We start from the raw sequence: 576,716 nt of genomic DNA on the forward strand, positions 1-576,716 counted from the left end.
TAAGAAAGCCTTCCTCAGGGATCAATGCAAAGAAACAGAGGAAAAGAACAGAATGGAAAAGACTAGAGATCTCAAGAAAATTAGAGATACCCAGGGAACATTTCATGCAAAGTGGGCTCGATAAAGGACAGAAATGGTATGGACCTAACAGAAGCAGAAGATATTAAGAAGAGGTGGCAAGAAAACACAGAAGAACTGTACAAAAAAGATCTTCACGACCCAGATAATCACGATGGTGTGATCACTCACCTAGAGCCAGACATCCTGGAATGTGAAGTCAAGTGGGCCTTAGAAAGCATTACTACGAACAAAGCTAGTGGAGGTGATAGAATTCCAGTTGATCTATTTCAAATCCTGAAAGATGATGCGGTGAAAGTGCTACACTCAATATGCCAGCAAATTTGGAAAACTCAGCAGTGGCCACAGGCCTGGAAAAGGTCAGTTTTCATTCCAATCCCAAAGAAAGGCAATGCCAAAGAATGCTCAAACTACTGCACAATTGCACTCATCTCACACGCTAGTTAAGTAATGCTCAAAATTCTCCAAGCCTGGCTTCAGCAATACGTGAACCTTGACCTTCCAGATGTTCAAGCTGATTTTACAAAAGGCAGAGGAACCAGAGATCAAATTGCCAACATCCACTGGATCATGGAAAAAGCAAAAGAGTCCCAGAAAAACATCTATTTCTGCTTTATTGATTATGCCAAAGCCTTTGACTGTGTGGATCACAATAAACTGGAAAATTCTGAAAGAGATGGGAATACCAGACCACCTGACCTGCCTCTTGAGAAACCTATATGCAGGTCAGGAAGCACCAGTTAGAACTGGACATGGAACAACAGACTGGTTCCAAATAGGAAAAGGAGTACATCAAGGCTGTATATCGTCACCCTGCTTATTTAACTTCTATGCAGAGTACATCATGAGAAACTCTGGGCTGGAAGAAGCACAAGCTGGAATCAAGATTGCTGGGAGAAATACCAATAACCTCAGATATGCAGATGACACCACCCTTATGGCAGAAAGTGAAGAGGAACTAAAAAGCCTCTTGATGAAGGTGAAAGAGGAGATTGAAAAAGTTGGCTTAAAGCTCAACATTCAGAAAACAAAGATCATGGCATCTGGTCACATCACTTCATGGGAAATAGATGGAGAAACAGTGGAAATAGTTTCAGACTTTATTTTGAGGGGCTCTAAAATCACTGTAGATGGTGATTGCAGCCATGAAATTGAAAGACGCTTACTCCTTAGAAGGAAAGTTATGACCAACCTAGATAGCATATTCAAAAGCAGACACATTACTTTGCCAACAAAGGTCTGTCTAGTCAAGGCTATGGTTTTTCCTGTGGTCATGTATGGATGTGAGAGTTGGACTGTGAAGAAAGCTGAGCACTGAAGAATTGATGCTTTTGAACTGTGGTGTTGGAGAAGACTCTTGAGAGTCCCTTGAACTGCAAGGAGATCCAACCAGTCCATTCTAAGGGAGATCAGTCCTGGAATTTCTTTGGAAGGAATGATGCTAAAGCTGAAACTGCAATACTTTGGCCACCTCATGCAAGGAGTTGACTCATTGGAAAAGACTGATGCTGGGAGGGATTGGGGGCAGGAGGAGAAGGGGACGACAGAGGATGAGATGGCTGGATGGCATCACCGACTCAATGGACATGAGTTTGGGTGAACTCTGGGTGTTGGTGATGGACAGGGAGGCCTAGTGTGCTGCAGTTTATGGGGTCAGAAAGAGTCGGACACGACTGAGTGACTGAACTGAACTGAAGAATGTTATAGGAACAGCTAAGAATACACAGCTAATCTGTATAGGGTACAGATTACCATGTAACACTGGAAGCTTCCTTCTCCAGAAAGTGAGTGTCTTAGAAAGTCCATTCTGAAGCTCATCAGCTAATATCCACCAGTTTTTAAATTGAGTCAATTCAGCCTCACTAAGCTACCAAAACCAAAGAAGAAATGAGTTTATAGGTCCATCTGGACGTCTCTCCTTGGCTAGTGAGAAAGCAATATCAAAGAGTTGAGAGAGATCAGTTCCTTCAAGACTCTGCTGACAGGTCAAGTAAGAAGAAGACCAGGAACTGACCTTTGTCTTTAGCCATGGGGAGTTTACTGATCACCTAGGCAAAGCCATTATTAATGGAGCTGTGGAGGAAATATCTGAATGGGATGAAATTAAGAGCGATTGGAGAAAGGGATTGGAAATAGTGAATATAAGGAATTCTTTCAAAAAGTTTTGCTATCAAAGACAGAGAAAAAAATAGATGATAGCTGGGAGTGGAATTGGAATCAAGAATAGTTTTTCTTTTTAATATGGTAATTATGACTATCTGTCAGGAATGAGTCAAAAGAGAGCAAAAATTGAGAGTAAGGGAGAAGGGAGACAGAAATGTTCTGAGTGAAGCCATATGGAATCTTATGCGCAAGGAGGGGGTCTGGCTTTAGTAGGAGTGGGAATTTGATGAGTCATGACAGGTGTACATGGACAGATGCTGGAAGGTGTATAGATGTAGTGGCAGTGGTGGTAGAGGGCTGGTTTCTGGAAGCTCTCCTCCAATTACTTCAGTCTTCTCAGTGAACTAAGAAACAAGGTCACCAGCTAAAAGTGAGGATGGAGAAGAGGTGTTGGTGTTAGAGAGGAGATGAGAGATACTCAATAATCGTCTGAAATTGTAAACCCTGGTATACAATTGGTAAGTCATTCTGAATGGGCTCAGACAGTAGCATAATTAACAGCTACAAACTTAAACATTATTCACCCAGAAAAATATGGGCGTGCCTGAACTCATTGCTCACAAGACCCAAATCCTGACAGTTCTTTTCTATGACTTAACATCAGGAGGTTAAGTTACAACCTGTTCTCTGTGCTTCCCTTTCATTACAGCACTTCACTTAGGGGTTGAGAAGTGTTAAGCCAATTTCCTTTTAGCCACTTGCCGTTTTGCTATTGTTGTTGTATTGTGTATGCTAAGTCGTGTCCAACTCTTTTGTGACTATAGCCCGCCAGACTCTTCTGTCCATTGAATTTTCCAGGCAAGAGTACTGGAGTGGGTTGCCATTTCCTCCCAGGGGATCTTCCCAGACCAGGGATAGAACTCCTGACTTTGGCATTGGCAGATGGATTCTTTACTTCTGAGACAGCAGGGAAGCCCCCATTTTGCTGTTAGTTACTGTTGAACGTGAGCCATATCAGCCATGTAGCACCTCTGAGTGCATATGTGTACTTCTGGCAAGATAAGAGCTTGTTTATCCTGTTTCCTTTTGTTAATTCTTTGTTTCAACCAGGAAAAAACCTAGGTTTCTCGGCTTCGTTTTGGTTATGGTGTATCAAAAGGAGACCATCCACATAAACTGAGATCACTCAGTTTTGTTTCACAGGCACGTTTGCCAAATTAAAATCTGGGTTATTTCCCCTCATGGGGAAAAGAAAAGGAAATGATATTTTCAAGGCTAGCTTAGTGCATCCATAAAAAGAAGGAGCAATTTTTCCCCATTCTTGAAAGCATCTCTATTCCAGCTGTCACTGTGGGAAAAAATAGGAAAGAAAGACTGAGCTTTACAGAATTCCTGTTGATCATTCATATGCTTTCAAAATGATGCTAGATTTGATTTTAAAGAAATAATAAGCATGAAATGGAAGGTCCATTTAGCAGACATTTTGGCTTGAACTTGAAGTGGATGATAAGAATAACAGATGGGGAGAGAAGACACGATAAGAGTAATTTTATAAACTAAATCCTGGGCTCGGTATTTTTGGGGGCTCTAGTTAAATAGTAACTTAAACTTTTCAATGTCTATTTGTGTGTGTGTGATAATAACAAGTGGGGGATGAACAAGTCATTCAACAACATTCTATTATATCCAAAATGCCAGAAAATCTGTTTAAGGCTTCCTATAGGAATAAGTGAATAAAACTGAAGAGACCTCTGAGGAGGAAATTATACGGTTGTGTCATAGTGCCACCTGGCCTGTACAATACTTTGCTCACATGGCATCAATTTGCTAATGCAAACATGAAATGGGCTATATTTTACATGGAAATTGTATATTTTCAGGCACAGGATAAATTTGAAATGTCACTCCTTCAAAGAGAAAAAATATAGCATAGTGCATTTAGAAGGCTTTCTATTTGGATGATTTGCTGATTTTTGAACAGTCTTGAAGTGACCATTTCCAGATACAAATGCCTTTATCTCAGATACCATCATTATTATAGACTGCTAGCATTATTATCTGGAGAAAGAAATGGCAACCCACTCCAGTGTTCTTGCCTGGAGAATCCCAGGGACAGGGGAGCCTGGTGGGCTGCCGTCTATGGGGTCACACAGAATTGGACACGACTGAAGCGACTTTGCAGCAGCAGCAGCATTATTATCAGACTAGAAAATTTAGGGTGGATGCAGGAGAGGAAATCAGATACCTATAACCCAAATACTATTGCTTAAATTAGAATTTATAAATAAGGAACACTAATTGAAAATTTGCAGGATATAAAGACTTTTTAAACTTTCAGGTGAATTCAGTTGCATTTTTATATATAGTTTACAGCTATTCATTCATTCATTTTAAATTATGATGTCTTGGTTTTGAGATTTATTCATGGTTTTAAAGTTAGATATACTCCCTAACAGGAGCACAGGACACCTATTCATCAAAGCTATAAACAACGTTTTTCTTTTCTTGCCATATATGCTCTGTTTTAAGGTAGAGCAAGGAATAGACATTTAAGAACATTTCAGAAGACTTGGCACACCCGATCAGCATGTGCAGAGGCTTGCTCCCTACACTGCATATAATTTTTTTCAGACTGTGTTTTGGTAGGAGCTTATCCAGATTAGCTATAGAGCAAAGGAATGTTCAAGCAGGAAGGAACCCCAGAGAGGGTCTAGGGCTCAAGGCCAACTCACCCTGCCTGTTTTATAAATTCTCCTGAAGAAGTAAAGAGACTTGCCCAATGTTGCATTACTGTGTAGCATGGCCCCCATCTACCATTTAGGATATTTAGGAAGGATGTACCATGTGTATGTACAAGTACAGACCTGGGGTCAGACTAACCCTCATTAGAATCCTTGCTAAACTGAGAGCGGGTTATGTAACCTTGAGCAAGTTACTCACCCTTTCTAAAACCCAGCTTGCATGTTGTAAATTAGAGATAACATAGCACATAGGGTTATAATGTGAATTATGTGAGATAATCAGTTCAACAGATCATTGCACATAGAAAATAATAACACAGGAAATATAGAAATCCACTATGCTCATATTTATGATGGTATTGTAATACATAGTGAAAATAATATGCTCTAAATTGCTTAAAAATTGAATTTGAATGGAGTTTTATCAAGAAGTTCTTCAGATTGTTTAAATTATATTCATGAATCTCACTAGTTGCACAGGGCATTATGCTGAACCCATAGCACTAAAGCACCCAAAGTGCCTATGTAGAACCAAGCCACATTGAAAGAGATCTGTGTAAGTGAGAAAGCGGATGACTTATGTACCCATCTGGAGGGAAAATGAACATGCTGTAGATACATACATACATAGCTGGAAATTTTAAGTAAACTAGTCCTCTTGATTTATCCTTTTTCATTAATTGAATCTGAATATGATCATATTAAAACCAGATTTTGACATCCTCAAAGAATCAGATCAGATCAGTCGCTCAGTCGTGTCTGACTCTTTGCAACCCCAGGAATCGCAGCATGCCAGGCCTCCCTGTCCAACACCAACTCCTGGAGTTCACTCAGACTCACGTCCATCAAGTCAGTGATGCCATCCAGCCATCTCATCCGCTGACGTCCCCTTCTCCTCTTGCCCCCAATCCCTCCAAGCATCAGAGTCTTTTCCAATGAGTCAACTCTTCACATGAGGTGGCCAAAGTATTGGAGTTTCAGCTTTAGCATCATTCCTTCCAAAGAAATCCCAGGGCTGATCTCCTTCAGAATGGACTGGTTGGATCTGCTTGCAGTCTAAGGGACTCTCAAGAGTCTTCTCCAACACCACAGTTCAAAAGCATCAATTCTTCAGCGCTCAGCCTTCTTCACAGTCCAACTCTCACATCCATACATGACCACAGGAAAAACCATAGCCTTGACTAGACGGACCTTTGTTGGCAAAGTAATGTCTCTGCTTTTGAATATGCTACCTAGGTTGGTCATAACCTTCCTTCCAAGGAGTGTCTTTTAATTTCATGGCTGCAGTCACCATCTGCAGTGATTTTGGAGCCCAGAAAAATTAAGTCTGACACTGTTTCCACTGTTTCCCCATCTATTTCCCATGAAGTGATGGGACCGGATGCCATGATCTTTGTTTTCTGAATGTTGAGCTTTAAGCCAACTTTTTCACTCTCCACTTTCACTTTCATCAAGAGGCTTTTGAGTTCCTCTTCACTTTCTACCATAAGGGTGGTGTCATCTGCATATCTGAGGTTATTGATATTTCTCCCGGCAATCTTGATTCCAGCTTGTGTTTCTTCCAGTCCAGCGTTTCTCATGATGTATTCTGCAAAGAAGTTAAATAAACTGGGTGACAATATACAGCCTTGATGTACTCCTTTTCCTATTTGAACCAGTCTGTTGTTCCATGTCCAGTTCTAACTGTTGCTTCCTGACCTGCATACAAATTTCTCAAGAGGCAGATCAGGTGGTCTGGTATTCCCATCTCTTGAAGAATTTCCCACAGTTTATTGTGATCCACACAGTCAAAGGCTTTGGCATAGTCAATAAAGCAAAAATAGATGTTTTTCTGGAACTCTCTTGCTTTTTCCATGACCCAGCGGTTGTTGGCAATTTGATCTCTGGTTCTTCTGCCTTTTCTAAAACCAGCTTGAACATCAGGAAGTTCACGGTTCACATATTGCTGAAGCCTGGCGTGGAGAATTTTGAGCATTACTTTACTAGCGTGTGAGATGAGTGCAATTGTGCGATAGTCTGAGCATTCTTTGGCATTGCCTTTCTTTGGGATTGGAATGAAAACTGACCTTTTCCAGGCCTGTGGCCACTGCTGAGTTTTCCAGATTTGCTGGCATATTGAGTGTAGCACTTTCACAGAATCATCTTTCAGGATTTGGAATAGTTCAACTGGAATTCCATCACCTCCACTAGTTTTGTTCATAGTGATGCTTTCTAAGGCCCACTTGACTTCACATTCCAGGATGTCTGGCTCTAGGTGAGTGATCACACCATCGTGATTATCTGGGTCATGAAGATCTTTTTTGTACAGTTCTTCTGTATATTCTTGTCATCTCTTCTTAATATCTTCTGCTTCTGTTAGGTCCTTACCATTTCTGTCCTTTATCGAGCCCACTTTGCATGAAATATTCCTTTGGTATCTCTGATTTTCTTGAAGAGATCTCTAGTCTTTCCCATCCTGTTGTTTTCCTCTACTTCTTTGCATTGATCACTGAAGAAGGCTTTCTTATTTCTTCTTGCTATTCTTTGGAACTCTGTATTCAGATGTTTATATCTTTCCTTTTCTCCTTTGCTTTTCGGTTCTCTTCTTTTCACAGCTATTTGTAAGGCCTCCCCAGACAGCCATTTTGCTTTTTTGCATTTCTTTTCCATGGGGATGGTCTTGATCCCTGTCTCCTGTACAATGTACGAACCTCATTCCATAGCTCATCAGGCACTCTATCTATCAGATCTAGGCCCTTAAATCTGTTTCTCACTTCCACTGTATAATCATAAAGGATTTGATTTAGGTCATCAGTTACCATTTTAACGAATGTAGGAAAATTCTGTATAATACTCTTATTTTTTAGAATTGATGGATCCAGTTATTTGATCTTCATGTAAGAACTCTGAACCTGAACATCAAACATAGTTTTGCAAAGTATAGTCAATAAGCTGCTAATCAAGAGTGATTGCCAACTGGCACTTAAGTAACTTTTTGGCTGAGAGGCAAATTGCACGGGGGTCAGAGAGAAAGCCAAGTCCCTGAAGATTCTCTCATAACACTCTAAACAGCAATAGCTCCATTGTTCAGATAAGGGGCCCCTTGCTCAAGGCTTCCTTGTAAGTATATAATCTAAAACACATTCAGATAATAATGACTCTTGTTGGAACAAGCTTTTAAGTAGTGCCGAAAAGTTCTTCAAAAATATATGTAAAATTTAAAAGAACCTTTAGAAAATGAAAGTGTTATTTGCTTAGTCGTGCCTGACTCATTGCGACCCCATGGACTGTAGCCTGACACTGCATCAGTCAGGTCGTTGGGGAGCCACAGAACACAGCCTGCCCTTTGGAAGAGCCTGTGCTGGGCAGAAATGGCTCAGCTGTAGTTGCCAGTCACTGGTTGGGTACAGCCTAAAGAAAGTGAAGCCTTGGTGTGAAAATTATGGCAGATCCAAAGGTTGGGCCTCAGGAGGCTGTCTGCCAACCACAATTCTTGGACTAAGTTCTCTGGGAGGGAGATCTAAGCATTTTCTTTTTATCTTTCCCACAATGAAATTTATTTATTGAAACTGAAAAAAAAAATTTAATAGCAATAATTAATTTTTTTGAATTTTATTTTATTTTTAAACTTTACATAATTGTATTAGTTTTGCCAAATATCAAAATGATGCCTTCCTAAAATCATATCCATCTCTGACTGGGTTCCTTAAAAAGATAGGTGGAATAGTTAAGAATGATTGAAATAAGAATTGTATACATTTTACTATATATGACATTATACACAATGAAATAAAGTTAACAGCTGGTGTTCAGATAATAATTTCCAGTTTCTATACACAGGCATTGGTAAAATCTTTGGTCTAACATGGCTTAAGCAATTGCTTTTATGGTAAGTGCAAGTTTCCTTCTTAGCTATTTTATGGTTTGTGTTTCTTTTATCTGAGTTTCGTGCAATTGTAGGTTGAAATGGCTTTTCCATCAGATAATTGACACATTACTAATAATACTATGAAATTATCAGTCTCAACTACTCATTCATTAATCCTGACTTTGTGCACTTTCAGCAGCTTAGTGACTTCTTAATTTCACAAAAGTTAAAGAGTGTTCTTCCTTCTTTGACAGTCATTGTTACGTGGGAATGATGACTTCACTTGTAAGACCTGTCACAGCTCTGCTGTTTCTGAGCTGTCTCTGTTGTTCTACACAGGGAAGACCAGGTGGAGAGGCAATGGGCTGGGTTTCACGTCCCTGGCTTTGGGGCAGAAAAGTAATTGTAGGGTTTGAGTCCAAGAAGAAGCAAATTGTAGTCTGTTAGGATTGCCTCTGTATGACACTACTAAAACCTCTCACTATAATGACCCAGAAGTGTTTCCACCAGTTTCTAACTTCTAAATCTAAAATATACCAACACCATCCCCAGGCCTAATCAGACCAGCCTCTTGTCTGGCATCATCTAGAATTTCTATTTTTAAAAGAATCATTTTCAGCCTCTAACTAAAACTTTTCCTTTACGCAGGAATTTAAGAATCACAAAGCTCTGCATATGCAGAGCATTCAAGCAGAAAAGCTATCATGTCTTCTTTGAAATCTTCTAGGGAGCAAGAGATAGAGTTTTTCCAGCAAATCCTGTGCCCAGATAAATTGACAAAGTACAGATGACCTCCTGAGCTAAACCCTTTACCATGATAGAGTAATCCAACCTTAACCTAAGATGTGCCAAGAATTCTGACAACTCCTCCCCAGGAAAGAATGCATGTCTCCTCCCTACTTGCACCAAGATGATAATCTACTAGGCCCAGAGATGGGGCACCAGCTCACAGAAGAAATAAAACAAATTGATTATATGGGAGCTGCAATGAGTGACCAGCCTTATCCCACTTTAAACTCTTCTTTTTTTTCACAGTATACAGGTAAATTGGGCTTACATGATGCCGAGGGAGGCCTCATGGAGATTTGTAACACAACCGTCATTCTCTGTGACTCATTTTTGCTTGAATGGTTTTAAAACCTCTCCAGAAATTTGAGTTAATGGAAAAGCCAAATTTTAATGTAAACAATTCTTATTGAAAGTAAAACTCTCTAATCTATTGCTTTGTGTTGTTAATGGAAGAGAGATTTCAGACTTAGTTTGAGTCAAAAGTTTATCCCAGCACTTGGCTACACTGTTTCTTAAACCAAAGCAGATGTATTACTTTCATCTTTATAAAAATTATTGCTCTTTAAAAAAATTACAGAAGTTGCCTTTGCTTACTAGAGGGAAAAAAAATAACAAAACTACATGAAGACTGAATTTGTGAAAGTTTTAAATACTCATTGGAAAAAATTCAAATAGTACACAAAATATATGAAATATAGAGTGAATATTCACCTTTTCCCACTTGCCCTTCCCCATTTCCCCTCTCTAGGGGTAACCCAGATATTTTGCTATGCATTTTTACAAAAGTTGGTTCATCCTTTAGTTTTCTATATCAGTAACAGAAGTCATGCCAATGAAGACTGATACATCTCATTCTTTGTATATCTGCATCCCACTTCATTGTACAAAATTTTGATTTAATTGATTATAATAAGGAGCATTTTGTCATCAATTTTTCTCTATTGCCATTAAATATGGAGTAAATATTGTCCATATGCCTTTGTACATGGGTAAATGTTACTCTAGGATAGTCCCAGAAGTAGAATTGATGGTTCAAAGGGTTTGCAGAATTTAAAATTTTATATGTGTAGCCAAATGCCTTTTGAAAATGTTGCTAATCATACATAACCATAATTATATGGGAACGCCCCTTTTCTAATGCATTTGTCATCCTAGATGTTATCAATCTTTTATTAATTTAATCTTTAGTACTGGGGTATAATTGATTTTCAATGCTATGTTAGTTTTAGATATACAGAAAAGTGGTGTATATATATATATATATAAAATATATATTATATATACATATCTCTCCACTCTTTTTCAGATTCTTTTCCCATATAGGTTATTATAGAATATTGAGTTCCCTGTGTTATACAGTAGGTTCTAGTTGATTAGCTATTTTATCAATCTTTCTGATGTGTTAATTCAGCATTTGGAAATCACTGAAAACATGAATACCTTTACAGATAAATTTCCAAACATGGAAATATGTCTAACATTCTAAGGTTGAGAAATATTTGGGTGCATACTTTATATACCAAAAACTAAGAGGTGGAATAAGTGACCACACTAAGGAGATCTATGCATTAGCAGTTAATAATCCTTTCTCCCATCTGGCGACCCCCAAATTGATAAGGATTAAAAGAGTGGTGGTGATCCCTGAGTTACTTTCAAAGTTTCAACCTTTTCAACATTTCAAGATTGAGTATAATGAGGTGAAAATACCATAGATTTTGAAGTCAGTTAGAACTGAGATCAAAATCTCTACTTTCCTTTTGAGTAAGTGAGTGAATGCTCTTTTGGTTTGGTTTCTTGAAATGAAAAGTGGTGGTATTTGGTCTTATCTCAAGGCAGAGTTAACTAAGTGAGGAAATAGTCCTTGATGAACAAGTGGGTAAGTATGACTACGTAAAAATTACCTGTCTCTTTATAGAAACACTATATCATTTTTAAAAAGTCAAAAGATAAAGAATATGGAATCATTGTATTCATTACTTTCATTCATATAATTTAATGAAATTTTGTGAGTTTACAAGTATATACCTCTAAAAGGGATTTCTGGATAAAAGGATACAGGATACATGCATTTAAAATTTTATCAACATGTCAAATTGTCCTGAAGACAGATTTTACCTATTTACATTCTTAATTGACATTGAATAAGAATGCCTTTTTCTCCACACCCTGACTGATAAGGTATATTACTAATATGTTTTTTCCAATATGATAGGCTAATAAAATTTTTTATTGTTTTGAGTATCTTTTCATATGTTTATAATTATTTTTATTTTTCTGTGAGTTGTCTCTTCTTAATCATCTTTGAAAAGTTTGTTTTTCTACTGGGTAATTTGTCTATTTTTTTAAATCAGTTTTTAAGACTTCTTTATATTAATTAAATTTTTCTCTGTCTTAATCTATTGCATATAAATTTTCATTCTGTATTCTTTAGTGTTTGTTTTTTTCTATCATGGAAATACGTTATGTTTTAAAATTAAAATTCTAGAATATATATAAGCATAAATTATATTATGATTATCTATATCTATGTATAATGAATTTCTTATAATCCCAGTATATTATACTTGACCCATAATAAAGTCAGGTAGGAAATATGAAACACCAAATTTCTGCCCATTGAGTGAAACTATGCTACAAATTTTATTTCACAGTGATCTGCAGTACAATTTTGTATTTATATAAAGAGAATAATGAAAATGGAAATACAAATAAACTTATACTTGGCACACAAACTCCTTCAAAATATGAATTCTTGGGGAAAACAGATAAACAACTATTTTATTTTAAAACTGTATAACCATTTAATTCATCTCTGTGAATGTGTAAATAGTTTCTAATAGATTAATTTATCGCTCATCTTAAATAAATATTTCAATTTTGACAAGACCATTCTACAAATGAAGACTTAGCCAAAAGAAGAGATTTTGCAATTGGAATTGCATGCTCAGAAAGATGAATTTGGGGTATAGCAGTGTGAGAAAATAGTGGGGAATTTTATCAGGGAAACTTTGATGACCTTGATTTGTGCCACAAAAACTGGGCTGCTGATTCCGCCAGTCTTATTATGACCACTTTCAATAATTTAATGTTACTAATAGTGTTTATTTCTACAAACTTATTTCCAGAGAGAACTCGAACAGGGAGAAAACGGGCTCTAAGTTGTGTTTTGATAATTTTCATTTTAGAATCAACACCCATCATGCATCAGGCATACAAATGTGGTTCAAAATGTTTATTAACCCTTTTGTGAGTTATAAACATTTAAGTGAAACAACTGATGTATTTATGTTGTTGTTGAGTTGCTCAACTGTGTCTGACTCTTTGTGACCCTATGGACTGTAGCCCACCAGGCTCCTCTGTCCATAGGATTCTCCAGGCAAGAACACTGGAGTGGGTTGCCATTCCCTTCTCCAGGGGATCTTTCTGACTCAGAGATCAAACCTGGGTCTCCTGTGCTGCAGGTGGATTCTTTACCATCTGAGCCACTGGAGAGCCCATTATCCTCCAGAAGGCACCTCACTTCCTTTTCAGAAGAAGGGGGCTAGGAAAACATTAAATATAAAAAAGGAAATAAATAAAAAATAGATAATAAGGCATACAGAATAAAAACTGTCTATTGTTATACATAAAAATTATATAATAAATTGACGAGAGGATGTACCTCATCTTACATTATACAATGGATGTGTTTTCTAGAATGTTGCTTATGAATCAAATTATTTTAAAGAAAATTACACATTTAATCTACTAGAGGAGCTTGCCATTCCAGCATTTGTCAAGTGCAGAATTTTAGGATGATATGAACACTCAGCTTCTGATACAGATGAAGCTTGTGCTGTGCGGATTCAGCTTTTATGCTCCCTGATTTAAAAGAAAATTTTATAATAGCTGGAAATGGACTATAACCTTTAACCTTGTGAATCACTGTGTTGTACATATGAAACTTAATACTGTAAATCAACTCTACCTCAATAATAAGAAAACTAGAGTGTAAAAGTAAAAAAGTCCTTGTTCTTTCATTCCCCCACTCCATGCAACTTTCTAAAATTTTTCATGCCCTGGATAGTATCACCAACTCAATGGACAAGAATGAGCAAACCCTGGGAAGTTGCTGATGGATAGGGAAGCCTGGCAAGCTGTAGTCCATGGGGGTCACAAAGAGTGGGACATGACTTAGCAACTGAAAAGAACAACAGAGAAAACCACGGTTAATAATTTAATGTAATCCTTCCAAATAATTAAAAAATTAATATTCATATATGTGGGGAAAATTTTAAAGTTTTTTGTCTCAGATAGATGTTTGTGGTCTGCTGGTTTAAAAACACAAAATGGTTGACTGGCGTGGATAACTGGAGAGGGTGTGGAGAAGTCTCAAGAAGGGACCTGACCCAGAAAGCCTCTGGGTTCCCATTCTACCCTCACATCTACCTCATTGAATGATTTGGGCCAGTTGTTTTGCTTCTCTCATCAGCTTGCTCACGATAGGATAATCACACCTTTTTCATAGGACTGCTATGAAGAAACATTGACATAATTTCTGTGAATATGCTTGGAATACTCTATAATGTTAGGAAAACATAGCACAAAATTTGTCAGAAACAAATTTTATGAAACAAACTTAATTTTGACCGACATTGTGATTTACTATTTGTCTACAACAGTTGAGACCTGCTTGACTTAGCTCTCAAAATTTCTTTCATTCAAGACGTCATGAGTTCCTCCGGTTAATATGTCTCAGCCTTTACCTCATTCAGCATGTGCTGCAGAGGGCCACTGACCTTGAGGAAAGTGCTGTTACGCTGTAGGCCCTCTCTCTCCTCAATAGTCCTCGCCCTGCCTAAGCATGTTTCCCAGCCAGGAATTCTCCAGCAGTTCCTCCCCTCACCTTGACCTTTCCTGGCTTCACTGGGTGGACACCAGGTAGTAGGCAGGTCTATTCCTTTGGTACACAAAGGGATCAGTATTATTCCTCTTGGGTTTTCATGACACCCTTGGAGAAGTCTAATTAGCAAATTAGATAGCTTATTTAGTAACTGGAAATATTCTGTGTGCCTAATTTATATAAAGTTGCTATGAAAAACTTTTTCATATCTGCTCAGATTACTTTCTCATTCACATTCCTTTTTTATTTTTATGTTTCCTCTTCTTTTAAAAATAAAGAGGATAAATAGAAAGAACCAAGTACTATGTGAAGACAAAGAGTAGGAGATGATTGAATGTGAAAGCAAAGAAGGGATGGAAATGCCCTGATCATGGTAAGATTGCTAAATTCACTTCCGTGGAGCATAGGCTGAGTGACAGTGGAAGCTGGATCAGAGCTGGGGGTCCCATCACATCTCTCAGACTTCAAGACTTCTGCCATTTCCACTACTTCAGAAAACCTAGTTGGAGGTTCATAGCTCTCCTCTATCTTGTGGTGATCATAATGGGATTGAATTTGATACTGGCATCAGGAATTTATGAAGGATTTTGATGAACTGGAATATAATTAAGGCAGAGGCCTAGGATGGTATAAGGTCTGGAAAACTCATCACATGAGAAGTAGTGGAAAGACCTCCATGTGTTTGGCCTGGAAGAGAGGTAACTTATGGTGAGACATGCAGAAACTGTGTCTCATGGAAAAAAGCAAATTTAAATTTCTAGTTTTTCCCTATGTGCTTTAGATATCGAATCAGGTATCATAATAGAATATCAGATTCTGGCTAAAGTACTTTTAACAAATGGTGCGATCTCAGAATGGAACTTGGTTTCCAATGAGGAAGCTAACGGGTTCCACATCAATATAATTATCCAGACAGAAGCTGGAGGATTGTCTATCAGCTACTTTTTAAAAACAAGCTTTTGCATGTAGAGGCAGGATAGAGAAAATAATCTCAAAATATTTAAAGCATTTTTAAAAATCTTTACACTTAAATTATTTAAAGGGGAACATTCTTTCATGAGTCTCTGTTAAGCTCTGTCTTGTCTGGTTCCTTTCTACCTGCTAGCTGCACATGGATGGCATTGCCCAGGCCCTGAGCTTTCCTGAGGGTGACTCTGACTCCACCAGAGAGAGTCAAGGCAATCATATTCCTTTTAATTTTTAAGAGCTCTGAATTGAAATACCAATTCTTTTTTTAAAATAAATTTATTTATTTTAATTAGAGGTTAATTACTTTACAATATTGTACTGGTTTTGCCATACATCAACATGAATCTGCCACAGATATACAAGTATTCTCCATCCTGAACCCCCTTCTTTCCTCCCTCCCCATACCATCCCTCTGGGTCGTCTCAGTGCACCAGCCCCAAGCATCCAGTATCATGCATTGAACCTAGACTGGTGATTCATTTCACATATGATATTATACATGTTTCAAAACCATTCTCCCAAATCATCCCACCCTCTCCCTCTCCCACAGAGTCCAAAAGACTGTTCTATACATCTGTGTCTCTTTTGCTATCTCGCATACAGGGTTATCGTTACCATCTTTCTAAATTCCACATATATGCATTAGTATACTGTATTGGTGTTTTTCTTTCTGGCTTAATTCACTCTGTATAATAGGCTCCAGTTTCATCTACCTCATTAGAACTGATTCAAATGTATTCTTTTTAATGGCTGGGTAATACTCCATTGTGTATATGTACCACAGCTTTCTTATCCATTCATCTGCTGATGGGCATCTAGGTTGCTTCCATGTCCTGGCTATTACAAACAGTGCTGCAATGAACACTGGGGTACACGTGTCTCTTTCAGTTCTGGTTTCCTTGGTGTGTATGCCCAGCAGTGGGATTGCTGGGTCATAAGGCAGTTCTATTTCCAGTTTTTTAAGGAATCTCCACACTGTTCTCCATAGTGGCTGTACTAGTTTGCATTCCCACCAACAGTGTAAGAGGGTTCCCTTTTGTCCACACCCTCTTCAGCATTTATTGCTTGTAGACTTTTGGATTGCAGCCATTCTGACTGGCTTGAAATGGTACCTCACTGTGGTTTTGATTTGCATTTCTCTGATAATGAGGATGTTGAGCATCTTTTCATGTGTTTGTTAGCCATCTGTATGTTTTCTTTGGAGAAATATCTATTTAATTCTTTGGCCCATTTTTTGATTGGGTTTATTTTTCTGGAATTGAGCTGCAGCCTTCAGAATGGGAGAAAATAATAGCAAATGAAGCAACTGACAAACAACTAATCTCAGAAATACCAATTCTTTGAGATTCATAAAATAAATGGTGATTACAAGCTCTAATACTGGCTCTGGGATCTCCTCATAAATCTTGGCTAAGAATTTACAGATTAGGAAATAGTTTTTCCCCTGTTGGCTTTCAACAGAGGAAAGAAAGGGTAAATTCATTCCTCAATTGTTTTCTTCCTTTCATGATTCCCCTGCCACCTTCTGAACCAATGCAATTGGGAGTGAAGGCTAGGGACAGGGTGAGGAGAGTCAAGTGTGCTCTTGCAGAATGTTCACAACCATCACATGCTCAACTTCATAATATGCTGCTGAGTCCTGGGCAAGGAAGACATTCCCAGCATTTTTCCACCTGTTACCTGGCTTTCCTGAACCCCTTATCCTAGTATAGTTTTCTCTGAGTGGCTCTTCAGCGATTCACCTATTTATTATCTTTATTATTGTTCACTGTCTCCCCCAACTGGAATGCGAGTCCCGTGAAGGCAAGGTCTCTGTGAGCATGTCAGGTAGGTTTTGTTCCCTGATGCATCTTAAGTTCCTAGAACAAATCTGTCATGGTGCAGCCTCTCCAGTACTTGTTGAATGAAAGAACCTGGTGGATGGGAATTCAGTGTTAGTTTTCAAAAATCCTTTAAAGTAAGTGTGTTTTATCTTTAGAATATTACTAATTTTATCAGCAAATATTGTCATGGTTTAAATTCTCCAGCAAAACAAGAACAGTAGAATTTGGGAGACAATAGCAGTAACCCAGGCAGAAAAGATGATGGTGGTTCAGACCAGGTGCTAGGTATAGAGAGGGCTCAAGAAGAGACCCAATTCTGAACATGGAGTATGACAAAATGTGGAGGATGGCAGTCTGGAGCTCTGTATAAAGACCTAGGTTTGAGATACAAATTTGGAAGCTCTATATTTTCATTCAACTTGATTAAATATTTATTGGGCATCTTACTATTTGCTGGGAACCCACCTAGACATTTTAGATACAAATTGTAAGAATATATAGTACCTCCCTCAGAAGCCTCATAATTAATGTGAACAGTAGACATATTAATAAAAACTGAAATATTTAATAAAAGTAGGTATAAAGACTTATGAGGGATAGATGCAGGGATAGTTAATTAATTCCACCTTTGGGAAAAGTCAGGCATGAAACAACTGAGTTGGAATTTGAGGGTTAAGGAGAATCTCCCTGTCTGGTCAAAGTAGAATATTTCAGGCAGACAGGAAGGCTTGGTAAGTACAACTTCATGTTTCATAAGTTAAAGGTACTCTGTCATGCCTTAACTTGCAGCAAATGAGTTAATTCAGTACCTGATATATTTCCCCTCATAATCTAGAAAATATAAAGAGGCAAATACTACGATAGACCTAATATGATCATATATGAGATCGGAGGATCTTTATTCATGGAGCTTAAAGAGGGCTGCCTTTCATGTAAGCTGCAATTTTATGTCTGGTTTCATAACTTTTTATATTAACCAATGTTTTTAGTGCATGGTGACCTGTCTCTCAAAGATGGAGTAGTCAGTTCCCCTGCCTCACAGAATGAAGGCTCCAGATGAATCCAGAGGAAGAAAGAAGGTAATCTTTCTTTGCTAAGCATGGCCCTGAAATGGTCTCAGGGCACAAACACCAGAATTAGAATATATTTCGTGAGTCCATCTGGCACCTGCTAGACTAGATCAAGTTTGGACTTGAGGGGGAGAAGGGGGAACAGGGATAAGAAGGCACAGAGGTGATATAAAGGGAGAATTTGGCTATGCCAGAGTCTGAAGTGCCAACTTGGAAGGTCATCTCAGAAGGAGTGGAGTCAGCATTCTAGGACTGCCTGATTTCCACTCCTGTCAGAACTGCCCTTTCCGCCAACCTGGCGGCAGCAGTGACCACCCAGCAGGTGTTCCGCCTGCCTGTGCCCTAATCTCTATGTGGGCAACTCCCCCTTTAAAAACCCCAGACACTGATAAGCACTCCTTCTGCTCTAGGAGAATATAACCCCAGAAGTCAAAGGATTAGGGGTGGTTCTGAGGGAAAGGACATGAATTTGAGCAAACTCTGGGAGATAGTGAAGGACAGGGAAGCCAGGTGTGCTGCAGTCCATGGGTCGCAGAGTTGGACACAGCCTAGCCACTGAGGGAAAGGAAGCCTCATTAGACTTGAATCTAATGATAGAGGGGATAGAGCTGGGGAAGGACCAGTTCAAGATCAACACCCACCTGCCTCAAGATGGGACAGTGTGATCCACACCCCGTCTAGAATCTTCCCCCTCCTTTCCTGCTGGGTGTCTTTGCCTTGAACAGTTGGCTTGCTGAGCCACAGCTGAGCACCAGAAAGGACTCCAAGGAACAGAATTTTCCACTTCCTTGATTCCTTTAAAAACAGGGGTATCTGACGTGACATCTGCTGCCCCCAAGTCCTTGGTCCTGTGTTTCTTCCATTCTTGCCCCACCCACCCTCCGGACTGTCCCCTCATCCCGTACTCTTTTCCATGCCCTGGGGATTTTTGTTTTATTCTAGTGCTAAGAAGCTTGGTTTCTTTAAGTTGTTGCTTAAACATTTATCTCTGGGTATAAATTTGGCTTTGTGTCTCGGAATCCTGTAAAATACATACATACATACACACACACACATATATATATGTAATTTAGTAAACTCAAGCTGTTAAATAAATGACATTACAAGTGGCTGTGAGTAATAAAGTTAAATAGTAAAAAGATAGCATGACGCGCTGGTCTGTCAAATCTCAGACAACCTGGAACTGGACTTTTGAACTTTCTGCTTAGAAAAGCCTGTGGTGACGAGAGTTTGATGCTTTAACAACATGACGGGCTTATGCAGAACGACACTGACTTTCTAAAGCACGTTGACAGCTTTTCACTTTATTTTCCCTGCACTGGAATGGGGTGGAAAGGCCCGTATTTGACAGATGTCACGCGCAGGACATTTAAAAGCCACCTTCCCTAGGTTGCACACAAGGATAATCCGGGGGCTGAGGCCTGTGTCTGAATACCCGCCTCCCTGTGCTCCAGGGTCTGGACATACTCCTATTCTAACATGCCTTGTGTCCTTGGTAAATTACTTCATCTCTCCTGCCTCTGTTTTCTAACCTCTAAAATGAGGTTCTTCCTACTTTTAACTATCTTTTCACCATGCCCCAGCAAGTAGGTGTTTGGAAATTGATTGCAGGTGGAAAGAGGCAGTGTTGGGTTTGCTAATTACGCTTTTCAAGTGGTCTTGTCCGTTTTCTCCCCCTTTCCAGCAGAGAGCTAAGCGTTCCTCTGAATTTGTTGACTGCACTTAGGCTCTTTTAGGTCCTGCCTCCTTTTTGGGAACAGGGGTGGGCGGAGAGGAAGGAAGTGCCTTGCAACTACCAATATTTTCCTCTAGGAGGAGCCGCGCAGCCCAGATGAGAGTGACACGCACCAACTCCGAACTCCTCGCCGGGGAACGCTTCATCCCAGCTCCGCCGAAGGCTCGGCCGGGACGGCGCTCGGCGCCTCCGCAGCGGGTCTCGAACCAGCCGCCCTCAACTCCCGCTCCCCCTCGTTGCGGCCGCCAGGCTCCCGGGGGCGGCTGGCCGGGCCCGGCTTGACCCCTGGTGAACGGCCGCCGCCGGTTCCCACCCCTCCCCTCCCAGCCTCCCTTCCCGGCTCACCCCGCCCCCTCCCCCCTCCCCGAGCCTGACAGCTTGCGAGCCGCGGAGCAGGGCGCAGCCATGGGAAGAGGAGGCGGTCTGGGGAGCAGCGGCGGCGGCGGCGGCAGCGGAGACTGCTGCAGCGGCGGCGGCGGCGGCGGCGGCTGCTGAGCCGAGGCGGCGGCGGGGACCCAGGGGGCCGCAGGGCCCCGCGCCCTGGGCCCCAGCGCGGACGCGAACCGCGCTCTCTCTCCCGAGGCTCGGCTCGCAGGTACTGGAAGGGAGGTCCGGAATCGGGCTGTTACTTTTCCACTGTTGTGTCGGGGGGCCTGGGAGTGGAGCCTGGGACGCCAGTTGTTTATGAAAACTGGGGAATCTGTCTTACGTATTTACACTGATAATTTTTGTCCTGGTGACTTGGGGGTTGGCGGTGCGCCCCTCCTCCTCGCCAAGAAGTTGTTTTCAGCTGGTGGGTAGTTGTAACCCGATCCACGCTCTGGACGTGTGTATGTGTGTGTGTGTAAGTTAGTGGGGGGCATGATGGAGTTAGGGGTGACAGGCGAACCGCCCCACGCTGGCGCCTGCACCCACCCGTGTTTGCGGTGCCTGGAGGGGCTTCCTTCGAATCCAGTTTTGTTCAAGTCTTAGAAGTTTTGCGAGCGTTTCTGTTTGACACCATCAGTCAGCGAGGCTGGGGCAGGAACTGCAGAGACTCAGCTGCTGAGCGAGGAGAGGTCCCAGGCTGCGCAGGGAGAGGGCAAAAGAGAGGAGGTGGTCCGGCTGTGCGCCTCTACCCCTCGCGCTCTTCCCCAAAGCGCACCACCCTTTGTGCGTTTGTGCAGGCTGCAGCCGGGACATTGGCACCGACGGAGCTGGGGCTAGAGTCACGGCCAGCAGTCCGCATGAGCTGAGGTGGGTGGAGATCGTGGCGAGCCGAGCTCCTCCAGTCCTGGACACACTTGTGGTTATGAAATCGACCAGGCTCAAAGTTTTGACAGAACTGCTCGAGGCAAGAGAGCCGCGGGTGAGTGGGATAGTGTCGGATCTGGGGTGAAGAGTCTGGCGGTGCTCAGTGGGAGGGTGCTGAGCAGGGTCACCGACTTGCGGGTGCACAGGGAACTCTATTTGGGGGTGAGTGCTTTGTATATAACCCGGAGCAGGAGGGTACGCCTGTTGGGGCCGCGCTGCGGGAGTCGGTGGCCGGTTGCGGGGTCTGAGTGCTGAATGGGTGTACGTGCGCGCTGTGTGTGTGCGCCCATGTGTGCTCCTGGGGGTGGGGGGCGTGTCGGAGCCTGAGCCAGTAGGGTGTGCGGGGGAGTTGGGGGGAGGAGGCCGGAGAGGTGCTGCCCCTCTGTTTGTGCCGCCAGAAGACCTTGGAAGGGACAGGGAAAGGTAACGGGAAGCCAGAGGGTTGGGAAGTCGCAGGAGTTGCTGAACGGGATTTAAGTACCACAGACTTTAAAATACTAATCCCTTAGCCATCCAAGGGCTGGTGGTAGAGGTTTCTGGAGCTCTCAGGAGACCTGCACAGGAGGACTGAGGGTCTAGGAGATGTGTGATTGTGTGGGTCCAGAAGCCCGGAGACGCGGACGCAGTTTGGATCGGTGGATTTGAGATTCCCAGGGTGCTGTAGTCAGTCTCTGCGGAGTTTAGACTCCGTGGTGTGTGTGCCTGGGAAGGCACTCACCTTTCCTCACCGTGGCAGTTCTGTGCCCTGAGCAGTTGTTGTCATCTTGGAAGTCCTCTCCTCTGGGGATTCCAGGGTATATAGACTTTGCAGGTAACTAGTATTGAAACATTTCTAGAAATTAAAATGCTGGATAGAAACGAAATAAAATTTAGTGGACGAGAGTTGTTGGTTCCATCTTTTCTGTGACTGAGGATTGTTTGCTTCTGAGAAAAGCAAAGATCAGTGTTGCCAGATTAGATTTCAGGGAGTCTGGGTCATTGATGGTTTCCCTTCAGATGGACTTTAGATGGAGCTGGAAGGATGTGTTTTAAGCCAGAGACCATTGAAAAACTTTGTTTGTGGCTTAAGTATGTCCCATCTCTCATCTTCTTCCTCCCTCTTGTAATCTTCTTGCTTTACATGAGTCTAAGGAAAGTTGGTGAGTCAACATTCAGTTTTTCTTTTGGAGTAAATATATCACAGTGAAATTTTAGTTTAAATCTCCTGAATAGCATGGAAAACCAGCACTTCATGGGCAGAGGTGTGAAATGAAAATCTATAAATGCATTGACAAAGTGACGACACCAGTGCATTTCTTTTTTCAAACTGAGCATAACTTTGCCTGCCAAATATTTGTTCTAGGCAGAGTTTGGGGCTATGCTTTTGATTGTTAGTTTTTAAACAGCAGACTCCACATCATAAACTTTTTAAATGGATTCTATTATTAGATGCCTTCTCTGTGCTATCTCTGGTGCCTGTGTTAACAGATGTTTATAGTGCTTAGTAACCTATGGAATTGTCATATTGAGTATCTTGTTAGCTCAAGACATGTTTATAGCATAATGTAATAAATGAACCCTCATTGCAGTCTGCTTCTGCCAAGCACATGAAGCACCCCAACATGGAAACAAATCTTAAAGTTGGTCCAACTTGGCAAACCTTTTGGGCTATCTGCGAGTAAGCGTTGTTAATATAAAGATAGATCTGAGTGATACACTAAGAATAAGGCACAGCATAATGGTTCGCTTAGAAAAAAGGCATGGGTTGTATTTTTTAAATCTACTAACCTTATGCTTCTGGTCATTCCACTGGTAAACTGCACAATTCCAGAGTTTTGGTTTACTTTCAGAGAATATATTTTTAAAAAGTGTGTCAATAATGAAAATAATTTCTATTTTGTGTGTGTGTTCACATACGTCCATACAAATCACCTCTTTTTCTTTTTGAAAAAGAAAACCCTATAAACTGTGGTAGTGACTTAAATAATATGAGTATTCAAATCACCTAATCATTTTCTGAATCTTGAGTTGATAAGAATCAAAGTGTTCTAAGGATAGAGTCATACCTTTGCTAGCTGGGTAAACAAGGCAATACAGGATGTCTTTTTGGTAAAGTGATATTTTTTAAAACTTGGGACAGTATAAGTAAAGAATATACTCAATAACATGGTTGATTAGTGTGACCACTGACTTAGAGATAACTCCCTACCAGGGGCAAGAACCACCACTTCAGAGCCATCCCTATTAGTGGACCAGCTGAGCTCTTCTTGGAAATAATCAGATGAAAATCTTGCTTCCTCACTAGCCAGTCTTTTCTAGGAGAGATTCATGACTAGAAAGTTCTGCCTGTACTGAATCAACATTTTCTTCTGCTTACTGGCCTAAACTGGAACCACATGCTGCTGCTGCTAAGTCGCTTCAGTCGTGTCCGGCTCTGTGCGACCCCAGAGATGGCAGCCCACCAGGCTCTCCCATCCCTGGGATTCTCCAGGCAAGAACACTGGAATGGGTTGCCATTTCCTTCTCCAATGCATGAAAGTGATGAAAGTGGAGTCGCTCAGTTGTGTCCGACTCCTAGCGACCCCATGGACTGCAGCCTACCAAGCTCCTCCGCCCATGGGATTTTCCAGGCAAGAGTACTGGAGTGGGGTGCCATTGCCTTCTCCGCTGGAACCACATACAGTGAATCTAATCTCCCATCCCTTTAAGTGCTGTATGGAGAACAAATAGCCTGCTCCTTCTTCCTGAATTCTTTTTTGCCTGTTCTCGGAGTTGTTCCTCACCCACTGTGGAGTGCCACACATTTCTGCCCTGACCAATATGTCCTTGAGTCCACATTCTCACCATCTTTCCTAAGGTATATCATCCAAAACATAGATGTGAAATGCTGAGTCCTGGACGTTCTACATCTATTCATTTCAGTTCAGTTCAGTTGCTCAGTTGTATCCGACTCTTTGCGACGCCATGAATCGCAGCACGCCAGGCCTCCCTGTCCATCACCAACTCCCGGAGTTTACCCAAACTCATGTCCATCAAGTCGGTAATGCCATCCAGCCATCTCATCCTCTGTCGTCCCCTTCTCCTCCTGCCCCTAATCCCTCCCCGCATCAGAGTCTTTTCCAATGAGTCAACTCTTCGCATGAGGTGGCCAAAGTATTGGAGTTTCAGCCATAGCACCAGTCCTTCCAATTAAGTCAGCTTAATATTCATGAGCTCTTTTAGCCATTTCATTACACTGTTCACTAATTTCAAACCTGTAAACAACTCATTTCTTCTCAGATTATTAATCATCCACAGTCAAAACATTATGATATAATGGTTTCAAGACTTTATTTCATGCCTGAACTCCCAATGAGTCTGTGGAAAATATAATACTGTGTAGGTGAATAGAATTCTACATGCAGTGAAGACAGCTCTCTCATTTCTTACTATCAAGGAATACCAAGCCCTGAATAGCAGATGTAGAATATTCTGAAAATGAGCAAATTGCAGCTGCGCGTTACAGACAGGTAGAGATGACGTTGTGAGATATTCTTTTCACAAGTGTGAGTTGGTACTTGCAGTCAGCATTTATTGAAGTCTTGTTCTGTCCAAGTCCTAGACACTATACTATCTGGCCCTAAATGAAGTGAAAGTACATCAGACAGAGACACTTCCTCAGGCAAATGGGGTTGAAGATGTACATATAGGACATGAACTGAGTCAACAACCTTGTCTTCCTCTGGAGATAAATGCTTGCTGATGCCATAGGGAAGTCTTGAGCAGTTATATCTCAGTACTCAGGGAGCTCCCTGATACTCCTCACTTACCAAGTCCTCACCTTGGAGGGAGGAAGCAAAGCTGGTGCATACAGGGGAGAGGGCGTGGTGCAAAGGCAACAGCTTTGGGACCCATCTGAGCCCAGTTTGAGTCTGAACTTTACTACCAACATGCAAATTAACTCCACTGAGAATGAATTTTCTCCTCTGTGAATATTTTGTGCCTACTGCCAGTGAGTATTTTCTCCTCTGTGAGTATTTTGTGCCAGGACAGAGGTGTTTCCACATGTAGCATTTACGACCTGGACTTGGTATTAGACACCTATCTGTTATGATTGATTTCTCTTTTGTGTATCCGGCTGAGGCTTCCCGACTAAATTATGAGTTTCCTCTGCCACCGGCTGAGAATCTGCTCCAGCCGAGACTCTTCTGTCTTCCTGCAGAAAGTGTTTATGCTTGATGATGATGACCGTGTTGTTTATATCAGCAAGTCTGGATGTGAAAGAAATGACCGTTTCTTCTTGGTAAAGAGAGAAAACTAACCTATGATAAAGACTGACTTCTGGGCCTATCAGAAGATCCTGCTGCTGCTGCTGCTAAGTCGCTTCAGTTGTGTCCAACTCTATGCAACCCCATAGACGGCAGCCCACCAGGCTCCCATCCCTGGGATTCTCCAGGCAAGAACACTGGAGTCAGAGGATCCTACTTGTGCACAAACTTCAGTCAAGACAAGGGGCCAGTGCGAGTCTTGTGCTCTTAGATGCAATTGTCCATGCTGTCCCCTTCGTGTGTGTGTGTGTGTGTGTGTGTGTGTCTATTTGCAGTAATAGTCCTCACCCATCCCCCTTGCATTAAGGTCTCCATTCATATTACATTTTCTTCCTTGCTTTATTCTTTCCTCATTTAAAGGGAGGAAATAGTCAATGATAAAGTGCATTTTTTAAAGTTCAAAAATCTATTTCATTGTATTGACCTATGTGGGAAAAGAAGCTGAAAAAGATATATATATACATATATATATGTATATATATATCTGAACCACTTTGCTGTACGCTTGAAACACACACAATATTGTAAATCAGCTATACATCAATAAAAAAATTTTTTAATCTATTTCACTACTCCCTACCTCTTATTCACCCTCCTCCCTCAAATATATCAGATCTATTGAAATACTTGAATATATAATTTCTAAACCAAAGTTCTGCTTTGATATTAGAAACCTGTCAGTTAGGATGATATAATGTGACATAAAGTAGGTGTCAGGAAACCTGGGTCTCCTCACCTCTGCTTCCAATAGGCTTTGTAATTTTTGCAGACTAGTTAACTTTCTTGAGCTTCATATTTCTCACAAGTTAATAACAAATAAACAGCAAAAAGAGAGGAATTATCAAGATGATCTCCTAGGATTTTTTGCAGAGCTATATTTGTATCCATTAAATTATTGAATTTCTCTCTCAGATCTTTTTGGGCTTTGCTTGAACATCTGTAGGAACACCTATTTCACTCATTTTCAGTCTCGTGGTCTACTCTTTACATATCTGTCTTCCTTTCTAGGCTGTGGGATTCTCAAGAACACAAAATAAATGTGATTCATTTTTTTTATTGTTTCACTCCACTGAATGCTGTAGACACAGCCATGTGGAAAGAGTGTTATTTGACTTAATGTGGGCTACCTTGGACAGTTGAGCTATAATTTATATCATTTATTTAACAGTGTGCAACAATTTTGGATATAAGCATCAAGAAATACTGTTTAATGATTCTCTTTCCTTACCGTCAATTTTTAAAAATCAATTATGTAAAACAGATAAAAATGTAATCACAACCATGCTTCCAGCTCCCATTTCTAAACAATACCAGCTCCTCACAGTCTAATGCGGGAGGTCTTCCTGAAGTAGTTTCTTTTCTTTTGTTGTTGTTTTTATTTTGAGCGAAACAAATTTCCATGAAGAGTACCAGACTCTTAAAAGAAGGATGACAGAGAGGGTCATTGCTTAGTCTCAACTTCCTTTTGGGTGTTTCTTACTACCTTTTAATATAGGCGAATGAACCCTTGGGTCAGGTCCCCATTTCACTGAGTAATGATTCATAGGAAGGCGATGATTTCGTCAAATTGTTTGGCTGTGTGTTTTTAATTAGCCTCTCACCTTCAAATACTCTGTTCCCAAATCAGTAGATAATTTCTTCTACAGAGTCCTTAAAACTTCCAGATGTGTTTACTGCTCTGATTAGGGCTTGCATCTTTTGTTATTGACTAGACTTCAGTCAGTTTTCTTTAGAAGAATGTCATTATAATCCCAATGAAATAGACTTCTTAGATTGTGAATTTGTTTAAATATAAACAAGTCTATCCCCCATGTATCCTAAGGAAAATGCTCACTTCATGGAGATTCGGCACCAGTGGTAGAAAGTACCCCATAAATCCCTCAGTCAGCATTAGAACCAAAAGGGCTTGCAAATTGAACAGGTGCTTTGATGTATTGGTCTATGGTGGACAGCCTGCTATGCTAGACATTTGCTGTAATAACTCCTTGATTATATCTTCAGTTGTTTACAAAATAAAACATTTAAAGTAATATATAATTAAAAACCTTAAGAGAGGTATCCTTTAGTATAGGGCTTCCCTGGTGGCTCAGATGGTAAAGAATCCGCCTGCAATGCTGGAGACCCAGGTTCAATCCCTGGGTTAGGACGATCTCCTGGAGAAGGGAATGACAACCAACTCCAGTATTCTTATCTGGAGAATCCTATGGATAGAGGGATCTGGCAGGCTACAGTCCATGGGCTCACAAAGAGTCGAAAACAAATGAGTGACTAACACTTGTTAATGTATTAGACATATGATAAAGTCATTGGTGCATAGAAAAACTCATTTTTTTTCTTAAAAATATCCTTTATCAAAGCATCACATTATATCCACCTTTTTTTTTTTTTAATCTTTGAGTGGTCATGTCAAAAAAGTAGAGTGAGATCATTACAAAACAGAGTCTTACAAAGTTTTCTTCTCCTGCTCATTAAACTAGAAGGTGCTACTGTGATGCAGAAAATACATCATCTCAAGTTTGAGGATGGCTGATGAGTCCTCAGTTAGACTTCCAGTTATGATTGCTGTCATTCAGCTTTGTCCTTGGTCAGGATGATGGCATATGATCCCACTTCACCCTGTCAGTGGCTTCTTTGGACATCTTCAAGCTATGTTATTGTTACCCGGGAGAAACCTCAATTTGATAAAGCAAAGTAAAGAAGAGCCTGGAAAAGCATAAGTGAATGAGAAATTGTGAAAAGATTCCTGAAGACAAACTCTCTATAATGGTTTCTTCCCATAAAGGGAGAAGATACCAGGATCCCTGCCAAGATGGTGATGACAGAAAAGACACCAGTTTTATACCGAACAAGTCAAAGACTAAAGAAAGAGCAGCAGAATAAAGAGGAAGGATGTCTTTTTATCAGCAGTCAATGCAGCACAATATTTCCAATAGGGACATGTCCAGAACAATCTTTGTTTGTCATAGAATAAACATTCAATACTGATATGTTACTAATGATATTGTTGTTTTTGTTCAGTCACTAAGTCATGTCTGGCTTTTCGCGACCCCATGGACTGCAGTATGCGAGGCTTCACTGTCCTTTACTATTTCCCAGAGTTTGCTTAAACTCATGTCAGTTGGTCGGTGATGCATCCAGCCATCTCATCCTCTGTCATCCCCTTCTCCTCTTGCCTTCAATCTTTCCCGGCTATCAGGGTGAGTCAGCTCTTTGCATCAGGTGGCCAATGTATTGGAGCTTCAGCTTCGGCATCAGTCCTTCCAGTGAATATTCAGGTTTGATTTCCTTGCCATCCAAGGGACCCTTAAGAGTCTTCTCCAGCACCGCAATTTGAAAGGATCAATTCTTTGGTGCTCAGCCTTCTTTTTGGTCTAACTCTCATATCCATACATGCCTACTGGAATAACTATAGTTTTGACTATATGGATCTTTGTTGGCAAAGTGATGTCTCTGCTTTTGAATATGCTATCTAGGTTTGTCATAGCTTTCCTTCTGAGGAGTGTCTTTTCATTTCATGACTGCAATCACTGTCCCTCGTGATTTTGGAGCCGAAGAAAAGAAAATCTGTCACTCTTTTCACTTTCTACCACCTATTTGCCATGAAGTGATGAGACTGGATGCTGTGATCTTAGTTTTTTGAATTTGAGTTTTAAGCCAGTTTTTTTGTTCTTCTCTTTCATCCTCCTCAAGAGGCTCTTTAGTTCATCTTCACTTTCTGCTGTTAGACTGGTATTATCTGCATATCTGAAGTTGTTGATATTTCTCCCAGCAACCTTGATTCCAGCTTGTGATTAGTCTAGCCTGACATTTCATATGATGTACTCTGCATAGAAGTTAAATTAGAAAGGTGACAGTATACAGTCTTGACGTATTCCTTCCCCAGTTGGAACCAGTTTGCTCCATGTCCGTTTCTAACTCTTGCTTCTTGACCTGCATGCAGGTTTCTCAGGAAAGAGGTAAGGTACGCTAGTATTTCCATCTCTTTGAGAATTTTCCACAGTTTGTTGTGATCCATACAGTCAAAGGCTTTAGCGTAGTCAGTGATACAGAAGTAGATATTTTTCTGGAATCCTGTGCTTTTTCTATGATCGAATGAATGTTGGCAATTTGAGCTCTGGTTCCTCTGCCTTTTCTAAATCTAGCTTTTATATCTGGAAATTCTCAGTTCACATAGTGCTGAAGCCTAGCTTGAAGGATTTTGAGCATTACCTGGCTAGCGTGTGAAATGAGTACAATTGTGGTAGTTTGAACATTCCTTGGCATTGCTCTTCTTTGGGATTGGAATGAAAACTGACCTTTTCCAGTCCTGTGGCCACTGCTGAGTTTTCCAAATATGCTAAGATATTCAGTGCAGCACTTAGACGGCATCATCTTTCAGGATTTGAAATAGCTCAGCTGGAATTCCATCACCTCCTCTAACTTTGTTTGTACTAAGGCTCATTTAACTTCACACTCTAGGATGTCTGGCTCTAGGTGAGTGACCACACCATCATCATCTATGTCATTAACACCTTTTTTGAACATCTGTACAGACCTACAAGACCTTCTAGAACTAACACCAAATAAAGAATACCCTTTTCATCCTAGGGGATTGGAATGCAAAAGTAGTCAAGAGACAAGTCAAGAGACACCTGGAGTAACAGGCAAGTTTGGCCTTGGAGTACAAGATGAAGTAGAGCAAAGGCTGACAGAGTTTTGTCAAGAGAACGCACTGGTCATAGCAAACACCCTCTTCCAGCAACACAAGAGAAGACTCTACACATGGACATCACCAGATGGTCAATACCAAAATCAGACTGATTATGTTTTTTATATTTTTTGTAGCTGAAGTTGGAGAAGCTCTATACAGTCAGCAAAAATAAGACCCAGAGCTGACTGTAGCTCAGATCATGAGCTCCTTATTTCAAAGTTCAGGGTCAAATTAAAGAAAGTAGGGAAAAACCACTAGGCCAGTCAGATATGACCTAAGTCAAATCCCTTATGATTATACTCTGGAGGTAAAGAATATATTTAAGAAATTAGATCTGGTAGACAGAGTGCCTGAAAAACTATGTGGAGGTTCATAACATTATACAATAGGCAGTGACCAAAACCATCCCAAGGGAAAAAAATGCAAGAAGGCAAAGTGGTTGTCTTATGAGGCTTTACAAATAGCTGAAAAAAGAAGAGAAGTGAAAGGCAAGGGAGAGAGGGAAAGATACACCCAACTGAATGCAGAGAATAGCAAGGAGAGATAAGAAGCCCATTTAAGAATAAATGAACAATGCCATGAAATAGAGGAAAACAGTAGATTGGGAAAGACTAGAGATCTCATCAAGAAAATTGGAGATATCAAGGGAATATTTCATGCAAAGATGGACACAATAAAGGACAGAAACAGTAAGAACCTAACAGAAGCAAAAGAGATTAAGAAGAATTGACAAGAATATACAGAAGAACTAACGACGTTAGTATGTAGTAAAACAGAGAGAAATTGAGGTTGTTGACAAGACCTACGTGGAGAGTTGGGGGCAAAAGGATGTGGATAGAATTGGATGATCACTAGACTCTAAGCTCATAATGCAAATTTAGTGTTAATTCACCTTAGATTAATGATGGCACCTAAACATGATGACCAGGTTTCCAGAGTGGATCTTGTTCAGGGCCTTGGAAACCTTGAAGCAAGGTGGAAACATTTTTAATTTTTCCACAGGATGCAGTAGAACTGGGAATAATCATCCTGTCTGCCAGCTCTTGGTATACCCTCATCACAGAGTATGAAATTTTAATTCTCTTTGCCTTTGTCCTGTACACTTTAGTGTTTTTATTTATTCTTTCAGTACATATAAGGTATGCAAGAGTTAATTATGTCATCTGAAAAGTACTTTGAAAACTAATTAGGAAAAGATGCTGAATAAATAAGATATTTTATTAGCCTGCAGGATGAAAATTGGCCAACCTACTCATTCTAATCTCAAAGAAAGGCAATGCCAAAGAATGCTCAAACTACTGCACAATTGCACTCATCTCCCATGCTAGTAAAGTAATGCTCAAAATTCTCCAAGCCAGGCTTCAGCAATATGTGAACTGTGAACTTCCTGATGTTCAAGCTGGTTTTAGAAAAGGCAGAGGAACCAGAGATCAAATTGCCAGCATCCGCTGGATCATGGAAAAAGCAAGAGAGTTCCAGAAAAACATCTATTTCTGCTTTATTGACTATGCCAAAGCCTTTGACTGTGTGGATCACAATAAACTGTGGAAAATTCTTCAAGAGATGGGAATACCAGACCACCTGATCTGCCTCTTGAGAAACCTATATGCAGGTCAGGAAGCAACAGTTAGAACTGGACATGGAACAACAGACTGGTTCCAAATAGGAAAAGGAGAACTTCAAGGATGTATATTGTCACCCTGCTTATTTAACTTATATGCACAGTACATCATGAGAAACGCTGGACTGGAAGAAACACAAGCTGGAATCAAGATTGCCAGGAGAAATATCAATAACCTCAGATATGCAGATGACACCACCCTTATGGCAGAAAGTGAAGAGGAACTAAAAAGCCTCTTGATGAAAGTGAAAGTGGAGAGTGAAAAAGTTGGCTTAAAGCTCAACATTCAGAAAAAGAAGATCATGGCATCTGGTCCCATCACTTCATGGGAAATAGATGGGGAAACAGTGGAAACAGTGTCAGACTTAATTTTTCTGGGCTCCAAAATCACTGCAGATGGTGACTGCAGCCATGAAATTAAAAGACGCTTACTCCTTGGAAGGAAAGTTATGACCAACCTAGATAGCATATTCAAAAGCAGACACATTACTTTGCCAACAAAGGTCCTTGTAGTCAAGGCTATGGTTTTTCCAGTGGTCATGTATGGATGTCAGAGTTGGACTGTGAATACGGCTGAGTGCCGAAGAATTGATGCTTTTGAACTGTGGTGTTGGAGAAGACTCTTGAGAGTCCCTTGAACTGCAAGGAGATCCAACCAGTCCGTTCTGAAGGAGATCAGACCTGGGATTTCTTTGGAAGGAAGGATGCTAAAAAGCTGAAACTCCAGTACTGTGGCCACCTCATGCTGGGAAGGATTGGGGGCAGGAGGAGAAGGGGATGACAGAGGATGAGATGGCTGGATGGCATCACTGACTCGATGGACATGAGTCTGGGTGAACTCCTGGAGTTGGTAATGGACAGCAAAGCCTGGCGTACTGCGATTCATGGGGTTGCAAAGAGTCGTACACAACTGAGCGACTGGACTGAACTGAACTGAACTGAACTGGTATTTTGGGAATTACTGTGAAAAATTAAAGACAGAACATGTATTATTTATTTATTTATTTTTGTATTTAAACATGTGTTTTGATTTGTCTGCATTTTAATATATATTTGATGATAATACCACATAATATATAGTCATTTAAAATTTTTTTCATGATCAATCATGTATTTACGTTATACATTAAAATTACTTGAAGATATATAACACAGGTTGATTGGAAAGAATCATCTTTATACAGACTTCATCTTTATACTTCATAAGTATTATCCAAGTTCTATTTATGTCATTTCAAATTTATTTATTTTTATTATTTTAATTGGAGGCTAATTACTTTACAATATTTTGGTGGTTTTTGCCATACATTCACGTGAATCAGCCATGGGTGTACATGTGTTCCCTCCCCTGACCCTCCCTCCCACCTCCCTCCCCATCCCATCTCTCAGGGTCATCCCAGTGCACCAGCCCTGGGCACCCTGCCTCATGCATAAAACCTGGTCTGGCGATCTGTTTCACATATGATAACATACATGTTTCAATGCTATTCTCTCAAATCATCCCACCCTCGCCTTCTCCCACAGAGTCCAACAGTCTGTTCTTTACATCTGTGTCTCTTTTGCTGTCTCACATATAGGGTCATTGTTACCATCTTTATAAATTCCATATATATGCATTAATATATTGTATTGGTATTTTTCTTTCTGACGTACTTCACTCTGTATAATAGGCTGCGGTTTCATCCACCTCATTAGAACTGATTCAAATGCATTCTTTTTAATAGCTGAGTAACATTCCATTGTGTAAATGTACCACAGCTTTCTTTTCCCTTTGTCTGCTGATGGACATCTAGGTTGCTTCCATGTCTTGGCTATTGTAAACAGTGCTGCGATGAACATTGGGGTACACGTGTCTCTTTCAGTTCTGGTTTCCTTGGTGTGTATGCCCAGCAGTGGGATTGCTGGATCATAAGGCAGTTCTATTTCCAGCTTTTTAAGGAATCTCCACACTGTTCTCTATAGTGCTGTACTAGTTTGCATTCCCACAAACAGTGTAAGAGGGTTCCCTTTTCTCCGCACCCTTTCCAGCATTTATTGCTTATAGGCTTTTGGATTGCAGCCATTCTGACTGGCATGAGATGATACCTCATTGTGGTTTTGATTTGCATTTCTCTGATGATGAGTGATGTTGAGCATCTTTTCATGTGTCTGTTAGCCATGGGTATGTCTTCTTTGGAGGAATGTCTGTTTAGTTCTTTGGCCCATTTTTTGATTGGGTCACTTATTTTTCTGGAATTGAGCTGCAGGAGCTGCTTGTATATTTTTGAGATTAATTCTTTATAAGTTGCTTCATTTGCTATTATTTTCTCCCATTCTGAAGGTTGTCTTTTTACCTTGCTTATAGTTTCCTTTGTTGAGAACACATATTTATTGAGCCATTACCATGTTCCCAGAAATGTTTGGGACACTGGAGAATACAGAAGTAGTATAAGACATGACCTTTGATTTGCTGCTGCTGCTAAGTCACTTTATTCGTGTCCGACTCTGTGTGGCCCCATAGACGGCAGCCCACCAGGCTCTTCTGTCCATGGGATTCTCTAGGCAAGAATACTGGAGTGGGTTGCCATTTCCTTGTCCAACCTTTGATTTAAGGACCTAGCAATTAAGTTAGGAAGGCAACACTAATAATGTACGTGGAGTGCCTATGTACTGACAAGTACACAATTTAACAAAAAATTATATTACAGAATGTAAATGTGACATTTATTTAGAGTGAAGGGAGATCTGTTTTGAGTTAAAGCATTTGAGGTGAGGCATTATGGACAAAGTGGCTCCAAAGCCAGGATTTAAAATACAGTGAGTTGTTTGGATACGTAGACATTGTACGGGAGAAGGCTGGGAACTGAGCTCCAGGAGGTATGTCTGGAGCTCGCGGGGTCATTTGTAACAGGGAGCAGGAGGGGTGTAGCAGGCTGTGGATTGGTTTCCCGCTGGAAGCCCTTCTCATTGCTAATTATGGATTTACAGATGTGCCCTATAGGCCCCTCCCTTGGGTGGCTGTTCAGGTGGACATGGCCATCCTGAACCTAGTGCTTGCTAGACAGTGGTGATGCTTGCAGGTGTCTCTGTAGACTTCTCTTGCGTGAACATTATGTAAATTCAATTTAAAAACTTCTTTCTTTAGCAGTATTCCAAGAAGTCTATTAAAGATGCCCACATTGTGATTTCTCTTTAAGAATATGATCTTGAATGTACCCTATGATGGTAGAGTTGGCCTGGGATTTCCTCCTGTAGCCACACTTCCCTGCCACATCCTTGTTCTGACAGTGTTGGGCCTATAGAGCCATGGAGTTTCCTAGAATCTGAGATCCTTCACCAGTGATTCTCAACCATTCGGCTAAGCAGGGCATAGGGGCATTTGGAAATAGGGTTGTTCAAAGGACTGGAAGGATTTATGGACTTTTAGTGCCTAGAGTCAGGATGCTAAATCTCTGTAATGCCTGAGGCAACCCTATACAAAGGAGAATGCTGGTGGACCCTTGCTGAAAGCTGAATCTGACATCCTCCCTTTATTTATAGATGAGGAAATGGGAGTGACAAGACTTCCCCAGCATTAAACTCCCCAGGGACAGTGCCAGATTTATAGCCCCATTCTTCTAGCTTTCTTTCAAGGGTTCTTTCTGCTACATCACAGTCCCACTCATAAACATTGACATTCACTATTTTGTTTATAGCATGTGGTTTATGTCCATCATTCATGAGTGGTTGGGTTATGGATTAAGACAAGTGACACTTGACCAGCAGTTCTTTTCCCTGGGAACACACAGAGATTTGCCTGTGAGTCAGGGCTGGCGGATGTCTTCTGGGGTGGCAGCCGCTGCAGAAGCCTAAAGGTAGGTTGGCATTTTGGAAAGGGCATGCAGTAGGCTTTGGAATCACACAAATCTGGCTTATCTGAAGAGATTTGAATCCAGCTCAGTCATTTAATCCCCTAGAGAAGGGAATGGCAACCCACTCCAGTATTCTTGCCTGGAGAATTCCATGGACGGAGGAGCCTGGTGGGCTACAGTTCATGGGGTCGCAAATGGGGTTGCAAAGAGTCGGACATGACTAAGCGACTAACGTTTTCACTTTTTCACTGCCATTTACTACCTTTACAACTCTCAGCAAGTTAATGAATCATTCAGAGCTTTATCTGCAAAAGGGGGATAGTGATTCTTGGGAAAGTTGATGTAGTTTAAATGAATCCAAACAATGCCTGGCTCATATGGATGACCAGCAGCACCATCTTGCTCTAAGAGCGAGCCTTAAAAACTTTCCTCCTAAAAGGTTATTTGATACCAATTGCTGCTTTTCCCCCCTTCTGCTTTCGCTGATCAACCCAAGTTACAGTTTTAATGAGTCCCTGAAGTGTTTTTGTTTGTTTGAATTGTTGAAATTTCCTCCTTCAGAAGAGGCCAGAGATTAGTTTCTTGTGACTTCTCTGTTAATGTGCCTAGACTATTACTATACAACAGAAATGAAAGATATACCCAGATGATTATCAGTGGCTTGTGAAATTTGACTTTTAACCTCAGTAACATAAGCCATTTCTGGATATATATGTTTGTCAGAGAGATTGCTATCTGTCAGTGTAGGCAAAGTGTTGCTTGGTGAGTTAAGAGACAGTTGAAAGTTGGCCAGTTGGGGTGGTAGGGCTTGTAGTAAAAGGCTTTTCTGAGGACAGAACAGCCTACATTGATGTGCCTTGACTTGTGAGAACCTAGGGGGATGAGCACAAAAGCCCAAGAGTGTTTCAGTCCTTGACTTTGAAAAAACTTGCAGATTTTGACACCTAAGTGCACATCTTCTATTACTGGAACACTTTAAAGTTGCTTCTCTTTGTTAAAGGTTAATTTTCTTAAAAGGTAAAACCATGATAGAAAACAAACATGTAAAATAATACAGATATTGATAAATGAAGGAACTTGAAAAGATGTCATAGTAATTTCAAAGGAGAACCACACAAATGTAGATACAGTAGAGGAATGTTGAAATGAATTTGTAAACTCTGACTTATCCATAGGGAAATAATCAATTACATCCCATGGATACAACTGATTTGCATTTATTTGAACAAAAACTATTTTTGTGGCTCATTTCTACAAGTTAACTTCTGATTCTGCAAAGCTATAAAATAGCATAGTCAAAGACAAAGGCTCAGACTCCCATAGGATCAGGTAATCCCTGGAGGCTCAGCATTCCATTGAAAGGATATCCTGTAATTTCCTTTCTCAACGCATAGTCCAGAGTTTCTCCTTATGCCATCATGATTCCACAGGACTCCTGTTCATGGTAGAACTTCTAATTTGCTGATGAAAACTTGGTGAGGTGAGACTTCTATAACTTTGAGAATTCTCTATTTTTCTTTGATATACATTTTACTTTAAAAAAGCTTTTGATTGTGGGAAGTTTTACATAAACAAAGTAAAGCAAATAGTATTTTGATCCTCAGGTACCCATTACTGAGCTTGCAGGGTCATCAATATTTTGCTAATCTAATTTAATCTTTCCACATTGCCCCTAAGTATTTTAAAGCTCAGACATCTTATCTTTTCATTTGTAGATGCAAATACTTTAGTATTTTATCTAACAAGTAAACCTCCTATTTTTCATAACCAGATGGTCTATATTTTATGATGGATAGAGAGATAATACTTTATGAAAGGACATTATACTCCTCAAGCCTGACTCTGTAATATGATAGAGGTGTGAATGTGTGTGTGTGTGTATACACACACACACACACACATATATATATATACATATGCATCCATGTAAGACTAGTTCTCTTTTGTCATTCAGGCCCAAGCTCAAATGTCACCTTCTCAAAAGGACTTCTCTGACCCCTAGCTAGAGTAGTCTTTCCTCAACTAGGGGATGCTATCATATATCTCTTTTATTTTCATCACGGCACCTACAACTTACCTAATGTTATCTTATTTATTAATTTGTTTTTCTATTTTTTTGTCCATCTCCCTTTAATAGTACAGATCTTTTGTCTTGTTCACTTTATATTCCATAGAAAATCCTTCCTAAGTTTTGGTTGAATGAATGCATTTTAGTAGTTCATGGAAGTTTTGTTACCATTCTTCCAAAAATTTATTTCCCTTCCACATGTCCAAACACGCATGGCTTTCATGTGCCAGTTCCTAGTGTATTTATAATTTGGTGGGATTTCCTCATACCTGGAAAATCCCATGGACGGAGGAGCCTGGTAGGCTGCAGTCCATGGGGTCGCGAAGAGTCGGATACGACTGAGCGACTTCACTTTCCCATTTCACTTTCATGCATTGGAGAAGAAAATGGCAACCCACTCCAGTGTTCTTGCCTGGAGAATCCCAGGGACGGGGGAGCCTGGTGGGCTGCCGTCTCTGGGGTCGCACAGAGTCGGACACGACTGAAGCGACTTAGCAGCTTAGCAGCCTCATAGTATGGAATGAGGGACCAGAGGTAAAATTAGGTCAGTTGTTATCTCTCTCTGTACATGCGAAGTCGCTCCAGTTGTGTCCAACTCTTTGCAACCCTATGGACTGTAACCTGCCAGGCTTCTCTGTCCGTGGGATTTTCTAGGCAAGAATACTGGAATGGGTTGCCATGCCATCCTCCAGGGATCTTCCTGACCAAGGGATTCAAGCCGTGTCTTTACATCTCCTGCATTTGGCAGGTGGGTTCTTTACCACTAGTGCCACCTGGGAAACCCCATCTCTCTCCATAATGACCTTAAACTGATATATTCAGTAGGCTCTTCACTTGAGTTGTGTCTTGGTTTGGATTTCTCCCAGAAGAAAGCCATAACAGAAGGAATCCAGGTAAATGTTTATTTGGGAGAGTGAAAAAAGGAAGGGAAAGGAGCCAACAAAGGATACATTACGAAGCCAGGTACTGTCACTGGCAGTTTGTCGTCTTCTGGAGTTTGTCATCTTCTTGGAGGGATTTTGGGAGCCCCAGCAAAATACACATCTCAGAGTCCTCTCGCCCAAAGCTGAAAGAATGTGAATATTTACCCACCAATTTCCATCAGTCATTAATTCCTGGTCGCTAACATTCAGGAGGGCAAAGCAATCTCCAGATGCAAGAGAGAACCTTCAGGCAGAGAAATACAGGTGCAGTGAGAAATCAGGCAGTGTGCCATATTAGGGCTTGGGGAAGGGACAGGCATCTGGCGTCAGATAGCACAATATGAGTTTTTAAAATAAACTTTTTATTTGGGACTAATTTCAGATTTACAGAAAAGTTGCAAAAACTGTAGAGTTCCTGTCTGTCCCTTGCCCAGTTTCCCCTAATGTTAACACCAATAATCATGGTTTATTTGTCAAAATTTAAAAACAAACATTAGTACAAAACTATAAACTCCAGACTTTGTTCACATTTTCTTGGTGTTTTCACTGATGTCCTTTTTTCCATTTCAGAATTCACTCCAGAGTATCACACTTTATTTAATTATAAAATTTTAAAATACTGCACATACACTCTTTTATGAGGGTGCTGTTATATGTTCAACCAGCTAATCTTTGTAACTAAATAGTATGTTCTATGAGTGAAAATCCAATGATGTTGGTTTCCAACAATATGTTGAACACAGAGTATGGTCTCAAAACAAATACATCAAAAGCACAAGACTATTTGGTAGGGCTATGTGTGGCTGAGCCACCATCAGTTAGCTCAGAATTACTCATAGCAGTATGATGACTTGGAAGAAATTTTATTTTGAACATTGTGTCCTGAACATCAAAGGTGAAGCAGGATCCCCTCAATCAGACATGACCCAGTCAGTTCCATGTGCCTGGCTTTGAGTGTACTTGTCACATTTAATTCTGCTAACTGTGAGTCACATAGCCTATACCTTGAGCCCCTTAGATAGATGAGGGAATGAAACTCAGGGAAGTTGTTACTTGCCCAGAGATTTACAAGTGGTAAATAACTCAGTTAAAATGAAGACATATGTCTTCTGCTTTGGAGCTTATTCTCTTGATACTATCCTCCCACCTTCCCACTCTTCTCCACCTGCTTGCTCAGCCCCTCTCCTTGGTGCCTTTTGATAGTCATGCAGTCATTGACAGATCTGTATTATGAAACATGCATGGTATATTTCTTAGTAATCTGGATTAAACTGTCAGCCTTAGATCTGTGAAACATTTTCTGAGCCTGCCTAACAATTTGTAAAATCTGTTGTCTTGGTATCTGCATACATTGACCAAGAAGCTCATCAGAAAATTCAGACATGACCAGTCGCTCAGTCGTATCTGACTCTGCCACCCCATGGACTGCAGCATGCCAGGCTTCCCAGACCATCACCAACTCCGGAGCTTGCTCAAACTCATATCCATCGAGTTGGTGATGCCATCTAACTGTCTCATCCTCTGTTGCCCCTTCTCCTCCTGCCTTCAGTCTTTCCCAGAATCAGGGTCTTTTCCAGTGAGTTCCTGTGCTCTAACAATAAAGTTGATCCAGGGTCAATAATAGGCTTTAGAATTAAGCACTTCAATAGAGTGGGCATTGATGTTGTATCATAATTCAAATATTTTATTATTTTATAATGTGTTTGACTTTGCTTTGTTAACCTCTATTTCTCAGTCCTTCAATAGTTACTTTTTTTTTTTTAACATATTACATGAAGGATATGGAATATTCAGTGAAATCTTAGACTGATCTCTATACCTTCAGTAGCCCAACTGAAAATTACCCTTGGTTGCTTTGGAACTTGGGTCATGAAATTCAGAAGAAGAAATTTTTATAAATTATTCAAACTTTGACTCTGGGAAGATAAACAACATGGATATCTGGGCTAACCAATGCTGAAAACCCTCTAACCTCTAATTCTAAATTCAGAAAAGAATAGGCTTTAAGGTTTTTTGTTTGTTTTTGCTTTGATTACAAGTTGTTGGAAGCTTAGAGTTAGTATCTAATAACACAATCTATGTAAAACACAAATTATTGGCTCAGAATGAGATCTAACTTCTAAGATGATAGACAGAAACAATCATGTAAAAATGGTCTTTTGTCCTTAGAAAGAATAAATAGGGATTGACTGAAAGGTGATAATCCCTTCAGATTTTAATGTTTGAAGCATTACACATTTTTAAAGGAGAAAAAGCATTACTGTTCAGGTCATATTTATGAAACTGTTTTCTTTCCTTAAATAACTGCATTAGGTTAGCATGAGCTTAAACCGTGACCTTTGATCGGATGGTCAAAGGGCTATTTGACCTTTGATCTTAGTATTTGTGACCCAGGCACAATCTATTCATGCAGATTTGCAAATTGTGCTTCAGCAAGCCCCCGACTCAGGGCCCTCGGGGTGTCCAGAGGACAGGGCCATGCTGACTGCACTCCAGGCTTCCCTCTGCAGAGTGCTGTGCTCACCTCTGTTTTGTACATGATGCTTCTGAGAAAAAGTTGAAGGAAGAGCCTCTCTTCTCCAAAAAAAAAAAAAAAGCAAACAGGCAACCAAACATATTTAAACCATCATATATTTCCTTATTTTGTTTAGACTGCTTTTCTGAACACTTCTCTTTAGGAACTACATGTTCTCTTTAGGAAGCCCTTGGATTTCTAGAGGAAAAATTAGTTTCTCTATGTCACATTAACTTTTCTACGTCTAAATTCAGATTTACTTTCATAATGGTGAGATTATAAGCTCCCACAGGGCAAAGGAGGCTTCCCAGTGGCACTAGTGGTAAAGAACCCGCCTGCCAATGCAGGAGACTAAAGAGACGTGAGTTTGAGCCCTGGATTTGGAAGATTCCCTGGAGGAGGGCATGGCAACCCACTCCAGTGTTCTTGCCTAGATAAGCCCACAGACAGAGAAGCCTGGCAGGCTGCAGTCAGTCCATAGTGATGTAAAGAGTGGGCACGACTGAACCGATTTAGCACCCATGCACAGGGCAAGGGACTGTGTATATTCTACTTGGTGGGCACTCAGTAGTTTGCTTCGCCAGCTACTGTTGTATGGGCAACATTAAAGTGCTTACTATTACCAGAAGCTATTCCAAGGCCTTTTTTCCTGTTATGTTATTTAATCCCACACAAAACCCCCACGAGCCACCGGATTCTATATTTGGTGAAACTATGACACAGGGAGGTTGAATAATTTATTCAATGACCTGCAGCTATAAGTAGCACAGTCAATTTTCAAACACGCACCTTCCAAATTCCAACTCCCATGCTTCTAGCCACTACCTGTGGGGTGGTTTTTAAAAATATATCCACAAATTCTTTGCTACTGTTCCCATCAAGAGGTGGATTCCAGGTTTCTCTCCCTCAGAGTGGGACCTGGACTTGGTGACTCATTTCTAAGGAACAGAATAAAGTAGAAGTGATGATTTGAAACTTTGGAGTCCAGATCACTCAAAGGCACTGTGGCTTCTGTCTTGGTTGCTCTGTCTTTGGGATCATTCATTCTAAGGGAAACTGAGAGCCACATGTTGAGCTGTCCCATGGAGAGGCCCACATGGGAAGAGAGTGAGACTCCCACAGCCAGCGTGGAATGAAACTCAGGCCCCCAACCCAGTAGCCAAGGTGAAACCAAAGCCTCTGGACAATAACCACCATGACCTTGGAGATGAAGCCATCAGCCCCAGTCTAACCTCAGAATGACCCTTTCCTGCCAACATCTTGACTGTGACCTTGTGAAAGACCCTGAGTTAGAATCACCCAGCTAAACCTCTTCTAGGTCCCTACCCAAAGACTGTAAGATAATAAATGTTTGTTGTTTTAAACTGCTACATTTTGAGTTAACTTGTTATGCAGTGATAGATAACTAAGGCAGCCTAACACTGCCTTGATCACTTTAAAAAAATAAATTGTCTTAATTTCAGTATATCTTAAATTTTGAAATATTGATAGAGCAAAGAGAAATTTTCCAGAAAAAAACAGCTGCCAAATATAAGTAGTAAAATGTTAATGACCCGTTAACATAATAGTTATAATGACATCCCTGGGATTTGGGATTTTGTAATTCAAAGGACAACTGCCTTAAAAATCCATGATTTAAAAGGAAGGATATTAATAATAACCACATTGCTGAAGATAGCATTTTGAACTTTTAAAAAAATCCTCATGGGAAAACTCAGGAAATATTTTGTTTGGTAAGTTATCACTCATAATCTTAGATCGTCAGGAGCATGCTTGCACTGTAAAGTATTTAAAGAGGGATATAAAACAAAGTTGAATTTTAACCTCTTTCCTAGTGATTCCACTCAACTTTTCAAAGAGGGTCCTAAAAGCTCATAGGTCAAGCCATGTCTTGGTTTGCTTTGCCTGCCAAATTGCATTAACTTTGCTTTATGGCCACTTACAGTTTAATAAATTACTTGGACTTTGATTAATATCTTTTGAGCTTAAACCCAAGAATTTGAATAAGACTTTGGGACATAGTACTGTAAACTTATTTAAAGATGGACTGTCAGAGCTGGAAAGAGATGGGTTAATGTTGGATTTAGTACATGTATACATACTGAATTTAGAGCATTTTAAGATCCTCATGGAAGACTCTAAATGATTTGCCTTTTTAAAAAACATGTAAAGGTGATTTTTTTCTTATATACTTACAAAGTGATTTAAGTAAGTTAAGGAATTATTCATGAAGTGGATATGACTAGTTCTTGCTTGGTATTCAGAAGTGAATACAGAGATGCTGGTTTTCCTTCCCTATGTTGGAGAACATAGATTAGACCCTGCTAGTCCTTCCCTTTCGATCTTTTTTCCTCCATGCAGCTTACACCCTGAAAATTAAGTAAAAAATACTTTTTATATTGAACTGGTCTTGTTAATTTATGCTTGACTTTGATTCATGGGTTTGTGCTGCAGGGGAGAATAAAGATGAGTATTGATAGCCTAAGTATAAAGAGCCATCATTACCATAATTCATTCATTCACTCACTCTCAAATCACTCATTAATTCAATCTATACTTTGCCCAGCAGAGCAGGGACTGGGTGCTGGAATCCTATAATAAGCAACTCAGACATAGCCTTTGCCTCATGTGAGTTCATGGTCTACAATGGAGAAGGACATTAACCAAGTATAATTAAAAGCAGTTTTAAGTATACTATGGAATAAAAGAATAAGGAGACCTAATTCAGGTGGGGGCTTGGTGGGAAGGGAAGGCTTTCAAAAGAAGATTTTGAAATCTAAAGGAGTAAGAGTAGGAGGGAGAAGGAAGAGCAATGTGGGCAGGGGAAACAGGAGCCAGAAAGTTACCCAGTACCGTTGAGAAGTGAAAACAGTCAGTGGAGTGACGAGCATGGCCTAGGAGGCCAGAGGAGGAAGCAGGGGCTGTGTCTCACATGGTCTTGCAGTCTGCATTGTAGTCTTTATTAACAGAAAAGACAATAGAAAATCATTGAAGAGTTTGAAGCAAAAGGGTGACAGAATCAGGTTTGCATTTTAAGGAGGTCACCTGGCTCTATAATGAAGAATGGATGAAGGGGAAGTGGAAAGAGGTATTCAGGGAGATGAATTCTAAATCTGCTGGAGGCCAGAGATATTGGTAGCTTGGACCAGAGTTGGGGCTTCCCTGGTGGCTCAGATGGTAAAGAATCTGCTTGCAGGAGACTTGGGTTCGGTCCCTGGGTCAGGAAGATGATCCCTTGGAGAAGGAAATGGTTACCTACTCCAGTATTCTTGCCTGGGGAATTCCATGGACAGAGGAGCCTGGCAGGTTATAGTCCATAGAGTCGCTAAGAGTCGGACATGACTGAGAAACTAACACTTTCAACTTTCAACAATAGTTAATGGATTTACCACTTATTTATGAAGGAAAGTGGACTGGACTTCGTGCTGACTTGGATATGACTGGGTGAGGAATGCCATGTAAAACTTCCCGTATTTGGCTTCTTCGGGTGAATGGGGAACACTGGAGGGACACCAGGCATAGGCTGGGAGACAGTGTTTAATATGGGGACATTTTCAGTGGGGGGACTTTTGTAAGACATTCAGAAGGAGACCCATTGTAGTCTTAGTCCTAGACCAGAGGTATCTGGAGATAAAAATTTGGAAGTCAATGCTTTCCACACAGTACTGAAGCCACAAAGATATCACCCTGAGCTCCCAGAGTGAAAGTGGAGTGAGAAAAGAAAGAGTAAACCCGAGTCCTGAGGAATTCCAGCATTTAAAAGCTACATGGAAGAGAAGCTGATAAATAAGAGTGAAACCTGCGACAGGGAAGATGGTAGAGTGTCATCTCAGAGGCCAAGGAAAGAGAGTCATTTAAGATGCTGATGAGGGGTAAAGTAAAAAAAAAAAGAAAAAAAAAGCCCTGAAAATGTCCATTAGGTTAGTAAAATGGGTGTCTGGAAGGACTTTAAGGAGACCTGTGTTGCAGTAGTGATGGAGACAGAGGCCGGAGTGAAGTGTCATGGGGAGCAAGTGGGACATGAAGAAAGGAAGACAGTGGATAGAAGATAACTCAAGATATTTGGCTGTTGAGGGAAACAGAAGGATGGAGCTCTAACTGGAGGAGGAAATATAGCTAAGGGAGATGTTTCTAAGGATGAGAAACCTGAGCTTATCTACGGGTTGATGGAAAAGAGCAATGCGAAGGTGAGGGGGTGGCTTGAAGCTAGAGAGAGGGTGGGTAATCCATTGTGCAGGATTCCTGAGAAGATAGCATGGTTCCACTCGGAGAACAGCTAGAGGAATCAGAGAGGAGCGAGGATCCCTGCCCTTCTGTACTAGGAGGGAAGAAGAAGGGAAGGGTGCAGATGCCGAGCTGTGGTAGCTGCAAGTTAGAGGCATTTCTACTTGATGGCTTCTATCAATTTTGGAAAGTAGTTGAATGAGAGAGAGAAAGGGATGGCATCCTGGCAAAGAAAGGAAGCAGTTTCAAATTTTTGTGGAGGACAGAGAGAGCTTGAATAGGAAAGGGAATAAACTAGTAAAGCTTAATAGGATCCCTAGTTATTACTTGAAGGCCCTGTTGAGATTGATGATCACAAATTTATGGTGACAACACTGTTAAAAGGATAAAGTATTTGCTGCTTTCTGGAGGCATTCAACCATTACCACACACAGGGAAAGTGGAATCCTCTAGGCCTTGGGTTTTGTCAGAGAGCTGTGGTGAAAAGATGGCAGCAACAAGGGAGCCACTGAAAGGACTAACCAAGGACCTAAGCTGGTTAAAAAAAAAAAGTTGAGATGGGGAGAGAGTAGGAATCAGAGGAGTTAATTAAATGTGGTAGAAGAATAGAAGTCAGTGAGAAGAACAGAATGCTGCACCCAAGAACAAATAAATTAAAATTCTTAAGGGGGTGCTCATTGATTGTTTAAAGCTCACTGGTGATGCCAGTGCTTTTTTGAAAAAGGAATATAGGATGTAGTGTAAAAAAACAAACCAAAAACAGGAATATGATGAAATGATTGTTAATAAGTCCATAATGAAAAAAGATACTAGCAGTATGAAATCAAGATGACATAATTAGAGAACTCAGTCAAAAAAGTGTGCCTTTAAAACAAAAACTCTGAAATCAAGCCTTTCCTTCTTCACAAACTGAAATCATAGGCCCTTCTTGCTCATTCTCTTTGATTTTAGAAGTCCATAGCAAAGATTATTATAGGGAAGCTAGTACAAGGGGTTGCTAAGAGTCAGACACAACTGAGCGACTTCACTTTCACTTTCCACTTTCATGCACTGGAGAAGGAAATGGCAACCCACTCCAGTGTTCTTGCCTGGAGAATCCCATGGATGGAGAAGCCTGGTGGGCTGCAGTCCATGAGGTCGCACAGAGTCGGACACGACTGAAGCGACTTAGCAGCAGCAGTGCAATTCAGGAGGGCCTCCCTGGGGGCTCAGTGGTAAAGAATCAGTCTGCCAATGCAGGAGATGTGGGTTTGATCCCTGTGTTGGGAAGATCCTCTGGAGAAGGAAATGACAACCCACTCCATTATTCTTGCCTGGAGAATCCCATGGACAGAGGAGCCTAGTGGGTAACAGCCCATAGGGTTGCAAAGAGTCCAATACAATTTAGCAACTAAACAACGAAATGTACAATTCAGGACAAATTATCTGATGCTGTGGGATTGAGCTGATGCAAACATGGTAATATTTGTTCACTACAGTCTCTTTGGAGGGACAGCACTTTGGCTTTCTTGGCATGGGATGCTGTTAGTCTGGCTACAGAGGTCTGAATGTGGGGCTTGGGTTCCTGTAAGGAGCCTGGTTGGCCGTCTGTTAGCCCAGATCCTTGGGCTTGGTGGCTTTATTATGGTCCAGTCTCCTTGGTGTGGTGTCGAAATCTGATTTCATTGAAATCAGATGTGAGGCTACATTAATGTTTTATCTAGAAGTCAGTAACAAAGATCATCACTGCCACTTCTTTTCAGTTCAGAAAACTTACTTCTGTTCTCTACATGTTAAATAGAAGGCCATTATATAGTTAATATCTGGCTAAGCAGACTGCTTATTAAATACATGGGGCTCATAGGCACAACTATTGCCTAAGAAAGGCCAGCAAATCTAGCTAAATACTCCTACTCCCAGGCTTCCCTGATGACTCAGATATTAATGAATCTACCTGCAGTGTGGGAGACCTGGGTTCAATTCCTGAGTCAGGAACATCCCCTGGAGAAGTGAAGGACAATCCACTCCAGTATTCTTGCTTGGAGAATCCCATGGACAGAGGAGCCTGGCAGGCTATAGTCCATGGGATCATAAAGAGTCAGACACAAGGAGCAACTAACAGCATGCAGCTGATAACCCTTATCTCTCGTCCCATAAATTCCATGTCAAGAGAATTTTCTAGAGAAGATGATCATAAGAAGATTCAGGTAGACAGGACGCAGGTTGTGAAAACTCTGGCATGTTTTACCACTGTTTGAGTGTTCTCCAGAGAAACAGAACCAATAGAATGTGTATACATATGGAAGGAGATTGAAGGAATTAGTTCATACAATTATGGAAGCTAGTAAGCTCAAAATCTGTGGGGTGCGCTAAAGCTCTGGAGCAGAACTGATGTTGCACTTCAAATTCAGTTGTCTGTTGCAGCATTCTCCCTGACTCTGCGAGGTCGGTCTTTTGTTCCATTCAGGCCGTCAGCTGGTTTAGTGAGTCCACCCACGTTCCGAAAGGCAATCTAATGTAAAAAAGTCTACTGATGTAAATGTTAATCTCATCAAAAAAACACCCTGAGAATAGTGTTTGACCATGTATCTGGGCACTGTGACCCAGTCCAATGAACACATAAAAACAACCTAATGCCAAGTGGGAGCATTGTCTTCTCTGGAACCAACAACAACAGAAATACTTGGGGAGTGCTTTGGACTTCCCTGGTGGCTCAGACGGTAAAGTGTCTGCCTACAATGCGGGAGACCCTGAGTTGGGAAGATATCCTAGAGAAGGAAATGGCAACCCACTCCAGTATTCCTGCCTGGAGAATCCCATGGATGGAGGAGCCTGATAGGCTACAGTCCATGGGGTCACAAAGAGTCGGACACGACTGAGCGACTCCACTTTCACTTTCTTGTATCTATCAGATGCCACGTAGAACATAAACATCACACTACAAGTTTGGTTTGGTCTTTGCTGGGAATCATGAGCATTTTGCTGTACGTATTTTTTGGCATTTTGGTAATATAACAGTTCTGGGCCAATAGCAAGCACACAGACTGCTCAATGCCAGTGACAAGAGACTTCATAATGATGTGTTTGAAGCCAAAGGTCTGAGAAACAAGGCACCACAGCAGTTAATAGATTTCCATTTGACAGTATCTGGGAACATTAATCAGAAGGATCCCTACCGTGTTCAGCTCATACACTTGGTTGGAGCAGAAGCCACAACCACAGAAGTCCTTATTTACCCTCCTTTATCTCATCTCACTATTGCAAAAAGGAGAAAGGGGTGGCAGAGGATGAGATGGTTAGATAGCATCACCAACTCAACGGACATGAATCTGAGCAAACTCTGGAAGATAGTGAAAGACAGGGGAGCCTGCATGCTGCAGCCCTGGGGTCACAAAGACTTATAGACTGAACAACAACATCATTGCCAAATCATCTTAAATAATTGGTGTTCTGACCACTCACTCTCTCAAAAATCATCTTATTAGTCTAAGGATTGATTGTTAGATTCCTTAGCCACATGGTCAGAGCCCTGTGATATTACCCCAACCTACTTAGCCATCTGAATTTTCTGCCAAGCTTCAAACTGAACTGCTCCTGTGCCCTCAAAATATCTCATTTGTTTCTGCCCAACAATTTTTGTTCATGTTATTCTCTTCACAGTGAGCTCTCTCTCTGTTTCATCCTCTCGGTCTACTCATCCTTTGAGGCTCAGCTCAAAGGCCACGACGTCAGACTCCACAGTGCCTGCTCTGATCTGATCCTTCTCCTGCATCTGCTCCCTTTCCAGTTGCAAGCTCTCTTTTCCTTTCCCCTGGCATTTCCTTGGCGTATTTATGAAAAGTCTCATACTTTCTCTCAAGTTTCTCATGAGTATTATCTAATTGCATATGGCCTACATGTGGGAACGAAGTCCACAGTCTCCCCAATAGCCTCTCTGCAGTGCCTTGCAGGTGCTGAGCACTGTGCTGTGCGAGATCTTGTTGAGAGAAATCAAAATAAGGGGCCTGATGTGTAAACCCTCATTCTGATGTATTAGTTTCATCAAGAAAAGAATTTTTATTTATTTTTTATTTTTTTGCATATCATCCAGAGAAAATTTAGCAGTGTGCTGGCCTATAGTGGCCATTCAGTAATTTGTAATTGATGGATTTATTCAACTTTATTTATAAAGTTGTTTTGGATGCATTCAGACTAAAGTAGATTTGACGATACAAATTTCAAAAGGTAACCTTATTGATGATGCACATTATGAGGGCACTATGGTATCTTTGGGGTTTCCCAGGTGGCTTGGTGGTAAAGAATCTACCGGCCAATTCAGGAAACGCAGGAGACGTGGGTGCAGTTCCTAGGTTGAGAATATCCTCTGAAGGAGGAAATGTCAACCCACTCCAGTATTCTTGCTGGGAAAATCACATGGACGAATGAGTCTGGTGGGCTATAGTTCATGGAGTTGCAGTGTTGGACACGACTGAGTGAGCGCACAGACATGCATGATATCTTTAAAGGCCAGCAGATAGAAAAATGAGTCAGTCAGGAGTGAGAATCATTGATGGAATTGTGCCACCATCAAGCTCTACAGGATTGACACTGATGTCAATAGATAATAACTCACTCTGAGAGCAGGCATAGCTAGCTCTCTGTACTGAACCAGCAGTGTGAATGTGACTTTTTTCTGGGGTAAAGACTTGGTAGTTTGGTAATCCTTGTGGTTTTTAGAATCTATTTTCATTTGTAAACTTGACGTGACTCTGATTTTCTGTTTCCTCCATCTCTGGTGGTGACTTTTCTGAAGATATTCTTGATATCTCCTGATTCAAATCACAGCAAAAGACTATACCGTAGAAAAATAAGAGAACACTGTAAAGCAACTATACTCCAATAAAACATTTTTTAAAAAAGATTCGCTTGAGGGATCTTAGTGATGGAATTGTCTATATCTAAACAGTGGTGATGGTCACAAAGTTACACGTGTGATAAATAAATAAATCACCACAAAAGAGGTTCAGGTAAATATCAAGAGAGAGTGCCTATGATGTCTGATTTGAAAAGTGTACTTCAATCAACACTGACTTTTTTATTAATTTATTTTTAATTGGAGGATAATTGCTTTACAATGTTGCCTTGGTTTCTGCCATATATCAACGTGAGTCAGCCATAGGTATACAAATGTCCTCTGCCTCCTGAACCTCTCCCACCGCCTACCCCATCCCACCCTTTTAGGTTGTCACAGGGCACTGAAGTTGAGTTCCCTGTGTCATGCAGCAAGTTCCCGCTGGCTATCTGTTTTACATATGGTAATGTACATGTTTCAGTGCCACTCTCCTGGTTTGTCCCAGGCTCTCCTCCCCCACTGTGTACACGAGTCTGATCACTATGTCTGCATCTCCATTGCTGCCCTGAATACAGGTTCATCAGTACCAGGCTCAACGTCGCACCAGTCAGAATGGTCATCATCGAAAAATCTACAAACAGTAAATGCTGGAGAGGGTGTGGAGAAAAGGCAACCCTCTTGCACTGGAAGGGAATGTAAATTGAAACATTGACTTTTATGTCAGACATTATGTTTAATAAGGAGGGTCTGATTTAAGCTCAGTGTGTTTGAGAATAGAGCATATTTTTGTTTGCTGGTTTGTTTCAATGTATTTTAAAGTCCTTATTGAGGTAATTGACTAATAATATTGTGTAACTTTTTGTGAGGATCTGATATATGTATTGTAAAGTGGTTACCGTATGAATGTTAGTTAACACATCCATCACCTCACATTTGTGTGTGGGGAGGAGAACATGTAAGAGCTATTCTCTTAGCAAATTTCAAGTGTGCAATACAGTATTGTTAACTGTAGTCACCATGCTGTACATTAGGCCTCTAGGACTTGTTCATTTTATAAGTGAAGGTTCATACCCTTTGACAAATTTCTCCCTATTTCACCCAATTCCCAACCCTTCTAGCCACCATTGTACTTTATTTTTATGACTTCATGTCTTTTAGATTCTATATAACTGAGATTGTGCAGTATTTTTCTTTCACAAGAGAGGCTTACAACGGAGTAGTTGAAGCCAAAGCATGGTTAAGCAAAACAGTCACAAACAGCGAGTAAGCTTGCTGTGGATGGGGGCCAGAGTTGCCACAGGAGGCAGAACCGCCCAGGACACCCATTTGTCTGCTTATCTGCACAGGTGAGGCAGCAGCCGTTGGCTGAACTTGGCAAACCTGTGTTCCATACGGAGTGCCTTCATGAGCCAGGCACCAGGAGGCGATGAAGGGCAGGCACCGGCTTTGGGAGCACACAGCCTGGAGCCATTTAATCACGTTCATAACTAACCCCAGGGGGAGGCAGGAGAGATGGAGGCGGCAGAGACTCACTGTCCTGGAGAGTCATGGAAGGCTTGGAAGATATGCCTTTTAAGCTGATTCTTGAAAAGCCCACCAGGTAGAGAAAAGGGGGAAAGGGAGTTCTTAAAGGGCCCACTCATACTCATGGACCTATAAAAGAAGATGGTGTGTTTGATAAGCGATTTAAGGTGGCTGACCAGAGGATATTTTGAGGGTAGGTGAAGAGAAACGAGGCTGGAAAAGTTGATGAGTTCATGCACTGGCCCAGGGATCACAGACCTTTTCTGGGGCACTGTAGGTAGTTGCACCAGTATTTCTTATGTAGGTAAATGACACGATCAGATTTGTTATTTTAGAGATAAAACCACAGATAACCAGTTAGATCCATCCCACCTGCCTTCACTAATTAAATTTGTTGTAAGACTTGCCTGTCCTCTCAGCGGTACCTTGCCTAAACAATCAGATGTTTGCCCAAGTTATCTCTCAGGAACTTGGAGTCAGCAGCCTCTAGTTGGTGCTGAGCTGGTTGAGACTGGATAGGACTACAGACCCTTCACCTGGGCATGCTTGTGTCTGCTTGGTGACCTTTTGACATCGGAGGGCGAAAACTCCACCCTCAGAAGGTTCAGAGACCCGTAGACTAGTTACACCTGTGCAGAAGGGTGATTCCCGCATCTTTTTCCAATCACCATTCCCCACGCCTCCCATGCTGAGTCTCTATACCCCAGCCCCTCCTCTTCGGGAGGCGGACTGGAGATTTGTTCCCCCCTCTCCTCACTTGGCTGCTGCTGCTAAGTCGCTTCAGTTGTGTCCAACTCTGTGTGACCCCAGAGATGGCAGCCTACTAGGCTCTTCTGTCCTGGGATTCTCCAGGCAAGAACACTGGAGTGGGTTGCCATTTCCTTCTCCAATGCATGAGAGTGAAAAGTGAAAGTGAACTTGCTCAGTCGTGTCCGACTCTTTGCGATCCCATGGACTGCAGCCCACCAGGCTCCTCCCTCCATGGGATTCTCCAGGCAAGAGTGCTGGAGTGGGGTGCCATTGCCTTCTCTGCCTCACTTGGCTGCTTTGCTGCAGACCTTGGCATCTCAGCATTTTGGTTTGCTGTGCATCCTGGCAAGACAAACCTGGTTCAATAACAAAACGACAGCTCACTATGAAGAGAGAGGAATGGATTGCGTTGACTGACAGGTAGGGCAGAAGTGTGTGTTTTTGTTTTTGTTGTAAAATAATAAACCAAATGAGCAATAGCTTGTCTTACTCTTACACGATGAATAGGGATTTCCAGCATCTTTATAGGATGAAAGGAAGTCTGGTATTGATCACCAAATCTTTTGAGGTGTTAATATAATACAACTCCATATTCCATGTTTTGAGGTGAGTCGTCCCTGTAGTGTGTGAAAAGGAATAAAAGTGTAGACAGATAAGTGATTGCAGGGTTCTGTCATAGGGAGTCAAGAAACCAAACCGGATATTTAAGCTGTGGCTATTGATATTGGCAAGGGTTCAGCTCCAGGGAAAATAACTACTCTGAGTTAGTGGTGGTGATGAAAGTGACATAAATAGAGTGGTCTGTTCCTTTTTGTACTGTTGCAGAGAGAGGAAGCTTTAAACCTAATAAGATGGGCTCTTGTGAACAGCTTATTCCTTCAGTTACTGTTTACAGCTCTTTGCAGCAGTGACCTAGGGATCTCCCTCCTAGATAGATGAGACCTGATAATTTGTTCCTCTGAAATGTTTCTAGACATTGCTCTGTAGAAAATTGATTTTTGAGCTTTTAGGAAATTTTATTCCCAATTTATATAGTAATAGAACTTTGAAAATCACGAAGTCATTTGTCGACCAAGTGTTTATTGAAATGATGACTTATCTCACTGGTGAGGGAGGGACTCAACAATCCTTTGCTTTCAGGGAATTTACAATGCAATGCAAATGTTGCAGGAGAGTCACTCAACTTAGTTCTTGATGCTATGATCCTCTTTTTCCTAACACTTCTGTTGAGGAAGCATTTGGAACACTTTACAGTGTTGGAGCCCAAACTATGTTGCCAGTTCATTGGCAAGAAAAGTAGCGTTTATAGTAAAGCTTTGCTAGGTCAGCATGTTGGGTAAAACCCCCGTTCTTTCTCTCCTGGTAGCTTCAGGTTGCTTTAGTCTTTGAGCCACTATTTCCTCTCTATAGAATTCATAGATTAGACCAGATTGGTGTTTTTCAACTCTGGCTGCCTAATAGAATCACCTGAAAGCTTACCCTTGACGAATTGAGGCAGACCAGTATAGCTCCTCAGAGAGGGCAATGGCACCCCACTCCAGTGTTCTTGCCTGGAGAATCCCAGGGACGGGGGAGCCTGGTGGGCTGCTGTCTATGGGGTCTCACAGAGTCAGACACGACTGAAGCGACTTAGCAGCAGCAGTGTAGCTCCTGGGTGATTCTAGTTTTCTTTTTTTAAGCTAGGACTGAAACTCACCAGATTAGGTTGGCATTCCCAATTGAAAATCTTCAGGTGAGTTTAATATGCACGTGGATATGGAGCTTAATAATCTTTTAAATTAGTTGCCAACATTAAAAAATTTCCAGTTTCTCTTGGAAAAATGGAAAGATTGGGCAGCAATTGGGTTTATAATTCTGAGTGGTAAAAATTCAACAAAATAAACCCCAGTTTCTACCTGGCCTATTTCACTTATTTGTGTTACCTTCCTGGCCTTTGGAGGCATTTTCGTTTGAACTAGAAGGTCTCTAAAGTCTCAAATTATTTAAATTGCTTGTTTCCAAAGCCAGAAAACTGGTGCAAACAAATGGCACCTTTATCTATAAGCTGGTTGTTATATTAAATCAAAGGGAATTTAATCTTTGAAGATGGAAAAACCCCAGAGTCCAGTGGAAGGAGAGAGAATGTGTTAACAGCGGAACTCTACTTGCTACTATTTACAGGACACATGCTGGGGGGAGTGGAAAGGGGAGGAAGGGGATTAATTCATCTTCCTGCGATTTTTAATGATAATTTCCCTCTTCTTTTTCATTATTTCCTGTTTGAGTGCTGGATTATTAGTTGGGATGTGACTGGCCCTCCCAAGGGAGCAGAGAGGCAATTATCAGGTTTTGCTCACTTTCCTGTGAGATTTTTGCTGTGGAAGCAAGCCTCTCCAGTCTCTCTCAACTTCAACTTCTTATGTCTGCCTGAGAGCAAATACCTGGGTGGAAGGACTGATTTGTGTGGCTTATTGATAGCTGCCTATCCTGATATTTAAGTGGGTGTATTTGAATTAATAGGATTTTACTTTTTACAGATTGAAAATAAGTACTTGGTTGGTATAAGACCTCTTGCCCAAAGTGAGTAATGCTTTGTGCCTTGCTCTATTTTTCTTACTTTTTTTTTAAACTAAGAGTGATGGTACTTAAGGGTACAAACTCGTAAAGAGAAGTAAATAAGCAATTTACTTATTGCAGTGAATATAGACAATTAAACTATAATTGAGTAATGTGATACATATTACTATTAGCATTCATACTATATATAAATATATAAATGTGTCAAAGTGATCTACTGTACACCTATGATATGTTATATATGGTAATAATAATAATAAATAGCATTTAATGACTTCCAGGTACTTTTCATAGATATCCAATTTATTCCTCACAACTCTATGAACTAGATGCTGTTTATTATTTCTGTTTTTTAGATGAGGAACAATGAGGTGCAAAACCAGTTATTTGATTTCCCATATGTCATTGCTAGGTTAAGTGAGATCCATTAACCTGTATAACCAGATCTCTGTTTTTGGCAAATTCAAATGTGTATTGGTTGTGACCAAGACATGACACATTGTTGTATGTTAAATATATTTTCTCCCTAGTTCCACCAGTTACTTCACTCGATTTGTTGTTGTTGTCTATTGATGTTGTTTACACATGGTAGGCTACAAAATTTCATGCAACTACAAAAATCTTGAATGTATCTCTTATAAACTATATATCCTGCCTTTAGAAGAAAAAAAATTTGCAGCAATAACCCAAGCAAATTACTTCTTATCCACATGACCATGGGCTTCTCTACTAGTTTTCTTGTTGGAAAAATGGATATTATAATATACACCTGATTTCTATCCACAAGCGTATTTCCAGAATCAAGTATGATCATGAATGAAATGTGTTTCATCAACTCTAGAAATTACCTGTGTGTATCTTAAGTACGCTGTGTTCATTGTGATACAGAATGTGAGATGAACATTCTTTTGTTAAAGAATTGTTGATTGTTAAAAAACAATCCATGGAGATTTTTCCATTTGAGAGATTTAATCCCATTAAAGGCTTTTAGATTGGTTAGACAATGTGAATTTATCTCTGAAACCCAGGCTGAAAAGTTGATTTCGTTTTCCTACTGGTTTCCTGCAGAGTCCCCTTCCACACTGTCTCAAGACAACTGCTGCCAAGCTGTCTTCAGAGTGGATGGATAATGTGATGGATTAATTACTCTAGTTGAAGCCATATCTACTTTTTGGTGCTGAAAGGTTGCTTGTATATATTCAACCTCTGTATATATATCAACCTCTGTTGACAGATGATGTGACTCTGCCCTTAGATGATAGCTCTTACTAACTTGTCAGGCAAGATTTCTTGGGACTGGGAGGGAAATGAGGGCACAGTTTTGCTTGGCTGCTAAGTAATTTAAATTATAAGTTGAGCTTCTCATTTTTTTAATGTGTGATTGTGTGCTTGTCATAACTAATTATCTTGCTGCAAAAGTCATGTCTGACTCTTCACGGCCCCATGGACTGTAGACTGCCAGTCTCCTCCATCCGTGGGATTTTCCAAGCCAAGTATGCTGGAGTGGGTAGCTATTTCTTCCTCCAGGGAATCTTCCTGATCCAGGGGTCAAACCCACATCTTTGTCGTATTTTACATTGGGAGGCAGACTCTTTACCCTTGCGCCCCCTGGGATGGCCAGAAGTAGCAGCCTTTTAAAGTAAAAAAGCTGAAATCGGATTCATAATCTTAGGTCTCCATCCCTGTGGTGTTTTCCACATATGTATGTGTATGCATACCTTCATATCAATATGAATATGTATGTATGCTGTGTGCATACTTACTGTAACTGGTGCTATATATAATTACTGTAGTGAATTCAATAATAACGGGAAATGCAATCTTCCCCAGTAAATAGCCGCCCAAGAAATTTTTTGTTTTTCATATTGTGGGATAAAGTAAACATTTATTTTAAAACAGCTTTCTCATAAAGTTCTCTGTTTGGCACATACAAAACCAATATTTGACTCTTTAATCTTGTGAAAATGGTGAAGAATAAATGCTGAGTTCTATCATCTCTCCTACTCTATTTAAAGACTTATTAAAAAAAGAAATTTAGGAGTTTGCCAGCTGGACTAGAGTTTAAGTCCCATTGTCTTAACACACTAATGATCTAGGTCTTTGGAGTTTAAGCTACTGTATTTCCCACTTTGAGAGGACAGCTTGGTAAGTGGACCGATTATGGGTATTTGAGACCTCTATTCAAATCCTGCTCATATCACTTTCTGTTGTTGTTGTTCAGTCATTAAGTCATGTCCTATTCTTTGAAACCCCATGGACTGAAGCATGCAAGGCTTTCCTGTCCTTCATCGTCTCTCAGAGCTTGCTCAAACTCATGTCCATTTAGTCGGTGATGCTATCTAACCACCTCATCCTCTTTTCAAATCTTGCATGTATCATTTTCTACCCACATGTTATATATGGACTGAATGTGTCCCCCCAAAATCCTTATGTTGAAACCCTAATCCCCAGTGTGACTGTATTTGTAGATAAGGCCTCTGTGGAGGTGATAAATGTCAGATGAGGTTCTAAGTGTTAGTCACTAAGTCGTGTCTGACGCTTTGCGACCCCATGGATTGTAGCCTGACAAGTTCCTCTGTCCGTGGGATTTCCCAGGCAAGAATACTGAAGTGGGTTGCTGTTTCCTCCAATACATCTTGTGACCTTAGAAGAAGAGAAAGAGATACCAGAGTGCTCTCTCTGACAGTCAAGAACATGGAGAAAGGAGCTATCTGCAAGACAGAGGTCTCCCCAGGAACAGAATTGGCTAGAACTGTGAGAAATAGCTTTCTGTTGTTTAAGCCACCTAGTCTGTGGTCTTTTGTATGGCAGCTAAACAAACTGCAATATCACCATGTAAGCAGATTACTTACATTTAGTAGATACATTACTTAAAACTTCAGATCCAAATTCTACCGTTTACTAGCCATAGAAGCACATTACTTTTTTCTTCAGCCTTGCAAAATGGTTTTGTTGTGAAGTTTAAGTTTTGCTTGGCTGATGGGTGACTTTTGTCCCCTCATTCATTCTTTCTGTCCACCACATTTGGCCACAGTGACTTTTCTGGCCAGAGGGACTTTTTTTCCTTCTAAATTTAGACTTCATTATTTCATTATCTGCATAAAATTCTTTCATTGTTCCCCAGTGTTCTTTGAATAAATCTTTACCATTTTTCTCAAAGCCACATGGTCTGGCAGCTGTTTTTCTCTCCAGCTTCACATTCAGTTCAGTCACTCAGTCGTGTCCGACTCTCTGCGACGCCATGAATCGCAGCACGCCAGGCCTCCCTGTCCATCACCAACTCCCGGAGTTCACCCAAACTCATGTCCATCGAGTCAGTGATGCCATCCAGCCATCACATCCTCTGTCATCCCCTTCTCCTCCTGCCCCCCAATCCTCCCAGCATCAGAGTCTTTTCCAATGAGTCAACTCTTTGCATGAGGTGGCCAAAGTACTGGAGTTTCAGCTTTAGCATCAGTCCTTCCAAAGAACACCCAGGACTGATCTCCTTTAGAATGGACTGGTTGGATCTCCTTGCAGTACAAGGGACTCTCAGGAGTCTTCTCCAACACCACAGTTCAAAAGCATCAATTCTTCAGCACTGAGCTTTCTTTGCAGCTTCACATTACTACCCTCCTTTTTGGCAGTTGTCACATATGTCTTCTTTCAGGGCCTCAGATGCTGCTGCCTCTGTGCCCCTCTTATGTAATGACTGTCAGTTCAATTGTCATTTCCTTAGGGAGGCCTTTCCTCCCCACCATTGTCTGACTGTGTTTATCTCTACAATTATGTGATTCATGCTTGCCTTCCCCGACTAGTCCCTCAGCATCATGTGGGTGGACCTGTGTGTGTTTGGTTCCAACTGTGCCTTCAGTACCTAGCTCAGTGCTGGTGTCATGAGTATTTGTGAAAGGGAACATGTAGAAAGGAAAAGAGATCATTCTGCATTTCATCTAGGGAAAGTGAGGTGCAGGCATCTAGCCTTAGGGAAGCAGGGTGCTGGCAGGAGAGGTGGATGGGAACAAGTTGGAGAATGGAAAAGCACAGGGAATGAGTGTTAGCTTCTTGGAGACTTTGCTTCTGGTAGACCACCTCCAGGTCTGCCACCTTTAAGGGGTAATGGAAGTAATCCCTCTGGTGTGCAAGCTTCCTCTTCCAGACAGAGGCATGGGACCCAGGGACCAGGAGCTGCCACCTCCATTTTGGAAGCTGACTTTTAAAAATAAGTGGCCAATCTAATGTTCAGTTTCCAATCCAGATATACTGACTTGAACAAAGAAACTGGGAATTGCTCTGTGTAGGGCTTACTTGAATTGTTAGTTTTCTTGTATCAATCTGTTACAGGTCATAGCTCTGTTTCTGTCTTTAGAATGATTTGAGTGTTTCAACTTGGACTCTGAGTCATAAATTTCTTTAGCATGACCATAGGAATTTTAAGTTGCTTATTAAAATGAAGCTAAGTTAAATTCAGTAATACTTGTAGATTTTTTTTTCACTTTTGCACCCAAACAGGATATAAGGGGGGAGACTTTGAATTAATAAAGGCGTTAAAAATCTGATATATATTTAAGCTACTTTGTCATCATATGTAAACTGTTTGATCCACATAGTAGACCTGTTTTCAAATAGATAATGAGATTACCTAAATATTTGTTTTGTGTAAGATTACAGTTAATTCAGTTGGTTCCTTATTATTGGAAACAAATTTCTTCCTTTGTGTCTGGCTTATTGTGGTTATGAGACTGACTGTTTTAGGTATTTTGATAACAAAATGTGTGTGTTTAAGAACACGTGTATATACAGCTGCTGCTGCTGCCAAGTTGCTTCAGTCGTGTCCGACTCTGTGCGACCCCATAGACGGCAGCCCACCAGGCTCCCCTGTCCCTGGGATTCTCCAGGCAAGAACACTGGAGTGGGTTTCCATTTCCTTCTCCAATGCATGAAAGTGAAAAGTAAAATGAAGTCGCTCAGTCATGTCCGACTCTTAGCGACCCCATGGACTGCAGATCACCAGGCTCCTCCATCCATGGGATTTTCCAGGCAAGAGTACTGGAGTGGGGTGCCATTGCCTTCTCTGGTGTATATACAGGGAGGCCCTCAAATCCAGAAATGATAGAATGTTGAAATGCCAACACTTCCTATTGTGTAGTTTTTATTGTTGGAGAGATGTAGCTTTGCATTATAACATTTCTGAAATGGAAAACCAGAATGTGCTAAACATGTACTCTACCTTTAAGCTTTTGAAAAACCAAGAAATTTCCAGAAAATGAGTCATGATAACTTAGTTTCAATATTGCACTGGTAAATATTTAAAGACTAAGTTATAAAAATGTAAGGAGGAGATTCATGATTTTAAAGCTTATACTGCAATTCCTGAAAGATTTTAATATTTGTTTGACCTTTTATTTATTTGATTTATAATAAAATTACTGTCATCTCTGTAAGCATTTATGTAATAATGTTTCATATACTTTTCCATTAAAATTACTAAGATAAATAAGGAGTCTTGGTGAATGAGAGAGAATTTAATAAACATGTATTTCTTGGTAGAAAACTAATCAAGTCCTGCTGTAAATGTATATTTAGAAAGAAGCACAGTAGGCAAACTTAATGACTTTGTCAGTGATATGACTTCAGGGAAAATGTTCTTATGCCATGTTGGCCATATCTTTTAATACTTTCACTGAAAATAAAATTACACTCCAGGATAATGAGGATTGTGGAATTTGATAATTGTATATTTCAACCCTAAATTGATTAACAGTGGTATAAATGTAGATTTTTTAGGTTAAATCTGAGAGTGTTTTCTTAAACTAAAATCTTAGTTTAAAATATTTTCCTGGAAGTTTTCCAAATGGAATAATCATCTTTCTGGAAATACAAAATGAAGGGGAGAGGTGGGTGGCCGGACCACAAATCTCTTCAGAGACCTCTCAACCTATAGCTGTAATTTATATTTTTTTTATTATATTTACCATAAAATGTTTAAAGAATATTTTTAAAATAATTTAGTGCCTACCCCATTGATTTTTTTAAAACCAAGGAAAACATTTGCTCATAGCCACATAATTTAATCCTTTCAGAGCTGGTACTAGATTCCAGGTCTTCTGACTTCTGATGCAGTTTGCATTTGTCATTTTCTACCTGCCAGCAACCGCTCCTCAATGTCCCTCAGGAGTCTGCATTGGTGTGTACTGAGCTTTAATGAGTGCTGAGCACTGCTCTGGGTGTCAAGGATATAATGATGAAGGGAGTTCACATTCTGACTCAAGTTAATTTTCTCTTCTTGTTTCAATGGAAACTGCCCTTTTGCTTCATGTGCAGCATCAAGTTGTAAGTTTCTTTTGACTTTGGAAGTTTTAGACAGTGAGAGTGGGGCTCTCATCAGAAATACTTGTGTGAAAAGTTCAGCTGCCTCATGGAATGAGGTCTCTGGAAGGGAGTAGAAGATGTAGGCAAGAATTATTGCTAAGTCACTTCAGTGGTGTCCGACTCTGTGTGACCCCATAGACGGCAGCCCACCAGGCTCTCCCGTCCCTGGGATTCTCCAGGCAAGAACACTGGAGTGGGTTGCCATTTCCTTCTCCAATGCATGAAAGTGAAAAGTGAAAGGGAAGTCGTTCAATGTCTGACTCTTCGCGACCCCATGGACTGCAGCCTACCAGGCTCCTCCATCCATGGGATTTTCCAGGCAAGAGTACTGGAATGGGGTGCCATCGCAGGCAAGAATGCATCCCCTAAAATATGGAGCTAATCAAGAGAGAGGAACAAAGCAAGTGTGAAGCAGAGGAAAAGTAGGAGGTTCATGACCACGTTCTACGGTTGTGTGCTGACAGGCTGTAGGAGAGGCAGACCAGTGACTTCTCAGCCACGTTGCCTCCGTTTTTCCAAATGTACAGTGGGGCCAAAGAGGGTTAATCTAGGTGATTCCTAGAATCCTTGGCAAAGCTACTGTTCTCAGTTATGTGTGTACACACACACACACGCTGATGTGTCATTATAAGCATCTTCTATCTTCTCATCTACCAAAAAAAAAAATCTGATTTTTCTTTCGAAACTAGAAGTAACTAGGTCGCAGTGACCCAAGTGAGTAAATTGAGCAAACAGAAAAAGTACATTGGGATGTATTTATTTTGGGGAAACTAATTTTTGAAATGCAGTAGAAAAATACTCTCTTTCAAGGAATAATTGTTTCCTGTTGCCAATTGAGCAACTCTGCGATCTTCTTGAAAACAGAATTCTGTAAATGGTGCTGGGATGGTAGGAACTGTGTGAGCAGAGCCTGAGTTATAGATGGTTAAGAGGAATGGAACATGTTGGTTAATAATGAGCATCTGAATTAAGAAAAGCAGAGCAGCTGGGTCCAGAGGCAGCAGGCAGGTTGGCAAAGCCAGAACAGTAACTTCAGACAGTGTTTTTCTTATACTGAGTATAATGATTTAAAAAAAATTTTTTTTGGAGTATAGTTGCTTTACAATGTTGTTTGTTTCTGCTGTACAGTGAAGCGAATCAGCTCTGGGTTTACATGCATCCTCTCGTTTTTAGATTTCCTTCCCATTTAAGTCACCACAGAGCATTGAACAGAGTTCCCTGTGCTCTACAGTAGGTTCTCATTAGTTATCTATTTTATTCATAGTAGTGTCATTTCCAATCTCCCAATTCATCCCAGTTTTCTCTTACTCCCTTGGTATCCATAAGTTGCTTGTCTACATCTGTATCTCTGTCTCTGCTTTGTAAATAAGTTCATCTGTACCATTTTTCTATATGCCACATATAAAAGCCACATATAAACGATATTTATTTATTTTGTTGTTTTTCTCTTTTTGCATTAGGTTTCAGTATATGAATTGGAAACACAAATATTCAGTCTATAGCAGGTTAATTGCATGTGCTGGGATTCTCACAGCAAGCTTTGGAAGTGGGAGAGGTGGGAAAATTATCTCCACTTTGCAGATAAGGATTTTGAGGCTCAGAACTTCTCATGTATTGCACCATCTACTTTGACAGACCAATCCATTGTCTACCTTGGCAGATATTGAAGGAGTTGTCAGTGAGGTAAAAAAAGAGAATCTCACAGTGGCAGCAAAAGGGCCCTCTTTCTCCTTGTCAGTGCTTCTGCCCAGCCTTGCCTCTGTCAGTCAGGTCCAAGCACCTCGTCTTAGAGCCTCAAGACACCTTCCCCTCTGGCCAGTGAACAGTCATCTTCCTAGAACCCTGATTCCCCTGACAATAGTGAAAGCCAGACTTAAAGGCTCAGGGTAGCATGGAGAGGAGAGAAGCCTCCTGGGACCCAGAGACCCTAGACTGGCATCCCTAGACTGGATTCTTCTGATTTCTGCATCACCCACACAACTGGAAAATGGAGCTTCTGGTATCAGAACATAAGCATAAGCTGTGCTTGAATTCCAAGTTTGGACTTGATCTGGTCTGTTGCTTCATCTTCTAGCTTCTAGTTTACTGGTTTGGTGTTTTTTTTCTTTTATAGTGTAAGAGTTCCTTTCTGGAAGGTTCCCAGAGATACTCAGTGTGGGGTAAATACTCATTTCATCTTTCAGAAAAGCATGTTGAGAATTAGCCTGTCTCAAAACCTAATAGTCCCATCTCCTAAGTGGGGGTGGGGAGGAATGGGAGTGGGGAGGAATGTATGTGTGTGTGTATACATAAACATATATGCATGTATATTGCTTATTTGCTAAAAAAAGTCTTGCAATTGTTAACTGCTCATTCTCTTCAGTAGACCAGAAGAATATTTAAATTAGCACAATGAAAATCCAAATTCATATCTGTATTCCCAACAGATTTCCTCCAGAATCTGGTGGATCATTCCATCTCTAACAGGAGTTGGATACAGAGGTTCTGTTTGTATCCCACTGCTGCCTCCCTCAAATGAAATGTGACTTTTGGTCATTCCAACACCCATCAGTGCCTTTCTGATTATTAGAGCTAATCACATACCCTCCTTTCAGACCTAAACTTTCTAGAGAGAAATTCTGAATTTAGAGACTAGTTTGCCATAGACCCTAGTCCTAAATGAAAAGATCTTGCCTGCTGTGAGGTTCACTGTAAAATGGAAATGGTCCCCACCCCACCTCTGCCCCCAGGGCTCTGGCTCCCTGCAGTGCTTGAATATTTCTTACTCACATGAAGGAATACTGAATTCAGTCTGAATCTAAATTTGAAGTAAAAATATACCACTCAGTAAAGCTGCTTCTGTGACCACTTTTTCTTCCTAACTGGCATTTCCTTCTTTCCCTATCTTGAGGAGCTTGTTTAGAGCTTTCGTGGACTGGCTTTAATGGTTTTTCAAAAATTCATTGCACTGAACCCATTAGGATAAGCGCACCAAGAATATCTACTATATTCCAGCAGACTTGCTAACTGAGAATGTGTGGGGACACACCTGGAGCAAGATAGCGGATCCTGAGATTGCTTATTGGTGAGGATAAAAGTTGCTGTATATACTGTTTGTAAACTACCTGTAAATATTTGAGGACGTTTCTGTTCCTACCTTCAGGTAGGCCAGTGCTTAGCTCTGGAATGATCTTCATCTTGATGTTTTTCCTAGGAAATGCATTTTTCCTTTTCCCCCAGATTCCTGGTGCCTGGTGTAGCCCTTTTTTGATTTGTTCTTGTTCTGGCAATAAGTTGACCGGGGCTCATGGTCCCTAACATTTTGGGTAAATACTTCCAGCAGTTGTGACTGGGAAGGAATGCAAATCAATGCAAGGCATTTGTATCCACTTTATGTTCGAGGAACTATATTTTAGTGATTTTTTCCCCCGCTGGTTAGTGACAAAAATATGACTGAAAGGAGAAGCTGCTGTTTGGAGAACTAATGGAAAATCGAGCAAAATTCACTTTTTTAAGGTGCGTGGTCAGTGACCTTCCTTACTATCCAAATGTTCTGCCATCAGCTCACATGGAGGGAGTATGGCACGCATGCAGAAGGCAGACTGCCTGGGTTCAAACCCCAGCTCCACCACTTGCTGGCGCGACAGTCCCTGACTGCGTTAGTTAACCTTTCTGTCCTTCAGTTTGCTTTTCCAGGATTAAATTAATATTTGTAAAGTGCTTAGGACTGCCTGGTCCCATTATATATACCACATGTCTTTGTGTAAATACATGAAATGTTGAGATTGTTGTTCAGATGGGGGAAACAAGGGTCTTGAGAGGTTTACACATGTTTCTCAAGTAACAGAATCAGGCAGTGGCAGAGGCAAGAATATGATCACTGCCCAGTGCCCTAGTGGAGAGCTATAGCTCTTAAGAGCCATGTGGGGAACGAAAAGAACTGATGAAAACCAACCATTATTAAAGGGAGGATGGGAGCTTGGGAACTACTCATTCATTTATCCAGTGGTTTAGTCAATAAGTAACTATTTAATGCTTATTACGGGCTTTGGCACTGTTAACATTGCAGAGATGATGATAAAAATATAAAAGAAATTTATAGAACATTTACTTAACCTGGGTTAGACAAGATGTCTTTTTTTAGGGCTGGTGACCATTCCACAGAGGACTCTCTTGTCTTAAACTAAAGGACACCTTCTAGCATAGCATGGTATTGTGTAGACTTTCAGCAGAATTTGAAGATGAATTTGCTGACCTTTGGGTGACAAACTGCAAAAGGTCAATGGAGGGAGTATGATGGGATTCCCTCCTTTAAACATCTACTGGAAGATGATGATTGTAAGATACATTAACTGCCTTGGAAGACACATGATATTCTCTTCTTAGAGAATCTAGTTTAGAGAATGTTCTTGTTTTAAATTTAATTTGAGCCAAGAGTTTGGCATAGTGCCCCCCCCCCCCCGCCGCCTCCGCCTCCCACCAGATTAGCTCAACTGTGGATTGTACAAATGCTGTTGCATGAAAATAGAAGTATTGTGTACAGATATGCATAGTCAGACGACATCTAGGTTCATGGTTTCAGGTATGCTGCTGCTGCTAAGTAACTTCGGTCGTGTCCGACTCTGTGCGACCCCATAGACGGCATCCTACCAGGCTCCCCCATCCCTAGGATTCTCCAGGCAAGAACACTGGAGTGGGTTGCCATTTCCTTCTGAATGCATGAAAGTGAAAAGTGAAAGTGAAGTCGCTCAGTCGTGTCCGACTCTTAGCAACCCCATGGACTGCAGCTTACCAGGCTCCTCCGTCCATGGGATTTTCCAAGCAAGAGTACTGCAGTGGGGTGCCATTGCCTTCTCCAGGTTTCAGGTATAGATAAATGCTTTAAGAATGATATTGACAAATTAGAGGACATCTAGAAGCCAGTGCCAGAATTGTGAAAAGGCAAGAAACTGTGCCAAGTGTTTAACAGTAGAAAGAGAATTCAGTGTCTAACTGGAACTTGATAGGTTCATCAAAAGACTGTCATTGGTAGAGTGAAAAAAGAGTCCTTTTAAAAAAAATTTTATTGAAGTATAGTTGATCTGCAGTGTGCTAATTTCTGCATATAGCAAAGTGATTCAGTTATACATATATGTTCTTTTGCATTTTGGTTTATCACAGGGTATTGAATATAGTTACCTGTACTCTACAATAGCACTTTGTTGTAATAGTTTTCTTTGGCGAATCCCGAATGCCGATCCTTCCCTCCTACACTCCTCTTCCCCCTTGGCAACCACAAGTCTGTTCTCTGTGTCTTCGAGTTTCTTACTGTTTCATAATTACTTATTGGTGCCATATTTTAGATTCAACATATAAGTGATACCATGTGGTATTTGTCTTTATGTCTTATTTCACTTAATATGATAATTTCTGGGTCTATACACATTGCTGCAAATGGTATTATTTCATTCTTTGTATGGCTGAGTAATATTCCAGTGTGTTTGTGTGTGCACACTACACAAGAGGGTTATTCTTGGTTGCTTCCTGGGTAGGAGGGGTAGATGAGGGACTAAAGCCTAGAAGTGGGAAAATACAAGGAAGATTTTCTAAATAGTAAACTCACACTCCAAGGAAATGGCCTGCCAGGTAAGCAGGGATCTCTGAGACTGGATCTGTTTGTTTGCAGCCAGACGAACAAGCTTCTGGACCCTGGGGACTAGAGTCCTACTGCTGGATGCGAGGTTCAACCAGATCACCTTGGAGGTCCCTTCCATTCTAAGTATCTGCTACTATGATTTCATGACGTGGATATCACCTCCAGTGCTATCCTTACACTGGTTACTCTGAATAATGTTAAAAGTCAGTGTTTGCCTAAAGACTGAATGCACTGCATCAGCATGATTTTTGCCATGTAAGCAGTTGAGGCTAAGAGTGAAACAGTTCTTTCTAAGCAGGAGAGGTATGAATGATGCAAAGATCAGATTTCTCTGTGGCTGAAAAGAATTTGCTTTTGGGCCTTGTTGGATACATTGTAGGTCATAACCAGAACCTAATTGGCCACCTGATGTGAAGAACTGACCCATTTGAAAAGACTCTGTTGCTGGGAAAGATTGAAGGCTGGAAGAGAAGGGGAAAACAGAGGATGAGATTGTTGGATGGCATCACCAACTCAACGGACATGAGTTTGAGTAGTCTCTGGGAGTTGGTGATGGACAGGGAGGCCTGGTGTGCTGCAGTCCATGGGGTCACAAAGAGTCAAACATGACTGAGCGACTGAACTGACTGAATTAGATGATCTGTATAATATGCATTCAGAAGATGAGGCCTTATTCTTAGGTAAAGCTCAGGAAAGCTGGTAAATGAACTAGAATGGCCTTTTGAGGTGTATCTGCCCACCAGTGAGCTTCTGAGAGGAGCCCTCTTCTGACAGTGGAAGTGCTTGGTCTAAGAGGCCATGTGCTTCAGCTGCTGTCAGGGGAGCCAGTCACTTGCTGGTATGGTCAGGACTGAACCTTTGCAAGACACCTTCTAAGTGAGGTGTTGCAGGTAGCCCCAGAAGCAGGCAGAGGTCTTTGGCAAGTTTTGAATGAAGCATTATTTCTCTGACCTGAGCTAAGAACTACAATAAAAGACCCTCTTTAAACATAAGTTCCTTTTTTCTTAAGCGTGCAGTGAGTTTTGATTGCTAACAGTACGTTCTATGAAAGAGAACATCATGGTAATATGCACCCTATGAAAATTGGGTGCTCAGACAAGATGATCAAGGAGGTGTGAGTAGTATTTTGAGGGCTGAGATTCTGTATTTTTAGGAACAATATTTTAATTTTCTACAATATATTTTCCTTTTTTTTACCTTTTGATTTTGAATTATTATGTCTCTTTGAGTCATAATAAGTCTTTCTCAGGGTTAAGGGGATCAAGTAAAGGGATAAGGCTTATTCTTGGGCTGGAATTTCCCCTTGAGTTAGCTGTAATGCAGGCTGCAGAGACTTAGGGTAAGAACAGAGGCAGGTGTGGTATGAAGCTCCTAGGAGGGATCGTAGCAATGTGCTGTCATGGTCATTTATTTTTAAGGTAATTTTGTTTTATTTTTAAGTTATTTTTTAAATAGGAGTATAACTGCTTTACCATGTTGTGTTTCAGCTGTGTGTTGATCTACATATATCTCCTTCCTCCTGAGCCTCCCTCCCCTCCATCCCATACCCTTCTAGGTCCTCCCAGAGCACTGAGCTATTTTTTCTAAAACTGCAAAACATAATGTATTTCAACCAACGAGAAATGATTAAAATCACTGCCTCCTTCCAATTCAGCTTGCCCTCTTATGTGCTTGCCTTCAGGGGGGTGGCGTTGAAGTGAACATGGTGTTTTGTATATGTTATAAGGTATATTTTTCTTAAAGATTTTCCAAGTTGCATAAGTTTCAGGCCTTACAAACATGGATCTTCCCCTGGGGTTGGGAATGCAGTGGATAGCAAATCAGAAATTGCCTATGTAACAGAGTCAGCCAAAATGTCGAGTCACACATGAACATGTGGAGATGCGAGTGAAAGTGAATTGGCATCTGTATTCCTACCAGTTTCTGACCGTAGGCACACAGAGTTTTTCCCTCATCTTAAAGGTCTGTTTTGAACGGGAATGTCCTTTGCATGGTATACCTTTATGTATTGGTTAAGAGAAATACATCATATTAAATATTTAAAATCATGCATTCTTAAAAATAATGTAGATTGACAATGAGCTGTGTGAAAATAATGATGAGAAACTGCTGTTGGAAGAAATTAACGGTATTCTCCCTTTTCCCCTGCTACTTTCCATAATTATAAAACTTTTCCCTCAAGTTCCCTTCTGAGAGAGAAATGCAGCCAACAAAAATTCAGCAGAAACTGGAGGCAATTTACAGCGCTCCAGGGTGGAACTGTCTCCGATAGACTATCAGTGGAATCTTGTGAGGTGAGGGTCTCTTATGCCTTCTCCCCTTCTCTCTTCACACACTTGTGGTTCCTGTTACTGTCACACTACTCTCTTTTTATTTGTCTGAGTACATAGTTTGCAAATGAGAAGTCTGTCCAAGGAGTCTGAGCTTGGTGAATAAGGGTTCCTTTTAGCCCTGTCTGTGAATTTCTGATTCTGGGAGATCTTTGAAGATATATTTTATCTGGACATGTAAAAAGTTTCTTTATAACATTCAAAAAACTGTCTTATTGTTGGTGATAAGGATTACTGAGGAAAGGGATAATCATTCATTATATCAACTGTTTCCCAAATGATACCTAGTTAACATGTTATGGAAGGGAACCAAGCCTAAAAGAGATGCCCATTTAATGAGGCCAAGTGAAGTCGTGATAACTAAGGAAAAACTTACAAGGCAAGTCTTAAGCCGGTGTCCAAAACATTAACATAAAGACAAGTTGAGGAGCTATTTGATCAATTCACCCAGATCCGAACTCTCAAAACTCAAGCACTGTCACTCTCAGAGTGACACTGTCAGAGAAAAGATTAAAAACCAGTGATTGTGTATAATATCATATGTGAAACGAATCACCAGTCCAGGTTCAATGCATGATACAGGATGCTCGGGGCTGGTGCACTGGGATGACCCAGAGGGATGGCATGGGGAGGGAGATGGGAGGGGGGTTCAGGATGGGGAACACGTGTACATCCGTGGCGGATTCATGTTGATGTATGGCAAAACCAGTACAATATTGTAATTAGCCTCCAATTAAAATAAATAAATTTATATTAAAAAAAACCCCACTCTCTTGTAATCCTGGGCTATATGCCAAGGGTAGGATTTGACTCCGATTTTTATCTTGTGTTTAGAACTAGCCATGGCAGTCTCTGTGCTCAGCACAAAGAACTTATTAATGGTGGTAAGTGTGTTCTAAACACTCTGCTCTGGGGAGTTTGTGGCCCTTTGGACTCTTCATGCTGTGGACATTCTTAGAAAGCCCAGAAAGGGCATCTTTTATAGACAAACACGCGTCTTATTCCACGTGAACTTAGAACTCAGTGAAACACTGTTCTTTGGACTAAACTCTCAGGACTCATGTGCATGGCATACAATTCATTAACTGAAAATACGATCCATCCTTCACCGCAGGTAGGACCACAGGTGTCCACTGTCTGGATGCCGTTTTACTCTTGTCGTGTGGATGGTTTTCACAAGTTGTAAAAAGTGATCAGAAATAAACACTTTGCAAAAGAGGGAGGTTTGACATTGTGATTGTCCAGCCTGTAACCTTACTCCTGCAATTGTGAAATCTGAGCAAGATGAAAAGATGTTTTCTGTGCATTCTCTTCCAGAAATTCAGAGCTGCTGCTCTTCTGGCTTAAGTATAACCATGCTGCCCTGAGGAGAGCTCAGAACTGCTTTTAAATTCAAGAGGACAGCTGCTTTCTCCTCACTCAGACCCTCTGAGGCCTGACCCAAGACAGAAAAGGGGTTCTTGGCAGAGGCCCTCTACCAGAGATTCAATATATGAATTTTACCATGAGATTACAAAGTTGGCCCGCTTATAAAAGGTTAATCGAAAGTTCACTGTAGGGTGTTCTTCCTTTCCTCTGATGGAATCAATTTAAATTCTGGCCTCTGAGCAACAAGATTTATTTTTTGAAGAGGCAAGCAATCCTTCTGCCAGGTAGTCCCAGAAATGCCTCTAATCTCATGGCAGGAGGAAGGAAAATGAAAGAGTTAGATACTCCAAGGACAGTTAACACCCTGGCTCCTTTACTTTAAAGCCAGCCAAGAAGTCTGAGATAAGCTTTTACCCCAAATTCAGTATTTATGAACTGCTGAAAATGAAAAAAAAAATTGTCCTAGCACTGAACTGATTGATAAAATTACACCATCAAATTTTCCCATTATTTTCAGGCTGCTGAAAATTGAAAAATCAATCTCAGAGCTAGAAAAAGGCCTTGTCTTTCCGTCATCAGTCTAGCATCTGAAAATCCACGCTGGGCTGTTTCCACTCCCACACTTGCCCTGCCCTTTCTCACTCTCTATCTTTATGGTCTCCATCTGTTGATTTTTCTCGCTCCTTGGGATCTACCTCCACTGTCCGTTCAACATGAAGGCTCTCGTTTTTCTTATTTAGAATTAGCTGCTAATGCCTCATTGTTCTCTAGGCATTGGGTATGATCAATATCCCTATCATAGCCTTTACTGTAATCTGCTGTGTACTTATGTATTGGGTTGCCCAAATGTTCGTTTGGATTTTCTGTACAGTATTATTTTTCCCCCTCCCTTGCTGTTTGAATAAATGAATAGCTAGATACAAAGCTAGAGGAAAAAATGAGCCCTGAAGATGTTTAATAAACTTCCCAGGGCCACACAGAGTTATGGGCTTCACTGAGTCTTAAGTTTTCTTCCAGTATATTTTCTCACCTATTTTAATGCCAATAAGTCTTTTCTTTTTGCCTAATTTGATTCATTCTATACCCTGGTGGCTCAGATGTTAAAGTATTTGCCTGCAATACAGGAGACCTGAGTTCGATCCTTGGGTTAGGAAGATCCCCTGAAGAAGGAAACGGCAACCCACTCCAGTATTCTTGACTGAAGAAACCCATGGACAGAGGAGCCTGGGGCCTGGCAGGCTAAGTCTATGAGATCATAAAGAATCAGACATGACTGAGTGACTAAAACACACACAGACCATACACACATATATGTATATATAAACACATACACATATATAATATACAAACAGTCCTTTAATTATAATAAAGTTGTCTTTCCAGGGCCCTAGTTGGCTACATGAAGATCAGAATGCAGTTTTACATAGACTCCATATTACCGTGGAGGGAAGTTACACTCAAAAGCTAGTTCACAAGAAGACTGCTAATTCGGAAAGGTGTGCTGACCAGCTTCACAGGGGCCTAGCTCAACTCAGCTAGCCTTTCCCAAATTCCTCACCTCTATCCCACATTTCTCTCTGCAGCTGTTCTGAATCTCCAGCCCTGAAGTCCTGGCCCCACCTCCTTGTGAGACATCAGCACATGATGTGGTTTACTGATTTTACTAAGATGGTTTAGGTCTGTGGTTCTTAAACTTTAATATATTTAAAAATCACATGGCACAATTTGGGGCTTGCTATAATATAGCTTCCTGAGCCTTATCCCCAGGGATTCTAATTCAGGCGGTCAGGGCGGGGCTCCTGAGCTTGCTTTTCTAACAAACTCGCAGGTCCTACCAGAGGACCTCACTTTGAGAACCCTGACTTAGACCATCTTATACGATAGGGTATCTTCAACACGAAACTGTCCAGATTTTTATCCTCCCTTTTTTTTTTTTTTTGAATTCTGACCTACAGAAGCCTTATTTTCTTCTCAAGCTGAACCTTGTCACTACCAGTTTTTTATTTTGTCCATTTCAGGACACTGCTCCAGCATTTAACCCTTCTGTCTTTGTGCATCTTTTACATCATCCGCTCTAATGCCTTATTTCTTTACTACTTTATTAACAAAACTGCTTAAATTTCCTCTGTCAGGTGTACTATTTAAAATACACTTGACCCTTGAACAAAATGGGTTTAAGCTGCGCAGGTCTGCTCACACTACAGATTTTTTTCAATAGCAGATACTGCAATACTACATGATTCGTGATTGGTTGAATCCATGGATACAAAGGAACCACAAATACAGAAGGCCAATTATAAATTATACTCAGGTTTTCAACTGTTGCAGAGTCAGTCAGCACCCCTGACTCCTGCCTTCTTCAAGGGTCAGATACATGTAGCCGTGTCTAGTGATTATAAACGAATTCATATTTCTGTGAAGATACACGACTATTTTGGTTCTCTAGGAATTGTAATTTGGCTTCCAAGTTTGTCTTTTTGTTTGTTTGTTTTATGGAATGGGTGGAACTGACTAAGGACATGTCATAAAAGAAAGTGAACTTGAACCTGCCTGTATCCTAAGGAAGGTCTGTACCTCTGGGTACTCAAACAGCACAGTAGGTTGAGATCTGAATTTGCTCCCCTCTGAGGCACTGCAACATAGACACGCCAGGCAAAGGCACTCCACCTCCTCTAGGCAGTTAGAGGTAGGGGAAGTGAGGACCAAATGTACTTCGAAAATTTCACAGCGAACCACTTTGCATTCTGATTGTTTTCCTTACTGAAGAACCTTGCATAAGGATGCTATGTCTGTTCTTCGTCACTGATACGTTTCATTTGCGTTATCACATAATTAATCTTGACTATAAATCATAAGTATATTAAATCATTCTAAATTGACTCATTTCTGCCTGTGTTCTTAATATTAAGTCTTTTCCTAATTCAGTGTTGTTGTTCTTTGGATGCCTGAGGAATCAGATAAAGCATGTATATAAGACATGTAAAAGAAATGGAAACTTTTCTGCTTTGTTTTCTAAAGTTGGTTGTATTCCTATGACATGTGCAGCTTGATTGGTTCACATATAACTAACTCTACACTATTTAAATTATCTGACAGAAACCTAGCGAAACATTGTCTTCTACCTAAGATGTATATTCTTTAACAGACCATATTTTATTCCTTTTGGATCCTTAATAATATTTTGATACAGGGCTCTGAACTTATTAATCAGTGACAGTTGAATGAATGAATGGTAGTCATGATCGACGTAAGTAAAGTGTTCAGTTCAGTCTCTCAGTCGTGTCCGATGCTTTGCGACCCCATGGACTGCAGCACACCAGGCTTTCCTGTCCATCACCAACTCCCGGAGCTTGCTCAAACACGTCCATTGGTGTTGCCACCCAACCATCTCATCCTCTGTCGTCCCCTTTTCCTCCTGCCTTCAATCCTTCCCAGCATCAGGGTCTTTTCCAATGAGTCAGTTCTTCACATCAGGTGGCCAAAGTATTGGAGCTTCCAACTTCCCTTCAAATGTTTCATTTATTTTAATTCAAAGGGTGCTTTTAAAATATTTAATGGTATGATATTATTCAAATTATTCCTCTTTTCTCTGCATGATTTATAAAAATACTTGCCTTTCATTACTTAACAGTTTGTGTTTTTTAATTTTTAAAAGATGAGTTCCAGAGCATCACTTAACAAATTTGCAGAAAGAAATCTTCTGCTTAATAATAGCCTCTAACTGAACTGAATATGCTTAGTAATTCATAATCCATTTTTTCTCCTTGTTTTAAATATGCTATTGCTATTGTCACATCAGTTTTCTTCAGAAAATATCATAAATGAGACTGTCATTTTTCATGGTGAATCTCAGTAGTCAAAATCCAATGACTGAACTCTCTTCCCATTGCTCCTTAAAGGACCAAAGTAGTTCTGGAGTCTGGGAATGTCGAACGGTTCTCTTCCCAGGGGAGCAGTTTTATCAAATAGAATATTATTAAAAAAAAAAAAATAGGATGTTATAATCAGTGCTTTTCAGTGTATTGGTTTAGTGTATGGGAAACTTTTCTATGTCTAGTTCTTTGGCAATTGGCTGTTATTTTTAACTAACGTATTTATTTTTAAGCCTTGGCAAACAAATTTAGGCCAAGAAAAGCTCCATCTTCTGTGATTATTTTGAACATCTGGCTTACATTTTTTGTGACTCAGTTTCCAAATTGGCTCAAAAGGACATGCCTACCTATCAGAGTGCAGTTCATCAGTAGGATTAAAATGAATAGAGATCATGATATACAGCACCATTAATAAAAGGCCCCTAGAGACCAAATCACAAAATTATAAATCAACACAGATGACCTACCAAAGGTCGGATTCCTAGATATGGTTTCTTGAGACAGCGGGCCAGATTTGTTCTTCACTATTCCATGACACTCACCAAAAATCAGTTAAGAGGTAAATGCTATTTGTCCTCCGGTGTAGGAAGACTGAGTTATTATACCCATTAACCTGTAGGCAGAATAGTATTTAAAACACTAATAAAGATTACTGCCTGTGTAACATAAAGCCCCTGAAAATGAAGCTTAGACTGTTGATATTTGTCAATGGTTCTGAACATGCGCATATCATGAAACTTTTCTGTCAAAATTCAACTTGAAACTTTCAGCTTGTCTTGTCCACAGTAGAAATTGAGAAGAGATACTCATCTTTTGATACAATTTTTTTGATATAATTGATATAACATATGTTAGTTTCAGATATGTAACAGTGATTGATATTTGCATATTTTGTGAAATAATCACAATAATTCTAGTTAACATACATCACCATATATATTGTAGTTACAAAACTTTTTTTCTTGTGGTAAAAGCTTTTAAAATCTCAGCAACTTTCAAACGCACAATACAGTAATAACTATATTCATTATGCTGTACACTCTTATTTTAATACCAAGAAGTTTGCACTTTGTGATCCACTTCTCCATTTTGTGTCCCCTCCCCTGGTCCACTCTTGCCCGCTTTTGACAACTGCCAATTTATTCTCTGTGTCCATGAGCTCAGGGTTTTTTGTTACTTAGTTTTGTTTTATTTAGATTCCACATATAAATCATATGGTATTTGACTGACTTCACTTAGCATAATGCTCTCAAGGTCCATCTGCGTTGTTGCGAGTGGCAGGATTTCATTTCTTAAGGCTGAATAATATTCCCTTATGTATATATACCACGTCTTCTTTATCCATTCATCTACCAATGGATACTTAGGTGCCTTCATATCTTGGCTATTGTAATAATGCTGCAGTGAACATGGAGACGCATAGATCTTTTTTAGTTACTGTTTTCATTTTCTTCAGGTATAAATATCCAGAAGTGGAACTGCTGAATTATATAGTAGTTCAATTTTTAATTTTTTGAGGAACCTCCAGACTGTTTTCAAGAGTGGCTATACCAATTTACTTTCCCACCAACAGTGCATGAGGATTCCCTTCACATCCTTGCCAACACTTTTTATTTCGTATCATTTTGATAATAGGCATTCTAAAAGGTGTGAGGTGGTCTCATTGTGGTTTTGATTTGCATTTCCTGGATGAAAAGTGATGTTGAGTACCTTTTCATGTACCTGTTGGTCATCTGTATATCTTATATGGAAAAATGTTTGTTCAGATCCTCTACCCATTTCTTTGCTTCCATGGTGGCTCAGATGGTAAAGAATCCACCCACGATTCAGGAGACCTGGGTTCAGTCCCTGGGTTGGGACGATCGCCTGGAGGAGGGCATGTTCCGCCCCCTCAATGTTCTCTCGTGGAGAATCCCCATGGACAGAGGAGCCTGGTGGACTGTAGTCCGTGGGGTTGCAAAGAGTCAGATATGACTGAGCGACTAAGCACACAGCACATCTAACCCGTTTTTAAATCAGATTTATTTTTGCTGTTGAATTGTATGAGTTATTTGTATATTTTGGATATTAACCCCTTATCAGGTATATGTTTTGCAAATACTTTCTCGCACTGGGTAGATGTTCTTCCTTTTGCTGCTGGTTTCCTCTGCTGTGCAGAAGCTTCTTCATGTGGCCTTCTCCTGCTTGTGTTTTGTGTCCTCTGCTTTGGTGCTAAATCCAAAAAATCTTCCCTGAGACCAGTGTCAAGGAGTTTTCCACTTACGCGTCTTTGAAATTTTATGGTTTCCGCTCTGGTATTCAAGTCTTAGATCCATTTTGAGTTAATTTTTGTGTCTGGTGTAAGGCAGTGGTCTAGTTTCATTCTTTTGCAGGTAGCTGTCCAATTTTCCCAGCACCACTTTTTGAAGAGACTATCCTTTCTCTGTTGTACATTCTTGGCTCCTTTGTTCTAAGCTAATTAACCATATATACAAGGGTTTATATTTGGACTTTCTCTTCTGTTCCATTGATTTGTGTGTCTGTTTTATGCTCATACCATACTACTTAAGATAATTAGCTAGGTGAAAACAGAAGTAGAATATGGGATTGAAATAAAGAAAAATCTCCTTACCTTTTCTGTTAGAAATCTAAGTGCGTGATTACAGAGCCTAGCTCTCCATAATTTCTAAGTAGCTAAATATAGGCTACCACATACACACAAACACGCAGTGTTTTATGCATTGAATGCCACTTTACTGAGAAGCATATTTTTGTTAATTCAAAAAGAACTTTTGAGTTATCATACAGAGGCAAAGATAGGCTTGCCTCTATTGTGTAGAGAGCTGCTTTGGTAATCATCCCCTGCAGTGATACAAATTATCATTGGAGTTTCATTTGGATTCTGAGCTTAAGCATTTTGAGCTGTTCTCTCCAGTTTCAGAAGTTACAGCTATTCACCTTCGTAAATAAGACTTTTAAAATAGGACAAAGCCATAAAACAAACATTTGAGAGCAGTGTTGGATGTGCCCAGCTGAATAAACTGCCCATCTATTTAGCTTTTTGAACTCTAAACTTCATTGAAATACCCAGCTTTTTTTTGCCTTTCTAAAGAAAAGAAGGCAAAAGTCAACCATTACTGTGGATTCTAAAGAAAAATATAGCAGGAACATTTTGGTTAGAGATATTTCTTCATGGAAAAGTACAAAAATTGGGCAAGTACTTGCAGCTTACCAGTAGAACTTGAAAGAGGAAATACAAAATGAACTTCTTAGCCTGTGGAATGGTGTGGGTAAGTTTTGATTACTGAGATGTTCAGAGATCCAGCATTTACTCAAGTACTGGAATGGCTCATGTGGTCACCTGTGGCTTATACTTTATTTCTTCCAGAAGGATTAGGTTGTGTACTACCTAAGACCACATTTACTCTTAGTAATGGGATCACCACATGAATTATGAGCGCTATATACAAATGTTTAGAAGAGCCTCACTAATTTCTCAGAATTGAACAAACTATGATTATAACCCTGGTCCAGAAATCTGAGTTAGCTTGGCAAAACTATGTTTTGCCATTGAATCCACCTGACTGTATTTGCATTTGTGACAGCTGGCGTGGCCTTGATTGGCATATGCCACTTTGCCAACCTCTGAATGCAAAATTAAAGATCAGCAAGTCTTGGTTAGGTGAACTGTGCTTCACAGAAGTAGATACCGTAACAGTAGTAGATAACAGCCTTATCTCGGCCCCCAGTTGATTGCCTGGCTGTGCCATATCATAGGCGTAACAGATTTCTTTAAGAAAAGTAATCTTGCATGTTTTTACTTTTTAAAAAAGTGAGTGCCCTCCATCCACTACCAAAAACACTACACTCGTATCCATTTGTTTTGCATCTTGTAACTGCACAAATTCAAAAGTCACAATTACAAGCATGTTTCCTGAAATAAATCTGAACTATAAAATATTACAATACCACAATCTCTAAGGGGAGCTAGTTTGATGTTAGGGAGCCATTTTTCTGTGTTTTTTAATCATCAGAACACTCTAACTGTTGAAGAAAATGTGAAGATTTTCATTTTGAAATAAGTCTGGCATTTCAGAAGACACACATGAATCTTTCTTGGGGAGGAAAAATGGAAGTTCCATTTTGGACACTGTAAATGGCATTACCAGCTGTTGTCATAATATTTCTAACATCCCCAAAGGATTAATTCCAGGCCCAGACAGCTCATTGGATGAGCAGAAACAACCATAGAAGTAAACACTGGTGCTTATGCCCTGACATTGTGAAGTTAGGCAGGAGACCTCTGGAACTGGGTGTCTAGCCAACAGTGGATTATCATGCCTGTGGATCATTCACTTTGTGGATTATCTGCATAAATTTTAATCCTGAACTTTCCTCTGCTGCTCAGCCCTCTAAATTTCCTGAGTATACCACTATATAGAGAATCTCATTTAAATGTAACCTTTTCATGAATATTCATTAAATACTCAAGAATAGAAATCAGGAGCACTCAAGGTGGGGATACAGGCCTGGTTTTAAAGCATTGACTTTCACTGTAGAAACAGAGGCATGAGCAGGACGAAACAGACATGAGTTTCAGAGGTGGGTGGACCTGGATTCAAACTTAGTTCTGTTGAACTATGGCCTTAGACCCATTATTTCCATTTCCTAAGGCTGTTTCCTTTTCTAGAAAATATGGATACTAATACTGTGTGGCAGAGTTCTTTTGAGAATAGAAATGTTTTAGATTGCTGCATGGTGGCTGTTTTTCTGAGTCAGACATACTTGTACGTATATTTTCTGTGAGACAGAATGTGTAAAGTGCTAAGTGAGGAGAGTCCATTTTCCCCAGGCCCAGCAGGAGGTGTGAGTGAAAAATCTACCCTCCAAGCAATGGGATCAAGCTGGGGCCAGGCATGTGGGAAGGACTTCACTAACCAGGCCAAGGGAGAGGACATTCCTGGGGGCGGGTATAGGTCCCACTTAGGAATGAAGACAGGAATACTCAGTGTTTTCAAGGCAAAGGATTAGGTAGTTTAGGTAAGACTGGAGACCTTGAACAGCAAGCAGACTAGGGCTTCATGAAAGAGTGACCACTAGCTGGAGGAAAAGAAAACCCACAAGGCCTCCTTTCTCCCCTGCCTTCCCTCCTGGACTTCCCAGGCGGCACTAGTGGTAAAGAACTGGCCTGCCAATGCAGGAAAGGGATATGGTTTCGATCCCTGGATTGGGAAGATCCTCTGGAGGGGGGCATGGCAACCCATTCCAGTATTCTTGCCTGGAGAAGCCCATGGCCAGAGGAGCCTGGCAGGCCATAGTCCATGGGGTCACAAAGAGTCGGACACGACTGAGTGACTAAGCACACACCTTCCCTCTTGCCCTGCATTATGTTCAGGCAAAATTCTGGCTTTTCCTTGAACTCTGTTTCTGTTGTTGTTCAGTCTCCCAGTCGTGTCCGACTCTGTGACTCCATGGACTGCAGCATGCCAGGCCTCCCTGTCCCTCACTGTCTCCCAGAGTTTGCCCAAGTTCACTTTCATTGCATCCGTGATGCCATCCAGCCATCTCATCCTCTGATGCCCTGTCTCCTTCTGCCCTCTCTCTTCCCCAGCATCAGGAACTTTTCCGATGAGTCTCTGTTCACATCAGATGACCAAAATACTGGAGCTAGTGAATATTTAGGGTTAATTTTCCTCAAGATTGACTGGGTTGATCTTGCTGTCCAAGAGACTCTCAGAAGTCTTCTCCAGGACCACAGTTCAAAGGCATCAATTCATTGGCATTCTGCCTTCTTTACTGTCCAGCTCTCACAACTGTATATGACCACTGGGAAGACCATAATCTTGATTTATACGGACCTTTTTTGGCAGAGAAATGTCTCTGCTTTTCAACACACTGTCTAGGTTTGTCATTGCTTTCTTGCCAAGAAGCATTCATCTGATTTCATGGCTGCAGTCACCATCTGCAGTGATTTTGGAGCCCAGGAAGAGGAAATCTGTAACTGCTTCTACCTTTTCCCCCTCTATTTGCCATACAATAATGGGACCAGATGCCATGATCTTAGTTTTTTTAATATTTAGTCTTAAGCCATCTCTTTCACTCTCCTCCTTCACTCTCATCAAGAGGCTCTTTAGATCCTCTCGCTTTCTGCCATTAGAGTGGTATCATCCACATATCTAAGGTTGTTGACGTTACCCCCGCCTATCTTGATTCCAGCTTGTAACTCATCCAGCCCGGCATTTCTCATGATGTGCTCAGCATATAGGTTAAGCAAACAGGGTGACAGCAGACAGCCCTGTTGTACTGCTTTCTCTCAATCTTGAACCAGTTGTGTTTCTGTGAGTGATTTTTTAAAAAGGCAAAGCTGTCTGCTGTGTAATGATCAGGCAAAAGGCAGATTGAGTTTATGAAACTAGCAAATCCTATGAAGGATAGTGGTGGGAGAAAAAAGTGTCTAATTCTGAGGAATGCAGGGTTAGGATAGAGAAAAGTGAAATACAGTGAATGAAAAAGTAAACAGAAATATGAGGAAGGGACTGCTAGTGGTCTGAGTTTAAGCAGCATAGACAATCTGGTGTGTGTAGCTCAAAACTCCTTGGCGTCTCTTTCTGTTATCGGTCCTTCCTGAGACCAGGAGTGCATGTTCAGGGAGATGCAGATGGGGTTTTGTGCTGTAGGTACTAGTAGTGGAGGTGAACCCAAAGAAGAGATCATGGAGAGGACTGTGGTTCTCCTTGATACCAGTTAATGTTTATATGTAGAAGAAAGAGTGGTTTTCAACATAATTAATTAATGTCAATTATGAAGTAGAATTTGTAAAAGTTAAATATAATCCAGATTTTCTTTTTGCTGCTCATTTGGAAAAAAAAAATCCTTGGAGGAATATACTTGGAATGATTACTAGGGAGCATATCTTGGTGTCATAGCTTAAAAGTATTGCTAAGAGAAAGCTCTACACATGGGGCAAATTGAAAAGGTGTATTTTATGTGCACTGAAATTCAAGATAAGGGAACCAAAAATTCTGTTGCCTGGGTAAAAGTTGTGAGAATTAAATGGGGATTTGGCAAACCCCATTTAAAATGGGCAAAAATTGACTTAAAACACAGATAAGCCTATTCAAGTATTTAAAGGGTGGAGACTTCAAAGAATTTAGGAAATAGTTTAAATAACAAATACAGTGATGGAATGTGTAATGGGAGAGCAGATTCCTGCTGTCACAAAAGTCATGTTATTGTGTAAAAATGTACCATTATTTGGTACACTTAAGATAAAAAGGAAATGGTGATTTCACCATTGAATGGCTGGGACATTCTCTAGTTTGTGATTCTGTAGGCACAAAACAGGTTTTTGATAGAGTGGAGGTGGGGAATAGACTTACTGTATTAAACGAAAGCCATTGCTTAGAATAAAGCCAGCCTTACTTTATAACAGAGAAGGAAATTGGTGTACATAGAGAAAAGTATTCTCTTAATGGTAGACTTTTAAATTTTAGGCTTTCAAGTATTGTTTTGAAATAACTGCTTAATATTTAAACATTTTCAAACTCTGATTCAAAAAAAAATAAAATAACAAAGAATGGAAACTGTTTCTGTAGAGTGTTATATGCCTAAAAATCACTTTTTTTGTGTGGTTACGTGGATAGATGATACATCATTTCAGATTTTGTATATGACTTTCAAAGAAGATTGTGTTATCTGATAATAAATGATTTTGTGGTGGGATCTAACTCATAATTAGGAGGATCATGCATTATTTGTTACTAATAAAATCCACGTGCAGTGTTGGCAGAAAAGAAAGTAACATGTTAGGATCTGTTAATGCTCATCAGTTCAGTTCAGTTGTTCAGTCATGCCCGACTCTTTGTGACCCCATGGACTGCAGCATGCCAGGCCTCCCTGTCCATCACCAGCTCCTGGAGTCCACCCAAACCCATGTCCATCAAGTTGGTGATGCCATCCAACCATCTCATCCTCTTTTGTCCCCTCTCTTCCTGCCTTCAATCTTTCCCAGCATCGGGGTCTTTTCCAACGAGTCAGTTCTTTACATCAGGTGGCCAGAGTATTGGATTTTCAGCTTCGGCATCAGGCCTTCCAATGAATATTCAGGACTGGTTTCCTTTAGGATGGACTGGTTGGATCTCCTTGGAGTCCCGTGGACTCCCAAGAGTCTTCTCCAACACCACAGTCCAAAAGCATCAATTCTTCGGCACTCAGCTTTCTTTATAGTCCAACTCTCACATCCATACGTGACTACTGGAAAAAACATAGCTTTGACTAGACAAATCTTTGTTGGCAAAGTAATGTCTCTGCTTTTTAATATGCTGTCTAGGTTTGTCATAGCTTTTCTCCCAAGGAGCAAGCATCTTTTAATTTCACGGCTGCAGTTACCATCTGCCTATTCCACAATTGTGCTGGAAACTTCTATTGTAGTTGTTTTCGGGCTGAGATAGGCCTAGCTGTCTAGAGGTCAACAAGCATGGTTTTACACAATCAACATGGAGAAGTCATTTAAGAGACTGACACTGAGCTCTTGGAGAGCAGAAAGTGAACCTTCAAGTCTCTTGGGAATACTCCTCACTTCAGCTCCTAAAGTAGGAGCTCTAATGGTTGCTTGAGAGAATCTAAGTCCCATGTGCTGTGCTCAGTCACTCATTGGTGTCAGACTCTGTGACCCCATGGACTGTAGCCAGCCAGGCTCCTCTGTCCATGGAATTTCCCAGGCAAGAATACTGGAGCAGGTTGCCATTTCCTACTCCAGGGGATCTTCCCCACCCAGGGATCAAACTTGCGTCTCCTGCGTTTCCTGCCCTGGCAGGCAGATTCTTTACCGTTGGACCACCTGGGAAGCCACAGGCAGAGTATACTTTATCCTACTGCTTTTGGCCAAACCACCATAAACCCTGTAACTGAACTATCTTAGGGAGTCAAAAGGAATGACAAGGACTAAAGGGAACATCAAAACCAAGATGGAACCTTAAGGCTCTCTGGCTGACGTGACACCTCTCCCTATTGGAACAATTGGGAACCTTACTGATTGGAAGTGACAGGATGGTCATTTTCAAGGGGAAGCAAGAAATCATGCATAACCTCTTGCCTCCCTGTTCTCTCTTTAGTTGGGTACTAGAAATGCAGCTCAAGAAGGAATGGAGCCCTATTCATACTCCTAATATCTAGAAACGGCTCTCATTATTCAAGACTTAATAGGGAAAAAAATGTCTCCTTATGTCCTTTCTTTTCTAAAACCCCTCCAGTACCATCAAGCATGGATAGATATACATGAAAGTATATACATGAAAGCAGAATCCAGGAGACACACCGTCTGTGTAAATAACCCCAGAATCTGAAGCCTTCACTTGACAGTCTGGCTTCCTCAAATCTGCTGGGAGACAGTCGGATCTCTCTGTACCTTCAAGCATAGCTTAGCATGAATTGGGGGATAAGTCAGAAAGTTTCTTGCTTTAAGTACAACTACATAGAGCAAGCTGATTCTTGGATGGATGACCTCCTCACCTGGAATTGAAAAATCTAGTGAAGAATTTTCTTAACATTGGATATTTATTTCTGTTCACTCTCCTTTATAGATGAGTGAACTACACTGTAAAATTATGTTCCATCTGGGGCAATGCTTGGCTGTCAGAGCCCAACATGCAAGTGGTTGGAATTAAGTCCTTGATTTAGCATACCCGCTAGATAGGTGATGGAAACTCCCATTCCTTTGTTTTTCTGTTTCTGAATATGTGCCTTTTCACTGAGGCAATATGCTAGCATCTACATTTGACTGTCTCACGTGGATAGAACTAAGTGACACATCTAACTGAATGACATGCCTTCCAATTCCAAGCCCCCTTTTTTGGAAGGGGATAGATGATGTTTGAGAGCCAAGCATTGTCCCCGATAGCTCAGTGCATAAAGAATCTGCCTATAGTGCAGGAGACACAGGAGATACAGGTTCAATTGCTGGGTCAGGACAATCCTCTGGAGTAAGAAATGACAACCCACTCCAGTATTCTGGCTTAGGAAATCCCATGAACAGAGGAGCCTGGTGGGCCACAGTCCAAAAAGTCGCAAAGAGTTAAACACACTGAGCATGACTGAAATGATGTCATTTATACTGTACAGCTATTGCTTGAAGGTACTTGCTCCTTCTATGCTACTGCTACTGCTAAGTCACTTCAGTCATGTCTGACTCTGTGCGACCCATTGACGGCAGCCCACCAGGCTCCCCTGTCCCTGGGATTCTCCAGGCAAGAATGCTGGAGTGGGTTGCCATTTCCTTCTCCAATGCGTGAAAGTGAAGACAGTCGTGTCCAACTCTTCGCAACCCCATGGATTGCAGCCCACCAGGCTCCTCCACCCATGGGATTTTCCAGGCAAGAGTACTGGAGTGGGATGCCATTGCCTTCTCCATGCTCCTTCTATAGACAAGCAAAAAACAGAAGGGAAAAATAATAGCTAGAAGGAAGATGTGCCCGTGACACTTTTTTTCACTCCATCTATCTAATAAGTATTTGTAGAATGTTCCAGGCACTTTGCACATAATGAGAGATGTGCACACAGAAAAAGAATACAGCAACAGACTTCTTTGAGAGTGATATGGTAGGCTGAAGAGTAAAAGTTGTCTTCCCTACCCCCTGAGAGACTCATGAATTATGTATTAGCTAATTTTTCCACCAAATTTGCAATCATCTCATGTGTTGCTTGCCAGTCTTGCAAGTTATTAATATCTCGTGCTCTATTTATTAACATATTTACATTACTCATCCTGTATTAAACACAATCCCCCGAGTCTCCATCTCTTGTTTTTCCTTGGAACAGCCTTTTGTCACTGCCCTATTACTTCAAGATCAGAAAAGAAATACTGGCCTCAAAATTAGCCCAAGCATGCATATGAGGATGTTCATTTGGGTTGGAGTAGACAGGTGTTTGTGTAGATAACTCGAGCTTGTGTGCGTATCTTCACATTTCAAAAAGCACAATAGAGGAAGCATGAAAGCTTTGGCTTGTAGTGATCTAATGGAGGTGGAGGTCAGGAATCTCAGAGCTAGTTAGCTCTGTATTTTTTCCATTCTGCAAGAGATGATGGTTAATATTTTATCTCTTGCTACAGGTTCGTTTTAGATGAAGTCAGTCCTCTCTGCTGTCCATGTACCCAAATCCACTCTTGACAGCAGCTCTGCCTGCTAAGTCACCAGTAATTCCTCAAATTATGTCAAGTAGCACTCATCCTTTGGGAACACCCTTCTTTTTATTAAGGAAAAAAAGGAAGACAAAGCTGTCTGCATCTAGCCAGCCATGATTTAGCCCTTGATGAGGAGTTATTGCAGGTAGAGGGCATGCCAGGCTGTTTCGTGACTCACCTCATCTCTTGTCAAGACTAGCTGAGGCAGCAGAGTCGGAAGCCTCACTGTTTTGTGCAGCAATATTTTGTGTTGGAGGGGGACGCATAAGTACAAACATAATTAGGCTTTCTGAGCAGAGAGAATTTGTTCTTCAGGACTAGTGAACGGTTTCTGCCATTTAAGGTCTAAAATATTGTCAACTAATGGAGTATACCGGGTTTCTTCCTTTCCAATGACTTTTTCTCTTTGAAGGTCATTTAGCAAACTGGACCAGGCCATTTTTCCCCCCTTAGAGTTTTGATGCAGACCTGATGACATGCAGAAAGCTTAAGACTGGATATGTTGGATACATGTGTATGGAGATGTCCATTTGGAGCTGTGCCTGATTAGGGCACATCAAATAGAAATCCATGCCTTGCATTGTAGGTAGGAGCCTAGTTTCTGGAAGTTGAGGTAATATTTGGCCTGTGGGCTTGTAAGTATCAGGTCCGCCTTGTCCAACAGAACACGAATTATACCTGTTGAAGGTCAGATTGCCTTCAGGACAGTTGGCACCTGTGGATGGCTGAATACTTAGAGTTCACAGTGTCCAGGCAGAAAGTATATTTATTCTCATCCACCATTTTCATCCATCATTTATCCCCTTAGTTGAGTTAGTGATCCCAGTGCAGGGCATATTTCTTCTCACGTTTCATTATATTCAAGATAGTCTCTTCCTGACTTCACTAATTCACCTGGTTTCTTTCTCTTGCCAGAAACCCAGGGCTCTAAGGCTCAGTGGTAACTTTTCAAAGCAGCTTTTGTTAGACTAGAACTGGGTAATCTATTGGTCTTCCCTGGTGGCTGAGTGGTAAAGAATCTGCCTGCAATGTAGGAGACCTGGGTTTGATCCCTTGGTTGGGAAGATTCCTCTGGAGAAGGAAATGGCAACCCATTCCAGTATTCTTGCCTAGAGAATTCCACGGACAGAGGAGCCTGGCAGGCTGCAGCCCATGGGTTTGCAGAGAGTCAGACATGACTAATCTACATGGGTAATCTGTTGGAGTCTAGTGTTCAGACTGGCTTTTAAGAGCATAAATCTTTAGTTTTACCTCTTAGATGCTGCATTGTCCTAGGAATTCTAATCCAAATCCTTCAATTTACAGATAAAATTGTTGGGGTCCACAGTGGTTAAGTGACTCTCTGGGTTTGGTCAGCTGACTGGTTGTGGCCTGAGATTGAGACCTGGGTCTCCTGGGATAGTCGCTTACATGGCATCGTGTGGTCTCTCACTCTGGGTATAGGTAGATGCTGAATATCTCCTTTTCATCCTCCAGCCTGAAACCTTTGGGTGTGGTTTTTCTTCCTCCTCATACTTTCTACCTTGAGCTTGTCAGCATCATGATGAAGCATGGGAAGGGGTTACAGAGGGTTAAGGGCTTTTCTCATAGCTCAGTGCTAAAAAATCCGCCTCAATGCAGTAGAGGTGGGTTTGATCCCTGGGCCAGGAAGATCCCCTCAAGAAGGAAATGACAACCCACTCCAGTATTCTTGCCTGTGAAATCCCATGGATAGAGGAACCTGGAAGGTTATAGTCCATGGAGTCACAAAGAGTTAGACACAACTTAGTGACTGAACAACAGAGAGTTATACTTCATTGCTGAGAATATGTGAGTGACATTCAAGAAATTCATTCATTAAGAAACTAATTTGCAGATTATCCCAGCATCTCCAAGGCTTATCTTTCAGGAATAAGAACAGTTGACTTCCCTGCTTCAACTTCCTTAAATTCCTCCCTTAAGCTTTAAAATACCTGCTAAAGGAGGAAGAAACTATACATGTACATACAGGTGAAATGCTGATAAATTTAGAATTTCCTCCCGGCCTGACATTTTATTTTTAAGCCTTAGAATGCTGTCCTTCAAACTTTTATGAAGCTCTTGTTATATAAAATTTTCAACATTTATAAAGTGAGGTAGAATAGTGTAATGAATTTCAGATAGTTGTTAGCAGCTTCAATAGTTATTAGCTCATAGAAATCTTATTTTATCTCTGCCCCACCCAGTTTACCGCCCCCCCCCCCCTGTATTATTGGGAAGCAAATCCAGGCATCATTTCATTTCATGCGTTAGTATTTCGGTATACATCTCTAATGGAGAAGGCAATGGCAACCCACTCCAGTACTCTTGCCTGGGAAATCCCATGGATGGAGAAGCCTGGTGGGGTCGCGAAGAGTCAGACATGACTGAGCAACCTCACTTTCACTTTTCACTTTCATGCACTGGAGAAGGAAATGGCAACCCACTCCAGTATGCTTGCCTGGAGAATCCCAGGGAGGGGAGCCTGGTGGGCCGCCGTCTATGGGGTCGCACAGAGTCGGACACGAGTGACGTGACTTAGCAGTAGCAGTAGTAATACATCTCTAAAAGATAAACTTTTTTTTTCTTTTTTTAACCAAGATTTATTGAGAGTTTATTTATAGTTGATAAAATTATGAGATATTTAAAGTGTCCATTATGATAATTTGATATGTACATCTCATAAAAGGATTACCCCATCTAGTTAATATATCTATCATTTCATTTAATTAAAAGATAGTATTTTAAGGTATATTCATAATACCATTATTATATTTAAAAATAACAATCTTTAAATCATTGAATATTCATATACTGTTCAATTACAGTTGTCTCATACATGTCAAGAGTCTTGATAGTTTGAATCAGGCTCCAAATTTCCACGTATTGCAATTGGCTACGTCTTTTAAATACCTTTAAATCTATAGGTTCAAAATCTATCCTCCTACTCTGCCTTCTTCCTTCTCTCCCTCTCTCTTTCTCTCTCTCTTTGTCTCACCCCCTTTCTCTCTCTCTCTCTCTCCCTGCAGTTTATCAGTTGAAGAAACTGAATTGTTTGTTCCGGAGATGATGTTCCCCCTTTGTATCTTTTGACATGTTTTTCTCTTCTCTTTATATTCTGTAAATTGGTAACTGCATCTGAAAGTTGTATTAAATTTTCTCAAGAAAAAGGAAAAAATACATATGGACATGCCCTGGAGGGTGGAATGAAGCCGTTGGTGTGTGGAGCTGGCTTTGGGATGTGGAGGAGGAAGACGGTGTGACCTTGGGGAAATGTAACGGCCAGCAGCATAGACGCCAGAGCCAGACTGTTTGCGTTCCAGTTTCAATGTTGTCATTTCTTAGCTGCGTACCTCTGGAAAAATGACTTGACCTCTCTGTGATTCAGCTGCCTCATCTGTTCAATGAGAACAATAGTACAGGACACACCTCACAGTTGAAGATCAAGGTCAACATATATGTACATAACATACATAGAACATTGCCATGAAGTAAGTACTTCCTAAGTGTGGGCTGTTATTTATGAAAGAAGTTAGAATGGAGTTCAGGGCAAGGACAGTAGTGAAACAAAGATGCATTTCTAGGAGAGAGCAACAGCCATCAAAAAGCCAAAAGACCAGCCTTCCTTTTTTTTTTTTTTTTTAATATTTCTTTATTTATTTGGCTGCATGGGATCTTCAGTCTTGGTTGAGGCATGTAGGCTCTTTAGCTGCAGCGTGCCAAGTCTCAGTTGTGCCATGTGAGATCTAGTTCCCTGACCAGGGATCAAACCCAGGCCCCTGGCCGTGGGAGCACAGAGTCTTAGCTGCTGGACCACTAGGGAAGCCCCACGACCAGCCTTCCAGAAACTCGCACCAGGCCTGATGATCTTCCTCTGACTAATTTTTCTTCGTTGCATTTTCTATTTTCCTTACTTTCTCCACGTTTCATCCCACATAGTTTATTTTCACATTATGAATGCTTTGCATGTGAGTAAGGAAGAAAGCAGAGCAGTGACGCCCGTGCCAAGCAGTGCTGGGCCTAGGAGTGAGGGCCCTCAGGAGTTCGGAGGGCATCTGTTTGGTCCTTGTGCTCCTGCTCCAACCCCTTACCTTGTATCTGCCTCTTTGTGCCTCAAGAGTCAAAGACTGAAACACTTCCTGGTGTTTCGCATCTGCTCCCAATGGTCCCCTGACCTTCCTGTGGCACCCCCATGCTGTAGTCTGCAGATTATTTTATTCCCTTGAATGTCTTCATTGTCAGGCTTCTATGCATCAGATGGCATTCTCTTCCTTTGCTTATCACGGTTGGCATTGATCTTGGAGCACTTGTGTCTTTGGCTTCACATGGTAAGACAGCTTCTCATGTTGTAGGGATGCCTGCCTCTCCTGTCTCCTTCCCTCTTCTTTGTTGCTTTTACTTCAAGCCCTATGGTTTGTTTCATGGTGATGATTACTGGTGAGAGAGTCTTGCCTATTCCCAAATGTTTCTTGTCTAGTTTTGCATGGTTCCAGTGTCCTTTGAGGCAGGGACTGCCAACTATAGGCCACCTGTTTTTTGAATGTGATTTAATTGGAGCACAGCCACATGCATTCCTTTCCACATTATCAATGGTTGGGGTCTCATTACAGCAGCAGAGCTGAGTAGTTCAGTTCAGTTCAGTTGCTCAGTCGTGTCCGATTCTTTGTGACCCCATGGACTGCAGAACACCAGACTTCTGTGTCCATTACCAACTCCTGGAGTTTACTCAAACTCATATCCATTGAGTCAGTGAGGCCATCCAACCATCTCATCCTCTATCATCCCTTTTTGCTCCCGCCTTCAGTCTTTCCCAGCATCAGGATCTTTTCAAATGAGTCAGCTCTTCACATCAGGTGTCCAAAGTATTGGAGTTTCAGCTTCAGCATCAGTCCTTCCAATGAATATTCAGGACTGATCTCCTTTAGGATGGACTGGTTGGATCTCCTTGCTGTCCAAGGGACTCTCAAGAGCCTTCTCCAACACCACAGTTCAAAAGCATCAATTCTTCAGTGCTCAGCTTTCTTTATAGTCCAACTCTCACATCTGTGCATGACTACTGGAAAAACCATAGCTTTGACTATACAGACCTTTGTTGGCAAAGTAATGTCTCTGCTTTTTAATATGCTGTCTAGGTTTATCATAGCTTTTCTTCCAAAGAGCAAGGGTCCTTTAAATTCATGGCTGCAGTCACCATCTGCAGTGATTTTGGAGCCCCCAAAAATAAAGTCTACCACTGTTTTCACTTTCCCCATCTATTTGCCGTGAAGTGATGGGACCAGATGCCATGATCTTAGTTTTCTGAATGTTGAGTTTTAAGCCAACTTTTTCACTCTCCTCTTTCACTTTCATCAAGAGGCTCTTTAGTTCTTCTTTACTTTCTGCCATAAGGGTAGTGTCATCTGCATATCTGAGGTTATTGATATTTCTCCTGGCAGTCTTGATTCCAGCTTGTGCTTCATCCAGCCCAGCATTTCTCATGATGTACTCTGCATATAAGTTAAATAAACAGGGTGACAATATATAGCCTTGACATACTCCTTTCCTGTTTTGGAACCAGTCTGTTGTTCCATGTCCAGTTCTAACTGTTGCTTCTTGACCTGCATACAGATTTCTCAGGAGGCAGGTCAGGTGGTCTGGTATTCCCATCTCTTTAAGAATTTTCCACAGTTTATTGTGATCCACACAGTCAAAGGCTTTGGCATAGACCATAAAGCAGAAGTAGGTGTTTTTCTGGAACTCTCTTGCTTTTTTGATGATCCATTGGATGTTGGCAATTTGATCTCTGGTCCTCTGCCTTTTGTAAAACCAGCTTCAACATCTGAAAGTTCACATACGTTGAAGCCTGGCTTGGAGAATTTTGAGCATTTCTTTGCTAGTAAGTGAAATGAGTGTAGTTGTGCAGTAGTTTGAACATTCTTTGGCATTGCCTTTCTTTGGGATTGGAATGAAAACTGACCTTTTCCAGTCCTGTGGCCACTGCTGAGTTTTCCAAATTTGCTGCATATTGAGTGAAGCACTTTCACAGCATAATCTTTTAGGATTTGAAATAGCTCAACTGGAATTCCATCGTCTCCACTAGCTTTGTTCATAGTGATGCTTCCTAAGGCCCACTTGACTTTGAATTGCAGGATGTCTAGCTTTAGGTGAGTAATCATATTGTCATGATTATCTATATCATGAAAATCTTTTTTGTATAGTTCTGTGTATTCTTGCCACCTCATCTTAGCATCTTCTGCTTCTGTTAGGTCCATACCATTTCTGTCCTTTATTGTACCCATCTTTGCATGAAACGTTCCCTTGGTGTCTCTACTTTTCTTGAAGAGCTCGCTAGTCTTTCCCATTCTATTGTTTTCCTCTATTTCTTTGCGTTGATCACTGAGATTATTGCTTTATCTCTCCTTGCTATTCTTGGAACTCTGCATTCAAATGGGTATATCTTTCAGTCAGCATTAATCTTTATGTTCCAGTCACCATGCCTGTGGCTCTTTGTGAATTGTCCCCAAGCTCCAGGCCTTGGTGATGCCTCTTGAGATGTAAGGAAAAGGAACAATGATGCCTCCAAAATATAAACATTCCTGTGACCATTTGCACCATAAGGAAGCATTTATGATTTATACCTAAGTCCTTGTCCCCCACCTGGCTACCCACACACAAAGTTGGGTGGGTATTTTGTTCATTTGTTTTTGGCTGCCAAACATAGAGCCTCAAGAGAACAGTATGTCCTGAAAAACAAGAATTTCAGCCAGCAGAGGAAGAATCCACTGAGCTTGGTCACCTGACGGAGTCAGTCAGCCCAGAATCTGGATGTGTTTTTTGCCCCTTCCGCAAAGGGGTTAAACCTTAGCTGAAGAGCTGTGAGAAGACCCATTTGCAACAGGGGCTTTTTAAAACAAAACACTGTAAATGTAATGAATACAGAGGTCACAAAGTTGGAAAGCTTGTGGCATCTTCAGTTCAGTTCAGTCGCTCAGTCGTGTCGGACTCTCTGCGACTCCATGAATTGCAGCACGCCAGGCCTCCCTGTCCATCACCAACTCCCGGAGTTCACTCAGACTCACGTCCATCGAGTCAGTGATGCCATCCAGCCATCTCATCCTCTGGCGTCCCCTTCTCCTCCTACTCCCAATCCCTTCCAGCATCAGGGTCTTTTCAAATTAGTCAACTCTTCGCATGAGGTGGCCAAAGTATTGGAGTTTCAGCTTTAGCATCAGTCCTTCCAATGAACATCCAGGACTGATCTCCTTTAGAATGGACTGGTTGGACCTCCTTGCAGTCCAAGGGACTCTCAAGAGTATTCTCCAACACCACAGTTCAAAAGCATCAATTCTTCAGCACTCAGCTTTCTTCACAGTTCAACTCTCACATCCATACGTGACCGCTGGAAAAACCGTAGCCTTGACTAGATGGACCTTTGTTGGCAAAGTAATATCTCTGCTTTTGAATATGCTGTCTAGGTTGGTTATAACTTCCCTTCCAAGGATCTTGGGAAGTAACATAAATGTGTGAAGTGAGCCAGTTGCTTGCAGGCAAGCCTGTGTGCCTTCTAGAGACACTCCTGAACAGAGGAATACTGGTTCTGCCTCCCTTCCTCCTTCCCTGTGTCTTTCTTCTTTCCTTCCTTTTTTCCTTTCTCCTTATCTCTTTCCTCTGTTTTTCCCCCCTTTCCTTCCCTAAGAAGCAGTAAATTTGGAATTTCACGCAATTGTTAGTGTTGACAACCAGGGTTGCCACTGGCTCATCTAGCTCTTTTTCCTAAATTGGAAAATGGCATCCCTTTATCCACGCTGGCGCCCATGATGGTCTAAGTCTAGTGAGGCCTGGATTTTGCTTGCCCCAGGGCTGAGCCTTTTTGCCAGACTCAAGCTGCCCAACTTTAGATGGTGACCCCAAAGTAACATATGTAAGTCAAGCAAAACATATCTGTGGGCCACACTTAGCCCACAGGCTATCATTTTGCAGCATCTGGAGTTGTGGTTAAAACAGAGCTCTGGGGTCAGACTGTCTGACTTCAAATCTGGGTTCTGTCATTTAGCCAAATTATTCCATGTTTCTCTGCCTCAGCCTCCTGTGTCTGTGAAATGGCCTATCTCAGAGGGCTGTTATGAGGATGGGATTAGATAATGTATGAAAGGCATTTAGCCATTCAGAGTGTGTTTAATACTCAGCACTTGATTCAGTTCAGTTCAGTTGCTCAGTCGTGTCCGATTCTTTTGACCCTATGGACTGCAGCACACCAGGCTTCCCTGTCCATCACCAACTCCCGGAGCTTGCTTAAACTCATGTTCATCAAGTCAGTGATGCCATCCAACCATCTCATCCTCTGTCGTCCCCTTCTCCTCCTGCCTTCAATCTTTCCCAGCATCAGGGCCTTTTCAAATGAGTCAGTTCTTCATGTCAGATGGCAAAGTATTGGAGTTTCAGCTTCAGCATCAGTCCTTCAAATGAATATTCAGGACTGATTTCCTGTAGGATTGACTGGTTTGAGCTCCTTGCAGTCCAAGGGACTCTCAAGATTCTTCTCAGCACTTGATTAGTTGGTATGAAAAATCATGTAAAAACCTGAGTTTGCATACTTAACAGCTTATCTCTGCAAGTCCAGTTTTGTTGGTGAGTTCACAGCCTATGAAGTGGGTAACAAAGTGTGTGTCAAGCCTTCTTGATTTCCTTCCACTTTTTCAGGAAATGCTCACACTTTTGGTGACTTTGAAGGCAGGGAGCTCAAATAGCCAGCTTGACTTACCTACCAATGCTACAAGAACTTGAGTGAAGTAAACACTTTGCTTGAACCACTATTTCTGTCTCAGTGCATAAAGCAATTACAGGGATTAAGAACTGACATCTGTAACAGTGATACTGTAAAACCATTAACAGAAGATAAAATTAATCATGGTGGTGTTTGTTGCAAAAGGCAAAGGTGTATGGGATCATTTTAGAATGATTTACAGTGAAAATAGTCTAAAAGTAGTGGAACTTCAAGTGGCAAATGCGGAATTATTGAGTTCATCTTCTAAACTGGCTCATTCTCTAGGGAGCAGGCCACAGAACCAAGACTCCATCATTAAAAACTGCCCCAGTGGGTTTGCATCCAACAATCCAATAGGCATGCTCTGCATAAAAGATTGATTCTCACCCCTGAGACTGTTCCAGGGGAGAGTTAGCTCAGCGCTGGCCATAACAAATCTGAGGTCGGCTGCCAGGGTTTGGGTTGAAATGAGACTACAGCCATCAGGGTTGCTCTGGAAGGTCCAATCATATCGAAGAGTTAAATATAAAGAAGTGGTAACCTATCAACTTACTTTGAAATATACTCAAAAAAAGGAAGTCCAAGAAATAATTTAGTACAACCTACGTCTACATTAACTTTTCTCTCCTGTAGTATCTGAGCTTCCCCTAAACACTCATGTAAGCCCTAAATGAATATGAAAAATATCTGTGAAACTCAAGAAATAAGGATTGCCCCCAAGAACTCCAATTCTTACTTGCCTAGCTTGGTTACACTACCATCCATCTAAAGCTTTCTCTCTAAAGTGAAGTAAGTCCAAAAGAAAAAAAAACCAAATATCATATGTTAATGCATATTTATGGAATCTAGAAAAATGGTACTCATGAACCTATTTTCAGGGACGGAACAGAGATACAAACGTGGAGAAGGGACTTGTGAATGCAGGGAGGGAAGGAGAGAGTCGGATGAATTGAGAGAGCAGCGTCAACATGGATACACTACCATGAATGGAAAGCTAGCTATCCCTGCTGTGTAGCACAGGGAGCTCAGGTTGGTGCTCTGTGATGACCTAGAGGGATGGGGTGGGGGTTGGAGATAGGCTCAAGAGAGAGGGGATATATGTATACTTGGGCTGATTCATGTTGTTGTACAGGAGAAGCTAACACAACATTGTAAAGCAATTATCCTCCAATTAAAACTGAATTTTAAAAATATGTAAAGCTTCTCTTTCCATCTCAGCACTTGGTTTCTCCATCTTGGCGCTATTGACATTTTAGGTCAGCTAAATCCTTACTGTGGTGGCTGCGTTGCCTCTGCAATAAAGAGTAGGATGTTCAGCAGCATCCTTGGTCTTGACCCACCAGATGCCAGCAACACACCTGCCTCAACTTGAGACAATTAAAAATGTCCCTGACCTTGCCAAATGGCTATCCAAAGGAGAAAATCTTGATGATTGAGAACCACTGCTCTAGACTAAGAAAAGTGGCCAGAATTTGTAAACACAATCATTTTTCTGTGTGTGTGTGTTTTAAGTGACAAAGGCCCTAAAGACAAAATTTTCAAAATAAGCTCACGGGCAAGCTATATTTAAAGAATGTTTCAAGAAGGATCCTGTAAGCACCGTGTTTGGCAAATGGGTGATTTTGCTAAGCCTCAGAGCAGCTTTTATGTCATGTTAAATGCTAACAAACTGACCAGTCTAGAAGGATGTTTGGCAAATGGGTGATTTTGCTAAGCCTCAGAGCAGCTTTTATGTCATGTTAAATGCTAACAAACTGACCAGTCTAGAAGGATGTGTCATCATTGAGATCACCCTTAAGGTATTTGTCCAGACTTCTTCCAAACAGGAGTGTTTCTTATTCAGCAGTGCTTGTGTTTAAAAACTCAGTAGGTGGGAATAAGGTTCATAAAGCAAAGAGAGATTTCAGATCTTCTAGTTGGCTTCTCATGTTTTATAGGATAAGATACCGAGGTTCAGGGAATAGAGTTTGTAGCAAAATTTATGATAAACCTCAGTGATTCAGATACTAACTTGAAATTTTCAATGATGTAGGCACAAAACAATATAGGTACAAAATTATTACTGAGTAAAATGTCAAAATCATACTCTTATGGCAATTTTCAAGTGCTTAGGAATAATAAAGAGAAACCAGAAACAAAATTTTAAATGTTTTTCAAATCAAAGGCTCAAAAAATTAAGGTTGCCATCAGTGTACCTCTTGCTTCAGAATCCAGAAAGTTCTATATTTGTTTATAACACATGACTGCATAATGTTGATCTATTGGAAATGGTTTTTGTTGTTCAGTCGATAAATCATGTCCAATTCTTTGCAACCTCATAGACTGTAGCATGCCATGCTCCTCTATCCTTCACTGTCTCCTGGAGTTTGCTCAGATTCATGTCCACTGAGTCAGTGATGCTGTCTAACCATATTATCCTCTGCTGCCCCCTTCTCCTTTTGCCTTCAGTCTTTCCCAGCATCAGGGTCTTTTCCAGTGAGGGAATGGTAGATTTCCTTTAATGTACCTTATCATACTTATACACTTCAGTTCAGTCACTCAATCATGTCCGACTCTTTGCAACCCCATGAACCGCAGCACACCAGGCCTCCCTATCCATCACCAACTCCCAGAGTTCACTCAAACTCACATCCATCGAGTCGGTGATGCCATCCAACCATCTCATCTTCTTTCGTCCCCTTCTCCTCCTGCCCTCAGTCTTTCCCAGCATCAGGGTCTTTTCAAATGAGTCACTATGCCCACCAAATAAGTTATTTGGAACTTGAAGAATGGTTTATAATTGATTTGTCCTTAAGTTGATCAAATATTCTCTCTTCTCCTCCCTTCATGCAGCATTTTCTTTACCCAGATCATAATTCTAAAATGAAGCAACATGAATGAATTCATCCCATGGGTTCAGGATACCCATCTCTGCATCCAAATTTCTTTTACTAATTGGAGGAAATGGCTAATCATGTATTTAAAACTCAGTGTTCTTTCTACATGTCTAGGATTCATGTTTTCTACATGTGATCAGTTCCTGATCTAAGGAAGAAACAGGCAGGAAAGTGGTCAGATTCAGGTGGTGTTTAACTAGAAGATGAGATCATGACGAGAAGGGCACAGCATGTTCTGGTATGTGGGAGTTTTGATTACACGGTGCACCTTTGCTGCCTGGTGGAGTGCCTCAGGCTCTGCGTGCCTTTAGTTTGTGATTACTAGGTCAGATGTGGATCTAATACTACTCATGTCATGTTCGAGTATCTTCCTGTGCCCAAGCAATAAAAGAAAAGCTTCCTACTGTGACGTGGGTGTAAAGGTTATTGAAAGACTTCAGATAATGCCATCAACCTCGTTTGGCCCTAGAGGATGATCTCTCCAGAAGTGGGTACGGTGTCAAAATATGGAAAGTACCAGTAAAATAAGCATATGACTTGCTTAAAAAAAAAAAAAAAAAAAAAAACTTGTTTTCAGGGTGGAGATACGATCCACTCTAGATTTTAAGGAGAGATGTGGCTAAAACAGATGTGATATTTTTACCCAAAACAGGGTAGGCTACACTGTCACCTCTTGGCAATGATGTGAAAGGAAGACTGTTAATGCATCTAGCAAACATTTATAGTGGGCTTGTTATTAATAGTGAGTTAATCACTGTTATGGGTAGTAGAGATTCCACAAAGAACAAAGTGCTTTCCCATATTTAGTGAAGGGAGACTGTCAGTAAACAAATATATGTTAAGTTAGGTAGAGTTGAGTGTTATGGGGAAAACAAAACACTATAAGGGGATAGGTGGAGCTGGATGGGCCAAAGGGTTAGTATTTTATATGGGATAGTCAGGGAATCCCTCCCTAATAAGGTGACATTTGCTCAATTAGCTGAAGGAAATAAAGCCTGATGCTGTCTGGGGAAGGATACCACAAACTGTTATAAATGTTTCAACAGGAAATTTATTAGTCCTGAGAAAGGGCAGGTCTATATGTGCTTAGAATGAAAGGGGGTGGGATAAAAGAAAAGGGGGAGCTTTGGGAAAGAATTAGGGCTACATTAATATATATATACTTAATGAAAACAGCACTGATGGGAAAAACCATAAAACTGGATTGTGTGTTTGCAAATCTCTTACATAGTTTTTAAATGAGACCCATAGTTCTGTTAAACGTCATGGTCGTTTCAGCTGAGTTGTAGTGAACACGGGATTGTCTTTTGAAGTTACCCTGCAAACCTTAGACTCGCTCAGAAAGCAGTAGTTCGGTTTTGTTGCCCAAGCTGGATGATATTATTAATTTGAGCTGAGGTTGTGGCTGACTATGGGCCCTGGTCCAATTCACCAGATTTTGTGCTCTATCTTTAGGGGGGAATGGGCTTTTTATGCCAGGTAGAAGGGAAGAAGGGGCACAATTTCAAGCAAAGTGAAAGTAAAAATGTTAGTCGCTCTTTACCACCCCATGGACTATAGTCTGTGGCCTGCTAGGCTCATTTGTCCATGGGATTCTTCAGGCAAGAATACTGGAGTGGATAGCCATGCCCTTCTTCAGGGGATCTTCCCAGTTCAGGGATCAAACCTGGGTCTCCCACATTGCAGGCATATTCTTTACCATCTGAGCCACCAGGGAAGCCCAGTTTCAAGGAGGAAATGCAGAAAAGCTGAGTATAGGTAAAGATCCCATGTTACCTGAGCCTCCTATGCCCATCTTCAGTATGAGCAATATGGTCTTCTAAGGAGTGTGAAATCTCGAGGACAGGACAAGGATGCTGAGGATTTCAGTCTTTTGGAAATTCTTACCTTATATTCTAGATCTCTATCTTAAGAGGGCCTTCATCCTCTTTTAAGTGTGAAATGAAAAGAGGCATTAGTTAGCCCTGTCCCATTCAGCCAAGAACTGCTCAGGTTTTTTAATGTTAGCATTAAACGAGGTTACCTGTACCAATTGGAAGCTGTTTCCCTGTTCTCAATGACAGTCAGATTTGACCTACATGCCTCTCAGGCCTGGCCTGCCTTGAGGGTTGTTGAGCATGCGTGCTGGGAGTTGTTGGCTGTTTAAAGAAAGGAGAAGTGGCCCAGGAGTAGCAGGAGAAAATGCTAGAATTCTACTTCATAGAGCTGAGGAGCATTTCTGTTGAAGCCCAATTCTTGGACTGATAATCAAGAGTGATTTAAACAAATAAAAAGCAAGGAAGTACTTACTGAAAAGGGATGGCCTCCAAATGCAGCTCATTTCTTGAGCAATTTCTTATCCTCAGTTTGCTCATTCCAAGTACTTCAGTATTCACGGTTTTTTGCTTTTACCAAGTCATAATTCTTTTAAAGTGCTGTCGTATACTTAGCAAACATCCTTTGAGCATCTACCCAGGGCCCAGTCTTGTGCCATCCATTGTCAAAAGGAATAGGTAACATTGTCCTTGCTCCTGTGGAATTACTAGTTTTGTTAAAAACATGAGACTTCCAGCAGTGAAACAAGAAGGAGCAAGTGAAAAGTCAAGTAGGAGGCATAACTCAATGAGAAGAATCCAGACTTTGGAGTCAGGCAGCCGTGGCTTTGACTCAGAGCACTGACTCTGACTAAGAGTGTGCCTCTGTGAGGTTCTCTTATCCTGTGTGGGCCTCGGTGTTCTCTTCTGTAAAATGGGACAATAGTGTCTATTACGCTGTCCTTTGGATTGCTATGATAATGCACTAATACTATACATAATGCAGTTAGGGCCTGGAACATAGTAAGCACTTTGTTCTTGTTCAGTTGCTCAGTTGTGTCCAACTCTTTGTGACCCCATGGACTGCAGCACGTCAGGCTTCCCTATCCTTCACCATCTCCCAGAGCCTACTCAAACTCATGTCCATTGAGTTGGTGATGCCATCCAATCAGCTCATCTTCTGTCATCCCCTCTTCCTCCTGTCTTCTATCTTTCCCAGCATCAGGGTCTTTGCCAGTGAGTTGGCTCTTTGAATCAGGTGGCCAAAGTATTGGAGCTTCAGCTTCAGTCCTTCCAATGAATATCCAGGGTTGTTTTCCTTTAGGATTGACTGATTTGATCTCCTTGTAGTCCAAGGGACTCTGAAGAGTCTTCTCCAACACCACAGTTCGAAACCAGCAGTTCTTTGGTACTCAGCCTTCTTTATGGGCCAGCTCTCGCACCCATACATGACTACTGGAAAAAACCATAGCTTTGACTGTACAAACCTTTGTTGGCAAAGTAATGTCTCTGTTTTTTAATACACTGTCTAGGTTGGTCATAGCTTTTCTTCCAAGGAGCAAGTGTCTTTTAGTTTCATGGCTGCAGTCACCATCTGCAGTCATTTTGGAGTCCAAGAAAATAAAGTTTGTCACTGTTTCCATCATCTCCCCATCTATTTTCCATGAACTGTTGGGACCAGATGCCATGATCTTCGTTTTTAGAATGTTGAGTTTTAAGCCAGCTTTTTCACTCCTCTTTCACTTTCATCAAGAGGCTCTTTAGTTCCTCTTCACTCTGCCATAAGGGTGGTGTCATCTGCATATCTGATTCCAGCTTGTGCTTCATCCAGTCTGGCATTTCACATGATGTACTCTGCATGTAAGTTAAATAAGCAGGGTAACAATATACAGCCTTGACATACTCCTTTCCCAATCTGGAACCAGTCCATTGTTCCATGTCCAGTTCTACCTGTTACTTCTTGATCTACATACATTTCTCAGGAGGCAGATAAGGTGGTCTGGTATTCCCTTCTCTTTAAGAATTTTTCTCAGTCTGTTGTGATGCACACAGTCAAAAGTTTAGTGCAGTCAATGAAGCAGAAGTAGATGCTTTTCTGGAATTCTCTATTTTCCAGATTCCAAGATGGAAATTTTATCCAGTTTAATATTTCTAAAGTCCAGATGCCCTGTATAATTGATACATATATTTACTGTGGTAATGTTTTTCTCTTTTTTTCTCTCCCAGATGTCATTTCTAAGTGAGAGAGCAGGGCATCTGTTTTTTAAAATTTATTTTTAATTAAAGGATAATTGCTTTACAATATTGTGTTAGTTTCTGTTGTATAATGAAGTGAATCAGCTATAAACATACATATAGCCCCTCCCTCTTGAACCTCATCCCCTCACACCCCTCTAGGTTGTCATAGAGCACTGGACTGAGCTCCCAAGACAGGACATCTTATAAACGATGAAATCTTTGAAGCAAGAGAAATAAATATTTTCCCTGTATTTTGAATGATAAAATAAGGCTGAGAGAAGTTAACTTACATGCTCAAGATTAATGAAAGTAAGAAAGGCACAGCTGGAATTTGACTAAGCTTTGTCTAGTTTTGCATACTTTACCATGCTTCTTGGAAGCAAAAAGTTGCCAACATATAGTCCTTTGCTCACCGTACAGCAAAATATGTTTGATCACTCCTAAATTGAGTGGTAGATTGCCTGTTTATTAGTTCTTAACAGGAATACATTTTTTAATCCTTCAAGTCAGACTTCATAGGCTGTCTTGTGCAATCTATTGTTGACATCTGTTGGGTGTTTACATCACCAGTGACATTGGTCAATCTGAAAAGTTATTTTCTTTTAGATAAGAACCTATTGGACTCGGATCTTTTTTAGAAATCTCACCCTGACCTGAGTTCACCTGGGTGATACCAGCAGATTTTCCCCTAGACTTTCAGGATTCTGGGTCCTTACAAGGAAATGGGGATATGGTCATTAGCAGTTGATTATTAAGCGAATTCATTGAAAATTAACAGCAGTATTCTTTGACCTCAGTTTTTATAGCCAGACTGCTAATCTTCAGTAAATATAAGACTGTATTTCTAATCTATTGACTTAGCACAAATTAGCTATTGAATGGGCCAGTTGTTACTGCTAAACTTTTTTTGAAGTATATTAAAATTCTTCTTTCCTGTGTTTCATTCTCTGAAACACAATCTTAGGGCCTTTTATTATGCCAGGACAACCTCCCCAAAAATCCTATTAAGCTGATTGTTGTTGTTTAGTTGCTCAGTTGTGTCCAGCTCTTTTGCAACGCCATGGACTGTAGCCCACCAGACTCTTCTGTCCATGGTATTTCCCAGGCAAGAATACTGGAGTGAGTTGCCATTTCCTTCTCCAGGCAGTCTTCCCAACACAGGGATTAAACCCACATCTGCACATGTCCCCTGCATTGGCAGGCAAATTCTTTACCACAGAACCACCAGGGAAGCCGTAATTATATCACAGTCACAGTTAATGGAAAAAGACTTCAACAAAGGTGATCACTAGCCTTTGTAAGTATCCTTCAATTTGAGAAGTGAAACTTCTATTGAAAAAAGCCGTTTGTAAACCTGGTTCCCTGTTAAGTTATTCTGAGGTTCTTACAGTGGAGTTCTGTCTCTCCCTTTAACAAGGCATAGATGTTAGCATTTTCACCTACATTGAATGAATGAATATATTATTTGTTTGGAATTTGCTTTTCCTTCCTCTGGTCTAGCAGCTTCAGCACCAAAGTGTAGTTGTAAAGTTGTGTGTGTGTGTGTGTGTGTGGTAAGTCGCTTCAGTCGTTTCTGACTCTGTGCGACCCTGTGGACTGTAGCCCACCAAGCTCCTCTGTCTGTGGGATTCTGCAGGCAAGATTTCTGGAGTGAGTTGCCATGCCCTCCTCCAGGGGATCTTTCCAACCCAGAGATCGAACCCACATCTCTGGCATCTCCTGCACTGGCAGGCTGGTTCTTTACCACCAGCTCTATCTGGGAAGAACCCAAATTACACATAGTGGAATTTGAAATGGTTTATGTGTCAGTCAGCAAGAAACAGAATCTAACTCGAGAGGTTCCTGAGACTTTAATGAAGGGGAAATGCAGGAAGTATGGGTGGGGCTAAAGTCACCAACAAGGCATGTTGAGGTTCTCAGACCCCGGCCCCAGGGAGGCTCTTGTCACCCCTAGACCTGGAGCAGCAGTGGAAGGAAATTGTGTTACCGTTGTTCTGGGAGGAGGGACCATATGACAGAAGCTAAGGTCCGGTGGGGACAGGTTCTGACAGAGCGTGGGGACTCGGGGGGAGGTCATCCCCGACCTCTTTCTCAACCTCCTGGTCTCTTTTGTTCAAACGCAGTGGAGAGTCAGCCAGGAAGGGAGCCTGCAGACTCTGCCCCCAGCAGACCAGCCTTCTGAGGTGCAGTAAAGAGAGAAACCCAGAATGGATCCTCTAGGGAAGAAGAGTTAATCAGAGACGAACTGGCCCAGGTGGGAAATGCTGCCCCCACAAACTGCCCCCCAAAAGGAACGGTGTATTCAAGGAATTCCGAGCCCTGAACTCATTTAATCTTGGGTTAGCATCTCCTTTCTGAATCGCCTTCAAATACACTTGGAGTCACCTGATGGCAGATAGAATTGCTGCTCATTTCCATCTGTCCCAGTCGCAGCACTGAATGTGGTTGTAGGGCCAAAGGGGGCTGGCCCTGTAGCTCCCTGATAGCAAACAGGAAAAACAAGAAAAGTGAGAATGTCATTGAGAATTTCTGCAAGGAGTATAATAACTAGGGATAAACTAGGAGTGGTAAGAAAGCCTGGAGGAGGCACAAGCCTAAAAATACCCTGCGAATGATTTCCCAGCTCTTGGGTCGTGTTCTGCCCTATGCTCTTGCAGCCCTGGTATCTTCCAGAGTCCTCATGGCAGGCAGGGTTGGGGATTCTTTATTATAAATAGTGAGTCCCAAGAGATGACTGCTCTCAGTATGAACAGTGGTATTGCCCATCTTACACATCAGCCAACAGGGAGTCTGTATTTGAAGTTACTGTTGTTTCACCAGCAGGAAAGGGAAAAATAATGTCTTTAAAAGGGACAGAAGTATCACTATGTGATGAGATGTTTAGTTGTGGGCTGTCGCTTGGTTAAAGGCTATACTGATTAATGTTCCATTGGCAGCTTGACAAGAAATAAACATCCTTACCCAATGCCTTTATTCTATGTCTCATACCTAAGTCCTTTCTGAGTTGCTAGAACAAGATGCCACAGTCTAAGTGGCTTACAAATGCTAGAAACATACTGCTCACAATTCTCAGGGTGTAAGTCTAAGATCAGGGTGCCAGCTTGGTTGGGTGAGGGGCCTCTTCTGGGTCTCGAACTTCTCATTGTATGCCCACACGGTGGAAGGGTCTACAGAGCTCTCTGGGGTCTCTATAAGATCCCTTATCCCATTTACAAGGGCTCAAGACCAAATCACCTCCCAAAGGCCTCACCACTAATCCCATCACCTTTGGGTATTAAGATTTCAGCTGATGAATTTGGCTTCAGACTGCAGCAATTGATTATAATGTTTTGTACTTCTTTTGCTTCATCATACTTTTGTTTGGCAAAATTCCAGCCCAGAATAAATCCAGCTCTCTACCTACACCATGCCAGCACCTGAGAGCTGAATATGACAGGAGAAAACACACACCATGATGGTCGGTTGCTGGTTAAATGCACGGCCACTAACCTCCCCAAGTTTTTCATACAACTGTCAAAGCCGTCTTCCCTGATCCATTCACTTTGTCTAGACAACTATTTCACAGCTCTTCTCACTGCTCTCCTCAAGCCCCTAACACTTCCTTCCTGCATCCTACGTCTGTGCAGATAGCCGCCTTTCTCTCTCACTGAAGATAGACCCCACGCACAACAGAAGGGAATCTGCAAGCTCCCACCACACCTGCTTCTCTCCTGGAGTCAGTGCCCATCAGCTCTGCCTTCCTCCTGTTAACACAGCATTTTGTAGGCAAACCTCTTCACATGACACCTGCTTTCTCTCTTGCCTTCTTCTTAGGGACATTACCCCCACAACTCTGCCTCTCTCTCTCAGATTTATTTTTTCCTCTCCACTGGATCATTACATCACCATAAAAACATGCCATAGTGTCCCAACATTATTATAAAAGATAAGCATATAATTGTAGATCCTATGTCTTCTTTTAGCCCCGCCCCCCCCCCCATTTTTCTATCCTTTTCAACAAAACTCCATGTTTGGCTGAAATGTACCCCACTGACTATGGTGGGACAGCAGATGGAAGCTGAGCTTGGCCACTGGGACAGCTGCTGCCCTGTCCCACTTGCTAAATTCAGTAGCACGTCCTCAGTCCTCATCTCAGTTCACCTCTTGGATCACCCACACTTCTTACTTGATGTCCAGGACGCTACATTTTTCTAGTTTTTCTCACACTTCACAGGTCTTCCTTGTAAGCTCTTTGCTATTTTTGCTCATTACCCCCACCTCTGACTGTTAGAATGACCCAGAGCTGGCTTCAGACCTTTTCCGGCACCCTTCTCCCACCATAAGCACTCCCCTACTCCCATTCCAGGAATCCAGGCTCTCATACTAAGAATTAAAACCCAAGTCCACAGGTTTTGTAGCTTTTGGCTTCTACTCCAGCTGCTAGTAGGTTGCTGGAAAAATCAGTCTTTGAAAATTTGAATACATTTACTCTAAGGGTTTAATATAATATACACTGAAAACTTTCAAACTGTTCCCTCCTGAGTTTTGGACACGTCTATTTTGACTGCTGCTGCTGCCACTAAGTCACTTCAGTCGTGTCCAACTCTGTGCGACCCCATAGATGGCAGCCCACTAGGCTCCCCTGTCCCTGGGATTCTCCAGGGAAGAACACTGGAGTGGGTTGCCATTTCCTTCTCCAATGCATGAAAGTGAAAAGTGAAAGTGAAGTCACTCAGTCGTGCCTGACTCTTAGCCACCCCATGGACTGCAGCCTACCAGGCTCCTCCGTACATGGGATTTTCCAGGCAGGAGTACTGGAGTGGGGTTGCCATTCTACCTAGTTGAAATTCCCACTTGATTTATAGCCACTCGAAATTGAGTTCACCAAAATTGAAGTGACCACCCTTAACTGAATCACCCTTCAGTCATCTAGTGTCAGTTGCTTAGGCTGAAAAGCAGTGGAGTCCTCTTGGCTCTGTCTTACTCCATTGTCACTGCTCACTTCCTGGGCCAGCCCTCTCTCACCTGACTGTTGCAAAGGCCCCTCACTGGTCTGTTGCTTTCCACTTGCTCACCCTCTGTTCCTCCATTGTACCACTGCTTTTATTATCAGTGCATCAGGTCATCTCATGCCTCCTCTCAAAGCCCACCAGTACCCTCCCATTTCGTGTGTCCTGTGAGGCCCTGCACTCGGCAGATGTCTCTGGAATAACAGTATATGTGTATCCTGTAAAACAGGGGCTTCCCAGGTGGCACTAGTGGTAAAGAACCCACCTTCCCAATGCAAGAGACCTAAGAGGCATAAGTTCAATCACTGGGTTGGGAAGATCTGCTGGAGAAGGGCATACCTACCCACTCCAGTACTCTTGTATGGAGAATCTCATGGACAGAGGAGCCTGGCCAGCTAGAGTCCACAGGGTTGCAAAGAGTTGGACATGACTTAGCACGTACACACTTCCTGTAAAACTCTGTGTTCTGAAAAAAAAAAAAAAAGTCACTCAGTTGTGTCCGACTTTTTGTGACCCTTTGGACTCTACAGTCCACGGAATTCTTCAGGCCAGCATACAGGAGTGGGTAGCTGTTCCCTTTTCCAAGGGATCTTCCTGACCCAAGGATTGAACGCAGGTCTTCTGCATTGCAGGCAGATTCTTTACCAGCTGAGCCACCAGGGAAGCCCATGTTCTTCCTTACATCTGAAAAATGTACTCAAAAAAATAGGACTTGGGGGGGAAAGTAGGATTAGAGTGGGCCTCTCCTAATCTTCTATGACTTAAAACCCCAGCACTCACCAGAGATAGCTTGGGAGAGCTGCACGTTTTTGGGGAGACAGCAAGGGGCAGGTGCTCATTCTCTCAGTTGGAGGTGAAATCCCTTTGGCCTGTGCGGCAGCCAACCTAAGGTCTTTCTCCTTTCCTGCTAAAAGATGAGAATTCTATTCTGGCTCTTCTGGCTCCTTTTGCCTAATAAAAAAACAAAACAAATGTTTCCATGTTATACCAACATTTATGCTACTATCTGCCAATAGCCTATGAGCTAATTACTGTTACAGAAACACACGTTGCAACAGAACAGCCTGTCCTGGCTTACTCTCAGTTGTCTTGCCTCCTCCTCCTATGTGTCAGGAGAGCACTCACCGACAGGCTTCTGTCTTTGTTCTTCTTACCACCTGGTGAGACCTTCCTCCTAAATCCTCCTGATTTCTTCATCTTTTTCAGATCTTTATGCTAATGTGTCCTGCATATGGCACCTTCCCTGGACAGCTCCTTTAAGAGGACAACAGCCTCACTGTCCCCCCAACCCCGACGCTCTCCTGCACGTCGTTGTTTATTTTTCCCCATGGCGCTTATCATCTGATATATATGACTCACTTATTGCCTGACCCACATCCGTGAGTCTACAAGCTTCTGGGAAGGCAAGGATTGTGGACTTTTTCATTTTATTTGCTTCCTGTGTTTTTCTCCGCTAGATCTTCAGTGCCTGGAACTTAGGCCCACATGTGAGAGAGGCATTTCAAAAATGTCGACTGAATGAATGAACCTCGAACTCCTTTAGAATTCATCAGAATTTCCTTCCAGGCTAGAGAACAGTCTGTCTGCCTTTATTTTTCTTCTGATGTTATTTATATGTTTGTCTGCATATGTGACAGGAAGAGTGGATTTTATCAAGCCTGTTTTCGTGTTTTCTTTGGTATGCATCAGACTTGCATACTGTTTCATACTCACCACAGTGCCCCCGAGGATGTTCTAACCTTTTAAGCTTTGGTATTTTAGTCATTTATTATAAAGGGTGTGCTGGAAAAGATTGTGGTGCCAGGTTGCGTATATCTTTTTATACCCTTCTACCAACATAAGTACTGTTTGTTCCCCTTTAGAAATCCAAGCTTTTATGAGATCAATTAAAAGTTAGGTTAATTAGGTTTGTGGCTTTTCAAATGTTAGCCTGTGCTCTAACTGCTATGGGTTACTGTAAAATTGATTTTTGATGGAAATTTGAAATGTATTACCTCTATACCCACTACCAGTCTTAATGTATAGTTAGAGAACACAGATCCTCCCAATATTCCATAGTGATGGCCATGGCACTGGTTTATGCTAATATTACGAAGGGGCAGGGAGATGATGACTAACTCCTTTTGGTGCTGGACGTGGTTTCATGAGGGTGGTGTTGAGAGGTGGTGGTGGTGTTTGAGGTTGATAGGGCAGAGGGTAATAAGTGCAGAGGTTCTCAAGGTTGGGGTGCAGACCGGAGTCATTCCAGTGGATCCAGGAGTCGGCAGGTGCCATTTAAGGCACAGAAATGTACAGATTCCAGTGTATTCATCAATATATGGTGAATAATTAGGCACAGAGGTGAGGGGGAGTATAGGAAATCCTGACGAGAGCAGCAGACCCTTGTGAACTTGACCCCCCCTAGGGAACTCTCAAAGTTTTAGGTGATATGACTGGATTGGTCTTCCCATTCCTCACCTTTCCCAAACAGTACTTGGCTTCTTGGAACTGACAGCTTGTTTGGAGAAAAGATGTCTGTCCCCAGTGCTTAGATGAGTGCCTGGCATATAATAGAAGGACTTATTTGTTTCGTGAATATATAATACATACACACACACACACATAGACGTACACACACATATATGATTTATATACATTTGTTGTTGTTCAGTTGCTAAGTCATGTCTGACTCTTTGCCACACTGTGGACTGCAGCATGCCAGGCTTCCCTGTCCATCACCAATATCCAGAGCTTGCTCAAACTCATGTCCATCGAGTCAGTGATCCCATACAACCATCTCATCCTCTGTTTCCCCATTCTCCTCCTGCCCTCAGTCTTTCCCAGCATCAGGGTCTTTTCCAATGAGTCAGCTCCTTGCATCAGGTAGCCAAAGTATTGGAGCTTCAGCATCAGTCCTTCACATGAACATTCAGGACTGATTTCCCTTAGAATTGACTGGTTTGGTCTCCTTGCAGTTCAAGGGACCCTGAAGAGTCTTCTCCAGTGCCACAATTCAAAAGCATCAGTTCTTCAGTTCTCAGCTATCTTTATGATCCAGTGCTCACATCCATCGGAGAAGGCAATGGCAACCTACTCCATCACTCTTGCCTGGAAAATCCCATGGATGGAGGAGCCTGGTAGGCTGCAGTCCATGGGGTCACGAAGAATTGGACATGACTGAGGGACTTCACTTTCACTTTTCACTTTCATGCATTGGAGAAGGAAATGGCAATCCACTCCAGTGTTCTTGCCTGGAGAATCCCAGGGATGGCGGAGACTGGTGAGCTGCCGTCTATGGAGTGGCCCAGAGTCGGACACGACTGAAGTGACTTAGCAGCAGCAGCAGTTCACATCCATACATGACTACTGGAAAAACCATAGCTTTGACTAGACAGACCTTTGTCAGCAAAGTAATGTCTCTGCTTTTTAATATGCTGTCTATGTTTGTCATAACTTTTCTTCCAAGGAGCAAGCATCTTTTAATTTCATGGCTGCAGTCACTGTCCACAGTGATTTGGAGCCCAAGAAAATAAAGGCTGTCACTGTTTCCACTTTTTCCCCTCTATTTGCTATCAAGTGATGGGACTGGATACCATGATCTTCATTTTTCCAATGTTGAGTTTTAAGCCAGCCTTTTCACTCTCCTCTTTCACCTTCATCAAGAGGCTCTTTAGTTCCTCTTTGCTTTCTGCCATTAGAATGGTATCATCTGCATATCAGAGGTTATTGATATTTCTGCCAGCAATCTTGATTTCCTCTTGTGATTCACCCAGCCTGGCATTTTGCATGATGTATTCTGCATGTAAGTTAAATAAGCAAGGTGACGACAATATACAGCCTTGATGTACTCCTTTCCCAATTTTAAACCAGTCCATTGTTCCATGTCTGTTTCTGTTACTTCTTGATCCGTATACAGATTTCTCAGGAGACAGTTAAGGTGTCAGGAGACAGAAAAGGTAGAGAAAATGCAACAGTGAATATTAATATATATTTGAATGAATGATCTATCAATATTCATTTCTGCATTTTCTCTGTAGTAAAGCTTAACTATATATTCAAATCCTTTAGGGTCCTGCACTTGACTAGCAGGTTGCTCATTGAAAACTAGCTTTATAGACTGTGAATTAATAAAAGTAATGGCATAAGTAGACACCCCATAACAGTTTTTGACTTGGATATTTTAGCTGTGACACATCTTCTTTCTCAATTCTGTTTAAGGTTCCTTCTACCAGCTCTGATCTACTTCTCAACTTGTGGTGTTTTAACGCCAGCCCCCCTGCCAAAATAAAAATTTTTGAACACCTTAAGGTTCTTTCTTTGATGTCCTGAACTCGTGGCTCTGGGAGAAAAAAAAATTTAATGATCAAGGAAATAAAATTGAATTAGATCCTTCGTGAAGTTTATGATGAAAACAGTACCCTTCTGTAAGCATAGTCTTCTGGTCTGCCACTAACAGGTTGGGTATCACTGATTAGCTCCTCCACATTTCTGCATCTCAGTAGACTAATGTGGCCAAATTTCCATAATCAAATGGTTACTAGAGACCTAATGTTTTAACCACCACCACCACCCCAAACTTACCTCTTTGGTGAGATTTCAACTGTATAGGTTATATGAGAGGAAAATGCCCTACTCAGCCTCTTTAATCATCTCATCCCAAGGCTGGGATGAGTTGTACACAGTAAAAAGTCATTTGTGCAGTCTCCAAATGACTTTATGGATTATTCAGCCTCTAGTCCTCTCCCTTCCATGTGGAGGCCAGCTATCTTTGGCAACTTCATAGCTTATTAGCAGCCCAACTAGAGGCCAGGGAGAGGAAATGGATGAGATAAAGCTTAAGTATGTCACATTGGTTCTTTCTTAGCAACTCTGATAAAAGGCTTAGCAGGATGAGGCTAAAACTTGATTAAAGAGGTTTGGGGATTATCTGTGACTTTAACTTATGTATCTTACCTTCCTCCTTTCTCCTGTTCCCTTTTCTAGTAATTAAGCATGAGTTGGCTGTAGACATGAATGAGGTTGGTATAAAAGTTCTTTACTATCCTATAGGTTCTTGAAAAAATTATGTTTAATTACAGGAAAATCAAAATAAAACTTACTTTGTTATTTTTCCTAGTCAAATTTGGGCAAGTTCTTGACCAGAACTGTGACTAAATATAGTAAAATAATTGCTTAAGTCAAAAGATGCACCTTACAGCTATGTTCTGGATTCCACGTGCAGAAATCTGGCCGCTTACAAGTGGCCTATTGTAGGTCCTCAAACAAGATTTGTTCTGCAAATCTTCCATGAGCAAGGTCACATCTTTGGGTAGGCAGACCCAGAGATTTCACACTCAGAAGATAAATTCATGCTATATTTCTTGGAGAAATCTTTAGCCTTGCTTCTCTGATAACCCAGCCCTTTCTTCCCTCTTGTTAGAATTTGTGATCCCCAAAAATTATTATCTGGGTTTATGTAAACTCCCAGCTATTCATGATCGTGGACATAAATGGTTCTAGATGCAAGAAAAAAAAAATCCAGAGATAGATAATCTGAAATCAACTTTAGTGAAGAAGCCATAGAATGAGGTTCAGGATTTAAGAAACAGAGGTCAAAGTTGGGGCATGACCTCAGGAAGATGGAGGACAGGGCAGAGATGAACCTGGGACCTCTGGTGAGGCAATGCCCAGGCATGCCCCTGGAACTCTGTCATGGCAGGGACATTGGTAAAGATCGGTAGTTATTACAGAAAGAGAAGGGAAGATGGAAGGAAAAGATTGTGGGAGGGTCCATGGGGTCCCCGTAAATAGTATCATCCCAGTTCCATTTGATAAAGGAGCTTTGTAAACTTTCCTACGTTTCCAACGTCTAAAAGAAGACTGGGTCTTTAGGGACCAATAAGACACTCCATTTCACTGGGAATTTGTGACATCTTGGAGGAGAAAGAGTGGTGGGGGCGTGATGGGCCAGCTAAGTCACAAAGCCAGCTGTCTCATTAAAGGTGGCCAGAAGAGGGCCGTTACCTTTTATCAAGAGCACAACTGAAGTTGCAGAGAGTACTTCTGCCACAGAGTCATAAAGCACGGTGCAGGTTTACCCAAGATGCAGTATCTTACACATTAGTAGACCCTTAATATGTTTGCTAAATACATACTAGCTGCTGCTTTTTCCCAGATCTCATCAGACTTCCATAGAGACCTTGAACCTGGTCCCTTCCAGAAAACCAAAGAATGACTCTACAGGGAAATGATTGCAAATCCAGAAAGCAGTTTTGCCTTACTGGTAAAAACAGATTTCTTTTCCTCGTAGTTTACTTTGGCATAGGCTAGTGTCTCGTTCATGGCAGACAGCTACTGTTTGCAACTGTTGTTATCATGTGTTTCCTTCCTTATCTTCCAGTATACTCTCTTCCTATTGTTAATTCTTTCAGTTTACTAATGAAACCCACTTTTTAAGCTGTTGCATTTTTCTTCATCTGTGAGATCCATCTTACTGTGCTCTGGGTCATCTCCATAGCTTTGGCTTCTGTTTACCTGGGAGTTAGTTGTTCACAGGAAAGAAGAGAGATGGTGGACACAGGTTGAGGACTAACTTAATGATTTCCTTCATTTGGCAGTAAGGCTTAATTAAGATCCCCATTGCGTGTTATTGGATTTAGTCTGTGACCTTCTGGAACACAGTCTTGACTTAACACTGGGTGGATATAAAAACAGTAAGCCAAGAAATTTGTGTTTCTCTGGACTGTAGCTGTTTGTTTAGCTGTAGAAAATTTAGTGGGTGGTCCAGGCTTCACCACCGGTAAGACCAGAGCTGAGTTGGAAAATGGTTGTTGAAGGAGAGCGGTAGCAATCCTTGCATTTCTTCCATTTTATCACAGTCTAGAAATTAGTTCATTGGGCAGGTTGATCTTGCAGTAGTTCGTATTTTCGTTTTCTCTCCTTCAAGTCATTTAGTTTAAATCTTAGAGCTATGCTCATTGAAAGCTCTTCCTGACCCATGAAGTGAATAACAATAATGATTGTCACTGGAAACAAAGGCTTTATTTGGCTTACTTTTGGAGTGGATACAGAGAAAAACTGTAATGTTATAGATAGATTTTTATTTACTTTTTGATTATTCGTTTAAGTGATCATAACCTCTAACTGGTATTTGTTTCTGACTTTTGTCAATGTGTTCCCCATATGGGAGAGGCAAAAGACCTGAAGTTGGTGCAGCCAACATATAAAATGTAATAAACTGCCCCATTAATTACCACTTTGATTGCCACCTTTAAAGTGAGAGTTTGTTAACTGGATCACTAGTACTCTGCAATCTAAAGCCTAAAAACGGTTCACCTTTACCATAAACACATAAGCCAAAATCACTTGGATGCAGCGTGACACAGTGGTTGGCTCAGAAGGGCTAACTGGGATCTTGGTTTGGCTGCTCCCAAGCTATGTAACCTTGGGTTTCAGGAACCTGATCTTGGTTTGGCTGCTTCCAAGCTGTGTAACCTTCTGCTACATATGATGATTGCAGAGTTTCTTCATCGGGGTTTTGAAATTAGATAATATATACAAAGAGCTTAGAACAGTATCTCACCCTGTAGAGAAAGTAGGGGAGAAACAATGAAAGGAAAGGGGACAAGACAGTGAGGGGTGGGGAGGAGGAGAAGGGAGAGAATGTTAGAGAAACAGTGGAAGGATCTCAAATATAAAATGGCTGTTTTTTAGTTTTTCACGAGAAGAGATACACAGGCATGCTCATATGATTTGGACAGACTTTGGTGTACATCAGCAAAAGGTTGGAGCCTACACTGAGCCAGAGGTATGGACCTGTGTGATTTATGTCCTGCCCAGTTGCCTGGTGTCCCTGTGGTCGGATTGATCCCTATTGGTACAAAGAATTTTTTGGACAGGTAATTGGGGCAAACTTTGAAGCCTGATTGTTTGAACCTATTTGCCAAAATGTGTAATTATTTACTGGTGCTTGCTAAAGATGTTAGCTTAGCTTTTATGGCTGAGACAGAATTAAGTTTAATACTTGGAGGCATCTTCTTCAGTTGGCCTGGTTGTTGTGACAGCCCTTGGTTTGGCATGTAGCAACCAAACCTACTGGTTAATTCATTAGACATTTATTATTTAGAAATTTATCTTCTCAAAGCACAAAAAACAATGCTTTATTATGTTCCATCTCTTTCCTCTAAGAAGATAGTAACTGTTAACTTAATACCAATGGACTGATATTAAATGGGGGTTGAGAAAATAAATTTTGAAAAGACAGTAATAACAAGAATTTTCCTCTGATGAAGATTTTCTTTTAAATACTTGAAGTGAGATTTATCAAAACAATAATTGAACTTTGAAATAAGATCAAACTAGCGAATTAGAATTTCCAGGAGATCAGGAAGGTGTCTGTGTCCTCTATGACTACATCTTTGGGCCTGTATCAGTACCCAGGTCATGGAGGCACTCAATAACACTGAATGAATGAGTACAGTATCTAAATTAGCATAACTGTCCCTTGGAGTAATATTAAGTCAAAGGGGGATATGTCATCACTTCTTTATGGTCAGGACCTATGTTGTCTGTTCCAATTAAAAGAAAAAATGTGATATAAAGGAAACAAAGTGAAATGCTCTTTATTTCTATTGTGTTTGACATCTTAATAAGTTCTGAGTTGATTTTCCAAATCCTGTTGTATTGAGATTGTCAGACGTTTCTTAGTGGTGTCTTGTTTGTTCAACTTACGGTGAAGGTTAGGTTACTGCCATTCTGGGTAGATGTATGTTTTACGTTATTAAAAAGGCATGTCTTCTGGGCATGATCATGTAATCCAAACACTTGGCATAATTTCTCTTGATGCTGTGCTCTTGCCATTGCAGAGTCTAAGGACCAAATGAGGTCTTGTTCCTTTCCTGATATTCTTCTGAACAATTTAGAATATGCCAAGTCCATTAACACAATGAACTGGCTCAGTGTTCTGTTTTCTGGTCTTCTCAGATTACCCACCAGCTGGAAGTTTAGACATTAAAAACAATGACTGTGATCCTTTCCCTGCACTGCCCTTCCTTCTGCTTCTTTCCCTAAAATTGGTCTCTTGATTCCAGTATATTAATAATGAATAGTATTAATAGTTTTATATGAATATCTTGATAATTATTTTTATTACTAGCATTATAATAATAGCATATGTGTGTACAAACACATATACAAAGGGGAGAGTGATTGGTAGATAATTTGGCCATTGGATGAATGCTAAAATTTTTTATTAAACAAATTTTGTGAGTGTGTGTGGTGGTGTTTGTTCCCTTTGCAACTCAAATAACAGACTTCTTGGGATGTAGGGAAAACATATGCTCAGGAAACAACAGAGCCTCCTTTTCCACTGTCGGTATGGAAGACATATGCAAAAGAAATGAAGGGATGTGTTTGCTGGAGCCAGGGCTCTGTGAGCAATAACACGGGTAGGAAAAAAGGCTCACAGGGAAGTAAAAGCTTGGGGCGCTTTCTCCTGGCAGAGTAATCTCGTCCTCATCAGCTTTTCCCTGGCCTCAGAAGTACATGTGGAGTGACCACAGCAGAGTGCCCAGCTTCTCAGATCCCCATCATCCCCTTCCCAGTATGAGCGGGACACTGCAGGACCATTTCTGCCTCTTCCTGCTGTTAGCACACACAGCCTAAATGAACACATCCCAGTGGAAGGGGCACAGCCTGTTGGCATTTACAGGGATCCAGGGTGATATCTGATCTTCCCACTAGAGAAAAGTGAGAGAGTTGATAAAAAGTGCTAAACTCTGCATGGGTCATGTGACTTATTCTTGGCATTCAAGGAGCCAGAGGCTCTTGTGGTCTAATCTGGAGAGAGTCGCTAACTCACTGTGTCACCTTGGCAAATTGGTTGATCTCCTTGTGCTGTAGTGTTCAGTCCAGCTGCTAGAGGGAATAAAAGCAAGACCTCACTGAAACCAGATGCTGCCTCTCTGAAAGGCTTTCAGCAATAAATAATATCGTATATACTTTGTTCCTGGCAGCAAGTGCTGAACTGTTATAACCCCCTGTTTTCACTTGCTTCTAAAATTCTGGAAATTTCTCGTTTGGGCTTGAATTTTTCCATGCTTGTCCTCAGTCCAAAGCTCTTTGGAAATTTTGACCAAAATTTCACTTAGCTGTTTTTCCTGAATGATGGGAGAATGAGGGCAATGCATTGTTTCTTCAGCTCATAAAATAAATGTCAATTTTTGCCTGGTATACGTCAGAAAAACAGCAAAGCTGCTCTGTTTGAAGTGTCTAGTAAAAGAATCGTGGGCTGGTCAAGAATGCCCGCAGAAGACAAATTTAGGTTGTTCAGTGTATCCTCTTGTGTTTAAACAAGACCACACACAATTGGGACACACATGGAAAGCCCTAGTCTAATGTTAAAGATGGCCGAAGAGGAAGATTCCACTTAGTCCCTCAGGAATCCATCCCCAGCTAGTTACCAAGAGGCAGTCGCAGCTACCATCGGTTCTCATCTTTCTTGACCACTTGCTCCATGTCTACGTGGTTCCTAAAGACTTCATGATTATTTACTGTCACTGACCCCATTGTCTACATTTTGAATAAAGTAGACCTTATCTTTCAAGTGGACTTCAAAGAAGCCTTCTGTGACCATCAAACTAGCTCATGCATCTCTTCAAAGCACTTGCAGCCTAATTACATACATGTGTAATGACCTCAGCTATGCTTCCCCACTAGACCCACAGCTCCATTATGGCAGAGCCCATGTCTCTCTTACTCATTGTCTCTGTGACACTTAGCTTTAATGTTGAGCATATGGTGGAAACTCATTGCTGAATGAATTAAATCACTACGACTACAATTGTTCTTACTGGCATTTGTTCATAGATTTGTCCGTTCAGACATGCATGCGTGCGTTCAGCAAGCATCATTATCTGTTTATGCCAAGAGTTGCCGGGAATCTGTCCTTTGGTCGATGACACAGAAGTTCTTAAGGATTTATTACTTATACACCAAAACAAGTATATTATGTGGGCACCGTTATAATTGGAATGCTTTTCCTATAATTGGAATATTCAGATAATAAAAGCAGACCCAGGAAATTTATCATTTACTGAGCATCTGTTATGTGCCAGGCACTGTATTAGATACTGAAAAGAGAAAGATTGGTAAGAAACAGTCTCTGTCAAGAAATGTCCTGTAGGCTAATGGTAGCAAGAAGACAGATCCTGAAATAACTATTACTCAAGGCAGAATATAATAATCAGGTGAGAGTTAAAAGCTTGAGAGCGATTGCTGTGCCACAGGATACCTTGTGACCTTGTGCAAATCTCCTGAAGAATCAAGGAGAGATTTCTGGTGTTCCCTTTATGGTCAGAGGCCTCCTGAGGATAGGCAGTTAGTTGCGCTTCCTCTCACAGCCGCCTGGGGCTCTCCTTAACCCTACCAGCTTTGCACTCTCTGCCTTCAACCTTGAGAAACGGGTCCAGTCTCTCAGTACTAGAAAACATACTTGCCATCAAGATCATTATTATATGCATAAAACCCCCAAGATCTCTTTATGCTTTATACAAACATGGGTACATTTTTGCCTCTAGATTTCCCTGTTTCACCCTAAGTTTGAAGAATGTATGGCAGAAACCGAAGTGTGTACATTTATAGGCAATTGGCTGGGGGACAAACAGCTCTCTACACTCCAGCCACACTGACTTTTTCTCATGTTCCCTAACCCACCAAGCTAACTGTCCTCTTGCCTGGAATGTTTCATCCTCAGATTTTGGCATTGCTGGCTCCTCTTGTCATTCTGGTCTCAACTCAACTGAAAGGTCTTTTGTGACCCCAGTAACCAACCATCCCTACCCTTGTTTCCATTTACTTTCTATCATGTCATCCTATTATGCTTGCTTTATAGCATTTATCCATCTGATAGTTTTCCACTTATTGTTGTTCAGTCACTAAGTCATGTCCAACTCTTTGTACCCCATGGACTGCAGCACCCCAGGCTTCACTGTCCTTCACTGTCTCCCAGAATTTGCTGAAATTCATGTCCATGGAGTCAGTGGTGCTGTCTGACCATTTTTCTTTTTTTTTATTTTTATTTGTTTATTTTTTTTATTTTATTTTTAAACTTTACATAATTGTATTCGTTTTGCCAAATATCAAAATGAATCCGCCACAGGTATACATGTGTTCCCCATCCCGAACCCTCCTCCCTCCCCATACCATCCCTCTGGGCCGTCCTAGTGCACCAGCCCCAAGCATCCAGCATCGTGCATCGAACCTGGACTGGCAACTCGTTTCCTACATGATATTTTACATGTTTCATTGCCATTCTCCCAAATCTTCCCACCCTCTCCCTCTCCCACAGAGTCCATAAGACTGTTCTATACATCAGTGTCTCTTTTGCTGTCTCGTACACCGGGTTATTGTTACCCTCTTTCTAAATTCCATATATATGCGTTAGTATACTGTATTTATGTTTTTCCTTTTGGCTTACTTCACTCTGTATAATAGGCTCCAGTTTCATCCACCTCATTAGAACTGATTCAAATGTATTCTTTTTAATGGCTGAGTAATACTCCATTGTGTATATGTACCACAGCTTTCTTATCCATTCATCTGCTGATGGACATCTAGGTTGCTTCCATGTCTTGGCTATTATAAACAGTGCTGCGATGAACATTGGGGTACACGTGTCTCTTTCCCTTCTGGTTTCCTCAGTGTGTATGCCCAGCAGTGGGATTGCTGGATCATAAGGCAGTTCTATTTCCAGTTTTTTAAGGAATCTCCACACTGTTCTCCATAGTGGCTGTACTAGTTTGCATTCCCACCAACAGTGTAAGAGGGTTCCCTTTTCTCCACACCCTCTCCAGCATTTATTATTTGTAGACTTTTGGATCGCAGCCATTCTGACTGGTGTGAAATGGTACCTCATAGTGGTTTTGATTTGCATTTCTCTGATAATGAGTGATGTTGAGCATCTTTTCATGTGTTTGTTAGCCATCTGTATGTCTTCTTTGGAGAAATGTCTATTTAGTTCTTTGGCCCATTTTTTGATTGGGTCATTTATTTTTCTGGAGTTGAGCTGCAGGAGTTGCTTGTATATTTTTGAGATTAGTTGTTTGTCGGTTGCTTCATTTGCTATTATTTTCTCCCATTCTGAAGGCTATCTTTTCACCTTGCTAATAGTTTCCTTTGATGTGCAGAAGCTTTTAAGGTTAATTAGGTCCCATTTGTTTATTTTTGCTTTTATTTCCAATATTCTGGGAGGTGGGTCATAGAGGATCCTGCTGTGATGTATGTCAGAGAGTGTTTTGCCTATGTTCTCCTCTAGGAGTTTTATTTCACTTGCTTACTGGCTATTGTAAATTTTCTTCCAGTAGAATTCTCAGTTTCATGAAATAGGAAAGCTTTAGTGCTGATTTAGAGTGTCCCAGAAAGTGTATAATGCATGATAGGTGCTCAAACATGCACATTGAATGACTAATTGAATACAAGAATGGCCAGAGGCTGAGGGCAGTGGTTGAATCCTATTATGCTCTTTGCCTGAAGAAAACCTCTTGTCCGCTGATCTTCAGGTGCCTTTGCCTTGGCACCAACCCAAATCTACTCTACTGGTGAAGCAATAGCCGCTAGGATGGTATTTATCCATGCTCTTCAGATTAAAGGATGCGCTCTAATGCAGGCTCCTTTGATCTCTACTGTAAAGATGCCATTGCTGAGACCAGTATGTTTCAAGATTTCATCCATAGTTCTTATTCTAGACCTTCTGGTTATCACTGACTTCCAGGTATAATTTAGAATGTCATTTCAGGTTTATGAAGCTCTGTATGCTGTAGGTCTTCTCTGAAACTTTTTCAACACATCTTAAAAACTTTACAGTTTCTCTTGCTAATGATTTTCATCTGCCAAAGAGTCTAGTTAAAAATCAGATCACTGAAGATACCTCAGCTGTGTGTGTGCGCACTAAGTCACTTCAGTCTTGTCCGATCTGTGCAACCCTATGAACTATAGTCCACCAGGCTCCTCTGTCTATGGGATTCTCCAGGCAAGAATACTGAAGTGTGTTGCCATTTCCTTCTCTGGCAGTGGGGTGCGGCGGGGGGAGTCTTCCTGACCCAGGGATCAAACCCACGTCTCTTTCATCTCCTGCATTGACCGGCAGGTCCTTTCACTAGTGCCACCTGGGAAGCCCTACCTCAGGCATACATTTTTCATAATACTTAGGCTGATTGTGTTTTAAGTTGTTTTTTTCTCTGTTGAGAAAACCTAAAGGAGGAGGGGGGCAAAACCTGACTTCTTTTTTTTTAAAGAGAAGATTTTATTAGGGTTGAGAGTTCTAGTTACATAAAATATATTTCTCTAGTTCTTAACTGAATCAAAAATGAAGCAAACAGACAATTTGGGGAAATAGTTTGGGGTGACCAGGTTTCAACATATTCGTGGGTTCTCTCAGCTATTTGAAAATGATCTTGAAAGACTTATTTGCATTCCCCAAATTAAAGATTTTAGCCCAAAGGAAAGACAAGTTATGTTTTTTGCTAAGGTTGATTTTTGGGGTGTTACACATTTACAAGAGTGTTTGAAGGGGGGACATGGATAGGACCTTTGTACAGAGTCAGCTGGCCAAAAGAGACACTTCATTGTCCTGTAATTTTGTGTTGCACAGGGGAAAACATCCCAAGCATTATGCCATTAAGGGGACCCAAATTACCAGATATGGAAGGAAAGCCAGTAGTTGGTTGAGCCACTTTGTGCATAAATGGTGGTGCAGGTTGACTGCCAAATTTCTTTCAACACAAGAAAAGATCATTTATATATTAAAAAATAAAATTTTCTCATCCATTATGTAAGAAATTTATGTATGTTAGTACTTAACAGAAGAAATGGCACAGATATATTCTGTGTTTCAGCAGTCTGTTGAAATATCTTGATTATTTTTGTGTGTGTGTTTTAAATTAGAGGGAATATCTTTTTTTATTTTATTTTATTTTTAAACTTTACATAATTGTATTAGTTTTGCCAAATATCAAAATGAATCCACCACAGGTATACATGTGTTCCCCATCCTGAACCCTCCTCCCTCCCCCCTCCCCATACCATCCCTCTGGGTCGTCCCAGTGCACTAGCCCCAAGCATCCAGTATTGTGCATCAAACCTGGACTGGCATCTCGTTTCATACATGATATTTTACATGTTTCAATGCTATTCTCCCAAATCTTCCCACCCTCTCCCTCTCCCTCAGAGTCCATAAGACTGTTCTATACATCAGTGTCTCTTTTGCTGTCTTGTACACAGGGTTATTGTTACCCTCTTTCTAAATTCCATATATATGCGTTAGTATACTGTATTGGTGTTTTTCCTTCTGGCTTACTTCACTCTGTATAATAGGCTCCAGTTTCATCCACCTCATTAGAACTGATTCAAATGTATTCTTTTTAATGGCTGAGTAATACTCCATTGTGTATATGTACCACAGCTTTCTTATCCATTCATCTGCTGATGGACATCTAGGTTGCTTCCATGTCTTGGCTATTATAAACAGTGCTGCGATGAACATTGGGGTACACGTGTCTCTTTCCCTTCTGGTTTCCTCAGTGTGTATGCCCAGCAGTGGGATTGCTGGATCATAAGGCAGTTCTATTTCCAGTTTTTTAAGGAATCTCCACACTGTTCTCCATAGTGGCTGTACTAGTTTGCATTCCCACCAACAGTGTAAGAGGGTTCCCTTTTCTCCACACCCTCTCCAGCATTTATTATTTGTAGACTTTTGGATCGCAGCCATTCTGAATGGTGTGAGATGGTACCTCATAGTGGTTTTGATTTGCATTTCTCTGATAATGAGTGATGTTGAGCATCTTTTCGTGTGTTTGTTAGCCATCTGTATGTCTTCTTTGGAGAAATGTCTATTTAGTTCTTTGGCCCATTTTTTGATTGGGTCATTTATTTTTCTGGAGTTGAGCTGGAGGAGTTGCTTGTATATTTTTGAGATTAGTTGTTTGTCGGTTGCTTCATTTGCTATTATTTTCTCCCATTCTGAAGGCTGTCTTTTCACCTTGCTAATAGTTTCCTTTGATGTGCAGAAGCTTTTAAGGTTAATTAGGTCCCATTTGTTTATTTTTGCTTTTATTTCCAATATTCTGGGAGGTGGGTCATAGAGGATCCTGCTGTGATGTATGTCAGAGAGTGTTTTGCCTATGTTCTCCTCTAGGAGTTTTATAGTTTCTGGTCTTACGTTTAGATCTTTAATCCATTTTGAGTTTATTTTTGTGTATGGTGTTAGAAAGTGTTCTAGTTTCATTCTTTTACAAGTGGTTGACCAGTTTTCCCAGCACCACTTGTTAAAGAGATTGTCTTTAATCTATTGTATATTCTTGCCTCCTTTGTCAAAGATAAGGTGTCCATATGTGTGTGGATTTATCTCTGGGCTTTCTATTTTGTTCCATTGATCTATATTTCTGTCTTTGTGCCAGTACCATACTGTCTTGATAACTGTGGCTTTGTAGTAGAGCCTGAAGTCAGGTAGGTTGATTCCTCCAGTTCCATTCTTCTTTCTCAAGATCGCTTTGGCTATTCGAGGTTTTTTGTATTCCCATACAAATTGTGAAATTATTTGTTCTAGCTCTGTGAAGAATACTGTTGGTAGCTTGATAGGGATTGCATTGAATCTATAAATTGCTTTGGGCAGTATACTCATTTTCACTATATTGATTCTTCCAATCCATGAACATGGTATATTCCTCCATCTATGAGTGTCCCCTTTGATTTCTTTCACCAGTGTTTTATAGTTTTCTATATATAGGTCTTTAGTTTCTTTAGGTAGATATATTCCTAAGTATTTTATTCTTTCCGTTGCAATGGTGAATGGAATTGTTTCCTTAATTTCTCTTTCTGTTTTCTCATTATTAGTGTATAGGAATGCAAGGGATTTCTGTGTGTTGATTTTATATCCTGCAACTTTACTATAGTCATTGATTAGTTCTAGTAATTTTCTGGTGGAGTCTTTAGGGTTTTCTATGTAGAGGATCATGCCATCTGCAAACAGTGAGAGTTTTACTTCTTCTTTTCCAATTTGGATTCCTTTTATTTCTTTTTCTGCTCTGATTGCTGTGGCCAAAACTTCCAAAACTATGTTGAACAGTAATGGTGAAAGTGGGCACCCTTGTCTTGTTCCTGACTTTAGAGGAAATGCTTTCAATTTTTCACCATTGAGGATAATGTTTGCTGTGGGTTTGTCATATATAGCTTTTATTATGTTGAGGTATGTTTCTTCTATTCCTGCTTTCTGGAGAGTTTTTATCATAAATGGGTGTTGAATTTTGTCAAAGGCTTTCTCTGCATCTATTGAGATAATCATATGGTTTTTATTTTTCAATTTGTTAATGTGGTGTACTACATTGATTGATTTGCGGATATTGAAGAATCCTTGCATCCCTGGGATAAAGCCCACTTGATCATGGTGTATGATCTTTTTAATGTGTTGTTGGATTCTGATTGCTAGAATTTTGTTAAGGATTTTTGCATCTATGTTCATCAGTGATATTGGCCTGTAGTTTTCTTTTTTTGTGGGATCTTTGTCAGGTTTTGGTATTAGGGTGATGGTGTCCTCATAGAATGAGTTTGGAAGTTTACCTTCCTCTGCAATTTTCTGGAAGAGTTTGAGCAGGATAGGTGTTAGCTCTTCTCTAAATTTTTGGTAGAATTCAGCTGTGAAGCCGTCTGGACCTGGAATATCTTGATTAAAGGCATCTTCAACTCAAAGCTTGAGGGTGACAGCGTTAGTACAGATAAATTCAGTTCTAATAGATTGATCTTTTCATCATCTTAACACTTCTTTCCCCCTGCTCTGGCAATCAACAGAACACTGTAAAGGTAAAAACGTTTTTCTCTGATCTTGAAATGTTAAGTCAAAAATCATCTCTCTGCACTGCCTGTACCCCCGCCTCAATTACTCCTAGCTCATCCTGAAAAAGAGCACCGTGTCTACCCATCACTGTTGAGTGCTGCCTGCGTGGGTTGCCATTGTTACTGTTTGGGCAACTTTTCTCACTCCTAAGGTTCTTTCTCCCCTTAGAAGAAAGAGTATCAAACCCAAAGATCACGCACCTTGTGCTGAAGTGGTTGGCTATGCTTCTGTTCAGCCAAGCCTCATTTACTGGAGGAGAAAAAGAACATTTTATTAGGGCCTATAATTTTCCAGACATTATGCAAGATAATAGAGGAGGCACAGATGAGGTCTTGCTTTTGAAGTCTTAGATCTCTTTCCCTTTGGGCACTGGGGAATGAGAAGGCAGAGCTGAAAAGCCGTGGATGATTTTAAAATTTATTTAGTTTTGTAAAGCAGATGATCACATTTGTCAGGCACCCTTTCCAATATTAAACTGTGTCAGTTTAACACCAAATATAATAAGCCTCTGTCTCCCTAAGGGAACTTCTAGTTTGATAAAAATCACATCCAGCTCGTTGTCGGACAAGCTGTGATAAATCTCCAGGCAAGAACACTGTAGTGGGTTGCCATTTCCTTCTCCAAGGGATCCTCTCGACCCAGGGATCGAACCCAGGTCTCCTGCATTGCAGGCAGACGCTTTAACCTCTGAGCCACCAGGGAAGCCCTATAAACTAAGCAAGAGTTTGACAAAGAAAGCATGCAGCTTCAGAGCTCAGAAAGATCCTGCCTGATTCAATGACTGAGGAAAACTTTCTGAAGGAAGAGAGAGGAAAATTTGGTAGGTTGTATTACAAGATGAAAAAAGCCAAAACATGGAGAGAAAGGAAAATACAGGGCACTCCAGGTGATATAGAACGTAACAGTTAAAAGTTGGAGTATATCCACGTAACAAATTGAACGACATTGAGTGTAGCTTGAAAGACAGAATGGGACCAGTTCGGATTGAACATTGATTGCCAGCTAAGGAGTTAGGGCCTGAGCATGGGAAGTCATTAAAGAATACTAAACAAGGAAATGTTATGTTCAGAGATGGACTTCTGCTTCCTGGCTGCAAAGTGCAAGAAGGATCAGAGACAAAAGTCAGAAAACAGGGGACCAATGAGGAATATGTGGTGGTTAATAGTCTTTAAAGTGAGCAAAGAGGCAGACACACTGTTGGTGAGGATCACAACAAAACCCCTTCACAAATTAGTGTCTTCCAAAGGAGTAGGGTCTGTCTAGAACACAAATTAAGTGAAACATCCAATGGAGATTCATTGCAGTAGGTGAATGGGTGGTCTAAATATGGAATTAGGAGCAATACCTAATGATGTAATAGATCAGTCAGCGATGTATACTGCTACTGCTACTGCTAAGTCCCTTCAGTCGTGTCCGACTCTGTGCGACCCCATGGACGGCAGCCCACCAGGCTCCCCCGTCCCTGGGATTCTCCAGGCAAGAACACTGGAGTGGGTTGCCATTTCCTTCTCCAATGCATGAAAGTGAAAAGTGAAAGTGAAGTCGCTCAGTCGTGTCAGACTCTTAGCGACCCCATGGACTGCAGCCTACCAGGCTCCTCCGTCCAAGGGATTTTCCAGGCAAGAGTACTGGAGTGCGGTGCCATTGCCTTCTCTGCAGCGATGTATACTGTAAGGCATATATTCAAATATATACATCCATGCTAATCCCCTTGGTTAAAGTCCTGGCCATCTCATTATTCTCTGCAGCATCAAAGACTGCAGTGCTGTGTGCTTTGACCAACAGTAAAGGCAGCTTTGGCCCATGTCCGGTTTCTTGTTCTACTGCTGTGCAGAAGTCTGAGTCTGGAAGGTGAATCTGGCCAGTTTTGAGTTTGACAGTCTGCATGAACGTGGACGTTCTGACAGGTGCTGTGTCAGACACAGCTTAACCCTTGGGTGGGTTGATTAGTTCCTGCTTGGTTGAGGCTTCAGCAAATTTCACATTTATAAATAATCTACTTGTCATCCCTTCCTTCCCTAAAATACAAGATCTGGAACTTCTTTTGGATCTATGATTTTTAAATCTTCCAAATTCACTAAATATGGAGACAAAATCCATTCTCAGGACCAGAAATAAAAATGAACGAATTAAATGACCCTTCATCTTTTCTAAGTTTATTATGCCAGCCCCAACTTCTTCACCTGAAATAAATTAAATGTAGAATTAGCACTAAAGAGAGAATTTGAATTTTTTCTCTTTTGAACACTGGCTACAACCTACAACACACATTGAAATTCTAATGGAAGAAGAAAAATTGTCATGTAGCTTCCCAGCTTTAGAAATAACTGACAAGCTGTGAGCCTTTTGAGGAAGACTTAGTCAGACATTCAGGAATGAATGGGAGCACTTAACTCTGAAATGATTGTTATGAAAGAAAAAGTCCATGCTGTCTTACAAAAGCATTCATAGTGCCAGTCTAGTTAAAAGGGCAAAATGAGCCATGGATGGAAGTCAGTGGCAACTAGGGGATTCTTATCTATTACCTACTCTTCCTCTTAGCTTTAAAGTAGGAACTTCCAGAATACCTAAAACATGTAGACTTCAGAAAACAAACTGAATTTAGCAAAGGAGGCAAACTTGAAAATATGCGAGCATCTTAGATGCGGAATAAAATTTGACCTAAGTATCAATAGTTGTTTCAAAACTGGCATCAATCAGTTTAGAAGCACTGTTCAGTTCACTTCAGTTGCTCAGTCATGTCCGACTCTTTGCAACCCCATGGAGTGCAGAAAGCCAGGCTTCCCTGTCTATCACTAACTCCCAGAGTTCACCCAAACTCATGTCCATTGAGTCGATGATGCCATCCAACCATCTTATTCTTTGTCATCCCCTTCTCCTCCCACTTTCAATCTTTCCCAGCATCAGGATCTTTTCAAATGAGTCAGTTCTTCACATCAGATGGCCAAAGTATTGGAGCTTCAGCTTCAGCATCAGTCCTTCCAATGAATATTCAGGACTGATTTCCTTTAGAATTGACTGGTTGGATCTCCTTGCAGTCCAAGAGACTCTCAAGAGTCTTCTCCAACACCACAGTTCAAAAGCATCAATATCTTTGGCTCTCAGCTTTCTTTATAGTCCAACTCTCACATCCATATATGCCTGCTTAAAGAACTATTGTCTTAAAAGTGAAATACTGTTCATTAGAAGGATCGATGAGATAATTTACATTTGTTTGTTATAAAAAAGTTACATATGGGGGAAAAGTGGGAATCTTGTAAGAACTCAAAGCATAAAAATGCCTTTACCTTTTCAAGGGAAAAAGTAATCGGAAATAAAGTCACAGGACTTTAAAAATTTTCTAGATGTGGCTGCAACTCAGTAGGCGCTGTGGAAATGACTGCTAGAGCCAAATCTTTTAGCATGCAAGATTTTTCAGTTTTGCACAAGCTGTGTCATGTTCAGAAGTCGATTGTTGGCATAAACTAAGTTACCTATTCTCTTAGGTTTTCATCTCTTTCAATAAGAACAGCTAAATAGTTTCTAGAGCTGCAGTTGAAGCTGCTCTGGCCAACTCTGTGGAAACATACTTGTGAAGTGTGGTACTATCATAGGACATGCAGATAAAATATACAAGGGACACATTTCTACATACACTGAAATATACATAGAAGCCTATTTGGAATAATTATGGTGGTGGTTTAGTCGCTAATTTGTGTCCGACTCATACAACCCCATGGACTGTGGCTTGACAGGGTCCTCTGTCCCTGGGATTCTCCAGGCAAGAGTACTGGAGTAGGTAGTCATATCCTTCTCCAGGGGATCTTCCCAGCCTGGGGATCAAACCCAGGTTCTGCATTGCAGTGGATTCCTTACCGACTGAGCCACCGAGGAAGCTCATTGTTTCTTAAAAGTAAAATCAAGGAAACTAATTATCGACTTTCTCAGAATATTCTCTGCAGTCATTTGAGGCAGCGAGTGTGGTATGCTGGTGCCTCTGTACTTAGGAACTGAGATGACCACAGATGTATGCCACTCATCCTGGATGTTCTGAACGGGATGTTCTGCCTGTACTGCCGTTTTATGGTCGCTGTATTATTATTTCAATGTTTCTCAACCAACTGCATCACATAGTAGTATGTGAAATATTTTGATTCTTGTTTTAATGGGTGTTTGCTGGCAGGTTTTCCAATAGTCCACTTGATTAAAATGAACCAGGCCTTTCAGAGCCATTAGCTGCAATTCAGGGAGACTAAACAGAACCCCCCATCTAGCTTCCTGAGTCTTGTCCTGTTTGTGTGACTTCAGGGAGAGAGATTGAGAACTGTTTATTAATCATTGTACGCATGCATGCATGCTGCATGCTGAGTCGCTCCAGTCGTGTCCAACTCTTTGTGACCCTATGGACTGTAGCCCGCCAGGCTCCTCTGTCCATGGAATTCTCTAGGCAAGAGTACTGGAGTGCCCTCCTCCAGGGAATCTGCCTGATCTAGGAATCGAAGCTGTGTCTCTTATGTCTCCTGCATTGGCAGGCAAGTTCTTTATCCCTAGCACCACCTGGGAAGCCCCTTATTAATAATTATGCCCCCACGTCAGACAGTGGAGTACTGAAGCACTCAAATTAGCATGCTTCTTGAAGGCTAGTGAGGAATACAGCTTTTTTCACTTTCATCAGGCTCTGCTGGCACCAGACCTCTGGGAAGCCTTGTGACAGGACCTGGCCTGAGCAGCATCACATGTGATTTGCTTTTCTTCTTGTAAGATCCACTCTGTGGCTTTTCTCTGGAATCTGTGAAGACAGTGTTTCTCAACCTAAAAGCTGGGATTGAGTAAGCTCCCCTTCCTCCTCCTACCAGTTGACTGAGGGTCAACTATTAAGCCACAAGGGTAAGTGCAATGGATGTGGGGGTGACTGTCATGGGTTCAGTGACTGGAACCAACCTGAGTCACCATTTCAGCCTTTGCATCTCAGTGTCATCACAGGGATGCATGCTCCACACGTGGAAAGTCAATATAGTGTGTCTCTAGCTTTCCATCTGTACCATACTTAATGTGCTTGTCACCTTTGACTCTGGCCAAGGATATAGACTTGGGGCTCTCTAAACTACTTTTGATTTTTTTTTTTTTTGCTTGTTCGTTTGTTTTTGTTTCTGTTTGGGTTTTTTGATAGGTAAGAAGTGGACTTATTTAGAGAGAAACACACTCCACAGTGTGGGCCCTCTCCAAAGGTGAAAAGTAAAAGTGTTACTCAGTTGTGTCTGACACTTTGCTACCCCATGGACTGTAGCCTGCCCAGCTCCTCTGTCCATGGAATTTTCCAGGCAAGTATATTGGAGTGGGTAGCCATTCCCTTCTCCAGGGGAACTTTCCAACCCAGGGATCAAACCCAGGTCCCCTGCATTGCAGGCAGATTCTTTACCATCTGAGCCAAGGTGAGGGTGGCTCAAAAGATGGCTTGGATAGTGTTTATGGACTGGGTAGTTTCATAGGGTAATGAGTGGATGGATTATCCCAACTATCCTGGGAAAGAGGCAGAGATTCCAGGATTCAGGCCACTGCCTACTTTTTGGTCTTTGATGATCTGGACTCCTGAACTGTCTTGGAGTCAGTGGGTATGTCACTTAACTTGGTGATGTGTTAATGATGAGCATACACTGAGGCTCAGTGTCCAGTGGAGGTAGACTTGTCTGCCATCTTGGACCTGTTTGGGTCTCATCAGTTTATGTTGTGACTTTGGACAGTGTCATTCTTTCAAACCGTGTGCTCTACCCTCTTGCCTCCTGATTGATTCCCCGCTCAAAGACTTTACTTCCATATTCTTATGGGAAAGAGAGGAGTGGCAGTCCATCTTCTTGAACTGCTTCAAGGCTGAGTATGGGTGTCAACCCTGACCTACTTTGTTATTTATGTCATTTTCTTGATGTACTAAGGATGCTACAATACACGCCTGTGTACTTGCCACCCAGATGAATACATCAAACGTAAACCTATTTCCCATGCCTGCTTCATAGCCATTGTTTGTAAAGAAGCAAACTATATGGGTAAATGTGAAGTCTCTAACATTTTCCAGTCTCGCCATTCTCTCTGCCACTCCAGAGGATACAGCTGTCGTGTATTGGCATTTTCACAATCCTGTTTGTATACTTTTAAATTTTACTACTACAAATATGAAATATTATACATGAACCAAATTATTTGCATTTTTTTCAAGTGTGTATTTTTTACTTTGGGTGTGGAATGTGTTACTCTGGCAATTGCTACTTTAACTACCAAGTATTTTGTTTTCAGAACTCACCTTCATGGTTATATTACCCTGGTTCATTTTTTAAATTGCTGTGTATTACTCCATATTTTGAAAATATCACTATCTATTCCCACACTAGTTGGAATATGAATTGATTTCATTGTTTTACTGAAATAATTGATACTGAAATAAATATCCCCTTGGGCATATGTAATAGAGCTTGTCTGGAGTACGTATCAGTGGAAACTTGCTGATCATAGGATATGTGCATTTTTGTGTCTGTGCTATATCGCCAAATTGCTCCACCAATTGCAAACCAGTTTGTACTAGTATCAGCAATATGTGAGAATCCTCCCTTCCCCAGGTCCCTGCCAGCACTTGATTACTCTCAGATTTAATTATCTGAGAGTTGATGGATACTGCATATGAATCTCATTGTTTTAATTTTCATGACTCATTATTTATGAAATTGAACATCATTTGTGCAGGGCCATTTGGATTTCCTCCTCTGTGTCTTTTCTACTCTCTGTCCATTCTTTTCTTGTCTATTCTCCCTATTGATTTATAGAAACGTGTATACATGTGATCCTAATGTATATATATATCAATATATGTTTATTTTTCATGATATGCATTCATATATATGTGACAAACCCTTTGTCTATTATACACATAGAAAATTTTGCCTCCCATCTGTTGATTGCATTGTAATTTTTATGACATCTTTTAGCACAGATAATTTTAAATTTTTGATATAGTTAAATTTCCTTATTATTCTGATTTTTGTGCCTTGCTTAAGAAATCATTTTCTCCTCCATGGTTATATTTTATATTAACTCCTCCCATATTCTAAAGTGCTTTAATTTACTTATGAAACTTTTATTTTAAATAAGTAGACTTTTAATTTACGTGGTGTTAATGAATGTGTATGGTGTAAAGCATGAATCTTTTTTCCCATGTGAAAATCTAGTCCCAGCGCCATTAACTAAAAAGCCTCATTCTGTCTCCATTGTTTGTATTGTCTTCTCTGTTATACACTAAAATCCCATATATGCTTTGGACTTTCTAGGCTCTTTTTTCCCACTGATCTGAACTTTCCTATCCTTACAAGATACCATGCCGTGTAAATACTATTTCTTTATAATAAGCATTTTTATGTTATAGTCAAAGTCTTCAAAAATTTCACTTGTACTTCATTATAGTGTAAGTCTTCAAAGTTTCACTTGAAGAATGCTATTAGGTATAGGTTTGGAGGTGACCTATTTTTGTCAGATTAAGAAAATTGTCTGTATTTCTAGTTTCTTAAGAGAATTTGTAAATAAATATAAATTATAACATCAGTCTTCTGCATGTTAAAATAACCATTTGACTGCCTCTTCTAAGATATTAATGCTGAAAATTATATTGAGCCTTCTGAAAATGAACTATCCTTACATTTTGAGTCTAAATCTTACTTGAATGGGATGTATTACTATGTCATTTTTGTTTCATTTTTTAGTCTTAAAATGTATTTTTGGTAAACATGCTTTTATGGGTATTGATGTAAATAATTTTTAGAAATGTTTCTTAGAAAAGTTAAAAATGCAGATGTTTTCCTTTCATTTTATTTCAAATATAGGCATTACCTAGGAAAAGGGATTCTCCATTTTCTGCCTATTGAGAATGAAAACATTCCTGGAACAAAAGCCTAAAACATCTCCTTTTCCTATTTTCTAAACTCTGTGAAGACTGTCACTTTTCAAAAAATTGTGATCAGGCTCAGCTTCTCTCTCCCTTCCTAGTCTCTCTGGTGGGCTGTGACTCCCTCAGTCTTCCCCAGGGAGGGTCCCCAGCACCACCCTGCTAATTCTTAAGACAGCAGAACCTGCAAGGACCACATTGACAGCACTCACCACATGTCCGTGTATCTGTCCATGTACCCCTCAGTCGGGCTGCTCACTCCCACATCAGGCACTGTTAGCAGTCCCGTTCCACATGCACCGTCTATCTTTCTAACAGAGTAGAGAATCTAGTACATTTTAGTAATCCTTTGAGATAATGTCAACTATTTCCCATATTTTTATTGCCTAAAATGTATTTTCATCTTTTTTGATCAATAAGAAATGTGATTAATATTGTTTTGACAAGCAATATGGAGTTGAATTAGCCATCCGGTTTTGCCTTTCTCTTCCTCATCATTTATTTATTCATCTAGTATATCCTTACTGCATGTTTTCTCTTGGCCTGCCATGGTTATAGGTATTTGGAGGTACAGCAATGAACAGAGTGGATAAAGTCCCTAAACTCATGTAGTTGATATTCTAGTAAAAGAATAGAGAAAAAAAGTTAACGACTATACAATATAAATGCTCTGGGGGAAAAAAATGAGTTTAAGGGTTATTATTGATGTAGGTTATCAGGAAAGAGCTCACAGATAAAGTGATATTTGAATAGATACTTAAAGGAAGTCTGGGAGAAAAGTACCCTGTGCAGAGAAAATGGCATATGCTGCCTGAGGGCTAAGAAACATCAAACAGTCTAATGTTGTTGGAGCAGAATGAGCACAAAAAAGTAAGGTGGTCGATGGTGGCAGAGATGGGGATGAGAGTCGGGGGTGAGGGTTGAGGGGATCAAACAAGATGCTCATTACCACTGTGAGCATTTTGGCATTTACTCTGAGTGAAATGGGTACCATCAGAGAGTCTTAAACAAAGAATTGACATGTTCTTGTTTTATCAGGATTAAGATCTTCGTGGGTTTATGTCTTTGGACATAAGATATTCAAGACCAGAAAGTAGACCAATTTAGAAATTATTATAATAATCCAGATAAGAAACATTAGTGTCTTGGATAAGGAAAATAAAGATGGGGATGGTAAGCAGTGATCACATTCTGGATATAATTTGAAAGTATGTCTAACAGTATTAGCTCATAAATTAATCAGGGGTATGAGTGAAAGGCCTGAGAATCTGGAAGGATGATGGTGATTTAGGTTGAAATGACCAAGACTATAGAATGAGCAGGTTAGGATGGTAAAATCAGAAGTTTGGTTATAGATTTATAAGTTTGAGATTCCTATCAAACATCCAAGGGAATTATTAGTCATTGGATAGATGAGTTTGTCATTCAAGAAGAGATGTGAATTGAAATTATATGTTTAGAGAACATAATCATAGATGATATTGATGTCATAATACTGAATGAGGTCACCTAAGGAATAAGTGTAAATAGGGGAAAAAGGAGAGGAGAAGTCCTAGGGGTGTTCCAGTATTACATGGTTGAGAAAATGAAGAGGACGCAGCAAAATTGACCATAACTAAATGTCCAGCAGGGTGGGAGAATCAGTGGAGAGTGTAGATTATCACGAAAGAGCTCACAGATAAAGTGATCAGATTAAGGTAGTGTTTCAAAGAGAAGGCCACTGTGTCGTATATTGTTTTAACAGTTCAAATGAAGATAATTAAAAAGTAGCTACTAGATTTAGCAATGTATTAATAGAAGTCATTAGAGACCAGGACAAAAGCTATTTAATTGGAGTGGTGAAGATTAAAGTCTAATTTGAGTGCATTTTACAAAAGAGACAAAAATTAATTGGTAATAAAAACATAATGCAATTCCTTCAAAAAATTTTACTTTAAAGGGAAGAAGAGAAATAGTTCAATAACTACAGGATAATAATGAGTAATTAGAAGAGAATCTTGTTTTTGAGACAACAATTTCAGCATTTAAGATTTTTTGTCTTCTTGCAAAATAGCTCCTTTAGTAATTATTTAAATTAGAATCTTTAGGTTGTAAACTCAGTTTTCATATGACTCCGGCTCTGCTGTCCACCCATGCAAAAGACTTAGGGAGCATTTAGCTGGGTATCAATTTCTAAATAGATGGTTATTTCTCTACCACTTTGAAGGTTTTCATTTGTGTCCTGTTATCTGTTGTTGATGAGAGAAAGTCTTCTACTTGTCCATTTGAGTTTCTTGCTAGGTAATCTGCCTCTATGTAAAGTACTTTTTAAGGTTTTTTTTCTTTATCCTAATGCCCTAGAGTAGGTTTACTTTTTATTTATACTACTCAATGATTACTTTTGCTTTTAACCTGAAAACTCATTTTATTCTTTAATTTTTATAAAATTGTCAATAACAACCGTTTCCAAAACTTAATCTTTGCAGTTGGAATTTAATTCAAATTCCATCCTGTGTATGTTGGAGCTTCTCAATCTGCTTTCTTTGGTGTGTAATTGCTCTTTCACATTTTCCAGTACTATTGTCTTAATTTTTTTTTTTAAATAAGCCTAGCATTGAAGTATTTAGCACAGAAGAGGAAGTACAAAGTGTAAACTTGCATATTGGCTGCATTTCTGGCACTAGTTATTTTTATGGCTAACATACTGTATCATGCAGCTTTGTGCAGGATTAAAAGCCTAAGGTTAATTTGATATCAGTCTGGCAAAATCAAGCCAATTGAAATACTCTATTTTCTCTTCTTGCTACACCTTCATTCCTAGAGAATAACTAAGAAACTGTCCCTTTAAAAATGCATAAAAGAGCAGAAATAAAAAGGTAGGAACTCCAACAAAGAAAATAATGAAAAGGGGAGGACATATATAGATAATTCACATTAAATGTTTCAAAGAAGTAACCTCACTCATTTTCAAATAACTATATTAAAACAGTAGAAGGTCATTTTTACCCATCAAATTAGCAATGATAGGGGGAGAATAAATTTTTTTCTGACGGTTGTACACTGATATTAAAGTTCTCTGTTGCTCTGATCGAAGTCTAAATTAAGATAGTTTGAAAGCATTGAGTAATATTTATCAAAAAACTTTATAAATTTTTACCACTTTCACACAGTAACGTTGTTTCTGGGAATCAATCACTTGGCAATAAATGGAAATATAGGCCAAGTCCCCTCCCTGCCAGGAGATACTTATTGTACCATTACTTATGATATTTAAAAATTAGAAACAATCTATATCAATGACCTACAAACTTTTTGACTACTGTCCACAGTAAGAAATAATCAGGTCTTCACAGTGAGCCAATAGTCATACACACACTTTAAAAAAAATTTTTCATGTGAAGAAACCACCATTCCATTCCATTTGTCTTATTAGTCTGTTTGGGCTTCTATAACAGAAGTACCATAAACTGAATGGCTTATAAATAACAGAAGTTTATTTCTCACAGTTCTGGATGCTGGGAAGTCTATGATCAAGGCACCAGCAGATTCAGTGTCTGGGGAGCACTCACTTCCTGGTTCACAAAGAGCTCTATTTGCTATGTCCTCACGTAGCAGAAAGGTGGCACAGGCTCTCTGGATCCACTTTTATAAGGGCCCTGGTCCTGCTCATGAGGGCTCTACCCTCATGATCTAATCACCTCAGGACCCCCGCCACGTCCATTTCAAAATATGAATTTGGGTGTCAGGGAGCACAAATATTTGTTCCATAGCATCATTCCATCCCATCCATTTAAACAAATTGACAAAGCTGGTTGAGACACTAAATTGACTCCACAGCCTAATTATAGATTATGGCTCAGTTTAAAGAATACTCACACCTGAATAGGAATATGATGGAATATTAATTCATACAACCATTTATGTTCATCTTTTATTTTGGTTTAGGATGTGTGCTAAGTTGCTTCAGTGGTATCTGACTCTTTGCAACCCTATAGACTGTAGCCCCCCAGGCTCCTCTGCCCATGGGATTCTCCCGGCAAGGATATTGGAGTGGGTTGCCTTGTCCCCCTCCAGGGGATCTTCCTAATCCAGGGATTGAACCTGTGTCTCTAATGTCTCCTGCATTGGCAGGCAGGTTCTTTAACACTAACACCACCTGGGAAGCCCCTGGTTTGGGATAGGTGGGGATTATACTTTTTCAGGCAGCAAGGGAGAGGATGTTTCCATGTAACTCCATACAGTGGGGACTTACTATAAAGATACCAGATCTCTGTGCAGGTTCCCAGTCATCCTTCTGTATCTCCCTGTATCTCCCTTTCACTACCTCATGTACCTTTCATGGATTCTTCTTGATGTCCTCAAGCTCTCTCTCCTCTTGTTACTTCTCCAAGCTGATAGTCTGCCTGGGTCGTCCAACATTTAATTTCAATCATTTCTTACTGGTCTGTTCTTAATATTGGGACTTCATTCTCAGTCTAATCAGTCAATACAGGCTGAGCCAGGTTGATTTCGTTTGAATCAACAAAGAATTGCTAAAAGCTGCATTTCCTAGAAAAAGTGGCAATATAATTGGCAGATGCTTGAGACACTAATGTTAAATGGAAAAAGAAAAATAAACAAATTTTTGGTATGGGATCTTTTTGACCTTTGTTTTAGAAACTATTAGAGAGTGACAGAAAAGGAATCTAAAATTTGTTTTACATTATATTAATTCTTACCAAACTTCTACAAAAATAAGTATTGTATGTTTATAACCAGGGGAAAAAAACCCAAACTGGCTCTGGGGAAAATGATCACTTTGCAAATTCACATCATGTACCCCTACTCTTTTTTTACCCCTACTCTTGATTTAGCTCATGTTCTTGGTATAAATATCTAAATTTGAAGTATCTACAAATAAAATTCGCCTTGAAACAGAAAGCCTCATGTTTGGATGCAGCCTAGTCTAGGGGGACTGGGTGCAAAAACTTAGAAAGATCCTGTTCCTAAGGCCCCATACTTCCCTACTCTTTGTATGACCATTATTTACTGCCAGATTTTATTTATCCAATAAATCCCCTAGTAACTTGAGGTTTGCTAATTTTGTTTGGGATAAGGTTGGGCAGAGTGTCCCCTGTTTTCTTTAATAGACCAAAATATTTCTGTCTGTTGATGATGGTCATTACTGTGGGCCCTAATAATTCCCTAAATAAAGCTGCTGCTGCTGCTGCTGCTAATAAAGCTACTCATTTCTAAATACTTTTGGTTTCAGTGCACTAGAATTCATAATTCTTCTTAGAAATGGAAGGGGTGCCTCTTAAGGCCCCATGAAAAAAATTCATGTCAGACTGTCATGTGCTCCTGTCAAGTTTCCCTTTTTATACATATTGAGGATGAAATTTCAGCTTATGCTTTTACATCCATGTGTGCTAAGTCGCTTCAGTTGTGTCCGACTCTTTGCGACCCTGAGGACTGTAGCCCACCAGGCTCCTCTGTCCATGGGTTTCTCCAGGCGAGAATACTGGAGTGGGTTGCCATTTCCTTCTCCAGGGGATCTTCCCAACCCAGTGATTGAAGCCAGGTCTCCGCATTGCAGACAGATTCTTTACCTTCTGAGCCACCAGGGAAAGCTTATGCTTTTAGACCTCTTGATTTTTCTTTCCCGCTTCTTTTCAGTTGAACCTGAAAAATTCAGTGAAAAAAAATTTTTTCTTTCAAGAATAAGCTAGAAAGACCTCGACTGGCTGGTCAAAAAACCACTGACTAGTTAGTCCTTTAGGAGTACTTAAACCCTTATTATCTGAGATCCAACTTCAAGCATGTATGTATGCTCTATCGCTCAGTCCTGTCCGACTCTTTGCAACCCCATTGACTGTAGCCCACCAGTCTCCTCTTTCCATGGGATTTTCCCGGCAAGAATACTGGAGTGGGTTGCCAGTTCCTCCTCCAGGAGATCTTCCTGGCCCAAGGATCAAACTTTTGTCTCCTGCTTCTCCTGCATTGCAGGTGGGTTCTTTACCACCAGTGCCATCTGGGAAGAGCTTCCCACTTCATAATGAGTTCCAGAAATCTTCCACAGAGGTGGATGCCCTCATCCAAGTGTTTGGTGATCCAGCCCATCAAGCCAGGGGGAGTGGAGAAGGAAAAGTGAAAGGGACGTACATTTCCTGAAAGATGTTTCTGCCACTACTGACATCCTGTAACCAGAAGTGAGTCTTAGTATGACCAGAGGTGGCTGCAAGGTTGGCTGTGACAGGTGCTCTCTTACTGGGTTCTATTACTAATTGAAAGTGGGGAGAGTGAATGTTGGGGGATAACTGTAACTATTAACTCACATGATGGGTTATATTAATTGTATGAACAAGGAAAATCATTTGAATGTTTTATTCACAGGGGTACCATGATCATATTTGTTTCAAAACATAATTTTTCCATGAAAAAATGGATTGGAGGGAGTCTGAGGCTCCTCATGGGTGTTATGAGGCCATTCCTAAAGTCTCAATGAGAGATCATGGCTAGGACTTGGTGGTAGCAGTAGAGAGGATAAAGGGGATGGAATGAATTCAAAAGATACCGAAGAGCTAAAGTTGACAGATGAAATGGGGGCAGAAGAGGTAGAAAAGGTAACCCCTAGATTTCTGGCTTGTGTTGAAGACTCTGGAGGAAGACAGGGTTTAGAGATGAGGTATTCATGGACTCCTGAGTCTGACTTTGGAAACATCTGTCAGAAGGGCTGTTTCTACTTGTCCAATGTATCATTCAGAGTAAATGAACTCACAGTCCACCAACTCACAGTCAGGGAGTCTCAAATCTAGTCATTGTCAACTAATCTAATCGAATGAACATTTCCCTGTAAGGTTTTTGTTGTTCACTGGCTAAGTGGTGTCTGACTCTTTGCAACCCCGTGGACTGCAGCACGCCAGGCTTCCCTGTCCTTCACTGACTCCCAGAATTTGTTCAAATTCATGTCCATTGAGTCGGTGATGCCATCCAACCTTCTCATCCTCTGCCATCTCCTTCTCCTCCTGCCCACAGTCTTTCCCAGCATCAGGGTCTTTTCCAGTGAGTCAGCCCTTCACATCCGGTGGCCAAAGTATGGGAGCTTCGGCTTCAGCATCTGTCCTTCCAATGAATATTCAGAGTTGATTTCCTTTAGGACTGACTGGTTTGATCTCCTTGCTGTCCAAGGGACTCCCAAGAGTCTTATCTAGCACCACAGTTCAAAAGCATCAATTCTTCCATGCCCGGCCTTCTTTATGATCCAACTCTCACGTCTATAAATGACCACTGGAAAAACCATAGCTTTGACTTTACAGACCTTTGTCAGCAAAGTGATGTCTCTGCTTTTGAATACAGTCTAGGTTTGTCATAGCTTTCCTTCTAAGGAGCAAGCACCATGGCTGCAGTCACTATCCATGGTGATTTTGGAGCCCAGGAAAATAAAATCTGTCACTGCTTCTACTTTTTCCCCTTCTATTTGCCATGAAGTGATGGGACCAGATTCCATGACCTTAGTTTTAAGAATGCTGAGTTTTAAGCCAGCTTTTTCACTCTCTCCTTTCACCCTCATCAAGAGGCTCTTCACTTGCTGCCATTATGGTGATATCATCTGTATATTTGAGGTTGCTATTTCTCCCAGCAATCTTGATTCCAGCTTGAGGATTCCCTATGAGGGTTCCTTATATTAAATGGCTTTGTATGTGTCACATGTCACAGAATTATCTATTGCACACACACACAGGAAAGCCAGCCAAGCAGGAGTCTTTTAAACAGTAAAAGGCCTTGCTAATTTCAGCTATGCTCATCAATCATGAACAGTCTTTTTTTCAATATATTATTTTTTAAAACTTTTTATTTTGTATTGGATGGTATATAGCCAATTAACAGTGTTGTGTTTGTTTCAGGTAAACAGCAAAGGGACTCAGCCATACGTACATATGTATCTGTGCTTCCCCAAACTCCCCTCCCATCCAGGCTGCCACATAACATTGAGCAGAATCCCATGTGCTATATAGTAGATCCTTGTTTGTGTCCATTTTAAATATAGAAGTGTGTTCATGTCCATCCCCAAAACCCTAACTATCTCTTCCTCCAGCTTTCCTCCCAGCAACCATAAATTCATTCTCTAAATCTGTGAGTCTGTTTTGTAAGTAAGTTCATTTGTATCATTTCTTTTTAGTTTCCACATATAAGAGATGTCATACAATATTTCCTCTTCTCTGTCTGACTTACTTCACTCAGTATGACAATCTCTAGGTCATCCGTGTTGCTGCAGATGACATTATTTCATTCTTTTTAATGGCCGAGTAATATCCCAGTGTGTGTGTGTGTGTGCGTGTGTTTATATATACATACCACATCTTCTTTATCCTTTCCTCTGTCAATGGACATTCAGTTACTTTCAGGTCTTGGCTGTTGTAAACAATACTGTAATGAACATTGGGGTGCATGTATCCTTTCAGATCATGTTTTTCTCTAGATATATGCCCAAGAGTGAGATTGCAGGGTCATATGGTAACTTTTTTAAGGAACCTCCTTACTTTTTTCCATAGTGATTGTGCCAATTTACATTCCCACCAACACTGTAGGAGGATGAATGGTCTTCTTGTATTGGGAGCATGGACAGGACCATTGGTCATATAAGAATAATACTCACATAGCTTTGCATGCAGGCTTCCCTCATGGCTGACTGGTAAAGAATCTACCTGCCAAAGCAGGAGACACAGGTTCATTCCCTGAGTCGGGAAGATCTCCTGGAGAAGGAAATCGTAACCCCCTGCAGTGTTCTTGCCTGGGAAACCCCATGGACAAAGGAGCCTGGCAGGCTATAGCCCTTGGGTTCGCAAAATCAGACATGACTGAATAACTAGCAGCAAAGCTTTGCGTGCACAGCAGCTCAACCCACACTCAGTGGTGGGAATCATTGTGATTGTTCTAACTGGTGAGGAGGCTACAGGAAATCTGGTGAAGCTCCAGATAATAGCCACTGATAGGTACTATAATTAAACATGGAACTTTAAGTATGTTGGGATCTCCAATGGGCACTAATGTTTTAAAATTTAATTGCTCACCCTTCATTTAACAAATATTCCACTTTCTATACTCTGGGTTCTTGGGATCCTTCATGGAGATTCCAGCACCTCTGCCCTCCTGGAGCTTCCTTCCTTGAACTCCTTAGCTGTGGGATTAGATTCCGATAACTCTCCCTGTCTTCAGCCCCTCTGGCGTATGGTCTTTGTCAAATTCTCATACGTGGCCTTCTCAGTTGGTCTGGCTGGCTCCATCCTGATGAGCCTTGTGTGCCTCCAGCCCAGGCCTGGCCTTCACTTCAGTTGGCAGAACCCAGCCCTGGGCAAAGGTCGGGGGGTTCGTTATGTGAGGCAATGCGTTGTGTGCTCTAATCTTTTCTGGTACCAGGTTGTGTGTGTGTGTGTGTGTGTGTGTGTGTGTGTGTGTGTGTGTGACTGGGAGGGAGGAAGAGAGAGAAAATGTAATTGATTTGGGGAGGATTTGGGGAAGGTTTATATAGGAAAGCAGCAAGACCAAGAATCTACTGCCAAGCGGTGACCAAGAAACGTTCACCATATTCCTCCTCCAACCCCGCACTGTTTGCCAACTCTTAACCAAATTAGCATAGTGCGGTCTGCTTCCATACATGACTGAATGAATAAGGAAGTTTAGACGTCCTTGCCATAAAGCCTGGAGGAACCATACGAAAATCCAGCCTCAGTTTCAGGAGTGTCTGCTGGACTATTGGTTAGTATTTCCCTTCTTGTTCACTTTGCTTTAAAGGGTGAGAGTCAAGTCTCTTTAAAAAAAAAAAACAAAAGTGCTTTTGCACTTGACCTAGTCGCTTTCCTCCTCCCACCTCGCTCTTCCCTCTTCTGGCTTTATTCCTCCCTCCCTCCTTGCCATCCTCTTCTACTCTTCTTCTGCTCTGAATGAAACTTCTTTCTCCTGTCCAGCAGCCTTTAAAATATTCCAGTTAGGCAAAACCTCAGACTGCCTTCCTCCCTGTCCAATGACCATTATAATATAATTTAGGTCTCTGAAGTTTATTCTGTGAATGAAAGGCTAGCTTTCTGCATGTGTAAGAAGCTGATACATTTTGAGAAAGTTGACAGAAATAATAATTGGCACTCAGGAGACATTTCGGGGTTATAATTGTGGTTCATGTTTTACTTTTCAGCAGTCAGTTTGTATTTTAGAGGAGTGTCATGAAGAAGTGCCACCACGATTGTATATTTGTTTTGCATTTTCTTCCAGGTTTCCTAAAGTCTTAGGGATGGCCAGCATATTGACGAAAAGGAAAATAAGACTTAGTTTTTTTGTACTGCTAGCTGTACCCATTGGCTGGTTTGCTTTGATGTCTCAGGTTCCTACCTGCATGCCTGATTAGGGCTGTCCTGTCATGCCATGGACTTTGCTTGTGTCTCAGACAGTAAAGAATCTGCCTACAATGCAGGAGACCTGGGTTTGATCCCTGGGTCAGGAAGATCTGCTGGAGAAGGGAATGGCTACCAACTCCAGTATTCTTGCCTGGGGGAGCCTGGAGGGCTATAGTCCATGGGGTCGCAAAGAGTCAGACATGAATGAGTGACTAACACACACATGCATTGTGCCTGATATGATAGGAAATGCCACTTATTTTATCTCATTGAAAAGCATTCAGCTGAACTTTCAACAGAAGGATGTGCTCCTACCCCCTTAAAAACATCTATTTTAAAGTCCAGGGGAATCTATTCATTTCTGCAATGATTCATTTCAGGCTGAATGTGTTAGGTATTGCAAGACAGTGGGGGATACAGAGATGACCCTCAGGGGAGAGAAAAGAAAGTAGTGGGCATCTCAGGATGCTATGGTGGAGGTTTGGCAAGGCACCTAACTTCTCCTGGTAGGGAGTGGGGGGCTGTTGCTAGAAATGGATTTAAGTTGAACTGACCTTGAGCTGAGGTTTGGGGAATGAGTACCTGGGATGAATGAAGTGGGAATAGGGTGGAAGGACACAGGGGTGAAGGTATGAATAGCCTGGAGCCTTCTGAGAAGGTTCCTCCATAAGGAGGAGGTTTGGACAAGGGGTGGAAGATGGACATGGAAAGATAGGAGTCCAGGTGAGATCACACAGGACTGGAAGGACCTTGCTAAGGGTTTGTCATTGATACTAGATAGAGTGAAACAGACTGCCAAGCTGCACTTGGAAGGAGAGCTGTGTGGTGTCAGTGTGGAGAATAGATTTTTGCAAAGTGCTAATCAAGATTATTCTCGGAACTTCAGGCTCAGTTTGCTCCAGTCCTGAGGGCTGGCTGTGAGTAGATTTCATTTCTCGGTTGTTCCAGGGCTCTTGTCTTAACTCACAGAAGGTGGCTAGGGCAGCTCACTGTGGAGCTGGGAAAGGCCAGGAGAGCTTGGCTCATCTCACCTCCACACGGGTTAGGATTTGTTTGTGCTGAATGCCTAATGATTCGTGATATTATATGTGACAGCACGTGTGAGCCTAAGGGTGAACTGACTTTTTGCTCCTTGGTAATAGAGCAACATGTTAAAGACAAGGTGAAGTACTGAAAAGCCCGCTGGACTGAGGACGAGAGGCCTGGGTGCTACTCCCAGCTTGGCTGTGAACAGCAGTGGGGTCTTGTACTCATCACTTATTCCCTTTGGGCTTTGCTTACCTCATCTTTGAAGTGAGACCTTTACAGTAGCACGGTCCTTAGGGCCCCATTCAGCCCCTAAGCTCTCTGATTGTGATACCATCTCCCTAGTCATCCTCCCAACCCCCACCATCACTAATGTTAGGCTTCCAGACATTTTTTTTTCTAGAGAAACTAGTAAACCCATTTCCTTAAATGAAGTTGTAGTTTGAAGAATATAATCTAGTGAGCATGGGAAGTAATTTCCAAAGGAAAAAGGAATTGTGATTCGTGCTCTATCCTGTGCCAATGGTAAAAGGGGACCAGGAAGCCCCCTGCACCCGACTTTCTTCTTTTTCTCTTGACTTTTTCTGCTTGTCCCTCCTGTAAAAGTAGAGAGGAGATTGGCTGTGAATTCTGAGGGGACTAAGGTAAGACACTGATGGGAAAGACTGACCTGTGAGGTCTGCCTCCTTCCAGAGGAGCAGTGAAGCCTTTCCTCTGGCATAAGCAGCCAGCCACTCAGGTCGATGTTGGGCAGAATTTTGAGTAACTATGACCTTCTGTGCCTTTGTGAAATTCTCTTGCACTTATATCCAGCATCCTCAGGTGATATTCTGGCTGCCCACAGATCAGCCCTAGGCCCATCCCCTAACTTCCAAAGTACCCTCTGCTCTCTTTCACGCAAACTAACTCCTATAAGCAGAGTGATAAATAGATGAGGGGAAAGTCTGTGTCTTACCCTGCTGCTGCTAAGTGACTTCAGTCGCGTCCCACTCTTAGTGACCCCGTGGACTGCAGCCTACCAGGCTCCTCCGTCCATGGGATTTTCCACGCAAGAGTACTGGAGTGGGTTGCCATTGCCTTCTACAGCGTCTTGCCCTGTGGAAACTTACAACAACACAGGCACTGAGAACTCATTCATTCCACAAACAGGGGTTTGTTACCTTGTGACTTCTGTGTCAGGGCACATTTTTATAGTAGAGGGATGAAAGGTTAAGTCTCAGGAGAGTATGGAAGGCTTCATGGAGATAGTGATATTTGAGCATGATTTTGAAGAATCGATAAGTTTTGGGTTTGTCCAGCAGCAGCCTTGAAGGTAAAGGAAGAGAGACTGTGACAGCAGCTGTTTTAAGCCTAAAGAAGTGTGGCAGGCCTGGAGGGAGGAGGCACTACCTTCCAGAGAGAATTCTGAGATAGAATCACCCCCTTATGGTAACAAGTTACACATGGTGTATATGGAGTAACCAAATTATCACTTGATAGTTCAGCTAATGTGGGAGCCGTAACTTCATTAAGCAAGTTAGAAAATGTATGAGATGAAGCCGTTTGTTTGTTAGGTGGGAAGCTGGGGGCGGGTAGGAGATGCTGAGTTCATTCAGTTTGGACAGGACTGATTTCAGAGGCTTATGGGCATCCCAATGACTATTTCCCTTTGTCTAGGGCACCTGCCCTCTGGTTCGACATTTACATGATGCTCTGTGTAAACTCGGAGAAGGCAATGGCACCCCTCTCTAGCACTCTGAGGAGCCTGGTAGGCTGCAGTCCATGGGGTTGCTAAGAGTCGGACACGACTGAGTGACTTCACTTTCACTTTTCACTTTCATGCATTGGAGGAGGAAATGGCAACCCACTCCAGTGTTCTTGCCTGGAGAATCCCAGGGATGGGGGAGCCTGGTGGGCTGCCGTCTCTGGGGTCACACAGAGTCGGACACAACTGAAGCAATTTAGCAGCAGCAGCAGCAGCTGTGTAAACTGCCACGGTGGGATTCCCTGTAGCTTTTCTTCCCCATTTGGAAGTAAAGTTTTGACTGGTAAGATGGTCACAAGTGGTTGAAAGTGAAAAATTCATTTGAATCACTTTTCAGTTTGATGGGAAGATGAATGTTTTATTACTGCTCTCGAAGATGTGAAATAACTGATTTCTCTCAAACAGATTGCAATGGAAGGTGTGTTAGTGTCTGTTCCTTTGACTTCTTCATAGGAGGATGGTCTTCTTGAATTAACAGCCATTCAGACTTTAGCTCAGTCCGCTTGTTCCAGCTTCATTCACTAGCCAACTGATTTAGGAGAAACATGACCAGATCGCTGAGTTAAGTTTCCTGAGTCATGCTGTGGTGGTTCCATGGGGTGGTAAAAATAAGGCTCCTGGAAAATGAACATTCCATTCAGGGGTCCTGAAAACAAGCCCTCCTGAGCCAAGATGTTAGATTTACAAGGACATGTACAAAGATAGCCTGTCCTCCCTTCCACAAGACCTTTTCCTCCATAAATACATGCGCCTTGTCCTTATCTTCTCCCGACTCTATTCTTTCATAGATTTTGACCTTGATTTTGATTTGTCTTTTCATTGACAGTTTTTTAATTTCCTGTCTGACATGAGGTTAAAATGAGAAGCAAGGCCAGCAAACTAATTTAGATGGGATCTCTCAGGCTTTCTCTGGAATCAACTGATCAACTCGTCCAGATTGATGTGTTCAAACAATGAATTGCATCAATTGACCCAGAGATGATTAGATTCTAGGCACCCAATTTACACTGGCCAAACCTCATGAGATGAATGCCAATACATTTGTTTGTTTTCCATGTCAGCTGTGAAGCAATTTCATTTCAGCTTGTTATTGTATTAATTTTCCAGAGAGAACCCAGAAAACAAGACAAGAATCGGCAGGTCATTTGGCAATTGTAGAGTTAGAATGGAGAGAACTGAGTGGCCTCAAGGGAGAGCATCAGCAGGCTCTGAAAGGAAGATTCTTGTACCTGTCTCTGTATTGGGACATTCTTGTTGGTCCTAAATAGTTGGGCGAGACAAAGCCATAAATTATTTACTAATTTTTTTCAGGGTTCTTCATCAGTTACTATTTGATTAGACTGGATTATCTCTAAAGCTCCTTCTGCCTCCAAAATTCTGTGCTCTTGTAAAAATCTCCTCTCCTTTTGGCTGTGTTTCCGTCGGCTTGATAGTTGTCTTCCTGACAAATGTTTAGGATGTCAACCTCAGGCTTGTTTTGTATTGCTTCTAAAAAAATTACCATAAATTGAGTGACTTTATAAAAACCCATTTGTTAGCTCACAGTTCTGTAAGTGAGGAGTCTGGACACAGGCTGGTACAACTGGATTCTCTGCTCAGAGTTCACAAGGCTGAAATCAGCTGTCATTAGGGCTGCATTACCTTTGGGATGTCCTAGGCATGAATTTGCTTCCAAGTTCATTCACGTTATTGACCAAATTCAGTTCGTGGCCGTTGCACGACTGTCGTCCCCCTTTCCTTGCTGATTGTCAGCTAGGAGACCATTTTTGCTCCTCAAGGCTGCCTGCATTGCATCTCATGCTGTATGGCCCCTCTAGTAACAGCAGGGCAAGTCCCTCTCAAGTTTCTAACCTCTCTGACTTCCCTTTCTGCCACATCTCACTGGTTAACTTCCTCTCCTGGTCTTATAGACTAATGTGATTAAATGTAAATCACCCAGACAATCCAGAATAGTCTCCTTATTTTAAAGTCAATTGATTTGTAACCTTAATAACATCTGTGAAGTCTCGCCAGTGCAGTACCTCGATTAATGGTGGAATAACCAGAAATGATTGTCTTTGGGGGACTGGAGAACCTCTTTAGCATTCTGCCTATCCAGTCTGATCAGCAACACTTTGAAATCATGTTATATCATTATTGGAGTGATTAAAATATCTGTGGATGACTGGTCTCATCTGTTTACACATGTTCTTTCTTTTGCAGTTTCATTGGTTAATATTTTCTGATCCTACTTTTCATATTTCAGCATTTAAACCCCTTAGAGGGTTCTGTGTTATTGTTAAAAAATATGTTTATCGGTCAGCTGAATGGGGGAGAATGATGTTTTACTCTCCCCCTCCCCCTCACCCCTCAAGCAGCACCCATAGAAGCTGCTTGGAACAGCTAGACTCTATTTTCACAGACTTCAAAATCATAGCACGTTTGACTTGCAATAGGTCATTGATTTTCAGTTTGCTCATGCGTGCTCAGTTGTATCTGATTCTTTGCAACCCTATGGACTGTGTAGCCCACCAGACTCCCCTGTTCATGGAATTTTTCAGGCAAAATTACCGAAGTGGGTTGCCATTTCCTACTCCAGGGAATCTCTCCCACCGGGGATTGAACCCACATCTCCTGCATCTTCTGCACTGGCAGGTGGATTCTTTTACCACTGTGCCACCTGGAAGCCAAATCTCCCATTTAGCTTTGGTACTATGGTAAAGCCAGGGCATTTGATTGTAAGGTCTAATACACAGTCAAGGCTAAGAACCATTGATATGCTCCCAACATACTCTTTTGGAAAGAAAGAGGCTAAGGGTGTGAAATGATTTACTTAAAGTCCCATACCTAATGACAGATCTGTTTCTGGGCTTATGGTTTAATTATTTGTAGAGTTCAGTGCTCAGTAATTATATGCAAAATGAGTGTTACGGTCTAGAAAAGCCTGCTTCTCGCTTCAGTAGAAAAACTCTTTCTAGGACCTTAATAAATTATTGGACCTTGCCAAATATGTTTAAAAGTCCCTTCTCAGCAGTTTGGTCTACACAGATACATCCTGCAGTAGCCAGGGGTTGGGCACGTGGACCTCCCCAGTCTCAGAGTCTCAGAACTGCACCGTCCATTGCAGTGTCCGCTCACTGCCTGCGGCTCTTAAGCACTTTTAATGTGACGGGTGCCAGTTGCCGTGTGCTGTGAGTGTGAAGTACACACCCGATTCAAAGACTCAGTGTGGGAAAAGAAAAGCGCATAAAATATCTCAATAATTTTCCTATTTACTACATGATGAAGTGATGATATTTTGGATATATTGGGTTAATTAGGATATATAATTAAAATTTATCTATTTCTTACGCTTAATGTGGTTACTAGGAAATGTAAAATTATACAGACAGCAGGCATTTGTGGCTGGCATTATATTTCGGTAACAAGGTGATTTTCTTTGGAGAGCATTTTCTACTAAAGCTATTAACAATGATGGTCCACATCAAGCTATTACACCTTCCATGATCTGAAGAGTGAAATGGTGTATTGTAAACTTCCTGGCGATGAGACGTGACATTGATCTGCCCTGTGTTTGCCATCTATCTGGCAGCCAGTCAGTCTGGCCAAATAGACTTCTTTCTATTTATAATATAGGCTCCAAAGAGGCGGGCAATGCCCTCATGTCATGGAAAGGGCACACCGCATAGCTCTTAAGTAATGTACCTAAAAGTAGACCAGGTGCTCTCGGAATCTCTGAGACATAGAGATGAATATCCTTCTCCTAAAGAAACAACGTCAGCACTTATGAGTTATCACTGTCCTTGACAGGCCCTCAGTACTGGAAATACTATAGTGCCTGTCCCTGTCCATAATTTAAATGAGGACTTTCCTCTCTTTCTCTTGCTCTCTGAGGTATGGCCTGCCTCACTGGTACCCTGCTTGTGTGTTTAGTCAGCCTGGCTTAGCATTTCCAGAGAAGCATGAAGGGCAATGGCAGGCTTGGAGAAGGTTCCAATCCATACCTGGAAGTATTCCGTCTGAGCTTGTGGGATTCCCTTCACTTCTCAAAGCCTCTCTAAACTTTTGTTTCCCTATTTTAAAATGAGGATCTTTTGCAAGGAATGAATGAAATAATAAGGCACTTGGCACATTTATTCATTGGCAGATTTTGGAAGGGGCATCTACTCTGTGGGGTCTGGGGCTAGTTGTTGGGGATAAAAGCGTGAGTGACACACAGCTGTGGCCTCCAGGTTGCTCACAGCTGAAGAACGAGAAAGACAAGGAGCCTGGCAGCTTCAGGACAGGAGGAACCCTCTGTACTTGGCAGCTGTTTATTACATTGCGCAGCATGGGGTTTGGCGCATCACAGAAGCCTGGTATGGTGTGTAGGTGAAGAGACAGGCCCCGCAGTGATGAACTTACTGCCTGAGCCATCACATCGGGCAATGTAGGGCTGCGTCCAGGGCACAGGACTGCTGACTCCTTTTCTAGCCATGCATTTCCCAGGAGAGCATGTTGCCTCACTCTGGGTTTCCCAACTTGTTTACCCTGAAACCACAGCTTCACTATTTTGGACTTGATAAAAGAAAAAAAAGAGTTTCTTCCAACGTTTACTCTATATGTGATCCAGGTATGTGAGTGACTCCTTGAATACTCTGAGTTATGGTCGAAATCATTGTCAAATTATATCTCATCAAGATACTGAATCTTTTTTGTTATTTGAAGATTTCATCCTATGAGATCTTCAACAGCTTATCTATTTCCAATAAATTAGGTAAGACAAAGCCTGTATTTCCATCTGAGAGTCTTAGAAGAAACTTCAGCATCTTCAACTTTGTTTAAAGTACATTTTCCATGTTCTGTGTGATCTGTCACAGTAATAAAAATTACATTTTTCGGTGGGGGGACCACTCATGGAAAGAGAGAAACCAGAAATCCAGTAAGAGGTTTGCTTTCTCAAATTCTATTTAGGAAAAAAAAAAATGACTTTGTAGGTGCAATACTGTAAGATATACAAAGAAATGGAACATACTGTTCAAATAAGCACCCACCTATGTGACTGATCTTCTCTTCCATGTACGAGTTACACCTGCCTCTTGCCCAGTGAATGCACCAAGGGTATCAGGCTGAGTGAGTTTGAAGGTCATCCATTGGTCTAGCTATTGTGTTGAGGGGTTGCAAAGTGCCACTGGGTCCTGCTGAATTCAGACAGGATGTCCCATGCGCCAAGAAAGGTCCACTCCCAACAGAATGCCCATCCTTACCAGGAAAGGGGAAGCACAAGCATTTGGTCTTGAAATGGCCCTTATTCTTTCACTCCTCCAGAAAGAAAAGGGTGGAAGCCCAGGTTCCTGTAACCCCGTTGCCTTCTCTGTGTTCTCACAGGAAGATTCCTGGCTTTAAACCAAGCATCTTATTATTAGAATTAATCTACCCAGTTTTCAGCTGTAAAATCCGTAACTCATGAAACAGATGATCTGGATCCAGTAAACAGGAGCATATAATATTCTTACAGTAGGTGAGATTGTGATTAAGGGGGAAATCAACCTCTGGATTCCCATACTTTTTATTCTGATTACTTTTCCCACCTCCATGTAGGTGTGCAGTTTGCCTGCACACCTAAGCAGAAGTAAGCAGTGTAACATGTGCTATCCTAGGAGATGCACATGTTACATTATGATGATCCTTCCACTTCCCTGGACACTCGTGTGATTTAAGTGCTTGCTTGAAGAGGGGAGTCTCACCTATTGTGCTGATGGCATAACCACATCCCTAGGCTTCCATTCCAGGACCTACAATGAGGGCCTCTCTCCCAACCCCATGGAAACATAAATGGTCTGCTTAATCACTAGTATCAGAAAGTGTAATAAATAGCAAGTGTTGATACACACAGAGTAAACTGAGGTTTGGTAAAGCAAGGATTTGAACCTGATTCCAGAACTTGTGCACTGAGGCCCTAAGCTCACCCTCTGTAGTTGAAGGGCAAGGATAGCATCTATGATAGAGTTTGATAGTAATTTCTATAGCCCTGGAAAAGTATCAATGCTTATTAATGACATATGGCCATCTGACGTGGAACAGGTGGCATCAGATGAACCCAAGTGTCCAGGGCTCACTCAGTAGCACTGTCTCCTGCCTGTTGTGTCCATGTCAGCAGATTGTTTAATCTTTGTACCTGTTACCTCACCTAGAGTCCAGAGAGCATCACTTATTTTCCCAGCTGGTGGTGTGCTCGGTCCAGCTTATACCAACTTGTGAATCAACATTTCGTGATGTCAGTGATTCAATGAATCCAAGTTAAGTGACTTGGTAGCTTAAAATCAGCCTTAGTGGCGGTATTTATATCACAGAGATTGGCAAATGCTACAAACTGTGGCCCTTTTAAGTTATTACTCCAGAGAGACAATTGTTAGGTATTAGTACACCACTGACTATGACTCCGGAGAAGGCAATGGCACCCCACTCCAGTACTCTTGCCTGGAAAATCCTATGGATGGAGGATCCTGGTAGGCTGCAGTCCATGGGGTCACTAAGAGTCGGACACGACTGAGCAACTTCACTTTCACTTTTCACTTTTCATGCATTGGAGAAGGAAATGGCAACCCACTCCAGTGTTCTTGCCTGGAGAATCCCAGGGACGGGGGAGCCTGGTGGGCTGCCGTCTCTGGGGTCTCACGGAGTCGGACACGACTGAAGTGACTTAGCAGCAGCAGACTATGACTCAGAGATACACTGCAAACTATCATACTTCTAAAGGTAAACAAAGGCACAGTTGGTACCCTAAAAAGCTCCCATAAATATAATCATACCTAAGTCTTCAGTAAATCTTTTGTCCCCATCATTCTGCATTTGGGAAGACCTCTAAAGACTTAACCGTTATGATTTCATAGTCATTATAAATATACAATTTTATTTTGTGTATTGTTTTTGTTATGAAAGCAGATATGCTTCTGTAACAGACTAATGTTTCTGAATGCAGGTACAGACATACAAGCCATAAAGTGTGTATATCAGTATTGTCAATAGGAATATAAAATATAATTCAAGCCACATATGTAATTTAACTAATTCTCTATAGTTAAATTATTTTAAATGGGGGATAGTAATTTTAATATTTTATTCAACAGTCCAAAAATATGATTTTAACATGTAATCAACATAAACATTATTGAAATATTTTGTATCCTTTTGTACCAAACCTTCAAAGTCCATGTATATTTTACACTTACAGTACATCTCAATTTAGATGCTAACTTTTCATCTGAAATATACTTGATCTGTACTTAGATCTTATAAAATGTACAGTTGAAAAAGGCTTACATACTCAACCTGTTCTGAATATATACTTAATTAAATATTTAATTGAAATATTTAATCAAAATTAAGTATAATTGAGCTTATTTAATTCTTCAGTTGTGTTAGCCACGTTTGAAATATTCAGTGGTTGACTGGTAGTAACTGAATTAGCACAAGTGTTAATACCCACCATATATGCTCTATTTTTTTAATAAAAATGGAGACCTACTATATATACCACTTCCAAAGGATTTTTTCTCCCACACCTTATCCATTTAAATTACTTTCTCATCTTGTATTCCCTACCGGATCCAAGAAGGGAGAGAAATTTCAACAAGAGTAGTTATATCAGTAATGTCGGTGAATTTTTTCTCCCTCACTGATAGGAAAGAGATAAATTGACCTAAGGCATTTTGTGTCTGACAGATTTTCAAATGACCGTCACCAAAAAGTAGATAATAACATGAACTCTAGGTGCAATCTATTCAAATAAATGCCTGAAGCTAATTAGAATAGATTATTTCAAATACCCTTTTGGATGAACCTCTTCCTTTTTCAGTGCTGAGTTCTTAGAAAAGCTTCACCAAGAAATCAATGAGATTCCGTTTTGCAATATTTCATTAGTAATCAACACTAGCATCAGAAAATACACATTTATTAGGTTATCTACCTGGAGTCTTGGTTTTGCAATATAAACAATTCTGCTTCTGTTGGGTTTTTTTTTTAAATCAGCCCTCGCTTTTTCCAGGGCTTCCCTGGTGGCTCAGATGGTAAAGTCTGCCTGCAGTGTGGGAGACTCAGGTTCGATCCCTGAGTTGGGAAGATCCCCTAGAGAAGGAAATGGCAACCCACTCCAGTATTGCCTGGAAAATCCCATGGGCAGAGGATCCTGACAGGCTATAGTCCATGCAGTCGCAAAGAGTCGGACACGACTGAGCCACTTCACTTTCTTTCTTTCACTTCTTGCAGAGCAGAATTACTAGATCAGTAAAACAGAAATTTGGGGAAACTTATTTCTGCTCAATTCAAGCCACCCTTTTTGATATTCTTCCTAACTTGGCTGTGACAGGACTATAAGCTCCCAAATCTGTTATTTTACTCCTCCCATTTATTAAAATGTTAACATCATACTTCTAAGGATGCTTTTTGACTGTTTTCCTTTTAAATACATGATGCAAATCAGAGGTTGTAGGGGGTTTTGGGTAGTGGTTCATTATATCTCTGGTAAATTACTAACCAGATATGAGGACATTTTTTCCTGTATGGCTTTATATCTTTTTTAGTGTTACTTTTAATAAAGATGACATGGGGATTCTTTGCAAAGTAGTCTTATCTTCACTTTAAATTGACCTGCTGCTCATCATTTCTGTGTGAATATCTCTGAAATCCAATAGTGATTTCTCAATGATTTTGATTGCTTTTATATTTTCCATTGTGCCTTGAATAATGCTAGCAGGTACTGGTGATTCAACAAATACTTGCTAATTTTAAGTGAAAGAGAATTGAACCAATGGCTTCCTTTGCCTGGAGTTGGTTATAACATATTGGGAAAAAATATTTTATTTAATCTCCGTCTCTTCTTGTGTGTTTATGGACTGTTTTATAGCCAAGGAACAAAACTATATCATTGGCTGCACTGTGATTTTGAGGCCTCCTCTGCTAGGCAGTTTACAGAATTAAAACTCATGCCAGCTGGATCACAGGGCTTTTCAACTGGCTCTCCCTCGAGGAAGGGGGAACAGGCAAAATGCCTCAGGCATATTGAGCTCCAAATAAATGGTGTGAGTACCCTGATGCAGGAATAGCAGCTCCTTCTTCCCCCACCCCAATGAAAATCATGCCTTGTGGCTATAGCCAAAGAATGCGTAAATATCATTAGAAATGTAGAGAGGGGTTTTCCCTAGGAAAATATTGCAAACTTCAAAAACCCTATAGACGAAGGTACAATTTAATAGATGCCTCTGAACAATGCCTGCCTCTAGTTAGATTATTATATTAGAAAAGGGAAATAAAGGATTTTCACATCTAGCACATCACTGATAGATTAAAGTACCAAACTTTGTGTTTTGGCACTCTGTCCTCTTCCAGTGACATTTCATCTCCTCCAGAATCTAATGAGAGAGAATCCTGTCATCTAGAAGCTGCCATGCAGAGCTCTGCATAGTTGAAGGGGGAAGCTTACAGTTGAATCATCCCAGGCCAACTAACACTCTGTTCATGTTAAGGCATTAGAGAGAGTTCACTAGGGGAGTGTGAAGGAGCGGGGTACACAAGGGGACTGCTTTTGCAGTCATCCCCACTGAGCCAGCAACAGTGGAAGGGGAGCATTAATCTCTAAGGAAACACTTAGCCCTTCCTGGAATCCAGCCTCATTGCTTTATCTTCTTCTCTGCTCCCACTCCTTGGAAGGAAAGTTATGACCAACCTAGATAGCATATTCAAAAGCAGAGACATTACTTTGCCAACAAAGGTTCGTCTAGTCAAGGCTATGGTTTTTCCTGTGGTCATGTATGGATGTGAGAGTTGGACTGTGAAGAAGGCTGAGCGCCAAAGAATTGATGCTTTTGAACTGTGGTGTTGGAGAAGACTCTTGAGAGTCCCTTGGACTTCAAGGAGATCTAACCAGTCCATTCTGAAGGAGATCAGCCCTGGGATTTCTTTGGAAGGAATGATGCTAAAGCTGAAACTCTAGTACTTTGGCCACCTCATGAGAAGAGTTGACTCATTGGAAAAGACTCTGATGCTGGGAGGGATTGGAGGCAGGAGGAGAAGGGGATGACAGAGGATGAGATGGCTGGATGGCATCACTGACTCGATGGACGTGAGTCTGAGTGAACTCCGAGAGTTGGTGGTGGACAGGGAGGCCTGGTGTGCTGCGATTCATGGGGTCGCAAAGAGTCAGACACAACTGAGCGACTGATCTGATCTGATCTGATGTATTCCCATAAGCCTATTAGTATAGTCTCATAAGATCTTATGGGAAAACCCAAACGAACTTCTTGGCCAAATTAATATTTTTGCTGGAGACCTCAAATTATGAATATAATGGCCTGTTCATCTAAGAGTAAAGGATCTTGAGAGAGAAGCTCAGTAAAAGTAGATGTGGATGACGCAAAGCCATTAGCCCAGAGCCTTCCAGGTTAAGAATTTAAAACACGGGTGTCATAATAACCCCAACTCACATTAGTGTGAAGTCTCACTGTTGGTAAAGTGTATTCCTCTGTGATGTCACGCTCAATCCTATGAATGACCCTTAGGGCACTGTATAAGGGCTGTTCTCATGCATGCGGGAACACAAGAGAGATTCCGTTCACCTAGAGATGTTTTCTTAGAATGTTTTAAGAACATAAAAAAATGATACAGAATTTTTAAAATGTTGCATCATCCACTGTCTAGAAATGAAAATGTAGAACATCAGATGTTTAATACCTATTCAGAATTACACAGCTGTTACCTGGCTCAAAGCCTTCCATTACCCATGAAAACAACCATCCGTGTTCATCATTTCAGTTTGATTAGGGGAGATAGAAGGACTATTCTGTTGTTGTCAAGAATGTAATAAAAATAAGTCCAATAAAGTCACTGATGGAGCTCCCAGTATGATGATCAGATCTGCCTGAATAACTTGTAAAGAGCTATAATTTTATGGAAATATTGCAGCTAAGATTTAAAGTAGTTGGCATTAGTCATCAGATGTAGCAACAGCTTTCCAAAGGGCAGTCTGCTGATTTCATTTTAAGCCAGCCTAAACTTGTCTCTTTAGAGATCAAGGAGGTGGACATCTGGTTTATTTATTACAAAGAAGCTTCATTTCCTCCAGGTAAAGGTGTGTGCTGGCTGAGGCATGTTGACCTGTTCCCCCCATTCATCACACTGAAGGGTCCAAGGTGTGGCCAAGCTTGGGATTCCAAATGGCTAGCCCGCAAACTGACCCTTTTTAGAATCTGAGGTGCTCACATTCCTGGGCTTTTCAGAGACCTCATTCCTTCTGCAACTAACACCCACAAGGACACCAGGTGTCCCGGGGAGGCCACCTAGGAAGCACTGATGTTTTTTTCCTTTCCACCTCCCACCTTCTCTCTGCAGCCTTCTAGTTAAGCCTCCTTCCTATGGCTCATTAGCACAGTGTTTTGAGTGTTAATTGAGCTCTTTTGTTCACTGGGAAACACATTGGAGAAACTTTACTATGCCTGAAGTGGGTTGTTTTGTTTTTCCTTTTTTGGCCTGTCCAGCCCAAGGTCCCTTGCTTAGCGATACAGCTGAGGAGTTCCTATTTCCAGGTCAAATTAAAGTGAACCATGCTGGCCCTGTCATGAAAGCAATGTGTGGGGGTCATTTGTTGTGAGGTCATTTTATGGCCATGGGCAAGAATGTGGAAATCTAGTGTCCATGTTCTTTCTCAAGGCAAGCACCCACCGGAAGTAGAATGTATGTAAAATGAGAAGTATGACAACGTGAGACTCTAGGGCAGCGAAAAACTTATGAAGATTCCTTCTAGAGCTGATGTGCATGTCAACTCATTCCTGCTTCAGCCGTATTTAAACAATTTTTGATGAACATGGTCTGCTTTTAATTGCTTGGCTTAATTTTATTTTTCTTTGTATGATTGCAGGTCCTTCAGGTATGGATCTCTGGCAGCTGCTGTTGACCTTGGCAGTGGCAGGCTCCAGTGATGCTTTTTCTGGGAGTGAAGGTGAGTTCTGCTTTTCCATTCCCATTCGCAGTGTTTTGAAACCACACTGAACTTTATTTGTGAAATCTAAGTTCTTTGGGTGAGGTAATTAAAAGAGGTAAGTTTTAAGTAGCTGTAAATAGAAAACCTGTTGTAGGTTTAAAATTGCAAACTAGGAGGACATCTCTGGGGATGTTTTAGGAGGAATACAGTAGTCAGCTTTGACAGCTGATGTTTCTTCATCAAAAATAAATGCTGCAAATCATGCTGAGGACATTTCTGGTGAAGGCACACCAGGTCTCTTGGTCTCAGGCTCTGGGAGAAAGATTGAAATTGCACTGAAGGGTTATTTACCAACTGATCACTCAGCTCATCTGTGACTAAGGTTACCAAAGCCTGTTTCCAGAGCTCAGATTTAAGGCCTCTTAATCATATTCTCTGAGAGTGGAAATTTCAGATTTCAAATAAAGTTCACCTCTCACTCACTGGATGGTTACCATTTGGCTAAGTTAGAAGGAAGAAACAGCTGAAGTAGTTGAATGATGTGCTCAGATGTCACTAATTTCCTTGGCCATCTGTGTAATTCTCCCTTCTTTTTACTCTCTTCCTATTGGAAAAGTTGTCATATATTCAAACTTAGGACTCAAACAGTAATAACTGGAATAGGCGAGTAATGAAAGGGAATGAAAAGGATTTTTCTGCCCTGAAAGAAAACCGTGCTTATAATGAAGTAGGAGATTTTTTAAAATATCATCTTGAATACTTGATATTTTTTTCTTGCCTGAGCATCAACAAAGGAAAGGATCATCTGTTTCTCCTATTCTATGATTTGACAGTCACTTGTGGCTTTAACAGCGGCCAGCTCCCCTACTTAACCAGGCAACTCATGTTGGAAAACACAGTTTAGCAACAGAAGTAGTGCCTTAAAATGTCCTCCCTGACCTTCAAGCCAAAAATAAATCCCTAGTAGTGAGCTGCAGAGGGCAACCAGAGTAACTAAGAAAACAAGAAGGGTAAAATGTTATTTTATCTCTTAAAACAATTTTAAAATATTTATAGAAAAGAAGTCACAATTGTTTGAAATATTTTGGGGTCTCTCTGGTGTTACAATGTCAACATTATGCAAGTCGAACATGGAGGGAATCACAGCCTCCATGTCAGCAGCTTTTCCCATGGCTGGTTTTAGACCCTGGTTCTGAGCCAAAGATTTACAGCTGAGATCCTGTGCCATTCCAAAGTCATGGTGGTTTAATCTCTACTTTCTTCATGAAGATGACTTTCACTCTTCCGGGCTAGGCTTGAGGAATTTAAAAGACTTGTGAAATGAAAAGTATGGCAAAGGAACTCTAAAGAAAATTTAAAATGTGTGCCTGGCTAAAAGACTAGAACTCAGATTACATTTTTGACCTAGAGAGTCTGCAAAGAGCATATATTCAACTGCTTTGACATTTTAGTAAACCTTTAACTTCGTGGAGGAAACAAAACAATTAGTTGGTTTTATGTTTGCTTTTTTTTTTTTTTTTTGCTTTTTGATAGTTTTTTGTCTGTGGGGAGCACAGAATAAAAAAATGCAATAGTTTATAGTAAATACAAATTGTATATTCGACAGTACTTACAGTTTAACAGTACTTGCACATACTAAGTAATTTAGGAAAGGGAAAAAAAAAGTTGTTACTCTTTTTTTCTTAGTGGGCTAACCAAAATTCCTTTGGAATATGTGGCTACTCCAGAATTCTTAGCTTAAAATGGCCTGAGAATTGTTAAGGACAGGGTATGATGTTTATATAAGAAGATGAAGATGAGCATGTTTGAACATGAGTGAGTGAGTGAGTGTGTGTGTGTGTGTGTGTGTGTGTGTGTGTGTGTGGTGCTTGCCAGTTCTGGCCATTTATCTGATGGGTTCAGCCAGAGTGATCTCCTGACATGACATGAATTGAATCTCAGATTACCTTCATGGGCCACGTGTTTTTGTTTTTTTTTTTTCCTGCTAGATCCAGATTGTACCCAGATCAATTTATTTTATCTCCCATTGTATAAGGCAGACTAAAACTGTAAGAGAGAACTTTGGAAAAAAAAGATGTTTCTGTAATTTCACCAGCCATTCACTGAATCTAGTTTGGTCAGTGGAAGAGGTGGTGCTGCTGAGCAAGCAATCTGGGAAGCGTCACCTGGAAAAGAGCTGCCCAGAGGCTGGTAGAAGATGGCAGATCTGCATGCCCAGGGAAGGTTGGCACCTGAAGCCTTGAGCAGGGCTTTTCTTGCTTAGGCAGATGAGCAATTAAAAATATACTGGCCCTGAGAGAATTTTTTTATTAAGTCTAATTGGCCTGTCGGAAATTTAATGAGAGCTAAGCACTGAACAGTGCCACCATTGTCTTAGCTACAGTGTTGGAATAGCTGCTTTCTCTGTCTTTCATCCTTAATACATGATTGACTGGGGGATTTTGCAGGAACTAACGCCTCTGCTAGCGATGTGTTATGTAAGTGAATATTGACACACTCCAGTCAATAATGTTCAGGTAACAAAAGTTGTATTAATAGGTCTCTGATCCATAAGCTGTTAATATTAGTCTTTATATCTAATCCTCAAGGCAGTATACCTACTCTTAGGGAGAATTTATTTTTTTTTCCTGGATGTAGTTTGTTTAACTTTTTAAATTAAAATATAGTTCATTTCGGAGAAGGCAATGGCACCCCACTCCAGTATTCTTGCCTGGAGGGTCCCATGGATTGAGGAGCCTGGTGGGCTGCAGTCCATGGGGTCACTAAGAGTCGGACATGACCGAGCGACTTCACTTTCACTTTTCACTTTCATGCATTGGAGAAGGAAATGGCAACACACTCCAGTATTCTTGCCTGGAGAATCCCAGGGACGGGGGAGCCTGGTGGGCTGCCGTCTATGGGGTCGCACAGAGTCGGACACGACTGAAGCGACTTAGTAGCAGCAGCATAGTTCATTTACAATATTATATTACTTTCAGGGTACAGCATAGTGACTTGGTATTTTCATAGATTATATTCCATTTAAAGTTATTGTAAAATTCCAGCTGTAATTTCCCAGACTGTGCAATGTATTCTTGTGGCTTATCTATTTTATATATAGTAGTTATACCTCTTAATTCCATATTGCTATGTTGCCCCTCTTGTCTCCACTCTCCCTACTATTCACTACTAGTTCTCTCTGTGAGTCTGTTTCTATTTTGCTATATTTGTTTTATTCTTTAGATTTCATAAATAAGTGATATGATAGAATATTTGTCTTTCTCTAACTTTTTTCAGTAAGCATAATACCCTCCATGGCCATCCACATTATTGCAAATGGTAGAATTCCATTCTTTCTTATGGCTGAGTAATAGTCCATTGTATATTAACACATATATACATCTTGTTTTATCCACTTGTTGATAGATACTTGGGTTGCTTCCATGTCTTGGCTATTGTAAATAGTGCTGCTGTGAACATGAGGATGCCTGTGTCTTTTCAAATAAGTGTTTCATTTTTTCCAGATATATACCCAGGAATGGAGTCGATGGATCACATGGTACTTCTATTGTTAGTGTTTTGAAGACGTACCATACTGTTTCCATAGTGGCTGCCCCAATTTACATTCCCACCAACTATGTAAGAGGGTTCTCAGGGAGAATTTCTTATTCCAGAATCAGAGATGAGCAACAGTGCCCCATTTTCAGAGGGCTGCACAGGGTTGAACTGTCAACTGGTTGCCTTAAAACTGCGGCTCCTGTGATAATGGTTTTAATGAGAAATACGCATAAAGATGTTGTGGATACAAACGTACTTCTGAGGAGCCCCTGTTATATGTTGTTGTACCTCTGCCCTTTCTGTTGGCCCCCAACGGAGCATCCTCTTGACCTCAGCAACCTCAGGTGAGAGCAGGCAAGGCCTGCCCTGAAGAAGTTCAGTCTAGCTGGGATGTGAGGAACCTGTAGGTATTAATGAGAGACTACAGCTTTAAGGTCTAGAGTGTGTGATGAATACTAATGACCAAGATGTTCTGAAAAAGAATAAATCAAGATGGCTGGAATAGTTTAATTCAACAAATTCAGCATATGGATACTTCTTCAGAGCTTCTCATTTTTAAAGATTGAACTCAGGGCTATGAGGAAGATAGTGATTCTTCCTTCAAGGAATTTATCATGACTTAAGAGATCAAGAAAATCCACAGAGAATGACTGTATGAGGTGGTTATGTATGGAAACAGTGGCCTGAACTACTGTCTTTCAGAGGAGTGAAGAGAGGAGAGTCACATCAAGCTGTGGTGAAGTAGAGGGAACTTCACAGAGGATGTTGGTGTTATTTCAGCAGAAATGAGAATACTGGGTTAAGGCTTGAAAGGCTGAGAAGAGCAGGCATGGCTGTAGAAGTAGCATGGATGGTGATGGAACAACAGAAAAGAAGTGCTCAGGTGTAGATACGCAACAGACGTGGAGAGCAAGTCACCTGGTCACTGGGTTTACACTGCATGCAGGGCACTGTGCTAGGCAGTGAGTGGTCTATTTCACACACAGCATCCAACAGATGTTTTTTCAGCACTTCCTTTGTGGAAGGTGTATAATTAATTTGGTCAGAGTGTATGCTATGTGAACGCTGTGTTTGTAATTATTCCCTTTCTATGTAAACTTAGGTCGATGAATTCAAGATAAAGTATAGAAGGTCTAGAGATGGCCAAAGCTTCATGGAAAAGGCAAGGCTTGTTGGGCCGGGAAGATGGGTAGTATTTGGAGAGGCTTATACCGTATCTGGAGAAGGCAATGGCACCCCACTCCAGTACTCTTGCCTGGAAAATCCCATGGACGGAGGAGCCTGGTAGGCTGCAGTCCATGGGGTCACGAAGAGTCGGACACGACTGAGCGACTTCACTTCCACTTTTCACTTTCCTGCACTGGAGAAGGAAATGGCAACCCACTCCAGTGTTCTTGCCTGGAGAATCCCAGGGACTGGGGATCCTGGTGGGCTGCCATCTCTGAGGTTGCACAGAGTCAGACATGACTGAAGTGACTTAGCAGCAGCAGCATACCATATCCAGCAAGTCATAGTTCTTAAATTCTAGGCCAGGTGAAAGTGTTCATGGTGATGCATTTTGTGTGTGTGTGTGTATGTATGTATGTATGTAGAATGTATATATAGCATATATAGGGAATTCCCTGATGGTTTAGTGGTTAGGATTCGGCACTTTCACTTCTGGGGCCAGTCCCTAGTCGGGGAACTAAAATCCCATAAGTCATGCAACTTGGCCAAAACATATATATATACATACATATGTGTGTGGATGTGTGTGTATGTAGGGCATGGTTTGCAAACAAAGCACATCGTTAGTATCTTATCACTCTAAATATCATTCCATTAGATAACTTACACTAGGAGTGAGATGCCATGTCCCAAAGGAACCAAGATCCCTCAAATAATGTTTTCTATCTTTGAACATTTTTCACAAACTTATGCAAACATACACAGCACTTTTGTGAAAGAAAAGACACCTCTGGTCTAATTGCTGGCAATAGGAAATAATGACCCAATGGCAAGAACATTATTTAAAAAAATAAATAAATAAACCTTTCTATTTCATGCCTGCTTGCAGGCAAAGCCCCACAGAGTCCTGGGAGCTTCAGGTCATGCAGGATGTATTTCACCCATGTATTAGAGTCATGGCTGTAGTTGGTAAACAGTAAAAGGTGTACCTGTTAAAAATGTTTTCAAGAAGGTGTAGTTCAGGGCTTTCCTTGAATTCACCCTAGAAGTTAGTGAGAAAGCCATGGAGCATGAGATTCCTGCTGTCTTTACTTCAAGAGATGAGAAGTCTTAGTCTCTTCTGGTGCTGTGGACATCAACAGCCCTGTGTCACCTGGTCCTCTTGGTGTATCACAGATGGCTAAGCCGCTGGAGTTCAAGTCCTAGCAGGCCAGGTGATGGAGCTTCCAGTCTCGTCTACCTGGGTGATGCCAATGGAAGATATGCAGAGACCTTTGTGGGTGATGAGGTCTTTCAGCAAGTTTTTATTGAATGTAAATTTGAATGTACCTATCTGCCTTTAAGGAGCTCATGGGCTATAGAAGCCAGACAAGTAAACTTAATTTAACTGTGGTCCTCTGAGGTTATTAAAGAGATTTTTAAAATATATATGATTTTACTTGACTGTGCCAGGTATTATTTGTGGCATTAGGGATCTTCAGTCTTCATTGTGGCATTCGGTATCTTTAATTGCTGCATGAAAACTCTTACTTACAACATGCGGGATCTAGTTCCCTCACCAGGGATCGAACCCAGACCCCCTGTGTTGAGAACATGGAGTCTTAGCCACTCAACCACCAGGAAAGTCCCTAAAGAGTTTTAAGCAAGGTAATACTACTGTTAGATTGTCATTTTGGAAACAGTGACAATGTTTGTAGTAGTAGATTGAAAGTTGCAATGGCCGTAGTAGATTAGAAGTGAATTGGAGAGAGATGAGCATGGAGGAAGGTGGTTGTAATAGGTTAAGAGAGATGATGCAAAGGTGCCAGTGGTGGTCAAGAAGAACAAATAGATGGGTTACAGACAGATGTTGAGGAGCACCTGGAGTCCAGTTACATGTGGGTTTTTGACTTCAGGAACTGGCAGAGCTTTCTTACTCCATCCATTTCAAAGTTTCTGCGTCTTGAGTTCATGTTACCAGCATCATTGGTGACTCACTTGTCACAGAGTGAAGACCTGGAATACAGCTCAGCCTATAAGTAGTGAAGTGGTACTTGCACGGCACAGCTCTGTGTTGGGGGGAAACACTGAGACTGATGACAACAGAGTATCTAAGCAAGCTTTCTGCTGTTCCATTAACCAGAACCCCTCCTGCCTGTGCCCAGCCTGGGTCCCACAGCCATCTACTCCCCCTCTGTGGTGTGTCTGTGATATGGCTTGGCCACTGAGCCCTGAGGGTCCACAGCAGGAACAAAGGCCTGAACTCCTGACTCCATGTTGTCTCTGCACATTCATTACTCAATCCCAAGACCTTGACATATCCCCAGATATTTGATCACCCCTAGAGTCTGCACTTATCTCATGGAATGCAATAAAATACACTCAGGATGAGTCAAGGGCAGCACAGCTATGCACTGAGCAGAATCTGGGAGGTCGATGAGGCTTCCGCAGTAGATACGTGACTCACCCCTGTGAAGCAGCTGGCCATGTGAGTGATGAGGTTTGTACCCTAGCTGCTGCTGCTGCTAAGTCACTTCAGTCGTGTCCGACTCCATGCAACCCCAGAGACGGCAGCCCACCAGGCTCCCCCATCCCTGGGATTCTCCAGGCAAGAACACTGGAGTGGGTTGCCATTTCCTTCTCCAATGCATGAAAGTGAAGAGTGAAAGTGAAGTCAGCAACCCCATGAACTGCAGCCTTCCAGGTTCCTCTATCCATGGGATTTTCCAGGCAAGAGTACTGGAGTGGGTGCCATTGCCTTCTCCGTGTACCCTAGCTAGTTAGTGTTAAAAGGACTGGGACCACCCAAGAGTAGTCTAAACCTTAACGTTCAGGTCCCACACGCCAGTGTTGGACTATACGTCCTATCTTCCACTTTAGATGCCAACGTTACAGGACAAGAGCTTCTATGCACAATGTTGATAAACCGCTTTGGTTCAGTAGCCCACACTCAGGCTCCTGTTATGTGGGGTCAGGAATGCGGTGGACAAAATGTGTTTGCTGATGATGCTGGCCACCAGCTCCCGTCCATCCACACACCTGGTTTCCTGCCTCGAGCAGAGGTTCACATAAGTTTAAGTGTGCAGAAGTCCACACTGGCTTGGACTGGCCTGGCCAGCCTCTCTCTGGCTGATGTCATCTGTCATAGCTAGGGGCCCAGCTCTCTCTGTCACCCAGGTTTCCCTAGGAAACCCTCTTAGGAAGATCCTGTGGGGGCTGGTTTTCTTCTCACCCTGATTTTGAGTCATTGCGTTACTTTCTTGGAGTTAGTTTAGTTCAAAGCCTTAACCTTAAACTCAGTGATAAAGAATTCTAGGCATTTCAGAGCCATCCACAAAGACATCTTTGGGGCCCACCCCCTGCTCCTTGGAACTGCCTGCTTATCCATAGCCGTGTATGTCTATAACTTGGTCATTAGGCAGAGTCACCGGCAGCCACAGACCAAGGACCACCCTCAGCTTTCCCAGGCAGCAGGCACTGTAGTTCCGTTTTGGCTCTTCAAGAAATTCTCACATGCTGTCAACAGGGTCATCCCTCCATCCCAGAGCACAGCTCCTTCCTTGTCTGTAGTTAGCAGCAAAGGCGGAGATGATGTGTGGCATAAACACTGTCTGAAATCCGAGGCGGCCAGTCATACAGAGAGGATTCCATGGTGCCCCGTATGGCCAGCACCGTGCAGACCAGGAAGCCCCAGAGCCTGGAGTGCTTCTTCAAACCTCAGCTGGAAATCAGAGTTTTCTCTGGTCTGTATTCCCCAAATCTGTCCAAAAATGAATCTGCTATATTTTGTCAGATACATCTATCAGGAATCTCTGTTTCTATATATGAAAAAACTCACCAGCCTTAGGCTTTAACCTTAACTAATTACAGTGTCGGTGTTATATCGCCACAGGAAGGTTGCAGGTATTAGAGCATGGAGGAGTGTGTCCACACAGAGGGAATGTTTCAGCATCTTGTTCATTGTTTTTAGAAATTTTACCAAGACACAGGACAGAGGGATGGGCTTCTAGAAGGGCTGTCAGTGGCAGAGGATCAGGGGGTAGGAGAGATGACATTTGTTGCACGTCTCTCTTCTAAATGTATCTTCCCCTGGTGGCTCAGATGGTAAAGAATCTGCCTGCAATGTAGGAGACCTGGGTTCGATCACTGAGTCAGGAAGATCCCCTGGAAAAGGGAATAGCAACTCACTCCAGTGTTCTTACCTGGAGAATTCCATGAACAGAGGAGCCTGGTGGGCTACAGTCAATGGGGTTGCAAAGAGTCAGACATGACTGAGTGACTAACACTTTCACTTTTCACTTCTAAATGAAGTTATCATGACATCTGTGTTTTAAGTTGTGTGTCACATTCTGGACTGACCTTGAAATATATGCAATTTGTTTTCAAAAGATTGACAAAATGACTACTTGCAAACTCTGTACAATAAATAGTTACAGGTTAAAACTTAGTAGACCTAAAGATTCATGAAGAGTGTTTTGTTCACTCCTGTTTCCCCATCCTGTAGCATTCTGAGACATGGAGTAGATCTTCATTTTCTTTTCTTTTCTTTTTTTTTTTTTTTTTGATCTTCGTTTTCTTTAAGGAAATCAGCTTCTAAATCCCGACCTGGGACTTCCCTAGTCATTGTCCCCAGTTGTCACTAATGCTCTGTTATGCCCAGCCCTCACCAGGGCAGAGGCTGGATCTGGACCCCTTTTCGGTAGGAAGGGTCTGGAAATAGCTGTGCAGCTATAGAAACTGTTCTCCAGAAAGCCCCAAGCCTCCCTGTGTCTGACCCAAAGCCCTGATTTGTGGGCAGAAGAATCATTTTCTTGCTCTGTACTTCAGATGCCTCTAGAGTCAGAACTTTGCCCAACCCACCAATGCCTGGGCATCTGACGCCATGTCTAAGTCTTGCCAACATTTTCCCAGGTGACTGAACTCTGTACCCCATATACCAGCCACTGGCCAGCATCCTTCATGGAATAGACCAGTCACCCAGCACCTACCCCTGAACCACCTTTATCTGCGCCCCACCTCCCTGATTAAATCGCCTCAAATATTGACAGACAGAGAGATGTCATGAGGGTTTCAGATTCCAGATCCAAATTGTCTCTGCCCCTTTGGACACTGAACTTTTGATTACGAAAGACCCTGATGAGCGATCTTACGGAGAACCGGTCAGTTTTCCCTGCCTCATCCCTGAAATATCAGGTTTTTCCAGTTTTCCAGTGACAGCTCATCTGAAAGTATGAAACTCTCAAAATTGTCAGTCATTTTGATGAAAACCCTACAGTCTTCATCCTTGAATAGGAAAAAAAAATGTATTTTGTGTAATCTAATTTTTTAGTTGTTCTCCAGTCGCTCAGTCATGTCCAACTCTTTGTGACCCCTTGGACTACAGCACACCAGGCTTCCCTATCCTTCACCATCTCCTGGAGCTTGCTCAAACTCTTGTCCATTGAGTCAGTGATGCCATCCAACCATCTTATCCTCTGTTGTCCCCTTCTCCTGTTTTCTGTCTTTCCCAGCCTCGGGGTCTTTTCCAGTGAGTCGGCTCTTCACATCAGGTGGCCATAGTATTGGAGCTTCAGCATCAGTCCTTCTAATGAATATTCAGAGTTGATTTCCTTTAGGATTCACTGGTTTGATCTCCTTGCAGTCCAAGGGACTCTCAGTAGTCTTACCAACACCATAGTTCGAAAGTATCAATCCTTCAGTGCTCAGCCTTCTTTATGGTCCAGCTCTCACATCCATACATGACCGCTGGATAAAACATAGCTTTGACTAGATGGACCTTTGTCAGCAGAGTAATAAAATCTTGCAAATTTGTGGGAGAAATAATGTTCAGAATATTTGACTTGTGGACAGTCATGTGTTACCAAGTATTGGGTTGGCCAAAAAGTCGATTCAAGGTTTTCCATATGATCTTATGGAAAAACCCGAATGAACTTCTTGCCCAACCCAATGTTAATAGATTCACATTAGTGGGAATTGAATTGGTGATGTTTACCTTGCCTTTTGCTGTTGTTGTTGAGTTGTGTCTGACTCTTTTGTGACTGCATGAACTGTAGCCCGCCAGGTTCCTCTGTCCATGGGATTTCCCAGGCAAGAATACTGGTGGCTTCCCCCAAACTGAGAGCTCATTTTTTAGGAAAGGACCTTTTGGCTGCCTAACATTCAGGACCTTCCTTTCTCCTCCACTGCCCAACCAGTGGCCCAGCTATTTCCTTGATTGAAGCAAGAAGTACCTGCCTTATATGTATGGCTGAGTCCCTTTGCTGTTCACCTGAAACTACCTCAACACTGTTAATTTACTATACCCCAATCCAAAATGTTTTGGGTATTAAAATAAAAAATTAAAGAAGCTCCATGCTTTTTCTAACAATAACTAACAATGAATGAATGTGTTGTGAAGAGAGGGCAGTCAGGAATTGGGGGAACCAGTCAAAGAGCCTTGCCCTGTGTCAGGGCACAGTTGGCCCAGACAAGGTTCTGGGGTGCAGCATGCAGTGAAGTATTGAGGTGCTGTGCTTAGACAGCCCAGGCTGAGTTTCCAAACGGGTTTGTGACTGTGCCTGACTTCCATGTTAGCCATGCCAACACCATAGTCTTTGGATGTTTGCTCTGAATTTCATAGGCATGGTTGACTAGCTCTCTCTCCCTTTGTAGCTATCACTAAACCTGGCTTCCTGGAAAGCTCCTATCGAGGAATAGAAATCAACTAGATTAACTCCTGTGCATACCCTGGCCATATATACGTGTCAAACTTGTGTTTGTATAGCCATGATGGTTGTGAGAGGTGAAAATCTGGCTACTCCCTAGGGTGACCTGTCTTGTCTTGTTTCTGTGGATGAATACTGAAAGCCTGTATTTTTAAGTCTTGAAATCTTACTTTAAGGAAAAAATAGAAGACTATTAAAGAGAAAAGAATATGTAGCACTTTCATTAACGTGAAATGTATCCAAAGTGAAACTATTTCATAACCATCAAATTTGGGAGGGTGGTGATTTCTCCACCACCCTCCACCATGTTGGTTGAGAGTAGGCTGCTGTAAACCCAAAGTCAGAAGACTTTGACAGAGGGGAGAGTTGACAGATGCCTTAAAGCAGAAGGTAGAAGGGAAAGACTGAGATTCTAGGTTGATGTGAGGGGACTGCTTCGGTTGCTTAGCCGTCGGTTGGCATTCAGTAAATACCGTGTAGACTGATGACTGATTTCTGCATTAGTTGCTAGGAGCCCAGTTTGATCTGCATTTGCTTTGGTTATACACGATGTCCCTCCCGTTCTATGATATTGCCCTTGGCTATCACAGGAGACAGCAGCAATCACCAGAGGCCTAGACCCTCAGAGAGGAAAGGGGACTTGTGGAAGAACTCCCCGTGGGGAAAGGAGAGAGGCTGGTCAGATGGCCTTGGCCGGTACTTGGAGAACGTACAGAGATGCTTAGGGAGTAGGACCAGTAAGCAAGTCTCTGCACCAGCCACTTCTGATTCCTGCTTCTGTCTTCTCTGCCACTGTCAGGAGAAGCAGTCTAGATTAGGGATTTTAGAGCACTGATCTCCAACTTTGTCAGAACTAGGTTTGAATCCCAGTTCTGTCACTTATGAGTGGTGTGATATATTTTTTAGTTTGAGTTCCCCAGAAGCCAGATGCTGAAACAAGGGTTTAAATGAAAGTGGATTATTAGAAAAATATTCCAGGGGAAAACTGAAGAGTAGGGAAATGAGACAAGGGAAAGGCTCAAAAAAAAAAGAAAAAGAAGCAAGAATTGAATATCCAGTGCTGGATAACCATATGATATCTGGTATAGTCTCCTCTAAAGTAGTGTTTCAGGTTGTCCAGAACAGCCCTCAGTTGGTGGTTAAGGACTGACCATGGGATGACCGGGGGAGGTCATCAAATCCTAGAGGCTCCCAGCTCTTCCAGCGCAGGTCCAGATGACAGAGACACAGGTGCCTGGTGTTGAGAGTGAAGGCACAGAGGGAATTCATGTGTACAGATATGGATATGGGCTCTGCATCAGCAAAGCGCTGACAACATGTGCTGCAAAGGCTTTTATAGTTTCTTATACTCTCTAAGCCTCAGTTTTCTCATATGTTAAATGGGAGGAAAAGAGCTTGTTTAAAACCATCAAGGAAGTAACAATAGTAAAGCACCTGCTGAGATGACACGGGAAAAGCCCCCAAGTACTCAAGAACTGGTAACTCATATCAACCTCAGGTTGACTAACTACAAATCCTGAGGCCTTAAACATGCAAACTAAACAGACATGAAGAATTTGAATTATAACAATATATGCCTAAAAGGAGCAATTCAGTTACACAATGAAGTTTTGGAAGCTAAAGATAATTTTAACAATAAATCCAGAAAACTGTCTAAAAGAGAATTCTAATGTTAAAAGTGCTTTCAACAATAGAACTAAGACCGGATGGTATAAACTTTTAGGAGATTGGACACTGTTCTATAGTTATAGTTTTAACAATAAATGCTCAGAGGACGTTTGATCAAATCTTAGTTCTCTGGTTCTTATACTTTCAATAAAATGGAACCTGATCAATCCAGCAAGTGGGTCTGGAGTGAGTTGACGCTGATACGGGGAGTGGTGCTGGGCGAGTCCATTGACTTCAGTGAACATTCTCTGAGCGTTTGCGTATGGCAAATACAAGGCCAAGAGGAGTGAGGCCCACCCAGTTTCCCAAGTTGGTCACTGGGTGGACCGGGGATATGGAGAGAATGAATTAAAACCAGTTCACTGTGATAATAACTGAAGCATTTTCGTGGACCTAGTTTTAAGTACTTCATGCTTGTAACCTTGGTTAATCCCTCCAAGCAATAATAAGAGGTAAGTTCCATCATTACCTGCATTAGGTAAGGACACCAACAATAATTATGTAACTAACTTACATAACTGGCGAAGGCCAAAGTAGGAGTCCAGCCCAAGCAGTCTGAGCCCATAGTGCATGGCACATGGCCTCACAAGTGTCAGGATCCCCATGGTGCTTACCAAACTGTAGTACTCACCTCTGCAGAGATTTCAGCCGAAGTCTCGAAGTTGCATGTTTTACTTGCTCAGCCTAGGTCAAGAATCATAGTTATATTATGTCAAAGAGACAAGAGGCAATTACTTGAACTCCTTCTGTAAATTCTCTAGGTTTCAGATTCATTCGGTTTAATGTAGCACTTTGATATAAGTATCCTATATACTTATATATGAGACTTATGATGAGGTATGGGCAATTTTCCTCAAATCAAATGGGCATCTCTTCCTGAGGCTAACTCAGTAGCCAAGTTTGTGGAGACAGGAGCCTACCTCTTCTTTTGAAAAAAATCCGTAAAAGGTACCTACTGGGCCGCTGAACAATACTGTGTGATACTGTGCGGCCCTGATATCTACAAGGCTCTCCCAATGTTGTTCTAAGGAAGTGCAAGAACTGTCTTATGAAATCAACTCTGGGTTTTCTCTTCTTATCATTCCTGGATTCTCCATGAACGCAGAAACCATTAAAGTAAAGGAAAGCTGTCTCCCCTCTCTGCTAATATGCCTAGAGAATTATACCATACTCACTCTTATACCATGTACTTTTTGCCTGTTTCTAAGTCTATACCTCCTTACTAAAACTTTCCTCATTTTCACAGGGAACATTTCACGTTCCCTATTTTGTACCTTGGACTTGTGTTGGGTGTAACATTGTTCCTACACCATTTTTCTTTTTGGGGGGAGGTAGGAGTGGAGACAAAAAAATATTTGTTAATTTATTGAAAATCAGAGACAATGATAAAACAATGCTTATATTTCTCTTATCTTGTATTTCTCTCTATCCTCCCAAGAGTCCTACTTTCTCATAACATTTGTATCAGAAGTGTTTTAAAATGAGTCTATTAATATTTTTAAATATATTTTCTAATTGGAGAATAATTGCTTTACAATGCTATGTTGGTCCGAGAAGGCAATGGCACCCCACTCCAGTACTCTTGCCTGGAAAATCCTATGAACGGAGGAGCCTGGTAGGCTGCAGTCCATGGGGTTACTAAGAGTCGGACACGACTGAGCGACTTCACTTTCACTCTTCACTTTCACGCATTGGAGAAGGAAATGGCAACCCACTCCAGTGTTCTTGCCTGGAGAATCCCAGGGACAGGGGAGCCTGGTGGGCTGCCGTCTATGGGGTCGCACAGAGTCGGACATGACTGAAGCGACTTAGCAGCAGCAGCTATGCTGGCTTCTGCTGAGCACTGAGCTGGTCTGTGTGTGTCATCTAGAGCTTCCTACTGGCTGCCTGTTTCACACATGGTGGTGTATTATGCCAATGGTACTCTCTCAATTCATCCCACCCTCTCCTTCCCCAGGTATCCCCACAAGTCTGTCTTCTACATCTGCATCTCTATTCCTGCCCTGGAAATAGATTTACCAGCACCATTTTTCTAATAAGATTTGTCCATACAAATCAGTGGAAGAGAAACCACGTTTATGAGAACAAGAATCTTCCACTTAGTGACAAAATCACCACTACCACCAATCACAAAGTCTGGGTGGTTTTGTCACTAAGTCGTGTCCAACTCTTGAGATCCTCTCAACCCAGGGATGGAGGAGCCTGGTAGGCTACAGTCCATGGAGTTTTAAAGAGTTGGACGTGACTGAGCAACTTCTCTTTCTTTCTTTCTGAGCCACCAGAGAAGCACCTTAGAGTTGGTGATTGGTCAATGTTTATTTCCTGTTATACCATTAGGCAGGATCACTAATGGCAAGAAAGACATTACAGATTTGTTTTTAAACAATTTCTTGATACAGTTTTCTTTTCTGACAATATGACCCTTTATCCTAAAAGAGTAACACACACAAAAATTTCAATGCATGGAAGAGTCTTGTTCTCATAAATTTTTGTTCTCAAAGTTTTTACCATCTGAGCTACCAGGGACTGGAAAGTTAATTATACTTTTACCTTTGAGAAAATTATACATGGCTGGGGGGTGGGGTGAGCAGGAACTCATAGTACTGCAGTGATGAGAGAATGATAAAGAGGGGCCTAGAAGTCCCTTTTGTTTATTACAACTGAATAGCTTTCTACAACTTACAAAAATGATTCCCAGATTTCATGGGTATAGTGAAAGAACACATTTGGATCTTTTCTAACTCCATCTCCAGAAGGATCATGCATATTCTAGTGAATACCAATCCCAACAATACAGACATGCAGAGGACAGAGAGAACAAAGACATCTTAGGAATCTTCTTATCCACTGATTTTCTTCCTTTTAAAAATTTGAACTATTGATTCACACAAAATCAGACCTGGAAACTTACTGTGTAGAAATCAAAATTAAGATGTGAAGCTATATTTAGATTAAATATAGTAGTGTCAAGGCACCAGAGTGCCTTGACAGTTCAGCTCTGCTCTCCAAGACCTTAACCCCAGACCTGTATGACTCAGGAACCCATTCTACTTTGGGATAATTTCAATAGGCATAGAGTACTTTCTAGAAAAGCAATCTAATTGTCCTTGTTCTTCCCCACTTTAAGGAAACGAAGAAGAGATTCAGTTCAGTTCAGTTCAGTCACTCAGTCATGTCCGACTCTTTGCAACCCCATGAATCGCAGCACACCAGGCCTCCCTGTCCATCACCAACTCCCAGAGTTCACTCAGACTCACGTCCATCAAGTCAGTGATGCCATCCAGCCATCTCATCCTCTGTCGTCCCCTTCTCCTCCTGCCCCAAATCCCTCCCAGCATCAGAGTCTTTTCCAATGAGTCAACTCTTCGCATGAGGTGGCCGAAGTACTGGAGTTTCAGCTTTAGCATCATTCCTTCCAAAGAAATCCCAGGGCTGATCTCCTTCAGAATGGACTGGTTGGATCTCCTTGCAGTCCAAGGGACTCTCAAGAGTCTTCTCCAACACCACAGTTCCAAAGCATCAATTCTTCGGCGCTCAACCTTCTTCACAGTCCAACTCTCACATCCATACATGACCACAGGAAAAACCATAGCCTTGACTAGACGGACCTTTGTTGGCAAAGTAATGTCTCTGCTTTTGCATATGCTATCTAGGTTGGTCATAACCTTCCTTCCAAGGAGTAAGCGTCTTTTAATTTCATGGCTGCAGTCACCATCTGCAGTGATTTTGGAGCCCAAACAAATAAAGTCTGACATTGTTTCCACTGTTTCCCCATCTATTTCCCATGAAGTGATGGGACCAGATGCCATGATCTTAGTTTTCTGAATGTTGAGCTTTAAGCCAACTTTTTCATGCTCCACTTTCACTTTCATCAAGAGGCTTTTTATTTCCTCTTCACTTTCTGCCATAAGGGTGGTGTCATCTGCATATCTGAGGTTATTGAGATTTCTCCCGGCAATCTTGATTCCAGCTTGTGTTTCTTCCAGCCCAGCGTTTCTCATGATGTACTCTGCATATAAGTGAAATAAGCAGGGTGACAATATACAGCCTTGATGTACTCCTTTTCCTATTTGGAACCAGTCTGTTGTTCATGTCCAGTTCTAACTGTTGCTTCCTGACCTGCATACAGATTTCTTAAGAGGCAGGTCAGGTGGTCTGATATTCCCATCTCTTTTTTTTTTTTTTTTTTAAATTCCCATCTCTCTTCAATTTTCCACAGTTTATTGTGATCCACACAGTCAAAGGCTTTGGCATAGTCAATAAAGCAGAAATAGATGTTTTTCTGGAACTCTCTTGCTTTTTCCATGATCCAGCAGATGTTGGCAATTTGATCTCTGGTTCCTCTGCCTTTTCTAAAACCAGCTTGAACATCAGGAAGTTCACGGTTCAAATATTGCTGAAGCCTGGCTTGGAGAATTTTGAGCATTACTTTACTAGCATGTGCTGCTGCTGCTGCTAAGTCACTTCAGTCGTGTCCAACTCTGTGCGACCCCATAGACGGCAGCCCACCAGGCTCCCCTGTCCTCGGGATTCTCCAGGCAAGAACACTGAAGTGGGTTGCCGTTTCCTTCTCCATTACTAGCATGTGAGATGAGTGCAATTGTGTGGTAGTTTGAGCATTCTTTGGCATTGCCTTTCTTTGGGATTGGAATGAAAACTGACCTTTACTAAAAACCTAACTCTTACTAGTAACTATGCCAAGTACTTAACATGCCAGCTCATCTAGCTTTCATGGATGACTTTCTGAGCAAGGTATCATTATCGCCTTTTCAAGATGAGAAAGGAACAAGCTGAGAAATTGAATAACTCAGTCACAGAGTTGAAACTGATAGAATTAAAATTTTTACATGCATAGGTTTGGTTCCCAAAATCTACATTTTTGGTATGTTATTTTCCCATGCTTTCTAAACAGAATTGTGACCTCTAGCTACTAGATGGTACCCTCCGCCCTCAGCTGTAAGAACCAGAACATTTCCAGACATTGCTAAGTGTTCCCTGGGATGGGGGTGAGGGGCGGAGAGGGAGTAGTGGAGGTGGGAAATGACTCACAGTTGAGAACCACTGCCCTAGATCAGGAGCGTGCATGTTGACCTGACAGTGCTCAGGACTGTTGCAGGGTCCGATTAGACAAAGCATGTTTATAGACTTTTAAAGGGAAAGAAAAAAGTGTGTGTGTGTGTGTGTGTGTGTGTGTGTATAGTTACAATGCAGCCCTTATCTTTTCACTGGTTTATTTGTTCGTCCAAGATTTTTTGAGCCAGGTGAAGGACACTTTTAAATAATAAACTTTGAGAGCCTTAAAGATTTGCCAAATAAGCAAAGGACTTGGACGAAAGAGAACAATCCTAGAAAACATCCCGTAATGAATATACATAATATGCACAAAATGCTGTGGGAACCCCAAGGAAGGAAGGGCTGCCTTTGACCGAAACCATAGAGAACGAGTTGGGCTGCATAGTCCAAGCTCTGTGATAACACCATTCAACTAATTGTGACTAATGCTTCTTCATACAGTGACATATATTCATGCAGTTTTTCCAGGAGTATTTAAAGTGCATGCTGACAATGGTCAGCACTGATTAAGGTATTAATCATTTTTAGGGCACACTTAAAGGAGTATGAACTATGAATAAGCAACTTAATTGAAGTTAGACACCTCTTATTTTGGAGAAGGCAATGGCACCCCACTCCAGTATTCTTGCCTGGAAAATCCTATGGACAGAGGAGCCTGGTAGGCTGCAGTCCATGGGGTTGCTAGGAGTTGGACACGACTGAGCGACTTCACTTTCCCTTTTCACTCTCATGCATTGGAGAAGGAAATGGCATCCCACTCCAGTGTTCTTGCCTGGAGAATCCCAGGGATGGGGGAGCCTAGTGGGCTGCCGTCTATGGGATTGCACAGAGTCGGACATGACTGAAGTGACTTAACAACTTATCAACTTCTTATTTTTCCTTTTATCATACCTGCTCCAATGATAGCAAACAATCAAACAACAAGAACAAAAAAAATAAAGACAAACCCTCCAATCCAGATTTCATTATGTAGATTTCCTTCCTCTATTCCTTCCACAAATACAGGAAGCTCAATCTTGAGTATATTCTTCAGATAAACCTCAATTAATTCATATGAGGTCTGTTGATTCAAGAAGAACCATTCCTAGAATCATGAATACTTGTTTTAAGCTCTAAATCTGACATTGTATATTTAAGTAGAAATAAATTCTGAGTAATTACCTGTTAGTACCATAGAGACAAGTTTGACCATTATGAAAGTACCAGAATTTCCAAACTTTATTCCAAAGTGTTCTACATTAAATAGTCATTAACAAGGAAGCTCCATATAAAAAAACTGGTGTGTCTGATGAAGCCACATTTACCTTAAAGCATTTCCCCCCTTTCAGCTTGCCTGCAATTTTTGCTATTGCTTGTTGCAGAGGTCTATGCAGGTTGACTAGAGCCTGAGTTGCTAGCTTGAGCCTGAACTGCCCTAATGATGCTGAGTCACATTTGTTTTGGAAGATCAGTCTTAAAGCCTGCCGCTCATGCTTGTTTATGGGGAATGCAACAACTTCAGCATCAGCTAACAAATCCCTTTGCAAGAACAGCCACATCTGAGCGCTTCTGACAAATGCTTCCTGTCACTTCTCCCTCTACAGCTTTGAAAATTAGAGCCTGGTGGAGTGAACTGGGAGACAACCCTGAGCATTTAGGAAAAGAAGTATGGGAACTGTAAAGCTGGCTGTTGAAATCAGTGTAATTGGTCTAAGATTACCTTTCATCAGTCTTAAGACCTGCCTTTTACCACCAGAGAAATCAGTCTCCACATTTAAGGTCACATCAATATGGAACATTCTGCATACTGAGCTGTTGGTCACATGCGTTTAGAATAGCATACCATGCTGTTTTTTAAGCATTATGAGTGAAACAAACAATTGACAAGTGGATCTTGTGGTACATTGAGAATTCTTGTGTAAACTCCCCCAATACTGTTTTTTTTCAATCTCAATTTGATTATATTTATGAGAACCGTATATATTATATATAGCATAAACATGTATCAGCAGACCTAATATAATGACTCACAGTGAAAACCAAGCCTGTATTATGATTTTTAAATCAGGAATTTGTTGGATATATTCATATCTCTAAATCGTACTTATTGTCTTTAGATTCCTTCACTTGAGAAAACCGTACTTTTCATAAAATTACTAGGAATTGAGTCAACAGATATTTTTATTGCAAATTAACTCTACTCTAATTAAAGAGGGTTTTAAAAAAGTAAATACTTTCTGAGCATTTATTATGTGCCAGGCACTAGTCTTAATAGGTGCTTAGAATGCTTCAGTGAACAAGAAATATAAAGCATCCTGTACCACAAGCTTTCCTTAACAGGATGTGTTTGCATGTGTGTGTTTTAAAGAAGGTATGTGGATGCATGAGGCAGAAGATAGGCTATAAAAATAATACTTAAATTATCTAGTATGTTAGAAGGTAGAAAGGGCTATGGAAAACCATTCCATTTGTTCTTCATTGGAGTGTAGCCAAAAGTTGGTCTTGAAATATTTTTATCTGAATCTCTTGTTTTAAATGTAAGTGAAAGTATTAATCGTTCAGTCCTGTCCAACTCTTTGTGACCCCATGGACTGTAGCCGCCAGGCTCCTCTGTCCATGGAGTTCTGCAGGCAAGAATACTGGAGTAGGTAGCCATTCCCATCTCCAGGGGATCCTCCTGACCAGGTCCCCTGCATGGCATGAATTCTTTACTGTCTGAGCCACCAGGGAAGCCCTTAAATGTTAGGAATCTATTCAAAAATAATTTGACACTAAACATGTCCTCATGGTCTTGTCTAGAAGCTACAGCACACACCCTCTCTGTTTCTTAAGGAGGAAGCCCAGGCCAGAAAAGTGAAATGACTTTCCCAAAGTTCCAATAGTCATCAACAGGAGCAGGGCCGAGATGCAGGCTCCTTCTTCAGTACCTGTTCCTCCATAGGTTAGCCTTTGATGGCAAGCAACCTAGTTGGTGAAATCTATTTGAAAATCTGTTTTGAAACATTGCAAAATTTCAAACACCTAAAGGTGCAGGCTGAGTGGCACCCTCAGGACAGAGTGGTCAAGAGCAGAAAGGAGCTTCTGCGATGAGTGAATTGGGTTGAGACAAGACCCTTATGAAATCATTCTGCCCTCCCCTGTGGCAGGCCAGCCGCAGAAGTGTGACCCCTGATTCTTGCGCCCTCCTTCGTCTTTCTCACTCACAGACTACCACTGACCATTCTCCTGCTTCCTGGAGCACCAAAGACACAGCTGGAGATGGGTCTAAGGCCTTGCTGTCGTGTGTGTAGATGTTAGTCACCCAGTTGTGTCCAACTCTTTGTGACCCCGTGGACTGTATCCTGTAGGCTCCTCTGTCCGTGGGATATCCCAGGCAAGAATACTGGAGTGGGTTTCCATTTTCTCCTCCAGGGGATCTTCCCAACCCAGGAATTGAACCCAGGTCTCCTACATTGCAGACAGGTTCTTTATTGTCTGAGCCATAAGGGAAGCCCCCTTGCCATCATAGCTTTTTCTTAGTCCTGTCTCCGTTCCTGTTCCACATATACCTTGGGCTTGGCCATCAATCATTCTTAGAGTTTAATGAAATCATTTGATGAAAATATTGTTTATAAAGGTAAAGAACAGAATTGAAAAGACACTGGAAATAGTCATGCGCTGGAGTAAACTGAAGTCAACAGTCATGGTTCCCAGACTCGCCACCACAAGGCAGCCTCCCTGGGATTTGGTTTCCCTAGCTGTACATGGGGCTTTTTAATCTGCCCGCACACAGGCTTGTTGTAAGGAGTAAAAGGTTAAGGGAGATTGTGTCTGCATAGCTCTCAGAAAACCATAACTTGCAATCCATACTCTAGAAATTTCAGTTACTTCTGCCCCTTCTTTCTCTGAAGACAAATTACTAGAGGGATAGACAAGTTTACTGTTATTTTGAAGGCTGCTTCAGGCTTATTTTATGTCAGGGAAATTAGTCTTCTCAGAGTTGGAAGGGATCTTAGACACCCTAATGAGGCCAACCCTGGCTGTTACAGAATAAGCTGGGACTTTTTTTGAAAAATACAGATTCATAAGCTCTATATCCAGAGATTCTGATGCAGAAGCCCAAGAGTGATGTCCTGGAGTTTTATCTGTTTTCATATTATGTGTGTGTGTGTGTGTGTGTGTTTTAGGAAAACTCCAAACATGAATCTGAAGATCAGCTGGTTTGGAAAACCTTCTTCCAGCTTCCTCTAGTGCTGGGCTCTTTCTCCTTCCATCCCTGGCTTCACTTAGAAATGGAAAACCATTAATCACTCAAGCTCTCATCTTTTCCACTCAGTTGAATTGCCCCTTTGCACCCCCCACCCCCATTACTTGGCACCCCACCTTGACAGCTGCTCCTGCCAAGCCCTGACATTGATCCATTGGGACATCCTCTCCCTTCCACCTGCTGCCCTCTAGTGGAGGTGCTGAGAAGCAACAAAATGTTTAAGTGGGAGCCACCAGGGGTTGGCTGGTCTGAGCTGGCTAGTCCCCTAGGAGATATCCACAGACCACAGCTATGAGAGGAATCATTAGGATAGCCTCAAGCTTATGGGACACTGCGTGCACATGACTTATGTTCAGAGCAGAACTTTATAAAGACCCTGGCATCTATTTATGTGTTCCCCCTCCTCACCCCCAGGTTTCAGAAATCTACCTGGCAAAGATTGTCCTTGGGATATTTTTAATTCTTTGGCCCCTCCCTTCTATCACTTACTCAAATCCTACTTCTTGCAAAAGGAGTCGATTCCTCCCCACCTCCCCAAACCTTTGGATTTTTTTAAATTTTGAAAAAAAAAGGAAGAGTATTTTTAAAAAATCCTTACACTTTAGAAACTTCCAGTCACTAGATTAAAAGGACAGACATGAACTCAGCATTAAGTGTAAGCAACACCTAGGTAACTGTGCTCACCCTGCATCCCACAGACACCCTGGAAGGTGTATGTGGTAATCATCTTTACCCAGGAGGACCTGAAGTCAAGAGAGCTCAAGGAGGTTATGGTTTGTCACAGCAGAACCCAGGTCTGGCTGATGGTCAGCCCCTGTATGTTCCTTTAATGTGCTCGCCACCTGCAAGCAGTGCTTGTTTAGTTCTTGGATTAATGACACAGAAATCATAACTTTCATGGTTGTTGCTATTGTTCGGTTGCTAAGCCGTGCCTGACTATTTGCAACGCCATGGACTGCATCATGACAGGCTTCCCTGTCCTTCACCATCTCCCAGAGCTTGCTCAAACTCATGTCCATTGAGTTGATGATGCCATCCAACCATCTCATCCTCTGTCGTCCCCTTCTCCTCCTGCCCTCAATCTTTCCCAGCATCAGGGTCTTTTCCAATGAACTGGCTCTTTGCATTAGATGGCCCCAGTATTGGAGTTTCACCATTAGTCCTCCCAGTGAATATTCACAGTAACTTCCATAGTAAATTATATTAAATCTCATGTTCAGTTCAGTTCAGTCACTCAGTCGTGTCTGACTCTTTGCGACCCCATGAACCGCAGCACGCCAGGCCTCCCTGTCCATCACCAACTCCCAGAGTCCACCCAAACCCATGTCCATCGAGTCGGTGATGCCATCCAACCATCTCATCCTCTGTCATCCCCTTCTCCTCCTGCCCCCAATCCCTCCCAGCATCAGGGTCTTTTCACATGAGTCAGCTCTTCGCATGAGGTGGCCAAAGTATTGGAGTTTCAGCTTCAGCATCAGTCCTTCCAATGAACACCCAGGACTGATCTCCTTTAGAATGGACTGGTTGGATCTCCTTGCAGTCCAAGGGACTCTCAAGAGTCTTCTCCAACACCACAGTTCAAGAGCATCAATTCTTCGGTGCTCAGCTTTCTTCACAGCCCAACTCCCACATCCATACATGACCACTGGAAAAACCATAGCCTTGACTAGACAGACCTTTGTTGGCAAAGTAATGTCTGCTTTTTAATATGCAGTCTAGGTTGGTCATAACTTTCCTTCCAAGGAGTAAGCGTCTTTTAATTTCATGGCTGCAGTCATCATCTGCAGTGATTTTGGAGCCCAGAAAAATAATCTCATGTTACTGTATTCATAGTAAGTTCATTCTTTTCCTTTAATGAATGTTTAATAATCAGTGTATCCCTCAACCATCTTCAGCTCCTCATGTCAGTACTCTTGCATCTAGAATTATTTTGCAAAGGAACTTGGCAGGTGGGTGAATTTGGGAGGAAGTGAGGACAGCAAAAGCCACAAAAGTGTTGGAAATTTGAGATTGGCTATCACAGGGCAGATACAGTATACTCCTGCAGGCTTCAGTGAAACTAAATAGTTGTCTGTATTAACCAGCAGAGCGGAACTCAGAGGTCAAACACTGATAGAAACTCTGTGTGTGTGTGTGTGTGTGTGTGTGTGTGTGTGTGTGTCCATCCAGCTCCCATAGGATCCTGCATGAGTGCTATATCAGCATGAATGTACCCTTTTTGTAGTGGTGGTTTTCCACTCTTTAACCTTGATTGTGAATATCTTGGTAAGTGATCTTTTTATCAATATTTTTCTTAAGGGACAAAACAGTAGATTTCATTTGACTCACTTTTCTGTCCCTTGTATATCACTATTATCGGAATGCTGTCATACAATCTATTTAACATCTTAACTGGAAGGTATGTGTATGTACCCACCCACCCACCCACCCTGAACTGCCTTTTCCCCTGCAATGATAGAAAATACAGCTCTGGGTAGATAAGAGAATTACAGTGTGAAAAGAACAATACTTAGGACGTGGACTCCAGTTCCCTGCTGTCCTGCCACTTTAAAACTTTGTTACTTTGTCGGGGTGAGTAAACCAAAGTGAGCCTTGTAAAACCAGAATTCTGTTGCATACAGTCAGTTGAACAGGCTCATCTGAAGGATTCCTCAGAGTCTTTCTAGCTCTCTGAGCTGTATCTTCATTTGTGCTGTCACGAACTTGAAAAGAAAGGTGGAGAGTGGTCAGTAAGGTTGAAAGGGAGGGGATGCTGTGTCTAGATAAGCTCGCGGACCTAACCTGCCCTGTGTCACCGGGGTTGTGTAACATGGAGCCCGTCGAGCAGACTGTGCAGAGAACAGAGTGCATTTGATCTCCTGCAAGGTGAGGGATGCAGAAGATGAGGGTTCAATCCCTGGATTGGGGAGATGCCCTGGAGGAGGAAACCCACTCCAGGATTTTTGCCTGGGGAATCCCATGGACAGAGGAGACTGGCAGGCTACAGTCCAAAGGGTCGCAAAGAGTCAGGCACAACCGAGCCACTAAGCACAAGAGCTTCTAGCACCTGTATGCTGTGTGACCTCAGTGAAGTTACTTCACCTCTCTGTGCCTCAGTTTCCTCATGTAAGGGCGACAATAACAGTGCCTAACATACAGGGTTATTGTGAACATTAAATCAGTTAATACATGTAAGAACTTAAAACCTCTCTAGCACATAAACACTCAATAGATATAAGCTCTTATTGTTATGAAACTAAAGGAAGAGAACCCGACAGTCATATGGTTTGGTGAAATATTGATCATATTTCCTTTCTTCCTTCTCCTCTGCCTTCTTCTGATCCCACTTTGCTCCCCTCCCAATACACCCCAGCCTATTTCTCTTCCTTTCAACTTAAGAATTTTCAGCAAAAACGTTTAGAAGAACAGAAGAGATGTGCCAGTTGGAGGGCAGGAAGCTTTTTTTTATGTTATTTTATTTTTTAACTTTACAATATTGTATTGGTTTTGCCATATATCAAAATGAATCCGCCACAGGTATATATGTGCTCCCCATCCTGAACCCTCCTCCCTCCTTCCTCCCCGTACCATCCCTCTGGGTCGTGCCAAGCATCCTGTATCCTGCATGGAACCTGGACTGATGACTCGTTTCATATATGATATTATACATGTTTCAATGCCATTCTCCCAACTCATCCCACCCTCTCCCTCTCCCACAGAGTCCAAAAGACTGTTCTATACATCAGTGTCTCTTTTGCTGTCTCATACAGGGTTATTGTTACCATCTTTCTAAATTCCATATATATGTGTTAGTATACTATATTGGTGTTTTTCTTTCTGGCTTACTTCACTCTGTATAATAGGCTCCAGTTTCATCCACCTCATTAGAACTGCTTCAAATGTATTCTTTTTAATGGCTGAGTAATACTCCATTGTGTATATGTACTAGGATAGGAAGCTTTTTGGCTGCCTCCAACAGTAATGGGCTGTATGGCAACAGAAAGCTTGTTTCCCAAGAAATGGGTTTAACTTTTTGATTGACTCAGTGATAATATAGGACAGCTGGACTCAGATATCTAAAAGATGAACACCCTGGGCCTGTCACCGTGCTTTTAGGAGAGACAGTCACTCTGAAAGCCCACTTGTCTTCCTTCATCAGTGTTCTGCTTTTGTTGCTGTATTTTGTACAGGTCATTCTCAAGAAAGCACCATGAAATCCAAATGTAAGAGCAGAGTTACCCCTCAGGCCGTCAGTGCCTGCCACGTGTCTCTCCCTAGTGGCAGAGATCCTCACCCTTCTTTCCCAAGGCCCCACTGACCTCAAAGGGCCCGTCTTGTCAGGCCATAAAGTTCGTCTGAGCCAGAGCGCTGGGATTCCAGCCAAAGCTGAATGAAGGTGCAAAATGTCTGACTAAAAAAAGCTCGAACACGTGGCATTGGGTATCGCAGATAAATTTGTTGGAGAAATGGTTTATAAATAACATGAAAAGGGAAGAGGGTCAACATATTGAGTTGCTGTCTGATCCTTGAGGGACACCTTGTCTAATACTAAACCCCAAAGTGATAACACACTGGAAAAAAATGGGCTTCCTGAGTAAATTAACTCTACACAGGCTTCTTTTTTTCTTATCAAGATGTTTGTAAGTTTGGCAGTAAGCATTTTAAAAGAGGGTTGCTTTTATTTGGAATACACTGGAAAACATGGATATCATTTCAAAGCAAATGAAATCAAAAGCAAGAAACAAACCCCAGGAAGGCAACGTGCTCTTCTGAGCATGGTCTAAGGCTGGGAGGCTGCAGAAACTGAAATATTTAGGGCTCTTACTAAAATGGTCTCCTCCTCTTCCAAATTAAGCATCGTCACAGGAGGACGCATGGACTCAAGACAGAAGGAATGAGGGGAAAAGGAGATCAGTAACTTGGGAAAGTTTTCTTTTTCTCTGCCCCTTTCTGTTTTTGGTTTTGTTTTGTTTTCCCTTGTCAAAGCCAGAAGGGATCTGAATTCTGCTCCAAAACTCCCAAGACCAGAGGGTCAGGGTGGGCCACTCAGCGGCTGGAAGCTGTGATCTTATCACTAGTCCAACCCCTCCCCCTTCCTCCCTGGGAACCTTGTGCAAACACAACTGCCTGGTCTTCCTGTTTAGTGGCAAAGGTTTTGCTCCCTTCTCTTTTTATTTGGGAATGTGAACTCTGGGGGATATGTTTTGCTGCCTTTTTTTTTTTAAAGAAACAGATTTGTTCCCATAAATCCATTCCCTGGCACAGGAAGACCACAGCTAATTAAAGAACATGATGAGATGCTTAGACAAGTGGGGCCACGTGCCTTTCCCTGGGGCTGGACCATGTTCTCTGCCCACCATCACCTCTTCTTCCCAGCCTACCCCACCTCCGTCTCCATCATACCTGTGGTTATATGTCTACCCCTGACTGTGAGTTTTAATCTCCCAGGAGGGTAACCCACTGGCTCAGGGACAATCTTCCAAGATGTGAATGCACTTGTCTTCTCTCTTTGCATAGATATCTGTCTTTGCCAGAGAGGACTGAGTGAGAGAGAGTCAGGTTTTCAGTGTTCACATGTGTATTGTTTAAAATCATAATTTGCTGTCTGCTTTGAATCTCAAAAATCATGATAATTTGCTGTCTGCTTTGAATCTCATTTTTGAAATCAAAATGATGCTTGGAGTCAGATCCTACTGATGCAGCTTCCAGGGAGTCAGAGAAGTTTGAGCACAGGCTTTGCCAGTGAAATGTCAGGCAGTGATGCAGGCTGGTAAAGGGGTACTTTTGGAAGAGAATTGCAAACTGGGAACTTTACCTTTTCTCCAAACAATTTTGGAAAATTTTAGTTCATTTCAGTCCATTAGGTGAATCTAATGAGATCTGTTAGATTGGAAACCCTGTCCTTCTTTTTTCCTCCAGAACAGAATTACCAATTATTTTTCATCTATGGACTTGATAAATCCATATTCATGTCCCCCCACTTTACAGGGGCTCTTCTACCAAAGCCTTTATTGCAAAACCAAATTCAAAACCTTGCAACCTGCCCTTGAAAATCATGACCCAGGCTGTTTAGAATTCTGTAATTCACTTATTGGGTCATTTGTTCAACCATCTATGAATTCACTTATATTTATAATTATTCAGAAAACAGGAATAGCTGTTACTTACAGCATAGCATGAGAGACTATGTCCCTCGCCTCACTGAAACTGAGAAACATTTGATGAACAACATTCTCCTAAACAGCCAGATAATCCTTTCATGAAGGGAAATGAAGTGCATTTCCAATAATGATTTGTTCTTAATGAATCCATGCTGGTTCCAAGTGACCCATGGTTTCCTTTCTGGGTACTCAGAAACCAACAATTCATTCTAGCATATTGCTGGGGATTGAAGCTAAAGGTATGGGTTAAGAATGTGCCCTTTTAACTTATTCAAGCTTTGCAATTATCCTGTTTTTTCCTCTGAAGATCCTCAGAAGTGAACTCATCATTAGCTTTGGGATTATGCTTATGGTTCATTGGCTTTAGACTTCAGTTTTATTAACTTCGTTTATTCGGTACACTCCAGTCTTCATGTTACTACCCTTCACTGAGAAAAAGAAAATTCTATACAAGTTTCCCTTTGCTTTCTTCTTTTCTGAGTTATCTGTTCTTATTGTTTTCATAGTATTTTATAGTTCTGTGAGAAGAGACAAAATATCTCAATTTAGAGCTTTACCTTATAAGTGTGAAAGTTCTAAACTATCAATTATTGCATCAGCTTTTTAAAAAATGGTCTATAGTCTCCCTGTCTCTCTTTCTCTGTGTGTGTACACGTATATATGTATGTGTGTGTGTGTATACACACATGTAGACATACACACATATATGTGTACTTGTATACTTCTTTTAGTATTAACTTGGCTCTTTCAGTGCATCCTGAATATTTTAAGGTCATTTGTGCTACCTATGAGAGGATTAAGAGTCTACTCATGCATAGGTATAATTTAAGGTGGAGATGATTCCTTTGATTTATTATTCCTAGAATATGTAACAAGTCCCCAAATTATAATCTAAACATAGCAAATCGTTAGATTTGTACCAATACTTGGCAAGATGCAATGAAACCCAAGATCATGAAGTTCAGGTAGAGAGGGATGGTGGTGAGAAATTCAGAGTCAGCTGGAGGTGAATGGCTCTGGGCCCCTAGAGGTCAACAGGAGGTCAGTGGGAAGTTGGGAGAGGGAAAGGCAGCAGTAACCAATTATTTCACTCATTCATTGGTCAGTGTTTATTGAGAGCCTGCTGCATGCCTGGCATCATCCTAGCTTCCCTGAAAAGGATGAGGGAAGCACACAAAAAGATGGTGAGAATAAATGAGAAGCAATCATCCTCAGCCTTCAATTACAGCTGGCTATGCTTTTCTGAACACACAGCCAAGCACTTAAAGTAACAAGCCATAGACAACTTCTATTTTAACACATAATGCTTCAAAATAATAAAAAAAGAAAGATCCCCAAAGAGCCTATCACCATTTAAAACGGTTTAAGATTAGAGTCCGAAAGGAAGGAGAGATGTTTCTGTGAGGAAAGTTTCTAAGACTAGAGTTTTCTGCTTAGCTACTAAATATGATGCTTTTTTCATTTTTTCCCTTCCTTTGCATATTTACTTATAGTGTGGGGGAGACTGCTCTATTGGCAGCACAATAGAGATGTGATCAGGGAAATGGAAACGCAAATTCAATATTCGAGAGCTTCTATTCCCCTGAAAACAACCACAGAGCATCAGATTTTGCCACATATTCAGATTGCAAACCAGCTACAGAATGCCAAGAAGTTTTCTGTTAGGACCAATTATCCCTGGGTTTTTGCTACTTAAACTCTGCTGTGGGGAACGCAACTATACACCAGCATTAAAAGTAGGCAATCTTGATATTAAGAAGGAGTGTTGCTTGTAACAGTAAGTACATGCATTGACATTCCAACCACTGACTTCTCATGGGTTTGTAGGATCAGAAACCCAGTATGTGTGCCTAGAACTGGCAAGACTCTTCTCAGGGAGTATGAGAGTGAAATGACTCCTTGCCTTCCCCGTTGGATTTCCTTAGACAGCTGTGTGTGTGTTGCAGAGACCATGGCAGATTTCCTTGCTGTAAGCCTAGCAGCTTGTTTTTCAGTAAGCACAGTAAAATCTGAGTAGAAGAGAACTCCCCTTTGGCCACCCACCTCACAAGCTCTAAAAGGGAACTCTGTGTGATGCATTCCGCATTAGGCAAATGTACAGTTCTGCAATCAAAATGAGAAACACTTGGCCTGAAGCATCCACATTAGCTATAGCTTCCAGCCCTGATTTAAAAGAATAGAGAACCTTGCAAGTTTAAGGGAACTGGCAAGCAAGAAAACAGCTGTAACATGGTCAGAGGTTGTCTGTAGGAGCTGTGCAAGCTGTTGACAGTACTTGGGATGCCCAGAAACAGAGCAGACCTTCCGAGTTAGGTCAAAGGAGTGGCAGCAACTCTGGTCAGGAAGTGAACTTTTGACCCTATTGGAGGCAAATTGCTCTCATGGACCGTGTTCTACTGTTTCCTAGACTAGTTTTCTCCTCCAGAACCAGCGGGTAGGATCTTTAGCTTTTGAATTGTTTCACTGTCATCACCACTAGATGTACTTGTAGCTGCAGCTGAAGGGAAGAAGGATGGGCCTTGAGAACTGTTACTTCCCACCATCCTCCAGTGTCCGCCATCTTCCCCCAGATGAGAAATCATGTCAAGACCATTGCAGTAAATCTCAGATGTGCTCACCAAGGAGAATTGTGCAGTTGGTAAGGTTGTTTCAGCATGTGAATCTTCCACAGCTCTCTCTCTGAGACCCCCCCTCTCTTGTTTCTTACCCACTACACATGCCTCCCGCCCCTCGCTGTACTGTGCCTGCCGCCAGAGAATCCCTCTGCATTCCTAACAGGCCCAGCCTCCCAAAAGAGCTCCAGACTTTGGAACTTCCACCTAAAAATCTATTTGCATGTGCCCCAAACTGATGGCCCATGCAAAAATCATAAAATAATTTATGCTGAAGTGTTTGCCCAGCTGAGTCTTCTGAATCTGACAGCTCCCTCAGGGGTATATGCATTTTGATAGAGGACCATGATTCATCCAAATGAATAAATCTCTACTGGTACAATGTCTATTCTCCAGCACCAGCTGGTATGGACATTTTGGTGACTCAGAGGATTCTTCCCTCAGCCCCTCGGGCCATACTCAGTGAATAAATACATTATCTAGCTCCCCATGTTTTCTTAAAGATACATAGTTCAGTTATATCTTTGAAAGCGTCTTTACTTCTTTGCCAGAGTTTATTGAAAAATCAGTGAAAATTAAAGAGGTATTGTATTGACTACCAGTTTATTTCAGGTTGTTAAACCAAGTCTCCAATTAACCTGAAAATATCCCTTGACATCCTTACCTGTACAATTGTTAAACTTCAGAAAACTTCTGTTAACCAAATAATATGAAGTAATGCCAGGTGGACAAATTGATAGAGAGAGATAGCTTAGTCTGGTTAGTTAGAAAAGGGTAATACATGCCCTCTGTTTTTGCTGTTTTAGTCACTCAATCATGTCTAACTCTCTGCAACCCCATAAACTATAGCCCACCAGGCACCTCTGTCCATGAAATTCTCCAGGCAAGAATACTGGAGTGGGGAGCCATTCCCTTCTCCAGGAAATCTTCCTGACCCAGGGATCAAACCTGGGTCTGCTGTATTGGCAAGCAGATTCTTTACCACTGGACCACCTAGGAAGCCCAGTTGCCCTCTAGAAGCCAACAATCCAAAGGAAATTATTTCAAAGATTCTCCATAAAGACAAAGCAGTTTCCAAGTGGAAAATCTGACCTCTACCCTTACAGTTCTATTATAAACATATAGTTTAGAAACAGAGTATGATGGGGACATCATTCTTGTGAAAATGCTATTTAATTATGCAAACACTGTTTATTGTTGCAAAGCAGTCGATACTGTCAAGACATTTGTAGAAATTAATATTGAACTTAAATTTTCAGCTGTGTCATTTCATGTTATTTCCTTAGATGCAAAATGCCTGGTGCCAGGTGCCATATCTCATCAGTCTACATAGCATCTAACAGTGTGCTTTGTGTAAAGTTTATTTAATGAACTGATACAGTTTGGGGTTTTGTTTTATTTTGCTTTTTAATTTTCACTGGAGTATCGTTGACTTACAATGTTGTGTTAGTTTCTGCTGTACAGCAAAGTAAATCAGTTATACATGTTCATATATCCCTTCTTTTTCAGATTCTTTTCCCATATAAGTCATTACCGAGTACAGAGTAGAATTCCCTTTGCTATACAGTGAAAGTCAAAGTCACTCAGTAGTGTCCAACTCTTGCAACCCCATGGAGTATACAGTCCAAGGAATTCTCCAGGCCCGAATACTGGAGTGGGTAGCCTTTCCCTTCTCCAGAGGGTCTTCCCAACCCAGGGATCAAACTCAGGTCTTCCACATTGCAGGCAAATTCTTTACTAACTGAGCCACAAGGGAAGCCCAAGAATACTGGAGTGGGTAGTCTATCCCTTCTCCAGTGGATCTTCCCAACTCAGGAATTGAACCGGAGTCTCCTGCATTTCAGGCAGATTCTTTACCAAATGAGCTATCAGGGAAGCCCTTGCTATATAGTAGGTTATTATTATTTATGTCACATACAGTAGTGTGTATATGTCGATCCCAATCTCCTAATTTATCCCTCCCCCAGTTCCCCCTTGCTAAACATTTGTTTTCTACTTCTTTGACTCTATTTCTGTTTTGTTTAATAAGTTCATTTGTACCATTTTCTAGATTCCACGTATATATGATATCATATATTTGTCTTTCTCTAACTTCACTCAGTATGACAATCTCTGTTTTCCTTAGAATGCAGGGTTAAGCCAAGGGAAGCTGTCTCTTAGCTCTTGCATATCAACATTGATGTCAAAGTAACTATTTTTGCATAAACAAATGCGTTCAACTGATTTGGTGAACATTCTATATCTGTATGGATATATATATGGGGCCTCGCCTATATTCAAGGTGCCGCACTCTGGGCAGCTGAAGACGTCTGAGGCACTGTTACTTCAGTCTTTCTGCCCTAATTGGATCTTGGACTTGACCTTGGTAGAACTACTTCCTAAGGAGGCCAGCTGTGCTTAAGGGCCACCAAAGGAGCAGCCCTGCTGAGGGTATTTCTGAAGGCCAGGAGCTGAAATGCCTTGCCTGGGCCTGGAATTTAAGAGAGTCCCTGAGAGAGGTCACACACATTTTCCACTTGTGGGGGAATTCCCTTTGCTGGAAATAGAAGGTGATTTCAGAGACCTGATCCAAACCTCGCTTCCTCTTCTGAGTTGAGTAGGCTGATAACCATTCTTGAGGCTCTGGAATAGCGACAGATTTTCTTACTTGGGAATTTAGCTGCTGGTTTCTGAAGCAGAGTTTTGAAACTTAAGAATGGCAAGGGCATGAGGCAATAAAGAGAAGCCTAGACCGAGGGATCGTTTATCTAGGCTAGCTTCACTTGGTTTATAAAATAAATAAGAAGGTAGAGAATGAAAGGCTAAGAGGACAATCGAGAGAAAAATCATGCGCACGCGCGCGCGCACACACACACACACAGAACTAGGGCTAGCTAAACCCAAATATGGGAGAAGCAGGTGAGAGTACAAAGAATCACTGCGCTGCGGTGAGCTTTTGTCACCTGGTTGCTGTTATTCAATAGCTAAGTCGTGTCTGACTCTGCGACTCCATGGACTGCAGCACGCCAGGCTTCCCTGTCCTTCACCGCCTCCTGGAGCTTGCTGCAACTCATGTCTATTGAGTCAGTGATGCCATCCAACCATCTCATCCTCTGTCACCTCATTCTCCTCCTGCCTTCAATCTTTCCCAGCATCAGGGTCTTTTCCAGTGAGTAAGCTGCAGGTGGTTAAAGTATTGGAGCTTCAGCTTCAGCATCAGTCCTTCCAATGAATATTCAGGGTTGACTTCCTTTAGGATTGATTGGTTTGCTCTCCTTGTAGTCCAAGGGACTCTCAAGTCTTCTCCAGCATTTTGAAATCTCCACATTTCAAAAGCATCAATTCTTCGGCGCTAAACCTCCTTTATGGTCCAACTCTCACATCCGTACATGACTACTGGAAAAAGCATAGCTTTAACTATATGGACCTTTGTCAGCAAAGTAACATCTCTGCTTTTTAGTATGCTGTCTAGGTCTGTCACAGCTTTTCTTCCAAGGAAAAAGTGTCTTTTAATTTCATGGCTGCAGTCACCATCTGCAGTGATTTTAGAGCCAAGAAAAATTAAGTCTGTCACCTGGTAGAATTCACTACTTACTGACTTTTCACGAGGTCTGCTTGATTCATCACCATGTACAGAGCCTACCATGGTATTTAGCCTAGAGTAGGTGCGTCATAAATGTTCTTAGATGAATGAAATGGTTCCCTGCCTCCAAGGAAAATGAAGCAGGTAAATAAATAGATAAAGTGATATATGTATAAATCACTCTGAAAGGGTCTAATAAACAAGGAAAAGCAAGATTCTCAGCACAAAGACTGGAGCTGAAGTCCTGGGGGAACGGAGACAGCAGCAGAAGCAGATGTGTAATTACTGGATTGCCATTTCACATTCCGGGGAAGCACATAAACCTTCTTGCAGGGCCCTTGGACTGTGTGATTTTTAAGTCACCTGATGAGCAAAGCATTAGCTCCTCCCCTGGTGTAATCAGGAGCCAGGGTACAGTAGACATATATGTCAGAACCTTGGCTCCAGCCTAATCCTGCTGGCTTAGTGTTTGTGGTTGCAGGGAGCACTGGCCTCTCTCCTGGCATGATCAAGTGTCTGAGTTCCAGACCTTCAGGATGAATAGAATTGATTGCCTTAACATTGGGTAAGAACTCTTGCAGAGCTTTGCAGGAAGCCAGATCCTTTTCTTGGAGGCCAGCTTGTAGGGAGATCAGTCTTGAGCAAATGAGTCCTTAACTCTCAGTTCACCAACATGATTGAAAGTGCAGCCCTTAAGCATTGTACTCTACACCGCCAGTGACCTGTTCACTCCCAACTTGTAAGACTTGGGAGGCTGATCAGCGACATAGCCATGGGACGCTATGGAGGATGGTTAGAAAAGGGTGACCACTCCAGCCTCTTGGTTGGGTTCTGTTAAGGTGGATTGGCAAGGACTGTGTGCAGTGCTATTAAATATTGAACAACTGCTCTTGGTGATAGGGAGAAGGGAAGCAGTGAACCGTAGTATTTGCTGATTTCTGTGGTGTAAATACCACCCCCCTCATGGCCAATTTCAAGCTACCAGGGTGACAGAAAGTAGCACTGGGAAGAAAGGCACAGTAGTCTACTGTTACGTAGTTTTTCACCAGATTCAATAGACATAAATAACCTCAAGAGCATAGAGAGTAATGAAATGTAATGAAATAATTGTGAAGTGATGAGTTTTGTCTTGATTAGATTTGTTTTTAATATAATGCATTTAATTTTAAGGTGATATCATTTAATTTTCAATAATGCCTATGTTTAATAACTAGCTCACACAATTCCTAAAAATGTGACCACCAACTCACCCCCATGAACTGGTAAAAGCTGATTCCAGCATTCCACTCGGTGAGAACAATCTGAAAGAAGTACTTTGTTCTGCCAGGAAAGGTGCCAACACTGGCATCCGTGGCTCCAGTGCTGGATCAGGGAAAGAATAATAACTAGGCCCTGCACCATTGCTCCCGGGTCTCTTACAATGACCCGGGAAACATTCTGAAGGAAGAGTGAGTTGTCTTGAATTACTTACTTAGCTTCAGGTCCTGGTATCCATGGTTGACAGTCAGTTTCATTTATGGGTACTGGGTGGTGCCATTTCATAGGTTTGCTGGAAGGCCCTGAGAGCAGAGTGATGATGTTAGGAGATATTGGAATGATTGCTCTGTCCCCCTGCCATATCCACTGCATGCATGCTCAGTCGTGTCTGGCTCTTTGTGACCCCATGGACTGTAACCCACCAGGCTCCTCTGTCCATGGAATTCTCCAGGCAAGAATACTGGAGTGGGTTGCCGTGCCCTCCTCCAGGGGATCTTCCCAACCTAAGGATCGAATCCACATCTCCAGTGTCACCTGCATTGGCAGACAAGTTCTTCACCAGGGAGCCACCTGGGAAGTCCTGCCATGTCCAGTACTAAGTGGGAAACCCAGTGACACATTCACTGAGGACTCCACCAAGAAATTCAAGACAACCTGAGTAACAGGTTTTGTTTTTTTTTTTTCTTTTTCCCCTGAGGGATTTCAGGATTAGATAGACAGAATGCAGAAATAAAGGAGAAATCAGTATAGCTCTGAAATGGGTCAAAGAAGCATGAAGAAAGCAATATTTGAATTGTCTTTAGTGGTGACTAGAGAAGACTGATCTTGGAAGTGGGAGGGAAAGATGGCAGAGTGGGTATTCTTGGCAGAGGAAACTAGGCACACAAAGGGTAGGAATACGGAGGCTGATAGAGTGTTTCTGTATTGCCCAGGTGCCTACTTGGGTACCTGGGCAGGGGGCTGCTGTGGTCTGAATGTTTGTGTGCACCCAAAATTCAAATGCAAATATATTCTAATAAATTCAAATATATTGACATTCAAATCCCCAAGGCGATGGTAGTAGGGCATGGGCTTTTAGGGGTCATGAAGTCCTGAGGCAGAACAACTGGAATTATAAGAGGTCCCAGAGTGCTCTCGCCCAGAGAGCAAGGAGAGATAAGAGTGGGGAGGGGGTCAGGACCAGGTTGTCAGGGGCATTTTTATGTCTTGCTGAAGAGTTCAAATTTTTTTCCTTTTAGTAATAGGATGACTTTGGAATAAGCAGGGAACGGCTTTACAGTTTATGGTAGGAGGGGTTTATTTTTAATATAATTTTTGTTTTTATGTTGAAATACAGTTGACTTACAATGTTGTATTAGTGTGAGGTGTACAGCAAAGTGATTCAATATACATATGTTTTTGGAAGAAGTCTGGAAACACCCTAGGGGGCACCACTCCGTTACTCGGGGATCCTGGCTGAAATTTCCCCCGTCAGTGCACAGGCCATGGGGTACCCCTGGAGGCTTCCTCTCAGGGCTTGGCCCTTACCTGTTCTTACAGAGAATGTTTGCTCACTGCCAAAACAGTAGTCTTTATATCTAAAGTTACTCCACTTCTCTCCAAAAGGTAAATTTGAAAAACAATATACCTTTAGTTAAGAGAATTAATCTTTCATCATTTAAGTCGCTGTTTATGGCAGCTACTTCAGTTGTAAAGACAATTTGATGCACATAAATAGCTATAAGCCTCCGGAACTCTCTTTATGCTTGCGTTTTAAATTTATTGGACCCAACTTCTGCCAGTAATTCTAGAATTTTCTTTGACCTGTCGTCTTCAAGAAATATATTCCTGTAAATCTGGACTGAGAATTTGGAGGGAAAAAATACACATTGCCTAAAGCCTCTTAAAACCTTGCTCTTTAAGGGCAAATTACTCAAGAATAAAAGAAAAACTTTAAAAAATAGATACATCAGTGGAGATACGAATATGCAATATGAAGAATATGTGTAGGCAGGAGCATCTGGAGAGCTCATCTTCATTTAAAATCAAAGTATCTGGCACAGTTTCAAAGCTCTGGGTTATTCAGTTTTGCAGTTCGAAACAAATGTACAGCTGAGTTCTTGAGCTGTCTATGTGTGACCACTGCTGCGACAGTGGGCAAAGCTATCTGAAAGAGATGAGTAGCTTAAGGCAGGCTGGGTCAGTGGCACACTCCTCAGTGGATGCAGTGCCCTTCTGAGATGGGTTTTAGGTTAAACTCCTTGATCCCAGCCTGGTAATATGAGTTGGGGCATAAACTGAAGTGTTTCCACATATCCACAGATGTCATATCAGGCAGAAATGAGAAAATCCAGCCAAGCTACCAAACACCCTACTGGAGGTGGCCTCCTAGGACCATGTGGACCAGATAGATCTTGCCACAAAGCCCACAGACTGATATCTATAGGCCAGATGTTTTATGTCACCCAGACAGCATTTTTATAAAGTCATATTGGTGGGTATCATCTAAAATTTGAATTATTTAGCAAAAAAAAAACAACAACCTTACTTCTGTCCCTTCTCTGACTAATTAAACAAGTCTGAGCCTGCATGGTTAAGACAGTTGTCTGGGCCTAAGTAACCACTGGCCCTGTAAGATGGAGCAAACATTCTTTGCTTGTCACCGCACTCTACCCGCTCCAGGCTTCTTTAGACATTTCTGCTACCCACTTGGCTTCAGTAGGCCAGCAAATATTTAAGACTGAATAATAGGTATTATATGGGCAGTCAGATACCAGTCAGCAGGAACTAGGCCTGAGCACCAGCACAGAATCCTAGAATATGAATGTGCTAGACTGGACATTGGAAAAGACCTCAATGCTGGGAAAGACTAAGGGCAGGAGGACAAGAGAATTACAGAGGATGAAGAGGTTAGATGGCATCACTGACTCAATGGACATGAGTTTGAGCAAATTCTGGGAGATAGTGAAGACAGGGAGGTCTGGCATGCTGCAGTCCAAGGGGTTGCAAAGAGTTGGATGCAGCTGAGCGACTGAACAACAATAGGCTGGACATGACCCCTCTAATTACTGGACCATAAAAAGGTCCAGGAGGTCCCAAGGAAGGAACTGGGGAGGCAGTTCAGGAAGTGGGGCCCTCAGGAGCTTGGGTTGGTAGCTTTTTACCAACTTGCATGGAGATACAGCATGTTTATTAAGAGCATTTCTTTCTTTTTTTTTTTTTTTAATTGGAGGATAATTACTTTACAATGTTGTGTTGGTTTCTCCCATATAGCAACGTGAATCAGTCATAACTATATGTATAAATATATCTCCTCCCAAGAGTGCTTCTTAATCAGTCAGTACCTGTGAAAGAGAAAGAAAGGGAACATGAATGGGCAGAGCAAAAAAGGGGGCAGCAGAAAGACCTTTGTGGTGATGGAATCTCCATTTTGACTGCGGTGGTGGTGACCCGAATCTTCATATGTGAAGAAATGACACAGAACTCTACATATACCCTATACCAATGTCAATTTCCTGGGTTCGATATCGTCTTATAAATATGTAAAATATAACTACCTTGAAGACCTCGGTAAACGATACAGAGGCTCTTTCTATACTATCTTCGCAACTTCTTGTGAATCTATAATTATTTCAAAATTCAAACAAATCAAACAAAAAGGTAGGGGGAAAGGTGGGCAGGGCAGGAAGTTCAGCTGCAGAACAGGCCCAGGGACAGCCTCAGCTGACCCCACAGGAAGCTCAGGAGCTTCATAATTGTCTTCATAATTGTCTCCCATGGGGCTGAGATGACCTGGCCAGCCACCCCAACACGGATCACTCACTAAATGCGGGAATGGTCTTGCCCTTGGCAGAGGCAGCTCTCTGCTACTGAAGCAGTCCCTGAAAGGGGCTGAGAACTGAAGGCTCTTGGCCTGAAGCACCTCCAGCATCTAGAACAATAGGTCCTTCACTGAAGGGGTCTGGACAGCACACCACAGTGGCCCCTACAGCCAGCAGCTGTACAGTGACAAATATCAACTCTGCCTCTAGACACAGGGTGTGACCCTTTCCTGTATGTTACCCAAGGCTGTGCCTAAGTTCTTTGCACTAATTCAGGATCAAACGAGTTTTGGCCTAAGAGAGCAGTTTGATGCCATAGTACTTTCTATCCCCTTTACTATAGCAACTTATTTAGTCACTACAGAAATGTTTCATCTTCACATAGTATTAGATCATCAAACTGTTACCATTCTGTATTCAGAAATCTGAATCAACTCTTAAAATATCTTACTTTAAACCTCAAAAGAGAATGCTTTTTGAGAAGGACCAGAATCTTCCTTCTTCTGATGTCTTCCCTTTTCTTTCCCGTGAAACTCTAACTCTACCATATTTACCACACAAGGAATAATCAAATGTCTTCAGCTCTGGTTTGTACAATTCCTGGTGCAACTTTTTACTTTTATTTAATTTCGATCTATTCAGAGGATTGGTGATCCAGGCATTTGGAAAAACTCACTTTACTGCAAAATGGATTTTAGGGATTTTAACTCAATAATAGATATATTTTTGTAAGTGGGTCTGAAGCAGTTGTCCCAAAGAAGAAATCACAGTCCCAAACTCACCATAGGTTTGTTATTTTCCAAAATCTCATTGAAGTGTTAATGCAAGTGGAATTTTCCTAATACTCTCTTCCCCTCTCTCATCCCTGATGGGATTAATGTCATTAATTGCTAAAATCTAATCTGATTTATTGCAATTTTATATTAAAGATACATAATATAATTGCCCTTAGATGTCAAATACTAAAGAACCTGTTACTATTTTAGTCATGCTGGTTCTTATTCTTTCTTTCAGCTTTTTATTCCTCTCATAAACTTTTAATGAGAATTTATGTGTTAAAGGTTGTTTTCAATAGAATTTGTAGCTCAAAAATGTTCTGTCTCTTGTCTTAAATTTTGAAACCTATAAAAAGAAAGAAGGAAAGAAGCAATCAGAGTTTAAAAATAAGTCTGGGATTTATTAATAGCTAAGCATTTTCTTGAACACACCAAGTAGGTAGTCCATATTATGCTAAGGGCTAGGAAAGATACAGCCATAAAAATCTGTACTCTCAGTGTACAATCTAATCAGGAAGAAAAGCCTGACACATACAAAGGCAAAGTAAGGCACCATAATAAGTTGCTAAATGCTCTTCTACTGAGTATGTAAGTGATGGCAGAATTCAGAAAACTGAAAGGGGGCAGGGTGGATAGGAGTTGGTCAGGAAGACCGCATGGAAAAGAGAAGTTACCTTGAGTGTTAAAGACGAGAGTGAGATGTGGAAAAACAAATGAAATGGAAGAGGCTCATTTCAGTATAGTAACAATATTAGAGGCACAGAGTTTATAGAAAGATTAAAATAGCAGAGGCTTGATAGTGATAAGAAGTTATTAGTAACTTTCTCCTAAAAATTTCAAGTGTTGAAAACATCCAACCCCTCAATCTACTTTCAAGATTTCCTGGCAAAGTGAAAGAGGCAATTTTTTTTTTATTGCTTTACAACTGAGGTTATTGACTTTCTAAACTACAGTTTGGGCTGATTCTAGAGTCAAAGAGTTAGGAATTCAGCATCAAAAGATGAAAATATGTATTTCCTGGCAGTGTGAATATGAGCGAATTGTTAAATATTGTGAGCTCTGGTTTTCTCATCTAGGAATGGAAATGAGAGCCTTATTTATATCACTGGGTTATTGTGGCTATTAAATTATATTAGTCAATGTGAAACTCTTTTTAAAATATTTAACAATACAAATGTTAGTGTTTTTGTTACCCTCTCCACTAGACCACACTTTTATGTCCTTGATTTTGAGTCTTTCATTAAAAAGTTAAGTGCAATGTTTTTTGTTTTAAAGATGAATATATTTTTTGTTTTATTCATTTTTATTTTTATACAATTTTTTATGGTTATAATCTATTTGTTGTTCAGTCATTAAGTCATGTCCGACTCTTTTTGCAACCCCATAATCTATAGCCCACCAGGCTCCTCTGTCCATGGGATTTCTCAGGCAAGAATACTGGAGTGGGTTGCCATTTCCTTCTGCAGGGTACTATTCATTTATAGTTATTATAAAATATTGGCTATACTCCGCCGTGTTGTACCATGCATTCTCTCTTACACCCACTGGTTTATGCCTCCCACTTCCCAACTCCGATATTGCTCCTCCTCTCTCCTCACTGGCAACCACTAGTTCTCTGTGTCTGCTTCTTTTTTGTTATACTCATTAGTTTGTTGTATATTTTAGATTCCAGATATAAGTAATATCATGTAGTATCTGTCCTTCTTTACTGTATTTAACTTAGCATAATGCCCTTCAAGTCGTCATGTTGCTGCCGATGGCAAAATTTCATTCTTCTTTATGGCTGAGTAGTATTCCATTGTGTACCACATCTTCTTTATCCATTCACCTGTTGGTGGACACTTAGCTTGCTTTCATATCTTGTCATTTGTAAATAATGCTGTTCTGAGCATTAGGGTGCATGTATCTTTTCAAATGCGTGTTTTTTATTTTTTTGGATATGTACCCAGGAGTGGTCATATTATTGTTCTATTTTTAGTTTTTTGAGAAGCCTCTATACTGTTTTCCACAGTGGCTGCAACCATTTACATCCCCACCCACAGTGTACGAGGATTTCCTTTTCTCTGCGTCTTCACCAGCATTTGTTACTTGTATTCTTGTGGGTGATAGCCATTTGCCAGGTGTGAGGTGGTGTCTCATTGTGGTTTTGACTGTACTTCCCTGATGATTAGCAATACTGAGCATCTATTCATGTGCCTGTTGGCCATCTGCATTTTTCTCTTTGGAAAAATGCTTAAACAGTCTTCTGCCCATTTTTTAATTGGATTGTTTTGTTTTTTTGATGTTGAACTATATGAGCTGTTTACAGATACTGGATATTAATCTCTTATTGGTCATATCATTTGCAAATATTTCCTTCCACATATTAAGTTGTCTTTTTGTTGATGGTTTCATTTTCTGTTCAAAAGTTTTTAAGTCTGATAAGGTAAGCATAGACTTTTTTTTTTTTTTTGCTTTTATTACTTTAGAGACAGATCCAAAAATATATTGCTGTAGTTTTTATCAGAGTATTCTGCATATGTTTTCCTCTAGGAATTTTATAGTATCTGGTCTTATATTTAGGTTTTTAATCCATTTTGAATTTGTTTTTGTATATGCTGTTAGAGAATGCTCTTATTATGTTCTTTTCCTTGTAACTGTCCAGTTTTCCCAGCACCACTTATTTAAGAGACTCTGTTTTTCTCGGCTGTATTTTCTTGCCTCCTTTGTTGTAGATTAATTGACCGTAAGTGCTTAAGGGTTTATTTCTGGGCTCTGTATACTGTTCCATTGATCTATGTGTCTGATTTTGTGCCAATACCATATTGTTTTGATTACTGTAGCCTTGTAATACAGTCTGAAGTCAAAGAGTGTGATCCTCCAACTCTGTTCTTCCTTCTCAAGATTATTTTAGCTATTCAGGGTCTTTTGTGTTTCCATACAAATTTTTACACTACACGTAGCAATCACAAAATTAAGTAAGGCTCAACTAGGTTTTTTTCCATTTTTTAGCCTTTTTACTTTATATTGGAGTATAGTTGATTATACAAAAAAAAAATGTATTAAGGACTCAGATGATCACAATGGTGCAGTTACTCACTGTAGAGTCAGACATCCTGGAGTGGGAAGTCAAGTGGGCCTTAGGAAGCATTACTAAAAATAAAACTAGTGGAGGTTATCAAATTCCACATGAGCTATTTCAAATCCTAAAAGTTGATACTGTCAAAGTATTGCACTCCATATGTCAGCAAATTTGGAAAACTCATCAGTGGCCACAAACCTGGAAAAGGTAAGTTTTCATTCCAGTCCCAAAGAAGGACAGTGCCAAAGAATGTTCAGACTACTGTACATTTGTGCTCATCTCACATGCTAGCAAGGTAATGCTCAAAATCCTTCAAGCCAAGCTTCAGCAGAACCGAGATGTACATGAACTGAGATGTACAAGCTGGATTTAGAAAAGACAGAGGAACCAGACACCAAATTGCCAACATCTGCTGGATCATAGAAAACTCAAGGGGATTCTAGAAAAACATCTACTTCTGCTTCATTGACTACACAAAAATCTTAGCCTATGTGGATCACAGCAAACTGTGGAACCTTCTTCAGGAGATGGGAATGAACGCCAGATTACTTTTCCTGTCTCCTGAGAAACCTGTATGCGGTCAAGAAGCAACAGTTAGAACCAGACATGAAGCAACAGACTGGTTCAAAATTGAGAAAGGAGTTTGTCAAGGCTGTATATTGTTACCCTGCTTATTTAACTTATATGCAGTGTACATCATGCAAAATGCTGGGCTGGATAAATCACAAGCTGGAATCAAGATTGCCAGGAGAAATATCAACAGTCCCAAATATGCAGATGACACCACTCTTATGGAAGAAAGCAAAGAGGAACTAAAGGGCCTATTGATGAGGGTGAAAGAGGAGAGTGAAAAAGCTGGCTTAAAACTGAACAATCAGAAAACCAAGATCATGACATCTGGTTTCACTATTTCATAGCAAACAGAAGGGGGGAAAGTGGAAGCAGTGACAAATTCTGTTTTCTTGACCTCCAAAATCACTACAGATAGTGACTGCAGCCATGAAATTAAGACACTTTCTCCTTGGAAGAAAAGCTATGGCAACCCTAGATAGCATATTAAAAAGCAGAGACATCACTTGTTGACAAAGCTCCATATAGTGAAAGCTATTATTTTCTCCAGTAGTCATGTATGTGTGTGAAAGCTGGACCATGAAGAAGGCTGAGCACTGAAGAATTGATGCTTTTGAACTGTGGTGTTGGGGAAGACTCTTGAGAGTCCCTTGGACTGCAAGGAGATCCAACCAGTCCATCCTAAAGGAAATCAGTCCTGAATATTTATTGGAAGGACTGATACTGAAGCTCCCCCAGTTTGGCCACCTGATGCAAAGAACTGACTCATTGGAAAAGACCCTGATGCTGGGAAAGATTGAGGTCAGGAGGAGAAGAGGGTGACAGAGGATGAGATGATTGCACGGCATCATCGACACAATGGACATGAGTTTGAGCAAACTCTGGGAGACAGTGAAGGACAGGGAAGCCTGGTGTGCTGCAGTTCATGGGATCATAGAGTCAGACGTGACTTAGCAACTGAACAGCAACTTAGTTGATCATCAACATTGTGTTAGTCTCAGGTGTACAGCAAAGTGATTCAATTATAGGCATACATGTATTTATTGTTTTTCAAATTCTTTTACTGTTAATGTTGTCACATAATACAGACCATAATTCCCTGTATTATACAGTACACCCTTGTTGATTATTCACTTTTAATATAGTGTGTACATGTCAATTCCAAACTCCCTAACTAGTGTTTTTTTACAATCAGCCATCAGTTATATATTATACATATGGGTCAAATTTGTATTTGGATTGTTGTCATAGATTGAAAGCCCTGGTTATACTACAGTACTGAAAGTACAAAGCATTCAGTCCTCATTTTTTTCAAATCCTCAAGTTAAACCAAAAAAAAAAAAAAATCAGAAATAAGTTACACTATTAACATAAGATTATGATGAAATAGGGCATAGTTAGTTCAGTCACTCAGTCATATCCAACTCTTTGTGACCCCTGGACTGCAGCACACCAGGCTTCCCTGTCCATCACCAACTCCCAGAGCTGCTCAAACTCATGTCCCTTGAGTCAGTGAAATAGGGCATGGTACTACATATTCTTCTGTCATAGCTCGTTGGTAAAGAATCTGCCTGCAATGCAGGAGACCCCAGTTCCTGGGTTGGGAAGATCCCCTGGAGAAGGGATAGGCTATCCACTCCAATATTCTTGGGCTTCCCTTGTGGCTCAGCTGGTAAAGAATCTGCCTGCAATGTGGGAGACCTGGATTCGATCCCTGGATTGGGAAGATCCACTCGAGAAGGGAATGGCTACCCACTCTGGCCTGGAGAATTCCATGGAACATATAGTCCATGGGGTCCTAAAGAGTCAGACATGACTGAGTGACTTTCACTTTCACTACATATTCTGCATTTTTTTTCCTTATGTCTATTGCTGAAACTCAAATTCTACCTTTTCTTCTACCCAGTGTAAAAGTAAAGAGTTGCTTTGTTTGTTCCACTAAAATACTTGCCTAGAACTCATCTTGCCCTATGTTTTCTGGACAATTTTAAATTGCTTATTTTGTATACCTTGAAAACACTTACTGAGTTTGTTTATTTTTTGTGTTTTAAAAATGAAATTTATTTTTGGTTTTTAAAAATAAAAATAAAACTCTCAATCAGGATTGTGGAATCAAAAATAAAACTCAGTATGTATAGAAATCCATTTTATCATCTAAAATCCAGGGCAGAAAGAGATGGTATATGCAAAGAGTTTAAGTAGAGAGAGCATAATGATGTGTCTCTTTACAACAGATTCATAAGTTTAATCAATCCATCCCTGGTGACAAATCCAAAGCTAGCAATAACTGAGAGCCTCTACTTCCCTCATGCCTAAAAGCAAGTGGGGAAAACAGCGAGCTAGATCCCAGGTGGGAGTCAGTAGGAGAAGAGCCATGTGACCAGCGCTGTTATGGTGGAACACAGTCTCTGCCAGAAACAGAAGCAGACAGGGGACTTGGATTTGCATCAAAAATTTTTTTTTTTACAGAATATCCTATTAACAGTGGCTCAAGCCATATGTGCATTTTCTGCTTATTTAAATTTAGAAGTGGTCTCAGGTTTGGTTAGGCAGCTTACGGGTATCATCAGGCTCTTCTTGGGTTTCTGCATCACCCCTAGTGTGATGACTTTTTGGCTTCACGAACTTTTTGCCTTCATGATTGTCACTGCTTACAGGCCAGATGATAGCTGAAGTCCCAGACATCACACACATATTCAAGGCATGTAGATAGAAAAGGTAGAAGAGGTAGTGGTGTCAGCAAGCTCTTCTTTTACATCTGTCTGTTTTGTAAGGCATCTACAGGTTTTCCAGACGTCTTCAGCCAACTTTCACAATACTTTCTTCAGCCAGAGTTCTTTCACCTGCACCTCAGTTGCAAAGGGTGTCATAAGTGTGAACATCTGGCAAAGGTGAATGGGATACCTTAACTGGTTTAGACTAATCCCAATCTAGCCATGGGTTTGGGGTAATTTGGTTCCTGGCTGTTGAGTAGCCAACCAATAGTGTCGACCCACTAGAACGTCTTTAAAGAATAAAGTAAAGAATGAAGTGCACTGGGACGACCCAGATGGATGGTATGGGGAGGGAGGAGGGAGGAGGGTTCAGGATGGGGAGCACATGTATACCTGTGATGTATTCATTTTGATATTTGGCAAAACTAATACAATTATGTAAAGTTTAAAAATAAAATTAAAAAAATAAAATTAAAAAAAAGAAAAAAAGAAATAAAATTAAATTAAAAAAAAAAAAAAAGAATGAAGTGTCCTGATTGAATTCATAAACACAACAGATTCAAGATCACAGTTTCAAAGAAGGAAATGAATTAGTAGATTAAAAGGATACACAATTGGCCTGATTCATTTCTGCTCTATTGTGAACACAGTTGTCTTTTGCTTTCTCAAGATTAATTCATTTCAGATAGCCTATGAAATCTTAACCTCCTTTAGTTCAAAATCACCTTTACCATCTGTATTCTCCATCATTTGCTACAGTGCTCAAGAAGGGAAAATAATGGGCCAGTGATTAAGAGAAATCTTGGAAGATGACGTGACCTTAGCGACTGTCACTAAAACGCAAACATGGCTTTATAAATAGTAAGCAGGAGGCATCAAAGTTCTTGACAGGCAGGGCTCTCAGGAAGGCCCTTGAATGGCAGGAAGCATAATATTATAAGTGTGTGATAGGAGTTACTCTTCTTTTTTTATTCATGTGTCAACGAGGGAAAGAAATTTCTAAAACAAGAAGACCAGACATAAATCCTAAGAGTACAGAGGAAAGCACGTTCAAAGGGGAAATGAAAAGTAAAAGAAAAGGTCCTGGAGGCCACGGTTACCTGGGTTCTTCCAGCCTCTGGGTCCTCCTTGGCAAGCACCCCATCGGCAGTGAGGCTAACCTGAGCCTGAAGCCCTCCAGTCCTTGAGCCTCTCTCTTCATTGCGAAGCTTGACAGCTTCTTTACTCAGAGGATACAGTTCACTCTTAGAAGAAGAAACAAAACTAAGTGGCTCATAAGCCCGTGGTATGGTATTTTGGGGTCTCTTCAGCTTGTTAGTGGCTGACCACTTGGCATTTCTTTTTCTCAAGCTCTCATGATCCTGGGAATATAAATTTTGGCTCCTTGGTTAGCCTGAGTTTTCTGAGACTCAGACCTACAAGGGATTTCCTGGGAAATTAGATATGCAGGAGATATATTAGAGGAGAGGAAAAGCGGGGGAGAAACTGCCTGAGAGGAAAAGGGGGGAAGAAACTGAGGGGACCGGAAGAGCTGTCAGACTGCAGTGCAGTTCCAACTTCTGTGAAGAAGAAATAAATGAAGGGATGAAGAAAGGGAAGGAGAGAAGGAAGGAAGGAGAGAGGGAGGGAGGGTGGGGAGACGGGGAGGAAAGGTCTTAGATAGCAGGCCAGGGCTAGGAAAGTTTTGGCAGGGACCTAGGGAAATAAGGAAAGAGAAGGAACATGATGTATTTTTGATAAGCTACCATCTCGGACTTTCATTTCAAAGTTTTATCCAGAGAAAAAAGTTTTATCTTGATATTGACCTTTCCCTTGTATAAAGAGTATTTTAATGATGTCATACTGTTTTCCTACAGGAAACTCTAACTACAGGCTGAGTTTCACTAAGGCAAGAACTTCAATTTTCACACTGTAGTGTATTAAGACACCAGTAGGTAAATGGTCCTCATTCTAAATTGTGTCATCACATCTGATCTTACTCCCTTCAAAAGTTTCACTTTTCAGAGAGGCCAAACATGTTATTTTAAAATGGCAAAATTAGCGTTACCCAGCTTCTGGTTTTTGTCACCTAAACCATTCCTGGAAACAAGGGTTTAGGACATCATTTGGGACAAGAGATGAATCAACCTAAAAGTAACTTTATTCTTCTGCCTCTAAACATTGAATACATGTTAATATCTACCAATTTTTTTAAATATTTAAAAATTTGCAAATCTCCATTCTGTAGTAAATACTAGAAATTCTACCCAGCATGCCTCTGTTCATCTCCCGAGCAAGAGGTACTTGTTGCCACTGCCTTTGAACTGCTTTGAAGTTCATTCCTGTCCCTATTACATCACTGTCTCCTATCCTCTCAACTTCAGTCCTCACACACATGCTATTCATATTACCTAACCTAAGGCTATAGTTTTCAGAACAGTGAAAATTTTTCATTTAACCAGTCAAACCAATACATATGTGTATGTGTACCTATTTCTTCATTTTTACTTCTCATTAAAATGTTATCAAAGAGGGAACCAGTAAATGGTAGGTTTTAAGTAGAAAGCAAACCATGAAATAAATAAAATGTGCACCAGTTTAATTCTATGGTTTTACTTAATTTACAACTCATACTTCTGCTTATGATTCTGAATGCCTTCATACCCTGAGCTTTGCATGGAACAGAGGAATAACCTGTCAGAGGAGGGACAGATCAGGAAATGGGAGCATGGACCAGTGGAAAGAGCCCTTACAGACAAAGCTAGATTACATTTTCAGTTCAACTAACTAGTTGTGAGGTTTTGAGCAGTCCCTTAACCACTTTGGGACCCAGTTATTTCATCTCTAAAATTATGACCCATTTAACAATTAGGTCCATTCCAACATCAGCCTTCAATGCTTTTATTTTATTTGCTGCTTTCATTTTGAGCATTTCCTTGTAATCATGTGAAATGAGTGCAGTTGTGCCTTAGTTTGAGCATTCTTTGGCATTGCCTTTCTTTGGGATTGGAATGGGAACTGACCTTTTCCAGCTCTGTAATCACTGCTGAGTTTTCCAAATTTGCTGGCATATTGGGTACAGCCCTTTAATAGCATCATCTTTTAGGGTTTGGAATAGCTCAGTTGGAATAACATCACCTCCACTAGCTTTGTTCGTAATAATGCTTCCTAAGGCCCACTTGACTTTCCACTGCAGGATGTCTGGCTCTAGGTGAGTGATCACACCATCGTGGTTATCTGAGTTATTAAGATCTTTTTTGTACAGTTCCTCTGTGTATTCTTGCCACCTCTTCTTCTTATCTTCTGCTACTGTTAGGTCCATACTGTTTTTGTCCTTTATTGTGCCCATTTTGCATGGAATGTTTACTTGAAATCTTTAATTTTCTTGAAGAGATCTCTAGTCTTTCCCATTCTATTGTTTTCCTCTATTTCTTTACATTGTTCACTTAAGTAGACTTTCTTATCTCTCCTTGCTATTCTTTGGAACTCTGCATTCAGATGGATTTATCTTTCCTATACTCTTTTGCCTTTAGCTTCTGTTCTTTTCCCAGCTATTTGTAAGGCCTCCTCAGACAACCATTTACCTTTTTGCATTTCTTTTTCTTGGGGATAGTTTTGATCACTGCATCCTTTACAATATTATGAACCTCCATCCATTGTTCTTCAGGTACTCTATCAGATCTAATCCCTTGAATCTATTTATCACATTCACTGCATAATCATAAGGGATTTGATTTAGGTCATACCTGAACTGCTGTCAGATTCTGGTGATGATCCAACTGACAGGATTCATAGACAAACATTGAAGGAAATATCAACTAAATTGTGAGGTTTAAGTGTATGAGCTCTAGAGCCTCTGTCTGGCTTAGTTCCATTTACTACCTTGTGATTTGGGGTGAGTTACAGTCTCTGTGCCTCACTATTCACATCTTTAAAAAGATGGTAATATACACACTGAGGAAACCAGAAGGGAAAGAGACACGTGTACCCCAATGTTCATCGCAGCACTGTTGATAATAGCCAGGACATGGAAGCAACCTAGATGTCCATCAGCAGATGAATGGATAAGAAAGCTGTGGTACATATACACAATGGAGTATTACTCAGCCATTAAAAAGAATACATTTGAATCAGTTCTAATGAGGTGGATGAAACTGGAGCCTATTATACAGAGTGAAGCCAGAAGGAAAAACACCAATACAGTATACTAACGCATATATATGGAATTTAGAAAGATGGTAACGATAACCCTGTATACGAGACAGCAAAAGAGACACTGATGTATAGAACAGGCTTATGGACTCTGTGGGAGAGGGAGAGGGTGGGAAGATTTGGGAGAATGGCATTGAAACATGTGAAATGTCATGTATGAAACGAGATGCCAGTCCAGGTTCAATGCACGATGCTGGATGCTTGGGGCTGGTGCACTGGGACGACCCAGAGGGATGGTATGGGGAGGGAGGAGGGAGGAGGGTTCAGGATGGGGAACACATGAGAAATAAAGGAATAAAAAATTAAAAAAAAAAAAAAGATGGTAATAGCACTTACAGAGTAGTTTCGTGAGATTGTCTCAGGAATTAATCTGATCGTCTTTGTAAAGTGCTTAACATGGCATGTGGCCCATGGAAAGTGGTTATTAGCTCTCAGCTAGCATGATTTTTCCACATTCAATACCTATGTGCCCATAGCACTGTGCAGAGTGAAGCCACAGAATGTCTGCATTTCTGCCTATGTGAATTTAAAATTTCCAAAATGCCAAAGTTGTCATCCAGGAAGGTGATACATGGAAATGCAGCAAAGTCACTTAATGATGGAGAAGAAAATATTGTACTTAGCTGTTATGAGAAATTATTTTCCTGAATGAAAACTGAAGAACCAAAAGAGCCTAGAGGTAGAGATAAGAATAGTAAAGAAGGCAACAGGAATGGAAAGATACAAATGTCTTTACTAAGAGTCACAAATGGTGTGATAGTCTCTAAATTATTAGGGTATTGGTTTTAATATGGCTGTTTCTGAGATGCCAGAGAAACAGTAGCTTATCTACTTCCTTTCAGATAGGACTGACTGAAAATTCATCACATTTAAGTATTTAACTTTTAAATAGTCTGGAACACATTCGCACAGACTTAGCTCTTCTGCCTCTGCCATGAATGAGTACCTCTCAGTCTCACTACAAAAACAGTTTTGGAGCAAAATATCAGTTTGGGTTTCCATAGTGTTATGATTTAAGGAAACTCGAAAGAAAAAGAGGCATTCCACTTGAGTCTCTGGGAAGATGAGCTATGTCATTGAAATGACCTGAAGTCACAGGCATAATATTTCTCAGAAATGTTCTGCCAGTAAGTGTGCTTGGAAAGCTATTTAATTTTGTCATAACATTAATAATTTTCACAATTATTGGTGATTTGCCACACATGGAGGATAAGTATTAGAAACTCTTCACAACTGTTTTTGATTCTTTCACAAGACATAGCCCCGAAGGATAAAGATAAAATTCTTTTCTGGCATTTTGACCTTTAAAAATTAAAAAAACATTCCTTGAACAGAGGCCAAGATCTTATAATGACTTTGACTTAATCGTGCAGTGTGAGATGGTGATTCCATCAGGCAGTACTGTAATGAGGAATGATGGGAAGAATGGAGAGACCAATACTGAGGATTATATTTGCTAGCGACTGGGTTCTGGTTCCTGGAGCAGGGAACCTCTGAGGTTGTATAATTATTGCTCAAATATTTTCCTGATGTTAACTTGCTAGGTGGTGTTATTTTTGTTATTTGTTTTAGATTTTTAATAACATTATAAAACTTCTGGCCATTTAAAGTAATTTCAGCTCAAGGCATTTGATTGAATTTAGGAAGCTGTTTATCCTTTCTGGATTAAATTAGGACTGTACTTGCTCTCAGAATAAGAACTGTACCTTCCAGGAGAGATTTCCATCAAGAGTCCAGAGCCTCACAAACATGTTGTCTGTAATGACCCCTGGTCAGAAATTCTCACTACCCAGCATGCAGTGCAGCCCCTAAAGTCTCCCCTACTATTGGTATGAGATTGGTATATAGACCCTTTGCAAATTAAGCCTCATTTAGTCACAAAATGCAGGTTTTCATTTCCAAATTGTTCTTCCACAGAAGAAATTATTTTCTTTTATAGTTATTCAGACAGAGCTATTTCAAAATCAAAATAAGTACATAATATTCTCTATGACTGTGCCTCTTGGCATTTCTCCTAACTTCTACCTAGCCATCCTCCAGGATCCACTTTAAGTCCAACTTTATCCATGTAGGTTTCCCAATTTGTTCCAACTTTCAGTGATCTTGACCACATCACGGCCCTGGTTAGTTAATCATCATGCAACATTTGGGGAAGGCCTCTAGTAATGCTCTGCTAATACTGACTCATCCTTGCTCTTGGTCCACCGTGGGTGTGTTCCAATCTGGCTCTTTCAACGAAGCTGGCTTTATCTGAGCATGGGGATTTGTCTTATACTTTTACTTCTCACAACCCTTGCCTCTTACATTGCTTAATCTATGCTTGATAACTAATTGGACACAAAACAGCCACTTGATAAATGTTTTTAAGAAATGAGGACACCAAGTATTTCTTAATAGCACTTTATACCAGGCACCACTATGGAAAGCTATGTACTTTGGAGTGCATCATTTCAAAAACAAGAAATTTATCACTTGTAAATTATTTCAGGTATTTGACATTATTTTGAAGACACAAAATTTCCTTAAAAACAGCTACCTGAAAGTGGACAGAAGTAAAAATGAATGAATGGGTGAATGAATGACATACCTAAATGCTATGAAATGTGGAAGTGATTTTTTTTAAGTTAACCTAATCTATTTTTCTTCTCTAATCTCCACTGTGGGTGAAGAATGAGGAAGAATTAGGTATTTGTAACAGGCAAATATTCCTGAGTCTTGGCTCTTAACATTAGGGACAATAGGAGAAGGGGATAGGATATCTACTTAGAAAATAAACTGGCATTGCAAAGTGTAAATGCCAAGTGTAAATTTTATAGGCCAAATAACAATTTTTGCAAGTCTAATGACTTGAAAGCTACTTGTACCCTGGTTCAAAGGACATTTTCCTTACTGTCTGTAGTAAGCAGTCAGTAAGCTGTATTTGGGATCTGGACCAAATGCTGGCCTTTCATTTCTCAAATTACAGCTTAGTGATCCGAGCTCAGAAGTCCCTCCATACACAATTTAATAAAATTAGCAGCATAAACATGGAACCAGGGTGCAACTATGCCTTGTTCCCTCCAGAAGAAACATGTGAACTCTCTTCTCTTTGGAAGTCTATTGGTTACCTAATCCCAGATGTTGTGGTGCAGTTTTTGTCCAAGTGTTGCAGCAGAGACAGAAGCCCCTTCAGAAAGCTTCATTTTCATCACTCATTTGGAGGGGTTTCCTCAGGGTAAGTCATGCAGAGATTATGCCTTGTGTTTGAGAAATGGAAAAGAAAAAAGGGAGGAAAAAAATCATTTAGAGAAGCAGTTCTCAAACTTTAAGGTGCATGCAAGTCACTTGGGGAACTTGTTCAGACGCAGGGTCTCATTCTGAAGGTCTGGGGTGGGGCCTAAGACTCTGCATTTCTAACAGGCCACAAATGCTGTTGGCCCACAGACGAGACACTGCTGTGAGTAGCAAGCTTTCTAGAACAAGAATTTTTTTTTTTTTTTTTTTTAGCAAGGAGCACAAATTACAATTCTAGGCTACATTTCCAAGGACTTGGGGATAGTTTTAGTCATTTTTAATGACTAAAAAACACTGCCTCTCAACACTCCTGTGACACTTAGCAAGAATGGAAGGTGAACACTAGCCATTTACCCTTTCAGCTGTGGCAGGAGCACTGCGGATGCAGTCATCTGTGATTTGTTCCAGTTCCCATTCCAAAGGCAGCCAAGACTTCTTTTTCTCCTGGCCCCAGGGGGTTTTGCAGGTCTGAAACAGGACTTCTCTTCCTAGGTTTGTTTATAAATATTGGAGAGGGGAGCTGAACTTCTCTTGAGTTAAGGAGAGAGGGGACCTGAAGAAAAGAGAGAGAGAGAGAATGGATACTTTTTGTAAATGTTTATCTCTGCGTAAGACTGCCAAAGAGCTATTTCCTATAGAAAGAGCTGAAACTGAATATCCCACCAACTTGGGAAGAACTGAGGAGGCTGAGTCAGGCGCAAATCAATTTTACAGAAGTACAATAATGTGGCATTCTTTGCACCCTGATGACTTTGTAGAAAATTTATGCCTGCTTCACACAAAATCTATACTTGGGAAGTTTACAAGAGTATACTCTTAAGATTTTTTAAAACTCTACAGCAAAATACACTAAAGAGAAAATAAGGTTATTTTTGTGCACATACACTGATATGTAGCTGTTAACAGAAATGAGTATAGGAGGCAGAAATAGCCTACCCTGTAAACTTGCACCTTTACTTGTTAATATCAATAATATGCATTCAGTGGGCTTCCCTGATGGCTCAGGTGGTAAAGAATCTGCTTGCAGTGCTGGAGACCCACATTTGATCCCTGGGTCCAGAAGATCCCTTGGAGGAGGGAGTGGGTACCCACTCCAGTATTCTTGCCTGGAGAATCCCATGGTCAGAGGAGCCTGGTAGGGTACAGTTCATGAAGTCACAGAGAGTCAGACACGACTAAGAGACTGACATGCATTCAGTACATAATGCTGACACTTACTTAGGTTAGTATATTGTACACTCTCCTATTTAAAAAACAAAAACAAAAACAAAAAACTATTTTTCCATCCAGCTTATGGCTTTGTTGGTTGAAAACTGAGTTCTATATGTAAAGGAGATTTAACTGTCTAAGATTTGGGCTATTTTCCAAATTCATTCCCTAGTGTTTTCATATCATAGTCTAATTTTTCTGCTCACTAACGAAATTGGATTACTTTTTAAAAGTCCTAAAACAGTTACTGTCTTGGCTTTTTTTTTTTTTATCTTGGCATTTTTAACCAAACTGATGCTATTGAAATAGGGTAGCCATAGACTGTAACCTCCATGAAGGTAGGGATATTTCAGTGTTGTGTCCTTAGAGCTTTGAGTCATGCCAGTCATATAATAGGTGTAGTAGATCATCGGTTGTTATTTGTTGATTTAATGAACAAGTAGAAGCAATTCATTAGTCCGTTGCTGGAAGCACCTCATAAACTTTTAGGTAACTATACTGATATCCACTGAAATATTTTTTTTTGTTTTGAACTTTTTATTTTATATTACAGTGTAACCAATAACAATGTTGTGATAGTTTCAGATGGACAGCAAAGGGACTCAGCCATACATATACATGTGTCCATTCTTCCCCAAACACCCCTCCCATCCAGGCTACCATATACCACTGAGCAGAGGTCTCCGTGCTATACAGTAGAACCTTGCTGGTTTTCTATTTTAAATATGGCAGAATGTACATGTCAATCCCAAACTCCCATCCTTCTCCCCATTCTTCCCCCACTGGCAACCATAAGTTCATTCTCTAAGTCTGTGAGTGTGTTTCTGTTTCATAAACAAGTTCCTTTGTATCATGAAATATCTTTTAAATCAAATGTTTTCTTTTTATAATTTCTAAACTTTTTGCCAGAGGCAGACTTGGGCCTTCTGTTCCCTCTTTGGTCAAAGCAGCCCCAATTTAAAATAAATAGATTGAGTCTTTAACATCAAAATGAAGTTATTTTGTCAGGTAAAAATGTCATAACAGAGCCCTGCGTCAAAAGGAAAGGAGGATTTGGCATGGCACACTTTGCAGGGAGGAAAGGAACACCTAATAGAAATTTATTACCATATTTTTATTTCTCAAGAAGTTAAAACTTTTCAAAACAAACATTTGTGTTAATTTTTGGACCCTTCTGGGTTTAAAGTCTCAGCTGACACAAACTTACGATCACATGGGTGTTTTACTACTTAACGGCCATGAGTTTGGTCCTGAAGAGGAGGTCACCCATACCCTGAAGGAGAGAAGCAAGGAGGATGGTCCTTAGGAGACTTGGCAGGAGATGTGGAAAAGGAAACTTTCACATAGAGATCAAGCCATGTGGCAAAAGCCTTGTTTTGCCAAGGTCTTCTGAACAAGTAAGAACAATAGAGAATAATGGATATGATCTCAGTGCTCTCAGAGGTCATGCCTGAGCTATTGCAAGAACCCCTTGAATTCCCCAATCGCTTAGGCATGCAGCTGAAGAGCCCAGTTTCCTAAAACAGCCCTTTTGTCCTATCACACTCTAGTTCAAGAATCTTAGTGGTTCCCATTGCCAAAGGCTACAAGTCTATGTGTTGAGGCCATCTGGCTCTATACTGAATGGCCAGTATTTCCCCCACCTCCACCCAAACACACTCCCCTTCATGGCCATATCTGTCCTTTGCAATGCTTCTGTAAGCCAATCGTGCCCTTTTATCATTGTCCTGGGACATGTTATTTCCCTTCTGCCGATCTATCTGCATCCTCCATCCTGCAAGCCTTCAAAATCAATCCCAACACCATGGCTGCTGTAAAGGTTAGCAAGCACCTCCTGACTGTGCTGCTTTCCCACTTCCCAGACTCCTTGGGCATCACTAAGTTCCAAACATTTTAGCCCTTAGGAGCATCACATAGCATCTGGTCTGTTAGTATTGCTCATGGACTAGTTGAAAATTCCTTCAGTTCAGTTCATTTCAGTCACTTGGCGGCCCCATGAACTGCAGCATGCCAGGCTTCCCTGTCCTACTCCAGCTCCCAGAGCTTGCTCAAACTCATGTCCATCGAGTCAGTGATGCCATCTAACCATCTCATCCTCTGTTGTCCCCTTCTCCTCCTGCCCTCAATTTTTCCCAGCATCACGGTCTTTTCCAATGAGTCAGTTATTTGCATCAGGTGGCCGAAGTATTGGAATTTCAGCTTCAGCATCAGTCCTTCAAATGAATATTCAGGGTTGATTTCTTTAGGATACAGATTTGATCTCCTTGCAGTCCAGGGGACTCTCAAGAGTCATCTCTAACACCACAGTTCAGAAGCATCAATTCTTTGGCACTTAGCTTTCCTTATGGTCCAACTCTCACATCAATACATGACAACTGGAAAAACCATAGCTTTGACTAGATGGACCTTTTTCACCAAAGTAACATCTCTTCTTTTTAATATGCTGTCTGGATGTGTCATAACTTTTCTTCCAAGGAGCAAGTGGCTTTTAATTTCATGGCTGCAGTCACCATCCACAATAATCTTGGAGCCCTAGAAAGTAAAGTCTGTCAGTGTTTCAATTGTTTCCCCATCTATTTGTCATGAAGTGATGGGACCATGATCTTCGTTTTTTGAATGTTGAGTTTTAAACCAACTTTTTCACTCTCCTCTTTCACTTTCATCAAGAGTCTCTTTAGTTTGTCTTCACTTTCTACCATAGAGTGGTGTCATCTGCATATCTGAGGTTACTAATATTTCTCCTGGAAATCTTGATTCTAGCTTGTCATTTCACATGACAAGTATATAAGCATATAAGTAAAATATATGGGAAATAAGCATATATAAGTAATATAAGTAAAATAAGCAGGGTGACAATAAACAGCTTTGATGTACTCCTTTCCCACTTTGGAACCAGTCTGTTGTCCCATGTCTGGTTCTAACTGTTGTTTCTGGTCCTGCATCCAGATTTCTTAGGAAGCAGGTGAGGTGGCCTGGTATTCCCATCTCTTGAAGAATTTTCCACAGTTTGTTCTGATCCACAGTCAAAGGCTTTAGCATAGTCAATGAAGCAGAAATAGATTTTTTTTTTTGAACTCTTGCTTTTTGTATGATCCAGCAGATGTTGGCGATTTGGTCTCCGGTTCCTCTGCCTTTTCTCAATCCAGCTTGAACATCTGGAAGTTCATGGTTCATGTATTGCTGAAGCTTGCCTTGGAGGATTTTGAGCATTACTTTGCTAGCATGTGAGATGAGTGCAATTGTGCAGTAGTTTGAACATTCTTTGACATTGCTTTTTTCTGGGACTGAAATGGAAACTGACCTTTTCCAGTCCTGTGGGCACTGCTGAGTTTTCCAAATTTGCTGGCATATTGAGTGCAGCACTTTCACAGCATCATCTTTTAGGATTTGAAATAGCTCAACTGGAATTCTATCACCTCCAGTAGCTTTGTTCGTAGTGATGCTTCCAAGGCTCACTTGACTTTGCACTCCAGGATGTCTGGCTCTAGATGAGTGATCACACCATCATGGTTATCTGGATCATGAAGATCTTTTTTGTGTAGTTCTTCTGAGTATTCTTGCCACCTCTTGCTAACATCTTCTGCTTCTGTTAAGTACATAATGTTTCTGTCCTTTATTGTGTCCATCTTTGCATGAAATGTTCCCTTTGTAGCTCTGATTTTCTTAAAGAGATCTCTAGTCTTTCCCATTCTATTGTTTTCCTCTATTTGTTTGCACTGATCACTTAGGAAGGCTTTCTTATCTCTCTTTGCTATTCTTTGGAACTCTGCATTCAGATGGGTATATCTTTCCTTTATTCCTTTGCCTTTAGCTTCTGGTCTTTTCTCAGTTATTTGTAAGTTCTCCTCAGACAACCATTTTACCTTTTTGCATTTCTTTTTCTTGGATTTGGTTTTGATCATGGCCTCCTGTACAATATTATGAACCTCTGTCCATAGTTCTTCAGGCACTCTTGTCTATCAGATCTAGTCACTTGAATCTATTTGTCACTTCCACTGTATAATCGTAAGGGATTTGATTTAGGTCACACCTGAAAAGTCTAGTGGTTTTGCCTACTTTCTTCAATTTATGTCTCAGTTTTGCAGTAAAGATTTCATGATCTGAGCCACAGTTAGCTTCCAGTCTTGTTTTTGCTGACTGTATAAAGCTTCTCCATCTTCAGGTGCAAAGACTGCAGTCAATCTGATTTCAGTATTGACCATCTGGAACCAAGATGAAACTCCTAAGTTTCATCTATCAGTACTTTTCCTTAGCCCATGAACCTGGCAAAAAGCTATGCATTTAGGCAGTGCTCCCTATAAATGGGCTTCTCTGGTGGCTCAGGCAGTAAAGTATCTGCCTGCAATGCAGGAGACCTAGGTTTGATCCCTGGGTTGGAAAGTTCCCCTGGAGAAGGGAATGGCAACCCACTCCAATATTCTTGCCTGGAGAACTCCATGGACAGAGGAGCCTAGTGAAATACAACCCATGGGGTCACAAAAAGTTGAACATGACTGAGCGACTAAGCATGCACCCTATAAATATTTTGACTAAAATGGATAATCAGTTTGCCATCTCAATATTTTTCATTTTTAAAGAGTGGTTTTAGGAAAGACATTTTCAGACAAGATGGGCATATCATCCATTATCTTTACACAGGCTGCCAGTTATGACTAATAAATACTGTGGTTAAACTCAAGAAGGGCTTCCCTGGTAGCTCAGATGGTAGAGAATCTGCCTGCAATGCAGGATACCTGGGTTCAATCCCTGAGTTGGGAAGATCCCTGGAGAAGGAAATGGCAACCCACTCCAGTATTCTTGCCTGGAGAATCCCATGGACAGAGGAGCCTGGTGGGCTACAGTCCATGGGGTGGCAAAGAGTCATAAACAACTGAGTGACTAACACACACACACAAGCTTAAGAAACGAAGGAGGCTACCTGCTGGCACTGCATTCCAGAAGCAGAAATTTGACATTATAAACATATACTTAGTGGGTTTTAATTAAAGAAAATTATGTGATTATCAATTGTAATATGTCTGAAATATACCGGTTTGTGCAAATCTTCTATAAGAAGGTGTTCAAGGAGGGAAAACAATGTAAATTATTTCCTAGAAGCTTTGGGTAGATTCTAATTATTGGAAGTGTCACAAATAGTTCACATTCCAGTGTGACTTGAAGAACGTTTATGGAGCCTCCGTGTCCTCTAACGTTGTTATGCTACTCGTTTATCACACACTCTTAGGTCCCATTTTCCTGTTTGGAGAGATTATCCTAATGATAGTAACTATATACAAATAGTTTACATTCCATGTTTCTGCTTAACAGTCTTTTCAAGAAAAATCACTGACAGACAACTTCAGTAGCCAGTGCAAGGGGAGAGGTGAAATGTCAAAAATTGTCAGAAGGGAGCCAATTTTCAAGGAAGGTCTTGTGAAGGAGCGGGTGTTCTCGGGGAGTTGAAAATTTTGCTCAGGGAGGGAAGTATGAAAACTTTCAGCAGAAGAGGATGAAGAGGAAAATGTAAAGGATAAAGAAACGAGGACACAGGCTGACGATCGTAGGGATGCCGTTTTGACTGAAGAGTGTTTGCATTAATGAGTTGTGGGAAAGAAGTTGGAGCAAAGCAGTGCCTGCTGAAGAAACACTTTGAATGTCAGGCTGCAGAATTTGGACTTTATCCAGCAAGTGAGAGGGTGGCATGTGAGTCTTATCAGCAGGGGCATTGGCTCAGACAGTAAAGAATCTGTCTGCAGTGCAGGAGACCCGGGTTCAATCCCAGGGTCAGGAAGATCCCCTGAAGAGGGGAATGGCTACCCACTCCAGTATTCTTACCTGGAGAATCCCATAGACATAGGAGCCTGGTGGGCTACAGTCCATGGGGTCACAAAGGGTCAGACACGACTAAGCAACTAACACACCCACACAGCAGGGGTATGGCAGAATGACAGTGGTATTTGAGGAAAATTAGAGCACAAAGCTTAGACTTGAATCCCTGCTCAGGGCAGAAATAACAGGAAGCTTTGGGGTAAGGCTTGAGTGGAGAAATGTCTCGTTAGGGAAGTAAAAGTGGGAAAAAAGAGGAGGAGCCTAGGAAACACGTCATGGAAGGAAAGAACCAATTGTAGGTTCTGACAACTAGTAGAGAAAGGAGAAATCATAGACAAATCCACAATTGTAGTCCCAAGTCCAAGAAAACAGTGATGATGCACGTCTAGCGACTGAGAAAAGATATTAGCCTATCTCTAGATTACCAACTGTTTGCATTCGAAGATTCTGCCTGCTTTAACAGCCTTTATGCCCAGTTAAGCAAATTAGCAATGATTTATTTGTTGCTAATGTGAGGAATTGTCATAGAGTTTCCAGGAATATATTTATAGATACATCTTTAGAAAGTATAGCCCAGATCTTTTAAATCTAAGGTAACAAGCAAAAAGTAAAGTCCCCATTATTACTAGGTCAAAACCTTCATTTATGCGTTTATCCATTTGACAGATATTTATAGAATGCCTACTTTGAGCCAGGAAAGAAGATCCTTGCTTTCTTCAGGCCTTATATTTTAGTGGAAAGAAGACAGGAAAAAGTAGACAAAACTACAAATGAATAAAAGAACTCAACACAAAGATAAATAAGGACTATGAAGAAAATAAAATATGGTGATTGTCCTTCCAATTATTAGGTCAGAGAAGGTGTCCCTAAGAAGATACCATATGAACCGAAGCCTAAGCCATTCACAGGAAGATTACGTGGGTACTAAGATCAGCAAGAGTTCAGTCTGAGTAAGATCGGCAAGTTCAGGGCTGGGGCACAATGGTAAGCAGACATTGGTGCAAAGAGAAAGAAAGGGAAGTGGGGCCACTCTTTGAATATATTAATAGGAGTCAGGATCAGGAGCAAGGGATAGTAAGAATCATTCAAACTAACTTAAGTAATAATAAAAATAATTCATATAATTAGAAAAGAAGAGTTGGAGAAGGCTTTGGATTAGCTAAATACAGCAGCTTCAAATTCATTTTCCAAAAGATGTCTTTGCCCTCTTAGTCGTATCAGCTGCATCTTCAGGTTTGGGGTGAAATGGTTAAAGCAAGGAGACTCATGGCATTCTGTCATTTTTTCCATTAAAATTTCCAGAATGCCTCCTAGTAGGGTTCCCTTTGGGCCACATCCTCTTTCTTGAACTTCAAAAGAGGATAGGAATAGCCCTCTATCCAGTTACACCTACTCATGGAGCTGGGGTTGGGTCGGTTTCTGTTGAGGCACATGAGCTGCTTGGGGAGGAATGGTTACCCAAACAAAATCAAGATTTGGTTGAGAAGAAAGGAGGAAGGCACTCTGGGTAGGCAACCAGACATGTTTACCACACAAGAGATCTTGGTGTCCATTATAAGGAGTTTGAGCTTTAGTGTGATTACATGGGAAGCTGTGGAGCATTTTAGTTAAGTACCATGATGTGATTTATGCTTTTAAAAGGTCACCCTGTTTAATGTTTCAGTACTTAATTGAAGGGGGATAAGCGTGGAAATGAGAAGGCCAATTAGGAGGTCATTTGATAGTCTAGGCAAAAACTGTTGGGAGTTTGGGATATAATAATAGCACAGGGAAAGGAGAGAAGTTAATTGAGATGGAACTGACACAGTTTGTCAGTGGGTTAAACAAGGGAATGGGAGTTAGGGAGGGTGAAGACATGAAGATTACCTATAGGTTTTTAGATTAAGTGCAAGTGTGGATGGGCTTCCCTAGTGGCTCAGTGGTTAAGAATCCACCTGCCAATGCAGGAGACATAGGAGATGCAAGTTGAATCCCTAGGTCAGGAAGATCCTCTGGAGTAGGAAATGGCAACACACTCAAATATTTTTGCCTGGAAAATTCAATGAACAAAGGAGCCTGGTGGGGCTACAATCCATGGGGTTGCAGAGACGGGCAGAACTGAGCATGCGCTCACCAGCATGGATGGTGAAATAATTTACAAAGATAGGGAAGAGTTCAGAAGAAACAGGTTCATCATGAATTACTTGAGACTTCTGTGTTAGGATTGAGATACCTATTGGATATCTAGTTAAGAGGCTGAAGAGCCCAAGTTGAGCCTGGAGTTCAACAGAGGTTCAGGATTTTATGATGAGAAATTTGGATCATCAGCATATAGTGATTTTTAAAGCTGCAAGACTTGATGAGATTTCCCCTTCTAGTGGGGAGAAAGGCTAGGAAAGTGAAGAGTCTATGAAATGGCAATATTTAGGAGTAAAGCAAAGGAAGAGAAGCCAACAAAGGAGAACAAGAAAGAATAGCCAGTGAAGTAAAAGGGAAACCAGGCAAACAAAGATGACCTATAGGATTTTAGATTAAGTAGAAGTGTGGATGGGCTTCCCAAGTGGCTCAGTGGTAAAGAATCCACCTGCCAATGCAGGAGACACAGCCTTCCTAAATGATCAATGCAAAGAAATAGAGGGAAACAATAGAATGGGAAAGACTAGAGATCTCTTCAAGAAAATTAGAGATACTAAGGGGACATTTCATGCAAAGATGGGTACAATAAAGGACAGAAATTGTATGGACCTAACAGAAGCAGAAGATATTAAGAAGAGGTGGCAAGAATACACAGAAGAACTATACAAAAAAGATCTTCATGACCCAGATAACCATGATGGTATGATCACTCTCTTAGGGCCAGACATCCTGGAGTGCAAAGTCAAATGGGTCTTAGGAAGCATCACTATGAATAAAGCTAGTGGACGTGATGGAATCCCAGCTAAACTATTTCAAATCCTAAAAGATGATGCTGTGAAAGTGCTGCACTCAATACACCAGCAAATTTGGAAAACTCAGCAGTGGCCACAGGACTGGGAAAGGTCAATTTTCATTCCAATCCCAAAGAAAGCCAGTGCCAAAGAATGTTCAAACCACTGCCCAATTGCACTCATCTCACATGCTAGCAAAGTAGTGCTCAAAATTCTCCAAGCCAGGCTTCAACAGTATGTGAACTGAGAACTTCCAGATGTTCATGGTGAATTGAGAAAAGGCAGAGGAACCAGAGTCAAATTGCCAGTATCCATTGGATCATTGAAAAAGCGGAAGAGTTCCAGAAAAACATCTACTTCTTCATTGACTGTGCTGATACCTTTGACTGTGTGGATCACAACAAACTGTGGAAAATTCTTCAAGAGATGGGAATACCAAAACACCTTACCTGCCTCCTGAGAAATCTGTTTCCAGGTCCAGAAGCAAGTTAAAACTGGACGTGGAACAATGGACTGGTTCCAAATTGGGAAAGAAGTACGTCAAGGCTGTATATGTTCACCCTGCTTATTTAACTTCTATGCACTGTACATCTTGCAACATGCCAGGCTGGATGAAGCACAAGCTGGAATCAAGATTACCAGGAGAAATATCAATAACCTCAGATATGCAGAAGACACCACCCTTATGGCAGAAAGTGAAGAGGAACTAAAGAGCCTCTTGATGAAGGTGAAAGAGGAGAGTGAAAAAGATGGCTTAAAGCTCAACATTCAAAAAACTAAGATCATGGCATCCAGTCTCTTCATTTCATGGCAAATAAATGGGAAAACAATGGAAACAGTGAGAGACTTTATTTTCTTGGGCTCCAAAATCACTGCAGATAGTGACTGCAGCCATGAGATTAAAAGACACTTGCTCCTTGGAAGGAAAGCTATGACCAACCTAGACAGCATGTTAAAAAGCAGAGACATTACTTTGCTGACAAAGGTCTGTATAGTTAAAGCTGTTTTTACTAGTAGTCATATAGTGATATGAGAGTTGGACCATCAAGAAAGCTGAGCACTGAAGAATTTATACTTTTGAACTGTGGTGTTAGAGAAGACTCTTGAGCGTCCCTTGGACTGCAAGGAAATCAAAGTAATCAATCCTAAAGAAAATAAATCCTGAATATTCATTGGAAGGACTGATGCTGAAGCTGAAGCTTCAATACTTTAGCCGCCTGATGCGAAGTACTGACTGTTTGGAAAAGACCCTGATACTGGGGAAAATTGAAGGCAGAAGAAGGGAATGACAGAGGATGAAATGGTTGGAGGGCATCACTGACTGATGGACATGAGTTTAAGCAAGCTGCAGGAGCTGGAGTAGGACCGCGAACCCTGGCGTGCTACAGTCCATGGGGACGCAGAGTCAGACATGACTGAGCACCTGAGCTGAACTGAGGCAAACTTGGCATAATAGATGCTAGACAAAGAGCATACCTTTAAAAGGCAATGGTCTACTGGGGCAACTGCAACTGAACAGTTGAAATATAAAAGGTAGGAGAAGAGACCATTGAACCTGATAAGAGCAAGTAAGGGTAAGGGTCAGAAGCACAGCTGGAAAGGATTCAAAAGAGAAGAAACGAAGAAGTGGAGCCATTCATTCAGGCAGCATTTAAAAGATCCAGGAACAGGAAAGAAGCTTCTTGGGTGTGCAGCTCCTAAGGACTCGAAAATGAGTATACTTTCCAGATAAAGTTTTTAAATTGTTTTTTTTGTGTCCTTCTTTCGAAAGAGAATTTTCCTCTTGTGACTTTCATTTGAAATTAATATTTGTGGCCCACCCATTTCTCTTGATCCTTCTCTGGATCCTTTTTTGCTATGTGCTCCTTCATTTAAAAAAAAAAAAAAAAACTGGGCCATTCAGATTTTCCAACTTAGAGCAGGGGCTAATAGCAGACAAGACTCAAGTAGGCTGTGTATGGTCATATATATTATTTTGTGTGCTCTTCAGTTGCACTGGCTGCTGCTTGGAAGTTCATAAAATATAAATATAAACAAAATTTAAATTAAGTACAAATTAAGTGATATGAATTGTATAAATCATATACATTATATATGTAATTCATATTATTTATATATATATATATATATATTTTTTTTTTTTTTGCACTTGCTGCAAATTTCCTGAACTTGAACTCTATAGAGTCCCAAATCCTTCTTTGTCCCGTCTACCCAAAGGTGTCTTTCTCAGCCTTTTCAACTTACATCTACCAGAAAGTAGAGCAAGGCAGAAGTTGTATGGGAGTCCTGCCCCTCTCCCTCCCCATCATCTCCTGGCCTCAGCACAATAAAAACTCTGTTCAGAACTTGGCTCGTGGCTGTTTTTCCCACATTCGATCAGGGAACGCTTAAAGCCATACAGTGTCCCTGTCTTGCCAGGGAGCCTATGGGCAGGGCGCCCCTGCAGGCGGACACAAAGGCACGCTGTGCTGGGCATGCACGGCAGAGCAGCGGCCACATATGGCTGATCAATACGGCCTTTGATTTTCTTTTCTTTATGTCATACCATCATCACGTTAAACATAATTCCAGCAAGGGATCGAAACTTATATTTTACACTACAAGACTTTGCCTGCCCTGTAGCTGCAAAGAAAGGGAGTTTCTTTTCAGTTGAAACATATTCCTTCCAGAAAAATACCATAACCTTATTTTTCACACCCAGTACAGTTTTTTGCTTTAGAGTGATGTTATGTGATTTGATGGACTGTTTTGATTCTAATCGTCCATTTTGGAAACTCTAAAATTAGATTGAGAATTAAAGTTCAGCCCATAAGGGTTGCTTCTCACTGGAGCCAAAAACTACAGGCCCAACAGAACAAAGCTCAAAAAAGTAAGCGGCAGGTACCTTGCTGCCAAGGCACGTGTCTGTGGTGGATTGTCACCTTATCCGTCTCCATTCACATTTTGGGAGAACTTCTATTTCCACTGCAAAATAATTTTTGGAATTGGTGGCCTGTTAGTTACAGAGTTTCAAGCATTTCTTTCCATAACTGGCCTTCAGAAAAATGAATCTAAAAATTTTGTGTCAAGTATCTTAGAGAAGCTGTATCCAAGTTTTGTTTTCTTTTGGAACTCTAGAACTCTATATATTTTGTGACAAATATATCTATGAAGTGTACATGATCTTCCACTAAGACTCTTTGTTAACCAAAAAAACCTGTAATCTTGTAGATACTAATCAAAAGGAGAGCGTGTTAGGATAAAAGACCATCTAGCCATCATAATACAGATATTAATGGAGGGCCTCATATGTGTAAGGTTGGAAAGGATAAAATGTGGTTCCTACTTTCAGTGGATTTGTAATCCAATTGAGGGGGCAAATATATTAATACAATAATCAGCATTTTTATCAGATGAGTGGCATGTATAATACATGCCATTAACTGAGAGGCAACTGTAATCATAAACATTATGTACCAGACAGTCTTTTTACTTTAAAAAATTTTTTAATTACCTCATGCGAAGAGTTGACTCATTGGAAAAGACTCTGATGCTGGGAGGGATTGGGGGCAGGAGGAAAAGGGGACAACAGAGGATGAGATGGCTGGGTGGCATCACCAACTCGATGGACATGAGTTTGAGTGAACTCCAGGAGTTGGTGATGGACAGGGAGGCCTGGCGTGCTGCGATTCATGGGGTCGCAAGAGTCAGACACGACTGAGCGACTGAACTGATAGTTGACTTCCTATTGTGTTCATTCCTGCTGTACAGCAAAGTGACTTAGTTATACACATATATATTGTTCTTCATATTCTTTTCCATTATGATTTATCACAGGATATTGAATGTAGTTTCCTGTGCTATAGTATCCTATACATACTAGTTTGCATCAGCTAATCCCAAACTCCCAACCCTTCCCTCCCCCACGCCTGCACCCTCTTGGCAGCCACAAGTCTTTTCTCTAAATAAGTATGTTCATTTGTGTCATATTTTAGATTCTACATATAAGTGATGTCATACGGTGTTTGTCTTACTCTTTCTGACTTCACCTAGTTTGACAACCTCTAGGTACATCCACATAGCTGCAAATAGCATTATTTCATTCCTTTTTTTTTATTGTGCCAGACATTCTGTGAAATACTTTATATATATCAATTTCATTTTCTGAATTATTATCCCCACTCCGTAAGTGGTAATTACCTCTGATTTTTCTCCCCATTCTAGAGAAAGTAAAGAGAATGATATAAGGTGAGCAAAGACCTAAAATCAGGAATGTGCTAGATGGCAAACACATGCATTGGTCTGGAGCCAAGGGTCTATTGAGGGGAATAGAGAGAAATGAACCGTGAGTGCTGTGGGAGTCTCTTCACCACCATATCCCAATGTCTAGCATAGTGCCTTAACATTATAGGTGCTCAGTAAGTATGTCTTGAACAAACAAATGGCCCTCTGGCTTATGTCTATAACTCAGATGAAGTACAGTGGGATAAAGGTACTTAGTGAATTGAAGCTATACACCAAAAAGCCTCAGGACCCTTTGACAACACTTCCCAATTCCCAGCTTTTACAGTGAAGGATTCAGGTGGGAAGGACACAGCATAATGGGACAGATGTGACAGCAGTAGCAGCTCCAACTCACTAGTGTCCTTTTCATGAAACTGACATGGTGACGTGGTGAGCAGTCCACACGTCCTCACCCTGGCCTACAAGATGGTGCACTGTCTGGCCCCTGGTGCTCCATTACCTCAAATCCTTCTTTACTCCTCTTCCTGTGTTCCTTGTCTCCACTTGCTCCACCCATACTGACCTCCTTTCTGTCCCCCAGCCCCATCTTAGGGCCTGTACTCTTTCATGCTGTGCTCAGGTCTCTTAATCGCCCCTCTCCCACGTCTCACTGCCCTCCCCTGCATCTGCATCATCTGTTGGCTTATCTGTTTCCTGCCTTCCTCCCACATGGTGGACTGTAAGAGCAGACCTCCCTCTGCAGTCCTCACCATCATATCTCTGGCGTCCAGGACAGCACCTGGTATATCGTATAAGTGCCCACACACTGCAATTCTGACCTCTCAATACCTCTCAGATACCTGCTTCTCAAAGGAATAGGCTTTTTTGTTCAAGAAATTCCATGGAAATTAATGAGTAGAGCTTGGGAACGAGAGGCAGAGTGGCAGGAGTTCAGATCAACCTATTTATAAAAGGTGCCTTTGGTCCTTCCCTGGTGGCTTAGATGGTAAAAAGAATCCATCTGCAACATGGGAAATCTGGGTTTGATCCCTGGGTTGGGAAGATCCCCTGGAGAAGGGCATGGCAACCCACTCCAGTATTCTTACCTGGAGAATCCTCATGGACAGAGCCTGGTGGGCTACAGTCCATGGGGTCCCAAAGAGTCAGACATGACTGAGTGACTTTCATTTCACTTGATCAGCAAAGGAAAAATATGCCTTAAAACCTCTGGCAAAGTATATGCTTGCCTAGGACACCTTTACCATTTCACACTTCTGAAATGCTGCTGCTGCCGTTGCTAAGTCGCTTCAGTCGTGTCCGACTCTGTACGACCCCATAGACGGCAGCCCACCAGGCTCCCCCGTCCCTGGGATTCTCCAGGCAAGAACACTGGAGTGGGTTGCCATTTTCTTCTCCAATGCATGAAAGTGAAAAGTGAAAGGGAAGTTGCTCAATCGTGTTCGACTCCTAGCGACCCCATGGACTGCAGCCTACCAGGCTCCTCCATCCATGGGATTTGCCAGGCAAGAGTACTGGAGTGGGATGCCATTGCCTTCTCCATCTGAAATGCTGACCAGTCTCAAAAAGGAGATCCATGAATCTGCCAAAACAACTGATGCCCAGGACTTAAGAGTCAGCAAAACCAGCCTTAGCCTAGTAAATGGTATCAAAAGACTGGCTGACTGCTGTAGCCAAAACCAAGCAAGTGCATCTATCCAGGTAACAGGAAGGCAGGTGAGGAAACTACATGATCCTGTGTTCATTTATTCTTCGAACCTCACTGAACTCTGTTAAGTGGTTTGATACCATGAAGATAAGCTGAAATACACGGACTTTGCCTCAAGTTTAAGCACTCAAGGTCCTGGGTGGACATTTGTCATAAGATCTAATGGTATGCTTTAGAATCTTCCAAATTGAGACTCCAGAGACCACAAAATGCCTGCTAAATTCAGAATAATAATATAGGTAAAGTCATGGTGTCTCGTAACATTTCTTGAAAGACTTCCCAGTGAGATATTCAGTAATTTCATAAATAAACGTTGAGCACTCACTGTATTGAAGGGGCTGTGCTAATGCTTTGGTGGATCAGAAGGAGGAGACAGGGTCCTTGCCATCAAACATCCAGTACATCATTCATTGGCCAAGTCAGATACCTAAGATATCGGACAAAGAATAAGAAATGCCACAGTCCAGCTATTGTGTGAGAGCACAAAGAATGGAGAGGTGGATCCCATCTGGGAGAAAATACAAAATGCATCATGGAGGAGAAGACACACTCATCTTGAAAGGTGAATGGGATTCCCACAGACTGTGGCAAAAAACCTTGATTTGAAGTATTCACTGATTTTTGTGGTATAAATATTACCACCACGGCTGATTCCAAGTCAGTGACATGATATCACTGAATACAGAGTTGAGAAGAGGTCCCAGCTCTGGGGCATCATCTGTGAGTCACCATCTGAGCTTTAGACTTTATTAAATCGTCCGATTCTGTTGCTCTAGTGAGTGTATTCACAGGTATTAAAAACATCTAAAACAACATTATAAGGGAAGAGACCCTTCTGCCCTCTTCCGTGCACATCAATCTAACCTTTTAATACTCTGGCTGTCCTTCCAGTCCCAGTCCTGTGCCCCTGCCTGGCCACCTAGGACTGATAATGGTCTGGTGCCAGCCTGGATTCTGTGTGCTTCCCCTTAGCAGGGCTGTCACCGGGCACAGAGGGCTGGCTTTCCACCCATCACCTGGTATTGACACACTTGCTGTTCTCATAATGAGAAGAAGCCTTAAGGGCAGCTAGCAGGGCAGGGTGTTTCACTGTTCTCTCAACAGTTAAAAGGGAAAGCTGGAGGAATTGCTGGGAAGCATGGCCAAAGGAAGATGTAAGCCAGCTGAGATCAGCATGCGTATTAACCTCCTTTAAAAAAAATAAAAGAGGGCACCCTCCCCAATGTGTTCTCCTTAAGTCACTGCACCCCTAACTGGCCTTATCACCCTAAGAGCTACGTTTGAAAAGTCGGGCCCTAGTTTCTGTCTTTAATTACAGGCAGATGTCCTCGGTACGTGCGTAAACTTGTGTCAGGATTTTTTTAACTTAGCATGGAAAACACTGCCAAACAGGAAAGGAACATGTGAAGCTTCAAGCTGTTAGGAAACTTCCTCATTTGTCCACTAGGATCTCTCACTGCACGTTCATTCTTCTATCCTCGAGGCCCAACTACTCTCTAAAAGCATTTACAGCAAAAAAATGACTGCTACAGATTTATTTCAGCATGTGCTTCTTTTCATGACACTAGTTTCTCCTCCAAAATTGCTATAGATTGTCTGCAACACAGGTTTTTTTTTTTTGTTTGGGGTTTTGTTTTTTGTGTTTTAGCATTAAAAGGTGTTTGGAACCACCAGCATCATCTCACAACTCCTTTTCTTGTTTGTTTAAATTATCTTATGTAATGTGCTCTGAGATTTACTGTCCAAATGTAGAAGAACCACATTCCCTCGTGGAGATCTGGGGAGGTGACGCTGTCTGTTTGAAAGGTTCAGAGATTTTCTGTTCAGATTACGCAGGCTTCTTCAGAGCTGCCAAGAGTCATAGTCTGTAGGAGATAATATGCCTTCATTCAGGAGAAACTACGGATGGAAATTCAAGTTAGTCAGTGAGCCCCAGAAGAAATGAAATTCCAGCTTAGAATTGTCATAGCGCTCGGGTCCAGGACTTGGGGTGCCAAGGGTTAGCCATGACCGGGACAACAGCTGCAGCCCCAGGAGCTGCTGTGTACACGTCACTGGATGACACAGCAAAAGGAAGAGGCCTGGCTGCCAGGCTGTTGTGTGCCTTACCTGCTTCCTCATGCGCTGACCCCTAAAGGATATTTGCACCCACAGCCTCAGCACCTTGGTTCCATCAGTTTAACTTTCCAGAACATTTGGAGCATTCAAATAAATCAGGTTGCGCTCTACTGAGCCATAAACCCCAGCTGTGAACACTTAGCGGGGGAGCCTGGAAGGGGAGCTCCACAGAGGACACAATGGCTGACCAGAGCAAGAAAGTACTGCCAGTGGACAGTTTCTCCAAATGTATCATGTCATAGGAATCACCTGGCTGGGGGTAGGACATGCAAAGTAAACATATATATTCTCAGGGCCTTGCAAGCCTACAGATTGACCTGGGCCCTAGAGACCCAGATTCTATAAATCTGGTACAGAGCCTTGGAATCCACATTTTAACAAATGCCACAGTTAAATCAACTATACTTCAGTGAGTGAATACGAACGCCACAGCAAATCTTGGTGGTCAGACAGGTTTGGGAAACAGTAGACTGGGATGGAGTCAGAACCTGGCTGCAGCTCCAAATTTGGCTTCTGCCATGTAATTGCTGGACGGCCTTAGACAAGTTACTTCTTGGAACCTCAGATCCCTCATGCACTGTTGTTGTTCAGTCACTCAGTTGTGTCCAGCTCTTTGCGACCCTGGACTGTAAGCCCGCCAGGCTCCTCTGTTCATGAAATCCCGCTGGCAAGAATACTGGAGTGGGTTGCCATGCCCTTCTCCCGGGGATCTTCCCAACCCAGAGATCAAACCTGGGTCTCCTGCATTGCAGGCAGATTCTTGACCATCTTGAGCCACCAGGGAAGCCCTCCCTCGTGCATACAATGTAACAAATCATATCCACTTCAGAGGGTTGAAGGTAAAAATGGAAAAAATTCAAAAAATGTCTTGAAGTATGGTGCTGGCTACATTTTAAGGGCATAGTAAACATGAGCAGTAAACACCTCACACACATTTTTTTGACTTTGCCGTCAGCTGGCCTCTTCAGAGTCAGCAGGATGGCCTGGGAAACGATATCAGTGTGACCAGACAGGGAGCTGGAACTCGAGCCTTACTGCAAGGAGACCACACATCTGGAGGAGATAAGGACTTTAAACTGAATACTCTCCGGTGATGGTGATCATAGTGTGATAGAGAAAAAAAGGACAGAAAGGCAGAAGTGGGTCTGGAAAGAGCTCTAGAGGTTGAAATCTGAGCAGGGGAAATTTCTGAAATATGCTCAAGGATAACTAGACTTCTAAAAGGCAGGAAAAAATGGTCAAGCGAACTTGAGATTTATAAGGAGAGATGTAGTGTGCTGAGAATAAACTGTTTTTCTTTGATCCCCTTTTAGTCCAAAAGCCAAAGTTTCAAGCATTTTTAATTCATCTACCGCCTTTGTTTAGCAAGCTGTATTTTTCTACTAGGTTCCATGCCCTTCACTCCTAACAGAGGTTACAAAGATAAAAGCAATACCTATCTCAAGAAACTTACTGTGTGTCATAGGGCACAGGAAAAGAAGCAGTTACTGCAAAGGGTGTAAGAGTTGTTTCTAGGGCTGCTGGGTGGAAGGACAACTTACTGCCCAAGGGAGACTTCAGTGGAAGTCTTTTGTTTTTTTCCAGCTTTATTGAGATAAAATTATCATAAAATATTGTGCAAGTTTGTGTCCAACATGATGGTTTGATATATGTGTATACCACAAAATGATTATTGCAATCAGAGAAAGTCTTGAAATGGAGATTTCATGACAGTTACATCAGCATTATCTTTATAGTAACCATAAGGTAATAATGATAATAGCTGACGTCAACCGATGCTTATTTTATGGCAGATGCCATATGAGGCACTCTGTGTTCTCCTGCCGTGGTGTAAAATGGTTGCCATATGCTGTATCTTGGTTTACTTACTTGTGTTTGCACTATTCATGGCTGATTCCAAATGCCACTGCTGCACAACAGGTAAAGTACAATCCTCAGCAGAATGTTAATTCTCCCATACCGACTTTCCTACTGTAAGTAGGAAGTCACCAACTTACAAGAACTGGAAATGACTGCATTGAGTCCCAGGTAGATTCCCATTCTCAATGCCACTGATCTCACTTCTCCAGGGTCCTACTGCCTGTGTCCAGCCTGCACAGGAGGACCTAAATAAATAGAGCAGATCCTGGCGCACTTAGGACTGAATCATGTCTTCATATGTGCAAAGCCTTAAGCTCACAAAGTCCACTTGTGATTGTCACATTCTTTTACAACAAAGATTCGTGCTGAATTCTTTGTTGTAAAAGATGAGCCCTTACTTTCAGGGTGCGTGCGTGCGTGCATGTTAAGTCACTTCAGTCGTGTCCAACTCTGTGCAACCCTGTGGACTGTAGCTTGCTGGGCTCCTCTGTCCATGGGATTTCCCAGGTAAGAATACTGGAGTGGGTTGCCATGCTCTCCTCTACTTTCAGGGTAGTGGTAGCAATAATAACAGTGACAATAATAAAAATAATATCTAACTCTAAACACTATATTGCATATTTAATGTATTTTATTGTATTGAATACATTGACTTAAACCTCACTTGTGTAGATACTGCAACTGGCCCCATTTTACAGACAGAGAAACTGAGATCCAGTTGTGTGCCATGGTTGGGAAGTTGAGCACAGGATTGGACATAAGTAGGAAAGTATAGACTGCAGTTTGTTCTTAAGCAGGTTCACCATGAGAAGCTCTACCTCAAGGCCCCACAAAGGAATAGTTCTCCAGTGTTTGCAGGATCACAATTAAGTTCTTTGGAAAGACCATCCTAACATGACCTCTCCCCACTCAACACATCCCCGGTCAGCCATGCTCTACCCACTCCCGACAGATTGTGACTCACATGCCCCAGCCACGTCTTAGCCCTCTCTTTATTCAGTGCTTCCCTTAGCACCAACTGCCTTATCCTTTCCTTCTCATTTGCTTAGTTATCCCAAATTCAGCACCATCCGAGGGGTCACCTTCCCCAGAAGTGTCCTGACTTGTTAAAGGACACTGCATTGTTCCTCCAATGCAGACCACTCCTTCCTTTATATATCCCTGCCCAAAAACTGTGGGCTCACCAAGGCCAAGGGCTGTAGCTAATTCATTTTATAATGCCAGGATTTAGAAGCCCCCATGGGATATACTAGAGCAGTGCTTCTCTCATTATTGCCACCCCTCACTTGTTTTCCTCTATTACTCAGCACTTCTAGACAGCGAGGACAGCTGGGACACTGAAATTGACCACCGAGGGTGATACCTCCATTTGCTAAGGTGTCACAGTTCTGCTCATGGTTCTCAACTTTGTAATCAGCGCCCTCTCGGTGCTGGCATAAATCGGTGGTTATTCCCCAAGGATGCCATTTGTTCCTTTTATGCCTTGATTCACCATGTTCTGTGGAGGCTGTTAGCTGAGTAAGACTTTCTGATTCATGAAAATGTTACCAAAGACACCATAAAGAGGAAGGCACCAGACCGCTGTCTGCAAGGAACGCAAAAGAGTCGAGGGTGGCCAGCGCTGCCCAAGCATTTCCGGGCCTGAGGTTTGGCTCTGTGGGCTCCCCTAGGGCCTCATAACTGACCCCCCACTGTCTGTATCAGTCATCGTTCTGGAAATTCATCAACTTTCCTGCCGGTCTGAGCCTGGAAACTGGTGTCTTTTTACCCGGTGTCAAGCTGAAAATGGAGAAAAACTCAGTGGATAATTTTGACCAAAATAACACAGATGGTTGTGTGTCTGTCGTCCCTGATTGACTTAATTTTCCTCTTTTTGGGAGCCCTTTTTTTAACATTCTCAAGGCATACATAGTTGTCAGTGAAAGAGGTCATTCACAGTTGAAAGTTATATAAACTTGCCCAACCTTGACCAAAAATAATGTTCTAGTGCCCAATTTAGGGCAAGGGGTAATAAAGTGTTGTCTGATTTGTAGCAAGGAATTAAAGGTGGGGGTTGGGGTCTAGATAATGATAATAACAAAGACTAAGGGTCTCAAGGCAGTGAGTAGACTTGAGGGGATTTTCATAAAATGCAATTTTCCTTTCTGGTCACGTTAAAATCCATGTGTAGTACATTATCTACTCTAGGGAAACCTGTATTCTATTTGCTTTCTGTCATAATTCTTTATTGCATTTGGGAGTAAATTAACTTCTGCAGATAAAGTTAATATTAAAATTTAGAGAGAGAATGAAAAGAAACCCTTTTGGAGCTGAAAGTCATACAGAATTTACAATATTATTCGCCAAAGGCCCCCAAACCTAACTTCATTTGGAAAAATACTCTCCCTGATATGCCCAGGCTGCAAAAACTTTTAAGGGTTAGAATTCTGCAGCATTTGATGAGAGGATCTTAATTTCCTCCGTTAGGTTCTATATTCTGATCTCCAGACCCGACAGCTGCTTCCTACTGGTTGGCCAGGTGGGAGGAGTTAGTGAAAAAAGACATTGAAAAGTGGATCAGGACAGATGGACAGGATTCACCCATTCTGAAATTCAGGGAGATGGATGTGGGCCAGTTCACTGTCCCTGCATCTTCATTTTCTTCCTCTTCCTTTTTTCATATCAGAGAACCATTTCTCAGCACTGCTACTGTGGGTTTCTATTGAGCACCAGAAGCATTAGCAGTTCCGCTGCTTTGAGGCGGTGCTGTGTGTTTGCTGTGGCCCTGGGTCACACTGCCTCTCCAGCAGCCCAGGGATCACCTAATGGGATGAGAAGAATCTTACAGACACTCCCTTCTCCACCAAAACCAGACAGCAGTTACAGTATGTTTGCAGTTGAGGTGTTTGCAGTTGAACCCAGTTCAACAGTTCAATGATAGCTACATTGATCATGTTCCATTTTTCCTGTTTTTAATGTAACCTAATACTAGTATCGGGACTTCCCTGGTGGCTCAGACGGTAAAGCGTCTGTCTAGAATGCAGGAGACCCGGGTTTGATCCCTGGGTCAGGAAGATCCCTTGGAGAAGGAAATGGCAATCCACTCCAGTACTATTGCCTGGAAAATGCCATGGACAGAGGAGCCTGGTAGGTTACAGTCCATGGGGTCGCAAAGAGTTGGACACAACTGAGCGACTTCACTTTGAATACTAGTATCAGTACCATTAGAACTCCTTTATAATAGATGACTCATTGCCCATCTCATGTCCTAAAGTTCTGTCTCTCCCTCTTGTCCAATTTTTCACTTCCCCTCATTCCTTCCCTACTCCCAGGGTTGCTCACATGTTTGTTTCTAAGAATAAACGTGTTTGACTGAACTGTTTTTAATACTGCTTTTAAAAAGAATTTATGTTCCTTCTTGTTTTCACAAGCAAGACTTAAGTTTGGACCCAAATGATGTAGGAAGGCAATTTTTCATCCTTCCTAACTGTGTCCAGGCGTGAGACCAGAGGCAACTAAACAAAAGGTTTCCATTTGCTCTGAATATTTAGGAGTTCCTTTTAGAGGATAGGTGTAATTTTAGTTTTGAAAAGAAAGAAAAAAGAAGAGAATTTTTGTGAGGTTGGGCCAGGTCACATGTTGACATTTGAAAATGAGAATGTAACAAGGTCACATCAGACCATTTTTCACAGGGGTGACTAATGGGTTTTTTCCCCTCTTTGTCTTTCAGCCACACCAGCTTTCCTTGTCAGAGCATCTCAGAGTCTGCAGATACTATATCCAGTCCTAGAGACAAGTAAGAATTTCAGTCGTTTTTCTGCCTTTGGCGATAATGTTCAGATTTTACTGCAGTTCAAGCTACTGTTCTTACTCTGTTTTATTTAGGATATGGTAACTGGATGAATTAATAACTGAAATTGTAGGGGCAAACTAAAAAAATTTTTTTTTTTCAGAATTTGTCAACTTCTCCACAAGGCCGCTTTTTTTCTGCTTTTCTTTTAACTGAGTGAAAGATTCTTTAAATTCTGTAATGCTTTACAATTTTCAAAATTTTCACACACATGATACCATATAATCACATAATAACCCTTTTTCCCCCCCGACCCCCTTCCTTCTCCCTACTGGTAACCACTCGTTTGTTCTCCATATCCGTGAGTCTGCTTCTTTTTTTTTTTTCATAGTTTGTTAAGTTTTTTAGATTGCACGTATCAGTGACATCATATAGTACTCGTCTTCCTGTGTATGACTTATTTCACTAAGCATAATGCCCCCCAGGCCCATCCATGCTGCCGCAGATGGCAAAATTTCATTTCTTATAGCTGAGTAGTATTCCATTACATGTATATACCACATCTTCTTTATCCATTCATCTGCTGATGCAACTTACATTGCTTCCATATCTCAGCAACTGTAAATAGTGCTGCTCTGAGCATTGGGATAATGTATCTTTTTGAATTAGTGTTTTTGTTTTGGGGAGATATATACTCAGGAGTGGAACTGCTAGGTCATTTTTAGTTTTTTTAGAAACCCCCATACTGTTTTCCATGACGGCTACTCCAGGTTACATTCCCACCGACGGTGTATAAGGCTTCCCTTTTTTCCACATCTTTGCTAACATTTGTTATTTGTATTCTTTTTGATGATAGCCATTCTGCCAGGTGTGAGATGATATCTCATGGTGGTTTTGATTTGTATTTCCTTGATGGTTACCAATGTTGAGCATCTTTTAATGTGCCTGTTGGCCATCTTCATGTCCTCTTTGGGGAAAAAAAAGGCTGCTTCTTTATTTCTCTCATACAGTTAGTCTTATAGGTTGTTGTTGTTTAGTTGCTAAGTGATGTCCAACTCTTTTGCAAACCCATGGACTGTAGCCCGCCAGGCTCCTCCATCCATGGGCTTTCCCAGGCAAGAATACTGGAATGGGTAGCCATTTCCTTCTCCAGGGGATCTTCCCCACCCAGGGATAGAACCTGTGTCTCCTGCATTAGCAGGCGAATTCTTTATTGCTGAGCCACCTGGGAAGCCCAGCCTTAGAGGTTAAGTAAGACCAACATAATGCAAAGAAAAGAAAGATGAAATAATTTATTGTGAGCCAGCAAGTAGGTTACTGAGTTTAGGAATCTTTCTTTTTACAAGTCCTGTATCATATTGTCATTATTAGTCTGAGATATTTCTTTACCTAATGATCACATTACCACTTAAGTTTGTCCCCTTAACCAAATCACCCTGGACTCTGAAATTCTGCCTTCATACAAGCTGTCTCTTCTCCTTAACATGACTTTCATATCCCCCTCTTCTCCTGTGACAATCTTTTCTTTATCTTAAAGACTGAACTCAAACATCTGCTCTCTTGGGAACACCTCTCGAAATCCTTTAGCCCCAAAAACCGGTTCTGCATCTATGCTTCCATGGAACTTTGCTCACTGCTCTGTGATAACATTTATACCTCACAACATCATCATGTATGTCTTTGTATCATGCACAGAACTCAAAAAGTTGTGTGGGCTTCAAGAATTAATTATGTTGCAGTCAATTAAGGCAAAGCCCATGTTTTCTGCTTCTTCTAAATCTCTCACATGCCCTAAACAAATCCTAATTACCTCGTAGATGGTAGTGGTTTTGTTTAGTCACTGTCATGTCCAACTCTTTTGTGACCCTGTAGACGGGGACCCACCAGATTCCTCTGTCCATGGGATTTCCCAGGCAAGAATACTGGAGTGGGTTGGCATTTCCTTCTCCAGAGGATTCTCCCAACCATGGGATCAAACTCCCGTCTCTGCATTGGCAGGCAGATTCTTTACCACTGAACCACCTGGGAAACCCACATAGTAGGTACCTTTAATTAAATTCTATGGATGGATTTTCTCTTCCTCAATTGACATATATGCTCAAGTCCACATTACACAATAAAGAAAGGGAAGACAGTGTACCTGACTGTTTAAGCCACTGCTGTTTCATGGGTCATTCCAGCATCATGAAACCATAATTGGGGTTTTATGACTAAATTGCAGGCTACATTTCTAATACGCAATGTAAACATCATTTTTCTTGGAGGTCACTCAAAGGGAGGGTTGGTGCTGTTTTTAACAAACGTCATCAATGTGTCAGTTGTGCCAGACCACAGACTCATTACAACCCTCCTATTTTAGAAGCATCTGACATGTTAATCTGCTCCCTAATTAATGTGAGGGGCTGTAAAAGGGTTAGCTGTTAGTTATGTTTGCGTTATCCCAGCCAGTATGTTCCAGAGCCTTCACTCAGAAGATAATGTAACTTATTGCTACTTTCTGTAAGGAAATGAGAAGGAATGAGTTAAGAATGTTTTACTAATTGGCACATGCTCTTTCCCACACTGAAACCCTCTCCCACACACAAATATAATACATTGCCCTTCACTTCCCTCAAAGTGGTGGTAGAATTTCCCCAAGCCATTTTCTTTGTCATGTCATGGGGTCTGAGGAGCTCAAGCTTTGGGCTTTGTTGAAAGACAACCTCTGAGTATGGTGGATATGTTGAAGAAATTGCTGCCACTTATTTTGCATATGTTGATTTTTTTTGTCCTTGTGATAAGCAAGAAGAATAGCTACTTACCTTCATCTGTGAAAGGGTTAATCGATCAGTCATGCCCGACTCTGATCACAGAGCTCAGCTCAGTGCTCTGTGGTAACCTGGATGGATAGGATGCCGGGTGGAGGAGGGGGGACCGGGTAGGAGGGAAGTCCAACAGGGAGGGGGGACGTATGTATGCACAGCAGAAACTAACACAACACTGTGAACCAACATTACTCCAGTTAAGAAAAAAAAAATTATTGTTCATGATCTGTCAGTTTACAATTGTAATGTATACATTTTCTATGTGCACTTTTCTGAATTCTTAGATTCAAAGCAAAACCCCATGGAAGAAAAATAAATAAACCTCCTCAGAGCGAATCCTAGACAGAACTATCCAAACATAAATAAATGACACCACCCTTCTGCAGGTCACCTCGACTTCATACTAAGGGGTCACAATAACCCCTTAGTAACTGTCTCCCTCCTTCCACCCTCTTCCCACCTCTCCTTCCATTGCCAATAAAGATGTTCAGAATCCAACATATCCCTCTGCTCTAAATAGCCTTAACTTTAGGGTCTCTTGTACCCTCCCCATTACCTAAAATTTAAACCGCAAACCTATTCCAAGACACTCGAATCCACCATCTGTCGTCTGACCCCAATTGTAAGTCTAGACGAGTCACTCCTCCCCAGGAACACTGTGCTTTCCCTCCTCTGGGACGTTGTTCATGCCATCCTGTCTTCCAAAACTGTCCTCCTCCTGCCTTATCCCACATTCTGGAAATATAAATCCTGCCCATACTTTTAGGTTCAGCCAAAACACTTTAACCCTTGGCCTGGAGCAATCCCTCCTTCCTCCATGTGTGTCTTTGAAGGAGGCCATGTGATTCCTTACCACTCTGAAGTAATATGTTAAACACTGCTTTGGAGTATAGTTGTTTGCATATTTCTCTTATCTCCCTATCTGGATCATGAACAGCTGTGTCTTATTCAGGGTTGTATAGTTCACAGTACCCCAAATGGTACCCTGAACACAGCAAGTAATAAATGATGTTGCAAATAAAATAACTGAATGGAGGCATCCTTTATAGCTCCCTGACTACCCACCCTTTTGCACACTTAACAATTCCCACCAACCCCCCCACCCCCGCCTTGTTATCATGGAACCTCTTGGCTTACAGGAGGGTGGGGGGCACTCATAGAGGATCAGATCTCGCTGCCTGTATTAACTGCACATTGACCACCTTCAGGGTTCTATTGCTAAAAGAATCATAGAAATCAAATGGTGTATACTCAGAGGACAGCTTCCTGACTGGCAAGAGATACAGTGCAGCTACAGTAGATGGGCAAGTGCACTGACCAGGGTCTGCGGAACCCAAGTGTGCGCCTTTCTGTCCTCTCACTCCCCAGTCACAGCAGTCACCCTTGGTCTCCAGGTCTGGAACCATTACTCATGTTCCTGCCAAGCACCTCAGTACCAGGAAGCCCAAAGTCTGCTCATGATGGAGTTTCCTGGAGTGAGCTGGTCATGTGGGTGCACCCTAGCTATGTAGACAGCCTTAACTGTCAGGCCCCCAGTTCCAGTGAACTTAGGTACAAATCATAAATCTAATTCTATTGCTAAGCAGCATCAACAAGCTGACATATCTTGCCCTGAAATAATTTGGGGAACCATGACTAGAGCACATCATTCATCTTTAGTTAACATGATCCATATACAGCATTGCCAAGCAATACTCTGGGGGAAAAGCATGTGGTCAAACCAGACCAGCTAAGATTAACCCACGCAATGCACCACCTAAAGAATCGTCCATTGCACTCATCTCTTTCTTCTCTTGCTCATCAACAAGTGTGTGGCCCATCTTCTAAGCCCTCAGGGCTTTGCTCTCTGTGTGGATACAGGACCTAATCCATGTGAATGGGTGTTTGTGCAGTCATGGGCCCATACTAACATACCTTCCACAGAGTACAGGCTTGAGAAATATTTTCTGGAAACAAAGAACTAATTTTAAAAGTCCCATGAGAAGTTTTCAGCCCACACACATGGGTAGCAGTGTAATTCACCAATGCAGAGATATAAATATGAACAAAAACACACATACAGGCTAAGAAGGGGTTTGAAGGAGTTTACAGTTGAAAGAGATAGACATCTTTATATACTTGAAAGAAGTAATGGCACAAACTTACTACAAAGAAAGCTGCTTTTAGTTGTGGGGGAGAGTGATGAGGATAGTTAGAATCTTTCAGAGAAAGACAAAACATTTTTAGTGTTCCTGAAGTAGGCAGACTCCAGAGTCAGGCTGCTGTGGTCTCATGCGTTTTGTTTTTTTAATAATTTCATCTCTCTCTTAGTTGGTTTTTGGCACAGGATTTGATGATTGTATGGGACAAATACTTAAGACTTATTAAGTATTAGAGAAATTATTAGCTGATTGCACATCTTTCTGAGGAGGATTTTGGATATATGTATAAGTGAATTACTTTGTTGTACACAAACTAACACAACAATGTAAATCAGCTATACTCCAATATGAAATTAAAAATTCAATTAAAAAACACATATGAGATCATAGTTTACTGTAATAACCATCATCTTGCTTGTTGGGGTCCTTACTGTACGTTCATAGCTGGACTCCTGCCCTAGCCTCCTAATTTTTCTTCCCTGCCTCCTCTTTTTTTCCTGTTCCCAGCCCCCTACCCTCTGCTTCCACATTCATCCTTCTTCCCTACCTCTGATCCAGTGATTCTTCTGACCCGTCATCTTCAGTAGCTCCCCACTGTTTCCTAAACTATGAATAAACTCATCTCTCTGTCCTTTAAGAAGGCCCACAACATGGATCCTGTGTGTATTTCCAGCCTCATCTCCCTTGTGTACTATGTACACCCATGTTTATGTCGGCAGAACTCCTGCTCATTATAGCCTTTCATAATGACTCCTTTGCCAGAAATTCCCTCTTCTTCCCTCCCAGGTGGGAACAAACCTTTATGGATTTTTGTCTTTAAGGCATATTTCAAATATTGCTTTATCCACAAAGCTTTCCCCAGTTCCCCCAAGAGAATGTGCACTTCCATCTTGGAATCTTGGTAACCCTTTCTTTCCCTCTAAGAGAGGTAGTATGCAGCCCAGTACTTCGAGAACTCAACCTCTGCAACTTTGATGTAGTCCACTTCTACAGCTTACTTCCTGCATGATCTTACTTAAGTTTTGTGACTTCTTTGTACCTTGGTTCTGTTTTGTTTTGCTTTTTTATCTCTAAAATGAACATGCTAATAGTACCTACCTCGTAAGGTTGTGATGAGGATTCTAAGTGTTGATATATTTAAAGTACTTAGAATAGTACCTGGCTCCATGAGGGGCCTGGTAGGCTGCAGTCCATGCGGTCGCTAGGATTCGGACACGACTGAGCGACTTCACTTTCACTTTTCACTTTCATGCATTGGAGAAGGAAATGGCAACCCACTCCAGTGTTCTTGCCTGGAGAATCCCAGGGACGGAGAGCCTGGTGGGCTGCCGTCTATGGGGTCGCACAGAGTCGGATACGACTGAAGCAACTTAGCAGCAGCAGCCATGGTCTTTTGGAGAAGGCAATGGCACCCCACTCCAGTACTCTTGCCTGGAAAATCCCATGGATGGAGGAGCCTGGTAGGCTGCAGTCCATGGGGTTGTGAAGAGTCAGACACGACTGAGGGACTTCACTTTCACTTTTCACTTTCATGCATTGGAGAAGGAAATGGCAACCCACTCCAGTGTTCTTGCCTGGAGAATCCCAGGGAGGGGGGAGCCTGGTGGGCTGCCGTCTATGGGGTCGCACAGAGTCGGACACGACTAAAGCGATTTAGCAGCAGTAGCAGCCATGGTCTTTACTGTACTCTCTTATGGCTCTTATTTATATTCCAACAAGAATTAGAATTGAACTGTAGGAAATTTCCCGTACTCAACTCCATTTTGGACCTCAGTATCATTAATGTCATTTGTTTCAACCTAATGGAGACTCTTATATGCTTTCTATTCCCTCTGATAGACTATACTACCCCAAAGAATAAGGGCTTTATCTTTTACATCCTTATTATCTTACAGCACCTGGTAAGGACCTGGCAAATGCCAAGTCTTTAATGAGTAGTCAGTGGATTTTACATGGACACAAAACAAAAATTCAAAAAATAGAAGCCAGGTGTTCCCCCAGTATCTTAATTATTCTTTGGCTCCCACACAGTAGCTTTATATCCTCCGGCAGTCATTTATGAGAGGACAGAGATTAAAATATGCAAGAGGAGACATTTCTCCTGTCCATTACTATAAGTACGTACAGCCTTTCCCAAAAGCCTTCCATAGAGCCTTATTGTCAGGTCATGGGACTACTGTCACGGGTCTAGTCGTAGGGGGATGTCCCAGGATGTTCCTATGTCATCACTGTACTAGCCTACAGGCAATTCCAGTGCCAAAGGAATAGAAGCCTCCCTCCTGCCTGTGACCCGCCACTGCCCCCTAAAAGCCAAATGACCCTCTCGGCTTTAATCATTCTTTTTCATCAGATATTTTCAAACTTAAGGGCTTATTAGTTGACAATATAGCTGAAATAAGCACAAGCTAACAATCCATGTAAAAGAAACACAGGATAAAGAAAGTGTGTCCTTGCACAGATCGTGTCTTAGAATGTGCAGCCTTTACTTGTTGAGCTTCGGACACACATTAGAGAGTAGCACAGGGCTGTGACATCAAAGCTGACATTGAATTCTTGACAGTACGCTGTTTACAAACAACTCAGTAGACGACACAGTAAGTTAACATAGATAACTAGGATCCCTTTTAAGGAAATGGTGTTTATGTTGGCTACTTCTTGCACCCAAACTAGTGGTAGCCCTTTCTAACTCACAGACAGCACTAATGTTCTGATAATGCCAAGCATCCTGCAGAGACTATTTAGCCTCTATGCTTGCTTCTCTGAGGTCAGAGGAAGGCCAGTAGAATTATACACTTTATCCGAGAAGAAACAGAGGTAGAGACCAAACAGCTCTCCTGTTGTTCAGCCACTCAGTTGTAGCCAACTCTTTGCTACTACATGAACTGCAGCATACCAGGCTTCCCCGTCCTTCATCAACTCCCGGAGCTTGGTCAAAAACATGTCCATTGAGTCCGTGATGCTATACAACCATCTCATCCTCTGTTGTCCCCTTCTCCTCCTGCCTTCAATCTTTCCCAGCATCAGGGTCTTTTCCAGTGAGTCAGCTCTTTGCATCAGGTGACCAAAGTATTGGAGTTTCAGCTTCAGCATCAGTCCTTCAAATGAATATTCAGGACTGATTTCCTTTAGGATTGACTGGTTGGATCTCCTTGCAGTCCAGGGGACTCTCAAGAGTCTTCTCCAACACCACAGTTCAAAAGTGTCAATTCTTTGGCACTCCGCCTTCTTTATGGTCCAACTCTCACATACATGACTGCTGGAAAAACCATAGCTTTGACTCTACAGACCTTTGTTGGCAAAGTAATATCTCTGCTTTCTAATACGCTGTCTAGGTTTGTCATAGCTTTTCTCCCAAGGAGCAAGAGCCTTTTAATTTCATGACTGCAGTCAGCATCTGCAGTGATTTTGGAGCCCCCCAAAATAAAGTCTGTCACTGTTTCCACTGTTTCCCCATTTATTTGTCATGAAGTGATGGGACTGGATGCCATGATCTTCATTTTTTGAATGTTAAGTTTTAAGCCATCTTTTTCACTCTCCTCTTTCACCTTCATCAAGAGGCTCTTTAGTTCCTCTTTGCTTTCTGCCATAAGGGTGGTATCATATGCATATATGAGGTTTTGATATTTCTCCAGGCAATCTTGATTCCAGCTTGTGCTTCATCCAGCCCAGCATCTCACATGATGTACTCTGCATGTAAGTTAAATAAGCAGGGTGACAGTATACAGCCTTGACGTACTCTTTTCCCAGTTTGGAACCAGTATGTTGTTCCATGTCCGGTTCCAACTGTTGCTTCTTGACCTGCAAACAGGTTTCATAGGAGGCAGGTCAGGTGGTCTGGTATTCCTATCTCTTGAAGAATTTCCCACAGTTTGTTGTGATCCACAAAGTCAAAAGTGTTAGTGCCGGGAGCCGGCATATTGCATATTGAGTGCATATTGCATATTGAGTGCAGCACTTTTCAGGATCTGGAATAGCTCAACTGGAATTCTATCACTGCCGGTAGCCAGCGTGAGGAACTCCACCCATGACAAAGGTCATGAGGAAGGAGGCTTGGCATACGCAAAGGCGGGATCAAGCCTCAGGAGTCTCCCTGGAAATTCTCGAGCAATCTACCCCCAAAACCAGAGTCTGCCTACTTTCTGCTTTGTGCTTTCACCTACACCTCTGACTTTACGGGGGGCTGTCCCCCACTACCTCTCTGAAAAAAGTTAGCCTACAGCTCCAGTTAATAATTCCTGGGTGTGACAGTGTTTAACCTACAAACTCCTTTGGAAATCCTCTAGCCTGCCTGAATAGGTTTTTCCGGCCTCATGTGATTGTTCGGAGCCTCCCAACTGTGAGAGGCAGGAGATGTCCTAAACTGTCTAAACACAGATTCTTTTGAGTAGTTAAAAGATTGATTAGAAATTGTATTGGTGAAGGGATTTTCACTTGTTGGGCCAATGTTTGCTGCTAAGTTTCCATATCCCTTACCTGCTGTGTCCCTGGCAGTGTATTGATTAATATAATTGGTGTAAATAGTAGCTTTAATGTTTGTAACCTGGGACCCTTGAGTTAATTCTTTTTCTTGTTATAGCCCACCACACCTTTGCTCTGTAGGAATGCAACTTTATCTAATGCTTTTGGAGGGTGGCTCCTGACCAATCACCTTTAGAGAAAAATAAGTTTTCTGAAGAAAAGGTCTTAAAATGTTAACAGGCCTCCGGGCCAGAAGATGATGCAAATCACCTAACTTTTGCATATGCTAAGTTTGCAGGAAGAAAGCCTGGCTTGCTGCCTGACTCTACCCCTTCCCTCATTATCCTCTGTGCATAACTTAAGGTATAAAAACTACTTTGAAAAATAAAGTGCGGGCCTTGTTCACCGAAACTTGGTCTCACCATGTCGTTCTTTCTCTTACCTTCTGGCTGAATTATTCAGCCTCTTTTCTCCACTGAATTTCCTCACTGAGCTATCCTTATTTCAGCCTCTTTTCTCCACTGAATTTTCCTACTGAGCTATCCTCATTCTATTGCTCTTTATATCCTTAATTAACGTTTAATTAAGCAATTGTTTCCTGATCTTCGCCTACGCCGTCTCTCCTTCGAATACCCTGGTTCAGCCGGGGCTGGTCCTCGGCATGTTAGCATGGTCAATGAAGCAGAAGAAGATGTTTTTCTGGAATTCTCTTGCTTTTTCTATGATCCAGCAGATGTTGACAGTTTGATCTCTGGTTCCTCTGCCTTTTCTAAATCCAGCTTGAACATCTAGAAGTTCTCAGTTCACGTACTGATGAACCTAGCTTGGATAATTTTGAGCATTACTTTGCTGGCATATGAAATGAGTTCAATTGTGTGGTAATTTGAACACTCTTTGGCATTGCCCTTCTTTTGGATTGAAATGAAAACTGACCTTTTCCAGTCCTGTGGCAACTGCTGAGTTTTTCAAATTTGCTGGCATATTGAGTGCAGCACTTTCACAGCATCATCTTTTAGGAATTGAAATAGCTCAGCTGGAATTCCATCACCTCCACTAGCATTGTTTGTAATGATTCTTCCTTAGGCCCACTTGACTTCACAGTCTAAGATGTCTGGCTCTAGGTGAGTGATCACACCATCATGGTTATCTGGGTCATGAAGATCTTTTTTGTATAGTTGTTCTGTGTATTCTTGCCACCTCTTCTTAATATCTTCAGCTTCTGTTAGGTCCATACCGTTTCTGTCCTTTTTTGTGCCCATCTTTGCATGAAAAGTTGTGTCCAACTCTTGTGACCCCATGGACTATAGCCCTCCAGTCTCCTCTGTCCATAGAATTGCCCGGGCAAGAATACTGGAATGGGTTGCCATTTCCTTCTCCAGGGGATCATCTCAACCCGGGGATCGAACCCAGGTCTCCTGTACTGCAGGCAGATTCTTTACCAACTGAGCTACCCCAAAAGCCCGCAGTTCTCGTAAGTCTCTTTAACCAACCGAGAGATTAAAGAAGGTACCAGCAGTGTGATGCTTTATATCTGCACCTAGATGAACAAAATAAAGTGTATATAATGCATGTTATTGATCAGTGAAATAACAGTGTTCAGTTATCTTCAAGTAGAGACTTGATAGTGACTTTTTCCAGCCTGAAATACGCAGATAATGCCTGCTATTAGTTTCCCAGTGATGGTGCTTCATTATACACTGTCTGCCTTCACATGTAATTGTTGGGGGAGTTAACGATTCTTTGTAAGATAAATAGTAGGTCTTACCTTCTTTATCCTCCTCAACTCCCAGCAATTTGCTGAGCCATAATCAGCAGTGAGTAGATGCTTCCCATTCAGTTTACGAGAGACCTGTTCTCTGTGCACCGGCCTTGGCCAGTGTTAACTGAATATCTGGAGTGGGGAGCGAGCCCACAGTTCAAGACCAGCCTCCTCAAGCACCTGCAGGTCCTTTCTGATTGTCAACATATGTCAAGGTCGTCTGTTTATGATGGATCCTAAAACAGTAAGAAAAGAATTGGAAGTCTGTGGGTATAAGCTTCAGAAAGCCTGGATCATGGAAGTGAGTAATATTTTTTTTAAGTCTGAGAAGGGCGATTAAGCGTCCCTCTAAAAATTCCAGGGGGCCTGTATGGACTCTCTATACCCATTCCTAGTATGGTGTCTCTTCCAGAGCGTAATGCACACTTCTCAGGGGTAAAATCCTAGACAACCATTCTTTCACCCTGGGTAACCCCAGTGGGTGGCAAACTCTTTCGTGATCTGAAAGTTAAAGCATCCCAAAGTTGATTGTGACCTTGGAGTTCTAGCCTGCAGCCCTGCTGAATTGCTAAGTTCTACAGCTTCAAACCCCACTCTAGAATCACTGCTCTCAAGAAAGCTCTTGCTTCTGCACACAAAAGCCTCTCTAGGGTGAGGACCCCAGACTCTGTCATTCCTAAAAGGCCTTTGTCCACACCAGCTCCTACATGCAATGCACAGTTTTTCAGATAATGTGTACTTTTGCACTGAGAAAAAAAATCTTGAATTCATCATATAGGTGTGCCCTGATTTTAATATAGATTCATCTGTGCAATGAGAAAGCAGACTGAACATCACATTTATAAAAAAGATTTATGAAATTCAAAAACAGGTACATTGAATAGAAATTCAGATAATAGTGTGCCTTATGGCAAGCACATGTAATATGAGATAATATATATTTAAACTAAAAATAACTTGAGAGACAACTGATTGCACCATATGTAAAATAGATAGCCAGTGGGAATTTGCTATATGATGCAGGGATTTCAAATCCAGTGCTCTGTGACAACCTAGTGGGGTAGAATGGGGTGGCAGGTGGGAGGGAAGTTCAAGTGGGAGGGAATGTATATATGTATCCTATGACTGATTCATTTGATGTATGGCAGAAACTAACACAATATTATAAAGCAATTATCCTTCAATTAAAATTTAAAAGAATAAAATAGTCTATACAACTTTCAAAGGGATTTTAAATGTATATAATTTCTAGGAAATTGATCTGCAAGTAATTCATAATATATAATACAAAAAAAGCTACTTCTTTTTTTAAGGCTGACAAATATTTAAACCAGGGGTTGGCAAGCTACAGTCATCAGACCAGATGCTTATTTTGTACAGTTTTATTGCAATACAACCAGACCTATTTGCTTCAGATCATCTATGGCTGCTTTGGGAATACCATGGCAGAGCTGAGCAACTAAAACATAGACAAGTCTGCAAGCCTGAAATATTTACTATCTGGCCCCTGAAGAAAAAGTATGCCAACCCCTTTTATAAACAGAAAAAAGATTGTTTCTGTAATAAGGTATTTTTAGTCATCATGTTTGAATTCGTTGTTGTTTTTTAGTCTCCTATAGAAAATTGTCTTCAATTGGTAACATTAATGAGAATCCCAGATGCATTTTATGAATTTCCTTCACAGTCACCTCCTCTGAAATACATATTCTATTGTAAAGTAAGATTAACAGTATCTACCAAGCAGTGTGGACTTATACATTTCTATCATTATGGGTATTCCACAAAATGAAAGCTGAGCATCTGTAAATGCTTGGTGATGGATTGAATAGGCAATAGTTTGCAACTGAACTGTCTGAGACGTGTCATCATTATCACATAACATTTATCTTATGAAGAGCTACAGTCAACAACACACAGCTCCAGTTTGAGGGCAGGCTTGACTTTGTGGGTTTGCGGATCATCCATAAGCTGACTGCTGCCACTGAGCACTGAATCCACACTGAAGAATAAAGACAGGAGACTGTCCTGTTAGGAAATTGTGCATCATGAAAGACTCATAAGCCAGAAACCCCACCTCATCGTAGTAGATGTTACTGTTCAGATGAATGGGCTTTGTGTGTCCTCAACATGCTCTTAGATAACATTCGTGTCTTTACTGCTATAGATTATCTTTTCGTTTTCGGGTGTTATGGAAAAGCAGCCTTTAACTCTTCTTTTTTCCTCACTTAATATTCCATAATCAATAGTTTCAGCACTCCAAATTTGGGTTCATGGGAGAGCAAACATTTCCAGGAGCAGCTCTGTGCTCCTGTCAAGCAGACCCCAGAGAAATGGCAAATGTATGCAATAAGAAATGATACACATTTAAACCAAAAATAACTGAACTAAAACTCTTCTTCTTCTGAATTCCAAGAGCTTTTGAGGTTGTACATCTTTTGGTTGAACACAGGTGGCCTGTATCCATATGATAACTTCCCTTCAATTGTAAACTCTTCAGTTCAGTCCAGTCGCTCAGTCATCTCCGACTCTTTGCGACCCCATGAATTGCAGCACGCCAGGCCTCCCTGTCCATCACCAACTCCCGGAGTTCATCCAGACTCACGTCCATAGAGTTGGCGATGCCATCCAGCCATCTCATCCTCTGTCATCCCCTTCTCCTCCTGCCCTCAATCCCTCCCAGCATCTGAGTCTTTTCCAGTGAGTCAACTCTTCGCATGAGGTGCCCAAAGTACTGGAGTTTCAGCTTCAGCATCATTCCTTCCAAAGAAATCCCAGGGCTGATCTCCTTTAGAATGGACTGGTTGGATCTCCTTGCAGTCCAAGGGACTCTCAAGAGTCTTCTCCAACACCACAATTGAAAAGCATCAATTCTTCAGTGTTCAGCCTTCTTCACAGTCTAACTCTCATATCCATACATGACCACAGGAAAAACCATAGCCTTGACTAGACGAACCTTTGTTGGCAAAGTAATGTCTCTGCTTTTGAATATGCTATCTAGGTTGGTCGTAACTTTCCTTCCAAGGAGTAAGCGTCTTTTAATTTCATGGCTGCAGTCACTATCTGCAGTGATTTTGGAGCCCCAAAAAATAAAGTCTGACACTGTTTCCAGTGTTTCCCCATCTATCTCCCATGAGGTGATGGGACCGGATGCCATGATCTTCGTTTTCTGAATGTTGAGCTTTAAGCCAACTTTTTCACTCTCCACTTTCACTTTCAGAGGGAAAGAATTTGGTCTTCCCTCATCTTTATATGCCCTACTCTCTTCTGCTACAACATAAACAGGGCCTGATACAAAATGACTATTGGTTAAACGAATATTATACTGAGTTCCAGGAGAGACTTGAGAGCAAATGCAGAAGGAAGGTAGAGAGGGAAGTGTTAGTTTAGATCTCATGGCATTTGAGTTTAGCATCCTCTCCACAACACTAACACTGATGAGAATCATTTCCCAAATCTGAGAGCAGCAAACGCATTTTCTCTTCTGCCATTTTTCTTTCTCCTAGGAAAAAGCAGACAAAAAGGTCCTACAAAAGTATTAGAGGTGTTTGTTCTAAACCAGTAGTGATTGTACAGATTCTATTATTGGTTGCAATTGATGTCCCAAGCTGTGCCATGAGGACTTCGGAGGTCAGGGAGCTGGAGAACATGAGTTGTTATGTGTGTATGCACCTGGCATACTGCTGACATGCTGTGGACTCTGATTTATCTGTCAATGGCGATATTGACATCTATCTCAGAGGATCATTTTGAGAAGCAGATAGGTACATAGGAAAATTCCTGGCACAAAGTAGGCATGGAATAAAAATTAGATATTTTATTATTTTTACTCTTGCTGCTGCTGCTACTATGACTATTGCCCTTAAGCATCCCATCTACCTCCTCACCTCAGTCACCAGAGCTTTTCTTGTATTTATACTTTCTAGGAGGATAAGAAGGATGCTGAATCTAGTAGAATATATCTCATATTGAGTAGTATATTTTTAATTAATTTTTATTAGAGTGTAGTTGATTTACAATGTTGTGTCAATTTCTGCTGTACAGCAAAGTGAATCAGTCATATGTATACATATATCCACTCTTATTTGGATTCTGTAGCTCAGTTGGTAAAGAATCTGCCTGCAGTGCAGGAGACCCAGGTTTGATCCCTGGGTCAGGAAGATCCCCTGGGGAAGGAAATGGCAACCCACTCTAGTACTCTTCCCTGGGAAATCCCATGGACAGAGGAGCCTGGCAGGCTACAGTCCATAGGATCGCAAGAGTCAGACACGACTGTGCGACTAACTTTCTTTCTTTTCTTTTGATTCTATTCCCATATAGGTCACTACAGAGTACTGAGTAGAGTTCCCTGTACTATAGGGGACTCTAGTTATTCTTTATTTATCCCTTCTACCCCCACTTTCCCCTTAGTAATCTTAAGTTTGTTTTCTACATCTGTAAGTCTATTTCTGTTTTTTGTAAATATCTTCATTTATACCATTTTTTTTAGATTCTACATATAAGTAGTATCATATCATATTTGCCTTTCTCTGACTTCACTCAGTATGATAATCTCTACATCCATCCATATCACTGCAAAGGGCCTTACTTTGTTCTTTTTGTGGCTGAGTAACACTCCATTGTTTGTATATACCACATCTTCTATATCCATTCCTCCATTGATGGACATTCATGTTGCTTCCACATCCTGGCTATTGTAAATAGTGCTGCTATGAATACTGAAAGTGAAAAGAGAAAGGGGCTTCCCTGGTGGCTCAGATGGCAAAGAATCTGCCTGCAGTGCAGGAGACCAGGATTCAATCCCTGGGTCAGGAAGATCCCCTGGAGGAGGGAATGACTACCCACTCCAGTATTCTTGCCAGGAGAATCCCATGGACAGAGAAGCCTGGTGGGCTACAGTCCATGGGGTCACAAAGAGTTGGACACGACTAGGTATATGAATCTTTTCAACTTATGGTTTTCTCCAAATATATGCCCAGGAGTGGGACTGCTGCATCCATATGGTAGCTCTATTTCAAGTAGTATATTTTTTAAGGTAATAAAATTCTCACAGACTCCAGAGAATGCCCGTTGGAGAAAAAATTATTTAAAAAATAAATTTTAATATTAGAAATGTGCCTTTTCATTGTCACTTATCTTTACAAAAAAAAGAACAAAACTTCATATCCCAGAAGACCCTCATCTGAGAAGCCCTGCTTTCTTCATGTTCTTCTGTAAGCACTTCAACCTGGACTATAAGTCAGTTCAGTTCAGTCACTTAGTCATGTCCAGCTGTTTGCAACTGCATGGACTAAAGCATGCCAGGCTTCGCTGTCCATCACTAACTCCTGGAGCTTGCTCAAACTCATGTCCATCAAGTCAGTGATGCCATCCAACCACCTCATCCTCTGTCGTCCCCTTCTCCTGCCTTCAGTCTTTCCCAGCATCAGGGTCTTTTCCCAGGAGTCAATTCTTCCCGTCAGGTGGCCAAAGTATTGGAGTTTCAGCTTCAGCATCCGTCCTTTCAATGAATATTCAGGACTGATCTCCTTTAGGATGGACTAGTTGGATCTCCTTGCAGTCCAAGGGACTCTCAAGAGTCTTCTCCAACACCACAGTTCAAAAGCATCAATTCTTCAGTGCTCAGCTTTCTTTATAGTCCAACTGTCACATCCATACATGACTACTGGAAAAACCATAGCTTTGACTAGACAGACTATAGGTCAGGCTGGCCCTTTAGAGCTGGGAGACCATGGGGCACTTACTGAGAGGAAGGGACTGAGGGGCTTGCCAGACTTCAGAGGATGAGATGTGGGCACCAGGTGAGAAAGACGGACACCCCAACAAGGAGGTGGTGGGCAAGAGGACAGAGCAGCCTGGAAGCTGACTTCCTTGCTTCACTGTCTTGCCTCAGGATTGCCCCGGGGCAGGATTAGATCAAATGTTTACCACATTACTTGGCACCCTGTAGGAGGTTGTTTCCTTTTCTTCCTCTTTCCCCTGAAAAAGACTGTCCTTAGTTCTAGAAGCCATGAAGCTGTCCAGACAGTGAAAAGATATGTGATTACAACAAATTTTTTCTACTTTTCCAAAGGGCAACTTTACCCCCAACTGAACTAAACTCAGGCCTAAGCTTCTTTCTTTGAGCTTTTAGAACATTTACTGCCTGGATGAGTCATTTGGTAATAATCAAGTACTGTTTTATTGCTAGGATTCTTTTATATGTATACATTTATAAGTCCCTGGAGTCCCTGACTTAAAATTTAGTTTTGCTTCAGAAGTTCAGCTATAAGGAGGCTCCCCAAATCGAGTTTAACAGCAGCAACAAATAATATATTAACTAATGGTTAAGTACCCAGTCTAGCCTCTGACAGCCTGTTTGAACTGGGTAGCAGGTGAACTGTGGCTGGCTCCAAGAGCTAAATCAGGACCTCTGTGGTTTATAAGGAGAAGGAATATCTCCTTCACCATCTTATCCACGATCATCACACTTCACCCTTCCTGGCTGAAGAACCAGCTGGGGTAAAAATTTTGAAATTTTTCTTTGGTACCTTCTCCCAAAGTTAGTTTTTGACTGGATAATCTTGGATAAACCATGAGCAAATAACCTCCTAGGGTCTAGTCAGCCTCTGTATGAGAAGCTGTCAAACCAGAAAACCAGAAGAGCATACATCAGCTCTTTCCTGACTGGCAAACTTCTCCTTGTGGAGGTATTTTTAAGAGCAGGTGCCTTATTTATGAATCATCAGCTCTGGACAGGACTGGAGAGACATCTCTGACTCCTTTGGAGAAATCAAAGACTGAGAGGGCAGACCAGATCCAGAGAGCCAGGGAAGCTAAGCACTAAAATGAGAACAGTTGGGAAAAGAAAGGTGTTTTCAGATGAATAGAAGCTGGAGATAAAAGGAGCAGCCTTCTTGGGCAGCTGAGAAAAAGAAGGCAACTGAGTCTAGAAGGATTATAAGTGAACTAGAAGGGTTTGAAGTCATAGGAGACCAGGGTTTCTCAAGTTACCGAAAGAAAGAAAGCTCCACCTTATTCAGGCTGCAGAATGAGACTCCCTTCCAGTGAGATCTGCTTGGTTAATTGGATGATCAAGTGCTGATCTTCGTCTCCTCCCTTTGAACCTACTGATGAGTAGTCCTCTTTCTACTCACGCAGCCTTGACCATCATCACCATCTATAAAAACTACTTCCAGTGTACTACCTAAGGGATGACCTGATAGCATTTCATTTCAAGTCTGAAAAACAGACTTGGGGGTAAAGAGCAGAAAGTTTTATTGGTCCACTGGAGTCACAGCAAGAGCCTAAATTCCATTGCTGTGGTTCAGTTGCTAAGTCATTTACAACTCTTTGCAACCCCATGAACTGAAGCATGCCAGGCTTCCCTGTCCTTCACTATCTCCCGGAACTTGCTCAAACTCATGTCCATTGAGTCTGTGATGCCATCCAACCATCTCATCCCCTGTTGCCCTCTTCTCCTGCCCTCAATCTTTCCCAGCATCAAGGCCTTTTCCAATGAGTCAGCTCATCACATCAGGTGACTAAATCCAACAGGATGTCAATATAAGCAGGTCAACCCCCAGGGTCCTAAAGTGGTGGTTCTTGATGCATATATGTCCATCAGAATCAGCTGTGGACATTTTCAGTAAGTATGAATGCCATCTACCACAGATCTCCTGAGTCAATCTCCATTGATTCAGGCATATTGTATTTATTTCCTGAAACAGCTGTGTAACAAATTACCTAATCCTAGGAGCTTAAAACAACAACATTTAATCTGTCACGTTTATGGAAGCCAGAGTCAAAATCAAGGTGACGTCAATGTTGATTCCTTCTGGACTCTCTGAGAATTTATTCCTTCTTCTAGCTTCATCTCCTAGTGATTGTTGGTGTTTCTTGGTTTGTAGATTTATTACTTCAGTCCCTACCTCTATCTTCACATGGTCTTCTCCCTGTGTCTCTATGTCTGGTCTTCTTTTGTCTTATAAGGACACCCATCATTTCCATCTAGAGCCCTAACCCAGGATAACCTTATCTTGAAATCCTTACCTTAATTACATCTGCAAAGACCTATTTTGCAACTAAGGGCACATTCAGATTCTTTTTCAGATTCTCTTTTATTATAGGTTATTACAAGATAGTGAACATAGTTCTATGTGCTATACAGTAGGTCCTTGTTGCTTATCTATTTTATATGAAGTAGCATTAGGTGGTGCTTTTTTTTTTTAATTTCCTCCACTAATATTCTTTACACACCCTTGCAAAGAACTCTGGCCTTAACTGTTTAGCCTACCATGTTTCCAGTGCTTGGGAAATGCTGGAACATGCAAAGTTAAACAGGGTTCTTCATTACAAAACCACTCAGAGTCTCTAATCTGTCTGTTTGGGCACATTGTGAATATCCAAAAGAAATAAAAGAACCACAGCACTTCCTGAAAATAGTTGGCCAGGGAACTTCTTTTCAAAGCATTACCTACTGCTACCCCAGTGGCCACTAGTGTTCAAAGGAGCACGGTTGCTAGTGACTGACACCTCTGCAGCTGTGCTCAATGCTGTGGGCATGGTGTGGGTCTAGCGATCAAACATGTAGATCTTGGATCAAATATGTAGATTGTGGGTGTCTGTACCTACCCTTCCCTGAGTATGTATGAATCCCTCACTAAATACCCACAGGGCAATTATCCTCCAATTTAAAAAAAAATACATATTTTTTAATTTTTTTAACTTAAAAAAGAAAAAACCCACAGGGGTTTGCCTTGAGAATTTGTATATATACATGGATTTTTAGATATCATCTGGCCTCAATGCTTGCTTCCAGCCATTTTTATAGAGGGAGCCTGGTAAAATAGTAGGGTGATAGAGAGGAAAAAGGGAGAATGGAAAGAGGAAAGTTAGCCAAGATTACACAGTGAGCTTTTTATCTGAAAACAGCTCAGAATAACTGAAAAAAGATGAAATGACTTCATCCTTTCTATTCCTATCATTACAGTCCCCTAAAAATTGCATCAAAACATGAATCATCAGTAAGTTCATAATGAAACTTTTTAAAAAATGGTCACCTTTGAAAGTTACTAGGGTATTTACTCATTGTTATAAAAACTGATACATTAGGAAAATAAGAAATTACCTTGAATTTTTATATGAATTGCATTTCAAGGTGAAGGAAAGTTGTTTTCTTTTGGTTGTTATTGTTCCTCATTTAGACATACTTAGCTAATAAATGCAGCTAAAATGGCAGATTAGAGAAATCACCAGTTTAGAAGCCCTAATGACATAATGATTTGGAGAAGGAAATGGCAACCCACTCCACTATTCTTGCCTGGGAAATCCCATGGACAGAAGAGCCTGGTGGGCTACAAGAGTTGGGTCACAAGAGTTGGACACAATTTAATGACTAAACCACCACCACCAATGACATATGATTTGGGCAAGATCATCAGTAAATGATAAAAATTGCTATATTCTAGATTAATCAGGCTGACAACATTTCAAACATAGATAAGTCTTGTCATCATATGATATAATATGTCCCTGATACAGGAGTTCACAGCTACCCATGATGGATTCTTTCCATTAGAGATAAACTCAATAAGCCTCTGGGTCTTACTGCCAGTTTATAGAAAATAGCAGAATAAGAGGGATATCTTAAATGACTCATTAAGAATGCATAAACCCTAAAGAAAATTATCTTCAACCAAAACAATGATGTAACAAAAAACTGAGAAGTATTATGGATTTGGACATACTTGAGACATTGCATGGGCCTAGTTTGTATCCTGATTCAAACAAATGGCCAAAAGACATTTTTTGAGATATTTTTGGAAATCTGAGCACAAAGTGTGTATTAGATGATACTGAGGAGTCATTATTAATTTGCTAGGTATAATATTAGATTATTTTTTAATGAGAGAGTCCTTAGCTTTTAAAGATACATATGTATGTAGCTATAGGTGAAAGCAGATGATTAAAAACAAAGGCAGAGAATGTACAAAACAGGATAGGTCAAATGCTGACAATTGTTTAAGCTGGGTGAGGACCATAGTAAAATCACGATTTCTATTTTTATGTATTTGCAAATTCCATAATAAAAATGGAGCAATCCCTCATGAAGAGATACCCATCCCCACCCCCAAGTAGAGATAATTCACAACCCCAGTGGAAACTATGAATTAGCTTTACTGGTGACCAGAATTCGATGAAAAGGCATTTATATGGAAAAGGCACTTATATGAACATATTAGTTTAGAAAATTGCTATGGGAAAACCAGAAAATACTGAGTTCTAGCTAACTAGACATGAATTGTGTTGAAGTGTGTGGTCCTAAATGGTTCATATTGAAAAATGATACTCTGTTTTCAAGTGGCAAGGAAAATGACTTGTCTAGAATTTAAGATTGTGGCTCTAGGATGTATTTGAGCTCAATTTGGACTGAAATTTTCATTGCTGCTGTCATCTACCATGATGAATTTGCTTGTGCAACTTCTGCTAGAGGTTCAATGTTGATGCAAGCAATTTCCTAGAGCTGAAGTCAAATTACAGTGACCATTGCTGTGTCCCTAGAGAGATTCCAAGATGGCGTGGCCATGGAGTATTTACATTCTTTCCCGTTTGAATTAGCCTCTTGCCACTCCTAAAAGAAGAAAAAGAAAAGAAAAATAACCAACAGGCTTTTGATTAAATCACAAACCAAAAAGTGAGGACAGAAAATAGAACCAGTTAGTTGCAATTTTCTAAATGCAGTCTATTATTTCTACCTTCAAGATATTTGTTCTTGAAGGTCCAGCTTTAAGGCTTGACATTTACAAGCCTGAAGTACATATTTGAAAAATGGCCACCCCTGCCCTTGTCCATGCCACTCAACCTGCCTCCTCTCTACTTCTTCCCTGCTGTCCTATGTCAGGGGCTTAGAGGTTGAGAGCTCTGAAGATAGCATAGTCATTCAAGCCCATATAAATAGGAGGAAATCTAAATGAAAACCAAAAATAATGGAATTTCATTTCAAAGACTGTTCAGTCCCCTTCGTGTTGTTGCCTGATTTCTAAGCGGCTTAGGCTCAGCTGTTGGATGTATCAGAACCAAGGAAAGGAATTATTTATAACACAGGCATCTGCTTGTTGGCCTGAAAGCTACAAAAATCAGTTCATAATTTAGCTGTTCTAAAAAGAAAAGGAAACCCCATACATTTGAGAAATAATTCCTAAAACAGAACCATGAACCACATACCTACACATATACATCTGCCCATCAAGCGATCCTTTATGGTTTCCCACAATGCTGTCTTCTACTCCTGCTGTACTTAAGGTTCCATGGAGCAAGAAAAGTCAAAGAAAGTCAAGATTTTATGAAACATTTTCAACCACAGGCTTTGGGCAAGCCAGTTAGAGGAGATGAAATACTGGAAATGAAGTGGCCATCTCTACCTCATCAATGTCGGAGAGCAATGGGTGTTCTCTCTTAGCTGATTACAAATGAACCCCAGAACATCTAACACCAGACTGTTCCAATCATCCCTTTCTTTGCCAGGTTGGGTCCATGCCCATATGTCAAGAAAATGGTGCTTCCAATCTATGGTGGACTAGCATTTTTTCATGCAAGCTAATATGGGTGAGCCTATGTCACCCACAGTAAAAATAAAAGCTTTCTGATACCTGCACACCAGTGTTCATAGCAGCACTGTTTACAGTAGCCAATACATGGAAGCAACCTAAGTGTCCATCAACAGATGAAAAAAGATGATATGGTGTATATATACACAGTGGGCTATTCCTCAGCTCTGAAAAAGAATGAAATATTTCCATTCACAACATGTGTGAACCTAGAGATTATCACACTAAATGAAATTCAGACAAAGAATCTGAAAAGATGTAGAATCTGAAAAAATAATACAAGTGAAATTATTTACAAAACAGAAACAGCCTCACAGATATATAAAACAAATCTGTGGTTACCAAAGGGGAAAGGGGAGTGGAGGGATAATTAGGAGTATGGGATTAACAGATACACCACTATGTATAAAATAAGCAATAGGGATTTACTGTATAGCATAAGGAACTATATTCTATAATAGCTTATAATGTAAAATAACCTGAAAAAGAATATATGTATGTGTGTATACATGTATATGTATAACCAATTACTTTGCTACACTCCTGAAGCTAGCACAATTTTGTAAATCAACTATAAAACTTTTTACTCACTCAAGTAAATAAGCAAAAGACAGATCTAAAATTCACTGGAATTGAGTTCCAAGAAAACAGTGATTTCTGCTTCGTCTCTTGCGGTGCACTTGGCATCTAGAACTAGCCTATAGTGGATACGAATGATATATCCATTCATTCATTCATCCATAAAGGAACAAATGGTTGCAGGTTCCACAGGGAACTTCCCTGTGCTTAGATGAGTCGTCATCCTATAGGCTTGGAGCCACAGTGTCAGTCCTGCAAACTGACTTGATGGAGTGGGGTTGTCCTGCACCAGGCAGATCAACTGAGAGCCTCCCAAGACCCCACAGTGGCCGCCCGCATGCTAGTTTGCATTCCCTTGTCCTTCCTAGATTTTCAAATGAGGAGTCATTGTGGTAACCAGACTAGAAATCATGTTCCCCATACTTTCTCATATTGAGGTTTGGGAGCTTTATCTTTTTTTTGGTGTCTGAAGTTGTTGTTCAGAGAAGCATATTAAACCATGACTCTTTCCATTACCACGCATTTCTGTTACCAACAGAGGAGGTAAATGAATCACTTAAAATGAAACAATTCCATCCTCTTTAGTACACTATAAACATAGCCTTAGCTTTGAGTGTAATTATAGTATGTGGGTGATGCTGCTGAGAAAATGGTATAATTATATCATTATGGTTGAGAACTGTCTGAGTAGAAAACACTGAGCTTCACTGTGCAAAGTTTCAGATGGGATTATGGTCCTTTTTCAATATGAATAAGACTAATTAGCCAACTGCCACTGAGCACTTTGTAGTATTATATTAATAGTGTAATAAAATCAAGAGCCAAAGTAAAAATAAAAGGAAAATCTAATTTTCATATGTTCCCAGGAGTTTTACATGCAAGTATTACGTGCAAGTATAACGAAGAGCAAAGAAGCTCACCAACTGGAAGGAAGCAGAGATAAAATCACAGGAAACTAGCTTAGAAAAACCAGCACTCACGCTTGCCTTTCCTTCTTCGCTCCTGGCTAAAGGGTTTTACATTAGGCACATCAAGTACCCAAAGTGGTATTTCCTTGAATATAGCTTTTGGAGTTTTTACTTCAAAATTTTGAGATGAGTTTTATTTCCCTATGGCTTTTCTTTCCCCAAAAAGTCAGACACAACTCGACAACTGAACAACACAACAACATAGTGTATACATAGAATATATTTTATATGTTCTGTATGTTACATATTCTATACTGTGATACAGTATATAATAGTAATATTATTATTATTGCTATTTTTAATGAAGAGAAATAAAAATGCTACTGCTACTGCTAAGTCGCTTCAGTCGTGTCCGACTCTGTGCGACCCCATAGACGGTAGCCCACCAGGCTGCCCCGTCCCTGGGATTCTCCAGGCAAGAACACTGGAGTGGGTTGCCATTTCCTTCTCCAATGCATGAAAGTGAAAAGTGGAAGTGAAGTCGCTCAGTTGTGTCCGACCCTCAGCGACCCCATGGACTGCAGCCCTCCAGGCTGCTCCGTCCATGGGATTTTCCAGGCAAGAGTACTGGAGTGGGGTGCCATTGCCTTCTAGTAGTAGAAAAAAATAGAAATACTTCCTGTACCTGAGTGGCAGCTCTATGATTTGGGTTGTTTCGGACTTTGCCTCAACAAACTTAGGACAACCTGGAATGCCTTTAGCACTTAAGTCCTGTCTCTTAAACCTGACTGATATTTCTTGTTCTTGGAATCAGTAATGATAATCTTTTCTGAGAGGTTCAAAGAGCACAAGTGATTTTCCTAAAAATTCCCTCAAATAAGAGAGGTACCTGAAAAGTGAACCCTGAAAGGAGCAGTCTTTGAGAAGCTCACCTGAGCACTTAGGCTCTGAATCAGTCAGTCAGTCAGTCGTGGCTGGCACTCTGACCCTGCTACTTCCTAGCTGTGGGATTCTGGACAAATCACTTAACCTGTGAGCCTTATGCTGCTGATCAGTAAACAAGGTTAAATGCTACCTGCCTCGTATGCATGCATAAAAATTTCCACAAACGTTAGTTTCCTTTCTTTTTGTATCCAGCTCTGAAAATATGTGGTGTAGGAAGTCGTTAACATTTCATTAACACAGGGGGATAGTATATAAATACACCAAATGCAAGATCTGAGGTCCTTGAGAGTATTTTTTTAAAGGGGCACTAATTTGGAATGTTATCAATGAAATAAGGAATATTTGTAAAATAATAGAATTAATTTAAAAATAAACAAAATACTTTAATGAATTTGGGGAAAATGAACTGAAGATAAAGATTCAGAAAAAGAGGAAATTATCAAAGCAGTGAGATTCAGGGCATATGATATTTTCAAAGTAATAGAAGCCATAAAAACCCATTAAAGAGAAGACAAAGCCAAACAGGCTGGTTCACTTTGAAGGGCTTTTGAAAACAGACATCTGGAAAATTATGGTCTACTCCCTGGGCCTTATTTCCCACCCTGGAAAAGCAAACTCCTCTTGCACAAAAAGAACAGCCAGGAGATGAAATGATTTATCAGAACTGGTAAAAATAATTAAATCCAAAAAGCGTGATCCTGGGCATGTAGTAGAGATGATTTTCACAGAGATTTGAAAATAAAGCAGCTCACTACAAGGATTTGGTTTGACTGCTCTAAACCAGTGTGACAGGTTGAGAAATGGAGAATGTTCTGAAAATCCTGTTTACTTTGATGGTGAGCCAGCCAGCCAGGGGGGATACCGGAGTCCTTTTCTTTAAGAAATGTAGGGTTCAGGAGGAAGAAAAAACTAGAAAGGTAAGTTTCAACCTTCAACCTAGTGTATTGAGAATATGTGGGTAAAGAATCCACCTGCAGTGCAGGAGACAGGGTTCAATCCCTGGGTTGGGAAGATGCCCTGGAGGAGGGCATGCCAACCCACTCCGGTATTCTTGCCTGGAGAATCCCATGGACAGAGAAGCCTGCCAAGTTACAGTCCATAGGGTTGCAAAGAGTTGGACACAACTGAAGCAACTTCGCATGCACGCATGCACTGAGCCTCCATTAAGAGCATAAAACTATCCTAAATGGCCTAGGGAGTGAATGGTTACGGGGCCAGGGGTTGGAAAGAGAGGAGATATGAAGCCTTAAACCTGAAGCCTTACAATTTATTTGAGGACTTTTTGTCCCCATTTTCCTTACACCATGATGTCACTCAAAGTCATATAAGAGGCCATATAAATTTACTGGAGATGATATTACAGAGAACAATAGTGACACTGAAATACTTCCATTATATTCACTACCCCGGTTATCTGCAGTTGCCTGGGGACATTGCAAGCATGGACAGGAAAATCCAGTACCAGGCAGTTCCAGATAATGAAATTATTTGCTCCCAAAACTTTCACAGTATTGCTAAATTAGATTGGTTCAGACTAAAATGTAATAGGACTGATTTGCTTATGTGACTCATGAATTAATTTAAAGATAATTCCTTTAGAAGAAAGTAACAACCTCATTGGGATTTATTTAAAGCTTCCCAAGGTACTCACTTTTAAAGATAATGTTATTTAAATATATGAATGCCTGCATAATTATTAAAATGATGTTTTATTACTTTGTAATCACATCAATTGCTAATAGTTGAAATACAATGTATGATATTAGTGAATCTGATGATAATATACAGTATATGGAAGTCTTTCTTTCTGAAGTGTGCCATATATTGCTGTCATTGTAATTGTCCTCTTGAGACCCTGAACCAAATGCCCCAAATAAGTGTATAAAAGTGAGTCGTATCCGACTCTTAGCAACCCCACAGACTGTAGCCCACCAGTCTCCTTTGTCCATGGAATTCTCTAGGTAAGAATACTGAAGTTGGTAGCCATTCCTTTCTCCAGAGGATGCTTCCAACCCAGAGATCAAACCTGGGTCTTGGGCATTACAGGAGGACTCTTTACCATCTGAGTCACCAGAGAAGCCCCAAATAAGTGTGTAACATAGCCTTTATCCTGACCATGTTTCCAAGTACTGTAAATTTGTGAGTACAAGCAGCCACTGCCAGTTTACAACCATTAACTCCATTAACTCCAAGGTGATTTTAAATGGAATGTAGTGGACTTCTTTGGAATGTAGTGGACTTAGTATCTAACCTGCTCCATAGGGACTTTGCTGAAAGTGGAGTTGTCAAATAGGGGAAAGAGATCAAGCAAATAGGATTTTCCTTATTTCACCATTCTAGCAATCCTGCATGGGTAGTAAGGACCCTTTGAGTTGTTCCCAGTGAATTTGAGGTTCCTACCTTGTCACAAAAGAATTTGGAGATGAAGTGATAATAAGAAGTGGATTTATTTAGAGAGAAACATACTCCACAGACAGAGTGTGGGCCATTCAGAAGGTGAGAGAGCCTTGAAATATGGCATGGTTAATTTTTATGGGCTGGGTAATTTCATAGGCTAATGAGTAGGAGGATTATTCCAGTTATTTGTGGGAAGGGATGGAGATTTCCAGGAATTGGGCCTCTGCCCACTTCTTGGCCTTTTATGGTTGACCTCAGAACTGTCATGGTGCCGGTGAGGGTGCCATTTAGCATGCTAGTGTATTATAATGAGCATGTAATGAGACTCAAGGTCTACTGGAAGTCGAATCTTCCACCGTCTTGGACTCGGTTGGTTGTAACCAGTCTTTGTCATGTCCTATGGCTATATCATTTTTTAAAGGTTGTGTCCTGTCCCCTTCCTTCCTGTTTCAAAGTGATTCTAGGAGACTTTCATGAATGTTGTCAAGGCTTGGGCTTCCTATAATTGAATCCTAAAGAAACCACACCACTCACATGTTTCCCCAAAGTGTGTCTGGTTCACACCTGAAAGGCCAAGTCTTTATTTTATGATGGTTTACTCCCAAGTGACCTTCAGGAGCCACCCAGCCACATCTCTGATCTTTCCATGGCCTTCCATCATCTTAAAAATTTTAAGAGAGGTTAGTGAACCTCCAGATTGTCAAGGCTGAACCAGATTTTGAGTGGATACCCTGTGCAGTGCTAAGAATGAAACAGAAAGCTTAGTGCATGGTAGCCTTTTACCAGTTAGGAATTGAGAAGAGCTGGTCAGGGACCACAAGTTCGTAGACACACATGGACCAAGAGGCACATTTCTCTCTCAGCTGGGTTGTAGTGTATCCTGGAGCTATGAGAAGTAGGAGAGACATACTCCTTCGAGTGACATGCTGAACTGTTCTTTTTTTTCTTAGTAATACTTATTTATTTATTTAGCTGTATCGGGTCTTAGTTGCAGCATGCAGGATCTAGTTCCCTGATCAGGGATCAAACCCAGGCCCCCTGCATCGGGAGCGGGGAGTCTTAGCCACTGGACCACCAGGGAAGTCCCTGAACTGTTCTCACTCTCTGGTCTCTCTGCCCCTCAATTTCTTTTATTCTCTCTCTCTCATCTGTCCAGCAAACGTGTTTATTCAAAAACTTTTTCTAGACTGATATTATCAGTCCAGAGATGGATGTAGTTTTGAATTAAAAGGGAAAGTTATATTAACTGATTTCATTTGGTAGGACTTCTGCTATATTTTCAACTTAAGCATTATGTCCCAGTACAAGTATTTTTAAAATGTGTTTTCAAACTGATAGGATATTTGCATCAACCATGAATTTGTAAGCCAGAAAGAAAAACACCAATACAGTATACTAACACATTTATATGGAATTTAGAAAGATGGTAACGATAACCCTGTATGCGAGACAGCAAAAGAGACACAGATGTATAGCACAGTCTTTTGACCTCTGTGGGAGAGGGCGAGGGTGGGATGATTTGGGAGAATGGCATTGAAACATGTATAATATCATATATGAAACGAGTTGCCAGTCCAGGTTTGATGCATGATTCTGGATGCCTGGGGCTGGTGCACTGGGATGACCCAGAGGGATGGTATGGGGAGGGAGGTGGGAGGGGGTTTCAGGATGGGGAGCATGTGTACACCCATGGTGGATTCATGTTGATGTATAGCAAAACCAAAACAATATTGTAAAGTAACTAACCTCCAATTAAAATAAATAAATTTATATTTAAAAAAATAAATTAAAAAAAAAAACTCTTGATTTAAAAACATTAACCCAAAAGAGTGCAAAAGAAAAAAGCACTGTTTTAAATTTTATTATAAATGACCTATGTGGACATTATTCAGTTGTGTTTGTTTTTATTTAGACTTATTCAAAAAGAGAAATTTCTAAGTGCTCCTTTCCTGTATAACTGTGCTGATAACATAGCTTTCAAATTACAAGTCATAAACCAAGAGTTATTGGCCAAAGAAAAGTTCACAATTAGACTCTGGTAAACTCTCTGCCAAAAGAAGTAAAATGTTGCTCACATCCCACTCCTTATACCAGACAAGATGAATGTACTAGATTCTGTAGCACAGGGAGTTGTGACAACTATAAGGAATTCTGAGCTTTCAGACTTCAAATTCTGAACTCAGGTTTTTTGACCTTAAAAAATAAAGTATGGTCTTTAAAAGTAGGTCTTTAAAAATGATGACACTGCTACAGCATGAATTTTCAAAATTACAGTCTGCATATGGTAGTTATGGCTAGCATGTCAGATGGGGTCTCTGATCTAATGAGTGCCTGCTTTTAAAGACCACGTTTTTATTTCTCCTCTTTTTCTTACCCTATGATTTCACTGACCCAAATGAGTTTTACTACTGTTCACATTACAGAGGCCAGAATGGGTTATTAAAATGGGTTATTACATTAAGAAGAAATTGAGATAATATTTTAGTTCATAAAACACTGGCAAAGTTATTATTTGATGCAGAATTATAAGGAAAGGTTTGTAATAATTGAAGGGGGCAGGGACAGATTGTTTACAGTTCCAGTGTTGAAGACATCCATCATCAGATTTACCACCAGGAAATACTTTATTAATATAATGGGATTTACATCTTATTTACTATGTGCTAAACACTTTACGCAGGTCAGGAAGCAACAGTTAGAACTGGACATGGAACAACAGACTGGTTCCAAATAGGAAAAGGAATACGTCAAGGCTGTATATTGTCACCCTGCTTATTTAACTTATATGCAGAGTACATCATGAGAAACACTGGGCTGGAAGAAGCACAAGCTGGAATCAAGATTGCCGGGAGAAATATCAATAACCTCAGATATGCAGATAACACCACCCTTATGGCAGAAAGTGAAGAGGAACTCAAAAGCCTCTTGATGAAAGTGAAAGAGGAGAGTGAAGAAGTTGGCTTAAAGCTCAACATTCAGAAAACTAAGATCATGGCATCTGGTCCCATCACTTCATGGGAAATAGATGGGGAAACAGTGGAAACAGTGTCAGACTTTATTTGTTTGGGCTCCAAAATCACTGCAGATGGTGACTGCAGCCATGAAACAAAAAGACGCTTACTCCTTGGAAGAAAAGTTATGACCAACCTAGATAGCATATTGAAAAGCAGAGACATTACTTTGCCAACAAAGGTCTGTCTAGTCAAGGCTATGGTTTTTCCAGTAGTCACGTATGGATGTGAGAGTTGGACTGTGAAGAAAGCTGAGTGCTGAAGAATTGATGCTTTTGAAGTGTGGTGTTGGAGAAGACTCTTGAGAGTCCCTTGGACTGCAAGGAAATCCAACCAGTCCATTCTAAAGGAGATCAACCCTGGGTGTTCTTTGGAAGGAATGATGCTAAAGCTGAAACTCCAGTACTTTGGCCACCTCATGCGAAGAGCTGACTCATTGGAAAAGTCTCTGATGCTGGGAGGGATTGGAGGCAGGAGGAGAAAGGGATGACAGAGGATGAGATGGCTGGATGGCATCACCGACTCGATGGATGTGAGTCTGAGTGAACTCCAGGAGTTGGTGATGGACAGGGGGGCCTGGCGTGCTGTGATTCATGGGGTCGCAAAGAGTTGGACACGACTGAACAGAACTGAAACACTTTACATATTTAAAATCAGTAATTCTCATCACAATCCTACTATTATCCATATTTAATGGATGAGGAGATGGTGCACAGGAGAATGAGGACTTGTTCAAAGCACACATCGCTAAGTACAAAGTGGCAATTCAAACCAGGTAAACTGACTCAGGTAGGTGGGCTTCCCTAGTGGCTCAGCTGCTAAAGAACCTGCCTGCAATGTAGGAGACCTGGGTTCAATCCCTGGGTTAGGAAGATCCCCTGGAGAATGGAACAGCTACCCACTCCAGTATTCTGACCTGGAGAATTCCATAGACTACAGTCCATGGGGTCACAAAGAGTTGGACACTACTGAGAGACTTTCACTTTCACTTTCTCACTAACTGACTCAGGCACCCACACCCTTGCTCATCACCACTGTGCTGTGTTGCCTCTGTACATCTTCTTGATGTAGAACTCTTCTTCTAGAATGATGGGAAGTGGTGATATGGAGGTGCTTCCCTGGAGGCTCAGCGATAAAGAATCTGCCTGCAATGCAGGAGACGCAAGAGACATGGGTTCAATCCCTGGAGAAGGGCATGCCAACCCACTCCAGTATTCTTGCTGAGAAAATCCCATGAGCAAGCACAGTGATTGAAAGTATGGGCTTTGAAATAGGACTTCCTAGGCATGGTATTTTCCATCTGTAGGTCAAAGTTTTCCCATATTTACCATGGGATACCATCAGTCCCCACCTCATAATACTTGTTAGAAAGACTGAATGAGTTAATACACCAAAGCTCTGAGGACAGTCTGAGAGATAGCCAGTTCAAGCACCGACAATAGGTATTAGCTCTTGTTATCCTAATATTTATATTACTATCAACCCTAGTATGTGAATTCAGTTCAGTTCAGTCGCTCAGTCATGTCCGACTCTTTGTGACCCCATGAATTGCAGCAAGCCAGGCCTCCTTGTCCATCACCAACTCCTGGAGTTCACTCAAACTCACATCCATCGAGTCGGTGATGCCATCCAGCCATCTCATTCTCTGTCGTCCCCTTCTCCTGCCCCCAATCCCTCCCAGCATCAGAGTCTTTTCCAATGAGTCAACTCTTCGCATGAGGTGGCCAAAGTACTGGAGTTTCAGCTTTAGCATCATTCCTTCCAAAGAACACCCAGGACTGATTTCCTTCAGAATGGACTGGTTGGATCTCCTTGCAGTCCAAGGGACTCTCAAGAGTCTTCTCCAACATCACAGTTCAAAGGCATCAATTCTTCGGTGCTCAACTTTCTTCACAATCCAACTCTCACATCCATACATGACCTTTGTTGGCAAAATAATGTCTCTGCTTTTCAATATGGTATCTAGGTTGGTCATAACTTTCCTTCCAAGGAGTAAGCATCTTTTAATTTCATGGCTGCAATCACCATCTGCAGTGATTTTGGAGCCCAAAAAAATAAAGTCTGTGAATTACAGTAGCCAAATTTCCTGGGTGAAAGATGATTAGCATTTATTAAGTGGGCACTTTTTAGAGTTTATCTCACAATAACTCAGTAAGATAACTCTTACATTCCCGTTTCACTGAATTTGAGAACATTAAGACTCCAGAACCATATGTTATTTTCTAAAATCAGATAAACAAGGAATCAAACTCAGAACACTTGCCCCAAAGCCTTAGCTCCATCTACTACTCTTGTCTTGTTCTAAAACCCAGGATTGTTCTGTCAGTCCCTACCTTGATCAAAAACAGCAATGCAAAGCAGAGGTAACAGTAAAAGAGAGAATTAATGCTGTGCTTATGAAATTACATCATGGGCATGTAACAAATGCAATTGTTCTGTCAGTCCCTACCTTGATCAAAAACAGCAATGCAAAGCGGAGGTAACAGTAAAACAGAGAATTAATGTTGTGCTTATGAAATTACATCATGGGCATGTAACAAATGCAGTGCAGCTGTATTGGCTCAGTGGATAACAACCATGCTGCTCTGTGCTGAGAGTTGTCCAAGTCCATAAATAAAGTCACGTTAATAATTATGGTATGGTGAGAGACCACCCAGGAAACCTTGCTTGATATACGAAGTGGCAGCTGTGGCTTCTAATGGAGAGTTAACTGCTGCTTGAATCAGTGCTGAATCATGGCTCCAGGGGGATATTAAGACTGCTCTGTCCATGGAAGATGTGAAACTCAACAGCTGACCCGACCACTTGTCATTGTTGACGATCCTATAAATTTCTCGTAAGACAGGAACTTTATGTTCTAGTTCAAACCAAGTGAATATTTCCTGTTTGTTGACCCACACTTCATGGGTGATAAGTCATCAGTTTAGAGAGATTCTTTTACTCCTCTTTACTGTAAGGGTTATTATAGTTCTATCAAATGGTCAGAGGGAATGCCTGCATATTTCCACTTCACCAAATACACTAGCTGTTCCCTCTTGTTTCCTGTCTCCTCTTTACTTTGGGGCTTCCCAGATGGCTCAGTGGTAAAGAATCCGCCTGCCAAGCAGGAGATGTGGGTTCGATCCCTGGGTTGGGAAGATCCCCTGGAGAAGAAAATGGCAACCCACTCTAGTATTCTTGCCTGGGAAATCCTATGGACAGAGGAGCCTGGTGGGCTGCAGTCCATCGGGTCACAAAAAGTCGTACATGACTTAGTGACTAAACAACAACAACAACCATACTTTTACTTTTTCTCTCATCTGTTTATTAATGGTACCCTGAATTTTAAAACCAAGATAGTGGTGCAAAGGCAGTGGGAAATATATTAGTTGTGAATTTCAGAGATCTGGTGCAAATCCCACTTCTGCCTGTTAGCTGAATGAACTTAAATGAGACATTTAACCTCTCAAAGTCTTACATTCCCATCTGTAAAGTGGGAATATCACTGACTGCCTTCTATGGTTACCTTGAGCATTAAATGTACATGTTTCTGGAACATAGTTGCCTGTAGTAAGTGTTAGCTGAATCTGTCCCAGTGCCCTGCCACCACCTCCATGTAAGCAAAGATACATCTCAGAAGACCAAAAAGAGGCTTCTCTTTCAAGGTAAAGATTTACAGTCTCTTCTTAAATGAATCCATTCTAGTATTTAATTTTCTTTATGGGTCAAATATTCTCTTATATCTTACTGAAGTTCACAGCATGAATATAATACTGTCTTTGAAGAGGGAGCCCCTAATGATCTCAGGCCAGCAAGGAAACCTCTGCTCTTTCTCCCTTTGTGGTTACCATACAGCAGCAGTCGCCAACCTTTTTGGCACCAGGAACCAGTTTCATGGAAGAAAATTTTTCCATGAACCAGGAATGGAATGGGAGGGATGGTTTGGGGATGATTCAAGTGCATCACATTTATTGTGTACTTTATTCCTAATTTAATGCTGCCACTGATTTGATGGGAGGTGCCAGTCCATGGCTGGAGGTTGGGGACCTCTGCCATACAACACACTCTGCCAGAGAGTTGGGACCCAAAAATATATGAATCAACGAGGGAAGCAAAAATAGCGATTCCTATGCCTCTCTCAGAGAATTTGGTCTGGAGTGGAGCACTGAAACCTAGGTGTTTCTCAAGTTGCCCTGGTGGAGAGCACAGTGGTTACCCAAGACTAAGTATACCTTCCGCTCCAGGATTTATGTAGATCATTGATCATAGCTCCACAAAGTAGAGAGAGCCAACATGGAGGAAAAAACTACTGGGGCTAAGGAAATGCCTCATCCGGGAAGGAAATTCTCTTGTACCTGCCCCAGAATACCAAACGATTTTCTCCATGACCACATCAACCTTTTTAAGCAATTCCTCACTTTGCTGTGTAGTTCAAAATTGTGAATACATTTTAATTAATTCTCTTGCTTATAAGAGTTCATTTGACAGGATTAATTATAGGAATAAACACTTAGCTTATCCTGTGGTATATTTCTGCTCTAGTATCTGGGTCCTTGTATCACACATAGCTGCATTTTTTGTGATGGTCAGATGCCTTCTCTTTACTATTCCTTGCACCTTTGTGCTTCCAACAATAATTCTTTAAGGATAAAGGCATTTGGAGAGTTGTAGGAGGATAAGGTCTAGTGGTCTGCCCTGGACCTGTGTACCTAAATGTATACCTTATAAGTTAAGCCTGAAAAGGGGATGAATGCAAATAGAAACCAATGGAGTCTAAAGAATTTAAAAATTAATGTTCTGTATTGACCTTAGTAGTCTGTAAGCCTCTGGACCTCATTTGGCTCATTCATCTGTAAAGGGATTATGCTCAGTCATAGGTCACTGAAGTTTGGATTCTATATCCTAATATTTAGTAAAATTTTTTTAAAACTCACAAAATATATGCTTCCATATTTATAATTTATGTGCAGTGTTCTAATATATTTTGTTACAGAATGTTCATAAAAATATACATTTTAAAGTCTTAAGTTGAACCAACAACATTATAAAATAGTCCCGTGTTTGATAAAACAAAATACTTCCTGCAGTGTGTTTGAAGTTTACTTCTTTTGGAGAAAGAAGTCTTCATTTAACAATTTAGGAAACACAGTTTGAAAGGTTGGATCTGTGCTACATTTATTTCATTACTTTGCATTAATTACAATCTCAGTCTCATATCTGAAAAGAATAAGATATATCAAGTTAGATGTTAAAAAAAAAAATGAAGAGTAGTTGTAGAAGATGTCAATCTATATTTCAAATTGTCTTTAGGATAATTTCCCCTTTTGGAAATCAGCTTCCTATCAGATTTGGATAAAGCTATTCTACGGGTAAGAAAAGCGTCAGCGAGGCCAGTGCCTTATTGTTGACTTGGGCTGGCATCATTAGAATTACTTTCAATAATAGATTTCTTTACTTGAATATTTTTCCTCAGTTTTTTAAATTGAAGTATGGTTGATTTACAATGTTGTGCCAATCTCTGCAGTACAGAAAAGTGATTCAGTTATACACATATATACACTTTTTTTATATTCTTCTCCACTATGGTTTAGCCCAGGATATTGAACATAGTCCCCATGCTGTACATTAGGGCCTTGTTGTTCTTCCGTTCTATACGTAACGGTTTGCATCCACCAAACCCACACTCCCGGTGCATCCCTCTCCCTCCCGCTCTCCTCCTCGGCAACCACAAGTCCGATCTCCACGTCTCCGAGTCTGTTTTGCAGAGAGGTTCATTTATGCCATATTTTAGATTCCACATATAAATGATATCATTGCATGAATATTTTTAAATCATTTATTTCCTATGTTATGATTAGCTAAACCACCATAATATCAGTTTAATCTGTTTAGCCATTAAATCAGCCATGTAGAACCTATTTTTAAAAATGCCCTAACATGTTAAAAAAAAGAGACAAGTGAAGGAACTACTCACCAACTCTCTAAACTGTGCCTCCCCATCCTTCCCGCAGAACCCTTCTTGTGCCAAATGTGGTGTGTGACTCTGACACAAGCTGAATGAAGGCTCCCTGTGACTCTCCATGTTCATTATTAGTAAACCTTAATTTCTATGTTAAATAAACAACATATGTTAATAAAAGCTTTAGTGTGTTCTTTTCATTCCCAGTGGATCATTTTACACAGTCCATTTTGAAGACGATGACTTAGACAGTCCTTCAGCCCTTTTGGTGATTAGGTAGCCTCTAATTTTTCTAAATACCTGCCAGTATTTAGAGCCTGCTTTTGTTAATACACATTTCCACCCTGTGCATCATAATAGTCACATCCTGCAACATCTCTTCCCAGACCTGTCTTCTCACTACTGAACATCCCCTATCCTCTGGTAGCCAGAGAAAAGATTCTGTAAATAAATAAAATATTGCCCTACCTGCCAAGAGCCAATGATTCTACAGTTCAACACTGCAACAATCCACCAAATTTTTAGCACCCTACCATACATAAGAAGGAATCTCAGTAAAAAACACAAGAACCACCACTTCAAGAATGTTTGAGAGCATGCAAGAGATTAATACTTGTGAACTTCCACTTTATTCAGTGAATATTGTATGAACTACAATCTGTGTGTAGTTTCCTTTTGTTTTCAATTTCCTAGTTAACTGACTATATACCTAGATACCTATTTGCTGCCATCTAGTGTAATAAAAATAGGTTAATTATGCATGGAATTCTGGACTCATTACGTGGTTGAATGTTAGTACTTAAAATACTTCATCTGGGTTTCTTAAAAGCTTTCAAAGTGCCTAATAGTGGCCTGTTTTTTCTAAAAACAGGGATCCAAGACATGGTTTAATATTGTCATAGAGTCTAGGGCTCAGGATTTAGCTTGGTTCACTCTATAAATGTGACACTTTGAAATTTGGTGAGGCATTAGAGGTTGTCAGATGTGAAGTAAGTCCATAATGATCATCAGGTCGTCATGTTTAGTGCCCGTGATTTTCCCTTCGTGGAGGCAGTGGAGCACGTAGCCTCGCTTCTTACCAGCTGTGTAACCTTGGCCAATTCATTTCTCTCTCTCTTAACATTATATTCTTCAGCTGAGTGAAATGGTGGGCCTCGCTGAGTATAAGTTTATCTGTAGTCACACCTCTAAGAGTGTGTGACTACATATAAACTTCTGTTTAGAATTGCCAAAGTCATGTTCCCAGAATTCTCTTTTTATGTCTGTAATAAATGTTGCTCCTCTAATTCTTCTATATGTTTGTTTGTCTTTTGGGTTATGGTTAGAAGTGAGTGGAAATCCTGACTTGGAAGAGAGAGAAGCAAATATGGGCCATGATTGTATGTCCTTTATTCTTGAGAGTTCCCCCAATGGAATGTTGTCTACCTGTGGATAAGCAGATATTCACCAAGGTGCATTTAACCGCCTCTCTTAACTCACAATGGCAAATTTAGAAGTATAATATCTGTTGCAAATTTAGAAGTATAATATCTGTTATAAATGATCAACTTCCTAAAATGCACCTCCATTTTTTCTCTCCTCCCATCCAAACTTTTCTATGAAAGATCCTAGATCCATTGTAATTTATACTGCTTCTCGCTTTCTTTATACGGATCAATACAGCTACTCCAGTATTTCCTAAATGGTTTATTTTCTGATCATTTTATATGTGTACATCTTATTTCCCCAACTAGACTGAAAACTTCACAGAAGCATGGACTGTTGTTAGTTTCCTGTTTCCATGAGGGGATTTGACACTGCTAGTTAGGGATACATATGACTCTGACCATAAGCATGCTCTTCTGATTTGCATCGGTTAAAAGGTGAAGTACAAGACCTTCTCAGACCAAGTACAGGACACTTAATCTCTAAACTGTAGTCTCTACATGCTATCGGACAGCTCGTAGAAGCTGATAAATCTCTGAGCCTGATGCCAAAAAAGCAACCTTACCATAAAGAGAAAACCCAAATAAAACTGAAAGCAGCAGTGCAGTGTATGAGGAAAAACATTTTGAAATGAAAAGAATCTGGATTCAAACCCCAGCCTTGCTGCTTGCTGGTTTGTGCTTTGGCTAAAAATGTTGTACCTTTACTGAAGTTAAACTTCCTTATCTATAAAGTAAAGGTTATTATACTCTCATACACCATTCCTCACAGAAGAGATAGATGTCAAGATGAGATGAGAAGTATGGGGCAAGAACTTAGCACATATGAGAAGTTCAGTCCATGGTAGTCAAAAATAACTTTTACACATTAATATATACAATATACAATAAAAATGATTCCATTTATTAATTGTAAGTGCAGTTTCATTATAATCAGGGCATTGGTAATTGAGGTACTAAAGTGAGTGGTACATTCCCATGGAGCACTGGTTCTTACCAGGGGTGAGTCTCACCCCCAGGGGACATTTGGCACTAGCTAGAAATAGTTTGGTGGTCACAGCTGGAGGAGAGGGCAGAGATGCTGACATCTCGTGGGTAGAGAATGATGCTAAACATCCTCCCGTGCTCAGAATTGTTTTGTAATTGCTCAGTCATGTCCAACTCTTTGCAACACCATGAACTGTAGCCCACTAGGCTCCTCTGTCTATGGGACTTCCCAGACAAGAATACTGGAATGGTTGCCATTTCCTTCTCCAGGGGATCTGCCCGACCCAGGAATTAAACCTGTGTCTCTTGCATCACCTGCATTGGCAGGCAGATTCTTTACCACTCAGCCACCTGGGAAGCTCAGGATAGCCCTCACAATAAAGAGTTAGCTGCCCTAAAGTATCAACCCTGCTATAGAACCTAGAGAGCCCATTACTTCTGACAAAAATGTGTTTTACATTTGAGACTGACTGGATACATGAATAAGAAAGTAGTTTCCATTTTGGTGGATTCTAAGTAGATTTGCCTAGTTGTTGGAGAAGACTCTTGAGAGTCCCTTGGACTGCAAGGAGATCCAACCAGTCCATTCTAAAGGAGATCAGTCTTGGGTGTTCTTTGGAAGGAATGATGCTAAAGCTGAAACTCCAGTACTTTGGCCACCTCATGCAAAGAGTTGACTCATTGGAAAAGACCCTGATGCTGGGAGGGATTGGGGGAAGGAGGAAAAGGGGACGACAGAGGATGAGATGGCTGGATGGCATCACTAACTCGATGGACGTGAGTTTGAGTGAACTCCGGGAGTTGGTGATGGACAGGGAGGCCTGGCATGCTGCAATTCATGGGGTCACAAAGAGTCGGACACGACTGAGCGACTGAACTGAACTGAAATATCTTTCTGGGCTTCCCTGGTGGCTCAGATGGCAAAGAATCTGCCTGCAATGCAGGAGACCTGGGTTCGATCCCTGGGTTGGGAAGATACCATGGAGAAAGGAGTGGCTTCCCACTCTAGTATTCCTTCCTAGAGAATTCCATGACAGAAGAGCCTAGCAGGCTAGTCTTTGGGGTTGCAAAGAGTCAGACACAACTGAACAACCAACTTTTACTTTTTTCAAATACCTTTCTATGTGAACCATTTCCGTGTTTCAGAGTCTCATTGTGAATCATACTTTTAGACTAAATTATTACAATGTATAAGGCCCTGTTATATTTCAAAAATAGCCTGGAAACTCAATAGATGAAGGCGTGAGGACCTAACTAATCCACATGAGTAAATACGAGAGCTTTATATACAATTTTAAATTTAGTGAGTTTGTCCTCTGTAATAATGGTGATGGTTCTTTGTTGAAAACCAGTCACATGTCAGGCACTTTATGTAAATAATCTGATTTAATTTTCAGCAACCCGATAGGTATTTTGCTTTCATTTTGCACATGGGAAAATATAATATTTCTAGCAAGTTCCACATCTGAGATTCACACCCACATTCAGCTGGCCTTCAAGCCTGTGCTCTTTCTGCTGCTCCGTGATGCCCCTATTCACCAAGGGTCTAAGACTGGAAACAGAGGCAGGTGTGTTTTAGAGGAAATAAGGTAGGAAAGAAACATCGATTAGGGGCTTCGCTCAGGAAGGTTGGATTGGGTCTCTTGCTGAGGGGCCCATGAGTGTCCATGAACTAGGTGAAAACCTGGAGCTTTCTCAGGACAGTGGATCAGAGAGAATGGATTTGTTGAAATGGGTATTAGCTCTATACCTCAAATTTATACAGCTTGCCAGTTTAGCAACTTTTTTTAGGTCTTCCATGTTTAAGCTGACGCAATGAATTTTCTGAATTCTTCCTTTTTAGTTAAGTATTTTTTCTTTTGAAATCAGTTCTACCATCTAAGCAAGTACTGTCAAGTAGAAATGCGAGTGCTACATATGCAGTTTGAGGGCTTTCCAGGTGGCACAATGGCAAAGAACCTGCCTGCCAATGCAGGAAGCAAGAGATGCAGGTTCAATCCCTGGGTCAGGAAGATACTCTGGAGTAGAAAATGGCAGCCCACTCCCATATTTTTGCCTGGAAAATTCCATGAACAGAGGAGCCTGGCAGGCTACAGTCCATGGGTTCGCAAAGAGTCAGACACAACTGCCACACACACATACAATCTTAAATTTTCTATTAGCCACATTAAAAAAGTAAAAAAAACAGGTAAAATTAACTTTTATATCTTATTTAGCTGAATATTAAATAAGATATATTTATACTATAATTTCAACATGTAATCAACCTAATAAAACGGTATTGTGATATTTTACATTATTTTTTCATAATCTTCAAAATTCAGTGTGTATTTTACATCACACTTTGGGATGCCAAAGTTTCAGAGAAATGAAATGTAGTCCTGTTGAAACAAAGTTATATTTAAGGCAAAAACATTTTACACTGCTTTCATTTTTAAATGTAAATTAATTAAAATTGAATAAAATTAAAAATTCAAAATCTTGGTCACAGTGTCCCCATTTCAAGTCCTCAATTGCAACATGACACTAACAGCTACCATACTGGATGACACAGATCTAAATTCTTGCCCCTTGGAATGTGGTCACCAGAAGCAGCATCCAGAAACTTGTGAAAAGTTCAAAATCTCAGGTCCTACCTACTGAATCTGCATTTTAACAAGATTTCAACTTTGGATTTCTCATACTAAAGTTTGAAAAGCATCTCTCTCAAAAAACGTGAATCTCTCCAACAGAGAACTGCAGGAGTGAATAAATGAAGAACTACGAGGATTTAGGAAATTTGCTGCTGGAGCACTGCCAGGGCTTGGTATGATGTGTTCCACTGAGACATAGTCATTTCCCACAAAGGCAGCCGTGGCCATTCTACTGTGTGCACTGACACAGGGCTGTCCTGGAGCCCGGAGCTGGCTCTACTCCCAGGATCTATGGCGCAGAATCTCACACTAACGTCCATGACTCCCACAGTTAAGGCAGCTGCATTCTCACAACACCGTATATGCTTAAAACTGCAACTTTAAATCCCCCAAAACACAGCTGCGAGCATGTGTTTCTGCTCCACACAGTGGAATTTAAGGCTGGGCCTTCCTGGGAGACCCCAGGAAGATCACCCACAGAGGGGCTTGTGCTGTCCACCACACTGCCATCTCGGAGATTTCAGTGCATGCTGCTTTGCCTTGCTAACCTTATTTGGTGTGTTTTTCACAGGACTCGGCATTTAAGGGGCCTTTCAATATATCTGCTAAGGAATTCATTGTACTAATCTAACACAGAAGCTCATTGTTCTAATTCAGAGGTTCCCAACCGTGCTTGCATGTTAGAGTCACCTGGGGCATTTTTTAAAATACCAATGCCTAAGTAGCACTTCAGTCTTTTTCCCTCTGTACATTGAGAGTAGTGTTTATATTTTTAAAGATATAAGTGACATCTAACACTGTATAGGCATCACCCCATCTAATTAAATTAGATCTCTGGAAGGTATGTTGTTAAAGACCACCAGGTGATGTAAATGTGCAGCCAGCGTTGAGAACCACCGGTCTAATTTAAAAGAGCCCTTAGCTGGCAGTCAGAGACCTTAAGTTAATCCTTCTCAATCTTTAATGTACATAATACAGATAACTTGGGAACTTGTTAGAATGCAGATTCTGATTCAACCCAAAGAGGACAAATAAGCCCAACCTTATGTACAGATATGTCCCTCGTGGCATTTGGTTCTTGACCATCATCAATCTTTTTCCATCTCAGCAAACTAGGATTAGTTCACCACTCTCTCCTTATTCATCTTTGAAGACTTCATCTGTCTCTCTATCCTCAGCTATTAGTCATCACAAGTTTCTTTGATTTCCTAAAAGCAATTATTATCTTTATTGGAACTACCTTTTATTGTTAACTACTTCTCACATATTATTTCCTGTACTACTACAGCTCTTCAAAGGCAGACTCCATGTGTCATGTTATTTTCATAATTCCCATAACACTCAAAAGACTACCTTACACATAATGGGTACCACATAAATGCTTCTTGACTAATAGAGTGTCTATATGAAAGTCTCTTTAAAATCCCAAACAAGTTAAAAATGCAAGATGTTTTTCATTGTTGAGAAGACAAAAAAAAATTCAATGTTTGTGTTAGCTTTTTCCATTCTGGGTACATATTTAAATTTTGGAGAACTACTTTGTAAGTTAATAGTCTTATTTGTTTGGAAGAGGGTATTATCGTCATTTTACACCAGATAATTCTTTGTCATCTGGTCACAGGAAGTCTCCTGTGCACTGTAGGGTGTTTCACAGCATCTCTGGCCTCTACCTGAAAAATGTCACCCCTCCCCCAGCCATGACAATCCAGTATGTCTCCAGCAAACATCTACTGGGAAGGAAACCCACCCTGGTTGACAGCTCTTGGTTTAGAAGAATGAAGAGTGACACAGCTGCCTTGCTGCAGCACTAAATACCTTTAAAAATTCATATACACACACACACAAGAATTACAAGCTATGTTCCTGAGAAATATGTATATAAGTATTTATAGAAAAATGTTCTCTCATATTTTGGAAGCCATGGCTGTGTATACCATATTTATCTTTGCATTTGTCATACTGGACATTCTTTTATGGAAACAGAAATATATACATGAAACATTTTAAAAACCTGAATATAGACTTCAGAATTCAAACATGTGGTGGGAATAAATTATACCAAGCGAGAAAGTATCCACAGAGCAAAAGTTATGAAGAAAGAATGACCAGGCGAATCTCTCTCAGGGAACTGGCCCAGCCTCTTGCTAGAAAATTGTCTGCTGTGCCATCATCCTTTGACCATATTTACTGTTCCAGCAAGTGATGCTCATTAAGCTGGAGCCTGGCACATAAACAGATGTTCAATGATTGTTGAATAAGTGGACAATTGAATGAATTCATGTTGCATGTGCCTGTAACCCTAAAACTAAAAAGCTTTGGTGTCCTCATTACAAAAGACCCTGTTTTACTGCATTTGAAACTCCAAACCTTAGAAATGCAATTACATAGAAGACTACATCATCATCAGTGAGAATTAAACGGCCTTGACAAAATTACAAGGACGGGAAAATAAAGACTCATTCATCATTTGGTTTCTTCTGGCGATTGAAGGTTCCCCTGAGACTTTAGGAGGTTTGTGTTTTTCAGTGACAAGAGTTTTGACTTTGGCAAAGCATGGCTATACTTTTAGGCTTGGATGAGAATATACCCACATGTACTTTTCCCTCCCATTCCTGGCAAAGAACTTGTCTGTGAGAACCAGACAAGAGGCTCCAGTGGTGGGAACAAGCAGGATGTCTTCTGGACTCAGAAGGGAAAAGATGATATAAGTCAGTGGTTCTTGAATCCTTCTGTCCTTTAAAATCGCTGAGGAGCTTTTAAAAATCCAATAGCCAGATAACTAAATTGGCGATTCCATATATTATCAGTTAAAGTAGAATCTCAAAGAGTAGAACACAGCATCAGTAATTATTTTTAATTCCCCAGATTCCAGCATCAGTTCAGTTCAGTCGCTCAGTAGTGTCCGACTCTTTGCGACCCCATGAATCGCAGCACTCCAGGCCTCCCTGTCCATCACCAACTCCCGGAGTTCACTCAGACTCACGTCCATCGAGTCAGAGATGCCATCCAGCCATCTCATCCTCTGTCGTCCCCTTCTCCTCCTGCCCCTAATCCCTCCCAGCATCACAGTCTTTTCCAATGAGTCAACTCTTTGCATGAGGTGGCCAAAGTACTGGAGTTTCAGCTTTAGCATCATTCCTTCCAAAGAAATCCCAGGGCTGATCTCCTTCAGAATGGACTGGTTGGATCTCCTTGCAGTCCAAGGGACTCTCAAGAGTCTTCTCCAACACCACAGTTCAAAAGCATCAATTCTTCGGTGCTCAGCCTTCTTCACAGTCCAACTCTCACATCCATACATGACCACAGGAAAAACCATAGCCTTGACTAGACGGACCTTTGTTGGCAAAGTAATGTCTCTGCTTTTGAATATGCTATCTACGTTGGTCATAACTTTCCTTCCAAGGAGTAAGCGTCTTTTTATTTCGTGGCTGCAGTCACCATCTGCAGAGATTTTGGAGCCCAAACAAATAAAGTCTGACACTGTTTCCCCATCTATTTCCCATGAAGTGATGGGACCAGATGCATGATCTTCGTTTTCTGACTGTTAAGCTTTAAGCCAACTTTTTCAGTCTCCTCTTTCACTTTCATCAAGAGGCTTTTGAGTTCCTCTTCACTTTCTGCCATAAGAGTGGTGTCATCTGCATATTTGAAGTTATTGATATTTCTTCCGGCATTCTTGATTCCAGCTTACAATGTGCTAATTCTGAGTATAGCCCCTCTGCCAGCCACCTATTTCCAGGAATTGGGATCATTTCACTAAAAAGAACCTGATAACCTCATTCACAAGTGCTTCAGCTAAGTTTCACTTGGGACATTTTCATATGACCGGGGGATCCAGTAGTCTTTTTTTTAAGATTTTTTTTTTTTTTTGATGTGGATCATTTTAAAGTCTTTATTGAATTTGTTAGAATTTTGCTTCAGTTTTATGTTTTGGATTTTTGGCCATGAGTGATCTTAACTCCCTGACCAGGGATAGAAGCCACACCCCCAGTATTGGAAGGTGAAGTCTTAACCACTGGACCACCAGGGAAGTCCCTCTCTAGTAGTGTCTTCTGTGCAGTGAGTTATAAACCCTTATATTGTGACATGCCTAAATTAACAACGCATGCCGTATGCTGAGTCATGTCCAACTCTTTGTGGCCCCATGGACTATAGCCTACCAGGCTCCTGGAATTTTTCCAGACAAGAATACTGGAGTGGGTGCCATGCCCTCCTCCAGGGGATCTTCCTGACTCAGGGACTGAACCCGCGTCTCTTGCGTCTCCTGCATTGGCAGGCAGGTTCTTTACCACTAACGCCATCTGGGAAGCCCCGTCTAACTTGTGAAGAACTGTTAAACTTTTTCTACAGTGACTGTACCAGTTTATATTCCTACTGGAGGTTTCAATTATTCTACATCCTCTTGCTTTATATTTTAATTATTTGATTATATTATCTAAGATGTCCCTTGCTTCAACCAAACAAAAAATAAATTTTACTAAATTTAATGTTGTTTCTTTGACATATTAAAACCATGCTATAAGAATTTTTTTTAAATAATAAAACTATGGCAGTTCTATTTCCTAAGTCAGTTATCCTGCAGGGCAGTAAGTATGCGTCTTGGAGGTGACGCTCCTCTTTCATCTTCCAGCAGGCTATACTGTTAGAACCTGGAGCAGCTGGAACTGCCTTGGTAGATCCCTCTCCCTAGCCAGAGAAAAAACACCAGGGAAAATAGTGCTCCCACCTGCCCACTCAATTTTAAGAGAATTGATGGGAGAAGAGAGAAAGTCTTAGATAGGAAAGTGTGTGACCATTCTGTCCTAGAGAATTGAGTGAAATAATGGGAAAGTACTGTGTATGTGTGTGTGTGAGTTGCTCAGTCGTGTCCGACTCTTCGCAACCCCATGGACTGTAGCCCACCAGGCTCCTTTGTCCATGGAATTTTCTAGGCAAGAATACTGGAGTGGGTTGTCATTCCCTTCTCCAGGGGTCTTCCCAACCCAGGGATTGAACCTGGGTCTCTCGCACTTCAGGCAGATTCTTTACTGTCTGAGCCACCAGGGAAAGCAATGAGTAAGCTAAATACACTGAACAAATGCCATGGAGAAGAAAGGAAAGGGGAGAAGAATGATTAATTAATTACCCTGAATATTCAAAACTAGGATTAATTATGTTCAACCACAACGGTTTCAGAAGGGAAGTAAATACATTTGATAATGAAACTGTTCCATGAAAATTAAATAAAACAACAAAACAAACTTTGTGAAAAGATAGAGGCTTAAACGCTAACAGTCCTGCATGCATAGCTTTGTTTCCTGACACTGCCATACAGATGAGCTATCCACAGGGGCCGCATCCAGTTAAGTTCCCTGCCAGACCACATGTGCTGCAAATACTGTTCCAAGACCCTGTAAAGTTCACTTGACTTGACATTCATCTTAAAGTAACTGGATGTTTTCACTAAGTCCTTGTTTTAGTCAAACTTACAGTGTTTTAAATGCACCAAGAATCTATTTTTTAAAGCATACTAGAGTTATTTAAAATAATAAAAAAGAAAGAAATGAATAGTTCAGGGGAAATTTTGTGAACTCTCGGTCTGAACTCTAAGCCATTAAGCGCCTAAGCAGAAGATTTTACAGCTGTGCCTTCCTCATTTCTGCAGAGAACCATAAAGGAAGTCAAGCGTGAAGGTGAATTCCTTACATTTAGTATTGTCCAATGCAAAATACTTTATTGGATTCTTTGCCAATTTCCAGTGTTAAAGATTTTTTTCCAATAGCTTATACAAACTGAGTAGTCACAGTTTCAGAACCATTTGATAATTCGTAGGTTATAAAAAGCCTACCAGACTTTTAAAATGTGTGTTCTTTGACACTAGATTATCTATGTGCTCAGTTGTGTCCAACTCCTTTCAGCTCCTTGGACTGTAGTCCACCAGGCTCCTCTGCCCATGGAATTTTCCGGGCAATACTGGAGTGGGATGCCATTTCCTTCTCCAGGAGATCTTCCCAACCCAGGGATCAAACTTGTGTCTCTTGAATTTCCTGCATTGGCAGGCAGGTTCCTTATCACTAGCACCACCTTGGAAGCCCATTTTATCTCTAAGGCAGCTTACTTACTTAACAATAGTGATCAACCAAGAAGTTTACAGACTTCTTTTACCATATTTTGACAGGCTAGCATCCATCAATAGTGATCAACCAAGAAGTTTACAGACTTCTTTTACCATATTTTGACAGGCTAGCATCCATCAAAGACAAGACATTTATTTAGTAAAGGGTTTAAGATGCTCTAGGGTGGAGAAATCACTGAATTTCTGAAGCTCTTCAAATAGGTAAGTGCTTTGAAAATAACAAGTGTACTTTGGAGAAGGATGAAGTGAAGAGAAATTCTCTCTGTTGTGTCTGACTCTTTGTGACCCCATGGACTGTACAGGTCAGAATACTGGAGTACCGGGTAGCCATTCCCTTCTCCAGGGGATCTTCCCAACCCAGGGATCAGACCCAGGTCTAATGCATTGTGGGCAGATTCTTTACCATCTGAGCCACCAAGGATGCATGGCCTCAAAGCAGAGGTTCAAAAGGGAAGACTCCAGAAAGCTGGGCAAGGCGTTCTTTTCCCTCCACCTAAGTGTTTACAAGTGTGTGCAAAATACAGTGCCCCCCAGTCCAGAACCTAGTCCCCAGGAAGACCAGCAAATATTTAGGCTTTACAAAAAAATAAAAGGTAACATTTTAGAAACACAACTCAACCACCTAGCCCATTCCACTTATTTACTTATGAAGTTCATTTGTCTGTTCTATAAAATTGTCTTTTGTATGCCTTTGCAAGTTTTCATTCTTAATCATATCAACGGCCTTTGTTTTCTTTCCTTACTGTCTATGCCACCCAATTCAAAAAGCAGCTGTCAACTGTCTGTGCTCAGTTATGCTTTGGTCAGAGAGCAAGGTTGTCTCTTCACAAGATACTGAGTCCCCAGCCCCCTTTCAGCAGTGATAACAAGTGTCCAGGACTGTTGACAGCAGATGGTCCACATGACAGGCTATAGGGGAGGTTGTACGTTGAAGGGCACATGGCTGCAGTGTGCCTGCCTTCCCCTCCATGACCTGGTGCTCCAGGAAGAACGTTGTCCTTTCCTTCCCAAAACCCCTTTCCTTCTAGCCTTCCCCTCCCACTTCAATTGCTCCTCTTCTTCCTTCTCTTCTAACCCTGAACCCTCAAGCACACATTGGGCACTTGTATGTGATTTCATTTGGCTTTTGTTTCTGTTTTGTCACGAGTTGAGGATGGGAGAGTGTGACTGGTGAGAGAGGGGAAGAAGGCAAATGACTATTTCAGTGGCAGCAGCTGCTTGATGTCTGTGTCCTGCCCCGGAAGATTGTCTTCCTCCAAAGGGAGAGCCCCTGGGCAGGGAAGGGGGCCCGGCCAGTCTGGCTGCAGAGTCAGTCATGGTCACTGTCAAAGGCGATGTGGGGCAACCAGCAGAGCCTCCCAGCCATTTGTGATCCTTCTGTCATCATAGGATTGAACATAAATCGACTTTTCAAAACTTGAATTGTAATAAAACTCTCTTCAAGCTTTCTTGGAGTAATAATTTCAGTAAGAATACTAATTTATTTTTAATTTTTATTACCAGTTTATAGTCCACCAGAAATTTGGGCAGGTTTAGCATTTAGATGTAGTGTTTTATATATGTATTTGCAATCTCTCTTAGTTCTTCAAGGGTTCATGAACCATTATTATATTCTTCGGAGGCCATAATTAACATTCATATCCTTCTAGCACCCTCCAGAACTTGGCTCACAGGACTAACACCAAGTGACACTCTTCATCTGTAGTTGTGCTAGAGCTGATCGGAGAACCTAACGCTATGGAAAGCCAACTTTTCAGTGCTTACATATAGCTGTGTTTCTCTACAGCAGTGGCTGTCTCAACCTGGGCTGCATATTTCAAGCAATGGGTGAACTTTAAAAAATCTCAATGCCGATGCTGCACCCCTGCTACATTTGGTCAAGCCTCTGAAAGTAGACCAAGGGATCAGTATCTTTCACAATTCCTCGGTTGATTCTGATGTGCAGCCACAGTTAGGAAATCCTGCTCTTAGGGCTTGCCAGGTTACAGATAACCGAGAGTTTAGTTAGAGCACGTCTGTTTGCTCATCATCTTTCCTTTCTGGGGATTTTTGAGAAGCAAAAGAGAATTATCTAACAAAAAAGCTACTATTTTTTGCTAGTACCAAGAGTTTAGATAAAATCACATAGATTTGTGTTTTAATCCCGTCTGCATACAACAGTAATATAAATATGGGCAGCTCACTTCTCTGAACTCCAGTTTTACCCATTTCTAAGTGTAAATAGTACCTGCCTTCTAGAGCTGTTATTAGTGTTAAAGGAGATTATATAAGCATGATATTATCAACATGATGTAATATATAGCATGATGTATGTAAACTAGTAATAATAACTAAGTATGTCATTACAGTTATTTTCAAAATGGAACTCCAAAGAGAATAAAAATGAATCCCAAATGTATTATTAATATTTTTGAATCTTGAGCAGTGTTAATACTAACATTTCTTCAGGAGGCAGGACCACTTGAGTTGAAATAGTCATTTGTCTTAGTGAGAATTAATTTCTCACTAAGGGTCAAAGGTGGTTTCTCCTGTCCATTGCAACATTAAGAGATGCTGTAAATGGATAGTGTACTACACTGTCTTCAGGGCTATACTAAAAAAAAAAAAAATCACGAACAGGTAAGAAGTATTTCTACTTTAGAAATGACTGTATGTGGCTCATCAAAGAGGAACTCAGAGAGTATCATAACCATTGGTCGTCTTCATAGTGAAACACAGAACAAGTTTCTACTGGGATTTTTAGATCTAATAGGTGCTCATTTTAAGGTTAGGCCAGTACCTCTCAGATTTGGAAAAGCTCAGTATGACTCTAAGGAACTGGACTTAGGAATGCTGAATGTCTTCAACCACAGTGGTAACAGCTGAAGCAGGAGGAAACTAAGAAAAAGAGAAGCAGCCAGCTATACTGCAGTTCTTCTTGCCTCCAAAAGGGAATTTACCCCCTTTCCTATGCTCATGGTGACATATTCTATTTGTGACTTATGTCATTCTTAAATGGTTCTTTGAAGTTCTGATGTGCTCAGTGACTCCTTGCAACCCCATGGACTGTAGCCTGCGAGGCTCCTCTGTCCATGGGGATTCTCCAAGCAAGAATACTGGAGGGGAGTGCCATGCCCTCCTCCAGGGGATCTTCCCAACCTAGAAATTGAACCCAGGTCTCCTGCATTGCAGGCGGATTCTTTACCATCTGAGCCACCAGAGAAGCCCAATATATTAGATTTATTCCTTATATATCAACAACATTCAAACATTTACTATGGTTAGTATTTTTCCCTATCCTTCCTCCACATGGACTTAGCAGGTGGGCCTGCTTCAGATTCTCTCACAGGGCTGTGCTCAAAGTGCCAGCAAGGGCTGTGGTCTCATCTGTGGTGTGGACTGGGGAAGGATCGGTTTCCACACTCACTGAGCAATTGTTTCCCAGGATTCAGCTCTTGAAGGGTTGTTAGACTGAGGGCCTCAACTTCTTGCTAATTGTGGACCAGAGGCCACCCTCAGTTCTTTGCTGTGTAGTTCTCACCACCATGGCAGCTTGCTTCAGCAAAACCGGCAAGAGACTCAGCCAGCCAGCAAGACAGAAGTCACAGTCTTTTGTATTCTAATCCCAGATGCGATATCCCCTCAATGCTGTTATATTCCACAGATTCAAGCAAGTTGCTCAAGGGGAGAACATACTTAAGGTTGTGGATAACAGGAGCCTGGGATCCATGGGGCCACAGCACCTAACAGCACACACCCAGCCATAAAAGAAAGGAAAGAAGGAAGGCAAGGAAGAGGCTGCAAAGAAGAAGGAAGAAAAAAAAAAAGGAAGGCAGGGAAAGGAAGACAGGCAATGAAAGACAGACATTTAAAAAAAGACCAAAAAAGTAGCTTTGCTGCACTGCGTCTACAGCAGGATTCCTCTGTGGGCATGTTATTTCATCACATTAGCACCACAACTATGAATTTCCTATTTCTTACTTAAAATGGAAGATAATATGGGGGCTTTCTATACATCTGGAGTTAAAAGGAAACAGAATAATCAGGAACAGTAAGTTGAAGCAAGCAAAATGTGTTTCAAATTAATTCTTTCAAGTTCTTTTCCCCCAAGCTAGCAATTTTTTTCCTTCATGTTTCAAGTTTTCTGATTGGATTTATTCTTTTTACCAGTATGTGGCAGGCTTATTGCACAGAGGCTATAGGAACCTGAATGGTGTTTGCATTTGGTGTTCTCTGGCAGTTTCGGCTCAAATGCCAAAATTATATTTTGATCATGTGCATTGTTATTAACAGCTGTTTATGTCACTTAAGGGCTTTCCGGGTGACTTAGCTAGTAAAGAATCAGCCTGCAGTGCAGGAGACCCCAGTTCAATTCCTGAGTCGGGAAGATCCCCTGGAGAAGGGATAGGCTGCCCACTCCAGTATTCATGGGCTTCCCTGGTGGCTCAGATGGTAAAGAATCTGCCTGCAATGTGGGAAACATGGGTTCGATCCCTGGGTTGGGAGGATCCCCTTGAGGAGGGTATGGCAACCCACTCCAGTATTCTTGCCTGGAGAATCCCCATGGACAGAGGAGCCTCGTGGGCTGCAGTTCACGGGGTCGCAAAGAATCAGACACAACTGAGCAACTAAGCACAGCACAGCACATGTCACTTAACTGTAAAAGTGACGTCATAAAGTTTAAGAAAGAGTTCATCTATTCCAGCCTCTCTATTGAGGAAGTTGAGGCCCAAATGACTTGGGAAGTTCAAGGCTAAATATTGTCAGAGCTGAGACTAGATCACAGATCTCTCAATTTGAAATCTGGTGTATTTCCTCTCCTCACATTCTGTGCAAAAGAGCAGTCAGAATGTGCATTCCTTCCTCAACATTGCAGGTATTAAAACATGTTTATTGTTGTTGATGTTAAGTCACTAAGTCATGTCCAACTCTTTGCAATCCTGTGGACTGTGGTCCACAAGGCTTCTCTGTCCCTGGGATTCTCCAGGCAAGAATACTGGAGTGGGTAGCCATTCCCGTGTCCAGAGGATCTGCCCCACCCAGGGATCAAACCCACGTGTCCTACATTGGCAGGCATATTCTTTACCAGTGAGCCACCTGGGAAACCCTAAAACATGTTAGTTGTGGCTTAAATGTGGTTTATTTAGCACTTATTTTCTGGAAGGATCTAAAAATAACGCTTCCAGTGCATCAGCTAATAGAAAAAGAACTTTTCCAGCAACTCTACTGTATAATAAAGTGTTTGGCTAACAAAACACACACTTTTTTCATTTGCAACAGATCATACAAGCTCCTATGCTTCAGTTAATTAATACTGACCACCATCTTCAAAATGGCTATGGAAATCAGAAAAAGAATTAAAACTGATACACAAAAATTTGTTTTGCCTCAGACCTACTGCAGATTTCATAGATGCAGAGGAGTCTGCTAATATCCTCACATCTAGGTGGCTTTCTCCACTTCCCATGTTAGAATTGATACATATGTATGCATAAGTTATTTAAAGTAGGTATCTATTTAATAAGTTTACTGGCTGAATCTTTTAAAAGAAGGCAAATGTAACTTTTCATCAAAAATTGGTAAAAAGAGAAAAGGCTCTGTGATGAATGCTGTGGTCCCCACACGACATCCCTTGGGTCCACCTGGTGCCAAGACAGTCATCCATGGTGGTCAGCTGCCACCATGCATATCACTGGGCACATTTCAGGTGCCTGTCAAGGTTTCTAAGAAGTCTAGCAAGGACCCTCGACCCATGTGCAGGTGCAGCCTAGAAGTTTGTGGGCATTTGTACCTCCTGGACAGCCCTCAGCCTTGGGAGGTAGGAGTTGGCATATAACACCCTGGTCTTCCAGACAAGGATACCAGGAAGGCACACTCTGACAGCTTCTCAGAGGGACCTCTGTGGGGTTGCCCCCGCCGGCCACTATGGGAACGAGCTGAATAGCACACACCGTATTAGCTGTTCTCTGTTCCCCACATCCCTCTCTTCCTTTACCGGAGTCACCCTCCTAGTAAACTGCTGCTGCTTCTGCTGCTAAGTCGCTTCAGTCATGTCCGAATCTGTGTGACCCCATAGACAGCAGCCCACCAGGCTCCTCTGTCCCTGGGATTCTCCAGGCAAGAACACTGGAGTGGGTTGCCATTTCCTTCTCCAGTGCATGAAAGTGAAAAGTGAAAGTGAAGTCGCTCAGTCATGTCCAACTCGTAGCGACCCCATGGACTGGAGCCTACCAGACTCCTCCGTCCATGGGATTTTCCAGGCAAGAGTACCGGAGTGGGGTGCCATTGCCTTCTCCTACTTGTGCCCAAGTCCTCATCTCTAACTCTGGTTTCTTAAACAGCATCCCCCACCCCAAGAAATAATGTTGGAAATAAAGACAAAATGGTTTGTTCCTGGAATCAAGGGCTAAGAGAAATAACTGACAACAGCTCTGAAGCTATGGCCCAGAGAAACAGCATTTCTAGAAGTGGTTGCTCTTGATCACTTTAAATGTGTGTCTCATTAGGACCATCCATTACCCTCCTGATTTCATGACTTGTCTTGTCTTTTTACTCTGCAGATTCTTCTGGGAATCCTAAATTCACCAAGTGCCGTTCACCTGAACTGGAGACTTTCTCATGTCACTGGACAGATGGGGCTAATCACAGTTTACAGAGCCCAGGATCTGTACAGATGTTCTATATCAGAAGGTATGGGCTTCATGCTTTTCTGATTTCTGTCCATGAATTTTCTGATGAAAATCCATTGAGTGTCATGCAGTGGTGGGAATGGAAATAATCTTCTTTGGTGATCTAAATGCATTCACCCATTCATTCATTTAAATATATTAGTTAAGCCCTTACTATATGTTGGGTACTATTTTAGATGCTGGAAATATGGCAGTGATGACAAAAAGTCCCTGTCCTCCTGAAGATTAATTTCCAGTGAGGAAAGACAGACAAAAATTTTAAAAATTAAAAAATTAAATTTCAACTGGTATATGGGTTACTGAGAAAAGTAAAGCCAGGAAGAATGTTCAGCTCAGTTCAGTTCAGTCGCTCAGTCATGTCCGACTCTATGCGACCCCATGAATCGCAGCACGCCAGGCCTCCCTGTCCATCACCAACTCCCGGAGTTCACTCAGACTCATGTCCATCAAGTCAGTGATGCCATCCAGCCATCTCATTCTCTGTTGTCCCCTTCTCCTCCTGCCCCCAATCCCTCTCAGCATCAGAGTCTTTTCCAATGAGTCAACTCTTCGCATGAGGTGGCCAAAGTTCTGGAGTTTCAGCTTCAGCATCATTCCTTCCAAAGAAATTCCAGGGCTGATGTCCTTCAGAATGGACTGGTTGGATCTCCTTGCAGTCCAAGGGACTCTCAAGAGTCTTCTCCAACACCACAGTTCAAAAGCATCAATTCTTCCGCATTCAGCCTTCTTCACAGTCCAACTCTCACATCCATACATGACCACAGGAAAAACCATAGCCTTGATTAGACGGACCTTTGTTGGCAAAGTAATGTCTCTGCTTTTGAATATGCTATCTAGGTTGGTCATAACTTTCCTTCCAAAGAGTAAGCATCTTTTAATTTCATGGCTGCAGTCACCATCTGCAGTGATTTTGGAGCCCCCAAAAATAAAGTCTGACACTGTTTCCACTGTTTCCCCATCTATTTCCCATGAAGTGATGGGAACGGATGCCATGATCTTCATTTTCTGAATGTTGAGCTTTAAGCCAACTTTTTCACTCTCCTCTTTCACTTTCATCAAGAGGCTTTTGAGTTCCTCTTCACTTTCTGCCATAAGGGTGGTGTCATCTGCATATCTGAGGTTATTGATATTTCTCCCGGCAATCTTGATTCCAGCTTGTGCTTCTTCCAGTCCAGCTTTTCTCATGATGTACTCTGCATATAAGTTAAATATCTGCATGTGCATGAGAGCGTCTGAGGATGAGTGTGTGAGTATGAGTGAGCACGTGTGGGTGCATGAACGTCAGTGTGTAATAGTGGGTATAGTGTGACTGTGCATGAATGTGGGAAAGCAGGTGAGTATGCATGTGTGAGTATGTGTAAACGTGTTGGGTGTGTATGGATGCGCATGAGTGTATCTGTAAATGGGAGCATATGGGAGAGTAAACGTGTGAAAGTGAGCATGCATGAGTGTGTGTGCCTGTTGAGAGCCCAGGTGATACCTTAAATGAGGTCTTCAGAGACCCCTCTATGGTACCTGAGAGCAGAGACATAAAATAGGTGAGAGAGGCCATGTGACTATCTGAAGGAAAGACTGCACAGACAGAGGAAACTGCAATTGGCTGACATGGCAGGTTGGAGGAACGCAGGAGGCTGGCTAGGACAAGGTGGAAGACAAGGAGAGTGATGCGGGGAGAAGTCAGAGGGTTAGATGGGACCAGACCGAGACAAGCCTTGAAGGCCACAGCCCAGCCGACTTCCTCTGTGGTGCAAAGCCATAGGGTTTTTGTTTTTAAGATATGTGTAAGATGGTTTGGTTCCTATGTAGAAAGTCGACTTTGTCTCTGTTAAATTCATTATCTTCAATAAGGGACTGTGATACTTCTCTTTTCCATTTTTACGGGTATTCCATTAAAGAAGAGTGAAGACAAAGATCTTTCAGTGTAATCACCATCCAAGTCACTTATTGCTTGCCCCTCACTTGGTATGATTTGCATTTCTGTATATTCTCATGTTGCACCTTTATGCTCTTTAAAAGCCTAGGCTCAAACTCTCTATCATCTTCTCTCGTCCACCCAACCCTCAGGGAAGGCCTAAACCAAGAGGCAAGGTTAGTGGAGACCCGATTAAGTGGTGGTCATCAGTCCCAGGATGGTGCTATTGATCCCCCGGAGGAGCCAGGAAACTAAAGGAAGGGGCAGCAGTCAGTGAAGGGAGAGAGCTTAGGGCCAACCATCCTATATTTCAGCCTGGCTCCAGCCTTTGCTCCAGAGTAGTACTGGACAGATTAGTCATTCTGTCCACAATTCAGCCACCTCATACGCAAAATGAAGATAACAGAGCTTGCCCCATGGCTTCTTGGGAGGATTCTATTAACTAATGCATGAAAAAGCCTTATCACAGTGCTTGGTGACAAGCATAGTAAGTACTGAATGAGTAATAGCTGCTATTCTTATTATTGTAGTATGAGAATAATTTAAAATACTATAGAATTCCAGTTCCTGGGCTACAAAAGCATTTTTTTTTACTGCCTATGATTATTGATATGCTATATTCCATTTTTAATGCAGAGCCGGGTGCTTAATTTGCAAATAAATACGTTGAATTAACAACCAGGATGGGCCTTACTCCCCTGGTGTGAGAGGTCTCTCAAACATACCCCAAAGGGCACACAAGGATGAGATGCTTGGGCACCAAATGAACTTTTACCCCTGCAAGGCTGATACGCCAGGCTTCCTTGTCCTTCACCATCTCCTGGAGCTTGCTCAAACTCATGTCCATCTAGTCAGTGATGCCATCCAACCATCTCATCCTCTGTCATCCCCTTCTCCTCCTGCCTTCAATCTTCCCCAGCATCAGGGTCTTTTCCAATGAGTCAGCTCTTTGCATCAGGTGACCCAAGGATCGGAGCTTCAGTTTCAACATCAGTCTTTCCAATGAATATTCAGGATTGATTTTCTTTAGGATTGACTGACTTGATCTCCTTGCAGCCCAAGGGATTCTCAAGAGTCTTCTCCAACACCACAGTTCAAAAGCATCAATTTTTCAGTGCTCAGCTTTCTTTATAGTCCAACTGTCACATCCATACATGACTACTGGAAAAACCATAGCTTTGACTATACAGACCTTTGTTGGCAAAGTAATGTCTCTGCTTTTTAATATGCTGTCTGGGTTTGTCATAGCTTTTCTTCCAAGGAGCAAGCGTCTTTTAATTTCATGGCTGCAGTCACCATTTCCAGTGCTTTTGGAGCCCAATAAAATAAAGTCTGTCACTGTTTCCATTGTTTCCCCATCTATTTGCCATGAAGTGATGATGGGGCTGGAATGCCATGATCGTAGTCTTTTTAATGTTGAGTTTTTTTGTTTTTTTTTAATTTCAAGAGTTTATTTGAGCATCAGTTTGAATTCTTCAATGCTGAACTGAATTTGGTCAGAAAAGCTCTGAAGACGAGCTGGAGAAGGGCTTTTATAGAGCGACCTCAGAGGCAAAGAAAGAAATTACTTGATGGGGCTACAGTTTAAGTGGTGGCTTTCTTTGGGAAAGCATAGTTGGCCGTTTGTGATTGGACATTCTTTTTTTTTTTTTTTTAACTTTACAAAATTGTATTAGTTTTGCCAAATATCAAAATGAATCTGCCACAGGTATACATGTGTTCCCCATCCTGAACCCTCCTCCCTCCTCCCTCCCCATACCATCCCTCTGGGTCGTCCCAGTGCACTAGCCCCAAGCATCCAGTATCATGCATTGAACCTGGACTGGCAACTCGTTTCATACATGATATTTTACATGTTTCAATGCCATTCTCCCAAATCTTCCCACCCTCTCCCTCTCCCATAGAGTCCATAAGACTGTTCTATACATCAGTGTCTCTTTTGCTGTCTCGTACACAGGGTTATTGTTACCATCTTTCTAAATTCCATATATATGCGTTAGTATACTGTATTGGTGTTTTTCTTTCTGGCTTACTTCACTCTGTATAATAGGCTCCAGTTTCATCCACCTCATTAGAACTGATTCAAATGTATTCTTTTTAATGGCTGAGTAATACTCCATTGTGTATATGTACCACGGCTTTCTTATCCATTCATCTGCTGATGGACATCTAGGTTGCTTCCATGTCCTGGCTATTATAAACAGTGCTGCGATGAACATTGGGGTACATGTGTCTCTTTCCCTTCTGGTTTCCTCAGTGTGTATGCCCAGCAGTGGGATTGCTGGATCATAAGGCAGTTCTATTTCCAGTTTTTCAAGGAATCTCCACACTCTTCTCCATAGTGGCTGTACTAGTTTGCATTCCCACCAACAGTGTAAGAGGGTTCCCTTTTCTCCACACCCTCTCCAGCATTTATTACTTGTAGACTTTTGGATTGCAGCCATTCTGACTGGTGTGAAATGGTACCTCATAGTGGTTTTGATTTGCATTTCTCTGATAGAGTGATGTTGAGCATCTTTTCATGTGTTTGTTAGCCATCTGTATGTCTTCTTTGGAGAAATGTGTATTTAGTTCTTTGGCCCATTTTTTGATTGGGTCATTTATTTTTCTGGAGTTGAGCTGTAGGAGTTGCTTGTATATTTTTGAGATTAGTTGTTTATCAGTTGCTTCATTTGCTATTATTTTCTCCCATTCTGAAGGCTGTCTTTTCACCTTGCTAATAGTTTCCTTTGATGTGCAGAAACTTTTAAGTTTAATTAGGTCCCATTTGTTTATTTTTGTTTTTATTTCCAATATTCTGGGAGGTGGGTCATAGAGGATCCTGCTGTGATGTATGTCAGAGAGTGTTTTGCCTATGTTCTCCTCTAGGAGTTTTATAGTTTCTGGTCTTAAGTTTAGATCTCTAATCCATTTTGAGTTTGTTTTTGGGTATGGTGTTATAAAGTGGTCTAGTTTCATTCTTTTACAAGTGGTTGACCAGATTTCCCAGCACCACTTGTTAAAGAGATTGTCTTTAATCCATTGTATATTCTTGCCTCCTTTGTCAAAGATAAGGTGTCCATATGTGTGTGGATTTATCTCTGGGCTTTCTATTTTGTTCCATTGATCTATATTTCTGTCTTTGTGCCAGTACCATACTGTCTTGATAACTGTGGCTTTGTAGTAGAGCCTGAAGTCAGGTAGGTTGATTCCTCCAGTTCCATTCTTCTTTCTCAAGATCGCTTTGGCTATTCGAGGTTTTTTGTATTTCCATACAAATTGTGAAATTATTTGTTCTAGCTCTGTGAAGAATACCATTGGTAGCTTGATAGGGATTGCATTGAATCTATAAATTGCTTTGGGTAGTATACTCATTTTCACTATATTGATTCTTCCAATCCATGAACATGGTATATTTCTCCATCTATTAGTGTCCTCTTTGATTTCTTTCACCAGTGTTTTATAGTTTTCTATATATAGGTCTTTAGTTTCTTTAGGTAGATATATTCCTAAGTATTTTATTCTTTCCGTTGCAATGGTGAATGGAATTGTTTCCTTAATTTCTCTTTCTGTTTTCTCATTATTAGTGTATAGGAATGCAAGGGATTTCTGTGTGTTGATTTTATATCCTGCAACTTTACTATAGTCATTGATTAGTTCTAGTAATTTTCTGGTGGAGTCTTTAGGGTTTTCTATGTAGAGGATCATGTCATCTGCAAATAGTGAGAGTTTTACTTCTTCTTTTCCAATTTGGATTCCTTTTATTTCTTTTTCTGCTCTGATTGCTGTGGCCAAAACTTCCAAAAGTATGTTGAATAGTAATGGTGAAAGTGGATGTTGAGTTTTAAACCAGCTTTTTCCACTCTCCTCTTTCACTGTCATCAAGAGGCTCTTTACTTCCTCTTTGCTTTCTGCCATTAGGGTGGTGTCATCTGCATATCTGAGGTTTTGATATTTCTCCCGGCAATTTTGATTCCAGCTTGTGCTTCATCCAGCCCAGCATGCCGCATGATGTACTCTGCATATAAGTTAAATAAGCAGGGTGATAATATACAGCCTTAACGTACTTTTTCCCCAATTTGGAACCAGTCCAGTGTTCCATGTCCAGTTCTAACTGTTGCTTCTTGACCTGCATACAGGTTTCAAAGCAGCCAGGTAAGGTGGTCTGGTATTCCCATCTCTTTAAGACTTTTCCACAGTTTGTTGTGAGCCACACAGTCAAAGACTTTAGCGTAGTCAATAAAACAGAAGTAGAGTTTTTTTCTGAACTCTCTTGCCTTTTATATGATCCAACCGATGTTGGCAATTTGATCTCTGGTTCATCTGCCTTTTCTAAATCCAGCTTGAACATCTGGAAGTTCTCAGTTCATGTACCATTGAAGCCTGGCTTGGAGAATTTTGAGCATTACTTTGCTAGCATGTGAAATGAGTGCAATTGTGCAGTAGTTTGAATATTCTTTGGCATTGCCTTTCTTTGGGATTGGAATGAAAATTGACCTTTTCCAGTCTTGTGGCCACTGGTAAGTTTTACATATTTGCTGGCATATTGAGTGCAGCACTTTCACAGCATCATCTTTTAGGATTTGAAATAGCTCAACTGGAATTCTATCACCACCAATAGCTTTGTTCATAGTTACACTTCCTAAGGTCCACTTGACTTCACACTCCAAGATGTCTGGCTTTAGGTGAGTGTTCACACCATCATGGTTATCTGGGTCCTGAAGATCTTTTCTGTACAGTTCTTCTGTGTATTCTTGCCACCTCTTAATATGTTCTGCTTCTGTTAGGTCCATACCATTTCTGTCCTTTTTTGTGCCCATCTTTGTGTGAAATGTTCCCTTGGTATCTAATTTTCTTGAAGAGATCTCTAGTCTTTCCCATTCTATTGTTTTCCTCTATTTCTTTGCATTGTTCACTTAGGAAGGCTTTCTTGTCTCTCCTTGCTATTCTTTGGAACTGTGCGTTTAGATGGGTATATCTTTCCTTTTCTCCTTTGCCATTCACTTGTCTTTTTTTCTCAGCTATTTACAAGGCCTCCTCAGACAGCTGTTTTGCATTTTTGCATTTCTTTTTCTCGGGGATGGTTCTGATCACCACCTTCTGTACAATGTTATGAACCTCGAGCCCAAATAGCCGAGCACCATTTATCTGGAAAGGGTAGAATTGATGGGATTAGGAGTATTCAGAATATTAGTATTTGGAGAAGGCAATGGCACCCCACTCCAGTACTCTTGCCTGGAAAATCCCATGGATGGAGGAGCCTGGTAGGCTGCAGTCCATGGGGTTGCTAGGAGTCGGACACGACTGAGCGACTTCACTTTCACTTTTCACTTTCATGCTTTGGAGAAGGAAATGGCAACCCACTCCAGTGTTCTTGCCTGGAGAATCCCAGGGACAGGGGAGCCTGGTGGGCTGCCATCTCTGGGGTCGCACAGAATCGGACACGACTGAAGCGACTTAGCAGCAGCAGCAGGGCTGCACCTAGTAGAGTACACACGTGTGGGGCTTTGCATCACCTGCTTACAGGAAGAGGCAGATACAGATGCACTTTCTGGCTCCAGTCACTATTTCTTGGAAAGCAGTTCCCAGGTACCTCCTGGAACCATAGAATCACAACTCCCCGTCCCTGGCACACAATTGAAACTGTGACCCGAAGTCATCCAGAGGCAGAGTAGTGGAGGCAGGGAGGAGTGGGATGGGGCCACTGCACTCCAGGCCTGGCCTTGGTAGCTAAAGCACCAGGGAATCTAACCAGGTCAGGCTGGTCCACAGGACAGGCCCAGGCTGCATGCTTGGCTGGCTCTGTTTCCAGCCAGGTGAGCCAGTGGAAGAGGCAGCCAATTCAGAACAGTCTGTGCCACCCTGTGACGGGACCATGCCAGGTTCAGCCTCGGAGCTGGGCTGGGACTCTGCAGGAATGCAAATTGCAGGCCTGGTGAAAAGGGGCCTCTAGGAGTCTGTCAGCCTGCTCTGCTCTCAGCCTGTTCCTGCAGATGCCTCATTTCCAAAGAAGTGGGCGGGTGAAGACTCGTTCCCAAAGGCTATATATCCCCACCCCCACAAACACCCCCTCAACAAATTATCCTGGTTTTTGACAAGAAAGTTCATTTGCCCTGCCAGGTTGTAGAGGAAATTAGAAAGGAAAATGAGCAGTGTTACTTAAAAAAGAAAAAGAAAATGTTAAATATTAAGCCTAAAACACATGATCTGGATAGCTTGAAAACAGTTGCCCTTAGGACATAAATGATGGTTTGTTTGGGGTTTTTTGTCTTCCGGTTAGGTACCTTTAGGTGGAAAGCACGTCTTCTGCTCTTTATTCTGATTTTTATGGATAGGCTCTTTCTAGAGTTCTCAGCCCTGTTTCACAAGCCAGTCTGGGAACAAACCTAAAGCACTTAAGTCTTGGGACTAAAAGAAGGAGAGAGTAGCTTTTAGAAATGGGCTTTGGTCATCTGTAGAGAAATTCAACCCAGTGAAGGCAGGCAACAGAGCATCTGTGTCGTGTGTCCATTTGGTGTTTGTCTAAATTTAACAGTTTAAAAATAAGTTTTAAGTATGTATTTAAAATAAAATTCAACTTCAGTTAATGAGGGAGGGGGTTGGGAGTTGTGTTTTGAAGTGGCTCTTCCTGATCCATTGTGCTTTAGAGAAGTACTTTAAGTTGTTTGTTCTGTGGAGCTAATGGGTTGGAGATAATCTAAACAGGGCTTTTCATACCATCCCTTGGGGACCAGGTTGCTGACAGGCCAGAGTTGAGACACTGCATGCCATACACAGAGCTCATCTCCCATTACCAATCCAGACCTGCTAAGCACCGGCCTACGTCTTCAGAACGTTTTCATACTGACTTTAATACTGTCAATTTGTTAAATACATTTGACTATTATACAAAACTTGACTCCTTAACTATTATATGAAAATCTCATTCCCTAGGCAATCTTGTTAAACCATTCTCTTTTACTACACTCGTATTTATTTTTGAAAGTCTATCAAGATAAACTATACCATAGTGCAGTGACCTACCTATCTGTATTTTTCTATCTTTTTCCTATTCTGAACACACACACACACACAGTTTATCTTTCCTTCTACCCTCTACCCCCTTAATTTTCCCATTGGAGATGAATCTCCCTCTCATCCAAGGATATGGAACTTTTAAGAGCCTCAGCCAGAAATTAAGGAACAGTCCACTGTCCATGTTAATCCCAAGTTCTTTCCAACAGCTGATGAGCAGCTGTCTCAAGGACCCCTTGATATTACATAAGTGTCCTCCTAGTGCCAAACAGACCAGCTTGGGAAACAGCTGTAAAGAAGAAAATGTGTGTCTTCTCCCAGCTTCTCATCCCTTTCTTCCAGTCCCTGCCCTTACACAGCCTGTGGGGTCCTTCTTGTCTCCTGCTGCCAAGCACCCACTCCCTAGAGCGATGCTCACAGACCTCCACAGCCTGGCCCACCAGCCACAAGCACCTCAGGGACACAAGGTCATTCCTTCCCCCTTCTGCCTCAGCCACACGTTACCTGCTTTATGTCTCCTTAATTTGTAAAACACCCTCTCAGCCTAGTGAAGAGTAAGTAAATAACGAATGACGCCATCTAAGTAGCAATCCTAGTTTAAGAAAGTTTTGCCCAGTGATTCCACTGCCTCTATTCCCTCTCTTCTTTCCCCTATTGCCACCTTTTAAACTTTTACCCTTCTTCAAGATTGCTAAGAGTACCTCACTCACCCCGAAGCCGCCCATGAATGGTCATGGCAATCATTCTCTTTTCTAACTCCAGTGAGCACCACGTATGAACACTTGCCCACTCTGCTCTGTAATATGGTTTCTCGTCATTCCCCTGAGGCTGAAGTATTTCTTTAGACACACATGACTCCCCTGTATATATCAAGCACAATATTTTATGTATAATTGATGCTTATGAAACACTCATGTCCTGAATAAAGGAGACCAAAAAAAAAAAAAAAAGTACTCAGTGGATAATTTCTGAGTCGCCTTCTAGCCTGAAAGTAGGGATCAAGGCCTATTAATCCTTATGGCCACACAGTGCTAGTGTTAGATATGATACCTGCAGAGTGCTTGCATAGGAGGCACCCAAAGATGACTTGCTGAATTTACTCATTCAGGCAGGCAGGCAGATGGGAGGTTGGAGGAGAGCTGTGTCACATTCTCTCACATATTGCTGCTGGGATGGACTTGAGTCTGAGCCATCTTTTGATTGCTCTGCATTTTTGTTCAGGTCCCCTTGGCAGCTGATCAGGGTGAATCCTTTCCCCAAACTCCGACATCCTCCCCCAGTGACCTTCCTGCCATCTCTTTTCCATTCGACATCAGTTCTGCTGTTTTTTTTTTTCTTAATTTTATTTTTAAACTTTACAATATTGTATTAGTTTTGGCTCCAGTTTCGTCCACCTCATTAGAACTGATTCAAATGTATTCTTTTTAATGGCTGAGTAATACTCCATTGTGTATATGTACCACAGCTTTCTTATCCATTCATCTGCTGTTGTTTTAAGTCATCGAGGTAAATAATGCTTTCTGTAGAATGGGGTGGAGGTGAGTAACTCTAGGGTGGATCTTAGATATGGAGGTATAGCTTTTCTGATTTCTTCAGTGTTCTCCATGTGTCCATCTGTCATCTATGACTTGTTTCATTTGGTCTTATCTGATCCAAGATACAGAAAAGGATGAGCTCATTCTTTGTAGAGAAACACTCACAAAGGAACTGATAGGTAAACACATTGATTCAATACAGCCCCATTTTTGTTTTTTCCATTCTTTTGATATTATAATTAAATGTCCATTCCCATTTACAAAATGGACAAGAAAAATGCTTTCTTAGTTTGGAGAATTTTTTTTAATTTCTGGTCTGGGTTTTAAATTTCTTTGGTTTCTTCTATGAGTAGAGGGGGAAAGGCTAGGAGTCCCATGTTTCTTAAAGGTTACCTGGATGTCCAGCATGTTTGAAATGTTACCAAGGCTCTTTGTTTAAGAAAAGATATCAGGAATATGGGAAGGAGTTCAAGGCATCAGGAAAACTCCCACCCTCCACTGCCAAGCACAGGACAACCTTGCAGAGGAGATGGACATAAGATGCAGTGGTTCAGAGTAGGGTGGTAGCTGATTTTCCTCTTCAGGACCACCCACATCTCACTGTCACTCAACTTGGAGAACACCATCCATGTGTCGCCTCAGTTTCTTCCGCCATGAGTTGGGGAAATACCCAGGTCTAAAGACTCAGCTGTTCGCTGGGATTCTCTATAGTTTAGGAGTTGATTCTGCAGTGTTTTAATAAAAGAATATTTTTAAACCTCTGTAAGCCTCAGAACTTTCATCTGTAAGATGGGGAAAGTACCTACCAATGAATCACTTAAATTAGGAGCTGGCACCTTATATGCAGTCAACGAAGGGATACTTTTACTATAGATAGACATGCCAAAAGGCCTCCTCTCAGTCTGCAGACACTGATCGTCAGTCCACAGATGTGCTAGTCCTTGGAAATGGTACCACTAAGATACTTGCTCATAAAATACTCGTGTCCTGGTTTATTGAATGTGACTCTTAAGCAGCTTGCTTTGAATGGCACTATTGCATGATTTGGGGAACAATTCTTCCTTTTTACCCTCCATTTCAGGGACATTCAAGAATGGAAAGAATGCCCCGATTACGTCTCTGCTGGTGAAAACAGCTGTTACTTTAATTCGTCTTATACCTCCGTGTGGACCCCCTACTGCATCAAGCTAACTAGCAATGGCGGTATTGTGGATCATAAGTGTTTCTCTGTTGAGGACATAGGTAAATCACAGGTTTGTGTTTTATTTGACATGGCTTTAGATTACATAAGCGGGGAAGGCTGCAAAGTCCAAGTGCATGCAAGTAGGAAGACTTTGCCATTGCATTGCATTGCATTCTCTGGGTGGATGGAAGTCTTCTTTATAGCACATGAGATAAGCTGGCGAACAAGAAAGGGCAGGGGGAGCTCAGGTTGGCTCTAATATAGAACAATCTGGCAGGAGGTTTATAAAGGGAAGAATAGGAGTCTTATGGAGTCTTTTCCTTGAGAAGGTCTCTGAATGCCAGTTTGTATTCTTGTGTGGCACTACAAGGAAGAAACTCAATGCACTCTTAAGATTCCTTCTCTCCTCATGATCTGGTATGACGATTATATTCAGCTCTACTGAAATACATTGGCCTTGATCTCTGGCATTCCTATCATAAATGCCTAGATTTTCTTTGGGTTTCCCAGGTGGCGCTAGTGGTAAAGAACTTGCCTGACTATGCAGGAGATGCAAGAGACACAGGGTCAATCTCAGGGTCAGGAAGATCTCCTGGAGAAGGAAATGGCAACCTAGTCCAGTATTCTTGCCTGGAGAATCCCACAGACAGATGAGCCTGGTGGGCTACAGTCCAAGATTTTCTTTGCCACAAGGCATAATCATTCTGGAATTTTACATTGGCAAAACAGCCAAAATCAGTTTAAAGGCATGTTTATAAGATCTCAAAACAAATACTGGAGAAATCAGTTCGGTGAACTAAGTGAAAGATTCAAGCAGCTTATCCCTTGCCCACCATGTGGACACAGGGGAAATGAAACAAGACAAAGAACCATAATTGGAATATTCGTGTTTGTACTATAATAGTATAAACAGCTAAATAGAATCACAAAAGGACCATAAGTAGCTGACACTGATGCCTCGCATCTATCCACAAAGCTTGTTTGTTGCTTACAGGAACTCCTTGGAGCCTCACTTAGATGTGCTGTTCTTGTGTGTGGTTTCCAGGCTGGAAGAGACCGAGAGAGGGAGGGTGGAAGATGCAGATAGAAACAAGTAAATCTGATAGACTGACTGTGGAGGGAGAAGATTGAGAAAAATGTAAAAAGCAGAAGATGACCTGTCTGCATGGTTTAAAGAAACTATTGAATCCAGAGAAGCTATCAGTACTTGAATATATGCCCTAAATTTAGTCATTTAGTCTAATGACTAAATGGGTAGGAGAAAGAATACAGTATCAAAGACTCGTGTTCTAAACCTGTCCTGCCAGTAGCCACCCGACTCGTTCGCTTGGCTGATTTTCACTGAGTGCCTGGCTCCTGGCTGGGTGTGTTGGCTACAAAATGAGTAAGACACAGTCAAGTGGGGAAAGCAGGCATGTTTACAAATAATTGAGATACGGCCAGTAGGTGCTGGCCTTGAGGTGTGTGGAATGCACAGCAAGCCGAAGTGGTGGCCAGAGGTGTGAATGATTGACTGGGCCTGAGGGATGAGAAAGGGCTGCGCGGAGATGGTGACAGTTCAGTTACTTCTTAAAGCCTCAGCAGGAGTTGCCAGGTATACAAGATGGACAGTGTCTGCTAATGGCTACTGAGTTCCAGAAGTGATAGCACGGAATAGTCACAGACTCAGGAGCGGTTTGGCAGGCCTGACTGGTTGACCAGAGGAATCATCAGTGATTCTGTGTGCCCCACAAAGGAACCTAGACTTTACCTGACTGCCCAGGGGTACACTTGAGGATGTTTAAGCAGGGAAATGACCTCAGGATATTTACAAAGCATGTACCATAAATCAGGTATGCTAACTGTGCTAGATGGGTTCTATTATAATTTTCATATCACAGATGGTGAAACTGATCCCCAAAGCAGTTCAATGTCTAGCCCAAGGTCAGAACTACTGGTAGGCAGAGCTGAGATTTGCACGTAGGCAGCATAACTCCAGAGCCCACGCTCTTAACCTCAAAGGCATAGTGTGTATGTATATGTGTGCACGCATGCATGCAAAGTTGCTTCCGTTGTGTCCGACTCTTTGCAACCCTGTGGACTGTAGCCCACCAGGTTCCTCTGTCCATGGGATTCTCCAGGCAAGAATACTGGAGTAGGTTGCCATGCCCTCCTCGAAGGGATCTTTCCAACCCAGGGATCAAACCCACATCTCTTATGTCTCCTGTGTTGGGGGGCAAGTTCTTTACCACTAGCGCCACCTGGGAAGCCAGAGAGTATTGTACTAACATCTCAGGGAAATTCATCTTGGTGCAGGATAGAGGGTAGATTAGAATAGCACAGACTAGATTAGAAGGCTTTGTGATAATCAAGGCAAAAGATGATGACAGGCAGGGTTACCGTGATAGCACGGAGGGAGGGAGCTGAGAATGAGAGACAGCAAAGAACTGGGGTGACCTTATAGCTCTGAAGATGCTGATCACAAGCTTCAGCTTCCTTGTGTATTATGCATATACTCTACTAGACCTCTCAGGGCTGGTCTTTGGATTTAAAGTCGTATATGACTTAGGTGTCTGTCATTTGTTCAGTTTATTCCGTGCTTCTTTGAGTCTCTTCCTTGGGCCAGGCAGTGTTCTAGGTGCTAGAGGCAGGAAGTGTCTGTACCAGGGGGACATTTTATCAGTGCGGGTGGAAGGAGACCATGCTGGGAGGAAAGACAATGTGGAAAAATAGGAGAGGCTGCAGTGGGAGCATTATCACACACGGCCTCATTGAGACAGAGACACTTGAGTAAAGAAGGAAATGAGAAAACAGTCCCATGTCTATCTGATGGAAGAGGGCATAGACAGGGTAAAGATCTGGAGGTGGAAGCACGCCTTTGCTCACTCAAGGAAGAGCGTGGGGTAGTGGAAGGACACACGGAGAGGGAAGAGGAGCATGATCATAAACCAGATCCTGGAGATCAGAGGGTCAAAGCTATGGCACCCTTTAAGCTTTGGTGTGACTTTGACTTTCGTCTGGAGATAGGAAGCCTTTAGAAAACTTTAAATGATGAGCAATGTGATCTAACTTAAGTGTTAGGATGACCAGCATGGCCACGGTGTTGAGGATTGTATCGAGAATAAACTGAAGGGGGACATGGACCACAGGAAGAGACTAGTTAGGAGGCTAATGCTTCAAAACAAAATGATAACGGCTAGGACCAGGTAAGAGCAGAGCAGGTGAAGAGAAGTGGGTAGATTCTGGAAATATCTTGGAATTACAGCTGACAGAATGTGAGGTGATGGGGGGGGAAAAAGTGAGTCAAGGAAGGGTTCACCATTTTCATCGTGCAGGAATGGAGTCATCATTAACAGAATTAGGGAAGGTGGAAGAGGAGCAGGTTACAGGCAGTAGACTAGAAGAGAGATGGTTATTATTATGCTCATCATGGTGGTACTGGGCATTCTCAAAAGGGACCCTGTTCTATATCCTCTATTAAAAGTGCGGGAGGGGTGGGGGGGTGGGTAAGATGCAACATGAGTAATAAGTTTGAGAAATTTTCCCTTTAAAAATATTTTTATAGTTCAGTCATATAAAGCGTTAAGCTTTGGTTTTAAGAACTCATCAATCCCCAACAAAACTGGAAAGATGAGGTGTAGGTATCATTATGCGGCATATGTAGCTTAGCCATTTTGCAAATCCCTCCAATTTAATTTCCAAAATGTGGTCATGACTAATCAAATTGGGACTTTCTCTGTTTTTTTAAAAAGTAGTATCCACTCCACAGAAGTCAATAGCATGCAGTTAAGTGAAACACAGAAAACACTGACTCATCACCATCTGAGATCAGTGTAACGCCCTCCTTCTATACCTGAAGAAACGATCACATGGGGCCAGGAAGACAAATGAAGGGGTATTTACCAAGTGTTCTGAAGGACTGTGCTTCTGTAGCAGTGCAGAAATAAATGAGAAAGAAAATTTAAAAGGCCTTACCCCAGGTAACATACAGAAGAAAAGACTTCTCCACCCCTCGCTCCAAAATGGCCACACGTTTAAATACACTTGGGTCTTTCTGACTCTCTATTCCTTTCAGTTCGGGGTTAAAGTGAATTCCTTTGCCAAAATCCCAAAGTATTCATCTTATCAGAGCCAAAAGAAATGCAAAATGTGACAGATCTTCAAGAATGGCTATAGATCAGATTTTAAACTCAAAAAGGAATTTTTTATAGGGGCTTTTTTTTTCAGTTAATAACAGGTCATCCTTAATTTTAAAAATGATACTCTGCCATAAAGTGGAAGTATAATGATGGGAATATTGGAAGAATCGAGAATAATGTATGAAGTAACTTAGTCGTCTTCGGAAAAATGCATTCCACTAACATCAAGCTATGTCTGTGTACTAATTCTCTGCTGAAATGCACAGTACAACCAGATCCACCCGTTGGCCTCAACTGGACTCTACTGAACATCAGTTTGACGGAGATTCATGCCGACATCCTAGTGAAATGGGAACCACCACCCAATACAGATGTTAAGATGGGATGGATAATCCTGGAGTATGAACTGCACTATAAAGAACTAAATGAGACCCAGTGGAAAATGGTAAGATATTATTACATCTCACATTGAAAAACCCTTTGACTTTTCTTTTTTGTGTTCAACAACCCCTCTCATTTCTAATTAGACTTTCTTTTGACTTAATACCACATATCCCAGTTCTAATTTCTTATTTGAGAAAAATGGATATAATCACTAAAATTTCATGTTGGAATTCTTTAAGACAGCAGATGCTTACATGGAGTTTTATATGGAAACCTATGGAAGAAAAGGAAAATGATTTCTCCAGTCATCACTGGTGTCCGGTCTAACCTTATAACAATATCACATACTCTAGTCACTCAGCTATCTGTGAGGATGTGGCTAAACATGGGAAAGGTTATGATCAAGGTCAGTAGTGAGCTGTGGCTAAATATTCGCCCAGGATTTTAGTTGCCACTGTTCAGCAGACTCCCACTAAAATAAGTTCTTCAGTGACTCCACGAGGGAAACAGAGGGAGGGAACTGATCCCCTAGAGTTTCAGAAGGATGTTTTGTCACATACCCCAGGGAGAATCAAGCTAAGAGGTTTTTACTTAGGCAAGTAGCCTGGTACTGGGTTGACCTCTGAACTCCTCACTTCCTTGCCAAGGGCATGGGAACTGGGCACTGAGATAAATTCCACATGGCACACAAGAAGAAGAAAAGCAGGATTATCATGCTGCTTTCAATGTAACCAACTCTAAATCAGTTTAACCACAGCCACAGGCCTGGCCAAGCCAAGTGGTTTCTGGCCAGTCACCAGGTCGTGCCCAGCATCCTGGCATGGCCTCACTCCTAGAATTGAGACACCAGGCCCTGTCCATTCAGTGAACTGCTGAAAACGGAGCCAGTTTTGTCATTACAGGAAAGTTAAGTTTAGAGCACTATGAACAGTTAAATATTGGCTTCAAGGTTCTGTTTGTGGAATCATTCTAATTTAGATATCTGTTCCATAACTTGGTACAGAAAAGTTTGGCTGGATACTGAGTCAAACAAGGCATTCTAAATTCAAACTTCAGTCAAACATTTATTCAGCAGTATTGAAATAACTAGTATACACAAAGCACCGTGCTGGGCACCCCAGGGCAGCATTTTCCCAAAGTGTAAATTTTGAACCCTTGAGGGTCCCTGGGACTCTTTTAGGGAGTCCACAGGGTCAAGACTATTTCCATAATAATACTAGAATGTTCTTTCCTTTTTTGACTGCATTGATTTACACAGGTGGTACAAAAGCAAGGGTGGAAACACTGCTGCTGCCTTCACACAAATCAGGGCAATAACTCCAGACTATACTGGTAGTCACTATGCTCTGCACCACTCTGTACTCACAGAAAAGAAATGGAAGCAGGCGAGGTGGGGGAGGCAGATGTCCTTGACGAAGCAGTATATATGTTTCTAAGTTTATTAAATCATGATTTCTGACTATGTAGCTTTTTCATATTCTGTGTACGCATAAAGCACTTTGGCTGCATTCGGAGCTGTGGATGGTTATTTTGAGCAAAGGCATTTAAATACCCGAGTTCCTGCTTGAACTAGCTGCTTTTTGCTTGGAACACCATTTTTACTTTGAAGGAACAACTGGTAAACTGATAGATGACTTTTCATATTTGAGTTGGCAAATATTTGGCAAATAGTTCTTGGAAAAGAATACAGTGAGCTTAACACTTCAAGAAAAACAATTGACAGTATTTGTTGCCAGTGAGAAAATTTGAGCTGTCAAGGTTAAGTTAAAATTTTGGAAAACTTCGCCATCTGCAGCTGTGAGCTTGAGAGTGTTCCCAACCTTTGAAGATCTGATGCAATCAATGGTGATCTTAGCAAAAGTGGTTTTTTTTTTTTTAAATATTGTATAATGAAATGTGTGAACAGGTAGAAAATCTGCATAACTCAGTGAGTGATATTTTCCAAGTGACCAATACATGCTGTAACCAAACGACGAATGGAGAAATGATGCATTCAAAATACTAGTTGCAATGGTGGATTTTAATATAAAGAAGTGTGAAAGATTTATTGACATGGTTTCAGATTTCACACTGCAACTAACCTTTAAGAAAATACTACTTACTGAGTTTTTTTGTTGGTGGTGGTGTTGAGGAAGAATATATATAATTAGCTGAAACAGCTATTAAAAGCTCTCTTCCATTTTCTCACTATATATCTGTGAGATCAAGTTTTATTCATGCACCTCAACCAAAATCACACATCCTAACACAGTTTTAATTCAGAAGCAAATGTAAAAATATAAGCATCTTCTACTAAGCCAGATAGTAAAGAGATTCGCAAAAATCTGAAACAATGTCATTTTTTCACTATAATTTTATTATTTCAGAAAGTACAATTCTTATAAAAATATATGAACATAAAATCAGTTTATCATCATTTTGAAATTAGTATTTTTGAAATTCTCAATAATAAATCCATGATACTTGTAAGTTTGGTCATTTGCAAGGGTCTCAGAGTTGCCATGAGTATCAAGGACCCATCTATGACAACTGACCTTTCTTAAAGAACTTATGATCTAGTTGGTTGTAAAAACAAGAGGCATAAGCATTAAAAAAAAAAAAAAAAAAGGATTGTAAGTCAAGGGGGAAAAAGCTAATGTGTGTTACTTATATCAGGAATTTACCATTTGACAACATTGAATTTAGTATTAATATGCCCATTTTTTTAATTAAACACATTTTGAATATAATAGTAATTCTAATGACCATGTAGTTGCTTACAAGTATCCACCTGCTAAACCAATTGTGTTTTTGAATTTTGGGGGTTGTTTTTTTAAGACTTAATGAGTGGCATAGAATTATCCACAACATGTGGGTCATCTCTTGAGTACACACTGAAAAAGCAAATGCTGAAAGTGTTAGTCATTCAGTTGTATGGCAACTCTGTGGACTGTAGCCTGCCAGACTCCTCTGTCCATGGAATTTTCCAGGCAAGAATACTGGAGTGGGTTGCCATTCCCTTCTCTATATACCTGATATCGTGCTGGGCTTCAGAAATGTAAAGAGAATGAAAGCATTGTTTTCTCCCAGGGAATATGTGGTATAATATAGAAATTTGAGCGATGAATTAAAAGAAGTAATACGTGTATTCTCAGGCAGGATGGAGTAGGGAAAACTGCCAGAAAAGACTTCTTAGAATATCAGCAGTACTTGCACTGAGAATTAGCCAAGAATAGGTGTTCCCTCATAGGCAGGTGACAGGGGTCAGGGCAGGATTAGTTATGTGAGCAAATCTGAATTTGGTGTGGCTGCTGTGGAGGGCTGAGGGAAGATGAAGAGGGGGCCGTAGATTGCATCACTCAGCCCCTTTGGGATTTTGTTATTAATGAAACCTGTAAAGAAATAATATATTGGTGATGGTGACAGAGAAATGTAGGGCTTCAAGAATAGTAAATAGACTTTTTAAGAAAAATAAAAAGTTTAATATTCAGAAGCATTTCAAGTACATAAATATTCCATGTATTAAGCTTCTATAAAAGATCAAACTAACCATTCTGTGTACATGGGGGGAAAAAAAGAGGTACTTTGTGAGTAGAAACTAACTGTAGCGAAAGGAAATTTGTTTTAGAAGCTAAAGGTCCAGCTTCTAACTTAACAAATTATGAGAATCTTATTTGTGTGAATAACCCAGGCTGTTGAAAAAGAATGTTCCTGGTTTTCCTATAAATGGGAGCAAGATGTTCTACCTGAAAATATATAAAAAGCATGTATTGACTACTTACTTTGAATATTTGACTTGAAGGAAAACCCCATCATTAGTCGTGTCTTCCTCTTTGATAGCAACATGTCTGAGAATCTCACCTGCCTTCCCTGGGAAAGTAAAGGAATGGCCTGGCTTTCAGGACTGCGGGATCCTGATGTTTGTTACCAAAGGCCTCTAGTGACTTTTCTTCATAGATTTTGAATAGCATATATTTTTGAGATGGCTTTAAGCCTTATAGAACAAGCTGATAGAATTATTTGAAACTTTAAGACAACTGATTTTTCTAGAACACTTTACAATTCTGTGATCATATGAATGACTACCCAGGATTTCCAAAGAACAGATATAGACATAGAGAATAGGAAATATGTTTGGTTTTTACTGTCCTGATGTCTTTACGTAACAATGTAATATTCCAAAGGGTAGGCAGTGTGTCTGTAATCTTCTTTATAATTCTGCCATCCTCTATAATAATTCTATTATGCTTTGATCTTAGGAGGATATCTGACAGCCTAATGCAAGAATAGAGATGCATTTCTTTTAACAAGTCTATTATATCTTTGGGTTTATAACAGAACTAATTTGAGGACTGTGAATTATTTAACAAAGTGACTTTTTTACCATTTTTAAATTGAAGTGTAGTTAATTTACAATGTGTTACTAAGTTACTTACTTAGATCTTTCTCTAAATAGCAAACTCCAGGAGTGCATTTTAAAGTATTTCCTACTTTCCAGAAATTCATTTTGAATAAAAATGCAGAAGCACCTCATGGAGCTTATTGCATTGAGTTGTTGACTCTCTAACCAGTAAGTTTTATATTTTGTCTTGAAAGATGGACCCTTTAATGGTAACATCAGTTCCGATGTACTCGTTGAGACTGGATAAAGAGTATGAAGTGCGTGTGAGAACCAGACAACGAAACACTGAAAAATATGGCAAGTTCAGTGAGGTGCTCCTGATAACATTTCCTCAGATGAACCCATCTGCATGTGAAGAAGGTAAACCTAAGAGATTAAGGTGGCAGCCAACATGGTTTCTGTCAATACACAGGCATACATTCCCTATACTGTTAGAGTGTTGTCCAGATCAATATACATTAGCCTCAGTTTTCAGGATGAGGGACCTGGAGTTCACTACCTGTAACAAGTATTATCCATTATGAAAGAGGAAGGAGGATTTCACTTCTGAATTGTTCAGGAAAAGTCATGATGTAGGTGCAAGTTAAAGAGGAGAAGAGACACAAAGTTACTGATGGAGGAGAGTGGGGTGATAATTCCAGATAGAATTTCAGGTGATTCTTTTCTTTATATGTTTCTGTATTTCTAATATTTCGTTTGAGTTTGTTTTGCATTTATAATAATAAAAAAAGGTTTTTCAAATATACAGAGAAGAAATTCTGAATCTGGATGGATGGCTATCTATGTGGCTTCTAAGAGAAAGCCTAGTATTGAATCAGCATAAGTGGTCAATGGCAGGTGCTTATTGGTTTTAGAAAGTTTGTGTGTGGCTTTTATCTGGAGGAAGGCTTGATAAATCATGTGCTAGTTATGCTCAAGGGTGACATAGAATATTTGAAGATCCTATATAAAAGAAATGTAATTTTAAAATATAAACACAATTGTTTCTGCACATATGGTACAGGTAGAACCCATGATGCTATATAGCACAGGTGAAAATGTCTATAATACCATTTTTTCTAAGCTCTCCTCAGTAGGCTTGTTTCAGACAGTATTTGATATATGGAAATTCTGGCTTAAAAGTACATTTGCAATGTATGGCAAAACCAATACAATATTGTAAATTAGCCTCCAATTAAATAAATTTATAGTAAAAATTAAATTAAATTTTTAAGAAAAAGTATATCTGCCACATGCCCTTTATCGTGATGGCATTTAATTCACTTAAAGATTTTTTTAAACAACTTTTTACTTCTGTTAGAAAAGGAAAAAAACTCTTGCTTTATATTATGTTCCTAAGTATATATCATTGATATAAAATTATAGATACCACAAGAACAAAAAAAATGGTATTCTCTCCCCCACTAATTCTTTATAACATGCATAATAGCTCCCTTGTAGATTTTAATATGTGAATAAGAGAATAAATAAAAATATCACAGCATAAAAGCTTTCTTTCAGTAAAGCAGTGTTATGGTAAAAGTGAAAAAAAGTGGGAAAGTGTTAGCTGCTCAGTCGTGTCCTACTCTTTGCCACCTCAAGGACTGTAGCCCACAAAGCCCCTCTGTCAGTGGGATTCTCCAGACAAGAATACTGGAGTGGGTACCCATTCCCTTCTCCAGGGGATCTTTCCCCACCTTGCAGGCAGATCCTTTACAGTCTGAGCCACCAGGGAAATTCCACCTTAAAAGTAGTCAACCTCTGCCACTGTGGCACTTGTTCTAAAGAAATGAAATAGAAGTTTTACAAACAGTCTCCCACAAATTTTCTATCAATTATACTAAAATCTGAATCAATGGGCATGACTCAATGAACACGAGTTTGAGCAAACTCTGGCAGATAATGAAGGATAAGGAAGGCTGGCATGCTGCAGTTCATGGGGTTGCAAAGAGTCAGACATGACTTAGCAACTGAACAGCATTCTAAAATCTGAGAGTCCTAGTACTGATCTTCTGTCAAACAGTACTTTTTATGCTGTAAAAATGTACACCCTGCATATCTAAGAAGTTTTAATAATGATTCAAAAATACAACTTGGCCCCCATCTTTTTGATGGATCCTCAGTCTAGATCAGATCTAGATCTAAAGATCACATTTAAAAAAAAAGAAGTGGACATTATTTAGGTAAAGTAGTATATTAACAAGCATCACTTTTCCCTCGAGCTAAAGCCTTTTAATGACACACCCTGAACACATAAGATGTTTAAAGCAGGTTGTTTATATAATAAACATGGATTGTGCTTAAATTGTATGCTGTTACTCTTTTTTTTTTTTTGGTATACGAAAGGATCTGAAGAAGTAGATAGAGGTGTTCTTAGAAAATACTAAGTAATTGCATTCTATTTTAGTGGCTATCAAGTGAAATCATTGACTTTACTAGATGAATACAAATTAGGAAGTTTTATGTGGAACAGGAGAATGAGATATAAACTTCAACTGTTCATAGTTCTGTGAGATATTATTATTTTTGTGTTTTTCAGATTTCCAGTTTCCATGGTTCTTAATTATTATCTTTGGAATACTTGGGCTAGCAGTGACATTATTTTTACTCATATTTTCTAAACAGCAAAGGTAAGTGTGATATAACCTACTCTGATATGTTTTGCCAGTTATTTAGCAAATGTCCATGTTTCCATTTTTTGTTTGATGTTTTCTTTTGTGAATCCTGAGTGAAGTGTTTCATCAACCCAGTGAAACGTTATCGCTCTACATTTACATCTTTGTTGTGTCCACAGAGAGACAACACAGGTCTCAGTTTTATCTGGAAAGTTGCATAGGATGTTAAGAGGGTGAGGCTAGTGACTACATACCGTGTGACATGCACCTTAAAGTTCCGCACTGATATTTATTCCAGGACCCTGAGGTAGCTTTGAGCAAAAATTTAAGTGGTGAACTAAAGCTACTAGATAATTCAGTCTACTAAAACCTTTCTTTAGACTTCATATGATACCAATCTTAAGTAAATTTGGGTTTATTTAAATTGGTTGGCTACTTACAGTTTGGTATTTTACCTTCTTTTGTCAGAGATAAAATTCTAAGTTTGAGGACACCAATCCTGCATCCTCTTGCAGCCAGAAGGCAGGTTTCAGTTATTATTCTGCCACTGTTGTTTGAGTTCATTTGAGTCCCTTTATCTCTAGGACTCCACGTTCTCATGGGTAATTTGAGGGTGGTGGATTGTATGATGTTTAAGTTTCCCTTAAGCTGTAAGGACCATTATTCTATTTTCATTCTTGAAAGAAACTCAGTATAGACTACAGAAACTTTTAATACAAAATACTGGAAAAGTTACTGGTGTGGGTTGCCAGTTTTCTTACATTTAGAATACGCCTTAAGTCCCATAGGTTAATCTTGTCCCTTCTCCTAGAATTAGGGTAGCTAACACTCCATTTGCCTGGGACTTTCCTGGTTTTAACACTAAAAATTCTGTGTCTAGGCAAACCGAGACAGTTGGTTACTCTATCTAAAACCAAATACAAGTTCTCCAGGTGAAGCCATGAGGCATCTAGAAATCAAAATAGGCTTTATATTATGAATATATTGTGAAATTTTTTTACTTTGTTTTGAAGCTGTATAGCATTTGTAAACATCAAAACAGAATTTCAATAGAAGAATTCTAGAGTTACAGAGTGTCAAGCATGCTTAAAAGTCTCCAAGTGGATGCAGGAAGGATTATTTTTAGTAGAGTTTCATCTCCAATTTAATAATGTAAACTCAGGGGGACAAAATTAACTCTGGAGAATTTTGTTTTCTATCTTTCTAGCAACATTATTGTCTAACAGCAGCTTTCAGTTTGGGAGGGAGGAAATTAGTAAATAAAATTCTAAACAATTATTTACTTAAATGTATTCATTACTTAAGTAATACCAAAGGAGCCAAATTATTCTGTAGATTAATTTGAATTCACTGAACTGTCCAGTTAGGTGATAGGCTAATTTATATATAACTACAGCAGATAAACTCACTACATACATAAAGTAATTTACTTTTAACATTAGTTGTCAATTTCAAGTCATCACGAAGGCCAAGCAAATTTATGTTGCTAAATTACATTAGCTAACAATATTTGGAAGAAAAAGTCATCCTCTGATCAAATAGAATTACAAAGGAAATATATTAACCTTTGTCTAAAAGATAGTTTTCTATGAATAATGAAGTTTTTAACTATGACACTTGGTCAAAATCACCAAATTGGAAAAAAATTTGAAAATCTATTTGTACTGCCAAATTCCCTGTTCTGAATTTAATTCTTTTCAACAAAAAACTTATCTTCCTTTTTCATATGCCCACAAAAACCCTTATCATTGTCTAAATTTCCATGTTCTAATGAAAGCAGGAAATGGTAGAAAATAGCTGTCAGCAAGTGTAGAAAGAACAATTAAAATAAAACTCAAAAGAATGAGATACTATGTCAGTTACCGCAGAACTTCAGGACTATAAAGGATTTCAGGTGCTCCTTGTGTTTGCTTGAGATTTTGTTAGTTCACAAACCAAGCCACTGTTCCCTTTCTTAATCCAAATCATTAAGAGTCAACTCTAGTAAAATGTATAGTGTAATTTGGATTTGAATTAAAGATCAGAAACATAGTTTCATGCCAGTTTATCTTTATTCTAGACTCTGTTGCTCCCACCATACAACTTACTGTAGCCATCAAGCTATATGACTAAATCAGGAACGAAATAACTGAATCAACATAAAACAGAAGTGGCAACCTGAAAGCCAGATTCAGCCTGCAGATCCATGTTTTGCTGGTTTTTTTTTTTTTTTCCCTTCTGATTTTTGAGGGACAGTTTTGCTACAAAGTGTTTCTAAAACAGGGAATTTTCACACAAAAATCAAGATTACTAGATTATTTTAAAAACAGAGATCTTGAACTTCCCTGGTGGTAGGTATAGTCGTTAAGAATCTGCCTGCCAGTGCAGGAGACATGTGTACGATCCTTGGTCTGGGAAGATCCAACATGCTATGTAGTAACTCATCGTCTGCACCACAACCATTGAGCCTGTGCTCTAGAACTCAGGAACTGCAGCTACTGAGACCACATGCTGCAGCTACTGAAGCCCACAGGCCCTTGAGTCCATGCTCTGCAATAAGAGAAGCCACTGCAGTGAGAAGCCCACGCACAAAAACTAGAGTAGAACCCACTCCCCACAACTAGAGAAAAGCCTGTGCAGCAACAAAGACCAGAACACCCAAAATAAATTTAAAAAATTTTAAGTCATTGCCATATTAAAAAAAAAAAAAAATAGTGAAACTGGGTTGATAATCCTGCATGGCAATATGTCCCGAGACAGAGGACCAACCATCCCATTCGGAAAGGGCTCATGTTCTCTGTCACAATTCCCATCTCTCCTTATGACTGGCTTGGTCGCTCCAGGCTACAGGGTGTGCCACCCTAGCCTAAAGGCAACAACACTTCCCTGACAGCTGACTCTCAAGTACCTAAATGCATCATCCTCTTTAAAAAAAAAAAAAAAAAAGAGGGACCCATACAGAGCAAAGCATATTTGGGGATCTTTATTTCCTGTAATTAGAGTTATGTTACATTTTTGGTTTTGAACCTGTGAAGCTCTATACAGTCGGCAAAAAGAAGACATGGAGCTGACTGTGGCTCAGATCATCAGCTCCTTATTGCAAAATTCAGGCTTAAATAGAAGAAAGTAGGGAAAACCACTAGGCCTTTCAGGCATGACCTAAATCGAATCCCTTATGATTATGCAGTAGAGGTGATGAATAGATTCAAAGGATTAGATCTGGGACACAGAGTATCTAAAGAATTATGGAAGTTCGTAACATTGTACAGGAGGCAGTGACCAAAACCATCCCAAAGAAAAAGAAATGCAAGGAGGCAAAGTGGTTGTTGGGGGCAGGGGCGGGGGGCTTTACAAATAGCTGAGAAAAGGAGAGAAGCGAAAGGCATGGGAGAAAGGGTAAAACATACCCAACTGAATGCAGAGTTCCAGAGAATAAGAAGGCCTTCTTATCTCACCTTGCTAAATGAACAATGCAAAGAAATAAAGAAAAACACTAGAATGGGAAAGACTAGAGATTTCTTCAATAAAATTGAAGATATCAAAGGAACATTTCATGCAAGGATGGGCAGGATAAAGGACAGAAATAGTAAGGACCTAACAGAAGCAGAAGAGATTAAAAAGAGGTGGCATGAATACACAAAAGAACTATACAAAAAAGGTCTTAATGACCCAGATAACCATGATGGCGTAGTCACTACCTAGAGTCAGACATCCTGGAGTATAAAGTCAAGTGGGCCTCAGGAAGCATTACTACAAACAAAGCTAGTGAACATGACCGAATTCCAACTAAGCTATTTCAAATCCTGAAAGATGATGCTGCGAAAGTTCTGCACTCAATATGTCAGCAAATTTGGAAAACTCAGCAGTGGCCACAGGACTAGAAAAGGTCAGTTTTCATTCCAGTCCCAAAGAAGGGCAATACCAAAGAGTGTTCAAGCTACTGTACAATTGTGCTCATTTCACATGCTAGCAAGGTAATGCTCAAAATCCTTCAAGCTAGGCTTCAACAGTATGTGAACCAAGAACTTCCAGATATACCAGCTAAATTTAGAAAAGGCAGAGGAACCAGAGATCAAATTGCCAACATCTGTTGGCTCATGGGGAAAGCAAGGGAATTCCAGAAAAACATTTACTTCTGCTTCATTGACTACGGTAAAGCCTTTGATTGTGTGGATCACAACAAACTGTAGAAAATTCCTAAAGAGATGGAAATACCAGACCACTTCACCTGTCTCGTGAGAAACTTGTATGCAATAGTTAGAACCGGACACAGAACAACAGACTGGCTCAAAATTGGGAGAGGAGTACGTCAAGGCTATATATTGTCACCCTGCTTATTAAACTTATTTGGAGAGTATCATGCTAAATGCTGGGCTGGACGAATCACAAACTGGAAGCAAGACTGCTGGGAGAAATATCAATAACCTCAGATATGCAGATGACATTACTCTAATGGCAGAAAGCAAAGAGGAACTAAAGAGTCTCTTGATGAGGGTGAAAAGAGAGTGAAAAAGCTGGTTTGAAACAACATTCAAAAAAAACTAAGATTATGGCATCCAGTCCCATCACTTTATGGCAAATAGAAGGGGAAAAAGTGGAAGTAGTGACAGATTTTATTTTCTTGGGCTCCAAAATCACTGCCGACAGTGACTACAGCCATGAAATTAAAAGATGCTGCTCCATGGAAGGAAAGCTATCACACATCTAGACAGCATATTAAAAAGCAGAGATAACACTTTGCCAACAAAGGTCCACATAGTCAAAAAAAGGTATGATTTTTCCGGTAGTCATGTACATATGTGAGAGTTGGACCATAAAGAAAGCTGAGTGCTGAAGAACTGATTCTTTTGAATTGTGATGCTGGGAGAGTCCCTTGGACAGCAAGGAGATCAAATCAGTCAATCCTAAAGGAAATCAGTCCTGACTAATTCATCAGAAGGACTGATGCTAAAGCTGAAATTCCAATACTTTGGCCACCTGATTCGAAGAACTGACTAATTGGAAAAGACCCTGATGCTGGGAAAGACTGAAGGCAAAAGGAGAAGGGGACAGCTGAGAATGAGATGGTTAGATAGCAACACCAACTCAATGGACATGAGCTTAAGCAAACTCCAGAAGTTAATGGAGAATAGAGGAGCCTGCTGGTGTGCTGCAGTCCATGGGATTGCAAGAGTCAGACATGAGTTAGCAACTAAACAACAACAGAACCTGTGAATTATTTATTTAGAAATGCAGAACCAAGTTAACCCAGCAGCATGACAGAAAGCAAAGGGCATGGGTTTTGGAGTCAGCTGCTTTGAATTTGAGTGCCAGCTGAACCAAGTATTAGTGTGTGATTTGAACATGTTCCTTAAATCTCGAAATCTTTCCATAGATAATATCTTCTTCCTCCCTGGTCGTGGTAAGCACCAAAGGAAATGTTTAGTGCAAGTGTTGGCAAAGTTGTTTTAAAAATAACCGAACAGTAAATCTTCGGCTTTCTGGGCTATGCAGTCTCTGTCACTACTACTCATTTCTGCCACTGTGTCATGAAGGCAGCTGTAGATAATATATAAACTATGTTACATAGATAATATGTAAACTGAACTTGACTCCATGTTCTAAAAGAACTTTCTTTACAAAAACAGAGGGCAGAACAGATTTGGCCCACAGACTGAAATTTGCCAACACACTTTCCGTGTTTGGAGGCATTATTAGAGGCATTCAAAAGTGGTAGCAGTTATTAATAGCATGCTTTTTTTTTCCTATTATTTCTATTCATCAGTAACAATTTAACACTCATCCCACTAAGTAAAACTAGTGAGTCTACTCAAACTCAACTTACAAAATGAAATTTGCCTTGGATTAGGTTAAAAAGTGATGGAAACATTCAGAGAATGGGTTCCCTATTGAGTGCTGTGCTTAGTTGCTCAGTTGTGTGCGACTCTTTTCAACCCCATGGACTGTAACCCACCAGGCTCCTCTGTCCATGGGGATTCTTCAGGCGAGAATACTGGAGTGGGTTTCCATGCTCTCCTCCAGGGGATCTTCTCAACCCAGGGATCAAACCAGGCTCTCCTGCACTGCTGGCAGATTCTTTACCAGCTGAGCTACCCAGGAAGCCCTCCCTATTGAGTAGACCAGACTATTTATTCACACTGAGTAGAATATCATCTGATATCCAAAAATCAGATTAGAATGGATAATCTCTATTCCAGAGCCACAGTGTTGATTTTAAAATGAAAACTCTATTCACACTATTAATGAAATAGACAAATGATTTACTCAGATTTATTCAGGCAATGTTTCTCTGTGCCAGAAATTTTCTAAGTGCTGGGAATACACTTAGGCACAAGATAGGCAGGATAGACATTGAAATAAATTATGGTCAAAAAGTAATGTAGATATTTGGAACAGAAAATTTAAGTGCATTATAGAATTGTGTATATAAACCTGTACTGATTAGAAATAGTTCATATTTAGTCTGTCCCAACTGAAATGAACCACGCAATGACATCCTGGTTAATGAGATTATCTTAAGTAATTTAATAATTCATGTGAGCATTGTGGTATGAACTTATCTCAGCCCACTCTTTTTTTAGGGTGCATATCTCTACATGGATTGGCTCTTTCTCCTCCCCTTCCCCAACGAATTATGTATCAAAATTACCTCCTTATAACTGACATGGAAATTGGCTTCAGATGGAATTAAATGTCTAACTCCCAATTCTGAAACTTTATAAAAGACATTAAGGAAAAGTTATAGGAAAACCACATTTTATTTAAATTCACTTCAGATGAGGGTTTTTTTCCATTCTTTAGTTTTGCCTCATCATTCACTGCTTAATGCTTTTCCTTCTCTTTCTCAGATTCACTTATTCCAAATATTCTGTTACTTTATATTAGTAATAATATTGTCAATATTTTATTTCTGTCTTTTGAAATGAGAATGAGTAACTTACATCAAAACAAAATTTTGTTTTCAAGGATTAAGATGCTGATTCTACCCCCAGTTCCAGTTCCAAAGATTAAAGGAATTGATCCAGATCTCCTCAAGGTAATTAATAAAATATCTAAGTTGTACATGACACTAATTAAATGTTACCTTAAGAACAGAGCCTTATGTTGAAACCTTTTGTAAGCTATATGTATCACATTTAATTTTTTGTATTCCTTCTGGGAAAAGTTTTTAAATAATACATCCCTTAAAATTATGAGGATGTCTTACGTATTTAAAAGCTCTTGACTTCTGAATCAAGATGACAGAGTAGTAGAACATGAAGCTCACCTCCTCCCACAAATTTATCAAAAATACATCTACATACGGATTGATCCTCAGAGAATATCTACTGAACACTGGCAGAAGACATCCAAACTCTGGAAAGGGCAAGAAAATTTCCATGTAACTGGGTAGGGCAAAAGAATAAAGAAAGAAACTGGAAAGGGACTCCACCCCAGGAAGTCCCTTCACTGGTGGGGAGATCAGCCAGGACAGAGGGGGAGCTTCAGAGCTTTAGAGAAGAACACAGGAACAGGTTTGTAGCAGCTAGCATGTAGAGAAACCTGAACAGATGGTCAGTGCCACTCCCCTGCACTCCCCAGCCAGAGACCCATGTCCACTGGTGCAGGCTGGGTGCTGAAGCTCAGGCTTCAGAGATTAGACCCAGGGAAAGGACTTGGGTTGGTTGTGTAAAAACAGCCTGAAGGGGCTGCAGTTTGGTGTAACCGCACCTGAGGATGTATATGGTGGAAGCCTGGACTGTCTTAGAGGCCAGGCACCGTTGTTTGGGTGAGGGTCCCTGCATCTGCTCTCAGGTAACAGGCACCCCCCTCACCAGCTCCAAGAGCTATCACAAGCCACTACCCACCCCCTACACTTCAGGAGTGGTCATGAGCTGACACCACCTTCCTTGTAGACTCAAGGAGCACCTCACCACCTCTGCTCCCAACACGTGCTCCAGGGGCACACATGAGCCACCACAGATTACCTGAGGATTGGGCACCAGCTATCACACTTGCACACTCTCCTTATCAAGGGAATAAGGCCAGCAGATACTGAGGGAAAAAATGACAGGCATCCATAATAAAAACAAACTACTAGAGTGGATTGCCATTTCCCTCTCCAGGGGATCTTCCCAACCCAGGGATCAAACCCATATCTCCTGCATTGGCAGGCATATTCTTTACCACTGAGACACAAGGGAAGCCTCTGACTGTGTGGATCACAATAAACTGGAAAATTCTGAAAGAGATGGGAATACCAGACCACCGGACCTGCCTCTTGAGAAATCTGTATGCAGGTCTGGAAGCAACACTTAGAACTGGACATGTAACAACAGACTAGTTCCAAATAGGAAAAGGAGTACCTTAAGGCTATATATTGTCACCCTGCTTATTTAACTTATATGCAGAATATATCATGAGAAATGCTGGGCTGGATGAAGCACAAGCTCGAATCAAGATTGCCAGGAGAAATATCAATAACCTCAGATATGCAGATGACACCACCCTTATGGCAGAAAGTGAAGAGGAACTAAAGAGCCTCTTGATGAAAGTCAAAGAGGAGAGTAAAAAAGTTGGTTAAAGCTCAACATTCAGAAAACTAAGATCATGGCATCTGGTCCCATCACTTCATGGGAAATAGATGGGGAAACAGTGGAAACAGTGAGAGACTTTATTTTCTTGGGCTCCAAAATCACTGCAGATGGTGACTGCAGCCATGAAATTAAAAGACGCTTGCTCCTTGGTAGAAAAGTTATGACCAGCCTAGACAGCATATTAAAAAGCAGAGACACCACTTTGCCAACAAAGGTCCATCTAGTCAAGGCTATGGTTTTTCCAGTAGTCATGTATCGATATGAGAGTTGGACTATAAAGAAAGCTGAGTGCTGAAGAATGGATGCTTTTGAACTGTGGTGTTGGAGAAGACTCTTGAGAGTCCCTTGGATTGCAAAGAGATCCAACCAGTCCATCCTAAAGGAGATCAGTCCTGAGTATTCATTGGAAGGATTGATGTTAAAGCTGAAACTCCAGTACTTTGGCCACCTGATGCAAAGAGTTCACTCATTTGAAGACACCCTGATGCTGGGAAAGATTGAAGGCAGAAGAAGAAGGGGACAACAGAGGATGAGATGGTTGGATGGTGTCACTGACTCAATGGACATGAGTTTGAGTAAACTCCGGGAGTTGGTGATGGACAGGGAGGCCTGGTGTGCTGCATTCCATGGGGTCACAAACAGTCAGACATGACTGAGAGACTGAACTGAACCAGTAAAGCCCACTAAAAATATTAAACCCACACAAACTACATAGGAAAAATGCCACATATAAATAGTCCTCTAAGACCATAGATCATTAATTCTTCTAAACTCACAGAATAAGAGAAATAAGTAAGATGAAGAAGCAGAGGAACAATTCCCTTTTAAACCGAGAGAATTCCCCTGAAAGAACAATGAAACAGACCTCTTCAGTCTAATAGACATCTACTTCAAAAAAGAAGATAATGCAAATACTGAAGGAATTAAGACAGGCTGTTGACAGAAATGCAGAGTACTGTAAAAAGAAATTAGAAACTATAAGGAAGAACAAAGAAATAGAAAACTCATTTGCCAAGATGAACACTAAACTAAAAGCAATGAATAGCAGGAGGAATAATGCAGAAAAATGAATACGTGACCTGAAAGAAAAAATGATGGAAATCAACCAATCAGGACAGCAGACAGAAAGTCAAATTGAAACAAAAACAAAAAAAAAATGAAAGCAATATAAGAGACCTATGGGATAATACAAATCTTGCCAAGTGAAAGTCGCTCAGTCATGTCCAACTCTTTGCGACCCTATGGACTAAATAGTCCATAGAATTCTTCCGGCCAGAATACTGGAGTGGGTAGACTTTCCCTTCTCCAGGGGATCTTCCCAACCCGAGGATCAAACCCAGATCTCCCACATTGCAGGCAAATTCTTTACTAGCTGAGCCACCAGGGAAGCCCAAGAACACTGGAGTCTTTCTTCCCTTGCCAATTTATGCATAATAGGGATTCCAGAAGGGGAAGAAAGAGAAAAGGGTATTGAAAATGTATTTGGAATGCTGAAAACTTCCCAAACCTAAAGAAAGAAACATCCAGGTATAGGAAGCACGGAGTCCCAAACAAGGTAAACCCAAACACACCAAGACATATTATGATAAATATAGCAAAAGTAAAATAGAGGATTCTAAAGGCATCAAGAAAAAAAAACAAAGAGTTGATTACAAGGGAACCCCCATAAGGCTATCCACTGATTTCTATACAGAAACACTGCAGGCCAGAAAGGAGTGGCAAGATATAGGTTCAGGATGGGGAACACATGTATACCTGTGGCAGATTCATTTTGATATTTGGCAAAACTAATACAATTATGTAAAGTTTAAAAATAAAATAAAATTTAAAAAAAAATGTTAATCCCCAAGAAAAGAAAAAAAAAAAGTCCTGAAACGGAAAAAGCTGCAATCTAGGATGTTCTACCCAGCAAGATTATTATTTAGAATATGAGGTGAATTCCTCAGACAAACAAAAACTAAAAGAATACAGCAATACTAAACCTGCCCTAAAGGACTTCCCTTCTATTGTTTTTCTCTATTTCTTTGCATTGATCACTGAGGAAGGCTTTCTTATCTCTCCTTGCTATTCTTTGGAACTCTGCATTCAAATGAATATATCTTTCCTTTTTTCCTTTACTTTTAGTTTCTCTTCTTTTCTCAGCTATTTGTAAGCCCTCCTCAGACAATCATTTCACCTTTTGCATTTCCTTCTCTTAGGGATGTTCTTGATCATTCTCTTATGTACAATGTCACGAACCTCTGTCCATAGTTCTTCACGCACTCTATCAGATCTAATCCCTTGAATGTGTTTCTCACTTCCATGGTATAATCATAAGGGATTTAAGTCATATCTGAATGGTCTAGTGGTTTTCCCTACTTTCTTCAATTTAAGTCTGAATTTGGCAGTAAGGAGTTCATAATCTGAGCCTTCCTCAGTGATCAATACAAAGAAATAGAGGGAAACAAAAGAATGGAAAAGACTAGAGATCTCTTCAAGAAAATCAGAGATACCAAGGGAACATTTCATCAAAGATGGGCTTGATAAAGGACAGAAACGGTATGGACCTAACAGAAGCAGAAGATATTAAGAAGAAATGGCAAGAATACACAAAACAACTATACAAAAAAGATCTTCACGACCCAGATAACCACGATGGTGTGATCACTCATTTAGAGCCAGACATCCTGGAATGAAAAGTCAAGTGGGCTTTAGGGAGCATCACTGTGAACAAAGCTAGTGGAGATGATGGAATTCCAGTCGAGCTATTTCAAATCCTAAAAGATGATGCTGTGAAAGTGCTGCACTCAATATGCCAGCAAATTTTGGGAAACTCAGCAGTGGCCACAGGACTGGAAAAGATCAGTTTTCATTCCAATCCCAAAAAAAGTCAAAGCTAAAGAATGTTCAAACTACCGCACAATTACACTCATCTCACATGCTAGTAAAGTAATGCTCAAAATTCTCCAAACCAGGCTTCAACAATACATGAACCAAAAACTTCCAGATGTTCAAGCTGAATTTAGAAAAGGCAGAGGAAACAGAGATCAAATTGGATCATCAAAAAAGCAAGAGTGTTCCAGAAAAACATCTACTTCTGCTTTATGGACTATGCCAAAGCCTTTGACTGTGTGGATCACGATAAACTCTAGAAAATTCTGAAAGAGATGGGAATACCAGACCACCTGACCTGCCTCTTGAGAAATCTGTATGCAGGTCAGGAAGCAACAGTTAGAACTGGACATAGAACAGCAGACTGGTTCCAAATCGAGAAAGGAGTACATCAGGGCTGTATATTGTCACGCTGTTTATTTAACGTATATGCAGAGTGCATCATGGGACATTCTGGGCTGAATGAAGCACAAGCTGGAATCAAGATTGCTGGGAAGAATATCAATAACCTCAGATATGCAGATGACACCACCCTTAAGGCAGAAAGTGAAGAACTAAATAGCCTCTTGATGAAGGTGAAAGAGGAGAATGAAAAAGTTGGCTTAAAGCTCAACATTCCAAAAACTAAGATCATGGCATCTGGTCCCATCACTTCCTGGCAAATAGGTGGGGAAACAATGGAAACAGTGTCAGACTTTATTTTTTAGGGTCTCCAAAATCACTGCAGATGGTGACTGCAGCCATGAAATTAAAAGACGCTTGCTCCTTGGACAAAAAGCTATGACCAACCTAGACAGCATGTTTGCAGAGACATTACTTTGCCAACAAAAGCCCATCTACTCAAAGCTATGGTTTTTCCAATAGTCATGTATGGATGTCAGAGTTGGACTATGAAGAAAGCTGAGCGCCAAAAAATTGATGCTTTTGAACTGTGGTGTTGGAGAAGACTCTTGAGAGTCCCTTGGACTGCAAGGAGACTAAACCTGTCAATCCTAAAGAAATCATTCCTGAATATTCATTTTAAGGACTGATGCTGAAGCTGAAACTCCATTACTTTGGCCACCTGATGCGAAGAACTGACTCATTGGAAAAGACCCTGATGCTGGGAAAGATTGAAGGCGGGAGGAGAAGGGGACAACAGAGGATGGGATGATTGGATGGCATCACCAACTCAATGAACATCAGTTTGAGTAAACTCCAGGAGCTGGTGATGGTCAAGGAAGCCTGGCATGCCACAGTCCATGGGGTCACAAAGAGTTGACACAACTGAGCAACTGAACTGAACTGAATGGACTTCCCTACCTAAAGGGCTTCCCTGGTGGCTCAGCTAGTAAAGAACCCACCAGTCAATGCAAGAGATGCAGGTTCAATCACTGGGATGGGTAGACACCTGGAGAAGGAAATGGCAAACCACTCCAGTATTCTTGCCTGGAAAATTCCATGTATAGAGGAGCCTAGCAGGCTATAGTCCATGGGATCACAAAGAGTCAGACATGACTGAGCGTACACACGTACAAAGGAAATATTGAAAGGCCTTCTCTAAAAGAAGTAAGAATATATAGAGAAGAGGAAATCACAGTTAGAAAGCAAATCACCTAAATAAGCCAGTATACAGATTTTTTTTTAAATGTCTGTGAAAGTGATGATAACCGAAATGAACAGAAAAAGGATGAACATGAAGATATAAGAGGACATCAAAATCCTAAAATGTGGGAGAAAAGAGTACAAAAATGTAAAATTTTTTAATCATTTCCTAGAACATGTTTGAGCCTGTGTGATTACTAGTCTAAGGCAGGTAGAATATAATATGGTATATACATACATGAAAAACAAGGTAACCACAAATTAAGAACAAACAACAGATTCACAAAAACCAAAAAGAACATAATACAAAAATAATTCAAACCACAAAAAAGAAGGGGGAGGGGGTCAAGGAAGAAATTTAAAAATCAGTGGGAAAGCAGGACTTAAAATAGCAATAAATACATATCAATTAATAATTGCCTTAAATGTCAGTGGACGAGACGTCCCAATCAGAATACACAGAGTGGCAGACTATGAAAAAATGAGAGCCTACATTATGTTGCCTACAAGAGACCCAGTTTAGAGCAAAGGACACACAGATTGAAAGGTGATGGGAGAAGATTTCATGCAAATGGAAATGACAAAGTGGGAATCACAATATACATGTCAGACAAAACATACCTTAAAGGCCATAAAAAAGATAAAGAAGGACACTATATAAAGATAAAAGGATCAATACAAGAAAAGAACTTTATACTCATCAACATAGATGCAATAATGTTGCAGCACTCAAATACATAAAACAGATCCTAACAGATATAAAGGGAGAAACCAACAGGAATACAGTAATAGTACGAGACCTTTAACACCCTACTCACATCAGTGGACAGATCTTCTAGACAGAAATCAAGGCAACAGGGATCATAAATGACAATGATAGAACAGTTAGACCTAAATGATATTTTCAGGACATTATATCCATAAGAAACAGAATACACATTCTTTAAATGCACATGAAATATTCTCTAGGATTGACCACATGCTGCTGCTAAGTCGCTTCAGTCGTGTCCGACTCTATGCGACCCCATAGACGGCAGCCTACCAGGCTCCCCCGTCCCTGGGATTCTCCAGGCAAGAACACTGGAGTGGGTTGCCATTTCCCTCTCCAATGCATGAAAGTGAAGTCGCTCAGTTGTGTCCGACTCTTCACAACCCCATGGACTGCAGCCTACCAGGCTCCTCCGTCCATGGGATTTTCCAGGCAAGAGTACTGGAGTCGGGTGCCATCGCCTTCTCCAAGGATTGACCACATACTGGAGCACAAAAACAGGCCTCAACAAAGAATATAGAAATTATCTCAAGCATCTTTTCTCACCACAATGGCATGAAACTAAAAGTCAACCACAGAAAAAGAAATGAAATAAAAATGATCACAAAGCAATATGCTACTAAAAAACCAATGAGTCAATGATGAAAGTAAATTTAAAACTACCTTGAGAAAGATGACAATGAAAATACAACCATACAAAATCTTTGAGATGTAGCAAAATCAGTTCTTAGAGGGAAATTCATAGCTATACAGGCCTTCTTCATCAAAACAAGAAAAAAACCTAATCTACTACTTGAAGTAGAAAACGAACAAACAAAACATAAAATCAGCAAAAGGAAGGAAACAATCAAGATCAAAGAGGAAATAAATAAAATAGTGATTAAAAAATAGAAAAAAAATCAATAAAACCAAAAGTTCATTCTTTGAAAAGGTAAACAAGATTGATAAACCTCTGGCCAGGCTCACCAAGAAGAGAGAGAACCCAAATAAACAAGAAATGAGAAAGGAGACATAAAAACTGATATCACAATAATAACAAAGACCACAGGGAATGCTATAAACAATTATACGCCAACAAATTTGACAACCTAGAATAAATGGACAAGTTTCTAGAAACATACCCACCAGATTTGAATCACAGCCCACCAAAATTGAATCAAGAAATAGATAATTAGAAAAGACCAATCACTAGAGGTAAAATGGAATATGTAATTTTAAAACTTCCTATAAAGAAAAGTCCAGGACCAGATGGCTTTACAGGTGAATTCTACCAAACATACAAAGAAGAAATAACACTGATTCTCAAAAGCTTCCAAAACACTAAAGAGGAGTTCCATTAGTTCCAAAGACATTCTATGAAACCACCCTAATACCAAAACCAGACAAACACCACCAAAAAAGAAAATTACAGGCCAATCTTTGAGGAATATAGATGCAAAAATTCTCAGCAAAATATTAGCAGACCAAATCCAAAAGCAACAACAAAAAAAAGATCACATACTACAACCAAGAGTCATTCCAAGTTCACAAGGATGCTCAACATACACAAGTCAATGTGATACATAAACAAAAGACAAAATCACATGATCATCTCAAGAAAAAAGACCATCTGACAAAATTTCACATCCATTCATGATAAAACTCTTACCAAAGTAGGTATAAAGGGAACATATCACAACATAATAAAAGCCAAATGACAAACCCACACCCAATGTAATAGCCAATGGTGAAAAACTGAAAGCCTTCATGCTAAAATCTAGAACAGGACCAGGATGCCCACTCTCACCTCTTCTATTTAACATAGTATTGAAAGTCCTAGCCACAGAAATCAGACAAGAAAAAGAAAATTTATCCAAGTTGGAAGGGAAGAGGCCAACTGTTACATGCAGATGACTTAAATATAAGGCATTTTACCATCAGAGCTTCCCTGGTAGCTCAGACAGTAAAAAATCTGCCTGTAATACAGGAAACCTGGGTTCAATCCCTGGGTTGGGAGGATCCCCTGGAGAAGGGCATGGCAACCCGTTTCAGTATTCTTTCCTGAAGAATCCCCATGGACAGAGGAGCCTCCTAGGCTATACTCCATGGGGTCACAAAGAGTTGGACACGACTGAGCAACTAATACATACATACCATCAAGCTCCTAGAAGAGATCATAGGCAAAACATTCTCTGACATAAATCATATCAATGTATTCTTAGGTCAGTTTCCCAAGGCAATAGAAATAAAAGCAAAAATAAACAAATGGGACTTAATCAAACTTACAAGCTTTTGCACAGCAAAAAAAAAACCATAAAGGAAAAGAACTTACATAATGGGAGAAAGTATTTGCAAATAATGAGACCAACCAGGGCTTCATTTCCAAAATATGAAAACAGCTCATACAACTCAACAACAATAAAAACCCAATCAAAAACTGGGCAGAAGACCTAAACAGACATTTCTTCAAAGAAGAAATACAAATGGCCAATAGGCACATGAAAAGATGTTAAACACTGCTAATTATTAGAGAAGTACAAATCAGAACTACAACGAGGTACCACCTCACACCAGTCAGAATGGCCATCATTAAAAACTACAAATAACAGATGCTGGAGAGGATGTGAACAAAAGGGAACCCTCCTACACTGTTGGAATGTAAGTTGGTACAGCCAATATGGAAAATATTTATAATATGGAGATTCCTCAGAAAACTAAAGAATTACCATATGATTCAAGCTTTTTGTTGGCAGGAAAGCTATGACAAACCTAGACAGCATGATGAAAAGTGGAGACATTACTCTGCCAACAAAGGTCTGTATAGTCAAAGCTATGGTCTTCCCAGTGGTCACATACAGTTGTGACAGATGGACTGTAAAGAAGGCAGAGCACCAAAGAATTGATGCCTTCAAACTGTGGTGATGGAGAAGGCTCCTGAAAGTCCCCTGTACAGCAAGGAGATCAAACCGGTCAATCTTAAGGGAGATCAATCCTGAATACTCATTGGAAGGACTGATGCTGAAGCGACAGTATTTTGTTCATCTGATGAGACAGCCAACTCACCAAAAAAGTCCCTGATGCTGGGAAAGATTGAGGGCAGAAGGAGAAGAGAGCATCAGAGGATCAGATAGCTGAATGGCTTCACTGATGCAATGGACATGAACTTGGGCAAACTTTGGAAGATGGGGAGGGACAGGAAGGCCTGGCGTGCTGTGGTCCATGGGGTCACAAAGAGTCAGACATGACTGGTGACTGAATAACAGCAACAGTGATCCAACAGTCCCACTTCTAGACATATATCCAGACAAAACTCTAATCCGAGAAGATACATGCACCCCTGTGTTCACAGAATCACTATTCACAATAGCCAAGACTGGGAAACAACCTAAATGTCCATCAACAGATGAATGAATGAAGATGTGGTACATATATACAATGGAGTACTACTGAGCCATTTAAAAAAGAATGAAATAATGCTACTTGTAGCAACAAGGATGCAACTAAAGATTATCATACTAACTGAAGTAAATCATAAAGAGAAAGACATATAGCATATGTTACCACTTATATGTGGAATCTAAAATATGATACAAATGAATCTATGTACAAAACAAAAACAGACTCACAGACATAGAGAATAGACTCGTGATTGCCAAGGGGGAGAGGGTTGGAGGAGGGATGGTGTGATGTTGGGGTTAGCAGATATATGCTATTATATATGGAATGGATAAACAAGGTCCTTCTGTCCAGCACAGAGAACTATGTTTAGTATCCTATGATGAACCATAATGGAAAATAATTTTAAAAAAGAAAAGTTCTTCACTAATGTATTTGTTACATGGTTTGTTATATGATTTTGTTACTGATTAGACTCAATATTATTTGTTAAATCAATTGTTGTTAATTTATTTTCATAGATCTTCTTTTTCTATTTTATAGGAAGGAAAATTAGAAGAGGTGAATACAATCTTAGCCATTCATGACAACTATAAACACGAATTCTACAATGATGACTCTTGGGTTGAATTTATTGAACTAGATATTGATGACCCTGATGAAAAGACTGAAGGGTCAGACACAGACAGACTTCTGAGCAATGACCATGAAAAATCACTCAATATCTTTGGGGCAAAGGATGACGACTCTGGGCGTACCAGCTGCTATGAACCTGACATTCTGGAGGCTGATTTCCATGTCAGTGACATGTGCGATGGTACCTCAGAGGTTGCTCAGCCACAAAGGTTAAAAGGGGAAGCAGATATCTCATGCCTTGATCAGAAGAATCAAAATAATTCACCTTCTAATGATGCTGCCCCTGCTAGCCAGCAGCCCAGTGTTATCCTAGTAGAGGAAAACAAACCAAGACCACTTCTCATTGGTGGAACTGAGTCAACTCATCAAGCTGTCCATACACAGCTCAGCAATCCAAGTTCATTGGCAAACATTGATTTTTATGCCCAGGTAAGCGACATTACACCAGCAGGAAATGTGGTCCTTTCCCCAGGCCAAAAGAATAAGACTGGGAACCCCCAGTGTGACACGCACCCAGAAGTGGTCACACCCTGCCAAGCTAACTTCATCGTGGACAACGCTTACTTCTGCGAGGTAGACGCCAAAAAGTACATTGCCCTGGCCCCTCACGTCGAGGCTGAATCACACGTAGAGCCAAGCTTTAACCAGGAAGACATTTACATCACCACAGAAAGCCTTACCACTACAGCTGGGAGGTCGGGGACAGCAGAACATGTTCCAAGTTCTGAGATACCTGTCCCAGATTATACCTCCATTCATATAGTACAGTCTCCACAGGGCCTCGTACTCAATGCGACTGCCCTGCCCTTGCCTGACAAAGAGTTTCTCTCATCATGTGGCTATGTGAGCACAGACCAACTGAACAAAATCATGCCATAGCTTTTCTTTGATTTCCCATGAGCTACCCATTGAATGGCACAGGGTTGGCTGGGGCATGAATGCTTAAACCAAAACAATGTTTAAACTTTTTTTGGGAGGGGGGTGAGTTGAGGGTGGGGAATATGAATTCTAAATGCCTTTTCCTGAAATGTTGAAACATTATATTAAAAAAAGAAGAAGAATCCTTAATCAGATAAATATTCCTGTTGTGAATTGTAAATACTTTAAAGAACTGTCTCAAAGACTGTTTAGTGGCAGTAATTGTCTTGTTATTGTGGGTGTTAATTTTGTGCTACTAAGCATTGAATGGCTATGTTTTTTAATGTATAGTTAATCATGCTTTTTGAAAAAGCAAAAAATCAGGTGGCTTTTGCAGTTCAGGAAGATTGAATGCAAATTATAGCACAGGATAATTTTTTTTTATAATTGGGAACTAAAATTATAGGTAAGAAGAAATAGTTTGGATATGTAAAACATTTATTTTGGCATAAAATGGATAAAGATATTTTTAATAATTTACACTTTAAGCATGGCTATTTTATATTACACTGTACACGGTGTACTGTAGTTCATGCCAACCCATCTAAAGAATGTAATAACTGCAGTCTAAAGCTGGTTTAATGCTTTGGTCAATGCACCTGAAGAAAAACTAGTTTTTTACAAGGCCCTTTTTATACCTCCTAAAACTCTTTAAGTGATTCTGAAATGATTGTAGTTACCTGCATTATTGGAAAGTGCTCATCTTATCTGAATTTGTAAACAAATATTTGTTAATTTAGAAAACTTTTAAATGTTTGCACAAGTCAACTTACCATGAACCAAAAAAAACAAAACACACACACAGAAGAATAACAACAAAAAAAACCTTTTCTTACCCAAGTTTTGGTTCATGTCAGAGGGCTACATACTAAGAGAAGTAGAAATTACAGCTTGTTCCTATTGACCAGGATGCTTAATCACTGCAGTGCCCTGGAAAAAAGTGTCTTAGCGCATGCATATCATAAGAGTCAAGCCTTAGAACCTCCACCGCAATGTCTCGTATTTCATATTTATCTAAGGAAGGAATAGGAACAAGAAGCATTTTGTAAGTTGAAGCTGGTCAAAGTGAAGTTAACCAGATCATGGAATAAAAGTTCAAGAAGTAGGTTTTTCTTTCATAGCCTCTAGCCAGACACATGCTCATTGTTAGTGATAATGAGAAACAAACCAAAAAAAAAAAAAAACCAAGATTTTAAATCCCGAAAGATAACTCAAAAATTTATTTAAACCCATAGCAGAAACTTTCTTCCTCACCACATCTTTTATAGGATTTATTTAAAGCAGTGAAATGAGTTTCATCATTTTTTACCTCCTCTCCGAGTGAATTGGCCTTAAAGCTGGTAGTTAGAAGAAAATGAGGTCTGAGTAATTTATAAATTATTGCTCAATCCCTGAATAAATTAAACATCATTCACAGGAGCATTGGGATTGCTCCGCAAAAGGTTTGTCAAAAAGAGAAGACTCATCTCACTCATGAATGCTTCTCACTTTAAGTATTTTTTTAAAGTTAATAAAACTTTAAAGTTAGCTTTAACTTAAAAAGCATATTTGCCATTTAGCTCAGACCTTTTTAGAAAATAAGCTTAATGGTTGGTAATTTTAAATTCCTTCTTTCTTGCAGGAAGGACAGTGAAAAACTAAAATTGGGTGTTTAAAGTTCAATATGTTACTTGTAATAAATGTTCAATAGGTTTTCTGCTATCTTGCTGCTATGGTTTTCTCTAAGAGCTACATAATTTAGTTTCATAGACAATTTCATCTATGTAGAACCTAATTCAACTTAAAACTGTGTGTTTGGGGAAACTATCTTACCATTTCACAGTAGGCTGACAACAACATTTCTATAGCCAAAAATAGCTAAATACCTCAATCGGTCTCTGAATGTCATTTTGGTACTTTGCTGGCCACACAAGCCATTATTCACTAGTATGACTAGTTGTGTCCTGCAGTTTATATTTAACTTTCTTTATGTCTGTGGATTTTTTTCCTTCAAAGTTTAATAAATTTATTTTCTTGGATTTGTGATGGTATCCTTCTGTTATCAAACACCACAGAAAAACATCCTCAATCAGACTGCATACTCTTGAGTTCTTCTCCTTGTAAGGAGAACTTAGCACAGTAGCTTAAACACAGTAGCAATGTGTGTGATTTTTGATCTGGGCTGAAATACAGAAGCAGAGGAAACAGCTCCTTATTTCTTCTTCTTTTTTTTTTTTTTTTAAGGAAACAAGAGCCCAGCACAAAAATATCCTGCTGGATTTCCTGGACTCTTAGAGCCATATTTTGGATGTGTCAAAGCATGCATGACACATGCGGGGGTGTTTGTTTGTGAGAAGGGGGAGAATTTAAGCCTGTTGCCTAGAAGGGAAAAACAGCTCTCCCTCTACCATTCACACATTAGAAGAAGTCAGTTTGTCAGACAAGCCCCTTGTCATAATGGGAGACTGATAAGAAGTCAAGACTGGGAGGGAAGCTAGTCAGGCAGGTTGTGTAGGACCCTGAGAACAGGAAACCCATGAGGCAGAGATTCTTCCACAGAAGGTTCCAGCTCCTAGAGAGATGAAATTGTGATAAATTCAAATCCTATACACACCAGGTGGGCAACCCACAAACAGGAAAATGATTGTATTTCAGAGATTCTCCCACAGGAGAGACAGTTTTAAGTCCTGCATCAGGCTCCCTAGCCTGGGGGTCTAGCATTGGGAGGAAGGGCCCCCAGAGCATCTGGCTTTGAAGGCAACTGGGTTTGATCACAAGACTTCCGCAGGACTGGGGAAAATAGAAATTCCACTCTTGGAGGGCACATACAAGGTCATATAAGCACATACAAGGTCTTGAGAACCCAGGAGGAAAAGTAGTGACCTGGAGACCCTGGGTCAGACCTACCTGCTTGTATTGGACGGTCTCCTGCAGAACCAGCAGCAGGTGGCTGTGACTCAGTGCAGGGACAAAGACACTGGTAGCAAGAGTTCTGGAGGGTACTTATTGGCATGAGCTCTCCTGGAGGCCACCATTTTCTTACCAAGACCTGGCCCCACCCAACAGCCTATAGGCTCCAGTGCTGGAACACCTCAGGCCACACAACCAACAGGGTGGAAACAGGCTGCCTAAAGTTTTACTAAGCCCACAGCTGGTCACTAAACACAACCCTTGACATGGCCCTGCCCAGAGGAGGAACAAGACCCAGCTTCATCCAGCAGTGGACACAAACCAGTCCTCTCCCCAGGAAGCTAACACAAGCCCCTGAGACCAGCCTCATCCACAAGGGGGCAGATCAGCAGAAGCAACAAGAGCTACAACCCTGCATCCTGCAGAATGGAAGCCATGAAAACAAAGACAAAGATAGCAGAGGAATATATCCCAGATGAAGGAACAAGCTAAAACCCCAGAAGAACAGCTAAGTGAAGTGGAGGTAGACATCTTCCTGAAACAGAATTCAGAGAAATGATAGTAAAGATGATCCAAGATCTCAAAAAAAAAAACAAAAAAGAAGAACAGGGGCACAGAACAAGATACAATAAATGCTTAGTGAAGAACTAAAGAACAGAGATGAACAATACAACAAGTAAAATTAAAAGTACACTAGAAGGAATAAACACCAGAATAAATAAGGCAGGAGAATGTATATGTGAGCTGAAAGACAGAATGTTATAAATCACTACTGTGGAACAGAATTTTAAAAAAGAATGAAAAGCAATAAGGACAGTCTTAAGAGATTTCTGGGACAATATTAAATGCACTAACATTAGCAATATAGGGGTACCGTAAAGAGAAGAGATAAAGGACCTGAGAATTAACGGAAGAATTAATAGCTGAAACTTTCCTAACATGGGAAAGGAAACAGTCACCCAAGCTGAGGAAGCAGAGACTTCTCCCAGGAAGGATAAACCCAAGGGGGAACACACACAGACTTATAGTAATCAAATTGACAAAAATTAAAGACAAAGTGATAATACTAAAAGCAACAAGGAAAAGGCAACAAATAACATACAAGTTTATCAGCTTATTTTTTCAGCAGAAACTCCACAGAAGGTCAAAAGGGAATGGCAGGATATATTTACAGTGATGAAAGGGAAAAACCTAAACCAAGAAGACTTGTTCAGATTTGATGGAGAAATCAAAAGCTTTACAAACAAGGAAAAGCTAATAGAATTCAGCACCACCAGATAAAACCAACTCTGCAACAAATGCTAAAGGAACTTCTCTAGGTGGAAAGGTCACAACTAGAAGGAAGAAAATTACAAATGGAAAAGCTCACTGGTAAAGGCCAACATTCAGTAATGGTAGAAAATCATCCACACGTAAATATGATATCAAAACCAGTCATCATGAGGAGAGTACAAATGTAGGATATTGAAAATGAAATTTAAAAAAAAACAGCAACTTAAAACAACCTTGTTTACAGACTGCTATATCAAAACCTCATGGTAACTGCAAACCAAAAATCTACAATAGATACACATACAAAGAAAACACAAGAGTAAATTTAGTCATCACAAGGAAGAGAACAAAAGAGGAAGGGAAGAAAAAAGACTTACAAAAACAAATCCAAAACAATTAACAAAATGGCAATAAGAACATACATATCAATGTGTTAAATGTAAACATATTAAATGCTCCAACCAAAAGACACAGACTGACTGAATAAATACAAAAACAAGACCCATACTATAAGAGACCCACATCAGATCTAGAGACACATACAGATAGAAAGGGAAGGGGTGAGAAAAGTATTCTGTGCAAATGGAAATCAAAGGAAAGCTGGGGTGACACTACTTAAGACAAATGGTTAAAAAAAAATACTCTTATAAAGGATACTACATAATGATCAAGGTACCAATCCAAGAAGATGTAATAAGTATAAATACATATGCACCTAACATAGCAGCACCTCAATACATAAGGCAAATACTAACAGCCATAAAAGGAGAAGTAAACAGTAACACAATAACAGGAGACTTTAACACCCCACTTTCATCAATAGATCATCCAGACAGAAAATCATCCAGACCTTAAGGATACACTAGACCAGATGAACTTAATTGATATTTATAAAGCATTTCATCCAAAAGGAACAATAATATACATTATTTTCAAGTGTCATGAGACATTCTCCAAATTGATCACATGCTAGACCATAAAACAAGCCTTGGTAAATTTAAGAAAATTGAAATCATATCAAGAATTTTTTCTGACCACAACACTATGAGATTAGAAATCAACTACAAGCAAAAAAAAGACTGCAAACACACAAGCATGTGGAAGCTAAACAATATGCTACTAAACAACCAGTGGCTCACTGAAGAAATCAAAGAGGGAATAAAAAATACCTGGAGACAAATGACAATGAAAACACAGTGATTCAAAACCTATGGGATGCAGGAAAAGCAGCTGTAAAGGGGAAGTTTATAGCAATAAAACCTTACATCAAGAAACAAGAAAAGTCCCAAATCAACACCTAAAGGAGCTAGAGAAAGAACAAACAAAACCCAAAATTAGTAGAAGGAAAGAAATCATAAAGATCAGAGCAGAAATTAATGAACTAGGATTGAAAAAAATATAAAAAATGAAACTAAAAGCTAATTCTTCAAAAAGATAAAATTGATAAACCTTTAGCCAGACCCAGAATCACCAAGGATAAAAGAAAAAGCACTCAAATCAATAAAATTAGAAATGAAAAAGTTACAATGAACACCACAGAAATACAAAGGATCATAAGAGATTATTATGAATAAATACATGTCAATATAGAAGTTACTTGAATCCAAACTCTAGGTAGAATCCAAGATCATTTGCTTAATCTCCTTGCTAACTTAATATTTAAGGGCTGTGTGTAAACAGCACAGCTTCAGAGTAAGAATTTGACCTTTTGTTAAGCTCTATTCCCTTGGAAATCAAAGAATATTATGTCAACTATGTTCAGATCAGATCAGATCAGTCCAGTCACTCAGTTGTGTCCGACTCTATGCGACCCCATGAATTGCAGCACGCCAGGCCTCCCTGTCCATCACTAACTCCCGGAGTTCACTCAGACTCACGTCCATCAAGTCAGTGATGCCATCCAGCCATCTCATCCTCTGTCGTCCCCTTCTCCTCTTGCCCTCAATCCCTCCCAGCATCAGAGTCTTTTCCAATGACTCAACTCTTCGCATGAGGTGGCCAAAGTAGTGGAGTTTCAGCTTTAGCATCATTCCTTCCAAAGAAACCCCAGGGCTGATATCCTTCAGAATGGACTGGTTGGATCTCCTTGCAGTCCAAGGGACTCTCAGGAGTTTCCTCCAACACCACAGTTCAAAAGCATCAATTCTTTGGCGCTCAGCCTTCTTCACAGTCCAACTCTCACATCCATACATGACCACAGGAAAAACCATAGCCTTGACTAGACGAACCTGTGTTGGCAAAGTAATGTCTCTGCTTTTGAATATGCTATCTAGGTTGGTCATAACTTTCCTTCCAAGGAGTAAGTGTCTTTTAATTTCATGGCTGCAGTCACCATCTGCAGTGACTTTGGAACCCAAAAAATAAAGTCTGACACTGTTTCCACTGTTTCCCCATCTATTTCCCATGAAGTGATGGGACCGGATGCCATGATCTTCGTTTTCTGAATGTTGAGCTTTAAGCCAACTTTTTCACTCTCCACTTTCACTTTCATCAAGAGGCTTTTTAGTTCCTCTTCACTTTCTGCCATAAGGATGATGTCATCTGCATATCTGAGGTTATTGATATTTCTCCCGGCAATCTTGATTCCAGCTTGTGTGTTACACAAGTAAAATTGCTCATGGTTAAAATGACCTGACTGGTAAATTGCATCTGGATAAGGAACAACTCTAAATGCTCAAAGATAAACCGTGCTTTAAACATAAGTATGGTGACTCTTTGAGTACATTCCATGTGGGGACATTGTAAGTTTTGCCTATGGAGTTGTAACAAGAGCTAGTGGCACCAGTGAGAAATAGAGCTTCTAAGCCTTGGGTGAACTCCTTTATATGCCCACTACCAGTCTCCTGCTCTTATACCTCAGCGGTCACTTGGCAGAGGAGAGGAAAGAAAATACCGCACAGCTGTATTAATGATTGTGTAGACTGCTATATGGACTGTTGCTACAACTATGACTATAAAACAGAAAGCCTCATACTGCCCTGTCCTACATTCTCATCAGTAAACTAGAAATAAGTATTGCCTGTAGTCATCTGGGGAATGTTTACTTGAACTTAAGGTCCCCTTGTGGAGGCAGCAAGAGACACTTGCCACTCCTTGAATAGAGTTTGTGCTTTCCCATCTCCGTGTGTTTTGTTCCTGCCTCTTCCTTCACCTGTAAAGCTCCCACCTACAAAGCCTGCCTGTCAAATTTCCCCTCATTATTCATGACCCAGCTCAAGACTTCCTTCATGCAGCCCCCCTAATTCCTTCGAACCTTGAATGATTACTCCCTCCTTTGAACCACTTCTAAATGGTGTTTATCACACTCTAGTTTTTAGCTCACCTAACAAGCTGCCTAGAATGGGTTTACCAACATGTACTCTAGGGCATACCTGTTCCCTTAACTGGTCTTAAATGAGCAATTCTCTAAGCTGGAAAACACTTTATACTACACTTCCCTCTGGGAAAGCCAGAGTACAAATTGACATTTTAAACTATTGTTAAAGAAATCTACTTAAATTTAAACACATTTTCCAATTTATTCAACAATGGAAAATATAATGGTAAAGGAGTACACATCATTGGATATATTAACACTTGAGAAAAACAGCTCTAGAAGAATAACTAGCAAGCCTGGCACAAAATAAAGTTATAATAAAATTCATGTAAACATGAATCTGAACTGAGCATCTTTGAGGCCATAAAACTTATCAATAAAACTTCCCAAGAAATAAAAGGCAAAGGAGCTGCATACTTAAAATAACCACAGATCCTTCTCAACACAGGTGCATTGTTTTTTCACACATGAAATGACATTTTTCTAAGACCTTGGAGGTCTTAGAGCATTCATTTTCTTCTCTGTGGCATTTACTTTCTATCTCCTTGCTGGAAGAAGACCAAATTTTCCTCTTTCAACTGAAAGACTAGCTGAGGGGGGCTGACACATGGAATTTAGCAATGATAACAAATTCTCAATTTCAGTGCATTTAGTTTACTATGAAATCTGAGGGTTACAACACTGAAATAGTCACTCTGAAGAGCATATTTTTCTGGGAAGATGCAGAGTAAGTGTATGTTATTGCCTGAACACAAATAATTTCACACCTTATTTTTATCTTCTTAGTCAAAAAAAAAAAAAAAAAAAACTGGGGGGAGAGGGGTGGCGGTCCTAAGATGGTGGAGGAATAGGATGGGGAGACCACTTTCTCCCCTACAAATTCATCAAAAGAACATTTGAACATTGAGCAAATTCCACAAAACAACTTCTGAATGCTGGCAGAGGACATCAGGCACCCAGAAAGGCAGCCCATTGTCTTCCAAAGGAGGTAGGGAAAATATACAAAAGATAAAAAGAGAGACAAAAGAGGGAGGGACGGAGATCCATCCCGGGAAGGGAGTCTTAAAAAGAAGAGGTTTCCAAACACCAGGAAACACTCTCACCGGCAAATCTGTGGCAAGCCTTGGGACCTCAGAGGGCAACATAACCAGGAGGAAAATAAGTAATTAAAACACACAGATTACGTGCCTAAGGCAACTTCCAGTGGAGAAGCAGCGCAGACGCTTGCATCCGCCACTAGCAAGCGGGAGCTGTGCAGGGAGGCAAGGGCTGCATTGCTTAGAGTAAGGACCAAGCCTGAATGCCCTGAGGGCAGTCTTAGGGAACTAACTTGAGATAGCAAACCAGACTGTGGGATAGCTATCCCGCAAAAAGCCCTAACCTAAAACACTGCCAGGCCTGCTCACAGAACAAGAAAGAAAGTGAAGTTGCTCAGTCACGTCCAACTCTTTTCGACCCTGTGGACTGTAGCCTACCAGGCTCCTTCATCCATGGGATTTTCCAAGCAAGAGTACTGGAATGGGTTGCCATTTCCTTAAGCCACCAGAGAACAAAGGACTGAGCAGAGCTAGCCGGCTGTGGACCAGCCCATCCCCGACCAGAGACAGGCAGACAGGGCAGCCAGAGCCAGAAGGGGACAATCGTGGCCCCAGAGAGGCATCATCTACCAAACTGCAAGCAGGCTCCTTTGCTAACCAAGACTCCTTGGAATTCTGGACGGTCAACATCCACCGGGAGGGTCGCAGCCAGAGATCAGCTCCCCAGAGGAGACACACAGCACACCTGAAAGGGTGCACCTGTTGTACACCCAGAAAACCGAGCGGCTGGGACGGGGGAGGCGATAAGTCACAGCTTGCCAAGCACCTGGTCACCTGAGCTGCTCGGACTGGGGAAGGGCACAAAACGCAGGCTCAATCAAGTCTGTGCTTTTGTGGAGTACCTGAACCTGAGTGGCTTAGACCTGGCAAGTGCATTCAACCCAGGACAGGCCTCAGACAGTTCCTGGCAGAGCAACCTAGAGCCTGAGCAGTGTAGACTGGGAAAGCACACAAGCCATGAGCGGGGGCAAACCCAGTGTGGCCTAGACACTGGGAGCTCTCTCCACAGACACCAGTGATATTTGTTTGCAGTGTTCCTCCCTCCCCACAGCACGACTGAACAAGTAAGCCTAAAAAAAGTGACCACCACCGCCCCCTTGTGTCAGGGTGGAAATTAATCACTGAAGAGGCCAGCAAACAGAAGCTAAAATAAACAGAGGGAACCACTTTGGAAGTGACAGTTGCAATAGATTAAAACCCTGCAGTTGCCACCAACTACATAGGAATGGGACTACAGATGTTGAGAAGTATAAGCCAGATCAAGGAACTATCTGAAAATGAACTCACCCACACTGTCCACAGTAACACCAGATAAAGTCCTAGATGTACTTTTACTATTATCATTTTTTTAATTTTTTTTAAATTTTAAAGTCCTCTATTACTCCTTTTTCATTTTTATAACCTACTATTACTTTGCAAAAAAAACCCTTATTTTTAAAGCAAACTTCATATATATATATTTTTTTTTATAATTTTTGTGACTTTGTTTTTTTCTTTAATATTGTATTTTTGAGAATCTAACCTATACTCTAGATTTTTAATCTTTGCTTTTTGGTATTTGTTATCAATTTTGTACCTTTAAGAACCCGATCTCCGGTACCCATTTTTACTTGGGAGTGAGATTACTGGCTGGATTGCTCTTTGGAGCATCTTTGGACTCTCCCCTTTGGACTCTCCTTTTTTTCCACCAGGTCACCTCTATCTCCCTCCCTACCCCTTCTCTCCTCTGCCCAACCCTGTGAATCTCTGTGTGTTCCGGGCTGTGGAGAACACTTAGGGAACTGATTACTGGCTGGATCTGTCTCTCTCCTTTTGATTCCCCCTTTTATCCTCCTGGCCACCTCTCTCTCCTTCCTCCCTCTTCTCTTCTCTGTGTAACTCCATGAGCATCTCTGAGGGGTCCAAACAGTGATGAGCATATAGGGAAGTGATTACTGGCTAGCTTGCTCTCGCCTCTTTTGATTCCCCCTCTTCTCCTCCTGGTCACCTCTAACTCCCTCCTCCCTCTTCTCTTCTCCATGTAATTCTGCGTACCTCTCCAGGTGTCCCTTACTGTGGAGAAACTTTACATCATTAACCTAGATGTTTTATCATTGGTGCTGTATCTATGGAGAAGTCTTGAGGCTACTATAAGAATATGACTGAAAACCCGAGGCAGGAGGCTTAAGTCCAAATCCTTAGAACACCAAGCCCAGAGAACTCCTGACTCAAGGGAATAATAATTGACAGGAGCTCATCAAACACCTCCATACCTACACTGAAACCAAGCACCACCCAAAGGCCAACAAGTTCCAGAGAAAAATATACCGTGCAAATTCTCCAGCAACACAGGAACATAGCCCTGAACTTCAATATACAGGCTGCCCAAAGTCATACCAAACCCACTGACATCTAAAAACATTACCAGACACCTCACTGCACTCAAGAGAGAAGAAATCCAGCTTCACCCACCAGAACACCGACACAAGCTTCCATAACCAGGAAACCTTGACAAGCCACACGTCCAATCCCACCCACAGCAAGGAACCTCCACAATAAAGAGGAACCATAAACTGCCAGAATATGGAAAGGCCACCCCAAACAAAGCAATATAAACAGGATGAAAAGGCAGAGAAATATCCAGCAGGTAAAGGAACAGAGTAAATGCCCACCAAACCAAACAAAAGAGGAAGAGATAGGCAATCTACCTGATAAAAAATTCTGAATAATGATAGTGAAAATGATCCAAAATCTTGAAAACAAAATGGAGTTACAGATACACCGCCTGGAGACAAAGATCGAGAAGATGCAAGAAATGTTTAACAAGGACCTAGAAGAAATAAAAAAGTCAATATTTAATGAATAACACAATAAATGAGATTACAAAAACACTCTGGAAGAAACCAACAGTAGAATAACGGAGACAGAAGATAGGATTAGTGAAATAGAAGATAGAATTGTAGAAATAAATGAATCAGAGAGGAAAAAAGAAAAATGAATTAAAAGAAATGAGGACAACCTCAGGGACCTCTGGGACAATGTTAAACACTCCAACATTTTTTTTTTAATTTTATTTTTAAACTTTACATAATTGTATTAGTTTTGCCAAATATCAAAATGAATCCGCCACAGGTATACATGTGTTCCCCATCCTGAACCCTCCTCCCTCCCCATACCATCCCTCTGGGTCGTCCCAGTGCATTAGCCCCAAGCATCCAGTATCGTGTATCGAACCTGGACTGGCAACTCGTTTCTTACATGATATTTTACATGTTTCAATGTCATTCTCCCAAATCTTCCCACCCTCTCCCTCTCCCACAGAGTCCATAAGACTGTTCTATACATCAGTGTCTCTTTTGCTGTCTCGTACACCAGGTTATTGTTACCATCTTTCTAAATTCCATATATATGCGTTAGTATACTGTATTTATGTTTTTCCTTCTGGCTTACTTCACTCTGTATAATAGGCTCCAGTTTCATCCACCTCATTAGAACTGATTCAAATGTATTCTTTTTAATGGCTGAGTAATACTCCATTGTGTATATGTACCACAGCTTTCTTATCCATTCATCTGCTGATGGACATCTAGGTTGCTTCCATGTCCTGGCTATTATAAACAGTGCTGCGATGAACATTGGGGTACATGTGTCTCTTTCCCTTCTGGTTTCCTCAGTGTGTATGCCCAGCAGTGGGATTGCTGGATCATAAGGCAGTCTATTTCCAGTTTTTTAAGGAATCTCCACACTCTTCTCCATAGTGGCTGTACTAGTTTGCATTCCTACCAACAGTGTAAGAGGGTTCCCTTTTCTCCACATCCTCTCCAGCATTTATTATTTGTAGACTTTTGGATCGCAGCCATTCTGACTGGTGTGAAATGGTACCTCATAGTGGTTTTGATTTGCATTTCTCTGATAATGAGTGATGTTGAGCATCTTTTCATGTGTTTGTTAGCCATCTGTATGTCTTCTTTGGAGAAATGTCTATTTATTTCTTTGGCCCATTTTTTGATTGGGTCGTTTATTTTTCTGGAGTTGAGCTGCAGGAGTTGCTTGTATATTTTTGAGATTAGTTGTTTGTCAGTTGCTTCATTTGCTATTATTTTCTCCCATTCTGAAGGCCATCTTTTCACCTTGCTAATAGTTTCCTTTGTTGTGCAGAAGCTTTTAAGGTTAATTAGGTCCCATTTGTTTATTTTTGCTTTTATTTCCAATATTCTGGGAGGTGGGTCATAGAGGATCCTGCTGTGATGTATGTCAGAGAGTGTTTTGCCTATGTTCTTCTCTAGGAGTTTTATAGTTTCTGGCCTTACATTTAGATCTTTATCCATTTTGAGTTTATTTTTGGGTATGGTGTTAGAAAGTGGTCTAGTTTCATTCTTTTACAAGTGGTTGACCAGATTTCCCAGCACCACTTGTTAAAGAGATTGTCTTTAATCCATTGTATATTCTTGCCTCCTTTGTCAAAGATAAGGTGTCCATAGGTGCGTGGATTTATCTCTGGGCTTTCTATTTTATTCCATTGATCTATATTTCTGTCTTTGTGCCAGTACCATACTGTCTTGATAACTGTGGCTTTGTAGTAGAGCCTGAAGTCAGGTAGGTTGATTCCTCCAGTTCCATTCTTCTTTCTCAAGATCGCTTTGGCTATTCGAGGTTTTTTGTATTTCCATACAAATTGTGAAATTATTTGTTCTAGCTCTGTGAAGAATACTGTTGGTAGCTTGATACGGATTGCATTGAATCTATAAATTGCTTTGGGTAGTATACTCATTTTCACTATATTGATTCTTCCAATCCATGAACATGGTATATTTCTCCATCTATTAGTGTCCTCTTTGATTTCTTTCACCAGTGTTTTATAGTTTTCTATATATAGGTCTTTAGTTCCTTTAGGTAGATATATTCCTAAGTATTTTATTCTTTCCGTTGCAATGGTGAATGGAATTGTTTCCTTCATTTCTCTTTCTGTTTTCTCATTATTAGTGTATAGGAATGCAAGGGATTTCTGTGTGTTGATTTTATATCCTGCAACTTTACTATAGTCATTGATTAGTTCTAGTAATTTTCTGGTGGAGTCTTTAGGGTTTTCTATGTAGAGGATCATGTCATCTGCAAATAGTGAGAGTTTTACTTCTTCTTTTCCAATTTGGATTCCTTTCTTTTTCTGCTCTGATTGCTGTGGCCAAAACTTCCAAAACTATGTTGAACAGTAATGGTGAAAGTGGGCACCCTTGTCTTGTTCCTGACTTTAGAGGAAATGCTTTCAATTTTTCACCATTGAGGATAATGTTTGCTGTGGGTTTGTCATATATAGCTTTTATTATGTTGAGGTATGTTCCTTCTATTCCTGCTTTCTGGAGAGTTTTTATCATAAATGGATGTTGAATTTTGTCAAAGGCTTTCTCTGCATCTATTGAGATAATCATATGGTTTTTATTTTTCAATTTGTTAATGTGGTGTATTACATTGATTGATTTGTGGATATTGAAGAATCCTTGCATCCCTGGGATAAAGCCCACTTGATCATGGTGTATGATCTTTTTAATGTGTTGTTGGATTCTGATTGCTAGAATTTTGTTAAGGATTTTTGCATCTATGTTCATCAGTGATATTGGCCTGTAGTTTTCTTTTATTGTGGGATCTTTGTCAGGTTTTGGTATTAGGGTGATGGTGGCCTCATAGAATGAGTTTGGAAGTTTACCTTCCTCTGCAATTTTTTGGAAGAGTTTGAGCAGGATAGGTGTTAGCTCTTCTCTAAATTTTTGGTAGAATTCAGCTGTGAAGCCGTCTGGACCGGGGCTTTTGTTTGCTGGAAGATTTTTGATTACAGTTTCAATCTCCGTGCTTGTGATGGGTCTGTTAAGATTTTCTATTTCTTCCTGGTCGAGTTTTGGAAAGTTGTACTTTTCTAAGAATTTGTCCATTTCTTCCACGTTGTCCATTTTATTGGCATATAATTGTTGATAGTAGTCTCTTATGATCCTTTGTATTTCTGTGTTGTCTGTTGTGATCTCTCCATTTTCGTTTCTAATTTTGTTGATTTGATTTTTCTCCCTTTGTTTCTTGATGAGTCTGGCTAATGGTTTGTCAATTTTATTTATCCTTTCAAAGAACCAGCTTTTGGTTTTGTTGATTTTTGCTATGGTCTCTTTTGTTTCTTTTGCATTTATTTCTGCTCTAATTTTTAAGATTTCTTTCCTTCTACTAACCCTGGGGTTCTTCATTTCTTCCTTTTCTAGTTGCTTTAGGTGTAGAGTTAGGTTATTTATTTGACTTTTTTCTTGTTTCTTGAGGTGTGCCTGTATTGCTATGAACTTTCCCCTTAGGACTGCTTTTACCGTGTCCCACAGGTTTTGGGTTGTTGTGTTTTCATTTTCATTCGTTTCTATGCAAATTTTGATTTCTTTTTTTATTTCTTCTGTGATTTGTTGGTTATTCAGCAGCGTGTTGTTCAGCCTCCATATGTTGGAATTTTTAATAGTTTTTCTCCTGTAATTGAGATCTAATCTTACTGCATTGTGGTCAGAAAAAATGCTTGGAATGATTTCAATTTTTTTGAATTTACCAAGGCTAGCTTTATGGCCCAGGATGTGATCTATCCTGGAGAAGGTTCCATGTGCGCTTGAGAAAAAGGTGAAATTCATTGTTTTGGGATGAAATGTCCTATAGATATCAATTAGGTCTAACTGAACACCCCAACATTTGAATCATAGGAGTCCCAGAAGAAGAAGACAAAAAGAAAGGCCATGAGAAAATACTTGAGGAGATAATAGTTGAAAACTTCCCTAAAATGGGGAAGGAAATAGTCACCCAAGTCCAAGAAACCCAGAGAGTCCCAAACAGGATAAACCCAAGGTGAAACACCTCAAGACACATATTAATCAAATTAACAAAGATCAAACACAAACAACAAATATTAAAATCAGCAAGGGAAAAACAACAAATAACACACAAGGGGATTCCCATAAGGATAACAACTGATCTTTCAACAGAAACTCTTCAGGCCAGGAGGGAATGGCAAGACATACTTAAAGTGATGAGAGAAAATAACCTACAGCCCAGATTACTGTACCCAGCAAAGATCTCACCCAAATATGAAGGAGAAATAAAAACCTTTACAGACAAGCAAAAGCTGAGAGAATTCAGCACCACCAAACCAGCTCTCCAACAAATACTAAAGGATCTTCTCCAGACAGGAAACACAGAAAGGGTGTATAAACTTGAACCCCAAACAGTAAAGTAAATGGCAACGGGATCATACTTATCAATAATTACCTTAAATGTAAATGGGTTGAATGTCCCAACAAAAAGACAAAGAGTGGCTGAATGGATACAAAAACAAGACCCCTATATATGTTGTCTACAAGAGACCCACCTTGAAACAAGGGACACATACAGACTGAAAGTGAAGGGCTGGAAAAAGATATTCCATGCAAATAGAGACCAAAAGAAAGCAGGAGTAGCAATACTCATATCAGATAAAATAGACTTTAAACAAAGGCTGTGAAAAGAAACAAAGAAGGACACTACATAATGACCAAAAGATCAATCCAAGAAGAAGATAGAACAATTATAAATATATATGCACCCAACATAGGAGCACCGCAATATGTAAGACAAATGCTAACAAGTATGAAAGGGGAAATTAATAATAACACAATAATAGTGGGAGACTTTAATACCCCACTCACACCTATGGATTGATCAACTAAACAGAAAATTAACAAGGAAACACAAACTTTAAATGATACAATAGACCAGTTAGACCTAACTGATATCTATAGGACATTTCACCCCCAAAACAATGAATTTCACCTTTTTCTCAAGCGCACATGGAACCTTCTCCAGGGTAGATCACATCCTGGGCCATAAATATAGCCTTGGTAAATTCAAAAAATTTAAATCATTCCAAGCATCTTTTCTGACCACAATGCAGTAAGATTAGATGTCAATTACAGGAGAAGAACTATTAAAAATTTCAACATGTGGAGGCTGAACAACACGCTGCTGAATAACCAACAAACCACAGAAGAAATCAAAAAAGAAATCAAAATATGCATAGAAACGAATGAAAATGAAAACACAACAACCCAAAACTTATGGGACACTGTAAAAGCAGTGCTAAGGGGAAGGTTCATAGCAATACAGGCTTACCTCAAGAAACAAGAAAAAAGTCAAATAAATAACCTAACTCTACACCTAAAGCAACTAGAAAAGGAAGAAATGAAGAACCCCAGGGTTAGTAGAAGGAAAGAAATCTTAAAAATTAGGGCAGAAATAAATGCAAAAGAAACGAAACCATAGCAAAAATCAACAAAGCCAAAAGCTGGTTCTTTGAGAAGTTAAATAAAATTGACAAACCATTAGGCAGACTCATCAAGAAACAAAGGGAGAAAAACCAACAAAATTAGAAATGAAAATGGAGATATCACAACAGACAACAAAGAAATACAAAGGATCATAAGAGACTACTATCAGCAACTATATGCCAATAAAATGGACAGCTTGAAAGAAATGGACAAATTCTTAGAAAAGTACAACTTTCCAAAACTGAACTAGGAAGAAATGGAAAATTTTAACAGACCCATCACAAGCATGGAAATGGAAACTGTAATCAGAAAGCTTCCAGCAAACAAAAGCCCAGGACCAGATGTCTTCACAGCTGAATTCTACCAAAAATTTAGTGAAGAGCTAACACCTATCCCACTCAAACTCTTCTATAAAATTACAGAGAAAGGTAAACTTCCAAACTCATTCTATGAGGCCACCATCACCCTAATACCAAAACCTGACAAAGATCCCACAATAAAAGAAAACTACAGGCCAATATCACTGATGAACATAGATGCAAAAATCCTTAACAAAATTTAGCAAACAGAATCCAACAACATATTAAAAAGATCATACATCATGACCAAGTGGGCTTTATCCCAGGAGTGCCAGGATTCTTCAATATCTGAAAATCAATCGATGTAATACACCACATTAACAAATTGAAAAATAAAAACCATATGATTATCTCAGTAGATGCAGAGAAAGCCTTTGAAAATTCAACATCTATTTATGATAAAAACCCTCCAGAAAGCAGGAATAGAAGGAACATACCTCAACATAATAAAAGCTATATATGACAAACCCACAGCAAACATTATCCTCAATGGTGAATAATTGAAAGCATTTCCTCTAAAGTCAGGAACAAGACAAGGGTGCCCACTTTCACCACTACTATTCAACATAGTTTTGGAAGTTTTGGCCACAGCAATCAGAGGAGAAAAAGAAATAAAAGGAATCCAAATTGGAAAAGAAGAAGTAAAACTCTCACTGTTTGCAGATGATATGATCCTCTACATAGAAAACCCCAAGACTCCACCAGAAAATTACTAGAGCTAATTAATGAATATAGTAAAGTTGCAGGATATAAAATCAACACAAAGAAATCCCTTGTATTCCTATACACTAACAATGAGAAAACAGAAAGAGAAATGAAGGAAACAATTCCATTCACCATTGCAATGAAAAGAATAAAATACTTAGGAATATATCTACCTAAAGAAACAAAGGAAAGTGAAAGTGAAGTTGCTCAGTCAGTCTGACTCTTTGCAACCCCATGGACAGTAGCCTACCAGGCTCCGTGGTCCATGGGATTTTCCAGGCAAGAATACTGGAGTGGGCTGCCATTTCCTTCCCCAGGGGATAGAGAAAACTATAAAACACTGGTGAAAGAAATCAAAGAGGACACTAATAGATGGAGGAATATACCGTGTTCATGGATCAGAAGAATCAATATAGTGAAAATGAGTATACTACCCAAAGCAATCTATAGATTCAATGCAATCCCTATCAAGCTACCAACGATATTTTTCACAGATCTAGATCAAATAATTTCAAAATTTCTATGGAAATACAAAAAAAAACCTCAAATAGCCAAAGCAATCTTGAGAAAGAAGAATGGAACTAGAGGAATCAACCTTCCTGACTTCAGGCTCTACTACAAAGCCACAGTCATCAAGATAGTATGGTACTGGCACAAAGACAGAAATATAGATCAATGGAACAAAATAGAAAGCCCAGAGATAAATCCACGCACCTATGGACACCTTATCTTTGACAAAGGAGGCAAGAATATACAATGGAGAAAAGACAATCTCTTTAACAAGTGGTACAGGAAAAACTGGTCAACGACTTGTAAAAAAAAAAAATGAAACTGGAACATTTTCTAACACCATACCCAAAAATAAACTCAAAACGGATTAAAGATCTAAATGTAAGGCCAGAAACTATAAAACTCCTAGAGGAAGACATAGGCAAAACACTCTCCAACATAAACCACAGCAGGATCCTCTATGACCCACCTCCCAGAATATTGGAAATAAAAGCAAAAATAAACAAGTGGGACCTAATTAAAATTAAAAGCTTCTGCACAACAAAGGAAACTATAAGCAAGGTGAAAAGACAGCCTTCAGAACGGGAGAAAATAATAGCAAATGAAGCAACTGACAAAGAACTAATCTCAAAAATATACAAGCAACTCCTGCAGTTCAATTCCAGAAAAATATTTTACAACCCAGTCAAAAAACGGGCCAAAGAACTAAACAGACATTTCTCCAAAGAAGACATACAGATGGGTAACAAACATATGAAAAGATGCTCAACATCACTCATTATTAGAGAAATGCAAATCAAAACTACAATGAGGTACCATTTCATGCCAATCAGAATGGCTGATATCCAAAAGTCTACAAGCAATAAATGCTGGAGAGGGTGTGGAGAAAAGGAAACCCTCTTACACTGTTGCAAACTAGTCCAGCCACTATGGAGAACAGTGTAGAGATTCCTTAAAAAACTGGAAAAAGAACTGCCTTATGACCCAGCAATCCCACTGCTGGACATACACACCGAGGAAACCAGAACTGAAAGAGACACATGTACCCCAATGTTCATCGCAGCACTGTTTATAATAGCCAGGACACGGAAGCAACCTAGATGTCCATCAGCAGACCAATGGATAAGAAAGCTGTGGTACATACACACAATGAAATATTACTCAGCCATTAAAAAGAATACATTTGAATCAGTTCTAATGAGGTGGATGAAACTGGAGCCTATTATACAGAGTGAAGTAAGCCAGAAAGAAAAACACCAATACAGTATACTAACGCACATATATGGAATTTAGAAAGATGGTAACGATAACCCTGTATGCAAGATAGCAAAAGAGACACAGATGTATAGAACAGTCTTTTGGACTCTGTGGGAGAAGGCGAGGCTGGGATGGTTTGGGAGAATGGCATTGAAACATGTATATTATCATATGTGAAACAGATCACCAGTCCAGGTTTGATGCATGATACAGGGTGCTCAGGGCTGGTGCACTGGGATAACCCAGAGGGATGGGATGGGGAAGGAGGTGGGAGGGGGGAGTTCAGGATGGGGAACACATGTACACCCGTGGCAGATTCATGTCAATGTATGGCAAAACCAGTACAATTTGTAAAGTAATTAGCCTCCAAAAAATAAACCAATAAATTTTTTTTTAATTAGAAAATTACCCAAAGAAGACTTCAAGGGTAATAGATTTTTACACATAGTCCCAGGAAGCAGTCTTTGTAGGGATATATTGAAAAGCAATTTTATGTTGATTTTTTAATGAATCTCTACACAATTGCTCTGCAGACATTAAGAGATGTTACCAGTATTTTCTGCAAGGATGAAATCATTTGTCAGGAAACTGTAATGCACTTTGACCTTCCCAGTGGGTTTCCCAAAGGCTTCCCTTTAAATAGTACCATATGATAAAAATAATTTGCATAGTGTTTTAATTTTATAAAGTACTTTCATATGTATTGCTTCATTTAAACATAAATCTGTAAGCAACTAAGACATTATTTTTAACATGTAACAGGCAAGAAAACCAAGGCTCAGGAAATCTAACATATTTTCCCAGAGTTAACTGACTGATAAGTGTTAGAGCCAGGAAAGAAGCACAGACCTCCTGACTAGTCCAGTATTCTGAAAACAGTGTAGAACTTCCCTGTGATCCAGTGGTTAAGAATCCTCTTGCTAATGCAGCGTACATGAGTTTCAACACTAGTCTGGAAAGATTCTGCAACTAAGCCTGTCATTACAACAACTGAGCCCACTAATCCTAGAGCCCATTCTCTGCAACAAGAGAAGCCACTGCAATAAGAAGCCCATGCACCACAACTGGAGAACAGCCTCTGCTCTCCACTACTAGAGAAAGCCCATGCACAACAAAGACCCAGGACAGCCCCCCCAAATTAAATAACTAAAAACTTTAAAAGAATAAATAATTTTTAAAAAATAAAAACAGTGTAGGTTGTAACATTTCTTGATTAGAAGAAAAGCTTCTGATCCTACTCAGTGTGAAGAAAATGGAAAACTGTTTCAGGGTATCCATGAATCCAAAGAATCACCTGCTAGAGATAAAAGTTTTTCTGATAAACATAAGCAGCATTGTGCTAGTAAATGTTTAACAACTAAGTGCAGAGAGGTACGGGGTGGGAGGGAGCCCAGATTCATAGTATTTGCAAATTTCTGTTGGTTGTGAATACAGTACTCCCAATGTGACTGATTTTAAGCCATCATTGTTTCATCACTGAACACAAAGTCAGGAAGAAATTGCACAATCAGCTCTCCCTCATAAGACAATTGAAACCAGCTCCAGCACACCACTGAGTCTACAAAACCTGAAAATTCCATCTAATGGATGACATTCTTCATAATGGCTAGATAGCATATCTAGCTGATATTTATTAAGCACTTATGTCCCAGACACTTTTCTAAACATTTTACACACATGAAATTATTTTATCCTCCCAACAATCCTATAAAGTAAATTCTATTACTCCCAGCTGTGTTAGTAGCTCAGTCATGTCTGACTCTTTGCGACCCCACCTGGACCATAGCCTGTCAGGCTCCTCTGTCCATGTAATTCTCCAGGCAATAATACTGGAGTGGGCAGCCATTCCCTTCTCCAGGGAATTTTCCTGACTCAAGGATGGAACCTGGGTCTCCTGCATTGAAGGGAGATTCTTTACCATCTGAGCCAGCAGAGAATTCCCAGCTTAATGATGTGGAAACTTGAGAATCATACTTTACTAACCATGATGAAAGTCACAAAATTAATATTAATGTCAAAATGCCAATACAAGCACTCCAGTTCCAGAAAGGAGCTAGAAAAAATGATAAAACTACCATCTTATCCAGTAGTCCCACTTCTGGAATTGAAAACAAGATCACAAAGAGACATCTGCACTCTCTTGTTCATTACTCACAATAACCAAGATATGAAAGCAACCTAAGTGTCCACTGACAAATGAACTGATAAAGAAAATGTGGGATAAAAAAACTGAGATACACCACAGGCTTGCACTAAATCTAGTGCAAACGCAACAGAGAAAGGGATGCCACTTTGGGCTGCTACTGAGCAGAACCATGGATGCCTCCGTATGTAGTGCAAAGGTCCACAGACCACACTTGTGCCAGCAACTGCCTCTTCTGAGACAGGGAATGCACTCAAGGGCAATGGCGGCTGAGCAAACCTAACCTTCAGGGCTTCTACTGCAACAACTGGAGGGTAGACCCCCCATCCCTGACAGGGTGGAGAGAGCCACAGCACAGAGAGAAAACCTGGTCTCACATGTTGTATAGGCTTTAAGTCCACCAACACCAATCAAGGGGATAATGGGCAGCACTCTGAGGAAAGATGTGGCTGGCATCCATACCAAAATCAGCCCACACTCCAAAAACATTGAACACACACAATCCACACAGAGATGCTACCACATAAAAATACCCTTTCAAGCCCACAGTAGGTAATTGAATTCTCCTAAATTCATAGAACTAGAGAAACTTACGGAGAAGGCAATGGCACTCCACTCCAGTACTCTTGCCTGGAAAATCCCATGGACAGAGGAGCCTGGTGGGCTGCAGTCCATGGGGTCACTAAGAGTCAGACACAACTGAGCGACTTCACTTTCACTTTTCACTTTCATGCATTGGAGAAGGAAATGGCAACCCACTCCAGTGTTCTTGCCTGGAGAATCCCAGGGACGGGGGAGCCTGGTAGGCTGCCGTCTCTGGGGTCGCACAGAGTCGGACACGACTGAAGCAACTTAGCAGCAGCAGAAAAACTTAAGTAAACTGGGATGGCAGAGAAACTACTCTGAATTAAAGGACTAAGAAAAATCACCTGAAAGAATGAAACAGACATCACCAGCCTACTAGACACTGAGTTCAAAAAAGGAGGTAATAGAAACGCTCAAGAATGATTGTCAACAGAAATGCAAATTACTGTAACAAGGAACTAGAAACCATAAAGATGAACCAATCAAAAATAGACCACTCAATTGTCAAAATAAAAATCAATCTACACACAGTGAAGAGCAGACTAAATGACATGGAAGAACAAGTAAGTTATTTGGAAGATAGAATAATGGAAACCTCCTAATCAGAACAGCAAACAGACAGATGAAAAAAATGAAAGGAACATATGATATCTATGGGATCACATAAAACATGCCAACCTATGCATGATAGGGATTTCCAAAGGAGAGAGAGAGGAGTCGTCTAAAATGTATTTGAAGAAATTAGGACTGTAAAATTCCCAAACCTAAAAGGAAAAAGATACCCAGGAACATGAATCACAGACAGTCCCAAATACAATGAACCCAAACAGACCCACACGAAGACATATAATTAACATATAAAGTTAAAGAGAAATATATAATTAACATATAAAGACATATAATTAACATATAAAGACAGCAAGAGAAAAACAAAGAGTTAATTACAAGGAAACTCCCGTAAGGCTATCAGCTGATTTCTTTGCAGATTTGTAGCCCAGGAGACAATGACATGATATATTCAAAGTCCTGAAAGGGAAAAACCTGAAACCTAGGATATGTTACCCAGCAATATTATCATTTAGAATAGAAAGAGATAAAAGCTTGGGGCTGGTGCACTGGGACGACCCAGAGGGATGGTGTGGGGAGGGAGGAGGGAGGAGGGTTCAGGATGGGGAGCACGTATATACCTGTGGCGGATTCATTTTGATATTTGGCAAAACTAATACAATTATGTAAAGCTTAAAAATAAAATAAAATTTAAAAAAAAGAATTTATCTTTATAAATTCTTTATAAATCTCTTTAAAAATACCAAAAGAATTCAGCAAAGCTTAACCTATCCTAAAAGAAATATTGAAGGGTCGTCTCTAAATAAAAAAAGAAGCAAGAATCTAGAAGAAAAAATCACAATAGGAGAAGCAAATATAAAAAGGATTCATGATCACTTAAATAAGCCAGTATATAGATTGAAAAAAAAAAAACATTTTTATAAAAGTGATGACTACAATTAACAGTAAAAAGATAAGCATGAAGATGTAAAAATAGGATATCAAAATCATGAGATTTGGGAAAGGATTATAAAAATGTAGGGTTTGCCTAGTGGCTTAGACAGTAAAGCGTCTGCCTGCAATGCGGGAGACCTGGGTTCGAACCCTGGGTTGGGAAGATCCCCTGGAGAAGGAAATGGCAACCCACTCCAGTATTCTTGCCTGGAAAATCCCATGGATGGAGGAGCCTGGTAAGCTGCAGTCTATGTGGGCACAAAGAATCGGACACAACTGATGAGCGATTTTCACTTTTCACTTTTATGATGTGTTTGAACTTGTACACTTATCTGTTTAAAGCAAGTAAATATAGTTATGCATCAACATCCTTGAAATCTATGGCCACCACAAATCAAAAACATACAATAGATCCAGAAAGGCCTAAAGAAAAGGAACTCAAGCATACTACAAAAGAAAATCAAACTATGAAAGAAAATTTTCAAACCACAAAAGGAAAGACAAAAATAATAAGTTAATGGAGAACTACAAAACTGGAAAATAGGTTTAAAATGACAATAACTACATACCCATCAATAATCATTTTAAATGTCAATGGACTGGGACTTCCCTGGTGGTCCAGTCATTAAGACTCCAAGCTCCCGATTCAGGGGGCACATGTTCAACCCCTGGTCAGGGAACTAGGATCCAGCATGCCACATAGTGCAACCAAAAAAAAAAAAAAAAAAAGTCAATGGACTAAAATGCTCCAACCAAAAGACAGAGTGGCAAATCAGATTTAAAAAAACAAGAACCTATAGTATGCCTACAAGAGGCTCACTTCAGGGTAAACACACATACTGAAAGAGAGGATGGAAAAATATTTCATGCAGATAGAAACAAGAAAGTGGGGGTAGCAATACTCATATCAGACAAAAAAGACTAAAATAAACACTATAAAGAAAAACAAAGAAGGGCATTATATAATAATAAAGAGATCAACACAAGAAGATATTACACTCACTAACATACATGCACCCAATATGTGTTCTAAGTCACTTCAGTTGTGTCTGATTCTTTGTAGCACTATGGACTGTAGACTACCAGGCTCTTCTGTCCATGGGAATCTCCAAGAAAAAATACTGGAGTGGGTTGCTATGCCCTCCTCCACAGGATCTTCCAAACACAGGGACCAAAACAGGTCTCTTACATCTCCTGCATTGGCAGGAGCGCCACCTGGGAAGCCCCACATCCAATATAGGTGTACCTAAATATATAAAACAGATAATAACAGATGTAAAGGGAGAAATGGACAATAACACAGCAATAGTAGAAAACTTTAATACTCACTGATATCAATATACAGATCATCTGAAAAATCAATAAGGCAACAGAGATACTAAATGATACAATAAGCCATTTGGACTTGACAGCTACAATAATACCCTACATCCAAAACAACAGAATACATATTGTTAACAAGTTTGCGTGTTACCTTCAAGAGACCATATACCAGGTTTCCAAACAATTCACAAGACAGAAATTATTTAAAGCATCTTTTCTGACCACGATAGTGTGAAATTAGAAATTAAGCACAGAAAGAAAATTGGGAAAATAACAAACAAATGGAGACTAAACAACATGTTACTAAAAGACCAATAGGTCAATGAAGAAACCGAGGAAAATTTTGGAAAATATCAAGGCAAACAAAAATGAAAACCCAACCTACAAAATCTATGGGAAAAAGCAACAGCAATTGTTAAGAGGGAAGTTCATAATGATACAAGAAAGATCACAAACAAACAACCCGATCTATCACCTAAAAGAATTTGAAAAGAACAAAAGCCAAAGTCAGCAGAACAAAGGAAATAAAGATCAGAGAGGAGACAGATTTAAAACAAACAAACAAAAAAAAAAAAAAACAAAGAAATCAATAAAACTAAGACTCGTTTCAATAAAATAAAACTGGTTTTTTGAAAAGAAACAAAAATTAACAAACTTCTAGCCAGGCTCACCAAGAAGAAAAGCAAGAGGAACCAAATAAAATAAGAAAGAGGAGAAACTGCAACAACTGAAATCACAGAAATTTTAAAAATTCAAAAGAGAATACTATGAAGCTGTATTTTGACAAGTTTGACAACCTAGAAGACATGGACAAGTTTCTAGAAACAGCCTGTCAAAACTGAGTCAAGAAGAAAGAGGTAATGTGAACAGACTGATCACTAGAAGTGAAACAGAATCTGTAATTTTTAAAACTTCCTCAAAAGTCCAGAACTGTATAGCTTCACTGGAGAATTCCACCAAACATGTAAAGAACTTGTACCTATCCTGTTTAAACTATTCCAAAAAATTGAAGAGGAGGACACATTCCCAGAAACATTCTATAAAGCCACCATCACTGTCATACCAAAACCAGACAAGGACATTACAATAAAAGAAAATTACAGCCCAGTATCTTTGACGACACCAAGGCTTCTCTGGTGGCTCAGACAGTAAAAAATCTGCTTGCAATGCAGGAAACCTGAGCTCAATCCCTGGGCTGGGAAGATCCCCCAGAGAAGGAAATGGCAACGCACTCCAGTATTCTTGCCTGGAGAATCCCCATGGACAGAGGAACCTGGTGGGCTACAGTCCATGGGGTCACAAAGAGTCAGACAAGACTGAGCGACTAAGACTTTATTCATGGAAAACTGGCCAGTACTTGGATGCCTGAGGCCAAGCAACTAGCTGAATGGGTTCAAAACCCCACTCACCAGGAGACAGGCTGCAATAAGACCCCCTGAGCCCACAGCCACCTCTGGACATGAACCTGCAACACACCAGAGGGACCTGAGATATAGCTGCATCCATCATTGGGCAGACACCAGTCCCAGAATGCCCTGGGTCCAAGCCCTGCCCTCCAGGGAGCCTGGTCTGGTCTCTGGAGCAGCCTCACCCCAGACTCAAGAAAACCAGAATCCCCTAGCCTGTAGACCCAGCATGTCCATCAGCAAACCAGAGACTGACCTGAGACTAGCTGGGCCTTGGCCCTGCCCACTAGCAAGCCAACAAACTTCAAGACACTCTGACCCTAAACCCAACTGTGTCAGAAACCAGTCCCGCCCCACCAGCTTTGGGGCCCCTGGGTTTTGCAACCAGACTCCAGGACCTGGCTCTCATCCTTGAACTTGGCTTTACCCACCAGAGGGCAGGCAACACCCCTGAGTCTTCTGACTCTGGCTCAGTCCAGGAGTGAGTGGGCATAAGACTTGGGGTCCCCTGAGACTCCACAGTCAGCTGCTTCACGCCCTCGTCCCATCAATCAGCAGCCTACATTCTCAGTACAAGTTATGGCCTGGCCATCAACTTGACCAACTATGCCAGAATGCTACATGGTAAGCCCACTACAACAGAAAGACCCCCACAGCCCTCATAGGGGAAGCCTCGAGAGCATATAGCTTGAGTTACAAGGGGTAGTATGCTACTTGGATGCACAGGATGTCTCCTTCTCCAAGGCTGGGAAATATAATCAACCTGCTGCTGCTGCTAAGTCGCTTCAGTTGTGTCAGACTCTGTGCAACCTCATAGATGGCAGCCCACCAGGCTCCTCTGTCCCTGGGATTCTCCAGGCAAGAATACTGGAGTGGGTTGCCATTTCCTTCTCCATAGAAAAGAAAAAGAAAAGTCGCTCAGTCGTGTCCGACTCTTTGCGACCCCATGGACTGTAGCCTACCAGGCTCCTCCATCTATGGGATTTTCCAGGCAAGAATACTGGAGTGGGTTGCCATTTCCTTCTCCAGGGGTTTTCCCAACCCAGGGATCAAACACAGGTCTCCCGCATTGTAAGCAGATGCTTTTACTGTCTGAGCCACCAGGGAAGCCATAATCAACCTACCAAATACATAAAAATAAAAACAGCAATTTAGGCAAAATAAGGTGACACAGGAACAGATGCCTCATGTTCCAAACAAAGGAACAAGATAAAACCTCAGAAGAACTAAGTGAAGTGGAGATAGGCAATCCACTCAAGGAGGAGTTCCAAATAGTTCAGAATAGTGATCATTAAGATGAACGAAGGATTCAGGAGAAGAATGGATGCACAGAGTAAGAAGCTAGTTTTAACAAAGAGAAATAAAAAGAATAGGAAGAAGGGTCACTTGAGATGCTGTCTCCAGGGCTTGAAATCCTAAAAATTCCCAAGAAATAAAACATAAGTCTTAACTTTTAGGTTGTGAATATTTTTGAAGTCCACAGTTATGGCAACCAATGAAGGGACCAGAGCAGATTCCTCTCTTTCACCTGAATTCTACGAGAATCCAGAGCCTTGGAATCAGTGGAGGCCTCTTTTGCCCATCCACCTCCTCGAGGAGTCCAGACATCCTGGTTCCAGGATCTCATATTATTGGTTGACAATCCTAAGTTTTACTCAGTGAGGGAAGAGGTTATCCTTGAAACTTGGTCTCAAGAAGATGTACCTACGTTATTCTCAAAGGACTTGGGAAGATTTTGCTCAGTTTAGTCACTGAGTGGGTTATCATCAGTTTGAAAGGCACTGGGAAGACTCAGTTTGGATACTGAGCAGTCTTCAGTTTAGAGACTGGGTAAGACTTTGCTAAGCTAAACACCTCATTTTGTCTAAGTTGCTGTTTTTATTTTCATGTATTTGGTAGGTTGGTTGTATTTCCCAACCTTGGAGAAGGAGATATCCTATGCATCCAAGTAACATACTGTCTGTGCTCAGTCACTTCACTCATGTCTGGCTCTTTGCAACCCTGTGGACTGTAGCCCGCCAGGCTCTTCTGTCCATGGGATTCTCCAGACAAGAATACTAGAGTGGGTTGCTTTGCCCTCCTCAAGGGGATCTTCCCCACTCAGGGATTGAACCATGTAAAAGACTGAAATTAGAGCACTTCCTAACACCATACACAAAAATAAATTCAAAATGGACCTAAATGCAAGGCCAGAAACTATAAAACCCATGCAGAACACTCTGACATAAATTGCAGCAAGATTCTCTTTGACCCACCGCCTAGAGTAATGGAAATACAAACAAAAATAAACAAATGGGGCCTAATTAAACTTAAAAGCCTTTGCACATCTAAGGAAACTGTAAACAAGATGAAAAGACAACTCCCAGAATGGGAGAAAATAATTGCAAATGAAGCAACTGACAAAGGATTAATTTCCAAAATATACAAGCCATTCACTCCACTCAATATCAGAAAAACAAACAGCCCAATCAAAAAATGGGCAGAAGACTTAAACAGACATTTCTCCAAAGAACACATACAGATGGTCAACAAACACATGAAAAAATGTTCAACACTGCTCTTTATTAGACAAATGCAAATCAAAACTACAATGAGGTATCACTTCACACTGGTCAGACTGGCCATCATCAAAATATCTACAAGCAATAAATGCTGGAGAGGATGTGGAGAAAAGGGAACCCTCTTGTACTGTTGGTGGGAATATAAATTGATACAGCCACTATGGAGATTCCTTAAGAAACTAAGAATAAAACTACCATATGACCCAGCAAGCCCACTACTGGGCATATACTTTGAGAAAACCATGGTTCAAAAAGACTCACGTGGACTTCCCTAGTGATTCAGCGGTTAAGAGTCCACTTGCCATTGCAGGGTACACATTGATCCCTGGTCCAGGAAGACTGCACATGCAGTGGGACAACTAAGCCTATGCGTCACAACTACTGAGCCCACCTGCTACAGCTACTGAAGTCTGCACACTCTCAAACCTTTGCTCTGCAACACAAGAAGCCACCACAATGAGAAGCCCATGCACCACAGCTGGAGAGAAGCCCCCACTCACCACAGGCAAAGAAAGCCAGTGCATAGCAACCAAGATCCAGCACAGCCAAAAATAAATAATTTTTTTAAAAGACATGTACCCCAATGTTCATTGCAGCACTATTTATAATAGCCAGGACATGGAAGCAAGCTAGATGTCCATCAGCTGATGAACGGATAAAGAAGTTGTAGTACATACATACAATGGAATACTGCTGCTACTAAGTCACTTCAGTCGTGTCGGACTCTGTGCGACCCCATAGACGGCAGCCCACCAGGCTCCCCTGTCTCTGGGATTCTCCAGGCAAGAATACTGGAGTGGGAGGCCATTTCCTTCTCCAATGCCTGAAACTGGAAAGTGAAAGTGAAGTTGCTCAGTCATGTCCGACTCTTAGTGACCCCATGGACTGCAGCCTACCAGGCTCCTCCAATCCATGGGATTTTCCAGGCAAGGGTACTGGAGTGGGGTGCCACTGCCTTCTCCACCACAATGGAATACTATTCAGCCATAAAAAGGAACAAAACTAAGTCAGTTGCAGTGAGGTGGATGAACCAGAGTCTATCAAAAAGAATGAAGTCATAAAGAGAAAACAAATACTGTATATTAACACACACATATGGAATCTACAAAGATGGTACTGATGAGCCTATTTTCAGAGCAGGAATAGAGATGTATATGTGGAGAAGAGATTTGTGGACACAGTGGGGGAAGGAGAGTGTGGGATGAATTGAGAGTAGCACTAACATATATAATCTTGTGTAAAATAGCTAGCTAGTGGGAAGCTGCTGTATAGCAAGGAACTCAGCTTGGTGGTCTATGAAGAGGGGCAGGAGGTTCAATAAGGAGGGGACATATGTATACTTACAGCTGCTTCATTGTTGATTATATCAGAAACTATAAAGATTATATAGCAACTATCCTCCAATTAAAAACAAATTTTAGAAAATCAATGTGTTAATTCAAAAAAAAGGAAAAGAAAATCAAGTTTTAGCATATTAATATTGTAAGAAAGGAAAACTTCTCCATCTACCCTTCTAGGTTCTGTGGCTGACTTAAACTGTCATAAACAGGAAAAAAAACACTATTTTAATTATGTTCTTATATAAGGAGCCTTTCAAAGATGTGTGAGTCAAAAAGCAGCCAGACAATTGAGGCTTATGTACAGTTCTGACCTAATGAAAGTGATGAAGGTCTGGATTTCAAAGAGAGAGAAGGCAATTCATGGGAAGGTGAAAAGTGGAAATTAAATGTTTGTTAAATTAATGTTGCCTGCCTTGAAGGTAGGTACCTCAGGTGACTATTACCTCTGGTGTTAGCTCTCTGGGCTTCCCTGGTGGCTCAGACAGTAGAGAATACACCTGCAATGCAAGAGACCCTGGTTCGATTCCTGGGTCAGAAAGATACCTTGGAAAAGGGAATGGCTACCCCATCCAATATTCTTGCCTAAGATCATGGCATCCAGTCCCATCACTTCATTGCAAATAGATGGGGAAAAATGGAAATGGTGACAGACTTTATTTTCTTGGGCTCCAAAATCACTGAGGACGATGACTGCAGTCATGAAATTTAAAGACACTTGCTCCTTGGAAGAAAAGCTATGACAAAACTGGACAGCATATTAAACAGCAGAGATATCACTTTGATTACAAAGGTCCGTAGAGTCAAAGCAATGGAATCAGACCAGATCAGTCGCTCAGTCATGTCCGACTCTTTGCAACCCCATGAATCGCAGCATGCCAGGCCTCCCTGTCCATCACCAACTCCCGGAGTTCACTCAGACTCACGTCCATCGAGTCAATGATGCCATCCAGCCATCTCATCCTATGTCATCCCCTTCTCCTCCTGCCCCCAATCCCTCCCAGCATCAGTCTTTTCCAATGAGTCAACTCTTCGCATGAGGTGGCCAAAGTACTGGAGTTTCAGCTTCAGCATCATTCCTTCCAAAGAAATCCCAGGGCTGATCTCCTTCAGAATGGACTGATTGGATCTCCTTGTAGTCCAAGGGACTCTCAAGAGTCTTTTCCAACACCACAGTTCAAAAGCATCAATTCTTCGGTGCTCAGCCTTCCTCACAGTCCAACTCTCACATCCATACATGACCACAGGAAAAACCATAGCCTTGACTAGACGGACCTTTGTTGGCAAAGTAATGTCTCTGCTTTTGAATATGCTATCTAGGTTGGTCATAACTTTCCTTCCAAGGAGTAAGCGTCTTTTAATTTCATGGCTGCAGTCACCATCTGTAGTGATTTTGGAGCCCAGAAAAATAAAGTCTGACACTGTTTCCACTGTTTCCCCATCTATTTCCCATGAAGTGGTGGGACCGGATGCCATGATCTTCATTTTCTAAATGTTGAGCTTTAAGCCAACTTTTTCATTCTCCACTTTCACTTTCATCAAGAGGCTTTTGAGTTCCTCTTCACTTTCTGCCATAAGGGTGGTGTCATCTGCATATCTGAGGAGCAATGGAATAGTCATGCACAGATGTGAGAATTGGACCATAAAGAAGGCTGAGCGCTGAAGAATTGATGCTTTTGAACTGTAGTGCCAGAGAAGACTTTTGAGAGTCCCTTGGACTGCAAGTAGATCCAACCAGTCAAGGAAATCAACCCTAATATTCATTGGAAGGACTGACGCTGAAGCTGAAGCTCCATTACTTTGGCCACCTGGTGCAAAGAACCGACTTATTGGAAATGACCCTGTTGTTGGTAAAGACTGAGGGCAGGAGGAGAAGGGGGAAACAGGGATGAGATGGTTGGGTGGCATCACTGAAGCAATGGACATGAGTTTGGGCAAACTCCAGGAGATGGTGATGGACAGGGAAGCCTGGTATGCTGCAGCCCATGGGGTCTCAAAGACAGACACAACTGAGTGACTGAACAATAACTCTCTTCCTTGTATAGGCCCCACTTCTAGTGTAAATTACTCTTACAGAAGGTACCTTCTACTGGTTTCAGAACTTATGTGTCTGCAGTTTCTCAAAATAATCAGCGTCAAAATAATCTGTATGCCAAAGAAGCATAATTTGGGGTGGCATAATCTGCTATCCTTCAATATTTTACTTTAATAGAGTTGCTTGGAAAAACTAGTTTTTCAAAAAGAGAGGAAGCAGAACAGAAAGAAAACAATTATTTCAACAGTGTGACAAAATTGGGTGGTCTTCTCATTGGCATGTTGTAAAATTTATATTATTTGAATGATTAATGTATAAAATTGTTTAAAAATTTAGTTGAGGAAGGCGCCAAGATGGCGGAGGAGTAGGACGGGGAAAACACTTTCTCCCCCATAAATTCATCAAAAGAGCATTTAAACGCTGAGTAAATTCCACAAAACAACTTCTGAATGCCGGCAGAGGACATCAGGCACCCAGAAAAGCAACCCAACTCCTCGAAAGGAGGTAGGAAAAAATATTAAAGACAATAAAAGAGACAAAAGAGGGAGGGACGGAGTTCCGTCCCGGGAAGGGAGTCTTAAAAAGAGAGAAGTTTCCAAACACCAGGAAACCTTCTCACTGCCGAATCCGTGCCGAGCTTTGGAAGCACAGAGGACAACATAACAGGGAGAAAAAATAAACAAACAATTAAAACTCGCAGATTGCGAGCCCTACGGTAACTCCTCCAGCGGAGAAGCAGCGCAGACGCCTGCATCCGCCATTAGCAAGCGGGGGCTGGGCAGGGAGGCGCAGCACGGGCTGCATCGCTTAGAGTAAGAATCTGGCCCGAATACCCTGAGCGCTATCTGAGCGAAATAATTTGGGCTAGCAAACCAGACTGTGGGATATCTACCATGCGAAAAGCCAGCCCTAACCTAAGACACCGCCAGCCCGCGTACGGAACAAAGGACTAAACAGAGGTAGCCGGCTGCAAACCTTCCCCCTCCGCTGACAGGCAGCCAGAGCCGGAAGGGGGCAATCGCAGCCCCAGAGAGACATTATCTATAAAACTGGCTTCTTTGCTAACTAAAACTTATTGGGGGTCTGCACGGTCAACATCTGCCTGAGAAGGTGCGCCGGTTTTACACCCAGATAACCAAGTGGCGGGGAGGCGATAAGTCGCAGCATTGGCGCTCGCCAAACACCTCATCACCTGAGCTGCACGGACCTGGGAAGAGCACAAAACGCAGCCCCAGCTGAGTCTGCGCCTCTGAGGACTACCTGAGTGCCTGAACCTGAGCGGCTTGGACCTGGGAGGTGCATGCAACCCAGGGCCAGCCTCGGATTGTTCCCGGCGGAACAACCTAGAGCCTGAGCAGTGTGGGCAGGGAGGCTACACGCGCCGTGAGCGGGGGCAGACCCAGTGTGGCTGAGGCACTGCGAGCGCACGCCAGTGTCATTTGTTAGCAGCATCCCTCCCTCCCTCCCCATAGCGCGACTGAACAAAGAGAAGAAATACAGCTCCACCCACCAGAACACCGACACAAGCTTCCCTAACCAGGAAACCTTGACAAGCCACCTCTACATACCCACACACAGCGAGGAAACGTCACAGTAAAGAGAACTCCACAAACTGCCAGAATACAGAAAGGACTCCCAAACTCAGCAATTTAAACAAGATGAAGAGACAGAGAAATACCCAGCAGATAAAGGAACAGGATAAATGCCCACCAAACCAAACAAAAGAGGAAGAGATAGGGAATCTACCTGATAAAGAATTCCAAATAATGATAGTGAAATTGATCCAAAATCTTGAAATTAAAATGGAATCACAGATAAATAGCCTGGAGACAAGGATTGAGAAGATGCAAGAAAGGTTTAACAAGGACCTAGAAGAAATAAAAAAGAGTCAATATATAATGAATAATGCAATAAATGAAATTAAAAACACTCTGGAGCCAACAAATAGTAGAATAACAGAGGCAGAAGATAGGATTAGTGAATTAGAAGATAGAATGGTAGAAATAAATGAATCAGAGAGGATAAAAGAAAAACGAATTAAAAGAAATGAGGACAATCTCAGAGACCTCCAGGACAATATTAAACGCTACAACATTCGAATCATAGGGGTTCCAGAAGAAGAAGACAAAAAGAAAGACCATGAGAAAATACTTGAGGAGATAATAGTTGAAAACTTCCCTAAAATGGGGAAGGAAATAATCACCCAAGTCCAAGAAACCCAGAGAGTCCCAAACAGGATAAACCCAAGGAGAAACACCCCAAGACACATATTAATCAAATTAACAAAGATCAAACACAAAGAACAAATATTAAAAGCAGCAAGGGAAAAACAACAAATAACACACAAGGGAATTCCCATAAGGATAACAGCTGATCTTTCAATAGAAACTCTTCAAGCCAGGAGGGAATGGCAAGACATACTTAAAATGATGAAAGAAAATAACCTACAGCCCAGATTATTGTACCCAGCAAGGATCTCATTCAAGTATGAAGGAGAAATCAAAAGCTTTTCAGACAAGCAAAAGCTGAGAGAATTCTGCACCACCAAACCAGCTCTCCAACAAATACTAAAGGATATTCTCTAGACAGGAAACACAAAAATGGTGTATAAACTCGAACCTAAAACAATAAAGTAAATGGCAACGGGATCATACTTATTAGTAATTACCTTAAAACGTAAGTAGGTTGAATGCCCCAACCAAAAGACAAAGACTGGCTGAATGGATACAAAAACAAGACCCCTACATATGTTGTCTACAAGAGACCCACCTCAAAACAGGGGACACATACAGACTGAAAGTGAAGGGCTGGAAAAAGATTTTCCATGCAAATTGGGACCAAAAGAAAGCAGGAGTCACAATACTCGTATCAGATAAATTAGACTTTAAAACAAAGGCTGTGAAAAGAGACAAAGAAGGTCACTACATAATGATCAAAGGATCAATCCAAGAAGAAGATATAATAATTATAAATATATATCCACCCAACATGGGAGCACCGCAGTATGTAAGACAAATCCTAACAAGTATGAAAGGAGAAATTAACAATAACACAATAATAGTGGGAGACTTTAATACCCCACTCACACTTATGGATAGATCAACTAAACAGAAAATTAACAAGGAAAAAAAAAAAAACATGTATCTATAAAGCTCACTAAAGCAAAGCACAGTAAAATGAGGTATGGCAATAAAAGGCATTAAATTTATCAAATAAAAAAATTAAAAAAAAAAAAAAAAAATTTAGTTGAAAAATAGCACAGAGTCTCAGTTTGAGGTTCTCCAGGAAGCAAAGTTTAGCATGCAGACTATTAGGGAGTGCCCTGGGAACCAACATCTGTTGCAGAAAGGAAAAGGAGTGGGCAGAACAAAAAGTCAGGATTAAAAGCAGGCCAAGAAAGTCTTCTCATCCCTCTCATCCCACCCCCAGAGAGTGCCAGACCTGGGATATTCAAGATAGTCCTGAACTGTTCCAAGATGCGCAGGCCTACATTTGTTGTTGCTTAGTCACTAAGACACTTTGAGACCCATGGACTGCAACCCGCCAAGCTCCTCTATCCATGGGATTTCCCAGGCAAGAATAGTGGAGTGGGTTGCCATTTCCTTCTCCAGGGGAATCCTCCTGACCCAGGGACCAAGCCACACCCGCTCCATTGACAAGCGAGTTCATTACCACTGAGCCACCAGGAAAGCCCATTCAAGCCTACATATCCCTGCCTCAATTAGTTAAGAGTATAAACTACTATAGCCATTCTAAAGAGGATGAAATTTAGCAGTTAGTAGATCTGGGTCAGCACACATCCTGTGACTTGTCAATATTACTTGTGTTACTCAGAGTAACTCTTAAATAGATTTATAAGGGAGAAATGGTGTAACAGGGAATTAGAGTCTGTGTTGTCCGTCACTAAGGAACTACATAAGCCAGATGGGGTGGAGGCATATGACAGTCCTATTCAGTGGTCAGAAACAGTGAACTGAGGATAATAGTGAATATTTAATGAAGTACATGAACTGTGTGCTAAGTTGCTTCAGTTGTGTCTGACTCTTTATGACATTATGGATTGTCGCCGTCAGGGTTCGTCTGTCCATGAGATTACCCAGGTGGGCTGCCATGCCCTCCTCCAGGGGATCTTTTCCACCCAGAGATGGAACCCATGTCTGTCTTCTGCATTGGCAGGTGGATTCTTTACCACTAGTGCCACCTGGGAAGCCCTTAATGAACTGCAGGTAATGATAATACTAAGAATCTCTAACTTCTTTTTTTTCACCCCTTTCTTTTGTGATTTTTAAGCAAACTAGTAACTTGGAGGAATAAGTTATTCAATTTTATCAATTCAGCAATTCTTTTACTTCAATGAGTAAATTTTAAGTTTCTGGGGGGGGGGGGGGGAAATGCTAGCTAATTTATTATTTGCCAGGCTCTTTGTTTATCTCAGTTCAGTTTAGTCGATTAGTCGTGTCTGACTCTTTGTGACCCCATGGACGTCATCATGCCAGGTTTTCCTGTCCATCACCAACTCCTGGAGCTTGCTCAAACTCATGTCCATCAAGTCAGTGATGCCATCCAACCATCGCATCCTCTGTTGTCCCCTTCTCCTCCTGCCTTCAATCTTCCCCAGCATCAGGGTCTTTTCTAATGAGTCAGTTCTTCACATCAGGTGGCCAAAGTACTAGAGCTTCAGCATCAGTCCTTCCAATGAATATTCAGGACTGATCTCCTTTAGGATGGACTGGTTTGATCTCCTTGCAGTCCAAGGGACTCTCAACAATCTTCTCCAACACCACAGTTCAAAAGCATCAATTCTTCAGCGCTCAACTTTCTTTATGGTCCAACTCTCATATCCATACATGACTACTGGAAAAACCATAGCCTTGACTAGACAGACCTTTGTCGACAAAGTAATGTTTATCTGCACCACCTTTATTCAACCCAATGTTCCATTATAGTATTCCTAATCGTGGACACCAAGGAGAGGAGAGGTGACGCAATTTGCTTAAGTTCAGATAGCTAAAAAGTGGCAGAGCCAGGGTTTAAATGGAGAAATTTTAATTTTAAGAGGCCAAAATTGAAAATTTGAGGTCATGCTTTTAAGTGCTTTTGGTTAAATACTTTTCACCACTACCCCAAGTATAAACTTTGTGGATAAAATGTTGAATGGGAAAAAGAACAAGAGCTAGCACATAATATTTATGCAAATGTAAGGCACACCTAATAGATAAATACACCATATCTTTGAATGATATATATCTTGCCAAGGATTTACATTAATCACTTTAGAGTAGCAGCCTTTGATGGAAGAAGGGAAATGGAAGCGGGAAGATGAAGGTTAAGAAGACTAAGAAGAGGAAAGATGCCTAGCATGCATCACGGATGCTGTGCTATAAACTGATTATGACTGAGACAACTGCCTTCACTTGGAGCTCAAAGCAAACAAAGTTACAGTAAAACTTCTAATCTGATCAGGTCCTAACTCCCCTGATAAAAAAAAAAAAAAAACACGTCATTTATTCTGTGATAATTTACAAAATCCTTTAAAAAGTAGGCAAAATATGGGCCACTTCCACCTTACTCTCAATATCCAGCCATATAGTATTTCTCTGTTCTTTGAACACTTTGTACCTTCCCAGACCATCCTCCTTCAGCCTGATTGTCTGCTCCTTCCCTCCCCAGCTTGGCTACATTCTGCTCATTCTTCAGTTCCTGAAATACCCTTTTTACAGGAAGTTCTTCCTTTGATCTCCAGAGCAGATTAGCTCTTCACAGTACTTTTTTAAAAAATATTTATTTATTTGGCTGCACCAAGTCTAAGTTGTGGCATGCAAATCTAGTTCCCTGACCAGGGATTGAACCCAGACCCTCTGCATACTGGACCTCCAGGGAAGTCTCTAGCACTTACTTTTATTATGTAGTTATTTGTTTTGATTCTGTTTTCATGATTTTCTCCCACCTAATAGGAGGGCATGCATTTTATTTCCTATGTTCATTATCCCTAAGACCAGCAGAGTATTTAGCACATATTAGATACTCAATATTAAATGAGTAAGTCCTTCAGTCGTGTCTGATTCTTTGTGGGCTGGTGGACTGTAGCCCATCAGCCTCCTCTGCTCATGGAATTCTCCAAGCAAGAGTGGGTTGCCATTTCCTTCTCCAGGAGATCTTCCCAACCCAGGGATCAAACCCAGGTCTCTGGCATTACAGGCAGATTCTTTACCCTTGGAGCCACCAGGGAAGTCTGTAGTTTATATGAAATGGCCACAAACTTTTTCATGCTTATCCCTTTAAAAGACAGCTTTCTATGTTTTCATCCTTGGAATCTGGTGAGTTTGTGACTGCTTCAACCAATAGTCTGTGCTATTGTGTGGTGACACTGTGATAAGTGATACTGTGTGGTTTCAAACATTAAGTCACAAAAGGTGATACACCTTCTTCTCAGCTTTCCTGGGACAACTTTTTTGGAAAATCCAGCCACCACTTAACTCTGACAACACGGAAGCTACCATGCTGGTACATCATGTGTAGGCACTCTAGACAATAGTCCCCGCTAAGCTCAGCCTCCCAACCACTCCTGCCAGGAAGCCAGAAGAGCAGGGACATTATCTTGTGTGTCGTACAGCAGCCCATCCACCAGTTGGGTACTACAGAATACCTTCAACTGATGACACAAGCAGCAAACAAATTGCTCAGCCAAGCCTTGTTCAAACTCCTGATCTACTGATTATGTGAACTATACTAAAAGGCTTGATGTGAGCATCACTAAGTTTGGGGATAGTTTGTTTTGCCACAATAATAACCGCATCATCTAGAGAGTGGAGAAGAGAGATATAAAGAAACCCTGAATATTGAGATACCATGTGTATGCCACGTGAACAATACAACAGGCTTATATGAATACAGCTACACATATTCTGGTAATATTTTTAAAGGCAAAGAAGCCTACAGTTATCCAGGATTTCAGGTATCTAACCCCTGCATTATAGGATATACCTTTGGTTTCCAGACAGTAATTCTAATAAGGGCCTCACTCATTGTGACAACCCAAAAAACACCCTTACACATATGAAAAAAAAGCATGAATAAATTTCTCACAGACTCTTTACAAATTAAAGTATATTCCTTCTATAACTACAGACATTTGAAAAATAAATTAGAAGAGCATTACAGGATTGAGTTTTCAGGCCACATTAATCAGAAGATTTAGTTTTTGAAGCTTTTAAACTTTGTTTTAAAAAGTTAGTACAATTTAAAAATTGTATTGGCAAAGTTGGATTTATTCAGTGTATGGATTCAGAAATACAGGCTCAGGCAGCTCCCTCAGGAAGATGAACAGAGGGGGAAAAAAGTCTCCACCATCACTAAGGATTTTTTGTTTCTGGAGGTTATCAAATCCTGGTAACTTGCCTCTCAATTCAAACTTGAAAAAATACTGTTACTACATAGCTTTCTATTCTAAAGTTGTGAGATTACAGAGCCCTCAAAGCCTCTGTAAAGAAAATCTCATTGCCACCATAATGAGTATGTGATTACAGCAGAATTCAAACATTTTATCCCAAATTGAGGAAGTCAGTCATTCTGACAGAGTTCTGTACAGAATGTAAGAGTATTATCCATAGTGTAATACCTTACATTATAACAGCTTTTTATTGAAACTCTTTGGAAGACATCTGTCTCAGCTATATTCTAGGGTTTTTTTTTTATTATTATTAATAGTGACTTTAGATCCCTGAGTTGGGAAGATCCTCTGGAGAAGGGAAAGGCTACCCACTCCAGTATTCTGCCCTGGAGAATTCCGTGAAGTGTATAGTCCATGGGGTCACAAAGAGTCAGACACAACTGAGAGACTTTCACTTTCACTAGCTTTACTGAAGCCTATTTTCTAATAAACTTTAAATCTTGCTTGATAATTTCAAAAGTCATAATGGACTAGATCTCTAAAGATGTGACTGAAAATGGAAATCTAAAGGTAAGTATCTTATTACTATCTTACTATGTAGAGTAGAGGCCCCGCAAAATTCACCCCTGGTAGGAATTTTAATGGCAATTTGCTGGTGCTCCCTATATCAAATAATGGCATCAGTACTTATGTTAATCTAAGTTACAAAATATCTAAGCCCCAAATGTCCACTCTGACTCCCAGATACCCATTCCATCAAATTCCATCATCAAAATTCAATTTCTACAAAAGGGGACACTCCTACACTGTTGTTGAAAATGTAAATTGGTATAGCCACTATAGAAAACAGTATGAAGTTTCCTCAAAAAGTCAAAATGGAAATACCAGATGATCCAGCAATTCCACCCACTCCATATCTGAAGAAAATGAAAACACGAATTCAAAAAGATACATACACCCCAATGTTCATAGCAGATTTACTATAGTCAAGACATGGAAGCAACCCCCGTGTTCATCAACAGATGAATAAAGATGTGGTATATATACACAACAGAGTATTACTCAGCCATAAAAAAGAAAGACGTTTTGCCTTTCGCAACATGGCTAGACCTGGAGGTTGTTACGCTTAACAAGTCGGAGAAAGACAAATATTCCATGTTATCACTAGCGTGTGAACTCAAAATGAATGTATATCATGAAACAGACTCACAGATCTAGCGAACAAACAAACAAACTAGTGGTTGCCAGTAGGGAGAGGGAAGCGGGGAGAGGCAAGATAGGGGTAGGGGATTAAGAAGTACAAACTACTACGTGTAAAATAAGCTACAAGGATATACCATATAGCACAGGGAATATAGCCAATACTTTATAATAACTTTCAATGGAGTATAACATAAGAATTTGAGTCACAGTTGTATAATATTATAAATCAATTCTACTTCAAGTAAAAAATGAAAAAAAGAATAAGAATTCAACTTCTACATACCCCTTGTCTTTAAGAGTTCAGACTTTTATTGTCCAATATCCCAGCCTCAATTTTTTCCATAAATTGTGGCCTTAGAAGTATCTTTCTATAATGTACATATGATTGTACCAATCCTTTGGCAGCCCCATGTCTTAACCAAAATAATCTTTATGTTCTTTAGTCTGATATTCAAAACTCATCAGAAGCTTATCCAGGGCTCTAGCCTATTGCAGAGTTTCAGGTTAGGCATTTCTAATTCTTATCTTAATCTAGAACAAATCCTTAATCAAAGCTGACTTTTAACTTTGGCTGGGAGATTGATGACCCATGTGGATTTCATTTGCAATGAACTGACTTAGTGGTCTTAGCCTTGCCTTGTGTGCTGACCCTCCCTGACTCCATCAAATCTAACCAACAGAAAGGGTGGGGGAGGAGGCTTGGCTTTAAACGAATAAATTTTGGAATAACTAAATTCACTTGTATCCTAAAGTATTGTTTACACTGGACTATGCCTATAAAACTGATTGTAACAAAGCCCAAAAGGGAACCCAGAAGATGCCTGCAGTCCTCCCAGGTTATGCAATGCTTCAGGAATGTCACCAGGGGGCGCTGCATCTCCCTCCACCTCTGCCTCTCCAGCACTTCCAGCAAGCAGCTGCTGCTAAGTCGCTTCAGTCGTGTCCGACTCTGTGCGACCCCATACACGGCAGCCCACCAGGCTCCCCCGTCCCTGGGATTCTCCAGGCAAGAACACTGGAGTGGGTTGCCGTTTCCTTCTCCAATGCATTAAAGTGAAAAGTGAAAGTGAAGTCGCTCAGTCATGTCCAACCCCAAGTGACCCCATGGACTGCAACCCACCAGGCTCCTCCATCCATGGGATCCTCCAGGCAAGAGTACTGGAGTGGGGTGCCATTGCCTTCTCCGAGCAAGCAGCTACAGACCCTAAACGTCGAAGACAAAAAACAGGAAAGCTAGAAAAAGGTAAAAAGCAATGGAGCAAAAATTCAGGAGTGGAAGGCAGGCCAGCTTCATCAGCGTGTGGCCTGTGTAGACGCACAAGGCTCCACATACAGAGGGTCTGTCCTTTGTTCAATGTCTGTTCAGTCCTGAAGTTTAGTTTTTAATGCAAGGGGCCTCATAATTTGTGTAGCCAGTTCTGGTCAGAGGGTTTGGAGGCTGGCACTTGCAGCCATATCTAACCTTCCCTAAGGAAGGCTTTGATTTTTTTTTTTTTAACACAACCCATGTCCAACCCTCATGGTTCAGTGATAAAGAATCCTCCTGCCAATGCAGGAGACGTGGGTTTGATCCCTGATCCATGAAGATCCCACGTGCCTAGGAGCATCTAAGTCCCCGTGGTCTAGAGCTCACATGCCGCAACTACTGAAGCCCACATACCCTAGAGCCTGTGCTCCGCAACGAGAGAAGCCACCGTGATGAGAAACCCATGCAACACGACTAGAAAGTAGCCCCCACTCACAGAGAAAAGCCCGCACAACAGTGAAAACCCAGCACAGCCAAAAAGTCAGTAATAAAGTCTTTCAGTCACATCTAAAACTAGCTATAGGGTATTGCTGGGCTGCACCCCGCAGGCCTGCAAGCCTTGTTTCCCAGTCTCAAGACCAAAGAACAAAGCCTGGAAACAGCTACAGAGACAATCAACTGTTCATTGGATAGAGAATCTTACCAGTCCAAAGCAGAATGTTCTGGAGTGACAACCCACTACCTATGGTAGAGAACAGGCAGAACGTGACAGCAGCCTTCACTACCTGTGGAGAAGGAGGCTACCATTTATAGGTGAAATTGACATCAGGTGGGCTCATCAGTTACCAGGGAAACCAGCGACTGGGGCGGAGGCAAGCACGAGGGCTTCCCTGATGGCTCAAATGGTAAACAAATCTGCCTATAATGCAGGAGACCCAGGTTTGATCCCTGGGTTGGGAAGATCCCCTGGAGAAGGGAATGGAAACCCACTCCAGTATCCTTGCACAACTTTCACTCTGTGGTCTAGCTACTGATTAAGCCCTATAATTAAGAGGATTGAAGGAATATAGAGAGAGAGCAAGAGAACAGTCATCTTAAGTGGCCTGACTACTCACTCCACCCCTACATACACTGTACAACCCTTACAATCTTGGTATGCCCCTCTTCCATGATATCCCTGGGGTCAGCTATATAGAAGTGTGCTGACACCAAATACCACAAATGCAATACAAACAACAGCAGCTAAAGGGTATCAAGAGTTAAGATACTTAGTATGCTCAAAACAGTGATTCACCAAGAGGTGGGCAAATTCTGGAGCCAGACTCCTGGCATGCAGGACAGGAAGGAGGTAGGCATTTTCAATTGTCCCCACGTAGTGGCATTAGCCTGGTCAACTTTCCATGGCGTCTCACTGCTGACCCAGCAATCAGACTCACTTCATAGTGAGACCACCCTTGTCACCCAGTCCTCAACAGATTTCCTCTGCTCAGACTAGGCATGAAACGTGAGATGTTTGACAGGCACAATCAGGGGAGACATGACTATTAAGCAAAGTCCAGGCAGTCACAGCATTCTGAGACAATACCACCCCTGCCTGGGGTTTTGTCCTGGCTGGCAGTGCCACACTACCTGTCCAGCCTCAGCTGCCACAGTTGGAGCCGAGGACTGGAGACCACACACATCAACAGACGCCAAGGTTAATGTACTGGTACCTCTCCCATAAGGGCCCAGATTACTTTAGTAGTTTTAGGTGTGACCAGGTAGAAGACAGGTGAAATCTAAGTCCCTTTTTGATCCTATTCCCCAAAAGGCAGAAAACCCAAACTACCAGGGATTTACCTGCCAGTCTCAGGCCCATTTTATGGTTTGTTCCCCTGGCAGGGTGGAGGTGGAGGGGTTAGATCCTTTGTCAAAGGTGAAAGTGAGTTACTGTCCTGAGTGAAGGACCTAGTTGCCTCTGGGTTCATGGTGCAAACGCTGGACATTCAGTTATAGTCCACAGGGCTTGGTTAGCCGCCTGGTCCTGAGCAAGTTTACGTCCTAACTGTCATTTGAGTAGTCTACCTACACTTCCCATGAGCCCGGCAGCAGGGGGATTGTAGGGCAGGTGGAAAGGCCAGTGTGTGTCATTTCTGCTGGCCCAAACCTGAAGTTCATGGCTGGTAAAGCAGGCCCCTTGGTTTCTATTCAAGTCCAGGAGAGTTCCATGCATCACGCACAGCTGTTACGGGCTCCCAAAGAGTGGTTTTATTGTGTTGTTCAAGGACTCAGGTAGGCCTTTCGTAATGCCTTGCACCTGTTGTCACACACTAGCCCGCATGTAGCGGTTAGCTCCAACACACAATGTCATTACTCTGCCCCTTTCTATAGCTGGGACCAGAAGACCAAAGGTACTCATTTTGTCATTGCCACAGGCCCCAACCAAACTCTTCCAGTTAACCTGGCCACATCGAATTCACAAGCCTGTCCCTGGGTTGATATCCCTAAAACCTGTGGCCGTAATTCTGTAGTGTAAATGTTTATCTTACCCAACCACGTAACAATAAGTATTTGCTAGATAATCCAGGTTCCTGCATTTTGTCTGTATTCAGCGGCCACCCCTGTGCAGTCAGATGAGCGCAAATGCAGGGCTGCTACTTTTCAAAGTAGAAACGAGACTCTGAGGTTAACAGGATATCATCAGTATCACGATAAGCATCTCTCATAGTAGTCAGCTGCCTCTGCTCTGAAGAAGGGAGCTGCTCTTCACCTCTATCCCACGAAACGGGGCCTCTGTGGCCTCCTCCCAGCCTTCTTCCTCTTCTTCAGCGCCCTCAGTAGGGTTGTACACCTTGGGGTCCCAATTCAGACAGGCCCTGACCATCTGGACTCTCTTGTGGGCACCCATTCCTTAGTGCACAGCCATGCCAGGGTCCCCCCAGCACCTTTCAGTTCCCCGTTCTTATTTCCCGACATCTTGGCTCTCACAGGAGTCTCTTCAGCCTCCTGGTTCACTCATCAATTGTTGGGCTGCACCCCACAGAACCGTAAGCCTTGTAGTTGCCAGCCTCAAGACCAAAGAAAGAACCCGGAAATAGCAACAAAAACATCAACTGTTTACTGGGAAGGGAATCTTACCTGTCTGAAGCGAAAGGTCATGGAACTACACCCCACCGTGGCTGGCGGTGGCGGACTAACGACGGCAGGAACCTTCACAACCCGGAGCAGAGGAGGATGCACCACTTACGGGGCCAATGACGTCAGCGTAGCTCATCAGTTACCAGGGAAACCTGCAGCTGGGGGGAGGGGGGCAAGCACGGTAGGCAGTCACTGATGATGCCCTGTAATTAAGAGAACTGGATACTCATGTTATTAATGCTAGTTCACATGCTCAACGCACAGTGAGCCCAAACAAACGGAAACTTCAGAGTTTGGAGCAAACAAATTTTACTGCCGGGCCCTGTGAAGAGACGGGGGGCTCGTGCCCTGATAAGCCCTGAGCTCCCCGAAGGGTTTTGGCATAACACTTTTAAAGGCCAGGTGAAGAAGGGGGAGGGTTTCTGGGTCTATTGTCAGCTTCTGCACAACTCTCTGGCTGATGGTGAGGTAGCAGAGTGGTGTCACAGGGGTTAACAGTATCAGTCCTTAGGCTGCAGGAGGCCTGGGGCTATGTGCTCATGGTCATCAAGTAGCTAACTGTCTTCTATTTGTTGGAGAGGGGGAGTTGTTACAAAAACAACCAGGAAATGTGCATCAAATACTATTATCTAGGTACTTCAGGGGAGAAGGTAATGGCAACCCTCTCCAGTACTGTTGCCTGGAAAATCCCGTGGATGGAGGAGCCTGGTAGGCTGAAGTCCATGGGGTCGCTAAGAGTCAGGCACAAATGAGCCACTTCACTTTCACTTTTCACTTTCACGCATTGGAGAAGGAAATGGCAACCCACTCCAGTGTTCTTGACTGGAGAATCCCAGGGACGGAGAGCCTGATGGGCTGCCGTCTATGAGGTCACACAGAGTCGGACACGACTGAATCGACTTAGCAGCAGAAGCAGCAGGTACTTCAGAGAGGAACCAAAGCAGAGGATATGGGGGAAGGCCTGCCCTTCCCGCCCGCTCAAGGCCCCGTGGGGTCCTGCTTGGTTACAGTGTGAGTGAAGCAGATGCAATCTGCTTCAGGGGATGCAAAGAGAGCAAGAGAACAGCCATCTTGAATGGCCTGACCCTACAGCTATCTCACCAGTATTCATTTTAATACAACTTGCTAACCCTGGCAGCTGGTTTTCCATGATGTTCTGTGATTTCTTCAGTAAGCAAAAGGATCCAAGTGGAAGTTACCTCCTTTTGTTTCCCATGTGCTTATTTTCCCATTCTTTTTTGGGGGAGTCGGGCAATATTATTTTCCAGTATTCCCCAACAGTGATAATGGAAAAAGCTTCCTTGTTGGGAGCTCGTTTTGTGTGTTTTGGCCTAAAGATTCAGATGAAGAGGTTGGTGCCTTCGGCCCAGCAGTTTAGAGGTGTTTAACCCTTCAGCTGAATCTGTGAGCCCTCTGTAACTTAGGTTTCTGTCGTATTTCTTGTTCCTAAAACTGAAATGAGTCCTTTTGGTTCTCATAGATATTTTATTTTCCACTGTTATCTTGTTTGTTCCAAGACATGACTGTGAGAGAGTTCAACAAGTTTTAGCAAATAAATAACCAAGCTCCTGATGGGGACCTGGTTGCAAGGTGCAGTCAAACAGAGCAGCGAACAAAGGGGTTAAGTCACAGGTTGCCACTTCTTCCTCTTTGACCTGGATTCTCCCTTTAAAATCGTAACATAAAGTCTGAAGAGATTACAATATCAGCTTAAATGGAACTCTCTGCAGCAGCGTGAATTAAGAAGAGGATACCAAGTGGTCTTAGTTCATGTCGTGTAGCTGAGGAGATGACTCAAATTGAAAATCACGCAATGTCATAGGAAACTAATGGATAAATTGTTTCCTACGAGTTATTATGATATTAAAATACTATATATCTCTTTAAATCATTTCAAACTGTATGCACAATTGCTTTACAATCAAATTGCTATTAATGCTTCTTGGTAAAGATGGGAGATAATAAAATGATGACAGAATCTCACCACATTACAAATTAGTAAAATGAACCAAAAGGAAAAAAAAAAAAGATGAAAGCAGTCACAATGTTCAACGACAAGAAACAGACAAGAGAAGAGTCATGACCTCATGTCATATATTTAGAAGATGACAATCAGGAGAAGAAATGGAGGATGGTGAAGAAGAGCTCTTCTACCCACCCTCCCCTCCCGCAAGCCTCACTGTTGAGTCAGAAAAGTCCTGAAACTTCTGCTTATACCTTCTAATGATGGAGAGAAGTAGACTTAATATTGTTACTTTCTTGTGATTAGGAAAGGGTGGAGGAGGGGTTAAAACTACCAGGTGAGATGGAGGAAAGGAAAAACCTGGGCTGATTTTCTTGTAGAACACAGGCTCCCAGAACTCCAGATTGAGTTTAACAATCTCTCATGAAGATATCAGAGAAGGCAATGGCACCCCACTCCAGTGCTCTTGCCTGGGAAGTCCCATGGATGGAGGAGCCTGGTGGGCTGCAGTCCACGGGGTTGCTGGGAGTCGGACATGACTGAGCAACTTCACTTTCACTTTTCACTTTCCTGCACTGGAGAAGGAAATGGCAACCCACTCCAGTGCTCTTGCCTGGAGAATCCCAGGGACGGAGAAGCCTGATGCGCTGCTGTCTGTGGGGTCGCACAGAGTCGGACACAACTGAAGCGACTTAGCAGCAGCAGCAGCAGCATGAAGATATCACCCATGGAGCTGAAATGAGCTCTTATTAAAGAGGCAAACTCCATTTGTGAAGATTTAACACAATCTCAGAGGAGACAGCCTAATCAGTTTTTCCAGGAAAAGCTGCAAACAGCTTTATCTGAGTTGTTCTCATATTCAAGACACAAGAAAGTGGTTAGATATCACTTCCCAGTCTTCACACAGAATTTAGAGGCAAGCTAGATTAATGAAGTAACTTAAGGCATGATATGAAATTTATATTTGAATTTACAATAATAGATATAATAGACATTACATTTCCTCAAACTCCAAAGAGCCAAAAGCCTCCCTCTTAACTTAGTCATGAAATTCAAAGAGTGATAAGTGCCCTAAAACCCAGGAAAATGAGAACCGACTTCCTTCTCCATGGTGAATGCCATGAAGTACTCTGACGGGAGATTCATAGATCACTAAGAGAGATTGCTTCTGCTGCTGCTAAGTCGCTTCAGTCGTGTCCGACTCTGTGTGACCCCATAGACGGCAGCCCACCAGGCTCCCCCATCCCTGGGATTCTCCAGGCAAGAACACTGGAGTGGGTTGCCATTTCCTTCTCCAATGCATGAAAGTGAAAGTGAAGTCGCTCATTCGTGTACGACTCTTAGCGACCCCATGGACTGCAGCCCACCAGTCTCCTCCGCCCATGGGATTTTCCAGGCAAGGGTACTGGAGTGGGGTGCCATTGCCTTCTCCAAGAGAGATTAGTGAAAAGTAAAATATAAGAACATGAATAACTTCCCAAACTGTGAAAACATCTGCTGAACCAGGGAGATGGCTGAAGACCTGGGAAAAGAGTGAGAAAGAATGCCTTCCTTTTATTAAAGGCAGACTATCTCCAGTGAGACAAACCTCAAGAATGATGATTGGCAGCTCTGTCAACTGAGAGAAAGCTCAAAGAGAAAACTGGGGTAGAGTAGGAAGAGGTTATGATAGACAAAATTGGTGAAAACACGGTTTAAATTCCAGCTTTTTCCAAGTGGCCCTTTTGCCCCTATTGTTTCACATACAGTCCTGGGCAGAGGCCTGCGAGGATCAGGAGAACTGCTGGATGATCAAGTCCTCAGAGAAAAAGGGTAATACTGTGAGGACTCAGGAATCCGGTGGACAAGCAGGTCTGATTCGGCTTTGCCAGCAGCCGACCTCCGAGCATCCACAGCCACAACAGGGCATCTAGCTGTGTTTTGTTGCCGGGGACCAGCCCCGGCTGATCCAGGGTATTCGAAGGAGAGACGGCGTAGGCGAAGATCAGGAAACAATTGCTTAATTAAACGTTAATTAAGGATATAAAGAGTAATAGAATGAGGATAGCTCAGTAGGAAAATTCAGTGGAGAAAAGAGGCTGAGTAGCTTGGTTTACGCGGGAGACCAATAAAACTTCAAGACAAGAAGTTTGCACCACTTACGTAGGCCGCAGGCGCCCTCTCAAATAGTGGAAGGTGCCTCACCCTAGACACCTCGAGTGGGTCTTAGAAGCCCAGGCATAATTAGTAAGCGTGGTGGGTTCCGCGCTCCAGATGGAGACTCAGCTGGAAGTTAAAGGGAAGAATGACACGGGGAGACCAAGTTTCGGTGAACAAGGCCCGTACTTTATTTTCCAAAGTAGTTTTTATACCTTAAGTTATGCATAGAGGATAATGGGGGAAGGGGTAGAGTCTTGCAGCAAACCAGGCTTTCTTCCTGCAAACTTATCATATGCAAAAGCTTAGGTGATTTGCATCATCTTCTGGCCCGGAGGCCTGTTAACATTTTAAGACCTTTTCTTCAGAAAACTTATTTTTCTCTAAGGGTGATTGGTCAGGAGCCACCCTCCAAAAGCATTAGATAAAGTTGCATTCCTACAGAGCAAAGGTGTGGTGGGCTATTACAAGAAAAAGAATTAACTCAAGGGTCCCAGGTTACAAACATTAAAGCTACTACTTACACCAATTATATTAATCAATACACTGCCAGGGACACAGCAGGTAAGGGATATGAAAACTTAGCAGCAAACATTGGCCCAACAAGTGAAAATCCCTTCACCAATACAATTTCTAATCAATCTTTTAACTACTCAAAAGAATCTGTGTTTAGACAGTTTAGAACATCTCCTGCCTCTCACAGTTGGGAGGCTCTGAACAATCACATGTGGCCGGAAAAACCTATTCAGGCAGGCTAGAGGATTTCCAAAGGAGTTTGTAGGTTAAACACTGTCACACCCAGGAATTATTAACTGGAACCGTAAGCTAACTCTTTCTTCAGAGAGAGGTAGTGGGGGACAGCCCCCCGTAAAGTCAGAGGTGTAGGTGAAAGCACAAAGCAGAAAGTAGGCAGACTCTGGTTTTGGGGGTATATGCTTGAGAATTTCCAGGGGGACTCCTGAGGCTCGATCCCGCCTTTGCGTATGCCGAGCCTCCTTCCTCATGACCTTTGTCATGGGCGGAGTTCCTCACACTGGCTACCGGCAGTGATAGAATTCCAGTTGAGCTATTCCAGATCCTGAAAGATGATGCTGTGGAAAGTGCTGCACTCAATATGCAATATGCACTCAATATGCAATATGCCGGCTCCCGGCATTTTGTGTCTCTAAAAGTAATTCATTTCTTTTTAGTTTAATTGCAGTTATTTCACTGATGCTAGTTTTGCTCCTATTGAAGTTTGATAGAATTTTATTTTCCCCAAAAATGTTTTGTAATTAATGCTTATGAACATATTTCCAACTACATTTGAACACTCTAGAATCTAAAAGCATACTGATGGTATTTTGATTGAACAATCACCTATTCAAGCAAAATTGAAATTTTACATGATCAGATAGACCCATTTTAAATAATAAAGACCATCTTATAGGTTATGAGGATGTTATTTAAAATATGCAAAAGTCATTTAATTTACCTCAATAAATTTCATGTTTTAAAAGCAACAACCACCAGGATACTGGAGCTAAACTTATTTTCATTAGTTTAGCTCTAAACTTATAGATTAATTTAGAGGAGTTGACATTCTGCAACAATTTGCTTTTTATTTTTCAATTTCTTTTTGATCTTTGTTATTTTGTTCAGAATATTCCATGTTCCTCAAATGTTTCTAAATTTTATGCAGTCAGTATGAAAATTTTTTTTCTCCTTAAAAAATTAACCCAGTTTGGCTCCCTGGTGGTCCAGTGGTTAAGAATCTGCCTTTCAATGCAAGGGATATGAGTTGGGTTTCTGGCCTAGGAAGACCCCACATGCTGCAGAGCAACTAAGCCTGTGTGCCACGACTACTACTAGGCCAGCTCTCTAGAGCCCCCAAGCCGCCACTACTGAAGCCTGTGTGCCTAGAGCCTGTGCTCTACAACAAGAGAAGCCACCACACTGAGCAGCTCAGGTATCGCAATGAAGAGGAGCCCGCACTTGCCGCAACTAGAGAAAGCCCACGTGCAGCAACAAAGATCACCACAGCCCATAAATAAATCTAAAAAAAAAATTAATCCAGTTTATTTTATATAATATATAAAATTAATGTGTCCCAGATTTCGTTATTAATTCAAATATTTAGTATTCGGAAAGCATCTTTCTGTAGAAATGGTCAGATTCTATGATTAAGCATACCTATAGATGCTTAACAGTTAAACCTCAGTGTAACTGAAATGCTATACATTCAAGATGAAATTGTAGATTCTGGGCACTAAGAAAATTAACTCTGTGATTAAGAAACAATTTTTAAAGTACCTTTCTTTTCATGTTTGAGAAGAACATTTAACTAGCACAAGGTGAGGGGGCAGAGGGAGGCTTGTGTGAGAAGGATGAAGAGGACTTCAAGAAACTTGCAAGGGATTTGGAGGTGTTCACACTGGCTCCCAACTTTACATTTTCTCTTATGTAGGTCACATTGCATTTATTAGCCAAAACTAATTTTATTTTGGTAACATACGAATTAATCTAAGAAAGAAAGAGAGATTTCTTAAGGTTGTTGTCGTTATTCAGTTGATCAGTTGTGTCCAACTCTTTGCAACCCCATGAACTGCAGCACGCCACAATTCCCTGTCCTTCATCATCTCCCAGAGCTTACTCAAACCCATGTCCCTTGAGTTGGTGATGCCATCCAACCATCTCATCCTCTGTCATCCACTTTTCCTCCAGCCTCCTATCTTTCCCAGCATCAGGGTCATTTCAAGTGAGTTGGCCCTTCACCTCAGGTGGCAAAAATATTGGAGCTTCAGTTTCAGCATCAGTCCCTCCAGTGAATATTCAGGGTTGATTTTGTTTACAATTGACTGGTTTGATCTAGCAGTCCAAGCGAGCCTCAGGAGTGTTCTCCAACACCACAGTTCAAAAGCATCAGTTCTTCGGTGTTCAGGCTTCTTTATGGTCTAACTCTCACATCCTGGAAAAACATGACTACTGGTAAAACCATAGCTTTAACTACATGGATCTTTGCCAGAAAAGTTATGTCTATGCTTTTTAATATGCTGTCTAGATTTTTGATAGCTGTTCTTCCAAGGAGCAAAGTGTCTTTTAATTTCATGGCCACAGTCACCATCCACAGTGATTTTGCAGCCCAAGAAAATAAAGTCTTTCGCTGTTTCCGATGTTTCCCCTTCTATATGTCATGAAGTGATGGTACCAGATGCCATGATCTTCAGTTTTTGAATGTTGAATTTTAATTCAGCTTTTTTACTCTCCTCTTTCACCTTCATCAAGAGTCTCTTTAGTTCCTCTTCCTTTTCTGCCATCAGGGTGGTGTCACCTGCATATCTGAGGTTATTGATATTTCTCCCAGCAATCTTGATTCCAGTTGTGCTTCATATAGCCCAGCATGTCCAGTGATGTACTCTGCGTGTAAGTTAAATAAGCAGGGTGACAATATACAGCCTTGACATACTCCTTTCCTGATTTGGAACCAGTCCATTGTTCCATGTCTGGTTCTAGCTATTACTTCTTGACCTGCATACAGGTTTCTCAGAAGGCAGGTAAGGTGGTCTGGTATTCCCATCTCTTGAAAAATTTTCCACAGTTTGTTGTGATCCACACAGTCAAAGGCTTTAGCATAGTCAGTAAAGCAGAAGTAGATGCTTTTCTGGAATTCCCTTGCTTTTTCGATGATCCAATGGATGTTGGCAATTTGATCTCTGGTTCCTCTGCCTTTTTTCTAAATCCAGCTTATGCGTCTGGAAGTTCTTGGTTCACGTACTGTTGAAGCCTAGCTTGGAGAATTTTGAGCATGACCTTGCCAGCATGTGAAATGAATGCAATTGTGCAGTAGTTTGAACATTCTTTGCCATTGCCCTTCTTTTGGGTTGGAATGAAAACTGACCTTTTCCAGTCCTGTGGCCACTGCTGAGTTTCCCAAATTTGCTGGCATATTGAGTGCAGCACTTTAACAGCATCATCTTTTAGGATTTGAAATAGCTCAGCTGGAATTCCATCACCTCTATTAGCTTTATTTGGAGTGATGTTTCTTAAGGCCCACTTGACTTCACACTCCAGGATGTCTGGCTCTAGGTGAGTGATCACACCATCATTGTTATCTGGGTCATGAAGATCTTTTTTGTATAGTTCTTCTGTGTATTCTTGACACCTTGTCTTAATATCTTCTGCTTGTGTTAGGTCCATATCATTTCTGTCCTTTACAGTGCCCATCTCTCCATGAAATGTCCACTTGGTATCTCTAATTTTCTTCAAGAGATCTCTAGTCTTTCCCACTCTATTATTTTCCTCTATCTGCATTGTTCACCTTGGAAAGCTTTCTTATATCTCCTTGCTCTTCTTTGGAACTTTTCATTCAGATGGGTATATCTTTCCTTTTCTCCTTTGTCTTTCGCTTCTGTTCTTTTCTCAGCTATTTGTAAGACCTCCTCAGGCAACCGTTTCACTTTTATTCATTTATTTTTCTTGGGGATGGTTTTGATCACTGCCTCCTGTACAATGTTAGGAACCTTCATCCATAGTTCTTCAGGCACTCTGTCTATCAGATCTAATCCCTTGAATCTATTTGTCACTTCCACTGTATAATTGTAAGGGATTTGATTTAGGTCATACCTCAATGGTCTAGTGGTTTTCCATACTTTCTTTGATTTAAGTCTGAATTTTGCAATAATGAGTTCATGATCTGAGCCACAGTCAGCTCCCTGTCTTACTTTTCCTAACTATATAAAGCTTCTCCAACTTCAGCTGCAAAGAATGTAATCAGTCTGATTTCAGCATTGACCATCTGGTGATGTCCATGTGTAGAGTCTTCTCTTGTATTGTTGGAAGAGGGTGACAGGCACCCTGGAGTAACAGGCAAGCTCGACCTTGGAGTAAAACATGAAACAGGGCAAAGGCTAACAGAGTTTTGCCAACAGAATGCACTGATCATAGCAAACACCCATCCTCTTAAGGTTGAAGTAAAGTAGTGAAATATTAGTTGCTCAGTCATGTCCAACTCTTTGCAACACCATGGACTATAGCCTGCCAGGCTCCTCTGTCCATGGAATTCTCCAGGCAAGAATACTGGAGTGGGTTGCCATTCCCTTCTCCAGGGGGTCTTCCCAACCCAGGGATCAAACCCATGTCTCCTGCTTTGCAAGCAGATTCTTTATGGTCTGAGCCACCAGGGAAGCCCCTCTTCTTAAGTTTACTAGGCACAAATTGAGTATAGTAGAAAGGAGTTATTAAAGAGATTGTAAGAAGGTAATTATCTGAGGATTTACTAAACAAGACAAATAAAATGGTGACGAAAAAGGAGAACTTTCATTAAAGGTCTAGACTCGTAGAGTAATATTGATTTCTTTTCTGACCTGACTCAGTTTCTTTTCAAGAAGAATGTTCTATCTCTAATGTTTATAGTTACCCTGCTATGGTATAAGTATAGGTATAGTTACCTATATTGCCTATTTATATATCTAGCTTCAGTGTGTTCGTTTTTTGATTATTTGTTTTGTTTTTTACTCATGAATCCTTTCTGGAGTTCCCAATGGAAAGGCTGCTAATGACTCCCTTGATGGAAGGCAAGAGTGTGGAGGACATCCCATTTACCTCTGTTTTAAGAATCGCCTGCCTCTTCATTTTCTCCATTTCTTTTTAATATTGCTTGATTATTTATAACTTCCTAGGAGAATACATAAACACCTGTAAATGGGTGATTAAAACTAGGAGTTGTCTCAAAAGACATTGCTATCTAACCACTGTTAGAACTAATGACCAAATTTCAATTTTTCTAACACAAAAATCATTTGTCAGATGTCCTCCAAATTTTATTGGGTTTATACTTAACCATTATATACAACAGGCCATTTTTTCCCCTTTACTGAAGTATGCATTCTGTAACAATGTTATTTTGACAGGCGTACCTAAAGATAATCTCTTTTATTTATTTTTTTTTGGGGGGGGGCAAAATGACAATATTACCTTCCCTTTATTTATCCTGTTCAAAATTGGCGTCATCAAGAAGTGGAATCTGTTCCTTCACTACTTCTATCTGGGTGGCCCTGTAATGCACTTTGGCCAATATAATGGTGCGGAAGTCACTGGGGGCAGTATTGAGCCTTGCCTTCTAGACAGCCTTGCATACAACTGCTTCTGTCCTGAAAACCTGACACTCCCTAAGAATAAGCCTGACTAAGCCTGCTTGAGGATGAGAGGCCAAGTGACAGAGTGAAAAGTCATCCCAACTCCTATCCCAGGATGCGAGAGCCCAATCATGACCAACAAAGCCACTTACAGCACTTCCTTGATCCACAGCTGACCCAAAGTTCATAAGCAAACCCAGGTAAGACCAGAAAAACTGCTCACTGAGCTCAGTCTAAATTTCTAAGCAGAAATGGCATTAGGTAAATAAATGTTTGTTTCAAACCACTAAGCTTTAGAGTAGTTTATTACACCACAATAGTTTATTGATTCAGAAACTAACATTGTTCATTGATTCACCAAGTCATTCAACAAATACCTGTGGCCTACTCTAAGCCTGCCCTGATAAGATATAATATTTCATTTTATCCCTTCCATGATCTTCAGAAGTTTGTTCTCATTTGAAAATTATAAAACTAAGGGGTAGAGAGAGAAACTGAGTTGCCTAGAATCACACAGCTCATAGGTGCAAAGCCAGGATTGAAGCTGTGTTGTGCTGTGCTTAGTCGCTCAGTTGTGTCCAGCTCTTTGCAACCCCATGGATACCTAACAGTTTATTTATTCCCTTGACCCACAATCAAGTTATCACTAAGAAGGTATGTTATGAAAAAGTTGATGTTCTCAGGAGCAAAGGAATATTCTAGACTTAAACCATTAAACTCATGACATATTATCTTTTTTAAAGTTTTTATTTTGTATTGGGGTATAGCCAATTAACAAACAATGTTGTGATAATCTCAGGTGAACAGCAAAGGGATTCAGCCATACATATTCATGTATCCACTCTCCCCCAAACTCCCCTGCTATCCAGGGTGCCACATAACATTGAGCATAGTTCCCTGTGCTACACAGTAGGTCCTTACTGGTTATCCATTTTAAATATTCATGCTATGACATTAAAGCCATCATGGATCACTTGTTTATGTACCTGTGCAGACTTAAAATTGTATTTGAGAAAAAAAAATCTGACTTCTACTGAGAGTACCCCCATAGTCACCTCCAACCAACTATGGAAGACCAAGCTACCAAGAGTTGGCTAGATTCCTTAATTTTCACAAAAAATAAGTCACCTTCATCATATGCTCATGTCTAAACTGTATTGGTTTCTTCTGAGTAAATAGAATATTTGTACTTTCTGTCCTCAAACAAAAATGCAAATTCTACCCAGTTAGCAATGTGATTCTACTTTTAACAGAAGCCTGTTGAAAGATGGAATATTTACATATATAAGGATGATTGTTTCAAGAAAAGTAGTCCAAATATTCCATGGTTTAGGATTTATCCTGGAGTCATGCCCAAATCCTTCTCTGTACATGGAGAAGGAGAGAGGTCCAACCAACATAGTTCCATGGGGTCATAGACCCTATACACACCCTGTACAGAGTGTCTTTTACCCAATTATTGAAAATAATGCTGAAAACCAGGGAGTCACAGAACTGGGACCTAAAGTTGTAGTTGAAGACAGGACAAGATGGTTCAGTAGCAGATAGTGAAATATGGGAATCAGATAAATACAGAGATAACAGCATGGAGAAGTGTGCCAAGAGTGCAGGAGGGGCAAATAAAAGCAACCCCAGCATCTATCTGTTGCCCCCAGCTAACATTCTGATGTATCCCTCGGGGCTTACTTCCATCTTATCTGCTCTGAAACATTCTTCATGATAGTGCACTATATTTAATGCAACTTCTGTTCACTTTTTAAATCAAAATCATGGATTTGTGTTTCTTTCCTTCCACTTATTATAATTTTTATTTATCATTTATTTACTTGTTGAAGGAAATGGCAACCCACTCCAGTACTCTTGCCTGAATAATCCCATGGACAGAGGAGCATTGTAGGCTACAGTCCATGGGGTCGCAAAGAGTTGGACACGACTGAGCGACTTCACTTCTTCTCTTTACTTGTTGATTATCTATTTTCCTCTCTACACTGGAAGTCCCCTGGGGTCAGGAACCATGTCTGTTTTGTTTATTCCTAGTGTTCTCATAGATCCCCAAACATGGTTGGTGCTCAACATGTTTTGTTTTGTTTTGTTTTTAACAAATAGATGAGTTAGTGCTGATGATCTTAAAAAGGCTGTCTTATGAAACTATAAGCTCTGAAGCAGAAGGAGAATGTCTTATTTGTCTTGCTCTCCCTAGCACCTAGACTCTTAGTAGCTGATATCTTGAAAGAACTTAAATATTTTTAAATGGATTAATAAATGAAGTTGTCTATTACAAGAAAAACATCAATGTATCATTCATCTTAAGATCCTTACATACATTAATTGATAACTTCCAATTTTCTTCAGTTGCATTTATTTTCCAAATCAAGGCACTTTTTAATAGATTCAAACATTAGTTTCTTTCTACTCCCTTTGTTACCATTTATAATAATGTAAGTTATTTCTCTCTTATGGTTTTCCAGGCAGTTTCTGAGCAAATGTTCAATGAGTCCTTTCTGTTTCTCAGCCAGATGGTATTGATGAATACAACCGTGAAAGGCACTTCCTTTTTAAATGAAATCATGGGCAGTTCATATAGTTTCTCATCGACAGATATATTTTTAACTCACCAGGATTTTTTTCCAAAAAAAAAAGAAATGCTAACATATACAAACTGGAAGAGAAGCTTGTGACTCATTTCAAACTAGAAGAATCAAGCCAGGTTTTCATGATTTGTTTCTGACATGTTGGTTCTTCTATTTATTCTAACTATGCTGGCACAATACAGAAATACATACATATAATATTATACACACACAAACACAGAGTTTCTTTCTCCAAGGAGCAGACAGTGCAGCAGGAAAGATAAGATATCAATTCAAACAGCCCTAACAAATACCAAGGAAGGCCAGTATGATCCAAAGTAATGGAAAAAAAGTAATAAAAGCATAGAACAAGGAAAAGTAAGTCACTGATGATTGATAAAATCACTGAATGCCTCATGGAGAAGATAACATTTTAGGAGGGTCTTGAAGTGGGTTCATCTCAATAAATAATATAAGTAACACAGAACATTATTTGCATATTTATTATTTTGAATTGGATTCCTTCATGGCTCAGTGGTAAAGAATCTGCATGCAAACAGGAGTCCTGGGTTTGATCTCTGGGTCCAGAAGATCCCCTGGAGAAGGAAATGGCAACCCACTCCAGTATTTTTGCCTGGAGAACCCCATGAACTGAGGAGCCTGGTGCAAAGAGTCAAACACAATTGAGTGACTAACAAAACAACAATTATTTTGAATCATCAATTCAAAAGGCCATTTTCAATATCCCTTTGTGTTGTTACTAATGTCAAAGAAAGCCTCTTGGATAGTCAGAAGTTTCATCTCTTGTAAGATCTCTAAAAATTAAACTATGTGTGTGTTTGTGTATGTGAATTTTGTGAAATCAATACAGTAAAGAACATGAGAAGATAACATTTTCAAAACATTTTGATGAGCTATGTTTTATCATAAGACAAATTTAAAATCTTAAAATTTTATCTGTTATTTAGTCCACTTTCCTTATTTCAAAGTGAAAAAAAAAAGACTTGGGAATCCCAATCTTTCCAAGATTACCAACTGGTCAGCAGCATGAAGAGGTTCCCCCCCACCACCCACATATTTCCCACTTTGATCTAGTTCTGTTGCCACCATGCTATAATACCTTTCAGATAATAATGTATTATTTATCCTGTTACACTTTACATTTTTCTGCTTGCCAATTTTGTTCATAGAAAAATCAAATTAATAAATCTTCCCTCTCCCACTCAAAAAAAAAAAGTAGACAGGGAAAAGATGGCAGTGGATACACTTTCAAATGGTTATCAATTTTTTTTAATTATAATAATTAATACTTTTAACACTTAACCTTTGGCACGAAGTACATTAAACACTTTTAAAGTACATCATTTCATTTAAACATTACAACAGCTCTATAAAGTAGGCCTTAGCCTGCAGTGTTACTCATTCAGTCCTGTCCAACTCTGCAACCCCATGCGCTGTCTCCCGCCAGGCTCCTCTGTCCATGGAATTCTCCAGACAAGAATACTGGAGCAGGTAACCATTACCTTCTCCAGACGATCTTCCGAAGTCAGGGATGGGCAGTTTCTTTATGAGCTGCTGCTAAGTCACTTTAGTCGTGTCCTACTCTGTGCGACCCCATAGACAGCAAGAAAGCCCGTAAAGTAGGCATTAACTAATGTCTGTTTTTACAAAGAGACTGAAGCAGGTAGAATTTAGAATCTGCTCACTGATCACCCCCTTGGTAAATAGAAGAGTTGGGGTTTGGATCCACTAAAACCCATGCCATTAAACACTGAGCTACTAAGACAAAAACTCTGTAGAAGGGAGATCATATCCATTAACTGACTCCAGACTGCACAGACTGTATTATATCCATGATTTCATCTCCATCACCTAGCACAGTGTCTGGTACTTTTATAAGCCTGCTGCTGCTGCTGCTAAGTCGCTTCAGTCGTGTCCGACTCTGTGCGACCCCATAGACGGCAGCCCACCAGGCTCCCCCATCCCTGGGATTCTCCAGGCAAGAACACTGGAGTGGGTTGCCATTTCCTTCTCCAATGCATGAAAGTGAAAAGTGAAAGTGAAGTCGATCAGTAGTGTCCGACTCTTAGCGACCCCATGGACTGCAGCCTACCAGACTCCTCCATCCATGGGATTTTCCAGGCAAGAGTACTGGAGTGGGGTGCCATTGCCTAGTTTATGTTATTGGAATAAACATGGATTACTATTTATTCAGTAGTGGTGACTCATTAATCACAACTTAATCCAACGTGATTTATTATTTGCTCAGAAAATAATTATTGATCTGATAGTCACTACGTGTTGAATCGTATTCTAGTATCTACATGAAAATACCTAAGAAGCCCAAGGAGGTAAGGCTGGAGGTGGGGCCCTAAGGGCAGGCTCAGTGGGGACTAGGAGAAGGGCGGGCCCATTGTTGGGGGAACACGCTTCCTGAGCAGGGGACAACAGTTAGGGCCGGACCAGTACCAGGAAGAAGCTGTGCGTGGGGAGGCTGTGGAAACCGCGAGCGACAACAGGTAACGCTCCAGGCTTTTCCTCCGCGAATTCGAAATTTCCTTTTCCACAGGTATTCTTTACTTAGCACTTCTTAACACTATCCTGGTTTGAGACAGAAGTTTGACCCAGCCACCTCTCCCACCCCAGGGGATTTTTGTCGTGCTGTAGAGTTGAGCTCCTAGGGACACCAGAATGGGAGAGGAAACCTGGAGCCCTAGGCCTCAGGACTGAGCGTGAATTCACGCAGTATGGTGAAGAGGGGGGTTGGGGAGATAACACAAACCTATCCTGGGGTGCGGAGGGCCGGCCTGAGCAGGGTGGGGGCGAGGGCAAGAAGGAAATGGGGCTGCCGCCCACTGTGGGGGTGGTTGAATTTGGGGTTGTAGAGGTCAGGAGTCAGTCCCGGCTTCTCAGCAAGAATTTGCCAATCACTGAATCAGCAGCCTGTGACCTAGTTCACCGGGTGAGAAGACGGTACCAACTGAAGAGATCTTGCTCTTGTCCCTCCTGCATTGGAGGAGAGGTAATGAAGACATCTAGAAGCAATCAGATGGCTTGGCCAGTGTGACAAAAGTGATAGCATGTGTTGCTAGCCAGTGTAATATTAGTGATGATTTTATGAGGAAAAGCACCTCAAGGCTCTCATTAGGAGGAAAGAGTTGGGAGAAATCAAGCTCAAGTAAAACAAACTTAGTTCAGGAGCCAGATTCTGAGACAAAGCTGTAGTAAAACCTTTTATTTATTTAAAATGTTAGGAACTACAGAGAAGATAGGAACTACAGAGAAGACATACAGATGGCCGGTAGACACATGAAAAGATGTAGGTCAAAGCTATAATGAGGTACCAAGTCACACTGGTCAGAATGGCCATCATTTAAAAGTCTACAAGTAACAAATGCTGAAGAGGTTGTGGAGAAAAGGGAACCCTCCTACACTCTTTGTAGGAATGTAAATTCCTACAGCAACTATGGAAAACAGTGTGGAGCTTCCTCAGAAAACTAAAAGTAGAGTTACTATATGATCTAGCAGTCCCACTCCTGGGCATATACCCAGACAAAACTGTAATTCAGATACTTGCTGTGAACCCCTATGTTCATAGCAACACCATTCACAATAGCCAAAAGATGCAAACAACTTAAATGTCTATCAATAGATGAATAGATAAAGAAGATGTGGTACATATGCACAATGAAATACTACTCGGCCATAAAAAAGAATGAACTAATGCCATTTGCAGCAACATGGATGCAACTAGCAAGTATAATACTAAGTGAAATAAGTCAGAAGGAGAAATAGAAATACCATACAGTATCACTTGTATGTGGAATCTAAAATATGGCATAAATGAACCTATCTACAAAAAAGAAACAGACTTGTAGGCATAGAGAATAGACTTGTGTTTGCCAAGAGGGAGGAGGGTAGGGGAGAGAAAGACTAGGAGTTTGGGATTAGCAGATGCAAACTGTTATATGTAGAAAAGACAAAGAACAAAGTTCTATTGTATAGCACAGGAAACTATATTCAATATCCTGTGATAAACCATAATGGAAAAGAATATATGTACATAACTGAGTCACTTTGTTGCATAGCAGAGCATGACTCAACATTGTAAATCATCTGTACTTCAATAAAAAAAATTTTTAAGTTAGAAATTAAGGAAAAAAGTTATGAGGAAAGATTTTTCATCATTACTTCAGATTATCCTATAAATTAAACAAAAATATATATTGTGATGATTTCTAAATTTTGCCCCCAAAGGAATTTTACTGCATTTAAATATTTTAATAGCATCATGGGATGCTATTACAGTTAGTCTTCTGTCTTAAGGAACAAGTTTTAACTATTTTAGAGTTTTACTACTATATGTGATACAGAGGATAATAATTCAGTAAACTGAAAATACACAGCTAAAATTCAAACTTAAAACCACTAATAGTTGTTAATGCAGTATAAAATAAAAAGAGGAAGGAAATGGGGTTTCTTTATAAAGTAACAAATTGTCAAACAATGTCTATGTTTTGGAGTACCTCATTTTAAACAATATGTCCCCAAAATTACTTTGAGTAATTACTTTAGGAATTTTACTTACCTTTTACTTTGGACTACTTATCACTGCCACTGTCACACACCAGGCATTTGCACATGCCCTGTTGGAACCAGAAATCAAATTGCCAACATCAGCTGGATCATGGAAAAAGGAAGAGAGTTCCAGAAAAACATCTATTTCTGCTTTATGGACTATGCCAAAGCCTTTGACTGTGTGGATGACAATAAACTGTGGAAAATTCTGAAAAAGATGGGAATACCAGACCACCTGACCTGCCTCTTGAGAAACTTATATGCATGTCAGGAAGCAACAGTTACAACTGGACATGGAACAACAGACTGGTTCCAAATAGGAAAAGGAGTTCGTCAAGGCTGCTTATTTAACTTCTATGCAGAGGACATCATGAGAAACGCTGGGCTGGAAGAAGCACAAGCTGGAATGAAGATTGCCGGGAGAAATATCAATAACCTCAGATACGCAGATGACACCACCCTTATGGCAGAAAGTGAAGAGGAACTCAAAAGCCTCTTGATGAAAGTGAAAGAGGAGAGTGAAAAAGTTGGCTTAAAGCTCAACGTTCAGAAAACGAAGATCATGGCATCCGGTCCCATCACTTCATGGGAAATAGATGGGGAAACAGTGGAAACAGTGGCTGACTTTATTTTTGGGGGCTCCAAAATCACTGCAGATGGTGATTGCATGAAATTAAAAGACACTTACTCCTTGGAAGGAAAGTTATGACCAACCTAGATAGCATATTGAAAAGCAGAGACATTACTTTGCCAACAAAGGTCCGTCTAGTCAAGGCTATGGTTTTTCCAGTGGTCATGTATGGATGTGAAAATTGGACTGGGAAGAAAGCTGAGTGCCGAAGAATTGATGCTTTTGAACTGTGGTGTTGGAGAAGACTCTTGAGAGTCCCTTGGACTTCAAGGAGAACCAACAAAAGTCCATTCTGAAGGAGATCAGTCCTGGGTGTTCTTTGGAAGGAATGATGCTAAAGCTGAAACTCCCATACTTTGGCCACCTCAGGCAAACAGTTGACTCATTGTAAAAGACCCTGATGCTGGGAGGGATTTGGGGCAGAAGGAGAAGGGGATGACAGAAGATGAGATGGCTGGGTGGCATCACCAAACTCAATGAGTTTGAGTGAACTTCGGGAGTTGGTGATGGACAGGGAGGCCAATTCATGGGGTCGCAAAGACTCAGACACGACTGAGCGACTGAACTGAACTGTCCTCAATCTAGAATACTGAAATGTCACATTTTTATTTTCTCCTTCGTGTTTGCTAGGGAAAAGTCTAAAGACAAGTATCTCATACATTTAGATTGTTTTAATCGTGATTCTTTTAGCTATTCTCACACCCTCGTGTGTAAATACTTGCTGTTTTGCAAAAGTCAGTTTCCATCCTAACTAGATGAGCTTACCTCTGGAATTCTGCAGAATGTCTTATGACTGATTCCATAGAACTGAAACTGGAACTCTTATTCTTAACTTCAGCAGTTAGTTGGTTATACCCCAAAGTACTCTTATGTAAAATAAAAGAATAGAAATACTTAGTGCTTGCTTTAAGCATATTAATTTCCTTATGTTCATTATTTACCAAACAGGTTGCCAGCCAAAAAAAATAAGAAAATTAATTGTATATGTCTACTCAGGCTGCTGCTATAACAAAATACTACAGGCTCAGTGGCTTAAACAACAGAAATTTATTTTCTCATAGTTCTGGAAGCTGAGAAGTCCAAAATTAAGGTGACATCAGTGTTGATCCTCGTGAAGACTCTCTCCTTGGGTTTCAGAGAGCCACCACCTCACTGTGTGCTCACAGGGCCTGTCCTCAGTGTGAATGTGTGGAGAGAGAACAAAATCACTCTCTTCCTCTTCTTATGAGGCCACAGTCTTATCAGATTAGGGCCACACCTGTATGATTTCATTCAACTTTAATATTCTCCTAAATATTCTATATACAAATATAGTCACAGTTGGATTTAGAGCTTCAACATGCAAATTTTGAAGGAGACATAATTCAATTCCTAGCAACAAGCAGACTACCAAGAAATTCTGCAAAAATTATTTGTGGCATGATAGTTAAATATTTTAAATACTTTAAATTGAGAATACATACAAATACAAGTGTCAGTCAGTCGTGTCCAACTCTTTGCAACCCCGTGGACTGTAGCATGCCAGGCTTCTCTGTCCATGGAATTCTCCAGGCAAGAATACTGGAAATGAGTAGCTATATTTAAAAGCCATGTATCAGACTTAGTAATGCATCAGATTTTAAATGCAGTCATATTGATGGCAAAGAGCTGAGTGATGAATGGTGACATAATTTTTGTGTAATAGGGACAAATAATTTCTACATATGCACATATCATTGCACTAATTATAGATTTGTTTAGAGAAAACTTGGCTGGAGTGGCTGTGTAGAAGAGTAGAGAAGCCTTAATTCATTTGATCGTTGTTAATAATGGTATAATAAAAATTCTCTTGAGTGCAATGGAGCTCAAGTATGTGCTCTATGAGTGGAATACAGGAACTTTAGTATTTGAACTATTATCATTATTATAGTGCTTTGTATTTTGTTTGTTTGTTTTAACACTATCTACTCTTCACTAGTTTAGATATGAATCAAAACAGCGAAGGATGTATGAAAAAGATTAGCAGTGTGAATCTTGACAAACTTATAAATGACTTTTCACAGATAGAAAAGGTATGTAAAGATATCCAACAATTGTAGAATATAAGGGAAAGTGTAACAGATTTTGTCAATGGAGGGAGTTAGGAAAAAAAAAAATATATATATATATATATATATAAAGAAGCAAGATAAAAATAATGGAAATGTATTTTTTAAGCCCCTTCTCTCTCATTTTTAAAATCTGTATTTAGAACGTATGTGGTTGTAACTCATTAATACTAGTATCAAAATGTTTTGGGGGCAAGGGAGCAAACAATTGATATACTTTTGCTAAAGTTAAAGGGGAAATACATATGTATATACCCTGGATGTCCATAAACTCAAGAATGGTTTAGTAAGGATTGAAGTAGATTCAATCTTCAATCTCTTACTCTTATGACTAATTTCCTTTTTAGTCTTTCCTGTTCTATCTGTTCCCTTTTCTCTTTTGCCTAAAAGCAGACCTGTTTGAAGTCCCCCTCCCAAACTCTACACAAATTATATGTCAGACCATATCCCCAAGTATATACTAGGCTTTTTGTCTCCTCTGCCTGGGAGAGGAGTAGGAATATCTGTTGAGAAATGTAAGTGGATAAATCAGATTTGGGAAGTGGATTTGTGAAATAGGAATAGGAGGAAGAATAATCCCTTCCTCTATTTTCTCTCTTTTTCTTATCATCCTTCTCTATTCCTTCTTTTCCTCTGTACAATGTAGTATTGCCCTCTTAAAAAAATTTTCATGATGATGGGTATTTTCATATAATGAGCTTTTTTCCAACAATGGACTTGTGTTTTTTTAACCAAGTGATTCTGACCAAAGAGAGGAGAGAGAAAGAAATAACACTTTGGTGGGAGAAGAACTGGTACAAAGCATTTGGAGCTTAACTTGGGATTATCTCTCATATTCTTAGATATTTTAAATTAGAAATATTGTTCTTTTTTAATGTCATAATGGTATTGTGATTGTACTTTTGAGTCATCTCTTAGAGAAGCATGTAAATGATAATATTTATCAATGAAATAATATAGTGTCAAGGAGTTGCTTTGAGATAAATTCAGAAGCAATGAGAATAGAGAATGGGTAGAAGTACAGATTATACAGGATAGGTTATGAGTTGATGATTTTTGAAGGTGTTTGAAGGGTACATGGCAGTTATTACATTATTCACAAAGATATATGTTTGAGAATATTTATTCATTGACTGTAATAGCAAAAAATGGGAACAGCACAAATTTTCCTCAATAGGGAACTATTTAAATAAATTAAATTCGTGAATGAAACTCAATGCAGCTGTTAAAAAGAATGAGGTAAGACTTTTACATGCTTATATGCCATCATCTCTGAGAAAGCAGTACTAAGTGGAAAATCCAAGGTGCAGAACAGAGTATAATGTGACCCTTTCCTATAGTTGTTTAGTCATAAAATATTTTGGAAATATTTATAAGGAATGGTTAGTTTTAGGAGTGGAGGTTGAATAGTTGGAAAGAAGGGAGTTCAAATTAGGTCATATTTTTACTTTTTATAACTTTTTATAACTATTCACCTATTCTAACTTTTTATTATGTTACTCTTTAAAGATAAATTAGGAAATTGACTTATTTAAAAATGTGTGCCAAACTTAATTATTAGACTTTCAGGTATTAAATGGTTTATACTTTCATATTCTTAGGTTAAAAAAAAATCAAAATAGCGGCATTGATTTGGTAATAAAATGTATTCTGTTTCTTCTATAGAAAATGATAGAATCCAGTGGGAAGAACAATATCCTGGATATGCAGTTGGAAAAAGCTAACTGTTTATTAAGAGTAATGCAAACAAAAGAGGTCGCAATGAAACAAGGTTAGTTCTTTGCTACCTGTAGAAACAATCATTCTAATGAGTGTGCTTTTTGCTATAACAGTAATTTTACATTTGTAAAATATTTTTAATTCACATAGAACTTTTCAGATTATCATTTCATTTTGTCCTTAATATAGCCCTGAAAGACTATATAGATAGGACTGATGTTATTATTCCACTTTGATAATGAAGAAACATAAACAAAGGAGGGTGATCTATCTGCATCCAGTCAGCTAAGAAATGACAAATCCAAGGCTCAGTCCAGGCCTTCAAACACATGGAAGAAGTACAGTTGAATTCCTGCCTCACAGTTACACCAGAAGAAACTTCAGATGGGTCAAAAATTTTAGTGTTAGAAAGATGCTGTCCTAGTCCCACTCGCTTCTCAGACATCCATGCCACGTGCTCTGCTCAGCTCCCAGCTGCCACCATCCCTTCTTGTGTCTACTCTGCCCCTTCTCTGTGCACCCGTTAGCCCTCAGGGAGCGTGGGAGCCTGGGCACCCAGCCTGGCATGGTGCTACTCGTTGAGAAAGTGGCATTGCTCTGCAGCACAAAGGTCTGGGACTACACTCAGTTGAACAAGCTACCTGACAACTTCTCCCCAGGCCTGGTAGTGCTGGTCTTCCCATGCAACTCATTCCTGGCATCAGGAGAACGCTAGGTACAAAGAGAGCCTGAGTTCCCTCAAGTTCAGAGACTTTTCCAGAAGTGTATGGTGAGTGGCACGCAGATGCATCTGCTCTGCACCTTCCTGTGGAAGGCCTTGCCCTGGCCCCCTGACAACCACTGTTTTCAACAGATTCCAAGCTCATCACTTGATCTCTGTGTGCTGCAGCCATGTTGCCTGGAACTTGGAGAAGTTCCCGGAAGGTGCATCTGTGCCCAACATGGAAACACTGCTGTCCTAGGAACCCAGCTATGCCTAGGGCTCCCCTCCTACTTCTGCTGTTTGCCAATCACAGTGATACACTCTGTGTGGGTTTCATCCATATTTCCTCTAAACCTGCATGGAGAAACCACCTGATGACCAGGAAAATCCCCCTAGATGAATGTTAGTCCTGTCCATTCCAGCCTCCCTTTTCGTGGACCAAGCCTCCTTACTAATAAAGTGCTGGGCATCAGGAAAAGAAAAAAAGAAGCCGTATACATACACTTCCTTGTTATGTCAACTGAGAGGGTACATAATCCATAGCAACAAGCAAAACTAGCACCAAGTTTCTAATACTATCTTATTACAAAAGGAACCAGGACTTCTTGAAGAAATGGCTGATTCTAAGACGGGGGCAAGAAATATATAAGTCGAAAGCATCTTGTAGTACCAGGAAATAAAGTACTCAAAAAGGAAAAAACTGCATAATAATGGGGTATGTCAAAGATACAGGACTCAAGTGAAAAAGTACTCAATGACCAAAGCTGAAACAATTTGAGCAACAAAATAAAATAGTATTAGATTAAAACCCCAGGTATATCCATGAGTACATATTCATAAAAATAAATGAATAAATAAATATATGGGGTGAAGAGATAAATCTCTGCAGAATTCCAAATAGCTTATGTAAATGACTTGGCCTCAAGGAAATATAACACGGCACTCATCAGGTGTGGGCTGTGTACAATGATTTTTTTCACTATCAGATCAGATCAGATAAGTCGCTCAGTCATGTCCAATTCTTTGCGACCCCATGAATCGCAGCACGCCAGGCCTCCCTGTCCATCACCAACTCCCGGAGTTCACTCAGACTCACGTCCATCGAGTCAGTGACGCCATCCAGCCATCTCATCCTCTGTCGTCCCCTTCTCCTCCTGACCCCAATCCCTCCCAGCATCAGAGTCTTTTCCAATGAGTCAACTCTCTGCGTGAGGTGGCCAAAGTATTGGAGTTTCAGCTTTAGCATCATTCTTTCCAAAGAAATCCCAGGGCTGATCTCCTTTAGAATGGACTGGTTGGATCTCCTTGCAGTCCAAGGGACTCTCAAGAGTCTTCTCCAACACCACAGTTCAAAAGCATCAATTCTTCGGTGCCCAGCCTTCTTCACAGTCCAACTCTCACATCCATACATGACCACAGGAAAAACCATCGCCTTGACTAGACAAACCTTTGTTGGCAAAGTAGTGTCTCTGCTTTTCAATATGCTATCTAGGTTGGTCATAACCTTCCTTCCAAGGAGTAAGCGTCTTTTAATTTTATGGCTGCAGTCACCATCTGTAGTGATTTTGGAGCCCAGAAAAATAAAGTCTGACACTGTTTCACTGTTTCCCCATCTATTTCCCATGAAGTGGTGGGACCGGATGCCATGATCTTCGTTTTTTGAACGTTGAGCTTTAAGCCAACTTTTTCACTCTCCACTTTCACTTTCATCAAGAGGCTTTTGAATTCCTCTTCACTTTCTGCCATAAGGGTGGTGTCATCTGCATATCTGAGGTTATTGATATTTCTCCCAGCAATCTTGAGTCCAGCTTGTGTTTCTTCCAGTCCAGCATTTCTCATAATGTACTCTGCATATAAGTTAAATAAACGGTGACAATATACAGCCTTGACGAACTCCTTTTCCTATTTGGAACCAGTCTGTTGTTCCATGTCCAGTTGTAACTGTTGCTTCCTGACCTGCATACAAATTTCTCAAGAGGCAGATCAGGTGGTCTGGTATTCCCATCTCTTTCAGAATTTTCCACAGTTTATTGTGATCCACACAGTCAAAGGCTTTGGCATAGTCAATAAAGCAGAAATAGATGTTTTTCTGGAACTGTCTTGCTTTTTCCATGATCCAGCGGATGTTGGCAATTTGATCTCTGGTTCCTCTGCCTTTTCTAAAACCAGCTTGAACATCAGGAAGTTCACGGTTCACATATTGCTGAAGCCTGGCTTGGAGAATTTTGAGCATTACTTTACTAGCGTGTGAGATGAGTGCGATTGTGTGGTAGTTGGAGCATTCTTTGGCATTGCCTTTCTTTGGGATTGGAATGAAAACTGACCTTTTCCAGTCCTATAGTGAAACATATACTGAATGGAAAAGGGGTTGATAAAGAGTAATTATATAGTGGGGAAATCTGACATACACAACTTAAAACACGAAATCAAGGTCAGCTTGATGTCATGTTGATAGTAGGTACCTGTGCTATGATGTGATGAAAATGGCACTTTACTTCTATGTTTTTTCTCCCTCTAACCTCATCTCATCATGAGATAAGCATCATATTCACATAGAGGGATATCTACAAAAGACCTGGCCAGTAGTTTGAAAAACTTAAGTGCATCAAAAACAAGAAAGCTCTGAGAAACTGTCACAGCAAAGGGGACCTGAAGAAGACATGACAACTAAATGTAATGTGGTATTGTGGATGGCATCAGAGAATAGAGAAAGGATATTAGGTAAAAATTAAGAAAATCAGAGTAAAGTATGCATGCGTGCTAAGTCGCTTCAGTCGTGTCTGACTCTGTGCAACCCTATAGACTGCAGCCCACCAGGCTCCTCTGTCATAAAGAGTCTCCAGGCAAGAATGCTGGAGTAGGTTACCATTTCCTTCTCCAGGGGATCTTCCTGACCATTGGCAGGCAGTTTCTTTACCACCTGTACCATCTGGGAAGCCCAAGTAAAATATAGATTTTAGTTAATAATAATGTATCAACATTGGTTCATTAATTGTAACAAACATACTGTACTAAAGTAAGATATTAATAATAGGGGAAACTTAGCTTAGGATATTTCACAACTCTCTGTAGCATCTTCTCAAGTTTTCTGTACATCTGTGCTCAGTCGTGCCCGGCTCTTTGCAACCCTATGGGCTGTAGCCCGCTAAGCTCCTCTGTCCATGGGATTTTCCAGGCAAGAATACTGGAGCAGATTGCCGTTTCATACTCCAAAGGATCTTCCCAACCCAGGGATCAAACCAGCATCTCTTATGACTCCTGCATTGGCAGGCAGATTAGCACCACCTGGGAAGCCCATCTATACATCTAAAACTTTTCTGAATAATAAAGTTAATTAAAGGTCAAAAAGTGAAGCCACAATAGAAGAGAATATAGGGAGTTTTGTTTTTATGTTTTTAAGACTGAAGAAAGCTTTTCCAAGTGTGACACCTATCAGTGGATATCTGGTTAAATAAATTACGGTGTATTTTGTAATGAACTACTATATAACTGACAAAAAGAATGAAGTATCTTTATATGATATAGCATCAGTTCAGTTCAGTCGCTCAGTCATGTCCGACTCCTTGCGATCCCATGAACTGCAGCATGCCAGTCCTCCCTGTCCATCAACAACTCCCGGAGTTCACTCAAACTCACGTGCATCGAGTCAGTGATGCCATCTAGCCATCTCATCCTCTGTCGTCCCCTTCTCCTCCTGCCCCCAATCCCTCCCAGCATCAGTCTTTTCCAATGAGTCAACTCGTCGCATGAGGTGGCCAAAGTACTGGAGCTTCAGCTTTAGCATCATTCCTTCCAAAGAACACCCAGGACTGATCTCCTTCAGAATGGACTGGTTGGATCTCCTTGCAGTCCAAGGGACTCTCAAGAGTCTTCTCGAACACCACAGTTCAAAAGCATCAATTCTTCGGTGCTCAGCTTTCTTCACAGTCCAACTCTCACATCCATACATGACCACTGGAAAACCATAGCCTTGTCTAGATGGACCTTTCTTGGCAAAGTAATATCTCTGCTTTTGAATATGCTATCTAGGTTGGTCATAACTTTCAATCTCCCACGTATAGTAAATGAAAATAATAATGTACACAGCAGAGTATTATCATTTTTAAAAAATATATTTTAACGCACAAACACCCTCCCCCCTGTATATTTGTAGATCCCTGGAAAGATAAACAGTGCCCTAGTAACAGTGTTTGCTTTGAGGGGAGGGAAACTGGTTAGTTTTGGGGCAGAGATTGTCAAGATATTCACTTATCACTAAACTTGTGTCTCATGTGTGTATATTATTTGAAAAACATAATCAAATACTTCCTTAAAAATTAGTTATACTTATTCTAAATCTAATGACCTTTTTCTGAATAATACACGATAGAAGTGAAAGAACAAGTGAGAATGATCTCTTAGAAAGCGAAGTGCGTACTAATTCACTTAGGAAGGGCAAACCATGTATGTGACTGGACTTGTTCAAAAGTAAATCATGATATCTTTGTATTTTCTTCACTTGATATCAGATAAACAATGCCTTTGCCAGCTCAAGATGGTAACAATATTGATATTGAAGATCAACTACTATAAAAAAAAGCCTTTTCATGCACATTTTATTTAATATTTCCGACTGATTTATGATATAGATATTAATACCTAAATTGCTTATAATGGTAGAGCCTAAATTTGACCTTAAAACAATCACTGATTTACTAAATTATACAATATAAGTGATAGCTTAATGTTCTGAGCTCTAGTTTTTAAGAATTGGATAGGATAGTTCTTCAAATTGTACTGTAAAGTCCAACAGAAATGATGCGTAGGAGAAGTTTTGCAAAGAGAATTAAAAGCTATTATTCTAAAATAATGAATGATCTTCTATTTTATGGGGCTTCCGTGGTGGCTCACATTTAGTAAAGAATCCGCATGCAATGCAAGAGACCCAGGTAAAATTCCTTACTGAGCCAGTTTCTGTTTTAAAAAATGTGTTTAGAGAGCCACCTTGTGTTCTAAATTTAAAAATACACAGTTTGGAAACATTCGGTATACTTTCAGTTTCAGGGTTCTGTTTTCAATTTGCTAATTACTGAGATAACATACTTTAAAGGCAATGGCACCCCACTCCAGTACTCTTGCCTGGAAAATCCCATGGACGGAGGAGCCTGGTGGGCTGCAGTCCATGGGGTCGTGAAGAGTCGGACATGACTGAAGTGACTTAGCATAGTATAGCATAGCATGCATGCTGGATTCGTGCTTCTAAAGGTGCAAGGACAAGTGATGGCAGGATCTGTGCCTCCATTTTTAATTGCAGCAGCTAATACAGTAATATACACGAAGTAGGTAATGTCAGTTGTCATTTAACCATCATTCTGTTACTAGGACTCAGCAACAGAACAAAATGAAGGATGGTGGGAACTTTGAGTTGGCGATAGGGGAGGTAGAGTGGGAAAAAGGAGGAGTAGAACCTTGTACTTGCATAAAGCTTTTAACTTCTACCGAATACTTTCATTTCTATTAATGTAGTTGAAGTACATGGAGACTGAGTTATAGGACCTCTAACTGAAAATGGGAAGTTTTGAACTCTCCCCTCACAGCATTGGTTCTCTCATTTAGTTAATAAATACAAAAACTATTGAACACTTATGAAATAGTCATCACATTATGCCGAGGTCCAGCCCCGGCTGATCCAGGGTATTCGAAGGAGAGACGGCTTAGGCGACCTATTTATTTATTTATTTATCAAAGATATAAAGAGTAATAGAATGAGGATAGCTCAGTAGGAAAATTCAGTGGAGAAAAGAAGCTGAGTAGCTTGGTTTACGCGGAAAATCAATATAACCCGTGACACCAGGTTAGCTCTGACCACGGAGGCCGCAGGCGCCCTCTCGAATAGCGGAAGGTGCCCCACCTTAGACACCTTCTCAAGTGGGTCTTAGAAGCCCAGGCAAATAAATGGTCGCAGAGGATATCCATGCTCCAGATGGAGACTCAGCTGGAAGTTAAGGGGAAGAATGACATGGGGAGACCAAGCGTTGGTGAGCAAGGCCCGTAGCTGTATTTTTAACAGGGGCTTATATACCCTAAGTTACACATAGAGGATAATAGGGGATGCAAAGTCAGCAGTTTTTGATCCTTATCAAAAACCAGGGTTTCTTTCCTGCAAATTTATCGTATACAAATGGTTTAGGTGATTTACATCATCTTCTGGCCAGAAGGCTTATTAACATTTTATGACTCTTGACAAGGACTTATCAACAAAGACTTATTTTCTCTAAGAGTAATTATTTTAAGGTTTGGCGCCATCTTCCGAAGATAAAATTGCATTCCTATAGGGCGGATGTGTAATGGGTTTACAACAAAGGAAAGAATTTATTACCTTAAGGGTCTAAAGTTACTAACACCAAGGCCACTACTTATTTTTTCTACATACAAACTATATTAATTAATACACATTCAAGGATACAATACAGGGGATGTGGAAACTTGGCAACAAGCATTGGCTCATCAATGAAATCTTTTACTAGTTTTATTCTGACAGTTTCTAACTCTCTGAGAGGCTCTAAACTATTTGAATATCTTAAGCTTCCTGTGCCTCTCGAGGCTGGGAGACTGTAAACAATCGTATGCATAGCTGTAGGAGTCCGGGTAAACTTGTCAGGCGAGTTAGAGAGCTATCTGAGGGGTTTGGATTTAAACACTCCTAGTTGCCCAGGAACTTTATTAATTGGAGCTGTAAGTTAACTCTTTGACAGAGAGAGCGAGATGGTGGTGGGGGACAGCCCCCAGTAAAGTCAGAGGTGAGAGCACAAAGCAATAAAGTAGGCAGACTCTGGTTTTTTGGGGGGTAGATGCTCGAGAATATCCGGGGGGACTCCTGAGGCTCGATCCCACCTTTGTGTATGCCGAGCCTCCTTCCTCATGACCTTTGTCATGAGTGGAATGTCTCTCGGGCTCCTGGCAACATTAGAAGTAAGGATTATCAAAATAAATATCTTTACCTGAAAGAGTTCACTGTCTAGTGGGAGAAACCATCTAACTAAAATGTAATGTGAACAATGGATAAAAGTAATATATACAAATTGTGGGACACAGAGGAGAGAAACAGTAACAATGTTAAATATCTGTGAATGAACTTAGAAAGTATATTTTTTCATTTGGTTGTCAGAACAACCTAATATAGGAGAAAAGTACATTACCCAGAGCGTCATAGTTACAAAGTAAAGAAGAAAAAAACTCTAATCCAGTTCTTTTGATTCCAAATTTCAAGGTTTCATCAGCATGTTATACAATTCCTGAGGAAGTCTTGAATTAAGAGCACAGGATTTAAAATGTGAAAAACCTGTGTTCAAACCTAGACCTACACATGTACTATGGAATCTTTGTTAAGTTACCAGATATCTATGGGTGACTTCCTCCTTTTGTGAAATCAAGATAATGATGCCAATTTCTCAGCATCAGTTTGAATACTGATTATAATGTTTATAATGTACTTAATGTAATGCCTGACAGGGTAAATATTCAATAATGTACTTTAATGTACCTAGACAACTTTTTACTGTTAGATAAAAGTATGTCACACTAATGCACAGTGGCTGAATATCCACTGTAGGTCTCTAAAACTGAAAGAAAGAGAATAAGGTTCAATGTTTAATAACCATTAAGCCAAGCACATAAGAACAAAATTGCCTAATCTTTCTTTTTAAAAATACTGTTACTCTTTGTGAAGTTTTCATCATTATATATTTAGCTACTATAATTGTAAACTTAAACTGGTGCAACCTGGGTTTCTCAAACTTATAGTAAAAATGTGATAGCAATAACTATCACTAAGTCTTTCTCTGGCTCTATTCCTGCCCTCTTTCCAGGGCCTCTCACCTATTCAGATTAGTCTGAAGAAGTGATCCTACGCCGATCTTCTTGGTATATTAAAGTAGTTAGAATCATTGGCGTTAGTGCTGGACTGCTTGAGTTCATGTTGTAGCTCTACCATCTACTACTTTTAAGTGTGAGTTTGGACAATTTGCTAAACTTCTATGTGTCAATTTCCTGATATGTAAAAATGAGGCAAATACTAGAATCAATGTCATAGAGTTAAAAGGGTTAAATGAATAGTTGCAAAGCATTTAAAATAGCAGTGTGTTATTATTCTTATACCACTGTTTCTCCATTTACTCCTTACCGTTATAATGCCTGTCAATCAAATCACTTAAAAAATATTTAGGAAATGACTATTATGGACCACAACTCTTCTAAGTACTAGGGAGAAATGTTAAACAAGACAGAAGATAGCCCCTGCTATCCTGAAGCTTACAGCCAAGGGCTGCTTAAAGTTACAGAAGTCTCCACCACTGTTGCCCCGCTTCAAATGTTTAGCTGTTGCCGGTGATACCAAGAATATACATACTGAAAGCTTATTTGCACATTTCGGGCTTGATTGCACAGAATTCTCCCATTATTCAAGAAGACATTGGCACCAAAGTTGCTGATGCCTTGTAACCCAACACATTGAGTTTTTACTCTTTGTCGCTACTCCCTTGTCCTAGGACTCAGGCAAGAGGACAGGTTAGAGGACAATGAGGAAGAAAAGCCTTATCTTCTCCCAAATGACACTTGTTCACCAGCTCTGACTATCTTTGAATAAAACTTCATTTTCCTTGACTCTCTTTCCTTGGAATGTTCTGACTCTCTTTCCTTGGAATGTTTTTATGGAAAAGCCACTTGGGTACGTGCCTCACAGTTCTCCAGACATATCCAAATGTGCCTTATTTCTAGGGTAGCTGTTGCTAAAGGCACATAGAGGGAATCCCTACTTTACTGGGTTTTTCATGCCTTAGAAAACTCATAACTAAATCATGGAGTGCATTTGACTTAAAGACTGATTTAAAAAGTGTTTATTACAGATGGCTAACAAGCACATGAAAAGATATTTAACATCACTCATTATTAAGAGAAATACAAATCAAAACTACAATGAGATACCACCTCACACCAGTCAGAATGGCCATCATAAAAAAATCTACCAATAAATGCTGGAGAGGGTGTGGAGAAGAGGGAACACTCTTGCATTGCTGGTGGGAATATAAACTGATACAACCACTATGGAAGATGGTATGGAGATTCCTTAAAGAGCTAGGAATAAAACCACCGTATGATCCAGCAATCCCACTCCTAGGCATACACCCTAAGGAAAAAAAAATTGAAAAAGACACATGTACCCCAATGTTCATTGCAGCACTATTTACAATAGCTAGAACATGGAAGCAACCTAGATGTTCGTCTACAGATGAAAGGATAAAGAAGCTGTGGTACATGTATACAGTGGAATACTACTCAGTCATAAAAAGGAACGCATTTGAGTCAGTTCTAATGAGGTGGACGAACCTAGTGCCTATCATACAAAGTAAGTCAGAAAGAGAAAAGAGAAATATTGTATATTGACACATATATATATGGAATCTAAAAAGATGGCTTTGATGAATTTATTTTTAGGGCAGCAATGGAGAAACAGAGATAGAGAACAAACCTACGGACATAGAGGAGGGGAGGACTGAGAAGGGGAGGTGTGTGGAGAGGATAAAATGGAAATTTACAATACCATATGTAAAATAGATAGCCAATGGGAATTTGCTGTCTGACTCGGGGAACTCAAACAAGGGCTCTGTGACAGGCTGAAGGGTGGTAAGGGGAGGGAGATGGGAGGGAGGCTTGGGAGGGAGGGGATGTGTGTACCAATGGCTGGTCCTTATTGATGTATGACAGAAAACCACAAAATTCTATAAAGCAATTACCCTTCAATGTAAAAAAAAAAAGTGTATTATATGACTTATTTTGAGATACCTGGTTGCTTTATTAAGTCTCATAATTGTCAATTAAATATTATTTTAAGTATTTTTTAACTTTGAGATAATAATTCCAAAAAGAAAGTAAATATTCAAATAGATTTGTCTTTTATGTTTTAGAATGTGCTACTCTTCATGATATGATAAAAGGGCTACAGCATACCATTGAATATCAACATAATTTGAAGGGTAAGTTAGAAAAAAAGTAAAATCTAAAAAAAAAGGTTGTATTTAAGCATCTTTAAGAATAGAAAGTTTTTACATTGCTGACAGTAATCTTCTCTTAATCTGATCTTGTTAAATTTATCAGCTAAGAGCAGGATTCCTTACTACTCAATAATATCTTCCTAAATTATTGTAAAATAAGAAATGTCATGCTGAATAGAACAATTCAGTCATATTCTGACAAAAACGTCAGGGTTTTATAGTTGATTATAATAATTCTCTTTATTACTTTAGAAAGGTTAGAAGTATATTTATTCCCAGTAGTATTCTTGGTCTTTAATAACCTTGTGTTCAGTTTTAAAGGATGGGTATTATGAGTAATTACTTCATGAGTATTCTGTTCAAACCTCAGAGATAGTTTAGTTTACTATTTAATTTCTGTCATTGAGTAAGGTTTTTATTTGTGTAAATTAAGCCAACATCTTCAGCCACCATTGAGAAAACAAGGCAACCAAGTGTTTTGTCTTGCTTTAATTTAGCTACAGTGCAATGTTAGTGGCATTTTCCTCTACTATAATTAATTAATTAATAAAAGTCACTCAGTCATGTCCCACTCTTTGCGACCCCATCACCATACAGTCCATGGAATTCTCCAGGCCAAAATACTGGAGTGGGTAGCCTTTCCCTTCTCCAGGGGATCTTCCCAACCCAGGGATTGAACCCAGGTCTTCCGCATTGCAGGTAGATTCTTTACCAGCTGAGCCACAAGGGAAGCCCAAGAATACTGGAGTGGGTAGCTTATCCCTTCTCCTAGGGTCTTCCTCCACTATATTAGAGTTTAAACTAAATTGCCTCCAAGATCTCATAAAACTGACACCAAACAATAAGAATTTTTTATCTTAGTCCTCTGCTTTTCTCATAATGAAACTACTTTACATATATAGGGGAGATACAATACTGACCTTTTGTGGTATTTATTTGATGTGTTATTCCTTATAGTCTTTTAAGAACTACTATTAGTTTTTACTTTTCCCCCATTGGTTTACCTTAAAATATTTCCTCAAGTGTTAATGAAACAAATATAGGAATTGGATCAGAAGACTTCACACTTAAACTGCCGAACAGCTTCTGCAGTACATAAAGGATTCATTTCCATGTTGATACACCACTAAGAGCTGTTCTGGAGATCAAGAAGGGTAGTAGATAGGGAGCCATATCATCTCCAATATCTTTTTTTAAATTTTTTCCTGCAGATGTCTGATCACGGTATGTCCCATAGGTTTTTGCTTGGCTTAGTTCTAGCATCCTGCTCATTTTTTCCCAGTATTTGATCCCTATCCCACACCTGGTTTGGGCTTTCATTTTTCCATCTCAGTGCAAAGGGCTCAGAAAAACTTTTCCTTTCTCTGACTAAATATGACACCTAGCTGCATTTTTTTTAATGTATCTGTTCATAATCCTTTACAGGATTCAACTCTTTCCAGGAGTTTAACCCTTTCTAGGATTTTGTTCAAATAAAACATCTACCAGAGATTAACATTAAATACTTTGAAGTTCCAGAAAGTTGATTATAATTATAAACATGTTAAACATATTGCTTTATAAGAGGTTATCAAATATCTACCATAGTCAAGAATATTATATTTTCACAGACATGGTAGTACAGATCTTTTAATAATCCATTTCTGAAAAATGGATATCCTATGCTGCCTCTCAGGAAGAAATAGTGATTCACTGATTTCATTTGTCCAGTGCTCCTACAGGTTTTGCCCAACATGATAGATGTGAACTACCTATCTTTCTTCTCTTTGATCTGTTTGATTCTCAAGATTGTATGGATAATTTGCTTATCAAGGTTACAGTGGTTGTAAATGTCTGCCTCCCCAGAAACTATTTCCTTTTCTTAATATAAACCTGACTTTTTTTCTAAGATTCATTCTTAATCCACGTGATCATATGCCTCGGGAGAAGCTAGTTACACCCCAATTCCAAGGGAGGGCTTCTGAAATATTTTCCTCTCTCCCAAAAAACTGTTATTCTGGTTGTTGTTAAGTCTGCATATAATGCCTGAAATTGTTGCAGACTGTTTGCTTTCAACCTGAAAGTGATGACAGCATTGAGGAGAGCAGCAAGAAAAGACTAGAAGGATATGGTGTCTTGACTGCATTATTGAGTTACTGAATCAGTTGCCCTCTAAGCTTAAGAGTTTCTTCAGCCACTATGAGAGAAATGATACCTCCCTTTACTCTCATCCATCAGTCTTTTCAGTAGGTGCTTATGGGCTGTGTAAAAGATGATCCATTGAGATGCAGAAAGAAAACAACACAATTCCTATTAATGCTTATTTTTTATTAAAAGTAGTCAGTCATGTACTGGAGAAGGAAATGGCAACCCAGTCCAGTACTCTTGCCTGGAAAATCCCATGGGCGGAGGAGCCTGGTAGGCTACAGTCATGGGATCGTGAAGAGTCAGACACGACTGAGCCACTTCACTTTCACTTTTCACTTTTATGCATTAGAGAAGGAAATGGCAACCCACTCCAGTGTTCTTGCCTGGAGAATCCCAGGGACGGAGGAGCCTGGTGGGCTGCCGTCTATGGGGTCGCACAGAGTCGGACACGACTGAAGCAACTTAACAGCAGCAGCAGCAGCTACTTACAATCAAAATAATCCTTTCAAACTGGACAGTAGCTTTAAGAAATAAAATATGTTTGACAATAATACTAATAATGCAAGCACAAATCAGCAATAAAAAAGTAGCAAAAAAGTAGCAGAGCTGTCACTTCTACCCTTGTACAAGTTCAGAAACATTAAAAAGTTTAATGAAAAACTATCATAACTGATGAAATGTCAGCCAATGGTGGCCAAGTGTAACTGCCTTTGAAAAAATTAATCTATAGCAGGACTGTTTACAAATGAATATTTAGAAATGGTTCCATCATTAAGTGATTGGGGGCCAAAAATGTGTCAACTTTAAACATTCTTACATGCGTATTAAACTTGGCATAGAAAGCTAAATTCAATTAAAAATTCTTCAAACAATGATCTAACAATGATTCTCAACCCTTTGTTAAATGTTTGTTTTCAAAAATCTTTTGAGAGGCTTATAACAACATCAAGGAAGATGGATTTGACAGAATTTCAAAAACAAATCACTTTTGCCTAATCAGTGTTTGGGACTGAAAAATGAGTACAGTAGGCCCTTCATATCTGCAGGTCCTGCATCCATGGATTCAACCAACCCAGACTGAAAATACTTGAAAAAAATTTCAGAAAGTTTCAAAAAAGCAAAACTTGAATTTGCTAAGGGCTAGTAATGGCACCCCACTCCAGTACTCTTGCCTGGAAACTCCCATGGACGGAGGAGCCTGGTAGGCTGCAGTCCATGGGGTCGCGAAGAGTCAGACATGACTGAGAGACTTCACTTTCACTTTCCACTTTCACGCATTGGAGAAGGAAATGGCAACCCACTCCAGCGTTCTTGCCTGGAGAATCCCAAGGATAGAGGAGCCTGGTAGGCTGCTGTCTATGGGGTTGCACAGAGTTGGACATGACTGAAGCGACTTAGCAGCAGCAGTAACTATTAATGGCAGAAAGCAAAGAGGAATAAAGAGCCTCTTGATGAAGGTGAAAGAAGACAGTTAAAAAGCTGACTTAAAACTCAATATTAAAAAAACTAAGATCATGGCATCCAGTTCCATCCCTTCATGGCAAAAAGAAGGGGAAAACGTGGAGGCAGTGACAGATTTCCTCGACTGCTTCTTGGCAGGAAATCTATGACCAACCTAGAAAGTGTATTAAAAAGCAGAGACATCACTTTGCTGACAAAGGTCCATCTAGTCAAAGCTTTGGTTTTTCCAGTAGTCATGTACTGATGTGAGAGCTGGACCATAAAGAAGGCAGAGCACCAAAGAATTGATGCTTTCAAACTGTGGTGCTAGAGACGACTCTTGAGAGTCCCTTGGACAGCAAAGAGATCAAACCAGTCAATCCTAAAGGAAATCAGGACTAAATATTCATTGGAAGGATTGATGCTGAAGCTCCAATGATTTGGCCACCTGATACGAACAGCTTACACTTTGGAAAAGACCCTGATGTTGGTAAAGATTGAAGGCAGGAAAAGAGGGCAAAAGAGGATGAGATGATTGGAGGACATCACTGATTCAATGGATGGGAACTTGGGCAAAGTCCACGAGATGGTGAAGGACAGGAAGGCCTGTCATGCTGCAGTCCATGGGGTTGCCAAGAATTGGACATGACTTGGTGAATGGACAACAACAAAAGTAACTATTTACATTGTATTTATAACTATTAACATAGCATTTACATTGTATTAGGTGTTATAAGTAATCTAGAGATTAAAAAAAATATTAAAAAGATATACAGGATGTGCATAAATTATATGCTAATACTACACCATTTTATGTAAGGGGCTTGAGTATCCATGAATTTTGGTACCCACAGCAGTCCTGGAACTAATCTCCAATGGAAACCTAAGGATGACTGTGTTGTGATTTAGTAAGTACAGCCAGTAATGCATTTGAACCCGCAAATCCAAGTATCAAGACAGCCTGAATATTAAAAAAATTTTCATAATCAAAGAGTTAAATCAACATTGTAAAAGCTACTGATGCATTTCCAGTGGCATTATCTCACTAAAATTTATCAACAATAATAGTGATTCAATAAAAAGTTTTATAACAGTGCTTTAAATAATATTAGAATAAATTAACATTTTTTTCCTCTTTAGTTCACCTTCTTAACTTCTACTTGTATCCTTTTTAAGAATTATGTACAGTAAGAAAGTGATATATATATAATTTATAAATAGACAAGAATTGGGGTGTACATTCTCATTATTTTTATTAACAGGGCACACAATTATGAGAGTTTGGAGACTATTAGTTTAGAACTTCACTTTATCTGTTTGTCACTACTTTTTAGATTTTGTGATTTTGTTATTTATGTTGGCCCACCTATTCCCTCCTAATATTTACCAGTTACATGTGAGACAGTGGATGATCCCTCTTACCATTCCCTGATGGCTCAGTGGTAAAGAATCTGGCTGCCGATGCAGGAAACTCGGGTTTGATCCCTAGGTCAGGACGATCCCCTGGAGAAAGAATGGCGCAACCCACTCCAGTATTCTTGCCTAGAGAATCCTATGGACAGAGGAGCCTGGTGGGCTATAGTCCATGGGGTTGCAAAGAGTTGGACATGACTTAGCAACTAAACAACAACAAACCATTTATGGCAATAGCATTGGAATTTCATAACTTAAGGGAAAACTTGAGTCTCTCATTCTCATGAGTGATTGGATGATTAAGTTAAATATATTTTCTGAGATGTTCTCATTGTCAAGGACCAAAGAAGCTCTTCATTTATTACTGCTAACCTGACACAGAGAAGGAAAGTCATGAAACAATATTTAATGACATCTGTTATGCTGGAGACATCTATCAGGCTGGAGAAAGGCAAGGGCCCATTGTGTAGATTATGCAAAAGTGTTGGCAGCCTTTTATACTATGAGCCTTTGTTTTCTTGCTGCTTCATTACCCCAAAGAATGAATTCATTCTATCTTTGAAATAATATGTATTTGGAGTTCAGGATATGAACATAAAACAGAGTATGATTCATCCAATATATCATAAATGATAGGAATATTTTTATATTGTTTCTTATATTATTGTAAAAGTATTATTCTATATTCTACTTTAGGAGAATCTCAGTAATTCACTATATGAGAGATAGTGACATTATACCTGCTAACTTATCATCAGTGGTTATTACTGCCCAGACAAAGGAAACAAGATTCAGAGCCTTTTTTCCACTAGAGGAGAATTATTGCGATATAACCAGCCCTAGATCAATTGAATTTCAGGCATTTAAACACATGAGCAGTGAAAAGAGAAAAAAATAGAGACATGAAATCAGCCGAATATTCAGAGCACCTCCAAAATCAGTAGAATTCAAACATATTTGCCAATTTTCTCTAAATAATTTATTACAACTTAATATTGCTTTTTTCCTGTCTGAACTGAGCCTGAATAACTTAAATTTATTTGAGCCCTTATACTCTAAAAGAGTGGATTTTAAGGAAGACATTGTTATGGACAGTGCAGCTTTACTGTACAAAATTGTTCTAAACAAAATGATGTAGTCAAAACTGATCACTGATCAGAATGTTTTGAAAAGAGCAAAAGCATATATTCAGTGTTATTCTATAAAAGAATTGTATGAGAAACTAAGCTAATCCATGATCAACTACTACTTAAGAAAAAAAATAACGCTTACATGAAAATTAGTTTGAATAATGTAGAAATACTTCTTTCAATGTAATTGTGAGAAAGACCTTCTTAAAATAATCAGACTTGTTCAGTTCAGTCGCTCAGTCGTGTCCAGCTCTTTGGGACCCCATGAATCGTAGCACGCCAGGCCTCCCTGTCCATCACCAAATCCCAGAGTTCACCCAGACTCACGTCCATCGAGTCAGTGATGCCATCCAGCCATCTCATCCTCGTCCCCTTCTCCTCCTGCCCCCAATCCCTCCCAGCATCAGAGTCTTTTCCAATGAGTCAACTCTTTGCATGAGGTGGCCAAACTACTGAAGTTTCAGCTTTAGCATCATTCCTTCCAAAGAAATCCCAGGACTGATCTCCTTCAGAATGGACTGGTTGGATCTCCTTTCAGTCCAAGGGACTCTCAAGAGTCTTCTCCAACACCACAGTTCAAAAGCATCAATTCTTCAGAGCTTATAGTATATCTTTTGAAGAATGCTATCATATTTATATAAGCATCTTTTAAGTATGGGGAAATGACTTCTTATGAATATGTACTGTAGAATCTTCATTATTTAAAAATTGCCACCTTCCAAGAGAGATTTCCTAAAGGAACATTAAAAGGAAGGTAAAGAACAAAACCTATAAATAATTTTGGCCACCAACATAATTTTCAGGGCACAGTGCAAAGTGAAAACATGGAGTCCATGTTCAAAAATTAGGGAAAAAAATAACATTAAAGGTTCTGAAATATAAAGCTTCTTCCTTTCTTTTGTGATCTCTCAGTTGTCAGGATATTTTGTTGTTTAATATCACTCAATGAAAAATGCTTTTAATTTTAATTATGAGCATGAATTTTACTATTTACCTTTCTGTTGTACAAACTAGTTTTAAATTCAAAGAACACAACTCATATGTGGAAGTACAGAAGTACACAATTAATACTTCATAGTTTATACATGTATATCTGTTTCATTCTTACCAGAATAGAGAAAATGCTACACAAAACTACCTCAACCATTTTTCATTCATTTTAATTCTTGAGACATGCACATTCTACCAACACTCTCTACCTTCTGCTTACTGATGAATAAAAAAAAGACTGAAATGAAAAATAACTATGAATTTCCCTATTTTTCCTTTTGTTCCATGTCATCATTTTTTGTCTGGCTAATAGAGAGAAGTAACAGAAGTAGTAAGAAAGGATATGATAGAGTTGCTTGGTCATTCATGTTTCTTAGAAGACCATTTCCTTCTTTCTGGATTTAAAGCAAAATCTAGCTCAGGTTAGACAGCAATTCCTTGTCAAATATCAGGACCAGGTGGACTCTACAGTGATCAAGATGCTATTTGAGTTTATCTCTGCTCCAGCCAGTGCAGCAAGAGCCTTATACCTTAAGGAAGTAGAGATATGTGTTTGAAAATCTAATGTAAAATCTGGGAAGATGATGAAAAAGAGCTGTGCCAACAATAATAATATAACATGGATTATAATAATAATATAACATGGATTATACTACAGATGAAAGCCAACAAAAAGCCAACTGAGGAGCACTATAAAATATTAAGGAGGTTAGCTGTTTCTTCAGTAGATGACTTTAATTCATAGGTAAATTATGTGCCTCTGTTTAGCATAATTATAGATATGCCAAAGCTAGATACTAACATAACATTTAGATGGGTTGATCAATATTTCTGGCAGAGGGAAGACTTAACATCATTAAAATGTCATTTTCCTGAATTTAATATACACATTTCATGTAGTTTAAATTAAAATATTAAATTTAGGGGTAAAGGAGAAGATTGCATAAGCTAATCTTACAGTTCATTTGACAGAAGAAACAAATAAACAAAAACAGAAAGTATGAAAAATAAGAAGAACGTAAGGGAGGAGGACTTCCACTACCAGAAAATAGCATGCTCTGAAGCCATTGTAATGAAATCAATATGGTATTGGCATAGAAAGTGAAAAATACATCCATGGAAAGAATGATCTAGATTCTAGAGACAGGCCCCAGTATTTGCTAACTTAATGATTGATGCAAGGAATATTTCAATCTATTGAAAAAGAATATTTTAAAGTATGGTACTGACACAACTATCTTACCATCTGGAAAGTTTTCCAACCATATCAAAAATAAATTCCAGATGGATTAAAAAAAAAACACTTTAGTACAAAAAAGAACAATAGAAACTTAAAATCCAGGAAAAGCATACAACCTGGAGCTGAGGGATATCATCTTAACCAATCTGAGAACCTCAGTTACTATATAAAGAAAAAAAGACTCAACACACCTTCTTAACAACAATGCAACCAAAGTACGAACAACAACAATGCAAAAAGAACCCTACATGTTATGTGTAAAACAAAAGTCAAAAAGCAAATAATTTATTTGAAATAAAAGTGTTTTCAAATACCAACGTAGTTTATATCTACAATACAAAGAGTTCTACAAATTAATCAGCAGGAACAAAGAGAATTTTTAAATGGGCACCTTTAATGTCTGGCTCAGGTACAGATCCTTGCTCTGTTTCAAACCCTCACCACACACTAAATCAGGACTGACTTTTTCCTGATCTAAGTATATGATTTTCCTTAAAACACCTAGTGGTTAACAAGAATGAATATAGAAAAATGTGAAGCACCCTCCTTCTCCATCATGCCTTGTCAAGAGAAGAGTTTTGATTTTTAAAAAAATGTCAAAATTATGATAGGTATGAAATAATAGGGCAAATTGAAGATGCAAAACTGTATTTTACTTAAATTCATTTTTTCCTAAGTTTTCCTTAATAGGGCATTATATAACTATGGTTCTCAATAATATTGTTCAAAGATTAAACCTTCCTTTCCTTCTAGTTTAGCTTAGCTTACTATATCAACTCATCTTCTTTTTAAAAGTATTTATTTATTTGGCCACACCCAGTCTTAGTTGCAGTGTATGGGATCTAGTTCCCTGACCAGGGATCGACCTCTGACTCCCTGCATTGAAAGGTCAGAGTCTTAGCCACTGGACCCCCAGGGAAGCCCCTCATCTTTTTTGTACAGTAGTTTTGTTTCCCTCACCTATCCTAAAATACAAACTATACTAATCCTCAAATACAGACCAATCCAGCCATATACTTGCTTGACTTACAGTGCTATAGGCATAGGCACTGAAGGCTATTGGTAAACATAAATTGCAAAGTCATTTTGAGTCCCAGTTTCACATATACCCTTAATTTATCCAGGCTTTTAAATTTTTCATTCTTTAAGTCCCCAACTTTAAATATTTCTTTCTCATTAAACCTACTTTACTTTCTATTTCATAGAAAAAGTTGTCAGACATAAACTACCTGATTTCCTGTCACCCACTATCCCTTCTTCCCACTGCACTTCCTCCAGTGTATTCATACACAGACATATCCTTTCTTCTTCCTCCTCAGCTTTGAAGAAAAAAAATCCTTCTTCCTATCCAAAGTTATTTTTCCACTTAACTCTCATCTCTCATCACCTCTCTCTTCTGGGATGTTGCATCTTCTACTGTCCCTTCCTTTCTCATTTCCTTCTTTCTATTGGTCATTCCTCTCAGCTTTTAAACAACTCAGATCTCTCCCATATTTTCAATAAACACAACAAAGTGTCCTTGATTTTGTATTTATTCCCTCCAATTACTCTCACTCTTTCCTTTTGCAATGGAATCTCAAGGGAATAGTGTGCACTCACTATCTCTATTTCCTTAGCTTCATCTAGTTTTTGGGCTTCCCTGATAGCGCAGTTGGTAAAGAATCCGCCTGCAATGCAGGAGACCCCTGTTCGATTACTAGGTCTGGAAGATCCACTGGAGAAGGGATAGGCTACCCACTCCAATATGCTTGGGCTTCCCTTGTGGTTCAGCTGGTAAAGTGTCCACCTGCAATGTGGGAGACCTGGGTTCAATCCCTGGGTTGGGAAGATCCCCTGGAGAAGGGAAAGGCTACCCACTCCAGTATTCTGGGCTGGATTAGTCATACACGGACTATACAGTCCATGGGGTTGCAAAGAGTCAGACATGACTGAGCTACTTTCACTTCCACTTCACTTTTCATCTAGTCTTCAACTTAGAACAATTGGGCATCTCCCAAAGATTTCAGATTCAAAGTTCTCTCATTTCACCTTTTTATTGCATTTACTGCCATGGATTATAACCCCCATAAACTCTCTTCTCTTAGTAACACCCTCTCCTGCATCTCTGGACACTTCTTAGTCTCCTTTATAGGATAGTTTTCCTTTAGCCACCTCTAAATGTTTCTCAGCCTACAAGAAATATTCTCCTGGATATCTCAAGCATTTCAAATTTGGCATGATAAAGATAGAGATCCGTCATTCTAAATCCTAAAAATCTTCCCCTTTAAAATCTTCCCTAATTGATTAACAGTTTTCATCCACTCAAATCAGAAACCTAGAAGGCAAAGGTTCCCCTTTTGCTTTTGCCGCTGCTATCCAATCAGCATTAAGTTTCCTGATAATTCTATTGTCTATATAGTTATCTTTATTTTCCATTGTCTCTTACTGCCAGTGACCTACTTTAGGCTCCCATTATTTCTTACTTGATCTGTTACTGATGTATGGACATCCTCTGGGTTCAACCCCTTCCCTATTCATCTTCTGCACTGCCAGATAATCTTTTTGAACATGTAACTAATAATTTCATTTCACTGTTCAGAATTCTTTGGTGAGTCTATAACCTATAAAATAAAATTCAAAGTTTTTCATCTAGAATCTGTCTACTTCCTATAAAGTTACTTCCCCAATCTATTTAACACATTCTCCTTATAAATTTACACTCCAACAATACTGTACTTGAATTGTAATTTTCCCAAATGTGCTATATTGATTCAAGCCCAAAGTCTTCTGGATATTTTTCTGTATCTCTCTCCAACTTACTATTTAAGTCTCAGATCAAGTGCTCCCTCTTCTACAAACCTTTTCCTGACTTAGAACTGACCTAAGCTTTTCTTCCATATCACCCCACCATATTTCAGACACACTGCCATTACCAAACAGTTATCACAGCATTATCATAACTGCTTACACATCTATCTGTCTTACCACTAGGCTGTAAGTTCTTTGAAGAGCGATAATTTTTTTGTTTCAGCATTCCCAATGTCATTCACAGAGCCTAATGTGTAGTAGATTTTGTATTCACATGTTTAATACATACATGAACGAAAACTTGATGGATTAAAAATATTCCCATATTCATTGAAAAGTTCTATATATTATAATACTCTTCATTGACTTTTACACAGGTGAAAATGAACAACTAAAAAGAAATGCTGATCTTATGAAAGAAAAGTTTAAAATGCATGAACAGGTGAGTTTATGTGTCTTTATATTCTATCAAATACCTGTGGAGCATTGTCTTCCCAAATTAGGGGGGGGGGAGTCATTTTTAATTAATATAGGCAGCCAAAAAGATACAAGTTTTGCAGACCCTCAGTGTTTTACAAACTAATGTAACAGTATATTGCTTGCATTACTTTCTTTCAAACAAAAAGGGATGCAACAATTTTGCCATTTATTTAAAAAGTTATCTTAGAGTTTTTACTCTTCAGTATACTCTTAATTAGCACTTTATAAAAGCTTTTTTGTGATAAAGTGAATGCCTTCAGTATTTATGGTTTGAGTGATCTATTGAAATTTTATGGCACCATCCAAATGAAGAGAGCATTTTATGTGGGTCCCCAATTTTCTCCCAAGAGCCAGCATACACTCTGCTACTTTTTCTTATCTCCTATAAAAAGAGCATCATGATAATAATTATAGAACATAAAACCTAGTGCCTAGAACATAAAATATCCTCAATGAATATAAGTTCCCACCCCTCTGCCCTTTGGGAGGTTTATTATGCTTGTTTTTTCTCATCTCCCAAGAGCCAATATGTCAAACTCTGGCAGATCTAAGATTTCCAAAACTCAGCTTAGATCTGTATCCACCTTAGAACTTCAACTTGAAGGATCATCTCTGTTTCAATCTGGTTCTTAAAGAGCCTTTGAAGAAACACAAGCTAATTCTGTAAACATGCTGGGGCTTCTAGGTAATACTCAGGAGTAATGAATGGTATCTCATGTACTCTTGGAAAATTTAGCTTCTCATCACCAATTTTGAAATAATTTAAATATCCCTGGGTTATATCCCATTCTTTCTATTTCCTTTATATCTTTACTTTATTTTTCCATCCCTTTCATATCTTTCCTCTACATTTCAACAATAAATGTAGTCAGGGTGTAATTGGAACAGAAAGGGAGAAAACTTTTGCCTCCTCTTCTAAAATGTCAGATTGTAGAATACTTCTTTGTCTAAAATAATATGAATTTTCAGAGGGGTGGGAATGACAGAATAAACACCGTAACCCAAGATTCTGAGCTTATTAACTGCTGTCCAAAGCAAACTAAAGATTACCTCAACCTAATGAACATTCTCTAGTACAACACCTCCAGGCACATCCAAGACATACGGAGAACCACTCCCTAGAAATAAATTTTGGAGTTACTTACCAGCCATATTTATGAGACTGGAAGATTGGTAACTTGTATGTGAAGAATGCTTAAGTTTTATAAGAAGATATAACCAGAAGCTGTCCCTTGGAATTTAAAGTTCTCAAGAAAGCAAATGAAAAGAAGGCAATCAACAAGAACCTGTTGGAATTTTGTCCCCTTAAAAAGAAGAAAGGATTGGACTCTTTGGGGCTGTTACAGATTATACTAGAGGAGAAGAACCCAGTGAGATACAGCCTGGTACCAGCCCAGACGTTTAAGATAGGCTTCATGCCTCGAGACTACAGTGAAAATTCTCAGTCTTACCAAACTAATGGCAGCATGTCAGGTGGGAAAATCAATGGAGAATGAAAAGACATGTAGATTTGTCTCCTAGAGTTTCCCAGAGCAACAACTGCTTAGTGCACCAATTTGAGTCAGGAGTCATTTATGAAAGCCATTGTGTAGTTGTCCATCTAGAAATCTAGATTCAAGCATAGGAAAAATATCACAGTCTATGAGATTGACCCCTTCAGTCACCTACCTAACTTTAATCAAAGGCAATGGTTGGATAGGTTCAGCCATTCCTGTAAGTTTTCTGGCAAACTAAGTAACACAAGTAGGAATCCTGACTGTATCCTCTTGAATTTAAGGAAATTTTTAATTATATATATAAATTAATCTTTATTTTTAATTATAGCTGCTTAAACCAGTGGATCTTGACTTTTTTTCATCTCCTCAAATACCTGAATATACTGAATATCTATTAAAACCCATGAACCCTGATAAAAAAGTGCTCAAAAGGGCACATGCATGCATACAATTTCAGGAAGTTAACAGACCCTTGAAAACCCTTTATCTGGGTCTAGGGTAAGAACCTCTAACTAATAATTCTTATTAGCATTCTCATTCATTGAATACATATCAAGGGATATACACCAGGAGATAGGAATACAACAGTGAGTAAAAACAAAGTCCCTGCTTTTACAGTGCTTAACACACATGCGTGCCCAGTCATGTCCAACTCTTTGCAACCCCATAGACTATAGTCCACCAGGCTCCTCTGTCCATGGGATTTTGGCAAGAATCGTGAGTGGGTTGCCGTTTCCTACTCCAGGGGATCTTCCTGACCCAGGGATCAAACTCTCATTACTTGCATCTCCTGCATTGACAGGTAGATTCTTTACTACTGGTGCCTTACCATGTTTATTAGAAGATTTTTCTGGGCCTCCTGCCTGCATCATTGTCTCTTTCTTACTATCCCACTTCACTTTTATTCTTCCTTCTTTCCTTTACTCCTCTCCATCTAGAAATATACCTCTGGAAAAACTGAAAATTTAATCTCTCTGGTGGATTTCTCTTTCCACACTTCTCTCAACGCCTCTCTCTAGGGACTTCCCTGGTGGTACAGTACATAAGAGTCCACCTGACAGTACAGGGGACGTGAGTTTGATCCTTGATCTGGGCGGATTCCACATGCCACAGAGCAGCTGAGCCCATGCACCACAACTACTGAAGGCCATGTGCCTAGAGCCTGTGCTCTGCAACAGGAGAAACCACCACAGTGAGAAGCCCAGGCACCCCACCTAGAGAGTAGCCCTGCTCTCTGCAACTAGAGAAAGCCCTTGTACAACAGTGAAGACCCAGCACAACCGAAAAAATAAAATAAATACTTTTTTTAAATGCTACTCTCCTTATGAGCATAATAAATCACTTCTCTGCTTCAACAACCTATAAAACTAACCTCAGGAGGCTGTTGACCACTTCTCAGATCCCAAATTCATCCTTCTTTAGCCTCCTCATAAAGCTGACCCTTACCATAGATAATGCTTAACCTCCTTCTGGAAATTAGGGATGTTTATATAATTGTCAGAAATGGAAAATTCAGGCTACATTCAAAGAGATTGACCCTATGTTAAGGTAAGTTTGCTGCTGCTGCTAAGTCGCTTCAGTCGTGTCTGACTCTGTGCGACCCCATAGACAGCAGCCCACCAGGCTCCCCCGTCCCTGGGTTTCTCCAGGCAAGAACGCTGGAGTGGGTTGCCATTTCCTTTTCCAATGCATGAAAGTGAAAAGTGAAAGTGAAGTTGCTCGCTGGCTATCAAATGATACATAAAGTTGGCTCTACAATATACTTTGGCTTTTTTGAAATATTTTAATGTTCATGCCATTTCTGCACACACTTAAAATATTTTGAGCATCTATGATAAGTTATGGATATGGTGATGAGAATTCAGGAGGCAAAGATAAAAATCATTGTGTCTAGATGATCTGTCTACTTGAACAAGAAATTGGTCCTTCTCAAAGTTTAGCATTCAAACAATGAACAATATCTTTCCTCTCTAGATATAATTATATATCAAAAATTAATATAAACTTTGAAAATTTCATCTAATCAAAAGATGTGAACACATACTTAAATTGAACAATGAATATATGTTTTAATCTATAGGAACATAGGAATAATATTGCCAAACTTATGAGTGAAATGAAAATCAAAGAGGAGGGACATAAGATTGAAATAACAAAACTTTATCAAGATATGCAGAAAAAAGGTAAGTTTTTATTTTTAATTTACTGAATTCTAAGATACCATATATGCCAGAAAATTTGGAAAACTCAGTAGTGGCCACAGGACTGGAAAAGGTCAGTTTTCATTCCAATCCCAAAGAAAGATAATGCCAAAGAATGCTCAAACTACTGCACAATTGCAGTCATCTCACACGCTAGTAAAGTAATGCTCAAAATTCTCCAAGCCAGGCTTCAGCAGTATGTGAACCATGAACTTCCAGATGTTCAAGCTGGTTTTAGAAAAGGCACAGGAACCAGAGATCAAAGTGCCAACATCCGCTGGATCATGGAAAAAGCAAGAGAGTTCCAGAAAAACATCTATTTCTGCTTTATTGACTATGTCAAAGCCTTTGACTGTGTGGGTCACTGTGGAAAATTCTGAAAGAGATGGGAATACCAGACCACCTGATCTGCCTCTTGAGAAACCTGTATGCAGGTCAGGAAGCAACAGTTAGAACTGGACATGGAACAACAGACTGGTTCCAAATAGGAAAAGGAGTACGTCAAGGCTGTATATTGTCACCCTGCTTATTTAACTTCTATGCAGGGTACATCATGAGAAACGCTGGGCTGGAAGAAGCGCAAGCTGGAATCAAGATTGCCAGGAGAAATATCAATAACCTCAGATATGCAGATGACACCACCCTTATGGCAGAAAGTGAAGAGGAACTCAAAAGCCTCTTGATGAAAGTGAAAGAGGAGAGTGAAAAAGTTGGCTTAAAGCTCAACATTCAGAAAACAAAGATCATGGCATCTAGTCCTGTCACTTCATGGGAAACAGATGGGGAAACAGTGGAAACAGTGTCAGACTTTATTTTTGGGGGCTCCAAAATCACTGCAGATGGTGACTGCAGCCATGAAATTAAAAGACGCTTACTCCTTGGAAGGAAAGTTATGACCAACCTAGATAGCATATTCAAAAGCAGAGACATTACTTTGCCAATAAAGGTCCATCTAGTCAAGGCTATGGTTTTTCCTGTGGTCATGTATGGATGTGAGAGTTGGACTGTGAAGAAAGCTGAGCACCGAAGAATTGATGCTTTTGAACTGTGGTGTTGGAGAAGACTCTTGAGAGTCCCTTGGACTGCAAGGAGATCCATCCAGTCCATTCTAAAGGAGATCAGTCCTGGGTGTTCATTGGAAGGACTGATGCTGAAGCTGAAACTCCAATACTTTGGCCACCTGATGCAAAGAGTTGACTCATTGGAAAAGACCCTGATGCTGGGAGGGATTAGGGGCAGGAGGAGAAGGGGACGACAGAGGATGAGATGGCTGGATGGCATCACCGACTCGATGGACCTGAGTTTGAGTGAACTCCGGGAGTTGGTGATGGACAGGGAGGCCTGGCGTGCTGCAATTCATGGGGTCGCAGAGAGTCAGACACGACTGAGCGACTGAACTGCAGATACCATAAAAAAACTTACATGCATATATAATTTTTTTCAGTAATTACCAGTATTCTTGAGTAAACACTGCCTTTACACATCTCAATTTAGGTTTGTTGCTTTCTTTATATTTATGTGATATAAATTACATTTATAAATTGGACTCATGGAGTTTGAATTTAACATTTATGTGAGATAGTTAATATTATTGTAAAATTAATATAAAGTGTAAGTTAGCTTTGATATTTATATACTCATCATATTGAATATAATTTCACTAAGAAATTATATTCACTATTCACTAAGAATGAAATGTAATTTCTCTAAGAAATTATATTCAATATTCAATAAGAATGAAATATTCTTCCTTTAGCAAAGTAGGTCTCATGAACTAATGTTGAGAGTTAACTGGTTTCATAAAGGTATTAAAAAGTTTCTTAACAAGCCTAGATGCACACTGTATGCAAAAATTAACTTGAATAATAGATCTGAATGTAAACCTATAAAACAGCCAGAAGAAAGCATAGCAGATAATCTTTGTGACCCTGAGTTAGCCACAGTTTCTTACAAAGAAACACAAAGCACAAACAATAAAGGAAAAAATTCTAAATTGAACATCAAAAACTATTAACTTCTGTCCTTCAACACAAAAGAAAATGAAAAGACAGGCTACAGACCAGTAGATAATACTTACAAACGCATAACTGATAAAGAACTTATGTTCAAAAATCTATAAGGAACTCTTAATTCAATAATAAGTCAAACAACCCAATAAGGAAAGGAACAAAATACTTGGACACAAATAATATATACAGATGAAAATAAACACATGAAAACATGTTCAACATAATTGGTTTGTAGAAAAATGCAAATTAAAACCACAGTGAGATACCACATTGCACCTTCTGTTGTTGTTCACTCAGTCATCCGACTCTCTGCGACCCCGTGGACTCAAAACCTCAGTGCCAAGTGTTGGTGAGGGTATGGAGCATTGGAATTCTCATACATTACCAGTGGGACTGTAAAATTACACAACCACTTTAGAAAAGAGTTTTGCTGTTTCTTTGGGTTCTCTGAGAAGCAGATGCCTAGATAGAATTAGACATTCAAGAGATTTGTAAAGGAAAACATTTGTGAAGATAGATAGGGAGGGAACTGGGGGAGATGGGTTAGCTGTTACAGGTTGAACCGATGTGAAAAAGAGAAGGAAGAAAGGTGTGCTGGACAGGAGAAGTCAGTCTGTGACACATTTATAAGAAAAAAGTCAGCAAAGTTGGGCCAAAGTTGCCCATCAACCAAGTTCTACAACTCTCAGGAACAACTCTGCCTTAGTATCCATGCCAAGTTCAGTCAGTGGCTAGGAGCAGCTCTTGGGAATCGTGACCTCAGCATAAACATGGTCATGAAAAGCAATGAGTCAGTTACGGTCCCTGAAGTTGGAGATCTGAAAGATGCATTTTCATGGGCACAACAGTTCCCTCCTTATGCTACACGTACCTCCTTCTCCATTGGAGTTCAGGCAGCAGGTTCTCCATACTTCTATGGACGTTTCTTCCTCAGGAGAAACCTAGAAGAGGGGTTGTTGAAGTGTTCTTCCTCCTAGGGACCTAATTGTGTATTTTCAGCCAGCAGGTTCTAGGTCAAAACCTTGGTTCAGGTTAGGAAACTGAGCAAAAAATAATTTTTAATGGGGCCATGTGCCCTCAGCCTCCTGTTCCTCCATTCTTATTTCTTTTGTACTTGTTAAGCAGCATTTACTGCTCATCTGTTAACTAACTCTATGATTCTCAAAAATACCCCTTTGGCTGCTTTCTGACCTTTCTGGTCATTATAGTAATTGTGGCCTCCTGGCTTCTGGCAGTTAAACACCATCATCTGGCTTCTATAACTTGGTGGGGGAAGGGGGACACCATTCATGAATATTAATGAGCCCAACTTTATAACCTCTTACTGGCAGCCCTAGCTTGCAGATAAGAGTGAAAGTTGAACTTCTTGGTGATGCTGGTTTGTCTCTCACCAGCACATTCCCTGTGGCTTGATTAATAGTGTGCCTTCTGTGTCCTCCTAAGGAACATAATCCTTTGGTGCGTTTTCTTGCCTCACAAGATACATCTACTCAAGCATGCCAACTTTTGAGAGCCTCCTTATACCTTTCTCGCTAGCTGCCAGGGCATCTCAGGTGTTGCCACTTCACTCTGTTTTGGCCAGTGCTTTCTCTAGAGGTCTAAGGCTACTCCAACAGAATTTGCCCCATATCCTGGGTCCTTGCTAGGGTATTATGTCCCCTGACCCTAAAGAGTATCTTCAAGTCTATTAATTCTTGCTTACCTAAGTCTTAATTTCTGTCGTCTTCTATCCAGCACCCTCAAAAGTGCCTTCTCAAAGGTATTCACATGGCTCTTCCCAATACAACCTAGCTAATTCTTGCAGCTCTTTGGGGTATATTCACTTTCCCCACTTACCAGCCCCGGTACTCCCCCAGCCAGGTGATACTGAGCTTTAACCCTAGTTATTAGCCTAGCCACCAAAAGAAGAGGCTGGGGCAGTTTTGGAGAAGAGCCTCTGTAGCATCTTTCATCAGTTAAGCTAAGGGCTAGCTCTTCCTAGGAAAAGGTAGGTCACTTCTGCCAATTCTGAGCATTTAGGGGAGCTGTCAAAGCAGTTTCCTCATAGGCATTGATCCAGATACCCCTGTCCTATTTTTTAGGATATTAGGTGTTTCCAACCAGGATTTAGCATGGCACACCTGTTTCTGCTGAGCATTTAAACCTCTCTGGAGTTCTGCAACTTTAATGATTAGATTCTGTTGCTCAGCTGTGCCTGCGCTTCCACTAGAGTTTGTAAGAGCCTGTCTATGGGCTTCCAAAGAGACCCTCTGACTCTCACACCTGTTCTTTAAATCTTTACCTTCTAACAGCTCTGTTTCTTATTATCCCAATGCAGGTAGATGTAAGAGACACGGGTTCGATCCCTGGGTTGGGAAGATCCCCCAGAGGAAGGCACAGCAACTCACCTCCAGTATTCTTGCCTGGAGAATCCCAGAGACAGAGGACCCTGGTGGTCCATGGGGTCACAAAGAGTCAGATACAACTGAACCAGCTGAGCATACACACACAGGAAGTCAATTTAATTTAGCGATAAATAACTCTCCTGTCTTTGTGGGCTTTGTTTCTCATCTTTCAAATGTCTGAACTATTATACCTACAAGGCATTCACCTCCACCAGGACATTTTCCCAGATAACTGCTGATAAAACCTTCAGTGGGCTTCCCTGGTGGCTCAGTGGTAAAGAATCCGCCTACCAATGCAGGAGAGGTGGGTTCAGTCCCTAGGCTGGGATGATCCTCTGGAGAAGGAGATGGCTACCTAACTCAAGTATTCTTGCCTGGGAAATCCCATGGACAGAGGAGCCTAGCAGGCTACACTCCACGGGGTCACAAAAGATTTGGACATAACTTAACGACTAAACAACAACAACAAAATCTTGAGTAATCAGACCCCTGTGGTATACTAGGAACTCCCAGTCCTCTACATACCACTGATGATGGCGTCCTCTTCCTCACAAAGTGGTAAGTGCCCATCCTAACTGTTTCTTGTGCTGATTCAGATCCTCCAAGGAACCACCGAGATGGGAGTAGAAACTCAGAAATTTACTGGACAAAAATGCCTATGAAGGGAAATAGTGAGGGAGCCAGAACAAGCTGGTATAGCTCTAGTCATCCTGTGATGTGAAGCCCTCTATACATAGGAACCCAGGCTTTGTGTGTCTCTTTAACCAATAAATCTCCTATTCTCCAGGCATTCAGAGAACATTATTCTCTAGATATTTAAGAGTACAAATTAGTTTACTTATTCAAAAGCATTCAATGGGCAGCCCTTTTGTTTCAATCATTTTTAAGGGACTTGTTAAAAATATATAAAAGCTACCCTGCACATAAACAGTTTCTAAAATACGTTTTTATTAATAAATTGTACTTTCTTGTCATTTTTTAAAATACAAAAAAGTAATCTTCTAAGATTTTTGAAATGTTACGGTGAATTTTTTTTATTCAGTCAAATTAAGCGAAGAAAAGAATAAAGAACTGATAGAGAAAAAGGAGTTGGAAATTTCCGAGTTAAATGCAAAGTTAAGAACTCAAGAAAGGGAAAAACAAAATGAAATGATCAAACTACAGCTAGAGGTAAGTGTTTAAGGCTCTGCTGAATTTGAGGATGCATCCCTTAGACTAGGCCATTCTTTGTCATCACAGTGAGATAAATTTCAGGATTAGAAACAAGCCTGTGAGACAGTTTCACACATGCTTATTCTTCATCCATAGCATGCAATGCTCAAACCCTGCACAACTGTTACACTGCCTTTCAGCACTTGGCCTCAAGGTGGGACTCCAGTCGTTCAAAAGGTGCTGATTTCCACAGAGGGTCCTATCTCCTCTGCCTGCAGAGACAGCTCAAAGATTACCTACATTTGACAGCTGAGTCAATGCAGCCAAAAGGACTACTGTTCTAGCAGTAGGGAGAGTGTTTCTAATCCTTAACGTTACTCTCTTCTCAGCAGTAATTGTGAAACCCTAATGAACCAACTGGAAGTTTTTCATTTACAATAAATAACTATTTTTTTCCTAATAAATGTGTAGAAAGATAGATGGTGAAGAATCTGCCTGCAATGCAGGAAACCTGGGTTCAGTCCCTCGGTTGGGAAGATACCCTGGAGAAGGGAACAACTACCCACTGCAGTATTCCGACCTGGAGAATCCCATGGACTATACAGTCTATAGGGTCACAAAGAGCCGGACACGACTGAGCGACTTTTACTTGCTATTCATCTTCATTGTAACTATCCATTCTCTCCCCAAACCAGAACACGATCTCACTGAGTTTATTCTTAGTTCACACTATAAACTCAACCTGAAGGAAAAATAATTGAAGATTTTGCAAAAAAAAATGACCTGTAAGAATGGCCCATGAGAATTTTTTTAACCTGATACAGCTTAATGTCAAACCAGCAAGCATTCAAACTAAATCAGTAAAATCATATCCAAATTCTACTATTTAGCCTCACAGTTTCTATAGAAGGGTATTTAAATGTTTTCCCATGACTGTTGATTACACTACATTTTCTTTACAAAATACACTCATAGCAACATGAAAGTATTTTTATCTACCTTTAAGTTCATGAGATTCTCAACCCTAGTTAACTAGATTCTTAACCCTACATGATAGAATCAATGGATGTCTTGAGGAAAAATGCTCCTGACCCCAGCCCAGAATCTCTAAGGTAGTATCCAGGTATTCAGTTCTTTAAAAAACCTGCCCAGATAATTTTAAAGTGCAGCTGGGGTCAATCTTGTTTGGGTAATCCTTGTTCTGAAGACTTTTCTATCTTCTGTTATACAGTGAATACAATTGAACTACAGATGATACATCTAAGAATATAGTGGATTATATTTATAGAAACAATTGTTTCATTTAACTAGAATGTTCTCAACTTTCTTTTTAAACTTGATTCAGTTTGATGCCAAGCTAGCAAGAGTTCAAACTAAAACAAAATCATATCCAGATTCTACTATTTCACCACACAGTATCTACAAAAGGGTACGTGAGTTTTTCTTCCATGATTGTTGCTCAAAAAAATTCTTAATGTGTTTCCATAAAAGTTATATTTAAAACAATATACTTAGCAGTTTTCCTGAAAATATATTTATCCCACTATGAGACATTAAATTTTTAATAATCTTTGTAAGTCACTTTCAATTTAAACTAGTAAATCTTAGTAGTAAATTAAAACATTAGACAAGTCCTTTGACTCTGGACTATCTCAGGAATTCCACAGTGTATTTTGAACTAAAGCTGACTTACTATTCTGAAGTTGTTTAGATACTCAGATAGCATATTTCTTCTTGTTCAACAAATAGTGCTAATGTGTGTTTTTTGTCCTTACACCAGTTTTACCCTGTTAATGCCTACATAAACAAAATTATAGACCTTTTAAAATATGGTATCTTTTTAAATACCTTCTTCTACTTAAACCAGAAGCATCGTTTTTGCTGTTTTGTTGTTCCTTGTATTAATACTTAGTTGTATTATTTATGAACCGCAATAACAAAATTGTTCTGCTCCATTTAGAAACTTCAACATCTTCAGGAAGAAAAAGACAAGGAGATTGCAGTTCTTCGTAATACCGTTCGTGATTTAGAACAACGCCTCTCTGTCAGCAAAGATTCTCAAGTTAAACTTGTTGGCAAAGATCCTCGCTTTAAACGTAGACGGTTTTGAGTAGATTCATTAGTTGCTATTTAATTTCTTTAAAAGCAGTTGAAAATTAATTTTGATTGTCAATATAACATACTACCTAAGTAATAACAACAATGAAAACAAAAAGCTTTAAACTTTTTTATTGAATTTAAACATCCACATTTTTGCCAGTCCTGTTCTACATTTCTGCTTAACAGTATTGACCATAAAAAAAATTCAGGTTTATAGGACCTGGTTTGCCTATTGAACCATCACTGACTATGGAAATACTTTCTAAGCAATCAAGAGTTAGACAACATTCTTTTATCTTTTCCCATCTATCTTTCAAGATTGGCAAAAAAACAAGATATAAAGGCTTCATTCATATATGATAGTAAAAATCAAGATATGAGTCTTAGATATAGAAAAGTATAAATGAATATCTAAAATGTAATCAGAGCAAAGTATTCATGTGTATTTCTGGGTCTGAAAAGACAGAATTCACTTCTTGCTTTAAAGGTTTAATCTGTTAAAAACCTAAGATTAAAAAGACGAAGATAACATTGTTTTGAGAAATAAGAAAGTGGAGAACATGTCTTTGTTGTTCTTCCTCCATTCTCAGTTGCCAACCATCCAACAGAAACCCCTAGGTTATAGTTTACGTTTCTGTTCTCATTAACGCAAGTAGAATACTGGAAAAAGAAAAAGAAAGACATGCTAACCAAACGCTGCAACCACCTCTCAGCTGAATAAAAATATGGTTTGGGTCAAAATTTCTTTGACTTAAATTTTATGGAAGTCAATTTCTCCATGTTTGCACAAATCCAATTCCTATTTTTGGATCACTGTTAATTAGGTACCTTATACAAATGCTGGAAATGCAATTGTGTAGATTGACTTGGGGAATATATCCAATTTCATATATTTAATTTGAAGGTCATTTTCACATTTTGGCCTTATTTTTTCAGCTTCACTTGGTGCTGGCTTCTGTGGGGTTGAGCTGCTGACCTGCTGCCTGTCAGGCAGCTGGAGGCAAACGTCACTGTCAAGATTCAATGACATTCTCCTCCGCCAAAAGGCCCTGTCAGCTACACAAAGAGGGGAGCTTTTCTGTACACTGTCAGGTGATTGCAGACCCTGTTTTTTCAAATACCAGATGTCGACAGTGGCAACAGCAGCTACTCAAAGCAGATTCTGAATCTTTGGGAAACTGTCAGAGTAACTGATTTATGCATCTCTTTCGTCAGAGCTTCTTTTGTGGAAGAGAAGGTTGTAAACTTTCACTTCCTACTGGTGTATCACAGTTATCTGAGTGACCCTGTCTTTGGGGACCCTTGTGCCTGTGGTGGTGGTGATGAAGACCTGAAGGAGGGGGATTCTCAGGGGTATCTGGTGTGTCTGGTTTTGGAGGCTCTGAAAGATGAGCATTTTCATGAAGCTGATGCCCATGATGGGGATGGGGGTGGGGATGGGGATGGGGATGGGGATGGGGGTGGGGGTGGGGGTGGTGATGTCGCTGTGAAGCCTCAGCTGTTTTCTCCTTGGTAGCCAGAAATACATTTTTACAGACGTCTTCATCTTCCAGTGCCTGGAATACATTTTATAAATCATTTAACAAATTTATAGATTTAGCAAGAATGCATGAAAAAATGAATTCTGGAGTTAACATATATGAAAGTCAAACTGCTTAATTAGATTTGAACTGGTTTTGTGTTTCCAGCATCATATTAATAAGAGAAAAAAAAATTTATCTCAGCCTCAACGCCTAGACTTTTTATTAAATTTGGTTCCCATCCATACCTAATTATAAAGTGCTTCTTGTACAAAGTTTGCATTTAACTAAAGAATCTTCAAACATTTTGCAAATAAATCAATGTAAATGTTTTGAAAATAGATTTTTAAAAATGTAAGTTAAAGCTTTAACAATTAAGCTTCTATACTAGTTAAATCAACAGCAGAATTCAAATTTTCCTTTCCTTATTAAAAGCATTTCCTAAATTTTTAAGAATTCTGAGGAAGAATAAAACCACTATATTTATATCTGCAGAAGCAAAACTAAACTAACTGGTTAAAAGAACTTAGATCGACTGCAGTAAAATCAAACAACTATCAAATCCTAAAATCAGTTTACCAAACGGAACCTTTCACACCAGTGTCAACAAAGCATTGAATATAATATTATTTTCTGAAACAAACTAATTCCTCTGATAACTCAAAAGAGCCAATAAAATTAACTCTGCTAATATTTATAATTACTATTACTATTTATAATTACTAGGCATTTTCCAAATTTCAAAATACTGAAACAAATCCCAAAATAGGAATCAACATAGCTAACATTCATCAGGCACTGAATATAAGTTAGACACTGAGTTAGTACTTTACTTGCTTTACTTCAGTCTCATCTGTAAAAGCAGTAAAATAACCCTCACAGTATTATGCAGATTAAAATGTGAAGAATGACACAACTAAATTAATTAAACTGTTGGTTTTCTTATTAACTTAAGTGAGTCATTAGAATGTGAATGGCTTTCTTTAGAGTTGGGAAAAATCTAAAGGAAGCAGAGCTCATAAATAAAAATTTTAAATTATTTTTGAACCTGAGTTCAAATTTTGCCAACTTGGCTCTGTCAAGGAAACATTGTTTGGAGTTATTTTCCTTCTCAATCTGAGAGGAAAAGAAGTTTATTTAACATAAGAAGTTTAGTTAATATAAGTTAAAATCAATTCTCTAAGTATCTTTTTTATAAATCATACATACATATAGTGTTTCTCATAACAAGGAATAAATATTCTAGTGGTTGTGAAGAAGTAAAAAATAAATAAAGTTATTAATTTTAAAAATAAAATGATTTTTTAAAAAGTATCAGTAATTCCAAGTGCATTGTGTAAGAGCGTCACAGAAAAGCTGACAGTCTTACATTCTTGGTGAATTAAGTAGTTATCTGGGCCTGTTCCACTTCAGGTAATGCCATGGATAATCTTTGCTATCACTATGTACTTACATGAGCACATTCATAATATTGCAATAGTGTATTTTATGTTGGCTGAATTCTTTAAGCACTTAAAGTCATGCAGTATCATTTGGTGGTAATTATAATACGTTGCTGCATTGATTTTTGTTCTCTAAACTCCTCCTAGATAAAAGCAATATGAATCTTGAAAAGATGTTTTAAAGTGTATGTTACATAACAGGAAGTGTAGGTAATTATAAAAATGACTATTGTAGTTTATTTCTAGTATATCAAAAGAAATGCTGATTTAGCTAATTAGTCATGAAACACTAACTTAGATAGCTCTTTAAGGATTTCCTCTTCAAAGAAAAATAATTGAGAAAAATACCTTGAGAGAGCAGTTTCCACATTTATCTTCACAGTAAACAGTCTTAATGGAATCTTCTACATATGTGAAAGTTAGGAAGGAATAAGGCAAACCAAGATGATATACAAGGCGGCCACATCTGAAAAATATAATAGCCATTACAATACTTTGGCTTAAAACTCAATATTCAAAAAAACTAAGATCATGGCATCTGGTCCCATCACTTCATGGCAAATAGATGAGGGAACAATGAAACAGTGACAGACGCTATTTTGGGAGGCGCCAGAATCACTGCAGATGGTGACTGCAGCCATGAAATTCAAAGATGCTTGCTCCTTGGAAGAAAAGTTATGACCAACCTAGACAGCATATTAAAAAGCAGAGACATTACTTTGCTGACAAAGGTCTGTCTAGTCAAAATGTGAAAGTTGGACTATAAAGAAAGCTGAGCGCCGAAGAATTGATACTTTTGAACTGTGGTGTTGGAGAAGACTCTTGAGAGTCCCTTGGACTGTAAGATCAAACCAGTCAATCCTAAAGGAAATCAGTCCTGAATATTCATTGGAAGGACTGATGCTGAAGCTCCAATACTTTGGCCACCTGATGCAAAGAACTGTCACAAAGAGTTGAACACAACTGAGTGACTAAACTGAAGTGAACAATATCTTCAGTGTCATGATCCTACTCATGCACCATCTGGCATGAGACTGTAGGTTTAATGGTCTTATAACTGTTATAAGACCCTTTCATAACTTTAGTAAATTTCCCTGAAGGGGATCTCAAGCTTCCTGGCACTGCATACCAGGTCAGGTCATGAAAAGACTATAGTGAGTCTGATATGGTTGCCAGGTGGGAGGGATAGTAAAGGAGTTTGGGATGGACATGTACACACTGCTATAAAGTGGATAACCAGCAAGGAGCTACTGTATAGCACGTGGAACTCTGCTCAATGTTATGTGCAGCCTGAATGGGAGGGGAGCTTGGGGAAGAATAGATACATGTGTATGTATGGCTGAGTCCCTTCACCGTTCACCTGTAACTACCACAACATTGTTAATCAGCTGTACCCCAATACAAAATAAAAAGTTTCAAAGAAAAAAAAAAAAAGACTACAGTGAGTCCGATACTAGCATTGTGAAAAATGAAATAGATATATGTCACAATAAATAAAGTCAAAATTATGTGGTTATTTTGATTTGGTCAAATACAATTTTGTAATTGGCTCATAAATTCTATCAAAGTTCAAACCACTGACCTCATAAATCAGGTCTGCAAATCACATGATCTTTTCATAACTGCTAAGGCAGCACAAATTCCACACAGTAAGAAATCACAGCATAATGAGAAAGATCCTCAAGTCTTGGCCAGTAGCCCACTGATTTAAATAAGAATCTGATGCAGCAAAAATTTCAGCACAATGAAAGAAATGGAAATACACTTGGCATTTTCAGAAACGGTGGAGTTTAAATGTCCTTCTTGCCCCCATTTTATCCTGTATATACAATTTTATATGAATATCAAAAGGTTAAACTTTGCGACAGATTAAATTAGAAGCTCGCAGTCCTGAAAGAATAACATGTAATATTAAAAATACTTAGAGTAAGACCAAGTAGGTCTCAGACCTAGGCAGAGTCTGGCTTACCATCCCTGAAGAGCCAAAAAACAAACAAACCAGCACCAACTAGAAATGATGATAGCAAATAATGTATGCATTGAAGTTCTTTCATAATACAAACATTTTATTCATTCATGGAATCAAAAGCAGATTCATACAGATTATGCCTAAATGATTAACATACTTTATAGTTAAGAAATGCAGATATATAACCTTAAAATGTATTAATAGTAATTTTAGAGATAAGCCAGTAGTCTGCAAAGTACGGTTATTCGTCTGCAACATTTTTAAGTGAGAATTGTACGAAAGGTACAAATTGATTTTTCTTTTTATTTAATCAGAATGCTAATGTACAGAGGGAAGAAAGTATAGTCAATTTTCCTTATTTCCCTTTTGGAGTGGTGAATTCTTTTGTGTAAAAGGAAGTCATCTGGCAAAACCAAACATTCTAATGGGCTCACTTTAAGTATTTGGTAACAAGATGAAAGCAGATGTCTTGTTTTAAATCACTTATTACCTTAACTATGAAGCAGGTATACTGTAATGTGAGGGTGGGTGTGCATGCACGTGTGTATAAAGGTGGGGACACACCTGTCATATATGAGGAAGTCATCTTTGTTTCCATTTAAGAGAGTCCAGACATCTGGTTGGTTTTCTTCTTGTTGGTAAACAGGAATATGTTCTGAAACCTTATTTTTAAGATGCACATATTTTAATCGAGAAGAGATTCCTTGATGATTAACAACAACATAGGAGATGTTAGAATATCCTTCTTTCTCCAGTTTTACTCGCAGGTCCTCCAATCTAACATATTTGGAAAAAATACAAAAAAAGGAATAATTAGTGACTTCTCCCTTTCTCCTCTATTTTCCTACATGAAACTCTTTTGTTATTTTTTACTTACTCAGACCTCTTTTTTATATTTTTTTAAAAAACTAAAACTTGTATTTTTCTAATTATTTATTGAACTCTTTATACTCAGTAAAAACTATACGCCAAGTGCTTGCACAAACAGTCCATATGGTCCTCAAAGGAATCCTATGAAGCGTGTATCTTTTTAATCCATCTCCCAGTTACAGAGAAATTGTACCCAATAAGTATTTGGCAAATAACCCAACAAATATATATATTTATAAATTCATTACATGACTCAAGACCTTTGGTGGCAAGTATAGTGTTTGTTCTACTCTGGCAAAGCTCTCATATCTACTTCCTTTATTGAAATAACTAATCCATTTGCAGGAGTACAATTTAAAACATTTTCCTTACACAAGTAATATTTAGTAGGCTACTACAAAATATAGGTACACAAAAAGAAAAAAAAAATTACATAGCTCCAGGAAAGCCACTGTAAACATCCCCCTAGTCTTCTCTCTTCTAACATGTTCTAGGCCAACAAATATAGTTTTTTTTTAAGGCAATTTAGTAAATATATCTTTTCTATTTTTATTGTTTCATGCATGTTATCTATTGAATAGCTATCCCCTTAAGAAATTGTAGACCACAGAAAGACTACCTTACCTAGATGCCTGCAGAATGCACAGGTATCAGCTGGCTTGAAGAAGAGCAACCACAGTCACTGAACCGTAGGAGTTCAGCATAGGGTCTTGATCCTTTATGCTCCAGGGTGGAGGTTGCTTACAATAGGAGCTTTGGCCCTGGCTCTCTGTCCCTCCGGTTAGGAGGAGGCAGAGAGCCAGAGCCAGCCCCAGGCCTCTCCACATGGCTGGGGTTGTCCTGTAAAAGAGAAAACCTTTCTGTCATCTTCACAGTTGTAACAAGGAATCTCTATAAACCAGCAGGTATAATTCTACTTTCTACAAATACCTAGCCAGTGGATTCTGTCTCTGTGTTGTTGGGTTCTTTGTATTGGGCATCTTAGCACCAAATCTCCCTGTAAAGGGGAAAGATCAGCCTGAGTCAGGGAAGCTGCCTAAGCACCTCTCAACTATCTGGCTTAGCGAGATACTTGAATAAGCCTGCTATGAAGATTAGCCTGAACAGGCAGTCCAGTGCTTCTCTAGTAGAAGATATATGTCCAGGAGAAAATACATGTCTAGGGAAATTCTGAGAATATGGCCTCTACAGCCAAGTAACATTCTGTAGACATGATTTGATTTTTGAGACACAAGTTCTGACTGCTTCTTTCTTTTCTCTACCAGTCTAAGCACAGGAAGGGTACATAGGGAATTCTGCATAGAAATGAAAAGACATCATGGGAAGAGAACTTAGGAAGAAAGGAGGTGGCAGTGAGGGAAGTCTGCCAACATGAGATTCAGATGTTATTGCCAGCCAAAATATTGCTATTATAGCCAAGACCAATACGGACCAATAAGACACCTGGCCAAGAAGAAATACTACAAATCACTGGGCCTTGTACCACTTAAGATTCACTGAAATCTACACTCTTATGAGTCTACTTATTGGCTACCACTACTTTCAGGAAGTTCCTGTGACTAGATGGCATGTTCTTGGGTAAAAAAAAATGACCCCTCTGAGTAGGGAAGTTAAATAACATGATGAGAAATATTCCCAAAACAAGGGCCAGAGCTCTCTGCAGAGAGGTACAAATAAAACACATGAACTGTAGATAGGTGGTGGAAAAAAGAACATATTCAGCAGAGAAAGAAAAATCCATACATTTAATTTTTAATTTCAGACACACCAAGTGAATCAGGTCATCAAAATAAGCGTGCTTATTTTGATATGAAGGTCGGTGGGAGACAGATCAAGGCAAAATTCCAGAACTAGGAAGTCGGCACATGTTTAGACACTGATCTATGATAAAAAAGTAAAAGTACTTTGGGGACGGGGTGGTTGGGGGAGAGGAGGCAGCTAATGATAAATTACCTAGAGTGAGCCCAGAGTTAAGAGGGGAGCAGAGAAGCTAAAATCAGACTGATATGGGCTCTATTGCACTAGTAGCTGTGGATAGAACTTTCAAAAACCTGATTACAACTATATGACCATTATCTCTTTTTGCAGCTGAGAAAACTGGCTAAGTGTGAGTTTAGGCAGCTTGCCCAAGTCCCACACAGGTACTAAGTCACAGGGAAACTGAATTCAAACCAGTTCTACCGATTCCAACACATGACCTCTTACCTACAGCAATATATTGACTCTTTTCAGATAGGTCACCTTTAGTAACTACAGTAGCCAGAATTTCGGGGTTTTAATTTATTTATTTATTTGCAGTATAACTGCTTTACAATGTTATGTTCGTTTTTGTGCTTTCCATCACATACAACAGCATGAATCAGCTGTATGTACAATATACCCCCTCCCTCTTAAGCCTCCCTCTCTTTCCTCCACCCCACCCCTCTAGGTTAGGACAGAGGGGATTGAGTTTTTTATGCCCTAAAATGACAAAGAAAACATCAAAATTATTCAGGCTTTTTTTGTTTCTTACTAGAATGACTAGATTTTCCCCACTTTATAGAATATAAATTCAGTAGTTACAGACCCTTCAGCATAAACTCGGCACCTGGCACCCTCACTCTGCACAGCATTCCAACTGGCTGAAGAGTGAATATAAATGAAAAGGTTATTTCACTCAGTTTTTTGATGAAAAAATAACTAAAGCCATTGGCAGAGGGTAGTGGATTACAGAGTTCACACTTCCAGATTTTCCCATCACTATAATCAAGAAGCTGTTAACTTTGTTTTCTTAAAATCACTTTTTACATAAACTTTTGATTGATTGCAGCTGTCAGACAACTACATAAAATAATGAGGATAAATAAAATTAGATTTACTGAAAGGTCTTGTGGCTCAGATGGTAAAGAGCCTGCCTGCAATGCAGGAGACATGGGTTCAATCCCTTCAATCTTGGGAAGATCTCCTGGAGAAGGAAATGGCAACCCACTCCAGTAATCTTGCCTGGAAAATCCCATGGACGGAGGAGCCTGGCAGGTACAGTCCGTAGGGTCACAAAGAGTCGGACACTATTGAGAAACTTCACTTAATGCAGTAACAATTAAAATGTAGTTGTGAATTTCACTAATCTCATCACTTTACAATCACAAGCCTGGATTCTTGACCACAAACAGACCTATATTTGTTTAAAATTCCCCATTTAAAGGCAAAATATGCAGAAACATTTTCCACCCTCTTCCCCTACCCTGCATCCTCAGACCCACTTCTGAGGGTCCCCTTCTCATTCTCCTAAAAGCACCAATAACCACTGATTTTGACATGGGTTTTAACTCTTTCAAGAATGACTATTCTCCACAGTGAACCAAACCTGCTTTCTTTTTTTACCTTGAAATTGTTCACAATATCCCTGGACATTTCTACAGCACCCTCTACACAGACCAGATCTCAGTCTCTGCTCCTCAAACCCACCAGCTGTTTTGCCATTAGAGCTCTCACTTTGCATTTCAGTGGGAAATACTTAAGCTTGAACACACAGTATTGCCTATATAACAACACAACTTTTTGCAGAGGAAAAGTATTCCACTTCTCCAGCCTCCTCTGCCCCTATCTTTATCCTCCACTGTGCAGAAGGCAGGGCAAAAATCAGCTAGAACTGATAATGTCCCCACCACACTTTGTGTTCAGACTTGTGTTCTTTATTTTCTTTACCCATCTCTTTTTTTCAAATCTCTTCTAAGGACAAAAACATTTTATCAAGACCCGAAAATCAAATCATTTACCAAACTCTCAAAGAATCAAGTTTGGAAAACACAAAGTTCCTACTTACACAACCCCTTCCGACCAGCTTGCTTCCTTTCTCTTTGCTCAGCTGGGCGGCTCCACAAAGCCACAGAGAGAAACTCGGATATTTATAGTCCTGTTGTTTACCTCACCCGCTGAGCGAAAGTCAGAAGTTTAATGCATGCTCAGCCTGTGACCTTGCAAGGAGAGACCAGCCCTGAACTGATTATTACCATCAACTTTTAAAAGTAACAAGCGCTGGCATGCATAAAATGGGGGGAATTTGGGGTAATTACTGGTATATTCCCTATCGTTTTTAGTCACCCTGTTTGCTAGGATTTAATGGTACAGTCGGGGGCGGGAGGAAGAGCTAAGAATAAAGAAGGCTTCCAAGTTACGTTCTTCTCCAAACAAACTATAATAGGGAAAAATATTTGCTAAGCCAGTGAGATAAGCTGTCACTTTAAAAAAAGAAAAATAATTTTTTTTTCTGTAACTTTGTAGTGGTCAGGTGATAGCCCAACCCAAACCGTGTGAGCTTTGTTAAGTCTCCTGCTGTTAAGGACCTGCTTGGTTTATTTTGCGGCTTTAAAACTTGAATCTCTGGGATCTCACAGGACTTCTGCTCTTTTTTTTTTTTTTTTTTTTTTTTTATCATTTAAGGGAAGGAATAAGGAAACAGAACTTCTGCCTGAGGGAAACGAGGCTTCAGTTTTCTCATCACAGAAGTCCCACTCCCTGGAAGACATATGTATCCCATAGAAGTTCTTAAGAATCTACTGTAAAATCGTTACCAATTTAAGTACCATGCAAATAAGTTAACTGTGATAGTAGCTGCACATGGAAAAGAATATGGACATTTCAAAGTATACAAATATATTGAGAATTACCACCCTTTCAGACACTGATACAGTCTTTCTATTAACTGCTGCCAATGAGCACATCCATGACAGGTAGGCAAGTGGCAATGCCAAGAGATGCCGGCCCTGGATAGTGATGATTTTCAGGTGAGCCTTGCTTTCCCTACCAGTGCGCTTTGTCCAAGTGAACCCCTATGGATTGCTGAGCTGGGTACTGCTTTACAAGGTGCAGAGAGTGCAAAGAGGCTCAGATGTGATCTTTTCTGTAAGGAAACAAATTATCAAAGTAGAAGCTTTGCGTTTGAAAGCCAAATTCTATTTACTCACACCAAGCAGTAACCTTAATCTTTCAGGGTCCCTTTGAGAATCCAGTAAAATGCTTAGTTTCTCCTCGGGGGCAGGGGGAAATGCACATATACATCCTTGTTTTTAAAAGAATCTTTTGGGGGAAAAAAATTTCGAAATAAAACAGATAATTCCCCCTGTGGTTCATTTGCTTAAGAAATTTAAATAGTCATGTTGGGTCTTTCTGCAACAGAGTATTAAGTATATTACCATCACCTCCTTCCTTTACATGTGGCTTAGCATTTGCCTCCTGTACCAAAGAATTCCCTGCAAGCATGCAACTGGCTCCAAAGCCAAGCACCCAGGACTGTGTGTGTCCAGGCGACTGTATGCCTAAAACCCCCAAATGGCCAAAGGAGACGATGGGGAGTTTGCAGTATTTGAAGGGAATCCAGGCTTTTTTAACTGAAGTATAGTTAACTTATTGTGTTAGTTTCAGACATACAGCAAAGTGTTTCAGATATAGTTTTTAGATTATTTTTCATTATAGATTATTACAAGGCATTGAATATAGTTCCCAATGTTGCCCAATAAATCCTTGCTGCTGCTGCTGCTACTAAGTCGCTTCAGTCGTATCCGACTGTGTGCGACCCCATAGACGGCAGCCCACCAGGCTCCCCCGTCCCTGGGATTCTCCAGGCAAGAATACTGGAGTGGGTTGCCATTTCCTTCTCCAATGCATGAAAGTGAAAAGTGAAAGTGAAGTCGCTCAGTCGTCTCTGACTCCTAGCGACCCCATGAACTGCAGCCTACCAGGCTCCTCCATCCATGGGATTTTCCAGGCAAGAGTACTGGAGTGGGGTGCCATTTATGTATAGTAGCTTGTATTTGCTAATCCCATACTCCTCTAATTTATTACTTCCCCGTTTCCCTGTTGGTAACCGTAAGTTTGTTTTCTATGTCTGTGAATCTGTTTCTGTTTTGTATATAGATTAATTTGTATTTTTTTAGATTCTACATATAAGTGATATCATATAATATTTGTCTGATTTCATTTAGTATGATAATCTCTAGATCCATCCGTGTTGCTGCAAATGGCAATATTTCATTTTTTCTTTTGGCTGAGTAATATTCCACTGTATATATGTACCACATCTTCTTAAACTGGTTATCTGTTGATGGGCACATAGTTTGTGTCCCTGTCTTAGCTATTATAAATAGTGCTGCTATGAACAGTAGGGTGCATGTATCTTTCCAAGAGTTTCCACCTTTTCTGATGCATGCCTAGGAGTAGGGTTGCTAGATTATATGGTAGCTCTAGTTTAGTTTTTTAAGGACCCTCCATACTGTTTTCCATAGTGGCTATACCAATCTACATTCCCACTACAGGGTAGGAGGGTTTGAAGGGAATCCATTTTTAGTAGCCTCTTCTGTGCTGGGCAATCTAGGTCTAGTCAGGTTCTTAAAAAAGCAAAGGTTTTGCTTTTAGTGAGTATTAAATTATATTAAATCAAACAAAATCAAACATTTATTAGGGGCTTATGCTAGACACAATGTTGAGTTCCTTGTTCTGAAGGACTTCAAAATCTAACAGAATTGACAGACAAGTAAGCAGTGAAAAGACACTAGAAAGTGTGACAATATCTAGAATGCCTGTAAGCACAAGGTTCTGTTGGAACCCTGGAAATGAGCAGCATTGTAATGCAGCCTGGAGACAGGGCCAACAGGACAGTTAGCACGAGTTCAACAGGCACTTCATCTTAGGCTTCTCACTCTACTTCCAAAGTGCCCAGTAACTCTGATCATAGGACTGTCTAGAAAATTACTTTGTTTCAATTTTTAACGAATGATTAAAATCTCCTGATAGCTTGTTCCAGGTACCACCGTACAGTGAACATTAAGATGACTGACTGTATCCCATCAAGCTGAACTTCATCCTAATGATCTCATCTCCCATAACTTCCAGCCCTGGAGCCAAGATTCTATCTTTCTTCGTACTTTCTCATTCTTCCATATCCTTATCATTTTTCCTCAGAATGTTTATGTAAATGTGTAAACTATGTTTTTAATAAGCATTCTCAACTTTTTAATGTGTCTTGGGTGATTTTCATGGAGAATAGGGCCCTAAGAATCTGAGTTCATTATAGACTTGGAAGAGGACTATGAACTGTGATTTTAGAAATCAGTTAGCTGTAGCAGGTGATAATATGACATTAGCATTTAACATTTGTAAGACACTGATGTCTCGAATAATTAACAAGGGAGTGTCATAACCATATGAAGGAACTATATAAAATATTAACCCCCTTAGCTTGGTTGTCAGATGGTGTTTTAAAAGCAAAGGTAAATGAAGATTTTTTTCGCAATATTTTGAGAAATGGAACCCTTTGACCTAAATTCTTTTTCCTCCCCTTTCAAATACATGAAGGTGCCCTATACCTCATGTTATGCATTATACCCAATATAATACTTTTTGAACATCCATGTTGAAAGGTAAGTGACTGAGTATGCAAGGGTTGTCCAGGAAAAAACAAGATGCTTTCAAAGTAAAAAAAGCAAAATAAGAACAATGGCCAGAGGAAGGCATGGACCAGAAGCTTAGATTAGATAAGGAGTAATATAAACCTTTGAGATTCATGTGAGCTGAAATATGCTTTGAAGAGAGCTCTTCAGGCTCAGAAGTTTGACAGATCTGAGAACTGTTTGCTATATCAAACATGAATGCAATTGAGGGAGTGACGACATAGAGTGCCAAATTTCATGCAGGACTGAGCACATTCAGAGAGTAACAGACAACAGAAGAATTTCTGTTTGAAATAGGCTGTTATTAATTTTTTTTTTAATTTAAAAGCTTGTGTAAAACAGCCAGCACCAGCAGCTCCTCAGAGGACACGGCATCAACATACAAGAAGCAAGGGGACATCAAATAGCCCCTTGATGACACATAAAGAAGGAAAAATGATTTTCCCTCTCCCCTTCTAGGTTCGTGGCTGAGACCCCCTATGTAATACAAGGTACAGTAACAAGAGAAAACGAACAGATGTTTGATGACAAGTGTTGTTGTTGTTGTTGTTGTTGTTCAGTCGCTCAGTCATGTCCGACTCTTTGCAACCCGTGAACTGCAGCATGCCAGGCTTCCCAGTCCCTCACCATCTGCCAGAGCTTGCTCAAACTCATGTCCATTGAGTCGGTGATGTCATTCAACCATCTCATCCTCTGTCAGCCCCTTCTCCTTCTGCCTTCAATCTTTTCCATCATCAGCGTCTTTTCCAATGAGTCAGTTTTCACATCAGGTGGCCAAAGTATTGCAACGTCAGCTTCAGCATCCGTCTTTTCCTCGAATATTCAGGATTGATTTCCTTTAGGATTGACTGGTTGGATCTCCTTGCAGCCCAAGGGACTCTGAAGAGTCTTCTCCAACACCACAGGTCAAAAACATCAATTCTTCAGCGCTCAGCCTTCCTTATGGTTCAACTCTCACATCCATATATGGAAAAACCATACCTTTGACTAAATGGACCTTTGTCAACAAAGTAATGTCTCTGCTTTTTAACATGCAGACTTTTTAATATGTAGAGGTTAATATATAGGTTTGTCATAGCTTTTCTTTGAAGGAGCAAGAGTCTTATAATTTCATGGCTGCAATCACCATATGCAGTGATTTTGGAGCCCCCCAAAATAAAGTATCTCACTCTTTCCATTGTTTCCCCATCTATTTGCTATGAAGTGATGGGACCAGATGCCATGATCTTAGTTTTTTGAATGTTGAGTTTTAAGCCAGGTTTTTCACTCTCCTCTTTCACCTTCATCAAGAGGCTCTTTAGTTGCTCTTTGTTTTCTGCCATAAGGGTGGTGTCATCTCCATATCTGAGGTTATTGATATTTCCCCTGGCAATCTTGATTCCAGCTTGTGCTTCATCCAGCTCAGCATTTCTCATGATGTACTCTTCTTAGAAGTTAAATAAGCAGGGTGACAGTATACAGGTTTGATGTACTCCTTTCCCAATCTGAAACCAGTCCATTGTTCAATGTCCAGTTCTCACTGTTGCTTCTTAACCTGTATTCAGGTTTCTCAGGAGGCAGGTAAGATGGTCTTGTATTCCCATCTCTTTAAGAATTTTCCACAGTTTCTTTTGATCCCCACAGTCAAAGGCTTTAGTGTAGTCAATGAAGAAGAAGTAGATGTTTTTCTGGAATTCTCTTGCTTTTTCTGTGATCCAGCAGATATTGGCAATTTGATCTCTGGTGCCTCTGCCTTTTCTAAATCTAGCATGAACATCTGGAAGTTCTCAGTTCATGTACTGTTGAAGCCTAGTTTGGAGAATTTTGAGTATTACTTTGCTTGCATGTGAAATGAGTGCAATTATGTGGTAGTTTGAAAATTCTTTATCATTGTGCTTCTTTGGGATTGGAATGAAAACTGACTTTTTCCAGTCCTGTGGCCACTGCTGAGTTTCCCAAATTTGCTGGCATATTGAGTGCAGCCCTTTAGGAACATCATCTTTTAGGATTTGAAATAGCTCAGCTGGAATTCCATCACCACTAGCTTTATTTGTAGTGATGCTTCCTAAGGCCCACTTGACTTCACATTCCAGAATGTCTGGCTCTAGGTGAGTGATCACACCATCATGGTTATCTAGGTCATGAAGATCTTTTTGTATAGTTCTTCCGTGTATTATTGCCACCTCTTCTTAATATCTTCTGCTTCTGTTAGGTCCATACCATTTCTGTCCTTTATTGTGTCCATCTTTGCATGAAATTTTCCCTTGGTATCTCTAATTTTCTTGAAGAGATCTCTAGTCTTTCCCATTCTATAGTTTTCCTCTGTTTCTTTGCATTGAACACTTAGGAAGGCTTTCTTCTCTTTCCTCGCTATTCGTTGGAACTCTGTGTTCGGATGGGTATATCTTTCCTTTTCTCCTTTGTCTTTCACTTCTCTTCTTTTCTCAGCTATTTCAAAGGCCTCCTCAAACAACCATTTTGCCTTTTTGCATTTCTTTTTCTTGGGGATGGTTTGGATCACTGCCTCCTGTACAATGTTAGGAACCTCTGTTCATAGTTCTTCAGGCACTCTGTCTATCAGATCTAATCCCTTGAATCTGTTTGTCACTTCCACTGTATAATTGTAAGGGATTTGATTTAGGTCATCCTGAATGGCCTAGTGGTTTTCTCTACTTTCTTCAATCTAAGTCTTAATTTGGCAATAAGGAGTTCATTATCTGAGCCACAGTCAGCTCCCTGTCTTGTTTTTGCTGACTATATAGAGCTTCTCCATCTTCGGCTACAAAGAATATAATCAATCTGATTTTAGTATTGACTGTCTGGTGATGTCCATGTGTAGAGTCTTCTCTTGTGCTGTTGGAAGAGGGTGTTTGCTATGACCAGTGTATTCTCTTGGCAAAACTCTGTTAGCCTTTGCCTTGCTTCATTTTGTACTCCAAGGCGAAACTTGCCTGTTACTCCAGGTATCTCTTGGCTTCCTACTTTTGCATTTCAGTCCCCTATGATGAAAAGGATATCTTTTTTTGGTGTAGTTCTAGAAGGTTTTGTAGGTCTTCACAGAACCGTTCAACCCCAGCGTCTTTGACATTAGTGGCTGGGGCACAGACTTGGATTACTGTGATATAGAATGGTTTGCCTTCAATAACAAGTGTACCTCCTGAAAAATGGGAGAGACCCAGAAAAACTGAGTAACTCCCAGAAATGGCCCACATCACCACCTTAAATGCCATCTTAAGCTAAAGACAAAAGAAGGTGTTGGGAGCTGGTTATGAGAGGCTACTGGGGAAAGCACAGTAAACAAAAGGTAAGGTTATTACACAGATTTAGGTCATTGTCTTCTCCACTGATAAGTTTCTAGAGATTTGGTCATTCTCCTCTTCCTGTATCAGAGACAGAGATACTCTTACAGATGGAGTTTTCCCTTATAAATGTAAATATCCCTTATAAAAGGATAACTTCTATTCCATTTTCAGAGCTTCTCCTGTGTCTATACACACACATGCTCAGTCGTGTCCGACTCTTGAGACCCCATGGACTAGCATGCCAGGTTCCACTGTCCATGGAATATTCCAGGCAAGAATACTAGCGTGGGTCACCATTTTCTTCTCCAGAGGATCTTCCTGACCCAGGGATCAAACCCACATCTCTTGGCATCTCTCATACTGGCAAGCAGGTTCTTTACCACTGTGCCACCAAAAACAAGGTGGAAGGAAGTTCTAGGAAGCCCCACTATGTCTGCAGTTTCTCCAAAATAGTAGCCCAAAGTAACTTTTACTCCAAAGAGATATAAGAGTAATTCTTATTGCCAATGCAGTTCAAGTGATTATTCATTCCCTCACATATCCTAGACATGGAAAACATAAGTCAGTCTGATGAGTTCCTTCTCAAAACTAATAATGCCTTAGACTAGCCACCAAGAGCCCTTTATGCCCATTTTCTTTGAAACTTAAAGAGATTTTTAGTGTGTGTCTGTCATGCTAACCAGTTTACAAAGAGGCCAGATTTATACAGTTGAAACATTTTCTCTAGAATTACTGCCATCATCTTAATTAAATGGATATTTCAAGAAAACCTACTTTCATTTTCTGGAAGTCTTAATTTGCCACTACCATGTGTAAAACAGATAGCTAGTGGGAAGCTGCTGCATAGCACAGGGAGCTCAGCTTGGTGCTCTGTGATGACCTAAGAGAGGTGGGATGGTTTAGGCGGGAGGATCAAGAGGGAGGGGATATATGTATCATATAGCTGATTCACGATGCAGTACAGCAGAAATTAACACAACACTGTAAAGTAATTATACTTTGAATATAAAAGAATAAAAAAATATAGTTCAACTTTTCAAAAAAAGAAATATGGCCTTAATTTGTATCCCATACTGGTGGAAAAGAATATATATGCTCGGTATAAATAATTATAGTCATTCTCTATATAATTGTTTCACAACTATTTGTAATTTAATAATATATCATGGGCATCTTCCCAAGCCATAGACATCTTTTTCTGTCAATATGTACAAAGTTACCTCATTCTTTTTAAAAATTGCACATTATTTCATTCTATGAATAATCCATAATATGTATTCTATTTTAATGTAAGCTTTGCTTCCAGCTTTCAAAATGTAATTGATTATGTGTATATATTTATATCTTTATGAGTGGTATATAATTTCTGCTTGAAGTAAAATTGCTGGTAAAACTGAATACATATTTCAAATTTCAAATGATACTACCAAATTGACCTTTCAAGCATACCAAATTATATTATCACTCAGACGTACACAGCAGTACTTATTTCCATTATCAAATTGTTGTTTAATTTGAGTTTATATCATTATTTTCAAGTTTATTGATTGTGTTAGTTCATTAGGGCTGCCATCGCAAAGTTCTACACATTGGGCAGCTTAAATAACAGAAATTTATTTCCTCACAGTTCTGGAGGCTAGAAGTTCAAGATCAAGGGCTGGTTTTGTTTGGCTCCTAGATGGCCATGTTCTCTCTGTGTCTCCACGTGGTCTTCCTCTGCATGTGCCTCTGTCCTAATAGCCTTTTCTTATGAGGACACCAGTCATATTTCATTAGAATCATCCATATGACCTCATTTTACCTTAACCACTTTTTTCAACAAACTGAAAAACTCTTCAAGAGATGGGAATACCAGACTACCTTAACTGTCTCCTGAGAAACATGTGTGTGGGTCAATAAGCAACAGTTAGACCTGGACATGGAGCAACTGACTGGTTCAAAATTGGGAAAAGAATATGCCAAGACTGTATATTATCACTCTGTTTATTTAACTTCTATGCAGAGTACATCATGCAAAATGGCAGGCTAGATAAATCGCAAGCTGGAATCAAGATTGCCAGGAGAAATATCAATGACTTCAGATATGCAGATGACACTAATCTAATGGAAGAAAGTGAAGAGGGACTAAAGAGCCTTTTGATAAGGGTGAAAGAACAGAGTGAAAAAGCTGGCTTGAAATTCAATATTCAGAACACTAAAATCATGGCAGCTGGCCCCATTACTTCATAAATAGATGAGGAAAAAGTAGAAGTGGTCAAGATTTTATTTTCTTGGGCTCCAAAATCCTGCAGATGGTAATTGCAGCCACAAAATTATAAGATGCTTGCTCCTTGGAAGTGTTAGGTAGTTAGAATAGGAAAATGGAGTCCAGAATGGCAGTGGCTAAAAGGCAAAGGGGGGAAAGCCCGTGAAAATAAAACAAAGGAAGGTCTGAGGACTGGAGTGAGAACCTCAGATAAAACAAACAGCCCTCCTGGCTAGCCCAATTTACATAGGGCAGGCTCAGGGGGAGGAGAAAAAACATATAAAAAGAGGAGCCAAAATTGGGCCAGAGGTTTTCCTTCTCTTCACATCTTTTGGTTCGGCCTGCCCTCATGCCTCGAGGATGTATTTTCCTTTACTTTCTAAATAAAACTGAGCTGTAACACAGAGCTGTAACATTGGTCTGTGTGCCCTACTGCTGTGCCCTACTAACTGTTGCCCAAGCAGGTGGGGGTTCTTCTATCCCTAATCTTCTTTGGGACAAGGATCAGGACAATGAAAACTGAGCACAGGTCAGGTATTTAGTAGATTTTTTTGGCAGGCTATGAAGGGGATTCCTTGGCATGTTATTCCCACTGCTATTTCCTCCCATCCTTCAGCTCCTCTCTCCTGGGACTTGAGCCCTGCCAAAACCCGTGGTGCCTGGCTTCAGGACCTAATGAAGCTCAAGCTGTGATGTCTCATTGCAAAAATCCAGTGAGAGACACAGCGATAAGAGGTGAATTTGTTCAGATTCAGAGAGAAGCACAGTCCACAGGGTGTGGGCCATCATAGAGGAGTATGCAGGGGCCATGGAATGTGGTGTGGCTAGTTTTCAAGAGCTGGGTGATTTCATATGCTAATGAGTGGGAGGATCACCCCAACAATTGGGGAACCACCCACTCTCCCCTCTTTCGGCAATGCCTTGGAACTGTCCTAGCAACTCTGGGTGTGTCATTTAGCTTGCAGATTGGGGGATCAAGGTTTAGTTGAATTTGACTTGTCATCTTGGACCCATTTGATTTTAATTGGTTTATGTTATGCCCTTGGGCTATGTCATTCTTTCAATAGTTGTGCCCTTCCCCCTTCCCTCCTGTTTCATGCTCTTTTACTAAGCCCCATCCGGGCCCCCAGTGTTGCTTCTACAATCTTCTGGAGGGACAACCAGAAAATAGCTGGCCCTTGGGAGAGAAATACTATATAATAACCAGTCCCTCTAGATATACAGGCCTTCATCTTCCATGTTTCCTACAACATGTGCAACAACAGCATCTCTCAGTGAACCCACTAAGGCGGGTGACAGACACAGGATGCCTGCTGGAAGTTCATCTGTTTGTGGCATCTCTTCAAGGGCAATTGGGCTTCCAGGGATAATGTTTGCCACTTTGGGAGTTAGCCCTGCAGGCTGTTTGGGCCCAAACCCTTACCACCTTTCTCCTAAAGTTACAAACATACCCCTGGATCAAATCTCCACTCCACTTTTATGGAACATCTGGTTTGTTGCCTCTTATCATTTTGTTCTTAAGCCACTTACTAACACTTACAACCAGGACCCTGCCCCCTTTTAGGCAACATTGCACCATCCTGCTTATTATTAAAATACTCTTAATGCTCCTAACAGGACCAGATAACCCACTCCTTTGTCATTACTTCTGTTATTACCTAAAGTGGGTCTATGCCAATGAAATGTTTACCATTGGAAACACCCTAAACTGCTCTTATGGAGGACTAGGGCAGAAATCAGTGACTTACATTCCCTCAGAGCAATAAGAGGATAAGGCTTATGGCTGCTTCACCAGGTTCCCAGTCTCAGGGCACAGGCTTGGATTGCTTTACATCACAATATCTATTCCCATCTGTGGTGAACAAACTGGCAATGAGTTAAGATTACAACCCCTTAATCCTACCCAGCACCGGTCACACTGGAGACCTTGGGGATGCCCAACTCCAGTCCGGGGATCACAGGAGGTCAACCTGTCTCGACTGCCTAGGAATCTGGTCGTTGAAAGGTTGTCATGCCCCAACCTGCTCGGGGATGGCATTACCGACTCAATGGACATGAGTTTGAGTAAACTCTGGGAGTTGGCAATGGACAGGTAGGCCTGGCGTGCTGCAGTCCATACAGTCGCAAAGAGTTGGACACAACTGAACAACTGGACTGAACTGAACCATCCTGAAGCTAGACTTATTCTGCAAAAGACAAGGGAAATGGACAGAGATCCCTATGTCCAAATTTTCTTCTGACTAAGAGATATAAAGGAACTCTGTCTTAAGTATGGGATCGTTGTATTCCCTAAAAGTGAGCCTACTAGGCAAATGGTGTTAGGCACAGACAACCAAGAGAAGAAACCCACCCCCCACCCCTCCGTGAAGGTTCACCTCCCATGGCTCCTGTGTTGCCTGGTGCTCCTTCCTTGAAACGTGCCCCCATATCCGGGAGCACCCCCTCCACAAAAGCCAACTTAAGTATGTCCCTTAGTCAAAACTGGAGGAGAATTCAGACCAACCCAGGTCCATAAGCCCTTCTCCCTCTTAGAACAAAGACAGATCAAACAAGACCTGGGAAGTTATACAGATGACCCAGGCAAATATATAGATACATTCCAACACATTACCTTGGCCTTTGATCATGCTAGGGTCTTAAAGGAAGCCCAAAGGTATGCTATGGGGCTTCACATGTCAAGCGATAAATACCCAGTAGGGGAAACTGTGGTCTCCTCCTCAGATCCTAATTGGAATTATAATGACCCTGAGCACCTCTGGGAAAGGGATTATTTTCTGATCTGTGTAAAGGCAGGACTGAAAGCAGCCCAGCAAAAAGTAATCAGCTATGCCTGGGTCTCAGCTATAACTCAGGAGCCCAAAGAGAACCCCATTGCCTTTCTGGAAAGGCTAAAAGAGGCCCTCCAAAAGTTTCCCAATCTGGACTTAGACTCTTACGAGGGACAGGTGATTTTAAAGAACAAATTCCTGTCCCAATGTGCATCAGACATGAGCATAAAGCTGCAACAGCTACAGAAGCAGGACCCTGCTGCTTCTTTAGATGAGATGGTCCAGACAGCCACCAATACCTTTTATAACAGAGAACAGGAGAGGGAGGCCAAGGCCCAGGAAAGGGAGAAAAGGAAAGAGACAAGGCATGCCCAGATACTGGCCACCCTCCATGGAAGCCCTATGGCAAATCCCAAGTCTTTGAAGCACAAGGCATGAGGCAAATGCCTAATTTGTAGACAGGCAGGACATTGGGCCAAAAAGTGTTCAAGCCGTGACAAGTCTCCTAAAATGGCTTGCTACAAATGCCATCAACTGGGATATTGGGTGGCACTCTGCCCTTGGGACCCCAAAGCCTCAAGGTCAAGCGCCAAGCCTTCCCTCGTGATGATTCAACAGGACTGAAGCGGCCCACTCCAGCCAGCCCATCACAGATAACCATCACTGGGCTGGAGCCAAGGGTGCAACTGGATGTGGTAGGTAAGTCCGAGAATTTCTTGGTTGACACAGGGGTTACCTACTCTGTCCTGACCTCTAACTCCGGAGCCTTCTCCTCCCAGACCTGTACCATTTTGGGTGCTACAGGAAAAACAATTACTAAAAGATTCACCCGAGCATTCTTTGTTCCTGGGACCAGTTTCTGGTGGTCCCTGAGTGCCCTACTCCCTTACTGGGAAGAGATATACTCACTAAACTGTGGACCACCCTTGTGATGGGAACCTTTCAGCCCCTAGAGCCCCATAGCTTCTGGTTACTACTGAGAACCCCATTACACCCTCTCCAATAGGGAGGGACCAAAAACTATGGGAGGACAAAATTAACCCCCAGGTGTGGGACCAGGGGACTCCTGGACAAGCCCACCAAACTGAACTGGTCATCATTGTCCTCCAAGGTCCCACTTGGTTTCCAAACTAGAAACAATATCCCCTCAGAAGAGAAACTTGGGAAGGACTACAGCCTCTAATAAATAAACTCCTTGCCTGTGGGCTATTGGTCCCCACCAATTCACCATGTAACACCCCAATCCTCCTTGTAAAGAAAAGGACAGAACCTGGCAAATGGTTCAAGATCTCTGGATCATAAATGAAGCTGTGGCCCCCCTCCATCCCAGAGTACACAATCACTATGTAATCTTGGGAGCAATCCCACCCAGTGCCAAGTGGTTTACAGTCTTGGATCTCAAAGATGCATTCTTTTGCATACCACTGGCTAAAGAATCCCAGTATCTTTTTTGCCCTCAAGTGGGAGGCTCCAGGAGAAAAACACCAACAGATGACTTGGACAGTATTACCTCAGGGGTTCAGAGATAGCCCCTACCTGTTTGGGCAGGCTGTTAGCTGAATCTCCTAGATCTGGACCTGGGACCTAATGGAAAGATAGTATAATACATAGATAACTTACTAGTCTAATCTCCAGATGAAAAAAAATGTCCAACAACATGCAGTTCAGGGTCTAAACTTTTTGGCAAAGAGGGGATATAGTCTCCCACACTAAGGCATGGATGGTTGAGACAAAGGTCACTTACCTGGGGGTTCAGATTACACATGGGTCCAGGAGCCTATCCTCTGACTGGGTACAAGGAATCCTCAAGTTGCCCTCCCCTACAACTCAAAAACAACTGTGAGCTTTCCTGGGGCAAACTGGGTATTGTAGAATCTGGATACCCAACTATGGCCTAATTGCCCAGCCTTTATATAAAAGCTTGAAGGGATGGGATGATTCAATCCCACTGATGTGGGTAACTCCTCAAAAGAAGGTAGAGGCTGCACTAAAACAATCCTTAACTCAAGCACCTGCTTTGAGGTTTCCAGACCCAGAAAAAGCATTCCAACTTCAAGTCCACAAAAAAGAAGGAATAGCCTTGGGAGTGTTAACTCAAAGGTTGGGACCTGAGCCCCAGCCTGTAGCTTACTTATCCAAGAGGCTTGACCCAACCGCCTAAGGCTGGCCTCCCTGCCTTTAAAATCTTGCAGCTATTGCAATCCTGATAGAAGATGCTTTAAAACTCTCTTTGCGGGGGGGGGGGGGGGTGGCAAACTATTTTTTCCAGTCCCCAAGTGAAACTGATGACTTCCCTGGTGGCTCAGATGGTCAAGCATCTGCCTACAAGGTGGGAGACCTGGTTTTGATCCCTGGGTCGGGAAGATGCTCTGGAGAAGGAAATGGCAACCCACTCCAGTACTCTTGCCTGGAAAATCCCATTTACGGAAGGGCCTGGTAGGCTCCTTCCTCCATGGGGTCGCAAAGAGTCGGACACGACTGAGCAACTAAACTTTCACTTTCAAGTGAAACAACTCGTAATTGGGAGAGGCCATTTATGGGTGTCTGATGAAAGAATCCTCAGATATCAAGTAGTGCTGATGGAAAATCCAGGCCTCACTATATCCCCTTGTGAGGCTCTTAACCCAGCTACCCTCCTGCCTAGCCCTGAGGGCTCTCTCCCCTTTCACTCTTTCCTAGAAACCTTGGACCACTAGACAAAATCCCGAGAGGGGTTGTCAGAAGATCCTCTGACCAATCCTGAGGAAATCTGGTACACTGATGGAATCAGCTTTGTCTTGGATGGAAAAAGAAGAGCTGGATATGCAGTAGTCTCCAGTTTTGAGACCATAGACGCTAAACCTTTGCTACCAGGTACTTCAGCGCAATTAGCTGAGCTCATAGCCCTGACTCAAGCTTTAGACCTGGGAACAGGTTAAAGAGTAGCCATTTGCACTGACTCCAAGTATGCCCTTCTGGTGCTACATGCACACACTGCTACTTGGAAAGAAAGAAGCCACTTGACCACCTGAGGGTCCCCAATCAAATATGGTGATCAAATCCATAGGCTCTTGGAAGCAGTTCATCTGCCCTCTGAGGTTTCAGTCTCCTACTGTAAAGGACACCAAAAAGGGAGCACAGAAGTGGCATGAGGGAACCAAGCAGCTTATCAGGCAGCTAAGAGAGCAGCATTACAGAACAATGACCTAATAGGGGTTGCCACCTTAGTTCCACAGGCTACTCTGTGGAAGTAAGACTACTCTGTCTGCCAGCAACTCCTTCATATACTGAAGGTGAGACTCTTAAAGCTAAGAGTGAGGGCTTTCAATAAGATGATATCAGGTGGTTCCACAAGGAGGGACTCCTTTTTCTGCCTGGGAATCTCCAATGGAAGTCGGTTAACTCCTAACATGCCTCCACTCATTTAGAGGAAAAGGCCCTCCAAAGATTACTAGAAAGGTCCTTCAGCAGAACAGGCCTCCAAATGACCATAAAGCAAGTGGTCTCCTCTTGTCCCACTTGCCAATTAAACAACCCCCAAGGAGCTCAAAACCCCAGCTGACCTAGCCCATCCAATGACGTGGGACCTACCCAGGAGAGGACTGGCAGATGGACTTCTCTCAGATGCCAGTTTCTCAAGGGTATAAATATTAGTCATAATAGATACATTCACAGGATGGATTGAAGGCTTTCCCACCTGGACTGAGAAGCCTGAGGCAGTGGTTTAAAAAAAAAAATGCTCCATAAAATCATTCCAAGATTTGGTCTGTCCAGGTCATTACAAAGTGATAGTGGGACATCATTTACTTCTAAGGTCACCCAGGGGGTCTCGAAAGCATTGGGCATTACTTGTTATCTCCATTGTGCCTGGAGGCCTCAGTCTTCAGGAAAAGTAGAAAGAGCCAACCAATTCTTAAAATCAGCGATAAAAAAGATAATCCAGGAGACCTCCCTGGGATGGAAAGAGGCTTTACCAGTAGCTCTCCTCTGCACCCGTATTGCCCCTAAGGAACAAGTTGGTCTTAGCCCTTATGAGATGCTATATGGGAGACCTTTTGTTTATATCAACGACCTATTCCTAGATCCAGAGGCTCAGATCTTCCAGTCTTATACCATAGTCACTGGGCAATTCCAACAGGATATACATTTGTGGTCAACCAGGACCCGAAAGATTCTAAAGAGTCACCACTATATGCTCCAGGGACCCAAGTCCTAATTAAAATCTGGAAAGATGGGTCCCCAAAGGCTCAACTCTAGCCCACATGGAAGGGCCCCTACCCTGTAATACTTTCTACCCCCACAGCAGTCAAGGTACCAGGACACAACTCCTGGATTCACTACTCATGAGTCAAGCCATGGAAGAAAACAGAAGAGGATACTCAAAACACCTATGAGCCCCTAGGCGATCTCAGATACCTATTCAGAACCACAAATGAGTACCATTCTAATGAACACTCCCAAAATTAAGTTTTGGGGATAAGATTTCTCAGGATAGCTCTAAAGAGCCAACACAGCTTGGCAGGGGCTGTACTCCAAAAGAGACAAAACATAGATCTCCTGATCCCTGAACAAGGAAGGATCTGAGCCATCTTGAATGAGATGTGTTGTTTCTGGGTAAATACCTCCAGCTAAGTTAAAGAAAGTCTCACAGTCCTCAAGAAAAACATTCAGACCCTACAGGATCTCAAAGAATGAGCTGGAGAGTTCTTGAAGCGTCTACAATCTCTCTTTGGGGGATCCTCCTGGTGATGGGAAATTAGGAATTGGCTAATGCCCCTACTAGTCCCTGTCATCACCATATTGGTGCTGCTTATGATTGCTCCATGTATTATCAATTGTCTAACCCATTTTGTATCTGCCCAGGTCAACAAGCTACAACATGCAGTGCCAGTTCAACAAGGATATATAAAACTACAGCTAACCACAGAAAATATCATTCAGCCTTAGATGGACACCAATGTAAGGACTCTAAGGCTTGAGACTAGCAAGAAGGGGAGGCCCAATGCCCCTCACCATCCAAGTTCATCAGGAAGTAGCCAGAGAGACCTCTGTGCCCCTATTCCCAAAGAATTGGGCCTCCCATCTCTTGAGGGGGGAGTGTTAGGTAGTTAAAATAGGAAAAAGGAGTCCAGAATGGCAGTGGCTAAAAGACAAAGAAGGGAAAGGCCCATGAAAATAGAACAAAGGAAGGTCCAGGTCTGGAGTGAGAACCTCAGATAAAACAAACAGCCCTCCTGGCTAGCTCAGTTTACATAGGGTAGGCTCAGGGGGAGGAGAAAAAATGTATAAAAAGAGGAGCCAAAATTGCACCAGGGGCTTCTCTTCTCTTCAAATCTTTTGGGTCAGCCTGCCCTCATGCTTCGAGGATGTATTTTCCTTTACTTTCTAAATAAAACTGTAACACGGAGCTGTAACACTGGTCTGTCCGAGGAAATTACACGGGGCTGCAACACCGGTCCACCCGTCACTTGAAATTTTTGTTGCGATGAGACAGAACCGAAGAAATTACACACTTCCCCAACAGAAGGAAAGCTATGACAAACATAGACAGCATATTAAAAAGCAGAAACACCACTTTCTGACCAAGGTCCATATAGTCAAAGCTATGGTTTTTCCAGTAGTCATGTACAGATGTGAGAGTCAGGCCATAAAGAAGGGTGAGAGGCAAAGAATTGATTCTTTCAAATTATGCTGGAGAAGACTCTTGAGAATCCCTTTGACGGCAAGGAGATCAAACCAGTCAATCCTAAAGGAAATCAATCCTGAGTATTCATTGGAAGGACTGATGCTGAAGCTGAAGTGCCGATACTTTGGCCACCTGATTCAAAGAGTTGACTCATTGGTAAAGACCCTGATGCTGGGAAAGATTGAAGACAGGAGGAGAAGAGGGTGGCAGATGATGAGATGGTTAGATAGCATCACCAACTCAATGGACATGAATTTGAGCAAACTCCAGGAGGTAGTGGAGGACAGGGAAGTCTGGTGTGCTATCATTCATTCATGGGGTTGCAAAGAGTCAGACACAATTGAGCAACTGAACAACAACCTCTTTCAAGGCTCTGTCTCCAGAGCCAGTACATTCTGAAGTACAGGGGTTAGAACTTCAACACACATATTTGGGAGAATACAATACAGCCCTTAGCACTGACCATTTGCACTCTCTTGGCTATTTTGTTATTAATCTTTTAAAATTTATTACAAACATTATTGCATATTAAGGAAAGTTTCCTTTCTCTGTATGTTTACCTTTGTTGTTTTGTGTATCAACTTACATGAATGCATCTTCTAAATTCTGGTTGATTAGCAATATAAGGCTAAGCACAGAAGGAATTTTACTTTTCTTACATCCTTCAATCACCAGCTAGAAGCATGACATCTCTGCTTCTCTTGGAGTTTTCAGACTAGGTTTTTTGTTTTTTTGTTGTTGTTGTTTTAATTAGAGGATAATTAACTTTACAATATTGTGATGGGTTTTGCCATACATCAACATGAATCATCATTGGGTGTATATATGTCCCCTTCCCCTCAAGCCCACATTCCTCCCCATCCCACCCTTCTAGGTTGTCACGGAATACTCGCTTTGCATTCCCTGCTTCATACATGGCTATCTATTTTACATATGGTAATGCATATGTTTCAATGCTATTCTCTCATATCATCCCCCAACTGTCCAAAAAGTCTGTGTCTCCATTGCTGTCTTGCAAGTAGGATCATCAGTACTATCTTTCTAGATTCCATATATATGCATTCATATACGATGTTTGTCTTTCTCTTTCTAACTCACTTCACTCTGTATAATAGGCTCTAGGCTCATCCACCTCATTAGAACCGACTCAAATGTATTCCTTTTCCAGTTGAATTATATTCCATTGTATATATGTACCATAACTTCCTTATCCATTCATCTGTTGATGGATACCTAGGTTGCTTCCATGTCGTAGCTATTGTAAATAGTGCTGCAATGAACATTGGGGTGCATGTATCATTTTAAATTCTAGTTTCCTCAGTGTTAATGCCCAGTAGTGAGATTGCTAAGTTATTCGGTAGCTTTATTCCTAGTTTTTTAAGAAATTTCTGTACAGTTCTCCATATTGGCTGTATCAATTTGCATTCCCACCAACAGTGTAAGATGGTTCCCTTTTCTCCACACCCTCTCCAGAATTTATTGCGTGTTGATTTTTTGATGATTGTCATTCTGACTGCTGTGAGGTGATATCTCATTGTAGTTTTGATTTGCATTTCTCTAATAATGAATGATATTGAGCATCTTTTTGTGTGTTTATTAGCCATCTGTATGTCTCTTTTGGAGAAATGTCTGTTTAGGTCTTCTGCTCACTCTTTGATTGGGTTGTTTGTTTTTCTGGTATTGAGCTGCATGAACTACTTGTGTATTTTAGAAATTCTCCGTCAGTTGTTTCATTTACTGTTAATTTCTCCCATTCTGAGGGTTGTCTTTTCACTTTACTAGGTTTTGCTACAACTTAGTTTCAGTGTAATACTGATAGCATGGGGCCATCCTAGCTATTAAATATGTAAGACCAGCACTCGGATTTAGCTCCAAATTCTCCTCCTTTGTTGCTCCATTATTAACACTCTAGTGCTGGTAAAAGCAATCATGTCATTCAAAAAAATATATAAAGCATATCATACAAGGACTTTAAAGATGTCAAAGCATCTGTTTTTGTAAGCAGGTAAATAATCATCTTTGTGGTTTTAATTTGAGGGGCATAAAAATAACCTGCTCTATGACTTAAGTCCTCCCAATAAAATCATCTTTGTCTCCATAAAGGCCTGGGATACAGCAAATGGTTATCAGAGAGGGAAGGGAGCCGTTCCCTTTTACTCAGTGCTGCAGCAAGGTTGGGATCTAAGGAAATAAGGCCCGGAGCGAAGGATGCTGAAACTTAGGGCTTAGAACTGTGGGGAATATCAGTAGGCCAAGTTGTCATCATAAAATGCTCCTCACCATGTACGTAGGGGATGATGTTTTTCACCAGTGAGATATATGACCTCTGGACCTGTGGGAATCATCATGTGATAAAGCAAAGAAACTGAGCACAGAATGTTCCTTCTGGAGGACAGAGAGCAAACTCCTAGTTGCTCTCTCCCACTCCTAGTTGTCCCTGGAAACCTCTGTTATCACCCTGTATCCCAGCTTTCTGATCTGTGTAACATTGTCAATGGTTCTTTACCACATTCGAGGAGCCTAGAATCACAAACTGTCAGAGAAGGGAGAAATCACCCTCCCTCAAGGATACACAAGTGAGCAGAGGCCACCTGACTTCTCTACACAAAAAAGGAATGTGGGGAAGGCAGGGGCAGACCAAGGTGGGAAAAAGGATGTGTCAGCTCACTATTGATACATCGGGAATTCAGAACTACAGCTGTCGATAGACTCTCTTTCCCTTCTGAAATGAAACATAGGTTGTATAAATGAGGCATCTACTTCATTTTTAAAGTCTTTCATGTTTCAGTTCAGTTCAGTTCAGTCACTCAGTTGTGTCCAACTCTTTACGACCCCATGAATCACAGCACGCCAGGCCCCCCTGTCCATCACCAACTCCCGAAGTTCACTCAAACTCATGTCCATCGAGTCAGTGATGCCATCCAGCCATCTCACCCTCTGTCATCCCCTTCTCCTCCTGCCCCCAATCCCTCCCAGCATCAGGGTCTTTTCCAATAAGTCAACTCTTCTCATGAGGTGGCCAAAGTATTGGAGTTTCAGCTTTAGAATTAGTCCTTCCAATGAACACCCAAGACTGAGCTCCTTTAGGATGGACTGGTTGGATCTCCTTGCAGTCCAAGGGACTCTCAAGAGTCTTCTCCAACACCACAGTTCAAAAGCATCAATTCTTTAGCACTCAGCCCTCTTCACAGTCGAACTCTCACATCCATACATGACCACTGAAAAAACCATAGCCTTGACTAGACAGACCTTTGTTGCCAAAATAATATCTCTGCTTTTAAATATGCTATCTAGGTTGGTCATAACTTTCCTTCCAAGGAGTAAGTGTCTTTTAGTTTCATGGCTGCAATCACCATCTGCAGTGATTTTGGAGCCCAGAAAAATAAAGTCTGACACTGTTTCTACTGTTTCCCCATCTATTTCCCATGAAGTGATGGGACCAGATGCCATGATCTTAGTTTTCTGAATGTTGAGCATTAAGCCAACTTTTTCACTCTCCTCTTTCACCTTCATCAAGAGGCTTTTTAGTTCCTCTTCACTTTCTGCATAAGTGTGGTGTCATCTGCATATCTGAGGTTATTGATATTTCTCTCGGCAATCTTGATTCCAGCTTGTGCTTCTTCCAGCCCAGTGTTTCTCATGGTGTACTCTGCATATAAGTTAAATAAACAGGGTGACAATATACAGCCTTGACGTACTCCTTTTCCTATTTGGAACCAGTCTGTTGTTCCATGTCCAGTTCTAACTGTTGCTTTCTGACCTGCATACAGATTTCTCAAGAGGCAGGTCAGGTGGTCTGGTATTCCCATCTCTTTCAGAATTTTCCACAGTTTATTGTGATCCGCACAGTCAAAGGCTTTGGCATAGTCAATAAAGCAGAAATAGATGTTTTTCTGGAATTCTCTTGCTTTTTTGATGATCCAGCCGACGTTCGCAATTTGATCTCTGGTTCCTCTGCCCTTTCTAAAACCAGCTTGAACATCTGGAAGTTCACGGTTCACATATTGCTGAAGCCTGGCTTGGAGAATTTTGAGCATTACTTTACTGGCATGTGAGATGAGTGTTTGTTACTGAAATACGTAAGTGCTTTCATGTTTATGTAACTCAAATACCTAAATGCTCAAACCAAGTAGTCAGTAGTAGGGCATACACTTTCCTTGACTTGAGGATTAATGGAAAAATGACAAAATAGTTGTTCTTTTTGAAAAATGACTCCGTAATAACAATTAAAACAAGTATTGATCTTTTAGTGTGTAGTTTAATCCTGAATGCATATTTATGCAGGGTTATCTCACCGTTAAGGCACAGTCTCATCTTTATAAAAAAGCATAAAGGGATGTGTGTGTATGTGTGCCTTGTGTTCACATGTGTGCACACCCCCGTGCACTGGAACTCTAGACACTGGAGCATGACGCCAGAGTGACAGTAAACGGAAGGCAAGTGCATTAAAGAAGAGTAGGAACATAGAATTCACAGCAGTTCTCCTTCAGTGTAAGGGTGAATTTTCAGTTCTTCGTATTTATATGCTTTTTTCTAAAAAGTCTACAGTAGTGATGGCTAAAAAGTCTACAACAGTAAAATGGCTATCTTTTATTAAATGCCTGTCACTATCCTAAGTCTTTCCTAGGTAATAGCTCATTTAATCTTCTCAACAGCCTATTACCCTCACTTTATAGTTGAGAAAACTGAAGCAAATGGATATTAAATAACTTGCCCCAGATTCAGATCTAGAAAGTACAAAAGCTGGGATTCGAACTCAGCCGTTCCAATGTTCAAAAAGAGCTTAGCTGCTACAATAAACATGAGTTTACTTTTCCTTATAAATGTGTATGGGTTTATATATACATATATATGTATTATAAGCATTTTTAAGGCTAGACATATGCATGTATTTAAATAAATGCACAGCATCTAAAGTTGAATTTCATTCTCTTAGTTAATAGAGAAGAGTATAACTATTTTCCACAATACCTTAACTCTTAGGTTTTTCAGGAGAAAGAAATTTGTAGTAGGAGGAAGAAGGCTCTGCAAATCCCTCCTACTGTTTGGTAGCCACCTGACTCAGGACTGAAATGCTCTCAGATTATCATCAATACTTGGAGCCTAAAAATCAGAAGAGTTTCAGATGAATATGCTATTCAATGACAAAAATGCAGATTTGAAATCCTCAAGCTCCACGTTCACACTTCATAAAGGGAACAATTCCAAAATCTCTCCCCTCAAGAGTCTTCTAGCTTATTCTCAAACGTTTCTAGTGCAAAGAGCTCACCCCTCCAAGAGGCGGCATTTTCCCTCATTGAGCCTCCCATATCATAAGTCTCCATACCGTAAGTAAAGTCTCCCCACGAGAACCTGAAATCTCACAGTGTAAGCCCTGCACTTGGGAACTGCACAGAAAGGCACATTGTCTAAAGCTATGAGGCTACCATTGTGCCCAGCTCTCTCCTTTTGAATTCTACCTTTTTCTTTGTGTTCCCACTCCAGTTACCCTGGGAGATAACACAAGTGAAGCTAATACTTGAAAGTAACTAAGTTCCAATGGAAAACACTTCCTTCTATGGTGCTTTGGTGATGAGGTTATCACATTCTCTTAAATGTTAAGTGTTAACTGTAGTGGCTGAAAGCTGGTGCTCAGTAAATTGCCAACAATGTTGCAGGAATGGGCAAATATTTCTATTAAATGAATCAGGCCTTAGGTGTGTAATATACCAGGTTTTCAGTTCTTCAAACCTCTGACCCCAAACCATCAGACCCAGACCCTGACCTCCAGCTCCTGTATCTTTAAGACCACCTGAGGTATCTAAACCTTCAGAACATGCCTGGACCTAAACTTGGCTGCAGCTTCTCAGAATGTTCCAGCTTCAACCTTGGATTTGCCACAAACTGTGGGTTCTGGCTCTGCTCACATTTGGCATCTCCCAATGTACTGACCCAGATCATATTCACTGACCTGGATTCTGCCTTCTGTACAAGGTGTTCACTTCTTGCCAACACTTGCCTATTTATGGCATCATTATTTCAATCTCAGCACTGACAAGGCTCATGAAGGCTGAACCAGGCAGATGGAATGAAGCCAAACCAGCTCTCCCACCTCATCTGCCAGGACTCCTGAGTGTGGCTCCCTTCTCCAGCCTTAGGGCCTCACCTGCTCCCTATCCTCCCCACTTTGTCAGGAACACAATCCCCCTACCCCAGAGTCCCTTTCCCTCTATTCCCAGTTCAAATCCTAGCACAGGGTTAAGAATCCAGGCTCTGGAATCAGAATGTCTGGGTTTGAGTCCAGGTTTTCCACATATTAACTACATGGCCTTAATTAAGTATGACTTAACTCTCAATACTTATGTTTTCTCAGGTGTAAAATGAGAATAGTATCAGTACCACTTGTGGAGGCACCACCAGCAGCTGATCCAACATCCGGGTCCTTCCTCCTTCTTCAGCTCAGAAACTTTTAGACAGCTCTGTGCTCAGATTAACAAATGAAAGCCGCCTTCTGTCTCCCAATCCTGCCCCTGAGGTGTCTAGCCAGTGGAACAGAAGGGAAGTCTGAAGTCAGTAGGGATTCCTAGGAAAGTTTTTCTTTCCATTTATTAGCATTTGTTGCTTCCTTTCTTCTGGGATGCCAATTCACAGCCTGCAGTGGATCGGCCCATTTGTACCAGGCATAACCAAACCCAGAGCCTGGCAGAGCAGGAAGGTAGAAGGAGCCAGAACCTTGATGATGTCTCAAGCACCTGCAATGAGCCCAGACTGTCTACTCCTGGACTTCTTCTTCTTCCTTTTTTTTTTTTTTCATTTATTGTATTGGTTTTGCCATACATTGACATGAATCCGCCATGGGTGTACATGTGGTCCCCATCCTGAACCCCCTCCCACTTCCCTCCCCATTCCATCCCTCTGGGTCATCCCAGTGCACCAGCCCTGAGCACCCTGTATATCATGCATCAAACTTGGACCGGCGATTCGTTTCACATGTGATAATTTACATGTTTCAATGCCATTCTCCCATATCACCCACCCTTGCCCTCTCCCACAGAGTCCAAAAGACTGTTCTATACATCTGTGTCTATTTTGCTGTCTCGCATACAGGGTTGTCATTACCATCTTTCTAAATTCTATATATATGTGTTAGTATACTGTATTGGTGTTTTTCTTTCTGGCTTACTTCACTCTGTATGCTGCTGCTGCTGCTGCTAAGTCACTTCAGTCGTGTCCGACTCTGTGCGATCCCATAGACGGCAGCCCATCAGGCTCCCCCATCCCTGGGATTCTCCAGGCAAGAGCGCTGGAGTGGGTTGCCATTTCCTTCTCCAAAGCATGAAAGTGAAAAGTGAAAGTGAAGTCGCTCAGTCGTGTCCAACTCTTCGCGACCCCATGGACTGCAGCCTACCAGGCTCCTCCGCCCATGGGATTTTCCAGGCAAGAGTACTGGAGTGTGGTGCCATTGCCTTCTCCGTCACTCTGTATAATAGGCTCAATTTTCATCCACCTCATTAGAACTGATTCAAATGTATTCTTTTTAATGGCTGAGTAATATTCCATTGTGTATATGTACCACAGCTTTCTTATCCATTCTCCTGCTGATGGACATCTAGGTTGCTTCCATGTCCTGGCTATCATAAACAGTGCTGCGATGAACATTGGGGTACACGTGTCTCTTTCAATTCTGGTTTCCTCAGTGTGTATGCCCAGCAGTGGGATTGCTGGGTCATATGGCAGTTCTGTTTTCAGTTTTTTAAGGAATCTCCACACTGTTCTCCATAGTGGCTGTACTAGTTTGCATTCCCACCAACAGTGTAAGAGGATTCCCTTTTCTCCACACCCTCTCTAGCATTTATTGCTTGTAGACTTTTGGATAGCAGCCATTTTGACTGATGTGAAATGATACCTCATTGTGGTTTTGATTTGCATTTCTCTGATAATGAGTGATGTTGAGCATCTTTTCATGTTTGTTAGCCATCTGTATGTCTTCTTTGGAGAAGTGTCTATTTAGTTCTTTGGCTCACTTTTTGACTGGGTCATTTATTTTTCTGGAATTGAGCTGCAGGAGTTGCTTGTATATTTTTGAGATTAATTCTTTGCCAGTGGCTTCATTGCTATTATTTTCTCCCATTCTGAAGGCTGTCTTTTCACCTTGCTTATAGTTTCCTTTGTTGTGCAGAAGCTTTTAATTTTAATCAGGTCCCATTTGTTTATTTTTGCTTTTATTTCCAATATTCTGGGAGGTGGGTCATAGAGGATCCTGCTGTGGTTTATGTTGGAGAGTGTTTTGCCTAAGTTCTCCTCTAGGAGTTTTATAGTTTCTGGTCTTACATTTAGATCTTTAATCCATTTTGAGTTTATTTTTGTGTATGGTGTTAGAAAGTGTTCTAGTTTCATTCTTTTATAAGTGGTTGACCAGTTTTCCCAGCACCACTTGTTAAAGAGATTGTCTTTTCTCCATTGTATATTCTTGCCTCCTTTGTCAAAGATAAGGTATCCATAGGTGCGTGGATTAATTTCTGAGCTTTCTATTTTGTTCCATTGATCTATATTTCTGTCTTTGTGCCAGTACCGTACTGTCTTGATGATTGTGGCTTTGTAGTAGAGACTGAAGTCAGGCATGTTGATTTCACCAGTTCCATTCTTCTTTCTCAAGATTGCTTTGGCTATTCAAGGTTTTTTGTATTTCCATACAAATTGTGAAATTATTTGTTCTAGTTCTCTGAAAAATACTGTTGGTAGCTTGATAGGGATTGCATTGAATCTATAGATTGCTTTGGGTAGTATACTCATTTTCACTATATTGATTCTTCTGATCCATGAACACAGTATATTTCCCCATCTATTTGTGTCCTCTTTGATTTCTTTCACCAGCATTTTATAGTTTTCTATATATAGGTCTTTTGTTTCTTTAGGTAGATATATGGCTGTATATTGTCACCCTGCTTATTTAACTTATATGCAGAGTACATCATGAGAAACGTTGGGCTGGAAGAAGCACAAGCTGGAATCAAGATTGCAGGGAGAAATATCAATAACCTCAGATATGCAGATGACACCACCCTTATGGCAGAAAGTGAAGAGGAACTCAAAAGCCTCTTGATGAAAGTGAAAGAGGAGAGTGAAAAATTTGGCTTAAAGCTCAACATTCAGAAAATGAAGATCATGGCATCTGGTCCCATCATTTCATGGCAAATAGATGGGAAAACAGTGGAAACAGTGTCAGACTTTATTTTGGGGGGCTCCAAAATCACTGCAGATGGTGACTGCAGCCATGAAATTAAAAGACGCTTACTCCTTGGAAGAAAAGTTATGACCAACCTAGATAGCATATTGAAAAGCAGAGACATTACTTTGCCGACAAAGGTCTGTCTAGTCAAGGTTATGGTTTTTCCAATGGTCATGTATGGATGTGAAAGTTGGACTTTAAAGAAAGCTGAGCGCCGAAGAACTGATGCTTTTGAACTGTGGTGTTGGAGAAGACTCTTGAGAGTCCCTTGGACTGCAAGGAGATCCAACAAGTCCATTTTAAAGGAGATCAGCCCTGGGATTTCTTTGGAAGGAATGATGCTAAAGCTGAAACTCCAGTACTTTGGCCACCTCATGTGAAGAGTTGACTCCTTGGAAAAGACTCTGATGCTGGGAGGGATTGGGGGCAGAAGGAGAAGGGGATGACAGAGGATGAGATGGCTGAATGGCATCACTAACTCGATGGACATGAGTCTGAGTGAATTCCAGGAATTGGTGATGGACAGGGAGGCCTGGAATGCTGCAATTCATGGGGTCGCAAAGAGTCAGACATGACTGAGTGACTGAACTGAACTGATAGGTTTTGGGTTGTTGTGTTTTCATTTTCATTCGTTTCTATGCATATTTTCTTTTTTGATTTCTTCTGTGATTTGTTGATTATTCAGCAGTGTGTTGTTCAACCTCCATATGTTGGAATTTTTAATAGTTTTTCTCCTTTTTCTTCTTATATGTGAGGAAAAACAATAGCAAACACCCTCTTCCAACAACACAAGAGAAGACTCTACACATGGACATCACCAGATGGTCAACACCAAAATCAGATTGACTATTGACTATTGACTATTCTTTGCAGCCAAAGTTGAAGAAGCTCTATACAGTCAGCAAAAACAAGACCAGGAGCTGACTTTGGCTCAGGTCATGAATTCCTTTATTGTCAAATTCAGACTTAAATTGAAGAAAGTAGGGGAAACCACTGGACCATTCAGGTATGACCTAAATCAAATCCCTTATGATTATACAGTGGAAGTGAGAAATAGATTTAAGGGACTAGATCTGATAGACAGAGTGCCTGATGAACTATGGACTGAGGTTCCTGACATTGCCCAGGAGACAGGGATCAAGACCATCCCCATGGAAAAGAAATGCAAAAAAGCAAAATGGCTGTCTGGGGAGGCCTTACAAATAGCTGTGAAAAGAGAAGTGAAAAGCAAAGGAGAAAAGGAAAGATATAAGCATCTGAATGCAGAGTTCCAAAGAATAGCAAGGAGAGATAAGAAAGCCTTCCTCAGCAATCAATGCAAAGAAATAGAGGAAAACAGTAGAATGGGAAAGACTAGAGATCTCGTTAAGAAAATTAGAGATACCAAGGGAACACTTCATGCAAAGATAGGCTCGATAAAGGACAGAAATGGTACGGACCTAACAGAAGCAGAAGATATTAAGAAGAGGTGGCAAGAATACACAGAAGAACTGTACAAAAAAGATCTTCATGACCCAGATAATCACGATGGTGTGATCACTGACCTAGAGCCAGACATCCTGGAATGTGAAGTCAAGTGGGCCTTAGAAAGCATCATTACGAACAAAGCCCGTGGAGGTGATGGAATTCCAGTTGAGCTATTTCAAATCCTGAAAGATGATGCTGTGAAAGTGCTCACTCAATATGCCAGCAAATTTAGAAACCTCAGCAGTGGCCACAGGACTGGAAAATGTCAGTTTTCATTCCAATCTCAAAGAAAGGCAATGTCAAAGAATGCTCAAACTACTGCACAATTGCACTCATCTCACACGCCAGTAAAGTAATGCTCAAAATTCTCCAAGACAGGCTTCAGCAATACATGAACTGTGAACTTCCAGATGTTCAAGCTGGTTTTAGAAAAGGCAGAGGAACCAGAGATCAAATTGCGAACATCGGCTGGATCATCAAAAAAGCAAGAGAGTTCAAAAAAAAACATCTATTTCTGCTTTATTGACTATCCCAAAGCCTTTGACTGTGTGGATCACAATAAACTGGAAAATTCTGAAAGAGATGGGAATACCAGACCACCTGACCTGCCTCTTGAGAAATCTGTATGCAGGTCAGGAAGCAACAGTTAGAACTGGACATGGAACAACAGACTGGTTCCAAATAGGAAAAGGAGTACGTCAAGGCTGTATATTGTCACCCTGCTTATTTAACTTCTACACGGAGTACATCATGAGAAATGTTGGGCTGGAAGAAGCACAAGCTGGAATCAAGATTGCCAGGAGAAATATCAATAACCTCAGATATGCACATGACACCACCCTTATGCAGAAAGTGAAGAGGAACTCAAAAGCCTCTTGATGAAAGTGAAAGTTGAGAGTGAAAAAGTTGGCTTAAAGCTCAACATTCAGAAAACTAACATCATGGCATCTGATCCCATCATTTCATGGGAAATAGATGGGGAAACAGTGGAAACAGTGTCAGACTTTATTTTTCTGGGCTACAAAATCACTGCAGATGGTGATTGCAGCCATGAAATTAAAAGATGCTTACTCCTTGGAAGGAAAGTTATGACCAACCTAGATAGCATATTCAAAAGCAGAGACATTACTTTGCCAACAAAGGTCCATCTAGTCAAGGCTATGGTTTTTCCAGTGGCCATGTATGGATGTGAGAGTTGGACTGTGAAGAAAGCTGAGTGCTAAAGAATTGATGCTTTTGAACTGTGGTGTTGGAGAAGACTCTTGAGTGTCCCTTGGACTGCAAGGAGATTCAACCAGTCCATTCTAAAGGAGATCAGTCCTGGGTGTTCTTTGGAAGGAATGATGCTAAAGCTGAAACTCCAGTACTTTGGCCACCTCATGAGAAGTGTTGATTCATTGGAAAAGACCCTGATCCTGGGAGGGATTGGGGGCAGAAGGAGAAGGGGACGACAGAGGATGAGATGGCTGGATGGCATCACCGACTCTATGGACGTGAGTTTGGGTGAACTCTGGGAGTTGGTGATGGACAGGGAGGCCTGGTATGCTGCAATTCACAGGGTTGCAAAGAGTCGGAGACAACTGAGCGACTGAAATGAACTGAACTGAACTGATTATGCTACTATGACCAGTTTTCTGTTACCTAACGGCTTGTCATTGTGAGAACTAAATGAAAATACGGATAAGCACCTCTTGTGATGTCTCATGCAGTAAGTGCTGTAAAACTGTTAGCTGTTGTTATTTCAAACCCCAACTTTGGTCTCAATGGCCCCATGCCAGCCGACTGTGATATCTCCCCTCTCAAAGTGCCCTTCAGACTTACATTGTGTACCACTCGTTAGGCACATATCTTAAGCCTGAAGTCTCTTCTAGGTCTATGTAATTTTTGTACTCTTGTTATTAAATTTGTATTTTCTGACTGTATAGATAGATAATAAACTTTGGGGTAACAATGTCTCAAGGTCTACCCCACAATGCTTACCCCAGTTCTCTGCATATAGGTGCTACTCAATAAAATAAAACTCTAGAACTGCTGAAGCATCTGAAAATTTGCTTCCTCACATTTCCTGTTGTACTTTGCAGCCAAATTCTTTAAAGGATTCTCTAGATGTATTAAACAGCTGAGAGGTTTTCATGAAATTGTTTCAATGGAATAAATGTTTTTCTTAGCTTTTTGACTACTGTAGAACTGATACTCCATCAATGGCAAGTTTTGAAAGGCTACTAATGCAACACAGATTTTTAACAGTAGTATTATCTATTAATACAGAGAAGGAAATGGCAACCCACTCCAGTGTTCTTGCCTGGAGAATCCCAGAGATGGCGGAGCCTGGCGGGCTGCATCTGTGGGGTCACACAGAGTCGGACACGACTGAAGCGACTTAGCAGCCACAGCAGCAGCAGCTATTAATACAACTGTCTTTCTTATCAAGTGATACAATATTATAATGAGCTGCCCTCACCCCCAGAATTGGACTATGAATGACCGAAGGCTGGGAGAGAAAATGCACTGTCCACAGTGACCTATCCATATTTTGCCTCTTCTTCACGTGCCTAGATGCAATGCACAGGAGCCAGGCAGTGTAGACCTGTGGGAGTTTGTGTGTAACATGATCAGATCTGGATTTTCAAAAGTCACTTTCATGCACAGTAATTGGAAGACAGGAGGAGGGGCAGTGTCCAGCTTCGACGTCCCAGAGAGCTTCTCCAAACGCCAGTCTTTGCTTTTGCAACCATCACCTCCCTTCTGGCAGGAGTCCAAGGGCTTAACAAGGAGCTTGGAAGAAAAGTCTGGAAGTGGAAAAATGGTCAAATTAGACTGAGAGTGTTGTTGTAAGCTTGTTGCCAGACTTGTGTCTACTCTACTAGCTTTCAAAGGAGACTTAAGAGTCATGCCTTGCCATCTTGCTGACCATAATTACTAACTACACGTGGTTTATTGTCTTGAGTAAAGGGAGAGATTTTTTTTCCCCTAAAGTAATGCCATTTAGGGTCTCTGTAGAAAGCAAAGAAGTGACTGATAAAAGGAGTCAAGAGTCAAGAAGTTTATATGTTTGTGTTGGGGAAAGATGTTTAAATTAAGGAATTTGTGAGCTGGTGTGACAGCATGAGGGGATCTATACCTGATCTATACCTGATTTCCCAGCAGACTCTCACCTTCCCAGGTTTCCACTGGCAGAGCCCAGATACCTGACTAGATAACCACGAATTTCGATAAAAGTAAACAGAGCATTCCTAGGAGCTGAAGACTTCAGTCAAAATCTTATTTGCATTTACCCAGAGAAAAGCCTGGAGTTTTCTTTTCTTGATCTTAGTCCAACGGTGAGGTTTTCTGGAAAGTCTGAGAAGAAATTTATGCCTAGCAGTTAGAGGCCTATAGGGAAAGAAAACAATATGTTCCTTTTTTTTTTCCTGAAGAAAGCTCCAGCAAAGAGCCTTGCAATCAATTTCTCTGGCATTCCTAAGCCCTTGGAGGACACACATTGGCCATTTTGTACCTATATTCAAAATATCATTTGGTATGGTATGGCCAGCGTCTTTGATTTCACTAGGGTGCTACCAGGGCAAATGGGAGAGAAAGTGCACTGGGAGAGAAAATCAGTGATCTGAGTCCCTAGGAGTGGAGGTCATGCCCTTGGTCTGAGACCTATCAGGTTACACTTCCCATCCTGCAAACTCCTGCAAAAATATGACACAAGTGAATTTACCTACAAAACAGAAACAGATTCACAGGCATAGAGAATAGACTTGTGGCTGCCGAGGGGGATGGGAGGGTTTGAGGGAGGGTTGGGGTGGGATATATAATATGGATAAACAAAATGGTCCTACTGTATAGCACAGGGAATTTTATTCAACATTCTGTGATAAACCATAAGGGAAAAGACTATAAAAAAAGAATATGTGTATATATGTGTGTATGTATGTGTGTGTGCCCAGTCGAGTCCGATTCTGTGACACCCTGGACTGTAGCCTGCCAGGCTCCTCTGTCCATGGAATTTTCCAGGCAAGAATACTGGAGTAGGTTGCTACTTCCTACTCCATGGGATTTTCACAACCCAGGGATCAAATGTGCATCTCTTGTGTCTCCTGCACTGGCAGACAGATTCCTTACCACTGCACCACCTAGAAAGCCCATATGTATATATGTACATATATACATTTATAATGTGTTAATTTCTCCTGTAAAGTGATTGTTTTATATATATGTATATATAAAACATATATATAATATACACATATATAACTGAATCACTTTGCTGTACAGAAGAAATTAGCATAACTTTGTAAATCAACGATGCTTTAACAAAATAAATTTTAAAAATAAACTTATATACCAAAAATTAATTAATTAAAATTGAATGGTTGTCCAGTTACACTGTCACCCCATCTTACTTTAATCCATGGGACAGCTCCTAGTACACTTGGATTTTTCTGGGTATTTATTTCTGTATTTGCTTATTATCTGTCTCCCCATTAAAATTAGGGATCATGGCTGTCTTATTTACTTCTGCAGACTCAGTATTTAGGAAAGTAGTTGGCATATAACAAACAAATATTTGTTAATTCATATTACTAAACTGCATCATTAAACAAGGCAATATAGCATACATTAATATGATAAAAGTACATATTTTGAGTCCAAATCTATGTGTGAATCCCATTCCTTTCACATTGCTATTGGCAAAATGACCATTTAACCTCTTTGTCTCCATTTCTACACCCTAAATAAAGGAATAGTAACTACTTCATAATATTGACATGAGAATTAGATGTGTCTTTATGTAAGTGTTCAATATGTTAGATATTAATACTACAGAAAATTAAAGAGAATGAATGACATATAGCCTAACTATAATGCCTCCAAATTTACTTCTATTGTTTGCCTAAAGACTTGTACTCACATATTGCTGTAATTCATTTGCACATAAGAAAACTAATCTTTAACTGAAAACCTACTACGTTCCCATTTTAAGCATTTTTATATCTATTGACTTTAATCTCTATTGATCATATGAGAAAGCTATTACTATACCCATTATATAGTTGAGAAAAACTAAAGCCTAGAAGAGTGAGTAATTTGCCTAAAGTAGGAGACTTCACTTTCACTTTTCACTTTCATGCATTGGAGAAGGCAATGGCACCCCACTCCAGTACTCTTATCTGGAAAATCCCATGGACGGAGGAGTCTGGTAGGCTACAGTCCATGGGGTCTCTAAGAGTCGGACACGACTGAGCGACTTCACTTTCACTTTTCACTTTCATGCATTGGAGAAGGAAATGGCAACCCACTCCGGTGTTCTTGCCTGGAGAATCCCAGGGATGAGGGAGCCTGGTGGGCTGGCGTCTATGGGGTTGCTCAAAGTCGGACACGAATGAAGTGACTTAGCAGCAGCAGCAGCAGCATACAACTTGTAAGTTGGCTCAAAGTTGACAGTTGTGCTCTATAAAGTTTGTTCTTAATCATTACTATCATGGGCCTCTCTATATTTTAATTAACATTTTAAAAACCCTAATATTAATTCATACTATTATTTTCACATATCAAAATGTCAATATGATCATCATCATTTAAAAACATTTTCCAATTATGATGACAGAATACAGGTTTTTAATCAGTTGGTAGATATAAATTATTTTAGTTGACCTTTTGCTTTTGAACTGTGGTGTTGGAGAAGACTCTTGAGAGTCTCTTGGACTGCAAGGAGATCCAACCAGTCCATCTTAAAGGAGATCAGTCCTGGGTGTTCATTGGAAGGACTGATGTTAAAGCTGAAACTCCAATACTTTGGCCACCTGATGTGAAGAGCTGACTCATTTGAAAGGACTCTGATGCTGGGAAAGATTGAGGGCAGGAGGAGAAGGGGACAACAGAGGATGAGATGGTTGGATGGCATCACCAACTAGATGGACATGGGTTTGGGTGGACTCCGGAAGTTGGTGATGATCAGGGAGGCCTGGTGAGCTACAGTTCATGGGGTCGCAAAGAGTCAGACACGACTGAGCAACTGAACTGAACTGAACTGAAAAAAATTCTGTAAAACAGGGCTTCCCTAGTGGTCCAACAGTTAAGAATCTCTTTGCAATGCAGGGAACATGGGTTTGATCCCTGGTCCAGGAAGATCCCACATGTTGCGGAGCAACCAAGTCCCTGCACCACAATTATTGAGCCAGTGCTCCAGAGCCCAGGAGCCACAACTACTGAAGCCCCTACACCCTGGAGCCCATGCTCTCCAACAAGAGAGGCCACCACAGTGAGAAGCTCCCCATTCTCTGCAACTAAGGAAAGCCCTCACACAGCAACAGAGACCCAGCATAGTCAAAAATAAGATTTTAAAAAATAAAATAAGTTTTAAAAATTATTTTTAAAAATTCTGTAAGATCACTATTATTAGCCTCACTTTAGAGTTGTAGGGACTCCAGGACCAAAGTCTGAATGTTTCTCCCAACATCACATGCCAAGTTTGAGGGCCAGGTCTTCAACATCTAGTTCTAGGTCTTCTGGTCTTTTTGTAAGAACTGCTGTCTACATTAATGGAATATTACAAGTTTAAGATGGCATATCCTGTTCAGTTTTGAATTAAAAATTGTTAGTTAGAATTTGATATTTGAAGTTTAAGTGTTTTCTAACCCCAACTCTAAAAATCCTCTCAACCTAAATTAAGATCATGCAATGGCATTCTACAAAATCCAAGTTTTCTCCTTTTGGTTTCTGGATGGACTTAAAAAGTTTGGCCAACCTGAAACCATAATGGCCTGCACAGTGACATGGTGGGAGGAATCCTATGAGGGTAACAGAGTAATAAGAAACCCAGAATTAGAGTTTTGCCTATAGAGTAAAGAAAGCTAAAAATCCAGGACAGTCACTCAAAATAAAGCCCAATCAATGCCATGAAAATGAAACAGGAGCAGGAGAGAATGTCTGGAGCTTTCTGAGACCTTCTGAAATGAAAGCAAGAGTTATTCATTCAGACTTTGGGTTTATGAACCCAGCCCAGAGTTGGCCCCCCCCGCCCCCCCCCCCCCCCCCCCGCCTCCAGAAGCCTGTACCATGGGGTTAAGACTGACTTCCTGGAGAGAAAAGTACCAAGTGCAACAAGAGAAAATGCCTGTTGAGAGTGAGGTCTGGGGCAGGGAGCAGCTAAGCAGGCCCTAATGGTCCCTTCCTCCTGGTCCTCATGTCCTTGGGTAATTAACTCTCCCTGAGTGCAGGTGGGACAGGAATAAAACACAGCAAAAGTGATGGGATGTTACCTCCGATATTGGGTTACAAAAAGGCTCTGGTTTCCATCATTCTTCCCTCTCTCACTTGCCCATTGGCTCTGAGGGAAGCCAGCCACTATGCTGAGAGCTTTCCTGTGGAGAAGTCCATGTAGCAAGAAACTGAGTGAGACCCTCAGTGCAACAGCCAGCAAAGACATTAATCCTGCCAGCAACTGCGTGAGCCAGCTTGGAACCAGATCCTCTCCTAGTTGAAACTTTCAGATGAGGCTATATAGCCCCAGCTGCCACTTTGACTGCAATCTTGTGAGAGACCCTGAGGCAGAGGTATTCACATAGACTGTTCCCTGATTCCTCACTCCAGAATCTGAGAAATAATAGATGTTTGTTATGTTCAGTGACTAAGTTTGGGATCATTTGTTACACAGCAAATAGATTTTGAATACAGAAACTGTGCCAAAAGTAAGGGCCCCAATATATGAGACTCATTCATCTATCCATTCACTTAGCACCTACTGTTTGAGCATTACTGAGATAAAATCACATAAGGGACAAGAAGAGTTCCCTGTCTTGAAGGAGCTACATTCTGAACAAGTCTACAAACATCTAGGGAAGGCAGAAAGATCAAAGTTCCAGTTGAGAAAGGCATTCCAAAGGAGGTGAGCTAGGTTCTTGGCCAGACCTCCCTGGATAGGCAGTATTCAATGGGCAGGCAGAGATGGGGATAGGAAAAGCCAGAGAGGAGAGTGAATGATGGCAGGTGGGAAGCAGGTCTAGACCTTTGAGAGTCTGCAAGTTAGTGGGAAAAGGTATTAGGAGAAGCCGTAGGGGGAAAAACAAGGTTCGTTCCAGGTTTCCTTTCTGGCCAGTCGCCACCAGCATCAGGGAGTCTGGAGTAAGAGACCATCCTCTGCCTGGTCCTAATACTGTCAACACCATGGGTTCATCTTGCCAGAGGTGGGGGCAGGGAGTGGAATTTCGCTCCTTCGGTCTATTGTCCATCTCTGAGGTCATTGTTATACTGCTCCTTTGTTCCTAAGCTCAAGTGAACCATTCATCACTGGAAACGACTACGGGAAAACAAAGTGAACAGAAGGCACTTTCATATGAAGCATCCTGAGGACTTAAGTCTCATCATGTGGACTGTAGAAATTTAGCTAAAATGAGGTATATGTTCATACAATGTGGAAGTGAGAATTCTTGAGTCACAAATACAGATCACTAATGAATATTGCTGGGAGCCAGCACGGGAGTTCCCACCCATGACAAAGGTCATGCGGAGAGGCCTGATATGCAAAGGCGAGTCAGGACTCGAGGGGCCCCCCCGGACCTGCCTGAGCATCTACCCCAAAACCAGAATCTTGTCTGTTTTACTATTTCACGACTTTCACCAACTCCTCTGACATTAACGGGGGGCTATCCCCGACCACCTTTTCTCTGAAGGAAATCAATTTAGAGCTCTAGCTAATTAGCCTCCTGGGCATAATAGGAGTGTTTCAATCCAAACCCCTCAGATGGCTCTCTAACTTGCCTGACAGGTTTACCCAGACTCCTACAGCTACACATACGATTGTTTACAGTCTCCCAACCTCGAGAGGCATGGGAAGCTTAAGATATTCAAATAGTATAGAGCCTCTCAGAGAGTTAGAAATTGTTAGAATAAAACTAGTAGTAGCTTTCATTGTTGAGCCAATGCTTGCTGCCAAATTTCCACATCCCCTATATTGTATCCTTGGAAGTGTATTAATATAGTTGGTATATAGAAAAAATAAGTAGTGGCCTTGGTGTTAGCAACTTTAGACCCTTAAGGTAATAAATTCTTTCCTTTGTTGTAAGCCCACTGCACCTTTGCCCTATAGGAATGCAACTTTAACACCTTCGGAGGATGGCGCCAAACTTTAAAATAATTACTCTTAGAGAAAATAAGTCTTATGGTTGACAAACCTTTATCAGAGTCATAAAATGTGAACAGGGCTTCTGGCCAGAAGATGATGTAAATTACCTAAACCATTTGTATACGATAAGTTTGCAGAAAAGAAAGCCTGGTCTCGATAAGGATCAAAGACTGCTGACTTTGCATGATTTCACACCCCCTATTATCCTCTATGCACAACTTAAGGTATATAAGCTCCCTTTGAAAATAAAGCTACGGGCCTTGCTCAAAGCTTGGTCTCCCGTGTGGTTCTTTCTTGTTTCCTTTTCCTCCTTTTCTCTTCTGATCTTCCTTCAGGCCAAAATAATTGGAGCTCGGAGGTCCTCTGAGACCACTTATTTGCCTGCGCTTCTAAGACCCACTCGAAGACCCACTTCAGCGACTCGAGAGAGCGCCTGCGGCCTCCGTGGTCAGAGCAAACCTAGTGTCATGGGTTATATTGATTTTCCACATAAACCAATTATAATGAGCCTCTAATCTCTGCTTTCCTATCCTTTAATCGCCAACACCGTCCTCCTGAGGGAATCCCTGGATCCAACCGGGGCTGGACCCCGGTAGAGTATGATTTAGTGAAGATTGTCATAGCAGTCTGAATTCCTATTGTGTGACAATTGCATATCTATAGTATCAGTATTAGACTTACCTGGTTGCTCAGTCAGTAAAGAATCCATTTACAATGCAGGAGACCAGTGTTCGATCCCTGGGTCAGGAAGATTTTCTGGAGAAGGAAATGGCAACCCATTCCAATATTCTTGCCTGGAAATTCCATGAACAGAGGAACCTGGAGGGCTACAGTTCATGGGGTCGCAAAGAGTCAGACATGACTGAGCAAATAAACCACCACCATTATCAGTATTAGACGTTTCTTTGGCTCTTTTTGGAGTCTTTGGGAAAATCACATAAGGTTTACTCTAAAAATACTGTTATTTCATGAATGAGGTATTTGAGAAGACACAGGATATCCTCAACAGAAGCAGGTGACATTAAGAAGAGGTAGCAAGAATACACAGAAGAACAATACAAAAAAAAATTCTCAATAACCTGGTAACCAGGATGGTATGATCACTCACCTAGAGCCAGACAACCTGGAATGTGAAGTCAAGTGGGCCTTAGGAAGCATCACTACAAACAAAGCTAGTGAAAGTGATGGAATTCCAGCTGAGCTATTTCAAATCCTTAAAGATGATGCTGCTAAAGTGCTGCACTCAATATGCCAGCAAATTTGGAAAACAGCAGTGGCCATGGGACTGGAAAAGGTCAGTTTTCATTCCAATCCCAAAGAAAGGCAATGCCAAAGAAGGTTCAAACTACTGCACAATTACACTCATTTCACATGCTAGCAAGGTCCTGCTCAAAATCCTTTAAGCTAGACTTCAACAGTACATGAACTGAGAACTTGCAGATGTTCAAGCTGGTTTTAGAAAAGGCAGAGGAACCAGAGATCAAATTGCCAACATCTGTTGGATCTGAAAAAAGCAAAAGAATTCCAGAGAAACATCTACTTCTGCTTCACTGACTATGCTAACGTCTTTGACTGTGTGGATCACAATAAACTGTGGAAAATTCTTAAAGAGGTGGAAATACCAGACCACCTTACCTGCCTTCTGAGAAATCTGTATGCAGGTCAAGAAGCAACAATTAGAGCCAGGTATAGAGTAACGAACTGGTTCCAAATTGGGAAAGGAGTACATCAAGGCTATATATTGTCACACTGCTTATTTAACGTACATGCAGAGTACATTATGCAAAATGCCAGCCTGGATGAAGCTCAAGCTGGAATCCAGATTGCCAGGGGAAATATCAATAACCTCAGATATTCAGATGATACTGGTGGCTTCTCTGGTGGCTCAGATGGTAAAGAATCTGCCTGCAATCTGGGAGACCCGAGTTTGATCCCTGGGTCAGGAAGATCAGATCCCCTGGAGAAGGGAATGGCAACCCACTTCAGTATTCTTTCCTGGAGAATTCCATGGACAGAGGAGCCTGGAAGGCTACAGTCCGTGAGGTCATAGAGAGTTGAACATGACTGAGCAACTAACATACACACACATATGGCAGGAAATAAAGAGGAACTAAAGAGCCTCTTTATAATGAAGGTGAAAGAGGAAAGTGAAAAAGCAGGCTTAAAACTCAACATTCAGAAAACCAAAATCATGGCATCTGGTCCCATCACTTCATGGCAAATAGATGGGGAAAAAAATGGAAATAGTAATAGACTTTATTTTCTTGGGCTCCAAAATCACTGCGGACGGTAACTGCAGCCGTGAAATTAAAGATGTTTGCTCCTTGGAATAAAAGCTATGACAAACCTAGACAGTGTATTAAAAAGTAGACATCACTGCCTACAAAGGATCTGTATAGTCAAAGCTATGCTTTTTCCAGTAGTCATGTATGGATATCAGTTGGACCATAAAGAAGGCTAAGCACAGAAGGATTGATGTTCAAAATGTGGTGCTGGAGAAGACTCTTTAGAGTCCCTTGGACAGCAAGAAGATCAAACCAGTCAATCCTAAAGGAAATCAACCCTGAATATTCATTGGAAGGACTGATGTTGAAGCTGAAACTCCAATATTTTGGCAACCTGATGTGAAGAGCTGACTCATTTGAAAAGACCCTGATGCTGGGAAAGATTGAGGGCAGGACGAAAAGGGGACGACAGAGCATGAGATGGTTGAATGGCATCACTGATTCGATGGATATGAGTTTGAGCAAACTCTGGGAGATTGCGAAGGACAGGGAAGCCTGGTGTGCTGCAGTCCATGGAGTCACAAAGAATCGGACACAACTGAGTGACTAAAAAACAACAACAAGGATATCCTCAAACATCTGTTAATGTCGTTTTCATCACTGGTATTAATTTTTAATTTGAGTTATTTTGGTTAGACATTTCTAAGATGGAAGTTGTTACAGGCTGAATTGTGTAATCCCAAAATACATATGTTGAAGACCAAACCCCCAGGACCAAAGAATGTGACTATGTTTGAAGACAGTGCCTTTAAAGGGGTAGTTAGAGTAAAATGAGGTAATGTGGGAGGGCACTAATTCAATATAACTGGTATCCTTATACAGAGATTATGACACATGCACACACAGGAAACAACCAGATGAAGACACAAGAAGACTGCCATCTGTTAGCCAAAGACAGTGAGCCTCAGAAGAAACCAACTCTGACCATACCTTGATCTTGGACTTCTAACTTCCAGAACTGTGGGGAAGTGAATTTCTATTGTTTAAGGCACCCAGCCTAGATGGTACATTATGGAAGCCCTAGCATACTAATACAGAAGTCTTTATAGTTTCACAAAAGGAATAAAGAGAGTTCTCTCAAAACTTTCTAATCATCCTTTCACAGTAAATGTTTAACTCATCTAAAAACTATTTGGCATCTGGTATAAGTTTCTCAGTTAGAAAAAAATAACTTTCTATTAAGAAAAGATGTTCATTGAAGATAAATTAGAAAATATACATAAGCAAAATGAAGAAAATAAAAATCCATCAACTAATATGATTTATCACCAATGATTTATCCTTGCAGATAGATACATAGGTAGATATATATATATATGGTTGCAAAAAATTTGTGAGGTTTTTCCACTAAAAAACCAATAGTAATGGTTCAACCCAATAGTAATGGTTCAAAATATTCTAATGGAGCATGGACTTTTCCCACACATTATCAATGTGACTTTGGGCAAGTTTGGGCAAGTTGGAAGCTTCATGAGCCTCCATTTTCTCATCTATGAAATGGAGATCATACGGCCTGCCTTCCTGGGGATTTGTCAGTTGTATACAATAACATACAGTAGGTAAGCACTGAAAGTGCCTGGCACATAGTAAGCAAACATTGAATGGTATATATACTTTATATAGCCTGCTTCCTGGGTGGCCCAGTGGTAAAGAATCCCATGGACAGAGGAGCCTGGCAGGCTACAGTCCATAGGATCACAAGAGTCAGACATGACTGAGCAACTGAACAGCAACAAACTTTATACAGCCTGTATTTTACCATAACAGATCAACCTGCACACTCTATTTTGCAGTCTGGTTGTTTTGTTTTTTGTTTTTCATGGTATAGTTTCATTGCTAGCTATTTATGAAGTGCTGTTTCTGGGTATTTAAGCTCCCCAACACATAAGAATATTGTTTTCTGGTTTCATGGTGGTTTCACTTGAATAGCATTTCTTCAGGCCTCTTGGTATAGAATTTCCTAACATTTTCAGACTCTGGGTTCTTTTAGCAGCCTCCTCATGTTTAGGAAATCTTCCAAAAGCACAGTCGGGGATTGAGAACTCGTTCACATTTGAGCCGGTGTCAGCTGCTAAGAAAAAAACAGAACTGTTCCTGCTGACTCGGCACTGCAGCTGCCAGACGCCTAGGTTAGCTTGCCAAAGGGAAACAAAACAGAATGGCGAAATGAAATGTTTCGGAGACCATGAAGTGGCGGGGGAAGGATGGGGGCTTGCTCCTCTGCTGCTCTTAGCAGCGGTCCTAAGCATCAGGATGCCTCCAGGCCCACATGTCTGAGCCAGGGCCAGGCTGCCCCAGGATGCAGCCAGCCTATATACAGGAGGGGACCCAGCCGGGCTGCCAAGGGTACCAAAAGTAACCCCCTCAGTGCCTTTGTACCACCCCTTCCAAAAGAAACCTCCTCCACCTGAAGGTCTGTTCACTGATGTTCTTAAAATGCAGAAAGTCACAACAGTATTTAAACCCGAAGTTCTTAAGGTGAATGAGTTTTAAGCCCTTTCATAAAGCAGGTTTTGGTGGGGGACAGCTTGAGAGAATACACAGCATGTGGGGATAAGAAAGATACCAGTTCCAAGAAGGGGAGGCTGGAGGCTGAAGTCAAGTCCTGTTTATCTCCAACTGTGCAAGGGCCAGTGGAAGCTGTGCAGGGTGATGGGGTGGCGCCCCAGGTACTCCAGGTCTCTTACAAATACCCTACAGCTGTCATAAGGAAAGGGCTTCCCTGGTGGCTCAGATGGTAAACAATCTGCCCACAATGCGGGAGACTTGGGTTTGATCCCTGGATTGGGAAAATCCCCTGGAGAAAGGAATGGCTACCCCTTCCAGTATCCTTGCCTGGGAAATCCCATGTAGCCTGGAGGGCTACAGTCCATGGGGTCACAAAGAGTGAGCAATTTAGCCTTTCACTTTCATCATGAGGAAAAAATTATATCCTAAACCAGCATCAGAATATTTCTTATGGACGACCAAGCCAAGGCTGCCTCCATAGAGAAAAGAACTGCTTTTATCCAAGTGGCACTTTACAGAGCGGCCTCGGGCTCTACAGAAAACAGGGAGGGAGGGAGGGTGGTGAGCTCCCCTCTGTCGGCAGCAGTTCTTTCTTCCAGGAGTTTCATCATCACATCAAGTCAATTCAACAAATATTTGCCAGGCATCCACTGTGAGCAGGACACTGCATTAAGGTAGATGGACCTGATGAAGGCTACTCCAGCTTTGCCAGGCATCCTGTGAGCAGGACATTCATTAACGTAGATGGACCCGATGAAAGCTGCTCTAAGGAGCTGGAACTGGTTTGTCCAGCAGCTCTGGCACTGGAGGCTGTAAGGAAGCCAGCAACAGGGAGACTGGGGGAGGAACCCACCCCCACCATTCTCCAAGGTCAACTGCTGTGTCCCCTGCACTGAATGGAAGGATGATCACAATACCACCTACTGGGGCTTCCTGACAACCAGCTTTTCTAAAGACAAAGTGAGAATCTCTCTAATCAAGATAAATAATTTAGCATGGATCTTTGAATCACCCCTGAAAAACACATGTGACATTATTTCATAAGAGAGAGATTTTGGGGAACAGCATGTTCAGGATTATGTGCCAATGGCTATATATATTTTAATGCTTTTTTCCCTTGCTGGTTTTACTACCCATTTGGAAGCACAGAAGGTGGTCAACATAAACTTTATGCTATAATGATGGCCTCAGTAGAACCCCTAAAATGACACAATTCCCAGAGTCTTGTTCCAGAACTAAGCAATTGCATCGATTTTTTAGGATGTCTGAAGACATGGCTCTTCATTTCTTCATGTGAAAAGTGTGCATTATACTGGCCAGATGAGTCACAATGCTCCCAAGCCTACAGTCACCTACCAAAGGAAATTGCCACTGCGAGCCCTGCAGGGGAAAACTGCTCCAGGACATAGTCCCAGCTCTGGCAGTACATTACAATCCCTGAAGAGCTTTGAAAAATGTCACTATCCAGGCTCAATCCCACAGATTAATCCTGGATTAATAATAAATAAGGCTCCGATTAATTCTGGATGGGGCCTAATTTTTAAAGTCATCATAGATGATTGTTTTGCAGCCTGAGTTGAGAACTACTGCTGCAGACCATTCCATATGCCAGAGAGGCCAAGCATGACTCCACCCTCTTTCCCCTATATGCAATCGATGGGACCAGTGTGGAACTCTTGGCCCAAGGACAGCCAAGACCTAAGTTGGCCTGGGTCTTTTGAGGTAGCCTGTTGGGATCCCCAAGACAATCCCTATATTCAGAAATTTGCTACAGGCACTCATGGGACTCAACATATAGTTGAACTCTTGGTTAAGATCTATTATGGAGACTTCGCCTTCCTATGCAAAGGGTGTGAGTTCGATCCTTGATGGGGAAGCTAAGATCCCACATGTCTTGGGGCCAAAAAACCAAAATGTAAAACAGAAGTAATGTTGTAACAAATTCAATAAAGACTTTAAAAATGGTCCACACCAAAAAATCTTTTAAAAAAGATCTATTGCAGTGATGGAGGAAGGATACACAGATCCTAATGGAAAAAGACACACAGAATCTAGAGAAATCCATGCACAGGCTTCCTGTGCTCTCTTCCTATGAAGAATACCCTTGAACACATTACTTTCTCCAGGAATGAAAAATGCAGTCATATGTGTGCAATGTTTCTGTCCAGGAAAGCCTACTAGAAACAAAGCATTCAACACTTTTATTTTTCTTGGGGGATGCCCTCACCTGCACTCTCTGCCTAGCATGCATCAGAATCCCAGACTCCCAGAAAGAAAGCAGATGCTCAGCATAAATATCCTTGTTTGCGCGAACAAGGTGCAGAGAACTACCCTTATCAGTTTTAAGAATGATAGAAACACCCAGATAACAGCCAAAGGCCAGTCTTGCAAGCTGGCCCCTTCTACAGATAGCAGTCTCAGGCCTGACCACGGTGACTTTTCTGCACACAGCCCCAAACAGAAGATGATGACTGTCAGTTAGATGGGTAAATTCTGCCTCAGGAATTTGACTGAGAACAGCCTCAGGAAGTTGTTTTGAGAGGATAAGCGACCACACACAAAGAGAAGCAAAGATAAGAACATGACTGAGTCACATGATGGCAATGCTCCAGTAAAGAGAACAAACTCCAGTGCTGAGGGTTCAGCAAGGCATTTCAACTATTAGGCCTCTATCAGTTCTTCTACTTCCCAAATCCTGTTGTTGTTCTTTCCCTGAGACCTAAAACCCCAGCCGTTCCTGATTTTCCATGAATCTTTGTGGAGCTGCTTTATAAGTTTATCCTCCACTTAGTTAGTTTATCTTGTAAACCTCAATCACTCAGCCACGGTACGTCTCTTAGTTAAAAGAGCTAACAAGCCCACTCATCACATAATACTGAGCCAGGATCAACTCAGAAGCAGGCAGAGAAAGAGCAACCAACAGCAACCTCAAAAAAAAAAAAAGGAAAAAAGGCATGCGGACTAGTCACCCAGAATAGGCTTCACAGAGCCAGTTATTCTTAGCCACAGGCCACCTTTCACATCAAGTGGACTTTGAGATGAATGGGATGATACCTTTGAAGAAATTACTACAAAGTTTTGGTCACAGAGACCATGAAGATTTGGTCTTCATGTTCCCAGACAGAATACAAAACAACTGATGGAGAACTGTGGAAAAGTTCCCAGCTTTGTGAAACTCATCCAGTTATAACTTGGTCTCACTCATGTAGCAAAACATTATCTATGGACTTCAAAATCTTTCTGGATTTCCCTGGTCGTTCACGGTAAAGAATCTGGCAGTAATGCAGGAGACCTGGGTTCAATCCCTGGCTCAGGAAGATGCCCTGAAGAAGGGAATGGCTACCCACTCCAGTATTCTTGCCTAGAGAATTCCATGGACAGAGGAGCCTGGTGGGCTAGAGTCCATGGGTCACAAAGAGTTGGACATGACTAAGTGACTAACTTTTTCTATCAAAAGATCATGAGTTTATTCCTCTACATTGTACAATCCATCTTTCCAGTGCTACTTTCTATCACCATTATATATACTTCCTATTACGGTGGTTGTTGTTTCAAATAAATAGGAGAATCTTAGAACTGAAAGAGACATCACCAATAAATCCTTTGGTTTCAAAGATGAGAAGCTATAGGTCCAGCAAGATTTACAGGCTTATTCACAGTCTCACAGCTGGCTTGAACCAGAGCAGAACTAGAACTCTAGTCTCCCAACTCCAGGCTAATTTATTGCCATTGTGGGCTCTACATGTTTGTCTCTTCCTGTGTAACAGAATTAAGGCTCCAAAACTATGGATACCTTCTGACTATTTTGCAGCTTTTTTTCTTTCCAAAGTATGTTATCATTCCCAGAAAACATTAACATTCACAAGGCTGTGGATTTGTGATTGTGCAATAAGTAAATAATACATTGTTCTCAAATGTGCTAATCTTTGCAGACTAAGATCACATGTTCGTAAATAACAGGAAGCTACATTCAAAATATGCACTTTTGAGGTCTCTAAGAAGGAGTCAGCACAATGTGTTTTTTGCTATAGTTACACTGAAAAGAGAATTTAACCTTCACTTGTTTACTTTTAAAGCTATGTCACATGACATTATTCAATTCAAAAAAGGTAATTGTTACCTATATAGCAACTTTACTTAGAAGTTAGGCATCAGTTAATCTATCAGTAATCAATGAAAAAGAACTTATTAACCATTACAAAATCCCCACTGTTAACCATTATTAGAACTCAGCTGTTCCAGGGTTAGGTGTGGGGGAGGGAGGCAAAGCTATATGAACTCAGATGCTCTCAGAGCATTTAATGGGCAGAAGGCAAAACACAGAAAGATATTAAAAATGCACAGAAAGATAATAAGAACAATAAGCACTAAATCATACAATATATCTTACAATAATACCCCAAGAACTCAAAGATAAGAGAGAATAGCAGAGGCAGGAAGGGTCCAATTAATGTTTTTCTGATTGGGCATTTGTGATTGGACTTGGTTAGAATACAGCATTTTTGCCCTGAGGCATAGGAGAAAGGCAGGACAACTTTGAAATCAATATTATTTTTATTTCTATTTTTTTCATCCTTATAATGAGTATTTATTGAGCACATTTTTATGTGCCTGACATTTTGCCAACCATTGCAAAGGATACAACCATGGAAGCACTGCTTAAATTCTCAAGGCCTCAGGTTCCTTATCAATGAAATATGAAAAATATGAAACATGGATCAGGTAATATTAGGTCCTTTCTAGTTCTTTCTATGAGTCTAACATCTCCATGATGAAAAAGGAATTCCTGAGAAGTTCAGGAATATGAAATGACAAAATTTGTGTGCATGGGATATTTAAGTAGGAATATATAGTACCTAATTTTCAGGAGTTCTGAAGTTTTTTGTCCTCCTAATACACAGTTAAAGCTTTGGTTTTTTCAGTGGTCATCTATGGATGTGAGAATTGGACTATAAAGAAAGCTGAGCACCGAAAAAGTGATGCTTTTGAACTGTGGTGTTGGAGAAGATTCTTGAGAGTCCCCTGGACTGCAAAGAGGTCCAACTAGTCCATCCTAAAGGAAATTAGTCCTGAATATTCATTGGAAGGACTGATGCTGAAGTTGAAACTCCAATACTTTGGCCACCTGATGTGAAGAACTGACTCATTTGAAAAGACCCTGATGCTGGGAATGATTGAAGGCAGGAGGAGAAGGGGACGACAGAGGATGAGATGGTTGGATGGCATCACCAAGTCAATGGACATGAGTTTGAGTAAGCTCTAGGAGTTCGTGATGGACAGGGAAGCCTGGCATACTGCAGTCCAAGGGGTCTCAAAGAGTCGGACACAACTGAGTGACTGATCTGAACTGAACTGAGTACACAGGAAGGTTATAACATATTTCTTTCAGTGGCTCAGTCAGGACACTAGAAAACATGCCCCATAGAGAGGAGAATCAAGATGACAGTAAAGGAATATATAGGTTTGAAAAGCTCTCCCAGGTGATTTAGACATGAGCCCTTCCTAGGGGGGCCAGTGGTTCAATGATCATGTGTCTGACTACGAATCAGAACATTCCAGACATGAGCCCCTCTTCCTCAGAGAGGCTCTGCCACCTCTTTGCTCCAGAAAAATCACTGGATTAAATGTTCAAATGAATGGAAGAGTTGAAGGAGGGCCTAACAAACAGAAACGGTAAAGAATAAAATCTTTCATTCAAGATAAATTCAAATACCTACTGTGTTCAAGTCATTGTGCTAGGTGCTAAAAAATTAAAAATACAAAAAATGAGACTTTCCTGGTGGTCCAGTGGTTAAGAATCCACTTGCCAATGCAAGGGATGTGGGTTCAGTCACTGGTCGGGGAAGGCTCCACACGCCTCAGGGCAACTAAGCCTGAGAGCCACAACTACTGAGACCACGCCCCCCCACTAGAGAGAAGACTGACAGCCGCAATGAGGATCCAATGCAGCCAAAAATAAATAAATACATTAAAAAATACAAATACAAAATTTAGGCATACCAGAAACCCAACCCTTAAGGGACTTAAAGCATTATAGTCTAGGTCAACTACAGGACACTATAGACTACAAATATCAGAAAACCTGGCAGGCTTAAATACTGAGGACTCTGATTGGATGATGTAACTGGAATCCTCAAAGTAGCACAAGCAGCTTAATCTAGTGACTCCAATTAGTTGGTTTCAAGGAACTTTGGCTTCAAGTCCCAACTTCCCGTTTACCAGGAATATGACTCAGACACGTTGTTCTATTTCTCTAAATCTTAAGTTCAACATCTGTAGAATAGGAATAATAATTGTTCTTACTTCACTATGTTGTTATAAAGATTGAATGGGACACTGGTATGAAGCACTTAGCCCAACGCCTAGCCAAAAGCAAGGGCTCAATATAGTTATTATCACCATCTTCATAATTAAAGTGACTGATTACATGCAAAAGTAAGATATTTTAAACAGAATTTTATTTTTTATTATTTTTAACTGAAGTGTAATTGGTTTACAATGTTGTGTTGGTTTCTGCCGTACAACAGTATGAATCAGCCATAAGTATACATATGTCCCCTCCCTCTTGCACCTCCCTCCCACCCCACTACCATCCCACCCCTCCACGTCATCACAGCACCAGGCTGAGCTCCCTATGTTATACAGCAACCCACAGCTAAGTTTGTGAAAAAAGACAAAAAGTCGGTTGAAAAGGGATTTGGGAAGAATAATTTGCAGAATGTAGCCGAAGGCCTTTCAGAGAAAGGAAGATAAAAGGTTGATAACTGGAAGGAGATCTCAGGGAACAGCACTTATTGTTATGGAAGAAAAAAACCCTGGATATTATTATAGTCTTCGAGGTGAGATCGAGTAGAGTTGAAGAAGTTGAAAATATTAGAGAAAAAGAGAATATTGAAAACTGCAGAGGAGATGGACACTGAACACAGGTGTAGGAATTTGCCTTGAGCGAATGATATGATGACAATTTTTTAATTATCATCTGCTAGACACTTATCTTCACTGAGGACCTCTGTTCAAGTCTAAAACTGAGGTTTGAAAATTGTTAACTAACACCTACTAATAATGGAACACAAATATGAACTTGATTTTCACACCAAAACCTGTGTCTTGAAATGAAAAGAGGTGCATATATTAATACATCTGTAGTTTGGGGTAGGAATTAGTGGGAGTCTGTACTTGATAAAATCCATATTCTCCAGGAAGTATGCAAAATTAACTACTGAAGTAGAGGAGTTGAGACAATGTCTAGAAATCACAAACGAAAGAACAGAGGACTGGGGGAGAGGCAATAGTCAATAAGAATTTTCCAGAATTAATGAAAGACTTAAATGTTCAGATTTAAGAATCACAATAAATACTAAGCTAAACTAGTAAAAATCCACACTTAGATTCATCCAAGTAAAACTACGTAACACCAGTGATAAGAAAATTCTAGTATTCAGAACAACAATAAAAAAAAGATGGCTTACAAAGTCAACAATTAGACTAAAGCAGACTTCTCAACAGGAAAAAAACAAAGACCACAAAATAACAGAAAGTGCTGAGGAAAAATATCTGCTAATATCATTCAAGAGGATGGATGAAACAAAGTGTGTATTTTCAAACAGCCCCTGAAAGAACTACTAAAGAATGTACTTTAGAAAAAGAAAATTTAATAGAAAAGAAACATGTGGAGATGAAAAACCAGTATGGATCAAAGAACTTGGTAAGTACGTTGGTAAATACTCGTTCACTATCTGAAATAAAGGTAATAATAATGACTACTGAAGAGAGGAATTCAAATGAAGTAAAACTAAGATACTTAAAAAATAGGAGATAAAGAAGGTGATTTAAATTACAGAATTCTAAAGTCATTCTTTTGCTCAGAAATAGGGTAGACATATCAATTTTGACTTTTTAGAGTATTTTTTTAATGTAAGAGTAATTGCTATAAAATTACAATCTCTAGTTTCAAAGGGAGAGAACTTCAAAATCATGATTTGAGAGTACACATAGGAATGGTTGTGACTAACTGTAGGTGTAAGTAATTTCTATAGAGAAAAGAAAGGATCTAAAGGAAATATGACAAAATGTTAGTATTTGTTAGTACTTATCATTTTCTATATTTTTTAAATCCTTTGCAATTAATTTTTTAAAAAAGAAGCTTCTGGTGCTGAACACATATCAAGCCACAATCACTGAACCTTCACTAAATGAAGAAGCTGAAGCAGCAAAGCTCATACTTGTCTAGGTAAGACCTCGCCTCCTGCAGAAGCAGAAGTAGACAGAATGTTCCTTTCTGTTTCTATAAGTAGTGTCCCTGTAAGGCATCTGAACTTGGAGCACGTGAGTCAGTCTCATAACTGCAGTCATAGCCTGTCTTCCCATGTCACAGTGAGCTCCACGTCCTGCTTTGTGATGTTTCTGGAGGAGTAATCTTAGTAGTCGTTCAAAGTCCTTTCCAAGTCTCTGTCTGTCTATGTTCATCATTTTCAGTCTTCATAAACTCATACAGAGTGTGCTCTGCATGATCACAGTCAAGTTTTACAGCTATAGTAAAGATATTATCTGGACTTCCCTGGTGGCTCAGTTGATAAAGAATCCACCTACCATTGCAGGTGACTCAGTTTCAATCCCTGGGTCAGGAAAGTTCCCTGGAGAAGGGAATGGCACCCCACTCCAGTATTCTTGCCTGAAAAATTCCAGGGAGAGAGGAGCATGGTGGGCTACAGTCCATGGGGTCACAAAGAGTGACATGACTGAGTGACTAACACTTTCACTAGCAATCTAATCCCTTCAATTTACAAAAAAGTGAGGTCCAGAGAAGTCAGTTTTCTTGCCCTGTAAATTAGAAAACTGAAAGTCAGATTTCAGACCTGTCACTATCACCATTCTATAAGATAATGCCAACATTCCTAAGCTAGTACAGAATGAAGTATATTATCTGTGAAGGTCCTGAAAGTTTCATGATTTATAACCACCTGATAACCCCAGTGGAACAGCATAAGTACAGTGCTTCTGACATTCAAGGCCACGTCCCCTGGATATTCATGTCTAGCTTGTGCTTATCCAGTGCAGCTGTGCACCTGGGATCTTCAGAGATCAGCTCTCCTGTGTGACTCCAAGTTGTGAAGAGTTTGAAGAAAACATGTTTGTTGACAATACAACCTTAACCAGAGTCACAACATCGATAAGACAGTTAAACACACCTCACTGGAATGATCAAGACTGCCCAGGTCATCTGCTATTGAGTTAAAGAATCACTACCCTGGAGAGGACTCTGAGAAGTCACAGAAGGACATCTAGATCTAACCATAGCGCTTCTCAAACTTTAATGTGTACATGAAGCATGCAGGGGTCGTATTAAACTACAGATTCTGATTGAGTAGGCTGGGAGGGGGAGGCCTGAAATTCTGTATTTCTAACAAACCTCCAGGTGGTACCCATAGTTCTGGTCTCATGAGTACCCTTCAAGCAGCAAGGCTTCTCTCTGTGCACAAAACTGTCTCAGGGTCTGTGATGAGGAAACTGTGCTTCTCTAAGGCAGGACTTTGGTGGCCGGGGAGGGTATGAGGCAGGTGAATTGTTTGAGCAGAACCACAGAGCTAGTCATGTGCTGCAAGAATTATGGCTTTGCAGTCAACACATGACCATTCATGATTAGTGAACCTGAAAGACACATTTCCTGAAGGCTTCTGGGAGAAAGAATGGTTCCTATTTTTTGAGAGAGAAATTTTAAAGTTACTCTTGATGGTTTCATTCACCTTTCAACCAAGATGGAGTAGCCAAGACCTGTACCTTCCTGCTGGAATTACTGGGGGGAAAAAAGAAAGAAACAGGGTGAAAACATATAAAACAATGATTTTCAGACACTGGGCATCCAGCTGTGTAGGAGAGTAGTCCCTGAGAAATGGGAAAAACTGAAAAACATAAAACAGAGTATCAGTGAGCTATGGAACAACTTCAAGCAACTTAGTTATATGTTATTGGATTAACTGGGGTGAGTGTGATGATAAAAGAAAAGATTGGAAGAGATAATGGTTGAAATTCTCCAAATCTGATTTTTTAAAAAATCAGAAACTCAAGATTTAAAAATCTCCACGGAGACCCACGTGCGATCCCTGAGTCAGGAAAATCCCCGGGAGAAGGAAATGGCAAGCCACTCCAGTATTCTTGCCTGGAGAATCTCATGGACAGAGGAGACTGGCGGACTACAGTAAGTCGTACATGAGGTCGCAAGAGTCAGACACAACTTAGCGAATAAACTACCACCACTTGTCCCCAAGCACAAAAAAAAAGGAGAAAAGAAAGACCATATCATTATGGCAGAGATAATTTTGGAGAAGGCAATGGCACCCCACTCCAGTACTCTTGCCTGGAAAATCCCACAGACAGAGGAGCCTGGTAGGCTGCAGTCCATGGGGTCGCTAAGAGTCGGACACGACTGAGCGACTTCACTTTCACTTTTCACTTTCATGCATTGGAGAAGGAAATGGAAACCCACTTCAGTGTTCTTGCCTGGAGAATCCCAGGAATGGGAGAGCCTGGTGGACTGCAGTCTATGGGATCGCACAGAGTCAGACACGACTGAAGCGACTTAGCAGCAGCAGAGATAATTTAAGTCAGTGGTGGAAATCTGTAAAATTTCCCTTAAAAGAAGTCTGTATGTTAACTAGTTTTGAAGAACCTGTTTTACATGAATTGCTGTTCTCCTTTAAGTCAGTACTGCAACCATTATAATTTGGTTTCTGTTTCTCAAAACTAGCTCAGATAAATGAATAGATCTCATTGTTCTTATGTATTATTCATCTTGTTCACATGTTCAGGCCAGACCAAGCTCAAAGGGCAGCTACAAATTCTGTGCCCATTATCTGTTTCACCATAGCTACACACCCTATATGCCTTTAATGCATGTATTTAGGGGCTAGATTTCAATCCCATTCTTCATTTAGATATACTGAAGGCTGGCATGGTCTACACAACCTCTGCAAACTATTGTGAGTGAAAATATGATGATGATTTTTTTTTTTTTTACTTGTTCCAAGTTTTGTATACCCTTTCTGTCCTCTCAAGCACTGCCTCCTCCCTCCTCACAGTTTCACAATACACACCCCTTATTGTCCAAGAGCACAAGTAGCGTCCAGAAATCAAATGATGAAAGAGGGAGAGAAAGAACTGGACGCTGTCATCAGCCCATTGGCACCACTGTCCCTCTTGGCCCTGCTCCAGCTAATGATTGCTTGTCCCTGCTCTGGGTTATAGTTCCAAGGTTTCATCTCTTCCATTTTGCAGGCACAAGTCCACCCTCTGATGCTCAGCCATTTTTTTCTGTAAAGGCTTGAAATCATGCCAGGGTGAACATGTCATCTAGGAAGTGTTCCTACCTTCAACTGCCTTCCAGTTCAGCCTAAGAGGAGTCTGCCTTCAGCAGATCTGGAATATTCCCATTTCTTTCTTATACGAAGGCCTGATCTCTTCATGCAATTGGTCTCTCCTTCTCCAGAACTCCACATATTAAGTGAAGGGCTCTCTTCATCAAATACAAAATGTTCTGTCCCCTTTCCCAGGATATCAGCTTGTTTGAGTCTCATCCTTGATATTAAGAGTAGGCAGGGACTTCCCTGGTGGTCCAGTGGTTACGGTTTCACCTTCCAATGCAAGGGGTGCAGGTTCAATCCCTGGCCGGAGAGCTAAGATCCCACCACCAAGAAACCAAAACATAAACAGGAACAATATTGTAACAAATTCAATAAGACTTTAAAAATGGTCCACATCAAAAAAATTAAAAAAAAAATGAGTAGGTCATTCATCCTTCTCTTAAGGAAGACTTTTTGCATAAAAGTGAAACAACTATCAACGGTTAGATAATTCTTTTATCTCTTTCTATACATATGGAATTTGCTCATATGATATTTTAAAATTCTGCTTCAGATCCTCACCCCATTATTCAGAATGTCCCTCACACTAAGAAGGCTAAAAAAATTCCAAAGGACATATACATACAGGTGGGAAAAAACTGCACTGCTTTTTTTGCTTATTTTAATACCAATGATCATTTTTAGACATCAAGACCTTCTAACAGATTCTAATTCCAAGGAATCCCGAGCTCCCCAGAAGTTCTCCAGGCTCCCATCTTGACTGTCTTGACTAACATAAATAAGTAAACAGACCTCTCCTACCCACCAGCTTGGATACACAAGGGTTTCCTTTCCTCCCTGCTCTCAGCCCAGGGCCTCTCTGCCAAGGAGTTGTCTCCACTTGCACCACAAAGAGTGGGCCCAGGTGCTCGTAGTTTAGAACTCTTCCCTTGCCCTTGCTGGGTGTGACTGAGAAACAAAAACTAGGGGGGAAACACCCCAGCAAGTGGATGTTTCTCATTCAGACCTAAAAAAATTCTCCATCCCAATGAACAAACTCTTCACAAACTCCCAGTCAGAAAAACTCTCAGTACCTCTAGCATCCAGCCATTGCCTAGCACATAGTAGGTGTCTATTCAATACTGAATAAATGAATGAACGAATCTACACCTTTCTATGTGTCTCTGACTGCAGCAAATACCATGAACTTCGGTCGCTTAATATATTAATACTTCTATATTCTCACTTTAACAGGAACATCCCCAAATTTTAAGGCAAAAGAAATTTATTATTGCTCTGAAACACCATGGTTACTCTAATAATAGGATTTCAATACTGCTTATTCTTGCTGTCTGAGGCAGTACCATCCAGGGTTGTTAACACTGGCTTCCACAACAAATAACCCTAAAATTTCATCAAGCCACAGCTGCTTTTATTTCTAGTCCACCGGCATTCTGATATTGATTGGGCAGGATCTAGTCTCCTTCCATCTGCCTCCTGGAAAGGAAAAAGAAGAGCAGAAGATCTAGGGAACATTAGTGGCTGTATCACTTCTACTAATATTCAACTGGCCAGAACTAGCCTCACGGTTCCAACTAGATGCAAGAGCACTGGGAATGTAATTTTCTTGTTTGCCCAAGAACTGAATGTCATAGAGCTTGGTGAATGCATTGCACTGTCTTTGCCATAGAGGCTAAAGGAGCGTTTCATATTTCATGTTTCAGTGCGGGGGCAGGGGAAGGGGAGTGCAGCATTTTTAATATTTTTAATTATTAATATTGTAACCTTTACCCTATTTCTTCTATGCATTTCTCTTCAGTACAGATTTATCATGCAAGCCCCCTCAATCAGTCACTTAGAATATAAAAGTTTTCACTATGTTCTGAAAAATTACAGTAAACACATTATACAAGTAGGATTGTTCCATGTAAACAGTCTGGTTTCAAAGTCCATGGGTGTTGTTTATGAGATAAAAGTGTCCAGAGATTCAGCAAACATTTGCTATTGATGGTGAAAATGACAGCAGATTACTTCTGCCTGATCTCTGACCTTAACCCTTTCCATCTCAAAACTCTCCCTACAAAGGCCTGCTGCTCTTCCCTGTTCCACTGTGTTTAGCTCCCAGTTCTACTGGGGAAATAACGTCATTTCTACAGCCTCAAGTGTTCAGTCACTCCATCGTGTCTGACTCTTTGCAGTCCCACGGACTAGCCCACCAGTCTCCTTGGTCCGTGGAATTTCCTAGGCAAGAACACTGGAAGGGGTTGCCATTTCCTACAGAAGGGGATTTCCCCCACCCAGGGACCGAACCCACATCTCCTGCATTGGCAAGCGGGCTCTTTACCACTAGTGTGGCCTGGGAAGCCTCTGTGGCCTCAGGTCAAGCCCAAGTGAGTCTTCTCAAGTCTTGAGTTTTGGAGCTACTCCTGATCTATAGGCAGTCCTTCACTTTCTACTACTGTTCATTATACATACTTCTCTCTGCATCAAGGTAGTTTCTTTCTTACATATCATCACCCTCTACAGATCTGTGTGCCTCAGCACTCCCTCTGTGTGGCACAATCAACAGCACACACTGGCCTTTTCAAGAGCGGTGGCGATCGTGGATAGAGCGCCATGAAGGCCTCAGGGATGCTTCGAGAGTATACGGTGGTGGGGCTCTGCCTGCCAACCCCCAAATGCTGCACACCGCCCCTCTATTGCATGAGAATTTTTGCACCTAATCATGTTGTTGCCAAGTCCCACTTCTGGTACTTTGTGTCTCAGTTGAAGAAGATGAAGAAATCCTCAGGGGAAATTGTCTACTGTGGACAGGTGTTCGAGAAATCTCCCCTGCGAGTGAAGAACTTCAGCATCTGGCTACGCCAGGACTCCCACAGCGGCACCCACATGTACCGGGGGTACCAGGACCTGACCACCTCTGGCGCCATCACCCAGTGCTACTGAGACATGGGTGCCCGGCACCGAGCCCGGGCCCACTCCATCCAGATCCTGAATGTGGAGGAGATCGCAGCCAGCAAGTGCCACCGACCAGCGGTCAAGCAGTTCCATGACCCCAAGATCGAGTTCCTGCTGCCCCACCGGGTCCTCCGTGGCCAGCACAAGCCACGCTTCACCACCAAGAGGCCCAACACCTTCTTTTAGGTGCAGGCCCTCTGTCCACAGGTCTGCCCAAATAAAACTTAGTGGGAAAACCTAAAAAAAAAGAAGCGAGGGCCCCTTATCACTGAATCCTCAATGCTTACTATGGTCTCTGGGTCAGCTGTTGTCACTGACCTTCTCACCAGCTTCCAGAAGTGAGGAGGACTCTATGGACAAATACTTCTTCTCCACTTCCCCAGTTAACTGCTTATACCCAGGGCCCACCCTCAGCCTCAAGTTAGGGGTCAAAGAGCCTCAGGGAGATCAGAAGGACTCAGAAGCAGGAGGAGGAGCCCTGATGTCTATCAGCATTTGCCAAGAAACTACTGTTTTCTCCACAATTCTAAGAGCTTCTGATGGACTGTCTCCAGGAATCCTCAGAATGCCTAAAGACTATTATGATTTCCCTTTAACAGAAAGTTACATAACCTGCCTAAGGCACACACGAGTAGTTGGTGGAGGGGCACCCAACACAGGATCAAGGAGAGAAACAGGGAGACGAGGAGGGGATTCCTTCTTTGGTATGAAGAAAACTGAGAGCAGGAAGATGCTAGTGCCCCACTTCTCCCCCTCCTCATCCTGCCCCCTACCCCCACCCCCTTCCCACCTGTCCCACCCAGAGCCAGGGGCTCCCTGCCTCCCTCTCTGACAGGCCCAGCTGCAGTTTCCCTGGCTTATTTTTCAACACTCAGTGCGAAATGGGTTAACTACATTCAAAGGGGGAAAAGAGAAGGAAACTGTGCTTTGGCACTTAACCCCAAAAGCATTCTTCCAGCCAATTTTCCATGAATAAAGTCTTAGACTCAGTCGTGTCTGACTCTTTGTGACCCCATGGACTATAGCCCACCAGTCTCCTCTGTCCATAGGATTCTCGAGGCAAGAATACCAGAGTGGATTGCCATTTCCTTCTCCAGGGGACCTTCCCAACCCACGGACTGAACCCGGGTCTCCTGCATTTCAGGAGGATTCTTTACCATCTGAGCCACCAAGGAAGCCTTCCATGAATAAAACTGGCCCTTTAAACCTCCAGTTTTCAAAGAAAAGAAAAAAGTACCATTTACACAGTCACGGAAAAGACAATCAACAAGCCTGACACTCTCAGCATGCTAACTCTCGTTACTTGCTAAGGAACCTCAGGTTCGTGAACTCTTTCCTCGGGAACATGGAACACCTCGTTCTTGTCAAGTCCCTGGTGACAAGGAGGAGCCACAGCTTTCCTCACAGGGAGCAGCCAGGACGGAAGCGAAGCAGAGCCCTCATCAGCCTGAGAACCCGGCCGACACCCCTCATGTCCCCGGTTGTGCTGGTGTGTCTGCTGAACAACGGGTACACTGTTGTCACCTCCTGGGGCTCCTCTCCCCACCCTCCCAGCTGGATCACTTCTCTATTGTCCACATTTAAAAAGCTCAGTCGGGTGGATGGAAATAGCAGCTCCCCGAGAACAAAATCAACTAGAACAGCCTGTGTTCCAAACTGAACTTTCTGCTCTTTCGGTTTCAATTGCTGTTCAGAAAGGAACTCACAATCGCCACCTCTGTCAGGTTTTGGCTTTGCAAAAGAGCCCACAAAATTCATTGAAACCTTCCCACCTTCCCAGAGGCTCAGGCTCAGCCATGGGAGGAATGTTGCCAAAATATGTGTCCCTTTTCCTTTTCCTTAAAGAACTGGTACTCAGGGTCAGCTAACAAAATGACTTAGTTTGAAATTCTTCTAAAAACCACATCAGAATCACGGAATCTCGGAGTCCTTTTTGGATGTTTTGGCCACATGTTTGCTGGCATTTAGAAACATCAACAAATCTTCTCTGACCAAAACCAATTCTTTTCATCCCTCTGACTGAGAATTTATTTCCATTTTTCCTAACAATCCCAGTGGAACTTCAATTTGAGACTGAGCTACAATATTTAGGATGAAATTTCTTGTCCACTCTTGGTCAGCAGGTGCTCCCTCAGTGGGCTCAGGGAACCAGCAAACCCCTGGGGCTTTTGGGGATCTGCCTTCAGCCAGTCACTGCAGGAGAGGGGTCACCAATGCTTAGGGACAGGAGTCCTGCCACACCCATGCCCACTTCTACTCCCTGATGGAGACACACTGAGACGGGAAAGGAATCATCTACTGCAGGAGCCAGTCCACATAGTTTATCTTCATCTTCAGTGTTCAGAATGGTACCCACACACACAGCATGTTTCCCAGACCCATAAAGCTGCAGCTCAGGTTTCACTATTTAAGGAGCAGATGTCATGTCCTATTTTGTTTCGTGGTTTATCATATTTTGCACGGTTGCAGCCGTTTTGCCTCCTCTGAGATGACAGAACATCTTGAGCTGGTGTGACACATGGGTGGGGGTGCCGTGGGAGTCTGTCTCTACTCCTTACTACTATGTTATTGACAGCACCTTTTAATGCTATTAGTAAAACAGTCTTTACTGACGAGGAGACCACATCGCTGAATATTGAAGGAGCAAGGGTCTGCATTTCCCTGGCAGGACCCTGTCAGAAAAACAGACAAGAAGGCATCAATTATCAATGAGGGTTTTGGTCCAGAGGCTACTGGTGCGTAGAAATCGAACTATGTGTGAGGATTCCAGCTTCTAGATTGTTTCTGAGCTGTCATTTGATTTTCACCTGGACATGATTCTAAGCCAGCGCTTGTCTTCGTCACACTCTCCTGGAGTTACCACTGACTTGCGTTCTAGAACAGGGCTGCGGCTCACCCATTTTGTACCTGCAGCACCTCTCAGGGTGCCTGGCACAGTGCAGGGCACTGTCAGGGGTGACAGGTCAGCTCCCCACCCATCCCCGCCTTGCTCTGTGCCTGCACCAGGAGGGCTTCCTTGTCTCCGGCTTCTGGATGGATTCCACCCCTGGAGCACACTGGCAGGAAATGGGAGGGAAGAAGGAAAGGGGAGGAACAGAAATCAGAGCCCCTTCCAGCCCAGCTTTGGTCTGGCAGCAGCTTCGTCCCTCTGCTGAAGCCACGCAAGCAGCTTCTCCTTTGGCTGCAGCTCTCACTAAATCTCAGCAGCTCTCACCAATGATTACTCCCTCCTTTTACTCTGCAGGCCCAGGGTGAAGGCTCCCTCCGCTGCTAGTCTCACCAGCATAAGGGGTCTGGGTGGCGCTGCTGCTGCTGCTAAGTCACTTCAGTCGTGTTCAACTCTGTGCGACCCTATAGACAGCAGCCCACCAAGCTCCGCCGTCCCTGGGATTCTCCAGGCAAGAACACTGGAGTGGGTTGCCATTTCCTTCTCCAGTGCATGAAAGTGAAAAGTGAAAGTGAAGTCGCTCAGTCGTGCCCGACTCCCAGCGACCCCATGGACTGCAGCCCACCAGGCTCCTCCGTCCATGGGATTTTCCAGGCAAGAGTACTGGAGTGGGGTGCCATTGCCTTCTCTGCTGGGTGGCCCTACCCATACACTATTTGCAAAGTCGGGAGTCAGGGAGTTCTCACACGCTGAGTGAAATGTGAAGAAATTTCTAGAAGCACTCCAAACAGTACTCCCAAAGTCCACTGGGGAAACTGGGGCTGAAAGAAATAGGCAGAACTTTAATCCCTGATCTTATTTCCTTTCTATGTATTTTACATATTGGATTTCCAGGTAAGATTATAACAAATAACTTAATTTTTAATTTAAAAACAATTGAAAACCATGGATGTATTATGGAATGTAAATAGTTTGACATTAGGGTTCTTTTCTATCTGGTTCATTGAGAACCCCCAAAGTTTGGAGGAGGGTGGGCACGGAGTAGGCTTTTGATAAATATCTGTTGAGAAAAACATAAATGAATAATCTATTAGCCCACTGAATCCTCACAACAGCCGTATATGAAAAACAAGGCGGGTATTTTCTCTCACACTTTCCTAGGAGGAAACCCAGCCTCAGAGACTTGACCAAAGGCAGGTCACCCATGCCCACCAGGAGCTTGGTCTCAGTGGTTTATTAGGAGTAAATGTACCTGCATGTAGGGGCTGCAGTGTGTTCACATCCTTTCTCTTACCCATATTAAAAGGTGCTCAGAAATGAATAAACAGCAAAGATGACTGAGAAAATTCAAGTATTTCATGCAGTGGAAGACTAACAAATCTAAAGTCAGTACCTCGGTATAACATTAAAATCAAAAGTCTTTCAACAGACTTGAAGGCACCATTGTGGGCTGATGTCACCCCCTTCACCAGGCCTGGGACACAGGTCCCCTAACTGCAGTGCTGTGACCTCTTTTTCCAGATCCTATAGGTCTGACAGATGTCTTCTTTTCTTCCACACACTTTCTTCTACCCTCAGATTCCCAAATATTTAAGATCCAGAATCTACCCTCAGAATATCCCCTCCCTACCCCAGTGAGAACTGCAGAGCTTCCAGCTCCTCCAGGGCATCACCCTGCCTTTTCCCATGTCTTCTTTCTCAGGCCACAGAGAAGAAAGTGGAGCCCAGCGGCCAGAGTGAACACAGGAAGTGGAGGGGCACGGATCTCAGTCTGCGGCAGAAAGAAACCAGACGTCCATCCAGGGAAGGCAATCTCAGTGGGCAGACCATCAAGCTGTTACTTTAAGACCCCTCAGGCAGACCATCAAGCTGTTGCTGTAAGACCCCACCCGCCTCAGGTATAAGCAAAAAGAGAGCTGAGTGGGGGTGGGGAGATACAAGCATTCCTGGGTCTGTTATCTCCTCCCCACCTGGAGGGCTCTCCTTAAGCCCAGGACTCACTTTACTCAACCTGAAGCAGGAGGAGGCTATCTGATGTGTGATTTCAGAGGAATCGGAAAATCCTCCCAGCCAGAAACCCCACCAACTTGAGGTTTCTTTAGTGTTAATCACCTTCCTTTACAGTCTATTACTAAAGAGAAGAACGAAGTTAACAGGCAATCACACAGTGCTGCACTGGCAAGAGTGCAGACAGAGGTGGGCTTTGAACCTGCTGGAAAACTGGGGCTTTGGGTGCCTTGTTCAAGAAGAAAAGAATGCTTGTCCAATTAGCAATAGCATATGCTAACATTCAGGTTTCCCAGGTGGCACCAGCAGTAAAGAACCTGCCTGCCAATGCAGGAGACGTTAAGAGATGGGGTTCCATCCCTGGGTCGGGAAGATCCCCTGGAGGAGGACACGGCAACCCACTCCTGGAGAATCCCATGGACAGAGGAGCCTGGTAGGGCTACAGTCCATGGGGTTGCAAAGAGTCAGACACGACTGAAGTGACTTAGCATGCAGGCACATGCTAATAGTGACAGGAAAAACAAGAAATCTCTCAAGCTACTCCGTGATTTGAGGCCCTTCCCTGTTCACCACAGACTAAAACAACACAACTCGGCCAACACAGCAGCCGGACTGGGATGACTTATTTCATCATGTCCCTTCCTTCCTAGTGGCTGTCTGATATTCATCCTCCAACTTGGGGCTTGTGGGAGATGGAACAAAAGGCAGTTGTGAAATATGGATGCCAACACAGTCCCAGTTCATTTGAGACAATCGTGACCTTAGATGTTCTATTAGAGGCGCCCCACTGCACACTATATCTGATCAGAAGGTGTGTTTTCAAATGAACATGTGAAACAGACACACAGGACAGACTGGTGGTTGCCAAGGGAGAGGACACTGGGGAAGCAATGGAGTAGGAGGCTGGGGTCAGCAGGTGTGAAGTTTTCATATACAGAATGGATAAACAAGGTCCTATTGTATGGCACAGGGAACTATATTTAGCATCCTATGATAAATCATAATGGAAAAGAATATTAAAAAGAATGTACATATATGTATAATTGAATCACTTTGCTGTACAGCAGAGTCGGACATGACTGAGCGACTTCACTTTCACTTTTCACTTTCCTGCATTGGAGAAGGAAATGGCAACCCACTCCAGTGTTCTTGCCTGGAGAATCTCAGGGACCGGGGAGCCTGGTGGGCTGCAGTCTATGGGGTCACACAGAGTCGGACACAACTGAAGCGACTTAGCAGCAGCAGCAGCAGCTGTACAACAGAAGTTAACAAAACAGTGTAAATCAAGTATACTTCAATTTGAAAAAAATATTGATAAAAAAAGGATGCACACTTTAACTTTTAGTTAAGAAAACAGTCATGATAAATAGCCTTGGGAAAGCAAAGTTTTTCTTTCAATCAGGAAAACAGATAGGACTATGGTCTCTGCCTTTCACTAGCTGGGTAACTGCACAGCTCAAACTCTCAACAACAATTTTCTCAAAAGCAAATGGGGTAATGCTAACTGACTCACAGGGTGGTGAGGAATAAATCAAGTTAGATAAACCACCTAAGGCTGCTATTAAAATGCCTGGGACATTAACAGACCTTCAACAAATAGTAGCTTTGAAACAGAATGTAATTATCAGCCAGAAATGGATTCTGGTTTAATGGTAAACCTGTAACCTGCCTTCACTGGTCAAGCTGGCTTTAACTGCGGCTAGGAAAAACTTGCAAAAAAAAAAAAAAAAAAAAACACAAAACTCCTCCAAGTGTCACGTAGCCTAATTGTTTGCCAAGTTGTTTTTCAGGAACTTTTTTGAGTCAGCTGTGTCTAGTTTGAGCTTGAGCCAGTCAGGACTGGTTAAGATCACCAACCGTTCAACTGGCTATTTGTGTGTCCATTCCAAAAATGATGACATTTTGACATCAGAGGGTTCAAAATTCACCCTCAGAAGGTGCTACCATCAACATTTTCTGAACATGTAGCCCAGGGGAAAGGCTTTGATTAGTATCATCTGTGCAGGACAATGATTGCCTCACCTTTTCTTATTTCCAATCACCTTCCCCCACACTCCCCAGGGCTCAGCTTTATCCCATAGATATCCCGAGCTCCTTGCCTTCCGCAAGGGGTTTTGAGATTTGTTTTCCCATTTTCCCACTTGACTGTCTCGTGAGTAAACCCTTTCTCTGCTGCAAACTTCAGCATCTCAGCGTTTGGCTTGCTGCACATCAGGCAAAGGAATCTGGTTTGGTCACAGCTTTTGCTGTTATTTGGGTGTTCAGAGAGCAGGAAAGTGTTCTTCTGGGAGAGTTGTATGGATGGATGCAGGGAACTTAGGTACAGATAGACCCACTGCACTGCCCTGGAGAAGTTCAGGTGACAAGGAGTGCTGGGAAGGGTGAGAAGAGGATCTAGTCAGCACAGGAACATGAGGCTCCAGGGACCGGAAGGGTCTGGCTCCCAGTGGCGAGGAGAGGAATCCATTTGGGTGGAGCCCAGAGCCCAGCTGTTTGTTTCCTTCCTTCCCCACCTACACCCTGCCCCTGGCATTGCTGACTCCCACGTGAAGGTTACTGAAGCCTGCGGGGACTTCAGCTCAAGGCCAGGTGGGCCAAAGAGGAGAAGGACATAGTGAGGGAAGACGATGGGGACTCAGAACAGGGCCTCCAGCTTTCACTCCACCAACTAAAGCCCAAAGGACAACTCGAAGGGCGGTCAGACTTGTCCGCAGTCTGCCTCAGGCACATCGTTCATCTACACCCGCAGTTTATCAGAGTCCAGCCTGCACCCATGCCTCCAAAATCAGCTTCCCTCTCCACTACTTAACCTTCCCCTCTCCCAGGAGCTTACAGATGCAATGCCTCCTTCCTCCCTGTGACTAGATTTGGGGGAAACTTGGCACAGCAGGGGCCCGAGATGTGGCTGAAAACTTCACCTTGTAGAGGAGGACGCTGGTGTTCTAAAGGTTAGGAGAGTTTCCCTGCCACACATCCACGTGATGGCACAGCCTGGATGGAACACAGTTATCTTAATGGATTCCATATGCCGGGTGTGAGTACTTGTCCTGCAATCCCTGAGGAAGGTGACCATTCTCACAGTGTCCTGCAGGGAACACACTTCAAAGTCTGGAATCAAATCTGGACTCTAATCGATGAATGATCTTAGACAAGCAGCTGAACCTCACAGAACCTCAGCCACTTCACCAATAAATTAGCATAATAATCTTCATAGGTTTCCCTGAGGAGTAAACGGGAGAGTATCTAATATAGCTCGAGCATGCCCCCAACACTGGAGGTATTCCATGCTACTTACTACCATCATTAATTACGTTGTGGTTCAGTCATTGAACTTCAGATTGCTAGAGAAAGCTGGAGGGTTCAGGAACCAGAGGAAAGAGGACTCTTCTGATGAGGAGAAGGCCAAGGCCGGTTTGCTTCACGTCTTTGGTAATTCTGAGGCCCGCCAAACTTAAGGTCCCAGGGGGAAGGTGGATCCAAGCCAGAGGAGAACAGAGAGCTCTGACCTCTAAGTTCCTCTTGGCTGTTTGATCACGTTCTTTCTCAAGCATCTGACCTTGAACACAGGGGACTCGGGGGCGGTAGGAAGAGCGCTGAAAGTGACAGGCACAGCACAGCAGAGCTGTCCTTGGAATGGAAGCAGAACTCCTGGGACCTCAGCATCCTCACTGGGAATGCCAAGGGTCTAATAATGCCCATACAATGACTCAAAACTTTAAAAAAAATATGAGAGACGAGCAGAAGAAAATTAACCCTGAAAACTATTCAATATCAAATGACAGCAACTGATTCTTTGTCAACAGTCAGAGAGCTAACAAAACTACAGCAGCTGCTGAAAGATGGTCTCTGCCCCACTGACAGGCTTTACACTGGAATTCCAGCTGCTGCCCTATTGGCCACGATACACTCGCACATTTTTTTAAATTAGTGTCCTAAATTTACCCAAAGTGCAAAAGGAACTTTCTTATGGGTATTTTTTAAAGGGAGGATTGGAAGGGGAAAAAAACCCTCAAATTTTAAGGACCAAAGCCAATTACTTAAAAATCTTGAGTGTTCAATTAGAGAAAGATAACCTGACTTCACTCTAAAAATTGTGAATTCAAAATTTAGCCCTCTCAATAAGAAAAGATTAGAAAGAGAAGGGAGCACGTCTAATATTTAGCTTTTATCAAGGCATAACCCACACCTGGAAATCATTAAATGTCAAAAACGAGAAAGCATTTCATACAATACATGTGGGCTCAATAAACCATGTCCTTGGGTCTATTCCTGCTCCTCTGTACAAAGAGCACAAGTGTGTGTGCGTGCGTGAGTGTGTGTGTGTGAGAGAGAGAGAGAAGCTGAGGACTGCATTTGGAGCACTCCTATGTCTTACCTCCCTCTACTGGAGGAAGAGCACATATGTGTGTGGTGTGTGCATGGAGTGGCTAAAGTGGGGGTGGAAGTGTGGGGAGGTGGGGGCGGGCCTGGGGGAAGAAAGAGTGGAAAGCAGAAAGCCTAGAATTTCTGTCCCAAGCCTGAAGTAAAGCTTCTGTATGATCTACCGCCAGCTTTTGATCAGGTCCCAGCACAGGCAGGAGCAGCAGACAGGCCAACTCTGACCTCACAAAGGGGAACTTCAATCTAAAAATGCTAATCAAACATTTTCTCTGCAGAATCTGCCAGTAAAGCCTTCTCTCTGGTATAGACTTAGCTATGAATTCATCTCCCAGTGGTCAGGGCCCTCTCTCTGAGGCTACTTTATGATCTTAGGTTACCAGATAGTCAGGCATTGGAAGGGTGATAATTTTGAATTACCAGGGCCCTAGACTTGATTGGCACCAAACGACCCAGAGAGACTTCTAAGCAATAGAAAAGTAATCTAAACCAGTGAGCCTTAATTTGGGGTCTTCAGATACTAAAGGCTCCTTTGAATGTAGTGGAAAAAAAAAAGAAAAGAAAAGGTCAGAGATATTTAAGACTGTAGTTAAAAAAAAACCCACTGTATCTTCATTTGCCTACTTTAATGCTACAAACACTTACTAGACTCCCAAGGTTTTTTCACTTTTAGCTAAAGTTATGTCAATTCATTTTAGTTACATAGGTACTTTGTGACTCACAGGTAATCCAATATTTTAAAAACACAAACATAGATCAGAGTGGTTCTTTATACAATAGAAGTATTCCTCACTTCACCAAAATATTCAGTGTTTAAAAATTAGCCTTTTCATATGGATCTCACCTTAGCCTTTTAATATGCATTGAGTAACAGCAAATTTATAGTTGTAGTTGTACCAAATCCCTTGGGAATTGTATATTCAGTTTAGTTCTGACACAAATGTTTTAACTAACGGCTGTTCTGGGAGGCTGGCTAGCATCCTTTCTGAATGTTGAGAATTTTAATAAGGATAAAATCTAAATCTGAAACTATCCTGTCTCTGCATGAGTGTACATCCTCCTCCTCCATTTTTAATAGTGATTTTTAAAAATTGTATACATACAAAAATTTGTGCATAATTAATGTGTACAATTTGAGTTTAGTGATAAGCGTGTGTATGTGTGCTAGGTCGCTTCAGTCATGTCCAACCCTTTGCGACCCTATGGACTGTACCCACCAGGCTCCTCTGTCCATGGGACTCTCCAGGCAAGAATACTGGAGTGGGTTGCTATTTGCTTCACCAGATCTTCCCCACCCAGGGATCGAACCCACGACTCTTATGTCCCCTGCATCAGCAGGTGGGTTCTTTACCACTAGCGCCACCTGGTGATTTTAAACGGTGATAACATGTTGTTGTACTCAAATTTTTTTTCACGTAGGTTTCTATTGCATAAAGTCAGGTATAGCCATAGTTTGTAAAAACATGTACAAAGAGGATGAGGGGCATTGATGGAACCGATGTCATCTATCCCCTCCCCCCATTTCCCTGGGTAACTGAGATTTGTTTTGAAGCCACTTCCCAAGCAATTGGATTCTACATGAAGTGGTAGCGGTTGGTTCATGGTCAGCCCAGGAGACGTCAGATTGTTCTTTGTCCTTTGTTGACACATCAGCAAGCTGAAAATTGTACTGAGTAGTGGCTTTGGCATGTTCTACATCTGGGCCAATGAGGACTGCAGTCAGGGTGAACCCTCCTTGTTTACTTTCACTAGTGACCCTGCCTGCCAAAGGAGCTAGAGGCCTTGATTTCTCAAGAGAAGATGCTACATACGGTAGATCTAAGCTACTTACTTTTCCTTGGAGGAAAAAAAAAACCTTGCAAATTTTTTAATACGTAGCTTTAAAAACCTCCTATCTGAAAAGCAAAGTTTTCTAGTAGCATTTATTAGGCAGCTTGCTGTAATGTGTTTAGTAAAGGAAACAAGGAAGTGATGGTTCTTAATCAAAAAAGCACAGTAAGAGAAAGAATGTACACCATGTCCCGCCTATTTCACAGAATAGCAGAGTTCTTGGTCTTTCCTGGGACTTCACAGTTTAATTCAACAGGATGATTGCTATGTAATTATAAAACCCTGCTGACTTATTTAGTATTCTCTTGAAATCTGGAGAAGGAAATGGCAACCCACTCCAGTATTCCTGCCTGGAGAATCCCAGGGACAGAGGAGCCTGGTGGGCTGCCATCTATGGGGTCGCACAGAGTCAGACACGACTGAAGCGACTTAGTGGCAGCAGCAGCTCTTGAAATCAGACCTTGAGTTAAGCACCAGGCACAAGGAGTCTATCTCAGAGATTATGCCAGAAGCAGGAGCACGTGATCTGAGAATGAGACAAGGAAAGAGGGAGAGTCCAGGTAAGGGTGCATTACTTGTCTTTCTCTGCACTTTCCTCTCTCTTTTAGGTCACTCTGTGGCCAATAGCCATGTGACTGAGCTTGGAAAAGGAGCCTCCAGTCAAGTCCTCGAGGGCTGGAGCTGCAGCTCACAGCTTGCCTGCAGCCTCCCGATAGACGGTGGGCCAGAACTACCCAACTAAGCCACTCAAGGATTTCTGACATTCAGACACTCCACTGCTGCTGCTGCTTGGTCGCTTCAGTTGTGTCTGACTCTGTGTGACCCCATGGACTGTAGCTTGCCAGGCTCCTCTGTCCATGGGATTCTCCAGGCAAGAATACCGGAGTGGGTTGCCTTGCTCTCCTCCAGGGGATCTTCCCAACCCAGGGATCGAACCCAAGTCTCCTGCATTACAGGTAGATTCTTTACCACTGAGCCACCAGGGAAGCCCTCAGACACTTTGTGAGATGACAAGTTTGTTGTTTTAAGCTGCTAAATTCTGGGTTAATTCATACTGCAGCAATAGATAACCAACACTGTTCATATTAAGTAGAGTATTAAGTGGTACTAAGATATCAAATTTTCAAAGAATACTGGATGACATGAAAAAGTGATGAGTACACAATATTAGGTGGAAGCAGCAGGAAGCAGTACCATCTGCGGAGTGTGTTGCATAAACGTTGCTTTCGTCCTATTAGCACATGTCCATCCCTGCTTTCTTCCACTAACAGAATTTCCCTTTCTCGTATGAAAACAACTCCGTGTGTTTCCAGTGGTGCTGACTCCAACCCATGTAGGCCAAAGAAGTGACTCAGGCCAAAGTTTAAGTTCCTCGTTCACTTGGCACATCATCAAAGATGGACTAATGAGAACAATTTCTGTACTTTTTCTTCCTTGAGTCATTAAGGGAGAAAAGGACCTGAACTTTCAAAAAAAGTTCAAGATGGTAAGGGTATCAGATGCCCTGGATTGAGTAGTTCTCAAGATGGTAAGGGTATCAGATGCCCTGGACTGAGTAGTTCTCCAAGTTAGAACCAACCTTGGGATTTTCGGTTATGAAACAATAAACTTGGCTTAATTGGGACTGAGGTTCTGTGGTACAACACAATAGTATCTCAAATTTTTATAAAAATAAATAAAATTACTTACAAACAGAGAAAATGGTAGAATCTACCAAATGTTAACAGTGGTTCTATCTAGATTTGTGGTTTCAAATTAGTGACCTTGCTGCACCAGAATTTTTAAAACACAGATTCTCAGGCTTCATATTGGGAAACTTTAACCCAGCAGCTCTAGATTAGAGACCAGAAATGTAGATTCTTAATAAGCTCTCCATAGTGATCAACAAACAGCAGTGGAAAGAAGTGAGTCTACAGGAGTAGATTATAAGTGAATTTTTTTTTCTCTACATGCATTTTCCAATTTTATGATGAACACGTACTATTTGGGTAATGAGTACATTTCTTCAAAGGACAACTTTTAGTGACTTGATAATGTTTAATATTTATTATTTACTTTTACATATTTGGCCATGCCAGGTCTTGGTTGAGGTGTGTGGGATCTAGTTCCCCGACTAGGGATCGACCCTGGGCCCCTGCATTATGAGCTCAGAGTCTTAGTCATTTGACCATCAGGGAAGTTCCAGTGTTTAATATTTGACATGAAATTTTTTATTGCAAGGAATCAAAAACCCCATTGGTTAGTAGATCAGCAAAAATAAAATACTTAGACATTATTTACTATGACAGTAAGCATTTCTTAACTCTGATAAAGAATATGGTCCAGCTTTTGGGGCAAAGTATACAGCAGATGGGAGCAAGAACCCAGCTCCCCAGGGCCTTTCTTATCTCTAAAGAACGTGTGAGGGCCACACCACTTCAGAGGAATCTTGAATTTTCTCACCTGCAGGCTTCTATTTCCCACTAATGCCAGAAACACATCATCAATATCCTAACTCCAGCCCCTTCCCTACAAGACAAAGAAACTTCCACGTGACTATTACACAGACTTACTATCCTTCCTGGTCAGATTTCATCTCTTTAAGAACCCATAAGAGTTCTGCTGCTACCCAAGGGGTTTCTTGCTAAGGGCTGTCCAACACCATCTCTACCATGTTTAAAGCTGTGCTTTGTCTACATGTTGATTTTAAAAATTGAAAACAGGGAATTCTCACACGGTCCAGTAGTTAGGACTCCACACTTTCACTGCCAAGGGCTCAGGTCAGGGAACTAAGATCCCACAAGCTGCACAAAAAAAATATATAAATAAGTTAAAAATAAATAAGGAACGTTTATATTGTTAGTCTATGTAATACTGATCACTACGGGGCCACATAATGTCCTGGGATTCCATTTCCTTCTCCCATTTCCAAATGATTCCAAAGTTCAGATCTAATGGATCCTCCCTTCTTACAGGCTATTCATTCTTCAAGATCATCAGCAATTTTGTCTGTTTATTTGCTTCATATTTGGACCTTGGCTTCAGGGTGTGGCTTTTTTTTTCCCCAGGGAGTTTCTAAATACTCTTGGTTTTTTCTGAGTTCCATCTACCCCCTCATAGCCTACATATTCTGCCTCCATGTATCTCATCTCCACTTCCTTCTAGAACATCTTCAAGAAACTTCTCCAGAAATAGTGCAGGAGAAGAAAAATACCTGAGCCATTGAACGTCTGAAAAGTCTTCGATTTTGTTGACAATAATTCATATTTGTTTGGCTATAAAAGTACAGCTTTGAAATCATTTTACCACTAGTTTGCTCCTGAACAGAAATTCTAAGTAAAAAGCTCTGTATATATAGCAGAGTTTATCCATTAACAAGATTTTAGAAGGAATGATGCAAAACATAACTGAAAAGCATCAGCACATATGCTAGAGGCCCCCAGTTTTCCTTGCATGTTCAAGTTCTTTAGGGAAAAAAACCTCCCAGCTTTTATTCGGAAGGTAAATTCCAGCTACCTGCTCTCAAATGGAGACATAAGAGAGAGAGTATGAAGACAGTGGGCACAGGCTTTTATAGGCAGACTCTTAGTACACACTGTAGCTTCAGCACCCCTCTCTACCTGCTAACAAGGGCACAGCCTGGGGGGTTGCCATGGCAGAAGACTCACTATATCACTGCGTTTTCGCACCTTGGGTTGCAAATTCTTCCTCTCTTATTTTCCCAACTTGCAATAGTAATTGACATATCTCATCTGTTGATACCTCCATCCTATTATCTTTACTTTGATTTGAATTTTTATTATTTGCTATTAGTTTAAGGAAGCAACGAGAAGAGACAAACATGAATCCTCTGTTTGCCATCCTAAATAAGAAGCTGTCTTCTTAGGAAGAGCTTTTAAAGTTGGCAAGAAATGGGGCAGCTACCAAAAAGCCTCTAATGACATCTTTTAATCAAGGGCACAACTCTCATGATTTAGAGCAAATGTGAGGAATCCTCTTTATGATGAAGATGGAGAAGAAGGCCAGGGATTAGTTCATATCTAGGGTCAGACATAACCACTCTAAGTCCATAAGAGGTGTTAGACAGTTCCAGCCACCCTGACCTGAGAGCCTGGGACCTCCAAATTCCTGTTTAGATGACCAACCAGCCATTACACTGACCTCTTTGACTCCTTTAAGAAGGAAGAGAGGAAGTTTAAGATATTTGAGGATTTTCTCTACAGTTTATAAATTATTTCTATCTAAAAAAAGTATTATAAGCTTAAAATAGACTGTTATAACTATAAGATGTTTTGAATAAGCTTCATGGAAAATCACAAAGGAAAAACCTGTGGGAGACACACAAAACATAGAGACAGGAATAAAAGCATACCACGAGAAAAAAATAATCATCAAATCACAAAGGAAGACAGCAAGAAAGTTAGAGAGGAACAGAACTACCAAATAGTCAGAAAATAATTAATAAAGTGGCAATACTAAGCCTTTACCTATCAGTAATTACTTTAAATGCAAATGGATTAAATTCCCCAATCAAAAGACAGAGTGGCTGAATGAATTTTAAAAATAAGATCCAACTATATGTGCCTATAAGTTTTAGCTTCAGGACACATAGGATGAAAGCAAAGAGATGGATGAAGATATTCAACATAAATGATAACCAGAAGAGAGGAGGGGTTGTTATATTTGTAGCAGACAAAACAGAGCAAAGAAGGTCATTATATAATGAAAAAAGGGTCAATTCAGCAAGAGGACATAACAACTATAACTGTATATGTACCCAGTGTCAGATCAGATCAGTCGCTCAGTCGTGTCCGACTCTTTGCAACCCCATGAATCGCAGCACGCCAGGCCTCCCTGTCCATCACCAACTCCCAGAGTTCACTCAGACTCACGTCCATCGAGTCAGTGTAGAAGCACCTAAATGTATGAAGTAAATATGAACAGAATGAAGAGAGATATACATAGCAATACAATAACAGTAAGGGACTTCAATACCCCCACTTTCAACAATCAATAGATCAGACACAAAATCAATAAGGAAAAGGGGACTTGAACAACACTCTAGACCCAATGTACCAAACTGACATATAAAAGACATTTTCTCCAAAAGCAGCAGAATCCAAGTTCTTCGCAAGTTCAACACAGTATATTCTCCAAGACAAATCATATATGTTAGGCCACAAAACAAGTATTAAATTTACAAATGAAATCATATCAAGTATCCTTTCTGACCAACATGCTGAGAAACTAGAAAACAATAATAAGAGGAAAAGTGGAAAGTTAACAAATTTGTGAAAATTAAACCACATACTCCTGAACAGCATTGGGTCAAAGAAGACATCAAAAGTCAAAAAATATCTTGAGACAAACAAAACTAGAAGCACAAGACATGAAAACTTATAGGATGCAGCAAAAGCTGTTCTAAAAGACAAGTCTATAGCAATGAAAAACAGACTGGAGGATCCTCAAAAAATTAAAAATAGAATGGTTGTATGATCCAGCTATTCCAATTCTGGGTATTTATGAAAAAAAAACAATCCAGGTTAGGATCTTGAAGAGACACTTCTGTGTTCAGTGCATTATTCACAGTAACCAAGATATAGTGAGTGAAAGTCGCTCAGTTGTGTCCAGCTCTTTGTGACTATACAATCCATGGAACTCTCCAGGCCAGAATCCTGGAGTGGGTAGCCATTCCCTTCTCCAGGGGATCTTCCCAACCAAGAGATGGATATAACCTAAGTGTCTATCAGCAGATGACTAAAGGAAATGTCATGTATACATACATGGACTACTATTCAGCTTTAAAAAAAAAAAAATGAAACCCTGCCATCTGTGACAACATGAAAGTTAAGTGAAACAAGCCAGACACAGGAAGACAAATACTCTATGATCTCACTTGTGGAATCCAAAAATGGTCAAATCATAGAAGCAGATAGTAGAATGGAGTTTGCCAGGGGGTGGCAGAAGGGGAAATAAGGAGGTGATGGTCAAAGGGTACAAAGTTCTAGTCATGCAAGATCAATAAATTCTCAAGATCTACTACACAGCATAGTAACTAACAACACTACAAGGCATGCTTAAAATTTCCTAAGAATGTACACCTTATAAAATTATTCTCATCCTCCCCAAATGATGATGATAGTAATAATAAAGAGGGCAAGAAAAAACTTTGGGAAGTGATACATGTTTATGGACTTGATGGTGGGTTTCACAGATTTATACTTAGCCCAAAACCCATCAAGTTGTATATAGTAAATGTGTTTGGATTTTTACATGTCAATCATACCTTAACAAAAAATTTTTAATAAATAGATCATAAACAAGAATTTTGCTGGGGATTCATCTGTGATGGCTACTCTAAAACAAAGGGGTAACACTAGCCCTGGGGTAGGAGGGTCTCCCTCCAGGTGCGTTAGGAGCTGCGCAGAGCAGGAGGAGCTGGGGTTGCAGAGAAAACTTGGGGAGAGCCGACAGTCCCGGATCTCCTTTGGCCTTCAGGGCTGCAGATGAAGACTAGCATGGCTCTTTCTATAAAGCAGCAGTCTCCAACCTTTTTGGCACGAGGGAGCAGTTTTGTAGAAGACAACTTTTCCATGGAAAGGGACAGGGGTTTGACAGTTTCCGGATGATTCAAGCATGTTGCACTGATTGTGTAGTTTACTTCTATCATGATTACATCAGTTCCACCTCAGATCAGACAGTAGGTTATGGAGGTTGGGGACCCCTGCTGTAAAGGACAGAATGGTTCCTTCTGAGAAAATGGGACACAGGCAAACTGCAACCCAGCTTCAATTTTCCACAAACCCTGATAAGCCCTCATTCCCTCTCCTTAGTGATTAAACAAAAGAGGAGAGGGAGACACCTTCTCCGGTGGGGGCTCTATCTACATTTTTATTCATGCCATTTGGTACACAATTTATATGTAACCAAGCAAGAAAATATCCAGAATTAAGTGGAAAAATCTAAATCCACAGATGACCCAGATATTGATAGAGAAAAGGAAAATGGTAAAATCAATAATATATATGAGATTAAATAAGTCCAGTTTTGGAGAAGGAAATGGCAACCCACTGCAGTGTTCTTGCCTGGAGAATCTCAGGGACGGGGGAGCCTGGTGGGCTGCCATCTATGGGGTCTCACAGAGTCGGATACGACTGAAGCGACAGCAGCAGCAGCAGCAGCAAGTCCAGTTTGAATGTTTTCATCCCTAGTGTAATCACTAAAAATATATAACGTACATAATAACCAATATACAATTTAATATATAACCAATAATCTGTAATAACCAACATATAATATATTGTAAAAATAACGTATAGCCAATAAGTCATGACTCAATGGACATGAGTTGAGCCAACTCGATCAATGCAAAGAAATAGAGGAAAACAATAGAATGGGAAAGACTAGAGATCGCTTCAAGAAGATTCCCAAGATACCAAGGGAACATTTCATGCAAAGATGGGTTCAATAAAGGACAGAAGTGGTACGGACCTAACAGAAGCAGAAGATATTAAGAAGAGGTGGCAAGAATACACAGAAGAACTGTACAAAAAAGATCTTCATGACCCAGATAATCACGATGGTGTGATCACTCACCTAGAGCCAGACATTCTGGAATGTGAAGTCAAGTGGGCCTTAGGAGGCATCACTACAAATAAAGCTAGTGGAGGTGATGGAATTCCAGTGGAGCTATTTCATATCCTGGAAGATGATGCTGTGAAAGTGCTGCATTCAATATGCCAGCAAATTTGGGAAACTCAGCAGTGGCCACAGGACTGGAAAAGGTCAGTTTTCATTCCAATCCCAAAGAAAGGCAATGCCAAAGAATGCTCAAACTACCGCACAATTGCACTCATCTCACACGCTAGTAAAGTAATGCTTAAAATTTTCCAAGCCAGGCTTCAGCAATACGTCAACTGTGAACTTCCAGATGTTCAAGCTGGTTTTAGAAAAGGCAGAGGAACCAGAGATCAAATTGCCAAAATCCACTGGATCATGGAAAAAGCAAGAGAGTTCCAGAAAAACATCTTATTTCTGCTTTATTGACTATGCCAAAGCCTTTGACTGTGTGGATCACAATAAACTGTGGGAAATTCTGAAAGAGATGGGACTACCAGACCACCGGATCTGCCTCTTGAGAAATCTGTATGCAGGTCAGGAAGCAACAGTTAGAACTGGACATGGAGCAACAGACTGGTTCCAAATAGGAAAAGGAGTACGTCAAGGCTGTATATTATCACCCTGCTTATTTAACTTATATGCAGAGTACATCATGAGAAATGCTGGGCTGGATGAAGCACAAGCTGGAATCAAGATTGCCGGGAGAAATATCAATAACCTCAGATATGCAGATGACACCACCCTTATGGCAGAAAGTGAAGAAGAACTAAAAGCCTGTTGATGAAGTGAAAGAGGAGAGTGAAAAGTTTGACTTAAAGCTCAGCATTCAGAAAATGAAGATCATGGCATCCAGTCCCATCACTTCATGCCAAATAGATGGGGAAACAGTGAAAACAAGTGGCTGACTTTATTTTTTGGGGCTCCAAAATCACTGCAGATGGTGACAGCGGCCATGAAATTAAAAGACGCTTACTCCTTGGAAGGAAAGTTATGACCAAACATAGAGAGCGTATTAAAAAGCAGAGACATTACTTTGTCAACAAAGATTCATCTAGTCAAGGCTATGGTTTTTCCTATAGTCATGTATGGATGTGAGAGTTGGACTGTGAAGAGGGCTGAGTGCCGAAGAATTGATGCTTTTGAACTGTGGTGTTGAAGAAGACTCTTGAGAGTCCCTTGGACTGCAAGGAGATCCAACCACTCCATCCTAAAGGAAATCAGTCCTGGGTGTTCATTGGAAGGACTGATGTTGAAGCTGAAACTTCAATACTTTGGCCACCTGATGCAAAGGGCTGACTCATTTGAAAAGACCCTGATGCGAGGAAAGATTGAGGACAGGAGAAGAAAGGGACAACAGAAGATGAGATGGTTGGATGACATCACCGACTCAATGGATATGAGTTTAGGTGAACTCCGGGAGTTGGTGATGGACAGGGAGGCCTGGTGTGCTGCGGTTCACAGAGTCGTAAAGAGTCGGACACGACTGAGCAACTGAACTGAACTGCACTGAAAAATATCTCATAGCCAATAAATCACGACTCAATGGACATGAGTTTGAGCAAACTCCAGGAGATGGTAAAGAACAGGGAAGCCTGGCGTGCTGCAGTCCATGAGGTCTCAAAGAGTCAGACAAGACTTAGTGACTTCACTCATTATCAGAGAAATGCAAATCAAAACCACTATGAGGTACCATTTCACACCAGTCAGAATGGCTGCGATCCAAAAGTCAACAAATAATAAATGCTGGAGAGGGTGTGGAGAAAAGGGAACCCTCTTACACTGTTGGTGGGAATGCAAACTAGTACAGCCACTATGGAGAACAGTGTGGAGATTCCTTAAAAAACTGGAAATAGAACTGCCTTATGATCCAGCAATCCCACTGCTAGGCATACACACTGAGGAAACCAGAAGGGAAAGAGACACGTGTACCCCAATGTTCATCGCAGCACTGTTTATAATAGCCAGGACATGGAAGCAACCTAGATGTCCATCAGCAGATGAATGGATAAGAAAGCTGTGGTACATATACACAATGGAGTATTACTCAGCCATTAAAAAGAATACATTTGAAGCAGTTCTAATGAGGTGGATGAAACTGGAGCCTATTATACACAGTGAATTAAGCCAGAAGGAAAAACACCAATACAGTATACTAATGCATATATATGGAATTTAGAAAGATGGTAACAATAACCCTGTGTACGAGACAGCAAAAGAGACACTAATGTATAGAACAGTCTTATGGACTCTGTGGGAGAGGGAGAGGGTGGGAAGATTTGGGAGAATGGCATTGAAACATGTAAAATATCATGTATGAAATGAGATGCCAGTCCAGGTTCGATGCACGATACTGGATGCTTGGGGCTAGTGCACTGGGACGACCCAGAGGGATGGTATGGGGAGGGAGGAGGGAGGAGGGTTCAGGATGGGGAACACATGTATACCTGTGGCAGATTCATTTTGATATTTGGCAAAACTAATACAATTATGTAAAGTTTAAAAATAAAATAAAATAAAAGACTTAGTGACTGAACAACAAGTCAATAAAGAAAACAATGGAAAATTAAAAGAATCTGAGTATTCCAGAGGAAGATAAGAAATGGAGAGAAATGGAACATAAAACTTATGGGCCAAATAGACAAACAGCAAAATGATAGATATAAACCTGATTATATCAAATTACATCAGTTCATCACCAAGGCCTGAATATTTTATGTGGTATGTACAACTTTGGCTTCTCTCCTTCCCTCACTATTGCTCAAATTCCAATCTATATAACCAGTCACCTAGACTATTCAATAAGTCTCTAACAACTGTCCATGCTTCTCCTATTGTTTCTTCCAATCCACTCTCCTTAGAAATGCCACCGTAATTTTTCTGATGTGAATTTGACCATGTCTCCCTTCTGCTTAAAATATTTCCATGGTTCCCATTAACTTAAAGAAGACATCACACATTGAGGCATCCCTGACTATTCTGCCTTTCTGGAAAAAAGTAAAAGGGTCCCAAGAACACTTGTGTTACTTCGTGACAACAATTTCCCAAAGCAGTGCACTTTTAGAACAGGGGATTTCCACTTTGCTCTTTGCCTCTAGTTCCTGTTTCCTGCCTGGCTCTGGAGCCAAATATCAGTTGCTTTTTCAGCATACAGTATTTCAGGGCCTGTGAATGAGGGGAGGACTATTGCTCTGGATTTGTGTCACAAATAAAAGTGGTAAAAGACAGACAGAGAGGGCAGTATGTTTCAAAAACAAATGGGAGAGAGCCTATTCTTTCAAAGACCCTTCCTACAGATAAGTGTAAAATGTCAGCCTGCTCCCTTCCTTGTAAACATTGTCTGCCTGCCCCTGTGGGCACCGCTGCTTAACACAGCACACAAGGCTCTTAGTGATTGGACTTTTGTCTCAGTCCCCATCTTTGTCCTCCTCCATTCCCAGCCTGTGTCCTTATGCTCCCTAAAATGTTGAATTTTTCATAGGAGGTCACCTACCCATCCACATCACTCTGTGCCTTTGTGCCTTTGCTATGCTGTTCTCCTTAATTATATGATCAATTCAGATGTCATCTGACCTGAGAATCTTCCTGGAGTGTTCTCCCTGAAGCTGGGTCCTTCTCCACCTTCCAGCATCTATTTAAAATTTTTTCTTTATATTGGGCAGACTATACTGTAATCGCCTTTGCATGTGTTTTCTTCTTGACTGGCTTATGAGTGCTTTGATGTCTTGTTTTTGTAGCTCCAAGGCCTAGCACAGGGAAAGACACATAATCTTCTAAGTGCTATTGACATGATATGAAAAGAAATCATTTAAACTCAATAAAATGTTAATGTATTTTGTTTCTGCCTCACGCCACCACAAACCTAAAAATTCTGAAAGCAGGCACTTTCGTAACAACACTTTACTAATTAGTATACTTTTAACTGGAAACATTTTACAAAGTTTCCTTATACCAATTATCTCATAACATATTTGGTTATGTATCCACCATCCTTATTCAAGGCGTGAGGAAACCGGCCCGGTCCAATGGCGCCACCTGGTGGCAATATTGAGAAACTGTTTGACAGCCTTGAGATTAGCCATAGAAGTGGGAAATGGTATCTGTTTTAACTCCTGCCTTCACAATGGCACCCCACTCCAGTACTCTTGCCTGGAAAATCCATGGACAGAGGAGCCTGGTAGGCTGCAGTCCATGGGGTCGATAAGAGTCGGACACGACTGAGCGACTTCACTTTCACTTTTCTCTTTCATGCATTGGAAAAGGAAATGGCAACCCACTCCAGTATTCTTGCCTGGAGAATCCCAGGGATGGCGGAGCCTGGTGGGCTGCAGTCTATGGGGTCGCACAGAGCCGGACACGACTGAAGGGACTTAGCATTGGCATTCCTCTTCTAGGAGATCATGAAGAATCTATGGCTAGTTGAACCTGAACCTCTCCTGAAATAGAGTGAGGACATTTTTGTTTGTTCCCAAGGAAGAAAAGGGAATCCCCATACTGTGGTTTGAGAGCTGCGTATATTGGGAAGGTATGAGTGGAACTACATGGGAAAAGGGATAAACAGTTTTAAGACACAAACTTAAGCATCTTTTTAGATGCCCTCAACTACCTTCCTTTCTCCTTCTTAGTTAGTGTGCCACTTTGGGTTTTGGGTGAAACACCAGCCCACCAAGTATGGGATCTAACATCCTGAAAAGCCTGAGAGACAGAAGAAACAACCCAAGAGCAAGAGTTAGGCTCCTGAAAGGGGAAATTTGACCAGTGAAAAACAGAGACATCAGGGAACCTGGCAAATAAACTTCCTCTTCATTCTTCAGCAGACCTTCCAAGGTGTGGTTTCTCCCCAACTCCAGCTGGAGAACTAGTCGAGTCCCACCGTGCTGGGTCATCTGCTGTGTCTTCCCCACTCACGCGAAGGCAGAGGCAGCACATCCCATCACGCTGTGTACTGTCTTCCTTCTCCTGTCTTTTCTTCCCTCCTAATCACCAGAGCTTGCACAACCCAAAGGGGCTGTTGGCATCTAAACTCCGGCTTTAGCCTTTACTTTCTAGAGAGCCCAGCTGAAGACAGGCAATGTGTTTCTTAACTCTGTCCCCCTCTCTTTACACCTGTAACACCTTTTTTCTTTCTCTGTGACATTTATGGAAGAAATTCCATCATAATTTCCTATGAAACACTCCAACATTCTTGACTTATTTAACTACATACCCAAAATGCCACTTTCTAAATTAGTAGTTAGAACTGAATCTGGATTCAATTCAGGCTTGAGTCTGAGTTTTTTTGGCAAAAATATCTAATAGATAGTGCCGCATATACCTACTATGGATTCTCAGGTGACTCAGGGGTAAAGAATCCTCACCTGCCAATGCAGAAGATATGAGTTCAATCCCCGAATTGGGAAGATACCCTGGAGAGAAAATGGCAACCCACTCCAGCATTCTTGTCTGGGAAATCCCATGGACAGAGGAGCCTGGCAGGTTACAGTCCATGGGGTCACAAACAATTGGACATGACTGAGCATACATGCACACCTATTGTGTCACTTTAAAAGGTACATTTTGTCCAGTTGTACCCTTTGGATAAAGTTAAAATTGATTAGCAATTTCAGGCCAACCCATTTATTACAAAGTTCTCCATCAGACTTTCACATGATGGCTTTAGGAGCCATTGATTGATATTGTCTAGCTCCATTATTTTATTAAGAATTACAAAATGGCAATATTGTAATTCTAACATTCTACTTTTACTAGTGGGACTTCTTATAAAAGAAGGAACACTTTCTTATCAACTATTTGCTTACCCTGAAACTTGGCTTGAGAAGAGAAATCAGGATAAACATTTATCTACCAGTTTTCTAAGGGGCTTGCCTGGTGGCTCAGACAGTAAAGAATCGGCCTGCAATGTGGGAGACCCAGGTTTGATCCCTGGAGAAGGAAATGGCAACCCACTCCAGTATTCTCACCTGGGAGAGAGGAGCCTGGCGGACTACAGTCTATGGGTTCGCAGAGTCAGACATGACTGAGCGACTAACACTTTCACACTTTCACCAGTTTCCTAATAATTATTTGGTGTGCTAAAAACTTCCAACTTTTTTAAATGAGTTCTTTATAATATCATTATGAATTTTCACCTGTTTGATGTATTTCAACCCATTGGCAGTTAGATAAAGAGGAATCAGCAGAGGAGATTGAATTCAAGAGCCATCAGAAAAGTCAGGGGAAGTTGGTACACAAATATTCAGCCAAGTAAAAGTATTTCAAGGGGGGAAAAGTAATCAGCTGAGTCAAATGCTACAGTGAGGCCAAGTAAGATAAGGACTTCAGTTCAGTTCAGTCGCTCAGTTATGTCCGACTCTTTGCAACCCCATGAATTGCAGCACGCCAGGCCTCCTTGTCCATCACCAACTCCCGGAGTTCACCCAAACTCATGTCCATCGAGTCGGTGATGCCATCCAGCCATCTCATCCTCTGTCATCCCCTTCTCCTCCTGCCCTCAATCCTTCCCAGCATCAGGTCTTTTCCAATGAGTCAACTCTTCGCATGAGATGGCCAAAGTATTGGAGTTTCAGCTTTAGCATCTGTCCTTCCAAAGAACACCCAGGACCGACCTCCTTTAGAATGTGCTGGTTGGATCTCCTTGCAGTCCAAGGGACTCTCAAGAGTCTTCTCCAATACCACAGTTCAAAAGCATCAATACTTCGGCGCTCAGCTTTCTTCACAGTCCAACTCTCACATCCATACATGACCACTGGAAAAACCATAGCCCTGACTAGATGGACCTTTGTTGGCAAAGTAATATCTCTGCTTTTTAATATGCTATCTAGGTTGGTCATAACTTTTCTTCCAAGGAGTAAGCGTCTTTTAATTTCATGGCTGCAATCACCATCTGCAGTGATTTTGGAGCCCCCAAAAATAAAGTCTGACACTGTTTCCACTGTTTCCCCATCTATTTCCCATTAAATGATGGGACCAGATGCCATGATCTTAGTTTTCTGAATGTTGAGCTTTTTCACTCTCCTCTTTCACTTTCATCAAGAGGCTTTTGAGTTCCTCTTCACTTTCTGCCATAAGGGTGGTGGCATCTGCATATCTGAGGTTATTGATATTTCTCCCGGCAATCTTGATTCCAGCTTGTGTTTCTTCCAGCCCAGCATTTCTCATGATGTACTCTGCATATAAGTTAAATAAGCAGGGTGACAATATACAGCCTTGACGTACTCCTTTTCCTATTTGGAACCAGTCTGTTGTTCCATGTCCAGTTCTAACTGTTGCTTCCTGACATGCATATAGGTTTCTCAAGAGGCAGGTCAGGTGGTCTGGTATTCCCATCTCTTGAAGAATTTTCCACAGCTGATTGTCATCCACACAGTCAAAGGCTTTGGCGTAGTCAATAAAGCAGAAATAGATGTTTTTCTGGAACTCTCTTGCTTTTTCCATGATCCAGCAGATATTGGCAATTTGATCTCTGGTTCCTCTGCCTTTCTAAAACCAGCTTGAACATCTGGAAGTTCACAGTTCATGTATTGCTGAAGCCTGGCTTGGAGAATTTTGAGCATTACTTTACTAGCGTGGGAGATTAGTGCAATTGTGCAGTAGTTTGAGCATTCTTTGGCATTGCCTTTCTTTGGGATTGGAATGAAAACTGACCTTTTCCAGTCCTGTGGCCACTGCTGAGTTTTCCAAATTTGCTGGCATATTGAGTGCAGCACTTTCACAGCATCATCTTCCAGGATTTGAAATAGCTCAACTGAAATTCCATCACCTCCACTAGCTTTGTTCGTAGTGATGAAGGCCCACTTGACTTCACATTCCAGGATGTCTGGCTCTAGGTGAGTGATCTCACCATCGTGATTATCTGGGTCATGAAGATCTTTTTTGTACAGTTCTGTGTTTTCTTGCCACCTCTTCTTAATATCTTCTGCTTCTGTTAGGTCCATACCATTTCTGTCCTTTATCGAGCCCATCTTTGCATGAAATGTTCCCTTGTATCTCTACTTTTCTTGAAGAGATCTCTAGTCTTTCCCATTCTGTTGTTTTCCTCTATTTCTTTGCATTGATCGCTGAAGAAGGCTTTCTTATCTCTTCTTCCTATTCTTTGGAACTCTGCATTCAGATGCTTATTTCTTTCCTTTTCTCCTTTGCTTTTTGCTTCTCTTCTTTTCACAGCTATTTGTAAGGCCTCCCCAGACAGCCATTTTGCTTTTTTGCATTTCTTTTCCATGGGGATAGTCTTGATCCCTGTCTCCTGTACAGTGTCATGAACTTCCGTCCATAGTTCATCAGGCACTCTATATATCAGATCTAGTCCCTTAAATCTATTTCTCACTTCCACTGTATAATCATAAGGAATTTGATTTAGGTCATACCTGAATGGTCTAGTGGTTTTCCCTACTTTCTTCAATTTAAGTCTGATAAGGACTTAGAGTTGGTAATTATGAATTTAAAAGCAGGTCAGTGAGCATGGTGTTATATTTTTCTTTAGGCTTTTCTGGCTGGCAAGTGTGTGCATTAGAGAGATGAACTTAAAGGGGGTTGTGGTTTCACCAAGTAGAACAAGATGGTAAAGGGGCAAAGATGTGGAAGCCTTATGCAAGAGTGCAGATATGATCATTAAACACAGGACTTCTCTGGTGGCACAATGGACAAGAATGCATCTGTAAATGCAAGGGACATGGGTTCATTCCCTGGTCCAGGAAGATTCCACACGCCTTGGAGCAACTAAGCCTGAGCACACCAACTGCAGAGCCTTCAAGCTGCAACAACTGAAACTTGCAAGCCTTAGAGCCTGTGCTCTGCAGCAAGAGAAGCCACCCTGATACACCACAATGAAGAGTACCCCCCGCCAAGAAAATCAGGGTTAGGGTTACGGTTACGGTTAGGGTTGCCTCAACTAGAGAAAGCCCACTTAAAGCCATGAAGACCCAGCACAGCCAAAAATAAATTTTTTAAATAATAATTAAACAAGAAATTTAAGTTGGGTAAAGAGAAGACATGAGACAGAAAAATGAAAAGGTGTAAAATTTAAAAATTAAGGGCTCTTGTGGGGTCAAAACTGTAGGAATCCAGATATAGTAATTGAGAAAATGAGTTAGAAAAACAGAAGGAGATGGTCAGAGGAGGGGCTGTTAAAAGTGAGAGTATGAAAGCACTGAAGTTACTGAGATTTAAAAAAGCCAAGGATATGATTGATACACAACTGTGAGAAAAGAGGACTTCAAGAAGAGACTCGGGCAAATTAGTTTCCAGTTACTTCTGTGAAAAAAATACCACAAACTTCACGGCTTAAAACAACATGAATTTATCATCTTACAGTGCTAGAGGTCAGAAGTCTTAAGTCAAGGTGTCAACAGGGCTGCGTTTTTCCCAAAGGCTCCAGAGGAGATTCTGTTTTTTCTAGTTTCTGGAAGTCACCTGCACTCCTCAGTTCATGGCCAGCAGCAAGCATCAAATTGTGATTACATTGGGCCTACCGATAACCCAGGGTGATCTTTCATCCTGAAGATCTTTAAGATAATCATATCTATAAAGTCCCTTTTTGCCATGTAAGGTAACGCAGTCACAGGCTCTGCAGATCGGGACGTGGGCATCTTTCGAAGCCATTATTCTGTCTACCAAACGTGGCGTCACAGCTCATGACTCACTAATACGGATTAAGGCAGCTATACTAGTACTTGTGGAGAAAACAGTCCCTACCGCCCTCCTACCGAAAGATACTGCCTGAGTCAAGAATTCTAAATAAGGTTTTTTAATATGGTCTCTGAAACTTCATTTCTGTCAACAGAATCATATTTTAAACTATTGATATGGAAAGAGTTTTTAGACCAGTGAGTGTAACTTTTATGAAACTTTTTTTTTTTTTTTTGCTATTAATCACTCGGTATTATCTTTAATTACAAAGACTTTTCCAATCACATCACATAGAGATCATTTTATCCACTGCTCTGTTTGGCTGCCAATCTCTTATCTCTCTCCTCAGCAATGGTAAGGCAAATACCCTTTCCACAGGGAAGAGAGATCCATGGTTTGTTGCCTTTGCCAATAATGAAAATGTTTGAGAGCCGTGTGGCAAAGCTGTTGCCGTTCGCATCTTTCACATGAACTACATCAAAAGAACCTGGATGCCTCTCCCGGTTTGTAATCACACCAGGTTAGCACCTCCAGTCACCATGCACAGGTTACCAGTGTCAAATTTGATGAAATCAGTAATCTTGCTAGTCTCCAAGTCAATCTGAATGATATCATTCACCTTGATGAGGGGATCAGGGTAACGGATGATACGAGCATCATGGGTTACCAGATGAGGGATTCCTTTTGTCCCCACAAATATCTTTCTTACTTTGCACAATTTATACTTGGCCTCCTCAGGTGTAATACGATGAACAGCAAAGCGACCCTTGGTGTCATAGATCAAACGAAAATTCTCTCTAGTCTTATCAATGCTAATGACATCCATAAAACCAGCAGGGTAGGTTATGTCTGTGCGGACTTTGCCATCGATCTTAATGAAATGCTGCATGCACATCTTCTTTACTTCATCTCCAGTTAGGGCATACTTAAGTCTATTCCTTAGGAAAATGATTAGGGGGAGACATTCCCTTAGCTTGTGGGGGCCGGTAGATGGACGAGGGGCAAACACACCAGTCAGTTTATCCAGCATCCAATGTTTTGGAGCTGCTACGGGTTTCAGGTGCTTCTTGGACCCTGAGCCATGGCTGCGCTAGGCACGAAAAGAGCTATGAAACATTTAATTGAGGTATGATTGACATACAGGGCTTCCCTCAGGATTCCAAGGGTAAAGAATCTGTCTGCAATACAGGAGATGGGGGCTCCATCCCTGGGTCAGAAAGATTCCCTGGAGAAAAGAATGGCTACCCACTCCAGTATTCTTGCCTGGAGAATTTCATGGACAGAGAAGCCTGGGGGGACTACCGTCCATGGACTCGCACTGAGTCGGACCCGACTGAAGTGACTAAGCAGCAACAGCAGCATGCATTGGTAAAACCACAGTCTGTGCCACAAATACATCACCTCCAAAAGTTTCCCTTCACCCCCTTATTTTTTGGCACGAGACAAAGACACTTAAAGTAAGATCTCACTTAGCAAAATTTCCAGTATGAACATAGTATTGCTGTATGGCTGAGTCCTTTTGCTGTACACCTGAAACTATCACAACATTGTTAATAAGCTATCAGTTCAGTTCAGTCGCTCAGTCATGTCTGACTCTTTGCGACCCCATGAATCGCAGCACGCCAGGCCCCCCTGTCCATCACCAACTCCCGGAATTCACCCAAACTCACGTCCATCGAGTCAGTGATGCCATCCAGCCATCTCATCCTCTGTCATCCCCTTCTCCTCCTGCCCCCAATCCTTCCCAGCATTAGAGTCTTTTCCAATGAGTCAACTCTTCCCATGAGGTGGCCAAAGTACTGGAGTTTCAGCTTTAGCGTTATTCTTCCAAAGAAATCCCAGGGCTGATCTCCTTCAGAATGGACTGGTTGGATCTCCTTGCAGTCCAAGGGACCCTCAAGAGTCTTCTCCAACACTACAGTTCAAAAGCATCAATACTTCAGCACTCAGCCTTCTTCACAGTCCAACTCTCACATCCATACATGACCACAGGAAAAACCATAGCCTTGACTAGACGGACCTCTGTTGGCAAAGTAATATCTCTGCTTTTTAATATGCTATCTAGGTTGGTCATAACTTTCCTTCCAAGGAGTAAGCATCTTTTAATTTCATGGCCGCTGTCACCATCTGCAGTGATTTTGGAGCCCCAAAAAAATAAAGTCTGACACTGTTTCCACTGTTTCCCCATCTATTTCCCAGGAAGTGATGGGACCAGATGCCATGATCCTAATTTTCCAAGATCATGAGCTTTAAGCCAACTTTTTCACTCTCCTCTTTCACTTTCATCAAGAGGCTTTTTAGTTCCTCTTCACTTTCTGCCATAAGGGTGGTGTCATTTGCATATCTGAGGTTATTGATATTTCTCCTGGAAATCTTGATTCCAGCTTGTGCTTCTTCCAGTCCAGTGTTTCTCATGATGTACTCTGCATATAAGCTAAAAAAGCAGGGTGATAATATACAGCCTTGACGTACTCCTTTTCCTATTTGGAACCAGTCTGTTGTTCCATGTCCAGTTCTAACTGTTGCTTCCTGACCTGCATATAGGTTTCTCAAGAGGCAGATCAGGTGGTCTGGTATTCCCATCTCTTTCAGAATTTCCCACAGTTTATTGTGATCCACACAGTCAAAAGCTTTGGTATAGTCAATAAAGCAGGAATAGATGTTTTTCTGGAACTCTACTCCAATACAAAATAAAAAGTTAAAAAATTAAAAAAAAAACAATATTGTTAACTGCAAGCACGATAAAGGACCAGAAGCAGGGATGAGAAAGGAAAGCAGGCGACAAACGGGCTTCTCAACTTTGGGTTTTAGTCTAAAGCCACTCCCTTCCCCGTGAGGGGAAGTTCTAGTTCTCTCCCTCGCCCGTTCTCTAGTTCTCTCTCACTTCTGTTAACAGCCGCATCTTTTGAAATTCTCCTATACACTCTTACCTCCAGTGACTCCAGCCAAAGGTGCATCAAGGTTTTGTGGAACAGGAAGCTTATGCGGGGTGAGAGGCGTCTTTAAGAAAGACGGGGGTTGGGGGGAGGAATCTTAATTTTGCGAATTTTACTTGAAAGCTCAAGTCTCACTAGCTTAAAGGTGAACCTTCCCCAGACGCCAACTTATGAATGTTAAATTATCCAAATGTTCCTTTCCCGCGGCATCCTTTTCGACGGAGGATGGAAAACGCCAAGGAGGGCGATCCGAGAAAGGAATACGCTCATTGGAAGAGCATAAAGCAGACGGTGGACAAGGAAAAAGGTGACTATCCCAAGCTCATGCAGAGCTTACTTTCTACCGAAAACTGCCCCCACGAGGCGCTGCGCGTTTTTATGAAGCCTCTGCACTCCGGCTTCCCCCGGCCACCGGTGCTCCGACGCTCGCTGTCCACTAGGTGGCCCCTGGTGGCCGCAAATCCCCGGCGACTTTGGGAAATAGCTCGGAACCCAGCCGCTCCACAGCACCGTCCCCCCAGCACCCTGAGCCAACGCAGCGCCCCCAGAGCCCCCAGGCGAAGGAAACCCTCCCGCTATTTCTTCGGCGCTGCTGAAGCTTCCGTGAGCCCCTAGACGAGAGATCAGCGGCTCCAGGCATCCGAGTGGGCTGTAAACGGAAACCGAGGGAATAGGGGCGGACGAAGAGCTTAAGAAACCAGCGGAAGACGCTGCGCCGGGCCGCTGAGTGCGCGGGAATCCGGACGGCTAGGACCAAGACCGCTCCGCCGCCCGCAGCCCACCCCGCTGCACCCCGCCCCCCAGCCCCCGCCTCGAGACCCAGCTGCTCTTGGCTAGAGCCCTCTGAGAGGGCGAACTTTTCCTACCCTTATAGACCTCTTAGCGTCGCCCCCCCTCCCCCGCTCCCTCACCAACCACCCGGAGGCTTTCTCCTCCGATTCCAGGCTGCCCACCCTGCGCCCCCAGCCCTGCGAGCCCCAGCACCCGCGCGCCTTTCCCGCCACCCCGGGAAAGTGGAGGGTGCCATCCAGTTCTCAGTTACCAGCTGCGGGTCCCGGCCTCCCCGCTGTACCCACCGAGAAGTTGTGGAACCTGGGGGAGAGACTACAGGTCATCCTTCCGAGGCCGGCGGGGAAAGGCTTCACCCCAACAACCGAGATGCGGAGGCGAAACGAGGCGGAGGTTCAGTCCCGACAGCTGCAGCCGCCACGAACCAGCCCGGACCCCAGGCTCGCCCTTCTGCAGCGCCCGCGGGAGGCGGGGATACAGCAACACAGCCTTAGATGAAGGGTTGGACTCAGAGCTCGGTTCGCTGACGAAAAAAAACAATCCTTATTGAATGTGCCTGAGTTGCATGGAATTAAAAGACGCTTACTACTTGGAAGGAAAGTTATGACCAACATAGCGTATTAAAAAGCAGAGACATTACTTTGCCAACAAAGGTCCGTCTAGTCAAGGCTATGGTTTTTCCAGTAATCGTGTATGGGTATGCGAGTTGGACTACAAAGAAAGCTGAGCGCCGAAGAATTGATGCTTTTGAACTGTGGTGTTGGAGAAGACTCTTGAGAGTCCCTTGGACTGCAAGGAGATCCAACCAGTCCATCCTAAAGGAAATCAGTCCTGGGTGTTCATTGGAAGGACTGATGTTGAAGCTGAAACTCCAATACTTTGGCCACCTGATGTGAAGAGCTGACTCATTTGAAAGGACTCTGATGCTGGGAAAGATTGAGGGCAGGAGGAGAAGGGGACAACAGAGGGTGAGATGGTTGGATGGCATCACTGACTCAATGGACATGAGTTTGGGTGAACTCCAGGAGTTGGTGATGGACAGGGGGGCCTGGTGTGCTGCAGTCCATGGAGTCGCAAAGAGTCGGACAGGACAGAGCGACTGACTGAACTGAACCAAACTGAGTTCCTACATGTGGCATCATTCAGTCCTCACAAAGAAGAAATTTACTGTCCACTTGTATGAAGTGAGAAAACCAGCTCGGTTGGAGAGGTTAGATCACTTTAATTTACCCAGTCCTACAGCTGGTGAGGGGCAGAGTTTAAACTTTCAGGTCTATTTCCAAAAGTTACTTGTTATGTTTAATACATATTAATTCCTGTGGTAACCCTTTTCAGTATTACCAAAAAAAAAAAAAGCACTCTGAAAAAAGTGGAAAATGAAAGTAAATGACCTATAATTTCAACAGGTACTAACACCACTATTCATTGACATTTTCATATATTTGGCTTATATGTATGCTTATTTGTGGAAATGCATGTAATACATACATACTTACAAAATTAAGCTCATTCTCTATATGTTGTATCATTAGCACTCAAAGGGTCAGTTTTGATATTTTTCTAAGAATTTTTTTTCAAATTTATAGGCAGCAGCAAAAAAGTTGAGACAGAGAAATCCAACATTCTTTAAAATCTTGACAAGAATAATCAGTGAAAACTGTTCAGTAAACTAGGATTAAAAGAAACATGTAAACATGGTAAATTGGCTTCCAGAAACCTATTTAAAAGATTTATTATCTAGAGATTTGTCTTTCATTAGGCAAATTGATCTAGAAGAAAATAATAACTAAAAGATTGATCATTTTTAAGTGAATATTATCCAGTTATGCACCCCACTCCAGTACTCTTGCATGGAAAATCTCATGGACGGAGGAGCCTGGTAGGCTGCAGTCCATGGGGTTGGTAAGAGTCGGACACGACTGAAGCGACTTAGCAGCAGCAGCAGCAGCATGCAGTTATATAAAGATATAATGGGGACAAGCCTTGAACTGTGTAACCAACATTTTGATTTTTAGTTTTCTACTTTTGATTTTTCCTATGAAAGCAACCCCAGGAATTGCAACTATTGATTGCAATATTAATAGTAAGAATGATTCCATGATGGAATGGCATAATTTCTCTCCTCAGTTCCATCAATTCTGGCATTTTTAAATCAATGTCACCTAAGATCAATGCCAACACACCACCAAGCTGCTGCTGCTAAGTCACTTCAGTCATGTCAGACTCTGCGCAACCCCATGGACAACAGCCCACCAGGCTCCTCTGTCCATAGGATTCTCCAGGCAAGAATACTGAAGTTGCCATTTCCTTCTCCAACACCCCACCAAAACAGCCCACAAAAACAGTGGAGTAAGTTCAAGGTGAATTCAGGGCTCTGGCTAAAAGGGATCATCCAACTTGGGGTCCTAAGATAATGCCTACTGCCTAAAACATTCCTGGAAGAAGGCTGAGGATGCCTGAAGCTCTGCTTCCTCCACTGCAGAATTTCAAGCCTGCTTTCTGTAGGAAAAGTGTGGCTGTGACCTAGTTTCATCTCCAGGTCTAAAGAAGTGTGTCTGGGCTAAGAGATAAAATGAAGTTTGTTCCAGGCCTCTTAGGGTGTCAGAAATCCAAAAAGGACAGATAGGGGGAAATTGGGCCATCCTACGTGTATTTTTCAAAGTTGAGGAGACTGTAGTATGGATTGGAACAGAGTTGGGAAAACTTCAGTAGAGGGCCTGGTGAAAAGGGCATTTAGGGGCAGTTATTCACAACTTTTACCACCTTGGCAAGTCTGCTCTAGAATGTTTATGGTGTCTACTTCTTTTGGCATCTCTTCCAGGCAGAAATTGTCTGATTTTTTACAGAAAGTTCAGCTCACAGTCTTAGTTAGTTCTGGGGCAGGAATGGAATTCAGGTCTTCCAAGCAGCCTTATGCTGGGAAGAAGGAGCAACCTGGTATTTGGTTCAGGCAGTGAGGAGAGGTAAGACGGGCAGATGGAAAAACACTAATCCCTCTCTCTCTCTCTACTTATCTACCTATTTTAATTTTCTACTTTTGAACATCCCTTTATAAAAGGAAACAGATTTGTTTTAAGTGCAACTGAGCAAAATTACAAGATCCTGAGTTCTGGGATTCAAACTATCTGGGTACAAACATGAGTCCCAACACTTACTAAATTGTGTCAATATCATCTCTAAAACCTTAGAGTTTTTTACCTGTAAAGCAAGGGCAATAAGAACACAGATCTTCCTGGTCTGACGATGGGGTCACATCCTGATAAACCCATGGTAAGTTGAAAATATTGTAAGTCAAAAATGCATTTAAGGGCCTCCCTGGTGGTCCAGTCGTTAAGAATCCACTTTGCGATGCAGGGGACATGGGTGTAATTCCTGGTCCAGGAAGATCCCACATGCCTCAGAGCAACTAAGCCTGTGTGCCACAATTACTGAAGACTGCATGCCTATAGCCCGTCCTCCTGCAACAAGAGAAAGCAGCACCACAAAAAGCCCTGGCACCGCAACTAGAGAGTAGCCCCTGCTCACCTTAAGTAGAGAAAAGTCCACACAGCGATGAAAACCCAGTGCCGGGGACCAGCCCCGGCTGATCCAGGGTATTCGAAGCAGGGACGGCGTCGGCGACCTATTTATTTAAATATTTTATCAAAGATATAAAGAGTAATAGGATGAGGATAGCTCAGTAGGAAAATTCAGTGAAGAAAAGAGGCTGAAATAAGGATAGCTCAGTGAGGAAATTTAGTGGAGAAAAGAGGCTGAATAATTCAGCCAGAAGGTGAGAGAAAGAACGACATGGGGAGACCAAGTTTCGGCGAACAAGGCCCGCACTTTATTTTCCAAAGTAGTTTTTATACCTTAAGTTATGCATAGAGGATAATGGGGGAAGGGGTAGAGTCATGCAGCAAGCCAGGCTTTCTTCCTGCAAACTTATCATATGCAAAAGCTTAGGTGATTTGCATCATCTTCTGGCCCGGAGGCCTGTTAACATTTTAAGACCCTTTCTTCAGAAAACTTATTTTTCTCTAAAGGTGATTGGTCAGGAGCCACCCTCCAAAAGCATTAGATAAAGTTGCATTCCTACAGAGCAAAGGTGTGGTGGGCTACAACAAGAAAAAGAATTAACTCAAGGGTCCCAGGTTACAAACATTAAAGCTACTACTTACAGCAATTATATTAATCAGTACACTGCCAGGGACACAGCAGGTAAGGGATATGGAAACTTAGCAGCAAACATTGGCCCAACAAATGAAAATCCCTTCACCAATACAATTTCTAATCAATCTTTTAACTGCTCAAAGGAATCTGTATTTAGACAGTTTAGAACATCTCATGCCTCTCACAGTTGGGAGGCTCTGAGCAATCACATGTGGCCAGAAAAACCTATTCAGGCAGGCTAGAGGACTTCCAAAGGAGTTTGTAGGTTGAAACAGTCACACCCAGGAATTATTAACTGGAGCTGTAAGCTAACTCTTTTTTCAGAGACAGGTAGTGGGGGACAGCCCCCCGTAAAGTCAGAGGTGTAGGTGAAAGCACAAAGCAGAAAGTAGGCAGAGATGCTCGAGAATTTCCAGGGGGACTCCTGAGGCTCGATCCCGCCTTTGCGTATGCTGAGCCTCCTCCATCATGACCTTTGTCATGGGTGGAGCTCCTCACGCTGGCTCCCGGCAGTGATAGAATTCCAGTTGAGCTATTCCAGATCCTGAAAGATGATGCTGTGGAAAGTGCTGCACTCAATATGCAATATGCACTCAGTATGCCATATGCCAGCTCCCAGCAACCCAGCACAGCTAACAAGAAATTTTTTAATGCATTTAATATATCTCACCTACCAAATATCATAGCCTAGCCCAGCCTACCTTAAATGTGCTCAAGAACACTGTAGACTTAAAAAATAAATAAATAAATAAGCACAGTGTAAGAGTTGTAAGTGAAGTTTTACCTGGGGCAAAATGAGTACCATGACTCAGGAGATAGTATTTCAGATAGCTCAGAGAAACTGCTCCAAAGAAGTAGGGGGAAGGTCAGTGTATATGTAATTTTGGTGAAGGGGTAGTCCATTCAATCAAGCACATATTTTTTTTTTTTTTTTTTTTGCAGAAGCTTTCTGTTAGTCACGAGGAGAATTCCTCACCATGAAGAATGTTAGTGCTTTTCTAGATATGAGGAGATACAAGAATTGGGCTGATAAAATTGGCTCCAGAAAATATCCATCTGAAAACCTATTCTGCCAGTTCCCCACTACCTCGGTATGGAGTGCCTCGTTTCTGCTCTCCCCCAAGCTCCTTTCAGAGGGTGTTGAAGGTCAGCAGCTGCAGCAGCTCATGATTTAATCCTTGTAGAGGTAGATGGCAAGTGATTTAATCCTTGTAGAGGTAGATGGCAAGTGATTTAATCCTTGTAGAGGTAGCTGGCAAGTGCTAATTTGTACTTGTCAACAGTTACATAGACCTACAGTTGAATAAAATCGCCTAACACAAAGCCCAGTTTATAATAATGTGTTGAACAACTGGTGCAGTTTAGTGAATGCTGTACTGAAAATGAAAACCAGAATGGTTGTGTGTGTACTGGATGCTTGTAAGAGTATCAGTTGTTCACCCTGGTGATTCCATGACTTGGAGCTGTGGCCGCCACTGCCCACCATCATGAGAGTGTCATACGGCATATCACTAGCCCAGGAAAAGATCAAAATACAAAGTGTGGTTTCTAACGGATGTGTGTCATTTTTGTACCATCATAAAGTCGAAAAATTGTGTTAGACCAGCGTAAGTCAGACTGTCTGTACCTACCTCAGAGAGTGACTAGGTAAAGTGCTTTCTGAAATGGTGACTACAAGGAAAGTGCTCAGTAAGTATCTATTGTTATTTCTTAAGATAGAAACTTACCATTAGTGAAGAATATTATTGTTTAGTGCTAAGTCGTGTCTGACTCTTTTGCAACCCCTTGGACTGTAGCCCGCCAGGCTCCCCTATCCATGGAATTTTCCAGGCAAGAATACTGGAGTGGGTTGCCATTCCCTTCTCCAGGGGATCTTCCCAATCTAGGGATTGAGCCTGGGTCTCCTGTATTGCAGGCAGAGTCTTTACTGCTGAACCACCAGGGAAGCCCTTAGTGAAGAATATATGCCCCCGCAAAAAAGAGTAGCTGAGTTTTAGTGTGCTCTTGCTGTGAAAGGATAATTTTTACTTTTGAAATCAAATATACTGTGAAATTATTTTATGATTCTTGTATGTGTGTATGTTAGTCACTCAGTTGTGTTTGACTTTGTGGCCACATGGACTGTAGTCCACCAGGTTCCTCTGTCTGTGGAACTCTCTAGACAAGAACACTGGATTAGGTGGCCATTCCCTTCTCCAAGGGATCTTCCCAACCCACGGATTGAACCTGGGTCTCCTGCATTGCAGGCAGATTCTTTACCATCTGAGCCATCAGGGAAGCCCATAATTCTTATATTCATAGTTAGTTTCTAATCCTCTTTTCAGAAACACTGATGGAAACAGATTACAGTTTTCCTCCACTGAGCATATAGATTGATCATGCCTTTTTTTCTAATGGACTAATTCTGTCCATTAAACATAGTAAAATTCAATTAACAGACATAAAGGTTAATGGACATACAGTGCCTGCTTTATGCTGGACACCCAAAAAGTGAGTGAGGCCTGGGTCCCATCCTCCTTACACAGTCAGTCTAATTGGGGAGCTAGACAACACCAGGACCCCATGAGATTGACTTAAAGACCAGAAAGACCAAGCTGAATGCTCAGGAAATCTATAGTGGCTCATATTTTATCATGATGTACTGAGGATTAAATAATCAAAGACATTTTTTAGACATTTAGAAAATAAAGGGAATCCAAGAAGATAGTTTAGACCCTACAGGGTGGCAGCAAATAGAAGCTTAGGGCATAGGAGGGGGAGGTAGCCAAGATGGAGTAGGAAGACCTGAACTCACCTCCTCCCATGGATGCACTAAAATTGTAACTACTCACAGAGCTACTATCTGTGAGCACAACCTGAAGGCTAATAGAAAAAAGTTTCCACAACGAAAGGCATATAGAAGGAACCACAATAAGATGGATAGAAGGGGTGGAGACAAGGTATGTCAGGACCCACAAGCCGGGGCCAGCAACCCACAAGTGGGAGGATAATTACAATCATAGAGGTCCTCCCCAAGGAGTGAGGGGTCCAAGCTCCACACTGGGCTCCCCAGCCAGGGCTTCTGCACTAACAAGTCCCCCAGCAGGAAAACTGGAGGGCTAAAGAAACAGATTCTGCTCTTAAAGGGCCCGCACAAAATCTCACATGCTCCAAGTCCTCGGGGAGAGGCGGTAATTTGCAAGATGCCTGGGTCAGACCCATTTGCTGCTGATCCTGAAGTTGCCTCCTGCCTCTGGGACTTCCCTGGGGCTAGAGATGCTGGCCACAACCATTCTGGGGAGCTCCACCGGTGCTGGCAAGCACCATATGGAATCCTCCCTCCAGCCTATTAGCAATGTATTCTTTGACATCAGTCTTAGCAATGTGTTGTGGATCAGTCTCCTCTGTCAAGGGGAAAAAAAGCAAAATTAAACAAATGGAACTATATTAAACTAAAAAGCTTTTGCAAAGTAAGGGAAACTATCAACAAAATGAAAAAGCAGCCTAAGAATGAGAGGCCACAGGCCAGGCCCTGGGGCCTTGGCTCCCAGTCTGTCTCCAACCTTGATGGCATAAGAACAGAGTTATTAAGAGCTTAAGGACAACAGGAAGCCAGCCTCCCAGACGGACAGTTATACCACTTTGTCACTGCCCCAAGATTCAACTATGTATTTCTTCCTGACTCATGACATTAAAAATCTGTGCCCAAATGTAGTCCCTCCATTTACAGTCCCAAAGGAGAGGAAGCCAAGACCTCGAGATCCTTATCCTTGGAGTAGTGAGGTTCACTCAGATTTGCCTGATCCCATTCCCAGTGTCCTTCTAACCCCATGCCTGGTACTCTTCGCCATGAGGAAACAGCATCTATGCTGTGGTGGGAATTTCCTTTTGAAATTGAGCCTATCAAAATTTGCTTATGTTGTTGACCATTTTTCAGTGGTTAAGAAAATCTCATTGAGAAAAGGAGTCTCTTGATAAAAGGGTGGGTGGAAGATAGGCTGTGTTTGTGAGTGTGTGTGTGCTCAGTCATATCCGACTCTTTGCGACCCCATGGACTGTAGCCCACCACGCTCCTCTGTCCATTAGATTTTCGAGGCAAGAATATTGGAGTGGGTTGCTATTTCCTCCTCCAGGGAATCTTCCTGACCCAGGAATTGAACCCAGGTCTCCTGAATCAGCAGGCAAATTCTTTACCAGTGAGCCACCTGGAAAGCCCTGGAAGAAACACTAAAAGAGGGAAATATGAGAGGGCAGAAGATGAGAAAGAGGAAGTGTTCTGATGAAACTGTGTCCCAATTAGGACTCTCATACACCTTCTGACTTTTTCTGAATTCAGGGGAAAATGTTTCAAAATTGTCGATAAAGAGGGAAGAAATGAGAGCCAGGACAAAAAGATGAGAAAGAGGAAGTGTTCTGATAAAACTGTGTCCCAATTAGGATTCTCATTTACCTTCTGACTTTTTCTGAATTCAGGGGAAAATGTTTCAAAATTGTCAATTATTTCAAGCTATTCTTATAGGGCTGGATATCTCAGCACATGGAGCCACAAGAGGGGTAGTATGTTAACTGTTGCCTTCAAGGGCTTCTATCCAACAGTGAAAGCCTCTTAAAATCATGAACTTCAGTATTTTTTAAATGCTTCTATAGTCTAAAGAGATTTTATAGTTTATCACCTTGGTAATAGCAGTTATCACAGAAAGCATTATTGGAATACAAGTATGCATTCCTCCTTGCAGAGATTCAGTGTTTTCATAAAAACACAATGAATGAGGCTTTTAAAATATCAAACATCCATTTTTTTCCTAAGTCAGATTAGTTATGATTACATGAACAGTTTTGGAAAATATGTAACAGTTATAGCTTATAACTAAGTGGTGCTACAACTTCAAACAGCACTTCTTAATGTTTTCATATCATGACACATAAAAGATGAAAATATTTGGCATCTGGGATAAAGTGAAGAGAATTGTGTGTGTCTTGGCACCTAGGATAAAGTGAAGATAACTGGGGAGAGGTTTATAAGGCTTGGTTTTAAAAATCATTGCTTTTTAGTATTATGATTTTATGGTAAAAACAAAGTATTCAGGAAAACAATAAATACTGAATTTGCCTAAAATTTCCACATATGCCACTTTCTACATTGTGATAGATTTGAGTTTTCTAATATCAGTAACGTTATAACCAATTCTTACTGAAAGAGAAAAACATTTTTCATTGAGAAAAGCTGAATTCACTGTGCAAGAATTCTGTTTCAGTCACAAAGTGTATTATATGACCATAGTTCTTGATGTTTCATGATATTTCAGAATTAGCCATGTTGACATTCATAGTTTCGAATGCATCAATCCCCACCCTAGCACCAGCTGGGGACTGGGGTCCAAGCCTTGTTGTTTACCAGGACTGATTGCCTTCAGCATTAGCCCTCTGGGAGGCCAGCTTTTTAAAAGAACAAGTAAGTCTACGCTTGCACAAGCTTCCAAAAACCTGGAGAAAGGGAATACTCCCCAAGTCGTTTCGTAAAACCAGAATAAATTTAACATAAAAACTGAAAAGGATATTGTTGGGGGTGGGGGGGAAGCCACCAGCCAATCTCATGTATGAAAAATAATGCAAATACTTTAAAATATTAAAATATTTTAATATATATAATATCAAGAACAAATTGGGTGTATGTTAGTGTCAAATTGTCCAGTATAACTCCATGCTCTAAAAGAATAAAATAAAAAAATCTCAACCGATAAAGAGAAAAATCATTTGACAGAAATTCAAGATCTATTCATGCTTTCCTCTTTTAAAAGAATTTTAAAAATTCATTTATAAAGATCCTGCCACCTGCCTCTCAATCCACCCTCTAAGTCAATCTGTCTGACAAGAATCAAATGATTTTAATTTGTTTATATCATGGACTAGCCCATCCCACGGTAACTCTCAATAACAAAAATGTAACTGTCCTCAGGTTTAGAACCAGGGAAAGAGGAAACAGACATTGTGGTAGTTCAAGCCTCAGTCTCCTTCTCAGGAGCTAACTCTGACTTCAGCTGGCTGGGAATTGGGCAGCATGACCGCTCTCCGTAGCCACGGTCCTGGACTGAGCGCAATGCACCATGCTTCTCCCAGCTGTCACCTGAGAACTGGATGACTGCGTCTGGCCTCTGCATCCCTGGGACCTCTTACAAGGAACTTGTTTCCAACTCCCAGCACACAATCTGAGTGCTTCTTAGCTCCAGAGTGAACACAAATCACCTGTGGGTACCTTTAAAACTTTAAAAACTAATTCGGTCAACCTGTAACAGACCCCATGCGGCCTTCGTGGTGTTGGGGGGTCCGGAGGACCGGCCTTCCCCCACATCCTCTACTTTAGCTCCTCTTTTAAGTTTCCAGATAATAGTATTTTATGCAAATGTCCTGAGTTGTTTTGCAGATGTGAACTCCCACAAGACCTCCATCAAAAGGAAAATGTTAACTACTTGATACTCTGAAGCACACCCCCCCAGGCCTCCTGGAGCCTAAGGACTGATAGGTTAACCCCTGTGAAACCGCCTATCTCACCATCAACCAGTCAGAGGGCTGTGCACAAGCTGACCCTAGACACTGCCTCCACCCACCCCCCTCCCCTCACCTGGCCTTTAAAAGAGACCTTTTAGGCTTTGCCTAAACCTTTTGGGGAGCTCAGGGTATTTTAGGGCATGAACCACCCTTCTGCTTGCGTGGCCCTGCAAGAAACCCTTCTCTGCTCCAGTCTCCGACATTTCTGTTTATTTGGCTTCACTGTGTGAGAATGGCAACCCACTCCAATACTCTTGCCTGGAAAATCCCATGGACGGAGGAGCCTGGCAGGCTGCAGGCTGCAGCCTGGCAGACTCCATGCTAGAGTCTGACACGACTGAGCGACTTCACTTTCACTTTTCACTTTCATGCATTGGAGAAGGAAATGGCAACCCACTCCAGTGTTCTTGCCTGGAGAATCTCAGGGATGGGGGAGCCTGGTGGGCTGCCGTCTATGGGGTCGCACAGAGTCAGACATGACTGAGGCGACTTAGCAGCAGTAGCAGTAGCAGTGTGGGAACTGGCACTAACAAATCTGGGGTAAATCTGCCAGGTGATGCCTGTGGAGCTCCTTCTGCTGACCACACTTTAAGCAGCAAAGTAGACTACATACTATCCCAGCTTACATCCCACCCAATGGGAGGGCAAGATAGGAAGTAGGGAAAGCCATTGCTGTTTTCCATTAACCAATCAGGCCCTCCTGTTGGCAGCTGCAGCCACTGACTTAACAGTGCAAAGGTGGAAGGTAAGTCCACCTGGGGAGGTATGAATGAACTTCTTTTGAGGGTGGCAGTTGGGAATGGGGTACAGGATGAATACTATCTAAGCAAACAAACAATGTTCTGCACTGTTTCTGTTACAAATTGGTCAGAAACACTCATCTTCCAGGATATGATCTGGAGACAGCAGTCAGACTGCAGTTTCAAATTCTGAATGACTCTGAGGTTTTAATGATGTTGGAGAATAAAGTTTCATTTTAGGCAGTGAAATGTGTTTTTAAATCTCATGTCTTTACTTTACATTTTCAGATCCAGTGTCTCTAGAGTGGTTAAGAATAGATTTTATGAATTACCACTCTGTTCAGTTCAGTTCAGTTCAGTCGCTCAGTCGTGTCCGACTCTGCGACCCCATGAATCACAGCACGCCAGGCCTCCCTGTCCATCACCAACTCCCGGAGTTCACCCAAACTCACGTCCATCGAGTCAGTGATGCCATCCAGCCATCTCATCCTCTGTCGTCCCCTTCTCCTCCTGCCCCCAATCCCTCCCAGCATCAGAGTCTTTTCCAATGAGTCAACTCTTCGCATGAGGTGGCCAAAGCATTGGAGTTTCAGCTTTAGCATCATTCCTTCCAAAGAAATCCCAGGGCTGATCTCCTTCAGAATGGACTGGTTGGATCTTCTTGCAGTCCAAGGGACTCTCAAGAGTCTTCTCCAACACCACAGTTCAAAAGCATCAATTTTTCGGCACTCAGCCTTCTTCACAGTCCAACTCTCAAATCCATACATGATCACAGGAAAAACCATTAGCCATGTTTAAAATATTTTCTCTATTTTCTAAAACATCTTGTCACAGACCTCAAAATAACCATAACCAATAGGAGATCAAGAGAGTCTATCTTTTCACAGCTATTGGTAGGAAACCAGAAAAGTAGAATTTATTTATCTGAATGCTACCAATTATGAGTCAAAATTAAGACCCTTCATTCTTGACTGAAAGTCGCTCAGTCGTGTCCAACTCTTTGCCACCCCTTGGACTCTACAGTCCATGGAATTCTCCAGGCCAGAATACTAGAATGGGTAGCCTTTCCCTTCTCCAGGGGATCTTCCCAACCCAGGGATTGAACCCATGTCTCCTGCATTGCAGGCGGATTCTTTACCAGCAAAGTCACAAGGGAAGCTCTCAAAAGAGAAGGAATCCCTTTTCTTCTGTTCACTCTCTACCTTATTTTTCCCCTCTACTTTTCTCACTCTAAATCAATATGGTGGGAGGAAAAAGGGAGAAATTTCACTTTTCCATCACAAATTATGTGCTTTACCAATAAGAAGATGTAATGAGACTCCTTTATGGAATCCTGAAAGATGGGAGAAGATTGTAGCCAAGGGAGAAACCAGGCTCTCTCTCTCTCTCTCTCTCTCTCTCTTTCCATGTATATATGGAGCACACTTGGATTGAAGCTAAACACCTCTGAATATAATTTGTAGATTTTGATTTGAAAAAACATTTACTACTTTAAAAATTGTTTTATAATTACGTAAAATAATTTTTAAAATTGGAACCAAAATGAATAAAAAAGATGCTAAATGTGTAAAAGCTGGTGTCATAACCACACAAAGAGGAATTATTTCAAGTGACTTTAAAGACAGTAATTTTACAATTTCTCTCCAGTGTGATATACCTAAGATTTGAAAAACTGCCCCCAAATTATAGTGATTTTGGTTATCATATTATTGGTGTTGAAACTGTTATTCTGACAAGGTTTTGTTGCCTTGTGTTTGTATTGGAAATGACTGGGTCATAGGAGGGGGAGAGAACAGGGAGGAAACTTGTTTCATCTGGAGGAAACTTCTCTCTCTGGTTCAAAGTCCTTTCTATGCTCCCATTTTTATTTTTGTCTTATTTTTTTAAGTACAATATAATGATTTAATATACAGTATATGTTGTGAAATGATAATATAACCAAATTAACACATCCATCACCTCACGTAGTTGTGTGTGAGTGTGTTGAAAACAGTTAGGAGTGTTCCCCGTTCTTCTTTAACGTCAGGCGAGTGTATTCTCCTCGGTTCTATCTCCTCACAACGAAGATATCAAGTGACGGACATTAACGCCCTCAGCCCGTCACAGCTCGTCACAGCTCTAGGGTCTTGGACAGACCGTGTTAGAGCTCTCAGGTCTCGAACAGACCTTGTTAGATCGCTTAGACAAATCAGTGTTACAGCTCTGTGTTACAGTTCTATTTTATGTAGAAAATAGCAGGAAAATCCATCCTTGAGGCGTGAGGGCATGTCGACCCTAAGACGCAAAAACAGTGCCACAGCACGTGAGAGAGAAACAGAGAGAGTCCCGGCCCTTTGGCTCCTCTTTTTATATGTTTTTTCTCCCCCTGGGCCTGTCCTATGTAAATTTGGCTAGCCAGGAGTGTTGTTTGTTCTACCTGAGGTCCTCACTCTGGTCCTCGGACCTTCCTTTGTTCTATTTTCCTGGGCTTTTTCCTTCCTTGTCTTTTAGCCACCACCATTCTGGACTCCTGTTTCCTATTCTTACTACCTAACATTTAGGTTTCAGCTTTTTTGCTTTAATGGCTACTAACCGCTTGCTCACTTTTAATGTGAATGCCTTCTTAGTGTTGCCTAATAATGCTGCGCATTTGGGTCACTAGTCTTATTTTAAGCAAACTTAGATTTGAAATGCAAGCTAATACTTTCAAATACATGTCAGGGCTTAACCTGGAAGGCAAAAGATGAGCACTAAAGACTTGCATTTTCCCAATTAACTGAGTTCTTTGCTCTCCTCCTTAACATCTAAATGAAGAAATCAACGAAATGACTTACTTTAGGGCTGGGAAGGCAAACTGTCGTGTAAAACATTTCCTCAGTCTATAAAACCTGTCAGGAAAAATTGTTACGTTATTATTGACCAAATGCGGGTGATATAATTCAGGAAATTTTTTATATGCCTAGAAAATGAAAGGTACGGAAAGGAAACTGCCCCCGCCCGTGCTGAAGCCCTCGATGGCTGTGTATCCCCAGGTCACGACCTCAGTCCGTGCTGCGCCCGCCTTCCTGCCTGCTCTGCCTGGTCCCAAGGCGTGGAAGTCCCCCAGCACTTGCAGAATTCTGCACCTGCTTCAGGCTGAAGAGAAGTGGGCATTAGTTGTCTTTGTATTTATAGTGAAGGAGGAAACAGAACAGGTTCTATCTTGAAAGCAGGACTCCATCTTGGCCAGACCGTGGACTTTGAGCTATATGCCCAGTATCTATGGAAACGACATACCAACTGGAAAAACCAGGCCCTCTGAAGGAAGAGCCCCAGGGCTCTCCATTGCCTAAAAGAATACCCTAACGTAAATAGAATCATACATTCTATTATGCTTATTGGGGTATCACCACAGGCCTATTGATAATTGTCCACTGTTAACTACCTAGGCTTAAGGCATATGAATCACCGGTTAATTTTGATTGTCAGGGAATTTGGGGAGGTGGGTTTGTGCACATGCACTTAGGGTATATAATGTTTTCCAAAAACTAGTCGGGGTCCTTGGCTAAGAGGAGACTCTACCTTGGGCCTGCCGGTGTAATAAACTGTACTCCACTATCTGCATTGTCCTTCTGAGTGAGTTTGTTTCCCAGAACGCAGGGCTACAATAGTAGCTCTTTTCAAAAAACCTGACAAACGCCAGGCTCTCAATAAAGGATTATTAACTTAATGGCATTATGCAAAGTTTACAACACTGGAGAATAAATTTTGGTCATGAAAGATACTAAACAGAGGATGGCTATTCTTGTTACAGTTTTACTGTGGATCCATATAATAATGTAAAAATCTACCTTAAGGATATTTTTAAAGGCCATTTGTTCTTCATTGGGAGTATCCTTCTATCATAATGTTGTTGTTTAGTCACTTAGTTGTCGGACTTCTTGTGACCCCATAGACTGTAGCCCGCCAGGGTCCTCTGTCCATTGGATTTTCCAGGTAAGAAAACTAGAGTGGGTTGCCATTTCCTTCTCCAGGGGATCTTTCCTGTGTCCAACCCGCCTCTCCTAAATTGCAGGTGGATTTTATCTTACCGCTGAACCACTGGAGAAGTCCTCTATCATAATAGTATTGATCAAACAATGATGATTATACCTTTACTAGGGTTATTAATTATATTATGTCAGAAGTTATCACTATAAATAAATTACTTTTTAAAAAAAGTACAGAGGAACGAGAGGAGAGGAAGAATATACGCATGAGAGAGTGCTTTTTCTTTCTCTTTAATATTTTGAATTAAAGTTTTGATCTGGAGAAAGGCAAAGGGCAGGGGACAAAACCCTGATCTTGAGCTCTCTTGCAGACTGCTAACAGGTCCTCTCCTGGTCCTGGGCATGGCAGTGGGAGGTGTTCAACCTGGCCAGTGGCAGAGGCATACTGATTGTCAGCCTCACACAAAGCAGGTCTTTAAATCTGGGCAGCTGTGAGAGTGGATATGCAGTGAGGCAGGAATCTGGTTAAGTGGGAGATATTTCTGCTTGGAAAATGTTCCTTTCCTGAGAAACATCTTTTAGGTCTTCCATTTCTTGACCCTCTACGCTTGTCACGAGTCCACCACCACCACTCCTAGACCCTAGCCACATTCAGACTCCCGTCTCTGGGAGAGCAGCACCCAGCCTGGATCCCATGAGGTCCCAGGATGCAGCCCTCCTCGCTCCTGTCCCAAGATCCCCATGTTAATGAAAATTATCACATATATAAAGGATCAAAATATCTTTTATTTTGATAAGATAATTCATAATAGAAGGGCTGATAAGAAAGGGAAAATAAATTTTTAAGATGAAGTATTGAGAAAAACTCGGGTTTTTTTCTTTTACATTTCCCTTTTTCTCATCTAAAAGTCATGAATGATATCAAACTAATATTCTCAAAATATCCTGAACACAGAAAAGGAAAAAAGCTCGAATACTTGAATATTTTCTAAAGACAATCTAGATTAATTCTATCAAGTTGTTAAAAGACAGAGAGACTGTAATAAACTTTAAGAAGTATAAAGTTGAATGTTTGTCACCGTTGTTTCTTTTTCTGGTGTTTAGCAACAGAAATAGAATGCACTTAACAGTTGAAGCATAACAGGATTTATTAGGAGATAAATATCACTTAAAATTCAATTGAAAGATGAATCCAGATTTTAGACTGAACAACAGAGAGTATTTTTCAGAAGCTCACTGCAAACTAAGCCACAAAGAGAGATTCTGTCAGAAATCAGAAAATGCTGCATCTGTGGCTACCACCCCACATCTGCTCTCTGAGAATCATGCAGCCCCTGGCAAATGTTGGGATTTGGGGTCATTCAGAGTGTTTGTGGGAAATGTGTGCATCAAGTGTTAATAAACTTCATGCACTATTGTTAGAGGGTAAAGACTACATTCATTCTAAAGAACCACCCAGCAAAAGTTGGTAGAGTTAGGTTTATACGTTTTCTATGACATGATTCTGCTCATGGGTATATATCCTACAGAAATTTTCTCACAGATCCATAAGGAACTATTATATATGGTGGTGGTAACTAAACAGCAAATATATAAAGTGGCAGACTTATCAGAGGCTAATGTGCCAGATGTGGAAGCAGATCAAAAGTCCATGTAAAGATCTTAGGAATTTACAAATGAGTGAGAAATAATAAATAAAATAACATGTTTATCCTAGTATCTTTTACATGAATTGAAAATATAAGCACACAATAAATCACATATTATAAGACTGACACAAGAAGAGACTTTTAAAATAAAATATTCATAGGAAGAAATTGCAGTGGAAGAAGGGAAAGCAAATAATAACTAGTTGTGCCTCCCCCGACATTGGATTTCGGCTGTGACTGAACTCTGAGTTGGCCTCACTCTCCATCCACAAAGGCAGAGCTCTGCTATCTAATCTGAATATCTTTGTCTGAATCTTCACCTCAGCTGTAAATGTCTTTAAATTACTTCCTGAATTTATCTAGCTAGAGTTTTCAATCATCTGCCATCTTTACTGTCTGTTCTGTTTGATTTTTCAGTTTTGTTACATTTACCATTTATTATATCTATTATGGTCTTCCCCTACTGCAGCTAACAATAAAAAGCTGGCTTTCAAAAACAGAAATATAGATCAATGGAACAGAACAGAAAGCTCAGAAATAAACCCATACACCTATGGTCAATTAATCTATGACAAAGGAGGTAAAAATATACAATAGAGAAAATACAGTCTCTTCAATAAATTGTGATGGGAAAACTGGACAGCTACATTTAAAAGAATTAAATTAGAATATTTTCTCACAGCATACAAAAACATAAACTCAAAATGGACCAAAGACCTAAATGTAAGACCAGATACTATAAAACTCTTAGAGGAAAACATAGGCAGAACACTGACATAAATTGCAGCATTATCTGTTTGGATCCACCTCCTAGAGTAATGAAAATAAAAACAAAAATAAACAGGACCTAATTAAATTTAAAAGCTTTTACACAGCAAGGGGAAGCATACACAAAATAAAAAGACAACCCACAGAATGAGAGAAAATATTTGCAAATGAAGTGACCAACAAGAAATTAATCTCCAAGGTATACAAACTCAATATAAGCTCCAAAGTATGCAACTCAATAACAACAAAAAAAAATCCAGTCAAAAATAGAAGATCCAAATAGACATTTCTTCAAAGATGACATGCTGCTGCTGCTGCTGCTAAGTCACTTCAGTCGTGTCCGACTCTGTCCGACCCCATAGACAGCAGCCCACCAAGCTCTCCCGTCCCTGGGACTCTCCAGGCAAGAACACTGGAGTGGGTTGCCATTTCCTTCTCCAATGCATGAAAGTGAAAAGATGACATACAGATGGCCAAAAAGCACATGAAAAGATGCTCATCGTCATTAATCAATACAGTAATACAAATCAAAACTACAGCTCACATCATCATGAAGTCTGCAAACAATAAATGCTGGAGAGGGTTTGCAGAAAAGGGAACCTTCCTACACTGTTGGTGGGAATGGAAATCGGTACAGCCACTATGGAAGTTTCTTTTAAAAAGTAAAAATAGAGCTACCATGTGACCCAGCAATCCCACTACTTGGCATGTATTTGTATAAAAGCACAATTAGACTAAGATACACCCCAACGTTCATTACAACACTATTTACAATAGCCAAGACATGGAAGCAACCTAAATGTTCATCAACAGACAAATAGATAAAGAAGACAATATAGATAAATAGATACAATGGAATATTGCCTGCCTGCTCAGACTCTGTGACACTACGGACTGTAGCCTACCAGGTTCCTCTGTCCATGGGGATTCTCCAGGAGCGGGTCACCATGCCCTCCTCCAGGGGATCTTCCCAACCCAGGGATTGAACCCCTGTGTCTCACATCTCCTGCACTGGCAGGTGGGTTCTTAACCACTAGCCCACCTGAGAAGCGCTTCTACACCCCAGTGTTCGCTCAAACATTTTTTCCCCTCCAGTGAACTAGTACTTTTCCTTTTCAACCCTAATCCAACCTATCTTGAAGAGATTTGATCTGCGTAATTTTATCCGAGATGTATGTTTTTGTACTAATAGTATTAGGTCTTCTGATGCAGTTATCTCCTAGGATTAATGCCGCCACCCAACCTCCTTCTGATAGGGCCGCCAGGAGGCCAGAAAAGCATAAAAACTGCAGACTAAGGACTTCTGAATCTCAGACACTCTGCATCTCCTAGTGTGAGACCCGCGCGTTGGCGCAGCGCTTTCCCAGCTGTGAGCTCAGAGCCTGGGGTCTAGCCGGCGAGGCTCTGGGGCCCTAGAAGCCGCCAGACCAGAGCTCCGCGGACTCCGCGTGGCCGCCGCTCCCCTTCTACACTGCCCTGTGTGAGCTCTCCTGGGACCGTCCGGGTTTCGATGGGGAAATGCTCTCTAGTCCCTGCGGGCTCCGGCGCTGGGACAGTTCACGAAACGGACGCTTTGCTGGAGCCCGGAGCACCTCGCGGCTGGACGCAAAGCCCCCCTGCCCCGGACACGACGCCGGAGACCCACCCGGACCCAGAGGCGCCCCGGGGAGAGGCGGCCGCCGCCCCAGCAACCTCCCTCGCCGGGTGGCACCTTTTCCTAGACGAACGAGAGGATCCAGGGAGCGCCGAGAGCGGGGACACTACGGAGCCTCGCGCAGCTCCTGCCTTCAGAAGCCATCGCAGGTGCCAAGGCTGGAGGCAGTGGATCCGACGCGCTGGGGCCCGGAAGACCCAAGGATGCCAGGAGTCCGAGGTTTGCGCTATCTCTCATCTCCGCGGGCAAATGCTACCGTGACAACTCTGCCTTTGCTCCACAAGGATGGAAGCCCTTTGCCTTCAGAGTTCTCGGATAATTTTCCTTTCGCTAATCAATAAAGATGACGAAAAACGATGTCACTGTTTGTTGTTCCTCCGGTGAGTGAGTCTCTGGTTTGTCTGTTTGGTAAGACGAGGCTCACGGACGGCGGTGGCTGCCTGTTCCCAGCGGAGATCCTTGGTCGCCCGACTTTGCTGGGCGCCGCTGGGACCCCGGGGTCGCCTGTGCACACAGGGAAGGGTGGGGGGACATTGGGGGAAGGGCATGGCCTCCCGTAGACCCCCAGACCCACACTGGGCCTCCAAAGAGAGCAGACAGGCGGTCTGCAGCCCCGAGGACTCCGCTCGCCCGGGAAGGGTCCCGGCTCCGAGGCCGTGGTCCCTTTTGGCTCCGAGTCCAGCTCAGGGCCCTCCAGTACCTGCGCGCGGTTCTGGCTCCGCCTCCACCGCTTTCCTCCACCCCTTCCCTGAACTCACACAGTTCAAGGTTCCTAAGGCCCAGATGTTTCGGCTTCCTCAGGCGCAATCCAAAACCCAAAAAAGAGTCCCTTAATCCCTCTGACCCTACCCACCGTCCTTGCCCAACGCCCGCCAGCGACCGGCAGAGATGACCTGCTCCGAGACCGCTGGCTTGGAAGCCAAGGGGATAATGACCGTGGACTAGAGGCCGGGAAACCAGCCACCCTGCTCTGCTGGGAGAGAGAAATCGCTGCCTTTCCTACTCCAACCGAGTGACTTTGGAAGGTGGGACTCCCATATAGACAGGATTGTACCAGTGAACGGAAACGACCAGGAACGAACCTCTCTCCAAGAGGACCCTCCTCTCCTCCCCTCCCCCTCCTTTAATCCAATCACCAAAAAACCACTCAGAGCTTCCATGCCCCTCCCAGAAAGATGTGGTTATCTCCTCAGTCCCCAGGGACCCCGAGGTAATTTGCAAGGCAAATGAGCGTGGATCCCACCTATCAACTCCCGGGTTTCCCAAAACCTTGTCGGGCAGGCACTATAAAAGGCACGCTCCACACCCAGCAGAATCATTCGCCCCTGTGCTAGAGCCATTGCACTCTCGGTCTCGTGAGGAGGCTGAAGCCATGGAAGCGCAGTCTTGGAGGAGGGCACATCCCGAGCCCGCCTTGCCTCTGGGCCTGAACCGAGAACAGGCCTGGGCCTGGGCTCTGGATAACTTCCCGGCGCTGAGCCGCCCCTCCTGCCTAAGCCCCGAGTTCTGCGGGGACGCGCACTACTGCGCCTGTGGGCTGCCGCGCCACGCTTGCCCCGGACACGCGGACGGTCCCCGCGTCGAGAGCGGCCAGAAACGCTGGCGAGACTCGCAAGGCCAGGAGCCGGCTGCTAGTCCGGGATGGAGCGACAGTCCCGTCAAGAAGAGGCCCAAGCCACACAGCGCCGGGCCCAGGAGGGTCTGAACAGCCAGCAGCTGCGGAGGCTGCCAGATCCGCGGCCAGATCGCCTCCAGGAGGCCAGGAGGCCTCCACCCCACCCCACACACCTCAAAGCTGAGGAAAACTGAGACTTGAAACAGGGCAGAATCCGGCAAGGGAAAGAATAGTAGCTTCCCGTCTGGCTCACAGCACCCCTTCAACCGCTGCCCTGGACTGGAGCCTGAGTCACTCCAGCGGAGGCCTCATTCTGCCGGGTTAGACTTCTCCCCTGGGCCTGCCTCGCTCGGCTATCTTAAGGAACTTACTTGTAGCTGCACTCAGAATCGTTGTGTTTCTTATGTATTCCAATTGTGCACAATGATTAAAGCCGGTTTCCCTATTCTCTGCCTGTGGAATCGATTTGGGTGGGTGGAGTCAGGACTGGAAGTGGTATGGGTGAGGGGCAAGGCTGTACCTGAAAAGGGAGCTAGGACCCAGGTCAGGGCTCCTTAACATCAATGAACTGAAAAGTGAAACAATGTCATAATTTTGACTACCATAGAGGCCTACATTAAACTTTTTCATTTTGTCCACTGTTGGTAATGTAAAAACTCCACAACACAGCTTTTGGGAATTGATTTGAAAGGATCTTTGGAAAGGCAATATTGTATGGAAAGCACATTAAACATATCAATGTGAACACTATTTTGACCCAGAATTTCACTTCTTACAAGCGAAGAATTATACGTTTTTAAAAAATGTGCTTTCCAGTAAAGGCTGGGAAATAAATATGATATGTCTCCAGGAGCCCCTCTCCCATTTGAACAACTATTTCCCACTTCCCTATTCATATGTCTGCAGGAGTAGCCAAGTTAATGCTTGTAAGTTTGTTGTTGTTGTTTTGGCTACTCTGGGTCTTGGCTGCACCAGGCTTTCTCTATTGTGGCGTATGGGGGCTACTCTTCATTGGAGTGTGCGGGCTTCTCACTGCAGTGGCTTCTCTTGTTGAGGAGCAGGGGCTCTAGGCACTTGGGCTTCAGTAGTTGCCCCACAGGCTCAGCAACTGTAGCTTGTGGGCTCCAGAATGCTGTCTCAGTAGTTGTGGCTCAGCATGCTCCACAGCATGAGGAATCTTCCTGGATCAGGGATTGAACCTATGTCCTCTGCATTGGCAGACAGATTCTTAACCACTGAACCACCAAGGAAGCCCTAGAACTTGATCTGAACATGTACTCTAAGTACCAATTTCCTTCCCAATTTCTTGTTATCTATCTCAAGTCTACATGTAAAGGGATGTCCACATGTCTCTTCCTGGATCGTTCACACAACCATTACATCACGGCTCTCCCTGTGGCCCACTCTGTTACTCCCAGCTCCTCTATAAGAAAACTTCACATCACTGCTCCTCTCCCACTGGATGAATGGATGCCAGGACATGTGTGCATGCTAAGTCACTAAGTCGCTTCAGTCGCGTCCAACTCTTTGTAATGCTATGGACTGTACCTGCCAGGCTCCTCTGTCCATGGGATTCTCCAGGCAAGAATATTGGAGTGGGTTGCCATGCCCATCTCCAGAGTATCTTCCCAACCCAAGAATTGAACCTGGATCACCCACATTGCAGGCAGATTGTTTACTGTATATTCTGCACTATAGTGTCCTGCATTGCAGACAGATTCTTTACTGCTGAGCTACCAGGAAAACCCCCAGATGCCAGGACATGGTCACCCTAACAGCACATAGTTGTCAGTGAGCTGGTTCTGAAAAAAGATTACTGTTTCAGGATGCATTTCCTCTTTACTGCCCATTCTTTAATTCCATGAAGTATCATCACAGAAGGTTGAACAGCTATATTGATTTTTAGAGAAGGATGGGGTAACTACACATCAAACAGGAGAAAATTAAACTAAATATTTAATTTTTAAAAAGTTATCATTCTGAGAGTACCCTTTGACCCACTGTAGAAGATGAGCCTCTTTAGAATTAGCCTACTTACAGGGCACAATAACGATTCAAAATAGAATCTGAATATGTACCCTGTGCACTAAACAGAACCAACTGGGTTTCCCAGACTGTCCAGAGTGTACTGCTCCCTTAAATCAAATGGGCTTACAGCTATCACCTACTTGTGCTAGGAGGGCTGAAAGACAAAGCTGTGGCTCCTCCTTCCGACTGGACTGGAGCCTGAGTCACTCCAGCTTCCTCCTTCTGAATGTTTTGTTCCTCCTTCTGAACATTTTGTTTCAGTTCTTTCTCAAAACATAAAGAACAGCAGCACTAAGAAGGTGGTCAATAAGCAAGGCCTCCTCATCCTCAAACTGGAATCCCAACCCCCAGGAAAAGGAACTCACCTTTTGAAACGTATAGTTAGCATCCCTGAGAATAGAAGGATCCTTGAGGGTCCTGTAGTCCCACACTAAGACTGTCCCTGACTCCCACCAGAAGCCAATCCGTGCCTCACATACCCTTGTTAACTCTTCTCACAGATCTATCTATATTCTATCATGATATTCTTTTTCGTAACAATGGACCAAGACTTATTTTTGGTATTGCTAGAAAAAGAAATGGACTTACTTTATTCAGAAGCCTGTCTACATTATTTCACATTAATTTTGATGATTATTTGTTGAAACTATAAAATACTCATTTTTTCTTCCGTTCTTGAAACCACCTCATTCCTGCCTTGAGACTATAGCTACCTGGAAGATATATTCCTATTTCACATGCCCAATATTGAAGGATGAGTTTGCTCCATGCTGGCTTACAGGATCAATGGAATTCTCCTATTCTTGATGCTCAGAAAAGTTATTTATGAATGAAATTTAGAAAAAACAGGTAGGACAGAGTACTTGATTTGCCATTTTCTTTGAAAACTGAAAGATAAAATGTAAAAGAGAATGAAAACCCTTACAGATTAAAAGAGACTGTTGCTGCTCAGTCACTCAGTCGTGGTGTCCAACTCTTTTGGAACCCCATGGACTGTAGCTCGCCCGGCTACTCTGTCCGTGGGCTTTCCCAGGCAAGAATACTGGAGTAGGTTGCGGTTTCTTTCTCCAGGGCATCTTCCCAACCCAGGGACCAAACCCACATCTCCTCATTAGATTCCTCGCCCCAAACCCTGCCACAAATCAGTTGCAGCCATTCCATGTTATTCTAATGAACCCCTTCAACTTACCACTATTGGCTTTCTTGACCAGAGCTTCCAACCTTCTACTTGCTCTGTTGTTCATACTTTCATCCACTTACTTTATTTACTTACTTCTCATATTTTTCATTTTGATTGTTTTCCTTCTTTCCTCTGTTTCCTTGCCCCTCATTTTTACACCTCATTTTACAAAGACATTTTTACCATTGTCTTTTTTCCTCAGCTCATGCAAAATATTGGCGTTAGTGAGTCTTTCAAACATAGAGTTTTCTTTCCAGGCAGCAAATCACCTGTCATAGGGAACAAGATTCAGCTGTATCTTCATGTTCTCTTGTCTGTGTCTTTGCTCTCCCCTTAAAATTCAGCTCTGCCAAAGCAGGACCCAGTTCTACAATTCTGCATGTGCAGCACCATCACAGCAGCTTGCTCATGGTAGGTTGTCCAAACATTCTTAGAACTCTTTGAATTAAACTGGCTTTGTTAAGTTGAAGATAAATGACTGATCAAGGAAATTTAGGCTTGGATGCACTGACATGTTTGCCAAGACATTGTCCAAAAGAAATGAGGAAGGATGTAAGGAGATGCAATTTCACTTTAGATCTGACACTAGAAGGGAAAAACAAATCACTCTGATTAAACACACAGAAAAAGACATTTTCAGTTTGCTATTGATTGATGCTACGTTTAATATCCATGATTATATTACCAAGAATGATGATGATAATAACAATTGTGAGTAATAGGTTTTTTTTAGATATGAATATCTAATTATTTGACTTTGTTATTGAATTAGCCATAAAAGCTTCCTGTTAAATTTTTGCTATTATCCAGGTAAAAACATGAAGACAAGAAGGTTAGGTAACTAGCTGAGTCATATACAAATAATAGACAGAACTTGTACGCAAAACATCTGCATCTAGATTCCTAGACCAACTCCCCCTACCAACATGTTGGCTCAAAGTCTGAAGTAGTTTTAGTTTAGAACTGAAGAACTAGAATGAGAGTCTGACCAGCAGTGTGATTTCATACAAAAATGGCCAACTTCTCATTCTAGTCAACTGGGTAATATTTGATGGAACTTTCCCAGGAGAAGGGCCCTGAGACTCAATGGACATACAGTTACCTAAAAGTGTCAGGCACTTGGGATACTTTTCATAAAAGAGTAACCTTCCAAAGGACTTGTCTTGACAGAGCTCCTGTACCTATTATTCCTGTAAAAACAAACAACACAAGAACATTAATTCTCTCAAACCACTAAATCAACTCAATTTTGAATAACTCAGTCAGATGACTGGATTTTCCTTTAACCTCCTCGGATCCCTCCTTCTAAACCAATTTGCAACGGGAATAAAAAGACAGGTCAGGATCAAAAGCCTCGCTGCTGTAGAGTCACTAAGTCCCCTCTGACTCTCTTGCTACCCCAAGAACTGTAGCCCGCCAGGCTCCTCTGTACATGGAATTCTCCAGGCAAGAATATTGGATGGAGTGAGTTCCATTTCATTCTTCAGGGTATGGAACCGGGTCTCCTGATTTGCAGGCAGATACCTTACCGCTGAGTCTGAATTTTCCTTTCATCTCCTCAGGTCCGGCCTTCTGAACCAATTTGTAACAGGAGGACAACCACATATCAGGACTACAAGCCCAGAAAAGCATAAATTCGCAAGGAGGGGATTCCTGGAAACTTCTCCTCCACTGAGGGGAGAAACGATGGAGCACTTTCCCCGCTGTGTGCACGAGTCCTGGGGTTCCTCAAAGGAGCCCCAGAAAACAGAGGTGCTGCAACTCTTGAGCTTAGCGGACCCTGAGGAATGGCAGCTGCCTTGCTATCCTACTCTGGGCGAATGCTCTTCGAACAAGGAGAACTTCAGTCGGAAACAGCTTTCTACCCTCTGCGGGCTTCTGCGCCCGTACTGCCCGAAATACGGACCCGGACGCAGAGCAACTGCGGGCCGGGAGCCGGGCCGCCAACTCCGGACACCACGCCCGCGCCCGGCCGGGAGCCACCGGCGCCCTCAGAACGGGAAGACGCCGCGCGCCCCCAAAGCTTCCCTGGGCGGATCTTGCCGAAACGGGAGGACTCATCGTTTGAAACCCGAGACCTCTGACCCCGGAGACTGTTTCGGAGCATCGCCCTCCTCCTGACCTGGGGAGACACCACCGCAAGTCCCAAGAATGGTGGCCGTGGACCTATTCTCAGCGGCCGGAAAGACCTAGGCTGCCTCTCCCGCAGCCTTTGGCCCCAGGAGCCCTCATCTCCGCTGAGACTCTCCATTGGACGATCCTCTGCGACAGACGCTATTACAATAGCCCCTCTATGTTTAGAAATCGTGGAAGAATTCGTCTTCATAGACATTTGGGAATTTCTCTTTCTCTTAATAAACGGTACCAAATTCCAACGTCTTTCTCTCTCCTGCTTTGACTTTTGAGGGAGGACCGGGCACGGGGGCGTGGTGGCCGGTGCTGTTCTCCCGAGGGATCCTCAGTCCCCTAATTTGCTGGACTGGGGGTGGGGGAATCGGTGGGGTCTCTGGGGCACACCGAGTGGCCAGGGGGCCACACAGCTGTTGTCAAACTGAGTCACACGTGTCAGGATCCAGGAGATCCAGCAAAGCGCAGCCAGCAGCCTTGAGAACTCCGCTTCCCGGAAACGCTCCTGCTCTCTCGCCGGGACTCGTTCACTTCCAGTCCATTTGCTGGGCGTCCAGTTATTTGCACGTGGCTGTGGCTCAGCTGATAAAGAATCCGCCTGCAATGCAGGAGACCTGGATTCGATCCCTGGGTTGGGAAGATCCCCTGGAGAAGGGAAAGGGTACCCACTCTAGTATTCTGGCCTGGAGAATTCCACGGACTGTATAGTCCATGGGGTCACAAAGAGTCGGACACGACTGAGTGACTTTCACTTCACCCCGCCCCCCAGCGCCCGTCGCCTCTCCAAACGTTTCCAGAAGCCTGGACTCAGCAGCGCAGAGTTCCTGTCTCCCTCGAACACTTTCCTGGGCAAGTCCCTTCTTCCTCTGAGCCGCCACGAACCAGATTTCCAGCTCGCACTTCCGAGCTGACCTGGAGCCAGATCGCTAGGGCCGCAGAGAGAACCCGGGATTGGCTTTGTGGTGAGGGATTTCTCCCGCCAGATTCTGGAGCGGTTAGGCTCGCTTCACATCCTAACTCCAACTCCACGACTTGCCAAGGCTCCTAACTTCTCATTACCAATCACAGCAGAACTCTATTTCCCCCAAACCTGGGGTTGAAATGGGGCGCTAAGAGAACAATGGCAGGCCAAGTGTAAGAGCTTAATAAATGTTAACACAGTCATTCTGAGAATCTCTCAACTGCTGTGATCTGGGGGTAAAATCCTTCACCGGGATTAAGCTCACAAGAGTCTAAACGTGGGGACTCCCTTTCCAGGTAGGTATTTCTTTTAATTCTTTCACCTCACCTCTCCAGTTTCTGGTATACCGCCCAAACCCACCCTTTCTCTCTTTTCAGGCTAGGATTCCATGGACCACCTATGCAGACTTCATGCTGTGCCTCAACCAGTATGTAACCCTGACCTGTCCCCAGGGAATTGCAAAAAGTATTCTTTTCACCCACCTATTGGGCCCCAGGGTGATATTTTACTTTTTAGACTCAAACAGAATTTTTCCAGTGATACTTCGCATAGGAAATATACAGCACGCAATAAGAGGATGTAAAAGCAGCTTCATAAGGGCACACTAGGTTTCTAAATGATGGATCCTGAGAGCAGGAACAGATAACTGGCAAGTGATTATTGGGAAACTTCAGCAGTGACCCCCCAAAAATCTGGCTGCAGCATTGCTGTGCCAAGTAATAGAAATATGCCTGTCCCAGTATGAACAGTGAATTGACCTTTGCATAGTAGGGAGAGAAAATAGATTGAGTGGCTATAGCACACAAGAGGACTGAGGTTTCCCAATGGGGAGCCCCATTAATCAGGCAAAGACCTATTAAGCAGCTTTCCAGCTGACACCCCTCTCCCTCCAAGCCATACAAGTCATGTTATTGGTTCCTTACAACCTCCCTAGAAAGAAACTGCTGAGAGGGAAGATAGTGTATTAGAGAAACTTCAGTTTACACAATTCAAATTACACTGTTGTTTTAAAATTCTACTGGTCACTAGTGTCTTGGAAAAGCTTCTTGAATCATCACTTACAATATGTGTCTTACACACATTTGTATCTACCATGGGCAAATAGTGACATAACCTAGAAACTAAATAACTCAGCTGATGTATGGGGTCATATAATCTGACAGAGTAAGGAAAGAAATGTGAACACATCTTCAAACACCATCAGTTAGGTCTTCCTTATCAATCCTTCAGATACATCTATAGTCAATCTCATAATTTATTAGGTCAGTATCATATATTTGAGCAGTCTTACAGCCAGTAATTAAATCATCCAATCAAAATTTACTAAAAACTTCAGCCATCATCTGAATGATCTATCAAGTGTACTGTGAGGCTGTCAGGGCCTCTTGAACAGAGAACTCCACAATTGCTGTGGTCAAGATACATTACACTTAGGATTGGTTCAGAATGGTGGAGTAGAAGGACATGCATTCATTTTCTCCTGCAAAAGCACCATAGTCACAACCAGCTGTTGAACAATCATTGACAGGAGGATGCTGGAACCCACCAAAAAAAGATACCGGACATCCAAGGACAAAGGAGAAGCAAGGAGGCAGTAGGAGGGGAGCTATCAGGATAAAATCAAATCCTATACCCACTGGGTGGGCAACCCACAAACTGGGGAAATAGTAATACCAAAGAAGTTATCAGACTATTGTGAAGGTTCTAGGCCCCACATAAGGCTTCCCAGCCTGGGAATCCAGAAAGGGACTGGGGATCCCCATCGAATCTGACTTTGAAGGCCAGAAAGATTTGATTACAGGACTTCCACAGCACTGGGGGAAACAGAGACTCCACTCTTGGAGGGCACAACAAAACCTTGTGCACACTAGGACCCAGGGGAAAGGAACACTGACCCCACTGGAGACTGAGCCAGACCTACCTGTGAGTGTTTGAGGGTCTCCTGCAGAAGCATATGTTGGCAGTCATGTGCTGTCAGCTGCAAGGATGGGGGCACTAGCAGCAGCAGTCCTGAGAGATGTGTGTTGGCATAAGTCCTCTTGGAGGTTGCCATTAGCCCTATCATAGAGCCTGTAGACTCCAGGACTGGGTCACATCAAGCCAAACCACTAACAGGGTGGGAGTACTGTGGTACCTGTCAGTAGACAATTGGATCAAAATTTTACTGAGCACAGCCCTGCCCACCAGAGCAAGACCCAGTTTCCTCCACAGCCAGTCCCTCCCATCAGAAAGCTTATGCAAGGCCTCTTATCCTCAGCCATCAGAGGGCAGACAGAAGAAATGGGAACTACACTCCCGCAGCCTCCAGAACAAAAACCACAATCACAGAAAGCTAACCAAAATTAAAAAAAAAAAAAAAGAAGAAGAATTATGTCCCAGATGAAGGAATAAGATAAATCTCCAGAAAAAACAACTAAATGAAGTGGAGATAGGCAACCTTCCAGAAAAAGAAGTCAGAATAATGATAGCAAAGATGATCCAGGATCTCAGAGAAAGAATGGAGAAGATGCAAGACATGCTTACCAAAGACTTAGAAGCACTAAGGAACAAATAGAGATGAGCAATACACTAGAAAGAATCAATAGCAGAATAACTGAGGCAGAAGAACAGGTAAATGACCTGAAAGACAGAATGGTGAAAATCACTGCAAAACAGACTATAGAAAAAAAGAATGAAAAGAAATGAAGGCTCATTATACTTAGGCCATGTGAAGCCAGAATTTGACCTCCTTCTCTCCCTGGCTGCATTAATCTTATTCTATGGTGAGCCCTTAAATTGATATTCTCTTTTGATGATGACCCCTCCTCTAGATTTTGCATGATTTTCTCACATAACTCAGATCTAAGTTGAAAGGACACTCCCATATCTCTAAAAATTCTATCTTGACCCTTGCAAGATAGGAGGAGCACCCTCCCAAAAACATTCTTTCAATTAGTTTATAACCATTCTTGATACACTAAAATAACCTTATAAATTTACTTGTTGACATGTTTACTGTCTGTTCTTCCCATGAAAGTATCTGGCACTTCATGGCAGATCTCACTGTCTGCTGGGTTTTGTGTTTATACCCAAGACCACGTACATAGGTAGCATATTCGTGCTAGTTAAGTCTTGGGAATGAAGAAAGAATGAATACACAGAACATATTCTCCAGCCACAGGCTGAAAAAAAGAAGGGCAGATTTCTTTGAAAAGGAGAAAAATATCTTCTTGGAGGGAATTGTTTGTTTTTCCATGCTATTCTCAGAAGATGCTACTAGACTTACTGTAACTTTCTAATGCTAACACAACCCAACCACTCAAACCTGACCAAACCTTACTCAACTTAGTTTCATTGGGTGGCATTCAAGAAGGGCATATTTAGATATTTCTTCTCACCAGTCCTGGCATCCTGAAGCAATGTGCAATATAAGTTACCACATCCATGTTTTAGCACCTTGTTTCTGATGCCTTAGAGGCCCTAAGCTTGAGGACTTCTGTTTCCTGCTCTTCTCTCTCTATTTGGGGACATACTGCTTCATCCTATAGGAGAGTGAAGGTTTGGCACTTCACCTGTCTTGCTGCAAAGGTTGTCTGCAAGCAAGAGGTAGGAACCTGGTTACAGCTCCCTTCACTGAGTAGAAGCCTGTGTCTGGACAACCTCCAGGGGCTGGGCAGAGCCTCAGGGGAGTGCTCGGCTTCTGGGAGCATACTGTGTGGGAGAGATATAATGAGAGCTCAGATGCTATCTCTGTGCTATGAATAGTTGGGAAGCTTCCAAAAAGGCCTGCCTGGGAGTTGACACTTGGGTTCCTGCCTGGTCCCACTGCAGCCCCAGAGAAGCTGAATACCCAGAAAAGCCACAAAACTCCATTGCAGGAGGTCAGAGGGTGCCCACAGGGTAAGGACCGGGATTTCTGTCTTCTCTAAGCCTACGTGGGCGGTGACCTCAGTGTTTTTTCCCCTAACTTGGTTAAAACCATCTCCTTGAATTCAAAGTCCTGTTGTTATAGTCACTGCCTGCCCAGTGTTCAGTCCCCCTAGTATACCTTCAGCCTCTGGGACAGCTTTTCAAAATCATACCTTCCGTTTGTTTCTTCTGTGCTTTCCTGGTGGCTCAGACGGTAAAGAATCCGCCTGCAATGTGGGAGACCTAGGTTTGAGCCCTGGGTTTGGAAGATCCCCTAGAGGAGGGCATGGCAACCCACTCCAGAGCTCTTGCCTGGAGATTCCCCATGGACAGAAGTCCTCTGGGGAATCTCCAGGCCTGGCAGGCTACAGTCCATGGCGTCGCAGAGTCGAATACGCGAGACGAAGCACAACCATTTATTTCTAGGGCTGTGTAGTTTTGGATCATGCTGATATAACCATAATTTTTTAAATCATGTAAAAGGATGATCCCGAGGTTGCTCGCTGGCCGGCAGCAGTGTGCACTCGCTCTTTCTCAGTACTTTTAAGCGTCCCGGGACGTCGTTTTCTGAGTCTGTTATTGGCGCACCGGAAAGGCGGTTTATCCTTCCAACCAAAGTGTTTCCGAACATGCACCAAACCTTCTCCACTCTCCCCGCTTTCTCGCCAGCAGCACAGCTACTTGAGCAGCCCGGGGATATTTCCTTTCGTAAAAGCAGTAAGTTGCCCAGAAACCGCCGTGCGACACAGAACTCACCTTCCAGTTCGACCGCAGCTCAGGGCGTGGGAAAGCTCTCCACAATCGAACCCCTAAGTTCTCCCAGGACACCTTCCCCACCCCTGTTACCGGTGGCACTTTGGTTGTACTGAGCCCGAAGCCTTTCTATCACAGAACACGTTTGCATGCAGTCATTTTCTCGGTGGCCTCGGTGCTCCTCCTGCGTCCCTGCGCGGTTCCTTGCTCCCGGGCCGCGTTGATTGGAGCCAGCGCAAGTTGCGGCGCCGGCGCCCGTATTTTGCGAATCGCGGCTGGAGAAAGCTAGTCAGCGTGGTTTCCTGAGCAAAGCGAGTCGCCATTCAGGACCAGCGCCTGCGATTTCTCAGTCGTAGAAAGCCGGGCTTTAACCTTGCTCTCGGGATTTTTTAGTCTGAGCAAGCCGGACTGGAGGGATTCCTTAGGGTAGCAAGTCGCCTTTCATTGCGGCCTGCGAGTTTTCAGCCGTAGCAAATTCCGGTTTCAGAACAGCAAGTTTTGGCTGGCGGTTCCTGGTTTGCGGTGCCGCCGAAGCTCTAAAGCCAAAGTATGGGCCCGGCGGGCCGATCCCTCCCCTATGTGGTCGCTTTGTGGGACCTCGCAAAGCTCGTGTCTGCCTGATGCCCTTGGACGGTGGTGGAACGATGAGATTAGCCTCGTGCGATTGTAGCCCTTAGTGGCAGTGTGTGTGTGTGTGTGTGTGCGTGTGTGTACGCGCGCGCGCGCGCGCGCACGCACTCTCAGTCGCTCAGTCCAACGGGACTCTTTACGACACCATGGACTGTAGCCTGCCAGGTTTCTCCATCTATGGGATTGTCCAGGCAAGGATACTGGAGTGGGTTGCCATTTCCTACTCCAAGGGAGCTTCCCAACCCAGGGACTGAACCTATGTCTCCTCCATTGGCAGGTGGATTCTTTACCATTGAGTCACCTGGGAAACCCTTAGTTTTGTTTACGTGGCCCAAACCCGTTATGTCCCATAGGGGGATTTTCAAGCCTTATCTATATTTTATTTCCTTTCATCCCACTTCATTCATCTCATTTTATCCCCTGCAACTCTCATCTTTCCTGAGAGTTGCTGCTGCTGCTAAGTCTCTTCAGTCGTGTCCGACTCTGTGCGACCCCATAGACGGCAGCGCACCAGGCTCCCCCGTCTCTGGGATTCTCCAGGCAAGAATACTGGAGTGGGTTGCCATTGAGTTAGCAGCCCTCATTTCTCAGTGTCCGCTCTTTTTAGTGCCTTGAAAGCTCCCAAATGAATAGTTGTCTTTGAACACAACGCTGCTGAACTGTGGCGACCTGGCTGGGTCCCTGCACTGGCCCCATTAGAGGCTCTGTGTCAGAGTTTTGGAGGTTGCTGCCCTGGCCAGTACACTGGACCGGAGTTTTCTCAGAACTTGCCATTAGAGCCCAGTCGGCACTTTCTCAGGGTCGCAGCCCCTCGGCCATCCCCATCCTCAGAGCGAGTGGCCAGAAGAAATGTACTTGCTTAGAGCTCGTTTCAATTTGGCAAGTTCCACATTAACCTCTGCTTCCCATTTCACTCTTGTACAAATCACAAGTCTTACAAGTTGTAGTATGTCCCGCTCAGCGATTTTCAGGGTGACCAACACTGATTTAGCAAGAGTGACAGTAACCATTTAATGGTAGTGTTACTAATCAGGGTTCCTGGCCTTTTTAATCAATAAAAATTGAAGAGAGGCTAGATGAGAAATTCAGGCAAGTCTTTACTGGGGCCCCTGCTGCAGAAAGTGGGAGCTGAAAACTGGCTTTCTCAAGGAGGTGGGGCAGCTGGTTCCTTATATGGGGTGAGGATAGGGGTGTGCCCAGGGGTTGGTGGATTGGGTGGTTTACCAACCGCTTAGAGAGCGTCGTGGGCAAGGAGCATGAGCAGTACCCTACTCTTGCTCTCCGCTCTGTGTAAGTAGCAGGTGTGATTTTAGGTCTCTTTGTGTCTCCTTGTCCAGAATTTGCCCCAACTGGACAGGCACGCGGTTCTTTTTAGTCCCTTATAGTTTCTTTGTATCTTGGTGCCTCTGGAGGAGACATTTTTGTCCAGGTGCAAGCATTGCAGGACTGCAGCAAAGGGTCCCAGGTCTTAGGCCATCGCAGTAGACTATACCTATCCACGGTGTCTGCTGTCTGATCTTTGTAGAGTTAGCTTCTCTGAAAGGTTACTGCTGCTGCTGCTGCTAAATCGCTTCAGTCTTGTCCGACTCTGTGCGACCCCATAGACGGCAACCCAACAGGCTCCCCCGTCCCTGGGATTCCCCAGGCAAGAATACTGGAGTGGGTTGCCATTTCCTTCTCCAATGCATGAAAGTGAGAAGTGAAAGTGAAGTCTCTCAGTCGTGTCCGACTCAGCGACCCCATGGACTGCAGCCTACCAGGCTCCTCCATCCATGGGATTTTCCAAGCAAGAGTACTGGAGTGGGGTGCCATTGCCTTCTCCCTGAAAGGGTGGCTTGCATAAATTCTTTTTCGGTGTGGATTGCTCTGCAATCGGTGAGATCGTGTTGTTTTGTTTTTACTTGATTCTGCTCCTGAGGACTTATTCTCATTTGTATTATTATAATGTAAGTGTAGTTTTCCACCGAGTCGCTGGGTCTGTCTGCGCTCAACGGTAACCCTCTGGGGCACATCCGGATCTTGCGCCGCCAGTGAAGGGTCTGGGAGCCAAGGTTGCCGGCGGTTCCAGCCGCCCAGCTGGGGGTTTCTCAGCCGCACTTAGGCCTGCAGCGCCGAGCCGGCGCTTTCTCTTTGGCATCCACCCTCCCGGCACTAAAGGGAACTTCTCTCCCTCGCGTGGGCCCCAGGTCCCCTGTGCTGTCACGTCTCGGCCCTAGCACCGCTCGGTTCGTGCCGCCTGGTCGGCGTCGCGGCGCCGGGATTCGCCCCGACCTGGGGATCTATTAACATTTTCGCTGGGAGACAGACGGGCTGCCATTTTTCGGACACAAGGAGAGTCTGCTACCCGCTGGGTGTCTTTTTGGCGGCGGCACCGTTCCTTCTTCCAAACCCGATGTTTCTCGGCCGCTGACCGCTAGGATCTCAGAGTTTCTCAGTGACTTTCCCGACGCCAGGCCTCCCCAGCCTCACCTCCCTAAAGAAAGGGGAGTTGAACTAGAATATAGACGCCCTGTCCCGGGCTGGTGTGGGGCGCCGAGTTAGAATCAGGTCCAGCACCGTCTAAACGCTCGGTGAATGTTAACTACAAGTCTTCTTAGAATCGTTCTCCTACTGCGATTTCTCGGGGACCAAAATAGTTCCAGAGGATTGAACTCACTGGTGATTGAAAATCTGTATTCTCTTCCCCGGGCGCCGTCTCCTATAATCTCTTCGTCTCCCTTGGCTAGTGTCTGGCACCCCACGCTCCCCCTCCCTTCACTGACAGGACTCTGTGTGCGCAGTTGTAGACGTGAGTGCTGTGACTCCGTTGTTACAAAGCTGCGACCCAGAGAAAGGGCCAGCTCGGCTCTGGTGGAAGCTACTAAGAAAACACCGGCCCAGTGCACTAGCCCAAGGGCGATCGACAAAACGCTGCCCCAGAGACCTAAGGGTGGCGGCACCCAGCAGGCGGGCACAGCGCAGATCGCAACGCTGTGTCCAAAGGCACATGTCAGTTTTGGAGCTTTTTGAGGGTGCTGTCCACTAGAAACTGAGAACCGAGTTTCAAAAGAGTTTGAAATATTGAAAGATGGGAGGTGCAGGGGATAAATGGCATGAATAAGGTCGGGTAAAAAGAAAGAAAACATAGACCTGCCGTGAAAACTCCCCTGATGGAGAAAACTGAATAAGGCACGTAAGCAAAACTAAATCGAGTTTATTCAAAACACAGGGATAATATAACTCAGCCTATTTCTTACAAATGCTTTTGAAAGTGATTTTTTTTTTTAACTGTTGTTATCTTCTTAAAACGAAGTAGGATAATCACTTTAACCAGTCCCCTGCTCCCTGGAAACCCGGAGCATAATAACCAAGCGTTGTAAAGGTCAGTTTCCTCATGTTCACTTTATAAGCTGCCCTGAGACATCAAGCCTCTGAGCTTCATACCAGTTTTGAATTTGAAATCTTCCCTTTTGAGAAGTTTGTTTCTTCTTCAATAAAATATTTATATGCAGTAAAGCTCTCTGAATTTTCTTTTAAGGATTCTTGTTGTTAAAATAGGGTAGGAAGTAATCTGAAGTTGGTGAGTAACTGCAAGAGGTACCCATGGAGCCCATTGTGCTCACTGATTTCTGACTGATTTGAGATCTCAGGTCTTCTCCCTTTGGTTGAGCTCTCCAATTCTGTTGAGGGGCCTTTGTGGAAGCTTCTTGGTAACTCAGTCTACTCTGTTCAAAAAGGAGGTATCTCATGATTCTCTGTTTTTTGAAAAATGGCCTGGCAGTGTTGTGGCCTTAGGGAATAAATGCAAAGATGGGTTCCATTGGTACAAAACTAGAAATACAATCTTGTGCCTTTTTGGGAAATGTGTCAACTATTGATGATTTGTGAGGAAATAAAATTTCTATTTCAAGGCAGGACAATAAAATTTAACATAAAACTCTCTTTCCCTTCATGCTCCCCCTTTCAGCCTCCTCTTTCCCTCCTAGTGTGCATCCTGTGATACACACCAGCCAGACCTCCTGAAAGAGGGGAATGCCTGTTCCACAGCAGAGATATTTCCCCCTCTTTTTGTGACCCTAGCAATGCAACTTCTTAAAGATGACCATTCTTTTCCAACTCCATAGGGGGTCATAGTGATATACTGCTTGCTTTGTGTTTACTTGGACAACGTATCTTTGGTGAACTTAATGTAAAGTGTCATTTTGTAAGCTCCTTTGTCTCAAAAATGTATATGACTATGCCTTGGGCTGCTAATAGGAGGAAGTGTTCTCACAGCTTCTAAGGGTCTATCTCCTGGGTTACAATCCACAGTTTGACTTGAATCAAATTCTCTTTTACTTCTTGATTGTTAATTGAATTTCTGTCAATATTTGCTTGGCATAGTTGGCAGGATACAAGAGACACCCAACAGAGGAAATCTGGACTGTACCCCGAACAGGAACAGGTGCTCGGACACATGCCCTGCCCTTTGAGCTTAACCGGCTTTTCGGTATTCCTTTTCAGTATTTATCTTTTGGGTAAATTCTCCTGATATCCCGGCATCATTGCTTTAAATTTAAAGTTTAAATGACATACAAAGTTTCACTCAAGCCGTTTTCCTTGGGACTTGGCGTCCCAGGTGAGTACTGACATTCCCTATGCTGGGACGGGAAAGGGGGGTTGGAGTGAACAAGCTTAGTTGCCTTTTTAATTTTTGACTTAAGTTGGAAAGACTGTGTATCTGTGGTCTGAACAAACCGTTTGCTAGTGAGAGACAGCCGGCTCGGCTCCGAAGAAAAAGGACCCTTGTTCCTCCCAGCTATAAGGCGTTCTCCAGCGACTGAGAACCCAGCAGAAGTGTCTGAGGGTTAGTCCTCATGAAGGGAGGCAGGGATCCCGCGATCGAGCCGGCTGGGCTGCCGCGGGCTATGTCCGCGGCTCAGGGACCCCGGCTGTCCGCGCCTTGCCCGCCCCCAGGACGACCGCTGACCCGCCGGGCTGGAAGCGCCAAGCCGGCCCAGGCCAGCCGCGCCTCCCAGCTCCTCCATGTCCAGCCGCCAGGCGAGCTGGCCGCAGCCGCCCTGCTCGCCCTTGCTGCGGACCCAGTCTGCCTGCCTGCCGTGCTGGCGGCCGCGGGTTCGAGGCCGCCTGGATGCCCGAATCAGACTCCAGGACGCAGGGCTTCTTGCTGGAAAGCGGAGCTGGCTCTTCTGCTGCTGGGCCTGCTGGAGCCACATAGCCGTCAAACTGGCCTTGCCGCCTCCTGAGCCCATCTACCACGATGCTGGCAACCTTCCCTGGCCTCGGTCGCCGCCACCGCCCTGGCCCAGCCGCACAGCAGCCGCCAGAGGAGGGCGCGGGGCCTGGAGCGTGCAACCTGCGCCAGAGCGACAGCGCACACTTGGAGGTGCTCCCGGTGCGAGCTGAATGCCGTTCAGGTTTTCTAGCGCACCCCTAGGGACAAGCGGCTAGGCTGCATGTTCCTGTGCTGGGCGCCTTCAGCCGCTGCACGCTGTTCTCTCCCACCGCAATGCCGCGGGCCTGGGCCAGATGCGTAGCTTCTATTGATACATCGGCCTCCGCTCGCGTATCAACTGCAACATTTCCTTACCACGACTAGGGCTACGGCATCAGCCTGGGCAAGCCCTCTACACTGATACCGACGCCACCTGGCGGGCGCTGCACCCAATATGGCGTTAAGTCCTGAGACCATCATCTCGTATGGTCATAGCTTTTGGAAGTTCCTACCCAGTGGTAGAACTGACCTCCAGGTATGAGTGTGCAGTTGTAATTCTCCATTCGCCGCTGATGTGTGGATTGCGTGTGGCTTTTCCCGATACCAGTAAAACATACTGCGTTGATGCTTTCCCTAACATTGACAAGTATTTAAAGTCACCTCTCCCATACTTGCGCTGTACACAGGACGAAGTCATGGCTATGTACCTACGAGTGCTTTCCCGGGGCCGTGGAGCCCCTCTGGGTCAAAGGGACCGGGATAATGACATACAGTTTTATATATACGATACCTAGAAAGACTACGACAGTTCATATCTCACGAACTTCCTAATTCCTGAATATGACTTGATTTTACTTCATCAACTGTGAACGTGCTTCAACTGGATGGCTGTCATGGGCCTGATAACCACGAGGCAATGCCCAGCGTTTGGGGGCGTCCTAATCAAAGAGATGAGGACATCTTGGTCTTTGGTATATAGAGGTTCTTCTAACCCACACATCATGTTAAACCGAACAGTTGTGATTTCCAGCTTTGTTGCCTTGTGGAATGGAAAGGAGAGCTGAGTGGGGGGATGGTTTTCTTGTGCTTTAAGAAGGATGCTCACACCCCTTTCTCCACCTTGCCCGTGAGGTGGGAATCATTTATGTAGGACTTAACCTCTCTCCAAATAGGTTTTGGGGTCTCATTTCCCTGGTGGCTCAGAGGTTAAAGCGTCTTCTTGCAATGCGAGAGACCTAGGTTCTATCCCTGGGTCGAGAAGATCCCCTGGAGAAGGAAATAGCAACCCACTCCAGTACTCTTGCCTGGAGAATCCCATGGACGGAGGAGCCTGGTGGGCTACAGTCCATGGGGTCCCAAAGAGTTGGACACGACTGAGCAAATCCTTAGTTTAGTAGTAGTAACCTCTCTCCACCAGTGTTCTCAGTATTTGACCCTTTCAGCCACCTGATTCATGGCTCTAATCCATTGTGAAGCTGTGGTAGTGTAACTGGAAACCACTGTGATGAAAATTCCTTTGTTAATTTTTGTTAACATGCTGATCTTTACCCCACACAAATCAAATTAAAGGATGATTTATTGGAACAATTGTGAACAGCTTCATCAAGTAGAACAATATAACTGGAGTCTTCTTATATAAAAGTAAACAGGATTTTTAAAGCATGAATTTATTACTAGTCCACAGAGTTTTAATATTTTGATCACCTGATTAGTCTAACAAAGAATCTAGCCCACTGTCCTTCGGTAAAGTCCTCCTTGTAGGTTTCTTTAAAGTGCTGTACATATTTGCAATTGCATTGTGCACAGATTGTTAATGGGTAATTTTCTTTTGTCAGGCGTCAACAACAAAACTGCAAATTTATTTGTAATGTAAATGACTGAATACATTTTCTTAATATGTTTTACTCCTATATTTTGCTATTAAAAATGTTAGAACATTTCTGAGACAAAAATTACAACTTTATGCTTTGAAAAAATTATGTAATTAAAATTTCACTAAATTTATAGTTCAGGAGTTACTTGGGTTTGACACAGGAGTTGTGCCAATAAGCATCAGAAGTGTAAAAATACTAAAACTGCTACACTACTTGTATTGGTTGGGGTTTGGATTTGAGGGGGTCTTTGGTTTTATTAAAATAATTTTCTTCCCCCAATTTGAAAGCCTTAAATGTACTGTAAGCCTTAGATTGCTGTCCAGTCGGATTAAGATTGATTGCCAGTTTGTATACTGTTGCTTGGACATGACACAGTAGTTGGTCATGGAATAAAGGATGCATGGATGAGAAAGAACTTTTAAAAGGAATTCTGAAAAGAGTTTTATGCATGGTGAACACTCAATAAAAATAGATTGAATTCAATCAGGTGAATGAATTTTAATAGTGAAGTTGTACAAAACTAGACTTGCCTTTTCCCTTACTAAGAGGACAAAGTTTTCTTGAAACACTGATCTTTTTTGATAAATAGATTGTAAACTTTCTTTACTAACTCTTATGCAATCTGTTGTAATTTTCTGTATTTGCCTTTGAAATCTTTTATTGTCGCTTTGGTTAAATGACTAAGTGGTGTTTCACAGTGACTATGATCCTAGTTAGCCAAATGTTAAAAATCCTTCTGATATTCAACGAACTTTTTCAAATCAAATTCTGAATAAAGTTCTTTTGACCTCTGGTTAATTTTGGAATGCTTGAATGTGTCCCTGAACATCTCAAAGAGAGATAGTAAACTAATTAGGCTTATTTGGTATGCTAAATTACATGGAAAATATTGACAAATAGTGATAAATCTTCTTAGGTTATAAAGTTCTAGAAATTATATGATCTTTCCTAAAACTTGAAATGTTGTAGTATGTTCTCAATCATTTCCAGTTATTATCTCAAAATGTTGTATGTCACAGAAATAGCCAAATTTCCTTGACAACTGTATTATAACCAGATCTTTAGCTATGTTTCTTGTCTTTTGTCATTTATAGTCATTATCTCACTCTGATGCTTTTACAAAAATCTATGTAGATGACTTGCTTTTATGCTTGTAAACTAAATTTGAGGAGCTGGAGGGGTACAGTCCTAGCAATCACAAAGAGTCCAACAAGACAGCACATTTCTCATTCATAATCTCAGGCCTGCCTATACTCTGATTTTAGATTTTTAATTTTTTTCCTTGAATTTCCTTTTCTTTGTGCCAGCTTGTCCTTGTCCCTAGGATTCCAAAGTTTAGCAGTCTTCTGGTTTCTTTATCTGCTATTTCTATCCATTTCACACCCTATTCTGATGAGCTTTCCCATCCCGTGTGAGCAAAACCAGAGGAATAGTTTCAGCAGAAATCTCAGGGGTCCTAAGATGCTTAGGCTCTGCTTCCAGCATTATTGGAACTGGCGATGGTGGTCCCTGGGGCAGGAGCTGAGCTGTAATGCTTGGAGGTGTCCAGGACACTAGAGTGTCCATGCTCAGTTCGCAGAATCGGGAAACTCCGGCTGATGATGAGATCCCTCATCAACAGATCTCCTCCACAGCGTCCACCTCTTCTGGGGACTCCTTTTATGGATCCTTATGACTCTCGGGAGTGGGGCTCTAGGCTGCTTCTATACACTGCCACAGGATGCACTGCATTCTGGATCTGTGTCACCGACAGTTGCAATGCACGAACTCACAGAGACCAGAAAACAAATCTCACTCGAAGTCCTGGAGGTCCCAAGAGAGTGGATTCACCCTGGGATAGGATCAAAAGGTGACATCTCCTGGCTCCCTCATCCTAGATCATTCTTTAAGTGTCCCCTCCACCCACTAGCTTCCCAGGTGGTGCTAGTGGTAAAGAACCTGGCTGCCAATGCAGGAGATGTAAGAGACATGGGTTCGATCCCTAGGCCAGGAAGATCCCCTGGAGAAGGGCACAGCAACCCTCTCCAGCATTCTTGCCTAGAGAATCCCATGGACAGAGGAACCTGGTGAGCTACAGTCCATAGGGTCACAAAGAGTCAGACACGACTGAAGTGAACTTACCCACCCCCACAACCCCCATTACCATTTCCCTGGGCAGGACCTGTGCTTCAGTCTCTGCTCCAGCACTACCAGTACAGTGCTCTATGTCAGCTGGTCTGAGAGCTATGCACTGGAACAGAACTTCCAGGCTGTGAGCTGCAGGCCTGGGATTGCACAAAAGAGTGGCGAGCGAGAAGATCAGCAGATTCCAGACCCTGCCCGAGTCACCTCTCTTGGGATCATGCTTGCATGCATGCGTGCTCAGGTTGCTTCAGTCATGTCCCACTCTTTGTGACCCCATGGACTATAGCTCACCCCTCCATCCATGGGATTCTCCAGGCAAGATAATGGAGTGAGTTGCCAGGGGATCTTCCCTGTGTTTCCCCCATTGCAGGGGGATTCTTTACAACTGAGCCACCAAGGAAGCCCCCTTTTGGGGATCACCTGGACTTAAATGGCAAACTGCTTTCCAGTCTTTACCAGTTTCTGAGTTAAGGCTCAGAAACCAGAGTACTTCCAGGTGGGGCACCGAGCCACCAGCCCCAAAACGGATGCTCACCACCTGCCAAGGGTGCCTGCAGGAGAGGTGGCCGCCAGTAATGAGGAGCCCCATTGCCACCTCCATGGCAGACTCCCTCAGCAGGTGACACTGTTTCTTAGGATGAACAAGTGGAACACTGAAACACAGATGGCTTTGCCCTGCTCCTGCTCTGGGAGCCACCACTGCATGTCCCAGTGCTGCTGGCAGCAGATGCCAAGAGTTGAGGCCTATAAGAATATAGGCTGTCTCCATCTTCTGTGTCCAGAAGTCTGAGATTGCCACCGAGACCTTTCACTGGGTGATCCTCTGCTCTGGATATTATAGCAACATCCCTCTGCTCACATGATGGGCAATGTTGTGTCTAGAAAAAAATGTGTGCCCACTTTTCCCCACTCTTTTAATAAAGTTGCCCATAAATGTGAGATTCTTCTTTCTCATGTTGATTTCTACTTTGGCTGTTGGAGATGGAGGAGGTACAGGGGTGGAGGAGTGAGTGTGGGTTGTGGGGCTGGTATTCTCAGGATACGGGAAGGGTGGTTCTGCCCCTGGGCATACAGAGATGGTCAGAGCTTTTCAAAGTCGCAGACATGCACTGGTCATCTAGAAGATCCAGTAGACAGGATCTCTGAGAATTTCATTGAGTCCACTGGTATCGTTCAGTCATGCCTGACTCTTTGGGACCGCATGGACTGCAGCCTGCCAGGCTTCTCTGTCCAAGAAGTCTCCAGGCAAGAATACTGGAGTGGTTTGCTATTTCCTTCTTTAGGGATCTTCCTGACCCAGGGATCAAACCTGGCTCTCCTATACTACAGGTAAATTCTTTATCAACTGAGCTGCCCGGGAAGCTCATTGAGTCCAGGGCCCCAACTGTCTTCCTGCACCTCCTGGAGTCCCAGCCTTCCTTCGGAGGGGGCTTTTTGAGTTATTCCAGCTGCTCTGGCATCTCTATCTCACTTCTCTGTCTTCTTAATCAGGATCAATTAGTAGGCTATAAATGAACAGGGGTATGGGCCAGATGTCTGATTCTAACTTTTTCGAGGATAATACTTGCATGGACTTCTAAAAACTCTTTTCTTCTTTTGGTGGATGGGCTGGTGCCCTTCCTACCTCTGGGCTTGGTGTGTGTGAGAGGAGGGCATCCAAAGTGGCCAGTGGCAAAGGAGATCCAGCTGTTGGTCTCAGAGTCACCCTACAAATTTGGGACTAGGATAATTTTGGCCTCTTGGATAATTTTCTTTCTGGGTCTAGCTAGGGAGCTGCTCTTCCATCCAATAGGGACAGAATAAAGGGATAATGTGAGTAATTAAATACCTAATTCCACTAGAGAATTGCAAGTAAAGAAGTAAGTATGGAAGACCCTCATAAGTTAATGGTCACTCAAGAAAGCAGGTCTGCTTAACTGCAAAACCAACAGGCTTGCTTAGCAACAAAACCATGTAGCAGAAGTGTAAGATATGCACCCAAACAATAAAATAATGGTAGCTTGAGACCCATATCCTGTGAATTCAGTAGGTTAATGACCCCTAGGACATGCTCTCTGCACACATAAAAAGCAAGAAGTTATGAAAAGGTGACATTTCAAAGTGGAAGACCCTCATCGTACTGAGACCTGAAATAATTTTTCCACAGTGCCATGACAGTACTGGCTTAACCACGTAAGGACAAGAAAATTCCCCTGCCCAACCTGGAGGAGAAGAGAGGATGGAAACATGACATCCAATTAAAGTGAGGAAGAAAGTGGTTTTTTTCCCCTTCCCCACTTTTACTTTGATTATAAAAAATATAGCTCACTAAGTTTTCAGGGCATGGCTCCTTCTTGCCCACTCACCTATATGCCTCACAAGCCTCCTATTGTCATAAATACTTTCTTCTCTATCACTTTATCTCTTGCTGAATGCTTTCTGAGTGGAGACATAAAGGACTGAAGGTCCTTGGAGCCCCTAAAACATCGCCTAGTGGTTTCAGTTTCAAGTCCTCTGCATCCCCAGTGCTCACCTACCACCAATCCTCGTCCATTACCATATACAGACTTCTGATGCTCTAATCACTGAGCTACTTTAGTAACCAGCAAGAATCAGAGGAGCTCCTGGCTTTGTCCTGGGGTTCTGTTATTTAAAGTAACACATAGGGATTTCCATGGTGGTCCAATGGCTAAGGCTCTGTGCACCCAATGCAGGGGGCCTGGGTTCTATCCCTGGTCAGGGAACCAGATCCCACGTGTCACAGAGATGAGTTGACATGCTGCAACTAAAGATCCCCCATTCCGCAACTAAGACCTGCTGCAGCCAAATAAATAATTTTTAAAAATTAAAAAATAAAGTAACACATACAAAAGAAATAAAGCATCATTATTTAACTGTATTATTTATTTCTTGATGGAAATACATGTACAAAGGGAAACTGTAAAAGTCCCAAATGAAAGATTGCAGGGAATTTTTCTTCTTTTCACTTTTTTTCTCATTGAAAAATCATGATCAGCAGAAAACAAACATCCTGAAAATACCCTGAATGCAGAAATTAAACTTTAAAAATATTTATACATTTGATTCAGGGCATCTAGATTCATTTTTATAAGGTTGGTTAAATAAATAGGATTGAAATAAGTCAGTAAGGATGAAGATAAGTGTCTTTTCACTGCCTTACTTATTTTATACCTTCTAAGAAACAAACACAACACTCAAATAACTTACACAGGAGATTTATTAGAGGAAGGAGACAACTGGAATTTGATGGAAAAGGAAGACAACAGACATCAGACTGAACATGCCTCGGGAAAAGAGTCTGAGAACCATACTGCAAACTGGCCCCCAAGAGAGACACAGTCAGAGATCCAAAAAGAAAAACATTGAATCAAAAGATTCACTAGCTGCTCTCTTTGGGACCATGCAACTGATTACACGTGGTAGAATACTAGGTCATTCCAAGTATTAATATGTGGGGAACATATGCATAGAGTAATCTGTAATCCTCATGCACTACTTCCTGATCATAAACGCTGCATTGTTCCCAGAGAATCATCTGGCAGTACTCCCTTAAATTTGGTTCATGCATTTTCCATGACATGCCAGGTCTGCTCCTGGGTACCTATCCTAGAGAAATTGTCTCACTGACCAATAGAGATGATTCCATATGCTAATGGCAATAATTCCATATGGTAATGACTTAGCAATCTGAGTGTCCCTGGGGTACAGTGCAGGGGTGAAGTATGACAGAAGCTCACTAGAGGGGAACAGGCAAGAGAAGGAAGCAGCAGATGAAATATTCATACAGAGATTTTGCAAATTGGCAAACAAGTGAAATGTAATGAATAAAATTAGAATAGAACACATTTTCTTTTACATGAATATAGAGGCATGCAGAAAATTATTATATAATGCAACACTGAAAAATATTAAAAATACACACTAAAAATACAAAAATACACACTAAAAATACGATGCAAAAATACAAGTTATTAATAGAAAAAATTACGCCTAAAGGGGAGCAGACAAATGAGAATCACTTATGATAGAATGGCAATAATTACAAATAAACAGGATAGGGGCCACACAAACGACACGATTAAAAACACGGTGTTCACTCAATTCAATGTGCTCTGAAAAGTATGAAAATCAGGGCAAACCAGGTTGGTTAAGAACCCACCTACCAGTGCAGCAGATGTGGGTTTGATTTCTGGTGGAGGAACTAAGATCCCACAAGTGGCAGGGCAAATAGAGAGACTTCGCGCTCCAAAACTACACATCCCTTTCACTCTGGAGCTGACAGAGCCACAAGGAAGATCTGAAAAAGAGTGAAAGTGTTAAGAGCCACGTTCTGTCTCTCTGCAACTTCATTGTCCTGTAAGGAAGACCCGGTGCAGCCATAAATATTTTTTCTTAAAAAAAAATATATAAATATCAGAATTCTACATAGGCACCGCACTCTCCTTTTCCCCACCCCTACATGATCACT

The 576,716-nt window shown here is 41.3% G+C and overlaps 3 protein-coding genes, 5 long non-coding RNA genes and 4 pseudogenes across 22 annotated transcripts; 5 read left to right on the plus strand and 7 right to left on the minus strand.

Annotated features, from left to right (window-relative positions):
* Positions 1–20,125: 20,125 nt before the first annotated feature.
* On the plus strand, positions 20,126–333,334 carry GHR (growth hormone receptor). Of its 10 annotated transcripts, none has more exons than XM_086361584.1 (11): positions 20,126–20,632; positions 21,204–21,492; positions 157,186–157,266; positions 235,097–235,162; positions 289,380–289,509; positions 301,030–301,190; positions 305,516–305,694; positions 310,209–310,374; positions 312,533–312,623; positions 319,554–319,623; positions 330,306–333,334. In XM_086361584.1, exons 3-11 carry the CDS (start codon positions 157,197–157,199, stop codon positions 331,275–331,277), a joined length of 1,905 nt encoding a protein of 634 aa, XP_086217710.1. In that variant the 5' UTR covers positions 20,126–20,632; positions 21,204–21,492; positions 157,186–157,196; the 3' UTR covers positions 331,278–333,334. The 10 variants fall into 10 exon arrangements, with proteins under 10 accessions (XP_086217710.1, XP_086217708.1, XP_086217715.1 ...); XM_086361582.1 differs by having other exon boundaries at positions 21,204–21,385; XM_086361589.1 differs by lacking the exon at positions 235,097–235,162 and having other exon boundaries at positions 21,204–21,385.
* On the minus strand, positions 89,444–107,733 carry LOC147350284 (uncharacterized). The gene is made up of 2 exons (XR_015148701.1): positions 107,581–107,733; positions 89,444–107,406 (listed from the first exon to the last, which is right to left on the minus strand). It is a non-coding gene; the product is annotated as an uncharacterized LOC147350284 (long non-coding RNA).
* LOC147350285 (uncharacterized) lies at positions 256,454–427,913 on the minus strand. Of its 2 annotated transcripts, none has more exons than XR_015148699.1 (3): positions 427,568–427,913; positions 376,856–377,013; positions 256,454–256,927 (listed from the first exon to the last, which is right to left on the minus strand). It is a non-coding gene; the product is annotated as an uncharacterized LOC147350285 (long non-coding RNA). The 2 variants fall into 2 exon arrangements; XR_015148700.1 differs by lacking the exon at positions 427,568–427,913 and adding an exon at positions 380,961–381,029.
* Positions 392,102–432,946, plus strand: CCDC152 (coiled-coil domain containing 152). Of its 3 annotated transcripts, XM_086361591.1 has the most exons (9): positions 392,102–392,156; positions 396,804–396,897; positions 398,599–398,704; positions 409,297–409,365; positions 420,888–420,952; positions 424,567–424,669; positions 430,123–430,250; positions 431,578–431,661; positions 432,193–432,946. In XM_086361591.1, the coding sequence occupies exons 2-9, from the start codon at positions 396,811–396,813 to the stop codon at positions 432,340–432,342; spliced, it is 792 nt and encodes a 263-aa protein (XP_086217717.1). In that variant the 5' UTR covers positions 392,102–392,156; positions 396,804–396,810; the 3' UTR covers positions 432,343–432,946. The 3 variants fall into 3 exon arrangements, with proteins under 3 accessions (XP_086217717.1, XP_086217719.1, XP_086217718.1); XM_086361593.1 differs by lacking the exon at positions 431,578–431,661; XM_086361592.1 differs by lacking the exon at positions 409,297–409,365.
* On the minus strand, positions 432,446–441,994 carry SELENOP (selenoprotein P). Its single transcript, XM_086361590.1, has 5 exons — positions 441,939–441,994; positions 438,758–438,973; positions 437,828–438,040; positions 435,643–435,760; positions 432,446–433,888 (listed from the first exon to the last, which is right to left on the minus strand). Exons 2-5 carry the CDS (start codon positions 438,958–438,960, stop codon positions 433,226–433,228), a joined length of 1,197 nt encoding a protein of 398 aa, XP_086217716.1. The 5' UTR covers positions 438,961–438,973; positions 441,939–441,994; the 3' UTR covers positions 432,446–433,225.
* A 55,906-nt stretch (positions 441,995–497,900) lies between these two features.
* LOC147350288 (large ribosomal subunit protein eL20 pseudogene) lies at positions 497,901–498,590 on the plus strand (annotated as a pseudogene).
* A 1,398-nt stretch (positions 498,591–499,988) lies between these two features.
* On the minus strand, positions 499,989–503,647 carry LOC147350289 (uncharacterized). 2 transcript variants are annotated; one of them, XR_015148702.1, is made up of 2 exons: positions 502,911–503,647; positions 499,989–501,065 (listed from the first exon to the last, which is right to left on the minus strand). It is a non-coding gene; the product is annotated as an uncharacterized LOC147350289 (long non-coding RNA). The 2 variants fall into 2 exon arrangements; XR_015148703.1 differs by having other exon boundaries at positions 502,674–503,647.
* Positions 503,648–511,511: 7,864 nt separating this feature from the next.
* LOC147350290 (uncharacterized) lies at positions 511,512–514,390 on the minus strand. Its single transcript, XR_015148704.1, has 2 exons — positions 514,251–514,390; positions 511,512–512,277 (listed from the first exon to the last, which is right to left on the minus strand). It is a non-coding gene; the product is annotated as an uncharacterized LOC147350290 (long non-coding RNA).
* Positions 514,391–526,207: 11,817 nt separating this feature from the next.
* Positions 526,208–527,812, minus strand: LOC147350291 (small ribosomal subunit protein eS4, X isoform-like; annotated as a pseudogene). The gene has a single exon (XR_015148705.1). The product of XR_015148705.1 is annotated as a small ribosomal subunit protein eS4, X isoform-like (transcript).
* Positions 527,813–547,406: 19,594 nt separating this feature from the next.
* Positions 547,407–551,034, minus strand: LOC147350292 (uncharacterized; annotated as a pseudogene).
* Positions 551,035–555,932: 4,898 nt separating this feature from the next.
* On the plus strand, positions 555,933–556,437 carry LOC147350293 (uncharacterized). Its single transcript, XR_015148706.1, has 2 exons — positions 555,933–556,161; positions 556,260–556,437. It is a non-coding gene; the product is annotated as an uncharacterized LOC147350293 (long non-coding RNA).
* Positions 556,438–566,275: 9,838 nt separating this feature from the next.
* Positions 566,276–571,383, plus strand: LOC147350294 (alpha/beta hydrolase domain-containing protein 17C pseudogene; annotated as a pseudogene).
* The last annotated feature ends 5,333 nt before the right edge of the window (positions 571,384–576,716 follow it).

This window comes from Bos grunniens, chromosome 20, assembly GCF_055505025.1.
Source record: "Bos grunniens cultivar Pamir isolate PY7600 chromosome 20, Bosgru_T2T1.0, whole genome shotgun sequence".
In the NCBI taxonomy this organism is placed as follows: Eukaryota; Metazoa; Chordata; class Mammalia; order Artiodactyla; family Bovidae; genus Bos; species Bos grunniens.

Coding starts and splice junctions, on each gene's coding strand:
- CCDC152 (XM_086361591.1), top strand. CDS start 396,811: ATGAATCAAAACAGCGAAGGATGTATGAAAAAGATTAGCAGTGTGAAT. Junction 398,705..409,296: donor AGAGGTCGCAATGAAACAAG/GTTAGTTCTTTG, acceptor TTTATGTTTTAG/AATGTGCTACTCTTCATGAT. Junction 430,251..431,577: donor TGATCAAACTACAGCTAGAG/GTAAGTGTTTAA, acceptor AACTTGATTCAG/TTTGATGCCAAGCTAGCAAG.
- GHR (XM_086361580.1), top strand. CDS start 157,176: ATGATTGCAGGTCCTTCAGGTATGGATCTCTGGCAGCTGCTGTTGACC. Junction 289,510..301,029: donor CAGATGTTCTATATCAGAAG/GTATGGGCTTCA, acceptor CCTCCATTTCAG/GGACATTCAAGAATGGAAAG. Junction 319,624..330,305: donor TTGATCCAGATCTCCTCAAG/GTAATTAATAAA, acceptor TCTATTTTATAG/GAAGGAAAATTAGAAGAGGT.